A 561,562-nucleotide genomic window follows, 5' to 3' on the forward strand; every position below is an offset into this window, starting at 1 on the left:
TGGGGCGGAGGTGAGACATGGGGGGAAGGGGCGGGGCAGGGGGAGGCCTGGGGGAAGAGGTGGGGCGGAGGTGAGACATGGGGGAAGGGGCGAGGCAGGCTGGAGGCCTGGGGGAAGAGGTGGGGCAGAGGTGAGACATGGGGGGATGGGGCGAGGCAGGCTGGAGGCCTGGGGGAAGAGGTGGGGCAGAGGTGAGACATGGGGGGAAGGGGCGAGGCAGGCTGGAGGCCTGGGGGAAGAGGTGGGGCAGAGGTGAGACATGGGGGGAAGGGGCGGGGCAGGCTGGAGGCCTGGGGGATGAGGTGGGGCGGAGGTGAGACCTGGGGGAAGGGGCGAGGCAGGCTGGAGGCCTGGGGGAAGAGGTGGGGCGGAGGTGAGACATGGGGGGATGGGGCGGGGCAGGCTGGAGGCCTGGGGGAAGAGGTGGGGCGGAGGTGAGACATGGGGGGAAGGGGCGGGGCAGGGGGAGGCCTGGGGGAAGAGGTGGGGCAGAGGTGAGACATGGGGGAAGAGGCGAGGCAGGCTGGAGGCCTGGGGGATGAGGTGGGGCGGAGGTGAGACATGGGGGGATGGGGCGAGGCAGGCTGGAGGCCTGGGGGATGAGGTGGGGCGGAGGTGAGACATGGGGGGATGGGGCGGGGCAGGCTGGAGGCCTGGGGGAAGAGGTGGGGCGGAGGTGAGACATGGGGGAAGGGGCGAGGCAGGCTGGAGGCCTGGGGGATGAGGTGGGGCGGAGGTGAGACATGGGGGAAGGGGCGAGGCAGGCTGGAGGCCTGGGGGAAGAGGTGGGGCGGAGGTGAGGCCTGGGGGGAAGGGGCGGGGCAGGCTGGAGGCCTGGGGGATGAGGTGGGGCGGAGGTGAGGCCTGGGGGGATGGGGCGGGGCAGGGGGAGGCCTGGGGGATGAGGTGGGGCGGAGGTGAGACATGGGGGAAGGGGCGAGGCAGGCTGGAGGCCTGGGGGAAGAGGTGGGGCAGAGGTGAGACATGGGGGGAAGGGGTGAGGCAGGCTGGAGGCCTAGGGGATGAGGTGGGGCAGAGGTGAGACATGGGGGGATGGGGCGGGGCAGGCTGGAGGCCTGGGGGAAGAGGTGGGGCGGAGGTGAGACATGGGGGAAGGGGCGAGGCAGGCTGGAGGCCTGGGGGAAGAGGTGGGGCAGAGGTGAGACATGGGGGGAAGGGGCGGGGCAGGCTGGAGGCCTGGGGGATGAGGTGGGGCGGAGGTGAGGCCTGGGGGGATGGGGCGGGGCAGGGGGAGGCCTGGGGGATGAGGTGGGGCGGAGGTGAGACATGGGGGGATGGGGCGGGGCAGGCTGGAGGCCTGGGGGAAGAGGTGGGGCGGAGGTGAGACATGGGGGGAAGGGGCGGGGCAGGGGGAGGCCTGGGGGAAGAGGTGGGGTGGAGGTGAGACATGGGGGGATGGGGCGGGGCAGGCTGGAGGCCTGGGGGAAGAGGTGGGGTGGAGGTGAGGCCTGGGGGGATGGGGCGAGGCAGGCTGGAGGCCTGGGGGATGAGGTGGGGCGGAGGTGAGACATGGGGGGATGGGGCGAGGCAGGCTGGAGGCCTGGGGGATGAGGTGGGGCGGAGGTGAGACATGGGGGGATGGGGCGGGGCAGGCTGGAGGCCTGGGGGAAGAGGTGGGGCGGAGGTGAGACATGGGGGAAGGGGCGAGGCAGGCTGGAGGCCTGGGGGATGAGGTGGGGCGGAGGTGAGACATGGGGGAAGGGGCGAGGCAGGCTGGAGGCCTGGGGGATGAGGTGGGGCGGAGGTGAGACATGGGGGAAGGGGCGAGGCAGGCTGGAGGCCTGGGGGATGAGGTGGGGCGGAGGTGAGGCCTGGGGGGATGGGGCGGGGCAGGGGGAGGCCTGGGGGATGAGGTGGGGCGGAGGTGAGACATGCGGGGAAGGGGCGAGGCAGGCTGGAGGCCTGGGGGATGAGGTGGGGCGGAGGTGAGACATGCGGGGAAGGGGCGAGGCAGGGGGAGGCCTGGGGGATGAGGTGGGGCGGAGGTGAGACATGGGGGGAAGGGGCGGGGCAGGGGGAGGCCTGGGGGATGAGGTGGGGCAGAGGTGAGACATGGGGGGATGGGGCGGGGCAGGCTGGAGGCCTAGGGGAAGAGGTGGGGCAGAGGTGAGACATGGGGGGAAGGGGCGGGGCAGGGGGAGTCCTGGGGGAAGAGGTGGGGCAGAGGTGAGACATGGGGGGAAGGGGTGAGGCAGGCTGGAGGCCTGGGGGATGAGGTGGGGCGGAGGTGAGACATGGGGGAATGGGGCGAGGCAGGCTGGAGGCCTGGGGGATGAGGTGGGGCGGAGGTGAGACATGGGGGGAAGGGGCGGGGCAGGGGGAGGCCTGGGGGAAGAGGTGGGGCAGAGGTGAGACATGGGGGGAATGGGGTGAGGCAGGCTGGAGGCCTGGGGGATGAGGTGGGGCGGAAGTGAGGCCTGGGGGGATGGGGCGGGGCAGGGGGAGGCCTGGGGGATGAGGTGGGGCGGAGGTGAGACATGGGGGGAAGGGGCGATGCAGGGGGAGGCCTGGGGGATGAGGTGGGGCGGAGGTGAGACATGGGGGTAGGGGCGGGGCAGGCTGGAGGCCTGGGGGAAGAGGTGGGGCAGAGGTGAAACATGGGGGGATGGGGCGGGGCAGGCTGGAGGCCTGGGGGAAGAGGTGGGGCAGAGGTGAAACATGGGGGGATGGGGCGGGGCAGGCTGGAGGCCTGGGGGAAGAGGTGGGGCAGAGGTGAGACATGGGGGGAAGGGGTGAGGCAGGCTGGAGGCCTGGGGGATGAGGTGGGGCGGAGGTGAGACATGGGGGAATGGGGCGGGGCAGGCTGGAGGCCTGGGGGAAGAGGTGGGGCGGAGGTGAGACATGGGGGGAAGGGGCGGGGCAGGGGGAGGCCTGGGGGAAGAGGTGGGGCGGAGGTGAGACATGGTGGGAAGGGGTGAGGCAGGCTGGAGGCCTGGGGGAAGAGGTGGGGCGGAGGTGAGACATGGGGGGAAGGGGCGGGGCAGGCTGGAGGCCTGGGGGAAGAGGTGGGGCGGAGGTGAGACATGGGGGGAAGGGGCGGGGCAGGGGGAGGCCTGGGGGAAGAGGTGGGGCAGAGGTGAGACATGGGGGGAAGGGGTGAGGCAGGCTGGAGACCTGGGGGATGAGGTGGGGCGGAGGTGAGACATGGGGGGAAGGGGCGAGGCAGGGGGAGGCCTGGGGGATGAGGTGGGGCGGAGGTGAGACATGCGGGGAAGGGGCGAGGCAGGCTGGAGACCTGGGGGATGAGGTGGGGCGGAGGTGAGACATGGGGGGAAGGGGCGAGGCAGGCTGGAGGCCTGGGGGAAGAGGCGGAGCAGAGGTGAGGCCTGGGGGGAAGGGGCGGGGCAGGGGGAGGCCTGGGGGAAGAGGTGGGGCGGAGGGGAGGCCTGGGGGGAAGGGGAGGGGCAGGCTGGAGGCCTGGGGGATGAGGTGGGGCGGAGGTGAGACATGGGGGGATGGGGCGGGGCAGGGGAAGGCCTGGGGGAAGAGGCGGAGCAGAGGTGAGGCCTGGGGGATGAGGTGGGGCGGAGGTGAGACATGGGGGGAAGGGGCGGGGCAGGGGGAGGCCTGGGGGATGAGGTGGGGCGGAGGTGAGACATGGGGGGATGGGGTGAGGCAGGCTGGAGACCTGGGGGATGAGGTGGGGCAGAGGTGAGACATGGGGGGAAGGGGTGAGGCAGGCTGGAGGCCTGGGGGATGAGGTGGGGTGGAGGTGAGACATGGGGGGATGGGGCGGGGCAGAGGGACGCCTAGGGGAAGAGGCGGAGCAGAGGTGAGACATGGGGGGATGGGGCGGGGCAGGGGGAGGCCTGGGGGAAGAGGCGGAGCAGAGGTGAGGCCTGGGGGAAGAGGTGGGGCGGAGGTGAGGCCTGGGGGGAAGGGGCGGGGCAGGCTGGAGGCCTGGGGGATGAGGTGGGGCGGAGGTGAGACATGGGGGGATGGGGCGGGGCAGGGGGAGGCCTGGGGGAAGAGGTGGGGCAGGGGAGGTTCCGGCACTCCTGCTGGAGTGACTGGTTTTTATATATTACAAAGTCAGCAACCCTAGTGGCTCTAGGAGCTCTGAGCTCTGCTGACACAGGCACAAGCCCTCAGGTCCTGCCTGGTTTGTACAAATGAGCAGTGTGTGCAGGAGGGAGCTGTCTGGAAGCACAGACTCAGCCTCAGTGGGGATTCCTGTGTCCAAGCGGGTCCCTTTTTTGCCCCTCCTGTCTTTCTCCCCATAGCAGCCTCCTCTGCAGGCGTTTCCTTTGAGTGTAATGTTCACTGGGCTGGGGAGCAGAGAGGAGCTTGGTGGAACTTGCCAGGCGCCCAGAGCATCCTTCCTCCTGCCTTAACTAATTCCCTTCTTTTGTCGGCTGCTCCACACAAGATTGGGCTTCATTTCAGTCCAGGACCCTGAAGGGCCAGTGAGGGCTGCAAAGTGTGGGGGAAAGGAACCCGAGTTGGGGGGCTGGGGAACCCTTGCTGGGGTTCAGCTCAGTCGCTGATCTCCTCCAGGCCCTGAGGTTACAAGGGACATGGTGCTGTTTGGGGGTGAAGCTGTATTGGTGATGTCTTCCAGGGCAGGGATAGGAAGAGGCTGGGATGCGGGGTCCACAGGTAAGGGCTCTGGGAAACAGAGATGAGTCCTCACTACTTTCTAGGCTCACTTTGAGAAAGGATCAGAATAACTGGAGCAGGAAGGATGGTCAAGCAGATCGGAGTGGGAGCTGGGAGATCTGCCTTCCATTCCCAGCTCTGCTACAGACTCCCTGTTTGACCTTGGGCCCATCCCTTAGTCCCTCGGTGTCTCAGTGCCCAGCAGCGAAGTCAGGACATCAGCCCTACCCCATCTCACAGAGGTGCTGTGAGGAGACAGGCCATGCATGGTTGCTATGGCGACAAGGCCATGCAAGCACCTCATCCGAGCCAGAACTGACAAGTGGGGTTCCCATCATTGACAAACAGCAGTTATCCAGCAGCAGTGTCATCAGAGAGGCCATGGGAGAGAACGAGCCAGGGGGCTCTCTTATAGGGAGCTCTCCAGGGAAGCCCTGACACGCTGAGGCACGCTTGCACTGCTGTAGGTCTCCGGGCTGCCTGCAAATAGACAAGTTAAACAAAAATTGCAGCAGAGGAGGCATTCACCACTATGCAATCCAACCTGGGTCCTCCCCCGTCAATTTGGGGCCAAGTCCATCCATCTACTGTTTGCTTTTCAGTCTGGATCACATAGCCCTTAGCTGCGTGACTGGTTGCGAAGCAGTCCTTTAGTTGACTCAACTTCTGCTAATGAAGCCCTGGGATGAACGCTCGAGAGCTCACATAACCAGAACAGCAAAGGGAGGGGTCCGGTAATTAAAGCCTTTGGCAAACAGCAGAGCTGGACGCAATGGTAATTGGGTAGTCACAGCATTGGACTTAAATATGGTAATTCATGAACCAATTGCCAATCAAAGCAATGTCAGGACACTAGGGGAGTTTACTGAGAAAGGAATAAACCTTCAGTAGCCTAGGTCTATGGATCATCACTTTAACGTTACCCTAATATAATACAATGATTCAATCATAATCGGACCAGATCTCACATTTGTGAAAGGCCTTGTCCATCCCCCAAGTGCTTGACAAATTAGAAGCTGAGGCAAACTCCCTGACTCCCATTGATTTCAATGGGCTTTGGATCAGACTCTATATAGACAGGAAACATTTCACCCATTGAAATGCAGCCACCTCTGGGATGGAACATAGCAGCTGTTTAACAGTGCACAACAACATTCCACAGCAGTTTAGTACAAGATGAAAAGGAGAACATTGTCTCCCGCTGAAACTCAAGGAGGAATGGAGGGGAGCAAAAGGCATATATTCTGTCCAGACACCCCTACTCTTGCAAAATAATGCCATGGGATCTCTCATAACCGTAAGTGGCTAAAGACTAATTTGTACATCTCATCAGAAAACCAGATCACAACAGCCATGCTAATGATTTGACCTCTGTTGGCATATGAAATATAAACAGAAGACAATTTAAATGGAGAATGTGTAACCTTACCCGACAGCAAGTAAAATGCAAGAGGCATTCTCTCAGAGCACTCCCGGCACACATCTCTCAGGCTCCGCCTCATTGCTGATGGTGTGAAGAGTAGCCCGTGGGTTGGAACAACACCCTTGTCATCGTAATGCTTTGCATGTTCATCTGAGGAGCCCAACACCCTTAACAAAGGTGTGTAAGCTCTGTAGCCTGCCAGTAATTGTCTAGGACTGTTAAAGCTGTCACACTGCTGTGCAGCCGGACTTCTCTGAACTGCACAGCAACAGGACCCCAATCCTCCTGCTACAAAAGCACCAAGACTTTGTGGCTTGCCTCTTTAGCCAAAGGAGAATCTCTGTTAGGAAGTAGCATTATAAGCCTATGATATATAGTAGAACAGCTCTGATTCTGTCCAGTAGATGGCAGTGTTGTGCTCTCTCACAAAGATGCAGATTGTAGCACAATATATTATCTCTACTTTACAGATGGGGAAACTGAGGCACAGAACAATCAGTGTTTAGAAGCCATAGTAATAAAAACTTAGGCTAGATAATCACATGACTTCCCCAAGGTCACACAGCAAGTCATGGGCACTTGGCAAAGTTGAGGAACAGAAGTCCTGATTGCCAAATCTGTGCTCTGCCCACTCAACCCCACTACCTTGTGCTACAGATCCGTTCATCTGTTATGCTCACTGGATCTACATGTTTCCAAGTACCTGAGTTTAATCACTCTTTGTGGATGCCCCTGAGTCTCTGTGACACTGGCGTACTCAAATCAACCTGATGCTTCCTCACAAAATGTGGAACTAACATCCAGCCTAGGAAGGGTCATTGGCTTTGCTGCTACTGCCACCCTTGCTGTGTAGTAGGAACTGGTCCCTCTGATAGGCTGGACTCTTGGAGAAAGTCCAGCCAACTGATGAGAACATAAATGACTGATCCCTTCCCTTCTTCCTGTAAATCTCCATGTGAAGGACCTAGTGCCTAGCCTCACAAAACAAGACTCCAGAGCTCCTGGATCACGCACATGTCCAGGTGGAGTTCGGAAGGCCGCAAGAGCATGTGCATGACTGGATGATTTAGGGAGCAGAGACTGGGTGTTAGAACCTTTTCCTTGCAGGTCAAGCATTCAAATCCTGCCCACATTAGTTGCAACCAGAATTCACTACCCGATGGCTGCTTGATGGTGCAGGTGAAATGATATGATGGGTCTGAATCAACAGAGAGGTAAACAACCATCGCCACTGGTACCCTTGTTGGCAATTGCAGAGGTCAGATTAAATCTATGGAGACTAAACTCCCCTAGCTCCCTTTTCTGCGATCCCCACAAAATTGTCCAGAGTTAGGCTCTGCTCTTTCTTTCAATTCCTTGTCTTGCAGGGAAACTCCTGCAAAACAGGTGAGCGCTGTGGCTAAACAGAAGTTTGGTCTCCAGGGCTTTCAGCAGCACTCAAATCACTTGAAATATTCATTAAAAGAAACATACCAGAATGCCTCTTGCCCAGCTGGAGTTCAAATTCCTGAGAGCATCTATTTGCAGCTGGAGTCACGTAAGTTTCAGAGGATAATGCCTTTGCGTACTAATAAGGTCCTTCCCTAAAAAACAAACGAACCCCCCCAACCCCCTTGGAAGCATGCAGAGGTGGAAAGTGAGGAACACATTTGGGACTCTCTTTCAGTTAACTGTATTGATTTAGCTAAACCAGGGCTAACCTCTGTGTAGACACACCTATTTTGGTTTAAAAGTGGCTTCTTTTGATTTAGCTTAAACCAAGTGTAATCAGTTTAAATGCAGCTGAACTCAGCCTGATTTAAACGGAATGAGCGTCACACTTGCAGTGAAACCAGTGCAGATTTCTCAGGGAGGGAGATAAGGCCTTAGAAATGCCAGAACCTGATTAATTCCTGGGTGGATGCCATGGCTCCTGGGCCCATCCCCTGCTCATGTCTGACCAGCAACCTGTGCATCTCAGGTTTTATGCTGAGTCCAGTGCATGCTGGGACAGGAATCTGGGCATTTAGTGGACGCCACGTTGATACTCATGCAACACACATATGATAATAGCGGTTGTCACGGAGTCACCGGGCGATGCTCTGGAACTGCTCCCCACCAAGCCAGGCAGGACTTTGGGGAGCCTCCTCTCCCTTGGAGCAGACTTGTTCAGGACAAGAAGCTCACACAGCTTCACCTCCTGGGTCTCTCCTTGGAGTATTCAGCATCCTCTGCCCCTCCGTGCGCTTCCCACAGCGAGTCCACCCCAGCAGGGTTCTGGGGAAGCCACCGGGTTCTGCACCCCCACTTTGCAGTCAGACGTGACTCTCAGCCAGCCAGTAAAACAGAGGTTTATTCGATGACAGGAACAGGGTCTAAAACAGAGCTTGTAGATACAGCGAACCAGACCCCTCGGCCGGGTCCATTCTGGGGGGCAGTGAGCCAGACCCCCAGGTCTGCCCTCCACCTTCGACCCCAGCCAGCTCCAGACTAACAACCCTTCCCAGCCCCTCCTCTCTCCTCAGCCCCTTTCCCGGGCCAGGAGGTCACCTGATCCCTTTGTCTCCAACACCTTCAGCTGGCACCTTTGCAGGGGAGGGGCCCAGGCCATCAGTTGCTAGGAGACAGAGTGTCAGGCATGTAGGTGCACTGGCCCTTTGCTCTGCCAGATACTTAAGAACTGCCATGGGGACACTGAGGCACCAACACAGTATTCAGAGAAAACATTAAGAACTTTCCCAGTTCGTCACATCTCTCTCCCCCCTTCGAGACCGAACCGAGCGAGGTCACTTCAGCCAGTGACCTGGGGAAGTTCGAACCCACCAAGGTTCCCATGGATGCCCCAGCATCTCCCCCATCCCTTGGTGTGAGTTACACCAGGTCAGTCCAGTCTTACGCCCTCCCTTAGGTCGGGTGTGCTTGATGGCACTTGCAGGCCGCATGTGGGAAGGTTTATGCAGCCCACACCCTTTGCCACTCCAGTACCCCTGGGGTTCAAGCTGGGATTGGGTCTTTTTCCAGCACTCTGGTCTGTGATTCGGGCTCCCTTGGTTAAGAGCCCCCACCTTGGCCTTTGCCAGCTCTGGGCTTGGGCAGCCGCTTCCCACTTTGTGGCCCAGACACAACACCTCTGCCGTCCCCCCTTACACTTTCCAGCTTTTACCGTCAGTCCCACCTCCTTGAGGCAGCCCAGCCCCCTCTTCACCTGGGAGACCTGTTCCTCCCAGGTCTGGCTAAAGATGCACATGTTATCAGTGTCTGCCAGGGCCAAGTTCTCCATCCCTCTCAGCTTGTCTAGAATCTCCCCAGGCCTAGGCATGGGGTGGGCATCGGACACTGTGATGGCTTTAAGCTTCTGATAGCCCCCATAAAACCAGATCATCCTGTCTCGCTTGGGGATCAACCCGTGGGGGGTGAGGCCCATGGGCTGTAAAATGGCTGGATCCCATCTAAAGCCAGCATGTCCCTGACCTCTCTCTCCAGGTTCTGGGCTCCTTTCCCAGTGACTCTGAACGGGGAACACCTGATGGGGAGATTGTTTCCCACCTCAGGGAAGAGATCCCCCCGGGGGTCTTCCCCCTTCTCCATCCAACTCTCCTCCCATCCAGCAGCTCAAATGGGAAGAGCCCTGTGGATTCCTGGAGCACCACCAGCTGTCTCCCGATTCCCCCCAGTTCTACTTCCTCTTGGGGAGCCCATTTCCGGTACAGGAATCCCTTCTCCCGCAGGACTCTGTCCCTGCAGCTTTCCCCAAGGGGGTTTGCAGCGCGGTGGCCAGCAAGTTCCCTCAGCTTCTCCAAGGAGGGATCCTTCTGCAGCTCGGTCTGGGATCCAGCTGCTGGGGCAGGGAGTGGAACCTGCTCCCTCTCGCTGGCTGGACCTGGGGTCACAGCCCCCCTGAGCCCTGTCCCTGGTAGCTCCCTCCCTGCTGTGCAATCACTTCCCAGCAGCACGTCTGGACCAGGCAAACCTGTTTGGCAGCTGACCTGCCCTGCCTGGGTGTCCCTGCACTCAGCTGGGGTCTCAGCTCCCCCCGTGCTCAGCGCTGCCCTTGCTGTCCCAGTGGGGACAGGCAGCGAGCTCTCTGCTCTGGTCACAGCATCAGAGCCAGCGTAAGCCCCCTCTCCGGTGTGCAGGGGGGCGGGGAGCATCTCTCCCTCCCACTCAGCCCCAGGGGGCTGGTTACAGGTAGGCAGGTATCCTGAGCCCAGCAGCCCCTGCCAGCCAGGTCATTTGCATTTTCACTGACCATTTCCATCCTAGCCAATTGGTTCCCTGGATTTGAATTCAAACCCTTGGCCATTACAGGAGCGGGGCCTGGATCCTGTCCCATGGGGAGACAGTCACCCCCCAACAGGGCCTCCCAGCCGATATCCTGGAGAACCCCAACTACCAGCCAGCCCGACCCCTCCTGGGTCTGCACAGGGATCTGGGCCATAGGCAGGGCGAGGGGCTTCACCCTAGGGACCTTCACCCAGGTCCCACAGTCCCTCAGCATCTGGGGCTGCACCACCACAGTTCTCTCTGTCCCAGGGTCTCGCCCCTGCAGGCGTGTTTCCCCACTGACCCCTGGGCAGCCCCCTATGTCTCTCTGCTCCACCATCACCAGTCCATGCTGCTGCTGCTGCTCATGCAGCTTTTCCTCGGGCTCTTACTTTCTCTCACAGTCCTCTCGCTCTCTCGGGCTCTGCTTCCATCCCATCCGTCTCCAATCTCCTGATGGGGAACCCAATCATGAAGACCCTCGTCTGATTGGGGACCAGACTCCCGGGGATGCCTGGCTGATGCTCCAGCTGCTCTCAGATCCTCTTGTAGCCCCATCTGGGCCAGGAATCTGCTCCTCAGAGCAGTGCTTCTCCTTCAACTGCACGATTAACTGTGCCTTGTTGAATTTCCCCATGCGTAACCCTCTCTTTGTGCACAGGATCACAATGTCCTTCTCAAGGAGATGGTGATAGACCATCACTTCACCATTCCTAAGTGGCTCTGGACTCACAGGCCTGTGTGCTCTTGGCTCCCCCATGGTTTCCAGGAAGAACCCCTGGTGTGCCAGCCCTTCTCGTGATCACCACCTCTTTGCCAGGGTCGAGCTGCAGACTCCTCCGCCCCTGGGACTGCTCCTGCAATCCCTAGGGGAACCCTGCAACTGCAAAAATCCTTCTCTCTCCCAGGGTCGAGCAGCAAGCTCCTCCGCCCATGAGACTGCTCGCTGCAGTCCTCAGGGGCACCCTGTTACTCCAACAGTCCTTCTCGCTGGTCACACACTCCCAGAGGTTAACTGCCCCCTGAAACCGTCACTCTCTGAGCCTTCAGCATGCCTGGTCCTCATTATCCCTCCTTTGTTTTACTGCTCCCCAGTCACTTACTGCAAGCAGCGCCATTCACGGGGTGCAGTACGTCCCACTGCTGCCACCAGTTGTCACGGAGTCACCGGGCGATGCTCTGGAACTGCTCCCCACCAAGCCAGTCAGGACTTTGGGGAGCCTCTTCTCCCTTGGAGCAGACTTGTTCAGGACAAGAAGCTCACACAGCTTCACCTCCTGGGTCTCTCCTTGGAGCATTCAGCATCCTCTGCCCCTCCGTGCGCTTCCCACAGCGAGTCCACCCCAGCGGGGTCCTGGGGAAGCCACCGGGTTCTGCACCCCCACTTTGCAGTCAGACGTGACTCTCAGCCAGCCAGTAAAACAGAGGTTTATTCGATGACAGGAACAGGGTCTAAAACAGAGCTTGTAGATACAGCGAACCGGACCCCTCGGCCGGGTCCATTCTGGGGGGCAGTGAGCCAGACCCCCAGGTCTGCCCTCCACCCTCGACCCCAGCCAGCTTCAGACTCACAACCCCTCCCAGCCCCTCCTCTCTCCTCAGCCCCTTTCCCGGGCCAGGAGGTCACCTGATCCCTTTGTCTCCAACACCTTCAGCTGGCACCTTTGCAGAGGAGGGGCCCAGGCCATCAGTTGCTAGGAGACAGAGTGTCAGGCATGTAGGTGCACTGGCCCTTTGCTCTGCCAGATACTTAAGAACTGCCATGGGGACACTGAGGCACCAACACAGTACTCAGAGAAAACATTAAGAACTTTCCCAGTTCGTCACAAATAGTCTCTATCCTGACTGCGGACCTTCCACTCCCGTGCAGGTTTCCCTAGGAACTCTATGCAGCTGCTCAGAACCAGAACAAGGGCCCAGCCCTGCAAGGTTCTACCTCCCAACATGGGTTCTCCAGCGCTCACACTAAGGAGGTACATAAGTGAGTGATTTGGGTTCCCCTGAGCTCACATTAAGGGGGTGTGGATGTGAGATTTGAGGAGCAGCGCAGGGTTCTCTTGAATCTGTTGCACAGTTTGTTTGAGGTTCTTCAGGCTGCAAGCTGCCATATAAATGTAAAATCCCTGTAATTATTATGATTCTGTGGAGAGCAGCCCAGCTCTGTTGGCTTGGAAGCGCCCATGAGTTTCCTCTACCACCAGGAGAGCGATAAGAATCTCCCAAACCACTAGTTACTGTGTGAAGGTGCGACGGATAACTAACAGCTTAGAATGCAGCAACATTTGAAATACACAAATTAGCTCCCTTCCCTGGCTGTCCCCCTCTGATCTCTCCAGACCCTTCTGCACAGAGTACCAGTGTCTGGCCCTGTCAATGAGCCAGACCAGGGTGCAGAAGGGGGTTACCGTGAATTTCTTGCTCCCATCCTGCAGCATCCACTTTGTACCCAAACTTGAATGCAACAAGGAAATCCCTGGGATCTTTGGCTCTGGAGGGGGAAATGTTCGGGCCCTGTGAACTCCACAGGTGAGGACAGGACTAGGGTGTAATGGGGAGGTTCAAAAATCAGTTAGCAAAGTCTGCACAGGTTCAACCTTTCAGGGCAGGGTCCCTGGGAATGTTTAGGGAGGGGCAGGGCTGGAGGCTCTGAGCTCTCTACAGGCAGCAGGATATACCAGCTTGAGGGGAATTGATAGGAGTTATGGAGAGAGGTAAACACAGCTGGGACAGAGGTCAGCTGAGGTGAGGGGAAGATTTGAAAGCTGGGATGAGGAGTTGAGGCACATTTGGGCAAGGGAGGGTTTCAGAGCTGGGAGGAGGGTGAGGAGTCTATGGCTGAAAGAGGAGGTCCGGATGGGAGGGTGTTGGTTTAAGAGACCAGTTGATGGGGCTGCTTCATACTTGTCCACAGCATTGCCAGGGTTAAGAGCCTGGACTCATCTATTCACCTTGAAGCAGCAGCTTACAGCATTGTTATACTTTTTATGTTACCACAGGACCTAGAGGCCCCATTGTGTTAGGTGCTGTATTATTATTATTAATTATTATCTGCATTATCACCCCTGCCCCTAAGACAGCAGTCCCCAAACTCTTTACTTCACACTCCTCCTTACCCCTGTCTGTGCCCCTTCCCTCTGCTCCCTGGTGTCAGGGCCAGGAGTGGAGCCACAGCTCCGGGAAGGGGGGACTCACACAGGGGTAAGGGGCCGAGGCTGGGACCACAGCTGGGAGCAGAGACTGGGCCGGGAGCAGTGGCCAGCATCTGGGACCCTGAGCGCGGGGCCAGCAGCTGGGACCCTGGGTGCAGGGCCGGCAGCCAAAGTGAAGCCAGCAGCCAGGGCCAGAGCCAAGAATGGAACAGGGTGGTGCTCCCTTTTTGCCTTCGATGAGGGCTGGCCCAGGCCCCAGACGCCCCTCCCCCCCCGAATGGGGGATGAGTTTGGGGACCTCTGCCCTAAGAACTCTGGCCCAGCCCCTGCTCTCTTGACATTTGATGGTTTCCTGAATCCCAGGCAGCTAAGAATCTACTTTCCTAAAAGAAAATCCAGTGCGGCTCCCAGGACAGGATTATTGTGATCTCACTGCTACGGGAGTCTGAAGACAGATGGATCGCCCTGTAATTGGAGCACTAAGTATAATCTAGTGATACAGGTGACAGTGGGTTTCCTGATCGATTGATTGGGTTTCTTCGGGCTGTTATTAACTTGTTTGTATTACGTAGAGAGAAAAAGCTTGTAAAAAGGAATTGGACCATTGGCCTACATGTCTGCTTCCTCCAGGATTGGGGAATTTGTTCAGTGGCCACTAAATTTTTTAACTCGGGAATCCTCCTGCCTTCCCCTGTTTTGATTGACTACAGTGTGTGTTTGCGATTCATAGATTCTAAGGCCAGAAGGGACCAGTGTGACCATGTAGTCTGACCCCCTGTGTAACACAGGCCAGAGACCTGCCCCTAAGTCATTTCTAGGGCAGAGCTGTTAGAAACGCAGCCCATCTGGATTTTAAAATGGGGAGTGATGGAGAATTCAATACAACCCTTAATAAATTGTTCCATTGGTTAATTACCCTCACTGTCAAAAATTCATGCCTTATTTCCAGGCTGAATTTATCTAGCTTCAACCTCCAGCCACTGAATGGTGTTAGACCTTTCTCTGTTAGACTGAAAAGCCCATTATCAAATATTTGTTCCCCTCATAGGTACTTATAGACAGTAATCAAATGAGAAAGAGAGAGAGCGGGTGTGTGTGTGTGTAGGGTAGCTTGATGCCTATATCCAAGCTCAGCCCACTGGGAAGTGGTTTGTCCCTATCACAAACTCAGATCTTTGACGCATTAACTTGGTGCAGATTCATGCACTAAAACATTCACTCAGCCATGCTTTTCACCCCTGCAAAATCAAAAAGTAAGATTTGCCCATCCCCCTGGTGGTCCGAAATTACTGTGCAGCATTTATTTTGCAGGAAGAAAGATTCAGTGGTTCAGGCCAGGCACAGGGCTGGGCCACTCACATATTGTGGAGATTAGCACCATAAAACTGCCTAGACAGACATCAGCAACCCCAGTTCTAGTCCCTGCTCTGCAACAGAGTCTGTGTGACCCTGGGCGAGTCATTTAGGGCCAGGTTTTTAAAAGAATTTAGGCTCCTAAAAATGCAGGTGGGAGCCTAGCGTGAATCTAAGAGTGCTGAGATGTCCGACGCCCGTTGATTTCAATGGCATTTAGGTGCCAATCTGCATCATTAGGCACATAAACACCTTTAAAATCCTGGCCCTTAGTCACTCTGTGCCCATTTCGAAATAGGCACAATATCACCAGCTTCCGGGGGGGACTGTGAGGATTAATTCACAGTGTCTGTGAAGTGCTTTGGATGGCAAATGCCAGAGAAGGGCAAAGGATGTTATTAAATTAAGCAGCATGACATATTTGGGAGACAGCATTGCCTACTGGATAGAGCAGAGGTGGGCAAACTTTTGGCCTGAGGGCCACATCTGGGGGGGGGGGGATTGCATGCAGGGCCATGAATGTAGGGCTGGAGAAGGGGGTTGGGGTGCGGGAGGGAGTGCGGGGCATGGGAGGGGGCTCAGGGCAGGGGGTTGGGGTGCAGGAGGGGGAACGGAGTCTGGGAAGGAGCTCAGGGCAGGGGGTTGGGGGCTCACGGCAGAGGGTTAGGGTGCAGAAGGGGGCTTAGGGCAGAGGGTTGGGGTGCAGAAGGGGTGCAGGGAGAAGAACGGGGCTCACAGCAGGGGTTTGGATGCAGGAGGGGTGCAGGGTGTAGCAGGGGCTCAGAGCAGGGGGCTGAGGTGTGGGGTGCAGGAGGGGTTTGGGGTGCAGGCTCTGGCCTGGTGCCACTTACCTGACTGGCTGGATCCGCCCTGCAGTCCGTAGTATTCCCACCCCTGCTTTAAGCTCTTTGCTGTGTACATGCTACATGCATGTACAGCACCTAGCACTATGGGGCCCTGATCTCAGATGGGCCCTCCAGCTGGTACTATAATACCAATGGTAATCACAGTGCCTGGGTCTGCAGCAGGGAGGAGCGGACGGGGCCCCCATCAGCTGCAGGCTGTAAAAAAGTCACTGCTGCTCACCACCCGTCTGGCCAGTCATCCTCGTACATGTGGAACAACCCCCGCATGCACACACGTGAGACAGAGTTCTCAGACTCCTGGGTGTGGATCCCCACCCCAGTCAAGCCTGCACATGCGCTACTACACCTGCTCACCCTTGTGTGCGCGGTCTTGCTCGCCCACGTGACTGCGTGTGCTGGTCTTTCATCTTTTCCCAGCTGTGTTTCATTTCCATTTGGCCTTGAAGTGAACGACCGAGGGAGAGCTGTTGTGCAGCATGAAGCAGTAAAACCCATTCAAATAAAAGCAGAAGCCGGGTCCATGGAGAGAGAGACATGAATTGACTCCTTAATTTTCAGATTTGCACCGTGCCAGGCTGGCTAAGCCCGTGCTCTCTAACGATATCCTACCCAGGCAGCTGGGAGACCAGATCCATATTCCTGCTCCTCCCTAGCTCCAAGCCAGTGGGGATCTGGCCAGGGTCACAAGAAGGGCCTGACCGTCTGTGCCCGCAGCCAGCTCCAATCCTCCAAGGTCCCATCTGGTCTGATCTTGAAGAGCTGCTGACAGAATGAGATGAGGACCTCTCCTCACCCCGTGCTTGGCATTTCCATCAGCCCGTGCAGCAAAGAAAGAGAAGAGATTTTTAATTTCGGTGGGCTTTTTTGGTGATGGTGCTGCAGATACTTTTGCAAACATACCTCCATGGTAGAGGTGAGAAAAGCCCTGATCTCTTGGCTGGGAGAATAAAAAAGGTGTTTAAGCCTTTTGTGATACAGCATGGCCAGAGGGCAGCAGAAGAGGACTAGAAGGGAGACTTATTCCCTGTAAGGGGAAGAAAGTTTGCTATAGATTAACTAGAGCACCTGAAACCAATCAGAGCACCTGCAGTCAGTCACATGATAAAAACCCCTGCTTCAATCAGACAGTGTGGGAGTTGGAGCAGAGAGGGACTGGTGTTGGGGTAGAGAACAGTTTGAAGGGAAGCAGAGGGCAGTTTGGAGAAGTGCTGTGGTGAGCTAAGAAGTCCAAGACCCTAGGTAAAGGGGCACCTGGCTTGTACAGAGGGAGGGCAGGAAGCCCCCCCTCCCCTGCCACAAGCTGAAGGGCAGGAGAGAGAAGTAGCCCAGGGGAAAGAAGTGTCAGTTCAAGTGGTTTACCACTATCCTCAGGGCCCCTGGGCTGGGACCTGGAGTAGAGGGCGGGCCCAGGTCCCTCCCTCTCCACTCCCCTCCACTAGGACACTAGTGGGGCAGTTAACATTCCACTGCAGGGGCAAGAAATGGTGCTGTGAATCCCCCCCGCCAAAGAAGAGAAAGCATGAGACCTATCATAATAGTGCCAGCAATTTGCCACACTTTATACAGCAATAAAAATTAAAAAGCTCCCCCCTCTTTGGAGCCTGTTTCCATGACAACAGAGACACCTTGTATCTGTGGGCAGAAGATGCATTAGTCACAGGTTTAAAGACAGGGTGATTTGTTTCAAAGTTCCCAGAGGACATCACTTGGAGGTGCAGCTGCAGTCAGAGTCCCAGTCTCCAGCCTGCAAAGCCTCTGGAAGGGGGAAATGTTCCTGATGTAAGGGCTCACAGCTCTGAGACGCAACAGCAAGATACGTGGCTAATGGAGATTATGCTGTCGCTTGGCTGCTCGTGTATCCAACTTCCTTCCCTCTTCGCAGGGTGGCTGTATTGTCTAGTAGCCTGAGCAATAGCCAAAGAGTGAGGAGCTGCTGGTTCTAGTCCAGGAACTGCCACAGACATCCACAGCTTGGGTAGGCTTCTCCCCTATGCCTCTCCTTCCCCATCTGTAAAATGGGGATAACTCTCACCTGTCCCATTGGAAGGGGGGATATGCAGCTTATTTAACTCACCTCTATCTGGCACACCAGGAACATCCCAGACATTCAAATGAGAAAACATCCTGGAAGTGAGTGAATGTTTTCTTCCCAGTGAAGATCAATGATCCCTCCCAGCGAGAGAAGTGCTGAGCTGTGGGAGTGACCAGAGCCAGCCTTGCTTTATGTCTGGCTGGAATGGAAATGGCTAGAGAGCTTCAACTTCTCACCTTCTTCCAGGCATTTCTTTCTCACTTTTAAAAGTGGGAAATAACTATGGATTAATAACCTCTTTCCTGAACAGCACGAGGCGTGGGATAGTTGACTGGACACAAGAACGTGGTGGGAGGGAGATGAGAGAGAGAAAGAGGAAACGTTGGATAATGACCTCACTCATACTCTAACCACTACACTGCATTTCTTCCTCCCTCTCTAAAGCTGGGTGGCTCTTTGTGTGCTAGGCAAAAGCTTGTCACAACCCTGTTCTAACTTGGATCCTTGCCCATTAAATAAGTGAGACCAAATTGGCCAAAGAATTCAGCACCCACCATGTAAATCTGACGACTTAATCTGATGCTGAACCTTAGCAGCTTTGAATGTTCTGGCCCTGATCTCTGCCCCTCAGTAGGGGTCGAGTGCCCAGGTCCCTTGGGGTGGGATTTTCAAAGGAGACCAAGTTTATTATTCTTCATTAAGGGCTTTAAGATTCCCCCTGCTGTGGAAGTGTCTAAGTGAAGGCCAAAGCATTATGATCTGTAGCACATACCATTCCATGCTTCACAAAGCCAGGCTGCTTCTGGGTGATTTACAGGGGCAAGTCAGGGCCAGTAGCATCCCTGTGAGTTATCCTTATATTAAAAAACATGAGCTCCAAAGTTTGACTGTCAATGGCTGAAATTAGAAGAGGGCCTCAATGCTCTGGGAAGATCCCTCTTTTAATGGGAAATCTGTGTCCTCTGCACTGCAGGGGAAGGCAGCCTGGAAGGACTTGGCCCTGAAATAAAAATAACAGACCCTGTCACTCTCGGCAAGGCACAACTGGCAGTTCTGATTCAGGGAAGGAGCCAGACCGAGGCTCACTGCTCGTGGTGCGTCTCATTTCAGGCAAGCCAGGTATAACCAGCCTGGGTACAAAGCCTCCCAGAACTTTACATAAACTTAAACTGAGGACTTCCTGGGCTCTGAACAGGTTCAGGAAATCCCCATGCCTGGCGAAACAGTCACTAATGGTGATTTCTCCACCCCCAGGAAATTCAGAGCCCTCACTGATGCCACAGGCTGACTAGTTCTCTAACATCCAGAAGTTTATCTGCCTTTCACATTCCCTTTGTAGCCATAACCCTAGCCTTCCTTTGGTAAAGATGGAGTTATGAAAATCCCTTGGCCCTGGGTATAATATCAGCAAATCAACAACTATTCCCATCCATCAGCAGCAGGGTGGGATTTAAAACCCCTGCCACTAATCCCTTATATAATGCCTTTTTATTCCTAGATCTCGAGTCAGTGAACAATCAGGGGGTAAGCACAGTTAGATACATGGGGTCAGACTAGATGATCACAATGCTCCCTTCTGGCCTTGGAATCTATTTCTATTTTCCAGTCAGAGAAACTGAGGCAAAGGGCAGCGATGTGACTAGCCCAAGGTCATATGGGAAGCCAGTGATGGAGCTGGGACTAGATCTCAGCTTCCCTGTGTCCCGCTCCAACAATCTATCCACTGGACCTTGCTGCTTCCCTAAGATCTTCTGCTCTGCTTAAAAAGTTGCATGGCTTCCCTTGCAGCAAAGTGAACCCCAAATCTGGATACACAGGCCCAGCCTCTGCAAAGCCTGCCGAAGATCTCTCCTCTCCAGCATCAAGCAGGGTCCCCAGTGATGCTCTAACACCACACCACACTTCCCTCCCTGGGAGCTCAGTCTCCTGAGCAAAGGGCTGAGAGGTAGGAGGACTCATCATCTCTGGAGATGTGCGTGTTCTTATTTGGGGTGGGAGGGTTTGTTTCTGTAGCAGTGTCCTTCACTTGCTCTTTTCCCCGCAAAGGTTCCCAAGACGCTGATTTCCTGCAGGGTATCCACAACTGATCCACAGTGTAGATTCTGTTGAGGCCCAGGGGGTACTTGCCTTCTTGGACCCAGTCTATAGGATTTAAAATCCTGTTTCCCCAGGGAACAAAAGCAAATCCCCATGCTGATTTAACCAGCCCCACAGGTGTGCCTAGAGCTATACAGACCATTCAGACTGACAGGTCCCTGCTTCCTTCGCAGGTCCTACACTCAAAATGGTATCAGATTTCTTCAAGCCCAGCTGGTCCTCTCGCATGCCTTTCTGGATCTGAGCACCATCCAAACCTTCCAGCACTAACAATTTGCTTGTGAGACTCAGTAATTCACTCTTGCAATGCAATATTTATGCGGAGAAAACAAAACACAACTTGTTTTCTGGGAACAATCATTCTCTTCCCTGAGCGCATAAGCAACAAACAATAGAGTGTAAAGGGACACTGCAGGGATACCTATACATAACTGTATTTAAATGTTTGATCAGAGAACTTCAAAATCCACCATAATTTTCACCATTTTAACTGTCTCTTGCTACGTGTATATAACTCAGTTGCTCAGTTTACATTTCTGTTTACTGTGTGGCCAGCTCTTGCAATTTCATTGTGAGTCTCACGCTATTTGGTGTTCTACTATGGAGTCATATGATTAGTTGAGAGTCTCAGTTCAATTTAAAATGAAAAGGAATTTCCCTAGCCCTCATGGTAGCAGAGAAAAACTTAAAAACATGACCCAGGTACCTCTGAAAGGCTCTGTGAGCAGAAGGTTAATAAAAAGAATCCACATTTTATTTTTATTTTTTTTAAATCTCATGATTTTGGGGCCTGACTCATGATTTTTTTAATATTTGGGATTGGTCATTATGGTTTAGTCTGTCATTTTATGATTCAGAACACCTTATTTGGAAAGCCTCTTTCACACTTTAATGACCTGACAGGGGAGTGTATGTATATAAAACATTGCCCTCTTCTGGATGGAATTAGAACTGCTCAGCTGTGTGTCATATGCCTTATACTGATTGAACTTAAAGAAGATTTCCCTTGTTCAGGTGGCAGGGGGCTGAACTTTTGAAGTCTGAGGCTTCTCCTGTCATTGTGAAGTTCTGAGTGGCTGCAGTTTGAAAGCTGTTAAGTCCTATATGACCAAAGTTTTGTTAACAAACAACCTGTATCATAAGAGGCTTTAGAACACCTCAAACTTTTCCACAGTATGGACTGCATCTTAGCAAATGGATGTCTTGTGGGCCACCTCCCCTCCCATTTGCAATCTCAGGGACCAGCATCCCACCCATTCCCACGGCAAAATGTCCCTGCAGCTACTGCAAATTTTGGAGATATGGAAAAGTAACACTAGGAAAAAATCCAATTAATTTTTCACTGTCTTTCATCTGATGTGGCAACTGGAATACAGGAGGAGGAGCCAATACCATGTCACCAGCCAGCTGTAAGCAGACATCCAGAGATTGGTTCATGGATCGGAGTCAGAGAAGACTCCTCCTGCTCTTGTTAATGAACAAGAGTTCATTAACAAGAGCAGGAGGAGAGCAAAACGAAGAGATATATGCAAGGGAGGAATGATGTTTCCTACTGAGACTTGACACAGAACGGAGTTGATGGGAAGGGACAGACAGTGAGAAGGCTGTTGCATTATGGAGAAGGGAGGGGAGCAGAGGCAGGTTCTGCAAGGCTGGCTACATCAGGATGATGGAGGATTTGTTGTTGGCGATCCCTCAGAGTCTGAGGATGATGGTCTTCCATAAAATGAGACAGCCAGTTATTGCTGGTGGATCTGCAAGTAGCTAATGAGACCTATCCAGGATCCATAGACCTTGTCACAACTGGGGCAGACATTTCCCAATGGAATGGACAGATCTGGATTGTTGAGTCAGGCTGTGGCGTGTTCTTTCCTCCTTCCCTGCTTCTCCATTTCCTGTTGTCTCCATTGGATCTTGAAGTACGGGGATCCTTGCCACAAGATCTTTTTTCATTTTGGTCAGTTCGAGGGCTTGGGTTTCCCATGAGTTTATGTCAATACTGCACATCTTCATGTTGGCTTTGAGAGTGTCTTTGAAATGCTTTTTTTGCCTGCCTCTCATCCAATGGCCATGGTTCAGTTGTGAGAAAATGACCTGCTTCTGGAGTTGATTTTCTGGCATTTGAAGAACATGACCAGCCCAATGGAGTTGGTGGTAAATTATCATAGCTTCGATACTGGAGGTTTTGGCTTGGGACAGAAAACTGATGTTGGTGCATTAGTCATCCCACTTGTTTCCGAAGATCTTAGAGAGGCACCATTGCTAGAATTGTTTAAGAACCTTGGGATCTCTGCTGTATGTGACCCAGGATTGGGCATCATACAAGAGAGCAGGGATAACAATGGCCTGTACACGAGAAGCTTGGTTTGATTCTTGATGTCGCGATTTTTTAAGACGTTTTCCCAAGCATCTGAAAGCTGCACTGGCGCATTGAAGGTGGTGTTTAACTTCCTCATCAACGCAGCTTTCTGTGATAGATAGCTGCCGAGGAAAAGGAAGTGCTTGGCGTTCTCCAGGGTCTCTTTATTGATCTGAATTATGGGAGCAGGATCTTGGTGATTCAGAGCCTGCTGGTGAAGTACTTTAGCTTCCTGGTGTTGATGTGAGGCCGAGTTGGTTGCAGGCCTCAGAGAAAGCACTGACTATTTTTTGAAGATCTTCCAAGGGGATGCATAGAGCACAATAATCTGCATATTGGAGCTCAGTGACTGATTTAGTGATCGTCTTTGTCTTGGATCGGAGATGAACAAGGTTGACGAGGTTGCCATCCATTCTGTATCGGATGTCAAGCCCAGAGGGGAGCTTGTCAGCAATGAGAAGGAGGGTGACAGCAAGGAAGATGGAGAAGAGGGATGGAGCAAGGACACAGCCCTGTTTAGCGCCTGTCTTAACTAGGAAGGGGTCTGTGAATGTGGAAGACACCTGGGCATGAATTCTTTTAATGTGGAGCCACCGTGTGGGCACAGAAGCACCCACACAGTGCTTGGCAGAATGAGGATCATAATCCAATGGCAAGGAAACCAAGGTGGTTGGAGACCTTCATCCTGCTTCAGCCTTCATCCGCTTCACAGCCATTGAGAGAAACTGTCTCTTCATCCACCTGCTCTGCCATTGAGGACTTGGGGGCAGGGAGAATTGGATCATTGTTAATCTGGAACTTCACCTTCGACCTTGCCGCCATGGGTGACCCTGCCAGGCACGTGAGAGTCCCAACAGCCTGAGAAGCATGGGAACACTCAAGCCACTCTATCCGCCCAAGGTCGCTATCCACTGGGGCAGAGAGGGTTTGTTGTATAACAGCAACAAAGGAAGTTTTGAACTGACTCCTGCAGTGAAGGAGTGAGGCGCCAGGGCAGGTAGCTGAGGATGGGGATCGTGTGGTCGCGTTTCTTCCCATGCATCAGAAGATGGGCAATGGCACAACATTTACAGTTTCAAAATTATGGCCAAGAATTCGAGTCCTCTCCTGTTTTTATCCCCATTTGAAATAAAGTCACAACTTGGGGATTAAACTAAATGGATGTCATTTCTTTAATTTTCCAAGATCTCAGAGCAGTGGGGCAAAGATCCCAGATGAGACGCCAGGGACCCTGAGACTGGATGGATTCCTTGAACCTAACTCCTCTTTCCCATCACTTTGCTCTCAGGGGTTCAGCATTCCTGGTGGAAACATTTTACATAGTCTGGGGAGATACAGATGCACAGATAGACCCATGGGCAAGTCGCTTTGTTCCATCTACAGCTGGCAAGGAGGGAGGGATTGTGATGTGGGGCTTGCTATTGTTGCCCACCCCTTGTCGCCTCTACCTTCAAGGGCTGCAGTGTGCTCTCCATGCGCTGCAAACTGAGACCACTCAGAAACTGAAGTGAGTGCAGAATCAGTTGCTCCCTTACTCAGCGGCATGTGAAGGCAAGACCACCGCATGACTGGTCCCATGCTCTGGGATCTTCATTGGCTGGCTGCATGCTGCCCACTGGAATTCAAGGTGTCCATTTTGACTTGTTATACCCTAAAGAGTTTGAGATCAGGTTCCCCAAGATGCCTCTCTCCCCTGTGATCCTTGTACAGATGTGATCAGTGGGGGCATTTGATCAATTTAAGAGAGAGGGAACTGCTGGTAGCATGTCGTCCATAAGGGGCTTTTGCCTTTTGAACTCGCTTTGCCTACCCATGGGCTGCCAGAGCTCGGATTTGTCAGCCTTCCCAACACACTGCAAAGCCCATCTCTTTTCCTGGGGACATGGTGGCTAGCGGGTTAGGGTTTGGGGAAGGTGGTTACGGGGCAGCGGACAGTCACTGCACTGATAAGGCTGAACTCTGGTATTGTGAAAACACTGAGCCCATAGGATCAACCCTCACTACCATTGCAAACCAAGATCAGTCACAGCAGATTTGTGGGGGACTGGAGCAAAGGCAAGTTTGGGTGTCCGGTGGAGGACATCCCCTCATAACTGATGGTATAGTGGTGAGCATAGCTGCCTTCCAAATAGTCAACCCAGAGTTTGATTCCTGGCCAATGCAAGGCTATATTGTTTTTTGGGGGGAGGGATAGCTCAGCAGTTTGCACATTGGCCTGTTAAACCCAGGGTGTGAGTTCAATCCTTGAGGGGGCCACTTATGGATCTGGGGTAAAAATCTGTCTGGGGATTGCTCCTGTTTTGAGCAGGGGGTTGGACTAGCTGACCTCCTGAGGTCCTTTCCAACCCTGATATTCTAGGATTCTATAATAAGGGTCAGCTTAACTCAGGCTGTAGTCTCCTGACCCTTGGGCTTCCCTCAGCTTCAGTGTGTCCCTAGTGGGGCACAGTACCAGCAAAAGGAGATGGGGAGGAGGAAAGAGAGAGTGTTTGAGTGCTAGATAGGCAGGAGTTGCAGAATGAGCTTTGCAGACAGCTCAGCAGGGCTCCCCACTTCCTGCAGGATTCCACACCCAGCAAAGCAGCAGCTACTTCTTGACTCTCAACAGCCCAGAAATATAATTTTCAGGTATTTAAAAAATCTAAACTTTCCATGATTCGCTTGATCAATGGCCTGGAGACTTTGGCAAGAACAAAGCCATTTAGATGCCTAGTTTCAGCTGATTGCCCTCCAAAGCCAAGGCTGAAGTTTACCAGGAACTGACTGACAACAATCTCCTGATGCAAGTTGTCTGGGCAAGATGTACTGAATTTCAATACCAGCCTGCCAAGAAGTGACAGCTCTCCCAAGTCACCATCTCGGCCACTAGCAAAGCATTTTTGGGAAGGCTCACCTCTGTGACTGGCCCTTTCCCATCACAAATCCAAACACAGAGAGACTTGCACCTTCAGTCTATAATGTGCATGGCCACTGCAAAGGCAGAGCCTGACATCGAGGAGCTGGTTTTGGAGAAGAGTGGTGCCAGGTCCTCACTAATACACCTCACTCTGTAGCCCTCAAAGCAGACTTCAAGAAAAATCCGAAGTGGAGTTAGAGTAAATTACATGCAAATTAGGTGTGTCCCTCTTAGGCTCCGAGAACCTTAAGTGCTGCAGAGATCAGGCACTACTGACTTAAACCAACACATCTGCTTTGCATAGGAGACATTTTTTAAGGTCAGATGTGATTTAACACTTGCATTTTGGAGCCATATTTCTTTCTATTTTATTGTCTGATGCAGAGAGGGCAGTTTCTGATGGAGAGGAGTTTAGCACAGTTCCTACCCGCACCAGATTGCCTTTGAGCTCATCCAGGTGTTTATCCTATAGGTCAGGGGTAGGAAACCTACGGCACGGGTGCCGAAGGCGGCACGCGAGCTGATTTTCAGTGGCACTCACACTGCCCAGGTCCTGGCCACCAGTCTGGGGGGCTCTGCATTTTAATTTAATTTGACATGAAGCTTCTTACACATTTACTTTATGTACAACAATGGTTTAGTTATATATTATAGACTTATAGAAAGAGACCTTCTAAAAACATTAAAAAGTATTACTGGAACGCAAAACCTTAAATCAGAGTGAATAAATGAAGAATCGGGACCCCACTTCTGAAAGGTTGCCAACCCCTGCTATACGTTATTTCTGGGTTTCCTACTAATATGTTAATGTTGACCTGTTTGGTCACTGAAGGTCATTTTTTCATAGCAGAGAAAGACCAGGGGATAGATTCTCCATTGCCCTGCATGTTGTGTCATCATTTACATGTGCACCAAATGCTATGGTGACAGCGTGTGGTCCAAGAGGACGTTACTCCATGGCTGGGCACTGCAGTCACCAACTCCTGGGCTCAGATTCCTTCCTTTGGGGCAGGGTCTCTGTCTCGGGGTTCAATCACCACAGCAGCGCCTCCTGCTGGTCATCACAGGGATTAGCTCTGCCAGGTGGTGCGCCCTCTCCTGGTGGTGCCTCTCCCATCTTCTTCTCCACCTGCAGATCCACCTCAGTCCAGGTACCACAGCGGCCTCTTCATGACAAGGTGAGCTCCCACACTGCTGTCCTGGGCAACACAGTATGGGGAGGAGGTGAGCGGCCCTCAGTGGTGAAAGAACAGGTTAAGGACTATTTAGAAAAGCTGGACATGCACAAGTCCATGGGGCCGGATCTAATGCATCCGAGGGTGCTAAGGGAATTGGCTGATGTGATGGCAGAACCCTTGGCCATTATCTTTGAAAACTCGTGGCGATTGGGGGAGGTCCCAGACTATTGGAAAAAGGCAAATATAGTGCCCAGCTTTAAAAAGAGGGAAGAAGGAAAACCTGGGGAACTACAGACTGGTCAGCCTCACTGCAGTCCCTGGAAAAATCATGGAGCAGGTCCTCAAGGAATCCATTTTGAAGCACTTGGAGGAGAGGAAAGTGATCAGGAACAGTCAACATGGATTCACCAAGGGCAAGTCATGCCTGACCAACCTGATTCTCTTCTATGATGAGATAACTGGCTCTGTGGATATGAGGAAAGCAGTAGATATGATATAGCTTGACTTTAGCAAAGCTTTTGATACAGTCTCCTACAGTATTCTTGCCGGCAAGTTAAAAAGTATGGATTGAATGAATGGACTATAAGGTGGATAGAAACCTAGCTAGATTGTTGGGTTCAATGGATAGAGATCAACAGTTTGATGTCTAGCTGGCAACTGGTATCAAGTGGAGTGCTCCAGGTGTCAGTCCTGGGGCTGGTTTTGTTCAACATCTTTATTAATAATCTGGATGATGGGATGGATTGCACCCTTAGCAAGTTTGCAGATGACACTAAGCTGGAGGGGAGAGGTAGATAAGCTGGAGGATAGGGATAGGGTCCAGAGAGACCTAGACAAATTGGAGGATTGGGACAAAAGAAATCTGATGAGGTTCAAGAAGGACAAGTGCAGAGTCCTGCACTTAGGATGGAAGAATTCCATGCATTGCTACAGTTGGGGACCGACTGGCTAAGAAGCAGTTCTGCAGAAAAGGACGTGGGGATTACAGTGGATGAGAAGCTGCATATGAGTCAACAGTGTGCCCTTGTTGCCAAGAAGGCTAACGGCATATTGGGCTGCATTAGTAGGGGCATTGCCAGCAGATCGAGGGAAGTGATTATTCCCCTCTATTCGGCACTGGTGAGGCCACACCTGGAGTATTGCATCCAGTTTTGGTCCCCCCACCACTACAGAAGGGATGTGGACAAATTAGAGAGAGTCCAGTGGAGGGCAACAAAAATGATCAGGTGGCTCAGGCCACATGACTTATGAGGAGATGCTGAGGGAACTGGGCTTGTTTAGTCTGCAGAAGAGAAGAGTGAGGCGGGATTTGATAGCAGCCTTCAACTACCTGAAGGGGGGTTCCAAAGAGGATGAAGCTAGGCTGTTCTCAGTGGTGGCAGATGACAGAACAAGGAACAATGGTCTCAAGTTTCAGTGGGGGAGGTCTAGGTTGGATATTAGGAAACACCATTTCACTAGGAGGGTGGTGAAGCACTGGAATGCGTTACCTAGGGAGGTTGTGGAATCTCCATCTTTAGAGGTTCTTAAGGCCCAGCTTGACAAAGCTCTGGCTGGGATGATTTAGTTGGGGTTGATCCTGCTTTGAGCAGGGGGTTGGACTAGATGATCTCCTGAGGTCTCATCCAACCTTAATCTTCTATGATTCTTCTATGATTCTATGACTCGGCCCTCCAGCTGTGTCACCATCTGTGTTTCCCCCTTCCGGGGGTAGGTACCACTGTCCACCAGTCAAGCCACTTCCCCGGCAAATGAGGGGGACCTGGGCCCACCCATTACTCCAGTTCCTGGCCGAGGGACCCAGTGGATAGGTGCTGCCTGCTGCACCTCTTTAACTTTCATCTCTGCTGCTTCAGTTCCCTCGGCTACTTCTCTACGGCCTCAGCCAGCAAGTCCCAGCAGTCAGCCAGGAGCTCAGTCTTGCTCCCCTGGTCCCTGCCAGTACTTGCTCTGTCCAAGGTGTCACAGGTCTCTCAGCCTGCTAGAGACACAGTCATAGACTCATAGACTTAATGTCAGAAGGGACCATCATGATCATCTAGTCTGATCTGCACAGTGCAGGCCGCAGAATCTCATCCACCACTCCTGTAACAAACCCCTAACCTCTGGCTGAGTTACTGGCGTCCTCAAATCATGATTTAAAGACTTTAAACTTACAGAGAATCCACCATTCACACTAGTATAAACCTGAAAATGACTCAGGCCGCATGCTGCAGTGGAAGGCAAAACCCACCCAGGGTCTCTGCCAATCTGACCCGGGATAAAATTCCTGCCCGACCTCAAATATGGTGATCAGCTAGACCCTGAGCATGTGGGCAAGACCCACTGGGCAGATACCTGGGAAATAATTCTCTGTAGTAACTCAGAGCCCTCCCCATCTAGTGTCCTGTCTCCTGCCGCTGGGGATTTTTGCTACTGGCAGTTGCCAATGGGCCACATGCCATTGTAGGCGGTCCTGTCATACCATCCCCTCCGTAAACTTATCAAGCTCAGTCCTCACTCCTTGAAAAGCAGCAAAGAATCCTGTGGCACCTTATAGACTAACAGACGTTTTAGAGCATGAGCTTTCGTGGGTGAATACCCACTTCCTCAGATGCACGGCTACCCTCTGATACTCCTCACTCCTTGAGTTACCAGCAGTAACTGACCTCTCCTCTGCCCTGCAACTCCTTTTATGTGAGCTTGCTGGGCCCGGATTGGCTGCTCCGTGCAGCCTCCCTCCAATTGGCTGCTTCCTGAGCAGCCTCCCTTGGCTGCTGGGAGGACTCACCTCCCCTGCTGCTTTCTGGGACAGGGTGTGGCAAGCCCATGAGTCCTCCATTAACTCCTTCCTCTCCAGTGTGGGGTGAACACCCCATCATAGTCTCCATAACCCTTCTTGAAGCCATCCTGGTGGGCTTCCCCAACCTATCATCATGGGTCTATCACAGGGCAACCTCCCAGCAGGTTTCCTTGGGTTCCTTCTGCCTGAGTCAAGAGCTCTGTTTTATAATCCCCAGTAGTCACATGACTCATGCACTTCCTGCTTCCTCAGCCCCACCCTTCTTTCCATTCCCAGTCGCGCCTTGTTACAGGGTTGCCTAGCTCCAGGTCCCTCCTTCCCTTAAAGGGGACAGAGCACCCAGGTTACAGTTTCCAAATGAGAATGGAAGAACTGCAGCACCCACTGTGCATGGGTGTAAATGATGGTACCAAGTGCAGGCCACAGAGAACTGGAGCAGCTGATGCAGCAGCACTCTGCACTCCGTCCCATGGAGCCTGCATGCCCCCGCAAGGATGTTCTTTCTGATCCTGGTAGTGCGTGGTTGCAACACCAGCTGGGCTTGCTTTGTTGCTAATATTGGTACTAGCGATCCGCTTTGCACACTGTTTTGATCTGGCAGCTAAAGGGTGAATTAGCTGAGTGAGGGCCAGGATGGAGTCCTGGGAAGTGCCGTGCTCCTGGTCAGCCAGCAGGGCCTGAAATCGGTGAGCCGTTCCACTGCCTTATCTCCCAATCCCTCTCTCCCTGCTCACTGCAGACACCTTGGTCCCCGCCCTGCTCACCTCTGGCTTCAACTGCGGTGACCTCCCCCTGGCTCTCATGCTGTCCCGACTGAGTTCAACTGATGTGCAGCTGCTAAAGCCATCTCTTCCTCCTGACCGCCCCCTCTTCCTTCAGTGCCTGCACTAACTTCCTGTCTCCCTGCCTCCCTTCGGCTCCACCCCTCTGGCCTGCCCCCATCTCCACTGTGCCCCATCTGGTGCCCTGCCCTGCCCGTGCAACTCACCACATTGTTCCTCTGGTCTCCATCTCCCATGGATGACTGCAACTTTTCTCCTACCACCCCTCTGCCTGTAACATGCCTCCCACCATGCACATGGTGGCAGCATCACTTTCCTCCTCAAATCCCTCCTAAAATGTTGCCTCTTTCTGCTAGCACCTGCCATCCCCAGACCCTGTGAAGCTAAGTGTCAGGCTACCAGTATGGTAATGATTTTAGGCCTAGTCCAAAGCCTACTGGTGTCAACAGAAAGACTCCCATTGACTTCTGTTGTGTTTGGATCAGGGTTTGTACTGATGCTGTGCAAAGCCGCTCAGTGTGAACTAATTGCTTCCAGAAGGCTGAGCAGGCTCAGACTGAGCTGGGTGCTTGTGCAGTGAACAGAAGTGCTAGACTTTCTCTGCATCCTTGGTTTTTCTAGATACCCCAGGTGGCCCCGGGTCCCAAACTAAAACAGATATTATGTTTTCCATTCACAAAGAACAACAACTCAGTATACATTCAGTCTGAATGATTTTTCATTTATAGTAAGGGGAAAAGAGCACAATAGGAAAGAACAGAAATAAAGTCTCTGGAGGGAGCACCGTGTATGTGTCTCCTGCATAACAAGCTGCACGAGCTTAGTGTCACAAAATGGCAGCTGCCACTGCAGTCAGGCTCCTTAACTAAGTCCTAAGAGAGCCTTGCATTTAGTTAGTGGCTGGCAGTGCCTGTCGGGAGGGGCAATAGCTTATCCTCTAACTCCTCATTTGCATTTAGAGATTCACTTACATCATCTTTAGTCTAATAAAGAGCATGAATGTTTCCCTCCCCAGTAATTATATTTTCACCTGATTTGGTTTCAGTGCCTTTCCCCTTCCTGAACCTGTATCCCGGCACAGCTGATTAATAGGGTTTTTACCTTTCCCTGCTGTGCTGCTGGTCTCGATCTCTCCAGGATAACATTTCCCCCTATTCCTTTCTCCTTTGTAATTTAATTTCCAAACTCTCCGCTCTGGGCTTAAAGCCCCAGCAGACATATATTATAGGTTTTTTGCTCCAGCCCTGATTCAGAAAAGAATCACAATTCAGGAAATCACATAAGCATTGGCTTTAATGAGAATTTAAGCATGTGCTTAAAGTTAAGCATTTGTATAGGTGCTTTCCTGAATATGAGTGGACCTAAGCACATGCTCAAGAGCTTTGCTGAGTTGGGGCCTCTGTGCTGTTTTAAATCTTGTTCTTTTGCTAGATCTGTTCTGTCATTGCTTTGAAAGGCACGTAGACTGATTCACATTGGTTACTAACACAGGAATGACCTTTGCAAAGTATTGTATCTTTTCCTCTGCTGTTTTGCTTTTGAAATTTCTGCTCTTGCCTTAAGAACAAAGATAGATTCACTCAAAGAGAAAACAAATGCTTTTATCCTCTTTTCCGTTCATTAACAAACTTTGCCCCATCCCCTGTGGGCTCTGGGGTGGGGCCAGAAATTAGGGGTTCAGGATGTGGGAGGGGGCTCCGGGCTGGGGCAGGATCACAGTTGTGCTATTAGAACAGGAATTTTCTTCCCTGGAATACATGTGTCTGATCTCAAGTGGCATTGATAATAGGGAAGAAGGATGGTCTTATGGTTAATGCACACCCCTGGGACTGAGGTCATCTGGGATGTGGTCTCAGTTTTGCTCTCTGTGCCATCTGTAAAATAGGCCTAATTTTAGTGACCTCTGATTGAGAGGCTGAACTCGCTACTGTTTGAACAGGACTTTGAGATCATTCACTGGAAGGTCACTGTGAGTATGTGTGGAAATCCTGCCATTCTCAGCTTACTGATTGCTAAAGAACCAACGGGGTTTAAAAGCCCTGGGAAGCTGCTTGATCTGCTCCTGAGTCCAGTTAGAGGTGGTGGCAGTTTCTCCAAAGGCAAAGTGAACCCCAAATAAAATGTGTTTATAGGATGGAGGTAAAGCTGAGTCCAAACAGGCCACGGGGTAAAGAAGAGCTTGGCCTGGGAGTAGCCTACAGAGGAAACACGCAGCCCAAAGTGACCTTTGTCTCGTGAATATACAAAGCTTGACCTCTCCTGTCTCCGTTAGGCCACCTCTCTCTGCTTGTGGGTACATCTTTGCATGAGACCTGAAACAAATACAAGGTGTCATCGGGATCACCATCAAAGGGCCTATAGTATTTTATGTAAAAGCAGAGTGTTTGTTTTGGTTCTTTGGCCAGAATTTCTCTTCTCCTAATGTTGTGGCATGTTATGTTGTGCTTGTACCCAAAGGCCCTGAATGAAGCAGGAACACAGTTGTGTTATGTGGTTTTCAAACGTAGTCACTGATCCTGCGAACATTTAAGCATGTGCGTAACTTTACTCATGTGAGTAACCTCACTGACTTAACTGGGGCTACTCTCATAAGTAATCTTTTGCATAGTCTTAAGTGTTTGCAGGATAGGGGGAAGGGACTCCAATTCTGCAAATACACCTCTACCCCGATATAACGCTGTCCTCGGGAGCCAAAAAATCTTACTGCGTTATAGGTGAAACAGCATTATACTGAACTTGCTTTGATCTGCTGGAGCGTGCAGCCCCCCCTGGAGCGTTGCTTTAACGCGTTATATCCAAATTCGTGTTATATCGGGTCGCGATACATTGGGGTAGAGGTGTAGTTACACTCACACTTCCTCAGCTCTCGTCCCCTTATGCCTCTACTCAACGTGCGCTACATTGATGACATCATCATCATCTGGACCCATGGGAAGGAGGCCCTTGAGGAATTCCACCAAGATTTCAGCAATTTCCACCCCACCATCAACCTCAGCCTGAACCAGTCCACACAAGAGTTCCACTTCCTAGACACTACAATGCTAATAAGCAATGGTCACATAAAAAACACCCTATGCAAGAAACCTACTGACTACTATACTTACCTACATGCCTCCAGCTTTCATCCAGACCACATCACACAATCCATTGTCTACAGCCAAGCTCTAAGATACAACCGAATTTGCTCCGATCCCTCAGACAGAGACAAACACCTACAGAACCTCTATCAAGAGTTCTTAAAACTGCAATACTCACAGGGTGAAGTGAAGAAACAGATTGACAGAGCCAGAAGAGTACCCAGAAGTCACCTACCACAGAACAGGCCCAACAAAGAAAATAACAGAACGCCACTAGCCGTCACCTTCAGCCACCAACTAAAACCTCTCCAGGGCACCATCAAGGATCTACAACCTATCCTGAAGGACAATCCCTCACTCTCACAGATCTTGGGAGACAGGCCAGTCTTCGCTTACAGACAGCCCCCCAACCTGAAGCAAATACTCACCAGCAACTACACACCACACAACAAAAATACCAACCCAGGAAACAAGCCCTGCTAAAAACCCTGGTGCCAACTCTGTCCACATAACTATTCAAGGGACACCATCATAGGTCCTAACCACATCAGCCCCATCATCTGGGGCTTTTTAACCTGCACATCTACCAATGTGATGTATGCCATCATGGGCCAGCAATGCCCCTCTGCCATGTACATTGGCTAAACCAGACAGTCTCTATACAAAAGAATATATGGATACAAATCTGACATCAGGAATCATAACATTCAAAAACCAGTAGGAGAACACTTCAATCTCTCTGGTCACTCAGTGACAGACCTCAAAGTTGCAATACTTCAACAAAAAAAATTAAAAAACAGACTCCAACGTGAAGCTGCAGAACTGGAATTAATTGCAAACTAGATACCATCAGATTAGGCCTGAATAAAGACTGGGGGTGGTTAGGTCATTACAAAACCTAAATTTAATTTTCCCAATGCTAATTTCTCCCTACTGTTATTCACACCTCCTTGTCAACTGCCTGTAATGGTCCACGCTTTCTTACACTTCAAAAGTTATTTTTCCTCCCTTGGTATCCTGCTGATAATTGATTTATCTCGTTAGACTGACCTCACACTTGGTAAAGCACCCCCATTTTTTCATGTATTTATACCTGCTCCCATATTTTTTACTTCATACATCTGATGAAGTGGGTTCTAGCCCATGAAAGCTTATGCCCAAATAAATGTGTTAGTCTCTAAAGCAGGGCTGCCGGGGGGGGGGGGGGCGGGCAAGTGGGGCAATTTGCCCCAGGCCCCAGCCCCACAGGGGCCCCATGAGCCCTGGCCAAGAATCCTTTCCCTGGCTCGAGGTGCCTTTTTAATTTTTACTTACCAGGAGGTGGTCCGGGTCTTCGGCAGCACTTCGGCAGCGGGCCCTTCACTCGCTCCAGGTCATCAATGGCACTTCGGCGGTGGGCCCTTCACTCGCTCCAGGTCTTTGATGGCACTTCGGTGACTACCGAAGATGCAGAGCGAGTGAAGGACCCGCCGTCGCTGAAGACTCGGAGCGCCTCCCGGTGAGTACAAGCGCTGCAGTGGGTGGCACCTTTTTTTATGTCCACTCCCCCGCTTTGCCCCAGGCCCCCTGAATCCTCTGGGTGGCCCTGCTCTAAGGTGCCACCAGGGTTCCTCGTTGTTTTTGCTGATACAGACTAACACGGCTACCACTGAAATCCAATCAGACAGATATTTCCGGTGTATTCAGTGGGACTAATCACATGCATCTAGTCAGGAGTATATGTATCTGCAGAAGGGCCATAGAAAATTGATTTCTGCCCCAAGGAGATTGCAATTTAATATTAATAGTAAATGTAATAATTTAGCACTCAGTGTGCGGTACGTGCTGTGTCAGTTGGCTGAAGCCCTATGCCCAGAGATGGCTGTGTTTCAGTGGTTCTGCATATGTGTAATTTGTGATGTATTTTTGGAGGTTTGGGGATGAATGCACTTGAAACATAAAATATTCATGATCAATATTAATAATACAGACTGACATTCTCAATAATAAAAACAATAAATGAGAAATACACTAGATAAAATAGACTGTAAATAGTAGATAAAAAGTATACTGGATTAGACAAAACTAGATTGATTAAAGATAATAGGTTAAATTGTTTAGCTATGTTGTAGATCGGTGTTTCCCAAACTTGGGACGCCGCTTGTGTAGGGAAAGCCCCTGGAGGGCCGGGCCGGTTTGTTTACCTGCTGCAACTGCAAGTCTGGCCAATCGCTGCTCCTACTGGCTGCGGTTTGCTGCTCCAGGCCAATGGGAGCTGCGGGAAGTGACGCAGGCCAAGGGACGTACTGGCCACTGCTTCCAGAAGCCCCCATTGGCCTGGAGCAGTGAACTGCGGCCATTGGGAGTCGCGATCAGCCGGACCTGCAGATGCAGCAGGTACACAAACTGACCTGGCCTGCCAAGGGCTTTCCCACACAAACGGTGTCCCAAGTTTGGGAAACACTGTTGTAGATAATATCTAGAACTCATTTGATAAGAAATTTAACAGATTACAGGGTGATCTATCAGCTAGCATGTTGGATTGGGCCAGGGCCGGCTCCAGGTTTTTTTCCGGCCCCACCAAAAAAAGCCGCGATCACGATCAGCTCTACCGCCGCCGCTTCAGTCTTTGGTGGCAATTCGGCAGCGGGTCCTTTGCTTCGAGAGGGAGTGAGGGACCCGCTGCCTAATTGCTGCCAAAGAGCCGGATGTGCCGCCCCTTCCCGGTGGCTGCCCCAAGCACCTGCTTGCTGGGCTGGTGCTTGGAGCTGGCCCTGGACTGGGCATCAGGAGACATAGGTTCTGTTCATGGCTCTGCAACTGTGATTTTGTGCAAGTAACTTTGTGTCTTTATACTATCTCTTATCTGTCTTGTGTAGACTGTAGAACCATCAGATCAGAGACTGCTTTACATAAGAACATAAGAACGGCCATACTGGGTCTGACCAAAAGTCCATTTAGCCAGTATCCTGTCTTCAGACAGTGGCCAACGCCAGGTGCTTCAGAGATAATTAACAGAACAGGTATTCATCAAGTGATCCATCCCCCAGTTGCCCATTCCCAGCTTCTAGGGTTGCCAGTTCTGGCTGGACATATTCCTGGAGGTTTCATCACATGACATAATATTTAATGGAATATTAATCTTTAATTCCTGGAGACTCCAGGACAATGCTGGAGGACTGGCAACCATACCAGCTTCTGGAAAACAGAGTCTAGGGACACCATCTCTGCACATTCTGGCTAATAGCTATTAATGGACCTTTACTCCATGATTTTATCTAGGTCTGTTTTGAACCCTGTTATAGTCTTGGCCTTCACAACATCCTCTGGCAAAGAGTTCCACAGGTTCACTGTGCGTTGTGTGAAAAAATACTTCCTTTTCTTTGTTTTTACCTGCTGCCTATTAATTTCATTTAGTGACCTCTTTTTCTTCTGTTATGAGGAGTAAATAACACTTCCTTATTTACCTTCTCAAAACTAGTCATGATTTTATAAACCTCTATCATATCCCCCCCTTAGTCGTCTCTTTTCTAAGCTGAAAAGTCCCAGTTTTATTAATCTCTCCTCAGATGGAAGCTATTCCATCCTCTAGTAATTTTTGTTGCCCTTTTCTGTACCTTTTCCAATTCCAATATATCTTTTTTGAGATAGGGCAACCACATCTGCACACTGTATTCAAGATGTGAGTGTAGCATGGATTTATGTAGAAGGAACATGATATTTTCTGTCTTATTATCTATCCCTTTCTTGATGATTCCCAACATTCTGTTAACGTTTTTGACTGCCGCTGCATATTTAGTGGATGTTTTCAGAGAACTATCCACAATGGCTCCAAGATCTCTTTCTTGAGTGGTAACAGCTAATTTAGATCCCGTCATTTTATATGTATAGTTGGGATTATGCTTTCCAATGTGCATTACTTTGCATTTATCAACATTGAATTTCATCTGCTGTTTTGTTGCCCGGTGGTCACCCAGTTTTGTGAGATTCCTTTGTAACTCTTTGCAGTCTGGTTTGGACTTAACTATCTTGAGTAATTTTTTATCATCTACAAATTTTACCACTTCACTGTTTAGCCCTTTTTCCAGATAATTTATGAATATGTTGAATAGTACTAGCCCCAGTAAAGACCCCTGGGGGACACCACTATTTACTTCTTTCCATTCTGAAAACTGACCATTTATTCCTACCCTTTGTTTCCTATCTTTTAACCAGCTACTGATCCATGAGGGTGACCTTCCCTATTATCCCATGACAGCTTTCTTTGCTTAATAGCCTTTGGTGAGAGACCTTGTCAAAGGCTTTCTGAAAATGTAAGGACACTATATTCACTGGATCACCCTTGTCCACCTGTTTGCTGACCCCCTCAAAGAATTCTAATAGATTTGCGAAGTATGATTTCCCTTTACAAAAACCACATTTACTCTTCCTCAACAAATCATGTTCATCTATGTGTCTGACAATTCTGTTCTTTATTATGGTTTCATGGCTGGTACTGTAGTTAGTTAGCCTGTAATTGCCAGGATCTCCTCTGGAACCTTTTGTAAAAATTGACCTCACATTAGCTATCCTCCTGTCATCTGATACATAAGATGGTTTAAATGATAGATTATATACCACAATTAGTAGTTCAGAAATTTCACATTTGAGTTCCTTCAGAATTCTTGGATGAATACTGTCTGGTCCTGGTGACTTATTACTGTTTAGTTTATCAATTTGTTCCAAAACCTCTTCTAATAACACCTCAATCTGGGACAGTTCCTCAGTTTTGCCAGCTAAAAAGAATGGCTCAGGTTTGTGAATCTCCCTCACATCCTCAGCCATGAAGACTGATGCAAAGTTTTGTATACAGTGCCTAGCACAATGGGGTCTGATCTCAAGTGAAGCTTCTAAATCCTACTGTATAGTTAAAATAAGAATAAAGGATTGCATTACAGAAATCCTAAAACCCCTATCCTGTAGGCACCATGTACCTTTAACATAATTTAAAAATACATCTCAAGTGCAGCAGCACAATTCAAAATAATCCTCTGCCAGTAAGTATGAAATGGATTATAAACAACTAGATTGCGTAAGGTAAAATTAAATGGGAGTGATTATATACTAGAGTTATTCGAACTGTAAATGTTCCAATGCTGGGACTGTCTTTTTGTTTATAGATTCAGAGATTTAAGACCAGAAGAAACCAAGAGATCATTTGGTCTGACAACCTGCATATGACAGGCCCTTCAATGTCACCCATTTTGGTTGTACAGCACCTAGCACAATAGGCCCCACTTCCTGAATGTGGATCTCCCAGGTGATTAAAATACAGAGGATGGAACAGGAGTACTTGTGGCACGTTATTTGAGCATAAGATTTCATGGGATGGAATGTGAGTAGGGGGCCTAGGTGCTGTAGCTAGGGGTGCTGGGGGTGCAGGCGCACCCCTTGGCTTGAAGTGGTTTCCATCATATCCAAGGTTTACAGTTTGGTTCAATGGCTCTCAGCACCCCTACCTTGTTCCAGCTGAGGGTGACCAGACATCCCAATAAAATCAGGATAGTCCCAATATTTGGGTGATTGTCTCGCGTCCCGACTGATCTTTGGTCGGGATGCAATTTGTCCCGATATTTCATTCCGCTGGCAGCACTTGGCTTTGTTTTTCATTTTTTGCTCTGCCGGCGGACCCCCCCCCCTCATCCCACATGTCCCGATATTTTCTTCATCTCACCTGGCCATCCTACTGCAGCCAGAAGCGGCACGAGGGTTTTTGGCGTCCTATGTGCAGGGCCAGCTCGCCGGTCCCGTGGCTCTGGTGGACCTGTCGCAGGCATCCCGGTGGATGGTCCACTGGTCCTGCGGCTCCAGTGGACCTGCCGCAGGCGTGCCTGCGGATGCTCCACCGGAGCCGCGGGACCAGCAGGCACGCCTGCAGGAGGTCCACTGGAGCAGTCTGCAGCCCTCCCAAATCCTGGCGCCCGGTTGCCTAAATGGAAGCACCGGCCCTGACTCCAGCACCCCTGGTAGGGGGGCTGGCAGAAATGGGCAGATTCTAGGAAATTCTAGAACAGAAATAGATTGGAACAGGCAGAGTTACAGGTGAGTGCTAGGAACTGGGCCCAGTTGTTGCTCACAGGTGGGCTGTAGCTTCCCCGGGCAGGAACTACACCTCCCATGAGCACCAGGGCGGGAGGCGGGGCTTGGCCCGCAGGCTCCGCCCCCGGCGGCGCCTGGTTGGCTGCGGCGGGGTGAGGTCAGGTTGTCGATGGTGACGGGGGGACGCGGCGGGGCTGCAGCCGGAGCCGGAGCCTCAGTCGGTGTCGGGAGCCGGAGCCGCTGGGGCCATGGGCTGGCGGGCGGGGGCCGCCGCTCTGCGCACCCAGCCTGCCGCGCGCTAGCGAGCCGCCGGGGAAGATGGCGGAGAGGTAGGTGCGGGCCCCCCCCCCCCGCGGCACCTGTTCCCCCCGCGCAGCCAGCGCCTGCCGCTCCGCGCCGCTGGGCTGGGTCCGTGTGCGTGTCCGTGTGCGTGTGCCCCGCGCAGCCCCACCGCGGCATCCGCCTCTTCTGTCAGACCCCCCGACCCCCACCCCCAACACCCCCTTCTGCTGTCAGAGCCCCCATCACTGCCCCCTCGCAGCCCCACCCCCAACATCCCCTTCTTCTGTCAGAGCCCCCCCGAACCCCACCCCAACACCCCCTTCTGCTGTCAGAGCCCCCATCACTGCCCCCTCGCAGCCCCACCCCCAACATCCCCTTCTTCTGTCAGAGCCCCCCCGACCCCCACCCCCTTCTGCTGTCAGAGCCCCCATCACTGCCCCCTCGCAGCCCCACCCCCAACATCCCCTTTTTCTGTCAGAGACCCCCCCGACCCTCACCCCAACACCCCCTTCTGCTGTCTTCTGACCCCTCGCAGCCCCACCTGCAGGTTCCCCCATCACTGCCCCCTCGCAGCCCCACCCCCAACATCCCCTTCTTCTGTCAGAGCCCCCCCGAACCCCACCCCCACACCCCCTTCTGCTGTCAGAGCCCCCATCACTGCCCCCTCGCAGCCCCACCCCCAACATCCCCTTCTTCTGTCTTCTGCCCCCTCGCAGCCCCACCCGCAGGATCCGCCTCTTCTGTCAGAGCCCCCCCGACCCCCACCCCCAACACCCCCTTCTGCTGTCAGAGCCCCCATCACTGCCCCCTCGCAGCCCCACCCGCAGGATCTGCCTCTTCTGTCAGAGCCCCCCTGACCCCCACCCCCAACACCCCCTTCTGCTGTCAGAGCCCCCATCACTGCCCCCTCGCAGCCCCACCCCCAACACCCCCTTCTGCTGTCAGAGCCCCCATCACTGCCCCCTCGCAGCCCCACCCCCAACATCCCCTTCTTCTGTCAGAGACCCCCCCCGACCCTCACCCCAACACCCCCTTCTGCTGTCTTCTGACCCCTCGCAGCCCCACCTGCAGGTTCCCCCATCACTGCCCCCCTCGCAGCCCCACCCCCAACATCCCCTTCTTCTGTCTTCTGCCCCCTCGCAGCCCCACCCGCAGGATCCGCCTCTTCTGTCAGAGCCCCCGACCCCCACCCCCAACACCCCCTTCTGCTGTCAGAGCCCCCATCACTGCCCCCTCGCAGCCCCACCCGCAGGATCCGCCTCTTCTGTCAGAGCCCCCCTGACCCCCACCCCCAACACCCCCTTCTGCTGTCAGAGCCCCCATCACTGCCCCCTCGCAGCCCCACCCGCAGGATCTGCCTCTTCTGTCAGAGCCCCCCTGACCCCCACCCCCAACACCCCCTTCTGCTGTCAGAGCCCCCATCACTGCCCCCTCGCAGCCCCACCCCCAACACCCCCTTCTGCTGTCAGAGCCCCCATCACTGCCCCCTCGCAGCCCCACCCCCCAACATCCCCTTCTTCTGTCAGAGACCCCCCCCGACCCTCACCCCAACACCCCCTTCTGCTGTCTTCTGACCCCTCGCAGCCCCACCTGCAGGTTCCCCCATCACTGCCCCCTCGCAGCCCCACCCCCAACATCCCCTTCTTCTGTCTTCTGCCCCCTCGCAGCCCCACCCGCAGGATCCGCCTCTTCTGTCAGAGCCCCCGACCCCCCCCCCCAACACCCCCTTCTGCTGTCAGAGCCCCCATCACTGCCCCCTCGCAGCCCCACCCGCAGGATCCGCCTCTTCTGTCAGAGCCCCCCCCCCGAACCCCACCCCCAACATCCCCTTCTGCTGTCAGAGCCCCCATCACTGTCCCCTCGCAGCCCCACCCGCAGGATCTGCCTCTTCTGTCAGAGCCCCCCTGACCCCCACCCCCAACACCCCCTTCTGCTGTCAGAGCCCCCATCACTGCCCCCTCGCAGCCCCACCCCCAACATCCCCTTCTTCTGTCAGAGCCCCCATCACTGCCCCCTCGCAGCCCCACCCCCAACATCCCCTTCTTCTGTCAGAGACCCCCCCCGACCCTCACCCCAACACCCCCTTCTGCTGTCTTCTGACCCCTCGCAGCCCCACCTGCAGGTTCCCCCATCACTGCCCCCTCGCAGCCCCACCCCCAACATCCCCTTCTTCTGTCAGAGCCCCCCCGAACCCCACCCCAACACCCCCTTCTGCTGTCAGAGCCCCCATCACTGCCCCCTCGCAGCCCCACCCCCAACATCCCCTTCTTCTGTCTTCTGCCCCCTCGCAGCCCCACCCGCAGGATCCGCCTCTTCTGTCAGAGCCCCCCTGACCCCCACCCCCAACACCCCCTTCTGCTGTCAGAGCCCCCATCACTGCCCCCTCGCAGCCCCACCCGCAGGATCTGCCTCTTCTGTCAGAGCCCCCCTGACCCCCACCCCCAACACCCCCTTCTGCTGTCAGAGCCCCCATCACTGCCCCCTCGCAGCCCCACCCCCAACACCCCCTTCTGCTGTCAGAGCCCCCATCACTGCCCCCTCGCAGCCCCACCCCCAACATCCCCTTCTTCTGTCAGAGCCCCCCCCCGACCCCCACCCCAACACCCCCTTCTGCTGTCTTCTGACCCCTCGCAGCCCCACCTGCAGGTTCCCCCATCACTGCCCCCTCGCAGCCCCACCCCCAACATCCCCTTCTTCTGTCTTCTGCCCCCTCGCAGCCCCACCCGCAGGATCCGCCTCTTCTGTCAGAGCCCCCGACCCCCACCCCCAACACCCCCTTCTGCTGTCAGAGCCCCCATCACTGCCCCCTCGCAGCCCCACCCGCAGGATCCGCCTCTTCTGTCAGAGCCCCCCTGACCCCCACCCCCAACACCCCCTTCTGCTGTCAGAGCCCCCATCACTGCCCCCTCGCAGCCCCACCCGCAGGATCTGCCTCTTCTGTCAGAGCCCCCCTGACCCCCACCCCCAACACCCCCTTCTGCTGTCAGAGCCCCCATCACTGCCCCCTCGCAGCCCCACCCCCAACACCCCCTTCTGCTGTCAGAGCCCCCATCACTGCCCCCTCGCAGCCCCACCCCCAACATCCCCTTTTTCTGTCAGAGACCCCCCCGACCCTCACCCCAACACCCCCTTCTGCTGTCTTCTGACCCCTCGCAGCCCCACCTGCAGGTTCCCCCATCACGGCCCCCTCGCAGCCCCACCCCCAACATCCCCTTTTTCTGTCAGAGACCCCCCCAGACCCTCACCCCCAACATCCCCTTCTTCTGTCTTCTGCCCCCTCGCAGCCCCACCCGCAGGTTCCCCCATCACTGCCCCCTCGCAGCCCCACCCACAGGATCCCCTTCTGCTGTCAGAGCCCCCCCGACCCCCACCCCAACATCCCTTTTTGCTGTCAGAGCCGCCATCACTGCCCCCTCACAGCCCCACCCACAACATCCCCTTCTTCTGTCAGAGACCCCCCCAGAACCCCACCCCCAACATCCCCTTCTTCTGTCTTCTGCCCCCTCGCAGCCCCACCCGCAGGTTCCCCATCACTGCCCCCCTGACCCCCACCCCCAACACCCCCTTCTGCTGTCAGAGCCCCCATCACTGCCCCCTCGCAGCCCCACCCCCAACATCCCCTTCTTCTGTCAGAGCCCCCATCACTGCCCCCTCGCAGCCCCACCCGCAGGATCCCCCATCACTGCCCCCTCGCAGCCCCACCCGCAGGATCCGCCTCTTCTGTCAGAGCCCCCATCACTGCCCCCTCGCAGCCCCACCCGCAGGATCCCCCATCACTGCCCCCTCGCAGCCCCACCCGCAGGATCCGCCTCTTCTGTCAGAGCCCCCCCAGACCCCCACCCCAACACTACCTTCTGCTGTCAGAGCTCCCCCAGACCCCCACCCCCAACATCCCCTTCTCTTGGACCCCAACCCGCAGGATCCCCCATCACTGCCCCCTCAGAGCCTCCGTTTCTCTCAGAGCCCCCCTCACAGCCCCACCCCCAGCATCCGCTTCTTCTCTTGGACACCCCATCACTGCCCCCCCACAGCCCCAACCCAGCATCCCCTTCTTCTCTTGGACCCCCCCCTACTGCCCCACCCGCAGCATCCCCTTTTTCTCTCGGACCCCGCCCCACCCGCAGCATCCCCTTCTTCACTCAGACTCCCCCATCACAGCCCCCCCCACAGCCCCACCCTAGCATCCCCTTCTTCACTCAGACCCCCACCCGCAGCATCCCCTACTTCTCTCAGACCCCCCCCCCACCGCCCCACCCCCAGCATGTCCTCCCCCTGCTGGGCTGGGGTCTATGTGCCCCCCTCACAGCCCCACCCCCTGCATCCCCTTTTCCTCTGAGACCCCCCCATCACAACTCCACCCCCAGCATCCCCTTTCTCTCAGACCCCCCCCTCACAGCTGCACTGCCACAGCATCCTCCCCCTTCTGGGCTAGGGTCTAAAGGCCCCCTCACAGCCTCAGCATCCCCTTCTTCTCTCAGACCCCCCCTCACTGTCCCACCCTCACCGTGTCCCCCTCCCCACTGCTGGGCTGGGGTCTGTGTCCTCTCCCCTTACAGCCCCACCCCTACCGTGTCCCCCACCTCATAGCCCTACCCCCACTGTGCCCCTCCCTGCCAAAACCCTCCCTCATAGCTCCACTGCATCCCCCTCCCCTCTGCTGGGTTGGGGTTCTTTGGGGGGTGTGTGTCTGTGCTAGTGGTGTTGGGTTTTAATGCCCCCCCTGCTGTGGGGTGTGGGTGTCCGACATACTGTGGGCAAGGGTTGCTGGGGGTATCTGAACAGGGGTTTATGAGGATGTAGGGTAGTATGGGATGTGCGGACTAGGGTGAAGCACCAAGTGCAAAAGAGGGTGGGCTGGGGTTGGGGGTATGTATATGTGGCAAGTGAGAAGGGCGTAAGGGTTGGATGTTCGCCGGCTGCACACTGATATGGGGTAGGGATGCACATGGGTGTGTGCAGGGTATAGTGAGTGTAGTCTAGGATGTGTGTGCGGGGGTAGGGATGTCCATGAAGTGCTGATTATTATGGGGGGTGTGAGGATATAGGGAAAGGGGGATTGTATGGTTCAAACTCTTCATATTATAGGGTGTATTCAGTGGTATTGTGATAAAGGGTGTGTGGATTACAGGGCTGCAGTGGGATGTGCTGGGGGTGTATGTTGGTATGGGGTGGGGCGTGTGCATAAGGGGAATGAGTTGTTTGTGCTGGAATGGGTTTTATTTATTTTACATGTGTAGCACTTGCAATCCTCTGTCTTTCTCTCTACTGTATGCTGCTCAGCTGTGTTGCTACTGCTACTTCTTCTACTGCTTTCTGAGCCCTGCATTCTTGAGCTGCAAAAACTGCAGGATTCCCCCCCCCCCGTATTATACCAGTTTAATCAACCCTCAGGTGACCTCTGCAGAAAAACCCACAGCTGCCATGCTCCTACACCTCATCTGGCAAACAGCTTGGGTGGCTTTTAGAAAAGCCATTAAGGGGAATTCATTATAGAAGGTCCTAGGAGCATGAAAGCAGCAGGTGGCTTGAATGAAGCTATGCCTGTCACTGTGTTTACATCTGGCCCAGTAGTAAATAAGGTGTGGTACTGTGATTCCGTGCCATCAGCCCACCAGGTGTGGTGCTGTCTCTGCATTTTTTTGTGCACCATTGACTGTGCCTTCTCATGGTAGCATGTGCCCAGATAGTAGTTGCACTAAACACTAATATAGCTGCACATTCATTAAAAACAGTGTGATTGCACTTCACTGAAAATCTGCTGCCTTCATTTGCACTGTTGCTATGAGTGCTAATTTCTTTGACGTGAGGAGGAATCAACACCCTTGCACTTGAATAATTTGGCTTAATTTTAGAAATGTCCAGCTGTGGGTTTTTTTAATATGGAGAGAGACAGTTTCTTGCAGTATAGCATTCATGGGTGTGACCTGCTATCTATAAGATTCATGCAGTGGCTGGACTGTGCTGGCAGGCTAAACTAGATCTGTTCTTACGCTGAATGCTTTTTTGTAGTACCGTTATTGGGATGTTACGGTTTTGTTACATCATTGATTTTAATTGATGAAATTGCTTATTTCTTCTGCGCTATTAACTATGCTGTAAGTGAACCATAAATAATGGATGCAGGAGATTGGGATCAAGGTTACCCTCCCTCAATCACAGTGAAGCAATTGTATGGGATATGGCCATGTGAACCTAATAGTCTCACTCGGACTGTGCCCTGGAGGAGAGCAGACTCCTTGCTGCGGGTCTCGGCCAATGTGTGCTGGAGGGAAATTCCTTGGCTTTGTTTAAAGTCAGTGCTAGTGAACCTCAGTCGCTGCGGCTAGTGCACCTAATCCCATTTAGACACTGGGATGGAACTGTTAGATGTTTTTTTTCTTGGAACCCAATGAAGTAGATTCTTCCAGCACCTCCTGGGGCAGAAAATCCTAAATATGTGTCATTTGGGAGAGGGAAGCTGGCAGAGGAAGGCCCTCTGATTTCTGACCTTGTTTCAGTACCCAACACTGTGGGCAGCATTTCCTTGCCTATGGAATTTGCTGCCGCTGGTGATCAGATGAGCCTAGATCTAGTCTCCCTGAAAGCCTTATTTCTTCTCATTAGTGGACGAGCTGTGTGAAGAGAGCAGCCCTAAGAGCAGAAGGCCACTAATGAGGTTGATCCGGTTTGGGGACTGTCTTAGAGGGAGGGGAGCAGAGTGGTGGTTCTTTTGATAGAACTGATGTTGCTTATGTAGAGGTGCACGAGGTACGCTCTTAGTAGTGTTCACGTTAGTTACCTGTATCTATAGAGTGGCTGTGGCCTCTGGGTGTGCTCTGTGGCTTAAATATGGTAATAAATAATTCTAAATAAAAGAAGCAAAAATGCCAGTCTCGTGTAACTTGCAGCTTTGAAGGAGGTGAGGCCAGCTGGCTAAGAGCCCAGAATTTCATAGCTCATAAACAGATAAAATTTGGGTAAAGAGATGCAGCAGGATATGGCTAAATGTGTTTCTGTTGGGTGCAAGTGCTTTATTGAGAACATCCTGCTTTTGGCTACTAGCAGCCTTACTATTGGAACGATGAGTTTGAGTGATCTGTACAGGGTTGGGTCAGAGATGGAGAGGCTGGTCTTTAAAGTAAGTGGAGGCCCTAGGCCACTAAAGGATTTGTGGATAGTGACCAACACCTTGAATTTCATCTGTCTGCCAGTGCAGGTTGCTAAGCATGGATGTGGTGTATGTTTTCTCTTGTTCCATTCAGGAGGGCAGCTGCTTCCTGCTATAGCTGTAACCGCTAAGTGGCTTTCTTGGTTAATTCCAGATTGACCCTGTTACAATGGTTAAATCTAGAAGTAAAGGAGGCAAAAGAGTGTAGTCTTGGCCAGCCTTAGGAGGATTCATGGCTGTGGATGAGGTATATCTGGCCACCGATGAAGCTGGCAATATAGAAGTAATGAGGCATCTAAGACCCCAACATTATGGGGCATGTTGATAATGGCGAAACTGATTACCTTATTTTATTATGCCTTTCCTTGTCACTCAACTTCAACCAGCTTGCTTACATTTAAGTCTGAGCTCTCCCAAACACCAAGAGGTTGGTGAAGGATGTCTGGGTCTGATGAGAAGAGTTTGAGCTGAGTATCAGCATACCATGGAGTATAGCTACAGACACCTTTATATCCCTTGTGTCCTTTTGCATCTTAACTTGAATAGAGCCTTCCATATGTTGGTGAACTCCCATAATTAGGATGTGTCAGTCCCTCTCCCAATTCTACAAACCTAAGATGTTCTTTGTAACATTAAAGCCAAGGATCTTCCATAGCTTATTTAAAAGCCCTTCACTGTGTCCTCTCCATGGCAAAGTAAGATGACCAAACCGGGATGAGAACTTTAGATTGGTCCCCAGGAGTGGTATGCAACTCCCCTTTTTATAGAGCCTCTCTGATGCAGGATTTGCCTTCTGACTCTTAGTTCCACAATATATCCATGTATATTTGCTCCTGCTAGAATCCATCAGCCCTGTCATAGGTTGTCACACACATTCCCCTGATGCTTTTGGGACCCCTAATAAGAAAAGGGAAATCTAGGGTACCTGTCAGGAAGGAATATCCTGACAATGAGAACTATTTGGCTGCGAAATTGTTCCTCTAGAGAAGTGATGGAAGACCCATGTACTGGAACATTCACATTTAGACTAGAAAATGTTCAACATGGAACAATTCCGCCCTTCCTTGGGGAGATGGGCTACCATGACCCATTACTGATGTTGTCTTCCATCTCTAACTTGTATGATTCTCACGTGTTTAAATCTTTTTGAAGGTATCAGTGTTGTTTCCCACTTGTTGTCTATCACAAATTTGGGAGCAGCTCAATCAGCGAATTGAGATTCCTAGGTTCTGTCCTCTTGTCACTGACTTACTCTGGCCTTGGACAAATCATTTAAACTCTCTGTGATACCCATTTTACAGTGAGAAATTGGTATAATGAGCCCTGCCCACCTTAGCAGGATGCAGAGAATTAAGTAAATATTTGACTCTTTGAAATTCTTGGTGATAGAATAGTGCAAGGATTAGTGTACTCATTCCACGGGCGCATTCCTACTTTAGACAGCTGACCAAATGAAGAGCAACATCCTCAGCTCCAGACACTGGTGAATTCTCTCCATTCAGAGCCGTTAATATTTACAATGATCTGTGTTTATGATCATCTGTCCAGTTTGCATATCTATGTTCAGGCTGACCAACCTAAAAATTCGTGCCAGGAATTTCCATACCAGCATGCCTAAGAAGGGAAACTTCAGTCCTGATTAAGGGTTTTACTTTTTAGCATCCTTGTTCAGAAGTTTTGGCCTCTGTCGGGATTTTTGTCACAAGTTTAAATTATAGTGTAGGTGGAATACATGTGATGTCTTCATCAGCAAGTAGCTTGGTTTGGGATGATTTATTTTATGTCCGATCATGCAGGTTTTGATAACCCATTCTGTCAATCTATTTATGATAGTCTCCGTGATTTTACCAACAGTAAGACTGCACACTTGTTGGGTTATACCCACTCCTTTCTGCAATGGAGGGTACCCCTCAAATTTTAAGATGATTTAATAACATGGTGGTGTGTGATATTTTGAAAACAGCAGAACATAAAATTTTCAAGTGTCTGGGCTGATCCCAGGTGTAAAACATATATATATGTTAGTGGGGTTGCCAGTTCCCGTGCGGCTCTACTGATATTCTGGGCAATGGTTATGAATCATTGGGGCATGATGATTAATTGGAGTGTAAGATTTTATGCTTAAAATCACGGTACAATGATAGTGATTATATCCTTCATCCTATGCATTCTTATAACCTATTTATTTGGACATGCTTCAGTGATTATTACCTTACATGCTCTAGATAACTCATTGAACTTTGACTTCTCCTTTTCCTCTTCCATCTCTTAAAAGATTTCTGCTGTAATACTCTTCATTTTGCTGCTAATCCAGGATGGCTATTTTTAATCCCCTACTTGCTTTCTTGGCACCTGGGATAAATCTACTCTAGGTGCTAAGTGGAACCACTTGAGTATTTTCCAGGCAGCATGTTCACCCTGCCCTTTAAATTAGTTGTTCCTTTTTGAGTGCACTTGTACAACTTCTAACACTCGCTTTCCCAGAGTTCTACCTTTCCCCCCCGTCTGCTTCAGCTGAGCAATGAGAAAACTGCAGCACTGTATTGCTAACTCCATGAGAAACACATGGTAGCAGCAACTGCTGTGTTTGTTAGCACGTCCCCCTTGCTGGCACCTTGGCTTCCCCTTCAGAAAATGCTCTTGCCTAATAATTCAACACCTTCCCTGCTTTCAGAGTCATTTGCTTTTCCTGGCTGGCTGTGGATTTTCTGAACAGTTAGGTTATGTCTACATGGCACTTTCATCAGTAAAACTTTTGTCGGTTGAGGGTGTGAAAAAAACACGCCCCTGACAGACAAAAGTTTTGCCGGTGTGGACAGCGCGACCACCCCTCGTTGGGGGTGGTTTTATTTTGTTGGCAGGAGAGCCTTTTGCTGCAGGTGCAGAGCAGCTACATTGCGTACTATACACCTGTGCCACTGTAAAGTCTGCAGTGTAAAGAGAGCCTTAGTCTCGGGACAGTCCCCTTCCCTTGATGGCTAACTCCAAGGCCACCTATCCCTGTGGGCTTGTAACACCTTTGCAGATGCTAGATTCAGCCAACTAAATCTGACTCACTTTTCTAACCTCACTATGTTGAATGCATTCTGTGTATGCAGTGCTATACGCTCTTGTCTTCTTCTATTGATGTAGCACAGTTAGGGACACTACTCTTGGATAGCAGCTGCTAGTTGGCCTAGTGGATAGTAAACCCCCCTCCCCCTGGGATATCTAACCTGGAGGCCCTTGGTCTCCTATATTCAAGCCTCTTCCTAGCCCTCCCAAAGAGCCACCCTTACTCAAGAGGATGTTATCCTGAGCAGGCAGGCTTCCATCCCAGCAGGTGCTCTGGTTCCTTAAGGACCTAAATTCCTCCTGCTTTACAATACACTCTCAGCCACACAACAGGGGACTGGCTCTCCTGTCTATACACTATGCATCTGATGAAGTGGGTTTTAGCCCAAATAAATTTGTTAGTCTCTAAGGTGCCACAAGGGCTCCTCATTGTTTTTGCTGATACAGACTACATGGCTGCCACTCTGAAACCTGTCTATACACTCTATATGAACATTTTGTTGATATTTAGCTTTAAAAAAATCAGTAGAAGCAAACAAGCAATGTGGGCTCATTAACTATAAGGTACAGTAAGCCAAATGGCACAACTACTTCTTTTAAAATGAGAAATGTATCAGTTTTGACTATTGGTTAACATTTCATAAAACTTGTGTCAAATGAAGCCTGAAATAGACTGTCAGAATGAGAAGCCTTTGCTTATTGTATTTTACACATAGCGTGATCCAGAAAATTTTGTTCTTGAATTGAACACTGATTGGTAGTTATATTTCTGGTACAGAGCAGAGCTATTTCTTGACTTCTGAATCATTAACTCATCATTGCAGATTTTCAAATACGTTTGGCAGTAGAGAGAGAGAACTTATTGAGGACATGGGGGTTAAGTGAAAAGACAGCAAAATGATATCTGGATATTAATGCTCCGTAGAGGGAAAGGTAGCTGTCTGTCTTCTCTCCCCACCCCCTTTCTCTTCCCCTTCCCCCCTCAGAATTAATAGTTATTGTGTACAGTTGTTTGAACTGATTGGTGTAAGGGTGGCTAACCTGTTATGTTTATAACTGTGCAGTGCCCACAGGCTGCCCTCCTCTTTCTTATGAGGGCACAACACATAAAATTCCCCTTCTGTCAGTAGGAGACAAAGGGATATGATATTTCAGAAAAATCTCTATCCAACAGTAAATTCTTGTAACTATTAATGCTTTGTGCTTCTCTAGTGTCTTCCATCTGAGGCTCTCAGTGCATTCTACAAATGTTCGTTTAGAGTCTCAACACTCCTGTCACTATTATTCCCATTTTATACATGGGGAAAATAGAGAGTGAGGATGACCCTGTCCAATGTCACACAAGAATTACATGGCAGGGCCAGAAATAGAAGAACCCAAGTCTTCAGACTGTCCTGGGCCTTGACCATGAGATCACTTTTCCTTACCTCTACTGTTAAGCATTATGAGGAATCTTCTGCATTTAAGTTAAAGTGAAACATTGCAGTGTAGCATTTACAGAAAACAAACGTGAATCTGTGTCCACTTCTGCTGCTGTCTGATGCACGTGGTCTCTGGTCTGCCTTTTGTGAGATGGTGACTTTCTCTCTTTGCCTCATTGCATTTTTATTGATCTATTTGCTCTGTGCTCTGCTCAAATGTAAATAACTTGAACAGGCAACATGTTTGGAAATCCAACCTCTTTACCATCTAGAAATGTTACTAACCCTGTGAGTTTATTGACTTCTATAGTACCTCATGCAAGCTTGAAAGTACTTCATATGATGTAGGCAGGTAGCATGTGAAGTTCTTTACCTAGTAAAATGCAGCCGTCTCCAGGGGGGAAATGGCAGCCTTTTCTCCAGACCAGAGTTTATGATGGGAAGTCAAAAATGCTATATTTTAAATGGGAGAATTCAGGTTGTCAGACTGTATTTACCCATATCAGAGTTTGTCTAGAACACTTGCTGCTCTTAGGGAGGGAAAAATCTCTAATGACAAATGACTGCAACTGGTTTTGTCTCTGAAAAACATCAGCACATTGAGTTACATGTAGACTCAGACGGAAGAGTGCTACCTATTAAATTGCTGGCCTCGCTTCCTGTTGCATCTTAGATATTGTTCGCTTTCCATCTAAATCCTGACCGGCCCAATCCTCCTAAATTACTGAACTCTGAAATCACAGCCCGTGGTAGTCTAGCAGAGCATATGGCACGTGTACCAGGTTTAATGTCACTAAAGTTTCACAACCTCTATATCCATTTAATATATCCCCCTGGCTGATTATACAAGCTTCCTGTGTGCTATATGATTCTGCTTTGAGCCTCATCACTTACTACTCCTGAGAGAATTCTGCACCAAAAATTAAAAATTCTGCGCACAATATTTTAAAATCCTGCAAGTTTTGTCATTGAATAAATGCAGAGGTTCCAGAACGGCAGTGGGGAGCACAGGCCACTGACTGTACGAAGATGGGAGATCACCCTGCAGCACCCCCCACCCCTGGGACATGGACTCAGCAATGAGGCTGTACCTCACCCTGACACAACACAAGGCCTGGGCTTGCCCCATAAACACCCTGGGCCCTGCCCCTCTGTGCCAGGTGCACCAGGTGTGGGACAGGCAGACTCAACCAGGCAGGATCCAAGTGTAGAGGGACTCAGTGTGTGGGGAATCCAGGTGTGGAGAGAGAGGGTTCTGTGTGGAACAATCTGGGTGCAGGCAGCTCAGTGGGGGGTCTAGGTGCAGGGGATCTGGAGGTACAGAAGCTCATGGGGGGGGGGGAGTGTTTCCAGGTGCAGGAGCAGTGGGATTCTGCAGGGGTTTCCAGGTGATGTGGCTGGGGCTCAGCGGGGGAGACGGGGTGCTGGGGAAGTGGGGCTTGGTGGGGTGGGAGTCTGGGTGCAGCTACTTGGGGGTCAGTGGCATGGGTGTCTGGATAGGCAGCTCAGGGTGGTGCAGGGAGGTGGGACTCGTCAGGGTTGGGGTTTGAGTGCAGGGAGTTGGATGGGGTGAGGGTACAGAGGCAGGGGGTCTGGGTGCAGGAGGCTCCAGGTGCAGGGGTTGAGGTTCAGTGGGGTGGGGTTTGGAGTGCTAGGGGCTTCCGGGTGTATGGGGTGAGGCTTGGCAGGGGTGTCGGGGTATGGGAGGTCTGGCTGCATGGGGATTGGAAGGATGGGGGAGTTGTGACAATGACCCATTTCCCCGCCCCCCCTGCAGCTGAGAAGTGATGGGGACAGGATGCAGGGGAGGATGCTGAGCTTTCTGCAGCTGGGGGAGGTTTGCAGGGAAGAGGACGTCCCATTCTCTCCTGCCTCCAGCCCAGCTGGGACTAGCAGCTGATCCTGGCTCAGGGCAGGAGCAACTGGCCGGGGTGTCCCCAGCCCCACAGTGATCTATCTCTTTGCCAGCTGTTCAGATGTCTAAAACAATGTACCTGTGCTGCTAGGGAGTGGTGTGTGACTGCTCTTGCAGCTTTCCTTTGCTTCCCTGTCAGTCATTTTTCTGCAGGTAAGCAAAGAAATCGGCAGGGGACATGAGTTCTGTGCACACATAATGGCGCAAAATTCCCCCAGGAGTAACTTATACTGGTATAAAATATGCTACACGTGTGAATTTCCTTTTATGCCTACTTTTGAGTGCACGTATGCCACAGAGCTTTCATCAGATTCCCCATTACAAGCCCACTGCAACTGCTCTAGGTAAAAATCATTGATGTATTAATGTTTGATTACTCTGGTAATATTTAATGTGGCTGTAAATGTTTAGAAAGGTTTCCAAGCAGAAAAAACATCAGGCAGAAAATCAGTGTTTGATAGATGCAGAGCAATTGAGTGATTTGTAAAGTGTGTATACGCGCACACACATCTTTGTCAGGCCAACAGGCTCAAAGATCACATGTGGCTTGTTTAATCTTAGTGGAGAAAAGATGGCACTTACTGAGGCTGCTGGACCCAAACAGATCCTGTGGGTCTCTCTGGCTCTCCAACCATCTGACGAAATACATCCTGTGCTACTTGGTTGTCATATAAGATCTTAAAGTCCTGGCCAGAACTAAGAGTGATGGAAAGCGGTGCCTGGAAGCTGCAAGAGGAGTACCACTGACTTTTTTTTTTAATTTTATTATTTTTATATGTGGGGCTGACTAATCTATACTTCTGATCCTCAGTTCCAACAAAACCCAGCCAAACTTCCAAGGGATTTAGGCACTTCCACATTGGAATTGGTTCAGGGCTTGGCCTTCCTTTCAGGAATGAGAAGGCAACTTGGATCTCAGGGCTATGTACTGGAATATTTCCACTGTACACAGGAGTTTGTCCCCCTTGTGGAAAGCCCAGTAGTGTTTCTTGCCCCCTGTCCTTTAGTCACGAATCTTGATAGCCATTCTGAAAGGCAGCATTGTGAGGGGAAGTGTTGACAGGTTTTCTCATCTTCTCAAGCTTTTAGAAATCCTTTCCTTTATTCCTTCTTGAGATGAAACTAAAATCCACCTTTTGGTGCTTCTGAGGTAAGTGTCCCCACTTCCCATTCTACATGACGAGTGAAATAAATATCAGTACTAATAGGCCTGGTATATAAAAGCCTAGCTAGATTTCTCTGCCTTAATCTGTTTGAAAAGATTTTCTTGTGCCCTCAGCTGTAGTAGGCTCCCTATTCCCTTCTAAACATCATGTGCCCATCTGCCTTTAGTGGCATATCCTATCCAACCCACCTCTCCAGGTGTGTATCAGAATTGGTCAGGAGAAGGGAGGCTGAAATGAGGATGGAAGAACTAATTTCATGACACACAGCTGTGTTAATTAATAGTGACTTATAAAACAACAGGGTGGCGTGGGGGTCGTCTCCATGAGATTTTCCCCTTCAGATAGAATTTGTGGGTTTTTTCGGACGGCTGGGAGCTTTTAGATCTATTTCCCCATGCACCCTTTGAAGTGATGCTGTTGAATCTGTCATGCTCCCAACAGTATTGCTTTCAAGGCTGTAGGGGAAAAACTGCAAACGAATACGTCAAGCTTGCATTCATTTAGAAGCCTTTTTAGTTTTGCATATCTAATATCTCCTTAATGTCACCTTGAGTAATCTGTATCATAGTGCGGATACTCAGTGCTAGAGCAAGGTTTGTGTCAATCTCTTCATTCAAATCTGTTTGAGAATAGGGTGTGGTCTATAAATTAATTACAAAAAAAATTGCTCCAGGGAGCAACTCAAGCATATGTTCTGGTTTTATAAAATTTCCAATTAAAAATCTAAATATCCAGGCTTATTTACTCTGTCTTGAAGGAAAAGAAGTGTCTTTGACACTAAGCTTTGACTAGTGATCACTGCATGCAGTAATGCCTGGAGCAACTATTTTTTCCCCAAGAAAACTTTGTTTAGATAACTGACAGATCTACTTTTCCCTTCTCTGCTGGGAGTGATTCACAGTAAAATAGAATCTTTTTCTACTCCAGCCACTAAGATGAAAGGACAACAGAATTGCTCTCGGCTATCACATGTTGATTTTAAAGCAAGTAAGCAACAGTCCACATGACAGATGGCACTTTCGTGCAATATCCTTGGTGCGCTGGTATTGTGTATAACCTCTGGCAGAGTGGGGGTGGGGAAATGTGACAAATATTGCAACCCTATGCAGTATAATTGGGGTCCATTGGAACTAAAAACAGTGAGTGGCCATTAAGACAAATCGATCAGGTTGTAACCTCTGTCAGAGAGGCATCCCCTCCTGGAGAGGTTCGCATATACTAGTTCAGATAATGTTTTCACCTCAGCTACATTCTCCATAGACCAACAGACAAAGGAAGGGACTTTTGGCATAAAAAGCCTGAATTTAAATGGACTTAGTGCTTTCTTTCTGATCCAGCAAATGGACATGACCTTCTGCCCAGCGGGGGCCTAATCCTTGCAGAAGGGTTGTAAAGTCTTGACCTAGTTGGGTCCCATAAGACTGACAGGTAACCTCTGATATGCTTGGACCAAGGAGGGGGAATACAGGTGCAGTGACCCTGAAACCGTGACAGTCTGGCTGGATTTACCTTAGCCCACCATTATGAACCTCCGGGTCACCGTTGTTTTTCAGAACGAGCGGTAACTTTTCAAATACCTTACCAGCATGGAGCTGAGTTGTAAGTCCTCTGGTGAAGCATGGTGCTGTGGCCTAGAGTTGAATTATATTTGCCCGAAAGTTCCTCCTCAGTTTAAACCTCACAGCAGCAGGTAGGAAGTCCTAGCAGGGAAAGTCTTGCTGTATGTTAAGGTTTAGGACCCCGTATCTCTAGAGCCAGACCTGGGAGCAATGGTCTGACTGGCTTAATTTAAAAACAAACATAGTTGAGTCTAGAGCAGGGATGGGAGGTCCTGCCTGGAGCGAGCAGCAAGCTCAAGAGGGAAGTGTTGGTGCTGGTGTAGGTGAAGCAGAGAGCTGTTTGTAAGTACAGTTCTTCCTCTGGGCTCTACTACTAACATCAGTACAGATAATATTCAGTACATTTAATGAAAACTCCTGGAAGTTGCTGTGTTTGGGCAGGAACTCTGTGTCTGTTTTATGAAGACCATGGTAGGCAGCCTAGCTGTTAGTATGAGATGCTGTCTCTTCCCTCTGCACTTGTTTATCCCCATCTAACCTGTGAAAAATCTGAGTCATGTCTGTAGTGGGACTTGGAGTTCCTAGCTCTAGGCGCCATGTTTCATGCAGCTGATCCTGACAAATCCAGGTTTTTCTGTTCTTGAAGTTGTGGCAGTGGAGTAGTTCTTTATTTTTTTGGGTCAGGTCATTCAAATTTGCATTTCTCTGAATAAATCAAAATGGCTAAGGGGATAGGCTCACAAAATGTAAATGAAGGGGTGGATTGGAGCAGCAGGTTGCTGTCACTGATTGGCCAGTTGGAGCACTGTGTGCTGGTAAACTCAAAATCTATTGATCTTGGGTGGTCAGCTGGTATGTTAGTGAGAACTAAGGGATGAGCTGCCTTCATGTTGGTTTGTATAGCACTGAGGTATGGTTGGTTCTCAGTAACAAATAACTCATACTCGCTAAAGTTAAGTATAAGAACCTGATCCACAGCCCACTGAAATAAATGAAAAGATTTTTTTCTTTGGATTTCCGTGGCCTCTGGATCAAACCCTAAGAGCCCATAACCCACAATAATGGGTGAAGTATAACAAACTAGGTAAATATATGGAAGATATACTTGGAATGTCTCTTTATCTGTACTAGGAATATAGCAGGGTTGTGTCTTAAAGATATTTACAGATAATGGTACATAGATTTGCCTCTCAAGGCTCCGAATACTGCTCTCTACCTAGATATTTTAATAAAGGGAATAATACTTCAACAAGTGAGATTATATGGAAATACCTACTTTTCTCCCATTGCTGAAAATAATTGGTTTTTAAACCCTGTACCTCATATGGTATAACTGCATGCTTTGTCATCAGTTATTACTTATTAGGAAAACTACGGCAGAATGTCACAATGAAAACTCACTTATTTTGTATTAGTACAGTACATTGCAAACACATGCAGAGCTGTCTCTACAACCAAAAGCTTGAACATAAATCTTTCATTTTGGTACCCTGGGGAAGATGCTACAAGTTAGTTTATTTTAAGCCAGTGCTATTTATCCTTTTAAAATTTCCTCTTCTAGATCCAACTGTTAGGATTTTAGTTTGTTAAATTGTCAAGGTAGTCAAAATTAAAAGTTGAATCTTCCAAATGAGGAAAAGCATCTGAAAGAAGAGCCTTAGTGAGTAGGAAGAACTAAGATGATCTAGATGCATTGTTTACATTACATTGGTACCTGGAGGCCCCAGTCAGGATCAGAGCCCTGTTGTGCTAGGAACTGTACAAAGACACATGAAGACATGGTGCTTGCTCTAAAGAGCTTGCTAACTAAGTCAAATGACATTTGTAGGGCATGGGGAGAGGGCTGCAACCAAATAGGGAAGTCTTATCTAGATGAGTAATTAAAAAATGTAATGTATCCGTTATCGCCATCTGTCCCACTTAAGCAGGCTTGGCAGAATTTGATTTTTAGTTTTAATAATTTTGATGGATAATATTGATATTTATTTTTAAGCATTTTTTATTATTTTTAAATTTTAACAGTTGTGGGAAATTATGGGGGATCAGGCCATAGTGGGAGGTCTGACAATTATTTAATGACAGTAGTTCAGATTAAAAAAGGTAAAGCTTTATAACTGTTAAAAAACAAATTGTCAACATCACATGTCAAATATACAAAGTAAATATCCTTAAATCAAACTGTTAAAGTCTCAGTTTGTATTTTTCTTATGTTGCCCTATCTGTAAATTTTGATTATCATTGGAAATATTTTTTCGTCTGTGCATATGCGATAAAATCCATGTTCATCAACATTTTAGCAATAAAAATCTAATCTTTCCAACCCTTGACGTAAGTATCACTAATACTTATTTCCCCCTTTCAGTATCTCCCTGAGTCTTTGATCTAGTTTGGTAGAAGCTGTTTAAACCTCAGGTTGTTCAGCTCTCATCCCCAGGGCAGACAGTTAGCCATATCATATGTTGCAGTGAGCCAGCTGTCACAGGTACCTACTTTAATTTTATCTATATTCAGCTGCAGTATTCCTAGATGCAACTGGGCTCTCCCAGCAGCCAGAAAGCATCTTTTTAAAAATCAGTCTTAGGGCTGTGACACATCTGTGCACATGTACTGAAAAGTCAAGGAACTCAACATCCCAATTAAGGGTCCTAATGCCAGTCATGAATATATGTGCAGGGTTCCCACTGAATTAATTAGGGGAGCCCTTGTGCATACATTTCACTGAAGAATTTTGCCCTATATTTATTAATTTCTGGGGCATATTTTTGCTAAACTTGACTGTATCTCAGCACATGAGAGATTGGGGCGGGGGGAGAACAGGAGTTGCTTTAAGTTTTATTTGATTTAGACACATCCTAATTATGTGCGTGCAAAAAAAAATGTAATGGGCTAAGTGTTGGACTGGTAATTTGGAAATATTACCAAAGAAGGAATATTAATGGTAAATTAAATTATTTGAATTAGAAAGCCTTGTCTATGCTAGAGATCTAGCCACACCAATGCAGCTGCCCTAGTATAGATGTAGTGCATTGGTGTAACCTGCAGCCTGCACCCAGTGTAGCTTGTCATGGTTTACACCAGTGCAGCATGTCTACACTGGATGTGCACTGGGGCAGCTATTCCATTGGCTAAAACCCTAAATGTAGACAAGTTCTTGAATTCCAATGAATACTCTCAAGATACTGTTGAGTGCCTCGGCGCTGACCCTGTGCTGGTAGGAGGGAGCCACTGGAAGGCATGAATTGGCTCCTGATTAACTCCAACTCCCCTGCTTTCCCAGTTGCAGATTCTTGACTCCTTTGGAATGGGAGGCATAGGGAGGGCAGGATTCATCAGGTAGTAAAGCGAGAGCAGCTGTCCCAAAGCTTGAGCAGCTCTTGTTTCAACTTCCTGCATAGAGATGAGAAGGCAGACTAGCCTCATGATGCCAGGAACCTCCTTACCAAGAGGTATTTGAGGTCTGCTGCTTTTTGTGAGGATGGCTAAGGATGCGAGAAGCTTGCTAGGGAAGGAGAGGGTGGGCTCCAAGGGGGAAGGACAAGACCTGAAAAACCATTTCCTTCAGTTCATTGGTTCTGGCCCCTTGGGTTGCATAGTGTCTTTTGTATCTGAAATCCATTGAGGAAGACTCTGGAAGCTTGATAACAGCAAAGGGAAAATATATTCCCCTCACTCATTCATTGGTGGCTTGCAGGCAGATCCGTCAAAAGGGCAAAGGTTCTAGAGGGAAGGCTAGTGTTACTAGCTTCAGTATGAGAACTCTAGTATTACTCCTGAAACTGAGGACCAGCCTGTGCTTAAGCTGGACTGGAGCATGTCAGCCTGACAAAGGAACCCTAATGACTTTAAAATGTAGCTAATGTCTTACTTCATAGTTTAAGTATCTGTCTATTAAAGTAATTGTTGCTGTGTAGCCTTTGTTTCTTTCCTCCTCTTCACCCTGAGGAAAACCGAGAGTCAAGCTCTTTCCAAGGAGACCTTAAATCTTAAACTTGGTTATTGGGCATTGTTGCTCAAGCTGTTGTATGTAGATACAACTGCCCTCTGCCCTAGAGGAATGGTTGATCCCACTATCCAAGGTTGCCTTGGGCGAAGGCATTTCTCCAGCTCACGCTGAGAATGAAAAGTTCACCATTTTCTTTGGTACAGATTGGAGGGTAAAAGTGGCAGGTGCTGTAGGATGGCTGGCCACATAACCTTGTCATGGCCAGGGCGGATATAGAGTTGGATTCCATCTCTTGGTAGAGATTCTGAACTAATACAATCTTTCTAGGGGTTTGATCCACTTTGGGTGGAGAGGGGGTTGCCTGGCTCATTGTTTAAGGGCTGAATACCTAAGGATGGAAGATCCAATTGTCTAAACGCAGAGTTAGGAGTCAAAGGCTGCAAGACTTGACTCTGGTAGGAAAAGAGGGTAAAAATTCCTCATTCATAGGAATCAAGTAAAGTGCATGAACTTAACTTTTACTATTCCTGTATTTAGAGGTTCTCTGACCTGGTAATTCCCTGGAAAGCCTAATTTGTGCTTACTTGCACCATTATAGTTCAAGATTTTGATTTTTTTTTTTTATTTTTTTTTTTATTTTTTTTTTTAAATACATCCATAGACATTTCCTACCAGGCGGTGGTGGCTTGTTTTCCAAAGCAAATTGGGAAAGAGGAAAAGTTACTTTCTCTCAAAGATGCAACAAAACATCCCAAGGGGAAGAGTCCTTGGCCCTTAAATTGTTATGCTTGAGAATTTACTTTCGTGTCAAATCTTCCAGACTGTATGAAACATTAAAAAAAAATCCTCCCAATTCTGTTGTTGCAGTTGGCTCTTCTAAACCTATGGCTTTAGTGCAGTGGGCCATAGCCACTGCATGGAGGCCATTGACAATAGTCAATTTAAAATCATATACTTTTAGGGTAACTAGATTTTAAAAACAAAAAGGAGTCTGATGTCATCTTAAAGACTAACAGATTTATTTGGACATAAGCTTTTGTGGGTTAAAAACCCACTTCAGATGCATGGAGTGAAAATTACAGATGCAGGCATTCTATACCGACACATGAAAAGAAGGGAGTTACCGCGCAAGTAAAGAACCAGTGTTGACAGGGACAATTCAGTCAGGGTGGATGTAATCCACTCCCAATAATTGAGGAGGTGGTGTTAATTCCAGGAGAGGCAAAGCTGCTTTTGCAGTGAGCCAGCCACTCCCAGTCCCTATTCAAGCCCAAATTAATGGTGGTCAATTTACAAAGATTTTAAAAGAATTGATGCAAATGGTGTCTTTTATGAGGCAGAGCATTGAAACTTGATCCAATGATATGATGTTAGTCTTTAATCTTACTAAAGATGGATGAAATCCTTTGACCTCTTGGAGTATATCTCTGGGATGGTGTTTCATTTAGTTAAATGAATGACCTAACCACTTTGGTGTCGTACACTTCTGGTCCTTCTAATGGAGCTCTTGGGAGGGCTTTATATAGGGGATGGAAAGGTTCAGATGACCAAACGGGCAAACAGAACAGAAAAGCAAAGGGAAGGAAATGAGCAATAAATCTGTAAGTGCCTATATAGAAATAGGGGAAATAGGAAGAGCTGGAGATGAGATGGCATTACAGGAAAAAAAAATGGTTTGCTGATAATGTGGAAACATGGTGGGATAAATATAGCATGACTGGTATGTTAGTACTGATGGATACAAATTTCCGAGAGGAAAAAGGGACATGGGGGAAGAGGGGTTGCACTAGACTATACATCAAAAATACTTATACATCCAGTGACACAGATAATGAAGGCTATTTTCATAGTGATTTATTGTGGGCTCGAAGATGAGATAAGCAACAAAGTAGAATGCACAACAGGAATCCTTTACAGGCTTTGGATCATTGCGAAGAAGTTGAAGAATGCTTTCTTAAATGGATGTCAAAGATGACTATGCCAGGATCTAGCTACTGTAAGATCCTTTAATTCCCAGATTATTATTGGGAGTCAGTACAAGTTCTTGATATGTATTTAAGGGGTCTTTACCCTCCTAATAGAACTCTGGATGAAGCATCTTTGGATTTGGCAATAGCTAACTGACAGAAAATAATTGGGAATGTGGCAGATAGAACAGTATGTGGAAGCAACAGTTGATCATGAATTAACTCGTTGGCCAGGAACAGTGAACTGCGGCCACTGGGAGCTGTGGGCATCTGTGCACATGTAAACAAATGGTCTGGCTGCCTGATGGGCTGCGTACGGCCCACCACTGGATTAGACATATGCTTGAGCTGTGGTGCTATTCCCAAAAAGTGAGTACCATGCAACATATGTGATGCACACATGGGTTAGTGTGTAGTACTAGAGAGTTGGTAATTAATTCTTCCAGCCTTGATTAAAGAACTGGAGGGGATGACCAATGAGAAGAAACATTAATCCTTAGAGTATCTAGCTTAAAGGAGGCATGACATGTATTGGATTTAGGGCTGTTGATTAATCACAGTTAACTTCATGTGATTAACTCAAAAAATTTCGATGAGATTAATTTTATCAATCAGTTTTAATTGCACTGCTAAACAATAGAATTCCAATTGAAATGTGTTAAATATTTTGGGTGTTTTTTTTGCGTGTTCATATATGTTGTATTCGGTGTTGTAAGTGAAATCAAAATATATCTTTTTTATTACAAATATTTGCATTGTAAAAAGATAGTATTTTTCAATTCACCTCATACAAGTACTGTAGTGCAATCTTTGTTATGAAAGTGCAACTTACAAATTTAGATATTTTTTGTTTCATAACTGCACTCAAGAACAAAACAATGTAAATCAGAGCTTAAAGTCCACTCAGTCCAACTTCTTCAGCCAGTTGCTAGGACAAACAAGTTTACATTTACAGGATGTAATGCTGCCCTCTTCTTATTTACAATGTCACCAGAAAGTGAGAACAGGCATTTGCCTGGCACTTCTGTAGCTGGCATTGCAAGGTATTTCAGTGCCAGATATGCTAAATATTCATATGTCTCTTCACGCTTTGGCCACCATTCTAGAGGACATGCTTTCATGCTGATGATGCTCGTTTAAAAAAATGCATTAAATTTGTGACTGAACTCCGGGGGGGGGGGGGAATTGTATGTCTCCTGCTCATAAGCGGTGAACTACATGGGCCCGTGGTGCCCGTGCTCCACCAATATTCAGGAACTTGGGCCTGGCTCCACCAATGTTTGAGTTTATATTTTCAGGGCTGTTTATAGGTATGGGACAGCTCTGCTTGGACCCGTTTTGGGCACCACCAAAAATTATACAAACCTGGCGCCCATGCTCCTGCTCTGCTTTTTACCCGCGTTCTGCCATATATTTCATATTATAGCAGTATCAGATGTTGTTCCAGCAGGTTTTTCATTTTAAGAACACTTTCACTGCAGATTTCACAAATGTAAAGAAGGTACCAATGTGAGATTTCTAAAGATAGTTACAGCACTCGACCCAAGGTTTAAGAATCTGAGTTGCCTTCCAAAATCTGACAGGGACGAGGTGTGGAGCATGCTTTCAGAAGTCTTAAAAGAGCAGCACTCTGATGCGGAAACTACAGAACCCGAACCACTAAAAAAGAAAAGCAACCAGCAGAAGGTTGAATCTGACTCAGATAATGAAAATGAACATGCGTTGGTCTGCACTGCTTTGGATTGTTGTTGATCAGAACCAGTCATCAGCATGTCCCCTGGAAAGGTGGTTGTAGCATGAAGGGACACATGAATCTTTAGCGCATGTGGCATGTAAATATCTTGTGACGCCGGCTGCAACAGTGCCATGTGGACGCCTGTTCTCACTTTCAGATGACATTGTGAACAAAAAGCGGGCAGCATTATCTCCTGAAATGTAAACACACTTGTTTGTCTTTGCAGTTGGGCGAACAAGAAGTAGGACTGAGTGGATGTGCAGGCTCTAAAATTTTTATTATTTTTGAATGCAGTTTTTTATACATAATTCTACATTTGCAAGTTCATCTTTCATGATAGAGATTGCACTATAGTAGTTGTATTAGGTGAATTGAAAATACAATTTTTTTTACAGTGCAAATATTTGTAATAAAGTGAGCCTTGTACGCTTTGTATTCTATTGTAACTGAAATCAATATATATGAAAATGTAGAAAACATCCAAAAATATTTAAATAAATGGTATTCAATTATTTAACAGTGTGATTAATCATGATTCATATTTTTAATTGCTTGACAGCCCTAATTGGATTGGATATTTTCATTGCTTCAGCAAAGCAATGAGACTAAATCTACATTGTTGATGTGGGAACAAAATTAATAAGAATCTTAAAGTACAACTTAAGTAAAATTTGCACTTGCTACCTTCTGAACTTTGAGCAAGATATTAAGTTGCATGGTATGAGGAATTTAGAGGTAATATTTTGGATGGTCTCCCTTTATTTTGTCATTCCCAGTAAATGCATTAAGTTCAAACAAGCTGCATTGTCTTGTCTGTATGAAGACTTGCTCTATGTGCAATCATTCTTTCTTGCACAAAATGGAGCAGTTCAGATACTTTAAGTGTTCAGAATGTTGCAATCTATTGGATATGCAAAGATCAAAAGATATGAAGAGTTTAAACTGAAGCCCTGCTGCAGCAGGATTGGAACTCTCTGAAATGGCCTACTGAACGAATTGTCTCACTTCTGTCAAGCCTTTGAATATCAGCCATAGGAATTTGAAGTGGTATTCTCCTTCAAATGATCGTACTAGTCTAGGAGCACTGTGGCTAGAATGGTGAGTCAACCTGAAGCTCAGGGCCTTAAATTAAAGAGTAAGTGAGAGATTGGGAAGACCTCCTCAAACAGTCCTCTTTGTGTCACATTGCTCTCTTCTCCTGCTGTTCAGAGATATCTACTTGCTACTTCCCCAGGAACCTTATCTGCAAGAAAAAAGACATGAGTGTTTTGGGTCATCACAGCTCAGCCTTCAATGTGGCAGAATAAAGCAGCGTTCAGTCCCCGGTCCTGCACCTTTCTTATCTCAACTGCTTGAACTGCTTTCTGATGCTGAAGCCTGAATTGCCTCCAGAGGCTGGCTAATGCCTTTAGAGTTCTTAAGAAGCTAGCCTATTGTGGGAAGTCAAATATATACCTGCTGATAGGTGGTCCTCTCAGTTTCTTTGTTCCGTGTGTGTGTGTGAAGATAGAAATACCAGATCATTAGATGAAGCAAATCTAGTTTGGTTGTACTGTTATATCTGACTTCTCCACTAAGTTGTCATTGGAGAAGTACCAAAATACAATGAAGCACCTTTGTACCACACTCCCAAAGAGAACTGGATACAGAAACTGTTAAACACAGCCAAAGTTGACTCAGTGTGAAGCCATCAATTACGGCTTCCATGCTCTGAGTTTTGTAATGTTTGCAAATAGTTTTACAGATACAAGCACTATTTATCTCCCCTGCAGCTGACCTATAGGGTGACAATGTTACTGGGCATACAAAGCTATTACAGAGCTTAACTTTTACTTTTCCAGAACTTCCAGTCTGCAAAAAAGCCACAGGTTGTAAGTGGAATGAGGCCCAGTTATGTCACTTCCCCCTTTATAGTTTCTTCGATGTGGAGGGACCTTTTGTTTCAAGCCAAGCCCTCAGCACAGTTTTTGTAGAAAATTACAAGCAACAAGATGGAGTTCAGTGTCACATGATCCAGTCACATGTCCTTGCATGCTTTGAGTCCTAATAGCTGTTACACATACCCTGACTGAAGTGTCCACAAGAACGAAAGGTGAAGGTAAGCTTTTCCCATGGCCCATTGTCTTCATTGATGGGCCATTACATTAGGCAGACCCTTCACAATGAGCTGTCTAGACTTTGGCTATCCCTCGATGCGAGGATGTCTGCCAAGGGGGTTCATTGGTGGGTTTTTAAGTGGTTGAGGAGCCCATTCGTGCCCTGCAGATTTTCCCACAGAAGTGACAGGTGTAAACTTGGAGGAGAAGTGACAGGTGTAAACTTGGAGGAGACTTAGTTGTTGAATGGACTATTGTGCACTTTCTTTCCTCCTTTGTCGCTTCTCTGTCTTATGAGCACATCTGTTCTTCTATGGATTGATGTGTGAGTGATTGATTGTACTTTGCAGGTCTGCCTCTGTGTGTGCAAGAATGACTCCGTCATCTGCATGCTGAAGGTCAGTAATGCTAATTCTCTTGGTCTTAGATTTTGTTTGGCGGAAATGGAGATTGAGGTGTTGGCCATCCATATGATACTCAATTCAGATTCCATCAGGAAGGTGGTCACTGATGAGAATCAGAATCGTGGCAAGGTAAATGGAGAAGTGTGTGGGAGTAATGACTCAGCCCAGCTTGACACCAGTGGTTTGGTCTCTGAGCTGTTCCCCAGAATGGTGGCAGTCATCCCATCATGGAGTAGTCTGATGATGGAAATGTATTTCTGTGGACAGCCGAACCTTACAGCACCTTCCACAGAGCATCACTGATAGTGAAAGCCCTTGGTTAGATTGGTGAATGCCATGAACAGTTTCTGGCATTGCTTTCTGCACTTCTTAATATGTCATGCCACAAAGATCATGTTGTTTGTGCTTTGGATGGCCTGAAGTCGCACTATAATTCAGGGAAGAGTTCCTTGGCAAGGGAGAGAAGGTGGTTTAGTAGGATCTGGGCAAGGATCTTCCCTGCGATGGAGAGGAGAACAGTCTCTGTAGTTCTTGCACAAAGATTTGTCCCCTTTCTTGAATATTGTGGCAATGTTGACATTCTTAAAGTCAGGTAGAATTTCTTCACAGATCCAGATTTTTTTGAGGAGTTGGCAAAGTTTGTGCTGGAGCACTGTTCCACCAGCTTTAAAAACCTCAGTTGGGACACCATCTGGGCCTGGTGTCTTGTGGTTTTTTGTTTTGTTTTGTTGTTATCTGGGTGATGGCATGACGGGCTTCCTCAGAAGATAGGGGATCAGCAAGGTGTTCCATTGCTGAGTCTTGTGGAATAGACTCGATGGTATCTTCAGAGACTGTGGATTTGTGGTTTAGTAGGCTCTCAAAGTGCTTGAAAGAATCTTCTTGTATCATCCTGGTCTACGAAACTCTGGATTTCAGAGGCCTTCTCTTGCCACTGCTTATTTTTGATGTCACGTAGCCTCCTTAGGACTTCGGCTTTGAGCAGGTGATAAGCTCTTGTTTTCGTTGGTTAGAGGAATTGTTTTGTCAGTTACAGAATGCAGTTCTTTTCTGTTGAATTAATGCTAGGATTTCCTCATTTTTGTCAAACGGGTCTTTGTGCCGATGAGTGGAATATCTTAGTTTCACCATATGCACTGTGAATGGTGTTTTTAAGTTGATCCGAGTGCTCTTGAATGTCAATGATGATCAGGCAAGTTACAGAGTTTCTTAGACAGGTATTGCTAGAATGTCTCGCAGCTGGCTTGGTCTTGAAGTGCTTTGTTGTACTGGTTTTGCTTAGTCTTTGGGTGTTTGCAGTGTCGTGGAACAAGCTGTAGTTGCATGATTGATCTTACTAATCGATGCTCTGTCCAACAGTGATCTTTACCTCTTATGGCTTGTGTTTATATGGACACTGGCTTTCTCTCGGGCTCTGACAATAACATAGTCAAGGAGGTGCCACTGTTTGGACTGAGGATGTTTTCAGGTGGTCTTAAATTTGTTACTCTGCCTAAAGATAGTATTTGTGATGAGCAGGTCATGCGTCACACATTGCTGAGGAGGAGAATACCATATATCATTGTGTCACTATCAGGAATGAGGCAGTGTGTCATAACAAATGCCGAGGCATTTTTGACATAGTTCTGCATTATATTTGGACAGGACTTTCTCACCTACAGAGAACACTGCAGCCTCCAGAATTCCTTTCAATAACTTTGAATTAATGGCCAGAAGTTCACATTTTGCTTTTCAGTTAAATATTTCAGTGCAAACGTATGGGATTATGGTGTCAATATTGAGGTCACTGGGATTGTCGTATCATTTTTCCAAAGAATATATACTCCATCTCTACTCTCTCTCTGAACCTTGCCATCCATATGCTGAATCCCAGATCTGTCTTCAGTATTCAAAGAGTCTCCCTATAGAGGGTCTTCTCCATTCATTAATTATACATTCTTGTGCGATAGTGTCATACTTCCCTTACTGGATGTGAGGGGTTTACATACCCTTCACCCTGTTGGGCAAGGGGTGGAGGAAGAAGGGTGTTGAAAGCCTGCAAATGGAAGAGCAAAGACCTGCTGCACTCCAGAGAAACAGCCAGGGCTGCCAGCTAGGGAGGGAGTCACTCAGCTGAGGCTCATTAGAACAGGGAGGCAGAGTTGGTTTTCATAAACTCAAAGTGAGAAGCAAAGCCTTAACCTCATACTCTTCCAGGAAGCAAGTATAGGAAATTCCAGGAGCTGGGACCTCACCATAGACACTAAGAAACTGCTGCTGCGGAACCAGTCTTACCCCCTGCCTATACAAGTTGGGATGTGCTGGACTGAAGACTTGGTGGCAGTGTCTTGCTGCAGGACCAGACTAAGGCTGGCCCCATCCTTAAACATTTATCTTGGACTTGGATGATGGAAGCCCTTCATTGTACTTAGACATGTCTTCCTTCAACCAACTCCTTTCTCTGCTTTGGGTACGGTCTGGTACCTGATGACAGAACAAGGAGCAATGGTCTCAGGTTGCAGTGGGAAAGGTTTAGGTTGGATATTAGGAAAAACTTTTTCACTCAGTGTTGAAGCACTGGAATGGGTTCCTAGGGAGGTAGTGGCAATCTCCTTCCTTAGAGGTTTTTAAGGACAGGCTTGACAAAGCCCTGGCTGGGATGATTTAGTTGGGAATTGGTCCTGCTTTGAGCAGGGGGTTGGACTAGATGACCTGCTGAGGTCCCTTCCAACCCTGATATTCTATGATTCTATGAAGGAAAACCTGTGTGTGTATTTAAGGGGGTGGGGCATTTTATTCTTGGTGTTTGTAAGAAATAACATCCACAAAGGTAGTGGAATGTCATCCTACTACTTGCTTAATGGTGACTTAGGAGCAGCTCCATAGCAGAGGCCAGAGGTGGTTTGGGGAACTGACTTGGCGGAAGCTGTCCCAAAAGGCAGTTGCACACCCATGCTGGCCTTGTTGTGGCATTATGGGGGGGAGGGGGGGAAAATGGCTGAGCTTTCTTCAGATGTGGAACACTTTATCTGTACCTAAAATAACCTGGATTGTACTGAGAGGGTGGGGTTGATCTTTAGGTCAGCTTCATATTCAGAACTTCTATGCTGCCTTATGAGGATCTCGGAGTTCTGCAGACATTATCAAACCTCCTGCTATGGTGGTGAGACGAATTCTGTCTTTTACAAATGAGGCAACAGGCACAGAGATGAGAAATAACTTGCCTAAGCTTGTGTGAGTTAGAACAAGACCTGGTTTAGAGATCAGACCATCAAGAGACAAATGCATATGCCAGTTTCACCCTGCCCCCGGCCTCTGTCTCAAGGTATTTCAGAAGTATTGTGCCTATGGCTATATTCTAGTCACGGGTATTTTTAGTAAGTCATGGACAGGTCGCAGGCAGTGAACAAAAATTCAAGGCCTGTGACCTGTCCATGACTTTGACTATATACCCCTAACTAAAACTTGAGCACGGGGCTGTGGGTGCTCAGGGGAGGCATCCAGGGGCACTATGGGTGCTGGGGGGGAGGTGGCCTGGGATCTCTGCTGGTGCTGGTGGGGGAGAGAGGGAGAGACAGGCAGCAGCACACAGCCTGGGAAGTGGGTATTCACCCACGAAAGCTCATGCTCCAATACATCTGTTAGTCTTTAAGGTGCCACAGGACTCTTAGTTTGGATCTATAAAAAGCAACAAACATGGCTACCCATCTGATACTTAGCAGTCTTGTCTATTTTTAAGTTGCTGCAGCTGCAGGGGTTTAATAAAGTTAGCACAAGCTTAGAATTCTGCTGAGGACAAAAGCTTTCAATTTACAGGTATATTTGAAACTCAAATGAGCAAGAGCTGCATCCTTAATCTTCTTTAATTGCGTTATGGTTTGCAGGGAGATTGATTGCTTTTAGAAAATGGTAGCTTGTCCAGTGTATTCTTGAGCAGTAATGATTGGAGGAGGAGCATGCAGTGGGGCTCTTCAAGAGCACATTTGCCATATAGGCTCTCCTACAATTCTGGTGGCTTTGATATATTGCAGGTCTGTTTCATGTTGGTGTAAACCAGGACACAGGGCCTCTGCTGTGGCATAAAGTGTTAAAGGAGCAGACTTACAAACTTTCTGCTGTACAATGTCCCATGGACAGTGGGGCTTGCAAGAGACCAGCGCAGCTCACAAAGTTCTTGGTGGTGACTGGTAAGGGATATGGCCAGAGTTGCTAGTGGATGCCTGGATTTAGGATTTGCCCATTGCAGCCTTGTCTGGCGGATTGTCCTACAGAAATGAAATCTGCCTTCCTCTGGCATCAGCCTGCCCTGGGTAGGTGGCTGGTAAAAACAGACTGCTCTTCCCTGGGATGCATCGGTGATGGAATTGGTATAAAACCCTGATTAGAATAGAAATTGTCCTCGGCAGTCAGTGGTATCAACTTATACCTGCCTGTGTCAGTGAATCCTGTTAATTGAATCTGAAGGCTGCTTGCCCCCTTTGACCCCAGTATTGTCTGTTATTCTGTGGATTTCCACACTCTCTTCACAGGGTACTCCTTTATTGTATAGTAGTGCTAATCAGTTTGTCACAGGATTCATTGTTGAAGGATACTGTGATGGGATCCCTGGGGTACAGCTTGGAACTGGGGCACCACTGTGCCCCTTTAACTCTCCAGCCTGGGCTGTCTCTCACAATGCTTTGCTAGTGAAACTAGCACAACAGTTACTTAGCACAACAGCATATGGAGACGCCACACCCAGTTAGATTGCATGAACGCTCCCAGAGCCACTCACAAATCACGCCGAGAAAGGCACCTACCAATTCCCCCCAAGTCCCCAGCCTTACACTCCAGAGCTGTACTGTCTTACACTGGTCGGGCTTCTGACAAGGGCAAGTTTATTACCCAGTCTGCACACTCCCTCCCTCCGTCACTGTGGAGAGGCCTGAGCTCAGATTTCCCAAGCACTTCAATCAAAACACACTGTTTTAGGTAAAATATGAAATCTCAAATCTTATTACAGTAGGCAGTATTTAGATCAAGCAATTTTCTCATCCAACTGGATGTTACAGTTCATCATTCCCAGGTTCCCCTCTAAACCTAGGACCAGTCTCCTCTTTTGAAGTTCTTTGTCTTTCCAGCATCCTTGTACCTTCCAGAGTAGATGGGGTAGGAGAGAGGCAAAAGCATGATGCCAGTGTCCACTATTTTATATCCTTAGTCCATGTGCCTAGAAAACACTTGCCCAGACACGTCCTGGTGGGCTTTGCTGAGTCACAGGGTTGAGCAATCCCATTGGTGGTCTTGTGCAATTTAGTCATAGAGTTGAGTAGTTCTTATTGTGTGGTGCTTGTGCAACTGTAATTGAGTTGTAAATCCTTTGATTACAACTCTCCAGCTGATTAATGGTAGTTTAATGCCTTCCTGGGGGTGGTTAGCAGTAGAGAGACTCAAATTTATAACATGTTTCAGTAACAACCATACAGCAAAATCGCAACTTCATACACAGATATACATATTTCAGCAGGTCATGACCTTTCATATGATATCTTACATAGCATGCTTTGTATGAAATAACACAACCATATGTGAATGATGAATATGGCAGTTACAGGGTGCTATTTTGAGGTACAGTGTGTCACAGATACACATGGCTCCCTCCCTTTAATGGCTGAACTCTGGTCTGCTGATCCAACACTTACCTCCTGGTTTGGGCGAGAGCATAAGATGGTATCAAACCAGTGTCTCCCTTCTGACAGCTATCATACTGCACACTGTCCCCAGGCCAGCCATACTGAAAGAATATCTACTCTTCGCTCTTTACTCTAAAGAATGGCGTATACCGGGGATCTCAAACTCAATTCACCATGAGGGCCACACGAGAACAAGTACATTGGCCCGAGGGCCGCATCACTGAAATTTTTTCATACAATACAAAAATATAGTAAAAAATGAAGAGTAATATAGTATGCTATTAAAAGTCAGTGTATTAACTTTTTAAAAACTGTAAGGCGAAGAGGGGTTTTAATAAAATATAAATACCTGTAACTATTCCTTACGTTGTCAATAACACTGAGCTACACTAACAGTCTATCAACATAGCTATAACAGCAGGAACTTTTTGAAGTAACTATTCGTACAAAATACGTTGCCACTTTTAACAAACATTCTTCCCAATTACTCACAGCAAAGAATCATACATGCTGAACTTCATACCTCAGACTGCTCATCTAATCCATGAGGCTCTGCCTCTTCCTGCCCATTCCCTAAAGTCTCTGCCCCGTCCCTGCCCCTATTCCAACCCATTCCCCCAAATCCCCACCCTGGCCCCACCTCCTCCCCTGAGTGCTTTGTGTCCCCCACTCCTTCCCCCCTCCCCTGGAAAGTCCTAAGTGCCACCAAACAGCTGTTTGGCGGCGGGAAGCACTGGGAGGTAGGCAGAGGAGCAGGGACGCAGTGTGCTCGGGGAGGGGAAGAGGGGGTGTGGGAGGTGAGGGGAGCTTGGCTACCATTGGAGTTGGCGCCTATGGCAGGCCGCAAGAAATAACTCCACGGGCCGTGTGTTTGAGACCGTTGGTGTATACTCTTCAACTTACTGTTTATCTGATTTTATGAAATGCCGGAAAACCATTATATCTGACCTTAGGTGCTGACTTAAGTTTTCCCTGGGGGTGCTCTCCCCAGGGCCCTGCCCCCATGCACCCCTTTCTTGAGGCCCTGCCCCTACTCTGCCACTTCCTGCTCCACCCCCTCCCAGAGGCGCTCACACGCTGCTCTCCACCCTCCCCAAGCTGCTGATCGGCTGTGGGTGCTGAGCACTCAGTATTTTTTTTTCTGTGGGTCGGTGCCAGTGTGTTAGACTGGGGTACCAGAGGCACAGAGGCTGTATCTTCTCTGTAAGCTTTATAGTACTCTGGTTTCAGGTTCAACAACAGCTTGTGAACCCCCTGAAATCATTGTAAAATTAGTCACATTTTCTTCTCTGCCAACGTGTGTTCTCTCTTCCCCTCTTGCTGCCCATAAGACCACAACCCAGCAGAGAAACTCATGGTTCCGGGGAAACCAGTGAGACAGGTGATACATACACTCACTGTTGTCAAATGCATGAAGCTAAGTTGGAGGGGAAGAAAGTAAAATATTTTCCTTTTACCATCAAGTGGCAAAAGTTAGTCTTTTGGATCTCAATGCCTGTTTTAGGGTATTATAATTCAGGAACTCCTTGTCTGATTTTCTTCAAATCTGATAGTTCTTGGTCTCAATCTGGAATTTCTCTAGCATACTTGTAACAGTAGTAGGTAGGAAAAAATGTAGCTGTGTTGAAGTTGGTCTCCTTTCAAAAAAACATTACAGTTCTTATTATCGGCATCCTCAGTGTTTTTTGCTCGGCTAATAATTGTGCAGTGCTGGTGGGGGCAGTGGAAATGCTCTTTGTTTACCAGATAAATAATTCACTCCTTCAATTAGGCAACAAAGCTCGCAAGCTATGCCCCCTACATGTAGTGACCAGCAGCCTTGGTGTTTTCAGGTGCAATTTTGTGTAATGAGTTCAGGATCTGATCTGAAGGCTCTGGTGGTGCAGAGGCTTTAGTGAAACTTCAGAATCACAGCAGGTGCTTCTAGCCTGGGGCATGGCTTGAAAGTTCATTTGTGCTATTAATCTCAGCAGTGGCTTTCAAATGTGCAGTATCTCTAATGTATTCTCAAATTGCTGGCTGGCAGATCCCTTTTTTTTTTTTTAATTGCACTATTATTTTTCCTAGTAGTGCCTTCTGATTCAATGATTGATGGCATTTTGTATTAGGTAATTTCTTCCTTTCTAAAGATCTTGGAAATGTAGCCTCCTTAGAAAAAGTCAACACAAGTTAACTTCACCTCTGTTCCTGCGTGTGCTCCCCCTGCCATCTGGCAAAATAGACACAAGATTGTTTAACTTATTACAGCAGAAGTGTAGACCATGAACTGTTCTACAAGTCCTGTATTGGCAACAAACAGGTTGTTTTGTTACACGTGTTTCTAATGTGGCGATCCTAATATTTGGGAGCTCCAAGTTGTGAATACAAGCCTGAATTATATTTATTGTGTGTTGTAGATTCAAACTGTTCTAGAGAATTTTGTTTTTATGTCAGCTGTAACTGCCTCCACAGCTCCAGGAAAAGTTGCTGAAAACACACACCTTTTAAAACAGCCATGGTTGGTTGTAGATGACTATGTTTAAGTATGCTTGTTCAATGACTTCACTAAATAGTGTTTAGCAGCTCTAACCTAGAAGGGGGCCTAGCCTCTGATGCTGAGCAGTCTGGGCCTCCAGCTGGATATGTTAAAGTTTGTGTCTACACAATATAGTTTTATAAATATAAAACCAAGAGGACTTGGATCCAGTATTTTTACACAATCTGCCAGATTTTGTGAGGTGGAGGTATTGGATTAATGTTTCTAATTTAGGCCTGTTCCTAGCTGAAACTGATGGTTTTCCAGGATTAGGGACCCTTCTCTGTGGGTCAGTACTGAACCAATATCTATTGTGAGTTAGGGTGTCGCTGTGCCTTGAAATGCTTTTTTACAAACAGAGCTCCTGATCTCTTGTGGTCATTCAAGATTCCTTTGCACTTTCCATTAACCCCATTGTCCTGAAAAATTTCATCCTGGATGTTTGTATGCAGTGACCTGAAAAAGAGCTCTGTGTAAGCTTGAAAACATCTGTTGGTGAGAGAAGTTGGTTCGATAAGACATTCTCACCCACCTTTTCGCTCTAATATAGTGGATAACTGTCCTTTTCTCTCCTACGGGTATTGGATGAGAGACTCATTTGCTATGCTCCCATGACCACCCTCTGTCTCCAGGTAGTTTGGGGGGCAGAAGAACATGGAGGGAAGAGCAGGTCTTGATCTTGCACTATGGTAGAGGCCTAAATTAGAAGAGTATGCTTCATTGGGTTGCTCCTGCATGCACTAGTGCTTCTGTCTCCATCCTATGAACCGAAAATGACTGATCAGGAGTCCCACTGCAGTGAACCACAGAGGACTGTTGGAGGAACTCAGGAGGTCTGAATGGACTGAAGACTGGGTGAGAAGTGGGAGTTGGTGGAAGGGAGGGAGAATCTGAGGAAGTTTCTCTCTTCTCCCCCCCACTCACCTTCTACACGATGCAGGCGGCTTGAACAATGGGTGACTCACAAGCATTTGAGTCTTTTTTTTTTATTGACACAGCCAGAGATTTAAATGCAACAAAGCCAAGACAGCTGGAGACTGAGGCCTACTCTACACTTAAATGTTCAATTGACCTAGCTACGTTGCTCAGGGGTGTCCTGAGCACTGTAAGTAAGCTGACAAACCCCTCTGGTGTAGACACAGCTCGTTTGATGGAAGAATTGTTCCATCGACCTAGCTACTGGTGCCTGGGGAAATGGATTATCTACTGTAACGATGCTGGTTTCTGGACAAATTGCTTAAAGCAGGGCAGTTACAGCCCAAGGCTGGGGTTTCTATGCACACCAAGGCAAACCGAACCAGCCAAACAGAAGACTTTTTGGTTTTAACCCACTGGCTAACCACAAGTCATACAAGCAATTCCCTTAGACACTCCAGTTTCCTAGTATCACCACTTGTTATGGAGATAAATGGTTATGAAAACCAATGCCCTGGTAAAAAGAGAAAAAAAAAAAAGTTTCTCCCAATCCCAAAGGACCAAGCCCCAGACCCAGGTCAATATACAAATCAGATCTTACCCACAAATTACACTGTTGCCAATCCTTTAGAATCTAAAATCTAAAGGTTTATTCATAAAAGGGAAAAAAATAGAGATGAGAGCTAGAATTGGTTAAATGGAATCAATTCCATACAGTGATGGCAAAGTTCTTGGTTCAGTCTTGTAGCAGTGATAGAATAAGCTGCAGGTTCAAATCAAGTCTCTGGAGAACATCCACAGGTGGGATAGGTCATCAGTGTAGAGCTTCAGTTTGTAGCAAAGTCCCTCCAGAGGTAAGAAGCAGAATTGAAGACCTGATGGAGATGAGGCATCAGCCTTTTATAGGCTTTTCCAGGTGTAAGAACACCTTGTTCTTACAGTGGAAAATTACAGCAAAATGGAGTTTGGAGTCACATGGGCAAGTCCCTGCATACTTAGCTGAGTCACAAGGTGCATCTGCCTTCTCTCAATGGGTCGATTGTGTAGCTGATGGTCTTTAATGGGCCATCAAGCAGGCTAGGCAGAGCTGACACCAACTTGTCTGGGGAGTCATTCAGAAGCATAGCATAAGTTTGAAATACAGACAGTCTAGAGCCAATATTCATAACTTCAACTACAAAAATGATACACACGTATAGAAAGCATAGTCAAACCATAACCTCTCCATAGACCCCTTTTTATATAAGATATGGTGCCACTACAGGACCTTGGTTGCCACAGTGATCCATATGGTCCCAGTTCATGTCGATAACGTCACACCTATATCAGGGTTTCTCAAACTCATTGCACCATAACCCCCTTCTGGCAACAAAAATTACTACACGACCCCAGGATGGGGGACTGAGCTCGCTCAAGCCCTACTGCCCTGGGAGTGGGGGAGCAAAGCCCAAGCCCCACTGTCTGAGGTGGGTGTGTGTGTGTGGGGGGGGAGGAGTGCCAAAACCCAAGAGCTTCAGCCCTAGGGCGGTGACCTGTAACCTGAGCCCCGCTGCCCAGGGCTGAAGCCGTTGGGCTTTGGCCCCTAGCAGTTGAGCTCGGGCTTTGGCCCCAGGCCACAGCAAGTCTAAGCCAGCGCTGGTGAGCCCATTAGAACAGGGTCACGACCTGCCTTGGGGTCCCGACTCACAGTTTGAGAACCACTGACCTACATCAATGGGAAAACGCCTTCTGTGTTCTACAGGGTTGCACTGGCTGCGCCACTGTAGAGTCTGTACTGTAGACGTGGCCTCAGGCATTAGCTGCTGGAGTGGCACAGCTACTGCACAATAGCTATGCCGGTGTAGCACTGTTGTGTAGATGCGTCCTACAGTGAGGGAAGGGGTTTTCCCATTGTTGTAGGAACTGTACCTAAAGTGACAGTAGTGAGGTCAACAGAAGCATTTTTCCTTTGACCTAGCTGCATCTACACTGGGGTTAGATTGACTAAACTGCAGTGTTCAGGGACTGCCCCAGCTCTGACGGGTATCCACCCCTGCGATCCTTCTCTTCTACAATCTTCGCTCTGGGAGAGCAGGCAAATGTTCTCTCTTGCTTTTTCCTCCGCTACAAAGTGGCAACACTTAGTCTTTTGGAGCTCCATGCCTCTGTTTTAGGAGCCCCTTTGAGGTTTCTTCAAACTTGGTAGAGAAATCCACCTTTGAACCTGGTGCTAACGTACCAGTTTTCAGGTCTAACTTTGTTTGAGTGAGGTGGGAGAAGTCAGACTTTATAATGGAAATTCAGTGCCTTCACTATGGAGTGACTACAGCTACACAATATGTACTACTTCTCCCTAGAACTCAACTTGCTAAAAATGTCTTATCCATCTAGCTGATCTGTCATGGACCCCTGAGATCATTCTCATTTGTGCCAAGGTGCTTTTTCATCCAAGAACCTAATATTATATTGATACTGGATTGAACTTGCTATTTGCTGGCCCATCTTAATTTTCTGCTCTAATGAGCTGTGTTAGAGTAATGCAGTGGCCTAGCTAAAATCTATTTTGAGCGCTAAAGAGAAGAAATTATATTTAAATACACGAGTCTCTGAATTGACAGTGCCGGTATTTCAATGTCTAACAAGTTATAAAACAAGGCTGGACATCACACATGACTGTACTTTGTACTCCAGCTTCATGTCCACCCAGAACTGTTGAGGTTTCTCCCACCTGCAATTTGTTGGATTCTTATACTGTCCCCTCCTTTGTTCTTAAGCACCAAGTGACCTTTGGTTGGATTTCCAACACTAACCTCCATTTTGATGCTCTCTTCCTATTCGGGCACCTAACCAGTACCGAAGAACTTTACTGACAGTAATGATATAACTACTACTATCAATAAAAAGAAATGAAATAAAACTAAACCATCTTCGGGCTACTCTAAATACATGCATTAGCCTGTCAGCTGTCCCTTATGGCTGGTTAGCTCTTCAGGGCAGGTAATCCATCTTTACCAGGCAGATTTCTGGCATTGTAAGTGTAACCCTTCTGCCCCTCTGAGTTGGCAGCAACAAGGGCCGGGTTCAGTATCTAGGGGTTCCATTTCAGTTACACAATGCATAACCGGCTCGAGCCCACACCCAGTGACCTGGGACACTCACATACCACACCCCCCTGGGCACCTCTAGGAGGCAATACTTCCCCTCTCGCAAGCACGGAGTCTGAGTGTAGCAAAATCTTTTTAATAAAGGAAGGAATCAATGCGGCATCCCATTGGAGAAACACCACTAACAGGGTTATAACACAAACCATAAACAAAAACCCACCTCCAAGTACATTTGGCACTGTCCTTTTTCCCCTTAGGGTGAAAACCCTAAGTCCAACAACCCAAAAGTCTCTGGTCAATGCCACCCCAGAGTTCGAGAGTTTATCTGTAGAGGTCCCTCCCCCCAGCCTGGGTAGAAAGGGGCACCTTACTTGGTCCGGGGCCAACTGCCCTGCCTCTCCGTGGGTTCTGCTTCTGCCTTCTCCACGAACTGCTCCGCTTTACTAGCCACTCCACTCTGCTCCTCCAGCCATCCTCAGAAACTGCTCCGCTCCACCAGCTGCTCTGCTCCATGAGCTGCTCCAGTTCTCTCTGCAACTGCTCGGCTCCGCTCGCTCTGCGGGCCGCTCCACCCGTCCCACAGCTACTCCACTCTGCCAGCTGCTCCGCTGCCACCAGCTGTCCCGTGATCCGCTCCAGCCATCCCCACAACTGCTCCACTCCGCTAGCTGTTCTGTTCCACAGTATAGCTTCAGGCTCCCCCACTAGTTAGCACAGTACTCAGTGCTCTCAGCTCAGTAATTTCAGCTCTTTAGTGATTTCAAGTCTTAGTGATCTCAGCTCTTAGTAGGGAAGCCCCAGTGCCAGTGCACCATTAGCCCAAAGTGAGTTCAGCTCAGTAACCTGTATTTAGATTCTTGAAGGAATAAAAAAATCAACTCTGACATTCCACAGTGGAGAGAGGAGGGGGTGGAACTGGTGCTTCTGGCTCCACAAGGAGCCTGCACCACCAGGCACAGATCCCTGTCCCCAGCGTCTCTCAATTCACTGGGTTTTGGAACCCATGTCCCTTGTCTAGCAAGTACCACCCAACTGAGGGTGAGTCATTTGTCACCAAGCAGTCCCACAGTTCGGCAGTCTGGGATAGGGTAGGCGTGCCTATGCAAATACACTCTCTGAAATTCTTTCCACCAGATGTCAGGGTAGAGCTTATCCTGACTCTGCTTACGTAAGTAATAAAGATAATGTCTGATCACTTTTAAGCAATTATCTTCCAAGAACAGACTTTCCATTTAATTATACCTCCCCTCTCTTCCTTCCCGCCATGTTCTGTTCTGTAACGCTTTTAGGGCCTTGGGCAGGGATGAAAGTAACTTAAAGGGCTTACCAGTATGCCGGAGTCCTGAGTGGGGCGTGGTTTCAACTGGAAGGGGCTGGGCCTTTCAAGATTTAAAGGCCCTGGGGCTCCAGCTGTGGCTGGGAGCCCCAGGACCTTTAAATCACCCCAAAGCTACCAGCTGCAGAGGCAGCTGGGGGCCTCGGGGCTCAGGGACAAATTAAAGGGCCCGGGGCTCTAGCTGCCACGGAGCTCCGGGCCATTTAAATCACCGTGGGAGCTCTGCCGTCGCTGCGGCAGGGCTAGGGCTGGGGTAGTGGCTCTCAGAGCAGGGATAGTCAGTCAGGCGTGTGGTCGATGTCCAGATTTCTTGGTCAAGGTCCAGACTTCAGACAAAATAATTTAAAAATAAGTAAACAAATAAATAAAAACCCAATAATGATACTAAATAAATAAAAATTTTGGGGTCTGTTCAAAAGCATCTGGCAGTCCAGATTTGGCCCATGGTCTGCCTGTTGACTATTCTTGTCAAAGCCTGAAGTTGGAGTTGGGTTAATCTCTGGTAAGCTTTTTAGCATGTATAGGTTTTTTTTATTGTTTTTCTCGAATGCTTTCACCTTAAGAATAAATGTGCTTGCTTAAGAAGGTGTCTATGGTAACTTATAACTGTAGTCAATTATGCTGTTTATAGGGGTGGGGAGGGATAGCTCAGTGGTTTGAGCATTGGCCTGCTAAACCTAGAGTTGTGAGTTCAGTCCTTGAGGGGGCCTACCCAGGGATCTGGGGCAAAATCAGTACTTGGTCCTGCTAGTGAAGGCAGGGGGCTGGACTCGATGACCTTTCGGGATCCTTTCCAGTTCTATGAGATAGGCTTTAAAAAAATGATATATATTATATGCCTCTTAGGAGAAAGCAAAGCAAGCCTGTGTAACTGGTCTGACTTTCTGGGGAATTCAGTCCAGGCAGAGAACTGCACAGCCTGGAAAAACCCTGGCTGGGAAGGAGGATAATGTGGGTCTTCACTGAAGACAGGTGACAGCACGGGAGCTGGGAGACTAGTGTGGATGCATTTGCTGGATCACAAGGGGGAAGTACAGTTGCAGTGCCCTGAACTGTACCATATTCTCCCCCCCCTTTTTTTTGACAGTTCTCTTCTGTCACCTCGCTTTTGTCTGTTTTGCTTCCCACACCTTTTGCTCTGATCAGCCCCATTCATCCTCCCTTTCACCTGCTAATTTGGGGGGAGATCAATTAATTTTTGCTACGTCAGTCTAAGTTGAGTGCTGTAGAAGCATCCCGTCTAATGAGTACTGCAGAAGCAAAGAGAAGATGCTTGCATGGCAGCTGCCTCCTGCCTGCAACAACATAAATGATGGGAGGGATGTCTGCTCCATTCAGCTTGCTGTGTTATGGGCACTTGCACAAACAGGGTGGAGAAAAGCAGGTGTTAAGCAGCAGGTGGCTCCTGGATAACCTAGAGCTGCAGAAGCACAGTGAGCCTAGGGACAGGCAGCTTTTCCCAGCCCCCACTGCACCCTCTTCTTATCCGGGTCCCTCAGGATAAGACAGCAGCATGGGGTCCTCCATTCTGTTTGCCTTGGAACAAAATTATGGCTGTACTTGTTTCCTGACATGTTGACAATTTCTGGTTAATATGCTTTGTTTTGCATCTCAGCCTTCAAGCACCTGGAAAATATTTCTGTGGCCCCACCTGACTGTGTGTCTCTGTGAGTCCCTATCCCTATCTTTCTGTTGGTTTGCATGCATTTTCCTTTCCCCCCTCTTAATGCAGTTAGAGATCCTGCTCCTTTTACAATCACACTTTTGTCTTTTCTCTGATTATTTTTGCTGCTGCTGTTTGTTGTGTATCTGCTTAGTGAAAGGATGTTTTCACATTTTAGAATCTGCCTCAGTCTTTGATGCCAGGCATATGCTAGCTTACTTGCATCTTTGTCTTGCTTATATATTTATCATTGTAACGTCCATATAATATTTTGTAAGTGTAGCCTTGCTGTATCTGAATTGGAAATAACAACCACCTTGCTGAGTGTTGCAAGCAATTAATCCTCTGCCTAACTCTTGGAAACACTTATTTCCACTAGTATTGTCTTGCATGTTTTAATGATTCTTACTATTTTGGGTGACAGGAAAATAGTTATTTCGCCAATGGGGGCTGTAAATATGCATGTAGGTAGAGGTTGAAATGGAACTAGATGGACGATGTGGTTTTCCTGAAGCTGAGATGAAAAACCAAGGAAATTCTGAGGAGAACCTAGGAGGGGAGGGTGTGTGAAATCCTCATTTTGATGAACTGCAGACCAGCAGGCTGACTCCCCCTTCACTATTGTGTAAACATTCTTATATTTTTTAATGAAAAAAGAGAATAAATGACACTGTCAAGGTTACTAGTTAAAAGGTGTTGAAGTTTTCATAGGCATCCAGCCCATTTTGAAATTTTGACCTCAATGCTGCCAGCTTTGTCATTAAGTTGTGTATTTAATTCTTCAGCACCTTCCCTGTGAGGATCTCAAAGCACTTTCCAAACACTAGCAAATTAAGCTTCACAGCAATGACTACCTACCTACATTGCAGGGATGTTATATTCCCATAGATAAGGGAACAGAGGCAGGAGGGGTTGATTTGCCAGTCTCTTAACCTGGGTGCTTGGCCAAAGCTGTGGACAGCATACAGGAATCCTGATCCTAAGTCTCTAACCATTGGACAACAGTGACTTAAATGCCCAAATCAATTTAGTGATTTGTAAACAAATCCGTGCCCATATATTATGAGATGGTAGCACCTGTGTGCCCTGTCAGTAACCTGTATGGCTTTTAAAAATAGATCTACTTGAAATGTTGCCTAATTGGCTTGATAAACACAAATTAGATGGCCAAGGTCTGAACTTCAATGTGGGGCAGATCAAAGCAGAGAGGTCTTTTTTTTTTTTTTTTTTTTAAAGACTACTTCAGTAGTTGTCAATTATTACTGACCATATACTTAGCAGCATCCTATACGCACAATACAAACAATCCCTGCCTCAGAGTTCACAATCTAAGCAAGACAGAGTCAGATGAGATGGGCAGAAGTCTGGAGGAAAGAGTTGGAACAGCTTGGAATAGTTTTAAGCAATATTGTTCCATCATGCGCATCGTGAATGGATGAGTTTTCAGGAGAGATATTAATGTGTAGAGTGTGGTGGCTTGCAAACAAGGATGAGTAGGACATTTCATGTGTGTGTGTGGGTGGCGGGGGGGGGGGAACCCACAGATAAAGAATGGGAGAATGAAGCAAATGGAATTGAGCATGGCATCATTGGCAAAGTAGAAGATGAGATGAATCTTGTGCTGAAGCTATTGGTGGTGGAAAGGGAAGAGACCCAATCAGCAATAGGCCAGAGTCTAGTTGAAAAGTGCCTTGAAGAGGATAGCATCAGAGGGATAGCTGTGTTAGTCTGGATCTGTAAAAGCAGCAAAGAGTCTGAGGAAGTGGGTATTCACTCACGAAAGCTCATGCTCCAATACGTCTGTTAGTCTGTAAGGTGCCACAGGACTCTTCGCTGCTTTTGAAGAGGATAAAAATTTAATGTTGTAGTTATAGTGAATGTTTTTATGTACATGTTTCCCATTGCCCCCTCTCTCCTGAGCTCGGTCCTGAGATTGTTAGCTCCTAAGAGCTGAAACTGTCAAATGTGGAAAGGATCTACCACCTAGTGGGTGCTACCAAAAGCAGACCTATTACAGTGGATAATCAGAGGCACGTGAAAGTAGCCGAGAGGGGGAGTTTCACAGAGTTCACTCACCACAGTGGTGACTCCTGCTGGTCACTTTGGGGATTAGTTCTCAAGGCTGATGCCTCCATCCACGGTTGGCATGCCGTCACACCATCTCTCTTTCTCTCTGGTCTGTAGCTCTTCTCTTGTCCCTGGGACCGCAGCCTCCTCTTCATGACTCAGCCCTCTGGCTGGATCTCTCAGCGGTTTCCCCCTTACAGGGTACAGTCCTTTAATTCTCTGTCACTACCACCAGGAGGTCTTCCCATTCACCGCCCTGCATCTGATCTATGCCATGCACTCAGTGGCTGCAGGGCCGTAGCAACAAAGAACGTGGCCCCCTCCGAACATATGTCCGGGGCCCCTTACAATGCAGAAACTGGAATGCGATATTTATTTTATACAATATACAGGGTTCATATTATGTATACATAGGCCTACAGTGTACATGTATTCCGTATTTATGCAAAGCGCTTCTTTCGAGCCTTGTTCTCTGCAAATTGGTTAATCAATGTATCATATCCAGAGATCTGGCAATCTTGTTTTTGATTGAGATAACTGCAAGCGCAGAAAGTCTGTCATGGTTGAGCGCAGGATATTCTTGATCAGTTTCATTCTGCTGAAGCTCCTTTCAGCACCAGCGACAGTAACTGGTGTGGTCAGAAGAATTCTGATGCAAATGCAAAGATTCGGATGTATCTCCTGAAGGCTGTTCTTGTATATGTACGTTAAAAAATTGTTTGCTGTGACAAGTCCTCTCTCGATGACATAAATAAAACGATTCAATTCCATTATGAGTTCATTGGCATCAATGTCTCCCATTTTTCTTTCAAAATTTTTGCTGTGATTCTCCAGTTCATTTTCTCTGTGACACTGCTTCAGGTTGTTAGCGTTGTACAGAAATCCAAACAACTTATACCACTCCGCGAATTGGTCAAATCGTGACGAAACAGAAGATATGGCCTGATCAGTGAGAACAAGAAAGAACTGCAATTTGAATTTTTCTGCGGCAGAAAGACGACTCGAATCATCAGCACATTCGTAATCAAACATTCTCTTCTTACGTCGCACCCTGGTTTCTGGAAACACCTGCTCAATACCCATATGCTCTGCTATTTCACGTGCATTTGTGACCACACAGAGATATATCCTGTATTTCGATAGTCTTCCAAAAACTTCATTGTAGCACCGACTTCTGCCTGCAGTACGTCAATTGACACATCTGGTGACTGAATTAATCTGCTGGTTTTATTGACATGTAATAGTATATCGTACCACGTGTACACAGTCAGAACAAAAGGCCACGTAGTGACATGGTCTAAAAGCGCACCGGCTTCTGTTGCTGTATTGCCATCTTTCTTTTCGAGCGCATATTCTCGCAAAGGACAAAGCATTGCACAGTTCTTCAAGGTGATAACGCAATGGCTTCACAGCATCAATTCTCGACTCCCAACGAGTGTCCGATAACCCTTTAACAGATATTGGCATATGTTCTTGAAGTATATCCCAATGTGAAGGTGAAGAAGAAAAGATAACGTATATTCTGTTAATCAGACCGAAAAAGTCAAAGGCATATTTCGATGACTTTGCCGCGTCTGAGATCACAAGATTCCAAGTGTGAGCTCCACATGGTACATACAAGGCACGGTCATTTATTTCTAGCATGCGGGCTTGAACTCCTTTATTCTTTCCTCTCATATTTGCGCCGTTATCATAAGCTTGGCCTCTCATGTCAGCAATATCTATTCCTAAGTTGTTTGCCTTTTCAAGAAACGCTTCCAATAAGCCCTCGCCAGTTGTATCATGAACATTAAGAAAACCAACAAACGCTTCACGAATATTGAAACCATCTTCACAGTTGCATTCAACAAAGCGTAACACCACAGACATCTGTTCTTCATGTAACACGTCGGGAGTACAGTCCAAAATAACTGAATAATATTTTGCTTTTTTAAGCTGCGCTATGTTGGCCTCTTGAAAGTTACTGGTAACAAGTTGAATCAGCTCGTTTTGGATCTGTGAGGTACTGTGAGGTACTGAACATGCGTCTCTGCCTTCTTAATCCTCTGTAAAAGTTCGCTGAGGACAGTATCATACTTTGCAAGCAATTCAAACAGTCCCAAAAAGTTGCCATTTGAAGGAGCTCCGAGCTTTTCATTACTTCCTCGAAATGCCAAGTTTCTTTCGAACAAGAAAATAACATCAACCATGCGTTTGTTTGACAACATTTCTCCAGAAATCTCTTTCTTTCAGAAAAGCCTGCAATTCGAGTTGGTCAATAGATGTATGGTTTACTGTGCCTGACTGAAGGTCAAACCATTTCACCATACAGTCTTGATGACATTTGCCTGTTTCATGCTGCTGAAGTCTTTTTGACAGTGCTTTCCAAGCAGATGTTCCACGACATAGCGGTATGTCGCCAGTGCCAAATAATTTACAACAAAAACAAAAAATGGCATCTTTCTGAATTGAGTACATTAACCACGAACGTCTTATTTTCTCACCATTTGCCATGGTTCGATAGAAATGAGTACTTGTGAACCTCCATCTTTCCTTGTTAAATGGAAATTCGTAACTTTCATTCTGCTGCGGTGGGCCATGTGCAACAATGTCACACACTTGCCTGTCCGATATTATAGACGGCCAATCTCGTGGATCATCAGTCATTGGTTCAGATTCAGATACTTCTTTCCCGGCAGCAGCTGGAATATTTGTCACAATTTGTTTGGTAGAACAACTGGCTTCACCTTCGACCTCACTTGAAGCACTTCTGGATACTTCTGGATACGATTCGTCGCTGCTAGCGCTGTCCGTTTCATGTGCCTGTACCTGTACGTTGGATTGCAGCGCAAAATACGTTGACAACTTTGGAATTTTCTCAAGTTCCTTCTCTGCATCTTTTGCTGCCTTTTGTTTACTAGCTCCGCTCTTATAGATTCTCTTAGACATCACAAAGCACGCTTCTGCGTTAGAAACGATAAAAAACTAAACAACTAAATAACATTTATCCGTCGACTGCCATTATGAACGCAAATACACATTCTTTGAATGGGTCCAACTAAAATTCGAAACTGACCGACAGACAACTGATGTAGCCAATAGCATTATGATGTATCATAATGACTTCAGGGTTTTGTCAGTAAAACCAACATGGATTGTGCAATAGCGTCAATAAATGTCACTTACCTAGTTATACCTTTACATTTTTTTTGCCACTTTTAGGGGCCCCCTTCCTTGGGGGGACCCCTCCAGTCGGAGGGTACGGAGGGTGCTCGCTACGCCTCTGAGTGGCTGGTAGGGCAACCTGGGCCCACCCACTACTCTGGGTTCCAGTCCAGGGATCCTAAACCCAGCAGTTCTAGGCTTTCCTCTCCCAGCCCTCACTGCTCCTTCCCTGAACTGCAATTCCTGGTTTCCATCCTTGCTCTGGGTGTACCAGTTCCAAACTCTCTTCCCAGGGAGCGATTGCAACTTACACGTCTTTGCAGCCTCCATACACTCCTTCCCAGCGAGTGACTGCCCTTTCCCACAGTCTGGAGCTTATAGGGTTACCAGATGTCCCAATTTTTGGGTCCTTTTCTTATATAGGCTTCTATTACCCCCCTAACCCCGTCCCGACTTTTCACACTTGCTGTCTGGTCACCCTAGGAGCTTACTTCTATAGAAGCCTATATAAGAAAAGCCTTATAGGTCCTGCCCGTTCCTGCACAGGTGAGTATGTTGTCTGATTAGCTGCCTCCAGCCAAAAGCTTCCCTGTTTGCAGCCTAATAGCTGATTGGGCCAACCTGACCCAATTCAGCTCTTACAGGGATAGTGTAGGGAGTTCACTCCATCACAGAGTGACATACTCTGATCAGCAATGGAAGATACTAGTGGCTGCACTTTGGATGGACGTGGTCCAAAGGACCATTCATGTAATCTCAGCAAGCCACAAATTGTGTGCGTGCAGTAACTGATCCCATTTGTGCAGCAAGCCTTTTCCAATAGGAACTGATATCCCTGACGTGTTTTAAACACAGTGGGTGAGGTAATATCGTTTATTGGACCAACTTGTGTTGGTGAGATAGACCAGCTTTCAAGCTTAGACAGAGTACATTTCCCAGACCTGAAGAAAAGCTCTTTGTAGCTAGAAAGCTTGTCTCTCAGACTCTCACCATCAGAAGTTGATCCAATAAAAGATATTACCTCACGCACCTAGTCTCTTTGATATCATGGGACCACTACACCATGTACTTTAATTCACCTCAGAACTAATGTGTTTATTGATGACCTTCCAGCATACAGTCTAAAATCCTGCTGTAACTGTCCGAAGTTCCCACATGTGATTGTGAGAAAATCTGGCCTATGAGCTGCTCCACAGGCTCTTGGATGGAATTATTAATGAGTGTTGAGATGTGTCTTGGCCACTGACCATTATTCGCATTGTGCTAATGATGATTTCTAATTCTGTCCTTCAGACTGTAGCCATTTTATGAGCTTTCTTCAAATAGTTATGCTAACTTTTTAACTGCTGCATTTCTAAAGCTACAACAGATTTCTGGATTCATCTGTCTGATCTATCTGATTGCCATGGCTGTGTTGTTACATTTAATTTGATTCTTTTCTTTACAGGTGTTGTTTTAATACAAGCTGTATGTGTGTAAGAGAGAGAATGTTGGCACCGCCCAGTAAGAATTAGCAAAGGTCCTTAGCGAAAGCAGTCGGTACCCAGGAGCCTTTCCTTCTGATCAAACATGGGGCATGGGAAACCTGAAAGGGTGCAGTCCGAAGGTGATCTGCAAATCAAAAATTGTGACCCTCTTTTGCTGTGTGAATCACGATGGGGCAGGATCTCCTCCAACCACCCTTTGGCCACAGTGTATGGCATAGCGGCCCATTTTCCCCAGCCTGGGATAAATCTTCTCCTGCAGCCAGCTAGTGTAGTTAGTCCCATAGCTCAGGTGACAGGGGTGAAGTCTCAGGTTGCAGTCCCTGCTGATGCATGATTGAGATGAGGGAGAGGTTGCTAGTTTTGTATAATAGAACTTGTTATCTACTTTCCAAAGAGAGAGACAGACAACAAGCACAACTTAGGGAAGACCAAGTCCAAAAACTTGCATTAAAAAAGTTTGTTTAGGTTGCAAAGTCCAGAGCTTGAAATTTACGAAATAATAAATTGACAGCTGCCAGTGCAACCATAATTGTGTGCCCTTGGCTGTGTGCATTAAGTATTTGAACATTTTGATTAAATACTATTTTTTTTTTCAACCAGACCCCTGCCTCATTCAATATGCAGGCTGGATGCATAAGGAAGCCAAATTATGGGTAACTGTAAATCTGGCAGTTCCTAACTTTTGAGTGCTTGACTTTACAACCTAAATAACATTCTTTTAATATAGATAGTCTGTGTGTCTATGAACCCATTTCTCTTCCCCCCCTTTGCAAACCAACTTTAAAGACTGGAGAGGACAGGGAATGACATTTGTATAAGAAGGCTTACATTGAGATTTCTGTTGATACAGCACTCTTCATCCAGGTACATCTCAAACTGGTTTATCAGCTTTAATAACATGTACAAAATGAGTAGGTATTTACTTGCATATGAGTTCAAATCAGTGTTTATACAACATCTTATGTGTTAAATTACATAATCTCACCTCCCCGCCACTGAATAGCAAACACTTCTAGGGTGGAATGCGGTAGCTGTTTGAAAGTGAACAGGAACAATGCATGAGTTAAGGTCAACAGTTTATAATATTTATTGGTAGTCTTTTCAATAGCTCCCATCAGAGCTCCTCAAACACTGTTGACTGTATCTTCACAACACCTTTGATATGTAAGGAAATAACATTATCCACATTTTAGAGATGGAGAAATGAGGCATGGAGGGAGGAAGCTTGTGTTGTAAATTCATACAGGTAGTCTGGGATAGAAACTTTCTCCTGAGTTCTGATCTAGGGCTGTAGCTTTAAGACTTTCTCCTCTAAAGAGGTGGGGTAGCTGCCCCTCTGGCATTGCTAAAGGTAGAATTTGGCCAGGACGCAAGGGGCATCCCGACTCCAGTAAAACTGGCATGGTACTCAATCCTGGGTGGTTGGGACCTTGATTTTTGTCTCATCTGAAAGTCTTACAAGGAAGAATGCTGACTACTGAATACTTGCCACTTGCTACAGCATTTGGGTTTTCCTTAGGGCTCTCGTTCAAATACTTAACAGGCCCAGTTCTGCTTTGGCTTTGAATTAGTCAGCTACTTAATTGTTGTTGGATTGTTTTTAAACTTCCAAGTACATTCTTGACCAAACTCAGTCCCAAGAGGAAGAGCTATTTTGTAATGGCTTATAATTTAGTATGTTTTCATTACCCTGTTTAGTCTAAACAGTTGCTCTCTTGCTGAATTCCTGCATTCAGCTCGTATGATAGGTGAAGTATAAAGTACAACTTTTCTGCTGATCAGTACAGGGTAATGCTCTTGGGGATCAATGAAGACTTCAGGAGGATGAGCTGATAGATGTCTGCAGTTTGAAGAGTACCATTCTCATACCCTGCTTTGAACACAGAAATTATGATGCAGACAACAAAGATGATAACTCTGCATTTACTGCACTCAGAATGCAGAAAATTAAATGTATGTGCATTTAAAATCTCAACTTCAAATCAAGACTGCTTAGTTGGCCCTTGTTTGCTTATGGCTAGACTCAGAATTTCATAGCTGCCTTGGCAACCATAAAGCTTGAGCACGCTTCAGATCTGGTATTTGGATTGGTTAGCAGAATGTTTTGGTTTTTTTCCCTCTCTCTCATGGACAGACTATTGTCATCTTAGGTTTGAGGATGGGGTCCAGCTAGCTTGATGGGGTGAGAACTGTCTTGATGGAGTGCTTTGTTTGAACCAGTGAGGTCCAGGCAAACTTTAGGGGGAACATTGTTCAGCTTACATGACCATGGTGCTGATATGTTGTTAATTTAAATGGCCTGCTGCAGGGGACACAGTGACTCCTTAGCACCCCTTATAATGGATTTTACAAGTCTGTGACAGATGAAATGAAGGGAGACAGCTCACATGAAGGTGGTGGAAACCTGGGGCAAAGTTTTTTCTTTCTCAGAAATATGCCATTGTAGTAAGTGTGGTGGATCCAAATTCTGAGCATGGTGTGTGTATATTAACTTCGTCCATTTTGATTTGTCCATGATTCAGGTGGTAGGGTGGGAAGAATTTGTCCCAACACAGTTTTATGATTCCTACCAGCTATTTTAAGAATTTCTGAGCCTTATAATTAACTATTATACTAATTCAGAAATGCTCACAATAGTCTCATCACCACCATACAAACCCTGAAAGCTTTTCTCCCAGGAGTGACTGTACAACAAATACCTGGCTCCTCTCAGCTAGTAATTCTTGTTTCTATGTCTTTATGGATCTTGTGTGGCACTTTTATGATGCCTCTTTGTGAAGAACTCCTTTGTTTCATCCCAGCTGCCAAGAATTTGTTCTTACAAACCCATCTCTCCCACAGTATGGCAAAGCAAAGGATCATTTCTGAGTGTGGCGGCATCCTGTTTTTGCACATAACTTAAAAAGGAGAAACTCTCCTTGAGCTTTCTCATCTGTTACAGAATCCTGCTGCATGCTTAGTGTGACCATCTGTAGGTAAAGCAAAATGCATCTTTATTAAATTAGCTATTCCAGGAGAAGAGGGGTAATTTAATTCACTCAAGTGCGGGAAGTGGGCAATGAATTTTAAAAAGCTGCATTAGAAGATATCAATGTGTCATAGATTGCCCAAGCTAGAATTTTGGTGCTAATGAAATGCAAACTTTGGCACTTTCACTTTGGCACTTCCACTGTCTTCCCATGGCTCGCTAGACAGGTGGGTTTGGCAACCCTATTAGCAGGTTGAGGCAAGAGTATTTTCCCACCAGATTAATTTCATTCTTTCTGTAATTTATGACCATAAAGTGTTGGTGCAGCATCTTAAATTCTGCAGGATAGTAAGCAACCTTAATGCATGAAATGTGGGACAAGTTTAGATGTTTTATGCACAGGCTCTTTGCCCTAAACATGCTTCAGCAACAATTATCCTGTATGGAGTCTTCTATGGACTTTTAGCCAATGACTAGCTATCACTATTTTTGCCATCTAAAGCAATTAAGAGGTCAGTGGTCTTGGAGGATATCAAAATTACGTGGCTCCTCCCGTACCATAACTGTTTTATTCACACAGTGGCATAGGTGTGCATGGAGTTACACCGGGACCAATCTGTAAAACAGTGGACAGTGCAAACTTGGGGGAGGACAAGTCTCATAACTAATGAACTTTAAAGAAGGGAACTGGAGAAGATTGAAAAGAACAAATTCACATGGACATGTGATGGCAGGTCACTGCTACTTTGAGAAGACAAGCATGATTCACTTGGGTCTCTGCTCCTTGAGTAATGTAGACATCACAGATTTATAGCAGTAATGTTTAAGCAACCCACTCACACCATGCTGCGTGTATGTGCTGCATACACACACAGTGCTTCTTAGCTGTGACTTCAGCTGGTAGATCAAAGCAAAAAAATTTCTCCTGTCGCCTGCATTGGTACATTTTAAGTAGCTAAATGGGCTCAGCTGAAGGAACATTTTGTTATCTGCAAACATGTTCAGATCCAGTATTTTCTATCGCAGTGCCCATGAGCTGCTACTGCATGATAAATACTTTTACAGTGCCTTAGGTGTGTAGCAGGTTATAATAAAACCATCTTCTCTTTTTCAAGAGTTTACATTCTAAATAAGGCTCTAAGTGCTTTGGGAAGGAACTGTCTGTTTTGTTGTAACAGTGTCTAGTACAATATGAAATATAACCCAGTGAGGTAGGAGAAGCCAGACAGTAAAGGGGAAGATGAGAGAGACAGCATAACTGGATCATGGATTCACTTTGTAATGTTGCATGTTTTTTATTCCATATTCTTTCTTACAAATGGTTCACTTCCAGAATTACAAAAGAAACACTCAGGTAAACAGCCAAGGGTATAATGCTGTTTCCTGTGTGATGCAGGGTAGAGGTGTATTGAGGAAGTGACTGCCTGGGTGGAATTTAGATATCCACTGTTGGGGTTTCTGCAGTTATGAAATTCCGTCGTCTTTAAAGATAAGTGATGCTTCATCTCAGTTGTCCACTGGCTATAAAGTACACCTTTACAAATCACTTCTGAAAGCCTTAAGTTAACAGCACAAGTCTAGATTCTGCTAGCCTTACTCGTACAGAGTCATACCTTAATCCGGATATAGCCCCACTGCAATAATGGAGTATCTGTGCAGTAAGGTATTACTGATAGTAAGGGTAGCAGAATCTGTCCTGTAAATTTTACAATACCCCACTTGTTCCACTTCAGTTCTTTGCTATCATGGTCTGTTATCTGATGGAAAGAGTCCACGTGCTTATTCAGTGACCTGCTGAAATGATCTTGTGGTGTGGCTCAGCTGATATTTAAAGTATAATAGAGAGCAGGAGTTAAGCTGGAAAGAGGGGGGAAAATCATCTTGTTCAAGGAAAGTTGGGTTGTTTTGTGTGGTGTTTTTTTTTTTTTTTTTAATTGTGACTAGCACTCAAGAGCCTCTGCTCGATAAGGGTCTGATTATGCCAATGGTGACAAGTTCCAGGCATTGAAATGGATGGAAAGGGAGACTTCAAAGGCTTCTAATTGGCTTAGATATGAAACTTGGAGTCTAGTTTTACTAACTGGTTGGCCTCCCATATGTCTCTCACAGCAGTGTTTAAATTCCAATGAGTGTACGTAAAAGCTAAATAGCACAGTAGCATCCCAAATGAGTGGTATAGGTTTCCTAACTTAATGAAAGACCTGTGTACTTGGTTAGGGGTTCTGGCTGTTGTGTAGAACCACTAAAATTAAGCAATAGTAGCAGCAGCCAAGTGGCATATTCCCTGCTGTTGTGCTCTACACCACCCTTACTTACTGGGTTCTGTTCCCTACCTAGACTGGTAAAGACTAATATGCTACAGGAACAGTATTCTCATGTGTGGTGTGTACACAATGTCTTGTTTTGTTGAACAGCAACCATGTCTCCTGTTTGGCTAATGAATGGTATTGGCTGGCTCCATGTAGTTCTAGCCAGTTGTCTTCATTCATAGCAGTGTGGATTAGAAGTAAAAAGGGAAGAGACCTTCAGTAGGACTGCAAAAAAGTGCAGTTCTGATATGGTGCAGAAAAGATTGTTTTAATTACAAAACTCAGCAATGGAGTCAAGAGAACTAGGGTCAATTGCCAACTCTGCACCAAAGCCATGTAACACTGGGGAAAGTCATTTACAGGGGAGACACATCTTACGCAGTGGTTAGGTTCTAAAGTCAGTGCATAAGGCGAAAAGCATGTATAGTCAAAATTACCCTTGAAAATCCCTAAAATCGCCCATAAAGTACAGTATACTTACATGGTTGTGTATACAACCCCGTACAGTAATATGTATAATGTATACAGTAATGTACAGTATATAATAGAGTACATATGCAAAATATAATTTTACAATACTGTATTTTTAATTACAGGGGGTAATTTCAGGGGGTCGTCAAGGTTCGTCGATCCAGGAGACGGAGGTGACGAAGAGCTTGTGTGACGGAGAGCAAGTCGTAGACGAAGTGGTTGGCTCTGGTTCAGCTAGAGGTTGATTGCGTAGGCTCATCTGCTGCTGGTTGTTTTTCCTTGAAAAACATGGTGATCGGCAACTGTTGCTGTTGTCTCTTGAGCTGTTCAAACATCTCTTGATGCAGTCTCAAATAGTCTGTAATACTATGTGTGATTTTTGAGGCTTTGTTCCATAGAGGGATCATATTCAGTAGTTAAATCATTCAAGTGTTTCGCTGCTTGGAACACTTCTTCAGCAAATTTATGAAGATTCCAACTTGCTGGCTCTTCCTGTTCGTCGTCGTCATCTTCATCTTCTGTAGACGATTTCATCAGTTCCTCAAACTCTAAGTCAGTGTTTCTCTGTGGCTCCCAATTAATTCTTCAGTTTCTTCCTCAAGGGTATTGACGAAGCCATCACCACCCACTTGCCTGGCCACCTGAACAATGGATTTCACTTCTTAGTCAATGGTCGGGAAACCCTTAAAATCATTCACACATTCTTTCCATAGGTTTGGCCAACATGCATTGACTGTTTCAGGCATGATTGCATTCATTGTCTGTTTAATATAAGTGATGCAATTGGCAATGTTGAAGGACTTTCAACACTCCATCACATTAAGATTGGGATCAGCATCCATAGTGCTATGTATCTGTGAGAACGTAAGCCTCGTGTACATGGCCTTGAAACAGTGAATCATGCCTTGGTCAAGAGGTGGAGGATGGAGGTGGTATGGGGACGGGGTGGGGGAGAAAGACGACTTCAATGTCATTAAGTGCAAACCGGAGTGCTGCAGGGTGGCCAGGAGCATTGTCTACAATCAGCAACACTTTAAAGCCAAGTCCTTTCTCTTCAAGGTACCGCTTGACCTCCGGAATGAAACACTTGTGGAACCAATCCAGAAATAATGCTGCCGTCACCCAAGCCTTTTTATTTGATTGCCAGAACACAGATTTTTTTGTTCTTGCCTTTTAGGGTGTGGGGATTTGCAGCCCTGTAAAGCACGCCCGGCTTTATTAAATGCCCAGCTGCATTGCCACAAAACACAGTCACATGGTCTTTAGCTGCTTTGAAGCCAGGGGCTTGTCTTTCTGATTTCGAAATGTAAGTACGGTTGGGCATTTTTTTTCCAGAAGAGCCCAGTCTCGTCAGCATTAAAAACTTGTTCCGGAAGATAGCCCTTTTCTTCTATGATTTTCTTTAATTGAATTTAATTGAATTCTTTAATTGATTCTCTAAAAATTGTTTCTTTTACTGCCTCTTCATTGGCAGATGCAGCTTCACCGGTAGTCTGCACGTTTTTGAGGTTGAAGCGGTTCCTAAAACTGTTAAGCCAACCTTGGCTCGCTTTGAATTTCTTCTCATCAGAAGGCTGTCCCTCTTCGGCAGGAGGCTTGAACAGCGTGTAGAGGCTAACAGCCTTTTCTTGTAATGTGTCACCATTGATAGGCACACGTTTACAGTTCATGTCTTCCAGCCAAAAGTTTAATGCCTTTTAAGTCTTCACTAAAGTCTTATCACGCACCTGGCTCATCACCTTAGCAGTTATTGGAGCACTTGATGCCATGGCTCGATGAATTTCTTTCTCTCGAATCTCGATGGCATGGATGTTAGATTTGTTGTGTCCACAATTGTTGCCATGTTGGAGACCGACATACCGTCTCTCAATAAGTCCAACACAGCCAGTTTTTCCTCCAGCATTGGAACAGATCTCTGTTCCTTTGGTTGAGCACCAGATGAAGTAGTTGGCTTGTGTTTAGGGGCCATGTTGTACGAAAAATGCGTATCTTTAAACAGTTGAATCACACAGTCTGGCGAGATGCTCGCACTATGAGAGGCATGCAGGAACTGAGACCGACTGAGGGAACAGCAGATTCACATCTCCCACCTCATGCTCACTCTGGGGCATACGCTTATTGGGTGGAATCGCCCACACTATTTACAGGTGTCTTGTTGTTTTTCTTTTCCCCAGTGCATATAGTTGAATTCGCATAAGTTAAATGCGCGTATGATGCGACTCACCTGTAATGTCTGCATACCCTTCTGTAAAATGGGGATGTTTGGCTCTCAGGGGCTTGGGGTGGCTTCTTTATTTGCATTCCAGATCCTTGGACTAAAGGCGCTCTAGATGGCAAAATGCCATGGTTAGGTGGAAGGGTTTGGGAAGCAGCTGCTAAGTTAACCATAGGGATGTTCAGTTACTCTCAGCACTAGTGGATGTTTGATAAAATGGGAGGGCAATGTGCAGCTTTTATTCAGACCTTTGTTTAATCCAAGTATATTTGTATAGAGGAATTCTATTTTTCTCAAAATAGAGTTGGTGCCAAGCAACAGCTGTAATTCTAGCCCAGTCTAATTGTCTGAGGTATAATTCTAAATGAGCTAACCTTTTTATATAACTGGCATTTCCTACCTGGCAAATTGACAAACCCATGATGATTTTTTAAACATTTACCTGAATTACAATGATTAATAATGATTAATGGTGGGAGGAAACAGGAGAGATTTCTTGAATATTAGACTCCTTGTCCTCTAAACAGTTCACTGTTGTTTTTGTAACCAAAAGGTTAAGTAGTGATCAAATGGAATTGGAAACTTAAACTAAGGACGCTACAACACTTGAGTGCCTTTTCAAGCACTCTGGGGGGTATTACAGAAAGGTTAAAATTTGCAGCTCAAATGTTAGATCTGAATTTGGCTGAGTGACTCAAAATATTCCTAGCGTATTAGTTCACAAAATGAAACCTTAGGAGTGTTGCAGATCAGATGGAAGAAAGCAACAGAGCTTAAGGGGCATAAGAGCAGAGACCTCTGAGCCCCAAAATGTTGCATCACGGGATTGGAATTATTTGCAATCCAGCCTTGCTGAACCTTAAACCACATGGTGGATAACACAAGAAGACCATTGAATGTGGTATGTGCTGGGCCAGATGTTTTTCAGCATCTTGCAAATTAAGAGCTATTGTAAATGTGCAAGATCTTATCAGAATCCAGTGCAACTGTTGGAAAATAGAAAAATATATTGGGAATTATCTGGTGACAGTTTCGGTTGCAGTGTTTTGCAAGAGTCTAATCCACAGAGAGCTCTATCAAAAAGTCCCAGGAACAGGATAAGAAACATGTTAAATCTGGAGGCTGTGAGGATGTGAATGGTCACTGCAGAGCCAGGCTAGGAGGGAGGGTTAGTGGTAGAGAGAATTACTATGTTGCAGTTTTGCAGGGGTGGGAATTGTGGGAGAACAGAAATGTAATAAGAATGAAGTTTCACTGCTGAGGGGGACTGGGGTGCATTGAAGTCTTTGGTCTAGCATCAAAGTACAAGTTTTTGCTTTGTCTTAAGCAAAGGCTAGTCCAGATGGCTTTGTGAATGTGTCTGTCTGAGATGAGCAAGTCACCACTATTTCTTGTTCCCACTGGTACTGCTAGTTCTCCCAGGTCTCTTGGTTGGTACTTTACAGTTTGTGGCTATCCCTCCTTCCCATAAACTCAAGTAATGCACTTGGTTTTGTGAGCTGGTTTAACTTCCTTAGTTAGGAAACAGGGATGCTCCTGATCCAGGCTTTCTTGTGGCATGGTGCTGATTGCTGAAGCAGGAGCTGGGTTGTATGCCTTAGCAAGAAGAAACCAGTGAAACACTTTCAATTACTCAGCTTGTTCTGGGACAGTTGTATTCGGAGCTGAGTTCTGAGCCACTTTAATCCTGAATAATAGCACAATTTTCCCAGTACTCATTTCTCCCTACTGTTGTTCACACCTTTTTGTCAGCTGTTTTGTAAATGGCCACTCTCTTACCACTTCAAAAGTTATTTTTCCTCCCTTGGTATCTTGCTGTAAATTGATTTCTTTGTTAGACTGACCTCACATGTGGTAATAAAGCACCCTCCATCTTTTCATGTATTTATACCTGCTCCTGTATTTTCCACTCCACGCATCTGATGAAGTGGGGTTTAGCCCATGAAAGCTTATGCCCAAATAAATTTGTTAGTCTCTAAGGTGCCACAAGGACTCCTTGTTGTTTTTGCTGATACAGACTGACATAGCTACCACTCTGAAACCTAAGACATGTTCAGCCTTTCATCTTGGCAAAAGACTCCTTTCACAATCTCTGGATTCAGTGATTTACACTGAAAATGGCTAGTAGGTGTCAAATTCAGCTCTTGGTGAATCAGCTCCTTAAACTGAGGCCCTCTGATCAGGAACTCTCCCCTCCTGAATTCTAGAAAAAGAACCTAACACATAATGGGTACATCATAAGCCAGTGATAAACTTTTAATAGTGTGGAGCAATGTTTATGTACTGTATGGATAGGCCCACACCTACCTTCCGAAAGAGCCTGTTCACCCTGCTTCAGAATGGTTTGCTGAAAAGGAAAAAGCAACTCAACCCCAAAACTTGAGTAAAACTGGGATATTAGAGTGGTAAACACTTTAATAAACAATGTTGCCTCCATATTCATACACAAAAAGTTGTTCGTTAATCAATATGTTTATGAAATCACAAGACCCTTGGGTGTTGTCAGATGTGTTTCATTAAATATAATCAGCTACTCAATTTCCTCTTCATTCAGTTCTTAAAACTTATTGATTGATTCAAGATGTTCCTGAAGTATCCCTGGTCTGGAACATTAACCTAACACCCCTCCTACAGACCCTGAAAATACTTAGGTTCAGGCAGCTGTTCTAAAATAGATCAGATATGAATTATGGCTCTTCCATTTAGATCCCTGTGAGTCAGAGAGGTACCTGGAACTCATGATTCAAAAATAGAAGGCTTGCAGCATGGTAGATTACTGTCTTTGTTTAATATGGAGATATACTTATCTCATAGAACTGGAAGGGACCCTGCCTTCACTAGTAGGACCAAGTACTGATTTTTTGCCCCAGATACCTAGGTGGCCCCCTCAAGGATTGAACTCACAACCCTGGGTTTAGCAGGCCAGTGCTCAAAACCACCGAGCTATGCCTGCCATCCCTTCCCCCTGTATAAAGGATAAATTTTAGTCCTCCAACATGCCCATATGGTCCATTTCATAGATAAATTATCATCTGATTAGCTAGAACAACTGACATAGGCTGTAGGCTGTTTAAATGACTCTCTTCTCACTTTTCTCCCTCTTTGTAAGATATCACAGTGGTGGTGACCATTTAATAAACGTTGATTCATGCCCTTGATACTAAAGGCAAGGTGAGTGAATGGATTGGATTGGAATACACGTTTTTTATGTATTTTTTTTCTTGTGGTCTTGTCTTGTTTTCTTTCGATTTCCATCAGGCTGATTTGTCTTCTGACTCCCATAATACTATTAAATGGTGACATATTAATGAGTATACCATGTGCACACATGGCAGATACATTGTGTAATATTTAATTCTCTGTCCTTTTCATTTAAAAACAGGGATAGTGTATTCCTTTACTCAAATCATATGTCTGCAGAATGTGCATCTATGTTCACCAGTCTTTACCTGGCACAGTGCAAGTTACATTATGGCTGTAAATCTAAAGTATCATTTTATTATAGACTAGTTATCTGAAGTTCTAGAAAAATTGCTTTTGCTTAATTGTGGAAGATCATTTCATCTACCATTCTCTGCAGCTAAAAACAAGATTAAATGGGAAGCTGTCAGGTTAAACTTAATATTCTTAATGCTCCACTAAAGGATCTACATGTTAAACAAAATGACAAATTAATGTTTTTTAACAGCAAGACTTTGTATTGCACAATATTGGAAAAATTAGGTTATGGAATTGTGGTATAATAAAGTATGGACTGTCCTTATAGTGGAAAAGTTTTCACACCAAGTATGTATGCAAGAGAAGTGCCAAAAAGAGGATAGGTATTGAGAAATTTGGTCACCTTTTTAGCATTCTCGGGGGAAGAGGGCTCCCTAGCCAGCAAAACAAAAGCTTTAGCCAGATTCTTTGGATATTAACCTGATTCTTAATAAGTAACATACAATGTAGTGTGTTAATATTTTATTATAATTTGCTTCAAGTTTTTAAATTAATAGCTTTAAAAAACACCTTCCTCAAAACTCAAATAATTGTAAAAACATTAACTTTTTGCTATTGCTATTTGCATTGCATTTTATCCTGAACTATAAGAATAGACTAAGTTGATTTATTAATGTTCCTAGACACTTGAACTTTCTGCAATTCTTGGTTGCAAACATTGCAGGCCAATAGTTTCCATTAGAAATATTCCCATGGGATTAAAAAAAGTCACCATGGAAACATATCTGTAATGGGTTTATGGCTTGTAAAAGCTTGCTTAGAAAAGCCAAGTTTTGATCCCAACAAGGTGAGTGTCCTGATAGTGTCACTTTCATTGGATTTCTTCTCTTTGTTTCAGGAGAGTGCCCGAAATGACAGATAATTGGCTGTATTAAGAGATTTAAGATCCTAGCCTAATCCTAGACACTTGAGTAACTGATTTTTACAAGAGATGCAACAGCAAGCACCTGTGTATCTGAAATTGGAAGCAGCCATTAATGTACTTTATGAAAGAGAAGTGTGATAGAGTGAATGCTTGCTTTTCTTTGTTGAAAAGAGAAATATACACAACAAGAATGAAAACATCCAAGAACATTGCTTTTGCTGAAGACTGGCCTGAGGCATTTCTAATGTGCAAAGCAACATTTCTGATCAAATTATACTTGATGTAATGTATCTGTGCACACTACAATAAAACACACTTACTGTTAATTCCACTGAGTTTTTTGCCTTGCACACCGTCTGGGTGGAGTAGAAGGAGATGCTATCTCCATGTTAAATGATTTAATTCATAAACGGAAATTTACTCTTACTGTAGTGCTTCAATCCAGTTTCATAAAGGAGAATTATTAATATGGTGTACAATGTGTGCAGAGGGACCAGAGAGCTCTAAACTTGGAATATTGATTTATTGAGAGTCACGGCAATGCTTCTATAATACAACTTTACTTGGAGCCAGGGCACGTATGCATTTTGAATTCTGGATTCCATGTGTTGCTTGAATGAGACCAGCATATTGAGTGGTTTGTAGTCATAAATCATGGAATGCCAAGTCGATACAGTTAGTCTTAAAGCAGAAGAGATGTTAAAAGAACTTGGGGATTTGGAGGAGGGTCTGATTGGTGTATGTAGTATTAGTGCAATGAACAAACCAGCGCGCGCACACACCTGATTTAAGCACCAGTTGACATGTCAAAAGATTTCTTCAAAAAATTAAAACTATGGAGAGAGAATTCTTGAAATAATTTGTAAAATTTGCTGGCTTTAAAATAAATGAATGAATGAAATGCAAAATGTGCTGGGTTCTCAAAGGCTGTTATTTAGAGCTCTTAATAATCCTGCGGAACCCACTGCCGAAGACCCGGACATGCTGCCCCTTTCCATTGGCCGCCCCAAGCACCTGATTCCTTCGCTGGTGCCTGGAGCCAGCCTTGGCTACCTGATAGATCAGGTGAATCATTTAGCAGATGGACTATTCTTCTTCCGGGGGGTGGGCTTTCATCCCAAACTATTCAAAGCCCTAGAATTCAGGTGGAGGTCTAACATTTCTGGTCTTTTTGCATCATTGGCGAATATGAAGCTTGCTTATAGATGTTTATCATCCTGTGATGGGAGCTTGTTAACACTTGCTTTCTGTTACCTTGGTTCCCAAAATGAGAGAAAAGAACAAAGGGCACAGCAGATTAGCAGAACCATGGGCATGTTGTGGGTGGATTTTCCAACATGCTGTATTGGTTTCTTCCCCAAATAGTCCCTCTCCTCCAATGATATGACCTATGCAGCAATCTAATTACAGGCTTGATGTGAAAGCCCTACCCTCCAATATCTGGAATGTCTGGACACGGCTGAGAATGCTAAAGTGCAAAAGGGCTGCTAACTTCATGTATGTGGCAGAATCTGGGCTACTGTCTTCGTCTTTATCTGCTAAATGGAGGGCAGTGCTGAGTGTTTTGTTTACACAAGTATTAGAATCTCTCAACTCATGCCCTAGCCATATCCTTTCCCCCAGCTCCACCATTTGCCTAGATGGTACTCCCTCCTGAAGAGTTCCCTAGGGACCTGTGTTCTGGTCTAAGCATTATAAAGCCAGCATAAATCAGGGTGAATTCAAGCCAATTTCTACTCCAGCCTCCTGATATCATCAGCAATGAAAATTGAAGGTTGGTGTTGAATTGTAGGTATCCCAAGGACAGGGTTATCTGTGGTCACGTCTCAGATTCTCTGAACACTCAGTTCTTAGGGGGAGGCAGTTTAAGTCTAAAATCTAGGTTTCAGGTGATCTTTGAAAAGTTGGCTTATTCTTGTTTTTAAACCTAATAAACACTTTGATATTAAACCTTCATTGAAAATTTTCAGCTTTCTTTTAAAGTGCCTGCAACCCAAACATGGCAATGTTTTTTTTGCTGACACAGAAGAAGCAGAAGGTAAAACTGAGTAGTCTATCTTCTATAACCAAGGTGAATGAAGTGTGTGCTTTTTTTTTTTTTAAAAAGGTATCAATGGAGAAAAGTAAATGTTAAGTAACTTCAGTTTGACAGTTTAAGTGTTGGTAACAGAGATAATGGAAACTTGTTTTTTAAATTAGTGTCCCTAAAAAGCACAAAAAAAGTTGCGTAATTATTTTTATAGCGTGCAAGATGAACGTACTTAGTCCTTGTCACAAATTAGATGTGATGGCAACAATAGAATGATGGAAGGAAGAGGAAGACAAGGGTTATAAAATTAGCCATGTGATCCTACTTATGGATATATGTACATCTTGAGGTGTCCTCATTAGAGGAGGTTTTGGAACAAATTGATAAATTTAACAGTAATAAGTCACCAGGACCAGATGGTATTCACCCAAGAGTTCTGAAGGAACTCAAATGTGAAATTGCAGAACTACTAACTGTAGTCTGTAAGCTATCATTTAAATCAGCTTCTGTATCAAATGACTGGAGGATAGCTAATGTGACGCCAATTTTTAAAAAGAGCTCCAGAGGTGATCCTGGCAATTACAGGCCAGTAAGCCTTACTTCAGTACTGTCCAAATTGGTTGAAACTATAGTAAAGAACAGAATTGTCAGACACATCAGTGAACATAATTTTGTTGAGTCATGGTTTTTGTAAAGGGAACTCATGCCTCACCAATCTACTAGAATTCTTTGAGGGGATCAACAAGCATATGGACAAGGAGGATCCAGTGTAGATAGTGTACTTAGATTTTTCAGAAAGGTCCCTCACCCAAAGGCTATTATGACAGCTTAATTTGCTTAAGAGGGAAGATCCTCTCATGGATTGGGAGTTGGTTAAAAGATGGAACACAAAGGGTAGGAATATATGCTCAGTTTTCAGAATGGAGAGAGGTATATAGTGGTGTTCCCTAGGGGTCTGTATTGGGACCAGTCCTATTCAACATATTCATAAATGATCTGGAAAAAGGGGTAAACAGTGAGGTGGCAAAATTTGCAGATGATACAAAACTACTCAAGATAATTAAGTCTAAAGCACACTGTAAAGAGTTACAAAGGAATCTCACAAAACTGGGTGACTGGGCAACAAGATAGTGGATGAAATTCAGTGTTGATTAATGCAAAGTAATGCACATTGGAAAACATAATCCCAACTATACATATGAAATGGGATCTAAATTAGCTGTTACCACTCGAGAGATCTTGCTGTCATTGTGGATAGTTCTCTGAAAAACATCCACTTAATGTGCAGCGGCAGTCAAGAAAGCTAAATAGAATGTTGGGATTCGTTAAGTAAGAAAATATGATATTGCTTCTATATAAATCCATGGTTTCCACACATGCTAGTGGCTCAAACCTGCCGTCCACTCAGCTAACCTCATCACTGGCCAGCATAGGGGAAACGGAGAACAATCCTCACAGTCTGTCCCACCTAGTGGGTCGGGGATAGGCCAGATCCCTTTCCAGTTTAGACCTTCCCTTCTGGTGTTTCTCACAGAACAGGTCAACTCCTCCTTTGTCCGATCAGGAGTTGTGGGGGAACCCGGGCCCACCCTCTACACCAGGTTCCAGCCCAGGGCCCTGTGGATAGCAGCTGTCTACAATGTTCCCTGTAGCAGTCGCATGACAGCAACAGCTCCCTGGGCTACTTCCCCATGGCCTCCCCCAGCAACTTTATCCTCACTGCAGGATCTTCCTCCTGAAGCCTGATCACGCTTGACCTCTTCACTCCTCCAGCAGCACCTTCTCACTCCTTGCACACACACCCTCCCCCCCACTAACTGATGGGAGGTCCTTTTTAAACCAGGTGTCCTGATTAGTCTGCCTGCCATAATTGATTCTAGAAAGTTCTTAATTGGCTCCAAGTATCTTGATTAGCTTGCCTGTCTTAATTGGTTCTAGCAGGTTCCTGATTGCTCTAGGGCAGCCCCTGCTCTGGTCACTCAGGGAACAGAAAATGGTTTATCCAGTGGCCAGTATATTTGCCTTCTACCAGACTCCTGTACCCCACTGGTCTGGGTCTGTCATAATTGGAATTGGAAAAGGTTCAGAAAAAGGCAATACAAATTATTAGGGGTATAGAACAACTTCTGTATGAGGAGAGATTAATAAGATTGGGACTTTTCAGCATGGAAAAGAGAGAACTAAGGGGAGATATGATAGAGGTCTATAAAATCATGACTGGTGTGGAGACAGTGAATAAGGAAGTGTTGTTTACTCTCTCATAACACAAACTAGGGGTCACTAAATGAAATTAGTAGGCAGCAGATTTAAAACAAACAAAAGGAAGTATTTTTTCACACAATGCACGGTCCACCTGTGGAACTCTTTGCCAGCGGATGTTGTGAAGGCCAAGACTATAACAAGTTTCAAAAAAGAACTAGATGAATTCATGGAGATTAGGTCCATCAATGGCTATTAGCCAGGAAGGGCAGGGATGGTGTCCCTAGCCTCTGTTTTTCAGAAGCTGGGAATGGTGACGGGATGGATCACTGGATTACCTGCTCTCTGTTCATTCCCTCTGAGGCACCTGGCATTGGCCACTGTTGGAAGACAGGATGCTGGACTAGATGGACGTTTGGTCTGACCCAGTATGGCCATTAAGTTTTTACATTGATTGTTTCACTAAATGTGTTTTGTGCGTATATATAACGGACAACAGTGTGCATATTACGATTTTGTTACTTTACATTGTAGAATCCTAGTTTTGAGTCATCATGTGACCTTGGCAATTGGGTGTAAAGTAACAGTGCATTTAATCTTCTACAAGATAATGTTCACCAAAAGAGCAGAACTCTTGCTCTGAAATGAATCCTACTGCTTGACAAATTATCTTTGAAATGATACTTCTGTCCAACAAGAGACTGCACCATTCAAGCAGGCATTTTTGGTAAGCCTAAAGAGAGGGAGACCTACAGGGCCAGCAAGATGTGGTGACAGTGAAATCAATGTGAAAATTACCATTTGGTCCATAAGACTTCCGTTGTTGAACTCCTCACCTGAGTGCGTACAGATCTCTAGTCAGGATGGAATAGTGGCAAATGTATCTATTGTAGCTATTCATAAGGCACGTATCATCCGTGTTTACATCAGATACTTTAAGCTACTAATAAAGTAAGCTGTGCTGCTATAGTTGCAGCTGGTGTAGCTGGAATTGGAATGTCCACTCTGGAAGTGGTCCTGATTCTAATTACTCAGCAGCTATTTCAAAGGGCTGCCATGTGTGGTGGTACCTATGTTTGCAACTGCTGCTTCTTAATGCTCTGCCCTTTCTGTCTCCTTAATTTGAAAGCACTCATGAATAGTTTAATAGCTGCAGCCCCACCTTAGTGAGCTGGGTTGGTATCTCTGTTTTACAGATGTGGACACTGAAGCACAGGGAGGCTGACTGGCCAAGGGTTGTGCAGAAGGCCCCTTGCATAACATTGAATGCAACTCTGATCTTCCAGGCCTATTCTTAACCACAAAGCCATCCTTCCTCTATCCCTAATGATTGTAGTTGTATTTAATGAGCAGCACACACTTTTAGTTGAAGACATCTTAATCTAATAGCATTGAAAGCCACAGCTGAATATGAGAAATGTGATATGCAAGATTAGTGATGTTTGTGGAGAGTGGTCTCTTAGAATACCTCTATATTTGGCCATCCTCCAGTGAGCTTTCTAGTGAAAATCTAGATGCTGTTTTTGTGCGTGTACCCTGTTTAAAAATCACTCCTGTGAATTCTTCTGCGGAACTGTTGCATGGGCATCTCATGTAAATAGACTTTTGACTAGTCGTTACTAGAGCTTTCAGTTCCCATACTGTTTCTTATAAAAATAGATTAGTTCCCAGCCAGAGGTTTTTTTCCTACAAGGGATTTATCACATCAAAACAATTCTGAAGCTTTGTGCAGTGCTAAGTGACACATTTATGTACTTTGACTAGCTGATGGTCTCTTCTCAATCACCTATAGCAGTGGTCCCCAAACTGTGGGGGGTGCCCTCCTAGGGGGGCATGGAGGGAGGGGTGTGCAGTGGGGTAAGGGGCAGTGCCCCCAAAGGGTGGGGAGGGAGCACCAAGCCCTGCTCCACCTCCAGGCCCAGTTCTGCCCTCACTCTCTCTCCACCTTCAGACTCACTCTGGCCACAGCTCCACTCCACCCCATGCTCCATCCCTGGCCGGGTTCTGCTCTCATTCCCTCTCTGTCCCCAGGCCAAGCTCTGTTGCTGAGGAAGCTTTGGCTGTGCAGTAATGGTGGAGGGGTGTGGACAGATTCTGTTAATGGTAAGAGGGGAGCGGGACTCAAAGTTGAGCACCATTGACTTACAGGACCACTAGAAAATAAGATGGAATTGCTTTAGCTCACTGCATACCCTTTATGCATCTGGAAAACAGGTGTAGTTCCCTTGTGGAAGGTTTTTGTTGGAAAGTAGATAACTGCCTGTCTGCGTGGAGAAGGTGAATTGATGCACTAGCTTTTCAGTTCTGGAATCATGGCTTCAAATCCTGAACAGCATTTAACAGTTGATGGAATCAACTTTGTCTCTAGTGGACATTTGTCTACGTGTGCAGAATAATGTTGGCAACTCAATACAACTGCAACTTCTGCTCAGACCCTGACTGCAGTAGCAGGGTGTCCTCCGTTGACAGGCATCCTCAGAGCTATAACAGGAAACTAAGAGTGGAAATAATTTAAGACTAGTTAAGCTGAAGGTGTTGTATAAGATTGTACACTCTGCAAGACACACACTGTCTGGTGGAAAAAAATTGGGAAATCAGAAGGCAAAATTTGTTTAATGTGTACGTATAGCTTTGCTGTGAATGCCAAACTCGTGGAAATAGCAGGGGATGCAGCGGGTCAGGATTTGAGGTGCACTGTCAAAACTGTGTGGAGAAGATTTTAGTCCCTGGCTGAGAAATACCTGGTTCTAGTCATTGGTGCTGCCCTGTTAGGGCACAGCTACACTAGTGACCTTAGTGACCCACCTGTACTGATGCAGCTGCGCCGCTGTAAGATCACTCGTGTAGCCACTCTGTGCCTATGGGGGACAGCTCTCCTGTTGACATAATAAAACCGCCTCCACAAGCAGTGGTAGCTTTGTCAGCAGGAGAAGCTCTCTTGCCAACATAGCTCTGTCCGCACCGGCGCTTCTGTCAGTGTAACTTAAGTCACGCTGGGGGGTGTGGTGTTTTTTCTTCCACGCCCCTGAGCAACATAAGTTATACCCACAAAAGTGGTAGTGTAGACAAGCCCTTACTCTGAATGCTAAACTTAACTCAAAATCTTAAAGAGAAAAAAAATGAACTGAAATCAGTTGGTTTCTCCTTGGTACCAAGTGGAGACAACCTAGTCTTCAGTCTAGTGTATCCTGTATATTTACAGCTTTGACTTTAGCACTAGCACATCTGCTTTCACTCCCTTATTTCCTCTTCTCCCCTTGCCAACCATTGGTTCTCCCTACATAGGGCTGTGATCTAGTAGTGACAGATTCCCCTCTTCTTTCCTACAAGCCATGCATAACCACAGCATTGTCTATGCCACCGGCAGAGCTCGCTAGTCTTCAGAATTAACCCCATCCTGAAACTGGTGGTTCTGTTGCATGTTCTTGTGCCATGCACACACCTCAGTCATTGCAGAGAGTTAAAGTCTCTTCTAGTGAGATGGCAGAAAGGTGACCCTTACATGTAGGCTCTTTGGGCAGATCTGTGTTCATGCAACGTCTGGGCTCTGTGTTTGGATTCCTGGTTGCTTTGAACATGCCCCAGTTTAGGGAGTGCTTATTTAAAACATCTTGTTGCTAAGTTGGAAATAAAATAAGAATAAAAAGAAGGGATTGGTCAGTTGGGCAAGAGGCAGCTCAGCCCTCATGGTATAAAATGCAGATGTGATGCTTTTCTGCATAATAGTTTGAAAGACGCATTGACACCAGTAAAAATGTTAATAGAATGTTCCTCCTCCTCCCCCCAGTGGGTTACACTGGTCTGTGAGTACCTTTCATTAAGAACTGCAGAGAGTGACCGATATACAGTATCCTCTCCTGGAGCAAACCCTGTACAGAGTCTGAATAAAATCCTTTCATCAGCTGACTCCAGGATTAAAAGTGGATGAAAAAGTCAGGAGTGTTTAGATGATTACATCTTGGAGGGGGTGGGGAGAGGAAGCCATTAGGAATTGTGCCCACCTGGAATATTCTGGATTCAAGCCAGGTTAATTTTCTTGTGTGGAAAGTGAAACACAGAATTCTGTAAAATCTGAATCACTTTTTGATGTTGGCAAATCAAAGGCACTGTCTCAAAGTCATGGGTTCTGCCCCAAGGCTCCCAGAAAAGCCTGACATGTATGAGATGGATAGGAGCTCTTCAGAGCCTTCATCTAACAGTGGGACTCTATTTAATTTATCAGGATCTCATTTGTCTGTGAATGACATTTGAAAATAGTTCTTATCCCTCTTATGATCCTGTGGAGCTGAAGCATAGAAGGTGCCGTTTACAGCAATGAAGTTAAATCATACGACAATTAGTGCTGCTAATAGGTTTAATCTCTCAGATTTTTCATATTGTTTAGCAAATGGAGAGCTGTCTTGTATGTGTCTTTCATACCTAATGCCTCACTTTTAAATGAATTTTGTGGTTTGACTTTCCTTTCGTCTGTTTATTTTTGTGCCAAACAAAATGTTTGTCAGTTAAGCTCTGCTTAGGTAGGCTTTTATGATTGCAAAATATTTGTTCTAGCAAGTCTGATACATTACATATTGACCACTACAGGAGTATATCAGAGGGAGGTGAAAAATACCCATAATGCACTTAGCCAATTATGCAGGGCTCCATCTGGTGAATTAGGGGAGAAATAATTAAACAAAAAAAAAACAACCCCAAACCGTAAATATATAACCTGCATTCTTGCCGTCAAGTTAAAGAAGTATGGGCTGGATGAATAGACCATAAGGTGGATAGAAAGCTGGCTAAATCATTGGGCTCAACGGGTTGTGATCAATGGCTCCATGTCTAGTTGGCAGCCGGTATCAAGAGGAATGCCCCAATGGTCGGTCCTGGGGCCGGTCTTGTTCAATACACCTTTACCCCAATATAACGCTGTCCTTGGGAGCCAAAAAATCTTACCGCATTATAGGTGAAGCCGCGTTATATCGAACTTGCTTTGATCCACCGGATTATGCAGTGTGCGCCCCCCCCCCCCCCGAGAGCTGCTTTACCATGTTATATCTGAATTCGTGTTATATTGGGTGGCGTTGTATCAGGGTAGAGATGTACCTTCGTTTAATGATCTGGAGGCTGGAGTGGACTGCACTCTCAGCAAGTTTGCAGATGACACAAAATTGGGAGGAGTGGTAGATATCTGGAGGTAGGATAGCATACAGAGGGACCTAGACAAAATATAGGATTGGGCCAAAAGAAATCTGAGGAGGTTCAACAAGGACAAGTGCAGAGTCCTGCATTTAGGATGGAAGAATCCCATGCACTGCTACAGACTAGGGACTGAATGGCTAGGCAGGAGTTCTGCAGAAAAGGACCAAGGTTAACAGTGGATGAGAAGCTGGATATGAGTTAACAGTGTGCCCTTGTTGCCATGAAGGCTAACAGCATTTTGGGCTGTGCAAGTAGGGGCATTGCCAGCAGATCGAGGGATGTGATCATTCCCCTCTATTTGACATTGGTGAGGCCTCGTCTGGAGTATTGTGTCCAGTTTTGGGCCCCACACTACAAGAAGGATGTGGAAAAATTGGAAAGAGTCCAGTGGAGGGCAACAAAAATGATTGGGGGCTGGAGCACATGACTTATGAGAAGAGGCTGAGGGAACTGGGATTGTTTAGTCTGCAGAAGAGAAGAATGAGGGGGAATTTGATAGCTGCTTTCAACTACCTGAAAGAGGGTTCCAAAGAGGATGGATCTCGACTCTTCTCAGTGGTACCTGATGACAGAACAAGGAGGAATGGTTTCAAGTTGCAGTGGGGAAGGTTTAGGTTGGATATTAGGAAAAACTTTTTCACTAGGAGGGTGGTGAAGCACTGGAATGGGTTCCCTAGGGAGGTGGTGGAATCTCCTTCCTTAGAGGTTTTTAAAATCAGGCTTGACAAAGCCCTGGCTGGGATGATTTAGTAGGTGTTGATCCTGCTTTGAGCAGGGGGTTGGACTAGATACCTCCTGAGGTTCCTTCCAACCCTGATATTCTATTATTTTGACTTCTGAGCTGTTGCATAATTTAGGAGTTAGATCTAGTTCCATGGAACCTAAACACCAAAGCGATAAAGCAATCCAAATGGAGTAGATGGATGGAAATTCCAAGCACAGACTCTGCCATGCTTAGAATATTTCAGCCCACAGTTGAATGGATTTGCATTGCAAACATCAAACTAAATGTTCTGCAGTGTTTAAGTGTTGATAGGAATGAAGCACAGCATGAAGATTTATTGCTGCTTGGCCTGATGTAGTTGATATTGGCACTATTAAACATCAGGGTTTCTGAAATTTGACTGTCATGATATTGAGAGGCTATAATTCTGCCTAATGATATTGCTACCACTGATTTTTAACTTGACCATTTTCATGGTGCGTTTAGTGTGGCTGCTTTACAGCAATAACAATTAGGGTTAGAACAAATGTAGTTGTATCCCTCTAGCTGCTGTCTTTTCTTGCATCAGCACATCATTCACTTACGGCAAAATTATTCTCTTCAGTTTAATTCAGGCAGTGAATTTCATTGGCATACTCTACTGCATGCCATCTAGTCATTCTATGCACAGAACTCCTGGTTTAACTGAGTGTCATGCCTGGATTGTGTTCTAGTGGCAAATGCCAGGAGACTGGGGGGAGTCCTTGATTTCTGTGTACCTCTGCCACTGACTTGCTGTGATATCTTGGCAGATCACTTAAGATCATTTATGAATATGTGAAACCAGAAATAGAGCCCAAGGGATGTATTTTGCAACATGGCGGGGGACATGGCTAGTGGGTCTGTAAACTGCGTAGCTCCACCAACCAAAATTAGTTCAAAGAGGCTGCAGCTGCTCTTGCAGCCCGTGGACTGTGAAGTGAGGAGGCCTGTCTGCGCTACCAATTTGTATCAACAAAAGTGATATTGACACTCAAAAGTTGACATTATAAAAATCACAATATTGTGTTCACAGTTGCTCCCTTTGTCAGCAGATCGTGTCCTCAGTGGGGGCACCATCAATGAGTGTGAGCAATGCACTGTGGGTACCTATCCCACAGTCCTTCTGTTGCTAGGTGTTGAGGGATGATGGAGTGGATTGCGGTGTATCTTGGGCCAGTGCTAAATGTCCCATAATGCATTGCTTTCTGTCCCAGTACTCCCTGGGCTTCCAGCTTTCTTTTGCAACGTTTTTTCAATGGCCCTTCTTTGCTGTGCACCCCGGCATCTTTGAGAGAGGATGGATTCTGCATTGCTCTCCTATGCTCTAACTCATGAAGACATTGTGGATGGCAGTGTAGTTAATTGTGACGTTCCTAACTGAAGAAGATTCGCAGGCACCTCACATTCTGCATGATATGGAGAGGAGCAACTTTAAATTGCTTGTGGCATTCACAGAGCAGGTGCATAGGGTAGACCGTTGCGTTTGGGCTTGTGAAACAAGCACTGAATGGTGGGATCGTATCATCATACAGTTGTGGGATGAAGAGCAGTGGCTACAGAACTTTTGAATGTGGAAAGCCACCTTCCTGGAACTGTGCACAGAGCTTGCCCCAGACCTGTTGCGCACGGACACCAGAATGAGAGCTGCCTTCTTGGTAGAGAAGTGTGTGGCAATTGCTCTGTGGAAGCAGGCAACTCCAGACTGCTACAGATCAGTCGCAAATCATTTTAGAGTGGGAAAGTCATAAGAACATAAGAATGGCCATACTGGGTCAGACCAAAGGTCCATCTAGCCCAGTATCCTGTCTACCAACAGTGGCCAATGCCAGGTGTCCCAGAGGGAGTGAACCTAACAGGTAATGATCAAGTGATCTCTCTCCTGCTATCCAGCTCCACCCTCTGAGAAACAGAGTCTAGGGACACCATTCCTTACCTATCGTGGCTAATAGCCATTAATGGACTTAACCTCCATGAATTTATCCAGTTCTCTTTTAAATGCTGTTATAGTCCTAGCCTTCACAACCTCCTCAGGCAAGGAATTCCACAAGTTGACCATGTGCTGCGTGAAGAAGAACTTCCTTTTATTTGTTTTAAACCTGCTGCCAATTAATTTCATTTGGTGGCCCCTAGTTCTGGTATTATGGGAATAAGTAAATAACTTTTCCTTATCTATTCTCTCCATATCATATACCTCTATCATATCCCCCCTTAGTCTCCTCTTTTCCAAGCTGAAAAGTACCAGCCTCTTTAATCTCGCCTCATATGGGACGCTCTCCAAACCCCTAATCATATTAGTTGCCCTTCTCTGAACCTTTTCTAGTGCCAGTATATCTCTTTTGAGATGAGGCAACCACATCTGTATGCAGTATTCAAGATGTGGACGTACCATCGATTTATATAAGGGCAATAATATATTCTCTTTTTAATGATTCCCAACATCCTGTTTGCTTTTTTGACCGCCTCTGCACACTGCATGGACATCTTCAGAGAACTATCCACAATGACTCCAAGTCAACTGTTGGGGCTGCATTAATGCAAGTGTGCAGGGCAATAAATCTCATCCTCCTGCGGAGGACTGTAACTCTGGGAAATGTGTGTGAAATAGTGGACGGCTTTGCAGAAATGGGTTTCCCTAACCGTGGAGGGGTGATAGATGGCACACACAGACCACCTTGTGACAGAGTACATCAATAGGAAGGGATGGGTACTTCTCCATGGTGTTGCAGGCACTTGTGGATCACTGTGGGCATTTTGCTGACATCAGCATGGGGTGGTCTGGGGAAGGTGCATGACACACTCATCTTCAGGAACACTGGCCGGTACAGAAAGCTGCAAGTGGGAACTTTCTTTCCTAACCAGAAGATCACAGTGGAGGATGTTGAAATGCCCATAGTAATCCTGGGGGACCCTGTATCCCCTTTACAGCTGTGGTTCATGAAACCTTACATGTGTCACCTGGACAGCAGTAAGGAGCGGTTCTACAACAGGCTCAGATAAAGGCACTGAGGATAATATTCCTGTAACCATAGCTGCCTGCTGTATGTTGCACAATCTCTGAAGCTGAGGGTGAAAGGGTTGGAGTGCTGAGGCAGACCGCTTGGCCGCTGATTTGGAGCAGCGAGATACCAGGGCTGTCAAAGGAGCCCAGAGGGGAGCTATTCGTATCAGAAGGCTTTGAGGCAGCACTTTGACAATGACCACCAGTAACATATGTCTCTGTCTGTCTGAGTTGCTTCAATGTTACATTACATGTAGTTTTTCTAGGCGGCAATGGTGACATTTGGGGCCTTATATTTCTGTAATGAAGTGATTAAAATGCCTGTACATCTATTAGCAGTGTCTGCAATCTCACCTTGTTTCTGTGCACCCAATGTTGCAAATGTGGCTGCTTAGCAAGATGACTGTCATCAGGAGAAGGCTGAGAGAAGTTACCAGGCCTCTTATTTTCAAACCTGTTGGAATTTCTTCTTCCTAGAAGTGACATGTTTCTTTCCTTTTTGTGTGCAGTGTTGTTGCTGTGTGGGTCCCAGAATATTAGAGAGACAAGGTGGGTGAGGTAATATCTTTTGATTGGACCAATAAAAGATACCAGCTCATCCACCTTTTCTCTGACACTTGGGGCTTTCAGGTTGCTGGGCTGAGCAAAACTATTGCAGTTTCTTTGTAAACAACTGCAGCAGGAAGTTTGTCTATTGCAGTGTTTATCCATCTGTCTATTTCAGTGGTGCCCAAACTTCTCCTCTCAGGCCCCCCTCAATACCAGTTGTAGAATCTGTCTACAGCCCCCCTCCATTGCAGCACAGTTAGCTCAGCAGAGGCACTTGGTCTGAAGGCAGAACTGGGGTCAGAACTGGAAATGTGGGAGGAGCTGGGGCTAGAGGCAGAGTTGGCCTGGCGGAATGATCAGGGGGCCGAGTGGAGCTGCGGCTGATATTGGAGCCAGTCTAGGGGCAGAGTGGGGCTGGGTGGTGCTCCCTCCCTGCCAGGAGCTGCAGAAGCACCCTATAAGTGAGGGGACCACATAATGCCCAAACAGTGGCTCTGCTCTCTGTGCTGCCTCTTCCTCCTGAGGCCCCACCCCTGTTAGCTCCTCTCTGCCACCTCCCCATCACTCGCCCTTAGGGCTGATAAAAAGTGGGGGCCCATGGCCCCCGGCCTCCCTGCTTCCCATCCCTATGGGGCTGGCCTGGGCCTCGCCGTGCAATCCCCCAATTTTTGGGGACCACTTGTCTGTTGCGTTGCTGAGTGGTGGCATGATGTATGAGGCCAAATGCCTAATAACTTCATCTACTGAGAAGTGTGGGAATTCCGTTGAAATGTGCACAGCTTCTCCTCTTCTGATAGATACCAAATAGATATAAGCCCAATCAGGGGTAAACCCATGACCTAGACCTAATGCGCTGAGCAGGTGGCATTGGCAGCAAAGTAGAAAAGCTTAATTTGTGTGGCGTTCTAAAATCATGTCTCAGGACCATGCATGGCTCTCCTGAACTGACAGTACAAGGACAGATTTTGATGTTGCATGAATGCCTCTTGGAAAACTGGTGGCTGCAAATGGAGAGTGATATAGTCACAATTAAATTTATTCTTAAAATATCTAATCCTGTCATTGAAGGTGAACCTAGTGATATGGTGATGTTACCTGCAGGAATTGACCTAAGGGTACAGTGTTGAATAGCTAATATCTGTCAACAAGCATGGATGACAGATGCAATGATATGCTAAATGGTGCGTTTTTTAAAAATTGGAATTATATTATAAAATTGAGGGAAAGGGAAGAGGAATGAAATGAAGAATTGTTGCTGTATCTATGTGCAGGAAGTTTATGCAGGTAATAAATATATATCCAAGCATCTTTTCAAACCAGGATCTCTAAGCTTCACCTGACTGTTCTATGAAGTTTGTAGGTGATGTAGTTAAACAAGTTTAGAGTGTGGCTTACAGCTCTTAGTAAGGAGGATCTATGAATGGCATTCCTTGATAGCAGACTGCTCACTTGACTGAGGGTTTACATTTGTGGTGATATACCCTGGAAAGGGGGAAAAATAGAAGGTGAAACAGGATACAGAGATGCCTTGAATGTCTAAAATTGAGCATGGGGTGACCTTGCTAGTGCAGCCTTCTGGGAAGCTATACGCGATAGAGTTCAGTATCAGATGGAATGTGATACTGGCTTCATGTGTTGGGTTCATGAGTTGTACCCAGAATGATCAGACTCTTTGGGTAAGAGTTTTGCTCTCACTAAATAGGCTGCATTGTGAGTGGAGCTAGTCTGGCAGTTGCTGAAATGGTTGTTGACTTTTCCCATAAAGGGAAAAAAGCTCTCTTTAGATTCACTTCTTCATTGCTTAAAGAGTGGATACGGGGGAGTGAATGGTACATTGGGCAGCAAATTGGGGAGTTTTGCTGGAGATGGATGTTCTCAATATGACTTTAGGGCATTGACAGATCTTAAGAGCAAAACCAGATGTACCTTAGTACAGAGGTGGCTGTGAGTCTGCTTTGGCACATGGTGTTGTGCAGTATGATCCACAGTGAACCTTGGGTGTGCAACCTATGACTAAAAGTCCCAGCATACAATGCTCCATAGTATGCAAATAACCTTTTGCTGGAATCTGAGGCTCACATGGGTTGTACTGCTGTCTTAAAGTGGCAATCTGCTGCAGTCTGTTTAATTTATGGCATTTGGATGCAGCTTTTGTTTTCCTGACAAGGTGACAGTATGGCACTCACATGGGAAGTTTGGATGATCCTGTTCTATGGATTTTAACTGTAAAAGTGAGTGGCTGCTTAGTAATTGTGGAAAATAAATGCTGAGATACAGCCCTGGCATTCAAGTTAACCATGTAAATGATTCAGTGGAAATTGAAAGGTTTAAAGCATAGGTAGAGGGATTAGCATATACTGGTGGTTTGTGAATGAGGATGTACAGAGGGACAAACAAGTGGTTAAGCAGCAGTCTGCAGTGCTCCCCTGAGTTATCTGGCATGTGCCAATCAAGTGCTACCTGGCAACTACTAAACTAATTATGCAGTACAAGATTATACTCTTTTTGATATGGAAATTTTAAACAGTAAAGAAAAACCTACCTTCTAACTTAATGATTTTATTTTAGCGGTCCTGAATGTATGCAATCAATGGACAGTAAAATTGAAAGTGCAAATTTATGTTTAGTGCCTGGATGGCATGGATTTTAGGGGTAAAGATGCTATGTTTCAAAATGAAGAACACCAAATAATGATGCATAATATATGCTGCAGTTCAGTGTAAGTATAGCACTCCTTGTCAAATGTATGTCAGTTGTCTCTCGTTAGAGATTTCTGTAAGCTTAGAATTTGTCAGCTGAATTTCAGACTGCAGAATCTCTTGAAAATGTGTTTGATAAAGTCACGTAACAAGGAGCATCCTAGTTGGTTTTGGCTTTGTGTGTGTTGGGGAAGAGCTTTTTATGCCACGGGCACAAGGAAAAGGAAGCACGAAAGATAAGGCTGTTTGTATTCCAGTGGCTAGAACACAGGGCTGGGAATTAAAAAAACTGACTTGTGTTCCTGGTTCTGCCACTGACTTACTCTGTGATCTACAGCAAGTTGCTTGACTTGCTACCCCATCTGTGAAACAGGTGTAATACCAATCAACCTTGGTAAAGTGCAGAAATGCTAGGTGGTGATAGCTGTTTATTGTATGAATTATCACAGCACTCCATCAATAGTCATAGCTGCCACTACAGAAACAGCTGATTAGCTTGTTGTCAAGATTGCCAAGTATCTAATTGCACAAACCCAAATACCTTTGCCCTCCCCCTGCCCCACCTCTTCTCTGAGGCCCCTCCCTCTGTCACTCGCTCTCCCCCACCCTCATTCACTTTTACTGGTCTGGGGCAGGGGATTGAGGTGCAGGAGGGGGTGAGGGGTGCGGGCTCTGGCCGGGCAGCACTTACCTGGGGCAGAGACTGACATGTACGGCTCCTAGGCTCAGGGGGTGGCCAGGCGGTCTGCAGTTGCCATCCTTGCTGCTCCCATTGGCCGGGAGCTGGCGCTCAGGGCGGGGACAGCACACAGACCTTCTGGCCGCCCCTGTGCCTAGGAGTCAGAGGGACGTGCTGGTCTCTTCTGGGAGCAGCACAGAGCCAGGGCAGGTAGGAAGCCTGCCTTAGCTCTGCTGTGCCGCTGACCAGACTTCTAGCGGCCTATTAAAAACTCCCGGATTGGTTTCAGTAGCCACTGGGAGATCGGTTCCGGGAGACTCCTGGCTGATTCCAGGAGGCTGGCAACCCTACTTATTGTCAATGCTTAGCACTCCAAAATCATGTCCCATGGGACTTAGCCTTTTATCTCTCATTGCATTTCAGTCCAGTGAATCTTAACTTCAGCAGTGTAGTCTTGGCTGTGTTAACCAATTTATGGAGATGGTGATTGCTGAGAGTTGTTGGAAGGCAAGACTACCATCAGTGTGTGCAAAACAGCAAGTTGGTTCTGTCTGTAAATATTATGGCAAAGACATTCAGTCATATCTAGTAACTTAGGAGCACAACTCCACTTGGGGTTTGCACACCTAAATGTTTAGGTGCTTTTCAAAATCTATGTAATACATACACATATGTTAACCTGAATCTCACCAAGCATTGTCAGATTGAGTGCGAAACAATATTTTGCAGAACTGAAGATTCTTTTTTGCCACTTCTCAATTCACGATGACAGCCTAAAGTTGATTGTTTCGAGTTTTCACTTTGCTGTAGCAATGTTGGAGCTGTCCCCAGACTTAAGAAGATGTTACTTTGTGATTTTACACAGTTGTGTTCTGCCCTTGCCTGGGGAAGATGCATACTTATCATAGTCGATTGGATTTTGAAGCCCTCTCTGCATCCTTTGATAGAACTTCCCAGGCCCAGGGTCTCGAAGCAGTTTATAGACAGAGTCTCCCATCTTCCTTTCCTGTAAAGCGAGACCCCCACTTTACTGATGGGTTAAAAGAGGCAAAGAAATGGAATGTCTTGTTCACGGTCACAGTATGTTGCAAGCTGAGAACAGAGTCCAGGCCTTTTGGTTTTTCGGATCATTCCTCAAAAGGCTTAGGCTGATGGGTAGAATTTAGACACTCGCTCCCCCTTTATGGTAGTGCCTTGGGACCAACAGAGGATGGGACCTCATTACGCTAGGGGTGGTACAAACCTAGAGTAATACAATCCCTGTCCCAAAGAGCCTATAGTTAAGAGGGAGATTTTCAGAAGCACAAAGAGGAAGTTAGGTGTTTAACTCCAATTGAAAGCCAAAGGGAGTTGAGTACCTTAGTACCCCTTTGAGTTCCCCCTAAATACACATCTACATCAGGTGGCCAGCCAGTGTAGCTGAGACTTTACCATAAACAAGAGAAAATGCATGTTCTGCAGTTCTTTGGAACAAAGTCTCTTTTTATGTAGTTACGTGGGCATTGGTGACTAGCACTGGATCCTAGATCAGCTTTTGTCTGCCTGGGCTCATGCTGGCTCAGAAGGCCCAGCGCTGGAGCTGGAACACAGATGCAGGCAGGAACAAACAATCCTCCTTTTGCAGGAAGAGAGGCCCTTTTCACATGAGGAAGTGTGGATGGGAGGCTTAGGCATTCAGCGTGTGGGTTAAGGGAGAGAGGCAACAAACATGAGTAAAGCTTAAATCATGCTAATGTATTCATGGAGTAAATGAGATGGAGGGGAAAGCTGTCTGCCCAACAAACACCAGGCTGTGTTGTCCTTACGGCGGACTGCATTGTACTCATGCCATCAAACCACATTCCTGTTCTCTCTTGAGGTGGAGATAGGGGGGAAAGGGGGCCTTTTCTTCCCTCCTGAGACTTTGGTTAATTTATAGGTTCCCTCTTCCTTCCATGATGGCAACCTGGCCCCTCTCTCTCTCTATGGTTTGGAGTAGTTCAGGGTGTGCAGCTATGAGGTCTACCTTTCCTCACACACCTGGGCAGCCTCCATTATTTCAGCACTGTTGGGGGTTGCTTCCCTGGACAATTGACAGGGTATTCTCTGAGAGGAAGGTCTTTCTGAAATCTCCCTCTAACAGTCTTAGGGCTTGCTGATTTTCGAGGCTGTCATGGTATAATTCCCCACTCTGAACCTTAGTGTCCAAAAGATAGGGTACCAGCATGAATTCCTCTAAGCTCAATTACCAGATTAGTACTTGTAGCGCTGCCACCAACCAGGAATTCCAGTGTCTGGTACACTCTGGTCCCCCCAAAACCTTGCCCAGGGCCCCCCAGACCCTCTGGATCTTAACACAAGGAAAGTAAACCCTTTCCCTCACCGTTGCCTCTCCCAGGCTTCCCCTCCCTGGAAGATCACAGTGATTCAAACTCCTTGAATCTTAAAACAGAGAGGAAAATCCACCTTCCCCCCTCCTTCTCTCTCCCCCTCCCAGACTCTCCCTGAGAGAGAAAGTAATCCTTTCTCTCCTCCTTCCCTCCTTTCTCCCCACCAATTCCCTGGTGGATCCAGACCCTGGGGTCTCAGCAGAATAAAAAAACAATCAGGTTCTTAAACAAGAAAAGCTTTTAATTAAAGAAAGAAAAAACAGCAAAAATTATCTTTGTAAATTTAAGATGGAATATGTTACAGGGTCTTTCAGCTATAGACACTGGGAATACCCTCCCAGCCTAAGTATACAAGTACAAATTAAAATCCTTTCAGCAAAATACAAATTTGAACTCCTTCCAGCCAAATACACATTTGCAAATAAAGAAAACAAACATAAGCCTAGCTCACCTTATCACCTAGTACTTACTATTTTGAATCTATAAGAACCTGTATCAGGGAGATTGGAGAGAAACCTGGTTGCACGTCTGGTCACTCTCAGAACCTAGAGAGAACAATAACCAAAAATTAACAGCACACACACAAACTTCCCTCTCTCAAGATTTGAAAGTATCCTGTCCTCTGATTGGTCCTCTGATCAGGTGACAGCCAGGCTCACAGATCTTGTTAACCCTTTACAGGCAAAAGAGATATGAAGGACTTCTGTTCCATTAACTCTTACTTATCTGTTTATGACAGAGGCATGATGAAAAGTACATGAATTTGGTTAGGCTTTTGGCTACCTGATGCAGCCTGTTAGGTTAGAGACAGCACAGGTGATAACTGGTTTTAGAATCTTTTTTAATGGGTTTGTGAAATATTCTGCTTCTCTAGTGCCTTCCATGAGATCGTAAAGTGCTTTGAAACAATCCCTAATTAATCCAGGCTCTCCACCTCTTGCCAAGTAGCTCAGTCTGCATTTTCCCAGATGTGAAAACTGGGATTTTAAGTGAAGTGACTATCCCCAAGGTTGTTCAATGAGTTGGAGGTAGAGCAGGATTGGAGCCCAGGTCTCAAGGGTCCCAGTCCTGAACTTTAACCGCAAGACCAACTAGATCCATTTAAGGCCACTTGCAGGTTAAGCCAGTAGCAACTTTAAAAATCTTTAAGCAAACAAATCCAGGAGGAGTGGTAAATGGGAGGTGAACTGGCACATTAATGAAACGTAGATAAGGAATTGTGGACTTGGAGAGATGATACAAAATGATTTAGAGGTGTTAGAAATATAGGCAGAAGATGACAACAAAATGAGATTGTTTTGAAAAACATAAGGAGATGGATGTGTTGAAAATGCTGTTTGAAAGATTCAGTCGGATGAAAAAATCAGGAAAACAGTAATGGCCACTGCACCTCTGGGGTAGACGATAGACAGTAACTAGAGGTTTGCCATGTAACAGGGCAACCAATAGTGCCTATATAATGAGTTTTGTATTGAGAGGCATCAAATCAGAGTGAGGCTAGAATAGCTGGGATGTTGCGCTGAGTTCAGGGGACCTCAGTGCCAAAAGAAATTAACCATTGGGATGGAGCTCAGAGAAGAGCAAGAAAAATGTTTAGGAAGTGTGAAAAGCTTAAATGAACTTAGTCTTGTTCAGCCAACCTAAACCCTATGGGGTGGGAAAAATTCTCCAAGTATTTAAAAGTGTTTAGGGCGGGGGGAGAAACACAAAGACTTAGAAGACTATTGTCCAGACCATGGCATCAGAACCCAGGTTGGTGATGACTGCTTGCCTTGATTGCATGTGTCTTAACTTTAAAAGATGAAAACCAATAAACCAGTAAAAATGAATGGTTGTCTTAGCAGCCTTTAAAGCAACCAAAGCCAAATAATTCATATCTGGAATGGATGTTGCTAGCAGAGGATAATCATCAAGCTCCAAAATTCTTCCCCATTGTGATTTTTCTTTAATGTTACTGTTCAGGATAAATTGTTTGTCATGTTGTAGCATTTGGTGTGTTGTTTTTGGGATGGGCAGATGGTGATTTCAGCAGAGATGTGTTTGGAGCATTAAAAACACTTTATATAGTGTCATTCCTTGCATGCTTGCCTGGGATGTTTAATGTACATGATTTCCATTTCAGACCCTGTGCTAGGGTTCCCGGCCTTCTACTCGCACAAAACCGAACATCTCTGCCCTGCCCCTCCTCCGAGGTCTTGCCCCGCAATCACTCCATCTCCCCTCCCTCTGCTGCTTGCCCTCCCCACCCTCACTCACTTGCTCATTTTTACTCAGCTGGCTCAGAAGGTTGGGAAGTCTGTTGGGGGGTTGCTCTGGGATGGGGCTGGGGATGAGGGGTTTGAGGTGCAGGAGAGTACTCTGGGTTGGGACCAAGGGTTTGGACAATGGGAGGGGGATCAGGGCTGGGGCTGGAAGGGGGGTCAGGTCTCCAGCTGGTGGTGCAGGCTCTGGAGTGGGGCTGGAGATAAGGGGTTTGGGGTGTTGGAGGGTGCTCTGGGCTGGGACAGAGGAGTTCGGAGGGCAGGAGAGGATCAGGACTGGGTCAGGGGGTTGGGGCACGGGAGGGGGTCAGGGGTGCAGGCTCTGGGTGGCGCTTACCTCAAGTAGCTCCCGGAAGCTGCCACATGTCCTCCCTCTGGTTCCTACCCGGAGGCGTGGCCAGGCAGCTCAGCGCACTGCCCTGTCTGCAATTTAGGGGCCACATTGGTTAGACTCTTGCAATGACAAGTGTAAACTACTGTGAAGGGTTAAAAAAGCCAACTGTGGAAAGTGAGGCCAAGATAAAAGATCAACATATAATCATAGAGCTTAACACTCCCAATGCCTATGCATTCTTCCTTCCTGTAACATTCTGTTCTGGTTCTTGTACCACACCCGGTGCAGTGCTCTCTGAACAGAGCTGGTGAGTAGTGAACTTCAAAAAAGAACTTTGGTTCCCCTCTCACAGCCGCATGTATTTGTGAGTCCTGTTAGATACCAAACTAGGCAAAATTCATAAGTCAAAAGTATTGAAATGGTGTGTAAGGGACCACCTCACTGTGGCAGAAAATGGCCTTAGCATAGGCATTGGGAGTGTTAAGATCTATGATTACATGTTGATCTTTTACCTTGGCCTCACTTTCCACAGTTGGCCTTTTTACACCCTTCTCAGTAGACTCTTGCAATGACAAGTGAAAGCTAAGTAGTTAACAAGAGTCCTGGCTGGGGTCCCAGTCATTTGACTGGCTTCTACCAACACACGCTATCTGCTGTTGATAATGAGAGGTGATAGTCTCAGTTTAGTGAGTGGGCTTATGGGAGATGAGAGCTTTTCAGGGAAAGGAGCAGTTTTTTTGGAACCAGAGAGGTATGTTTGGCTCCTCTCCATTACAAGGCATCGGGGTGGGAAGAGGGAGAGTGGAATGCTAACATCACGGTGTATAAAGCCAATCAAGGGCTTTTTGTCTAAGCCATCTTGGAGACTGGGCCAGAAGATTTCATCCCTCTGAGAAGCATATAAGGATTCTCTTATCTTTGTACCATACCTGTAAAATGCCCCACACTGAGCCCCTGGAATGGACAGAGTCCAAGTATGGAGTACAGTGGAAGTTAATCCCCTAAAACCTGTTCCCTAAACTATACGCTCCCAGACAACCCCAGCCTCTTCTGTCTTATGGCTTTTGTGATGCTAGAACCAGTGACAGGATTTTCAGAGGAAAGAGTGGGGCAATGGACTTCATAATCTGAGACTCTCTCTCTGCTGGGCTGAGTGTGACTGACTGTAATGGCTAGTTCCTGAACTAATGTTTGTAGCACTTTTTCAGATGCTAGATTGGATTCCCAGAGGACAAAGAGCTTCCGCATCCAGCAACCAAGGTTCCCTGCTGAAAAATGCTGCCTCCTGTTTTTCCCCGTTCTGCTCCAAGGAGATAAGACCTACCTGGGGTGCCTGCCACTGCTTCCTCCTTAAGCTAGAGGAGCAGGGCTAGAGATCCCACCCCTCTCCTGTAAACTGCTCAGTGCAGGAGTCCATGTGGGGAATGGAGGGGAGGCCCAGAAATGAATCTTCTGTGCAGATGGAAATCTGTCAGCAGTTTTGACAGTGAACTGATGGGCATCTGGACTGAGCTTTTACAACCCTTCTAGGATAAAATTTGCCTGCTGCTGTTGCTGCTTTTTCTTATTTCTCTGGGCTGCTTCATTATTTTGATTAGTTTCACAGTTTGGTGGTGGTTCTTAAACCAAAGGAGCGGAATGTCAAATACTCCTTGGTTTCTAATAAATGTTTGTGTTTGTATGACAAACTTTATCAACAGTAGCTACAGTTTATACAGACTAGCTGTAAAAGGGAATTAAACACTGTTGAGCACAAACCTTCAATGGCAGTGGAAATCTTAGAATTGTAGGGCTGGAAGGGATCTTGAGAGGTCAGCTAATCCAGTCCCCTGCACTCATGACAGGATTAAGTATTATCTAGGGCATCCCTGACAGCTGTTTATCTAACCTACTCTTAAAAATCTCCGATGATGGAGATTCTACAACCTTCCTGGGCAATTTATTCCAGTGCTTAACCACCCTGACAACTAGGAAGTTTTTCCTAATGTCCAACCTAAACCACCCTTGCTGGACTTGCTTTTAATTAATCTCTTCCATCTGATTCCTGGGTTGGCATCTAAATGGTCAGGCAATAATATTTCTTAAATTGCTTTGCTGCTGCTTTCCCATTGCCGGCATTGCATGGAAAGTGGTAAACAAATGTTCTTGACGTACTGACATACTGGCTAGTCACTAATGGTATCTGAGGTACATGGGCGAGTCCTGAAGACTTATCTTGTCCCATATGCCTGGTATGTTGTACTGCAACTTCTCCTTGGGCTGCCACCTTGACATGGCGGAGAAGCTTGCATATACTTAAGACCCTAAGAGTGATGCTGTCTGGAGTCCTATACTTCTAGCAGGGTTACCCATGGCGGTGAGGTCAAAGGCGAGGTACCAAAGTGCAGCCCAGCCCAGCACAACACAACCCAGTATAAGACCTCAATGGCAGGACAGGTGGATGAAGCAGGATCACCTCTCAACAGCCGCTAAGTCAGACGAAGACTGCAAAGGAGGAGAAACCCCCAGTCGTCTTGGACCTCCTTGCCACTGGACATAGGTGCGTCTTCCACCAAGATTTTTGTGGCTGCTGGTGCGCATCAGCTCCCCCACATTAAACTACTCACACACAGGCTTCTTTCACAGGAAGAATTTTTCCCCAACCCTACCCATAAAAGTCCTGCGGTGATGGGCGAGTGGCAACGGGGTAGGTGGAGTTATCACCAGGAGTCCCTAGTCACAGACCCACACGCAGGCGGTGACTGCAAGATGGTCATCATGTGCCCCTGGACTGGGATGGGGGGCATTTTCGGCAGCAGCGCTCATGACTGGACAGGCCTTTTTAGGAACCCCTCTGCTCACCCCATACGGGGAAGAGGCTAGAAAAGGTGCCCCAAACATAAGCTATCCCACCATGCTTGACTAGAGAACTGTGTCCAGCGGGATCACTCCCAGTGCTGTCAAAAAACAAAAATATTTCTTGCAACTTGGAATGTCCATACCTTGCTAGATGAATCAAAAAATGAAAGACCCAAATGCAGAACAGCAATTGTTGCTGGGGAACTCTAGAAATAAACATCGATATCGCTGCTCTCAGCGAAACAAGATGTGCAGATGAAGACCACTTGAGGGAAGAGGGCGGCAGTTACACTTTCTTTTGGAAAGGAAACCCAGCAAGTGACAGGCGAATACACAGTGTTGGCTTTGCAATCAAAAACCTTCTAGTCAACCACCTGACTGAGCTCCCCGTCAGCATCGAGCACCTTATGATCCTCTTCATCCAATTGGTCAATAACGCATTTGCCACTATCCGTGCATATGTGCCAACTGTTGACGCTGAAGAACAGAGAGAATCTTTCTACACTGACCTTGATAAAATTTTGTCATCCATTCCAAAAACAGATAAGACAATCCTCTTGGGGGACTTTAACGTAAGAGTTGGCCAAGATTCTAACGTATGGAGTAGCACCATTGGGAAGGAAGGAGTGGGCAAGACCAATTCCAGTGGCATCCTTCTACTCAGCAAATGTGCAGAGCACGACCTTGTGATCACAAACACATCACCCCGCATGCCCTCTCCACTCATCGCCTCTGATGGCAGCACAGTGCTGAGAAGTGTCCTCATAGCACTTAGATATGGCAGAGCCAGCAGGGGGACCTTGGATTTTTTTTGTGCCCTATGTAATTTTGGAGTGAATATTTTTTGTAACTTTTGATGGGGCAATGTTAGTGCCCTAACTAAAAATATGAAGAATTTTAATGGCCATTCTCTACTTTATATAAAATGCAGTGTAATGCAAGTAAAATTTGAGACCTCAAGATATTTGATTGTTCCTTCAAAGGTATACCTCTACCTCAATATAACACTGTCCTTGGGAGCCAAAAAATCTTACCGCGTTATAGGTGAAACCGCATTATATTGAACTTGCTTTGATCCACTGGAGTGCATAGCGCTGTGCACCCCTCCGCCCCCTGGAGCACTGCTTTATCGCGTTATATCCAAATTCGTGTTATATTGGGTGGCATTATATTGAGGTAGCAGTGTACTTGCATGCTGATTGTAGTGATGACTTAAAGCAAACTGGCATATGTTTTAACAGGTAAAGCACAAACTGAGGTATTAGTTGGTGTCCGCTGCAGATCACCAAGTCAGACTAGGGAACAGGATGATCGGCCCCAACTCCTTACACCTATCTAAAATTTGTAGTGAGAAAACCCTGCGTTACCATGTGCAGGGATATGGCGGGAGACTTCAATCTGAGTGAGATCTGCTAGAGATCTCATGCTGCTAGTACTGAAACATACTTGGAATTTCTAAATATTATAGATGACACCTTCCTAACTCAAAAAGCATTGCATTCAACTCAGGGGAATTCTATGAGATCTCGTCATGGCAGAGGAATTGATCACAGAACTATAAGATTGTGGTTGCTTAGATACAAGTGATCATTACTTAATTACATTCGTTATTTGTAAACAGAATGAAGTCCTCACCAATAAATATTTTAAAAGGTTGAATTTCACAAAGGTGAAAACAGTTATGAGTCAAATCAGCTGGAAGAGAAAACTTAAACAGAATAGTGAATGATGGTTAGGAACGGTTTCGGTGGTTTGTTATACAGAGGGTCAGACTAGATAATCAGTGGTCACTTCTTGCCTTAAAATGTATAAACCTTGACACTGTGTCAAACTCGACTCAATTTAAATAGTCATTTTATGGCAAGTGGTTTACTTTATTCTCCTTTGAGATCCCCGGTTAACCCATTTTTTTTCTTTCTCCTGCAGCGTTAGTAATTTTGTTTTGAGGTCACTCGGTTACAATGGATGTTATTACTGCAGTCCTTAGAAATGTATGTGAGGTCCCATATACATGTGGCTTTATTGTGGGATTAATGGAAGAGAAGATGGCTGCCAATGTGAAAATAAAGTAAGATGTGTGCATAGTATCGGACATATCTTGGTCTTTCTCTATTGTGTCCCTCATCTCCTCCCCTGCCCTCGATTTCTAATCATCCCTCATTATTGTATCTCATTGTAATTGTAATTTATTTGTCTTATGTCTAGAGGCACCGGTGGAGGCTGACACCCTCTTATGCTCTGTGTTGTACAGACACATTAAAAGCTTATAATCTACTTAGACATGGCAGATAAAAGCTAGAAGGAAGACGGACGCACAGAGATGAACTGACTTGCTTAAGGTCACACAGCAAAGCTGGGAATAGAACCCAGGTCTCCTGATTGCCCAGTCCACCAGACTGCTCTGCCTCTCAAATAAGTGCGTGGGGCAGGGACCTGTCCTCTTTTAAAAACTGTCTGTAAAGCATGTCATGAACATCTATGATGCCACATTTACCTTTGAGTCCCACAGCAAGAGAACTATGAAAAAAGGGAAAGGTGAAATGCTTTGCGTCCTGTAGTGCCTTGATTACAGGTTCTCAGATCGTTTCACAGGCCTCTCTACCCTGAATGAATTTAGACTCGGTTCTGCTGTCGATATTGCACCACTTACAGCTGGGGAAACTGAAGAACAGAGATGTTGACTTGGGCAGCAGTGGTGGATTAGCCACAAGGCCCTGTGCGCAGCGGCCCCTGACCCCATCCTGGGCAAAAGCCGTGGGATGGAGGATACCCTCCCCAGTGCGCCCCCCATCCGCAGCAGAAGCTGCAGGACGGGGGAAGCCCCTGCAGCACCCCCCGTCCCGTGGCCCACAATGATAAATAAATTGAGAACCACTGGTTTAAGCACGATGTTGTATAGATGTGCTCTGACCATGTTTAGACTACATGGTACTTAAAATGTTGGCAGCAGCCAACTGTATACTTGTATAGTTTCATGCATCTAACCACCACTGCCTCAGGTTTACCCCATGTGAAAACTGCTTTATGTAGACACACGAACATGTTTATGGAACAGGCTGATGGATCTGTGATGAGAGGCCCTTTTAAAAAGCAAATCTTGATTGGCTGTGAATCTGAAGCACTAGCAGGGGAACACTCTCTACTTCACGGTATTATGTGTTCTCCCTTCCTTGCAACATGGCATGGTAAAGACTTTCCTTTGATGTTTGCCTTCAATTCACAGTTAGCTACATCAAAGCCTCAGTGGCGTGGCTCTGAGCACAGGTGGCCCAGTTGTTTATCCAGGACTGCTCCTTGGCTGGGCACATAGGGGGTGTTATTGCACAGGCCATGTGGCTCCCTTGTTCCTAAATATTTCACATCTCTCCACTTTCGGGTGAAGCTGACTGGATGGAGCTGGATACTTTATTTAACAGCCCAATATGTTTGCTGAGGATGCAGTGACATCTTAAACCCGGAGTTACAGACACAATTCAGTGTTCGGGCTGAAATTTTTCATGCTTGTACTTGGCCAAAAGCTGGATGTTTTTGGAAAGAATAACTGTCAGAGATCATTTATGAAAGCATTTCTAGAGGCTTAAGGTATCTTTAGAGATACATCTATTGTGTCAAATAACAATCCTTTTGTTCCTTTTCTAGCAACTTGCATTTTGAGGGTCTTAGCACTTTATGGACATGCATTTAAGCCACAAAAGCCCTGGAAAGATAAATAAACTCTCACTTTCCAGGTGGAGAAACTAAGACACAGAGGGGAAGTGACTTATGCATAGCCCCATAGTAAAACTGTGGCAGAATAGGTGTTAATGTCTCCAGGCTAGAAGTCCTGGGCACCACTGGACTATGGCAACTCCATGATTTAAATAACCCTCTCCCCCCACCCCCCAAAAAAAGAAAAGTTGGAAGTGGCATTGGGTGTAGTTTTGAATAACGAGTGCTGGTGAAATACAGTGAAATCTTGATTACCACTAACATTGTAAATGCTCTTGCTTTCTAGTAATAGTAATAAGTAATAATTGGAGATATACCAATCTCCTAGAATTGGAAGGGACCTCAAAAGGTCATTGAGTCCAGCCCCCTGCCTTCACTAGCAGGACCAATTTTTGCCCCAGATCCCTAAGTGGCCCCCTCAAGGACTGAACTCACAACCCTGGGTTTAGCAGGCTAATGCTCAAACCACTGAGCTATCCTTCCCTCCAGATATATATATGTCTATAAATTGCCAGTGGTGAGTACTGCAGCAGTGTCCATACCTCTCCTCAGAGACAAGTTGTATTACTATAGGACTTCAACCCCAAAGCCTCTCTTCCTCCTGTCTTTGCCTATAGCTGACCTTTAGCTGTTGGCTGATTATTTACTCTCCTAGCGTAATCCTGATCTGTGGCTTACTTCCCCATACAGTAACTGACAGCACAATTGAAAATACTTTTCATCCTTGTTCTGCCAGAGGAGGGGACTGAAATTGTCAGGTAAAAGCCTCCAATCTTTCCCATTTTGTCACATAGTGTCCCTGAGCAAATGCAATTGGTTCTTCCTCTGCATCTAAATGAACCACTCAGCCCTCCTCTCACCCTCTGCAACCGTGGTCTCTGGGAAGGGATGGTAGTGGAAGTGAATGGCTGGTTCTTCCTATTATTGCAACAGCATGAAGCATAATAAAGCACCTTCTTCGATTTACCATCACGGTTCTCCTCCTGTGCTCTACGGTCATTGACAGCTTCCTCCCTCTTAGTTGGAATTCTTCTGGTGTCTTCTAGTAAAATCTGTCGTATATATGCCATGCCCTGACTGGCTCAGCCTTCCAATAAGCGGTGGGTAGTTCAGACTTACTTTTTGCTGTATCCAGGTCATTGCTCCTGTGTCTTCATACCCCAGAATTTTTTCTACATCAGAGTAATCCTTTCCCCAGATGCATCCCCTGTATCACTGCTGTCGGAGTGCCACTAGTGTTTTCTTCACTTTTTTACAATGATAGAGGCCCTATATTATGGCCAGTTTTCTTTTCCTGAGGATTAAATGGTTCTCTCTTTGGAGTCTGTGTTCCTTAGTTACTTTTCTAAGTCTCCCAGGCAATCAAATCAAGGTCTCCTATGTGGCAGATCCTTTATCACTAGGCTGCCAGGTATTCCTGGTAAATCGTGCTCTATTTCCCTTATTTCTATTTGAGGGCAGCCTGGTTAGTTCTTACAACTGGGGGAACCTGGGTTCTATTTCCAGCTTCTCTGCAAGTCTCCATGTTCCTCCTTCGATAAGTCACTTAACTTCTCTGGATAAAGCTACCAAGTGAGCTCAGTTATGTGAAGAGAAGCATTTTGGGGACAAGCCTAGGTGAAGCTAGAGTACCAACTAGTGCGGGGGGTGGAAGGGATCTAGGAATGCATCCAAGTGGAGCTTCTCTGTGAGCTAGCAGGCTGATTTCCAAACTATGTGCTCTAGGAACCTCTGCTGGTTAATGGAAAGGCAATTTTGAAGTACATTGGTGTTTTCCAGACTGATCTGTTCCTGCCAGAAACCAAGCTCAGACATTCCCATCTGTTACCATGGACTGGCCAGAATGTGCTATATAAACAAATACAAGAACTGTTGTATTGATCACTGCACTGCACATCATCTTTGCCTATTTCACTCCTGTATAGAATAAATATGAGTTTGCATTTAGAAAAGGAAATGGAAAAAGTGACTGAAAAGTAGCCCCTTTTGTGATGACTGGAGAATATTTGCTTTGGGGCTTTCTATTTTTGGGAGATTCTATATCACAGCCAGAGGAAAGATACTTGTAGATCTTCAGTCACATTAGACTACATCTTTCTGTGCTGAATTCCCAGTGTGCGCAGTCAGTTACACTTCCTACTCGGATTAATAATATAGCTACAGTAAAATAGGTTAAATAGCATGAATGAGTGTAATTCAGCACGAATAATACTATCAGAGCTATTCATCTAGTTAATTTTAGTAAATGTGTTGTTAAAATGGATTAAAGTAATTAAACATCAATATCATTAACAGCTTAAATAGTAACCTACCCTGTAACAGGGCCTTCCTTATCTGACTTCATGGTAACAAATCTGAGCCTACCTAAGATGTTATGGCTGTCTGGGGTGCATAATGTGGCTACCTAGAACTTCAGTGCAGCAGCTGTGGAAGAATCTAGGTCCTTCAGTTCAGGGTGGAGAATCTTTAGGGCTTTTTGCACTATAGGGCAAATGATACACACTTGAGCAGTTCTGATTTCATCCAGGAGAGGATAGTGTTGCAGTAGACACCAGCCACCTCCTAACATCGAGAGAGAGAACCGAGAACAGCTCTGCTCCTGCCAGAGGTGTCCCATGTGTATTGCACTTTCTGCATGAGATTGCTGCTAAGGGAAGGGGCACACTGCCGCCACTTGCACTGGTGTCGAACATTCGAATGTTCAGCACTGTAGTGCTGGCTCCCAGCTCCCTGTTGCGCAGTGTCAGGTAGAGGTGCTGCCACTCGCAACACTCTGAAGGTTGTTACTTTGAATAGCTGTAAAGGTTGATGAAAGGACTGAGAGGTTTGAGGAGCAGGTCCCGGGCTTCTGTCTTTGTTTTAGCACCAGGTTAGCAAATGGAAGCTTAAAGGGCCTTTTGTTTCTGTGTGTAGCTCTAGCTCTTAAAGTTTTAAACAACAATATATTATTTTGAAAACAATGTCTGGAGGTTTACAAATGTGCATCTGGTTACCGTAATTACCTTCAAAAATGAGAGAATTGGGTTTAATTGTAGACTTCTGAATTTTCCATGATTAGAAAAACTGTACTGAGCTTTCAAATAATCACTCTGATTCTTGTACCTGTCAGACTTGCCAGAATCCCAAATGTGTGTTATGCCCTCTCAGTCCGCATGACTTCTGCTTTAAAATAAGGAAAACTGCAAGGGACAAACACACAAACCTTCCAGTAGACGGTATGCCTTAAATCAAACTCCCAGCTCTGCTCTCCCTGGCAAGCAGACTACTCTGATTTAGAGGTGCTCTTCCATGAAAACTCCTGGCTGCATACACCATAGTAAGCTCCAGGAACTTTCTCACTTGAGTGTGAATTTATTGGTGTGAGGATTAAGGTGACTAAACTATAAATGTTTGGCTCTGTTATGGGGCTTTTACTTCCTAGGTCACACAGCACCTCGTAAAGGGAGGAATTTCAGGAAACTTTCATTATCCCCGTTTTTATAGATGTGGGGGTGGGGCTGGCACTTTAACAAAGGAGCTGACTCTTGCAACTCTTTCCTCTTGGGAGGAGTCCAGCCAGTAGTAAAGAGAAGTGTATATACCAGGAGAGCAGTCCTTTCGCCTGCTGTTAAAACAGCTGTGGGGAAACAGATTAGTTTCCTTCCACTCTAAATCTATTCCCTGGAGATGGCTCCGGTGGCTCAGCTTCCCATACCTTCTTTAGGGATGCCTACCCAATGTGGTTTCCCAACACCCACTTGAGGTTGTAGGAGAAGCCAGAGAGCATGTCTACACTACAAACTTAAGTCCACTTCAATTAAGTTGACATCCAGCTGCTGCAGTAATTTAGTCGGTAGTTCGTGTCCATGCCACATGCCTTATGTCACCGGAGCACGTCCTCACTAGCACTGTTTGCACTGACGCAGAGAGCAGTGCACTGTACATAGCTGTCCCACAGTGCAACTCACCACACGGGTTTTTGGGAAAAGCCTTCAGTGCCTCCATAGGACCAAAACATTCTCTCAGTGGGGACTGGGAACATGACTTCAACGTTTTCTCCCTCCTTCCCCTGATTTCAGCTGGAACCATCATATTTTGTGCCTTTTTTCAAAAGACTGGCATAGCCACATATGCCATATACCAAGAAGCATGGACCCTGTTCAGTTGTGCACTGTTGTTTCAAGCGTTACAAAACCACACTACTTTTCCTGCAGTATTTCCAAAGCCACTGGGCGGAACATTGCAGTGTCCTTCAAGCAGGCCTGCAGGAAGCAATAGAATGAAACAGTTCCTGGTTGCTGCTGGCAGCTGTGCAGCAGCTGGACAGAGTTGAGCGCCATTTCTAGTCCCGAGATACATCCACTGATTGGTGGGATCACATCATTATGCAGTTATGGGATGACAAGCATATGCGCAGGGCCACTTTTCCAGGAACTATGGGTGGAGCTCTCCTCAGCCCTGCAGTGCAGTGACACTGAAATTAAACCTGCTCTCACAGTGGAGAAGCTAGTGACGATCGCTATGTGGAAACTTGCAGTGTGAGACTGCTACCAGTCATTAGGGAATCAATTTGGAGTTGGTAAATCCACTGTGAGGCTGTTGCCAGCCCTGCACACTTGGACATTAATCACCTTTTGCTAAGAAGGGTTGTCACTCCGGGCAATATGCAGGAGATACGGGATGGTTTTGCTGCAGTGGGGTTCCCTAAGTGCGGTGAGGCAATAAATGGCACTCGTTTCCCTATCATGGCACCAGACCATCTTGCCACAGAGCACATAAACAGAAAGGGATACTCTTCAGTGGTGGTGCACGCGCTGGTGGATCACCAGGGCATTTTACTGACCTCAACGTCAGCGTGGGATGGCCAGGGAAGATGCATGATGCGTGCATCTTTAACAACTCGGTTCTGTTCAGAAAGCTGCAAGCAGAGACTTGCTTTCCGGAATACAAACCATTGGCAATGTTGAAATGCCAATAGTGATCCGAGGAGACCCAGCCTACCTCTTACTCCCACGCTCATGAAGCCATTCACCTGGACAGCAGCACGGATCGGTTCAGCGATAGGCTCATCAAGTGCAGAATGGTAGTTGAATGGACCTTTGGCTGTTTAAAGCGTTGCTGGCACAGTTTGCTTACTAGTGAAAGCAATATCCCTGTTCTTATCACTGCCGGCTCTGTGCTTCATAATATCTGTGAGGCAGGGGGCAGAGAAGCTTCCACGGTGGTGAGGCGTGGAGGTGGAATGGCTGTCTGCTAACTTTGAGCAGCCAGATACCAGGGCTATATGAAGAGCTCAGTGTGGAGCACTGCGTCTCAGGGAGGCTTTGAAAACCCCTTTCAATAATGACCCATAGTAATATGTGCCGCTTTTGTGTGTTGTGCCTTCCCGTACGGTGAACCTTGCTGTGACAGCTGGGTTTTTGCCTTCTGCAGTTTTTGCTCTCCGTTGCCTGAGTTTTTTTCCCTGTGTCTCTCCCCTCCCTTTTTTAATTTAATAAAGATTAATTCATTCTCAAGACAGAGATGTTTGAGTAAGCATCCTGAAACTTAAAGATCACAAATAGAATTTAACCTTGAACATACGTTGGAATAAAATTGAAAGAGGAAGAACACATTCATCTTGTCTTTAAAAGCACAGCAGCCTTGCCTGTCACACATCACTGTATGTGCACCTTTTATTCTTAGGACCCTCCCCCAGGGCTGAGTGGAAGGGATATTGCATTCCCCTGCCTCCCGCCTCGCCTCCTGGAACATTTGGGAGAGCGGGAGGGGGAATATCGTGATGTTGGAATGCCATTGTGCAGGGGCTGCAGAGGGGGAGCCTCAAGGTGTTTCTCCTAAAGGTCAGCCAGATGCCCCAACATATCTGTCTGTTCCTTCAGAATCCCCAGCATCTCCTGCTGCATGCCACGCTCTCTCCAAGGCTGCTCTCCTGCTCACCATGTCCAGTTTTTCAGAGAGAAACCCTCTATGCTCTTTGCTTGGTGTCCACTGTCCCAGAGGTTTTCATAATTTCAGTACACGTGTCCTCACTAAGGCCACGATTTTTTCAGGGATGTTTTTAGTAAAAGTCATGGACAGGTCATGGGCAATAAGCCCGTGACTTGTCCTTGACTTCTACTAAAAACATCCCTGACAAAATGGGGAGGTAGGAGGCTCCAGCACCCTATCTCCCCCGCAGTGGCTGGAAGCTGCAGTGACCCCATTGCCCAGTGGCTCGGAGGGGGGGTCCCCCTGGGGCAGCAGGGGAGCTGCAGAGGCCCCCGCCCCTGGCTGCTGAGCTGCTCCAGAATCCCTCTGCTGCTGCAGGCAGTGTGGGGGGAACCAGCTGTCTTTGGGAGCTGCGGGGGCAGGGGTGTTGCTCATGGTAGCTAGGAGCTGTGGGGGTGGGGCAGCTGGGGAGCTGCAGGGGACTTCCCCTCCCCGCATGGCTGATGAGCAGCTTCGAGGTTCCTCTGCCACTGGTGGCTGCAGGGTGGGGCCAGCTGCTCATGGCAGCTGAGTCACTGCAGTGGGGATCCCTGCCAGCAGCAGCAGCTGGGTGGCTCAGGGGTCGCTGGCGGCAGCCAGTCAATTGTGGGGATCCCGCCGTTTGCAGCAGCAGGAGGGTCCCCTGCCACTCGCAGAGGCTGAGATGCTGCAGGGTCCCTAGTGTCACGAAGGTCACTGGAAGCCATGGATTCCATGACCTCAGTGACATAATCTTAGCCTTAGTCATCACATGTTCTCTTTTGCCTTCATCTTATCTGGGAGAGCCTCTCCGCCTGTGTGGAGGAAGAGCTGAAGGCCACACTTTCAGCTGTAACTCATGGGAAGCACAAAGCAACCATTGTCAGTACAGACCCAGTGTCTAGTGCAGAGTTGCTATGTAAAAATCACTCCCTATATTTCACAGAAGTTTAAGGCAGAACATTTTCATTTACACAAGGTATTCATTGAACCGGTTTGCTGTCCCAGCCATGCTGAGTATGGCCCAGGGGAATGGGTGCTGGACCATCAGCAGCATTGGATGCGGTGGGACCAGAGGTGGGCAGGGGGCTGTGCCACTTCCACTTTGTAACATGGACGTTGTCTGGAGATCGGGAAACAGCGCTAATCCTCCCTAACCACAAGCCTTGGCAGAGGCTGCACTGGGGGTTGCTTGAAGCAGCAAGTGGGAACCACAAAATTTCTCTTCCCCCAACCATCCCCGGTTCCACTGCTGCTAGCTATCGCCCGAGGCTTGCAGTTACTAAGGTCAGCACTGACCCCTGCCACCCAACTACAGCCATGCTTTGGAAACTGTGGGTGAAGGGGTGGAAAATCACAATAGGGGAGGAGGAAGCAGAGGTGCTGTTGTTTGTAGTCCAAGCAGTTGAAATAAAAACTACCACCGTCTCCCCCAGGTGACCCTAGCTGATACCCTCAGGAGAGTGATAATAGAGATGGGAAGGGAATGAGATACTGCAAGTGGCCGGGTCCGGATCGGGTCTTTATGCTGTGAACTACGATGATGCCAGCCAAATTAATACTGGAGTAGCGTGGGAAGGTGTCCTACCCTGGTGGAAGATATAGACAGCCTTCTCCAGAAACCTTCTGCAATGGATTGCAGAGTTCCTCCATGAAAGTTTCCTGGAGATCTCAAGGGTTCCCGGGCCATCCTTTTGTACATACAGTCTTTTTCATGGGTCACCTTCTGCTTACCTGATGTGGCCACTGGGAAGCAGCTAGCCACTTTGCTTTGTTAATTTTTAATTAAAAATAGAATATAAGGACACGTGACTCCAAATTATTACTTGATATTGCAGTCTCACCAGAGGTTCTTTCACTGCCGTCATGCTCGGCCATGCTGCTGCTCTGTGACTGGCTGGACTGCTCTGGGGTTACAGACAGCTCCTGGTTCTCCAGGAGAATGGATCCCCCACTTGCCTGTCTTCCATTCTCCTCCTCCTCCTCCTCTTCCTCGTCCAAAGCCGCCTCCTCGGTGTTACCTGCGCTGCCCTGGGACTCCCACTCCTCAGAAGTAGCCATGTTGCTCTTATGAGTTGTGGTAGGGTTGCCGCTGAGCAGCGGTGGCTCCAGGCACCAGCTCAGCAAGGGCGTGCCTGGGGCGGCAAGCCACGGGGGGCACCCTGCCTGTCCCTGCGAGGCGGCAATCAGGCAGCCTTTGGCAGTTTGCCTGCAGGAGGTCTGCTAGTCCTGTGGATTTGGTGGCTGAGGCATGTGACGGGAAGGAGTGGGCTGGGGAATAAATGCAATAAGCTTTTTACTGTTAGTCTGTTTGCACATTCTACTAGTTGAGTATAAGAAGAGAAGGAATCTGACTGTAAGTCCTGCAGAGCAGGGCAGGGGTTCACTTTCTTCCTGTGTGTGTCCTTTGCTTAGTCCAGTGCGGGGTCCTGATCCTGACTGGTAATTCCTAGAGATCCCATAATATAAATGTCAAATATTAATAATCAGGAACAGTCTCGTCTCTTCTTCTTTCCCTCTCTTGACCTGGGTAACAGTTGGCACTGGATAGCCCTCATGTAAGGCAGCCAGACTAGCTCTGTCAGGTATGACTCACTTGCCGGGTAATGGCTAACGCAGAGAACCTGTGAAACCTGGCAGTGAGCCTCTGGCACATGAGCGAGTAGCTGGAAGCCTGGCTAATGTCCTCACACTTGCCAAATCTACTCTTTTCAGGTAAATTAGATGTATATTTGCCGTTTTTACAAGGAAATGTACTGTTTTGATACTTGGTTTGATGCAAGAGCATTTTGCGTGAAATCGGCATGAGTTGTGTTAATAGCCCTGATACTAGAATATGTTATGTTCTGTTTCCAGGCTCCTCTCGTAAACTAATATATCCAAGACAGATTCCCCAGGCTTGCATGCATTTCTTCAGAATTTTCTCTTCAGCATCTGAAATGTTCTAAGAGACCATTTAGGGCTGCCTTGATATTGCTGAGTTTGTACTTAGGGTTAAAGAGCAGACACTCTTATTGCAAGAATTATGGGAATACAGTTTTTTTTGGATCAGCGACTTTGTTGACCTTTCCAGCTATTGTAAGAGCATCGCTAGGAAGTTATTGGAAATGGTTTGGCTTTCTGCACTTCCTTCTGACACCTTTTTAGTGCAACTTAACCACAAAAAGCATTCAATATAGTCTAATGCTTATGACCATGAAAAATAGATTAGAAATAATACTATTGGAAACCTGGCTTGAAAGTTTACTCCTTGGCATGTTGTATAATATATAGGTATACACCAGGGGTTGGCAACCTTTCAGAAGTGCTGTCCTGAGTCTTCATTTATTCACTCTAATTTAAGGTTTCACATGTCAGTAATACATTTTAACATTTTTAGAAGTCTCTTTCTATAGGTCTATAATATAGAACTAAACTTTTGTTGTAAGTAAAGTAAATAAGGTTTTAAAAATGTTTAAGAAGCTTTGTTTTAAAGTTAAATTAAAATGCAGAAGCCCCCTGGACCGGTGGCCAGGACCCGGGCAGTGTGAGTGCCACTGAAAATCAGCTTGCGTGCTGCCTGTGGCACGCATGCCATAGGTTGCCTTACCCCTGGTATACTGTGTGTGTGTGTGTGTGTGTGTGTGTGTGTGTGTGTGTGTGTGTGTGTGTAAAAACACACACTTGCACATTCTAAAAGCTTCTGAAATACTTACAATTATCTCCCTGCACTGGCGTTTTGTTACACCTTTCCATTTTATGTGTTGTATCTGTTCAGAACTTGATTTTTACAATACTATCTTCTGACAAGTATGTGTGTTTATCCCAGCTCAGAGTGAGGCAATTGATAGCTATTTTATTCATTTTCTTTATAATTTAAAAAAAAATGACTCTATCTAAATACACACAGGAACATGTGGCTACATGGATTTTCATTGTTACCTCTGTTCTCCCTTCCCTGGTCTCACCAGCTGTTTTATTACACCCACTTGTTGCATCTTGTTCTTAGGCTGTGTTTCTCAGATCGGTGACCATTTGTGTTTGAACAGCCCTTGGGGAAAATGGTGGTGTCTAACGTACTGGAGTTGGGACCCTGGGGACTTCGGTTCAGTTCCTGGCTGTGGCAAGAGACTAAATTTGTGGCCTCAGGCAAGTTACTTTATCTCTTTCCCTATGTGTAAAATGAAGATATTTCCTTACCTCGTAGCAGTACTGAGGAAAGAACTGGTAAGTGCTCACAAAATACAGTGCCCTGCATAAGTACCTAGAGCCTGATTATGGGTTCTCTGGGCACTACCATAATACTAATTTTATTATATTGTTGATTGTATGGGAAGAGGAAAAGTGAGCCAATTTGATAGTTTGTCCAAGTTCCTGTAGAAAATGTGTAAAGGACAGGAGACTCTTAACTGTGTTTAGCACTTGCATGGTACTTAGAAGGGCAGTGAGCTGCCATCTCCTTCAGTGTGTGTTTGGTCTCAGGAGAGTAGGGAACTGCTGAGAGGTTAAAGTGTGCAATCAATGGTTCGATATTCAAGGCTCTTACAGAAGCATATAAGCCCTCCTTCTTCCCTTAGAGGAAAAATATTCTACAATGGTGTCTGATTTTTATCTAAATGACAGATTTCTCCCCAGCTGTGCTGAACTGTTCGGTTTTGTGCCTGGGTAAGAGGTGTGCTGTAGAAGTGATTTATAACAACAGCATATGGCCAGGTTGGAATGTGGAGAGCAGGCACTTCCCATCAGTTCAGTTCTGGTTTTCATGCACTTGTTTGAGGAGTGAGTTGCTTTTCTCATATCCTGTCACCTGTTCTGGCAGCAAAATGGGAGAGGGGGCCCCAACCCCCACTTTCCACATGTGGCTTGTTTTGCACAGAGATCCAGGCTGCAGTTATAAATCAGCTTTTATAATGCTGAGAAATGTGGAAGTGCTCTGTTCTTTGCAAACTGCACCTTTCCTTCTGTTCCCCTTATGAGCTTTCTGTGTTTGGATGATGTCAATTTTATGCTTATCTTTTTGCTTCCTCAAAGAGCTTCCATCGCTACTTTTTTTATAATAGATAGTCGATTAATGTAGTAAATCTTACCATGCCACTAGCAAGGGTAAAGCTTCGTAACCTGGGGTTATCTGATATTAATGGGTGGGGCTTAGGGTGATTATTTTTATTATCCACCTGGGGTCAGGTGCAAGGGGATCCTCCCCAATCCAGCAGCATAGACGTGAGAACTCTAAATGCATGAAAGCAGTTTGTCTACACAACTTAATTTAAAAGTTTAAATTTCAGACTAAACAAATTAATGATGAATTGTTTAGTTAGTAGCCCCACTAGCTGATGGAGACAAATTGCACTGGCTTTATCTTCAGCCTTCTACCATACACTCCTGCCTCTTAGCATGCACTGACATTACTGCAGACTGTCGTCCTCACTCCTGGCACACAGGAGGAAGTAAGTTTCCACCAATTATTCCAAGTGCAGCAGTGATGATAAATCAAGGGATGTCAGGAGGCTAACAGGTGGCAAATTTTTCTTGCTTCAAAAGGCAGTGGGAATCCACCTGTTATGAGCAGCTGGGATTTTCAGCCCTGGTTCATCTTAGACTGCACAGGAGCTGCTATGAGTAGGAGAATTTTCATGTAATATGAAAATGGTGGCTTCTTCGTGCCAATGCAAAGTTCAGTCTGTGGTTGCTCTGTGTGATCACACAGACAGGTGGTTAATCTTAGTAACAAAGAACTATTGAATCGTGGCTGTGATTGGCTCATGCTTACTCCTATGCTAGTATGTTCAGGGTAAGGATGTGCATTTTTCTTCATACCCGGGTGACGTCTATTCCCTTATACTTCCCCCAAATCTCTGATCAACCTATAGCTTAATAATGTAAACTCTTCAGATCACTTGCCACTCCTTGTGCACTTTTATTGCCCATATTCAAGGAAGCTTCACGAAAGAGACTGGCTCCCTTTATTTGTGCAGTCACCATCCTTAGTAAATTAGTAAATATTTTCACTGTTAGCGCTTTCTTGGTTTCCACTGCTTTCCAGAGATTTCCCAACTTTTAGCTGTTCATCACAGGCATCTTGTGAAGGAGCAAGCAGTCATCTAAGTGTTGATACACACAGTAAATCTGGTACACCGTGGACATTTTTAAGGTTGCAATTTTAATATTTTTTTTCTGGTTTACAATGGCTCACTCTAGTTTCCTTCACTTTGAGGAGTCTGTGAAATTGGCAGAATGGTAGTGGCATTTCACAAAGCTGTCAGCATTGTTTGTCCTCATATCAACTTTATTTTTCATGATTTGTCAACTCAAGTTGATCCATCATGTCACACAATATGAGGGCCTAGTTTTGTTGTTGTTTGTGGAATCTGTCCCCCTCTACCACTACTCCAAAAGCCTGATATACCTCTACCCTGATACAGTGTGACCTGATATAACACAAATTCGAATATAACACAGTTAAAGCAGTGCTCCCGGGGGGGTGGGGCTGCGCACTCCAGCAGATCAAAGCAAGTTCAATATAACGTGGTTTCATCTATAATGCGGTAAGATTTTTTGGCTCCCGAGGACAGCGTTCTATCGGGGTCGATGTGTATTTATCTCAAAACTTAAATGTTAAGCTCTCTGTGGCAGGGCCCATGTCTTGTGACTGTAAGTCACCAGGCATTCTTATAGAGCTGTATAAATAACATACTGTAATAGCGGGTAACTACCCCTTCACTACTATGGTCTGCTGACTATGCCAGCATATGGCCCATTGTCCACCTTCTCTGGTATCTCTCTGGGTAAGAATCCCAGCGTTTCCCGCTCCTCCTTTTATGACTATTAATTACCAGTCAACCCTGCTCTCCACTTACCTGTTTTCTCTTCCACTAAAGATTTTGCCTTTCTTCCTTCAGACAGCCAACTCTTGTCCTCAGTAACAGGTTGAATCCAAATTAGTTGCATTTATACTAGGTGCTCTTTATTGGAGAGAGAAATAGGACAAGGGAGAAAAGAATGTACATGATTTCACTCAGACAGAGGCTGCACAGAGCCTTGCAGAGCAGACTAGATGACTTTGTTACAAGGGTCAAAAGTTGACAGCTGTGACCTGGCATGTCAGAATCCTTGTCCGCTCCTTTTGCTTTCTCCCTTTCTCTCTCCTCCAATACATGGCCTGCTGCCAAGGAGTGAGCTGGTCTATCTGTCCTCTCAGTAACTCAGTTCTCCTCCTGGAAGTGGCTGGCTCCCTTTAATAAGGCTAATCTACTTTTTCTGAAGGCTCCCCCTACTTTGATGTTGAGGGATATTACTCCCCCAACCAGGAGCGGCGCCAGGGTTTTTGGTGCCCTAGGCAGGGGTCCTTCTGCGCTCCCGGTCTTTGGGGCACTTCAGCGGCAGGACCCGGAGCGAGTGAAGGACCCCCCACCGAATTGCCATCAAAGACCCGGAGCACGGAAGGACCCCCCGCCGCCGAATTGCCTCCGAAGACCTGGAGCACGGAAGGATCCCCCACCGCCGAATTGCCGCCGAGAGCCACAAAATGCCGCCCTCCCAAATCCTGGTGCCCTAGGTGACCACCTGGGTTGCCTAAATGGAAGCGCCGGCCCTGCCCCCAACACACACTGGTCCAGTGGGTCTGAGAACTTTTTAGTCACTCTAAGGGAATTTTCCTGTACAGTACAACCTGCAATTTTTTCCTACAGTGTCAATATATCAAATCTCACAAGAATAAAAATACACAGGAAAGGCTAATTTGTATGTCCGGGCATAGCCAAGTGTCACAAACAGTAAAGGATATGGCAGATAAAGCTCTATCTAAATCAATGGGTTTGCTAGAGAAGTTTAAATGTCTGTCTGTGTGCATACAGAACAGGGGTGAATGGTGCAGGAAGCCAGACCCTCAGCTGATGTAAATCATTGTAGCTCCATTGAACTCAGTGGAGTTCTGCCAGTTTACATCAGTTGAGGATCTGGCCCCACATATCTAAAGCGGGAAGACTTCTCTTTTGCGGCTAGTATTGGCTGCTGTGGATTCCTGGGGCATTCAAAAGCCAATGTTCTGTCAAATGCTGGCCCATCGTACAGGAATTTGCATGGGGCTTGGTCCTGCCCATTTATCTGGTACATCGGGTAGCACTGAACTGCATTAACTGAAGCTATACACTGCTGAGTTGAGCCAATAGATGGCATGGAGGTTAAAATGCCTGTGCCTTGCCTACACTAGCGCTTCCACTGGGGTGCTAGAGCAGCAGTGGGGAATTGGAAGAGAAATGTTTGTGCACATGTAACCCACACACCACCTGGGTGTGGTGTTCTGTCCCATCTGTGGGCACTGAGATCACTTAGAGAGAGAGAGAGAGAATGAGTCGGCTCTGCAGCCTTAGCTACCAGCCAGTCGGCTTTTAGCTCGTGCGGTAAGCTCCAGAGGCCCCAGGTTTGAGCCCGCCTGCTGTTACACAAACAGCACCTTCTTGGCTGAGAACTCCACTGGCACCTTACAGTTTGCTCGGTTGATGGCTTCGCTCCAGCCATTTTAGTGGTAATTTTTCTGAGAAATTCTAAATGACCGATCCTGCAGACTTCTTCTTTTTTTTTTTGTAGAATTGCAAAGGCTATTTGTTCACACTGGGAAGATTGCAATGGGCCTGTCGCTTCCGTTTCAATCACATTGATTTTCTGGGTCACAGCTTGTTCAGCCTATTTTGGCATATGGCTCAGAGTTCAAATAGTTCCACCCAAGTGCTTTACTTTCCCGATAAGTGGTAATGTGCTATTAATAGTAGGACACCAATTGACCCTCCTCAGAAAAAGGCAAAATAACATTAGATTTTAAAAAAATGTATTGTTGGCAAGGTCCAGTGATCATTTTAAAAGTTAAACTGACTGAGGTTTTAAAAAGATTTTAGAATATGTGAAATGCACAACCACTCTGAAGTTATTACTATATAACATTTAGATAGTGTTAATTGGAGCTGGGGTTTCAGTTGGGGTCTAGGGGAGCAGCAGGTAGCATTGTGCGCTAGGTGCTGTACAAACACAGATGAAGACACCGTCCCTGCCCCAAATAATTTACAGCTGAAGTCATGTCATTCTGATGCATATATAATGGATCAAACCTTGCAACATCTCTCAAGGGTGGGATGGGCCTGCTGGAAGGTTTCCTGTGGCTTAAGGCGCAGAATGGTAGCTCAATCATTTTACTCTGAGATCGTCAGATAAACCATACTCTGTAGGCTTATTCATCATCTATTTATTCAACAATTATGAAAATTTAGTGCACCAAGAGTGTGTAGCTAATTACAAAAGGGTCTAGTTTGGCTAGAAATGTAGTTGGTCTTAAGAGAGAGATAGAAATGCATATATTTTTCATAGTGAAGTCTTTTCCCCCTAATTTGGTATCCCACTCTTTAAATTTTCAAGGGAGATTTATGATGACCAAAACTACATAAAATTCCTCTTGCGAAAGGAAGTTTTATAAGACTGATGTGCAGATACTGTTTCTAGAGGCTTCAGGAAATGGGCATTGCTACATCTGAAGAATAATATGTTAGCTGGATTTTGTTTGTTCTAAGCCACTCTGTATCCTTGATGTGTTGCGCTGAAAAAATACTGGGAGCCATTTTGAGAACCCTGGGATCAGCCCTGCAAATCACTGCTTTCACGCAGATGTTTGATTTGTCTTTGCCTCTTTGTTATCTACTTTCTGGCAGCTTTTTAGACTTTCAGAGTTTAAAGGAGATAATGCCAGAGCTAACAGTCAGTTTGTGAAGTTTGGATTGGGAGTATCAAGAATTGCCAATGGACAGCTGAAACTTGGGAAGACTGATAAGAGGGGAGGAAATTGGATACAGTATCTTCTTTATAAAACTGTCCTTTGAAGCTGGTTTTGTGTATGTGTGTTTATCCCTATGTCCTCTGAGCTAGAATCAGTGTAAAGATTACAAAGTCAGCAGTGTAAGGCAGGGGATGGAATGTGCAGAGCTTCACTATTGCTACAGTTCTGGCTTTCTCAACGGTTGCAATTGGTAGGGTAACATTAAGGATTTTTCAAATAGAGGAGTGTTTAGGCTGCTTCTCCCCATCTACTGGCACCTCTGTACCCTAATTCATTTTAGGAAAAGCAAGGAAAAAGTTCCTAACTGTCAGGGGAGTTAAACACTGGAATAGATTGCCTAGGGAAGTTGTGGAATCTCCATCTCTGGAGATATTTAAGAGTAGGTTAGATAAATGTCTATCAGGAATGGTCTAGACAGTATTTGGTCCTGCCATGAGGGCAGGGGACTGGACTCGATGACCTCTCGAGGTCCCTTCCAGTCCTAGAGTCTGAATCTATGAGTCTATAAGGTAAAGGTATGTAAATGTGGGGATGCCAAGATGTATCCTGTGAGACAATGAAAGCTGCTTGAAAGAGTGTAACTTTAAAAAGCTACTTAAAATACACATTAGAAGCATGAAGTGCAAGTACAAATATTTTGGCTTGGCATTTTCATTTGTTAGAGCAAAACAAAGAATATCTGTTAGATCTAGGCCTTGAGTGGTACAGTGTAATTCTTCCTCAAAGCGTCTATTTTAATTTTGGTGACTCCATGTAGATTAGGTCCTATGGTTCTGCAAGAAAAACAGATAAGTTAGAACTGAAAAATACCTAGTCCAGTCTCTGTGCCAATTCAGTATTGTTCTCTATAGTATATTTTGTGATTGGTTTTATAGCTAAATGCCTATTGAGAGAGAGATGAGGATTTTAAAGAGACACTCGAGGTTACTTGTTTCACCTGGAGATGGATGTGCTCCAAAGTTGGAGAAAACTAGACATTTGAATAGTGTGCACTCTTGTGAGCTCTGAAGTAAAAGATTGAGGGCTGGTTTTAGGGGCGTCCGTAAGCATAGAAATAAAAGTAGGGCGGGATCACCACTCGTAGGGGGAGAATGAAGATATTTGAATTAAGATGAGGGAACTTAGGGTGGCACTGGACCAGATTTTAACATCTAACCCTCAGAGATACCACAGGTGTTCTGGTAATAGGTTCATGTTTTCTGTTGTGCTTGTCATAAGATACGGTGGCTTGGTGCACACATTTCCTGGAGCCTCGGCGTGCCTGCCTTTTGTGTTCTGACTTTCTCAACAGTGACTGGTAGTCACAGAAATCTCTCACTATGGATAGTGTGAAATGATGCCTATTGGCTACATCTGGTGTGTTTGGTTAAAGCAGGGGGACATGTTTGTTCCTTTACCTTGTTGATGAGCTTGTCTAGACTTCGTGTGTACATGAGTCAGATGCAAGGCAATGGCAACAAATCTTGCTCCAGTGGTAAAACCTATATAACTCATATTCCTGAAGTTAAATTTCATGGGTTTCCTGTAAGTTTTTCTTCAGAATTAGCCAATGACTGCTGAGGATCTTCAGGTTGTTTGCATTGGTTTTCAGTTCTTCAGTCAGACTTAGGCCTGGTCTACACTACGCATTTAAACCGATTTTAGCAGCGTTAAACCGATTTAACGCTGCACCTGTCCACACAACGAGTCCCTTTATATCGATATAAAGGGCTCTTTAAACCGGTTTCTGTACTCCTCTCCGACGAGAGGAGTAGCGCTGAAATCAGTATTACCATATCGGATTAGAGTTTGTGTGGCCGCAAATCGACGGTATTGGCCTCCGGGCGGTATCCCGCAGTGCACCATTGTAACCGCTCTGGACAGCAATCTGAACTCAGATGCAGTGGCCAGGTAGACAGGAAAAGTCCGCGAACTTTTGAATTTCATTTCCTGTTTGCCCAGCGTGGAGCTCTGATCAGCACGGTTTGCAACGCAGTCCCAAATCCAAAAAGAGCTCCAGCATGGACTGTGCGGGAGATACTGGATCTGACCGCTGTATGGGGAGACAAATCTGTTCTATCAAAGCTCCCTTACAGAAGACGAAATGCCAAAGCATTTGAAAAGAATCTCCAGGCTATGATACAGAGTCCACAGCACAGTGCTGCGTGACAAGCGTAACGGAAAGCCAAAGAATCAAACGGACGCTCATGGAGGGAGGGAGGGGGTACTGAGGACTCCAGCTATCCCACAGTCCCCGCAGTCTCCGAAAAGTATTTGCATTCTTGGCTGAGTTCCCAATGCCTGTCGGGTCAAACACATTGTCCGGGGTGGTTCAGGGTATAGCTCGTCAATGTACAGCCCCCCCGTGAAAGAAAAGGGGGAAAAAAATCATTTCTTGACTTTTTTCAATGTCACCGTATGTCTACTGCATGCTGCTGGTAGACACGATGCTGTGGCAGTGAACAGCAGTATCCTCTCCCCTTCCCTCCCCGGTGACAGACGGTACAATATGACTGCTATCCGTTGTCGTCATCAGCCCATGAGTGCTCCTGGCTGGCCTCAGGTGAGGTCGGCCGGGGGCGCATGGGTAAAAATAGGAATGATTCCCGGTCATTCCCAGTAGATGGTACAGAACGGCTGGTAACCGTCTTCATCATAGCAACTGGGGGCTGAGCTCCATCAGCCCCCCCTTTCATGTGTAAAGAAAAGATTCTGTACTGCCTGGACTATCACAGCAGCGGGATGCTGGGCTCCTCTCTCCCCCCCCCCCCCGTTTAATGTCCTGCCTGGACTATGATAGCAGCTGGAGGCTGCCTCCCCCTCATTTTATCTCACTAACAAGTCAGTGTTTCTTATTCCTGCATTCTTTATTACTTCATCACACAAATGGGGGGACACTGCAACGGTAGTCCAGGAGGGTTGGGGGAGGAGGGAAGCAACGGGTGGGGTTGTTGCAAGGGCACCCCCTAGCATGGCAAGTAGCTCATCATTTCTGCCGGATCTGACATGGAGCGGCTGTGCTCTCTGGTTCTCTGGTACACTGGTTCTCTAGTACACTTGCCCCATATTCTAGACAGGACTGACTCTATTTTTAGATACCATAAAGGAGGGATACCATATTTTTAGATACCATAAAGGACTCTGGGAGTCATTCCCATTTTGGTCTTTGCGCCCCTGGCCGACCTCAGCCAGGGGCACCCATGACAGCAGCAATGATACAGAACGACTGATAACTGTCATCTCATCGCCAATTTACAATGGCATGGCAGACGGTACAGAACAACTGATAACCGTCTCTGCTATCTTGCAAAGGCAAATGAACGCTGCTGTGTAGCGCTGCAGTACCACGTCTGTTAGCAACATCCAGTAGACATACGGTGACAGGAAAAAAAAAAAAAAAGCTGAAGGGGCTCCATGGTTGCCGTGCTATGGCGTCTGCCAGGGCAATCCAGGGAAAAAGGGCGCGAAATGATTATCTGCCGTTGCTTTCACGGAGGAAGGAATGAGTGATGACATTTACCCAGAATCACCCACAACTCTGTTTTTGCACCATCATGCATTGGGGTCTCAACCCAGAATTTCAATGGGCGGGGGAGACTGCGGGAACTATGGGATAGCTACGGGATAGCTACCCACAGTGCAACGCTCCAGAAATCGATGCTAGCCTCGGACCATGGATGCACACCACCAAGTTAATGTGCTTAGTGTGGCCGCATGCACTCAACTTTATACAATCTGTTTTACAAAACCGGTTTATGTAAAATCGGAATAATCCCATAGTGTAGACATACCCTTAGAGATGCTTTTGTCCTCTCCACAGTGGTCTTTCCAAGTGGTTGATGCAAGGTCTTTCCAGTTGGGGCAGTGTTAGGAAACTGCATCTTTCAGGCTTTTGTTGTGTTGGTTGCGATTTAGTGAAACTCTAAATCAGCATTTGGGGAAATAAGCTATTTTTGAGGTTGTGTTTTGTGAAGGTCTGAGCAAGGCAATGCTGCTATATTCTCCAATGTCAAAGGGGTACAAGATGAGGCCTGGAAGGTGCTTAGTCCTATTCGCACTTACAGGCTTTGGCTTTTAGAAATTCTGAACAAGAGACTGGCTAACTAGGCAAGATGTGTGGGTGTGAGAACTTCTCTCTCTGAAACACTTCGAGTGAACTATCTAAGGCACTTAGGTACATGTAACCCACCCTGTCATATATGGAGTAAGTATAAGTGCATCAGTCAAGAATCAAATATAGTGTCATTGGGGTTAAAAACAATATCCTCTAGATTGCAAATCTCTCCATTTTTACATTTGTAGAAAACAAAACATGCAATAACCAGTTGACTTAGCAGTGTATTCGTCAGAACAATGAGATCACTAGGATTCAAACAGCTTGCAGTGTATGTCCCTACCTGTGCATAACTTCCCCAAAGTCACGTGTGAGCCAGGTGGGATGTGTAAAGCAGCATGTCTCAAACGCTTGTCCATGGAATGCTTGCTGGTAGTTCGCAGAGAGCCAGCCAGTCCACATAGTGCTGCCCTTCTTGCTTCTTTTCAGCTGCCAAATTCCACTAAGAGAACTAAAAATACACTGGGAAAGTAATGGTCATTTTCCATGTAACACATTGTCGTTGCCACTGGGATTTTATGTGACTGAGCAGGAAGGGAGGTGGTCTGTGCAATTGCACACTGGAGGGGAACTGCCCATGACAGACTCTAAAGTGCATCCATGCTTTTAAAAGTAATCCCTGATCTGAAGGTAAATGCAGAACTTGAGTAGTGCTTGGTGTAAAGTAAGTATCGAGTCAAGGGGAGAAGACATGACTGACTAACTGCTTGAGCATTTGGCTCAGTCTCTCTGTAGTTCATCATGGGCATACTCAGCATAGCACATCCACTCTCGTAGTTACAGAACATCCTCATTTGCATAGCTGCTATCATACTAGTAACATGATACCTGTGATGCAGTTCATCGTGTGGTCTGTCCATTTGGAGCAGACTCGTATTATAGTAGGTCTCAGTTCTGATGGCAACATTGTAGTTCAAAGGTCATGAAGGCTTCTGCACCGGAGTGTCTCCCCTCCCCTGGATAAATCTGCGGTCACAGCCCAGAGTTCCTCAGGTCCTTTTACCAAGCCCTACAAACTAGTTGTATGACTGAACAGATGCGATGTTTGGAAGATAGGTGCTGTAGGTGGCACCTGTTTGTTCCCTTTAATGCTTAAAGTTGAGGTTCTTTCCTTGCCAGGGAAGTTAGATGATGGAATCTGCTTGTATATCAGATTTCTGCTCTTCATTTCCATGCTAGCTGGCAGGGCTTGAACTAGCCTTGCCAAATAGGAGTGAATTATTTTATTTTCTGAAGAGTGTAGGTTGTGGTATGACTTTCTGAGAAGTTATGTAGATAGCTTTGTACTGTGTCCAGATCTTGCTGAATGTGCTTTCCTCCTCCTCCTCCTTCTTCTTCATGCTTATGGGTGAGGAAGTGTAGGTTACATTTGTTCTTGGTTAACATTTCTTCTGTTGCCATTTCTTAATGGAAACTAAACTACCCGGGACCAGGTTTGGCTTGCAAAGCAAGCTTATAGGCAAATCTTGCATTTGATCTTTCAGTATTTCTGAGGAGTCCATCACTTTGTATCTTAAGATGCTGAAGGACAAAAAATCCTCTAGGATCTGCCTGGCAGAGCTCTGCTGTGGTCTTCTCTCTCTTTATGAGATTTTGACTCCCAAGCTTCTGCCCATAGACTGCGGAATAAAGTTCAGATCTGCTGTACAACTGAGTCATGTGTATGATTCTAATTTACTAGTGGGGAAACTTTAGATGCTCTGGACAGCATGATTCCACCCTTCAATGAGCTGAGTACAGAGGTTAATAATCGTAATGGCTACAAAAGCCTTAGTGGGATAAATTAAGAATGGGCCTGAGCTGCAAAATTCAGATGAGATGCTGAGCAACGTTCAGGGCGCTTCAGATCTGGGGGTTCAATTTAGGATCACTCAGAGGCTAAACATTTTCAGGAGGAGAGCATCATGTCCTTGAATCTGAAAACATTTGTTTCTTTTGCCAATGAATCTCATGAATTCCATGTGCAAGAGTGGTGCTTTCAGGAACATAAAGAACATGGAGCCAAACTTGCCAGAAGGCTTAATTTTTCATATTATTGCTGAATTATATAGTGCCCTGAAGGACTGTAATAGGGTGGTCTGTCACATTAAGGGCCAGGGGGCTTTTAGGCCAGCCATCTCTGTTCTGAAGCAGAGCTGCTTTGGAGATGTGTGTGGGCCTAATAGAGGGGACTGTTGTCCCCAGCTGGGAAAGGATTGGCTGATTTTTCTGATGAGCTCCTGATTCCTATAAAAGCTGAAAGAGCTCAGTTAAGCTGGAGAGCTATTGGAAGTAGGTTTATTCTGTAGTGGGGGGCTTTCAGGTAAAGGGTCTTTTCGACTGGAGAAGATTTGCCAAGACTATGGAATGAAGACCTTCAGGAGCTAAGAACCATGGCAAACCTCACCGTCTCCTGCTACAAGTGCAGGGCACATTTCTTTGACTATGTCTCGCTAAAAAAAGCATAGCAACATGTACAGTAACTCTTCTCTTAACGTTGTAGTTACATTCCTGAAAAATGCTTCTTTAAGCGAAACGATGTTAAACGAATCCAAGTTTCCCATAAGAATTGATATAAGTGGGGGGAGGGGGTTAGGTTCCAGGGAAATTTTTTCGCCAGACAAAATACTTATACTAAACACACACACACTCTTATACTGTGTAAGTTTTAAACATTTAATACTGTACACAACAACGATTGTGAAGCTTGGTTGAGGTGTTGAAGTCAGAGGGTGGAATGAGGTAGGATATTTCCAGGGAATGCCTTACTGCTAAACAATGAACTAGCACTCGGCTGAGCCCTCGAAGGTTAACATGTTAATGTAGCCTCACGCTGTACAAGGCAGCCCGAATGGAGGGAGGGAAGACGTCATGACAGAAAGAGACGGAGACGCACACCGTGACAGACGCACATTGCCCCTTCAAGTATGCTGACCCCACTCTAAGTACTTTTTAAGTAGATCAGCAAGTTAAGACAGCAGCTGCTGCCAGCAAGCTCCCTCCATCCTGAGCCCTGTCGTGCCCCTACTACTCTGTGGAGATAAAGTACAGGAGCGGGGGGGAGGGGGATATCCGGATATTAGCACCCCTCTGCACAGCAAGCAGGAGGCTCCCTCCCGGCAGCAGCTCCAAGGCAGAGGGAAGGACCAGCACATGGCATTGGGGGGAGGGACATCTGAACTACCCGCCAATTGATAGCCTGCTGGATGGCTGCCACATAGGGAACTTAGGGGAGTGGGGAACTTATGGGGGGCTGCTGGTCCACCCTAGTTCCAAGCCCCCACCAGCTAGTTCCAATGGACTGCTCTTTCTGCAAGCAGTGGACAAAGCAGGCAGCTGCCAAACAACATTATAAGGGAGCATTGTGCAACTTTAAATGAGCATGTTCCCTAATTGATCAGCAACATAACGAAACAACATTAACTGGGATGACTTTAAGTGAGGAGTTACTATATTAAAAAACCAAACCCTACCAAAACAAGACATGCTCCACTGCCTGCACTTCTCCTGCAGGGAGAGGACAAGGGAACAAAACCATGAGATGTGTAGCCATGTTACTTAATGCACTACGCACAGGTGGTCTGATACTAGGGTGATGTTTGGTATAAGGACCTGTATAGAATAGAATAGGAGCAGGGAGCCTTTGGCAAGGAAGCCCCTAGGGTGACCAGATGTCCCAATTTTATAGGGACAGTCCCGATTTTGGGGTCTTTCTTATATAGGATCCTATTACCCCCACTCCCTGTCCCGATTTTTCACACTTGCTGTCTGGTCGCCCTAGAAGCCCCATGGCTATGGAAAGTTAACAATTGGATTTGTGTTGAACTCTTTTGTTTTGGAGTTTGTTGAAAATTGTTGGTGCAGCCAATAATTGGCTGAATGAAGAAAGGGCATGAACAGACTGACGGTGAGTGTTTAATACTTCCTTGGCTGGGGACACAGGCAAGCAGCATACAGACCAGAAAACTTTGCAAGGGAAATATGGAACAATAAACTACACTAGTGTGTATGCCTAAAATACATCTCATATCCAACTTTAAAAGCATGACCCTATTGTCGTGGGGGCTGTATGACCACGTGCCTGGAAGATCTTACGGTAAGAGGTTATAGGTGACAGGTGGGGAAGGGAGATATGTTCAAATCATGAACATAAATTTTATATACATCAATCTTCTTTTGATCATTTTATAAAACGCCAGAGGCCCCTCAAACCATTGCTAAGATGTTTAAACTCCATTGACTTCAGTGACAATGCTGATTTATAGTAGAGTGAGATCAGCAATAAGTGAATCACTGCGCTTGAGACAGACTGGCATCCATTGAATAGGAGATAAATGGGCAAATTGCTCTTTTTTGGGAAGTAGCTAAAGCCCAAAAGGAGATTTCCATGTCTAGATCATAATTCCTTTGTGGGAATATACAGACTTAATAAGGCAAGTATCATGAAACTGTGGAGTAAGTGCCTCTAAATGAGAATCTAATAGTTCAACTTTTAGGACTAGCTAGTAGCCCAATTCTGAAGAACTGTTGAAGAATCAATCAGAAGGAGTGGAGAAGTTGAATATGCTGCTTTTTAAATTGATTGCAATCAAGTTATGGAAGGGGGCAGGAATAATCTAAAATAATGCTGCAGAACAAAAAATGAAACTCTGCAGCGGTGTCACTATACTGGAAGACTACATCAGTGCAAGTCTAGGGAGATACCCAATGGTAGTGAAGTATCAAGGAGTAGCCGCGTTAGTCTGTAGCCACAAAAACAACAAGGAGTCCGCTGGCACCTTAAAGACTAACAGATTTATTTGGGCATAAGCTTTTGTGGGTAAAAAACCCTCACTTCTTGGTAGTGCTAATCCTTATAATGCAAAAGGATTTTAATGGAAATGTACCAGGATAATGCTATGATGGGGACTTTCATGGTAGTACAACTTCAGTGCTGGATTATTACTACAGTTAGAATGTGAGATTACACATGGATAATTCTTGGGAGCTGTTGGAGACTCCATAATGTCCTTGTGATAGATTTTATTTAGGACTGACACATTCACCCCTCTGTGTCCAACCCTTGTTCATTCCCTTTGCCTCAGCTTTTGTTTACCTTCAAAGCTTTGCAAAACATTTGGAATTTTCAGTGTCTTGTGTCCATTTTCAGACTTGTTTCAGCATTCCCTTGCACCCAACCTGTTCAGATTAATTTTCACGTAGAGGAATATGGCCTTAATCCAGGAAAGATAAGAGAAATAATTACACAAATAAGGAGTTTACTGCATAGAAAAAAGTTAAGGCAATATGAAAATTGTCACTGTCCATGCTGTTGCCAACATCATTCTCCAGGTCAGTCCATTTTTTTTTTTTAAAAGTGGTGTCCAAAGTGCCAAGGTCACAAGCTTATGGAAAAAATGCCTGTATAATTTTATGAAAATAAACCATTATTTTGTAACAAATCTTAGGCTGCTTTAGTTGTCACTGTTGCACATTTCTAATTTCATAGCAGCAGTGGGATTAGAACTCAAATCTCAGTCTTCAAAAGTACAGGTCCCTACTCCTTGAGCTGAAGAGGAATCTATATTAACATATGGCATGTGACACACTGCTGATCAGTTACAGCTCCATCCAGGAGCAATGGCGTGGGCATGTTAGTTCATTTGCAGTATGTTACATCTTGGGTTTCCTAACAGATTGCATAACAGGGTTAACTACACAACTTCGATACTTGAAGTAAACCTTTGCATCTATGCTGACTAGCAGGCTGAAAACGTCAAGGTTCAGTCTGTGCTTTGACATTAAGACCTCCGTTTTCAGCAGTTAAGATATGGAAGGGTCCCCAACCAGAACCTCAGATCTCCCCTTCTGTCAGGAAGGAAGATATAAGAGTTGGATGCAAACTCTGTGGCTCAGGCTCTTTTAGTTTTAATACAAAACCTGAGGATCTGCATTACCTAGCACTCATGCTCATACATTATCTGCCCTTGATTTGATCATAGCAGATACTGTATAACAATAATACTTGCTGTGTTAAAGCTCTTTCCAGGCTTTATATAACATCCTCATACCATCCTGGTGAACTAAGTATTATACCCATTTTACAGACAATGGTCTAAATCTGAGGTAGAGTTTGACTTCCCCAAGGCACTGAAGGAGACGTGTCAGAGCTGAGATTAGAATCAGAGCCTCCTGACTCCCAAGATCTCCAGGATGAGACCTAGATCTATAACTAACATCTTGGGACCCATGCTGGCCTATCAGGATAAAATCCAGAATGTGACTGCCAGGCATCCCCAAATAATTACTGCCTAGCAGAGGGAGTGAAAAACTCAACCCCTTCTGACATTGCTAGTATCTGCAGTAATTTCAGCAAGGGAAAAGATTCAGTGAAAGTGCTGACAAAGCAAGAGATGGCCTTTTTTTTTTTTTTTTTTTCCTTAAACCCATCATAGGAAACAAATTGTGTATCAAAGTGAATCTCAGCTGTACATTGGTCTTGCTGAGTCTTTGCTTATTCCTGTCAAACTAAAAGCAACAAGCAGAAGGCTTCCATTGTGGATGGCTCTTGCCTGCTATATATATTAATACCCTTCCCCTTTGAGGAGAAGGGGATTTGAGTTTGTTTACAATGTCAAGGAGAAGGTTAGGGGGCTTATGCTGTTCTGTGAAGATTAGGCATTATGTAATGATCCCAGTCTGACTCAACGGGATTTGTGTTATCACATGAAGGGTATTATGAAGCTGTTAGTAGAAGTTAATAGACGTTGTTTTGCTTGGTTCAGGGTGGTCTGTTTATACTGCACTATCAATAGCAATGAAATGAACATCACGTTCCAATGGGAAGCAGCTTCTTAAATGTCATATTATAAAATAGAGGAGCAAAACTTTTCTTTGTGGAGTGAATGAGTTGGCAGGCAGACACCTCAGATGTTAGCTGTAAGAGTCCTGCTGGCTTGTTTTTATAATCCTTGGGTTTGATAGAATTTAGTTGAACTTTATATTAGCATGAAAATACAGCAAAACTCCAAAACACAGAGTTTCTATAGAGAGGTTGAGACCAGTTGGTGCTGCCATTCCAAAATCCCGTCCTGGCAGCTCTTCAAGACTGCTGCTGATGCAAATGGCCTATTTATGAATAGACACTACTCCCAAAGGAAGGCACACAGCACTGTAGAAATATCTACTCTGTTGAGGTCAAATACTTTCAAACATAGAAAGTGAGGCACTCTTAACCAGGTAAAAAGAGTTCAAATTTTCACTGAGTAGCCCAATATTGCATGAAGTTCATTCTTAAAACAGAGACCAAGATTAACAGAGGGAGTCCCAGAGACTGGTTAGCATCCCTTAGTAAATGCAGATTCAGAGAGTGAATACCTGGATTTTACAGTGAAAGATACTGAAGGGTATATATACTGCAACATGTTAGGTTTCAGAGTAGCAGCTGTGTTAGTCTGTATCCGCAAAAAGAACAGGAGTACTTATGGCACCTTGGAGACTAACACATTTATTTGAGCATAAGCTTTCGTGGGCTACAGCCCACTTCATCGGATGCATGTACTGGAAAACCAGATGCCTAGCAGCCCTACTTGCTGCTCTGATATATGCTTGTGCCACCTCCGTATTAGTCTGTTGCTGTTTAAGTAGCAACCTATGTGGAATGAGGAGCACATGTTGCAGGAGAGATAGGTTTGGAGAAGCCAGGAGGAGGTTAGTCTGTATGCCCTTGGCTTCAATGCTAGCTGCAGTTGCAGTATCTCTGTAAATTGTTCTCCTTATAAAGAGTGCGTTTAGTTTTACAGGCCTGGTGTCCTCGCATGCAGCATGTGAAAGCATGCTCTCTGCCGGGCTACAGCTTAGACTCATTCAGAAGGCTAAGCTAGTGGAGAATGTCGGTAGCCCATGTGTCAAGCTTTACATCTCACTGTGAGCATGCTGCCGCAGTACTGCTTGGGCTGCACTGGCTTGTCTGTGGGGTCCTGGGGTAGAGATCAAGCTGTTGGTTTTGACTGGTAAAGCTGTAGAAGGTCTGGGACCCACCTGAGACTTCCTCTCTCCCTATCAGTACAGCTACACTTGGGTTAGGGGAGGCACTCAAGCTGGAGTTCTTGTAGTACATAGCGGAGTCTGCTGGCAGAGCAGGGGACTACATAAGGTCCCTAAACTTTGAAACTGACTCCCACTCCAGTTTGAAAAAAACCCAAACGGTTTAAAGTCTTAATAAATGGGTTTAGAGCTTTCTCATTGAGGTGGTAGTAGGCAGAGGGATCTATGCATAGGGGCCATCATAGAAGGAAAACCTGAAGATGAGAGAAAAGGATATGTGGTGAGATGCGCTGGAGTGGCAGGAGGGGGGTGGGTATTAATAAGAAGTGAGCAGAGACACAGGCAGGGATGGAGTTGTGTGAAACAATGTAAAAACAAAGAGCAGGGCTTGCTAGTTCGTGTGTTCGAAGAAATAAATTAGACCTATGCCTTACCTTGAATATAGCACTGGTTTCTTTTGAGCACTTAGTGACCGGTTATTTTATAACACCAAAATTGTGTTAGGTGCTTCACAGAAGGTTTAGAAAGACATGGCCTCTTCCAGAAAGATTCGTTCCAAATTAATGGTGTGACACAACGAGTGAACCTGTTGCATCAGTACTGCATGTGCTGCATTGGCTGTCCGTTGGCTCCAGAGTGGAGATTAGTTTTGGGAGGGGATGGAAAAGGGGTGCAGGAGGCCAAGAATTAGAATAGTATGATGATATGGTTATTCTCACTGCAGGTGGCTGAGTGGTTCCATATGTGGCTTTTTTAGTATAGTGGGCAGGTAAGAAGCAGGATTTCATTCCTAGTTCCTGTAGGTTTTTAAAATCTATGGCGGGCATGTTCTGCACTTGATGCCTGTGCTTTGTTTAATAATAAGCTGTTACTTTTTGCACAAGTACATACATTAGAATTAAACAATAACTTCTACTGGAACTGAAGACTAGGATGTTTTTGGTAACTCCCATCACAGCTGTTGGGTTTCTCGTCACTTTCTGTTCTGGCTACTCTAGCTCCTGTACCCTCTTGCTTAAGTTTTTATACAGTTTAATATCAGAGTAGCTGTGTTAGTCTGGGTCTGTAAAAGCAGCCAAGAGTCCTGTGGCACCTTATAGACCAGGGGTCGGCAACCTTTCAGAAGTGGTGTGCCGAGTCTTCATTTATTCACTCTAACTGAAGATTTCGCGTGCCGGTCATACATCTTAATGGTTTTTAGAAGGTCTCTCTCTACAAGTCTATATATTATATAACTAAACTAGTGTTGTATTGTAAAATAAACAAGGTTTTCAAAATGTTTAAGAAGCTTCATTTAAAATTTTTAAATTAAAATGTTGATCTTATGCTACCGACCCACTCAGCCCGCTGCTGGTCTGGGGTTCTGTTCACCTAGGCCGGCAGTGGGCTGAGTGGGGCCTGCGACCGGGACCCCAGCTGGGAAGGGTCTGGCAGCCAGAACCCCAGAGTGGCAGCGGGCTGTGTGGGGCTGGTGGGCAGGACCCCAGACTGGCAGTGGGCTGAGCGGCTCAGCTCACTGCCGCTCAGGGGTTCCATCCTCTGGCTCCTGCCAGCCAGGATCCCGGCTGCTGGACCCGCTCAGCCCAGTGCTGGTCAGGGGTCCCGGCCCTGCCCACATACAGTGGGTACCTACTTTCTCCCTCGTTCTGGCCCATTCTCTTCCTCTCTCTGCACTGAACTGAGACTTGGAGTGGACCGAGCACAGGGCTGGGGGTGAAGGGTCTGGCCAGGAGCTAGAATGAAGGAGGGGGCTCAGGGTTGGGGCAGGAGGTTTGAGTGTGGGGGCACTTACCTGGGCAGCTCCCATGTGGTGTGACGGGTGCAGGTGGGAATGTGAGTAGGGGTGCAGGGGCTCCCGTTTGGTGCTCAGGGTGGGGGTGGGGATGTGCAGGGTGCATGGGATGTGGGGGGGGCTGGGGATGTGGAGGATGCAAGAGTCAGGGCAGAGGGCTGGGGGTATTGAGGGGGGTGCAGGTGTCAGGATAGGGGGGCTGGGTATGTGCGGGGGTGCCAGTCAGGGCTGGGATCATGGGGGCAGGGTGAAGGACTCAGAGGGCTGGGTGGTACAGGGCTTAGGGCAGGGGCCTGGGTGTGTGTGGGGGTGCAGAGCTCAGGGCAGAGGGCTGTGTGTATGTGGGGTGTCAGGGCAGAGGGCTGGGTGACTGCCCCCCCAACCCCCCTTGCTCCTTGTCCCAACTACCCCCTCCTGGGACCCCACCGCCTATCTAAGCCTCCTTGTCCCTTGACTGCCCCCCTAGGACCCTACCCTCTACCTGTCTCCTGACTGCTCCAACCCTTATCCACACCCCCGCCCGCAGACAGAACCCCCTGGACTCCCATGCCTATCTAACTGCTCCCCACCCCCTGACAGGACCCCCAGAACTCTGGACCCATACAACCCCCCGCTGCTTCATGTCTGCCCCAACCCCTCTCCACACCCCTGCCTCCTGACAGTCCCCCCAGAACTCCTGACTCATCCAACCCCTGCAGCTCCTTGTCCCCTGACCCCCCCTCCAGAGACCCCCCCCACCCTAACTGCCCCCCAGCACCCTCCTTGCTCCCAGTCCCCTGACTGCCCTGACCCCTATCCACCCCCTAAACAGACCCCGGGACTCCCATGCCCCTCCAACTCCCCCCTGCTCCCTGATGACCCCCGCCCCTAGCCACCCCCCAGTATACCACCCCCCCATCCAACCCACCCTGCTCCCTGTCCCTTGACCTCCCCCCCCCCGGCCCCGGAGCCGGGCCCCTAGCCCGCCCCCTTACCATGAGGCTCCTCGCTCATCCGGAGCCCTGCTGTCGCCTCCCCTCCGGCGCGCAGCCCTGCTCCGCCCCGCGCCTCAGAGCGCTGCGCACGTGGAGGCAGGCTCCAGATGAGCGGGGAGCATCTTTCCCTCCCCATGGAGCCAAATGCTGCCCCGCGGGAGCGCCTAACCCCAGCCTCCAGAGCACTGCGCGTGCGGCAGCAGGGCTCCAGGGGAAGGCGGAGGCTTGCTGAGCTCGGCCTGGGACCGCGGACCCCGCGGCTTGCCGCGTCGGCAGCATTTTTAATGGCACGCAGAGTCCCAGCAGGCAGCTGCGTGCCATTAAAAATTGGCTCGTGTGCCATCAGTTGCAGACCCCTGTTATAGACTAACAGCTGTTTTGGAGCATGAGCTTTCGTGAGTGAATACCCACTTCATCAGATGCATCCGACCAAGTGGGTATTCATCCACGAAAGCTCATGCTCCAAAACATCTGTTAGTCTATAAGGTGACACAGGACTCTTTGCTGCTTATATAGTTTAATGAAATTTATCTGTGTAAAGGTGTTTGTGGCCACTGAATTTATTACTGGAGAAAGAGAGCTGGGTGACTTAACAGATTTTTTTTGCCATTTATTTTGGGAGTTCTTGGCTATTATTCTGGTAGTTTTTCACGGTGGGTAGAGGATAGTGTTTTACTGCTGATGTTCCGCAGTTTTGTGTCAGTTCTGCTCATGTATTCATCAGCTTGAGCTTTCTAGGGTCTGGCATGCCTAGGAACTACAATTTGTCTTGAAGCTAAAACAAATGTTTTATTCAAAACATTGCAGTAGAATAACGTGTGCACTCTGAAATGTGTGTAATAAACCAAATTGTCCTGCTTGGAGCCTGAATGTTTAACAAAGAATCAAATCAACACAGATCTTTAAATTCTGAAAGAAATGAAAATACAGTTGAAGCAGTCTTGCTTGGCAATATTGTAAAATGATGGTAGATCTTGTAATCTTTAGGATGGTGTTAATTTCCTAAAGTATGGCTTGCAGCTACTCTTTTATTTAATTATGAAGACATGGCCCATGCTGACCACTGGTCCCAGCATTCAGTGCTCCATGATTAGATGATTGATTAATTAGCTGAAGAAATAGTATTTAATGATGGCACCTGTAATTTCCAAGTGTGGAGTAGAAAGGAGTGTAGGGAGCCAAGTATTTTTATACTAAAAATTACTTTAAAAAAAATTAGAGAAACAAAAACAAGTGGGTCAAATCTTAATTCTCTTAGTGATAATTCAAGCACATTGTTTTAATTGGGGTGGGATTCTTGCCATACCTCAGAGGACACCACAATTACAAGAAGGAAAAATTATCACAATTAGCTGACCGATTAAAGAAAAGAAATGAGAAAAATAAACAAAATGGAACATAAGCAGTGAACAGTGTTTACTTCGCTTACAATCTTTGTCTCTCTGGAGAGCTGACGATAGAAATGACACCTTTTGGCTGTGAGGTCTACCCTAGTGTGGAACTCTTCTCTAGGTAAGGTAAGACCAAAGTGTACTATTCCCCAAATCCAGTAAAGTCATGTTTTAATATATTCTGGATGTGCAAAGGATTCTTGTTTAAGGATTGAATTGTTTGTTTGGTTTATCATGGATAATTTACCTCTGCCAATTTATTAACGGTTTAGGTTATCTTAAGCCCTGTAAAGCTAAAGAAAGTATTTTATTGCAGTCACTTTAATAATAAATAAATTTTAAAAAAGCTACTCAGGGAATGGTCTTGAAACAGACAAATTAATTAACATGAAGAATGTTAAATTCAAATTAAATCCCAGTATTTCTCTGTTCATTAAGGTTAGCTGACGTTGGCTCTCCAGGAATATGTTGTTTTAACAATCTGCTGTTTAACAGGATAGGCTGTTAATACCTTGGATGACAATAGCACTTCAATATCCCTTTTAAATTATTACAAGGAAAGAATTAAATCTAATCCTTGGCAGTGCTTTTGCAAACTCCGTTTCACCAATGATGTCATCAAGTTCCAGAAGCAGTGCTACAGTGGCATCCGTTCAGATATTTCTTGGGGGAGGGATGGAGAGAACCTTCTGGTCCCAGCCTCCACAGGAGGACTTCATTGCTAATCCTGGTCTCTCTTGGTTGGGCAGTCTCCCCTCTTTGTTATCCACAAAGCCCATGAGTTGGTGCTGCCAAGAGTCAGGTTGTGGGTGGAGCACACCAGATCACAACACCATTTGACAGCCCATCACCCCTGTCTGCAGTGTGGGGTGGCCAGGGTGAATTTCAGTAACATTGTGACCATGCAGCCAGAGTAACGCTCTGGATCTCTCTGGCAGCAGCCATACTGATTAAAGCACCTAAGCATTCCCTCTTTAGAAGGGTATTAACTTGTGACGAGTGAACTGTTTGGTATGCAGGCTAAAGTGTGTTCTGTAGCATACTACACCGAGCAATCTGCTTGTGGACCAAGAGGAAAATTACACTTGTAAGCAGACCCTGTTAAAAGAACTCCATTCTGTGTGCTTGTACTGTGTGTGTTACAGGCCTCTGCTGCGAAACACTTCATTCGAAACAGAACCTTGAATCAATGACAACTTTTGACCCTGTTTTGCTTTGAGAGATGCCCGCCTCACTATTTTCCCCTCTAACCCTTGTTTACCAATAAATCCCAAACCAATTCTCTGTAAAATACACTCGAGTACAAGCTCCTAGTGATCGGAATTAGTGTATTTCATAATCACTGCAGTGTCATAAAGGACATCGAAAATTTCCCTAAACTTTAACTCTCTTACTCCACTGTAACAGGTATCTATGGGTGGTAAAATTATCCGTCAAGGTAACTTTTCCAGACAAGTACTGATTTTACTGAAATAGTTGAAGGCTGTTGATCAGAAGATGTGCGAGGTTTGAATTATTGCTAGCCATCTGACTAGATAAGGACAGCCATACTGGTTCGGACCAAAGGTCCATCTAGTCCAGTATCCTGTCTTCTGACAGCGGCCAATGCCAGGTGCCCCAGAGGGAATGAACAGAACAGGTTATCAAGTCAGCCATCCCCTGCTGCCCACTCCCAGCTTCTGGCAAACAGGCCAGGGACACCATCCCTGCCCATCTTGGCTAATAGCCATTGAATAATGAGCTAGTTGTTATAGCAGTAGTGTAGCAATGCTGACTTGCTAGGTCTCCTTGATAGAGCTGTTCCAGTACCAGGCAATTGTGAATCAGCTGGAAGGCAGAGTTTGACACTTGCGTTAGGCACAGAAACTAAAAGCTCAGAGCTACCTCCTCTCATCTCTTAAAGGAGTAGTGGTGGTTTTTCTTAGACAGTTAATATTGATCCATCCCAGTTTTTATCTGGATTTCTCTAGCAATCTCAAACACTAACCTAATCCTTCACTATAGTTTAACAAACCTGTATGCGTTCTCACACAGCTTCACAGTTGTCACTGTGTTGCATGCCACAGCTACTTGGGACTTAACAGTAGCAGTGGGGACAAAACGGCTGCTCTGGAAGTGCTGGCCTCTGCCACAGAAGCTGAAAATTAGCTGTACGGGGCCTATGAAACATAGCTGAGCAGTTCTGATTCCGTCCAGTACAGACTAGTGGTGTATTTACAAGAGTGACTCTCTTATAATTTTATACCATCCTCCTCATGCACCCAAGTGTTGGGGGGAAATTGATCCCTAATTACTGTGTGTGTGGAATAAGGCCCCATTTATTGCCGTAGGTAACCGTGAGTGGTGATGTTTCCTGACTTTCTGTTATGGTCGTGTAACAAAATTAATTTGTTTCCAGGGAGACATGTTACTGCATCTGCATTGAACACACAGTAACCAGAGCCAGGACAATTAAAACTGGCAGGATATTTGATTCAAATAACTTCAAAGGTGGAACTGAGGGCCTGAAAGGCAGGGTACCCTTTCAGATCTCTAAAGTACGCCCACTGCAGAGTTTCTACAGCAACGGGGCATAGTGGGCTTTAGCATTCTTTCAGCCTCTTATACTTTTAATCCTGTATTCTTTTTGGAGAGAGGGTGTGCGCATTTCAAATCAATTGGACTGAAGCTTGTTCCTTTGTCTATCTGTGTAGCTTGGATACAATCTTTTTGAAGGAAGTATTAAATCCATTAAGAAGTCTTTAAATTGAGTCTTGGAATAGAGTTGATTCTGATGTGTTTTCACCAAGTGTTGCAATTAGTCTAAATAAGCCATAATTTTTAACAATGAGTGCAGTTAACCATGGGAACAATTTACCAAGGGTCGCAATGGATTCTCGATCACTGACCGTTTTTAAATGCAAGACTGGATATTTTGTCCTGTAGTTTGGTGAGGGGAGAGATCAAGGATGTTGCCAGAGAAGAGGTGGAATTGAACATAGCTCTGCTGGCTTTTTAATTAGCTTGCTGAGAAATCTGAAGTGTATAGAGTGGATTGGATGCTAGGCCACTGATAACATCAAGAAATGGCTCAGCATTTGCTGGACTCTTGCATGTGTTATGCTGGGTGTTGAATTTCCCTCTGGAAAGGAGAAGTTGGCTCCTGGTAGAGTTTGCAGATGCTCTTGACTTTCCGTAGTTGTGAGGAGCATGGTCAGAGGCACAGGTGGTGATTGACATTTTGTAAGATCTTCCAGGGCATCTGTTGTCTGGCAGGGCCAAACTTCTGGAGGAAGCATGCTGCATGGGGTGCAGGATTGCTGTTTCTGCTGTTTCTTTTGGTTGAGTAGAGCAGTTCCAGTTTAACAAGAGGACTTGCTGACTTCAGTGGTTCTGTAGGGTGTGACTTTGCTCTTTGTCACCTCTCCAGACAGAAGCCTGAGAGGATAGATGGGGCTTACACTGTGCTGTGCAGACCAACAGAGCTATTTCCAGAGTCAGAGGCCTTCCCCTGTGAACATCCTGCCTCCCCAGTCCATAGATAGTCCAGTACAGGGACTGCCAACTCGGGCACCCTAGCAGAGGTCATCTGTTGTGGCAGTAGATGGTGGAAAAGCTACCCTTTCAAGTAGCTAAGATCCAAAGTGTATAGGTCCTCATAGATCAGTATCAACATCTTTACGCTGCACCTGGGAGCAGATGAGAATCAAGTGCAGTTGAGAACTGGGATTTTCATGCTCCATTTAGGGGGAGGGATAGCTCAGTGGTTTGAGCATTGGCCTGCTAAACCCAGGGTTGTGAGTTCAATCCTTGAGGGGCCCATTTGGGGATTGGTCCTGCTTTGATCAGGGGGTTGGACTAGATGATCTCCTGAGGTCCCTTCCAACCCTAATAATCTATGATTCTATGATCTCATGCTCCCAAGGAAGTGGACAGCCACACTTTGCAGCAGCTGTCTCTTGTGTGTGACCTTGAAAGGTAGCCCTGTGCAGAGTACATGGTAATGAGTTAATCTGGAGGTCATAATAGTTTAGGCAACAGCAAGAAGATTCATGTCTCAGAGAAATGATCACAGTTGTTGTATGTATGTATGCATGTGTTGTGGGGGGGAGTGTGCAGAGGAGGAAGGAGGGATTTCTCCCTACCCCCACATGGGAACATATAGGTCTTTTATTCCCAGTATTATAACGGTGGGCTCTGGAAAACACCACCTGTACTGCATGACCGTGCCATCTGTCCAGAAAATGAGTAGCCCCAGCTCCTTCCATGAACTGAAGCAAACAACGTGTGGTATCATTGGCATCCCTTCTCTGCCAGTAAAATGCACTTTGGTGTGCATTACCACACCTTCATTCTCATGTGGCACTTCATAGAGCACCAGCAACATTTTGAAGTGCTGCCTAACGATTATACTGGCTTTGCTGTTGTCTCATTGCACCCTGCAGCGATTTACAAGCTCTTTTTGCTTTTTTTACTGTGTGAAGTAAGAACGCAGTAGCCTAGCCTGTCTGAATTCACCAGCAGCGTTCATTGAAAGCACTGTAAAATCAGCAACAGGGGCTGGAATAGGAGGAGAAAGAGGTTCCAGAATATTCTACAGCACCGAAGGTTCCAAGATGATGAGCGTCATGACAGCTCCACCAGTGAAAGATGATGTGTGGCTAAAGCATAGGACTGGGAGGTAGGGGCTTCTGGGTTCTCATCCCAGATCTGTCACTGACGTGGTGTGACTGTGGGCAAGTCAAGTCACTTGGGCTGTCTGTGCCTCAGTTCCCCCTGGGAAATGCATATACTCCCGATATATTGGTACTGCCCAGGCTGAACTGTTAGTGCCAGTCAGTCCCTTCCAGATGGGGCTTTAGGAACGTTGGGTATTACAACTGGGTCCAAAGTGACTGGCTCTTGTGCTTGTGGTCACGGAGGCTCTTTATTTCAGCATAAAAGGGTCTAAGCTCAGCATGCTGCTGTTTAGTGAAAATGTGGTGGTGAAAAGCTTTTTCCCCCTTTGTAGTTGCTCTCAGCTCTTCAGAGATTCAAAACCAAAGCCAGTGCATGCTTTGTAGGAGGCTGAGATCATTATTGTGAAAAGAGGGTCCGTGCAGCCCCTCAGGGCCTGTGGCCTCCCGGATTTGTTTGACTCTAGGCCTGGTGAACATAATTGTGTAATGCTTGCTGTTCTCAGATCTTTATTATTTGGATGGGTTGTTTTCCTTTTCGCCTCCCGCTTATGGTCAGTTGTGTTAAAGCAAGTGGCCGAGGTGAATGTATCTTGGCCATTGATCCGTTGTTTCATGAAGGGCTAATATATTGAGTTGTGCAAGTTGATTAATTGCTCTGGTAAATTAAAAGGCTGAGGAGAAAGCAGGAGAGCTGTAAAGTCTTCGCCCTTTCTCCAAAGGCAGGGGAAATAATGATGTAAAGGGGGGGGCTATTTCCCAGCATTAAGAGCCTGCTAATCCTCAGAATGCCACGAGGAAGCTGAGTGCTCCAGTGTTGTTGTGGGTCTGGTGGTCTTGGTGTGCCCTGGCGTTTCCTCTCAGGAGACAGGATTCCAATCCTGTCCTAGGTCACAGCTGGAGCTATTTTTACTGGTGGTCTCCTGTTTCTAATTGGCCAAATACAGGCTTCCTCTTCTAGGCTGAGAAGAGTGTGTGATGTTTGTGCCCCAACCCCCCTGCAAAATGTGTGGAGTTCACATTCCTTCAGCTCCGCTGTAGAGGGGTCCCGGGCTACTGGGAAGTGCCTAGCATTTTGATGCATGCCCTTTCCCTCTTGTGCCCCAGCATGGCAATCTGTGTGTATTTTCCAGGTACTACTGGCCTAGTCTGGTAGCAAATTCAGGATTGGGGTTGAAATTATAGAGGGTCTGAATTTGCTCCCATGTATCTGCAGAAGTGATCATCTTCAGAGTCCTATCAGTATCTCTAAATCCCACTTCAGAGGCTAGCTGGAATCTGGGGGGCTCTGGGGAAAAGTCCTCTCCTGGACAGAGTGACATGTATGTGGCTCCTTGGAGTGTTGCTGACTGGGCTGGGAGGAATGATCCTCTCTCCACTAATATGATTTTTAATCTTCCTTTCTCCTACATCGGCAAGGAAGCTTCTTCAGTGAGCAAGGCGAAACTGTTTTCCTGTTTGGTAGCTCAGCAGGGTGCAAAAAATGGTAGCTCACCTGGAAACTTGGGTGTCCAAATGTTTGGGGGTTTTTTGGCAGGGAGAGAGAGGGAGAAATGGTATGGGGCATAAACAGGTGATTTTCTGCTCAAGTTTTTTTCTTTTCTACTGTGTTTTGGTCTGTCTCTGCACAGTCAGGACAGTATTTGACACATAGTGGGTATGTCTACCCTGCAGCTGGAGTAGCTTGAGCCAGCTGCTGCATCCACACTTCTATTTTTACTATGCTAGGTTGAGCCCTGCTAGCATGAGTCTCTGTCTGGGCTGAGAGGTTCGCTCCCGGCTGCAGTGTAGACATACTCTAAAGAGCTACAGCAGAGGGAAGCATGCTAATTCCATCCCTGTATAATCAATTCCCCTGCTGTGGTAGGTTAGTTCCTTTTATGCATCCAGTTCTTGACACCTGGAGTCTGCTGCAGGATGACCCGAAGCAGGATTTGTGCAGTGGTAGTCAGTTTCCTTTTGCAGCTGGGTCTGTGTCAGTGCTGCTGAGCTGAAGTGCCCTTGTAGCTGATGCTAGCCACTGAGGCACGACCAGGAGAGTGGTGAATCAGGAAACGTGGCAGGTGGCCAGCAGCATGTTCTGGAATCACCATGCATATCTGTTTCTCACATGTGGCCACTGTTGCCGCATGCAGCCACCAGGGGCTTTTCTTGCAGGCAGAGCCTCCTGGGTAGTGATGGGGGGAGCAAAGCGGAGGCCCATCCCCCAGTGCCGCCAGCAGGGTCTGGGCCCTGCCACCTTCTGGAGCCACAAATGCTGTAGGAGCAGGTGGCCAGTGTGAGTTCCTCACCTTCCTGGTGGGGCTCAGGCTTTGGGTTTCATCCCTGGGTGGTGGACAGCCGGTTCTGGCTGTGGGGTAGTGGACTCCATCCCTGAGATGTAGGGCTTTGGGCTCTGGCCCTGAGGATTCAGCCATGGGCTCATTCCCTGGAGATCCATCCTGTTCTCTGCTGCCCCCCCATCACCCCTGGCTCCCTTCCTCCCTGAACGTCATCCTATCCTCTGCTGCCTCCTCAGCTCCCCATCGCCCCTGGCTCCCTTCCTCCCTCCCTATCCAGGGCTTAATTTGTCCCCTAGCTTGCTGGGGCTGAGTAAGTCTGCTATGAAAAGTGATATTAACAAATATACAAATATCGCTTTTCACAGTAACAGACTTACTGCTAGAAACCCTTTAAAAAGGGGGGAACGTGCAAAGCAACTTATTTGTGTTTCTATTCTGTTTAGGTCCAGTAAAGAATAAACAGCTGTACATTATGTTTATGACTGCGTCTGCAAACCCCCCCTACATAAATAAATACGTATGCACATATATACATCTCCAAATCATTGTAATTTGTTTTCCCTATGGTTGGTTACGTGTTTTATGAAAAATGGGCAGTGGCCACCAGCAAGAGTTGGTGGCCGCACTCTGAGGCCACCCAAAAATGTGTTGTGAGAACTCCTGTGTAGAAGGTGGGAGGTGAGAGACCTCAGAGGCTCGTGCTCAGGAGACTCAGAACGAGCATAGCAATGGCTGCTGGAAATTGAAATAGAGATGGCTCCTGGCAGAGCCTTGTTGGTGCCCAGGACTGTAATAGCAGGGTATCCTCTAGGTGGGGAGTGAGGGCAGCAGCTGGCTTTTGGAGGGCTTAGTAATGGAGAGGTAAAAGGTGCTGAAGGTGAGCATTGAGATTCATTGGCATAGTTGTATGCAGCGAAGCTTGCTACAGATCTTAGCAGCATCATATCAGCCTCTGTCCAATGTTTAGCGCTCAATTTTCATGAGTACTAACCTCCTTCTCACAAACACCAGTTATGCTCAGTATTGTCTGAAAGTCTGCAACAATCCTGCAAAAAGGGCTTCTAAAATTCCCCTGGAAATAGATAAATGGGGCCAATCTGGTGCTCAGGACGCAGTCACTAGTTGCAGTGGTTCTGTATTTCTAGAAAGTGGTTCCATTTCTATATTATATGTGGTGGTTGCTGGACTTTGTTGCTCTCTCTTAGCATCACCTTTTTATTCCTCTGTATTTCTTCATTATTTGAGAGTGCCAACAGCATGCTAAGCATTTCTCAGCCCAGTCTGCCCTGAGGAGTTTTGAATCTGAATAGACAATGTACTCATGAGAGTACTAGGGTGGTGGTTCAGGATGCGAGAGGGAAAAAGTGTCAGTGCTAAAAGGTAGCACATCTGCTTAGTGCTTGGATTTAAAAAAAAAAAATGCCGTTTAGATGGTCATCAGATTAGCTTACTCCCCTCTGTGCTGTGAGCTGGAGATGGGGCAAAGGCCTTTCAGAAGGGATGCATTTAAGGGAGAGTCACTGGAATCCTTAGCCTTGTATAGGGAATAGTGCAAGCCAGGGCTTGGGAAAACCTGACTCACATCCCCTCCCAAGCAGCCTTTGCTCTCCACCCTGCCTTCCTAGCTAGTTCTGGGCAACTGCAACAGCTTTTTCATTGTCTCTCTTTGTTCTCCCTCAGGCTGGAATGGGTGGAAATCATAGAGCCTCGAACGCGGGAGCGCATGTACGCCAACCTCATCACAGGGGAGTGTGTGTGGGATCCGCCTGCTGGCGTCCGCGTAAAGCGCACCAGCGAGAACCAGTGGTGGGAACTGTTCGACCCGAACACCTCACGGTTCTACTACTACAACGCCACCACCCAGCGGACCGTATGGCACCGGCCGCAGAACTGTGACATCATCCCGCTGGCCAAGCTGCAGACCCTGAAGCAGAACACCGAGTCACCGAGGGCCTCCACGGAGAACAGCCCTGGGCGGAGCAGCAATGTCAGCAGGGAGGGCAGCACCAGCTCCTCCCTGGAGCAGGAGCTGGAAGGCAGCGAGAAGGTGCAGGATCAGACGAGGTCAAACCGTCAGTCAGCCCAGTTTGCTGTAGTGAAAGAAGAACCAGAAAGGTAAAGCAGAACTGTCTCTACACAGCATGTGACGTAGACTGATGGGTAGTGAAATACCCTCAGCCAGGGGGAAGCTGTAATGGATTTGTGCTGCAAGCGACAGATCCTGTGTAACTCACCCCTTCCCTGGATGAACTGAGAGCCAGAGCAGCGGTGCCCAAACTTCCTCTCGTATCCTCCCTGCCCCCCTTACCAGTAATAGAATGTGTCCATGCCACCCCGGGCTGGGAGTGGGGCTGGGTGGTGCGTGCTCCCTCCCTGATCCCCTGTGGGGGCTGGCCTGCGCCCTGCCCCACCCCGGATGTTCCTCCATGCCCGCTTAAGGGAGGACTCTCCCTGTACTTTGGGGACAGCTGTACTAGAGGATAGCTTTTCTAGCTAAAGTACTAATGGGCCATGTGCAAGAGGGCAATGTCATTCATTCATAAAGCAATTATGTGTTGGATGAAGGGGTGTCACTGCCTCTGACTGCAGGGATACCTCTGTGCCGACCCGCAGGTGTAACATAGTGCTGTCTCCTAAAAACACTTAGGAAAAGCAATATTCTAAACTTAGAAATGCGCCATATTTCACAAAATGGAACATAAGCTCTCCACCAGACCTATTTCCAAGGCAAGTGACTTTTATCCCTTTTCTGTATCTCATCGCGAATACAGTCTGCTGGGCTGATCTGTTTGTGCTGACTCAGGTGTTTTCCAGCAGGGGTGACTTTCTCTTTTAAAAAGGGGATTTTCAAATTGAATAAAAATACAAAGCCAAGTTTCCTGGTATGTAGGCACAAAAACTGTGCTCTCCGGTCCGACAGCTGCATTGCACCTTCTTTGCACCCCTGTTCTGTACTGTTGTTGATTTACAGTTTTGATGCCTATGTACCTATTTTTTCTCCCTTAAAATGTATATTATTGGAATGTAAATAAAATCCCCAGCCACATGTCTCCCTGAAATTGCACTCTTGCCATTTGCAGATACTTGGCAGAGAAATCTGTGCTTGTAACTAGGGTTTTACTTTCTTCCAGTCTACATAGCAGTGCCATGGCATGGTCTAGTGGTTAGACCCAGGGCTGGGTGTTAGATCTTCCTGGCTGTGCCACTGAAGTGGTGTGATACCATGGGGAAATCACTTACCCTGTCTGTTTCTCCATTTGTAGAATGGAGAGAAACCTGAGCTTTGTAAAAACCCTTGGAGATTCTCTGGTGGAATGCACTATGGCAGTGCTGAGTATAGTAGTGCTGGGTTACCTGTACAGTTATGCTGCATTAGTCCTCTTACAGTGCACGTGGCACCACTGCGCTTTCCTGGGAATTTGAGCTGTGTTCCTGTTACACCGCCATCTTGTGGATGCAGCCTGCAGGCTATATAAACCCTTTTATTTATTTATTTTATTTATTTATTACTTACTACCTACAGAGGGTATAAATGGGAGTTTATTCCTAAAAATGATCCCATTGCAAACCTCTGGATGTAATATTCATTCAGTTTCCATTCTAGCAACTACTCATTTCCCACCCTCCACTCATTCCAGCCATTACTACTGTTAGTAAACGTCCATAGTCTGGTAGTCCAAAGGCTTTAATTGGGATCTCTACCCTGTTTGCTGAATGTCACACAAACACAATGGAGGCAATATCTGCCCTGAAGAGCTTCTGTTCTAAAGATGCAGTTTCCCTCTCTCTGGCCAAGTCTACTCTTGAGGGTGATTCTCAGCTTCTGTAAATATACTCATGCTAGCTCTTTTCAAGCTAGTGCTCTAAAAATAGTAGTGTAGTCATGAGTGGTGGCCTGGGCTAGTCAACCAAGTAAAAACCTGCCTAGATCCTATGAGTGCACAACCTGAGGCAGCTAGTCCATGCCGCTGCTTGCTGCTTCTCGTGTGACTGCAGCCACACTCCTATTCTTAGTGCACTAGCTTGACGAGAGCTAGGGCGAGTATGTCTAAGCAGGCTGGGAATCCCACCCCTAGCTCCAAGTGTAGATGTAGCTTCAGGGAAACTCTCAGTTAGATTGTGGCTGTTTCCTGTGTTGCTTTGTTGTAACCCGTCTGCCTCCCTGATGCCCTCTACTGTCTATTCAAAATACAGCAGCCAACTTCATATTCTGGCTTGTCCATCATGCAGAGTGTCTTACCTCATCTTTGAATCCCTCTACTGATTTCTCTTGTCTGCCCCATTAAGTTCAAATTTCTCATCTTCTCCTTCAAGGCCCTGGCAACTCTAAGCCATCTGATTTATCCTCCTTGCTTCTTGAACCCCGCTATCCCTCTGCTATGCCAGTGATATCAACTGGGTCTTCCCGCATGTCTGCATCATGCTTTCTTTATACTTCCCTACACACAGAATGCCTTCCGTGAACTGATTCAGAAGGCCACTACCTTAGAACATAAGAACGGCCATACTGGGTCAGACCAAAGGTCCATCTAGCCCAGTATCCTGTCTTCCGACAGTGGCCAATGCCAGGTGCCCCAGAGGGAGTGAAGCTAACAGGCAATGATCAAGTGATCTCTCTCCAGCCATCCATCTCCATCCTCTGATGAACAGAGGCTAGGGACACCATTCTTTACCCTTCCTGGCTAATAGCCATTTATGGACTTAGCCACCATGAATTTATCCAGTTCCCTTTTAAACATTGTTATAGTCCCAGCCTTCACAACCTCCTCAGGTAAGGAGTTCCACAAGTTGACTGTGCGCTGTGTGAAGAAGAACTTCCTTTTATTTGTTTTAAACCTGCTACCTATTAATTTCATTTGGTGACCCCTAGTTCTTGTATTATGGGAATAAGTAAATAACTTTTCCTTATCCACTTTCTCCACATCACTCATGATTTTATAGACCTCTATCATATCTCCCCTTAGTCTCCTCTTTTCCAAGCTGAAGAGGCCTAGCCTCTTTAATCTTTCCTCATATGGGACCCTCTCCAAACCCCTAATCATTTTAGTTGCCGTTTTCTGAACCTTTTCTAGTGCTAGAATATCTCTTTTTTGAGGTGAGGAGACCACATCTATACACAGTATTCAAGATGTGGGCGTACCATGGATTTATATAAGGGCAATAATATATTCTCAGTCTTATTCTCTGTCCCCTTTTTAATGATTCCTAACATCTTGTTTGCTTTTTTGACTGCCTCTGCACACTGCGTGGACATCTTCAGAGAACTATCCACGATGACGCCAAGATCTTTTTCCTGACTCGTTGTAGCTAAATTAGCCTCCATCATATTGTATGTGTAGTTGAGGATATTTTTTCCAATGTGCATCACTTTACATTTATCCATATTAAATTTCATTTGCCATTTTGTTGCCCAATCACTTAGTTTTGTGAGATCTTTTTGAAGTTCTTCACAATCTGCTTTGGTCTTAACTATCTTGAGTAGTTTAGTATCATCTGCAAGCTTTGCCACCTCACTGATTACCCCTTTCTCCAGATCTTTTATGAATAAATTGAATTGGATTGATCCTAGGACTGACCCTTGGGGAACACCACTAGTTACCCCTCTCCATTCTGAGAATTTACCATTAATTCCTACCCTTTGTTCCCTGTCTTTTAGCCAGTTCTCAATCCATGAAAGGACCTTCCCTTTTATCCCATGACAGCTTAATTTACGTAAGAGCCTTTGGTGACGGACCTTGTCAAAGGCTTTCTGGAAATCTAAGTACACTATGTCCACTGGATCCCCCTTGTCCACATGTTTGTTGACCCCTTCAAAGAACTCTAATAGATTAGTAAGACACGATTTCCCTTTACAGAAACCATGTTGACTATTGCTCAACAGTGTTTGTTTTTCTATGTGTCTGACAATTTTATTCTTAACTATTGTTTCAACTTGTTTGCCCGGTACCGACATTAGACTTACCAGTCTGTAATTGCCGGGATCACCTCTAGAGCCCTTTTTAAATATTGGCGTTACATTAGCTAACTTCCAGTCATTGGGTACCGAAGCAGATTTAAAGGACAGGTTACAAACCTTAGTTAATAGTTCCACAACTTCATATTTGAGTTCTTTCAGAACTCTTGGGTGAATGCCATCTGGTCCCGGTGACTTCTTAATGTTGAGTTTATCAAATAATTCCAAAACCTCCTCTGGTGACACTTCCGTCTGTGACAGTTCCTCAGATTTGTCACCTACTAAGCGCATCTTTTGTATTTTGATCGTCAAGGGGCCCCACTGGTTGTTTAGCAGGCTTCTTGCTTCTGATGTACTTAAAAAAACATTTTGTTATTACCTTTTTGGAGTTTTTGGCTAGCCGTTCTTCAAACTCCACTGTGGCTTTTCTTATTACACTCTTCACCTCCTTCCGGTTCATTCTCAAGATACACTTCTGTGATGTCTACAAGGAACTGACCAACTAATGCTGAATAGGTGGAGGGGAAGTTGGTATAGTTACTGGATGTTTCATTTTAAAATGTATATAAAATTCTTACATATTTTTGATTGCATTCCTCTCCTCCAGCCTTCGGGTGTCATTTGTCATCTTAGATAGGCCCTGCCCTAGCTGTGAGGACAGCACTCAGCATACTGAGGGTACTACCAGAATAAATAACTGTTCCATGACCTGAAGGTCACTCACTACATTTGGTTTTTCTCAGGCTAATAGGGGAAGTGATTTCCAGAAGTGAGTGCTCTGCCTCCAGATCCCCAGTGCCTGAATCTATAGACGCATAGTGCTAACACCCCATTGGGAACAGGGAATGGCAGTGGCTAAACTAACCAATTGAAACAGGGTAAGGCTTGTAGACCAAGATCACCACCTTAAATTGCAACCAGTACTGTGGTAAATGTGAATAATTTGTGTCAGTGCTAGCAAGGCATAACCCTTCTATAGCCCCAACCAGACCTTCAGCAGGGTTGTTGGACCTTAAGAAAGATAAATTGATCCCTTAGGTACTTATCTGGCCCTATTAACATAATATCTGGGCATCCCCAATCTTTTAATTAATTTACTCTCATAACAGCATAAGAACAGCCGTACTGGGTCAAACCAGTGGTCCATCTAGCCCAGTCTTCTGACAATGGCCAGAGACAGGTGCTTCAGAGAGAATGAACAGAACAGACAGTCATCAAGTGATCCATCCTGTCTGTCGCCCATTCCCTGCTTCTGGCAAACAGGGCTAGGGATGCTTCAGAGCATGGTTTTGCGTTCCTGTCTATCCTGGCTAGTAGCCATTGATGGACCTATCCTCCATGAACTTATCTAGTTCTTTTTTGAACCCTGTTATGGTCTTGGCCTTCACAACATCCTCTGGCAAAGAGTTCCACAGGTTCACTGTGCGTTGTGTGAAGAAATACTTCCTTTTGTTTGTTTGAAACCTGATGCCTATTAATTTCACTTGGTGATGCTTAGTTCTTGTGTTATGAGAAGGCGTAAATAACACTTCCATATTTACTTTCTCCGCACCAGTCATGGTTTCATAAACCTCTATCATATCCCCCCTTAGTCATCTCTTTTCAAAGCTGAAAAATCCCAGTCTTATTAATCTCTCCTCATATGGAAGCTGTTCCATATCCCTAATCACTTGTGTGTCCCTTTTCTGTACCTTTTCCAGTTCTGTGTATCTTTTTTGAGATGGGGCGACCACTATTCAAGATGTGATGCAGGGCAGTGCTGTTATCCCTGGATGACAGGATAAGAAATAATGGGTTTAAACTGAAGCAAGTGAGATTTAGGTTAGTCTTTAGGAAAAACTTCCTAACTGACAGGGTGGTTAAACACTGGAACAAATTACTTGAGGAGGTTGTGGAATCTTCATCATTGTTGGTTTTTAAGAACAGGTTAGATAAACACCTGTCAGGGAGGGTCTAGATAATGCTTAGTCCTGCCTCAGAGCTGGGGACTGGGTAGATGACCTATCAAGGTCCTTTCAGTCCTATATTTCTATGATACTTTCCTCATTATACAGATGGGGAACTGAGGCATAGAGACTAAGTGATTTGTCCAAGATCACACAGGAAGTCTGTGGCAAAATAGAGACTGGAACTCAGGTCTCACAAGTCCTAGGCTATCTTAACCAGTGAACCATCCTTTCTCTTTAATGAACAAATCTTCTAAAGTTTCCGACTGGCTCTCTTCCAAATCTTTCTTGGGCTTCAGAGAGTCAATCTGACCTCTCATTTCAATACGTACTGCCCTTTGCATTGGTGGAGCTCCAAGTGCTTTACAAAGTGCTCTATAAGAGCTATATGGGGGTGATGATTATTTATTTATTTATTTATTATTACACTAAGAAAATTGCAGCAGCCCTCACCACTAATATGGAGGTGCAGCTGCCAGAGGCTGTGGCTCCCAATACAGTATGCACTGGTGCATATGCAGTAGCCTCTCTGCTCAAGATGGAAGCTTTGCCTCTTGGAATCTGTTACTTCTGTGGAGTACACCTGTATATTAAACTGTGGTTTGTTCCTTTTCGTGCCAGTTAGGTACAGCTGCTGTCAAGCTTGTCTCAGAAAACGGAAGTTTGGGCCTTCTCCCGGCAGAAGTATGAGGCATTAACTAGAATTGGAATGGGAGGCTTTAATTTTCTGTGAGGATGGTCCTGTGTTTTTCTGCAGGCAGCAGCAGCATGTGCATGCTCAGCGGCTTCCTGAAAGAAGAGAGAGATCCATTTTCCTTTCAGCGGTAATACCCACTCTTGTTTAGTGCCTGTCTTTACAGGTGTGGTGTTCTGCAGACACTAATTGTGACATTGCAGATCATTAAAAGCTCCCACTGCTTCAAATGCCAGGTTGCTGTGCTGCAGAATGCAAAGGCTTAGAAGGGTGAAGTGAATTAAACTGGGCCTGGAAATGAAAGAGCGTTACCCTGTAATGCTGGAAAATGGGTAACACTCTCTAGCAAGAGCCAGCACCAGGCTGAGAGAATAAAACATAGGGTGGCTTCTTGGGAACTTTCTCTCCAGTCCCCCATGCAATCTCCCTCCTCCCCTTTCTCCACAATTCAGTCATGGCTCATGTACATTCAGAAAGTGAGTCCTAATTCTATAAGCATTGGCAAATGTACAGTAGGTCCTAGGTTACAAGTAGAAATAAAGGCACCGCATCCAGATTCCTCCTTGTAGAGTCTCCTGTGTGAACTGTGATGAATGTGGGGTTTCACAGCAGTGGAAACAATACATGAGCTGAAGCATAATATCTGCCCTCTGTACCTGGAAATGGTTTGATGGCAACTTTGTCTCTCTAGCCTGTGTACTTGTGCCAGAGGAGAACGATAGCACTGCCATACCTGCCAAGCGCTGGATTGAAGCATTGGTCCTGTAGGACCATGGCTAGGGCCTCATCTCCTGGAGTCAAGTGATTATGGCAGGTGTCATAAACAGATAGCTAAGGGTTAATGTTCTTTTGCCTGTAAAGGGGTAACAACAGTAACCTGAAACACCTAACCAGAGGACCAATCAGGAAACAAGACTTTTTCAAATCTGGGTGGAGGGAAGTTTTGGGTGTGAGTCCTTTGTTCTTGGTCTGTTCCTTTTCTCGTCTCTGAGAGTGATCTTTCTATCTCCTGGCTTTCTAATCTTCTTCTGTTTCCAAGTTGTAAGTACAAGGATAGTAAGACAATAGGTTTATATTGTTTTCTTTTGTATTTACATGTGTGTAGTTGCTGGAATGTGTTAAATTGTATTCTTTTTGGATAAGGCTGTTTATTCATTTTTTTCCTTTAAGCAATTGACCCTGTATATTGTCACCTTAATACAGAGACCATTTTATGTCCTTTTTCATTCTTTTTATATAAAGATTTCTTTTGAAGACCTGTTGGAGTTTTTCTTTAGTGGGGACTCCAGGGAATTGAGTCTGCAGCTTACCAGGGGATTGGTGGGAGGAAGAAGTCAGGGGGAAAAATCTCTTTGTGTTATATTTACTAAGCCTGACTTTGCATACCTTCTGGGTGAGGAGGGAGAGAGGTTAGATCTCTCGGTGCTTGTGTTTCAAGGACTTGAAGCAGGGAGGGTGGAATCCCTTTGTTTAGATTCACGGAGCTTGCTTCTGTATATCTCTCCAGGAACCCAGGGAGGGAACACCTGGAGGGGTGGAGGGGGAAGGGAAATGGTTTATTCCCCTTTGTTGTGAGACTCAAGGAATCTGAGTCTTGGGGTCCCCCAGGGAAGGTTTTGGGGAGACCAAAGTGAGCTAGGCACTGTATAATTCCTGGCTGGTGGCAGCAATTACCTGGTCCAAGCTGGTAACTAAGCTTGGAGGTTTTCATGCTAACACCCATATTTTGGACGCTAAGGTCCAGATCTGGGAAGAAATGTTATGACAGCAGGATATCAGCAGCTGTTTTTTATAAAAGCTGTTTCCAGCCCTTGTGACTGAAGAAGAGCTTCCAAATATGACCAGAGTGTAACTGCTGCAGCCATTTCCGTCTGAATCTGCAGAGACAGTCAGTAGGTCTGAGAGGGGGAAACTCCCCCTGCATCTCAGAGGATGAAGTTAGCTCTAGAAATGGGCCAATACCTGATTTTTATTTATTTATTTATTTATTTTGGTTGTCAGGTGGTTACAATGTATTTATTTGAGTCAAACTGAATTTGAAAAATGTTGGTGAATCGAAAAAGTCCATTTCGGATCAGATGGAACATGTTTGAGCTGAAACTTCCTGTGGCCAGGCACTGGATTCTCAAGACAGAAGGAGGAGGAGCTGCTGCCCCCCTTAACTTTTTTGCCCCGCGATTAGGGTGCTCACCAATTCAAAACCCTGCTCTGACATAGGGATTTGAACCCTGGCCGCCCCCCTAGTGCCCTGACCACCAGGCAGGCGATAGGTTATTCTGGAACTTGGAGATGTCTCATTTTCTCCTGTTGAAGCTGTTCTACGTCTTATAAATACTAACTCTACAGCCTGATGGCCAGGGCACTCTGCAGGGAGTTGAACCTGATCTCCCACATCCCAGGTAAGTGCTCGAATCACTGGCCTGAAAGTTACGGGACCACCACCTCCTCCAGCCTTGCAAACCTAGCCTGATTTCTTTCCCCCTGCTAGAATCTGACAAATCTGTGTTACATTTGCAATAGCTCTGGGTCGACTGAAACAGATTTTTCTTTTCTTTTTTTTTTTTTCTGGCAAATAAACTATTTGTCTGAAAAACTTCACCCAACTCTAGTTAACTCCGAGATGCGCGCTGGGCGGGCAGCGCTCTGGGCGGCAGAGTTGTGAGCCCCTGCCGAGCGGCACGGTGGCGTGTCTGGCTCTGGCCAAGCGGCGCGGCTGCCAGACATGCTGCTCTGAGTGGCATGGTAAGGGGGCCGGGGGACAGTCAGGGGACAGGGAGTGGTTGGATGGGGGTGGAGGTTCTGGGGGGGGGCGGTTGGGGGACGGGGGTTGGATAAGCATGGGAGTCCCGCGGGGGCCTGTCAGGCAGTGGGGGTGTGGATGGGGTCAGAGCACTCAGGGGACCAGGAGCAGGGGTGTTGGATAGGGGGTGGGGTCCTGGGGACAGTTAGGGGTGGGGAGGTCCTGGGAGGAGGCGGTCAGGGGACAAGGAGCAGGGGTTGTGGTGGATGGGTTGGCTGTTCTGAGGGGGGCAGTCAGGGGGCAGGAAGTGGGAGGGATCCAATAGGGGGCAGGGGCCAGGCTGTTTGGGGAGGCACAGCTTTCCCTTACCCGGCCCTCCATACAGTTTTGCAACCCCAATGTGGCCCTCAGGCCAAAAAGTTTGCCCACCCCGATGTAGTTGGTGCAGCTAACCCCCCAATCAGATGCGTCCTGACTGTTGGGGTAAGTATAGTGTGTGTGTTGAGGGGGGGGAAGAAATCCTGCTGCCACTTTATCTTCAGATGCTCTGTTGCTTCCTAAAGGTGGCAAGTGTGAAAAGTACCACGCGGAAATCCACATCATCCAACTTTGGCTTCACTCTATTAATGCTGCTGGACTCAAATGCCTTCCAGTTTCAGTGGAAACACATTCCCTGTATGCACCACCCTTTATGTGCAATTACACCTGGCTGCAGCAGTATGGCCCGAAAATTAAAATATAGATAGATACAAATCCTGAACCCTCCAGGAGAGAGCTGCTTTGCTGTTTGCCCACAAAAGGTGCTCTGCAATGTACTACTGACACTCACATGCACCGTGCAGCTCATTGCTCTGCCAGCAGTACCTTTTGAAACTAGGGTTGAGTCGGTTACTTGAGGACTGAGTCAGAGGTGCCCAGGGGTTAGTGGGCCTACTGTTAGCACTTCAGGGGTAGGTCTACTCTGTCAAGAGCTACTCCTCTGAAAAGTCCCAGAGTACTGAGGTGCTGTCAGCAGGGCTGGCTTTAGGCCAATTCCACCAATTCCCCCGAATCAGGCCCTGCCCCTAAGAGGGCCCTGTGCCCAGTGGCAGGGCTGCCCAGAGTGGGGGGCTAGTGGCCAAGAATCCCTTCCCTGGCTAGAGGCGTCTTTTTAATTTTTACTCATCTGGCGGCACTCCAGCTCTTCGGTAGCATTTCGGTGGCGGGTCCTTCACTCGCTCCGGGTCTTCAGTGGCACTTTGGCGACAGGTCCTTCAGTGCCGCCGAAGACCCGGAGCAAGTGAAGGACCCGCTGCCGAAGACTTGGAGCACCGCCCGGTGAGTAAGCCTCCCATGTTTGTTTGTTTGTTTGTTTTAAATTCATTCCTGCCTGGGCCCCATCGAAACTGTTCGAATCAGGCCCTGCACTTCCTAAATCCGGCCCTGGCCATCAGGAGGGGGGCGTTACTCTACTAGCTCTTACCGATGCACGTTTTTCATCAGTATCTCCACAGCATGGCAGCCTCTGGCTGGCATGTGCACCTTATTTACATTGTAACTTTAATTTAAATGGCTTTGCTGCTGCCTAAGGCGCCAGGCTCCTCAGAAAAATGCTGCTGATTGTACCTGCTATGTCGCTACATATGAGTGGGATTTGGATGGAATGCGAGGCTAGATACACACTGCTGTGGTGCACACATTGGGAAGTAGGGAAGCAGCAGTGAAACAGTTAATATATTTGGCACCACTTCAGTGGCTGTGAAAACCAGCACTTGAAAGCAAAAGAGATTCAAGAGTGATCCAGTCCTCATGCTGTAAGAGGTTCTCTTCATGGCTGAATACAGGTGTTGGCTATGCTGTCCGCATGCAGTATTTACTGCCGTAGCCAGAGGCTCTCTGCTTGGAATAGTGGGTCCTGCAGGTTAAAGTATAAGGAATGGGTAGAGGAGAGTGGTTTCCTTTGCTTTGGAAAGCTAGCGCTTCCTGTCAAATGATTGCTGGGAACCAGCAGGGGACCATGGCGCTGTAGTTTGTAGAGCAATACTGCAGTCAAGTCTGAAGCAGAAACAGGTTGTTATTTTGGAAACAAGTGAAACAATTCTAAAGGGTAAAGCCCTCGGAAATAGCCTGCAGGGACCAATCCTGTGCTGACTGAGTGGTAGGCTGGATGACCTAATGGACCTGTTCCAGCTCTGATTTCTGTGATTCTGTAGCAAAGCACAAACGAGGAAGAACGGGTGACTGCGGTCAAGGCTCTTTCACGGGAAAGCCTCCAGTGGCAGAGATCTCATCTCTAGAAGTGGCTGATGCTTTGGGTCCTGGAGAAGATAAACTTAAAGAACAAGAGAGCTGTGCAAATTAAAAATTGATTTTTGATTGCACTGATAGTTGCTGTGAAGGGCAGAGCCAGTCCAGGCATCTGTGCTGCTGAGCTCCTCTAGCTGCTTAGAGCTCAGTGTGTTCTGCCTTTTGCTGTGGTTTCAGAACATTAGTAACTTGATGGGCCTTTCTCCTCTACCTTGTGCCCATCAAATTGTAACCATATCTTAACTCGTGTCTTCTGGCTGATACCAGAATGGACCTTAAACCTTAACAAACATAGACTCAGACTCATAGACTCAGACTCATGCTTCGTAGAACAATGAACACTCGCATGGGGCTGTCTAGGCACAGAAAAATATACAGACATGACAAGTCCTCAGAGAGAGAGAGCTAAGTATTATCTCTATTTCAGCTGAGGCAGAGAGGTGAAATATCTCATCCCAGGTATTGCAGAGTCAGTGTTGAAGCCAGGACTACACTAGGCAGTTCCTGGTTCTAAGTAGGGTCTAATGGACTGAGCTGAACAGAAGCCATAAAAGCACAGTAGCCTGTATAGACTGATTTGAACAACAAAGCATTTGAAGATCTGCTTATTTCCTCCCCCCCCCCTTCTTTTTTAAATCTATGGTTAGACATAAACACCCATATTTTCGAAGCATGGCACAGGATTTCAGCTAATGAGATTCCCATTTAAAGTGCAGATAGTTTAAAACCAAGGCCTGTTATTTGGAAGATGTCCCTGAATGTGATAAAGTCCAGAAGTCTTCTTTATAGCAAGCCGAAATGTTAGACTTGAACTGAAGTTTCTCTTGAGGAATCAGTTCTTAAGTGGGTATTCATCCACGAAAGCTCATGCTCCAATACGTCTGTTAGTCTGTGAGGTGCCACAGGAGATACTGCTGCTTTTACTGTCTTAATATGTGGCTGTCTTGTCCTAAATCTATATATAAATTTTCTTTTTACAGACAGTAAATGTACATTAACCTTCACAAGACCACTTCTAGCCAAAAAATATATAGCACCATAGATGGGCACCTGGCACTGCAAGGCAAGGGGCTAAACTCCTTACAGGTGTAAACTGGTGCAATGCCACTGACTGCAGTGCTTACTGCAGTGGTGAATTTAGTCTGAGGGGCTTGTGTTAGACTTAAGGAAGACCAACACATCATGGAAAGTGTGGGTAAGGCAATTGGGTTCTCCATCTTTTGCCCTGCTTTATACTATCTTACCAAGCCCTGTTTGTTGCTTTTCCTGCATCATCCCCATTGGTGTGTAAATGACACCAGTGGAATTAGTGTCTTGCTTATGCTAACTTACCCTGAACTTTAGCTTGTTAGCCTAAAAAGGCACCGTGTTCTATCCCTAAAAGGGTAGATTATAAAATCTATCAGAGCTAATAGTCTCAAGACTTGCACTGAATATTTTGCTTCATTCTTTGTTTTTCTTCTTTTATAATTTGGAAAAGGCTCTTCTATAGTTACTGGCCTTCCAGATGTGACTGACCCCCTGTCCTCTGTCAGGTAGCCCTAAATCCTTGGAGAAGACTTTTATCTGGGGCAGAGAAGATGTGGAGCCTGTTTTGGGGCATCATGTGGCTGCCACAGATCTATCCTCTGCTGGGACTGTATGTAACCACTTGGGAGAGATGTGGCTAATGTGAGACCTGGGGATTCAAAGGACTATACTGAACAGTGTGCCAGACAAGGATGGACTTTGGAACAAAAGTGTTAATATTTAGGCGGAGGTGAACACAGATTCCCCACCTCCAATTATGCAAAAACACAGCCTTTTGAAGTTGTGCCATGAAGGGTGGGCCATTATCTGCTGATCACTCATTACTTGAAACCAAGATTAAAGGAAAGACTGAATTATTCATGGTGGTTCTGCTTCTGAATCTGAGAGCATGTCTACGTTACAAACTTTTGCCAATGCAAGTTACATTGGCAGAAAGCCACCACAGTTAGTATATTGCTTGCGTGCACACACACTTCGTTCCTTGTGTTGGCCCTGCGTGTTCTCACCATGAGTGCTTGATTCGAGGCACAGAATAGTGCACCATGGGCAGGTATCCAGTGCAGTCTTTCTTTTGGGAAGCTTTGGCAATGCATGGGGGAGCAGAAACAAGTCATGTAGGGGTGACTGGGACAGCAGGGTGAAGTTCCCATCATGCAACTTTCTCCATCCCATAATGCTATTTCTATCTCATAATTTTCACACCTATTTTGAAAATCCGATTAACTCATGCAGGATTTGTCACTGTCTACAATCTCTGACAGAAGCATTAAACCTGCGCAACTCTACACTATTGTCATGGGCATTACAAGCACAGGACACAAGATCTTCCAGTATTTGCAGAGCTGCAAGGGAATGAGGTGACTTTTCCTGGAGATCCATTTGCTGTTGGATGTAGCAGGAACCAATTAAATTTTGGTGGTAGTGTTCGTGGAGCTGCTGAAAACGGTGGAGCACTGCTTCTGAGCCTGAAAAATGAGACTGAGTGGTGGGATTTCATTATAATGCAGGCTTGGGATGACAAACAGTTGCTGCAGAACTTTCAGTTACACAAGGTCACATTCCTGGATTTGTGTGCTGAGCTTGCCTCAGCCCTCCCGTACAGGGACACCAGACTGAGAGCTGCATTGACAGTGGAGAATTGCGTGGCAATTGCCCTGTGGAAACTGGTGGTGACAGATTTCCCACTGACCAGTAGCAATCATTTTGGATTTGGAAAATCCACTGTGGGAGGGCTCTTGTCATGCAAGTGTGCAGGGCCATTAATTGTCTCCCCCTACACAAGACTGTGACTCTCAGCAACATTCAGGACATAATGGATGAATTTGCTGCAGTGGGGTTTCCAAACTGCCATAGAGCAATAGACTCATACATATCCCTTCTTTGGCACCAGACTGCCTTGCCACAGAGTACATCAACAGAAAGTGCCATTTTTCTATGGTTACGAACACAGGACTGTTCAGAAAGCTACAAGCAGGGACTTTTTTTCCCTGACTGGCAGACTACCATTAGCAATGTTGAAATGCCAATAGTGATCCTGGGGGACCCAGCCTACAACTTGCTCCCCTGGTTCACGAAAATGTACACCAACCACCTCGACAGCATCAAGGAAAGATTCAACTACTAGCTCAACATGTGCAAAATGACAGTTAGTGGTTTTTGTAGATTGAAGGGTTGCTGGAATTGTTGACTCACAAAATTGGATCTCAGTGAGAAAAATACCCCAATGGTTATAGCAGCCTGCTGTGTCCTGCATAATATCTGTGAAGCAAAGGAGGAAAAGCTGCTGCTAGAGCAGAGGGCGTAGGCAAAGCAGCTGCCTGCTGAGTTTGAATAGCCCTTCACAAGGGCTATCAGAACTCAGCGCAGAATTATATGGCTCAGGGAGTCTTTGAAACAGCACTTTAACAGTGAGCCACAGTAATGTGTCGTGGTGTATTGTGCTCTACCTGGCCTTGCAGTTTGGGGGCCTGTGAGGAATCATGTGGTGCTTGGTGCACATCTATGAATGTAACACTGCCAATGCACCTATTAATAGTGTGATGCTTCTGGTACACTGTTTGTCACTGATCCCATGAGTTGTGTACAATAAGTGGGTGATTTCAATACTGCCAGGCATTCTGCAGCATATATGGGGAACTGATAAAGATGAATTATTTCCCAAACGAGAGTTTTTTGTTGAGTAATTAAAACAATTTAAAAAAAATTCTGTGCAAGTTAAAAGCAAATACATTAAGACTTTAATAAATGTATGGAACAGAGCTTAAAGAAAAGGAAGGAACATGCATGTCCATTTTAGCTATGCATGTATCAACAGTGGCTCTGACAGGTCAGGATGTGAAACTGTGGTTATCCTTAAGGTCCTCTGGAGTGGAGAGGTAGGGGTAGGAATGTGGCCCGTGATGCCGCATGGAATGTCGAGGGGGAGTTTAGGGAAGTGCTATACTGAAGTTGACCATGGCCTGCAAAGAGAAGTGGGCCTGGGGTCATTGAACCTGTAGGTCAAAAAGAGTTTGCAGCATGTTTGCTGCCAGGGAAGTCCCATTATGTCTGGGTGCATCTCCCTCCCCAAATCTTGGTCCTTTCTCCATGCATTCATCCTCCAGGTGGTCTGTTCATGGTCTGATGCAGCATTGGCTTACAGGATCTCACTGAACATGTCATCTTGAGTCCTCTTCTTTCTCCTCATCAGGCTCGTGTGTGTGTGTGTGTCGGGGGGGATCCCTCAAGGTGCAATGATAAAACAAACAGAGGTACAATTGCCAGTATAGTTTCAAAGGAAAGCATAAATTAAGTTTCAGATCTCCCTTCCCTTGCTCCCCGTAAGTTTTAAGCAAGACATGCAGTAGTGCAATAGACATCATACATTTCCCTATTTTGGCTTCTGCTTTGGAGTGCTTGTGCATGGGTAACATGCCCAGCTCCAGTCATGGTGAGTATGGCCTTCCATTGGTGAGGAAAATGAGAAGGGAATTGCTTAATTGCATGAAACTGAGTATAGGAGACTGGCACTGTATCCTGGCACTATCTGAATATTATCGCTGATCTCACTCTTGAGGGTAACAAAGGCACAGAGAGACAATCAGCTGCTTGCTGGCATCCCAAAGCTGCCTGGGCCCTGTCAATAACCTAGTCCCAGATTTGGACCTTAGCGTCCAAAATATGGGGGTTAGCATGAAAACCTCCAAGCTTAGTTACCAGCTTGGACCTGGTAAAGCTGCCACCACCCAAAAAATTAGAGTGTTTTGGGGCACTCTGGTCCCCCCAAAAACCTTCCGTGGGGACCCCAAGACCCAAATCCCTTGAGTCTCACAACAAAGGGAAATAAACCTTTTCCCTTCCCCCCTCCAGGTGTTCCTGGAGAGATACACAGAAGCAAACTCTGTGAATCTAAACAGAGGGATTCCACCCTCCCCGTTTCCAGCCTTGGAAAACAGAAGTACCGAGAGCTAATCTCTCTTCCCCCCTCACCCAGAGGGAATGCAAAGTCAGGCTAGTAAATCTCACACACACAGATTTCCCCCTGACTTCTTCCTCCCACCAATTCCCTGGTGAGTACAGACTCAATTCCCTGGAGTTTCCCACTAAAGAAAAACTCCAACAGGTCTTAAAAAGAAAGCTTTATATAAAAAGAAAGAAAAATACATAAAAATGGTTTCTCTGTATTAAGGTGACAAATACAGGGTCATTTGCTTAAAAGAATATTGAATAAACAGCCTTATTTAAAAAGAATACAATTCAAAGCACTCCAGCAACTATACCATGTAAATACAAAAGAAAAAAACAATAACCCCTATTGTATTATGATCTTTGTACTTACAACTTGGAAACAGAAGATTAGAAAGGCAGGAGACAGAAAAAATCACTTCTCATAGCCGAGAGAGTACAGGCAGAAGACAAAGGACTCACACACCAACTTCCCTCCACCCAGATCTGAAAAAGTCTGGTTTCCTGATTGGTTCTCTGGTCAGGTAAAATGAGAAGGGAATTGCTCAATTGCATGAAACTGAGTATAGGAGACTGGCACTGTATCCTGGCACTATCTGAATATTATCGCTGATCTCACTCTTGAGGGTAACAAAGGCACAGAGAGACAATCAGCTGCTTGCTGGCATCCCAAAGCTGCCTGGGCCCATAGGCAGCTAGCCCATTTACTGCAATGGTGCCTACTGAAGTTATTGCTGACTGGTGTGGGAAGGTGTCCTACCGTGGAGGAAGAAATAAGGCTGCCATCTGTAGAAACGTACGGGAGAGGATTGCAGAGTACCTCCATGAAAGTTTAATCAGTCTCTCAGGAGGATTTACAGGACATCCCTGTGTACATAAACAAAGTGCTCCACATGGCCCCTCTTGCCTACTAACTCTACCTCTCTTTGTTGTACTGCTGCCTCTTCTCATAAGAGTAAAGTAATGAAGAGTTAGCTGTGTCCTGCTAAATTGGGGGTTCCATCACTGTGATGGGAAATAAATTGATATACTTACTTGAAGTTCCTTCCCCTGCTTCCGACTCGCCCATGCTTGACTGCCAGGACTGACTGGACTGTGGTGGAGTCTCAAACAGGTCCTGGTTCATGGCATAGCTGGACCCCACAGTTGTCTGTCCCCCATCCTCCTCCTCTTCCTTCACATCCTTGACTTGGCCGTTAACATGTGGGGCATATGACTCGGTGGTGGTGGGGTCTCCACCAAGTATGGCATGTAGCACTTTGTAAAAATGGCAGGTCTGTGCCTCGGTCTCACTGGCCTGATGTGCGTCTGGCAGTTCCTTCACTTTCACATGGCCCTTCTGCTAGTTCCTGTTGTCCCCCCTTCTCCTGCAACCCCCATGCAATCTGCTCATAGATGTCCATGTTTCTACACCTGATCCTTAGCTGTTCTTGCATAGCCTCTTTGCCACACAGGCCCAGGAAATCTAAAATCTACTGTCTACTTAGGCTGGAGCGCGTCTGCAGCATGTTGCCAGCATGGTCAGCTGGGCAGTTGGACACCCCAGTGGAGAGCTGTTAAGTGTGCTTGCCAAGCTGAACAATCAGAAAAAGACATTTAAAAAATTCACAGGGCTTTAAAAGGGGAAGTGGGCCTTCTGGTGTCCCTGACCCCTGGGCAATGGCGTTCACAATTGAGACCAGAGCCGTCAGTGTCGGGTATTGTAGGACACCTGCTGGACGATGGTTAGGGTCGACACAGATAATTCAGTGTCTACCTTTGTGCTGCATCGTCTTCAATACATCGAGCATGGCTCAACACCACTTGGGGAAATGGTGTTACTATGTCGGTGTAATGGAGCGCTTGCATTGGTGGGAGACATTTTTAAGTGTAAACACATACACAACCAGGTTGAAACAAGGTGGCTTACGTTGACTGTTTTGTAGTGTAGATCAGGCCTCAGACAGTTATGAACTTGTAACCATGGGGAAAACCCAGTTGTGTGTTTTGAAGGACTGACAGCTACTAGAGCTTGAGGCTGGAGTAGCGCCAGAGGCTGGAGTTGGGGTGACCTCTAATAAGCTTTTTAGCATGCATGTAGGTTTCTTTGCTGCTTTTAATATAGACTCCAGGGTCAGAAGGGACCAAGATGATCATCTAATCTGACCTCCTGCACAAAGCAGGCCACAGAACCCTACCCATCCACTTCTATAACAAACCCCTAACCTATATCCGAGTTATTGAAGTCTTCAAATTGTGGTTTGAAGACCTCAAGCTTCAGAGAATCCACCAGCAAGTGACCCATGCCCCACGCTGCAGAGGAAGGCGAAAAACCTCCAGGGCATCTGCCAATCTGCCCTGGAGGAAAATTCCTTCCCAACCCCAGATATGGCGATCAGCTAAACCCTGAGCATGTGGGCAAGATTCACCAGCCAGCACTCAAGAAAGAATTCTCTGCAGTAACTCAGATCCCATCCCATCCAATATCCCATCACCGACCACTGGGCATACTTATCTGCTGATAATCAAAGATCAATTGCCAAAATTAAGCTATCCCATCATACCATCCCTTCCATAAACTTATCAATCTTAGTCTTAAAGCCAGATATGTCATTTGCCCCCACTACTCCCCTTGGAAGGCTGTTCCAAAACTTCACTCCTCTAATGGTTAGAAACCTTCGTCTAATTTCAAGTCTAAACTTTCTAGTGTCCAGTTTATACCCATTTGTTCTTGTCTACATTAGTACTAAGCTTAAATAATTCCTCTCCCTCCCTAATATTAATCCCTCTGATATATTTATAAAGAGCAAGCATATCCCCCCTCAGCCTTCTTTTGGCTAGGCTAAACAAGCCAAGTTCTTTGAGTCTCCTTTCATAAGGCAGGTTTTCCATTCCTCGGATCATCTTATTTATTTTCTCTATCATGCTTTCACCTTAAGAATAATGTGCTAGCATATAAAGAGCTGTGTGGAAACTTACAGGGCCCAATTCCAGAGACCTATGTCTGCACACAGGAAACCCATAATGTTGGTAACATCAGTACCTGAACCCTCTGGGGACACAGAGGAAGGGGAAGACAAGCGGGACAATAGCTCTGATCATGAGGAGTCACCAGAACACAACTCCTCATCTTCCCCAGATGAAGCAGTCATACCTACACCTGCGATGGCCCCTGATGATTTCAGACATTTCCAGGAGCTATTTAAGCGAGTAGCGCAGAGCCAAAACATCCCTCTAGAAGAGGTACAAGAGACACAACATCAACTCGTGAAGATCTTGCATACTTCCTCCTCATCAAAAATCGCCATTCCAATCACTGATGCTCTCCTGGAACCAGCAGATAGTGTGGCAAACTCTGGCCTCCATCCCACCAACTAACAAATGCACAGATAGAAAAAGATCATGTGCCAAATAAGGGCATGGAATTCCTGTTTGCACACCCACCACCAAACTTATTAGTGGTGGGTGTAGTCAACCAATGGGGCAAAGAATACAAGACCACACCTCAAGATATGGAATGGAAGAGAGTGGACCTAATAGGCTGAAAAGTCTGCACCTCGGCCACACTGCAGTTCTGCACAGCGAACTACCCCACACTACTGGCAAACTATGACCATGACAATTACAGCAAATTGACAGAATTCACTCAGGACATCCAAGAGGAGAAGAGAGACCTGTTCTGGGCCATCATCAGTGAAGGCCAGCTTATCTCCACGACTGTCCTTGATGTAGCAGACACAGTAGCCCCCACGATGGCAACGGCCATAGTAATGCATGGGGTCTCATGTCTTCACTCCTCAGGAATTCCTAGAGAGCTCCAGCACAAAGTGGAAGATCTGCCCTTTGACAGAGACCAGCTTTTTTCCACAAAAACACTGTCCTTCATTCAATGAAGGACTCAACAGCAACATTACGGACCCTAGGGATATACACACCACCTAATAGGAGATGAAGGTACCAGCCCTACAACGGGAACAGAGACAACACGTCTCAATGCCAGCAGAGACCATACGACACATGGAGCCAAAGAAACAGAACACAGAGACATTGACGGAACCAATCACAGAATGTGGCATCCCAACCACCACCTAACAAGCCACGATTTTGAAGCATTGGTAGATGGTTTGCATGACCTCTCCATAACACCAGCATCAACGACCAATACCCATATCTTTGTGCACTGACTCAGACCACATTACAACAACTAGGCCTCCATCACCTTCGACCAGTGGGTATTAGAGTTCGTTCAAATGAGCTATACCATCCCCTTTTACATCTATCCCACTTACCCACCACCTTCCCCGTCCCTCTTCAGGTACCCTTCTCACAAGCACCTGTTGAAACAAGAGGTACATCATCGACTACAAATAGGTGCAGTGGAACTACTTCAATCACAACACAGAGGGAAGGGATTCTATTCACATTACTTCCTGTCCCAAAAGAAAAACGGCATGGAGACCCATCCTTGATCTGAGGAGACTCAACAAATTTGTCCGTGCTCACAGTGCTCAAAATGGTCACCCTGAGCTCAATCATCCCCCCTATGCTGGAAGAAGAGGACTACAAGACACATACTTTCATATTAGAATCTGTCTGGCTCACAGATGCTTCTGAAGGTTCACAGTCGGATGAGAACATTTCCAATACAGAATGCTACCATTCGGTCTCTCAACGGCATCGAGAGTATTCACCAAAACACTGGCAGTAATAGCGGCTCACTTATGCAGAAGAGGGATACTGATATTCCCTTACTTAGGTGACTGCCTACTCAAAGGCACCACAAAGACAGAAACAGAAGGAAGCATTCAAATAACCATCTCTCTCTTTCACTCCCTGAGACTTCAAATCAACAAAAAGAAATGCACCCTCATTCCGGTACAGCAACTAGAGTTCATTGGAGCCCACCTGGACTCCCTCATGGCCAGAGCATCACTACCAAGACCATGTTTCATAACAATGACCTCCCTTTTATATCAGTGGTCTCTCCCAGTCCATGGGTACATGTGCAAACGTGCCTACAACTATTGGGACATATAGCTGCTACCATATGTTGTAAAACACGCCAGGCTACACATGCGGTGCCTTCAGAGGTGGCTGAATCCAGTATACAGCCCACTAAAACACGGTCTAAACAAGAGAATCACACCCACTGCAGAGGTGATGCAACCACTAGGCTGGTGGACAAATCCAAGAACGTTTGCTCCACTGTACCATTTCAGCAAGAACCACTATCTGTTCAAATCACGACAGATGCCTCCTTGATCAAATAGGGTTTCACTGACCCAACATACCACCCAGGGCAAATGGTCCCCTGCAGAAACACATCTATACATGAACCGTCTAGACCTACATGCGGTCCGCAGTGCATGCTGCCACTTCCTTCCTCTCATAAGAAACAGAATGGTACGGATCCTAACAGACAACATCCTCATGTATGTTCTATATAAACCGCCAGGGTGCGGCATGATCCCACTCGTTATGTGCAGAAGCTCTAAAACTATGGAACTAGTGCATAAGGCCCAACACCACTTTCACAGCATCATATTTACTGGGCTGGCTGAATATCACGGCGGACACTCTAAGCAGACGGTTCTCCCAAGAACGCGAATGGGAACTGAATGAAGAAATAACACCTTGTATTTTCCACAGATGGGGACCTCCACTGACAGACCTGTTTGCAATGCAAGCAAACAGGAAATGCCCAGATGTCTGCTCACGTGCTGGACAGGGAGCACAATCGCTGGGAGTGCATTCCTTGTCAAATGGAACGCCCCTCTTCTATAAGCTGTCCCACCAATTCCTCTTATCCCCAGGGTCATACACAAGACAAGAACCGACAGGGTCAAGCTAATCCCTTACAGTGCCAACATGACCCAGACAGACTTGGTTCCCTTTCCTGTCCCGATGGCACTGCGCAAGCTGTTCACTCTCCACATCCTACAAAATCTCCTCTCACAGGACAACAGTCAAACACTCCATCCGAATCCAGGCAAACTCCAGCTGAAGGTATGGCTCCATCCTGAGGAATTAACCCGTTCTGACCAAGTAAAACAAGTACCGATTGATTAACAGCAGGAAACATTCCACACGCTCTGCTTACCTCCAAAACTGGAGAAAGGTTCTCTCTCTGGTGCCAAACACAGCAAATATCTGCACAACAGGCCCCACTCCCGATCATCCTGGATTACCTACTATCCCTAAAAAAGAGAAACCCCTCAGGACTGGCTGCAAGCTCGACTAAAGTTCATCTCGCAGCAATAAAGGCCTTCCACCAACAGGTGGATGGAACATCAGTATTCGCCCATCCCATTACTAGGAGGTTCTTAACGGGGCTACAGAACACATCCCCAGATATCAGTGAACCCACTCCGGCATTGGATTTAAACTGGGTGCTCAAATGTCTAACCAGGAAACCATTTGAACCCTTAGCATCATGTTCTTTACTTCACTTATCTATGAAAGTGGCATTCTTGACAGCCATCACATTCTCACGAAGAGTGAGAGAGATTTGAGCACTCATGGCTTTCCCCCAATACACAATATTCTATAAGGATAAATAGCAGAGAGTTCCGTGGCACCTTATAGACTAACAGATGGATTGGAGCATGAGCTTTTGTGGGTGAATACCCACTTTGTTGGATGCACGAAAGCTCATGCTCCAATCCATCTGTTAGTCTATAAGGTGCCACAGAACTCTCTGCTGCTTTTACAGATCCAGCCTAACACAGCTACCCCTCTGATATAAGGATAAAGAGACTCTGAGGACACACCCTACATTCATGCCCAAAATATCATCCTCATTCCACCTAAACCAGCCTATTCACTTACCTATATTTCATCCGAAACCACACAGCAACCCCCAAGACAGTGTTACATACATTAGTAGTCTGTGGCACCTAGGCCTTTTATCTGGACAAAACAAAGGCTTTTTGTAAATCTCCCAGACTATTTGTATCAAGGACAGAAAGATCAAAAGGTGCAGCTATATCCCCACATAAGCTATCTAAATGGATATCACACTGCATCCAATTGTGCTACTCCCTATGTAACGCAGAAGCCCCAATGGGCATCAGAAAACACTCGACAAGAGCTGTAGCGACTTCCATAGCATTCCCGCACAGTGTACCCATCCTAGACATATGCAGAGCCACCACATGGGCATTTGAACACACATTCATTAACCATTATGCCATCATGCTCAGCTCGAGCAGAGACGCAAGGGTAAGCTTCACTAGCCGCAGCTACAGACTCAACTCCGAAGTCCCTTCCATCCTCATGAGGGCACTGATTTACATTCACCTGGAGGGACAGGACTCGACGAATAAGGGAAAGTTACTCACCTTGTGCAATAACTGAGATTCTTCAAGATGTGTCCCCCCCTGTGGGTGCTTCACTATCCGCCCTCCTCCCTTCTACTTCAGAGTACGAACTTGAGGCTCCGCGGTGGAGAAGGCATCGAGGGGGTCGGGGCATATGAGCACCAGAAGAGGCGCCAGCGGTGTTGTGAGACAGCTACTGTGCATGCGTGCTCCTACCAGACACTTCTAGCAAAAATCTCCAATTGAAGGTACCAGGACGCTCTGCCACCTGAAGTGGAGCACCCACAGGTACACATCTCGAAGAACCTCAGTTACCGTGCAAAGTGAGTAACCTTCCCTTTTGTGCCAGGATAGAAATGTCACTATAGAGCACTGCAGGAGATGAACATTTGGACCCACTCAACACCACCCCTTCTCAGGGGTTTGACAGAAAGCCGCTTATGTGCCTCAGCAATGGCATTCCTGCTAATCAGAGTTTTACAGATTCTCTGTTCTCAAGTGCACATCCTTGCTGATGCCCCAAGCCTACTGAATCCTCTAGTAACAGAAAATTACCCCTCCCTGCCAGGAATGAGATGGATGTAAGGCTGTCAAATGGCTTCCTCTCACTATCTAAAACTAACATTGCTTAGCTGACAGAAAAGCAGCTCTGTAAGACATCCAACTAAAGGGCTCTAGGAGATGAGGAATGGTGCAACACCCTTTCACTCCTTTGTTTGCATTTATAGTACTGCAGCTTTCACATCAAGCTTCTTTAAAAGGGGAACTGTCAAGGCTAAACCCCCCCAAATCTGACCCATCTTTCTTATTTCCCTTACAGATGCTCAAATACCAGGAAAAAGAACAAGGAGTCCTTGTGGCATCTTAGAGACCAACAAATTTATTTGGGCATAAGCTTTCGTGGGCTAAAACCCATTTCATCGGAAGCATGCAGTGGAAAATACAGTAGGAAGAGGTGTAGGGGTGTGTGTGTGTGTATACACATACACATACATATATATATATATATATACATACACACACACACACAACATGAAAAAATGGGTGTTGCTATACCAACTCTAACGAGACTTACCAATTAAGATGGGCTATTTTCAGCACGAGAAAAAAACTTCTGTAGTGATAATCAGGATGGCCCATTTCATACCAGGGTGACACATGGCATCAAAATACCTGTAAAGACAACTGTTTAGAAAGCCCGTTGTGTGCCTGGGGTGGATAGGGGCATCCCTACACTGTATTACAATGTTCTTTATTTCTCAATAAAATACATCACTGTCAGGTGTCCTGGTTTGAGCCCTGCAAATGCACAGATATCTGCTATATATCCATGGATATCTGCGGATCCGATTGTATTGTACCATCTGTGAGGATCGTGGATTGAATGCGGATCCAAATTTTTATATCTGCAGAGGGTTCAAACAATGAGAGAGGGGGCTGGCGCAGATGCGGATACTTATAAAAGGTGGCGTGTCAGATACAAGTTAATTATTGCAGATGCGGATCCAAATTTTTATATCCGTGCAGGGCTCTATTCTTGATAGCCAAGAGCAATTCCACAAAAACAAACCAGTATATGCAGGGGCAGCCTTCCAGGAAATTCATTACCCACAGACCCCACAGGCTCACCAATTCCAGCTCTTATCTCTAGAAGTGTCTCTAGGTTCTTCAGTGGTCCAGAGTAATGGACTGAGCCTGATGGGGGAGGAAAGGAGGGTGAGCCAGCGGTGAGTGGAAGGATCTGGCAGGGGAGTGTGGTGGCTTGGCTGTGTGCTGGGGCAGGCTGGGCGCAGGTGTAGGGGGCAGCCTGCCACGGCTGGGGCCAGCCTGGCACTCAGGGTGGCCAGCGGCTTGGCCTGGTGTGGCTGGGGCTGGTGTAACAGCAAAAACAGCAGCCAGCACATTTTGCCAGGCCTGGCGGCTCGGGGGCTCAAGAGATGGGGGATGGGACGGTTCAGCCTGGCATGGTCGGGGCTGACCTGATGGCATGGTCCATCAGCTTGGGAGGTTGGTGGTGGCTCAGCCTGGTGTGGCTAGGACCGCACTGGTGCTTGCGGAGGGCTGCCCGTCGTGGCTGGGGTGGGCAGTTTGAGACTTCTCCAGTCGTGGGAGGGGGGCCCTCAGGGTTCCTTCTTTTATGGGGGTGGGGGGAGTTTGGGGGTCAGCCTTGGCTGGAAGGGGCATGGCCAGGGTGCTAGCCTCCCCAGAGTGGGGGTTCACCCCCCACCCATGCTGCTAAGCAATGATGTTGTGACACCTCTTTACTAGCCAACACCCTAGCACAGACTACCATATATGATATGGTATCACGTATTTCAATCGGGGAACTGGTATAACCTATCCAAGCAAAAGCACTTGTTTGCATGTATAAGCTGCATTTACCCTTAGGGCTTTTGCCACTATAGTCACTTCACTAAAGCTGTACATACAAACCTTTTCTAGTGTAGGTGCGACTAATGTCTTACCCAAAGTCAGATGCCAACTGAAGCAGGTCTCCCAGAGTCCCAGTCCAGTGCCTCCCTACAAGATCATTCTGTGTCTCTATACTTGCTGAGAACACCACCATCCATTTGGTTATGGAATATACAACATGACACCTTGTTGGCTGAATCACTGGCTACATTTTAAGGTGCTGCCTGTCAGCCTCAGCCTAAAGAGACCAAGTACATTCTTATGGCAACTGTGTGTGATTTCCAAGAGTTATGCCCAGATTTTCAGTTAGACATGCACAACTGCCTGCCTACATTTCATAGGCCACCTAAATGACCAATGTGCACATGCAAATCAGGTATCTGAGAGTATATGTGATCAGCTACACACCTACTTAGCCGCATGCCTATGCAAATCTCCACTTTGCACCAACATCAGCTTTTTGCATGCTAAAATTAAGTGGTTGCAAATCTATTAATGCGATCGTATTTGCCTATATTGGAAAATCTGTACTTAGCTTTTATCAATACCTTTAACTAAACAAGTGGGTGCCCAGATGCCATGTAAAAGATGGTAGATGTAAAGCTAGGTCTTCCACTTCCTTCCTAAATGCAGCTACAGCAACCCCTAGCTATTGCTGAGTTAATTATTTTGAGCATCTCCCTGTTCTATTTCAAACAGGTTATAACCACTTGATTTCAGGAAGTCACTGAGCAAATATGAGTATGTGAATGACCATCATAAAGTGTAAGAACACTCTGGATCCAGGGGAGAAAAACTGTGAATTTTACAAGAGAATGTTACTAATTTCCTCCCCAAAATTGTCAAAGTGAGAGCAACCCATCCATCTAGAACTGGTGCAGGGAATACCTTGACAAATATCCTTGTAGCATATCAGGTTCCCTTCCTGGATAAACAGACTATAGAAGAAAAGACTAAGGCTATGTCTACACTACAAATTATGCCAGCATAATTTATGTTGCTCAGGGGCTGAATAAGTTACCTCTCTGAGCGAAATAAATTAAGCCAGCATAAGTGCTTGTGTGCACAGTGCTATGTTGACAGGAGACCTTCTCCCACTGACATAGCTTCTGCCGCTCATGGAGGTGGGGTTTTATGCTGACTAAAGCTTTTGCTCATCTTCATAGAGTTTCTTCACCCCACATGCTGTAGTGGCGAAGCTTATCCGTGCTGCTGCGCTGCTGCAGCACTGTATGAATAGGCATGGCCTGAGAAGGCAGCTTTCAGCATCCCAGTGCATCAAGGACATCTCCAGGGAAAGCACGGGGCCCCACTCTCCTCTCACTCTGGTATGACAGCAGCATAACTTCACTGCCGGTGCTCCAATTTACACTGGTGTGACAAGAGAACCAGGCCCAGGCCCTTGCAGCACTTTCTTTGGTTTCATCTTGCAAGGAAGCTAATCTTCTGCTATTTGTTTTGGAGGAATTGTCAGGCTTGAGAGAATAATATGAATTCTCGGAGCCTGTTTGTGTGGAGGAGACCTTTGCAGATAACCAAATGATCATATTAGTAAGAGGTTACATTCACCCTCCCTTACACTGCAGTAAGACCTTTCTCTGCTAAAAGAGGATTTGGTACTCACACCGTGATACATGGACAAGTATAGATTTGCCTAGGGCAGCCGTGTGATCCTCAAAAAGAAGAAAAACATCACAGCAGCCCTTGTCACAGAATACAGATTTTTTCACACCCGCCTGTGTATTATTGTTATGTGAGTGATGTCTTTACAAAGGCTAAATATCCCTTTAATGTCTGCAATTGGGAACATATGGCTGGTGGCTTTACTCATATAATGCTGGGGGTGTGTGTGGAGAAGGAAGCTGGCTGCTTTGGTGATTGAACTCATCCATTTTTAAGCCGTCTGCAGGCTGATGGAAGGCAAAGCACAAACGTAGTGCATCCGCTGCAGTCTATTTTAATGGCAATGCTTTGCACCAGGAGCTATTACCTTGCTGAAAGAGGCCTCTATAAGTGAATGATTTGGACAGTTCTGGGTTAATCACCGGCCATTCTACAAGACCATAACTGAATTAATGGGACTGGAGTTTGTAACTTTTCGTTTGAGTGTCCCCCAGCACTATTTCGGCTTTTACAAGACATAAGCCTTGGTGGTAGGGAGGAGAACAGTTACGTTTTCTAAGCCCAGAGCCTTGTCTTTGAGCTAAATAAGTGACTATAGTACGGCCCTGGACGGAGACTCAGACTGTTCACTGCCATTTATAACACTGTTCACCGCACTGTGATTTCCTGATGAGCTAAAGGCCTCATGGGATACACACAGCTGATTTTCATGAGGTTCCCAGAGTGAAAGCAGTCATGTGATCCAGAACTCCCAACCCATGTGTCATGGTACAATTCCCCACTCTGAACTTTAGCGTCCACAAGATGGGGTACCAGCATGAATTCCTCTAAGCTCAATTACCAGCTTAGGACCTGTAGCGCTGCCACCAACCAGGAATTCCAGTGCCTGGTACACTCTGGTCCCCCCAAAACCTTGCCTGGGGAACCCCAAGACCCAGACCCTCTGGATCTTAACACAAGGAAAGAGAACCCTTTCCCCTACCGTTGCCTCTCCCAGGCTTCCCCTCCCTGGGTTACCCTGGAAGATCACTGTGATTCAAACTCCTTGAATCTTTAAACAGAGAGAAAAATGCACCTTCCCCCCTCCTTCTCTCTTCCCCTCCCAGATTCTCCCTGAGAGAGACAGTAATCCTAACACAGAGAGAATTTAGCCTCTCTCTCCCTTCCCTCCTTTCTCCCCACCAATTCCCTGGTGAATCCAGGCCCAGTCCCCTGGGGTCTCACCAGAATAAAAAAACAGTTAGGTTCTTAAACAAGAAAAGCTTTTAATTAAAGAAAGAAAAAACAGTAAAAATTATCTTTGTAAATTTAAAATGGAATAGGTACAGAGTCTTTCAGCTATAGACACTGGGAACACCCTCCCAGCCTAAGTATACAAGTACAAATTAGAATCTTTTCAGCAAAATACCAATTTGAACTCCTTTCAGCCAAATACACATTTGAACTCCTTCCAACCAAATACACATTTGCAAATAAAGAAAACAAACATAAGCCTAACTCGTCTTATCTATCTAGTACTCGCTATTCTGGATCTATAAGAACCTGTATCAGGGAGATTGGAGAGAAACCTGGTTGCACGTCTGGTCCCTCTGAGCCCCCAGAGAGAACAACAACCAAAACTAACAGCACAGCACAGCACAGCACAAAAACTTTCCCTCTCTCAAGATTTGAAAGTATCCTGTCCCCTGATTGGTCCTCTGGTCAGGTGACGGCCAGGCTCACTGTTCTTTTTAACCCTTTCCAGGCAAAGTGATATGAAGCACTTCTGTTCTATTAACTCTTACGTATCTGTTTATGACACCATAGGACGCAAACTGTGTCACAGGAAATGTTAAAGACAGAGCTATCTATCTGACTTGCAGGCCAGGGCAGAGCCAGGTACTCCCACAAAGCATGTGCACAGCTGCTCTCCAAGTGCTTCGCAAAGGGTGGGTGAGCAATGTTCTCCTCCTTTAACAGAGGCTGCAACAGGCAGAGAGGTTAAGACATACATTTTCAAACACACCCACTGATTTCAGATGCCTCATTTTTTGGGTGCCCAACTTCCCACCTAAGATCTGAATTTCTGAAGGGCTGAGCATCTGCAGTTCCCACTGGCTTCTGTTAGAATTGTGAGTACTGAACCTCTCTAAAGGTCAGGCCCTGCACATATGAAGGCGGACACCCAAAGGTAACAGTTTTTTTAAATTTAGGCCTAAGCAGCTTGCCCAAAAAACCATAAAGAAAGCCAGCGGCAGAGTTGGGAACAGACCCCCAGGTCTCCTGACTTCTAGACCAAAGATCCATCTACTTGCCCACAGCTACCTACATGTCTGGTATGAAACTGATGTGACACTTGCGTAGCTGCAGGACAGTCTAAAATGGCTGACATTACAGAAGGAAGCTACATGGTCTGAGGAACAAGAAAGAGACTGGGAGCCAGACTCCCAAACTAGTCCAGCTCTGCCACTAACTTGCTGTGTGATTGTGGGCAGGTTGTTTCACACACCTGCCTCCTATTCTGTAAAACAAGCACCACACCCATATCATCACTTGGATAGCATGAGGATTAGCTTTGCATTGTCAAAGTGGTTAGGTAAACTTCATCAATACTATACTGCATTGATTATCAAAATATTGGTTATTTTCACATGGACTAGCCAGCTCAAGGTAGAAGATTAAGATTTTCGTAAAATCCAATGTGCATGAACATTTCAATAAAATAGAATAGGAGTGGTCAATTATTTTTTGTCATGGTCCAAATTTCTTGGTCCAGGTATAGTCAAGGTCCAGGCTCCAGAGAAAATAATAAAAACCCAACACTGATAATAAGTAAATAAAAAGATTTTGGGATCTGTTCAAAAGCATCTGGCAGTCCAGGTTTGGCCTGGGGTCTGCCTATCGCCTATCTCTGCAATAGTAGCTTTTCCCAGCTGCTTGGGGATATTCCTCCAGAACTTGTCTTTGGCTGTGTCTATATTGGGGCTTCAAGGAAGTTTGTCATCATTACTCTAGCACTAGCAGGAGAGCTAGAAACAGAGAATCATAGAACTGGAAGGGACCTCGAGAGGTCGTCTAGAACAGCTGTGGGAATTTTTACCCTTCTCAGAGCTGCTCTGCAGCACAGAATGATGTGGACCAGAGGGCCCATCTACCCTAACATTCCTTCCATCGCTTGCAGTAGTGAAAACAAGAATGGAAAAAACATGTCTAGTGTAGAAAAGACAAGATGCGAGTGAGAGAGCATCAAGTAATCCCAGTTCAGCAACCCGAGATAGCATACTGTGGAATCTTACCTCTGCTGTAACATAGTTTGTCTGTCTCAGGGGGATTTATGTTTGTGAAATGTTAAAGCTACCAGTGAGACACCTGAGTCTAATTAGCAACCTGCATTCTTGATACAGATGCTGTAATGGGAAGTTCTCATTAGTCTAAATTTATGTATTCCCCTTGGATGCATTTTGCAGAACAGCAAAAATTATGTTTTCCAAATTTTCTATACCCAGAGCATCAGTTTATTCAGGCAAACTCTCACAACATTACATCATAAGGTATGTGTAATGACAGCCTGCTGATTGAGTGAACTCTGCTACATACTACAACTGTGACATACTGCAGAAATAGTCGCATCTGTTCTAAAGCATATTTAGACACTTCAGCTTGAATTGGTCTTAAGAGCAGGACTTGTGGAATCTGACACACGGTTTTTATGGCACCCTAAAGAGCTTTACAGAACATATCAAGAGGCCAGGGTCCTGGCCCAAACAGGTTATCTAGATTTACACAACACACCAAGTGAGGATAGCAAGAAAAGAGGGGAATGGGGAAGTCAGGCATTTGGCTGCCAGTGTGCCAAGACAACTGCTTACCATCCTTGCCCATATTGTCTGACTGTTTATGTGTGCTCCCCCCATCCGTCTGTATCCATCTGTTACTTGTCTTATCCTTAGATTGTAAGATCTTTTGAGGCAGGGACTACCTTTTTGTTCTGCATTTGTACAATGCCTTGCACATGGGGGCCTGGTCCAGGATTGGGGTTCCTAGGTGCTACGATAACACAAATAATAATAGTAGAGCAAATGTGGCAATAATATGATCACTGGCCTACTCAGTTAAGGAATGTACACATCTTGATGGCTTTGTAAAAGAGTTTTAGTGCCTTATGGAAGAAATAAGGTATATCAGAATAAACACAGATAATGTAATCTGTTGCATCAACACAGCACCTTCCACACTAACCCTCAACCTTCCTGGGGCAGTAGATAGGTAGGTATGATCATTCCCTTCTAGGACAGGAAAACTGAAGCAGAAAAAGATATGCCTTTGGGTGAGTCATTTCACAAGCTAGTGTTGGAGCCAGGACTTGAAGCTAGGTCTCCTGACTTCACGTTGCACACTATAGCTCACTCTGCTGTTCAACACTTCACAGGTGCAAGAAAGATAAAAGGAAGGGAAGGTCCTCAATTTAGCAGGGAAGGAGACCTAATAACTAATGACATCAAGAAGGCCGAACAGTTTCATGTCTATTTTACTCCATTCTTCGCTAAAAAGGTTCCTGGTGACCCGCTACTCAACACAATATTAACGAAGGGAAAGGAATGCAAGCCAAACTAGGGAAAGAACAGACTAAAGAATATTTAGATCGATGTATAAAGTCTGCAGGGCCTGATTAAATTTATCCTAGGATACTTGAACTCGCTGAAGCAATCTCAAAACTGTTACCTTCAGTAACTCCTGGAGGATGGGTAAGGTCCCAAACGACTTGAAAAGGACAAGCCGTACCTATCTTTAAAAAAGGGAACAAAGAGGATCCAAGGAATTATAAACCAGTCAGCAGAGCTTTGATATGGGATACTGGAACAAATTATTAAACAGTTTGTAAGCACCTGGAGAGTAATAGGCTGATAAATAATGGCCAACAAGAGTGTATCGAGAACTCATGCCAAACCAACCTATTTCCTTCTTTTACAAGGTTACTGGCTGAGTAAATATGGGGAAGCTATAGACATATTTTGATTTCAATAAGGCTTTTGACAGTCTCACAGGCAAACTAGGGCAATGTGATCTAGATGAAATTACTTAAGTTGAGTGCACAACTTGTTGAAAGACCATCCTCAAGGTAATTATCAATGGTTCACTGTCAAACTAACTGGCACGGGACATATCTTCTTGGTTCCTGCAGGAGATCTGGCCTGGGTTTGGTACTATTAATATTTTCATTAATGACTTGGATAACAGAATGGAGTGTATGCTTATAAAATTTGCGGATGACATCAAGCTCGGAGGGATTGCAAGCACTCTGGAGGACAGGATTAGAATTCAAAATGACCTTGACAAATTGGAGAATTGGTCTGAAATCAACAAGATGAATTCAATAAAGTGCAAGGTACTGCACATGGGAAGGAAACATCAAATACACAAATACAAAATGCAGAAAAACTGGCTAGGTGGTAGCACTGCTGAAGAGGACCTGGGGTTAGTGAATTACTAATTCAGTACGAGCCAACAAGGTGATGCAGTTGCGAAAAAGGTTAATATCAATCTGAGGTGTGTTAACAGTAGACCTCAGCCAGACTACTTTGTTCAGTTTTGAGTGCCATGCTTTCGGAAAGAGGTGGATAAATTAGTGAATCCAGAGAAGAGCAACAAAAATGATAAAAGGTTTAGAAAAATCTGAGCTAGGAGGAAAGGTTAAAAAAACTGGGTGTGTTCAGTCCTGAGAAGTGAAAACCAAGGGGGAGATCTGATAACAGTCTTCAAATAAAGAGGATGGTGATCAATTTTTCTCCATGCCACTGATGGATGAGAAGTAATTGGTTTAATCTTCAGCCAGGGAGATTTGGGTTAGATATAAGGGGAAAAAAAACATTCTAACTATAAGAATAGTTAAGTACTGGACTGGGCTTTCAAGGGAGGTTTTGGGATCCCCATCTTCAGAGGTTTTTAAGCAAAGGGTGGACAAACACCTGTCCAGGATGATCTTGGTGTACCTGATCCTGTCTCAGCACAGGAGGCTGAAATAGATGACCTCTCCTTCCCAGCGCTCTCTTCCCAGGGCTTTGTGCCTCCACTCTCGTCATTACGGCAAAGAATAGTTCAGAAGCCCATGTGCTTTTATATTGACATTGATGGAGTGTTAGGCCTTGTCTACATGATGAGTTGTGCTAGTTTAACTTCAGATGTGATTTCAAACTGATTTAGTTCAACCAGTGCCGAAGTCTGTGTGGATGCGCTTATTCTGGTTTAAAGCAGGTTAAAGGTTTAGCATAAGTCCATTAATGCATTTTAACTTCACACCTTTAGTAAATTCTTCTTACTTTCTTGAGCATCCCCATGTAGACGAGCAGTTAGTGTGAGAGCCTGGATGAATGACAGCTCTTGCAAATGCAGGGTTAGATTTCCCATGCAAACTCACGTTATTTTTAAACCCCATGTGTGATGGTCCAACTGACTTTTTTTCACGTTGAATTCTGGACTGTGCAGCCTTCCGGCAGGTCTATGTAGTTAGGAGCTTTGTTGCCTGATCACCAAGGAACCCTGCAGCAACATCTGTATAAAGTATTTTAGGGCGTGTATCAGCTTGGCAATTACAAATTCAAAACCTAACCTTCCCCACAAAGTGAGTTATTAAAAGCACAGCAAGTGCTTCCAAAAATAGCCCACCACCTTCTCTGCACATTCTACGTACTGGGCTGTGTGGGTGAGATAAATACTTGTGTTGTTAATGAGTTGTGCATGTGCCTCAAAGGGAGAATGGGTACCTAAGGCTTCTAGGTTCATATATCAGACCACTATCCATAATATGCACTGCCTGCCCCAAGGGCTGCTCACTGCTTATGTCTGTCTGCTGAGAATTCACACTAATCCTCTCTCCAAGTAAGTAATGGGCTACTGGGTCCCCAAATGATTAGTCTTGTAATGGGAGCTCACCAAACCAAGTTCCAAATGTATTTTTATGGTGGCCATTGAGCTAAATGCCCATCTGGGTTTTATAACGTTTAGGAATTACTGCAGATGCCATTAAAAACCCAACATTTGCCACTCAGCACTGCCAGTATGACATTGGATTGCTTATATCTTACCATACATACAGCACATGCCATTGCAAGCACAACACTGGTACCACACAACAGGAACAGTGCACTGCAAGGGGTGGGAGGAGCATTGGAAGCGGAAGGAGAAGCAGCAGGATATCTGAGATCGGGGTGTGGGTAGAGCTGTGGGAGAGGGAGGAGGATTTCAATAGTTGCATTTTAGATATAGTGGGGCAGGAAAGGCAAGATGGCGTGAAGAGTGGACAGAGGCCTTTAAAAGAAGCTACAGTCTTCTGAGCAATCACATGGTCACATCCTTCTCACTATGCCTGAGGGGCAAATTTCCTCTGAAACTGTAGTCTTGTATTTGCATTATGTCTGAGTCTTCTGCTGGCTCAGGCCATGATTTAACGGTCTGAGATCTCAGGGCTGCCCAAATAGCACAAGAGAGAACAAACTAGCTCCACTTTCCATCAGCCTGGTGTTGGTAATTAGGGAGAACGTGGATGTCTCATATGCCAACTAACTGTTCCATCACATACAGCAGAGCTGTCCAAATAACACAGGGAAAGTGCTTGAAAGAAACTGGTTTCAGTGGTAGCCATGTTTGTCTGTATCAGCAAAAACAACGAGGAGTCCCTGTGGTACCTTAGAGACTAATAAATTTATTTGGGCATAAGCTTTCATGGGCTAGAACCCACTTCATCAGATGTATGAAGTAAAAGATAGCAGGATCAGGTATAAATACATGAAAGAATGGGGGTTGCTTTCCCAAGTGTTAGCTCAATCTAACGAGATAAATCAATTAACAGCGGGATACCAAGGGAGGAGAAATAACTTTTGAAGTGGTAAGAGAGTGGCCCATTACAGATAGCTGACAAGAAGGTGTGAGTAACAGTAGGCAGAAATTAGTATTGGGGAGACTGGTTTAGGGGGCCCACTACGGTGACTGAAACTCCTGCACTGCTGATGTAGCAAATTCAGGGCTTGTCTACATCAGAAAGTTGCAGCGCTGGTGAGGGAGTTACAGTGCTGCAACTTTGAAGGTGTACACATCTGCAGGGCACCACCAGCGCTGCAACTCCCTGTTTGCAGCGCTGGCCGTACTCCCGTTTTGTCTCGGGTGTAGAGGATCCAGCGCTGGTGATCCAGCGCTGGTAATCCAATGTAGACACTTACCAGCGCTTTTCTTGACCTCCGTGGAAGGAGGAAGCCTCTGGTAATCAAGCTGGTCTCCTTTCCCGGTTTGCTCTCTCGTTCCCGGAACCCCGAGCAAGCAGGTCTCCTTCCCTGCGGTTTGCAGGGTGGCTCCGGGAATGCGAGAGCAAACCGCGGCGAAGCTGGTCTCCTTTCCCGGTTTGCTCTCTCGTTCCCGGAACCCCGAGCAAGCAGGTCTCCTTCCCTGCGGTTTGCAGGGTGGCTCCGGGAACGCGAGAGCAAACCGCGGCGAAGCTGGTCTCCTTTCCCGGTTTGCTCTCGCGTTCCCGGAACCCCGAGCAAGCAGGTCTCCTTCCCTGCGGTTTGCTGGGTGGCTCCGGGAACGCGAGAGCAAACCGCGGCGAAGCTGGTCTCCTTTCCCGGTTTGCTGTCGCGTTCCCGGAACCCCGAGCAAGCAGGTCTCCTTCCCTGCGGTTTGCTGGGTGGCTCCGGGAACGCGAGAGCAAACCGCGGCGAAGCTGGTCTCCTTTCCCGGTTTGCTCTCGCGTTCCCGGAACCCCCCTTGAAGCCGCCCAACAGCGCTGCAGTGTGGCCACATCTAACACCACTTGCAGCGCTGGTTGCTGTAAGTGTGGCCACTCTGCAGCGCTGGCCCTATACAGCTGTACTAATACAGCTGTAACAACCAGCGCTGCAAAATTTTAGATGTAGACATGGCCTCAGTCTCTTTCCAGGCAGCAACAGTTACTGACCAACAGCAAACCCAGAAATATTTTTAACTTCCTTTCATTAGAGGTTCTTGAAAATGTTAGCTAAGCCTTTAGACTATACTAAAGAAGGTGCATTGGTTTGACTAAACTTAAAATTGATCTAGTTAAACCAGTTTAATTTCTAATTTAGACACACAAGTGGTTTAACCCTTGCTTAAATCAGTTTGGCATGCGTCTGCAACTTACTGAATTAAACCAGACCAAGTTACGCAAGAGTCTTGTACATAGCGCATCTGTTGGGAGATAAAATTGATTTATCTAAATCAGTGCAGTGTTTGATTTATTTAAACCAATGCAACTTTTCTAGTATAGACAAGGCTTAAGTTTCACAGTGACCGCTGTAGCATTTGGGGTTCTCCCATCACTATAGTTAATCTCCGGGAGGCATCAACCTACTGCTGGCTACACTAAGGGGTGGGGGGACAGTGTTGGGAGAGGGCGTCTGTTAGATCATTTTAACTGCATCATTCAGGGATGTAGATCTGTCCCCCCTCTGAATGACATTGCTGGGTTGACCTAACTTTTTAGTGTAAACCTGGCCTATTTGCTTATTTTAAAGAATGGGGCTGGGAACTAGGACACCAAGAAGGGAAGTGACTTGCTCAAAAGTCACGCAGCACATCAGTAGCAAAGCCAGAAATAGAATCAGTAGTCCCAATGCCTAATCCAGTGTTCTAGCCACTGGACAGCACTGCCTCACGCTGTCCCTGAAAAAGAATCATAGCTGGCTTTCTATTCTAAGTCTGAGTTTGCATAACTAAATCAAACTTTATTTTGCCCTGATAAATAATACTACCATATTTCCTTGAGCATTTAAAGGTGTGTTTTTAAAAAAACTTGACATTTTTTATTGCTCTCATATGGGAAATATATTTTCCCTCTCTAAACCCCTCTGAGGTTTGTGTGGAATTTTCAAACAGTTCATCACTTATTGTGCTACTCATCCTACTCCAATGCATAATGGCTATGGCTGGAAGGTAATCAGAGAATGGAAATGAATGAATAAAAACCCCACCATTACCTCAACCCAGACTAGAAAACTGGTTTAAAACACCATTTTAAAGAATTCTTCCTACACAGCATATATCCTAAAGAGGAAAGATGAGGCAAGGCACAGCTGATGGTTAAAAAAATGCCTCAGGCCATCACAAGAAGGGTGGAGAGAGAGACACACACACACACACACTCTCTCTCTCTCTGAAGAAATCAGTTAAAATAAAGTCTTCCAAGTAGGTAAATACTCTGAAGTCAAGTACCTGCATTATGTCAGAAGAATTGCAAAATGGGTCTTTTGTGAGACACAATGAAGCAATAAACTTAGGGGATGTGCTGGGAATGCAAGCACAGCATTCATCAGCACCTGCAGAAGGAATACAACACAGTCGTGTTTCACTAATGGGTGACAAATGGTGGGCTATGAGATCAGGGGCCAGCAGCCAGCAGGGCATCCCAAGATAGGAGGAAAGGCTTTTGCAGTAACTGTGATGTGCGACATCCAGTTTTATTTCAGTGACGGATGGAGCCGAGCTTTCAGTCGTGCTTCTAGAGCTGCTGTTGGCCTGGAATGCACATTCCACATGGCTGAGCTCTATCCCACCATGCACAGGGAGAGCAACGCAGGCACAGCATGAGCCAGCAGCAGCAGCAAAGCTTCTCAGGGACTCTCCGGCGACTCTTCCAGTGCCATTTTCTCTGTGCTCGCCGTTCAGGCAGTATTTCAAAATGCTTAGACATTCCCTCCAGACTGAAATCCAGTCCCTAGGTCCGTGCATAGCATGGCGGAGGTCTATCAGGAGGACCTCATGCTGACACGGTACTCTCCCAAGACTAACTCAGGGCTTGCCTATAGCATTTACTTCATCCTCACTGATGTACTTTGTTGCAAGCCCAGTCCCTGCCCTGGTCCAGCAAGGAAACGGATTCTCCATGCATCAGCCTAGAGGAGTGAACATAAGCCCTGTACTGAACTGCTTTATTACCTGCGTTGATATGAACAGGGTCAGCAGAGGCACTTCTGAGCTCAGTATTCTCTCAATTAGGTATCAACAGAGAGGCAGATAACTTGACCAGTTACAGTGGCAACTGACTATAAGCAGCTAATGACCTGGGGAGTCAATAAAACCTCCTTAAAACCCCCATTTACAGCAACACAATACAAACCGATACACATTCCTCAGTTCCTTCTCCAGCTTAACCTGGGATCTACACCACCTGCCTAGGACAGCCATCACCAAGGTTAGAGACCCCTCTAACTACTCACTCAACCAGGGGTGTTCTCCCCCTCTAAGAAGTAGAGGTCTCACCAGGGCCGGTGCAGGGAAGTTTTGCGCCCTAGGCAAAACTTCCACCTTGCCCCACAACCCTCCCAAGCTTATCCTGTCTGCTGCCCCCCCCCCAGCAGTTAACCACGCCCACCCGCCCCTCCCACCAGAGGACCCCCCTGCAGCAGTGTCATGGTATAAACCCCCACTCTGAACCTTAGCGTCCAAAAGATGGGGTACCAGCATGAATTCCTCTAAGCTCAATTACCAGATTAGTACTTGTAGCGCTGCCACCAACCAGGAATTCCAGTGCCTGGTACACTCTGGTCCCCCCAAAACCTTACCCGGGGACCCCCAAGACCCAGTCCCTCTGGATCTTAACACAAGAAAAGTAAACCCTTTCCCTCACCGCTGCCTCTCCCAGGCTTCCCCTCCCTGTGTTACCCTGGAAGATCACTGTGATTCAAACTCCTTGAATCTCAAAACAGAGAGGAAAATTCACCTTCCCCCCTCCTTCTCTCTCCCCCTCCCAGACTCTCCCTGAGAGAGAAAGTAATCCTTTCTCTCCCCCTTCCCTCCTTTCTCCCCACCAATTCCCTGGTGAATCCAGACCCAGTCCCCTGGGGTCTCACCAGAATAAAAAAACAATCAGGTTCTTAAACAAGAAAAGCTTTTAATTAAAGAGAGAAAAACAGTAAAAATTATCTTTGTAAATGTAAGTTGGAATATGTTACAGAGTCTTTCAGCTATAGACACTGGGAATACCCTCCCAGCCTAAGTATACAAGTACAAATTAAAATCCTTTCAGCAAAATACAAATTTGAACTCCTTCCAGCCAAATACACATTTACAAATAAAGAAAACAACCATAAGTCTAACTCGCTTTATCACCTAGTACTTACTATTTTGAATCTATCAGAACCTGTATCAGGGAGATTGGAGAGAAACCTGGTTGCAGGTCTGGTCCCTCTGAGCCCCCAGAGTGAACAACAACCAAACACTAACAGCACACACACAAACTTCCCTCCCTCAAGATTTGAAAGTATCCTGTCCTCTGATTGGTCCTCTGGTCAGGTGACAGCCTCGCTCACTGATCTTGTTAACCCTTTCCAGGCAAAAGAGATATGAAGTACTTCTGTTCTATTAACTCTTAACTATCCATTTATGACAGGCAGCTAATCCAGCCTGCCACCCCCAGCCCGGGGAGGCTCCCCCCGCAGCTAACCCTGCCTCGGGAGTCCCACCTCTGCAGTAGCTAACCCTGCCCCCTCCACAGCAGCTAACCCCACCCGGGGAGCTCGCCCCAGCTCTCCTCCGCTGAGCACACCGGCACCACTCTAATTCTCCTCCCCTCCCAGGCTTGTGGCGCCGATTGGAGGAGAATTAGAGTAGGGGCTGTGTGCTCAGCGGAGGAGGCAGAATGGAGGTGATCTGGGGTGGGGAGCAGTTCCCCTGTGCGTCCTCCTCCGCCCCCCCATTACTGTGGGCGGCCCTCCCTGCGCGCCCCAGCTCACCTCCTCACCTGAGCAGGCTTTTAGGCCCCATCAACCACTAGGCTCCCTAGGCGACCGCCTAGTTCACCTAGTGATTGCGCTGGCCCTGGGTCTCACCTTCCATTGCTCCCTGCGGAACCAGTTACAGTTGTATTAAATTTCTCATTAATGTTTGTTTAAACACAAAAAATCCATGCCAGATTCCAACATGTGCTCCCAATCAATTGGGTTTTTTAATCCTTTCATTTTGAATATATAAACAGTTGTTAGACTTTATTCCCCTCTGACAGGTGATGAGTAGAACGACCTGTCAGATTATCAAATAGCTCTGCTCATTATATCCCTATTTCACATCTGACTGTTCCTCAGTAACCCAAAAGGATTTGTTGAGTATGTTTTTCCCCCATCCTTGTTTATGCAGAGTAACAAGAGAGTGGTGGTTTGGGGGGGCTTTTTTCTGAAAAGGAAGACTGAAGCCAGAAGAACATTGAAATGGAAGATCAGAGAGAACAAGGGGAGAGAAGGAAATAAATCCATCTCTCCAAGGGTTTTAGGCCCGGTCTACGCCTAAAACTTAGATCAACTTAGCTATGCCACTCAGGTATGTGAAAAATTCATACCCCTGACAGAAGTAGTTAAGCCAACCTAAGCCCCTCTGTGGACACTGCTAGGTTGACAGAAGAATTCTTCCTTCCATCGTAGTAGTAAGTGTCTAAACTACAGCAGCACAGTTGCAGCACCTATAGCGTAGCCAGATCCTTACATGGCTGCCCATCTCTAGTACCCTGGGGCACGTCATTAGAGTCTCTGGCACTCGGGGTCACAACTCTGATTGGAGTAATTTTCTGTTGTTTCTAGTGGTTTGGAAACAGAAAATCTTCAAAAGTATTAGTGTAACATGAAAAGAAAAAAGGGTGAATAAAGAGAAAGGTTATTTTGGCCCCGATGAGATATGTAAGAATTATCAGGCAAATGTAATTTTCTTTGAGCTTCCAGTATCTGGCATTTATTCTCCTGCTGGACAGTATCTGGGAAGTTGAGATAATGGCAGAACCTCCGTTCCTCTTCCCCCAGGAAATGGCACTCTGCGAGGAATAGGTCTGCTTTACCTTTTATTGACTGTTTGAAAAAAACAACAGTACAACTGTAGTGAATTCTCAAATTTCTAGCATGCTGGAGTTCCTCTTTATTACCTTGGCCTGTGTTTGAAGCAAGGCACCTTTCAGATAAGATTTGGAAATCAGTACAGGAACATAACGAACAGAGAGGGGACAGAGTGAAGCTTCCGGCGAGACAGGAGCAGCACACACCCAGACACACAAATCCCCTGCTCCAAAGGGCGTTATGACCATCACTGCAGAAAGCCCCTCGTCCACATTGAAGTCAACACTGTGCTTCATACCAGAAGATAGAGCGTTATTTGGGAGCTTGCTCATGAGATAGAAGAGAACCAGTTTTGCAGAAGAGACAGCTCCCTCAGACAATAACCCACCTGTGAGTTCTCTTTAGCAGGCAGTCTGCTTTCTGCCCTGGAAGAGGGAGGCAAGGGAGAAACACAGGACCTGAAAAATTATTGTATTCAGAGAGCTCTGCTTTCATTACACTTTAGAAAAGCAATTGCCATCCTGCCTTGGATGCTCCCAGATTAAGTCAGTTACCACTGCTTCAGCATGAGGGACCACTGGTTCCAATTAGTGTCTCTCTCAGACTCCAGATTAATGAGGGTGACATGCTTTTGGGGTTCACCCAGACCAGCCCAAGGCTGTGTCACTGCCTGCCCTGGAACCCTGTGTTCTTCTGTGCTATTTTGCTTCACCTTAGAGCCCTGAAACCAGCCTCTTGCTTACAACACAATGACCTCACCCTGGCTTTCACCAGTCAGGTTATTTCTTGCTGGTTGACACCAACAGCCCTTCCGGCCAGGAGTCTCCCCCACACTGTCTCTTCTGCAGTACTCAGCCTCTCTTACTGTAGCACTCACAAACCTTATCCAGGCTGCTGCTCCTTTAAAGAGACAGTACACGGTATCAGCCCGTTAGTTTGGCTGAAAATGTAAGTGATACCAAGTAGAAGGAATTGAGATAGAATTGTTACAAACAAAAGTAAATACACATTTCTAGGACTCAAACCTAATAAACTAGAGTCTAGGTCTTGCCTATATTCAGATTTCCAGAGACTTTCATCCCCATGTTTGAAAGGTTCCCCTTTTCTGAGATGTACAAGAGCTCTGGTCTCTTGTATCTGCCCAGTAATGGAAACCAAAATGACTCCATCCTGACTTAGATCATCTAAAGTTAAATGACCTTGCTTCAGGAGGCAGAAAGGTTTCCTGGAGCTGCAGCTTCCATCCCCTGTCAAGATTGTTAAGTGGCCGTCCTCGACACTGGTTTGCCTAATGGCTTTGTCTTCAAAGTAAGTACTTTCATTGTCTCTTCTTGCTCAACTTACAAGGGAGGCACATTCAAGCAGGCAGAACCACATTCCTTTGTCTAGGATGGGGTGACTTAAGCCCTGTCTGCCAAACACCAGGGCTGCTCGGGGGGGGGGGGGGCAAGTGGGGCAACTTGCCACAAGAGTTTTTTGGGGCCCCTGGAGCGGGGTCCTTCACTCGCTCTGGCGGCCCCAGAAAACTCTCGCAGGGCCTGGGCCCCCGGAGCTTCTTCTGCTGCTGAATTACTGCCGAAGTGGGACTGCCGCTGAAGTGCCGGGTCTTCTACGGTAATTTGGCGGCAAGGGGCCCCCGCCACAGGTCTTTGGGGCACTTCAGCGGCAGGTCCCAGAGCAGAAGTACCCCCACCGCTGAAGCGGGGGCCCCAGCTGCCGAAGACCCCAGATCCCCTGAATCCTCTGGGTGGCCCTGCCAAACGCCACTTAAGAACTTATTTCCAGCACATAGTTATAATTTTTCATACATCACCTGTGCATGCACCACACCATAACATTAATGATCAGCATGTTGTCAGTTCGCATATGACACCTTACATGACCCTTTTTAGATACAGATTATGCCAACAGCAAGTTGGGACACTGACCTGGTCAGGTCAGCTGAGGCTGTCAGCTACCTACCAGGGAACCGCCTGCCCTCTGGCATTGGGGTGTTCTTAGGGTCAAAGTGGGTCTGACCATTATTCAGAAATTGTGGTTATGGTCTCATGAAACTGCTGCAAGAGGACGGAGCTGTGGGTTTGTGTCAATGATTTGATACACAATTTAAAAGAAGTTACTCAGCTGTGACTGATTCAGCTATTCGAAGAAGGGTTGTTTGAAAGCTGCCTGACACCTTCTGAGTAAGGAGGGGAACAGAGGAGCTAAAGGGAGTTTTAAATTGCCTCTGTATCCATCTTCTGCCTGTCATTTCTGGAGCACTTTGTGACCCACGGGACACTTTCAACTCTCCCTTTCCATCTCACTTGTACTGCCTGAGATAAAAGAATCCAGCGGGTCACAAAGCGCTACTGAAAAGGCAGTCACCAAAAGTGGGAGATGAGAAGTAGGAGTGGAGTCAGGAACAGACACACAAGTAGCATTTTACATCTTCAAAACACAGGGCAAATGTTAACCAGCAATAGCCCTGGGAGGCAGGCCTCATCCCCGCTTCACCAATAGAAAAAGCCCTAGAGAATGTCAATGACTTGGTCAGGCTCACATAAGAAGTCAGTGGCGTAGCTCAGAACAGAACTCAAGTTCCTAGATCTCAGTTCTATAGTCAGCCCACTAGGCCTCATTGCCTTTAATAAAGCAGAAATGCTTAGGCTCAGGAAATTAAAGAAAAGAAAGGGCGGCCAAAGAACTTCAGTAATATATTCCACATCATACCAGAAAAGTTTCAATAACCTTCCCTCCACACTTCTATCTTGGGCATTTATCTGGCATGGATTGCTGTAATATCCAAGCTCACGTCATTTCTCTCCCCCTGTATGAAGCATTGTCCATGCTGGAAGTTGCATAATGTGCTACACATAAGTCATTTTAATAATTTTTAAATGAAAAAAAAATCTTTATTTAAAAGCGCTCCAGACTGATCTATTAGAACTTGGCTTGGATTGCTGAAGGCACCTGGACCAATGCACTCGAACCATCTGTTAATGCCACGCTAAAACCAAGGCAGGGGGTCAGGCCGGCTGGCACGGGCTGGTCCGCGAGTTGGGCTGGCTGGTGCAACTAGGGTGGGCTGGTTGGGACTCCGGTCACAGGGGAGGGCAGGGGTGGCTCGGTCAGAAGCGGAGTGGGGTGGGTTAGCCTTTCCAAAGTGAGGTTTCACCTGTTGCCCATGTCCCAGCCCACAATAATACATACATCACATTTAATTCAATGGACCCCAAAGAGACATAAACTTAATTCAGTACCTTTTGTCAAGGACATAGCAGGAAATTGCCATATCTGTCACAAAGACTTGCTAGCCCAGGCACAGACTTCTTACTCATGTGCCAGGATAAGACATTGTACATGACTATCAAAGATAGAAAAACTTGTCATAAACAAGTAGAGTTTTGCAAGGTTGTCTTAGAAATGTTAGAGTTAGAATAAGTCAGTACGTGGGCATGTTATAGAAAGCATCTGATGGCTCATCCTTGGGGCGGGGCTAGAAAGCAGCGTTGCTGCTTAGAAGGCTTATATGGTACAAAGACAGCTGCACGTGTCATGCACTGCCGTTTAACTGCCATAGAAAATGCAGCAGTGGAAGCCTTTGTCCAGAACCTATTCCCAACTTGCAGCACTTGTGTAATTTTCTCTGTTGGGTTTGTACTAATTCTTGAACAAGCTGACCCCCGCCCCATGGATCACAGTGGATCAAAGGCAAATCAACCAACCCAAGCGTTTTGGGTGATGGCAGCATTCCATAATGCCTGTTTCAATCTCATGACGGGGGATCAGCAGCCTGCGTGTGTATTAACTAAATGGAGCGAAGTTCATGTGCACTTCATCTTGCCAAGCATTAGCTACAGTGCTGAGTAGAAGGAAGCAGTTAAAGGTCTTTCCTGAAGGGCTGTCACACACTGATGGTGTCACATATGAGATCTACATTAGCTCACCATGCTAAGGAGTCACAAAGGCAGGAACACTTTTTTGTTCGGTTTTGCCAAATTTTCAGAAAGTGACCAAATGGCCTCAGCAAAGAGGCAAAAAGGTGACAATCCCCTTTCCCCTTGGGAATTCTTGCAGAGGTGTTTCCTGGCCCCTTGGGGCTGCATGGTGTTTTGACAGTTGGAAACTGGAGTTTTTAACTGGTGCATGTCAGACTCTGCAGTGCTGTGAAGGGTGCTCACTGGGAATTGAGTTCTCCGGAGTAAGTTGTTCTAAACATTAGATATAAAGTGACATCAATTGGTGAAGCATTCTGTGAGTCTGTGTCAATCAGAGCTGAAGCAATGCATTAAGAAGAATCTGGGCAGTAGCAGGCTGCTCTGGATTTGATCACCTCCACCTCAAAACATTTAGAAATCTAGATTAAAAAGGTGAACTAACTTGGCAATTTACCGTGAGGCTGGGGAGAAGAGAGAAGTTGGAGATGTGGGGGCTTCCCCAAGACATTTGCTTCTCCCTTTATGCTAAGAATCATGGGGAGCCCTTGGTTGCCCTATTAGACCATAAGCCAGGGAGTTTAATGGGGGCTCTGTCTACCCAAGTGCCACCTTGTGTTCCTTCCCTTTCTGGGCTCTCATGTCCTTGACCTCTGGGATGCATCTTCCAGAAAATTGAAACTCAACCTGAAATCTCAGGGCTGGGTAATGAATCCCCACAGTGTCACGTGTCAAAGGAACAGTGTCCAATGTTGTAGTGAAATCTGGAAATTGTGTGTCTTTATCCTAATGTGAAGTGAACTGGACAGGAAGGACCAAAAGCCTTGGATTGACTTATCCTTTTGTCTCCTACTCAACTAGCAGCCCTTGCATGTTACAGAAGTAGCAAGTCTTGGAAAGGAGCCATCCACATAGGAATAGTAGCTATTTAGTTGTTAAAATTCTTTTATGTTGGCATACATTTTTTTGCTCCTTCCTTTATTGCATTCCTTTTATTATACTTACTATCATTCATCCTCCTTTAAATCCTCCTGTTCTACCAGACCCATGGTCACTTATGTCCACATGCAATTCCATTGATTTGTAAATCATACGGTACTTGTTTGTGCATCTAGAAGTATTTTTTCACACAACGCACAGTCAGTCTGTGGAACTCTTTGCCAGAGAATGTTGTGAAGGCCAAGACTATAACAAGATTAAAAAAAGAACTAGATAAGTTCGTGGAGGATAGGTCCATCAGTGGCTATTAGCCAGGATGGGCAGGAATGGTGTCCTAGCCTCTCTTTGCCAGAAGCTGGAAATGGGCGACAAGGGATGGATCACGTGATGATTACCTGTTCTGTTCATTCCCTCTGGGGCACTTGGCATTGGCCGCTGTGGAAAGACAGGATATTGGGCTAGATGGACCTTTAGTCTGACCCATTATGGCCATTCTTATGTTCTTAAGAAAAACACGACAACATGTAGATGATCTGACTCATGTAGGCCTGTCAACAGGAACAAAGCTAGTTTCCTTTGAAAGTTTGCTAAGAGCTTCCTCTGATGCTATAAAACAGATCTTCTAACCTGAGCGATGGCTTATTTTTCCAGACTCTTGTCTGATACAGTGGCTTTTTTCCCCTCCCTCAGTCTTGTCAATTACTCAATATTCTGTCCTATCAAGGGATTTTATTTTTCAGAGTCAGAACCCTCAAAAATCAACCTAAAGATAATGAGTAATGTGTTTTTAGCAACAGTTACGGAGTGATGAATTTTGATCTGCTATAAAATAAGTCGTTCATATGGAATGTCTGCCATAAATGACATGTTACCATATTTCTCATGACCTTGAAACTTGTAACGCATGTGAGGGACAAGATGGTTGCCATCAATATCATTTCCAGCCTGGTGCTTCAGTAAGAGGAGTTGATTACAATCCAACTGTGATTCACCAGCAATGAAATGAAGAGCAATACTGTCCATCGTGTGCCCAGAAACAGGGAGCAAGGACCAAGGAATAACATCCCTTATTTCTCCTGACATGTCATCTCCTTCAGGAGCTTGTTGCAATACTTCGGATGGGAATAGGGATTGTCAGCTACTCCAGAGCGAGCCTCTTGCCATGTGATCTTGTGACCATGCGGCAGCACATACCGTATATGGCTTTGGGTCATTCAGAGCTCACTCATATACAAGCCTGATATTTGAATCATTCTCTTCTAATTGCTCCTAGGCTGGCATCTCGTGCCACTTTTTTTGAAGCTCTGCAAGGCACTAACATCTGCCAAGTGAACATGAGCATATTTTAGGGCAGAACATATTAAATGCTGCTTCATCTGAGTTGCCATAGGTGCACTTTCAAGCTTTACACTGAAAACTTAAAAATCAGTACTTTGGAGAGTAATCCCAGCAACACTTGCATTTGCTTGTGTTTTACAGGCATCTAGAGGACCAGGTGAAGGAGATATCTTGGTAAAGGAGATATCTTAGGGTGTCAGTTCTTCAGTGTATAATGCCCCCAAAGAATCCTTGGTATAGCTAAACATAGAGAGGTAACATGAAATAGAAAAAATAAAATATAGTTGAATAATTAGTTGTAGTTGCTGCTGACTTGCACCATCTGAATCTCATGGACTCTTCACATCTGGGTAATTTGTTCATTTTTTGGATCCAAATGGGTGAGTAAATACAAGCTTAATTCACTTGTGAGCTCCTACCTACCTCAGAAAACTGAGACTTGAGTCTTGCAGACTCAGCTGGAGCCTCTGTCTCGAGCCTCGTAGAATATCAGGGCTGGAAGGGACCTCAGGAGGTCACCTGGTCCAACTCCCTGCTCAAAGCAGGACCTATTCCCAACTAAATCATCCCAGCCAGGGCTTTGTCAAGCCTGCTCTTAAAAACCTCTAAGGAAGGAGATTCCACCACCTCCCTAGGTAACCCATTCCAGTGCTTCACCACCCTCCTAGTGAAATAGTGTTTCCTAATCTCCAACCTAAACCTCCCCCACTGCAACTTGAGACCATTACTCCTTGTTCTGTCTTCTGCCATCACTGAGAACAGCTTAGCTTCATCCTCTTTGGAACCCCCTTTCAGGTAGTTGGAAGCAGCTATCAAATCCCCCCTCATTCTTCTCTTCTGCAGAGTAAACAATCCCAGTTCCCTCAGCCTCTCCTCATAAGTCATGTGCTCCAACCCCCTGATAATTTTTTTGCCCTCCGCTTCTGGAAGAACCTTCTGATGTGCTGATTAAAAACAATCTCCCAGACTCACCAAGCCTGCCAGAAGTTCTTTGGGATAGTTAGACAGAAGGGAGACCAGGAGTTACTGTGGTCAACTCCTTCCTGGGTAACGAACTGGCTAAAAAAGACATGCCATGGCAATGTGTGTTCCATCTATGATTCAGGTAAGGAAGAACAAAGTGAGACTTGAGGTGGGTAAATTCCCTTTGCCTCAGCTGTTTGTTTTGGGAGGCAGAGTGCCCTTAGTTACAGATGTTTGCTGTAACAGAGAAACTTCATCCCAGTCCACCTGGTCAGCCTGCAGCTTCTAGCTGAAGCTTTTAAAACTTGCCTGAAGACCTTGCTCAGCTAGAGCCTATTCTAGTCCACTGAAGCCAATAGAAAGCATCCAGTTGACTTCAATAGATTCTGAGTGGAGTCCACAGCTGGACCATTTTCTAAGTTACGTCCCAGCCTTCTGAAGTTGCATGAGCCAAGCCTCAGTAGATTGTGTGAAAGGAGATCGCAGCTCATTGTGGAGGAGTTGCCGTAGTCTTTGGATTTGGATTCAGAACTAAACACGAGAACAGATGTCTGCAAGGACTGCAGAATAGGCTGGATACCAAGAGAGTGAGGCAGGGAGAACATGTGCATGTGCTACATACAGAGAGAGAAAAGGGATTAAGGGATTCAACACAGTGCTTCTGCAAGTCATAATTTTAAGGCTCAGAAGCGTCATTAAAATTAGCTGTGACAGATGCTTAATTTTATTGCCACTTTCCTGAATAAAATTTGAGTTCTGTCCTATTAGGAAGATGGCTTTTTTTCTTCTTTCTGAAACCAGCATCTAATCTGAACTCTGTGTCTGTGTGTATGTTTTCACACCACATCTTTTAGAGAATTGATCGAAAAGAAGTAGTTTCTCTAGCTTTGCACTTTGTTGTATAAGGATCTAACAAAATAAATGTCTAACCTTTTGTTCAGTGTGTGTGAATAGCCAGGCATTCTATAAACAAGCCTGATGATTTATGCAGCCCATTACAGAGTGTTGTTAAGGGAGAGAGAGTCCCCCTACTTCCCTGTGCCATTAAAGATGCATGATAAGCAAAGTTGAAGGTATAGCTCTTTTGTGCTGAGTCATAGATGCACATTTATATAAGAATGTGAATGCTGACTTTAGACAGAAGAAGGTAGGGTAAACTCAATCTAGGGCCTGAATGAAGTAAGGTGGAAAGAGACATGCATCTCTGCTTTGTGTTCAGTCAGGAGGAACATGAAGTGGGAGTATTAAGAATGTCAAAGGGCAACTGACTTTTGACCTTTTTATAACATTTATGCGTGTGAGAGAGAGGCTTTAAAATGTGCTAGTCTGGAAAGTAACACTTCAGAAATGGCATTATGAGGCTACAGGCTTGTTCTCTCAATGACTCCAGATCAAATCTACTCCGTGTAGAGTGTTCGTGTTTTCTAACTGCCATCCTGTAAACTCCCTCCAGAATCTGAGAATCAAGCTGGGTTCTTTCCTTCTTGCACACCAGTGCCAGCAATGGATGTTCTTCAGGCCACATCAGGCCCTCAGAGACATCATCAGTGGATTTTCACAAGTGTTTGGAACTTGGTAAACAATTCCATTACTTATTGCCCAAGGAGTAGCCTTTCCAGCTCCCTCTTCGTTGTCTTGGATCTGCAGGGCTAATGGAAGTCAAAAAGTACTAATATTGTCCAGTCCACTGAAGTCGGCAGATCTGACTCATGTACAGATGGAGGTGGAGGACAGACTTTACCGAGTAGCAAAGTGCCATTTCTGCATAGTAGGTTGCCTCTTTAAAACTGCCTGACTAGCAAAACATTGAGCAGACTCTCCATAGGTGTGCAGATGAGTTAACAAAAAACAAAGCTAAAATCTCTAGCCCTGCAGAGTTTACAATAAGTTACAAGGTATTTTATCTATTTCAGTGCCGACAGCATGCTAAACTTTATACAGTCCTTGCCCTGAACATCTTATGGAGTGCTGTGCTAACATAGAATGGCTTTCAAATAAATCGGTGTGGGTTGCCAAGCCCTGGGAAAGGAGGTGGTTTTGGAGGGACAAAGGTTGTGGGACAAGATCATGAGATGCTTTTGTTATGGGCACGCCTTATTGGATCCTTTCTTAACGTACAGTTAGTGTTCAGGGGAAAATATGATCTATTTGGGGTTTTGAGGAAAGTCAGCTGAGAGCAATCCCAGGGAAGTAGAAATCTATTATAGTCCATGGATGGCTAAATGATGGTAACTGAGCCCCCTGAGAGCGGAGGCTTCTGAGTGTGGTCCCCAGGCTGGTGGGGATTGGAGGACAGTGTCGGTGAATGCGGGTGTGGGTACATCCTTGTCACCCACAAGCTAAAATATTGATGCAAATTGCTGTCCTTGGTAACTTCCTTCTTCCCCATTCCTATGTTGCAGTTCTTCACCTCCTGGAGTGTTTGAGAAAGAATATGAAATATACCGGGATTACAATGCAGAAGGTCAACTTCTCCACTACAGGTAGCTGAAATTTATCTACAGTAATGGGGCTTTGTCTTCTGAGAATGACTGTCTGAAATGTAAACACTGCCATATTGTGTGTGGGATTGGGGACGCTATTTGTGCGTGTGTCTGGGTGGGGAAAGCGAACTTCATGGAGCAGGAGGTATTGAACGCCTTATCTCTTTATTCCTTTTGATCTTCCTTTGTAAACTTTGGCTCCCTAATGTAAGGATGATAATGTTGTCTCCTGGTTACTTAGAGTGGAAGCTCTTTGGGACAGAAATTGTTCACTACTGTGTTTGTATAGTACGTACCACAGTGTGAGCTTCGTCTCGGTTGGACCCTAGGCACTAGCATAATAAACATGATAACAATGATTGGAGCAGGGGATTTGGAGCCCTGGGCTGGAGGCAGTTTGGTGACTGGGCTGGGAATGGAATGAAGGAGTTTCCTTGTTCTCCATCCTTTAGACCCTGCTGCCTTGCCAGTGTGTTTGATTTCCTTAGATATCTTTCCTGCTGAGCATGGGCTGGATAAGACAGTAGCAAATATTCATTTATGGGAGTGATTATTGTGTGTGCATTTCAGAGGTTATAAAAATTGTACTTCAGACAGAAGACTGCTGGTCTGTTTCTTCTATGCTGTAATCTTGTCGTTTCAAATATGCTTAACTGCTTACATTAGGATTTTGTATAAGAAATTATCAATATTTGCTTTGATTTCTCATTAATGGTAAAACTAGATATTAAAAAAACAGAGGGGGGAAAACCCCACCCCCATATTCTCTGCTTGCTGCTCACAAAGCCCTGTAAGGCTAATGGGACTCTCACACCAAGAGGAAAATGGGGACCCATTTCAGGAATTATGCAGACTCCAGCGGCCTGGTGCTCTGTCAGTCACTGCTGCCTTCTCAGTGAGCCTGCAGCTTGCCAGGACCTGGTAAGAACGGCCATGCCATCATTTGTCCATCGTGGGGCCAGTTTTTGTTGGCTTTCTGAGGTTTTGTTTGGAGCTGTAGATGTTTGTTTATTTGGGTTGTCTGTCTCGTCAGAATGTTCAGTTGGTTTCAGGCACAGATCTTCTGCCACCAGGCCTCCTCAGTCTCTATAGGCAGAGGAGTTGGAGGCTTCACCTGGAGGAAGGGAAGATAACAATGCATAACGTCAATCATATCTCTAAGAGACAATCCCTGGTAAGAGTGTCTAGCACTTCTGCACACAGAGCATCTTAGAACTGTGGTTGAACCAGTGTATATTTTGTCTTCCAAACACAATGCGCTGCGTTAGGAGATGGAGTCAGGAGGTATGGCTAAATCACTACAGTTGTAGCATTGATGGCTTCCTGGTTGCTCTTGGCAGAAACTGTTGAAGACGACATGCGTTCAGCTAAGCCACATACTTACATTACAAGCTGACTTGTGAAATGCTGTACGTTGGCATTCCATGTGGACAGACGGGGTTTGTACACATAGTGAAAGTTCAAGGTGTTCTGAGCAATGACTTAGACTGCAGCACTTCCCCTCTTACTGTAGACAAGGCCAGAGTGCTCTGTCCCAGTCTGTTCTCTAGAGCTGTCTACCCAAATTGGGGATGGTAGGATTTTCTCTTCCTGACTGGCAGAATCCAAAGGAATCCAGAAAATAATACTTGGACATTAGTTTCCTCTAATAGAATCGTTTTATCTAATATCAAACCTGAGGCCTCTCTCACACGGACTTGCTATCCAGATAGCGCAAGCAGGATGCCTGATTTCAGTCCTTGCAGTTCACAGGAAGGTGGGACTGAACACTGACGTGCCGTCTGACAGTCATGAAGCAGTTCTCCAGAGCATCATGCTTACATTAATGTATTTCTTAAGGATGTTAGCGCTGTTGATTAGTGGGTGTCAGATTTCCGGCTTGGATATGAGCTTCAAGGATTGTTCAGCTCAGTGTTCCTCTGAGCCTTGATTAACATTCACAGTGTGTGAGCTTCTAATGGGACATCTGTAGGCTCCAGAAATTAAGGGCAGGTTAATGCACCAGTTGCAATCACTTCCGTTTTTATTTCCGACTAGCATTTAGACCCACTGTTTACATTGAACATTTTCCCTCAGTTAGTTTCAGAGCCTTAAAATGCTACCTGCCCTGCTGGAGGAATACCACTGAGTAACAGAGTACACTCATTTCCTGCCAAAAATTTGGCATTTTGAATCTCCAGGAATGTGTGGAAGGATCATCTATGATTCTGCAGCAACATTTGTCCTGTAACATGTGTAGAGGCTGAGTTGATATTCTTTCCACCTAAACCCACTTTGGACTTTGGACAACAAGATTTCAGCTGGGGCCAGGGATTATCACAGCAGTGCCCTATCTTTAGGGGTCCAAATGGTGCTCTGGTAAAAGCATAGATTAGTACTAGTTATTCTTATTTGTGATTTGTATTGTGGTGTCCCCTGGGAGCTTCAGTCATGAGCCAGGACCCCGTTGTGCTGGGCACTGTACAAACACAGAACAGACAGACAATGCCTGCTCCAAGTGCCTTACAGTGTAAGTGGGATGAGGGAGGTGAGGTGATATCTTTTATTGGGACAATGTCTGTTGGTAAAAAGACGCGTTTTCAACAGGAGCGGCTCTAGGCACCAGCAAAGCAAGCAGCTGCTTGGGGCAGCCCATTTGCGGGGGGGGGGGGGAGCCCATTTGCAGGGGCGGCAGCCAGCAGGGATCCAGCTTGGGAGCTGAGAACCAACAGGGGGCCCTGGCAGCTGTAGTTCCTTTGTTAGCTCCCTGCCTATAGAGCCAGCCCTGGAGCAGGGAAAGAACTACATTTCCCAGCATTCTCTTGACCGCTATCAACAGGAAAGGGAGGGGGAGGGAGTATGGTAGCTGAAACCTCATGCTGCAGCTTGCTGTGAATGGAGATCTGGCTGCTAGAGCGGGTGGCACTGTGAATGGGGAACAAATGTGCCCAGGGAGTAGAAGGCTTTGGTCCAGATATCCCCTTCAGAAGACCTCCCAAGACTGGATCAGGGATACTGGTGTGACCTCACCTTGCAGCCCCCAAAGAAGGAATTGGGGGGACTAAATGGGCAGTGCCCCTCTCTATCTGATGCCTAGCAAGGGAGGTGTGTAGATCCCACTGGAATTTAAAATGAAAAGTAAGGGAGGGCAGGCTCTGGAGCTGGGCAGCTTTAGATACAGTACCAGGCACGTAGGAGGATTTCCACTTCTGAGCCATGGAAGCAGAAATTGACTTTTCCTTTCCAGATTGAGCTGATATTCAGAAAGCGTGTCTCTTTCACCACCAGAAATAGGCGCAATAAAAGAGAGTTCTTCACCCAGCTTGTCTGTTTTACTTCCTGGGGCTGACACAGCTGTACTTGCAAACTCCAATCTAAGTATAAGACAAGAGGCAACAGGAGAAGCCCAGGGAAACAGAGACAATACTGGTCACTATGACAGGCAGCCTTAGGTGCTCTGCTGTAATTTGGCCTCAGTTTAAGATGAGCTGGAGCTCCCTGCATGAAGCTACCCTTAGACCAGCATGGTGCCTGGTTAGTCACTCATCCATTCTGACATGATTAATAGTCAAAATCTTCCCATTGAAGAGGTTCTTGGTTGTGTGATTTGATGGCAGTTGACAGGCTGATGTGGTGGTGAGAGCTGCTGACCCAGCCTGCAGAGACTGAGTTTGTAACTTTCAGCCTGCATAGCCAGCTATAAATATCTCCTTTCAAATGTCTACTCTGCTAGCCCTGTAACTTCCTTTCGTTTGCGTTGATCTCACAAGAGGAATTCATGTACACTGACTATCTGGCCTGTCAAAATTCATCTCCACTTGGACCGTGGGATGAAAAACAAACTTCCTAAAAGTAAGAGATCAGACTTCCCAACACAAATGGCAATGACTTTTTTTATTGTAACCCTATACCATTGAATGACCTTAACATTCTTGCATGGCCCTGGTAGAACCTTCCTGTGTTCTCTTATATACACCTGTAACGTGCTGCGGGTGAGCTTGGCCAGCCTAATAACAACCGTTCCTCAGAGCCTTCCTCCGTGAGCTGAGTAAGTTGCATGCCCATCTTCCGGGTGAGGATACTAACGGAAGTGATTTGCCCAAGCTCTATATCATGTTCCAGCTGGTATTAAACTCAGGGGAGCCTGGCTCTCAGGCCCGTGCTTGGCCCATTAGACCACATGGCCTCTCTTTTAGTTTGCAGATAGCAGTGGGAATACTCATTCAGTGTGCATCCAGGTGAGTGACTGGGCAAAGCCAAACAAGGCTGGAGAGGTAACTGAGACTCTGTGATTTGTTTTGTGAGCAGCTATTTCTGTAAACAGGACGGAGCAAGCAGGACAGTGATTTGATGCTGATCAATTCTGACCCTCTGCCAGCTGGATTATCACACTGGATACAAGCTCCAATAAGATAGAAGAGAAAATGTAGGTTCTCTCAGTGACAGCAACTCCATCTGCAAGTGGGCGAATGCCCCCCTCCTACCAGTCAGGAGGTCTGTGTAGCCTTACAGCTAGCATGTACAGTGCCTTGTCTGCCTTATGTATGCCAGCAACACATCTTGCAACAGCTGCCTGTGTTTTCTCTTCCTTTTATGTGGGGCCTTTTCCAGCAGCCAAGCAATTAAAAGATGAAATTTCACTGTGGTTAGCACACACGAGCTGTTTGCCTTAGCACAAGCTTTGCTGGAGAGAGAGACTTCCATTTCTTTCCCCTCTCAGCTTTATTGGCTCTAAAACACAGATTACCCCTACCTCCCCCAAATCTGTGCCAGATGGGAAGCTAATTAGCAGCTTCAAGCCCCCTGCTTGTTTAATTAACTAAGAGTGGATTATTTTCTTCAGGAACCAGGCAGAGGTGTCCTTTACGGGTGGGCCTCTGTGTGCAGTCAGGAGAGAAGAGCTCCTGTAATAAAAGTGGGAGCTTCTTTTGAGGGTATGGCTAACCCCCCACTAAGGTGTGGGCATTGGCTTCTGTGCAAACTGTTCTCCTGCCACCAAGGGTGAAAGTTAGGGCCAGGACTTCCAGCTGAGCTGAGTGATATTTTTGTGCCCAAATCGACACATTTAAAGGGCTTGATTTTCAGGGGCAGGTGGTTGGTGCTTTATGAAATCAACCCCCCTCCTGGATTTAAGGTGTCTCAGCTTGGGCTCCCCCAAAATGGAGGCAGCCAGACTCGCTGGGCATAGCTGAAAATCTTGGGCAAGGTGCATGGGCTATAAGGACACGACAGAAATCTGGCCTAGAGCACTGCTGGGAACACAGGAAGGGGAGCAGAACCCACAGAATCATGACACAAAATGGCTGTTGCGCTTGGGCACAGCCTGGCAACACAGAGCCAGCTTCCTGGGCCCTGTCAGGAGGCAGTGGGTTCGGTCCCTGGCGAGGAGACACGCTCAGATAACCCCTCCGACTAATCATCAGATTGGGGTCCATGTGCAGCAGTTGCTTGGCCAGAGAAAGGGGGTGTGTTTTGAGAGTGGTTGGGGGAGATCTGAAGATCTCCCTGATTGTCCCCCTGACTTTCCAGCATGCTCACACAGACATTGAGCGCGTGACTGAAATGGACCAGAGCAAGGATAGATAAAGGTTTAAAGGCTAAATCCTGCCCCAGCTTGAGGTATGCTTGTCGCTGCCTGGCTTGCAGAATTCCCTCCTGCACTGCAGCTGAGCTCTCCACAGCACAGGAGTGCCATGCATGTGCTGCCTACGCTTTCATCAAAGCTGCTCCCACAATCATTCAGCCTCAGAGCATCCACCTTATTATATTCAGCAGCTTGCAAATCCCAGGCAGCATCCATTCATAAAACGCTCCCGAGCAGTTACTGTAGGGCAGGGATTTAATATCCGAACAGAGCCAAAACAAAGCATTATCTGCAGGGCAGGAGTAGTGCTGGGGGGGCTAAGACATTGACTATTGAGAGTGGGGGAGCATGAGGCAACTCCTCCATTCAGCCCTCCCAAGTCCTGCATTAGCACCATACACGGTGCATTAGCATTAGCCGGCATCAGCATTCTTTGTCTTGGTGCTGCATAGATAAATAAGACGAGGTTCTTGCCCTGAAGGGCTTGCAAAGTAAATGCAGAGGTAGGATGCATGTGGACAGGCTGCAGCTTGGGAGCAGGGACAAAGGGATGTGTCGTACCAATGAGGCTGTGCTCTTGCTGCAGTAGCTGATGTATCTTGGAGGCTGGCATTGGCCTAATAGTTTTGTTCTCTCTCCTTTGTCATTTCCTTTCGCTTTTGTGTGTACACGGCCATGTGAGTGCTTTCATGCCCGTGCCCCATAGCGGAGAAGGGAAGAATAGGGGTTGCAGGTCTTGGGGAAGAAGTGTTTGAAGAGAGTTAGTGGAGAGGGAGGAAGCCTGGTCACGGGTTCCAGGACTCGTGAGAGGGAGGGCATGTGGAGTGGGCCAGCTTTGTGGCTTGGGCTGAGTTAAGAAATGAGGGAAGCTAGTGAAGGGGTTTGAGATGGGGCAGGATGTGAGTGTACATAGTTAGGGACCTACCAAATTCATGGCCATGAAAAACGTGTCACGAACCATGAAATCTGGTCTCCCCCCCTAAAATCTGGGAGTTGCAGGAGGTCACAAGGTTATTTTAGGGATGTCATGCTATTGCCACCTCTGCTTCTGTGCTGCCTTCCGAGCTGGGCAGCTGGAGAGCGGTCGCTGTTGGCTGAGTGCCCAGCTCAGAAGGCAGTGCCCCATCAGCTGCAGCGCAGAGGTGAGAGTGGCAACACCATACTAAGTCACCCTTACTTTTGCACGCTGCCTTCAGAGTTGGGTGGAGGGACAGTGGCAGCTGCTGACTGAAGGCCCAGCTCTGAAGGCAGCAGCACAGAAGGGTGGCAATACCATCCCAGGCCATCCTTACTTCTGCGCTGCTGCTGCTGCTGACGGCAGCTGTGCCTTCATAGGTGGGCTCCCGGCTGCCGCTCTCCAGCTGTGAAGGCAGCATCGCCACCAGAAGCAGTGCAGAAGTAAGGGTAGCAGTACCACAACCCTTCCTACAATACCCTTGCGACCCCACCACAACTCCTTTTTGGGTCAAGACCCCTGCAATTACAACACTGGGAAATTTCAGATTTCAATAGGTGAAATCACAACATTTATGATTTTTTAAATCCTGTGACAGTGAAATTGACCAAAATGGACCATGAATTTGGTAGGGCTGTATACATAGTGAAGGCGTCCTAGCTTTCCCCTGGGTCTACCTTGCCTTGCTCTTCTGAATGTTGCTGCTGCAGTTTTCTGGGAAGAGGGTGCATGGTGAAGGAGGGCAGAGGACTGTAGATTGCCAGTTTGAAAGTGCCACTCTCCACCTGCCATTCTGCAGGGTGTGCAGTTAAATGCCCCCAGTGCACCCCGTTTTGCCATGCACTGTGCTCTCATTCCCCTTGTCCTTTACTTCAGACTAGCATGTGTGGGCGAGTCTGAGGCTTCAAAGCTATCTGCTATGAGAATCGGGTACTGTACTGCTAGAGACAATCCTAGGCATGCTGAGAACCTTGACAAAGAGGGGTCACAGCCCCCAACAAATAACTGCTGCCTTCTTCCACCTAGCTCAACAGCCCACCTGTGTCCCCTGCCTGAGACACCCCTTGGTCTGAATGTTGTCCGTTCTCTGCAGTGGGCATACCATTCCCAGTACCCTTTGCAAGTGTGCTCCAAAGCAGGGTATCGTGACAGTTTGCACAAAGGATTCTAGGACCACATTCAAGATCCAAATGCAGCCAGTCACTTAATGAGGTAGAAACTAGTACCCCAGGGATTGGGCATAAACTCCATGGTCTAAGGCTAGCCTGTTGGGGAGTGATAGTGGCAGCCCCTGTCCTGTCTCAGCAACTTCCCCACCCATGTGGCATCCTAGGTGTCCAGCTTCCCGATGTAGGCCCAAGGCTACCCCAGGCCCTCAGCAGGATCCTTGGAAAGAATGTGAAGGGAGCTGGCTGGACCTCTCTGCCTTTGCGGTGGAACAGGATCAACACAGTCCTCTGACAATTTGCTGGGAGGGTGCTTTTCTAATACAGCAAATTATGAGTAGTGGTGTCATTAAGGGGATGATGTCTCACTCTGTGTCTAGATGACATTTGTAGGAGAGACCTTGCATCTTAATGCTCGTAAAGATGGCCAAGTGCAATAATCAGCCTTGTATTTAACTTATTTTATTCTTACTGGGTTGAATATAAAGCAGCTCATTGTGGCCCCTCAAGCCTGGATCTTTAGATGATCCCAGAGGCCAGGAGAGCATTCTTCTCTTCCGGGCCCTGTAACAATCCAAAGGGATGAATTCCTTGTACTTCTGTGGGGCAGGTTTGTCAAGAAAGGGTCAATCAGATCTGAGAAACTGCTAGCCCTATACATAAGCTGATTTATTGGGCTGATGTAATGCTTCCATTGTGCTCCCTTGATTGACTGCTAGGGAGTGGAGTCTTTTTAAAACACGCTAGAACTGATCTGTCTAGATCAGAATGCTCCAGCTCACCTGCTCATGTAGTTGAATTCATCTTCTGTCTTAATAAGCAGCTGCCTCTTTTCTGGTTTCTTATTGGCAGTGATTCAACACTGCATAGGGTCTGCTAACTCCCTCTTTTTTTAACTGCACTGGGAACCCAGGATTTGTCTTTGGCTGTAAGGAAAGTGTTAAACCTCCAGGGCTGAGCTCTGCAATTACAACCCAGAATCCTGCAATCTATAGGACGCAGTGTGCATCGTAGTAAGCAGATATAGTCATAGTGCAGGGGTTGGCAACCTTTCAGAAGTGCTCTGCCGAGTCTTCATTTATTCACTCTAATTGAAGGTTTCGCGTGCCAGTCATACCTTCTAAAAATGTTAGAATGTCTCTTTGTACAAGTCTATAATATATAACTAAACTATTGTTGTATGTAAAGTAAATAAGGTTTTAAAAATGTTTAATTTTAAATGAAACTTCTTAAATTAAAATGCAGAGCCCCCTCGGACCAGTGGCCAGGACCCAAGCAGTGTGAGTGCCATTGAAAATCAGCTTGCGTGCCGCCTTCGGCACACGTGCCATAGGTTACCTACCTCGTCACAGTGTGTCCACCAAGGCATCCTGGGAAGCTGAGATATTACTCTCCTGGGAATTTCCCAGGAACAAAAGAACTTGACCTTAAACCAGAATCCTCATTCCATTATGTAGGCAATTCTGTTCTGAGAGTAATTGAGGTGTCTGCTTACTTAAGTGTAGAAAGTATAATTTTAAATAGACTCTCAAGGGGACTAGTCTGGGCTGGGTCCTCTTTGTTACTGTTGTATAACTCAGAGTGAACAAACTCTTGGTTCTTGGCCTCCATCTTAAATATTTGATAGAATCAAAGTAAAAGGTCAATCAGACCAGTTAGCTCTTCCAGCTCATCCTTCAGGACCAATTGCAGGATGGTTCCTTGCAGAGTGTTCTGCCCAAACTAGCCTATAGATGTCCCAAGAGATGGGGCTGCAGCCGTTCTCTTTCACCATCTGGTCCATCTCATGGTAAGGGAGGTTTCCTTGCCTTAATGCTCCCTTTTAAATTTCATTCCATTGTAGTTAGTGTTGTGATATCACTTAATGGGCAATGGTTAGAATAGAGAAGTTTATAAGTGTGGACAGTGAGTTGGGGATAGATTCCAGGAGCCCTGAGATTATCCCCATCTCTGGCCAACAGACAACACTGTCTCTGTGGACTGCCAGCCACACGACTACTTAGGAAGCTCAGCACACACCTTTCTACCAGCTCAGAAGAGTGGAGCTGGGAGAACGTTTAGTTGTGCATGAAGTTTACCAGCTTCCAGCAGAACTCTGCTCAGTTTGCTGTGATGCTGCTTGTGTCCTCAGGACATCACCAGCTTGCCAAGTCCCGTGCCATCAGGAAGTGTTACTGCTGCCTAAAGGGATGTGTGCCAGCTGACCTCCCTGCTGTTAGCACCGGTCTCTGGGCATGTTCAGTGGCTGGCCTATGGGAATAACACTGCTGCTGATCTTGTGCTGCCAACCTGTTCTTATATCTCTGCATGGAGCAGATAATGCTGTGGTGCCAAGGGCTAGGATGCTTCCATGTGGCTGTGAGTTCAGTTCCCATTGGAGCCAGGCTGGAAAGGGTGAGAGGATGGGGTAGTGGAAACCAGTTCAGGGAGTCCTCTCTGTGCAGGGGGCAAAGAAGAAACAGGGGCTCATGGTTCCATCTCGTAGCTGTCACAGCCCCTGGGACAGAGGTGTAGGGAGTTTTCATGATACAGACTAAGACACTATATCTGCCAGCTGGTCTTCCACTCGTAGTGTAGTAACACGCTGTCAAAGGAATGGCGGGCAGGGGCTTGGCAAACCTATGTGGTGCTGTCTCTCTGATCTCTCCCCTCACACTAAAGCTTATGCAGTGGTGTATGGTCCTCACCACCATCTGTGTCCAATAGGCTGAGCAGTATTGGCTCCACTTGTGCATTCCTTCTCTATTGTTGGCGTTTCTGTAGCAAGTTGATTTTTTTAGGAGGTGGAGTTGCTAGCCCCGCGCAGGTTGCAGCAGAGATGAAGAGCAACAACCTGACTCTATTAGGCCAAGAAACACCTGGCGACGCGACCGTCAGGCTGATAGCAAAAATATGGGCTATACCTGGAAGCAGATAGAGCAAATGGCCCAGGACAGAGGACTCTGGAGATCTGTGGTTGGCGGCCCATACCCCGATTGGGGTGACAGGCATGAGTGAGTGAGTGTGTGCATTCCTTCAATGCAGAGCATACTTTGCTTGACCCCTTCTTGAGCCTGAGAGCGGCTGCAATCTTTGACAGCTTGGAGCTGCCGTTCACAACAGTCATTGTTTTAAGGGGTGCATAATCTGTGTCCTCCAGTACTAAACTATGCCAAAGACGCACGTATCCCAAGCATTTGTTAGCCCTGCTGCCGGCTGCCGGTGCACCTGCCTGCAAGAACATCTCATTGACTCTTCCAGTTGTCTTGCATGTGGTAGAGTCCAGAACTTGACACTCTGCCCACCAGCTGTTTGGTTCACCCACCTCCTTACTACTCTGACTTTGCAATTTATGACTGGCTCTCAAGATCTTCTCGTAATAAGTGTTTTCCTTCCTGATGCTTAAAAACTTAAAGGCAAATCTGTCATCTGGTTTCTTCAGAAATAATGAACAGGCTTAGGTTTAATGCAACTTAAGTCCTGAGAGTAGGGTGACCAGATGACAAAGATGAAATACTGGGACCGGGGGGGGAGGAAAAAAAAAGCCGCCGGAGTGCCCCCCACCGCTGCCAGGCGGCACAGCCCCGTCTCCACCCGACCCTATGGTGACCGCAACAGCTGAGCGCGCCCCAGCCCGGAGCTGTCAAGCCCACGTGCTGCTCTAGATCCCCAGGGCAGCCTGGCTTGCTTCCTGGCTGCCCTCCCCACCCGGGCAGGGCCAGGCCGCTCCATGAGCCATGGGCGCGGCGCAGGAGGCCCAGGCCTGCCTCGCCTTTTACCAGGGACTCGGGCGGAGAGAGCCGCTGCGGGATCTCTGCCGGGCCATGCTCACCTTCCTGCAGAAGCTGGACTGGAGCCGTTCCCAGGGTGAGTGCTGGGGGCCGCCCCATCCCTCCAGGCTTGTGTTGCCATATAGTTGATCAGCACAAGCCTGGGAGGGAGGAGGAATGCAGCATGCTTGGGGAAGAGGCGGGGCCGGGGCAGGGATTTAGGGAGGGATCCAATGGGGGAAGGACGGGGCCGGGCTGGGAGGGGGGCGAGAGCTCCTCTGGGCTCCACCTGTGCGCTGGAGCAGAGGGCAAAATGGCTTGTTTGTCCAGTGTCCTGACCGATGCGGGACAAACAAACAAATATCGGGACAGTCCTGATAAAATTGGGAAGTCTGGTCACCCTACCTGAGAGGCAAGATTACAGGAGGATTAAAAATCCATGTGTGTGACTGAGGAACTGAAGAGAAGGTTTGACAGGTTTGTCGTCGTTCTCAGTCTATGCAGCTATAGAATAATCTCCGGAGTGATGGAAGCTTCGTTGTTTGAGACCTTTATCACTGGAATTGGAAAACATACTGTTTGGAGAGAACTACATATAGGCCATGTCCAGCTCCAGCTCCAGCTTGTGATTCTGTGATTTTAATCTTACTGTATAGCAAAAGGGCTGCGGAGAAAAAATCTGATCTCTTGTCTATGGGCAGCGAAGATTTCAAATTTGATTATCTGACGTGGGTGTTTCAACTGTGGGGCTGTGGTTTCATTCTCATGTAAATGAAAACAAAATGCTGTTTGTGTAGGGAGAATTCTCTGTATTTAGGCCATTCGGTTCTACACTGTTGTGCTAATTTTTTTTTATTTTATTCATCTCTTAATGTGTCTGACTCAGTTGGCCTTATGGTTAGTTGCATCCTTGTTTTAATAAAACGTTAAAATGCCACTCTCATCCCCAGTCTGAGACTCATTAATTTCAGATTCAGGTAAAATTCCTAATACCTAAATGCCATGATGTTTAATATCCTGCTGCTTTGAAATTTAGATCTGAGTTTATGGAATAACCAAAGAAGTGGATGTTTTGCTGATAATCCCTTTAGCATAAATAGACAAGCATTGCCATTAGGACCTGATCTTCAGCAAGATGTGCATATGGCCAGCAGGATGCACAGTTAACTGTTTGCACACAAATCAGGATGCCAGGTCTCTATCTTTTGAAGTTCAAGTCCTTAGTAAGTTGTTAGACTTTAGTATCAACATGCCATTGAGTGAACAAAACAGATTATGCCGCTCAGAGCTATTGAATTAGTCTGTCTGCAAATTATGCAGTGGTCAAATCACTTTTCCAAATTCATCCAACTGTCTGGAGTAGAATCCAGGACCCTGTGATTTAGGTGGCTTGGGAGCTGGGAGAGTAATAACCTAGCCTTTCATCTCTGAACTCCAAGGTCCTAGCTCACAAGAGGAATTAAGTTTGTTGGGTTCATCCTAGTTGGGTACTTATCCACTACTAAAAACCACCGTAGAGCCTGGTCTATGAATAAGGATGATAGACTTCAGAAAAGCAAACTTGAACAAACTCTGCTAGAAGGTAAGGTTGCATGGGAAGAAAATCTAAGGGAAAAGCTGGTCAGGAGAGCTGGCAATTTCTTAGATGCAATATTTAAGGCACAAGAGCAAACTAAGCTGATGTGATGGAAATATAGGAAGAATTATAAGAGGCCAATATGTTGCATCTGGAGCTCTTTAATGACCTGAAAATCCAAAAAGAATCCTTCAAAAAGTGAAAACATTGACAAATTGTGAAGGATGAGTATAAAATAATAGTTCAAACATATAAAAAAACCCAACCCCTTGTGATCATGTGAGACTTGAGTGACATATGCTGCAGGAATCATGCTGCCAATACTAAAACATCCTTCTAATGTCTAAATATTAGAAAATTATCTAATTGCAAAGTAATGCAACCAACACATGACAACTCTAAATTAGACCTCTTCTTGACAGATAAAGGAACTGATCACAGAACTAAATATTAATGTTATGTACAAGTGATCATGACTTAGTCACACAGTGTGCAAACAGAAATAAAAAAACAGACCAGTAATTATATACTTGGTGTTTTAAAAGGATCAGTTTCACAAGGCTGAAAATAACTGAACCAAGTCAGCTGGGAGGAAGAATTTAATCAGAAGAGGGTGAATGATAATTGGGAATTGGTTAAGAACATTGTACTAAATGCCCCAAAAGCCTCAATTTAGGAAGAAGGCCATACTGGTTAAAAAACTGACCTGGTTTAGAGGGGACATGAAGGCAGCTATAAAATTAAATATATATAATTATATACAACAAATGGAAGAAAGGAGAAGTAAATAGTAATTAATATAAATCAGAAGATAGGAATTGTAGAAAATTAATAAGGGAAGCAAAGGGTCAAAAGAAGAAATGTATGGCCTGCAGAGTTAAGGACTATAAGTTTGTTTTTTTAAAAAGTATATTAGGAACAAAAAGAATCCTGACAATGGTATTTGTCCATTACTAGATGGCAATGGTAGAATTATCATAATAATGCAGAAAAGGCACAAGTGTTCAATAAATATTTCTATTCTGTATTTGGGGAAAAACAGATGTATTCATGTGATAATGATAGTACTCTTTCCATTTCACTAATGTCTCAGGAGGATAGTGAACAGCAGCTATTAAAGTTAGACATTTTTAAATCAGAACGTTCAGATAACTTGTATCCAAGAGTTTTGAAAGATCTGGCGGAGAAGCTTGCTGCACTGTTAATGTTTATTTTCAGTAGGTCTTGGAATGCTGGGGAAGTTCCAGAAGACTGGAAGAAAGCTCTTGTTGTGCTATTATTTAAAAAGGGTAAATAGGATGACTTGGGTAATTGTAGGCCTGCCAGTCTGATATCGACCCCAGGCAAGATAATGGAGCAGCTGATACAGGACTCAATTAATAAAGAATCAAAGGAGGGTTATATAACTAATGCCAAGCAACATGGGCTTATAGAAAATTAGATCCTGTCAAAATAACTCAATATCTTTCTCGAATGAGGTCACAAGTTTGGCTGATAAAGGTAACAGTGTTGACATAATAGACTTCTGTGAGGTGTTTGACTTGGTACAGCATGACATTTTGATTTAAAAAAGCCCGAGAATGATATAAAACTAACATGCACACATTAAATGGATTAAAACTGATTAACTGATAGGTCTCAATATAACAGTAAATGGGAAACTATCATCCGTCCCGAAGACTGGTTCTTGGTCCTAGACTAACGTTTTTTTTTAATCAGTGGCCTGGAAGAAAACATAAAATCATCACTGATACATTTTGCAGATGATGTAAAAATTGGGTGAGTAGTAAATAGTGCAGAGGACATGTCGGATATAGAGCAATTTGGGTCACTTGGCAAGCAGGGCGCAAGCAAACACTATGTATTTAAATAGGGCTAAATGTAAACTTGTACATCTCAGAACAAAGAACACAAGTCGTATCTATAGGACGAGGGACTCTATCCTGTGAAGCAGTGACACTGAAAAAGATTTGCAGGTGATGGCGGATAATCAGCTGAACATGAGCTCCCAGTGCGATACTGCAACCAAAAGGGCTAATGTGATCCTGGGAAGCATTAACAAGATAATCTTGAGTTAGGAATAGAGAGGTTATTTTACTTCTGTTTTGGAAACGGTGCAGCAACTGCTGGAATCCTGTGTCCAGTTCTGGTGCCCACAATTCAAGGAGGTTGATAAATTGGAGAGTGTTCAGAGAAGAGCCATGAGAGTGATTAAAGGATTAGAAAATGTGACTTATAGTGATGACTCAAGCAGCTCACTCTATTTAGCTTAATAAGGAAGGTTTTGGGGTGACTTGATTAGTATATAAAGTAGGGCTGTTGTTTAATCGCAGTTGTCACTCAATTAACTCAAAAAATGTAATTGTGATTAAAAAAATGAATAGTGATTAATCACAGTTTTAATTGCATTGTTAAACAATAGAATACCTACTGAAATTTGTTACATATTTTTGGATGTTTTTCTACGTTTTAAAATATATTGATTTCAGTACAAACTGTACAGTGTTCACTTTACACTATTATTTTTGATTACACATATTTGCACTGTAAAAATGATAAAAGAAATAGTATTTTTTAATTCACCTCATACAAGTACTGTAATGCAATCTCTTTATCGTGAAAGTGCAACTTACAAATGTAGATTGTTTGTGACATAACTGCACTCAAAAAAAAAATCTAATGTAAAACTTTAGAGCCTATAAAACCACTCAATCCTACTTCTTATTCAGTCAATCGCTCAGACAAAAAAGCTTGTTTATCTTTACGAGAGATAGTGGTACCTGCTAGTTTTTTATAATGTCAGCTGAAAGTCAGAACAGGTGTTTGCATGACACTGTTGTAGCCGGCATTGCAAGGTATTTACGTGCCAGATATGCTTAACATTCGTATGCCTCTTCATGCTTCGGCTACCATTCCAGAGGACATGCTTCCATGCTGATGACACTTGTTAAAAAAATAATGTGTTAATTAAATTTGTGACTGAACTCTTTGGGGGAGAATTGTATGTCCCCTGATCTGTTTTACCTGCATTCTGCCATATATTTCGTGTTATGGTACTCTCGGATGATGACCCAAAACATGATTGTTTTAAGAACGCTATCAGTGCTGATCTGACAAAACGCAAAGAAGGTACCAATGTAAGATTTCTAAAGATAGCTACAGCACACAACCCACAGTTTAAGAATCCAAAATGCCTTCCAAAATCTGAGAGGGACGAGGTGTGGAGCATGCTTTCAGAAGTCTTAAAAGAGCAGCACTCCGATGTGGAAACTACAGAACTCGAACCACCAAAAAAGAAAATCAACCTTCTGCTGGTGACATCTGACTCAGATGATGAAAATGAACATGCATTGGTCTGCACTGCTTTGGATTGTTATTGAGCAGAACCCATCATCAGCATGAACGCATGTTTTCTGGAATGGTGGCCGAAGTATGAAGGGACATATGAATCTTTACCGCATCTGGTACATAAATATCTTGTAATGTTGGTTACAAAAGTGCCATGAGAATGCCTGTTCTCACTTTTGGGTGACATTGTAAACACAAAGCAGGCAGCATTATCTCCTGCAAATATAAACAAACTTATTTGTCTGAGCGATTGGCTGAACAAGAAGAATAGGACTTGAGTGGATTTGTAGGCTCTAAAGTTTTATATTGTTTTATTTTTGAATGCAGTTATTTTTTGCATATAATTCTACATTTGTAAGTTCAGCTTTCATGATAAAGAGAATATACTACAGTACTTGTATTAGGTGAATTGAAAAATACTATTTCTTTTGGTTTTTTTACAGTGCAATTATTGTAATAAAAAATAAATATAAATTGAGCACTGTACACTTCGTATTCTGTGTTGTAATTGAAATCAATATATTTGAAAATGTAGAAAACATCCCAAAATCTTTAAATAAATGGTATTCTATTATTGTTTAACAGTGCAGTTAATTGTGCAATTAATCACTATTAATTTTTTTAATCGCTTGACAGCCCTAATATGAATACCTACATGAGAAGCAAAATTTTGCTAATGGGCTTGTCAATCTAGCATACAGAGATATAACATGATCCAATGGCTGACACATTCAGACTGGAAATAAGGTGTAAATTTTTAACAGTGAGGATAATTAACTATTGGAACAGTTTACCAAGGGAGATGGTGGATTCTCCATCACTGACAATTTTGAAATCCAGATTGTCATGGTATAATTCCCCAATCTGAACCTTAGAGTCCCAAAGATGGGGTACCAGCATGAATTTTCCTAAGCTTAATTACCAGCTTAGATCTGATAGCTGCCACCAATCAGGAGTAGGAGTGCCTGATACACTCTGGTCCCCCCAAAACCTTCCCTGGGGACCCCCAAGACCCAGACCCCCTGGATCTTAACACAAGGAAAGTAAACTCTTTCCCTCACCAGTGCCTCTCCTAGGCTTTCCCTCCCTGGGTTACCCTGGAAGATTACTGTGATTCAAACCCCTTCTCTCGCCTTCTCAGGCTTTCCCTCCCTGGGCTATCCTGGAGAGATAGTCAGATTCAAGCTCCATGAATCTAGAACAAAGGGATTCCACCCTTCTCCCCTCCCTTCTCCTTCCCTGTTAAGTACAGACTCAATTCCCTTAAAACTCAACAAGGGGAAAAAATTAAACAGGTCTTAAAAAGCAAAACTTTTAATAAAAAGAAAAAAAAGAAGTAAAAGTTGTCTCTGTAATTTAGATGGTAAAAGTTACAGGGTCTTTCAGCTTATAAACACTAGATAGAAGCCCCCGCCCCCCCAGCAAAATACAATTTAAAATACTTCCAGCAAACTACACATTTGCAAATACATAAAACAATCAAAAGACTATAACCGCCTTCCCTACTTAATACTCACTATTCTGAATATATAAAAGACTGTAGCAGCGGGATTGGCAAGAAACCTGGTTGCATGTCTAGTCCCTTTCAGGACCCAGAAAAAACAAAGCAAAACAACAAAACCACAAACAAAGGCTTCCCTCCACCGAGATTTGAAAGTATCTTGTTTCCTGATTGGTCCTCTGGTCAGGTGTTTTTGGTTCCCTGTTTGTTAACCCTTTACAGGTAAAAAAAACCATTAACCCTTAACTATCTGTTTATAAATTATATTTAGGGAAGTTCTCTGGTCTGTGTTATACAGAAGATCACCCTAATTGATCGCTATATTCATCATCTATAATAACTCCAACCTTGTCACTCATGCACTGGCACAAAAGACCCAGCTCCAGGCTGGGTGGGCGTACTCAGTCCCCAGCACTACTACTGCTGATCGTGCCTGGGTCCCATTGGAAACTCTCATTCCAAGCATTAGCGTGGCCTGTCCCTGCTTAGTTTGAGACTTGACAGGATTATGAGAGGTCACCAGTTACATGAGCTGCAGGTTGTATATGGCAAGTAACTCAAGTTAACACTGACCTTTGTGGCATTATGCATTAATTAAGGTTAACTCTATCCTTCAGCAGCTTCTCTGCTTTACAGGCAATTAGTTGGAAACCTGCCATTCTTCAGCTATCCATGGTCTTTCATTCTAGCACTCATTGATTGTAATCCTTGCAAGATAATCCTGTGCCCTCAAGTTCTGCTGTGTTTCTCCTAGTATCCTAGGCAGGATGGAATCAACTGTGGGTCCCTGCCCTGTTAAACCTGTTGTGCTACCAATCATAGATTAAGGGCACGTCTACACTGCAAACCCCCTGCCCCAACCAGAACTGTAACAGCAAGTCCCAGGGCTTGAGTCTACAGACTTGGACTTGCAGGCCCATGCAACAGTGCTAAAAATGGCAATGGAAATGTTCCCACTTTGGCTCTGCCGCCCAAGCAGGAATGTCTACACTGTTATTTTTTATGCCATAGCGTGAACCTTGTGAGGCAGAGTCTGTAGACCTGGGCTCTGAGGCTTGCTGCCATGGTTTTTTTTGCAGTGTATATGCACCCGTAGTGTTCAGAAACAGTTATTGTACTTCTGAGGATGGAATAGACTTCCATCATCTCAGCAGTGAATCTGGAGTTTATGGTGCTCCTCGCTCCATTGCCAGGTGTGTGGACTGTCACTAGAGCTGGCTGGAAATTTAATTACCAAATCGCAAATTGTGGGGAAATGTTGTTTTTTTTTAAAAGACTTTGATCATTTTTACTTTTTCCCCGATCAGCTTTATTGCCACTGACAGAAAATAATGTGGAGGCAGCTTCCTTTGGAGTTACTGGAAGTAGCAATATTGGGGCTAGGAAGAGACTGTTCATCGATCTTAAAGGTAGAAGGAGCCATAGTGATGATCTAGTTTGACACCTGCATAACACGGGCCGGAGAATATCAATGTGACAGCCTTAGAATTTGAGGCTTTCACTTTTCATGAAAATGGTGCAGCTTGTCACATTTTGGAGAGGGTGTCACTTAAATATCAGCCAGTTTTCATTCTGAAATTGTGTTTTGTGTAATTTTGTCACTGTAATACTTTTGCTTGACTGCATGGGGTATAATGTGTAAGTAACAGCTCTGCACTAAGCAATTATTTTAGTTAGAGAAGTGAAATTTACCCCTGTGTCAGGGAATCTACATTAGATATAGGCATGACCTTAAATTCGATTCTGAGAGCTTAAGCCGATTCTGTGGTTTGTCCCGGCTCTCTGCACACCATGAATTTCATCCAGTCAGGGTTAAGTAGAATACCAGTTTTCCTGGTGTAAGTTCAGCTTCCAAACCCTCTTCCACTCCTTCCCTTCCCCCTTCTCCCTCCCACTATAACTAGCAAAAATACCTCCAAGAGCTAACTGCCCATGTATTCAGCTAAGTAGAACCTTTCAGGCTATTTGTTGCCATACCATCTGATGACTCCCAGTCATATTACACCTTCTGGCAAATCTGTCGCTTTCAGAAAACTTGCTTGGACAAAAATCGATTTTTGAATAAAATGTGAGTGATAGTGATTTGATGCAAAAATCCCATTTTGCAAAATTGTAGAAAAAGACAACTCTGGGGGCTCAGAACGGAGGACATCTTTATAAAAACTTTTCCTGCACTTTGCCTCATTGGGATCACTGCAATGTTCAGAGTAGCTGGAATCTGAACTAATAATAGCTAATAGTAATAGCAATTTTTTTTTAAGTACATCAGAAGCAGGAAGCCTGATAAACAGCCAGTGGGACCACTGGACAATCGAGATGCTAAAGAAGCACTCAAGGATGATAAGGCCTTTGTGGAGCAACTAAATGAATTCTTTGCATCGGTCTTCACAGTGGAGGATGTGAGGGAGATTTCCAAACCCGAGCCATTCTTTTTAGGTGACAAATCTGAGGAACTGCCCCAGATTGAGGTGTCATTAGAGGAGGTTTTGGAAGAAATTGATAAACTAAACCAGAAGTCGGCAACCTCTGGCACGCAGCTCGCCAGGGTAAGCACCCTGGTGGGTCAGGCCAGTTTGTTTACCTGCCACATCGGCAGGTTCGGCCAATCAGGGCTCCCACTGGCCACTGTTCGCCATCCCAGGCCAGTCGGGGCTGCAGGAAGCCGTGTGGGCCAAGGGATGTGCTGGCCACGGCTTCCTGCCTCCCCCATTGGCCTGGAGTGGCTAACCGTGGCCAGTGGGAGCCACAATGGCTGAACCTGCCGACACGGCAGGTAAACAAACTGGCCCGGCCTGCAAGGGTGCGTGCCTTGGCGAGCGGTTTGTCAGAGGTTGCTGACCCCTGAAGTAAACAGTAATAAGTCACCAGGACCAGATAGTATTCACCCAAGAGTTCTGAAGGAACTCAAATGTGAAATTGTAGGACTACAAACTGTAGTCTGTAACCTCTCATTTAAATCAACTTCTGTACCAATGACTGGAGGATAAATGCAAAGTAATGCACATTAGAAAATGTAATCCCAACTATACATATACAATGGTGGGATCTAAATTAGCTGTTAGCACTCAAGAAAGAGATCGTGGTGTCATTGTGGATAGTTCGCTGCAAACATCCACTCAATGTGTAGCGGGAGTCAAAAAAGCGAACAGAGTGTTGGGAATCGTGGTACATCCACATCTTGAATACTGTGTGCAGATCTGGTCACCCCATCTCAAAAAAGATATATTGGAATTGGAAAAGGTTCAAAAAAGACAACAAAAATGGTTAGAGATATAGAATGGCTTCTGTATGAAGAGAGATTAATAAGACTGGGACTTTTGAGCTTGGAAAAAAGGCAACTAAGGAGGGATATGATAGAGATCTATAAAATCATGAGTGGAGTGGATAAAGTAAGTAAGGGAGTGTTATTTACTCCTTCTCATAACACAAGAACTAGGGGTCACCAAATGAAATGAATAGGCAACAGGTTTAAAACAAACAAAAGGAAGTATTTTTTCACACAATGCAGAGTCAACCTGTGGAACTCCTTGCCAGAGGATGTTTTGAAGGCCAAGACTATAACAGGGTTCAAAAAAGAACTAGATAAATTCATGGAGGATAGGTCCTTCAATGGCTATTAGCCAGGATGGGCAGGGATGATGTCCCTAGCCTCTGTTTGCCAGAAGCTGGTAATGAGCGACAAGAGATGGATCACTTGCTGATTCCCTGTTCTGTTCATTCCCTCTGGGGCACCTGGCATTGGCCACCTTCGGAAGTCAGGATATTGGGCTAGATGGACCTTTGGTCTGACCCAGTATGGCCGTTCTTGTTCTCTTCTTGTGTATTGTAAAATCAGTCAGGCTTAGTGTCTCCTCATGTGAGCAACATGGAAGTGGACCAGTAAATATGTGGAGTGTAAGCACAATAATTTCTTGGTAGCCAAATGATGGTCTGTTTTCCAAATGGAGTAGGTTGCTCCTTCAGTTCCACTTATTTATATGATGAACCAATAGGCTTTGCAGAAATGCAGGTGTCTCAAGGTCCTAGATGGATCTGAAAGTGGAGGAGGGAGTTCAAAGAAGAAAGGGCTGGGCACAGGCGATTCAGAGAGTGTTAGGATTCAAGAGGGGCTTTTTAGGCGGCTGGTCTGTGCTGAGCACAGGCAGGAGGAGGGGGGAATGTGAGAGCTGAGATATAGATAGGAGCAGAGCTGGGCAGGGCCCTGGAGGTGTGCCTGGGGAATGTGAACTAGATGCTGGAAGTGCAGGGAAGGCAGCAGAAGGGTTAGCAGAGGTGAGACCTGGGATGGAAATGGCACTATTTTGTATGGATTAGAGGTGGATAGGTCAGAGCAGCAGCTGAGGCAGGAGGTGACCCAGGTCCTGGGCAGAAGAATGTGGAGAGAGGCATACTTTTTTGAGATGTTCTAAAGAAAAGAACAGTAGGTAATGCTTTGTATTGTCAAATATTTCTGCTGCCATTTGCCTATAAGCAATCTGGTTGTGTTCTAGATCATAAGCTTCATTGCTTCTGTCTACCATTAAATATTGGGATTAAGAATGTGACATTTATGACAAATGCCTTGCTATACCTCAATACTGTACATATTTTAAGGGTAGATTTTCCTTCTGTCAGTGATTGGTTAAAAGGACTTTGAGAAATTCAGTGATATTTCACAAAAATATTTTTGCATAATGCAAATGACAAAAATCTATTTTTTCATAGCAACGAAATAGTCCTTACTTGAAAAGAATAACCTTGGTTTGTTATAAATCAGTTACATTTAAAACATAATATGGGTAGTTTTATGGTTTTTTTTAACCCTCCCAATGCCATTGGCAATTAAATGCAACTTCCAGTTCACTGTGTTAAACAGTGCTATTGTGTGGAAACTATAAACAATGCACCATAATTCTTTTGGTTTTGTAACTGAATCGGAGTGCCTAGAACTATAAAATCACAGAAATGTAGGACTGGAAGGGACCTAAAGAAGTCATCTAGTCCAACCTGTGCCATGCCCCCCGTGACGTACCCAGGGTACAATCTGGACTGATGAACAGCTGTGTCACCTCAGCTCTCTAGCCTGAGGTGCCTTCTACACTGCTTAGCTGTAGTAGCTGCCACTCCTGGTCTCTTCACACAGCCTCCAGCATGTAAGTTACTCCCAGTTACCTTGTGAGAGTGCTGCTGCCAGCCATGCTTGAATTACACTGCAGAGCGACACCAGCAAATTCCCAGTCCTAGATTTTCCCCAGAAATGTGCATCTTGTACTGCCCAGCTCTCCCCTGGACAATGCTAGCTCATATAAAGTCAGTCATGCACAAATCCTGCTATCCCAAATTGGGTTTTCCTAAGCCCTTCAAACCCACTGGTTTAGATAAAACAATAAAACAAGTTAATTAACTACAAAGAGAGAAATTTTAAGTGAATACAAGTAATGAGGCATAAAAGTCAGAATAGGTTACAAGAAAAATAAAAGTAAAATGCAACTATTGCCTGACTTAGCCCACTAGAGTAAGTTCAAAGCAAAGTGCCTCTCACCACATGTTTCTGCAGTTCTATTGGCTGAACTTCCTTCAGTCAGGATCCCTCTCTGGTCCAGTGTTGCTTCCTTTGTTCTGCAGGTGTCATGAATGCCATGGACAGAGAAAGGGAGAGATCATTTGGGGCATTTGCCCTTCCTTCTTCTAGTCCTTTCCCTTCTTTGAGAAGCATCTCCAGCTGAGGTGTAGGAGACAGTCTGTGTTGACAAGACTTCCATGCTGATTCTTTGCTAAAATGTAGATTTTTCGCCCACACCATCTTTCCTGCCATTCAACAGGTGATGGCCCGTTTGACCTTGATTACACGTGGCTGAGATGTCAGCTTGTCCTTGCTCTCTGAGGAACTGGTATGGCCACTCCCCAGACTTGGAACATGCCTTAGGGCATGTCTTCATTGGCAACGTTAAAGTGCTTGTGTAGTCGCAGCACCTCCACGAGGGAGAAAGTTGCAGGGCTATAAAATGCCAGTGTAGAAAAGCCCCTAGTAAAACCATACAGTGGAATCTTATACTTTTACATACAACGTTGCCATACATTTTACAAGGACAATAATGATCAGCAAATCATAGTCTTCAAATGATTCCTCACAAGGTATATTTTGTACAAAGATGATTACAATAGTGTGCAAGGGTGAATACAGGAGTACAGACTGTCACCTCCCAACCCTTCCACACATGCAGTGAGGCAGGATTAAATATACCCAGCCTGGACCATCCTTAGCAAGCATTTGTCCTACCTGTTCTTAGCCTCCAGTGACAGGAATTCCACAACCTCCCTTAGCAATCCATTCCAGTACCTAACTAGCCTTGTCATTAGAAAGGTTTCCCTAATATGTAATCTAAATCTTCCTTGCTGCAGATTAAGCAGTTTTCTTGTCCTACCCTCGTTAGACACGGCAAATGATTGATCCACTGTCCTCATTATAACCTTTTATGTATTTGAAGATGGTTATGTCCACTCTCAGACTAAACATGCCCAATTCTTTCAATCTTTCCTCATACATCTTGTTTTCTAATCATATTTTTGTTGCTCTCCTTTGGACCCTCTCCAATTTGTTCACGTCTTTCTTAGTGTGGTGCCCAAAACTGGGCACAGTACTCCGGGTGAGGCTTCCCCAGTGCTGAGCAGAGAGGAACAATTATCTCCTGTGCATAACAATACGACACTCCTCTTAATACATCCCAGAATGATATTTGCCTTTTCTACAACAGTAAGGAGAAATGCTCCTTTTTATTACTGTAGAAATCAAAATAAATATATTTAAATGCCCGACAGATATATCCACCTCAACTTTCTGCAATGGCAATACAATCCATAATGACTTTGTATTCAAATCTTTCTTTAGAAAAGATAGAAAAAACTGTTCTTTGTGGGAAGATGTCTATATCTGTGAAATTTAGAGTTCTCTGTTGCTTGATGTGCTGAGAAAACATGGCCTCATGTCATGGATATCTTCAAAACACTTGCCATTTTTGATTACCTAGCATATAACTCGCTAATCTTTAACTTTCCAAAGCCGTTAAAAAGATACCAGTGGGACTTTGATGTTTTTTAAAGTGACACTTAGCATCTGGGTGCTTGTAAAATAAATAGAACTTTTTAGTCCATTTAAATTATGCAAACTTACAAGCAAATTGATTTCTCCAGTCAAAATTATGGAGAATGGAAACTAACATGGAGCCTGAACTATGGAGTTGCGACTGATGCCCCAAAATAAAGAAAAATGATAGACTTTTTGCAAAGTCTGAGGTAACAATAGTACTTTGAATCTCTGAGCGTGCTCCATGTGAAGAAAGTTACTGTAGCTCCCTGTGAGGTATGTGTACTATCCCTACTTCAGAGTGAGAAATGCAGGCACATCGCGCGCGGCTGCAGTGCTTCTAAGGTCACAGAGCATGTCAGTGAGAGAGGGACAGCATGTAGGTATCCTGACGTCCAGGCCTTTTCTGACACAATATTTCGCGTGTGTGTGTGTGTGTGTGTGTGTGTGTGTGTGTGTGTGTGTGTGTGTGTGTGTGTGTAAGTAAGTAAAGCAGTTTTCCTTATGTCTGGGTAAGTGGGAGCACAGCTGTAGATGTCAGCACTGTTTGAAAGCATTTGTGTGCTGCGGTGTATCACTGGGGTATCTAAAGCACTGTCGCTGTGACTGGAAGTAGCCTAAGGAGCTAATTAATTAACTAGCTCATGTGTCTTGAGATAAGGCAAAATCAGTACTGCTCAATTGTTATAAATCTGTACCACAAACAGCTAGCGGAGATTCTCCATTGTCACATGGCCAGGGCCTGTTCTGGAGCTGGAGGGTTAGGGGTCTATCCCAAAAGGTTACTCTTGCTCTGAGGTCATGACGACCGTGGTGAAGTTTTAGCCACAAGTTTGTTACCACGCTTAGCACTTATATTGCAGTTTTCTTGGTAAGTGCTTTACAAACTCTAATTAAATAAGACCTGTGGGGGATTTTCCCCTCATTTGCTCCATTATTGCCAAATTCTGCTCCTGTACTATTGAATGGCAAAACTCCTGCTTCAGTGGGACAAGGATTTGGTCCTTAGTGGTTAAGAGGCTTATTCTTCTGTGAAGCAGAATCATTTTTTCTTTATTAAAGTAACCAGCCTGCCCTTGAGAATGGTGGCTGCAGTGAATTAGTTACAAAAAGTACTTTCATAGTATTGCTTTTGTGGGTAGAAAATTAAATTTTGTCTGCAGCAATACATTCTAGTGTTTAGCAATAATCTGAGATAGTAGGATGGAGCTTTCAGGTTTATTAGTTGATGTTGTTTAATATTCTGATTTAAAGCTGTATCTTTGCCAACTCATTTGATGTGCAGGTCTGCAGTCTAGTTCACAGGGATTTTTTTTCAGACACAGTGTTGCCAGATGTATGCTGCTGTATGAAATATTAATACAGCCCACCGATCCAGGAATTAAGGATGCTTCCACCTGGCTTCATTTAAAATGCCTGGCTCCTGTCTGGGACTAGTGCAGTCTGCATTGCTTGGCCCCCATGTGAGGCAGGTGGAAGATTTAATGTGGTCCCATGTGCAGGGAACCATTTAGCATCCATCTGAGCAGCATTATGCATTGCCTGGAAAACCACTGAGAAAATTGCTGTCTGCCCTCTGCTTCTCTGTGCGCATGTGGCTCTGCGCTCCAGTGGTTCTCCACAAAGCAGCACGATCCTCACCAGCTATTCTTTTTGGGGGTTGCAAAGTGACAGGTGAAAGCTGCATGCTGTGGAAAGAGAAAATAGGAGCCGACACAGCGAAGGGCTTTTTTTTCTGTCTGAGAGCCAAAAAGCTGGTGTTAAATAATCCGTGTGCAAGATGTCTTGCTGCACTGCTTTCCCCCACAAACTCATAGGATATAGGCCAAGATGGAGAGGCTTAATTATTTTGTTTCCAGTAGAAAGAGGTGAATCAAGATGCAGGTATTTAGATGAAAATAACCTTTCACAATATGTGATCACCTGCAGAGATGTGCCCACCTGTTACTTCTAGTAATGGCCTGGATGCTTGGATCACGATGGAATACTGCATGGCCTTCATTGGCTGCCTGTTGGCACAGGGGACGAATGTAAGATGTTGGTGTTGCACTATAAAGCCTTAAATGGCTGGGAACTTACTAAGAAATTGCCTCTACTCCAGGCACACAGACACGCTGTGGTCCTTGGGGAGCTTTTCAGCTGGAGCCCTTTGGCAGTAAAACCAATAGTGCAAACCAACACACAGGTGGGTTTGTGTGAGTAGGGGTTGGGCATTGTAACTACCATACACTGGTGCTCTGTCCTGGGCAATGAGAGGAGGAGGTTCAGATACTGTTCTCTTTGCAAGAACATAGACCTTAAGCCTTATGGTTTCACATAATTATTAGGGGTCGGGCCAACTTGCCTCAGCTGGCTTTGAATACCAAGGAACTGTATACCAGCTAGGGATAGCTGGTGTGCAATGTGCTCCAGCTAAAGTGACCAGATGTCCCAATTTTATAGGGACAGTCCTGATTTTGGGGTCTTTTTCTTAAATAGGTGTCAGTATAATTCCCAAATCTGGACCTTAATGTCCAAAATATGGGTACTAGCATGAATTCCCCTAAGCTTAATTACCAGCTTAGATTCTGTAGCGCTGCCACCAATCAGGAATTCCTAGGGCCTGATACCCTCTGGTCCCCCCCAAAACCTTCCCTGGGGACCCCAAGACCCAGATTCCTTGAGTCTCACAACAAAGGGAATAAGCAATTTCCCTTCCCCCCTCCTTTCTTCCTCCCTGGTTACACTAGGAGACCACCGTGATTCAAATCCTTGAATCACCACTTCCCCTCCCTTCTTCCCCGGAGAGAGATACACAGATAAACGCCGAGAGCAGGTTTTTCTTCTCTCTTCTCCCAGGGGCAATACAGATTCAAGTTCCTTGAATGTGACACAAAGAGGAAACTTATCCTTCCCTCCCCGCTCTCTTTCCCTTCTCCCCACCAATTCCCTGGTGTACACAGACTCAAGTCCTTTGAGCCTTAACTAGGAGAAAAAAATCAAACAGGTCTTAAAGCAAAGCTTTTAATAAAAAAAGAAAGAAAAAAGTAAAAGGTTTATCTCTGCAGTTTAGATGGTGAACAGTACAGGGTCTTTTAGCTTATAGAAAATGGATAAACAGCCTTATCCAGAAAAAATACAATTTAAACTATTTCCAGCAAACTACACATTTGCAAATACAGAATAACAATGTAAAAAGCCTATATTGTCTTTCTACCGTTGTACTTACAAATTGGAAACAGGAGATTAGAGAGCCTGGAGATTCATGTGGTCACTCTCAGAGCCCAGAGAGAGAACAGCCCAAGAACAAAGGACCCACACCCAAACTTCCCTCCACTCAGATTTGAAAGTATCTTGTCTCCTGATTGGTCCTCTGGTCAGATGTTGCAGGTCACTGTTTGTTAACCCTTTACAGGTGAAAGAGACATTAACCCTTAGCTATCTGTTTATGACACGCCCCCCCCCAATCGCAGACACTGGGGAACGTCACTGGTGGCGATTTCTTCCTAGAACTTTAGAATAAACAGATTAATACAACACATGCACCTTTACATATACTACTAAGTATGTAAACTACAAGACTTTCTACATTTTAAGAACAATTTTTAACCAGTGGATTCTGGGAAACTCACGGGAGAGTGCATCAGCTTCTTTGTTAGAAGCTCCTGAAATGTGTTGAATTTCAAAATCAAAATCTTGGAGAGCTAAACTCCAACGAAGAAGTTTCTTGTTGTTCCCCTTGGCAGTATGAAGCCACTTTAGCGCAGCATGGTCAGTTTGTAGTTGGAACCGCCGTCCCCAAAATATGGGTGTAGCTTTTCCAGGGCGTACACAATGGCGTAGCATTCCTTTTCACTGACTGACCAGTGACTTTCCCTCTCAGACAGTTTCTTGCTGAGAAACATGACAGGATGGAAGTTGTGATCCGGTCCTTCCTGCATGAGAACTGCTCCTGTACCACGCTCAGATGCATCTGTGGTTACTTGGAATGGTTTGTCAAAGTCTGGGGCCCTTAGCAGAGGGTCAGACATGAGCGTGGCCTTAAGCTGGGTAAAGGCCTTCTGACACTCATCAGTCCACTTAACTGCATTCGGCTGAGTCTTTTTGGTCAGGTCGGTCAGTGGGGCAGCGATTTGGCTGTAGTGTGGTACAAATCGCCTATAGTACCCGGCCAAGCCTAAGAAGGATTGGACCTGTTTTTTGGACTTTGGGACAGGCCACTTTTGGATAGCATCCACCTTGGCCTGTAGGGGGTTTATGGTTCCTCGACCCACCTGGTGTCCCAGGTAAGTCACTCTGTTTTGGCCTATTTGACACTTTTTGGCCTTAACCGTTAGTCTTGCCTGCCTGATGCGCTCAAAGACCTTTTCCAGGTGTTCTAGGTGTTCGGGCCAGGAGTCTGAAAAAATGGCCACATCATCGAGGTAGGCAACTGCATATTCTCCCAGCCCTGCTAGTAGACCATCTACCAGCCTCTGGAAGGTGGCGGATGCATTTCGCAGCCCGAAAGGAAGTACATTAAATTCACACACCCCGGGTGACGAATGCTGACCTTTCCTTGGCAGGTTCATCTAGCGGTACTTGCCAGTACCCCTTGGTTAAGTCTATTGTAGAGATGAACTGGGCACGTCCCAACTTTTCCAATAGCTCATCGGTGCATGGCATTGGATAGATGTCCGGACGAGTTACCGCATTTAGCTTAACGGTAGTCCACGCAAAAGCGTATTTCCCCATCTAAATACAATTTAAACTATTTCCAGCAGACTACACATTTGCAAATACAGAAAAACAATGTAAAAAGCCTATATTGTCTTTCTACCGTTGTACTTACAAATTGGAAACAGAAGATTAGAGAGCCTGGAGATTCGTGTGGTCACTCTCAGAGCCCAGAGAGAGAACAGCCCAAGAACAAAGGACCCACACCCAAACTTCCCTCCACCCAGATTTGAAAGTATCTTGTCTCTGATTGGTCCCCTGGTCAGATGTTGCAGGTCACTGTTTGTTAACCCTTTACAGGTAAAAGAGACATTAACCCTTAGCTATCTGTTTATGACAATAGGCTCCTATTATCCCCCACCCCCAGTCTGGTCACCCTAGCTCCAGCCTCTCTTCCTCTGCTCACATGTCTTCACTCCCAGCACACTCCTGCACCATAATCAGCAGGGAGGAAGCCTAGGGGCCCACTGGGGACTTACAGATGGCTTCTCCTGCCTCAGTGGTGCAAAGGGAGCCAACTGGGTTAAGCATCATGGCTATCAGCCTCCATTTTTTCTCTCATTCAAATTTCAAGACAACTTCAATTACCGCTATTTCAGACCATCATTGTCAAAAATGAGGGCTCAGTCCCTTACAGTAACCTGGAATTCTAACTTTTTCTGGGCGCTTTTTCTGCTTGGTTAAGTAAATTCCATATTCAAAGAAAAGGAGAGAGATTCTACCCCAGAAAAGAGCTGTAAAGGTCTGCTGCTGCACTGTGTGTCTAGGCCTGCCGCTCAGCTCTCCTTTCTTGGTGCATGACACCAAGCAGCTTCTTGCTTTATGAGTTCACATTTGATATGTGCAGTGAGATCTCTGAAGGAATCATTAGCAGTGCTGCAGTCTAGGTCACGTAGCATCAGGTGATTGGAAAATGGTTTCTATTCTATTGCCATTTCCCATGAACGGTACCATAGGACACATTTGGAGTCTAAGTGACTTGATAATGTTTCTTTAATTGAGAGTTGCTTGTATCAATGGGCAGAAGCAGTATAGAATTATATACACAGCACTGAATAATTCAGCCTCTCTCCTGTGGATGGTACAGTCCCTTCCCCTCATAGGAAAGCTGGTAGGGAATTATAGATTACAAATCTCAGGGGCTGGCATTGATCAAAATCATTTATTGCCAATATTAATTCAATTAAAACATTTGTGAGCCAGATACACTTAAGACAGTTTGTAGTTAGGGGAGTAAGTAGGGACATAAAAAAGAAAACCAGGGACCTGGAGTCTCAGGTGACCTTTGCCCACAGTAGACATCAACGATTATCTTTGGTCTGAATTATTCAGTCAATCCTTCTCTGAAGTTTTAGGGAATGCCAGGGAATGTCCAATCCAGAGAGGTCATGATTGCAGGCACAAAGTGTCAAGCCCCCATGAAGACAGCTGTTAAGCCTTGTAGAATCTGGATGATCAGAATTGCTTGCTGTTGGATGGGAGACAGGATGTCCAGGCTTGATGCTTTCCTTTCATCATCTGTAAAATGGACAAGTGACGCTGACCCTCTTCCGTAAGGTGCTTTGAGGTCTATGGATGAAAAGTTCTTTCTAAATGCAAATATTAGTTACTAAACATCTGGATAGTAGGGAGTACAGTAAATAGGGACGCACTTGGGACACGTTATGCTGGCAGTTTTAGGATGGGACAATGGGGTTTTGTTAGTTGCTGATGGAGTATTTGGGCTGTACAAGACAGACATAGTTGTGGTCTGTGCCTGAGGAGTTTACAAGCTAACGAGGCAGCATCACACACCGTAAGCCTGAGAGAGGTTCTACTGTGGAGTGTCTTGGGGGTGGGGGGCGGGGGTGGCATGGCCAGTGTGTGTATCCGAGTATATGGCAGCAGTAACCTAACCTTGTGTAATAAACTCTCTATCACCAGCAGCTGATGGAGATTCTCCTTTTGTTGAAGTAGTAAGTGGAGCTGAGCTTTATCCCCATTTTCTGGGAGATTTGAATGAACATGTTATGCAGCACAATGATAACAAGAAAGTCCTAGGGGCACTGGGTGCGTTACATTACAATAGGCAGGGAACACCATTTTCATAGATAATCTGGATTCTACTGGATGCACCTGTTTTATACTTGGATCATTGCCTCCCTCGGACTTTTTCACCCTCTCCTTTCCTCCTCACCCCATTATAGCAACCTGGGGGATTCCCCCTGGGCCCTCAACACCTTTGACCCTCCTCCGAGTGGTAAATGACTCACTGATGGGGGCAGTCTTTATATGAAGATGGCTGTCTGGGTCAGAACCTTTGGGGTGTCGGACAGTTAAATTGAACTACACCTAGTCATGGATACAGCCTCCTGGTTCCAGGGTGGCCTTCTGTGGGACTGGCGTAGTTGCTCCTAGGCAATCAGAACATCATTCTCAACTTGGTAATGTTTATAATGTTATCATGGTCACACACTGGCTTCCAAAGCATTGTGGTCATGGAGAGGAAGGAAGGTCCAGTGGTGAGGGCACTAGCGGAGAACTTGAGACACTCGAGTTGGCATCCCTGCTCCGCCACAGACTCCCTGTGTGACGTGGGCAAGTCACTTATTCTCTCTTTGCCACAGTTCCCCATCTGTACTATGGGGATACTAGCACTGTCCTGCCTCCCAGGAGACATACATTAAAGGTTCTGAGGTACTCGGATACTAGAGTATTGTGGGCTGTGATAGCACCTATGGTGAAAGGAGTTGGCACTCTCAGAACTGGTTGTGCTTTGTATTCGTTCCCTAGTAAGGTGCGGATGGGAGAAGGACCCCGTTTGGAATTGTCTGCTGCTTCCTCAACAGCTGTACCGTGGAGTCTGAGCAGGAATGCTGCAGTCGGTACAGATCTCCTCCCCGCCTCTGCTTGCTCGCTCTAGCATAACTCCTCCTGGCTTTCTAGGCTGAGCCTGCCTGCGGCTGTTGATTTTTTTTTTCTTTTTAATCTTGGAGATGACAGAGCAAGCCACTGCCCACTAAGTGACATTTAATTCTGCAAAGATTAGTTTAAATTGATGTTCCAACCCTGACTCAGCTCTGCGGCTTGGTGCATTTTAAACTCTGCTGAAAATAATTTGCAAGCGTTGATGAAAGGCATATGATCTCATGACCTCAGTTGGATGGTGCTGCCTGCACCAGGTGCAGAGGTGGAAAGGAGGACTTTGTAAAATAAAACAGCTCCCAGTACTCCCAGTACTCCTACAGGGTTTTCCCCTCAACCCCAGCCCTGTGATTTCTTCTCTGGCCTTGCAGTTATTGCTGTACTGGGGTCCCCTCTGTGATTATTCCCCCACCCCAATTGAGTGCCTGCGTGATGCACCTGTCTTATACTTGGATCATTGCCTCCCTCGGACTTTTTCACCCTCTCCTTTCCTCCACACCCCATTATAGCAGCTTGGGAGATTTCCCCTGGGCCCTCAACACCGTTGACCCTCCTCCAAGTGGTAAATGACTCACTGATGGGGCCAGTCTTTATATGAAGATGGCTCTCTGGGTCAGAACGCTTAACCGTGCTCCCTCATGGAATCAACTAGGCTGGCGCTGCCTCCTCATTTCCAGCTGCTCTTGCAGGCCTCCAGGATTCTTTTGGCAACAAAAAGCCATCGGCACCTGTAGAAGCAGCTGGAAACGTGGAGGAAGAGGAAGAGCCTGTACCATGTGACCTACCAGCACTCTGGGGGCCACTAGTAAGCGCTCTGCCAACCAGCAGCTTGGAGACCCCTTCTGCAGTGATTAAAATAGGGGCCTAGGAGTCAGGACTCCAACTCTCTGTTCTTCAGATTTCCCATCTGTACAGCAGAGAAAACTGCCCCCGCTCCAAATGGAGTGATCATGAGCCACAATGTTTGCAAAGTGCTTTGTGATCCTCAGCTGAAATGCAAGGCTGTGGAGGGGGTTTAAGGGATTGTTCTCCTGCCATTGAAGTAGTGAGCACCTGAATCCTGAGAGATTTGTTAAAACACGCGGAATTGCTAGTCCCCTACGTGATTTCAGCCCCTACCATTTGTCCAAAGCCCACTCAGGTCCTCATTACACAACTGCTCAAGAAGCAGGTTTTTCTGCTTTGAGTTGCATCTATAATAATAGATTCAGCTTCCATCTGAAGTCGCATGCACACCCGTGCACGGCCCACAGTCGCTTTAGGTATCAGTGCTTGTTGTAGCTCTATCAAGTGCTGTGTTACAGGAGAGTTTTCATTAATTGTAAGAAGGTTTTATCAAGGGCGCCCTCATTATGAATTGCTGTGCTTGTTGATTTATGTTTCTGGATGTGAAATACGGCTTGTTTTCCCCAGTGTACAGCTGCTTGCAGACAGTGATAAGCAATTTTATGAATCACCTTTTAATCCATGTTCTTGTAATTAGATCCTTGGGAGAAGGAAATATCCTCCCTATACATTAGTGCTGTAATGAGACAACATGGTGGAATTGGTGCACTCCATCTTGGCCTGCAGTGCCCTTACTTCTCCTGCCCTGGCTTTTTCCTGAGCACCCTCAGTTGTCAAGCTGACAGTTTGGTGTGGACAAGCATCTGTCTGTTAGGGGACAGCCTGAGACCCTTGCACGCAGCGGAAGCATGTTAATTCTCATGTTAATTCTCTGTACTGCCTACCCTGTGATGGATGGAATTCAGTGTAAGAGGCTGTGTTCCAGTTCAATGAGTCAGGCCAGATTGTGTCCATACACACCAAGGAAGCTTTGATCAGGCAAAGGCAGAGTGCGGGATAGAGATGAGATGCATACAGGCAGGTCTTCAGTCTTCCTCTGAAATAAGCAGCATCCCTCTAATCACCAATACGGGTCTGCAGTTGCCTGAAAAGCGGACCCTAAATCCTCTCAGTGAACACACCGGCTAAACCTGAACCAGTTGGATCAGTGGTCCAGCTTGTATGCTCAGTCAACTCTCCCTGGGCCTGCTGGTGTTGAGACATGAAGGGCCAATGAGCTGCCCTTGTCGTGAATTATCCACACACCTACGTTCGTGCAAGTAAAACGTGTCACTGAAAACTGAGCCCACAAATAGACGCTTACCGCAAGAGGCATGGTCTGAGCATGGGGCTGGGAAGCAGCCACTACGGAGTTCCAGTCTTGTCTCCCTAATTCTGTGTGGCCTTGTGCCCAAGTCACTTAACCCCTCTGTCTCCATTGCAAAATGCGGATGCCCACCTTCCCCACTTTGCAATGTGTCCCTTCACCTTGCTATCACCAGACTGGGGAGAGGATTAATTAGATCATGTTTGAGGCACTGTACACAGTGTGTGTTAGGTTCTGCAGGTGTAGTGTTTGCACATGTGGTCTTTTCACGTCTTTTGCAAATGCACCTTGGGCTTTCATGCCTGAAAATGAGGCTTGGTGTGTGGAGTTACTAATTTGCTGGTTGAATTAGGACAATGTCCATACAGGTGGCCTGGAGCCAGCAGCTTTGCTGAAGAACATTAAGTGCAGTCCAGCTCCCCCAGCATGCAATTATTGCAGTTAGTAACCATGGTGAAAATAAATGAGTGTTCTCTGCAGTAGGATAATTAAGTAATAGGAGAGCATCATGGTTGGTGTCCATGCTGCAGGAGAGAGATCATTCATCAACCAGGGTTATCAGGATAGCAGGCGAAAAGAGAGAGGGAGAAAAATACAATGGGTAGCAGGGCCAGGCTGGTGTGTTGGTTGGACACTTTGGTGCACCTTAAAATCTGGAGAGATCGTTCACTTGTAACCTGAGAGTTAAAGTCTATGGGAGCCTCAGGCAGGACTTGGTGCAGTCTCTTTACTTGAGGAAGCTTTCACTTCCCAATGGCTGTTTTGACGAGTCCTTTATAATCCAGTGTGGATGTGTTTGTATGGTAGGATAGGGAGGCAGAGTGGGCTAGTCGCTAGAGCGCAGGATTGGGAGTCCAGACTCTGGTTCTAGTCTTGACTCAATCTCTGTCCTGAAGCAAATGACTAATGGGCTGATTTTCAGAGGTATTGACTTCAGTAGCAGTTGTGGTGCTCAGCAGCTCTGAAGATTAGGCTATAATCCATAAATTTCCTCATCTTTTCTCCCTTTTAAAATAGGGATAATGTGGGCTGCCCCCCTTTGAGGTGATTTGAGATCCTGAGATGAGAGGTGCGAGGTGGATGAGTGTGAAGTACTAGGAACTACAGTAAATGGGACTGCAGGTTCTGCTGCAATAGGCAACTTCACTAAGATTTCATGGGACAGCATCTGCTCACTGTTAGCTGGGTAAGTTTCCATTAGTAGAGTCCTGGGGTTTGTGATTGTCCAGTGGTGACATCCATGACTGTACAGTGGCACAGGCAAACTTCCAGTCCAAAGGATTCCAAAATGCTTTGTAACCTGAGTTAGACCGTGAGTAGGGGATGCCCCCACCAATGGACTCAAATGTGGTTGGTTAGTCTCCATTCTCATGACACCAATGATTAGTTCAAACGGCCACGCAATGTGAAGTTTGGAGGAGAGAATGTTTGAGAGGGACCACAGCAGGTGGAAGTGGGGAGAACTTAGATCCTGGACAATTCAGCTTTCCGTTGAACTTTGTCAGGCCATAATCTGAGGCTGGTGAAATCCCTTCTCTTGTGCTGTCGATCTGCATGGGATGTCTTCTGTGAATTTACCATCACCTCCTTTGAATCCCTTCCAAAAGCTCCACCTCTGTCACAATGCTGATAAGAAATCAGCCCATTGTTCGTATTTGTATCCCTCTCACCCCAATCTTGACGTGCAATCGTAGACTGTTCAGGATAGGACTGGGTCTTTGTGTAGCTAATGTTAATACTGAAGTACTTTTAGAGATCTCCGAGGTCGTCCCTGGTCTTGACTGGGAGGCTGGGAGGAGGGGATGGGTGTCTGACACTACTACAGTGTAAATGTCAAATATTAATGATGAACTGGCCATGTGAAAGGAGGGTCATTTGCATATTGCAGGGAGATGGAGTGTATGCCAGAAACAGATGGTGTGAGATAACACAGCCCCCATCCTACTTTACCTTCCATCCTCCTGTTAGTTGCTTTTCCTGCTCTGCTGCATTTCTGCATCACTGGCCTTGAAGTTACTCTCACATTGTTCACATGCCAAGTAATGGGCGGCTCAAATGACACTGCTTTACCCCCTGTACCTATTTCCTGACCGATTTGCATCCAGCGTATCAGTGACAATCGCCTGTGTCCCTTCTCATTTAGTCCCCTTGCATGTGATCTCTGGGCACTGAATTCCAGTTCTGTGGGCATGAAAAATGTTCCCAGCCTAGAGCGTCTTGGCCTTTTACTGAGTACAAGTCACCATGGATTGAAAGGGACATTAGCTTATTACAGCCCTTTGACCGCTGCAGTCTAATTTCTACTGGCCAGTTGGTCACGTATGTATGTTTTGTTTTGTTTTGTTTTGTTTTGTTTGTGTTGTGTTATTCCCTAGATGCCCTAACCAGGATCGGGGCCCCCGATTGTGCTAGGTGCTGTGCAAACACACAATTTGACACGGTCCCACCCTTCAGTGTTGCAGAGAAGCCGTAGCCATGAAGAGTGAATTTTCCTCTTTCCTCAAGGTCCCTCCAGAATAGATCTGATCACGCAGAAGCAGTGATGTTTGGAGAAGGCAGAGAACTTACAGGAGCAGAGTTCACAATTCCAGCTGAGTATTGAGCTGCAGAGCTCAGATGTGGGGTTCAATCTCCCTACCCCCGAGAATTGGGTGTGAGCAGATCAGTGTTTTAACTGGTCACCTTCTGTGGGGTTCAGCTGTGAAATCTGTGTAGGTTTGGATTCTCAAACCCTTGGCAGGAGTTTAGGATTGTCTGGATCTGAGGGCTTGACTACACTTGCGAGTTAGAGCACATTAAAGCAGCCCCAGGCGCCCTAGCTCACTAGCCATCCACACTGGCAAGGCACGTAGAGCGCTCTGACTCCATGGCTGCAGCGCTGCTGGTACTCCACCTCGGTGACTAGAATAAGAATAACGTTTGATGCGCCCCCGCGTCAATGTGAACGAGGTGTTGTATTACTGTGCTCTGATCAGCCTCCGGAAACATCCCGTAATCCCCTTAAGTCAAGTGGCCACTCTTGTCATTGTTTGGAATCACTGCAGGCATGCGGATATGCCCTTTGAAAGCTCAGTTTCTGACAGCTGGCGTGTTTATCTGCTGCAAGACAAAGCAACCATTACTGTGAAATGCTGTGTGTGTGTGGGGGGGGGGTCTGTTGCTGTCTGAACTTTCAAGACAGCATGCTGACATGCTCCCAGCCCCTCCAAAAACCCACTCTCTCTCCCCCCACATACACACAACACACTCCCTGTCACACTCCACCCCACCCCCCTCATTTGAAAAGCACGTCACAGCCACTTGCATGCTGGGATAGCTACCACAATGCACTGCTCTCTGTGGCCGTTGCAAGAGCTGCTAATGTGGCCACGCCAGTGCCCTTTGAGCTGTCCGTGTGGACAGACTGCAGCGCTTTCCCTCCTGTGCTCTACGAAGGCGGGTTTAACTCCCAGCGCTCTACATCTGCAAGTGTAGCCATGCCCTCAGTTTCAGAATGCGCTGATGATGAAGATTGATGATGAAGAGTGTTTCACTACCTGAAATCCCCCTCAAAACTCACCACTTACTGTTTGTTCAGTGCATGGCAGAATCTCATTAGTGAGCTGTGTTTTACTCATACAAGTGTAGGGTGTATTTGTATATAGAATTCCAGGGGGTTGTATATTCTGCTTCCGTAGAACATGGAAATTGAGAGCCTTCCTCTTCCCGCAAAGCCACCTCCATTCTTAAGAGAACTCTGGCAGCCAACATCTCATTACTTCCCACTTTACACACTCCTTTTTACTGTGACGTGGGTGCTTTACAGATATCCGAGTGTGCCATTATTTTTGTCTCTTCAGATGCTGCTGTAGATGAGGCATTGCGAGCAGAACCAGAGCAGCTTTGCTAATGAGGGCTCCCTGCCTGTAGCAATTCTTTGGAAGGCTTGAAGCAAAGCATAATTCTCTGTTTGTACAACAATAAGCAGTGCACACGAGAGAGATGCATATGGGGACATATTTGTCTCTCTTTGTGGGCATTTTTCTGCAAAACCCATAACTGGACACATTCCATAGATTTTTCTGAAGGGCAAAAAGGACAAGTGCTGTGGAAAGGTAACAAAGAAGTTTAGAGAGAGAAATTAGCTAGGAAATAGGTGTGTGTGTTCTCCCAAATGTACTTGCAGCCTGTATCTCCAGTAGCTTCTATGCCAGCAGAAGGACTCGGTGAAGAATTAATAAGATGATACAGGTCTCTAGCACTTCCCACTTGAGGGTCTCAAGCTCTTTACAGACTGTAGCGAGGGGGCATAGTCTCTCTTCTGGATGGATGGGGAGAGAGCTGCGACTGCCCCCTGGTGGGTGTGTCATAACCTAGTCCCAGATTTGGACCTTAGCGTCCAAAATATGGGGGTTAGCATGAAAACCTCCAAGCTTAGTTACCAGCTTGGACCTGGTAAAGCTGCCACCACCCAAAAAATTAGAGTTCTTTGGGGCACTCTGGTCCCCCCAAAAACCTTCCCTGGGGACCCCAAGACCCAAATCCCTTGAGTCTCACAACAAAGGGAAATAAACCATTTCCCTTCCCCCCTCCAGGTGTTTCCTCCCTGGGTTCCTGGAGAGATACATAGAAGCAAGCTCCGTGAATCTAAACAGAGGGATTCCACCCTCTCTATTTCCAGTCCTGGAAACAGAAGTACTTCCCTCTTCACCCAGAGGGTATGCAAAGTCAGGCTAGTAAATCTAAGACACACAGATTTCCCCCTGACTTCTTCCTCCCACCAATTCCCTGGTGAGCACAGACTCAATTCCCTGGAGTCCCCCACTAAAGAAAAACTCTAACAGGTATTAAAGAGAAAGCTTTATGTAAAAAGAAAAAAAAATACATAAAAATGGTCTCTCTGTATTAAGGTGACAAATACAGGGTCAATTGCTTAAAAGAAATATGAATAAACAGCCTTATTCAAAAAGAATACAATTCAAAGCACTCCAGCAACTACACACATGTAAATACAAAATAAAAAAAGATATAAATCACTGTCTTATCTTTTTTGTACTTACAACTGGGAAACAGGAGATTAGAAAGGCAGGAAACAGAAATCCTCTCATAGCCGAGAGAGAGATAGGCACAAGACAAAGAACTCAGACACAAGCTTCCCTCCACCCAGATTTGAAAAAATCTGGTTTCCTGATTGGTCCTCTGGTCAGGTGTTTCAGGTTACTTCTTTCCAGGTGTAAGAGACATTAACCCTTAGCTATCTGTTTATGACACGCCCCCCAAATTGCAGACAGTGGGGAAGCTCACTGACGGCAATTTCCTTCTAGAACTTTAAAATAAACAGATTAATACAACACATGCACCTTTACATATACCACTAAGTATATAACTAACAGACTTCTACATTTTAAGAACACTTTTTAACTACTGGATTCTGGGAAACTCTCACGGGAGAGTGCATCAGCTACTTTGTTAGAAGCTCCTAAGATGGGCTGAATTTCAAAATCAAAATCTTGGAGAGCTAAACTCCAACGAAGAAGTTTCTTGTTGTTCCCCTTGGCAGTATGAAGCCACTTTAGTGCAGCATGGTCAGTTTGTAGCTGGAACCGCCGTCCCCAAACATATGGGCGTAGCTTTTCCAGGGCGTACACAATGGCGTAGCATTCCTTTTCACTGACTGACCAGTGACTTTCCCTCTCAGACAGTTTCTTGCTGAGAAACACGACAGGATGGAAGTTGTGATCTGTTGCTTCCTGCATGAGAACTGCTCCTATACCACGCTCAGATGCATCCGTAGTTACTAAGAATGGCTTGTCAAAATCCGGGGCCCTGAGCACAGGGTCAGACATGAGCGTCGCCTTAAGCTGGGTAAAGACCTTTTGACACTCATCAGTCCAGTTAACTGCATTTGGCTGGGTCTTTTTGGTCAGGTCGGTCAGTGGGGCAGCTATTTGGCTGTAGTGTGGTACAAATTGCCTGTAGTACCCGGCCAAGCCTATGAAGGATTGGACCTGTTTCTTTGACCTTGGGACAGGCCACTTTTGGATAGCATCCACCTTGGCCTGTAGGGGGTTTATGGTTCCTCGACCCACCTGATGCCCCAGGTAAGTCACTCTGTTTTGGCCTATTTGACACTTTTTGGCCTTAACAGTTAGTCCTGCCTGCCTGATGCGCTCAAAGGCCTTTTCCAGGTGTAGTAGGTGTTCGGGCCAGGAGTCTGAAAAAATGGCCACATCATCGAGGTAGGCAACTGCATATTCTCCCAGTCCTGCTAGTAGACCATCTACCAGCTTCTGGAAGGTGGCGGGTGCATTTCGAAGCCCGAAAGGAAGTACATTGAATTCATACACCCCTGCATGGGTGACGAATGCTGACCTTTCCTTGGCAGGTTCATCTAGCGGTACTTGCCAGTACCCCTTGGTTAAGTCTATTGTAGAGATGAACTGGGCACGTCCCAACTTCTCCAATAGCTCATCGGTGCATGGCATTGGATAGTTGTCTGGACGAGTTACCGCATTTAGCTTACGGTAGTCCATGCAAAAGCGTATTTCCCCATCTGGTTTGGGTACCAGAACCACTGGAGATGCCCATGCACTGGTAGATGAGCGGATTATAGCCATCTGTAGCATGTTCTGGATCTCCCGTTGTATAGCAGCTTGGGCATGAGGAGACACCCGGTAGGGTAGGGTTCTGATTGGGTGAGCATTACCTGTGTCAATGGAGTGGTATGCCCGTTCAGTCCGTCCTGGGGTGGCTGAGAACAATGGGGCGAAGCTAGTGCACAGCTCCTTGATTTGTCGCCGCTGCAGACGTTCCAGGGTGGTTGAGAGGTTCACCTCTTCCACGCCACCGTCTTTTTTCCCTTCGTAGTAGACACCATCAGGCCACTCAGCATCATCTCCCTGGACTGTAAACTGACAAACCTGTAAGTCTCTGGAATAGAAAGGCTTGAGAGAATTAACACGGTACACTCTAGGCTTTAGTGAGGAATTGGGAAATGCTATGAAGTAGTTCACAGTTCCCAGGCGCTCTTGGACTGTGAACGGCCCTTCCCATGATGCTTCCATCTTATGGGCCTGTTGCGCCTTCAAGACCATGACCTGGTCTCCTACCTTGAAGGAACGTTCTCTGGTATGTTTGTCATACCAGGCCTTTTGCTCTTCCTGTAGCATCCTTTAGGTTTTCTTTAGCAAGGTCTAAAGAGTGTCGGAGGGTGCTTTGTAGGTTGCTTACCAAGTCCAGAATGTTAGTTCCTGGAGAAGGCGTAAACCCCTCCCATTGCTGCTTCACCAACTGTAATGGCCCCTTAACCTCGTGACCATACACAAGTTCAAACGGTGAAAACCCTAAACTGGGATGTGGTATAGCCCTGTAGGCAAACAGCAACTGCTGCAACACTAGGTCCCAATTATTGGAGTGTTCGTTGACAAATTTACGTATCATGGCCCCCAAAGTTCCATTAAACCTTTCCACCAGGCCATTGGTTTGATGGTGGTACGGGGTGGCAACCAAGTGGTTCACCCCATGAGTTTCCCACAGTTTTTGCATGGTCCTTGCCAGGAAATTAGATCCTGAATCTGTAAGGATGTCGGAGAGCCAACCTACCCTGGCAAAAATGTCTGTTAGGGCCACGCACACAGTGTTAGCCCTGGTGTTGCCTAGAGATGCAGCTTCTGGCCATCGGGTAGCAAAGTCCACGAAAGTCAGTACGTACTGCTTTCCTCTGGGCGTCTTTTTTGGGAAAGGACCCAGAATATCCACAGCTACTCGCTGAAATGGGACCTCAATTATGGGGAGTGGCTGGAGAGGGGCCTTGACCTGGTCTTGGGGTTTTCCCACTCTTTGGCATACCTCACAAGACTGGACATACTTGGCAACATCCTTGCCCATCCCCTCCCAGTGGAAGGACTTCCCCAACCGGTCCTTGGTTCTGTTCACCCCAGCATGGCCACTGGGATGATCATGGGCTAAGCTTAAGAGCTTTCCCCGGTACTTAGTTGGAACCACCAACTGTTTTTGCGGCTGCCATTCTTCCCGGTGTCCACCAGAAAGAATCTCCTTGTATAAAAGTCCTTGGTCTATAACAAACCGGGATCGATTAGAAGAGCTGAGAGGCGGTGGGGTGCTCCGTGCTGCCGCCCAAGCTTTCTGAAGGCTGTCATCTGCTTCCTGCTCAGTCTGGAACTGTTCCCTTGAGGCTGGGGTCACCAGTTCTTCCTCAGACTGTGGACTTGGGCTTGGTCCCTGTGGAAGCGATGTAGGTGATGGGGTTGTTTCCGTTGCTGGTGCACCACTCTCCGCTGGTGCACCTGAGGGTATTTCAGGCTCTGGCTGAGCCTTTTGGGTATGGCTGTCTGTTGCTTCTGCCAGTTCTGGCTCGCTGGCTCCCTCTGGCGTTGAGGTTGAAGATGTGGTTGCACTTGCTGGTGTTGGTTGCTGTTCCAGTTCCGGGCCTGGGACTGGAGGTGCTGTGGCTGTTTCAGTGGTTGGCATGGAATCCGGGTCCACTACCTCTGTCTGCGTCTCTGATAACACAGACGGGGCATCTGTGGATGGCTCAGGAACGGGAATGGGTTTGGAAGCTTGTCTGGTTTGGCTGTGTGTAACCATTCCCACTCTCTTGGCCCGCTTCACCTGGTTGGCCAAGTCTTCCCCCAGTAGCATGGGGATGGGATAGTTGTCATAAACTGCAAAAGTCCACATTCCTGACCAGCCTTTGTACTGGACAGGCAGTTCAGCTGTAGGCAAGTCTACAGCTTGTGACATGAAGGGGTGAATTGTCACGTGGGCCTTTGGGTTGATGAATTAGGGGTCTACGAAGGATTGGTGGATAGCTGACACTTGTGCCCCCGTGTCTCTCCACGCAGTAACCTTCTTTCCGACCACTCTCAAATTTTCCCTTCGCTCCAAGGGTATTTGAGAGGCATCTGGGCCTGGGGATCTTTGGTGTGATGGTGGTGTAATGAACTGCACTCGGTTGGCGGTCTTTGGAAGGTTGGCCTTGATATGTCCCAGTTCATTACACTTAAAGCATCTTCCATCTGATTGGTCACTGGGCCGAGGTGAGTTACTGGAGACTGGTGAGGTGGAAGAATAGGGCGTCTGTGGCTTTACTTGGGTTGTATGTGGGGTCTTTGGCTGTCCTCGGTTGTAGGGTTTATGGTCGGTGTTCCCTCTGGGGTATTCGTTCCCCTTGACAGTAGCTTTCTTGCTTTCTGCCACTTCCATCCATCTGGCTCCAATCTCCCCCGCCTCGGTGAGATTTTTGGGTTTTCCATCTTGTATGTACCGTGTTATGTCCTCAAGAACACCATCCAAGAACTGCTCCATTTGTATGAGGAGGTGCAGTTCTTCCAAGGATTTAACATTGTGTCCTGATATCCAGGCCTCATAATTTTTCCCAACATAGTAGGCGTGTTTGGGAAATGACACATCTGGTTTCCACTTTTGGGTTCTGAAACGCCGACGGGCATGATCTGGGGTCATCCCCATTCTGTATCTGGCCTTGGTTTGAAAAAGTTTATAGTCATTCATTTGCTGCTTAGGCATTTCAGCTGCCACCTCTGCTAAAGGTCCACTGAGCTGTGGCCTCAATTCTACCATGTACTGGTCTTCAGGGATGCTGTACCCAAGACAGGCTCTTTCAAAATTTTCCAAGAAGGCCTCGGTGTCATCACCTGCCTTGTAGGTGGGAAATTTCCTGTGATGTGGAACCATAATTGGCGAAGGGTTGTTAGGATTGGCTGGAGCCTGTTGCTTAGCCTGCGCTAAGTCCAGTTCATGTTTTCTCTGTTTTTCCTTCTCTTCACTTTCTTTTTGTTGTTTTTCCATGTCTCGGCGGTGGGCCGCCTCTTCTTCATCTTGTTTCCTTCGGTGGGCCACCTCTTCTTCTTCTAGTTTTCTTTTGTGGGCTGCCTCTTTGGCTGCTTGTTCTCTTTTGTAGGCTGCCAGTTTGATGCTTTCTTCCTTTTCTTTCAGCTTCACCTCTTTTTGTCTTTTTTCCAGTTGTCGCCTGTGTTCCGCTTCTTTGATTAGTTCTTCTGCCTCTCTTTTTTCCTTGGAAGTCATGGTTCCTGTTTTCTTGTGTTGGAGTGCCCTCTGGTGTTTATTGTCTGAACTGCAGGCTCTGTTGCCTCCTGGGGTCTGCCTCCTGGGGTCTGCCTTCTTCCCTTTCTTCCTCTAGCTAATCTTTTCAATGTAAAGTAAACCAGAAAAATCACTTTATTTGCATGTGTATAGTGCTGGTATTTGACTCCTAATGGGAGTGCTATTGTGTCACAAAAGACCCTTTTGTCACAGCTTAATGGCTCCTTGCTTAACATGCAAGCCAGAAACTGCAAGAGAGAGCAGAGAAAAAAAATTCTCTCTGGTTCCTTTTAAAATCAAACTGTCTCTGCTTAAAAGCCCCTAGCAGAGAAAAGAAAAATATAATATTCCTACTGGCTTCTGGATTCTATCTTTCCCACAAACGCTGCCACCATGTCATAACCTAGTCCCAGATTTGGACCCTAGCATCCAAAATATGGGGGTTAGCATGAAAACCTCCAAGCTTAGTTACCAGCTTGGACCTGGCAAGCTGCCACCACCCAAAAAATTAGAGTGTTTTGGGGCACTCTGGTCCCCCCAAAAACCTTCCCTGGGGACCCCAAGACCCAAATTCCTTGAGTCTCACAACAAAGGAAATAAACCATTTCCCTTCCCCCCTCCAGGTGTTTCCTCCCTGGGTTCCTGGAGAGATACACAGAAGCAAGCTCCGTGAATCTAAACAGAGGGATTCCACCCTCTCTGTTTCCAGTCCTGGAAACAGAAACACTTCCCTCTTCACCCAGAGGGTATGCAAAGTCAGGCTAGTAAATCTAACACACACAGATTTCCCCCTGACTTCTTCCTCCCAGCAATTCCCTGGTGAGCACAAACTCAATTCCCTGGAGTCTCCCACTAAAGAAAAACTCCAACAGGTCTTAAAGAGAAAGCTTTATGTAAAAAGAAAAAAAATACATAAAAATGGTCTCTCTGTATTAGGGTGACAAATACAGGGTCAATTGCTTAAAAGAAATATGAATAAACAGCCTTATTCAAAAAGAATACAATTCAAAGCACTCCAGCAACTACACACATGTAAATACAAAATAAAAAAAGATATAAATCACTGTCTTATCTTTTTTGTACTTACAACTGGGAAACAGGAGATTAGAAAGGCAGGAAACAGAAATCCTCTCATAGCCGAGAGAGAGACAGGCACAAGACAAAGAACTTAGACACAAACTTCCCTCCACCCAGATTTGAAAAAATCTGGTTTCCTGATTGGTCCTCTGGTCAGGTGTTTCAGGTTACTTCTTTCCAGGTGTAAGAGACATTAACGCTTAGTTATCTGTTTATGACAGGGCGGAATCAGGATACCCATGGCCACTCCGCAGGAAGCATAGGGGTGGGGCGGAACAGAAACCGGAACTATAAAAGGCCGGCCCTCTAGCTCAGTTGGGGCAGAGCTGGCAGAGGAGCAGGATGTCTCTTCTCTGCTGCTGGAGCCCGGATCTGACGGAGGCTGCTACAGTGCCAGAGACCCGGAAGGATTGCTGGAGCTGCCAGACACCGGGGATAGCAAGGAGCTGTTGGGGCTGCCACTTGCCATTTACCTGAGTGAGACTGATGACAACCCCAGCCCAGGTACCCCGGATTGGGAGTGTAGGAAGGAGCCCAGGGAAGCCGAATAGGGTTTGACTGTGTGACTGATTTGCAAGCCGGCCAGCGTGTTGCAGTCAGATTTCCCCGCTGACCCAGGGGCAGGTCACTCCACCACCGTTAGGGCCCTGGGCTGGTACGTGTAGGAGTGGGAGGGCCTGCATCCCCCTATCCCCTGCCATCCCACCATCAGGGGTGGCAGCCTCCCCACTTTGTGGGCAGGAGGCCTGCGTTGGTCTGGCACCCGCCTGAACTAGGATTCCAGAGGGTTTGCTGACTCTCACCAGAGAGCTGATCTCCCCACTGTTGCTCTGCCCAGCTACCAGTCAGAGCCCCTCACCTGAACTGACTGCTGCCCCACCCTGATGGAGGGCCCCGGGCGAATAGACTCTGTACTGCTCTGCCTGACTGACTGTAGGTCAGAGCCCCTAAAGGGTTACTGCCTCGCCCTCAGAGGTGAAAGTAAGCTGGTATGGTCCAGTATGGCGTGCTGGACTGGACTGGCTCCTCCGGAGGCCATTTAAAGGGCCCAGGGTTCCCCACAGTGGCAGGAGCACTGGGCCCTTTAAATCCCTGCCTGAGCCCTGCCTCTCCCGGATAGCGGCGGCAGGGCTCCCATGGTTGGGGCCCAGAGCTCCACAGCGGTCGGAGCCCCGGGCCCTTTAATTCAGCCCTGAGCCCCAGGGCTCCCAGCTGCCTCTGTAGCTGGTAGCTCCAAGGTGGTTTAAAGGCCCTGAGGCTCCCAGCCACAGCAGGAACCCCGGGGCCTTTAAATCTTGAAAGCCCCTGCCTCTTCCGGTTGAGACCACGCCCCCGCTCAGGACTCTGGAGCACCGGTAAGTCCTTTAAGTTACTTTCACCCCTGCCTGCCCTGATTGAGGGCCTGGGCAGATAGACTCACTGCGGCTCTCCCAAATCCCTAGCCAGAGCCATTAACTGTGTGTCGCTCCGCCCTGATTGAGGGCTCCGAGCCTAAAGACTTATCACTGTTCGGCCTTTCTGCAGGCCTGGGACACTAACTGTGAGTTAATTTCCCCCTGAACCGAAGCGCTCGAGAAGTGTCGTAGCGAAGGGGGTACGGTCTCCCGCTCTGCTGGAGGGGGAGAGAGCCATGACCATCTTACACAGACATTGATGAATTTGGCCTCAGATCTTTCTTGTGAGGCAGGTAATTGTTACGCCTCTAAAAATTACACAAGCTCCTCATCCTGATTGTCTTTTAACATGGGGCACTGAGTGCAGGGCAGATGGATTGGAGAACCCTCCCAACCGTTGACTTTTCAGATACACAGATCGGTCTAATGGAAAATAAGCCTCCTATCTCCGAGCTAACCCAGGTGATGTGTGTGTGGTGCACTCGTTACACCTGTTTGTGGCAAAGTTCTGCCTATTTGAAGTGTGTTAAATTGGAGGCGATATGGCCGTAAGTCACCAAAATGACTTCCACAGCTCCCAGTCTCGCAATCTATTACCAGGTATAAATCATAGAACTGGAAGGGGCTTTGAGAGGTCGTCTAGTCCAGTCCCCTGCTCTCACGGCAGGACTAAGTAGTATCTAGACCACCAATGTAAGTCCCGACGTGCTCTGAGTGCTCTGGACTCCTCCAGTGCTCATGCCAACTAATGGAATAGTTTTGGAGAACCCCGTGTTTCAGCATAAGCTCACGGAATGGATCTGCAGTGAGTCTTCTCAGTTGGCGAGGGGTTTTCCCTGAAAACTTGTAGAATGAAGTAGAGACAGCAAATGGGATTCTTTTATCACCAGGGGGCTGTCTTTGGGTATGTCATCTGTCTTGGATGGTTTAGAAACAACAGATCCTGCATCTATGATTCTGTGTCTACGCTGCAATTAAAAAAGCCTATGGCTGGCCCATGCCAGCTGACTTGGGCTTGTGGGCCTTGGGCTAAGGGGCTGTTTAATTGCAGTGTAGACATTTGGGCTCAGGCTGGAGCCCTGGCTCTGAGACCCTTTGTGGGACCTGAGCCTGAATGTCTACACTGCAATTAAACAGCCCCTTAGCCCGAGTCAGCTAGCTTGGGCCAGCTGCAGAATTTCAATCACAGTGTAGACATACCCTTTATGACCTCCAAGGCACACTGCAAGGATCTGCTTTCTAGCCGAGTTTAGTGAAAGCAGTGCAGGGAGGTTTTTTTAATTGAATTTTATGTGGTGCTATGAGACGGGGAGGTTTTACAATATTAATGTAATAAAGGTGCTAACAGGCTCTCTATAGATCTGAATAAATTGCTTCCCAACCTGTTCTTCAGAGCGCCTGCAGTTCCTTTTTCAAGGCAGGGAGTCAGTAATGGTAAACAAAGATGTGTGTGTTTAAGAGCTTTGAAAGAATCACATGCCAGGGAAGAGATTCTGGACATCGGTGCACGTTGGCTGTTGCCAGCTCTTATTCTGTCAGTGTTGCAGTCTGCCTGGCATGTCATTGAAGGCTGCCCCTGGAGCAAGCAGGGAATAATTAGAGGCTTTAATTTGAATGGGCGAAACTGAAATGTGACATTTCACATCAAATCTGTAGTTGTAAATACGTTTGGAGTTTGCTTAGCTTTTTCAGTCTGAGCCCTGGTAGCTGCACTTTGGGATCAGCGGAGGCACTGTGGCTCCCCAAAGCTCTGGGGACAGCCTGCATGCTGCTTTGCGAAGGAACTGAGGAGTCCTTCGCCAGTAGGAGCTGATCTGAGCAGTGGTGCTCACTGCTGGGAGTATTCACGTCATGGGGAGAGCACTGGAGATCAGTGTTCGGAATGGCACTTGAAACCTTCTACCTCCAGGTCACTGGTCCTGTAGAAGTGCAGCGTAAGTCAGTAGCAAGCAGAAGTCTGTTACAGTCTGATTGCTCTTAGTTGCTTTATGCTCAGTGAGTTGTATTGGTTCTCAGATGAGTTCCTAGTGGGACAGGTGTCGCCATCAGTCACCACCAAAACTGGTGCTAAACTCTGCTTGTTTTTCGTAGAGAAAGGCCAAGGGCTGAATGGGCCATGGAGACAACTCTCTTCTCAACCCCTACAAGTAGAGTGGCAGGGCTGAGGCCTGTGTGGGGCAGCCTGAGGGAAAGTACTGCCTGTTCCATGTCTTTGCTGTGGATAGAGGGTGTCTGACTCCAGCACTTTCCATTAGGCATGTTTCAACGAGAGAATCTCTTTAAAAGAGAAGAGGAGGGGGGCTGGGAAAATAAACATTGAAGGAGCTTGTTCTTTTCTGAAGTAACCATTAAGCATAGAGGGGGACCAGTACAGTGGCTGTATGGTCCAGTGGATTAGCCACTGGATTGGGAGCCAGGGGATCTGAGTTCTGTTTTGGGATCTGCTACTAACCTGCTGTTTGACCCTGGGCAAGTCACTTCCCCTCTCTACGCCCCCTCAAGGCTTCCTGCCTTGTCTATTTAAATTGTGAGCTCTCTCAAGCCAGAACTGTCTCTCATTTTGTGTTTCTACAGCACCTAGCACACTGGAGCTATCTTGGTTGGACCCTTCAGGCACCACAGTGATACAAACAAGGACATCATGACACAAATGGGAGGGAGATGAAGAATTGAGGCACTGTTTTATCTGGGCCTCTCGGGGTTGTTAATAAGCCCTGGTTAGTCTATGAGAACAGATGGTGGTTTAAATATGACCCAGTTTGCTAGCACCCAGAAAGTCTCTGAGCCTGTTTTCCAGAGGTGCCTGTTGAAATCAATAGGAGCTGCAGATGCTCAAAACTGCAAACCAGACCCTGTATCATCTGACTGCAGTTTGGAGAAGGATAGAAACTAGGGCTGTCTAGTGATTAAAAAAATTAATCATGATTAATCGCACAATTAAAAAAATTAATAGTGATTAAATGCACTGTTAATAATAGAATACTGTTTATATAAATTTTTTTGGATGTTTTCCACTTTTCCAAATATATTGATTTCAATTGCAGCACAGAATACAATACAGTGCTCACTTTATATTTATTTTTTATTATAAATATTTGCAGTGTAAAAATAAAGAAATAGTATTTTTCAATTCACCTAATACAAGTGCTGTAGTGCAATCTCTTTATCATGAAAGTTGAACTTACAAATGTAGAATTATGTCTGTAACCCTTCCGCCCCTCTGAGCTGGCAGCAACAAGGGCCGGGTTCAGTATCCAGGGGTTCCGTTTCAATAACCCAATGCCAAACCAGCTCGAGCCCCCACCCAGTGACCTGGGAAAATCTTACACACACCCCTAGACGCCTCAAAGAGGCAATGCTTCCCCTCTCGCAAGCACAGAGTCTCGGTGTAGCAGAAAAGGTTTAATACATGAGATAAACAACAAACACTAAGTTGGGAAAACACCTCAACTAGAGTTCATAGACCAAACCGTGAGCAAAGACCCACCCCAGGAAATTGGGCTGTGTCCTCTTTCCTGGGCTCTTGAGTCCAGCAACCCCCAAATCATCCAGCAACCCCCAAATCACCCACAGTTCCAAAAGTCCCACAATCCAAAAGTCTCTGTCCTGGGTCAGTGCAGCCCCAAAGTTTGAGAGTCTATCTGCAGAGGTCCCTCCCCCCAGCCCGGGTAGAAAGGGGCACCTTACGTGGTCTGGGGCCAACTGCCCTGCCTCTCCGTGGGTTCTGCTCCCGCCTTCTCCATGAACTGCTCCGCTTTACCAGCCGCTCCACTCTGCTCCTCCAGCCGTCCTCACAAACTGCTCCACTCCACCACCTGCTCTGCTCCACCAGCTGTCCCGTGAGCTGCTCCAGTTGTCCCTGCAAACTGCTCGGCTCTGCTCGCTCTGTGGGCCGCTCCACCCGTCCCACAGCTACTCCGCTCTGCCAGCCACTCTGCTCCACCAGCTGTCCCGTGATCCGCTCCAGCCATCCCCACAAACTGCTCCACTCCGCCAGCTGCTCTGTTCTGCAGTATAGCTTCAGGCTCCCCCACTAGTTAGCACTGTACTCAGTGCTCTCAGCTCAGTAATTTCAGCTCTTTAGTGAATTCAGCTCTTAGTGATCTCAGCTCATAGTAGGGGAGCCCCAGTGCTAGTGCACCATTAGCCAAAAGTGAGTTCAGCTCAGTAACCTGTATCTGGATTCTTAAGGGAATAAAAAATCAACTCTGACATTCCACAGTGGAGAGAGGAGGGGGTGGAACTGGTGCTTCTGGCTCCACAAGGAGACTGCACCACCAGACACAGATACCTGTCCCCAGCCTCTCTCAATTCACTGGGTTTTGGAACCCATGTCCCTTGTCTAGCAAGTGCCACCCAACTGAGGTTGAGTCATTTGTCACAAAGCAGTCCCATAGCTCGGCAGCCTGGGATTGGGTAGGCGTGCCTATGCAAATACAGTCTCTGAAATTCTTTTCACCAGATGTCAGGGTAGAGCTTATCCTGACTCTGCTTACATGTACAAAAAATAACTGCTTTCAAAAATAAAACAATGTAAAACTTTAGCACCTACAAGTCCACTCAGTCCTACTTCTTGTTTGGCCAACTGCAAATACAAACAAGTTTGTTTACATTCGCAGGAGATAATGCTGCCCATTTTTTGTTTAAAATGTCACCTGAAAGTGAAACTAGGCGTTCACATGGCACTGTTGTAGCCAGTGTCACAAGACCTTTACGTGCCAGATGCTCTAAAGCAGGGGTTGGCAACCTTGGAACGCAGCTTGCCAGGGTAAGCACCCTGGCGGGCCGGGCCGGTTTGTTTACCTGCTGCATCAGCAGGTTTGGCCAATCATGGCTCCCACTGGCCGCAGTTTGCCGCTCCGGGCCAATGAGGCCGGCGGGAAGCGGCGCGGGCCGAGGGATGTGCTGGCTGCTGCTTCCTGCAGCCCGGAGTGGTGATCTGTGGCCAGTGGGAACCGTGATTGGCTGAACCTGCTGACGTGGCAGGTAAACAGAATGGCCCGGCCCGCCAGGGTGCTTCCCCTGGTGAGCCGCGTGCCAAAGGTTGCCGACCCCCTGCTCTAAGGATTCATATGTCCCTTTATGCTTCAGTCACCATTCCATAGGACATGCGTCCATGCTGATGATGGGTTCTGCTCGATAATGATCCAAAGCAGCAGATTGACGCATGTTCATTTTCATCATCTGAGTCAGATCCCACCAGCAGAAGGTTGATTTTCTTTTTTGGTGGTTTGGGTTCTGTTGTTTCCGCCTCAGAGTGTTGCTCTTTTAAGACTTCTGAAAGTCCATGCCTCGTCCCTCTCAGATTTTGGAAGGCACTTCAGATTCTTATAGCTTGGGTTGCATACTGTAGCTATATTTAGAAATCTCACATTGGTACCTTCTTTGCATTTTGTCAAATCTGCAGTGAAAGTTCTTAAAATGAACATGCTGGGTCATCATCCGAGACTGCTATAACATGAAATATATGGCAGAATGCAGATAGAACACAGAGCAGGAGACATACAATTCTCTTCCCAAGGAGTTCAGTCGCAAATTTAATTAACACATTATTTTTTTAACGAGCATCATCAGCATGCATGGCCTCTGGAATGATGGCTGAAGCATGAAGAGGCATGCGAATATTAAGCATATCTGGCACGTAAATACCTTGCAATGCCGGCTACAAATGTGCCATGGGAATGCCTGTTCTCACTTTCAGGTGACATTGTAAATAAGAAGCAGGCAGCATTATCTCCTGTAATTGTAAACAAACTGGTTTCTCTTAGCGATTAGCTGCACAGGAAGTAGGATTGAGTGGACTGGTAGGCTTTGAAGTTACATTGTTTTGTTTTTGAGTGCAGTTATGTAACAAAAAAAATGTACGGTACATTTGTAAATTGCACTTTCACGATAAAGAGATTGCAGTATGGTATTTATATGAGATTAACTGAAAAATACTATTTCTTTTGTTCATCATTTTTACAGTGCAAATATTTGTAATAAAAATAATATAAAGTGTATTCTGTGTTGTAATTGAAATCAATATTTTTGGAAAAACATCCAAAATATTTAATAAATGTCAATTGGTATTCTGTTGTTTAACAGTGCGATTAAAACTGTGATTAATCGTGATAAAATTTTAAAGTTTTGATTAATTTTTTTAGTTAATTGCATGAGTTAACTGCGATTAATTGACAGCCCTGATAGGAACAGATTTTGGTTTGTCCCATTCTCAAAAGTCAGGTATCCACATGGCCTGCTGCCTCCTGCTGTTGAAAGATTCTTGTGCTCCACGGGGACACTTGCTGGTCCTTGCCCAAGTCAAAATTGACTGTATTCTAAGGGACTTTGATTGTTTTTAGTTTATTATTTTGACATGGTCAGACTGACGGTCATATCGCTTTTTAGAGGGCACTAGGTAGAGTCAAAGATGCCCAGGACCTGGAATATTTATATACTCTAATCTGTTGCTGAAGCCTGAGAGCGCAGTTCCCCCAGCAGCTGTGTCCGCCGCTGTGATACAGGTTCTTGTTTTATTTTTTGATAAGGAGGAGGTTATTAGATGGGCTCTCTGCTGCCCCAAGCACTGCCTTAGCACTACCCCTACTTGAAGCAGCAGAACTGGGATCCCAGCCCTGTTGCTATCATCATGTTGCTGATTGATTGATTGGGAGCTGGACCTGTGTCATCCTGCCACCAGCACAGATGGAAACTCCTGCCTTGTTTGTGTATTTTCGAGTGTGTCATTGTTCCTCCCTTTAGCATTCCTTTCCTGTTGCTCCATAGGCACCCAACAGTGAAGAGGCGAAGGCCTGAGGACTGGAGCAGCTCAGCAGGGACTGTGTGGCCAGACCGAGAGTTCTACAACTCCTTGTGGCACAGGCCTAAAGAGTTAATATTGCGGAGCTGAGGTTATAATTATTTCTGTCCATGAATTATTAATAAAGAAAAACTATGTTCATTTAATTGCAAATTCCAATTAGAGTTGAAATGGATAACTCGAGGACATGCCACTAGAATGTGAATCACAGGCGTTCCAGCTGCAAGTTGGAAATGCATTTTGCTGGATTCTTTATTAATCTGGGAAAACATTACTTACAGTGAACTTCACTTGCATTACCAGGGAAGCTGAAGGCAGGTCTGGTTTCCTGAAGGTCAAACCTTCTTTCTCAGCACAATTGCAGGGGCCAGATGTCTTCCCTGCACAAACCTTGTCCAGCATCACTTTGACTTCATCCCAGAGATGGGAGTTCATGCTCCTGGGGACTTGGAATTTGGGTTTTGTCAGCAGGCGGATGGAGCTTTTATATTACACCTTCCCAAACCTCCCCCTTCTCTCTGTCTCATCATCCTCCTCAGGCCTGATTTGCTTTCCTAAAATGGCCTTGTAGCCCCCTCCCCCAGTCATGAGCCCATGGATTGAGCTCCCATTAAAGCGTCATTCGCTCTTTCTCCATCAGGAAAAATAACTACCAGGACGGTCCCCGCTATTTCCTAGCCTGGCGAGCAAGGAATTGAGTACAAGATCCCAGCTCTCCAGCATGACACAAAACACAACCACTGCAGCTGGCCCAAAGATTGTTTCTTTGCCTTACGCTCCAGTAAAAGGATGCAGCAATTCTCAGTCCTGCCTGCTCAGGACAAGGTTCTACACAAGGCCCTCCCACAGCCTGCCCCCCAGATTCCTAGTCTGTCAGCTTTTCTTCTTTCTTGTCTCTCTTGCTGCCTCTCTCACCAACAGAAGTTGGTCCAATAAAAGATATGACCTTACCCCCCCTTGTCTCTCTCATGGCCTGGGACCAACACAGCTACAACTATACTGCACGGAGGTTTTCTTCTGGAAACAAAAGTCAGTAAGAGCCTCTCCCTCCTCCTCATTGTACCAGGACTAGCCTGTTGGAATAGAAGGGCTTTTATTGGCAAAACCTATGGTCTCCTGCTGAGATGATCTGATGTCCATGGAGCTATTTGTGTTCCATTGCACTAGGTTACCCATTTGACTGCATCGTGGGTAAAATCACTGCATCAGGTGATGGTGGATAAACGTAATGGTATTAAATGAATTATTTTTCTTAATTATGAGATGTAAATAAACGAGCAAATAAAATAGGCAGCACTGGTTGTTACTCGCCATCTCTAAGTAGCATAGACTGCAAGCAGGCAGTATAGAATAACCTTTCTTGCCACTTCCTCTGAAGGACTGGCTGCCATTGGAGACAGCACACTGGTCTAGCTAGAGGCCAGTGGTCTTGGTTCTGTTTAGCAATTCCATGTGCCTGTTGTCCTCCCGTCTTGCTGCATCAATTAGACCATAGTCTCTGCCCCAAAGAGGAGTGGATCTTACTGTAACCTAGCACAGTCCCAGGCACAATGGGCCTCTTGGTGCCATGGTAACAGGGCCACTCAGAGGATTCAGGGGGCCTGGGGCAAGGGAATTTCAGGGGCCCCTTCCGTAAAAAAAAGTTGCAATACTATAGAATACTATACTCTCGTGGGGGCCCCTGCGGGGCCTGGGGCAACTTGCCCCACTTGCCCCCCCCGGGCAGCCCTGCGTGGTAATGCAAGTCATTAATGTTTTCTCTCATGCTGTCTGAACTCACCAAAATTTTGATCGTATATTTTTGGAACCTGGAAACCAGCTGAAGCTATTTAACTGCTTCACTGCCATCTACCAGGATGGTGCTCCAAGAGAAGGCTGCAGTGGTGGCAACTAGCCAGTAGGCTGAAGGCAGCATGTAATTGACATGAAGCTGCCGTTGTTTATTATAGAGATGCAGCCTATGGAGACTACAGGTCCCAGCATACTGTGTGTCTAGCTGCTTGGCTCAAGATAGCACATGGCATGCTGGGACCTGTAGTCTCTGGGGTAGCACTGGCTGCATTGTAAAGCTCTGTGTGCCCTTTGTCCCACACTCCATGATTTGGCCATCCTCAGTACAGACTATAGAACAACATTCCCCCAGCACTCCATCACCATTCCAATCAAACCTCAGCCCTTGGAAGGGAAATTTCCTTGGATAGGGACTGGCAACTGTGTCAGGTTAAAACTCTTAGGATTTGAAAAAGAAGAAAAAATGTCATCCCTGCCAGCCGCAGTCCAGTCCTCTGACACTGCACTTCCACCAGATGCAGTGCTGGATCACATCGGTTTAGAGTAGCAACAGCAACAAGGCTGAACAGCATCTTCTCAGCGCAACGCTGTCATTAGCCAATATCTTATTTACTGCAAATATGCCTTTGAGCCATCCCCACTGAACATCAGCGAGGTGCTTTTATTCTTTCATTCCCTTGTTAGTGTTTGGCTTTCTCAAGCTGCCCTGTTTGCAGTCGCCTCCCAGCAGCAGGAGTGTCAGATTGGCTTAGCGGCAGCGATCGGCAGATGTGCGTGTGCAGGGCTGTCACATTTCTCTCCCCTGCTTACTTCTGATTCAATTTTGTGTGTGTTAGTGTGGTGTTTGACGGGAATCTTGTGCAGTGAATTGATGTGTCTGAAGTCTCGTGTGCAGCTCAGTCAACATTAGTGCTATTCCTGCATGTTGGAGGAGGCATCAGAAAGTAATGTAGTGCTGGTTTGGGGCAATATGTTGTGTCTTCGTTCCAGTGCAATGCATACTGTGCCATATGAGCTCCCGGGGTTGAACTAAAGTGTTACATAAAATCATAGACGTGTAGGACTGGCAGGGACCTCGAGAAGTCTCCTAGTCCAGTCCCCTGCACTCATGATGTAACCGGTTGGGAAACTTTCAGTAGAAGAATTGTAAACTGAGTACTATGTAGGTGAAGCAGAGTAGCGGGAAAATGGCCTTTAGCATCAGCAGGACTAAATAATTAACATCTTACCATCTGCATCTGTGGAGCCCGATTCTGCTGTCATTTACCTCTGTGTAAATCTGCAGTAAATCCAGTGACTTCTCTGAAACTCAGACTCCATTGCTGGTTTATGCTCTGTATGTACAGTGGGCAGCATTTTTTTAAATGCAAAGAACCCTAACCACAACCCCAGAAACGTCCGCACCTGGTGAAGATGAAAATGCTGCACTTGTATTCCCTCTCATATTCTGCATTGTGTCTGGGAACTGCGCTGTTCTATACCTAGTTTGTCAGCTTGGTCATCTCTCACCACAACCAGTGACCAGACTTGATTCCTTCCGTCCCAGTTCCTTTGCTGCATGCGGTCTGTTACTTACATAACTGGCTGCTCCATTTATTGGCCAGAGTTGTGGTGCAATCCTGATTCCGGAATCCTGCGTTGTGTTTGGCTGTGGAATTGCTCTCTCATGGTCTGGTTAGACTCTCCATTTTCGATTGTTTTATTTGTTAAATGTTGTATTTTGAAATAGTACAAATTAGCTTTGACCTCCTGTGACAGCTGAATTTACCCTGGAATTTACCTTTCCCATTCTATGTATATGAAACACAAGTGCCATGATAATGCCAGCTGCCCTGACATGATAGATATGTGGGAGTTTTATTGGTGTGCACTCTTGTGAAGGTGTAACTCAGCAAAGAGGAACAGCTGGGTGTGATGGGAAGGAAGCAATAAACTCTCACGGACTCCTGGAGGCTTGTACCCTTGCAAACAAATGGGACGGGGTGGCTGAAATAGCCAAGCTGGTGGCCCCATGCAGTGCCCAATATGAGAGGCCATATTTCTTCAGGGGAAAGGAGGGCTTTAAAAATGTCCATAATAGATTTCTCTGCGTTTTGAGTTGTCTGTTGGGGTCCATAAACATCAAGTAGCCATCCCGATAAACAAAGCTGTTGGTCCTAAATCATTTTTATGTGTGTTTGTGCTTTGTTGTTATGGAGCAGTTGCCCTGTGGTACTGTGGCGTAAAACAATCAAGAAACACTTTGTAACGATATCTCTGAGCCCTCTTATCATTTAACTTGGGGGCGGGGAGGAAGGACTGCAAAAGCTTTTCCCCACTCCACCTCCTGAAAAGGAACCAAGTCTGCTGACCATAAGCACCCATCCCGCTTTGGCCTTAGGACTCACACTCACAAATCACTGGTCGGGCCCCCAAAAGTCACAATTGGCTCAAAAATCATGGGATTTTTAAAAATAATAAACGCTGGGTGCTTTACATCTTTTCTTCTGGATTTTGAGCTCTTAGGATTCTTGCTTCCAAACTTTTCTCCTCAAATGAGGGCTTGAAGCTTGCTTGGTTTTAAGTCATGGCTGAGATGTTTGTCTAATCACATGGCTTTAGAATCTGTGTTCCCTCAGGGAAAGCACCAAATGTTGTGAGACTTGCAATACAATCATGCTAGTTGGCAACAGTGGGAAAGTGGCAAGATAGTTGTTCAAGAGACGCCTCCAATTTACTGGGCTCACCTCACAATAAAAAGTAGAGAGGGAGCAATGGGAGAAGAGGGTCTCTCACTTTCTCTTCTGAAGACCTTGCTAAGGACCAGCGCTAAAGGCTTTCTTCAGTAAATGAATGTGAAGATTCTCCTTGCCATGTTTAGTTCCTTTGGCTGGGCAGGCAGGGTCCGGAGGCTGGCTCTGTGCTGTTCAGGGAATTCTGTGGGAGGAGTGGAAACCCTTTTGGCTCACTTAACTGACCTGTAACTGTACTGGGAAGGTGGAAGGGGCGGTGTTGCACAGTGAGTATGGGGCTCTAGTCTGTGTTTTACTGATTTAAAGCACTTTGCTGGTTGGTGCCAGTAGGAATTTCTCCAGTAAATGAAACTGAAGCCAATGGGAATTAGGGGGTGGTGGTGCCTATGGGCAAGAGCAGCACATGGAGCCTCCTCGCCCCCCTACCTAGGAGCCGGACCTGCTGGCCGCTTCCAGGGCGCAGCATGGTGCCAGGACAGGCAGGCAGCCTGCCTTAGCCCCGCTGCGTCACTGACCGGGAGCTGCCCGAGGTAAGCCCTTGCCCCAACTCCCTGCCCCACCCCTGAGCCTGCCCACCCCGGAGCCCCATCCTGCACCCCAAACTCCTATCCCTGGCCCCACTCCAGAGCCTGCAGCCCCAGCCCAGAGCCCTCATGCCCTTTCCCACACCCTGAACCCCTCATCCCAAGCCCCACCGAGAGCCCTCACCCCCTCCTGCACCCCAACCCCCGCCTAAACCCATAGCCCCCTTCCTCACTCCTAATCCCTTGGTGCCAACCCCAAACCTGGAACCCCCTCCTGCTCCCCAAACCCCTCATCCCTAGTCCCACCCCAGAGCCCGCACCCCCAGCTGGAGCCCTCACCTTCTCCTGTACCTCAACTCCCTGCCCCAGCCTGGAACTCTCTCCTGCACTCTGAACCCCTCATTTCTGGCCCCACCCTGGAGCCTGCCCCCCCCCCGGTTAGAGCCCTCACTCTCTCCTGCACCCCAACCTCTTGCCCCAGCCCAGTGAAAGTGAGTGAAGGGCGGGGAGAGTGAGCCACAGAGGGAGGGGGATTGTAGTGAGTGGGGGTGGGGCCCTGGAGAAGGGGCAGAGCCCCGGGGAAGGGGCGGGGATAGGGTGTTCAGTTTTGTGTGATTAGAAAATTGGCAGCGCTAGGTGATGCGCACCTTAAACTTTTAGTCCCGTGGCTAAAAGACTTGCCTGGGATGTAGAACACCCAGGTTCAGTTCCCCCCTCTGCCTGATGTGGGGAGAGATTTTGAATAGGGGTCCCCCATCTTTCAGAAATATGCTGTAGCCACTGAGCTGTGGGATAGTCTGATGTGGGGCTCCCTCTGTCTCTCCTCTAGAAGCTGTTCCATTGTGTATAAATAATGAAGCATGATTGAAGCAGGGAGGCTGGACCTGGGGTCTCCCACCTCCCCAGGTAGGTGCTCGGAGCACAGAATCATTCCTCCTCTCACTGGTCCCATTACTGAGACACTGTGGAACAGTTCCAGCAGGAGAGACTGAGGGAACCCCTCATTCGCACTCTCCCGAGAGGTGGGAGACCCTATGCAAATCCTTTCTCTGCCTCTGGCAGAGATGGCAGAATTGAACTTGGGTCTCCCACATCCCACTGAAGAACTGGTCTAAAAGTTATACAGTTTGTATCCCTTCCACCGGATTTTGTTTGGATTTTAAACCTGCTTCACTAGACGTGCTCAGAGGCTGCTTGCTGGATCCCATCCAGCATATGACTTAGGGGCTGAATGCCTGTCTTCCTGCTGTTCCTGAATTGCTTTGGGGCGTAGGCAGGAGGTAAGTGTCCAGACTGTTCAATATCTTCATCAACGATTTAGATGTTGGCATAGAAAGTACGCTTATTAAGTTTGCAGACAATACCAAACTGGGAGGGATTGCAACTGCTTTGGAGGACAGGGTCAAAATTCAAAATGATCTGGACAAATTGGAGAAATGGTCTGAGGTAAACAGGATGACGTTCAATAAAGATAAATGCAAAGTGCTCCACTTAGGAAGGAACAATCAGTTTCACACATACAGAATGGGAGGATACTGTCTAGGAAGGAGTACGGCAGAAAGAGATCTAGGGGTCATAGTGGACCACAAGCTTAATATGAGTCAACAGTGTGATACTGTTGCAAAAAAAGCAAACGTGATTCTGGGATACATTAACAGGTGTGTTTAAACAAGACACGAGAAGTCATTCTTCCGCTTTACTCTGCGCTGGTTAGGCCTCAACTGGAGTATTGTGTCCAGTTCTGGGCACCACATTTCAAGAAAGATGTGGAGAAATTGGAGAGGGTCCAGAGAAGAGCAACAAGAATGATTAAAGGTCTTGAGAACATGACCTATGAAGGAAGGCTGAAACAATTGGGTTTGTTTAGTTTGAAAAAGAGAAGACTGAGAGGGGACATGATAGCAGTTTTCAGGTATCTAAAAGGGTGTCATCAGGAGGAGGGAGAAAACTTGTTCATCTTAGCCTCCAATGATAGAACAAGAAGCAATGGGCTTAAACTGCAGCAAGGGAGATTTAGGTTGGACATTAGGAAAAAATTCCTAACTGTCAGGGTGGTTAAACACTGGAATAGATTGCCTAGGGAAGTTGTGGAATCTCCATCTCTGGAGATATTTAAGAGTAGGTTAGATAAATGTCTATTAGGGCTGGTCTAGACAGTATTTGGTCCTGCCATGAGGGCAGGGGACTGGACTGGATGACCTCTCGAGGTCCCTTCCAGTCCTAGAGTCTATGAGTCTATGAGATGCGTAGAGGGAGACAGCCATGGGCATGCCCCAAGTTAGGCACTATGGGAACTTTTACAATGGCAGATTAGGCTCCAAATGAGTTTAGGTGGCAGCCAAGTGGGAGTTTTGTGGGTCACAGTAGTGCCCCGCAGAGGGATTTCAACTCTTTTAACTGTGGAGTTTAGACACCTAAGTTGCTTTGTGGATTTCACCCAGAGAGATTTAAGGTCAAAAGTGTCCACTAAGTTTGGATGCCCAGTTTGAGATGTCTGGGGACTTGATTTCTGGAGTACTAAGCAGCATATGACATCTTTGCATGTTCAAAGCACGGCTTCCATTGACTTTGGGCGTGTGTGCAGCACTTCTGCAATGAGACCAGGGGTCTCAAGTTGGATAGCCTGAAAATGAGGAACGTGCGATTAGAGACCATCCATGAAAAGTTGATTTAAGTGACTTGCCCAGCATCACATACACACACTGTGGCAGAGGTGAGGATAGAATCCAATTCTCCAGGGAAGCCTTAACCATGAGACCATCCTTTCTCTTCCTGCAGTCCCCTGCCTCATTCACTGCCACCCCTCAGCTTGTTCAGCAAACGAGGCAGGGAGCCTATGGAATACAGTCTCATTGCCTACACAGCCTTGACTTGTTCCTAGAGCCGCTCTGTCTTGTGCACTGAATGAGGCGCGGCTCTTGTGGAAAAAGCAGTATGTGATCGGGTCATTCTGTAACTTCTGAGCGCTCAACTTTGCAATTTGAATTCTTACCATAGTTTTTGCACGTAGAGTGCCACAGCAGTGCGTAGCTCTTCAGACAGACAGACAAACTAGGCCCAGGCCAAGGCTTTCAGGTGTGACTAGTGAATTTGGCTGCCTCCATTGAGACCCCTTAGGGCCTGATGTTTAGAAAGTGCCAAGCTACCAGCCCAATGAGAATCAGGCCCCTTTAAAGTGTCTCAATTCAGGCATTCAAAATCACCACCCTAGGTCCCTTCCATGGGGGGCGTACAACCCACGGCTCAGTTCTCCAGAGCAAGGCACTTATAAACCCAATCCGGGCACTCAAAGTCTTTGATCTGTGACCTTCCTTGGGTTAAAATGGTTCCAGGTGGTTCAGTTTTGGTTGCTGTTTACTTGAAGTAGTTATGTTAAATCCACCAAAGCAGTTTGGACCGTGTGTGCTGTAGCTCACTGACGAGTCTTTCTCTGCATGTGCCCCAGCAGCAGTTGAGAGGCTCCCTAGATGTAACTGTCTGGGGAACAGTGCCAAGTGATCTCAGGGGAGAGTGTTAGACAGGAGCTTGCTACCCTCAAGGATCTGGCAGAGGCTGACTTCAATGTCTCAACTGCTGGGCTAGGCCCCTCACTCTTGCTGGGGGAGTGGGCTAAAGTTGGATGCCTTCTGGGAACCTTGTTTCTGTGCAAATGGGATATGTGTTAAATAACTGTGATGGAGAGCCAGGTGCTTAGAGCACTGCACAGAACTTCAGAGCTCTTCTGCTAACTTACCTCGGTGCCCAGACCAAATGGCTCCTATCACCTTCGACTCAGGTGAATAAAAGGTTTAAGAGTTTCTAAGGCAGAAGGAACTAGGTAGAGACACAGAAGGTCCTGCAGGGAAAAACTCTAGGAACAACTTAACTCAGGAAGCTTGGGCTGAGGTTTATATTTGGAAGGAACTAAATTTGGATGTCTCCGGTGTGTATGTCTGTTGGGAGCAGAGTGGGGATGCCACCTGCTTATGCTAGTGTATGTGCCCCTGGGAGGTGGGTATCTTTTGGAAACCTAACACACAATATAAAAATTCTCAGGCATATGCTCTTTATTCTTTGCATGAAAACACCCCCACTCCCCCAATCCCTCCCTTTCTGACGATGGCTTGTGTGTTCTCTGCCTCGCACAGGACGTCCTCCCTGCGATGGAACACCGGCACCAAGGAGCGCCTGCTGATTAAGGTGACGGACCGCGAGCCGAGCTTTCTCATGCACCAGGGCAATGGCTACACCACCGACAGCCAGCAGGGGACCCGCTCACGGAGGCCGTCAGGGGGCCAGCAGTCCCCCAACCTGCAGACGTTTGCCCCTGACACTGACAACTCCGTCTTCTTCCCTGAGAGGAAGCAGTCTCCCTTCTTGAAAAGGGCTGACCATGTGGGCAGCTGCTCCCCGCTGCTCGGTCGGGGGGATTCATTCTGCTCCCCGCTCCAGTCCCAGCACCGGAAGCACTCGAGTGAGTCCCAGCCATCTTCTCCTCGCTATGCCTATGAGCCCCCCTTGTACGAGGAGCCCCCCATGGAGTACCAGGCCCCCATCTATGATGAGCCCCCGGTGGACATGCAGTATGAAGCCAGCGGCAACTACAAGGCGGGCTCCCCGCAGAAATCACCCATCCGCAAACCCCACCCATTCTTGCAGTCGCCCAAGCAGGGCCCCAACTCTCCCTACCAGCAGCTGGTGCTCACCAAACAGAAATGCCCCGAGAGGTTCATGAGCCTGGAGTACAGCCCTGCAGGCAAGGAGTATGTAAGACAGCTGGTTTACGTGGAGCAGTCCGGTTCCAGCCCCAAGCTGAAAACGGGCCTGCGACACAAGTACTCCCCTAACCCCATAGGTGGCTCGTACTCATTGCAACACAGCCCCTGCCTGGTGAGGGACCAGCGCCTGGAGATCAAGTCTGGGGACTACAGCAGCATGGAAGGGGCTGACTTCCGACACAGCCAGCCCGTGAGCCAGGCCTCCCAGGGGGAAGACTCCATGTCATGGTCCAGTCAGCAGGACACCATGTCTTCTACAGGGTACTCACCTAGCACCAGGAAAAGGAAAAGCAGGAAGCCCTCCCTGTCCCACGACCCCAACACCTCCTCCACGGATGGTTCGGGGGATCGGGAGGCTCTCAACGAGCAGCTGATGGCAGAGGAGAGGCCCATGCCCGGCACTTACAGGCCCCAGATGAACCGCACAGAGAGCAAATCCATTGAGGCTGAGGCAGTGCGGGGCTTCCCGGAGCCCTTCCTGGCCCAGGCCCGACTGGCGTGGGAGGCGCAGCAGGCTCACTACCACATGAAGCAGCGGAGCAGCTGGGATTCCCAGAAGGACGGCTCAGGCTATGAGAGCGATGGTGCCTTGCCTTTACCTATGCCCGGCCCCGTGGTGCGGGCCTTCAGCGAGGATGAGGCCCTGGCACAGCAGGAGAGCAAGCACTGGAAGAGGAATACCTTTGAGAAGCTGGGGTTCCCTCAGATCCTGCTGGAGAAGAGTGTGTCTGTGCAGACTAACCTGGCTTCTCCAGAGCCCTACCTGCATCCATCTCAGGTAATACGCACAGCAGGGCAGGGTTTGGCTGTCTGATCTGAGGAGCCCATTGCTGTGGGGGCTGGGCACCACACTGCGTCCTGGCCTCCCACACCCTCTGTAAGGTGAAGTGTTACCCCACACTCACTGACTCGCAGTGCAGCTCTGACTGTGATGTTGTAGCCACACGGTATCCATCAGGGTTCCCACCTGAGTCAGATCTGACACAGCCTTTGCTAGGCCTGTCAGTGCAGATGGGCGGCGGCAGAGTACAGTGCTGCATGGATACCCTGTGAAAGGCACATGACTGGCAAAAGTCAGCCCAGAGAGGTTTCAGTCCTGACCTGGGGTCCAGCCCCGCGGATCCCTAGGGGTCAGTGCAGGGATTTTCCTCAGAGTGTCCTTTCCCAGGGTTGGATCACGGTTCAGGTAACAGCCATGGCCCACTCGGGACTCCAGCAGGGCACCCTCACATGGTCACATGCAAACGTAGCTGCTGCCATGCGAATGACTGGCCTAGACTGGCTCTGCTTTATGTACTGCTAATAAAGGCCTCTGGTTTTATTAGCCATTTCTCCTTCCCTGTAAAATACTCCGCCCTGCTGTCACTCTGCAGCAGGATTAACTGTAGGGAGTGAGTGGCTGTCAGGCTCCAGCTGCTCCGCTCAGCTTGCATTGACTTTCTTTCTTAAGTGTAGCCCTGTGCCTGAGCTGTATGGGCATGCCCTGGTGCTCCTGCCATGCAGGGGACTGCTGTGCCCATAAAAAGGGGCCGGTGAACTTCGCAGTCATTGATTCTCCCCACCTGGGTCCTGTGTGATGATGATGATTTTTGTATCGAGTGTGAAAGGAAGCTGCTCTGAAACCAGCAGTGCAATTTGCTTTCAGATCACGACAAGGAAGGCAGGATGGGGAGTGCACTTGGCTGTTCAGGCAGAAGCTGCATGCGTGGTGAAGACTGCTTCAGTGGGAATAAGGAGTGCTGTCTGACTCTTAGTAGCTGCTAGCCAGGAGACTGTGGCGGAGTCTTAACAGCTTCCTTGGAATTTCCAGACTCCTCCCTACTGTTCTCTAAGGGTGGCGGGAAGCCACTCTGCACAGAGAGCTCCATCGCCAGGACCGCAAAGCCTAAGGCTTTTAATTGCCAAGGGGCTGATTCTGCTCCCACTGACACCAGTGGAAAAGTCACCGTTGACCTCAGTGGGTGCAGGATCTAGCGCTAAATAACCCTCGTGAGACACTCTGGATCATAGTCAGGGTGAAATTGCCCCATTTCACTGCGCTGGTGAGCCAGACACAAGGGTCTTCATGGCAGACTTTCTGTAAAGAGTAAAGGGAAACCATAAAACATTTAGAAGAGGAAATCCTGATTCAGAACACATCCAGCACTGTTCCCGGTAACACGCTTGAGAACCTTGTATGACAGGTACTAAGGAAGTGCAAAGTAGCATTCCCCTTAGAAGTAGTGGAGATCTGTATCTGCCTCCTCCCCCATCCTGGGTGGACCCCTATCTGTTACTGTGAGGGCTGAGTTGGATCCTTGAATGCTCAGGGAACTGCTATGGTCAGACGCTATTTCCAGCTGCATGTGGCTAGAAGGTTGCACCTGTCTTTTCACATGCAGAACCTGGCTACAGTGTTTCATGCCACTGGCACCTCCAGGTTAGACTCTTACTGTGACCTCAGCGGCATTTGCACCTGGAGACCTTTTGGAAATTTATATTATTAAATGGAGTTTCATATTGACAGCACATCCCAGTGGGGCTGAATGGTCTGTGCTTGCCAATGGGTAGAATCAAAGGGATTGGCCTTTGACATACTGTCTTCAGTTCTAAACAGGCTGGGCCTGGCTACCTGAGACATCTTTCAACCCAGCAGGTGTCATGGCAGCTTTGACCTTTCAGGTTGCTAATAGCCCCCTAGTTTGGTGGCAGGGCACATTCCTCAACTCTCTGTCCTGGCCCAGCAAAGCCCTTGTAGGATTTGCCACACTTGATCAGACCTGAGGTCCGTGTCGTCCAGTGTCCTGTCTGTGACGGTGGTCAGGACTAAGTGCTTCAGAGGACGGTACAAGAAACCCCGCAGTAAGTAGATGTGGTGTAACCTGCCTTCCCACGTTAGGTCTTTCTTTTAATCCCTACTAGTCAGAGATTGGCTTAAATTCCAACGCAGGAGGTTTAATATCCCTTCCAAAAACTGTGTTGGCATTAGCTATAACTCTGGATAATCTAGCTATGCATATAAATATCTAGTCCCTTTTTGAATCTTGCTAAGTTTTTGGGCACAATGACATCATGTGGCGTTGAGTTCCACAGTCTGATTATGCATGTGGAAAAATATTTCCTTTTTGTTGGTTTTGAATGTGTTACCTTCTCAATTCCACTGAATGTCCCCTTGTTATTGTGTTATGAGATATGGAGATGTGGTGGGCCTGTTTTTTGAACAGACTCCAAGGTTCATGTGTGAGAGAATGGAGCGTGGGGAGTTTATCCTGGCTGACTTGATTTTTGTGGGTGGAGGTCAGTCTGAACCACCTGATAGAGGGGGTGGTTATTGTGTCCTGTGAAAATCTATCCAAGCAGATAGAGCTTTGAGAGAAGGAGTAGCCCTCGGGAACTCTGGATTCAGTTCCCAGCTCAGCCACAGACTCCCTGTGTGACCTTGGGCAAGTCAATTAACCTCCTTGGCCTTCAGTTCCCATCTGTAAGACTGACACAATACTTCCCACTCTGTCAGTGTAAACTGTGAGCTCTCACTGTGTGTCCGTGCAATGCCCAGCCCACAGCAGGCCCAGACCTAGGCTGGGATCTCTAGGTGTGGCTCTTATACAAACACTGATGGCAGAATAAGGGGGGTGCATTTAAAATAATCCCTCCAGAATTATCTCGTCCTTGGGAAAAAAATTGCAAATCAACCCAAGTTCTCATCTTGTAGGGAAAAAACAGCTGGAATATGTGGGCTTAATTTTAGCCAGTGTGTATTTTCTGGCTGTTTTTAGAACTGTGAAAAGATTTCTGCTTGAGTATTCTCCATAGTTCTGAAAACCCTTTCTTTTACTGATGCTGATCTTGGGAGCTGGAAGCAGGACTGCTGTGTTTCACCTTTGTGCCTGCACACTGGTTTATTGCAGAGTTGCTGAGAGTGCTGGGCTGCTGCAATTGATTTGTCTGTAAAGAAAGAAGAGCATTAAAGCGTTTTCTTCTGAGGGAAGAAAAACTCTGTATGAATAAATGCATAGGGCTTTCAAAGAGACTGAAGAGAAATGATGAGTCATGTCTTTGAGCCCATCACCACCCTTGACAGCATCTCTTTGCAGGTCAGTTCTACAAGAAAGAAAAATTGTGGTCGTGTGCTCTTTTTATTGCTTCTTGATCCATGATGAAGGGCCTGAAAGGTGTTTTCAAGAGCTGCTATTTTCTGCTTGTTTGTTTGGGCTAGAAATGGGGTGCTAGCTTCCTAAAAGAGCTCAGCACTCAATGGGTGCCATGGAGGCCCCTAAATACTGTACTTAGCTAGGTTTTCAAAAGAGCTCAGCTTTCATTTAGATCCTTGAATGAGATGGGCAGGATTTCAACCAACTTTCAGTGTTCTCAGAGGGAGCAGGTGGGCGCTGAGCACGTCTGAAAATCTGTCCCTTGAAGTCTTCTCTACCTTATCTCTCCTGGAGGATTCCATAGATGGCTACCCAAGTAGTGTATCAGAGGGGCAACCGTGTTAGTCTGTATCCACAAAAACTACGAGGAGTCTGGTGACACCTTAAAAACTAACAGATTTATTTGGGCATAAGCTTTCATGAGTAAAAACCCACTTCTTCAGATGCATGGAGTGAAAATTACAGATACACACGCACACGCACAGGGAGAGAGAGAGAGGCACATGAAGATAAGGTAACTCCCTTCTCTTCATGTGCCAATATATATCAGTGGTCTCCAACCTTTTTGTGGCCACTAGCACATTCATGTTTTCAGAAGACTGTAGTGGGCACCAACCATTTTTCAAGGCTTATTTTGTATTTGTACATTAAATAATATGAAAAGCATCATATTTAATATTACATAATATATAAATCCATAAGTTAAAAAGGGTAATTTTACATGTAAAAGGTATTAATTAAATTATTCGGCAATTACTCTTTTACCTTACCATGTGAATTTGCTCTTTTTTATCTACCTGTAAGAAAAATTAAAGAGTTTTTACAAAATAAATATTATAAACAGTTTTCATCTTATTTATTTTAAAAAGGTAAAACATTGTTGAACTGCTGGTCCAAATATATTTATTGTTCTTACTTTAACATAAAATGAAGCCTGCAGCTCCGGAGTTCTCTGTCCCTGGCAGGCACAGGGCTGTGGCTTTTCTCCCTGCTGGGCACTAAGCGGGCACACATAAATGCCTCAGTGGGTGCTATGGCGCCCGCGAGCACCGCGTTGTGGACCACTGATATATATTTATGCCTGTATCTGTAATTTTCACTCCATGCATCTGAAGAGGTGGGTTTTTCCCCACAAAAGATTATGCCCAAATAAAACTGTTAGTCCTTAAGGTGCCACCAGACTCCTCGTTGTTGTTATAGCTGGTTAGAGAACCAATAGGATTATCTCAATGCCACCAAAGAGAAACCTGAGCCATTGAGGGTTTTAGGGAACTAAGATCCATTAGGAGCTTAAATATCTTTGAGGATCTGGTCTTCAGATATTATCCTTTGTGGGGCAGGCACAGAGTATAGTCAAGCTCTCTCAAATATTCTTGGGGTTTTGTCTGAGTTAAACACCATATTAAAAGTAAATATTTTGTTTAGAGATTCAACACCCTGCCCCTTCAATTAAGAGCTGAGAAAGCTCCCACTCTAGCTCTCTAGTCGTCCAAGGAGACCTCCAATAAAACCAGAAGGACTAGATTTAATATTCCCAGTATATGTATTAGTAAGGTAAAAACACTACTCAAAAGGGACTTTTTGTTTTTCCAAACTCTCTTCCAGTCCTCCTCAAGCACTCTGAAGATGCAGAAAAGAGCGCACACTCATCTTTCCCTTTGCAGGCCAGCTTCTAGCTCAGTGACCCATAGGTGTCAGTGGGTGCAGTGCACAAGGTCACACCGTGACTAGCCAAAGAGGAAAAATAGTGCCGGCTACTGTAGAGTTACAGTTGTCAGCATAAGGATATCTTCAGAGAATTGTTCTAAGAAATACAACAAAGTATTTCCATGGAAACTACAGAACGGGGGAGAGGGGGTGAAATATTTTTCTGATCACATGTCTAGCGCCAATGCACAGAAAATTGTACTGGTCCTGATAGTAGCTATATTGGTCCTGTCAGTGTTTCTAGCTTTTCCAAGATGTGGTGTAAAGGACTTTAAAGGAGAATCTTGCTCTATTTTCCAAAGGGTTTATCCCTCAGATACCTGGGATTGTGTCTCCAAGAATATGAAATACTTGTTTGTGCCCTTGTGGTTTGAAATATTGGACCTTTAAAAACTGTCACTGGTTCCTCAGTTTGGCAATCGCCATATGCTTTCATGGAGACCATATAAACAGATAGCTAGTGTGGCTGCTGGTTCAGGACTGATGGGTAAGACCAGGACCAATATAACTTCCATTCACTGGAGCTACTGTGTTTCTGCAGTAAAACTAGATAACCCTCTAATCTATCAATCCAAGTGCCTCTACTTCCAGCCAGCTGAACCAATAATAAATACAGAGCAATGAAAGTGAATCTTTGCCCATAGTTGTGTAAGAAACATACAGCCATGTTTTTGCACGTGGCTGCCTAAGGTACATCTATACTAACCACCGAATTGGCGGGTAGTGTTCGATGTATCGGGGATCGATTTATCGCGTCTCATCTGGACCTGATAAATTGATCCCCAAATCGATGCCCGTACTCCACCTTGGCAGGAGGAGTAAGCATAGTCGATGGGGGAGCTGCGGCAGTTGACTCGCCGCCATGAGGATGGCCAGGTAAGTCGAACTAAGATACTTCGACTTCAGCTACGTGAATAGCGTAGCTGAATTTGCATATCTTAGTTCGAACCCCCCCACTAGTGTAGCCCAGGCCTAAGTCTCACTTCCAAACTGCTCACTCATCCCTGGTGTGTGCCAGCCCAGTTTCACGGCCACAGATCTACCTAGGCTGGTGCAGTCACCTCCCTGTCCACATGCAGATGCCTGGTAACATGCTAGAGGCAGGCATCAACCTTATAAGGGGGAAAAAGAGCTCATACTGATTGGTTTGTAACTTACGTGGGACCTCTTAAGTGTCTGGATCTTACAGCAGTTCTCAGATTTCTGTTAGCAAAGAGATTTATATCATAGCATGTCTTCGTCCAGAGGTGCCCAACTGCCCAGATAACCTGCCTTTCCTAAGCCTACGTCCTGCATGTCTACCATTCAAATCATCTGGATCCCCTAGTTGATGGCACTGATTTCCAGGCCCCTGGAGATGTCCAGTCGGGTGGTCACATGGAGTGAGTGCCTTGGGAGGCCATCAGCAATGGGAAAAGGACAGGTTAATATGTACTGTATGGAAGGTGATGGATGGTCCTTTCTGGGTCTCACCTGCCCTGTGATGGGCTGAATCTGCCTTTTTTATGCTGTTGGTGTTCAGCATAAGTTGGAAGAAGGTTTTGCAGTGTAAAGTGTCTGGATGTGTTTCTTACAGCGCTATCTTCTCTCTTTGTAACTGAACCAATCACAGTCGGCCTGAGCGAAGGGCAAGCTGCCGCTTCTGCTTTCCTCTTTCTTTGCCTCCCCTACTCGCCAAATGCCAGGATCATGCATGAAATATGCTATCGTGTGATGTGTCCTTAACTAGACATTATCCTTGCACCATCCATGCGTGGCTCTCGCTTTCATTTCCGATAGTACAGGCTCTGCTACTAATTCAACAAATCTCTTGCTGCCTTGCAAAGGCAGAGGACAAGATGATAGGTAGCTGTCCTCTAAGATGCAATTCTCCATCTGGAACCCTGCATTCTGCTAGGAAATAGGGGAGCAAGGGATGAGCTGAGATGAATATTCTAGGTCAGTACTGTTCTGGTTACAGGGCTCGAGGCTCCTCTGACCCCTCTCTCTGAGCCACCCTGGGTGTCAGACCTCATGCCTTCTGCTCTCCTGGGGTGCAGTTCTCCCACTGGCAGACCAGAGCCAGAGAGCTGCTTTCAGTGAATCTAGTCATAGAGAGCCACAAAAGTCATGGCCTGACACTGGTATGCCTAGGTCATGATATTACAGCAACGTAATTCATTGTCATCACATACTGTTGTTGCAATGAAAACATTGCCACGGCTGGAGGATTCTGTGGTTAGTTTGTGGCCCATGGTGTTCTAGAATCTTCTTCCCCCTTTCCCTCCCATCCCAAGCCCTGCCTGGCTGCTAGGAGGGATGGAGGAGGGGCCTGGTGGCTCTAGACTATTTCTCCAGTGTTCCCATGCTACTTTACCTGTGTGATCAGCACTCTGCTTATTGTACCTGGGGCCAGGCAGAGTCCAAAGAATTCTGATCAGACTTGTGAACTTCTTGAAAACCATATGTGATTGTTTGAGCTCCACTGTCAAGACCCTAGATGGAAAACCCAAGCAGCCCCCAACCCTCCCCTGTTGGCTGAGCTGGAGAGAGAGGCCTCCAGTCCAAAAAGTTTATGCTTGCATTGTTTTCAGAACTGCTGTATCTTGAATTTTCTATGCTTAACCATCTGGGCAGCCTCAAGTCTTGTCTGCTGTAAGCTCTGCGGCATGGATAAAGCTAACCTAGAGTGCAGAGGCCCACGCAGTTAGATGTTCTCCATGCTTGTGAAGAGATGAAAGGTGATAAGTGATAAGGACATTGGTGGTGTATTGAGTAACTCACTGTCCACTTCATTTAGTTAAGCAATAAGGATAAACTCACTGCTTGTTTAAAAACCCATTCTTTTTGTACAGTATATATTGGGGGACAGAAATATCAATACGTGAAAGAAGAGGAGATTGATTAATCCTGGGTCCCAGTGGTGGAATTGAGCCTGCTGGTATGGAGCATATGTAATCACATCTTCATCATCACATTCAGAAGCTCGTGCAGAGATGGGGGCAGGATGCACGTTGGTCCCAGCAGGCATGGAGAGAGGAGGAGAGGGGTATACGCTACCAAAACTGCCTCAAAATCCTCCAGCTCCAGCCTCTCTGACAACTATCCCCCAGCTCCATATGGTGCCTTTGCCAACATGATAATTAGATTGCGCTGTGCCCTTGTTATTCGGCACATAACTAGCCACCACGTTACATTGCTTAGCTTCCCCTTGACAATGCTACCGTAGAGAGACATCTGGCGTGCGATAGCTGGGGAAATGGCAGAGAGCGTTTCCTTGTGGGTTTGACAGCTCAGGATTATTATGGGTCTGTAATAATCGAACTGTAGCTCTGCCTCTCCCATCCCAGGCCCTGGAGCCCTTAACCCAAACAGTTTTATTTTAAGAAGCCAGAATTGCCAAGGATCCTCCATCAGTATCTAATGGGGGAGTAACCTAGAGGCAACCAATAGGACACAGGCCACTGAGCTGCAGGGAATTTTAGGAGCCAGGCTTCAGTTATGAATTAGCCCTGGCAGGTTTTCAAGCAGCCAGTTCCTCTGACACAAATATATATATGCCCATAAAAGTGATGCATTGATAGCAGATCTGTGCTTATGAGTACTGAAAGATTATGAGCCAGAAAATAGTAAATTTACTTGGAGTTAGACAGTAACCCCCTGGGGAGGCTTCCACCACCATTGATCAGAACTAAAAGGCTAAATTCTCTCCTCAGCCAAAGCCAAAGTTAGCCAGATTTGTGGGTGGGGTGTGTGAGAGAAGGAATAGTGGATAAAGGGGAACCAGGTGACAGAGTTTATTTGAGAGAGACCAGGTGAGTGAGGTAATATTGTTTATTGGACCGACTTCTGTTGGTGAGAGAGAGAAGTTTTCAAGCTTGACGACTTCTTCTGGTTGATCACAGCTAAATAGAAGGTGGGACAGCTTATTTAGCATAAGTAGTTAATACATATTTCAAGGACTCATTCATGATGAAGTGGCCTGTTAACACCCCTCCAGTCATAAGGGAAAAGGAAGAAAACAAAAGCTGAGGGTGGGGTTTGGGTGGGTTATAGATTGTTTTAAATAAGCTATAAATCCAGTGTCTCTGTTCAGTCCGTGACTTTTAGTATCTAGCAAAGTTATTAATTTAAACTCTCAGGTTTGTTTTTTGAAGGTGTTGTGCAGGTTTCCCTTGAGGATGAGGACTCAGAGGTCAGATACTAAACAATCACACTATATTTGACCTTTTGGTCCTCAGCATTCAGGGCCATCTGCACACCTTCAAAAGACCAGCCTGGGAGTAATGAGAGTTGATGCTAACAGATTTTTGGAAGGGATATAAAACCTCTGGCTGAAAACCTGAACCATATCTCTAATTGCTAAGGCCTAAAATAAGATCTTCATACAGGGCAGATTATCCCACATCTGCCTACGCTAGGAGTCTTGCACGGTCCTCTGAAGAAGCTGGTGCTGGCCACTGTCAGAGACTGGACGCTGGGCTCGACAGACCATGGGTCTGAGCCACTCTGATAATTCCATATCCTATGAATCCTCTCCACATCACTAAGGCAGCTGTTTGAGGCGGCCGCTGACCACTTTGCATCAGCTACTGCAGCCTGAGTGTCCTCCTTCCCCAGCAGAGTTGCATAGCAGTGTTCTCCTTGCTCCACCCTTTAAACTCTGCTGTGCAGAACACCTAGGAGCCTGGGCAGAGGGGAACTCTGTGGCCTGGGGAAGTAGGGTAGGGACCCCTTACCCATCCTCCTCAAATCCTGGCCATTCTCCCTGTGCACATTTGAGATTGTTGGATACAAGTCACCATAGAGCTGTCTGGAGGCCAGGATGGCCCTACCCTGGAAGGAGTGACTGCTAGAAAAGGGCTATATATCCACCTCAGAATTTAGAATACCCCCCGGAGACTGAAGTCCTGAAAGCTCACATTGCTGCTGTAGGGCATCATCTGTTGTTTGTTTGTATTGCAGTAGCCCCTGGAGGCCAGGGCCCCATTATATCAGACATGATACAAAATATGGCCCCTGCCCCAAGGAGCTTTCAGTCAAAGCCCAAGAGTATAGACAATAGGTGGATAAAACAAAGAGGGAGGAGACACAAGGAAACAATGAGCTGATACTTGCCATCATAAAAACCAGTGATCACAACAAATCATGGAGGTTGTGTTCTGCAGGATCAGCCCACATACAGCCTCAGTCCTTGTCCGGTGCTATCCTTTATTGCCCTATAATCTTTGGCTTTGTGCCGTGGTTTCCAAACACAGTACAACTTGGGGATCCTCTTGATGTACTGGAGCATGTGTTTATAGTGTGTGTAGCTTGTTACGAAGTCCCCTAGCTGGAACGGAAGTCTGATGTACAGCTGTAAACTACACGGGTGTTTATTAGCCTCCAGAGGTTTATCCATGTTTGGAAATGATTTAGTCTCATGGTTACTGTTCATGGCTGCTTGTAATTTCCTTCAGGAGATCTTAATTTTTTTATTCTCTCTTGATCAGCTGGTGGGACTGGAGGAAGTTTAATACTGGTTAAAAGTGTAAACAGTTTGGAAGGGAATAAAAACCTCAAACCAATATTAAATGTATATATGAACTGAGAAAAAAAACAGGGTTATCACTCTGCCCGTTATAAGACAAAGCACAATACTGCAGAAGTAGTCTGAAGCAAAGCAATGAAAAGGCATAAGCATCAGGAATTTAGAATGATACCTCTCTACCTCGATATAACGCTATCCTCGGGAGCCAAAAAATCTTACCGCGCTATATGAAACTTGATTTGATCCGCCAGAGCGCGCAGCCCCCCCCCCCACCAGAGTGCTGCTTTACCGCGTTCTATCTGAATTCATGTTATATTGGGTGGCGTTATATCGGGGTAGAGGTGTATACGTTGGAAAGAGGAGACCTACAAATACAGTACAATATATGAAATATGTCATAGATTCCATGAAGTGTTCTTTGTTCTCTCCATCCCTTCCCACAAGGAAAAGGAGGAACTCTAAAAAGCAGCCAATTAAAAAATATAAAAGGAAATACTTTTTTGCACCACATGTAGTTAACTGTGGGACTCACTGCTGCAGGATAATATTGAGGCAAATAGCTGAGTGAATTTCACAGTTCTTCTTTGAATGTTCTTTGCATATTCCCACTAATGGCATACTCCAGTTGGTTCAGCTAGCAGTAGTCAAAGGGTTCACATGCCTTTCTCGCCTCTCCCTTCATGGAACGTTGAACATTCCAGAGCAAGGTTATAAAAGGGGGCGTGGCACTCCACCCGCTCAGTTCCTTGTAACTGCAACCAGCTGAACCAATGAGGAACTGTTCTGCAGTGCTCCCTGATCTGTAGCTTATTAGCTGATTAATTATTTTATAGTTAGATTGTTAGCTTATTAGATAGTTAATAATTTAGTATTAGGTTCAGTTAGCTGTTAGTCATTGGTTCGCAGATGGCGGAACTGAAGAATAAAAAATCCCGGTTTGAAAAGGTGTGTGTCCAGTTGGGTAGTGTTTCTAGCATCCAGCACACGTGCCAGAAGTGTATGGCCTGTGTGATACAGTAGGTCAGACTAGATGATTGCAATGGCTCCTTATCGAAACAAACAAAGGTGGGGCTCATTCTCCATGATAGCGCATAGAGACAAGGCATCTTTGGGATTGGTGTACAGAACAAGATGTTCACACAATAGCAATTCAACAAAACACACTTGCAGCTCACCTGAGCAGGTTAACCTCCCAGGTGCACAAAGGGCCTTTTGAAAGACCACGTAGTAACACACCTCTTCAGTTTGTGGGGAATCCTGTAACAGATCTTTCTGCATTCAGCAGGAACAGGAATTGTCAGAAACTTCGCTCCAGAGTGAGAAAAGACAGGGACTCAATATCAGATGTGTTTCTAATACACTGGGGTCAAGGCCTAATTTTTGCATTTTCCCCATTTCCCCTCGTTCAGATAGTGATAAAATTACCGTGATAGTGATAAAATTACCGTGGCCCAGTACCCAGATTTACTTCACCTGTTCAGAGAGTTAATCAAATCTCTACAGTAGTACCGGACTTGTTCACGCAACAGCAAGGGATGTTCTGTCACCCAGATCTTAGTCTGTCCGTTTAAAGGCATGGAGAATAAGGCTCTGGGACTGTTAGAAGGGTCTTGTTCATTAGAGGTACAAAATGTACTGATAAATTCAAGGGAAGAGTCCACATGAAAATATTATAGACATAAATGGAAAAAAATATTATGGGTTACCATTTATGAGATAGATCCATATGTAGGGTACAGCACCCATTAATTATATAGTAGAATATTTATTGTATCTTCAGAGAACAGGTCTTTCACTATCTTCAGTGAAGGTTCAGTTCTCCTTCGTATCAGAATACCATGTACCTGCAGATGTAAGTCAGTTTTTACTTGTGCTGTGGTTAAAAAGTTCTTGAAAGGCCTTAATAATCTATATCCTCCGATAACACACTCTTGGGATTTGAAGATAGTCATGAAACCTCGTTTTGAACTGTTGGGAAGCTGTGCGTTGTTTCATCTGTCTGTTAAGACAGTGTTTTTTGATAGCTATCACTGCAGCAAGGTGTAGAAGTGAATAACGTGTTAATGGCTGATCTGCCGTTTGCTATTTTTCATAAAGTAATTCTCTGTAGATACCCAAGGTTTTTACTGAAAGTCGTCTCATTTTTGCATATAAAACTAGTCTATAATTTTGCAAGTGTTCATTTCCAAACCTCATACTCAGGCTGGAGAGGCTAAAGTATGTACACTGGATATTGGAAGGGCTTTAGCCTTTTATGTAGGCAGTCTCTAAAACTGTGTATTGCATATGAAGAGAGGAATAAGGGTAAAGCTGTTTCTGTGCAAGTGCTGTCAAGAGGGTTGGATTTTGTGTTTTGTGTCAATCCTATAAATTGATGGGCTATGTCTTTTCCCCAGGGAGTTAAAACACATTCTGCTCGATTGAAGACCGTCTCTATGGCGTTTTCTAGACACATTATTTGTAATCTAGATCTGAGGCAAAGCAATCTGCAGGCCTTATTTCATTAGGACTCCGTGGTCCCATCAGCCTGGACCCGAGCACTGCTTGTTAATCTAGCCCATGACTGGGAAAGGGCAGAGGACACTTGAAGGAGAAATGAAGGTTACTTACCTGTCACCGGAGTTCTTCGAGACGCACTCTCCGCCCACCTTTTCCCTCTACCACGGAGTCCTACTGACCAAAGGCCTAGGGCTCGCAGGCGAAGGAAGGCAGCTGCACTGCCCCATCCATTTTATACTCTTCCCTGGGATGCTTTGACGTTCTCTGAGGGGAGGGGCGAGGGAGGTGTGTGATGAGTACAACAGCTGCTCGCTAGAGTTGTCCCCATTCAGGCTGCACCCCAGGAGTGTGAATGTGCAGAGTTCATCTCAAAGATCCTTGGTTACAGATGAGTAACCTTCGTTGATACGGGGTTGAGAATGGTGGCTGTACTGGTAGGAACTCCATCATCCCTCGTGTTCCGGGGAATATGCTGGGATCTGGAAGAATTCCCTTCCCACCCCCAGCCCTGGTACAGTATTGTACAATTAAAGGGATTATGGGGTGGGGGCAGCAGGATGTTTACACTTTCCTTTGTACTAGGATTCAGCATTGGCCTCTCAGGCAACATATGAGACTGGATGGCCCTTTTCTCCGTTCCAGGGACAATTCTTATGCTCTTGCTGATGACAGCTGAGTCTGCGCCCACCTTCATCTTGTGGCGACAATGTTGTTTCAGTAGGTTAGATTATGCTCTAATTTTCTCCCTCATGCAATCGCGGGATGTAAATCAGGCCAGGATCTGGCTTCCATTAAGCTGATGACAGCATGCTGCTGTTCTTTCCGGCAGCAGTAACATCATCTGTTATCCATCACTCTTAGTGCACTAGTTGGGGAGTACTTACATATTTTTGGATACACTCCCATCTCCCTCATCAGAGATAGTGAACAAGGAACACCCTTGTATTAGATGCCTCACCTGAGGCACACAGTTAGAGGCCAGCAGCCCTCCAGCACCCAGGAAGCACTGCCAGGTAGTATAAAGAATGGTTGCCTACCTTACTGTAACCATGGCTGTTTGAGTGTTTGTCCATATGGATTCTGCTTCTGGGGCACATACGTGCAGTCCCCCCATATGGAGCGCACACAGACCAGAAGTGGGATTCACATGGCATTATTCTGGGTGCAAACTCCTTGCCGAGAGGCTCCTGTTTCAGAATATCCCTAGGCCACAGGTCTGTGTAACACTAACAAACCCATGCTCTGAGAATTGGGGTGTTCGGAGGTGTAGCTAGAGGCAGAGGACTTGGCTACTATGCTCAGCTGGTTGCCCTCCATCTATCACTGTTTATCCTTTTTTCAGATCATTTATGAATATGTTGAATAGGACGGGGTCCAGTACAGACCCCTGGGGGACACCACTATTTACCTCTCTCCATTCTGAAAACTAACCATTTATTCCTACCTTTTGTTTCCTGTCTTTTAACCAGTTACGGATCCATGAGAGGACCTTCCCTCTTATCCCATGACTGCTTATTTTGCTTAAGAGCCTTTGGTGGGGGACCTTGTCAAAGGCTTTCTGAAAATCTAAATACACTACATCCACTGGATACCCCTTGTCCACATGCTTGTTGACCCCCTCAAAGAATTCTAGTAGATTGGTGAGGCATGATTTCCCTTTACAAAAATCATGTTGACTTTCCCAACAAATTATGTTTATCTATGTGTTTGACAATTTTGTTCTTGGCTATAGTTTCAACCAGTTTACCTGGTACTGAAGTCAGGTTTACTGGCATGTAATTGCCGGGGTCACCTCTTGAGCCCTTTTTAAAAATTGGTATCACATTAGCTATCCTCCAGTCATTTGGTACAGATGCTGATTTAACTTATAGGGTTCAGACTACAGTTAGTAGTCCTGCAGCTTCACATTTGAGTTCCTTCAGAACTCTTGGGTGAATCTCATCTGGTCCTGATGACTTACTACAGTTTAGTTTATCAATTTGTTCCAAAACCTCCTCTAATGACATCTCAATCTGGGACAGTTCTCAGATTCATCACCTAAAAAGAATGGCTCAGGTGTGGGACTCTTCCTCACATCCTCAACCATGAAGACTGATGCAAAGAATTCATTTAGTTTCTCCGCAATGGTCTTATCATCCTTGAGTGCTCCTTTAGCATCTCGATCGTCCAGCGGCCCCACTGGTTATTTAGCAGGCTTCCTGCTTCTGATGTACTTAAAAAAATTTTTTTTGCTATTACATTTGGAGTCTTTGGCTAGCTGTTCTTCAAATTCTTTTTTGGCCTTCCTACTTATATTTTTACACTTCACTTGTCAGAGTTTATGCTCCTTTCTGTTTTCCTCACTAGGATTTAACTTCCACTTTTAAAAGGATGTCTTTTTGCCTCTCACTGCTTCTTTTACTTTCTTGTTTTGCCATGGTGGCTCTTTTTTGGTTCTCTTACTGTGTTTTTTAATTTGGGGGATACATTTAAGCTGACCCTCTATTATGGTGTCTTTAAAAAGTTTCCACGCAGCTTGCAGGGATTTTATTTTTGGTGCTGTACCTTTTAATTTCTGTTTAACTAACCCCCTCATTTTTGTGTATTTCCCCTTTCTGAAATTAAATGCTACAGTGTTGGGCCGCTATGATGTTTTCCCCTGTCACAGGGATGTCAAATTAATTACATTATGGTCACTATTACCAAGCGGTCCAGCTATATTCACCTCTTGGACCTGATCTTGTGCTGCACTTAGAACTAAATCAAGAATTTCCTCTCCTCTTGTGAGTTCCAAGACCAGCTGCTCCAAGAAGCAGTTATTTAAGGTATCAAGAAACTTTATCTCTGTATCTCTTCCTGAGGTGACATGTACCCAGTCAGTATGGGGAGAGTTGAAATCCCCCGTTATTACTGAGTTTTTTATTTTTGTAGCTTCTCTAATCTCTTGGAGCATTTCACAGGCACTATCACCATCCTGGTCAGGTGGTCTGTAATATAGCCCTACTGCTATATTCTTATTATTCAAGCATGGAATTACTATCCATAGAGAGATTCTTTGGTACAGTTTGGTTCATTTAAGGTTATTACTTCATTTGATTCTACACTTTCTTTCACATGTAGCGCCACTCCCCCACCAGCACGACCTGTTCTGTCCTTCCAATAGATTTTGTACCCTGGTATTACTGAGTCCCATTGATTATCCTCATCCCACCAAGTTCCTGTGATGCCTATTATATCGATATCCTCATTTAACACGAGGCACTCTAGTTCACCCATTGGTATATAAGCATGTTAAAAACTTGTCACTTTGTAGCTATCTCCCATTACATGATGTAATTGAATCAGATTTTTTTTCATTTGACTGTTTCTCATCAGATCTGCATGTCCCCCACCCCAATCTGTCCCCTACCCAATCTCCCAACCCTCCTTGGATGCAGAAGGCCCTTAATGCAGCTGAACTGCGAGTGCCAGGCCAGGTGCTGGGATTCAGACCCACCTGCGTGCTGTAGAGCTCAGCTCCTTGGCACCTCTTTGTGCAGCACAGAGGAGGAGATTTTAAGACATGATGGGGGCAGGCCGGAAAAGTAATCATGGGGTCAGCCACTAGACGGATTCTCTGGCCCAAACCCTTGTGAAGAGGGCAAACAGGGCTCCAGCTGCTGCTATAGCCTGTGCCCCAGGGGCTGAGAAGAGGCTGCTCAGCTGTTCTGCACCAGACCTCCAGGTTGGCAGGGAATAGTCTTTCCCCCTACTTCCTCTTTTATCCCCTGTATAAAGCCGATGTGCTTGCACTTTCTGTGAGGGTTGCAGAAATTATCCATAGCAAAGGGATACCCAGACAGCATCTGATGGGGACACTTCTGTTCGTGAGGTGCAAGTGGGACCAGTGTAGCACCAGGATCAAATGTGATCCATCAAGTTCTACAGTGAATCAACTTGGTTTCATCCTTCATCTGAAAGGCAGAGGTTCAGCCTGTGGGGACTGCAGATCCCAGCATGCAGTGAAGTCTTCTGCTCAGAGTAAACTTCCATTCTGATGAAGAAGCTGAATTGCATGCTGGGATCTGTAGCCTCTGTGGGCAAAACCTCCGTCTGTTTGGTTGTCTGCAAACTCAGGCTGCTGGCTGTGGTATCGTTGCTCTTGATTGGGCAAATCAGATTCAGTGGCTTGATTATGACCTTTCATTTTCATACGATATGCATGAGACTTAGCAGGTGAAATTTCAGGTCAGACAATTTTTGAATAGCAACTGACCAGACTTGTTGAGAATGGGACGTGTCTTTGGAAGCCCTGACTGTGCAGCTTGTTGCTAGAGAAAATGATGATACAAGAGTATCAACCACAGCAGAAATGCAGCTGTGCCAGGGGATGGGTGTCCCTGAGTCTGCTGGCAGTTGGCTTGGTGATGGCCCTCAGTTCTCATACCACATTGCCTAAGTACCTGGGGACAATAATGATCACAGGATGAAATTAAAAGAAGGAGAACTTAATACTAATGCTCTGCCCATCTCCAGTGCCACTCATCCGTGGATCTCAAAGCACTTTTAGAGGCATGGAAGAGGCCTCCGTTGGTTGAGTACTATGTCCAGTTTTGGGCATGCTGGCGAGAGTCCACAGGAGAGCAACAAAACTGATAAAAGGTTTAGAAACCCTGAGCAGTGAGGAAAGGTTGAAGGAATTGGGTATGTTTACTCCAGAGCACAGGAGATGGAGGAGGGACATAAGTCTGTCACAAAGTGGACGGTGATCAATTTTCTTCATGTTCATTGAGGGTAGGACATGAAGGAATCATCTTAATTTGCAGCAAGGGAGATTTAGATTAGATATTAGGAAAATCTTTCCAACTGTAAGGATAGTTAAGCACTGGAACAGGTTATCTTGTTAGATTGTGAAATTCCCATCATTGGAGGTTTTTAAGAACAGGTTAAGAATATCTGTCATGGTGTAGAGGGAGGTGAGATGGACTTGGCCCTGCCCCAGCATGAGGGGATGAACTAGATGGTTTCTTGAGTTCCCTTCCAGACCTACATTGCTATGATGAAGTCTTGCAATAGCCAGAGCAGCAGGAGAATGTTCGCCCTATTAAACAGATGGGAGACAATAGCCCAGAGGCAAAGTCACTCTCCTAAAGTCAATGGCGAATCTGTGTTAGAGTGAGGAAGAGAACCGCTGCTCTCCTGATGCTCTCCTCCTGCCCTGGGAGTGAGCAGTAAGAGGACTTGCTGATGATGGGAGTGCACAGAGACAGTCTCCCAAGGAAAGTGGGGAAACCTTGTTACATGGGGCAGTTGAATCTTGTGTGGACAAACGGCTAGTAATGAGCAGTCGACCAATCCTGCACAGGCAGGGAGATGGGGCCCAACATGTCTCCACTCTCTAAAATCTCTGGTTCACCTTATCCCTTGGACCTGTTGACCCTCCCTAGTTCACTCCTAGGAGTAAAAGAAATGTCGTTTTTATTTAAACCAACAATGGATCAGGCAGCAATTCAAACCCTCCATTCGTGCTCAATGCAACAAAATGGATCAAAGCCCTTACGAGTAGCTTTCTGGGTGGTTTTCTCACTACTTCCCCAGCACCCACCTGCTCTCATCTTCTTCCTGCTGCTGTTGTTTTCCCTGTTGCCTCTGCCCCTTTCCATCTCACTTTGGCTTGTCTTTGCCCTGTTCTCCGCATGCAGAGCACAGAAGAGGGAGGCCTCAGCAGCGATGAGATATTGCACTGGGCGGAGGCCCCAGGAGTAGCAGAGCAATATCGCCGTTCTTGATTTCACACCTGAGTGGGCCCCATTGGAAAACACGGCTGTGAAGTGACAAAGGAAGGACGTTGGATTCTTCTAAATCAATCAGAAGCAACAAATAGTCCTAGGCCTCTGTATCAATCTCAGGGCACATTTTCAAACTGGCAAAGATTCTGACCAAAAGAAATAAGCTTCACTGCACAGTGCTGGCTGTAAAATAGCCTTAAAGCCTTTCAGTGTTTGCAGAGTCCATGTACTTAAAGGTCATTCAGCTGGGAATCCAGCTTTTGAAATACAGAGCCAGATTCATCCCTGGGGTAACTTTGGGTTAGGGGGAAGAGAGACTCAGCAGCTACCATTTGTAACTGTTTGGATGGCCCTGTCTGCCCCAGGAGATGAGGGTCGTTCATGGATGCTCTTTGCGCAGCTTTGCAGAAGTCCATCCTGCCCATGGAAAGGCTCCCAGGCGTTGTGAGTCTGTCCATGTGGCTCAGTCACGCAAGGCTTGTAGGCAGGCCACCCACCTCAGCAGCAGTAAAACCGCGCTCCTGTAGGAGCATGTTGGAGTTTCCTGTCTTGTTCAAAGACCTTCCTGCTGCTTGTGCAGTGAGGCTGTGCCACCAAATGCCCTGTGCAGAGAGGTCACGTTGTGAATGAGGAAGTAACAGTAGCCTAGGACTTATGGACAGCTCTGAACTGGAGCTTCAGTCTGACAGCTAGATTTGCAGGTCCAGGATTGTGTCGTACAGCCCTCAGCAGGATGGGGCTCTGAACCCAGGGAGGCTTATGGGTGCACGACGTTCACATTCCCACCTCCCCGGATATCTAGCTTTTGCCAGAACACATTTATTTTGGGTGGTTGGGAGCTAGTGAGTATTTTCACACAGCTGCAGAATGTGTCTCAGATGAGATGTAAAAACCAAGGGCCCGTTCACTTGTGGTTATTAAAGCTCCACAGCCATTTTCACAAGAGCAGGAGTGTGAGCCCCAGCTTCTTGGCCAATCTGGAGCATTGCGTTCTGTCTACCTTCCATTTCTAGTGGAGATGGGATATTTTCATCACTTCCTGGTCTACCCTATGGTGTAGCACTGCTGTGCTTGGTTAAATAGCTGTCATTTCACCCCAGAGCTGGCTGCATTTCATTGCTGAGTGAAGCGTCGTGTGCAAAAAATAGTAATGAAAAGCTCACTGTGTAAACACACGATGGAATTGTTAGCTGCATGTATAAAGATAACTGAACTGAGCCTGATGTTCATAAGCTGCCTTAATGCTTTTGTTCCAGTGTTCTCACTGGAACATGAATACTGGGTTAAATTCTGTACCACTTTATAGCCTGCACAACTCATGGCCTGAGCAGTCTTTGCAGCCTGTATTTTTCAGTCTTTCTGTTCTCTCCGTAATCACCCACCAAGTCATTTTCTGTCAGGTTAGACAGTGACAGTGCACTTTATGTACTAAGGGCTTGTATATACAGGAAAGCTAGTGTGGTATAAGGTAAGGTGTGAATTTAAACCATGTAGTTATCCTGGTTTGTAGAAAATCTTATTTGGATATAGAAGTGCCTTTTTTCAATCTGGCTTAGGTTGCATGAGTAAAAGTTTAGGCTAAACCAAAGAAAGGCTCTCTCATAGCAGAGTAAGAGTGTCTACACTGAGGGTTATACTGGTATAGCTGTGCCATGCGGAGACGGGCTAAGGCAGTGACTTCCAAGGCTCTGCTGGGCACTGATGTGTTGCATACAGTGTGTAGAGTATGTATTTGGGGAAGAAGAACGATCTGATCTTGTGGTTAAGGAACAGGTCTGGGTTTTGCCACATGATGGTGGGCAAATCACTTCCCTTCTCCCTGCCTCAGCTTCCCCATCTGTAAAATGGGGGTGACAGTTCCCTACAGGGACGTTGTAAGGTTTAGTTTATTAATGTTTGTAAAGTGCTTTGAGGTCCTTAGAGGGAAGGCGCAAATGTGCAGTGCAAATTGATACTGACTATTATTAGGGTGTGCCCAGAGGGCAGTTATTGTATCTGGGAGAAAGCTTTAACATCAACGCTTCACAGAAAAAGCCTAGAACTTCATGTGCAAGTTCCTGGGACCCAGGCTTGGGAAGAACCTTTTTTATGCCCCAAGACGTAACTGGGTCTGGAAGCCCTTCCAAAATACTGGACTCCCCGGGGGCCTAACGGGACCTAGCTCATGCTGCTCTCCTTTCCCAGGAGCTGCCTGCTGTAGTATTTGCTGTGGGTGGCACCTCAGTTTCTGATGCTTTCCCCATACTCCAAATCACATGCTTAGGAGTGGAGAACCTCACTTCCTCCCACAGGCACAACCCCCTTCCACGGCCTCTGGGAGGCCGGCATTAACCCCACAAATACATGCTGCATTCGGACATAACCCAGTGACTTTATCTGGGCAGGGGCGATATCTCAGTGAGCACAAGGAGCCGTTCGGCAGCTCCTACATGGAGTCACACAGCAATAGCACAACATCCTGAGTCCTCAGTGCCTAAATACAGAGCACTGCTGTCGAGCCTGAGTAACAGTCCAGACTGCCCCAGCTCCAGCACCAGAACAGGGCTCCTCTGCCCCTGCAGGGATCACTGGTGCTCGGGAACAATGTCAGCTCTGAGTGGTGAGACCTGCTCTCTGCTGTGTTGGCTGGTGTCTGTCTGTGGTTTCCGTGATGGGCAGGTCTCTTCTGCTGTGTCTGGATCACACCTCTCGTCTGGCTACCGCTATGCCCTGACCTGTTCAGTGTGCCGGTCCCCAACCCCCCAGGTCCAAGCTGCGTCTGGGTCTGCTCTGTGTGTTCACTGGCCAAGCTCGTGGTCCTCTTCCCACCATGAAGCCACGTCAGAGCCAGCCGTGGCCTGTAACCAATCCCCTGTTCCCACTTGGGCTGGGCTGAGCTCCTGCTGTCATTTGCTTCCCATGAGAGGGAGAACTCACGTGGGATTTCCTCCCAGCTCTTTAACCAAACGGGGTCTGGGGCACAGGGGCCAGGTCACCTCTCTGCCCACCCTGGAGGGTGAGGTGGAGGGCTGGTGCTTGTACACTGCTGCCACGGGCCTCGTCCGTGAGGGGCTCCACAGCACAATTCAGAGAAAAGCCACAAATAAATGTTCATGCAAGAGGCATTCTCAGTACTATCACGAGCCCGTAGCAGGGCAGGACAGGGGACAAAATCCTCTGCAGAATAATGTCCAAAGCCTGCCTGTCTGTATGCAGGTTTTAAAGAACTAAATCTTTCCAGGCCACAGTCTGTTGGGTGAATAACTGCCTGCTTGTGCAGGATATTCCTCTTGAATGTGGCTATATTTCTGCCTAGTACAGAGCCAGCCCAATATTCAGCTTCTGAACGTCCAGAGGGAAAAATCGCATTCACACCTATTTGTATTCAACTCTGAATGCAAAGCACAACCCCCGTATAGACCCCAACAGTCCCTCCCCTCACAGGGCACATGGACATTTGAAGACTCGTGACCCTAAGAGTGTGGCTTGGTGGAGCATATTCTACTCAGCAGACTCTAGTTACAGGTGAGTGTCTTCCCTTTCCAGCTGTACATTGAGCTGGATAAACATGCACAACCTACCAGTGGTCTCAGATGGTGACTTGTAGATATCCCCCTTACATGGAGAGGCCACGGCAGGTAATGCAATCAGCCATTCCACTCTGCTTTCCGCACTGCGGGAAGCTCTCGGTGGAGTTACAGCCTGTACAGTCCCACTGGCTTCCTTTGACCATAGTTATAAGTAGGAGTGAGCACTAATGGCCCTAGTGATCGGTCGGGAGGGGGGATGGATGGAGCAATGGCATCGGCTGATCAGTGGCTTCGCTCACCTGCTCTCCCAGTAGTAACTGATGCTATTGGCTGGGGAAAGGTGACTGATGAAGTGTTTTACTTATTATACATGATTTTATCTGTTAGCTTTACATCTTTATGAGGTTTAGGAATCCCTCTCCTAGGAGCGTTCACATCTTGGTGGGTGTATTGGGTGCCTGTTAATTCTGTAATCATTGATTTGCTGTTCACTATATGTGAAGGATCTAAGTGGGTCAGTGCAGGTAGTAACAATGACTTGTCTGGCTATTGTTTCTCAGTCCGAGGATCTTGGTGCCTGTGCCCAGTTTGAGAGCAGCAGACAGAACAGAAATATGATGCCTAGTGCCAGCTGTGTCTTCCCTACCTTCACCCTACGAAAGCCCTCCTCGGAGACGGACATTGAGAACTGGGCCTCCAAGCACTTCAACAAGCACACCCAAGGGCTCTTCCGGAGGAAGGTCTCCATTGCCAACATGCTGGCCTGGAGCAGCGAGTCCATCAAGAAGCCCATGATCATGACCACCGACCGCAACGTCAAGAAGGAAGCCTGTGAGATATTTAAACTGATTCAAATGTACATGGGGGACCGGCGGGCCAAGGCGGATCAACTCAGCGTGGCTTTGGAGATCGCCACCAAAGGCTGGAGCATGCAGGGTCTGAGGGACGAGCTATACATCCAGCTGTGCCGGCAGACCACTGAGAACTTCCGTTATGAGAGTCTGGCACGGGGCTGGGAGCTAATGGCTATTTGCCTGGCCTTCTTCCCGCCCACTCCCAAATTCCATTCCTACCTAGAAGGGTATATTTACCGGCACATGGATCCGGTGAATGACACCAAAGGTAAGAGAGAGACTGCTGTCCCTAACGAACTTGCAACCCTTTTTCTTTTTGTACTGTGTGTTGTGTCCTCCCTGTGAGACGAGTGCAGCACTTGTAAATAACCGGCCAGCCAGAGAGGCTTAGTGAAAGCATCCGTAGGCTTTAGCACTGGCCTTTCATCCCTGGGACACTGTGAAATCCAGCATGAGATCCAGCATGAAATGAGCTCAATAGCTTCAAATGACAAGTAATGGTTTCACCAAGCACCAGCTGGGCTCTTTTACACATGCACACATGCCACATGCACACACGTGTAACATGCAGATGTTTGGGTCCCTATTCATCTCTGCTCAGGGCCCACATGTCCTGTGCTGATTCTCAGCGTGTATTTGTTTTAAGGAGAAATGTAAGTAGCCAGACCTGCATTTTGCTTATCTCTAGTGATGAACATCTCATAGATTGCTGCTGTGTGATTTTTACTGATGTACGTGTCCTATAGATTCGCTGACGCTGGCAGGGCACTCTGTCAGTAGGGAGTAGCCACGGTATCTCAATGGCCCATTTGATTATGGCAAAAAAAATGACTTTGTGAAGAAAAGGCTCCTCTGCACATTCGAAGTCAGATCTGCTGACTTCAGTAACAAAATTTGTTTTTTACTCCTGTTGGCCCTGCAGAGACAACCCACTGTGGGAAAGGGAGCTGGATTCTCTCCTGGCTTCTGCATCATCGTCAGAATGATTAACTCTGTTCCAATAGCAGAATCTTAGTATGAGTGATGATACAGAAGCTGGAGAGCAGCACCCAGCTTGACTCAGACATCAGGGGCAGGCTGTGGAGCTGGCAGTTGGAAAAACCAGTTCTCAGAAATTTAGTACGTTTCATCTGGAGTCTGTGGAATATCTCACAAGGCCATTTGTAAGGGTCCCTTTTCAGAGCTGAACTCTACTTCAAAAGTTATAACTTCCTGTACCCCCTCCCCCCCACTGAACAAGTGACTATCTAGACACGCAAGCTTCACAATGGTAATCTCACTTTGGTTAGCACAGCATTAAACCTGAAGCTGCGTGCTGCTTGCTCTGGTTTGGAGCCATCAAAGCTGTTAGGCCATTGACTTCACTGGGCGCAGGATTCAGGTCCTATATGGGAACGATGCAGTGGGATTGGCAGCATTTTGTTGTGGTCTCCCAATGGGTGTGCACAAACATTTAGTCTGAGCCTGCTTTTTCATGGGAGCAAATCCTTACAGTGCTCTTGAACTGATGCAGTTTGCAAGGATGGGACAGTGTAAAGACGTCCATGTGCTCTTCGCAGGAGCGAGGGAAAAGCTTGCACCACCCAGTCTGATTTTGTGCAGTGTCTGTCATGCCAACTGTCTCCCAAAGTGCACATGCTTCGCGGTGGGAAATACACCAAGCCAGCTCCTTGCTTTGCACTGCCTCACTGCTGTGACTTTCCTGTACACTTGCGTTAGGCAAGGCTGGAGAAGATCACTCAGGTGTAGGGGCTTACAGCCGAGCAGGGAAAAGGGCAGACTGGAGAAAAGAGAGTACGGTTGGGACACATTGATCCTGGGCTGCATTTTCAGCGCTCTGTGACCGTTGGAACCCTGTGTAAGTTACCAGCCTGGATATTGCTCCGTCACTCAGTGCGCTGAGGGAATGCCATGCACAAAGCAATGCCAGGATCAGGGGAGTGCGAAGGAGAGCATTTCACACCCCACCCTCTGACCTGGAGAGCCCGATGCAGACGCCGAAGAGAGGGTTTCAGATGAGGTTTGAACACAGAAAGAACAGTGATAAGATACAGGAGAAGGCTCACAGCCCAGGGCTAGCCAGGGCGCAGGGAGAAATCAGAGAAATGTTGCCACTAGATGGGCTAAGAAGAGGCTGCCACTCATGGAAGGTTTGTAAATGTCCCTAGATTAGGCAGAGGGCATTTTGTACTGGATCTGGAAGTGAGTGGGGAGCAGTGGAGGCAAAAAAACCTAACTGTCTTCAAAACTGAGCTTGATAAGTTTACGGAGGGGATAGTGTGATGGGACTGCCTACAGTGGCGCAGGGCCCATTGGCAACTGCCAGTAGCAAAACCCCCCAGCTGCTGGAGCTGGGACACTAGATGGGGAGGGCTCTGAGTTACTACACAGAATTCTTTCCCAGGTGTCTGGCTGGCAGGCCGTGCCCACATGCTCAGGGTCTAACTGATTGCCATATTCGGGGTCAGGAAGGAATTTTCCCCTGGGGTTGGATTGGCAGAGACCGGGCGGGGGAAGGGAGGGGTTTCACCTTCTTCTGCAGCATGAGACACAGGTCACTTGCAAGTTTAAACTAGTGTAAATGGTGGATTTTCTGTAACTTGAAGTCTTCAAACCAGGATTTGAGGACTTCAGTAGCTCAGCCAGAGGTTAGGGGTCTATTCCAGGAGTGGGTGGGTGTGGGTCTGTGGCTACAATGTGCCAGTGGTCAGAGTAGATGATCATGCTGATCCCTTCTGACGTTAATGTCTATGAGTCTGTGACTGGAATGGAGCTAAGGTTGGGCTTCTCTTGTCTACACAGCAACTACACATCTGCAGCCAGCCCGTGGCAGCTGACTAGAGCTTGGGCTGTGAGGCAGTTTCACCATCTGGACTTGGGCTGGAGCCTGGGCTCTAGGACCCAGTGAGGTGGGGGGGGATGTCCCAGAGCTTGGGCTCTAGTCTGAGTCCTGAAGTTTACACAGCAATGAAGCAGCCCTGCAGCCTGAGCCGAATCAGCTGGCACGGGCCAGCCGTGGGTTCTTCTTTGTTGTGTAGACGTACCCTCTGTGCCTGTGAGCTGCATTCTGCGTGTGCTGGCGTTCAGGTCATCGAGAGGGCAAGGAGAAAGTTAGACCTCAGCACATCCCGTCTTTCTCTCCAGGCTCTGCTGGTGAGTTGGAAAGAAGAGCAGCTGCATCTTTAGAAGCTGCCCCTCTGCAAGTTCTATTTCAGCTCTGACCCATTAAGAGTCATTTCCCTACAAATGTCATCTGCAATATGGCAACCCCTGAATCATCTGCTTTCCTCCCCCTTGCTGTCCAGCACTGCAGTTAAAGCTGGTAATTGGTTACTCTAGACGCTATTAACGTAAGGCTTTTATTTTCAGTCATGAAGCAGTAAACCATATATTAACTCCTGATCGGGGCAAGCCACAGCTAAAGCTCTACCTGGCAACCATTCAGGAGAAAATTATTTTTTTAACGAGGTGTGAAAATGCATTAAACTGTTTCCTTTTCCTTTACCTTATAATAACTCACCAGGAGTCCCTGAGATGACAGCACTACAAAATCAGAGAGAGAACAAAGGTGCCAACACCCTTCCTGGCAGGCTAGAGCTGCAGACAGTCATTAAAATAAGCCACGTCCCAGCCTCAGGAGTGAAGAACCCTCTCTGTCCCTTCAGCTCCCATCCAGCATGCGCTGCCCCCGGGGACAAACATTGCTCTGCTTGTTTGACCTGGACTCTTGAACAAATGCCTTAAATCTGGCTTCATCAACAGCATAATGTGCAGTTTGGTTGCTTCTCTTCACTACAGTTCTGCACTGGAGCCTACTGCCTGTTGTAGCCCCAGCTGGCAAATCAAACCAAGGCTGGTGAACAACCCTCTGTTTTCCCTGCACACTAGCACTTCGCTCATCTTGACAGCAGCTGCTTAAGGGCTTAGTGTGGCAGAAGCAGATACCAACACACGTGTATACAAGTTTGTCAATTATACATAGCCTGGTTCCTCCTCCTCCATGGCCTTCCCAAGTCACAGCTGTCCAGGCGCCTCATTCATCTCCTGATCTGGTTCAAAATCCTCCCTCCCCAACTTTTTAAAAAAGGCTCGACTTGGGGTAAACTGCAGTAATCAGCTCTGCTGGCAGCTCCCTGCTGGGACCCTGGCTGATTCACAGACTCCCAGGCTCCTGGCAGGCTGCCTCCCAGGCTCCCGGGCTGCCCCCCCACCACTGGGAGCAGGGTCCAGCCGCCCAGGCTTCTCGCCCTGACTCCCAGCCAGGAGCAGGGGCCAACTGCTCAGCTCTCCAGGGAGTGGGGGGCAGCTGGGCTCTGGCTACCCAGCTTTCTTGTCAGTTTCATGGCTCCTGCCATTGACAAGACGGCCAGAAGTCGACGTAAGGAACACAGTGTCTACAGGGACACTGCGTCCCCCTAACTACACCCGCATAAGCCCTGCACCTCTCCTGGAGGTGGAGTTATATCGGTTAGTAGGACACTTACGTCAGCAGGAGCAAGGCTGTAGTGCCATAGATCGACATAAGCTGCCTTATGGTGTAGAGCAGGCCTCAGTCCAAGCAACGTTACCGTCCTAATGTGTCTCTTCCTTCCAAATCCCGCTCAAAATCTGTTGTGCAAGTGCCTTCTCCTGTGCATCTCCTGCTGCCTAGACCAGCCTTTCTGTATCTCTCCATCCATTTCAAATCACAGCTGAAAACCTCTTTTGTCCTTGTCTCTCCCTCTTAGCTTCTCTCTGCCTTAAATTATGTACAGCAAGACCCCTTCAATCAAGCTGGAACATCACAACATGGGTCTTGTGTTCTCCAAAGGCTGCATATGTGAATTAAAGATCTATTGAATCTGATCTAGTGGCTTGTCTGGTCCCCATCACCATCAACAATACTTGAGCATGGCCCCACATACTTAGAAATAGATACAGCAATAACCGTTTCTCCTTTCTCAGCCTGTGGGAGAACTCGCTGCATTAATAGTTTAGCGTTTGTGGGGGAGTGTGTGTGTTGTGTTTGCTAAGAACTTACTAAGGGAAGATGAAATCTAAGCGATGAGGTTGTTTAGATCTAGTCTGAGTGTGATGAGGCCTGTCAGCTCATGTGGCACTGAGTTCCACAGTCTAGATCTTACTCCTGGTGAAGTTTGGTCTCATGCAATCACAATCTGTAAGTGTCTACACGAGGAGAAGATTTCTGATAGTAAATGACTCCTTAATCTTTGCATACAGAGTCACAAGATGCGATGGCTGGAAGTTAAAGCTAGACAAACTCAGGCTGGAAATAAGGCAAACATTTTTAACAGAGACGGTAATTAACCATTGAAACAATTTACGTGATAGTCTCCATCTCTTGGAGCTTCTAAATCAAGATTGGGTGTTTCTAAAAAGTATGCTCTAGTTCAATCATAAAATCTGGGTTTGATGCAGCAATCCCTGGGTGAGGTTCTGTGGCCTGTGCTATGCAGGAGGTCAGATTAGGTGATCCTAGTGGTTCCTTTTGGCCTGAATATCCATGAAACTCTGAGCCTGCCCCACAGGTTGACTGTTCCCTGGGTCCAGTGGAACATAGTTATGGTGGAGGAGGGGAGGTGATCTCTCAGGTAGCTGGGGTCATTTCCACAGAGAATTTTGAATATCAGGACAGGGACCTTGTATTGGGCTGTATTCAGAAGGGAGCCAGTGCAGTGAGCAGAGCCCCACGGGGCTGTGTTCATGGCTCCAGGTGCTGCTATCACACAGGCCGATGCATTTTGTACTTCATGGAGCTTTTCCAGGGCACGGGGCTTCATTCTTACATCTTGCTTACAGTATGCGAACCTGGCAGCCGTGCATGGCCAGCTCTGAGTCTGCTACAAGCCGGCATACGCCTCTGGCAAGTTGCAGATGGAAACTGGGAGTCCTTTGCTGCCATGACTCTTTGGGCACCCAGAGAAGATGCCCAAAGACCAAAAGGCTACAGATTGATTTAATGTGCAGGGAGAGGCCCTGGATAGTGGAGAGGTTACAGGGAAAGCAAGTTCTTGAAAGTGCTTCTCTCTTCCTACCAATATCACTTGGTCTTGCCTGGGTTCGACTGCTCTGTGCCCGCAGTGATGGTCTGAGTTGGACACACAAGCTGGGAGATGGACACACTCGATGTAGGGGAGCAGCAGAGCTGGGTCTTGTCTGTGTCCTGTTGGGTCTTCAGCCCTTGTCAGCTCCCTAGAGATGCTGAATAACGTGGGGGTTCTTGGGTTTTGGAGATGGAGGAGCAATTCTCCATAACAACCTCTTGGGTTTGCTTGGAGAGGAGGGGCCTGAGCCACTTTGGGGTATTTCTGGTCACCCCAGCAACCTCTCGAGGGCCGGACGGGAGTATCTGGTGATCAGTGGTATTAGGTGCAGCAGAAGGGTCCAGCAAGATGATGTGGATGGACTTGTCATCTCTTTGGGCACAAGGAGGCTATCCCCTAGAGCAGGGGTGGGCAAACTTTTTGGCTGGAGGGCCACATCGGGGTTGCTAAATGGTATGGAAGGCTGGGTAGGGAAAGCTGTGCCTCCCCAAACAGCCTGGCCCCTGCCCCTTATTGGCCCTCTCCCACTTCCTGCCCGCCCCCCTCAGAACCCCTGACCCATCCAACACACACACACACACACACCCTGCTCCTTGTCCCCTGAAAACCCCCTCCTGGGACCCCCTGCCCATGACTGCCCCCGGGACTCTGCCCCCATCCAACCCCTTCTCCCTGTCCCCTAACTGCCCCCTCCTGGGACCCTCTGCCCCTAACCGCCCTTCTGGGACCCTCCCCAGTCCCTTTCAGAATGTGGCCCTGCGAACATGGGCAGAGGGCTCAGGAGGAGCAGGGGCAGCCACACAGCCGGAGAGAAGCGGCAGTTTCCCCTTCAAAACGCCACTTCTCTCCGCCCGGTGCTCCTCCTGAGTCCTGCGGCCGTATTCCCCGTACTCCCGCCACCCGCACCGCCTGCCTGCTCCCCTGCCGCCGCAGTGCAGCCCCTTCCCCCTCACAGGGGGTGCGCTGGTGCTGAGCTGCCCAAGTGCCCGGCCCCAGGGCCCCCTGTTGTTGGTGGGGGGCGTGCCAGGGCACCCTGTGTTCACCCCTTAGCTGCACCACCCGGCCGGAGTCAGCCACGCTGCCCATGGCGAGCTGAGGCTGTGGGGGAGGGGTTGGGGGCTGAGGGACCAGGCAGGAGGGATCCGCCGGCCGGATGTGGCCCGTGGGCTGCAGTTTGCCCACCTCTGCCCTAGAGCCACAAGTGCTGTCTGTCCTTCTGGTGGGTTGAAAGGGACCCAGGATAATGGCAGCTACCAGGTGGTGTTGGAGACTGGTTTTGAAGCTAGGTACTGGGAAGTGATTTGCGAGGCCTTGAAGACGCGGGTAGCTGCCACCTGCTCCAGTTTTATACAGGTTAATTGTGGGCCTTGGGCCCCAGGCAAATTGCCAGAATAGGCCTCATTTAGGCAAAGCTTGGGAACCCTCTGTGTGGTCCCTGTATCCTGTGTTTGTATAGTGGGAGGTGGGTTGCTTTCCAGCTCTGCCTCTTCGGGCTGGCGTGCATGCAGCAGTGTAGCAGGGCGGCTACCCCGCTCCTAAAATCGAAGGGGTTAAAAGCAGCCCTGGAGAGGGCTGTGGCTGGGGACAGCTGACTGGGGAAGCAGCCGCGGCTGGGCCACGCCCCAATCAGACCCCAACTGGCTTGTATAACAGGCGAGGTGGGGATAGGGAGTGGGGGTTCCCTGGGGAGGGGAGACCCTGAGACTGAGGGGTCTACTGCTAGGGGGCAGCAGCCCAGATAACGAGGCACCGGAGTCCAGGGAGGGACACTGGCCTGCAGAGGGCGCTCCGGAGGCTGGTGAGCTAATTCCCAGGACACCAGCAGACTCGCCGGCGTGGCGCCTGCCACAAGCAGCTTGCATTTTATCGTTGGTTTCATCATCAGTTCTGAGGCCGCACAGTTTATTGCAGTTGCCTGTTTTCGATAATGCAGAGTAGCCGTCCAACCGAGCCAGAAAGGTTCCCATGCACCTATGCAGCTCGGAACACTATTAAAACTCAAACAGGCTTTCAAGTGGCTGTCTTCTGCCATCTCCCCAAGTGCCTTTGCTTGTGAACTGCCAACTTGCAAAGGGATATGATGGCAAAAAAGACCCATGTAATCTTGTGACTGTAGGTGCAAAGACCTCAAGTCCTGGAGCAGGGAGGGGCTAACCCAACTGCACCTGGCTGGGGGAGCCTGAGCCAGTAATGCCTGGTTTCATTCTGGGCATCTCATTGTTGGAAAGATATTGGCAAAGTGGAGGGAGCTCAGAGAAGAGCAACAAAAATGCTGCCCACGTAGAAGGAGCTGGATTTAAAGAGCGAACAACGTGGAACTTGGCTGAGTGGTGACTAACGGAAGGGACCAGAATGGGCTCCAAATACTAGTGAGGCATAAGCACCAGGGACGTGCTGGTATGTGGGGGCCAGGGCTGTGGGGAGCAAAGATTAGAAGGGGGAAGTGAGGGGATAATGTTTTGGGAAAACTACCTGACCATGAAACTCATTGGTTCTGGGATCATCGTCCCAAAGAAGTAAAACTAGTGTCTCAAAGCCTCGGCAAGAACAACTCTACCCTGCTTCCCAGGATGGGACCAGGTGGCAACTAAGAGCAGGTGTCCTCCCTCCGCTTCCCTGCGAGCAGGAGTCGTGGGGAGCAGAGAGAGCAGGTGCTCAGATGCTGCAGTGATGAGGGCAGGATGGGGACCTGATCAGAATTGAGAGATCCGTGCAGAATGCCGTGCAATGAGCTATCCTGGTAGGACTTGCGAAAAAGCCGTCAGCATTACTTGGTGGGGGGGGTGCTAGTGATCGGGGTCCACGCTGAAACAGCTTGACTAGTGCTGCTAGCAGAGCCTCCTGGAGCCAGCTGCCAAACAGCTGGAGTGCAGAGCATCCGAGGACAGAGCAGCTTGCCGTGGGCAGAGACCATCACTGCGGCATTGTTCCTGCAAAGTTACAGCCTCTCTTTCTGCAGAGACAAACCCCTTCCCTTGTTTGCCTGTTCTCCTGGAGTTCACATGTGGGTGGCAGGCACTGGAGCGCTGGGCTGGACACAGAGGGCTTCTTGTTCTCGTTAGATACGCAGACAAAGCCATGGAGGGTAGGGTGAGATCATGTTCTCTGGCCTTGTGGTTGCTGCTTGTTGTGGTGGCACTTCTCCGGCCTGGGTTTCTGCGTGGATGAGAGCGTGTATGACAGGTGCTCTGTGCTGCTTCGCCCTGGGCTCTGAGCACGGACAGGGAGAATAGCAGCCAGTGTGCAAACTCCAGAATGAGTGAGTGCAGCCCCTCTCACCCCCTCCCTGAGAGCTGCAATGACGCCGACTCTTCGGGAAGTTGCAGATTTGTTACTGTACCTCTCGATCAGTATTGTACCCATTAAATCATCCTGCCAGCCACCTGCTGGCTTCCACTCGCTGAGTCGCCAGAACTGTGTGTGTGCGTGTTCTCTGGTATCTGCAGCCCTCCAACGCTTTCCCCAGCGAGAGCCATGTGGGCATTTGCTGGGGGCCCAATGGCTGCACCGGGGCACATCACAGCCACCCTTTTCTTTAATGCAGAGCTGTGGCTTGTGGGTACTAAAGGTCCCAATATCCAGTGCTCCATTTTGATCCAAGATGGGTCAGTACCTGCTGGGACCTGCTCTCTCTGGCGGCAGTGTCAGGCTGAACTGTAGATTTGACACAGGGGCCATGCTGTTGTATCTTGGTTCCTCTGTCTCCCCTTGTTGTTTTAAATCCTATTTCAAACCCTCACCTGCTCTCTCCCCTTAATGCTGCTGCAGATGATTTGACGTGTCTCTTCCTTTTCCTGAGGCTCACTGCAGCTCTGAGTCAGGGACCCCCAACTGGTGGCTGTGTGATTTTTATTGCTGTGCCCTTCTACGCCGGACTCCCGTGCTTCATATCAATGGCACTCGATAAATCGCAGTGTCACGCTAGAGACCTACTGTCTTGCTGCTGATGTGACATTCCGAGCCCCTGTCAGTATGACTGAAGGGAAGATAAGCGGATAAGCAATGGCTTGTATATTGTACTGGCATCCTGGGAGGGGGCTTGTCTTCCTCCCCCTCTGACTCTAGACTTCAGTCAGGCGTTTGCCTTGGTACCTCACAACATTTTGATTACAAATCTAGAACGATATAAAATGAACGTGGTGCACATAACATGGCTTGAAAGCTGGCTAAACTGTTAGGTCTCAAAATGAAATTGTAAACGGGGAATCCTCATCAAGCAGGTGTGTTTCTAGTTTCTAATTAGCCTCAGGTGGGGGAAGCTGTTCTGTCCATTAACTCCTTTGTGGTTCTTGCTGTGTAGGGTTTATACAACCCCCTCACCATGCCCCAATCCTGCAAGCCCAGCAGCTGCAGAGCTCCCCCTGACCCGAGCTCTCCAGGGCCTGGCCCCTGGGCTGTAAACAGACTGAAAATGAAGGTAGTTTTTGATAGTCATCCCATCGCCCTGTCTCCCTTAGCCACCCTATAGCCAAGCTCACAGTACATAGGGAGTGATCAGAGCATGGGATTAGGAGTGAAGAGACCCGTATTCTATTGCTGGCTCTGCACCTAACTTTATGTGCAAACGCAGTATAGTCCTGTCCAGTAATATATATAACAGGTGCTTCAAAAAGGCCAGTTTCTCAAAGCTAAAAACAATCATGAGCAAAATTGAATGGGAGCTAAATAAAAACATAAAAATGTGAAGGATGCTGGAGTGCTGTTTAAGAATGCATTACTAGGCGCCCCAAAACCCACAATTCTGCAATCACTTAGAAGTTTTGTTGGTTAGAACCCTTCTCCCCAAACGTCCTGGTTAACAGGGTCATGAAAGTAGCAAATAAAAAATTTTTAAATAGAAAAATGGAGAAGTTGATTGCAATGAAAACAAATTGGCATTTAGGAAATGCAGATAATTGATAAGACAAGCTAAAGGAATCAGTGAACAATCTGTAGCTAACAAGGTTAAGGACAATAAGAGGGAGCTCTTTAAAAATATCAGGAATCAACAGCAACCTTCCATTAGCACAGCTCCACTACTAGATGATGATAGTAAAATTATCAATCAAGATGCTGAAAAGGCAGAAAATAATCAATAAATATTTCTGTATTTGAAAGGAAGCCGACTGATGTACTCATATCTTATATTGATAAGGAAATATTTTCTATGCTTTAAATAGGGAGGATATGAAACAGCAGCTATTAACATTTTTAAATCAGCAGGACCAAGGTTATTAAGAGTTGGCTGAGGAGCTCTCTGAACCACTAACGTTGATTTTTAACAAATTTTGGTACACTGGAGAGGTTCGAGAGGACTGGAAAAGATAATCCTGATCTCTGGCAAAATCTTGAAAAGGCTGACACGAGGCACAGTCAGTAAGGAATTAAGGAATGATAGCATAATTAATGCCAACCAATATGGTTTTACAGAAAATAGATCATGTCAAACAAACTTGACACTTTTGGTGCGAGTACCAGTCTGATTAATAAAGGTATCTGTGTTGATGTAGCCTTCTGTAAGGCATTCAACTTAGTCCCATGTGACATGCTGATTTTATAAAAAGTAGCATTATATAAAATCAGTGTAGCCCATATTAAATGGATTGGGAACTGGCTAACAGAGATCTCAACTAGTGATTGTAATGAGAAATCATCATCCTATGGGGGTGATCTGTTCTTGGCCCACTACTCTCAATGTCTTCATCAATGACCTGAAAGAAAGTATAAAATCTTTGCTGATAAAGCTTGCAGGTGACACACAAATGTGTAAAGTGGAAAATAATGATGAGGACAGGTCAGTTATACAGAGTGAGCTGGATCATTTGGCAAGGTGAGCTCATTTGAACATGAGTTTTATCACAACCAAATGCAAAGACATGTAGGAAAAAAGGTTAGGTCATGCTTATAAGTGGGTTTTGCAGAATTTCATTTTTATTTATCATTTCAGCAGATAATATCAATCTTTATTTTTAAGCATTTTTCCCATTTTTAATCTATTCTAAATTTTCACAGTTGTGGGGAATTGTGGAGAGTTGGACAATAATTATTTAATGACAGTAGATTTTGAGATTCAAAAACTTAAAGCTTTATTACCATTAAAAACATTGTCAAAATCGCATTAAAATATACAAAGTAAATATAGTTAAATAAAACTCTATGTTCTTAAACAGTATTTTTCTCATGCTGCTTACCTGTAAATTTCAGTTATCATCAATGGAAATATTTGTGTGTGTGTGTGTATGCTGCAACTGATGTTTAGTGATATTTACCTATAAAAATCTAATCCTCCTAAGTTTACTCCTAGGAGGGGAGACAGTGTCCTGGAGTGATGTGACACTGAAAAGGATTTAGGAGAAAAGGTAGATAACCAGTTAAACATGAGATCCCAGTGTGAGGCTGTGTCTAAGAGGGAAATGTAATCCTTAGATTTAGAAGCAGGGGGATATTGAATAGGAATAGGGAGTTGGTATTACCTCTATATATGGTATTAGTGAGACCATTACTGGAATAATGTGTCCAATTCTGGAGTCCACACTACAAGAAAGATTTGAGATCTGGAAAATCTGCCTTATAGTGAGAGACTAAAGAAGCTCAGTCTAGTTAGTTAGTCTTTTCCAAGAGAAAAGAATAAGAGATGCCTTGATCATGGTCTAAAAATACCTGCCTGGAGAAGAGATTTCTGACAGTAGATGGCTCTTTAATCTAGCAGAAAAAGCTGAATGAGATCCAATGGTTAAAAGCTGAAGCTAGACAGATGTAGGCTAGAAATAAAGCACAAATTTTTAACAGTGAAGGTGATTAACCATTGGAACAACTTACTCTGGGGCGAGGTGGATTCTCCGTCACTTGACGTCTTTAAATCAAGACCAGTTGGCTTTCTAAAAGTTGGCTGTCACTCAGAGTTATGGGCTAGAGGCAGACATTGCTGGGTGAGGTTCTCTGGCCTGTGTTATGCAGGAGGTTAGATTAGATGATCTTAATACAGTTCCTTCCGGCCTTAAAATCTTTGTATTTTCTCACCTGTAAAATGGGGGTAATGATATGAAGCTAGGTCACAGGGGAGCCAAGAGATGAAGAGTTTGCGGAGCATGTTGCTGGAAGGTGCTATAGATACACCAAGTACTGTACTGTGCATAACGCATTCTCGTAAAGCAGCCCCTGGGGCCTGTTGTTCGTTCTAGTTTCTCTTTCCTGACCTCCCTCCAGTTTACAGGCACCTCTTTGGCACTGGCATGCTATTCTGGTGCTAAACGCAGGATTCTGGGTGCTGAATCACTAGAGCCAACAGATAAGGACTCTCCTCTCCCTTGCCTTCTGTCCTGATGCCTCTGCGCAATACCAGAGAGACAGGCTTGGACCAGAAGGGGCAATATGGGATGTCTGTAACTATCCCCAAATTATTGCGTCTAAGCCTAGGGAGCATTTAATTGCTCTTTCACTGGAAATGTTCCTTGCCATCATGATTGCAGCCATTAATTAAGCAAGAACATTCCTGGAGTTAGAAAGCAGTAAATGGCTTTTGAAACTGATGAAACGCTGAGCACAGCTGATAAATCTAAGACCTGGTTTGCAAGCATCCTCTGACTCACTGTGATTGTTACTGGAGTTTGAGCAAAGAGGCCTGGGCAGTTTTAACCTTCGCCATTGCCTCATTAAGCCATTAGTTATGGTGTCAGACACAGACATCCAGCGGGGTTGGGAGATGATCAGAAAGGGGAAAATGGGGTGATCCTCATAGCTCCAAACTTCCTCCCAGGGAGCAGAGCTAGGGTAGTATATGGAGCTGCAGTTCATCCTGCTCTGAGGAAAGAGGATTCAGAGGCCATTCAGTGATTTGTAAAGTGCAGTTATTGCAACTTGAGGTGGATCAGCGTTTTGACACCGTCTGCCGCTGGGATTGAGGAGATATGATTGCTCTCTCTAAATATATCAGAAGGATAAATACCAGGGAGGGAGAGGAATTATTTAAGCTCAGTACCAATGTGGACCCAAGAACAAATGGATATAAACTGGCCATCAGGGAGTTTAGACTCGAAATTAGATGAAGGTTTCTAACCATCAGAGAAGTGAAGTTCTGGAACAGCTATCCAAGGGGAGCAGAGGGGGAAAAGACATATCTGGCTTCAAGACTAAGCTTGATAAGTTTATGGAGGGGATGGTATGATGGGAGAGCCTAATTTTGGCAATTAATTGATCTTTGATTATTAGCAGGTAAATATGCCCATCTAGGCAGGTATCCCATCTGCTGCAGGGAGCAGTACTCAGTACTGTACATTTGGGAGTGGGAAGGATCCTCATCCCCGAGCATGCGATTTAATTACCAGTATCTTCGACATAGATACACTTGGACGCCTTAGAAATACATCCCCATGCTACCTGAGTACAGTTTGCAATATTTAATTAAGAGAAAATTCTTCCTAAACTGGGCCCCTGCTTTGTTGGAGGAGATTGTATGTGAGCTAGAGATTATTTTATAGGATGCGTCTACACAGCAGCTGGGAAGCTGTAATTCCCAGCCCAGGAAGACTTAACACACTAAAAATAGCAGTGTGGCTGTGGCTGCATTGTCAACGACTCGCTGGCCACCCTAGGATCTCCAATGGGACTGTGCTTGTGTGGCTAGACCCAACCACCGTGGCCACACTGCTATTTTTAGCACACTCGTCTGAGCAGCGCTAGTGTGTGTACATCTACGGGAGTTGGGAATTACATCTCCAGCTGCAGTACAGACATCACCTTAGAGGGCTCTATATTAATAAGAAGAGCAGCTGCAATTATAAATGTGAGAATAAAATATCACAAGTTCCATCAAATCTCATGGCTTTGAGGCATGAGCTTATGGTCAGCTGGGGACAGGAAGAAATACCTCCACCATGGGACTGTATTGTACAGTTGGCCAGGTGCCCTGTGGGGAGGGAGGAGGAAACTCACCCTGTTTTGAAGAACTTGGTGTAAGCCATTGCTCTGAAGGTAGCACACTGAACTAGATGCCCTAATCCAGTCCAGCTGCTCCTTATTTAATAATGTGATCAGGGCCAGATTTAGGGGCAGACAACCCAGGTAGCCTCCTGGCTGCTGGGCTTGGGGGGCGCCAGGGCGCTGTTTTTGTTGTTAGTGACAAAAGGGACAATAGAATGTTTGAGGTAAAATGTTTCAGGTATTCCGAATGTGGCTTCATTTTTCATTAGAATGTTCTGGACCTTTCTAGAATCTTGTGCAACTTTCCAGCTTTTCTGAGAACTACATTTAACTTGAACCTCCTAGAATGTTGTCAGCCAGGTACTCTTGGGTATATAAGGAGTAGGATGTTACCTGTCGGTCAGTTAGACATAAGAACAAGGTGAAGTGAGAGCCCAGCTATAATATTGTGAACCTTGTTTTACTGATAAAACATTTCAGTTATTCTTAAAATTTAAAAGTTTCTATACGCATAGAGGGGGAAGAATTATTTGCTTATATTGGCATGAATAAATACAGATTTACAGATCTGAGCATGCAAATTTATTGTGATATATAGTATATAATATATAGTGATATATATTTAGGTATATACTTGAAATACCGGCACGATGGTTCACTTTTTGACCTCCGTTGCCTGAATGCAAAGACTAAGACAGTGCAGAAACTCCTTCTTGAGGCACTCTTTGCTGACAACTGTGCCCTCATGGCTTACGCTGAAAATGATCTTCAGCACGTTGTCAACAAGCTTGCTGAGGCCTCGCAACTCTTTGGACTAACTATCAGCCTCGGAAAGACAGAAGTTCTTCATCAACCTGCATGTGGATCAAATGCTTCTGTCCCGAGTATCTCCATTGACGGCACTCATCTTAAAGTAGTGGAGAACTTTAAATACCTGGGTAGTGTCACATCCAGTGATGGATCACTGGATAATGAGATCAACGCACAACTATCCAAAGCAAGCCAGGCACTTGGCTGGTCTGCATGTCAAAGTTTTAAACCACCACAACATCTGGATGTCAACAAAACTGCTTGTGTACAGAGCTGTTGTTCTCTCATCTCTTTTGTACGGGTGCAAAACATGGACACTAGATAGGTGTCACATCAAGCAGCTTGAAGCATTCCACATGCACTGCTTCCACAACATCATGAAAATCCACTGGCAAGACAAAGTGCCCAATCTCGAGGTCCTCAAGAGAGCCCAGATGACAAGTATCAAAATGATGATCATGAAGTCACAGCTACGTTGGACCGATCATGTCAGCCGCATGGATGCCAACAGAATCCCCCACCAGCTTCTGTATGGTGAGCTCTCCCAGGGCATCCGGCATATAGGTCGTCCTCGGAAACATTACAAGGACACCATCAAAGCCAATCTGCAGTACAGCAGTATCAAACCTTGGGACCTTGAGGACGCCGCCAGCGACAGAACACAGTAGCGTGCAACAGTCAGAAATACCTGCAACGCCTTTGAGGAAGACCGCTGCCAGTGTCTACAAGAGGCACGCGAACGACGTCACAGAGCATCAGCAGCGCACAGTCCACTGACCACGAACTTCCCATGCACCATCTGCAGCCAAATGTGCACCTTTAGAATTGGCTTGTATAGCCATCAGAGGGCACACCATGAGACCAACAATAGATGATCTGCACAGATTTGTCATCATCGGATCGATGGACTACCAAGAGATATATAGTGATAAGTCATGCATGCAAATTGCACATCAAAGTTGCAAAATGGACTACAAATGCAATAAAAATAAGGTATTCAAAAACTTAGCAAATGGAGAGAGGACTCCATTTGGTCTAGGGCTGGCCCTGAGTGTGGCTGATATTAATAGGAGACATATGACTAATTGGCTTCTTCATACTTTTAAGCTGCAGGATGTTCCCCAGAAACTGGCTACCCCACAGCTGAAAACTGCAGACTGAAATGCATGCTATGAGGAGCAGAACATGGCAAACACCAGGGAATTTAATAGGCAGTGCTCATGTTTGAACTGAAGGGGTTTGCTTAAATAGGAGGAATCAAAATTTCATGATAGAAGCTAGATTGGCATGTTAGCCAGGAGCCCAGGGACCGGAGCTATGTACTTGACATCACATGGCTCTTTGAAACAGAGCTGAGGCCTGTGGAGACACAGCCCTTGCTGCAGACAAACGAGAGCAGAACCTCAAAGATACGAACACCAGAGTTACAGACTGACTGGTCAACTGGACACCATGAAACCAGAAGTAACAAATCAGGCAGCAGCAAAGACTCCCTCCCCCCACCCCCCCAAAAAAGTGCAAATACTGTCCTGTGCTTGTATTGCATCTTAAAGGTAGGCACCTCTGGGCTGCCTGTCCGCACCCTCACGCACGGGGCAGCCACTTACAGCAAGATGCTGGGGCTGCCAGCCCGTAGCAGTCGGAGCCAGCCAGCAGAGCAGGAGCAGTGCTGGGGTCTGCGCTGCTTTCACCCCACCCCTTCCCCTCCACCCCACCGGGAGAGGGATGTGCTGTTTTTACCTCCCCCTTCTCTGGGAGGGGGACACGCTGTTTTCACACACACACCCCTACCAGGAGGGGGACAAGCTTGCAAACTCATGCTGGGGCTGAGTAGGGAGCTCAACTGCTGCTGAAGCCCGGCCTAGAGTGTCAGCTGCTGGAACTTCCACTCCCAAGGTGTGGGTAACTCTGAGGTTCTGCTGCATACTGCTAGTTCAGTGCATGTGATCCTGTCTCCAGAGACTCTGACAGCCTGCTGCTTACTGCCCACTGGGGGAGTTGCTCCTTCAGTTTAAGTAGGTAGCATATTGTGCTTTGGTGTTGCAAGTCCCAGATTCAGTCTCCACTGACGATCCCATTGTCTACATGTGTGAGGCCTCAGTTCACTACCCAAAGCTCAGTCACACACGCTGCTTGGCTCGTGATGGAGCACTGCATGTCTGTGCAGGCTGCAGTCCCTCATGAACCATGACATGGCCAAGGGCTGCATTGTGGCACTCGGCTGCATTCGACCTCTATGTGCACTGCTGCCTGGCCTTCCCTGGCTGAAACGGCAGTAGTGTGTGGCAGGTTCTTCCCCAGTGCTCCATGCATCGTGGACCCTCCCCTCCTCTGCAGGGCTGTGCTGAGCAAGGGCCTTTGAAGAGGCTACTAGTTTGTGTTCTCAGGGCAGGCTCTAGATGAGCCAAGCTCCAGCATGCACATTTGTATACCCCCTAGTGTCTGCTCCTCCTCCAGGGAGTGCACTGGACCACGCTTCCCTGGCGTGGGGCCTGCGAGGGATGGAGAGCAACGTATCCCTGGCACGTCATACTTTGCAGACAGGGAAGCTGAGGCAAAGAAGCAAAGTCGATTTGCCTGAGCCCATGCAGTGAGTTAGTGGCAGAACCGGGCCTGAGCTCAGGAGTTGCCGGCTCTCAGTCCTGTGCAGAGACCATTAGACCCGGCTGCCTCTGTCACCAGCTTCAGCAACAGCCCATGGCCTGCTGGGCAAATGCCAGGCCACTGCCCCTGAAGCCTCTTTCCAGCACAGGAGTTGACTAGCCATGTCATTGGGCCAGTCCAGGTGCTGCTCCCCCAGCGAGCCTTGTGTCAGTGGGCCTGGTTATCATTAGGGCATCGGAGGTGTGACTTTAACTGGGGAAATAAATGGGTATTTATCCAATAGACAGTAGAAAAACACCAGCAATGGTTATTTGTATCTACAGGCTTGTCTATACCGAGTGGTAAGACTATGGGGGGTGATTTCTAAAGCTCACTAACGTGTTGCATATTAGTTGGTCCCTGTAGATCCTGTTGGTGAACACAGAAGGTTCCCTAGAGCACTTGGAACATTATAAAGAGATTACTCATTACGGTATGTACAAAGGGGAGCCCCCCAAACCCCAGATCTTTGGACATCTGCGCAAAACTCAAAATCTGTTAAAAATAAACCTGAAAAAATGAAATGAATAAACTCCGGAAAACAGCAGGCCTAGTACTAAGCGTGCACTGTCAGTGATTCTCAGGCGAAGGCATACGTATGGCCCTGTTGCTGATCCCATGATACCTGCATGGGAGCAGAGCCTGTCCATCGGGCTGCAGCTGTGAGCCATCATGGAGGCAGTGACTGGGACAGTGGGGAACAGAAGTGCCAGCTCCTGAGAGCCAAAGTACAGTTCATTATCAGCCTAGATCTGCACCCATTGGTGCAGCATGGTATATGATCCCAGGGCACAAAGGCCTGTGGCGGCATGCCCACCCCAGAGCCCAGCGTGCTGGCTGATTGACACAGTGGCATGGATCGCAGCCCCACAGAGGATGCGTGTTCTGCTGACGCAGTTGGAGGTGAAATGCTACAGTTACAGCCTTGTGTGCAGGGGAGAGATGGGATTGGGAGTGGGGTGGAAACTGGTAGATTGTAGCCCTAGAGCAAAGGGAATTGGTGAGATGGGAGAAGCTTGAGACTTTGTCTAGGATCGACCTTCAGCTTGGAGATAGGCCTGGCTAGAGCCCCTGCTCAGATCAGGGGCGCACTCTTTACCCTCCCTCTCTCCCCTGGCTCTAGCACTATGGATAGCGCCACATGTGAGCTAAATAAACCCGGGCTAGTCTGGAGGAAGGATGGTGGTGTGGTTAAGGCACAAGCCCAGGTGTCAGGACTCCTGAGTTCTGTTCCCCGCTCTGTCCCTGACCTGAATTGTGATTCAGCGTACAGCCCTGCCTCTTCCAGTCCCTCGCTTTCCAGTCCAAGGGAGCCGAGAGGCTCAGTTTGTTAATGGAGTGAGGACTTGAGAAGCTCAGGCAGAAGGTGTTACAGGCAACCAGTGTGTCATTGCCTTCCCTGGATTCTGCCAGGCTCCCTGCTTCTGTTAAATTCTGGGCCCCAAGCATCTTCCCCCTCCTTGTTCATGCTGCTACGTAGCTGATGCCTGCTTCACTTGACACACAACCCTGTCTGGCTTAGCCACATGCCTCAGCAGAACATGAGATCTGTGCCTTGTCCATCATCCAGCTCCAAGAAGACTCAGCGGGTCGCTGTGCATCCTGACCAGGTCAGTGAGTGTGCCGAAGTATAGTGCATGACAGTACTTCTCTCATGTTTTCTAGGCCCAAACTTGAGGTGCCAATGATTTCAGACTGGATCCAGAAATGGAGGTCCAAGTAGGTGTCCTAGCAGTATGTGCTACTGCAGGCAGGGCGCCATGCCGCTGGCTGTGGGGACCCATTGGTCGCTCCACAGCCAGCGGGGGTGTTGGTGGTTTGAACTCTGTAATTCACTAAAGATGGCAAGGCACACAGATACTGCAAGAGTGGGGGGCCAGAGATAGATGGGCCAAATTGGACAAGGTGCCCATCACCACCACGTAAAAGCAGCTGCTTATTGAGAACTCCAGGGGAGTAATACAGGAATGGCCGTTTCTGTGTATTTAGTCAGCAAGGAGAGGCTGTCCTGCTACCTCTGATGGAGCTGCTAGCAGTTGGCACCCAGGCACGTTCAGTGAGAACCATCCCTGCTCACCAGTTGTGCAAGGGATCCCTCAGCTTGTCCCCCATGAGAGCCGGTAGTTCCCCTTCCTTTCCCCACTGCTGTCTTAGGAGTTCCACCAGCCTGAGCTGATTTCCTGCAGCTCTGGGAACGAGATGCTCACGAGGCTGCAGTCGAGCAGGCAGCCTCTTGCGGTGCTGCGTCAGCCACGGGACTGCGGTGAAACGTAGCAGCTTAAGCCTGGACCCTGGGCTGGTGAGGAGTTAGACATTGAAGTGAAGCGTGGCTGCTCAGCTGCTGAACGTGGTTTCTGGTGGGCACCACCACCCAGCCAAGACTTACCCCTCATTTGCCCCTTGCCAAAGCAGGCAAAGGCTGCAGTGGCATTTCTGGGCTCATGGGCTGCCCCCACCATATGACCAAGGGCAGAATATTTCCTTCTCTTCTCTGTATCCGGGAGCCACCATCCTCTGCTGGAGGCTGTTCGGCAGGTACATAGCACTTTTCCCCTTCACTGAGCAGTAGGCCTCTTCCCATCATGTCATGTCCGTTCCCCTGCCTGTACGGGGGTGCTCCCGCATGGGCTAGGCTAGGGGTTTCTCCAGGTTTAATTAAAAGCGAAGGAACTCTCTTGCCTTGGAAGATGATTTCGGAATCTGATCCACCTCAAGGCTGGGAGAGTTCTTCATATTCAACCTTTCTCTGTTTGCTTCGTTACTCCTCACTATGACCCCTCCCTCTGGTGTCTTACCCTTGCTCAGCCGCAGTGTGGAGTTAGCTCTTCTAATCTCTCCTTATGAATCAGTCCCTGCAGCCCCCTGATCGCTTTCCTTGTTCCCTGACTTCCTTCTGATTTGTCAATGCCGTTCAGAGGCTTTCGCTGAGAGTTACCCTCGCAAGCCCTTTGGTAGCTGAGCAGTATCATTATCCCCATTTTTCAGATGGGGAAACTAAGGCTCAGAGAGAGGAAGGGACTTGGCCAAAGCCAGAGGGAATTGGCATCAGAGCCTGGGTGGGAACACAGGAGTTCCTGCCTCCCTGCTCTGTGCTCACAGCATTCGATGGAGCTGCCTCTCTCAGTGCTGCCTTCCCCCCCCCGCACCCAGCTTCAACAACAATCCCAGCCTGTTGTTCTAGAGTCCTGAGTCACGTCTCTGGCACAGAGACTGGCTGGCCCCAGTGATTTTCAAAGAGTCTCTTGTCCTTGTGAGGTTTGCGTCACGGGGCTGTGGTCCCAGCAAAGCTCCGCTGCTGCTGAGGGGTAGTTCTTGTGCTCCTGTCTCCAGTCTGCTCTGAGCAGGGCGTGGTGGTGGGGATGGAACGCAAATAGCCTCAGGTAAGTGAAAATAGCTTCCCAAGCATAGACTGCCCCCCTTGCTGTACAAAGAGCTCTGTCAACTGACTTCAGGGCCACAAATCCATGTCCACTGCTCTCCACAGAGCCAGCCCAGCTCTGAGAGGGAGACCGGAGCCCATCCCAGCTCATGTGCCATCAGCTGATTTTCTAGCTACAGGAATCAACTGTGCATTGGACCATCCATCCCTGAGGAACGCCAGTGGGATTGGTCACATGTGGCAATTTAGTTTGGAGGCAATGGGTTCTGCAGGTGTAGCTCAGAGCAGCCTTTGGCCCATAAAGTGTTTATTACCATGGATGATGCATGAGCCAAAACGTACCCAGTTTGCTCTCAGACCCTGCAGCCATAGCGCAAGGGATGATAAACCCCCCAGTTCAACGTGGACACTTTTAACCTATATAATAAGGTTAGGCCTAGACATGTGGCAGCAGGGGTCGGCTGCCATATTCCCTGGATGCACGAAGATTTGGGTGGTGTGGGCTCGGTGGATCTATGCTCCTGGGCACATTATGGGTGGGGATTTAAAGGCCTTGTGGCACATGCAGGAATGGATCTCTCATGGTGAATCTCCACGTTACTAAGTGTGCCGTGCATAGTGCTAACACTATATATTGGTGAGTTCACAGTCCCACAGGAATCAGAGTCGGCCACCAGACCTTCATGTGTGGGTCTCTGAGGCTGTTCTCCACTTTAAAATTGTAACTTTTATATACATCAAAATACACGCACGTGTACATACACACACACACACACTCTCTCACTCTTCCTAGGCTGACCTGTAATACGTAAATGAAGCTCATTTCATTACGTTGCCTTGGTCAATGCTGGATTATGGCACTGCCTGTCCCACTTACGAAAGCCAGTGTCTAACAACTTCTGTTTTCCTTCTGACCCCAGGAGGAAAAGGCTGGTCCCAGGACCAACATCATCTTATTGTTTTATTACGGTTCCTTTATTTTTTTCCCATGTCATTTTATGTTAACAGGAGCCATGTTTTCAAAGCTGCCGGCATTAGATCTTTCTGATGCAATGTTCAATCAAGGTCCTGTCCCTTTCTGGTTGGTAAAGATCCCATGGAAGTCTTCTGCATGGGCGGGGGTCTCAACCCTGGTGTCCTGACCAAATCCTAGATTGGGTGGTTACGTTCTGCCAGGCTCAGTTCCCCTGCAGTTTCAATAGGAGGAGTTAATCTTTTCTTAAACTGTTGAAAACCTGTTGTGTGGCGGTGTTAGTGAGGAGCGGCTGCTGCTGTCCACCCCAGAGAGCGCTGCAGTTCAGCAGTTCCTGAAGGAACCTGAGAGACTTGATACCAAGCTCTCCATGAGTGTGAGATTGTAAGAAGCAGCATTTGTGCATTGAGTGCCGGAACGGGCTAGGGTTTTAGTGGCAGATGGTGTCAGAGAGGTGAAGGGACTCACCCAAAATCACACTGATCCAGCGGCAGGGCTGGGAATAAGTCCTGGAGCTGCTGGGTTCCAGCTCTGCGCCTGGACCAAGTGCAGCAGCTGTTTAACCACACACACAACAAATGCAGCATGACAGTTTGAGGCAGGGAGTGAGACGGCAGGGGGAACTGAGGCCAGCAGAACATAACTGCCTGAGCCAGACAGATGGACTGAAAGGTTCAAACTCGAGGGTCTGAAGTTAGGCACTACACAGAAGTGATTGTAAATCAGCCTGTGTATATTGAGATGCCTGATGTCAGACACTCAGGTTAGAAAATGTTGGTCCTAGGCCTGGATTCTGCTCACCGCCTGGCCCAATGGAGGGAGAGCAGAACCTGGCTGGCGTGGCTCAGTGTGACTCTGCTGGACATGACCGAAACCTGACCAGACAATTCACTGGTGTATCTGTCTGCCCTCCCTGTTCCAAAGGGACCCAGGCGCTTCCGAGAATGCCTCCCTGTGCTGCTGGCTTTGAAAACAGGGCTCTCTGCTCGTGAAGTCATTTTCTCTTTTGTGTTCCATTCTGTTGTCCTCATCGTTTTGTTTGTTTCTCAGTGACCCAGCACATTAAAGAGCTCCTGGAAAGGAACAGTAAGAAGAAATCCAAATTGAGAAAGAAACCCAAGCCCTATATCGAAGAGCATGATGGTAGGGTCCATGCCACTGTTCATTTAGCACCTTCCTGTCTTAGACATAGTAGCAAGCCTGCTTTTTTCAGCCTCCACCTCCACTTTGGTTCTGTCCATCCTCTTAACTGTTCATTTGGGCTGTGCCTGCGCTAGGGATGAGACATGTCTGTGAAGCCCCCGGGGCCTGCCTCTGCTGTGACTTGGACACTGGTGTGGATGGGGGCCAAATGAGGATCGAGGAGCCTTTGGAGAGCGTGACTGGCCATGGAGCTGCTCTCTGCACTGGGTGTCCAGCCCAGACTGGCTCTACTGTGGGGAGTTCTGTGTGAGATCCAGCATCAACCCCTGTCCATCCCTAGTGCAGACAGGGCCTATGCTTCGCTCAGTAGCATTTACAGCATTTGGGCAGGGTTGGCAGTGGCGGGAAATGCTCTGGTAACCAAAGGTGCCTGCAGAAGCAGTGGTGGCTGCGATAGATGCAGTGAATGGGAAGGGGATGAAACACCGTGAATCGGCAGCAGGATTAATGAGTCCCCAATGTGGGCTCAGCTGGCTTTTCATCATCCACCTTGGAGCTGAGTCACTGAGCAGGCTGTTCGGTGGTAAATTGCCTGCAGGTTTTTACAGCTATGATGTTGCTGGGATCTTTACCTTGCACCTGTTTGAATAGGTTTAGTTATTTATTGTAATGTACCAGTTAGTAGAGGGGGGTGGGAGTGTAATTAACAAGAGCCAGTTAAATACATGACTTAGATTTCCTTGTTTGCTGATAGATTAACCTGATCTAGGGTTGGTTGGCTTTTATACTGCAAACCTGCATGGGGGAACGGGGGAAGGGAGGCACGAGGAAAGTGCTGCTCTCTCTCTGTGGCCTGACAAGACATGGAGAGGTTTTTTTAAAAGGGGGAACCTACCTGATGTTTTAATGCTGAGAAATGGGTGCTAAAAAGGTGAGTGTTTGGGCAGATAAACGATCTCTATCAAATATCCTCTGAGCCAGCGTGTGCAGCCAATGAAGCAGTAAAGGGGGGTGGGAGCATGAGGGAGAGACAGAGAGCTAAGTAGCTATTTCATTATAACATTTCACTCCGGTAGAATCTAAAGACAGCCCCTGTCTGTCTTGTGTTAATGACAAGAGCAGGTCAGAGGGGGAGCAACACTACCAGCCACGCTCCAAAACTGGACACAGAACTCCAGCTAAAGACTAACCTAACTAATCGTGGAGCACTTCCCCTACGTGAACCAACCCTCACAGCACCCACGTGAGATGGCAAAGCTCCATTGTACAGAAGGGGAAACTGGAGTACAGAGAGGTTACCTGATGGCAAGCCTAGAGCAGAGCGAGGAGTGGAGCCCACATATCCCCACGCTGATCCCCTTAGGAGGCTGCTGGGAAATGAGTTGTTGTGTACTCATTCATGCAGTAGTGGACCTCAGCTTTAGCTTTTTGCCTGACACGTCACCTTTCGTTCACGTGAATTATTGCACAGTAACCTGTGTCCTGGCCATCTGTGGCTCAAATAACCTAGCTGGAACTGACAATGGTGACGTTTAAAAATGGGACAGAACTCCCCAAACGAGATGGGCCTTTGTTCTGCAGGAGACACTTGTGTCTGGGAGATGAAGCCACCTGTTCCCAGCATGCAAAGTGAAATTCATCCTGCTGACGTGTACCAGCTCAGGGACCCGTAGATACACCACTTACGTCCCACTTCAGCCCTGACTTAAGTCGTGACTAAATCTTGTGGGGCTTAAATACAGCCAGCCTGCTTGGATAAAGGAGGAGCACTGCATGCTGGGATCTAGCCTCCACCAGCCACATTTCCACCGACGACAGTCTCATGCTGTGCTGTAGAACTACATGCACTGTGGCTGCACTCGTACCACACCTCTCCACTTTAACATTTGTCTTGCTTGCTGATTCACACCTCAAAGGCACTCATCACCGTCGTATCTAAGCACCTCACATGCATCAATAAATTAGCCTTGTAACCTGCCCCCCCTGCAGCCTTCACATGAGGTAGGGAAGTGTTAGTATCCCCAATTTACAGATAAGTAAACTGAGGCACAGAGGAGGGAAGTGACTGATCCAAAGTCATCCAGTGAATCAGTTGCAAAGGATGGAATAGAATTCAGCTCATCTGACTCCTAGATCTTTGTTATAAGCCTTGGTTCAATGCAACACTTCAGTGTGCGCTTAAAGTTAAGCACAGGCTTAAATGCTTTGCCGAATCAGGGAATTTTTAATGACAAGGGAGCGTCCAGAAGAGAGTATCTGCATCTCACACAGGTCCAGTGTCCTCTTGTCAAGGGTTCATAGAATAAACAATACCTTAAACCTTGGCCATGTGAGTTGCCCGGACCCCATGGACTTCAACAGAGCTAGTTGGGGGAGTAAAGTACCCAGGTGTTGGCGGGATCAGTGTGGTCATGGGACAGTCTCCTTCTTCTGGAACAGTCTCAGTTTTTCCTGTGATGTCCTAGGACAGCTGAAGTGTTCTGGTTTTTCATTTGATGAATCAAAATGTATACATTCTATATAACTACAAAATGTGTTACCAGCTGTAGTGCTGGCCCAGGCAGGATCTACGGAACGAGTGTTCAGTGTGAGGAATGGTGTTTGGAGTGAAGGGAGAAGTCGAATGAGCATAGACACTCTCCCCACGCAGCTGTTTTGCTTGAAGTGAATGTTAAGGACACTTGTTAAGTTGGACACAAGTCATTGAAAAAATCCTGTGCTCCGAGAAGCGTGCCCGTCTTGCTGTGAGTGAGCAGCTGGGGACAGTGACACGCTCACTTTTTTAAAGTGAAATTTTGTCTTTTGTACAAGTATTTCACAAGCTTTAAAAAAATGTAAAGACTGAGCCTGTTTGGTTTTTGATCGAATACTCCTGGCAAAAAATAGGCTACATACCTCCCTTTTCTCTGTCTCGTATTTGATATTTCTGGGCTAAAATTCCATTCTGCATTCAGCACCTTTCTCCCCTGCAGTGCTGAAGTGGGAAGCACAAGTCCAACCTCTTCTTCCCGGCTATTTTTAGCTCTCAGCTGGAAGACAGTTTGGCAAAAGGGCTGATCATGTTTTCCCTGTGCCAGGTGCATTGATTACAGTTGAACTGGTTAAATGGCCAGACTTGCAGAACACTCAGGTTTCTGTCTGAGCAGCTTAGGCCCTAGAGAGAATCGAATCCCCTTTGTTCCATTTCCCCCGTAACAGTATAGCTGCTTAGCATATCCGTAGCACCAGCCAGCATCGGAGCGCTTCACAGACTCACGTTGGGCTGGTTTGTTTCTTTACGTTGTCTGTACAAGCAGCCTGAATGGGTTTCTCCTGTTTGGTTTTTATCTTTGAAATACCTCTTTTTGCTGCAGGTCTGTCACTGGCCCCTTAAGTGGAGTCAGGCTCAGCCTTGCCTGTCAGTAGCAGTTGTCCCCGAGCTGATCCTGATCTGATGGTTTAATTAGCACCGGTGAGCCTGGCTGTGGAAGGACTGGAGAGGAGGCTAGGTCGGGAAGAGGCCCAGGAGAGGTGCTTAGAAGAGCTTGCTGAAGGGGACCTACTAGAGCAGATTAGGGTCCAGACATAGGGCCAGGGAGAATCAGCCAGAGACCCCAGGGCGGGGAGGCAATGGGGAAATCTGCTGGGCCTCTAGAGGAAAAGCCTTGGGCTGCAGCACTCATCCAAAGGAGCAAAGAAGAGCTCTGCAGGGCCTGGGAGTGGGAACAAAGGGCAGAGAACTTCAGCCTAGCCCAAGGGGGCAGAAGAATTGGTTCAGAGGCTTATTTGGGTTTGCAGTTGGACTTGTGATACCCTGGAAGGAGACTGAACTGAAAAGGTGACCTGGCTAATGGGCCGGGCCTCGGAAAAGTTTGACAGCCGTCACAGGGCCAAAGCAATGGTCATAAGGTGGCACTGGGGACAAGAATGCCAGGCTATGATGCCAGAGGGGGTTACAGCAGTGAGTGGAGCAGTGTATAAGGGGTCCTTGGAGAACTGGAGAGAGTAGGTGTTTTTGCAACCCTTAATTGTGCAGGAGAAGTGTTGCAAGTTTAAGATGCTCTTATTCAGTTTATGCCGGGGGTTGTATGCTAGGATTGCCTGCAGTAGCAGGGGACCGGATGTGATGACCCATGGTGTCCTTTCCAGTCCTGTGTTCCTGAGACGTTCTTTTCTCGTTTCGGGCATTCTCAGGTCTTTGCGCTCACAGGACACGTTTGAGTCCCTGCTGTTGGTTGAACTCTGATCTTGTGCGTGGGGAAGCTCAGCCATGCAAGCCACTCCCACAACCTGAGGCCCCTTGGATAAACCCAGCCTCGGTAAATCTAAGGAGCCTGGAAAACATCCTCAGTGCTGGCACCCAGACCCTTCCCCTGAGTAGTAAACTCCCCTGTCTCCTCTGATGGGCCGCTCCACTGCCCAAGAGGAGATGAGAGGGAGGCAGATGATAAGATACAGTATTGTCTCCAGTCCATGTCTGTTCTTCCCCTCTCCCAACGATGTTGGCCTCAGCAGCTTCTGACAGGTCTGCGAAACATTTTCCCACCATCCTTCCCACCCCCGTCATCCAACCAATTGGAACCCCATCCTGGGATGGCAGGGGGCTGTGGGACAGGATTGAGGAGCATCAGCAAAGCTGTGCTTGGAGGCAAGGACCAGAATAACAAAGGGACTGTAGGCCAGGAGTGAGGTGGTGTTGTGGTTGGCACAATAGGGAAGAGGTAATTTTATCACTGGAGTTTTGGGATGTCAAAGAGAAGAAGAAGAGAACATTGTGGCCAGCGGGAGAAATGCAGGAGATGTTTAAGGCATGGACCAAGGTTTAGCAGTCAGGATGGAGATGAAAGGACATTCCTTGGAGATGAAATAGGGGAGGAAGAAACAGGAGGCACAGGGTTTGGGGGCAGGCAGGAAAGAAGGGAAATGAACCCAAAGTTGACATCCTGGGTGTCTGGTGAGGATGGTGGTGTCCTCAACAGGGATGTAGAGATGCAGAGAGAAGGCTGGTGGGAAGATCAGCTCAGTTTTAAACACAACGAGCTTTATGTGGTTTCAAGACATCCAGGAGGCTGTTTCTGAGAGTGAGTGCAACCGGACGGGTGAGGAAAGGTCAAGGTCAGGCGAGTCATCAGCATAGCTGGGCTCATGGGACTGAATTAGACCCCGCAGCAAGGGAGTTAGATGGTAAGAGCCGGGGACCATGGATGGAAGACTCCGATGACATGGAATGGAGGAGTGCAAGGGAGAAGATACAGAAGGTTACTGCTTCTCTGAGAGCTTTCAGTGACAAGCTGAAGAGTCGGGAGGGTTTGTGTGTGGTTGGAGGGGAGAGTTTGGTCATGTTGGGCCGGATCAGGGTGGGAATTCCAAGTGCAAGAGAGCAAGGTGTCATGAGGGGGACACCAAACAGTAAGTGGCTGTGTGTTGTGAACAGGATGTGGAGAGTGCTCAGTCCGGAGTACAAGGGAAGGAGCCCAGGGCAGAGGCACAGGCAAGAGCTGGCTTGGATAGGGCCGTGAAGGCAAGGACCAGCTGAGACCATTCCTGCTAGCTCAATACTTCGTCCCTCTCTGCACTCTTGTAATTACCCCCGTGCTTTGCATTGCTGCTGTGTAGTGAGTGGGATCCAGCCTCATCACCTTTCAGTGGGAGACGTTAAACTCCTAGTTTGTAATTAGTTCCCTTGTGCTTAAAGCACAATCTGAATGTAGCATTTCAACGACTCCCATTGTTCCGCCCTTGCTATATAACAGCGACAGCCTCTAAATTTAAGAACATCTTGTGTCCCCAGTACATGCTGTTTTTGGAGTTGACATTATGGGTGCAGGAGTGCGTGGGAGTCCCGGCTTTGTGCACACGTGAGCAACTCAGAGAGGGGATTAGACAAAAGCAGAAAGCTTACAGGGAGTGGAAGAAAGGCAGGATCAGTAAGGAAAGCTACCTTGGGGAGGTCAGAACATGTAGGGATAAAGTGAGGAAGGCTAAAAGCCGCATTGAACTGGACCTTGCGAAGGGAATCAAAACCAATAGTAAAAGGTTCTACAGCCACATAAATAAGAAGAAAACAAAGAAAGAAGAAGTGGGGCCGCTATACACTGAGGATGGAATGGAGGTTAAGGATAACCTAGGCATGGCCCAAAATCTAAACAAGTACTTTGCCTCAGTTTTTAATAAGACTAGTGAGGAATCTAGCGATGATGGAGGGATGATAAACGGGAATGTGGATATGGAAGTGGATATTACCGCAACTGAGGTAGAGGCCGTACTTGAACAGCTCAATGGGACGAAGTCGGATGGCCCGGACAATCTCCATCTGAGGATATTAAAGGAACTGGCGCGTGAAATTGCGAGCCCGTTAGCGAGAATTTTTAAGCAATCGATAAACTCGGGGGTTGTGCTGTATGACTGGAGGATTGCTAATGTAGTTCCTATTTTTAAGAAAGGGAATAAAAGTGATCCGGGTAATTATAGGCCTGTTAGCTTGACGTCTGTAGATTGCAAGGTCTTGGAAAAAATTTTAAGGGAGAAAGTAGTTAAGGACATAGAGGCCAATGGTAACTGGGACGAATTGCAACACGGATTTAGTAAAGGTAGATCGTGTCAAACCAATCTGATCTCCTTCTTTGAGAAGATGACGGATTACTTAGATAAAGGAAATGCGGTAGATATAATTTACCTAGATTTCAGTAAGGCATTCGACACGGTTCTGCACGGGGAACTGTTAGTCAAATTGGAAAAGATGGGAATGAATATGAAAGTTGTAAGTTGGATAAGGAACTGGTTAAAGGGGAGACTCCAGAGCGTCGTATTGAAAGGTGAATTGTCAGGCTGGAAGGAGGTCACTAGCGGAGTCCCTCAAGGATCGGTTTTGGGACCGATCTTATTTAACCTTTTTATTACTGACCTTGGCACAAAGAGCGGGAATGTGCTAATAAAGTTTGCGGATGACACGAAGCTGGGGGTATTGCTAACACGGAGAAGGACAGGGATACTATTCAGGAAGATCTGAACCACCTTGTAAACTGGAGTAATAGAAATAGGATGAAATATAATAGTGAAAAGTGCAAGGTTATGCATTTAGGAATTAATAATAAGAATTTTGGATATACGTTGGGGGCGCATCAGTTGGAAGCGACGGAGGAGGAGAAGGACCTTGGGGTACTGGTTGATAGCAGGATGACTATGAGTCGCCAATGTGATACGGCTGTTAAAAAAGCAAATGCGATTTTGGGATGCATCAGGCGGGGTATATCCTGCAAGGATAAGGAGGTGTTAGTACCGTTATACAAGGCGTTGGTGAGACCACATCTGGAATACTGTGTGCAGTTCTGGTGTCCCATGTTCAAGAAGGATGAATTCAAACTGGAACAGGTTCAGAGACGGGCTACAAGGATGATCCGAGGAATGGAAAAACTGCCTTATGAAAGGAGACTCAAAGAGCTTGGCTTGTTTAGCCTGGCCAAAAGAAGGCTGCGGGGGGATATGCTTGCTCTATATAAATATATCAGGGGGGTTAACGTTAGGGAGGGAGAGGAATTATTTAAGTTTAGTACTAATGTAGGCACGAGGACGAATGGGTATAAACTGGATATTAGGAAATTTAGACTTGAAATTAGACGAAGGTTTCTAACCATTAGGGGAGTGAAGTTCTGGAACAGCCTTCCGAGGGAAGTAGTGGGGGCAAAAGACTTTCCTGGCTTTAAGACAAAGCTTGATAAGTATATGGAGGGGATGTTATGATAGGATCGTTAATTTGGGCAATTGATCTTGGATTACCACCAGATAGGTCTGCTCAATGGTCTGCGGGGAGATGTTGGATGGAATGGGAACTGAGTTACTGCAGAGAATTCCTTCTTGGGTGCTGGCTGGTGACTCTTGCCCACATGCTCAGGCTTTAGCTGATCGCCATATTTGGGGTCGGGAAGGAATTTTCCTCCAGGGCGGATTGGCAGGGGCCCTGGAGGTTTTTCGCCTCCCCCTGCAGCGTGGGGCACGGGTCGCTTGCTGGTGGTTTCTCTGCAGCTTGAGGTCTTCAAACCAATTTTGAGGATTTCAATAACTCGATCCTGGGATAGGGGTAGTTATAAAATTGGATGGGTGGGGTTCTGTGGCCTGCCTTGTGCAGGAGGTCAGACTAGATGATCAGATTGGTCCCTTCTGACCTATGAGTCTATGAGTCTATGAGTGGGTGGGGAGGAAGCTGATGCAGTTTATGTAACACAAGGGCTTTGACTTAGTATTTGTGCAAGGATCACAGTACATGCTGCAGAGCAGAGGGCTGGAGTCAGGCCTCCTGGCTTCCATTCGCAGCTCTGTCCCAGCTTTGCTGTGCAACTTTGGGAGAGATGCTTTTCTTCCCTGTGCCTCGGTTTCCACGTCTGTAACGTGGAGATGATGATCCTGACCCATCTCCGAGAGGATCGTCAGGCTGGATTTTTAGTGTTTGTGAAGCATTTTGAAATTCACAGGTGGAAGAGGCAGAATGTATTTGTGTTATTGCTTTTGCTGGTGTCGTACATTCCCATCCTGTTGTGTATGGTGTGCAGAGCCCATGCTGGTATTGTGCAGAATGACGCAGTGGGACACTGGGGATATAGGAGGGGCAGTGGCTCCTTAATTGAGATCATTTGGTGGCCAAAGGGCTGGACATGGACAAGGGACGTGGCCAAGGGGCTGGGCATGGACAAGGGACGCAGCCAGGGCTCTCCTGTGTGTTCTTACTATGGAGTTTCCTACCAATGTAGCCAGTCAGGACAGAAGAACAGGTGCCGCAGCAGCCCATGTTATGGTATGTGTGCTGTCTTCCACAGTGGGCACAGGAGATGCCTGTGATCTCTTTAGTGATGTGTCTGGCCTTTGATCTGCGATGTTACCCCAACACCCGCCCCACTATATAAGGAGGGATAGGAGTGGTCAGCAAGCTGTCCGCTGCAAGCCTCTAGCCCCCATGCCCTTGGACAGCATTGAACAAGGCGACTGATCGATCGCAAGCATGCAAATCACTGCTTTGACAATTGTGCAGTTTCCATGGCTACATATCTTGTTGGTACAGTAAGATGCTTTACAGAAACAGGCTATGCAGCATTCCCTGCAATCCATCAGCAAGCTCTGGCTGTAGGGCTGCGTACTGATGTCGGTTCTGGGCATTGTGGAGGGGGAGATGTGGAAGTTTGATACTGACGCACTTATTAATATCTGAGCAGGTCCCACTGCGGCTGCCAAGGAGCACAGCAGATTTCCTACCTGCACCCAGAGCAGGGAGAGCTGTTTGCCATACCCAGTGCCTGGCAGACCTTGGGCCATACTTGGCTGGGGGATCGCTAGAGAAAGCCCTGCAGAGGTGCTGCTTTCTCCACTCCGAGTTACACCACTGCCCCAGCACGGAGTCATGGTGGAGGAGGTGCTGTACGTTGTGCCTTTCAGATGAGATGCAAGCAGTGGTTATTAGAGATCACGTTGCCCCCTTTGTCAGGGTTCGTGTTGGCGTCCTGGCCACATTTCAACTCTAGTTACAAACTGCTGAGCTAAGATTTCCCCTGGGCTTTCCATCAGGCCAGGTCTTGTTCACTTCCTCTCCGGCACTCCTGCAGAATGTGGCTGCTTGCTGTTCAACAACTGCTGCAATCCACCCCAGAGGCGGCTCCACTTTAGTGGAGGGTGAAGCAGTCCCTGGGTAGAGTTTGCGTATCAGTTTGCAGAGCTCTGGGAGATCTCTCTGGATGCGGCCTTGTAGGGCAATGCAGTTGTTATCGTTCTTCCATAAACCGAGCTCTCCCTTTCAGCCAGGACCTGCCAATGGCCGCAGTTGGATTCCGCTTCCCTCTGCCCTTGAAGGCACCTTGCGTGTGCTCGGTGTAGCTGTTTCCATGGAGGGAGCGTTGGATTTCTCTGTACCATGGCAGATTTGTTGCTCACCCAGCGGAGTGCACTGAGAATTGCTCTCGTGTTCTCCAGAGCTCTGATAAAGTTCACCAAAAGCTTGCCATGCTTACTGAGCGTCAAGGGCTTATGCTGCAGCTCTGGGCTGGGCTGGGGGCAAGAATGAGGGTCTCTGAAGGCTTCCAGGGGTCTTAATGCTCAGCTAGCAGCAGCTCTGCACACCCTTTGGAAATGTTTTGAGCTAATGTAACTCATTGGTCTGTGTGTGTAGGATGTGTCTCCCCACTAAAACATCCCTGACAAAATGGGGAGGGAGGAGAGTCCAGCACCCTGGACTGCTGGGAGGAGAGTCCGAGCTGCTGCAGGGTCCCCATTGCCTTCAGGAGCTGGGGGGGGGGTGTCGCCTGCCACTGCTGGTTGGGGAGCTGTGGGAGACCCCTTCCAGCAGCTGCTGAGCAGCTCTGGGGTCCCTCTGCCACCGGTGGCTGGGCAGCTCGGGGGTCCAGGCCGGCACCGGTGGCCGGTCAGTTGCGGAGGTTGGGCTGCTATAGGTGTCCCGCCCTGCTGGCTTCAGCAGATGTTACTGAGCGTGCTCAGCACACACCACGTAGCACATTCAGTCAGCAGTTTTTCACACTACAGAGTGGCTGGTCCCCGGGAACTCCCCAATGTCAGGGCGGTCGCTGGAAGTCACGGATTCCGTAACTTCTGCCACCTCCATGACACAATCAGAGCCTTAACCATGGCTGACAAATCTTTTTCAAAGCCACTGCTCCCCAGGATAGAGTCCCCGCCCTGTGGATATGGCCGATGTTCTTGTTCCTGGATGTATATGTTTACATTTAGCCCTATTCAAATACATATTGTTTGCTTGGGCCCAGCTTACTAGGGGATCCAGATTGCTTGGTGTCAGTGACCTGTCCTCTTCATTATTCACCTCTCTGCCACTTTCTGCATCGTCTGCAAACTTTATTAGTTTTCTTCCAGGTCATTGATAAAAATGTTAAATAGCAGAGGGCCAGGAACCGATCCCTGCAGGGCCCCATTGGAAGCACACCCACTCAACAGTGTTCCCCATTTACAATTACATTTTGAGACCTATCAGTTAACCAGTTTTTAATTCATTCAGTGTGTGCCATGTTCATTTTATATTGTTCTCTTGTTTTAGTTAAAATGTCTTCCGGTACCCAAGTCAAATGCCCTATAAAAGTCTATGTACATTACCTCAACTCTGTTACCTTTATCAGCCAAACTTGTAATCCCATTACAAAAAGATATCATGTTAGTCTGATAGGCTATTTCTGCCATTAACCCATGGTGATCAGCATTAATTATATTATCCTCCTTTAATTCTTCATTAATTGAGTCCCATATCAGCTGCCCCATTATCTTGCCCAGGATTGATGTCAGCCTCTAATTACCCAGGTCATCTCATTTACTGTTTTTAAATATTGGCACAGCATAAGTTTTCCTCCAGTCTTCTGAAACGTCCCCTCAAAAACGTATTGAAAAGCAACAGTAATGGTCCAGCTGACTCCTGAGTGGACCTATCAGACAGCTCTTTTAAACTCTTGGATGTAAGTTATCTGGGCCTGCTCATTTCAAAAGATCGAACTTTGGTAGTTGCTCTTTAATATCCTCCAGATACACTCATGGAATGGAAAGAGTGTCATTAGATGATGAGATTAACATCTGTTTTCCCCAAATACAGATCAGGAATATTTATTGAACACTCTGTGCCTGTTCTGCATTATTATTCTTCATATTTCTACTATTTCCATCTAGTTGGCTGCTCTCCTCTCTCCTTTTGTAACTAGCAGGAGTCTCTCTGGTTGTTCTGGACCCTGAGTGCCCTGTGTGTGTTGCTGGCAGGCTCTGGATTCCATCACGTGGATCCCCTTGTGGGACATAAGCATCAAATATCCCAGCGCAGGAAGCAGGAGACAAGCTGAACGTGAAGGCACATGGGCCTCTCCATGGCAGCCAGTGTGAAGAATCTCGCCAGCGAAATCTCTGCGTGCAGTGCTGAGTGCGCTCGCCCCTAGCAGTGCACCATCTCTCCAGAGCTGCTGGCTTGGCTCAGCTCTGCCTGCTGGGGAAAGACTTCCCGAGATCCTCTGCTCCAACATGGCCTCTGACAAGGACAGTGTCCCTGGCTGGGCAAGGGGGATTGAGTCAATGTGAGTCTGTAATGCCAAGTGGCTTTGCCTGTCCACTGCTGTGGTCACATCCAGGGCTGTGAGTCGGTGGCGAGTGTCTGGGAGTGTGGGGCAGCGATGGTAAAGGAGATCAGAGACAGCAAAGCCGGCGTGGCTTCTCATTGCTGTTAGTAGTCATCCAGGACTGGTAGCCCAGGCTCACTGCACTCAGGCTCTGACTGGGACACACACAGGGCTGGTCCAAAGGGTCTGACGCTTTCAAGCTTCACCCCAGTGCTTCCAGCTAGTCAGGAACTTCCCCTGTGTGCTGCAGGTGCTGCAGTGGGATGTCTCTCCCTGCGGTCTGCTTGACTCTCCCTAGGTCGCAGCATGAAAGTTAGGCCAGGAAAAGCCACGCGTGTCTCTCCCTTGCTGCGTTTCCCCTCCTCATGCTGCACCTCATTCCCCTTCCTCCTTGCCTTTCCCTCTTCCCCTTCCAGCTAGTCTTTTCCCTGTCATCCTCTCCTTCCACAGACTGACCGAGATTAGTGCTGGGAGAGCCTTGTTGGATGCAAGCCGGTCCCTCCCCCCCACGTCTCAGGGTCAGGGTAGGATCCTTCCATACTGCGCATATCCCTGTCTAGTTCCAAACTCAGACAATGCAGCTTCCACCATTTCCCTCAGACACTCCTCACCCCGCCACCCGCCTTCCTTGTGTTTTCTCTGTCTTCCTCCCATCATTCTCTCTTCTCCTCCTACCTACCCATCCTCCTCTGCTCCTTGTACCTGCATCTCTCCCCCTCCCATTCCTTGTCCTATACCTCCCTCTCTCTGGCATCCTCTCCCTAGGACCTGTCCTGCCCTCCTCCCTGGCTATTCTGCTCTGTGTGTGCCTGCAGCCGCGGAGTGAAATTGGCTTAGGCCCCAATCTGCGATGTGTCGGTTGAATCACTGGGAGCCAGAGCAAGCTGGTACAGCACAGCCAGGCTGCCTGCGTATGCTGGCAGATGGGGGGCCTGGGTGACCAGACGCCTCTAAACCTGACTCAGTAAAGGATGAATCGTATTATGAGCAAACAAGCTGCTGGATCATGTCATGTTGGGGACTCGGAGTAATTGTTACGTTTTCAAACCCTCTCTGGTTTGCTCATCGGGTGCCTCCAACACGGGCATTTCAAATGTTCTCATTAGGCTCTCTAATTAGAGACCAATCACCTTGACTCTTCATAGAGCTGGAACCATTCCCCTGTAACGCGCTCTGTTCTGAGTCTGCCCGCGGAGCTGCTCCGACCAGCAAGTGAGTCTTACTGCTTGCTGATCAGGGTCTGGAGGGCTTGGGGGACAGTCCCTAATTTGTGAGCCCCTCACCTCACAGACGTGAGGCAGAAACCTCATGGGCTCCACCTCTCAAAGCATGGCCCTTTTACACCAAGACCCCATCTGTCCTGGGTCTGCAATGAACATAGGAACAACCAGGCTGGGCCAGACCGATAGTCCACCTAGCCCAGTATCCTGTCTTTGACAGTTGCAAGTGCCACATGCTTCAGATGGAATGAAAAGAACAGGGCAGTTACTGAGTGATCCATCCCCTGTGGTTTGGTCCCAGCTTCTTTAGAGACCCTCGGAGCATGGGGTTGTGTCCATGACCATCTTGGCTAATAATATTGATGGACTTATTCTCCATGAATGTATCTAATTTTTTTAACCCAATTCTATGTTTGGCATTCACAACATCCCCTGGCAGTGAGTTCCACGGGTTGTGTGATGTGTGAAGAACTTCCTCTTGTTTGTGGAAAACCTGCTGAAATGGAGAGAAGAGGCTGTACTTCCTGGGTTCTAGCACTGTTTGCTTGGCTCTTGTGCACAGAGCCAAATCATGTGAGAAGCATGGGGTTTGTTGTTTTCTTTTCTTTCCCCTTCCAGGGTTTGTCCTAGGCATGGACCTGCAGTACCCAGGTTAAACAGACAGTCTAAAAAACTAGGCATTTAAAAAAACAAGTTGTTAGGTCTAGGTCTTAGAGCGGTCCCAAATCCTCTGCCAAGTTTTGTAATTTTTACAACCAAACTCTCCCATCTTTGTACATCAGGAAAGATGTGGACAGACCAGGGAAGAGCAACAAAAATGATTAAAGATCTAGAAAATATGACCTATGAGGGAAGATTGAAAAAATTGGGTTTGTTTAGTCTGGAGAAGAGAAGACTGAGAGGGGACAAGATAACAGTTTTCAAGTACATAAAAGATTGCTACAAGGAGGAGGGAGAAAAATTGTTCTCCTTCATCTCCGAGGATAGGACAAGAAGCAATGGGCTTAAATTGCAGCAAGGGAGGCTTAAGTTGGACATTAGGAAAAACTTCCTGTCAGGGTGGTTAAGCACTGGAATAAACTGCCTAGGGAGGTTGTGGAATCTCCATCCTTGGAGATGTTTAAGAGCAGGTTGGACAAACACCTGTCAGGGATAATACTTAGTCCTGCCATGAGTGCAGGGACCTGGACTTGATGACCTCTCGAGCTCCTTTCCAATCCTATGAGTCTGTTTTCCTCTCCCCTTTTGTTGTGAGACCCACAAACAGAACAGAGGGAATTGATGCATGGGAAGTAGGCTATGTACAATCTCCCTGTAGCACTCTCATGGCCCCCACTACCTCAGGACAGAGTGCCTCCCAGCTTTTAAGGTGTTTCTCTTCCCAGCACTCCTGTGAAATAGGCTATTATCCCCATTTCACAGGTGGGGGGCTGAGGCACAGAGAGACTGAGTGTCACAGAGTCTGTGGGGGAGCAGGGACTGGAATCCTGGTCTCACAATCCTAGATCCAGTGCTTAGGACACTAGCCATAACTTCTCTCCAAACAGACTGCCTGGGTTGTCCAAAACTAGCTTGGACAAAGAACCAGGAGCCAGGCTGCCCCGGGGGAGATGGAGTGTATCAGCTAGAAGCTCTGTCCTATCTCGAGCTTCTCTAAACCAGTATGTTCCTGCACTGAACAGTGTGTGTTTGCACCAGCTGACAGTCGTGTATGTAATAATAATAATAATTGGAGATAAACCTATCTCCTAGAACTGGAAGGGATCTTGAAAGGGCATTGAGTCCAGCCCCCTGCCTTCACTAGCAGGACCAAGTACTGATTTTTGCCCCAGATCCCTAAGTGGCCCCCTCAAGGATTGAACTCAAACCCTGGGGTTAGCAGGTCAATGCTCAAACCACTGAGGGGGTGGGATTTGTCTCCAGTGGCATTAAAGCCACTCCGGTGTAGGATGATGCTAACAAGAAACGGAAGAATTTGCGGCTGTGCGCCAGAGCCAGGAAACCTAGCAGGGCTAAGCTAGGCAGATGGATGGGCAAGGAGCCACGTGCTGCTAGCATGTCTCTTTGCAATGAGGAAGGCCCTTCTGCCAGTGACTGCAGTACAAAACACAGAGTGCAGGAGAGGGTTTGTGTGAGATGGGATCGCACTTGTCCCCTGTGGGTGGGCTCCTTGCTAGGCAAGTGCTGTGCGGTGAGAATGTACCAGTGAAACCTCATTTCTGCAGTGCCTGTTCCCACCTACCGTCCGCATGCTGCCCCAGGCACTCAGACCCACGCAGGCATCACGAGATGGCAGACTGGGAGAAAGGGGCTCGAGCAGGCTCTTGGCCTGCAGATTGAGCCAGGACTGAAGTCTCCCAGCTCACTGGGGCTCCAGCTCTAATCTGTGACTCCTTCCTGGTGGTAACTGGGTGAAAACTGCTGAGTTTGCACGTTCTTGGGCAGAGGATGGGAGGGGTCAAGGGATGCAAATACGGTTCAAAGGATCATGGGGTTGGGGTTCATTTGTCCTGAGTGAAGGAGGGAACACAGACTGCAGTGGAGGAAGCCAGTGAGGCCGTGTTCAGGAACAGAGGACAGTGGGTGGCCTGGGTGAGTCAGGGCTGAGAGTTCGAATGGGCTGTAGGCTGGGAGAGGATAAATACAATAGAGATTGTGAGGTGCTCAGATATTAAGGTAGTGGGGGCCATCTCAGTGTGTTAGATAGTGAGTGAACAGCTGAGTCCTTTGACTTCCTGCGCTGGCCCTCCCCTCCGAGGGTTAATCTGCAGAGCAGTGCTGGAAGGATGCTTTGAAGGCAAGGTTGATCTGGCAGCCTGCACCGTGCGCCATGCATCCCAGCTGTCCAGGGCATAAGCCAGTAAGTAATGCTACCTTTAGGGTACCTTCTGGGTTGACATTTAATTGTCCCCCACTCCACTCCACCAACCAGTCTGGCATGAAAAGCATCGGTGGCCTCCTCCTTAGGGGGGGATTCTAATGAGCAGCCAAACTTGTGCCCATTTGGAATGACACATGCTCTGTGTCTGCTCTCAAAATACTCCCCGAGTCCAAAGAAAACATGGAGGCCCAAAGCCGGGCTCACAGCAGGCGTTGTGGATGTGAAGTCACTGCCCTTTGCAGAAGTGCTGTGCCCTGCAGTGGAGCTGGCTCGCAGGCAATTTTCCTTCGCCTGCTTGTGGTGACTGCACGCGAGAGGGAAGGCCAAGGCTGGCGAGGGCTGGCTCTGCTGTGAGGCACACGATACCTGTGTTTGACATAAACCATCTAGCTGTGTTGGTCTCATTGCAGTGTCTGGAGGGCACTGTGTGGAAGAGCAGGAGTGGGGTACACAGCCCGGAGGGCCATAGTGGAACAGAATGATTTATACTGCATTGTCTGCAAGCTGAGCCTCCATCCTGCCAGGTTCTAGGGTTGTCACATTCCCCCTGCGATTTGTACCCAAGCCTACTTGGTCTCCAGCGTGTGCGCTGGTATTGTGACACATCAGGGGCCACCCAGGATTTCACAGCATCCGCTGGACTACAGACTAGGGTCATGGTGTCAGTGGGACTAGAACTTGGGTCCTACTCGATGAGCAAAGGGCCTGGCCAGTGGAATGGACAGAGAATCTCCATTAGCTGCTGGCAGTGTCCGATCTGTAATGCACAGGTGAATACTGGTTCCCTCCAGTGGAAGGTTCTGGTCCTAATGCCCCTGGTCAGGTGATGACAGCACTGAAGCCAGGAGTATCATTCTTTCTGCTGCTTTTAAATACAGAGTTGCTGCAGCTTGTCGTATGTTACTTGATTGCCGGAGACCTTTAAAACCCACCCTCCACTATTCCAGGAATAAACCCCCAATGGTGTTTGAGGGTTGAGACTGCACGTAGGCTGAGAGCAGCAATGAACTCTTGGCTCTGGCTGGTGGGTTCAGCGTGGCGACTGCTGCTCCCCACTAGTAAATTGCAGGCTCGGCTGTGCTGCGCACAGGCAGGGTGTTGTTAACGTTCTGTAACACTGCCAGCATGCTTGAGCCTGGCTGGCACCGGAATGCCTCCACCGCTCCTCCCCGGAGCAACCTGTCAGTTCCGCACTGCAAGACCTCCCCTGTGTTTGACGTCAGCAGACTCTGGAGGCTGAGACTACAACAGGTCACCTCAAATGGCATCCTCCTCCCCGGGGGGTGCATTTCCCTGCCCCGGTTCGGGGACTCCTGACTCTGCCACTGACTGCTGTGTATCTGCATCCACTTACAGATCATTTATGAATGTGTTGAACAGCGCTGGTCCCAGTACAGACCCTTGAGGGACCCCGCAATTTACTGCTTTCCACTGTGAAAACTGACCGTTTATTCCTAGCCTTTGTTTCCTGTCTTTTAACCAGTTACTGATCCTTGCGAGGACCCTCTCTCTTATCCCATGACAGGCATGGGCCCATGGCTAGTTCATGAGGAGCCCAGCAGTTGGGAGTTACCTGAGGGAAGCTAGCAGCCATGGGTGATTCCTGTTCAGTGCAGAAGACTTGCCAGCAATTGTCCACCCCACCATGGAGCATTCGCCCCAGTTGTTGGGGTGATGGAGTGTGCATGCTGGTTTGCCCAATGGCTGTGTAAACCCAGTGCAGCTCTGGAATGGGCACAGGGTGGCATTTGGGGGATGAAATGAGGTTCTGTGGAAATGTGCAGGGATGGTCTCCAAAAAAACGGGCATCCCTAGGAGGCTCAGTACTGGGTCTGCTGGATCTGGTGAAGCCCAAAGGTGTCCCAATGGAATGAATCAGCCTTGAGGTACCATCCCTCACTCCATATCTCTTGCAGGACTGCAGAGATGAGCAGGTGCAGGTGATTCTCCTGCCTTCCCCGAGCAAGACTTCAGTTTTGAACAGCTGTCCCTGCCAGTCAGCTAAGCTAACACACTGGCACAGATAGGCTGCTTTTTACTACAGAGCCCTTCGCTCTGAAGCTCCGTTGCTGGTTATAAAGCAGCGATATGCCTGGGAGCGGTTAGCATTTCCCATCTCAGTTGCTGACCTGGATAACTATTGCCATGGTCTGCGGGCTCTGTCTCAGTCGATCCAGATCAGCAGCGTTTGGTTGTAGACACAACAGGCCAGATTCTGTTCTCCTTTACACCATTCCTTCCCTTGGGAGAGGCCGTTGCACAGCCAGAAGCATCTCCCTTTCAGGAAAATGTCTCTGATATTCTTCCTGCAGTCCTTCTAGTTCTACCCCCTAGTGCCACCCTCTCATCTCACTGCCTGGTCTCTGCACCTTTCACCCACATGCAGCCTGTTACCATGTCTGTCACTTTGCCTGCACTCAGACAGCTCTCTCAGTCTCTCCCGAATCCATCCCTCCAACCCCTCATTGTTCTGGTGTTCTCTGGATTCCTGCCAGTTTGTCAGTATCTTTCTGCTGACATGGTTACCCTGGAGCCTAAGAAAGAGAGAGACTGTCCTTCTCCTGCCTCCAGGATGAGAGAGGTCTGTGTGTGCAGCCCCCAGCCACCTGGCCTTCATAGTGCCGTGTCTCACTGCAGGCTGCTGTTGAATGTGCAACCCGCTGTCTCCCCTAGCGTGTACACTCACTCTCCATTCCTGATCCCTCCATTTCTCCCTCCAGTTGGGCATACGCTCAGGAGATGATTTTTCCCTGGGTGGGTGAGCCACAGTTTGCATTTCCTGGTGGGTGTCCTGGGGAGCTTATGGCTGCAGTCCCTGGGGAGATGGAGTTTAGAGACTCTCTGAACAGAGAGATTGCTTAGCTGATTGGTATGTGAATCGCAGGGGACTCTCTCCCATACCGCCCAATGCTGCCTGACAGCCTGCAGTTAGCCTCTGTCAGCAGGGCAAGGACAGCTGTATGAGTGCCAGTGCCCCAAGAGGGGCTGCCCTGTGAGTTTCACTTCACTCCAGCTAACTGCAGACTTCGCCACTTGGAGCCAGGTCCCAGTCATTCCCAGCCCCCTCCTGTGCCTGTGGGAGAGAGCTGGCTCTGCCCAGCTAGTGGTTACAGGTCAGCTGCAGAGACACCTGTTGTTGACCTGTCTGCTTCTGCCAACAGCAGTTCTGATGCAATCCAAGGGGGCAGAAGTGGGTGTCACAGAGTCCCCGGGCGATGCTTTGGAACTGCTCCCCACAAAGCCAGTCAGCACTTTGGGGAGCCTCCTCTCCCTTGGAGCAGACTTTTTCAGGGCAAGAAGCTTACATGTTTTCACCTCCTGGATTTCTTCTTGGAGCATTCAGCATCCTCTGCGCCTCCGTGCGCTTCCCACAGCAAACCTGCCCCAGCGGGGTCCTGGGGGGGTGTGACGATGCGGTTCTGGCAGGACCCAACTGAGAGTGCCAATTCAGGACCAATTGCTCAAACAGGGCAGTCGCAGCCCTAGGCTGGGGTTTTTCCACCTCTAAGGCAAACCAAACCAGCCAGACAAAAATGACTTCGGTCTCACCCCACTGGCTAACCACAAGTCACACAAGCAATTTCCTTAGACAGTCCAGTCTCCCAGTGTCACCACCAATACCACCCGTCCTGGGGATGAATGGTTATAAAAACCAACACCCCAGTAAAAGAAAAAGGTTCTCTCGATCCCAAAGGACCACGCCCCAGACCCAGGTCAATATACACATCAGATCTTATCCACAAATCACGCTGTTGCCAATCCTTTTAGAATCTAAAATCTAAAGGTTTATTCATAAAAGGAAAAAGATAGAGATGAGAGCTAGAATTGGTTAAATGGAATCAATTCCATACAGTAATGGCAAAGTTCTTAGTTCAGGCTTGTAGCAGTGATGGAGTAAACTGCAGGTTTAAATCAAGTCTCTGGAGAACATCCCCCGCTGGGATGGGTCATCAGTCCCTTGTGTAGAGCTTCAGCTTGTAGCAAAGTCCCTCCAGAGGTAGGAAGCAGGATTGAAGACAAGATGGAGATGAGGCATCAGCCTTATATAGGCACTTCCAGGTGTAAGAACACTTCTTTGTTCTTGCTGTGGAAAATTACAGCAAAATGAAGTTTGGAGTCACATGGGCAAGTCCCTGCATACTTTGCTGAGTCACAAGGCGTATCTGCCTCCTCTCAATGGGTCGATTGTGTAGCTGATGGTCCTTAATGGGCCATCAAGCAGGCTAAGCAGAGCTAACACCAACTTGTCTGGGGTGTTTCCTAGAAATGCAGCACCAATTTGAAATACAGACAGTATACAGCCAATACTTATAACTTCAACTACATAATGATACAGACATACAGACAGCATAATCATAACCAGTAACTCATAACTTGGTCTTAGACACCTTATATGATCCCCTTTACATAGTATTTGGTGCCACTACAGGACCTTGGTTGCAAACCATGTTCTATATGGTCCCAGTTTATACCAATAACGTCACAGGGGGCCACATGGTCCTGCACCTCCACTTTGCAGTCAGACATGACTCTCAGCCAGCCAGTAAAACAGAGGTTTATTCAATGACAGGAGCACAGGCTAAAACAGAGCTTGTAGGTACTGCGAACCGACCCCTCGGCCGGGTCCATTGTGGGGGGCAGTGAGCCAGACCCCCATGTCTGCCCTCACTCCTCGTCCCCAGCCAGCTTCAGACTAACAACCCCCTCCAGCCCCTCCTCTCTGCTCAGTTCCTTTCCTGGGCCAGGAGGTCACCTGATCTCTTTGTCTCCAATACCTTCAGCTGGCACCTTTGCAGAGGAGGGTCCCAGGCCATCAGTTGCTAGGAGACAGAGTGTCAGGTATTTAGGTGCAGTGGCCCTTTGCTCTGCAGCAATCACACACCCTTATTCCACCACCTAGATACTCAAGAACTGCATAGGGGACACTGAGGCACCAACACAGTATTCATTAAGAACATTCCCAGTTTGTCACAGTGGATCACGGAGCCTTCCTGGGAGCCAAAGGCATTGGCTGAAAGAAAGTGAGAAAAGCTTTAGAAACTAGAGGGGACGTCTGCACTGCAACAGAACACCCATGGCTGGCCTATGTCGGCTGACTCGGCTTGGGCTGTGAGGCTCTAAAATTGCCGTGTAGATGTTCGGGCTGGATCTTTGTGGGGTCTCAGAGCCCAGGCTCCAGCCGAAATGTCTGCGCTTCAGTTGTATAGTCCTGCAGCCCAAACCGTGCAAGGCTGAGTCAGCTGACATGGGCCAGCTGCAAATGTTTCACTGCTGTGTAGACACACTCCGAGAGAGCGGGTCAGGGGGGTAACTCCTGAGCGCAACATCTGGCCAGGCCACGTAGAAAGACACAGCATGTCCTGGAGAAGATGCAATGCTTGGCACTTGTGGGGGACAGTGAATTTGGTGCTGAGTCTGGGCAGAGCTTGCTTAATGTTCAGTGAATTCCTAAAACATCCAGGCATGTTCAGAGATGTCCCTGGTACGTTCACGGCCTAGCGGTGAAGTCATACCCCCCGCTCCACAGCCGGCTTGGGGTCAACACTAGAATCTGGGTATTGGGGGTTCTACACCCTCAGCCGCATGCTGTTGGGTTAGACATGGGGTTTAGTGCCCGGCCCTGCCAGGATTCACAGCGGGAATCCAGGAACCCTTGCTCACCAGGCACTGGGAATTCACTCAGTGTCTGCAGTGACCCCTCCTTGGCTGCTTGCGGGGCTCTGATCCTGTAGTGTGACAGGAGGCCATGGCAGGGAAACCCAGAGGAAGGCAAGAGGTCCCCAGAACAGCTGATTGAGCACAGCAAGCTGGCGCACAAGGCCCCTGGACAAGCAGATTGCTCCATCTGTAACGGTCTGTGGTCAGACGTGTACAGGCAGGACTGCGAAGTGTCCCATTGCTCGCAAGACAGCTGTGATATCCTGCATTCACTGGGCTGCAAGAATGGCTGCCATTGCTGCTTGTGGCCATCCAGGGTTATTGTGGGGCCTGCTCTTCCACTGGCCAGCAGGGGAAGGAGCAGGAGGTGACATACAGAGAAGAGCTGAGGGGTCTGGCAGTGCCAGCCTCTCCAAGCAGCTCTCTCTCCAGCTTCCCCCAGTCCCACACCTTAACCCCAGGTCTCCCACTCAGCTCCCCCAGGCACAGGAGCTAAGTTTTGTGCAGCTCCATGTCCTGCCTCCATTCTGCTTGGGGCAGGGTGTGTTGACTGTTAGCTGAAATTTAGGGGCCTGTGCGAACTGGCTTATGTAATTAGTGTTAAATGTCCCACTATGATCTGAATCAAACTTGGCAGCTACCTACAGTCGTCAGTGGGGAGGAAATATGAAATCTGGGGCCGTTAGCAGCAAAATGCAGGCCTCCCTCCGGAGTGCCTGGAGCTTGGGCTCAGGACTGGTGGAGAGGGGTGAGAAAGGAATGAGGCCAGATCTGGCCCTTCAAAAATCTGCATTTTAAAGCCTGCCTCTGTGCTGCTCTGTTTGTGTCTGAAGGTAAGTTATCTTTTCGAGGCACACTGTGCCTCCTGGGGCAGCAGCTGCCAGGTCGTTCCGGGTAAATGTTAGTGTTTCCAAGTGAGTGTTCTGCACGCACTGAAGTGTATCACTGCTGGCTAGACCACACTTTTGAATGAGCTGTTGCAGCCTGTAGAGTAATAGCTTTTAAAACAGACAACATACAGGTCAGCGGGAGGAAAGATGGTCCTGTGATTAAGGGTGTGTCCAGCCTGATCTGCTATATATTTGCTTTTTTCATGATGGAGAAAGAGCACTAAATAGGCATTGGGTGTTTTTAAGCGTCTTTTTTTCTTGCCGCATCTTTCCATAAATATATGTGGAGCATCAAATCTGGCTTTGCTGGAGGAGTCTCGTGTGTTGGATGCTCCCTACTCTTGACAGAAGGGCTAGGTTGTTTAAATGTAGCCCTAGCGCCATTTCTCCCAAATGTTTATTGAGTGTTGGAGTTAAATGGGAATTTGACTAAAATTCTCTTTCCCTTCCCAGTTGTTGCACCTTTCACTCTCCAGCCTCCTGTGGTAACATAGTTTGGGTCATGATCAGTTTTTAAAGGTTTGTACATAATTAATAGATGTTTTAATAAATGGCTTATCAATTGTCCTAGATTATTGTAGAGTCCAGCAGGTCAATAGGTTGCTGCTTATACCCAGAGATTATAACCATCTATAACATATGTCTCCACTCATGTCTACTGTGTGCTTATAAGATCTGGTCAGCAGTTATTAACCCTTTACAAACTGTTGATAAAGTGTGACCGTAATTGCACCAGTTCTTGAGTCACCGCAAAGTCTTCCTGGGCTGCCTGGGCCTGAATTTCTAGTGAAAAAACTAAGCCATCAGTTGTGTCAATTCTCCTGCACTTCCTGGGCCATCGGTTTAAATCTGCCCTTGGAGGTGGTTCACCTGAAGTACTGCCTGGCATTCAGCACAACCTGATGTAACAATGGTGAGCATCCGTCATGGGAGTGAGCACCCCTAGCACACAGCTGCTGGCCGCAGGGACGAAACGAATCACGTGGTTCAGGGAGGAGGACTGAGACAAGCAGGGATTTACAGAATAGTATAGTGGGTGCAGAGTGAAATGAGACAATCTCCCAGTTCAACAGCCCTGCAGAGGGAGCAGAGCTAATCTACCCCCGAGCTTTGTTCTGAAGTTTTATATGCCCAGAGATTCAGCCCAGCCCTGTTCCGGAGCCATTTTTTCTGACCATGACTGTTTCTTTGGTTTGGATCCTGCCCTTAGATGCCAGGGCAGCTCTTAGTTGCTGCCGTAATGAAGCTGCCCTTGGAAAGGAAAATCCTTTAGGTAAGCATTATGCTAACTGGGGCTCATTGGGTTCCATCCTAGCTAAAAAAACACCGTCTGTTCCCAGTGGGGATGCTGAGTGCCAGGAATCCTACCTGTAAATCATATTAAATGACTAATTGCATGCTACTGGGGCATGTTACACGAGCGCCGTGGGGGGGAATTCTTGGTTTCCTTTTACAAGGCACGCGGAGAGATTATTGGACTGCCATGTGTGGTGGTGCCTTCCAGGAGAGAGTGATCCCCTTCTAAAACCAGCCAGGACACTTCCTGGCACACTGTATGGAGTGACACGTCCTGCTCTCTGCCCTTGTGTTCATTGAGGAGCCTGGGAGAGCGGCGGGAGGTAACTGCAGCCTCTCCAGGGGACCGTAACTTAATTCCACTGCGCCTTCTCCTCTGGAATTGTTGTGTCAGGCTGTTGTGTGCTTGAAACCGTTGCCGTTCTTGTGGTTAAGGTGAATGGTTTGTAGCCATTGCAGGGATATTGACGGTTTAATCAGTGGGGAAAGCTGGTGGGAACTGAGAATGTTCGGCACTGCAGGGTCAGCCCCGGGTCTGCATAGCACTTTGAGCTCCCCGGATTACTAATGCTTTAGTGGGGCAAAGTATGTTCTTGTTAGCCATACCCAGGATGCCCCAACCTTGTCTGGCCAAGGGCTGCATTGCCAAATAGCCAACTGCCTGTGGCTGCATCTGATTTACATAAAATGGACTGAGGCCTCCTTTATCTTTAGGAGGGAGCACAGCCAGCGGGGGCTACAGATCGCAGCATGCAGTGCTCCAGCAGTTTGGTGGAGCATTCAAAGCTGGGACCTGCAGTCTAGGCCGGCTGGACCCTTCTGGCAAAGGGGTGGCGGTAGCTCTGAGTTCTGTTGCAGCATTCTGAGCTGCTGTCTGCACTCCTCTCCCCCGTCCAGCCTGGGGGAATCCAGAGAACAGCTGTCCTCGCTCTGATGTAGAGGACACAGCGTGTCCAAGGGCTGGGACACAGGACTGGGAGTCAGGGGGATCTAGGTTCCCTTTCCAGCTCTGCCACAGACGCCCTGTGTGACCGTGGTCAAGTCACTTCACCTCTCTGTGCTTTAGCTCCTCTCAGCAAAACAAGGATGCTAATAGTGACTGGGTGAAAAGGGCAGTGCTATTATATGTGGTGATGCTGTTTACATTAATTATATCAAATCTGCCATTAAAAACTAACCACCTGCCAGGCGGAGCATGAGGTAATCCTTCGAGCCGCAGCCTGAGGTGTCTTCAAAGATTCTGCATTGTATTGTCTATGATTATGATCTTTCCACAACCATCCAGCTTTCTCCTTCCCCTTCCTCGCAATCCAGGCATCCCCTGGCTCTGGAGCACTTAGGAAGTGTGGCATTCCCTGCACTCCTGTGCTGTGTGCTGCATGTTTGCTGTACAAGATACACATCTGTAAGCATGGCCCTCCCACAGCGAATGTAACTGAATTACTAGATCCAGTGGGCCAGTAAAGCTGGGCTGTTGATAGACCCTGTAACGGCCTCCGTGCTAAATGATCAGAGCTCTAACCTCGCGCTTCAGTTCTCTAGGACGTCCTGAAAGCTCAGTGCATGGAATTTGCCCCCCTTTCCAAGCCTTTCCCTCTGTGAATTAACAGAAGGCTCGCTCTGGTCCTTTCATCTGCTGTGGGCAGAGTAGGTGTCCTAAGTGAAAGCAGAAAGGCTGCCCCGACGAAATAAGAAACAGCACTAAATGCTTCCCAAATGCTGTGATTTTAAAAAGCATCCCAGAAGTGTTCGGGGGGAATAAATGCACTCAGACACAGAGGTGAGGGCACAGCACAAGGGGAAATACTTTTGTTCACATTGCATAAATACCCTCTGGGACTCATTGCCACTAGGTATCGTAGATGTGAGGAGTCAGCAAAGTATTAGACATTTCTATGTATAATAGGAGCTTCCATATTTCGATTAGAGTGTATAAAATAAAGCTGTGTGTCAGGGACCTAAACCCTGTGCTTCAGGTATGAGCCAGCTGCTAAGTGCATAGGATTTAGAGGAAGCTTTGCCTATAGGTGAGTTACTAGAAAATTGTCCAGGGTGTTCAGACCCTTGCACCTTCCTCTGAAGCAGCTGGTGCTGGCTGCTGCCAGACAGGGTCCTGAGCAAGAGGGATCCTGGTCCAATCTAGTTTGGCAACTCCTGTGGCTTTGTTTGATGGGGCGATGGGCTGAGCATTCCATGGGATTTTGGCCTGAGCAATCCATGGGAACCCTAGAAATGAGCCACGGAAACAATCCATGAGGCCACATCTCGTCCATCCCTAGCCCAGGCCCAGATTGTTCCTCAGTATCATTTCTAGGCCGCCAGGTTTAAATGACCCAAGCCTCAGGGCTTCCACCACTTCCTTGACAGTACCGGTCCCTAGCCTGCCGGATCTCACTGTTAGGAAAATGTCCCTGATGCTGAGTCTAAATTTTCCTTTTCTTGGTTATTACAGTAGCACCCAGAGACCCCAGCTGACATCAGGGACCTGTTCTGCCAGGCGTGGCACTGGGAGAGTGAGATGCAGTCTCTGCCCCAGAGAGCTCACGGTCTATGCAGACAGGACAACCACGCCGCAGTGTTAGCCCAGGCGGCCCAGAGGGTTTATGTGTCTTGTTCAAGGATATCCAGAGAGTTGGTTACTGAGGCAGACATTTCCAGTCCCTATGTCCTGCCTGCTGCAGACACTGCTGTGCCCCACTGTCACTGCCTGTCTCTGTCACATTAAAAATCATTTGCTCTGAGTCCAGCTGTCAGTGGCAATAAAATACAAAGCACTTGGAAGTGACATGAAAAGAGCAAACTTCCAGAGGGAGCTGCGGGTGGAGGAGCATTGCAAGCCCTGACCGGGAAGGAGACGCAGCATCCCAGGCAGAGGAGCATCACTGGCAACGGCAGGGAAGGAGATGCAGCATCTGGGGCGGAGGAGCACCACTAGCAGCAGAAGGGAAGGAGACGCAGCATCCCAGGCAGAGGAGCACCACTGGCACCGGCAGGGAAGGAGATGCAGCATCCGGGGCGGAGGAGCACCACTGGCAGCAGCCGGGAAGGAGATGCTGCATCCCGGGCAGAGGAGCACCACTGGCACCGGCAGGGAAGGAGACGCAGCATCCCAGGCGGAGGAGCACCACTGGCACCGGCAGGGAAGGAGATGCTGCATCCCGGGTGGAGGAGCACCACTGGCACCAGCAGGGAAGGAGACGCAGCATCCGGGGCGGAGAAGCACCACTGGCACCAGCAGGGAAGGAGACGCAGCATCCCGGGTGGAGGAGCACTGCTGGCACTCAGGGCCGGTGCAACCATTTAGGCAGACTAGGCGGTTGCCTAGGGTGCCGAGATTTGGGGGCGCCAAAAAGCACCCCCAAATTTTTTTAAAATGGTTGAGCAGCTGCTGCTGCTGGGACAGAGAGGGGGTCTGAGCTGCTGGCGGCAGCCGGCAGCCCAGGGTGTTCCCTGGGTCAGGACACCGCCATGGCAGCCAGCAGCCCAGGGGGTCCCCCGGGTCAGGGTGCCGCCGGAGGAGGCGGCAGGCAGCTCCTGTGGAGCTGCTGCAGTGGGGCCTGCGGAGGGTCCGTTGGTCCGCGGCTCCGGTAGAGCTGCCGCAGTTGTGCCTGCGAACGGTCGGCTGCTCGCGTGGCTCCGGTGGACCTCCCGCAGACACCACTGCGGCAGCTCCACCGGATCCGCGGAGCACCGGACCCTCCGCAGACACCACTGCGGCAGCTCCACCGGAGCCGCGGAGCACCGGACCCTCCGCAGGCACCACTGTGGCAGCTCCACCGGAGCCGCGGGACCAGAGGGTGAGGCGGCGAAATTGCTGTCCGCCTAGGGCGCTCAAAACCCTAGCGCTGGTCCTGCTGCCACTGGCCTGGAAGAAGACGCAGCATCCCGGGTGGAGGAGCACCACTGGCATGGGCTGGGAAGGAGACACAGCATCCCGGGTGGAGGAGCACCACTGGCACCAGCAGGGAAGAAGATGCAGCATCCCAGGCAGAGGAGCACCACTGGCACCAGCAGTGAAGGAGATGCAGCATCCCGGGCGGAGGAGCACCACTGGCACCAGCAGGGAAGGACATGCAGCATCCTGGGTGGAGGAGCACCACTGGCACCAGCAGGGAAGAAGATGCAGCATCCCAGGCAGAGGAACACCACTGGCACCGGCAGGGAAGGAGATGCAGCATCCCGGGTGGAGGAGCATCACTGGCACCGACAGGGAAGAAGATGCAGCATCCCAGGCAGAGGAGCACCACTGGCACCGGCAGGGAAGGAGATGCAGCATCCCGGGCGGAGGAGCACCACTGGCACCGGCAGGGAAGAAGATGCACTATCCCTGGTGGAGGAGCACTGCTAGCACTGGCAGGGACGGAGACGCAGCATCTGGGGCAGAGAAGCACCACTGGCACTGGCAGGGAAGGAGACGCAGCATCCCAGGCGAAGGAGCACCACTGGCACTGGCAGGGAAGGAGACGCAGCATCCCAGGCGAAGGAGCACCACATCCTGCTGTGGCATTTGGCAACATAGCTCCCCTGCAGTGTGTGAGAAAATGTGTCGAGATGGGTCCTAACAACCATCCTGATCCAAACCCCCTAGATCTGAGTGGGGCGGGGACCTTAAGTCTGGCTCTGGATCCCAAACCCTAGATGTAGCATATGTAGAATCCAGGCCCAGACCCTAACAGTGGATTCCTCCACTCCTACTGGGTTAATTTTATCCAGACCCCCCCACTATCTGTAACAGTTGTGTGCCCATCGGTCTATTTCCCAGAGTTTTGTCAGTGTGATTTTACACCCACCCTTAGAAGGCTCCCGCTGAACCTTCTCAAGCAGATATTCTACCTGTTGTTCTCAGCCATGGCTCTTCCCGCTCCGTCTCAGGGAAGGAAGTTACAGCCACAGCCCCTCAGAGAGGAGAGCACCCTGGCACTGTGCTCACAGATTCCCAAGTCGGTGCTGCTAACCCGTGAATGGGACGAATCCTGGCTCCTCCTGCCAATTCACTGAGCAACCTTGTGCAAGTTGTTCCTTCTCTGGGCCTCAGTTCCTTCTCCTCTGCCATGGGGATAACAGCTGCTTTCCCGGGTTGTAGTGAGGACCCGGGCATGGAATTTAGCAAAGTGACTTGAGTTCCTTGCATGGACGTCGCTGTAGGGGCGCAAAGCATTGTATCAAATCCCTGGGCTTCTCGTACGTCAGCGTTCTCCTTCTCCTGCCTACCACGGTCGGTCAGAACTTCACAGCAACAACAGGAAAGAGCTCAGAGACTCCTGCTCCAAAAGCACAGAACTCTGCTACCTGGGCTGAAGGAGAATCTCTGTTAACTGTCCAGGGCCTGTGACACACAGTTTAGCCTTTCTGATTCCATCTAACAGAGAGTACTGGTGAGACACAGTAACCCCAGCCAGTTCGTTGTGCTGCTTTTACTGTTCCACACAAAGAATTACACGAAGAGAACACTACTGTGGCACTGTAAACCCCTTCAAACTCAGGAGATAGCAAAATTAAGGCTACCTATTTACCCTTAACTCTGACCCCTTGTGTGTATGTACTCCAAACCTTCCTTTAATCACATGATTGCATACCATCTGAAGCATAATCACAGGAAGATCTTTCTGCGAAGTGTGCAGTTGCCTTTCCTCATCCACACAGGGTGAGTCAAGTGTTCACCAGGAGACTCTTTCTGTGCCAAATTTCAGCTGGTCTTAAAAAGATTACAAGAATTTTGTCAAATCGGGTAAAGGGTCATTCCCCCTGCCCCTCACCCCTACTCAAAAAGAGCCATATGCTTGTGATGGAGTAGGGGCTGTCTGTGTGGGGGATGGGAGAGCAGGGGAGGACTTTAGGGGATGGACTATACCTGAGCCTGTAACCTGAGCTAGGCAAGGGGGGTGGGAGGTCAACACTTTTGCCCGGGAAGGTGGACAAAGGAAGGGGCTGGCAGGAGGGGGTTAGTTTCAGTTTCATTTTGGGGCTGTGTGGGTGGAATTCAGGGTATCCTAAGCTGGGATCCAAGCACCCTGAACCCCCAGAAGGACTCGATTGAGGGGTCCTGGCTGTGCCTGCAAGCTCTGCTGTAACTTGCGTTCCTGTTGTCCAATAAACTTTCTGTTTTACTGGCTGTCTGAGAGTCTCTGAGAGTCCCAGGAAGAGGGGTGCCGGACCGGACTCCCTCACACTCCATGACAACTGGTGGCAGCGGCGGGAGATACTGCACCCCGTGGACGGCACTTCCTGCAGTAAGTGACTGGGGAGCAGTAAAACGAAGGGGTGATTAACCCCTGGGAGTGTGTGCCCAGCGAGAAGGACTTTGCAGTAACAGGGTCCCCCGGGGGATTGCAGCGAGCGGTCCTGGGGCGGAGGAGTCTGCAGCTCGACCCTGGCAGAGAGGTGGTGACCTCAAGCAGGGCTGGTGCACTGGGGGTCTCCCTGGAAACCGTGTGGAGCGGCGAGCACCCCGACCTGCTTGTGGCCAGCAGGAAGATGTATGCCAAGCGGCGCAAGTGTGACCTGCTGGAGCTGTGCAAGCAGAGGGGGCTGCGCAGAGGGAGACTCACCAAAGACCAGCTGATTGCCTGGCTGGAGCAGGGAGACCGCATGAATGAACGGAGCCCTGTCTCTGAGGGAAGCAGCCGGGCAGATGCATCGCAGGCACCAGTGTCTGTCCCCGCTGGGAGTGGTCAGCCAGCAGCTGAGGGCTTCCCGAGACCCCCCCTTCCTATGCCTAGGGAAAGGGCGGGGAGGAGCCCAGTGCATACCGAGGGCACCGTGACCCCGCCGGCCAGCAGAGGATACTCCCGGCGAAGCCGACCCCCCAGCAGGGGATCGTCCCTGCGGCGCTCGGCATCCGTGGAGCGAATGCGGCTGGAATATGACAGGAAGCTGAGACGGGAAGAGCTCGAGTTATGGAGGCAAGAACTGAAGGAGCGGGAGATCCAGCCTAAACATCAGGAGAACCAGCGCCAGCGTGAGGAGAACCAGCGCCAGCGTGAGTGGGAGGAGAAGGAGAAACAGCGTAAACATGAGCTGGAGCTGGCCCGGTTAGCGAGCAGTGGGGCCCCGGCTGCGGTGAGTGAGGGGGGACCCAAGCCTACAAAGAGCTTTGATAAGCACTTGCTGCCCCGGCGTAAGGAGGGGGAGGACATAGATACCTTCCTGATGGCCTTTGAGAATGCCTGCGAGCTGCACAGGGTTGACCCTGCAGACAGGATCGCAGTTCTCACCCCCTTACTGGACTCCACAGCCGTGGAGGTGTACAGCCGACTGAAAGGGGCGGAGGCAGGGGACTACGAACTGTTCAAACAGGCCCTGCTCCGCGAGTTTGGGCTGACTCCTGAGATGTACCGGAAAAAGTTCCAGAGCCAGCGTAAAACCCGTGAGGTCACATACCTACAACTGGTCAACCGGGCGCAGGGGTATGCCCGCAAGTGGGCAGCTGGGGCCCAAACTAAAGAGGACCTGCTTGACCTATTCATACTGGAGCACCTGTACGAGCAGTGCCCGTCCGACCTGAGGCTGTGGTTGATGGACCAGAAGCTGAAGAACCCACAGCACGCAGGCCAGCTGGCTGACCAATTTGTGGACAGTCGGGCAGGGGATGGCAGGGAGGAGTCTCGAAGGAGCAGGCCTGCCTCAACGCAGAGAGAGAGTCACCATGGGACCTCCCAATGGGGGCCTATGGAGAACCCCCCCAAAAGGGGAACATCCAGCGTCAGGTCCCTCTGACCCACTCAAGGGGACCCACGAGACATGGGCTGCTATCGCTGTGGCCAACGAGGCCACATACGGGCCCAGTGCCCCAAGCTCAGGGACAGACCAAGCAGACCCAACCCACAGATGGTTGACTGGGTAAAGACCCAGTCGGAGGAGGGGCAACATTCCCAGGAAAGTGGGGCTGGCAGCGTACCACCTGTGAAGGAGGGAGGAGGTCCCCAGGTCAGCTCCTCTGGGGGACTGGATGCTCCAGGCTCTGGGTTTTTGGTTTACAGGGTGGGCGCAGGGCTGCCCCTCCGGAAAGAGTGCCTTGTTTCCCTGGAGGTAGATGGGAGGAAGGTCACTGGGTACTGGGACACGGGCGCAGAGGTGACGCTGGCCCAGCCCGAGGTGGTGGCCTCAGATCGGATGGTGCCCGACACCTACCTGACCCTGATGACCATGGGCGGGACCCCATTCAAGGTGCCCATGGTGAGGGTACACCTGAAGTGGGGGGCCAAGAAGGGCCCCAAGGACGTGGGGGTACACCCACATTTGCTCACGGACGTGTTAATGGGAGGGGACCTCGAGGACTGGCCAAGTAACACCCAGAGTGCCCTGGTTGTGACTCGTAGTCAGAGTCAGCGAAGGGCACTGCGCCCCGACAACGGGGAAGGTACTCTGCCCGAGGTGCAGGACCCTAACCTGATGGGGGGGACGCCCAGGGACACGGCTCAGAGAGGCTGCGGCCTCAGACCCAGCCAGCGAGAGAGAGCAGGTCCCCATCCCTGTCCCAGCTGCTGAGTTCCAGGCCGAGTTGCCGAAAGATCCCTCCTTGCGGAAGCCCAGGGACCGGGCTAACCTCAGTGCGGTACAGACCATGAGGAGAAGTTGCAAGGAGAGGTTCCTGTGGGAGAAGCGGTTCCTGTACCGAGAATGGGCTCCCCCGGGGAAGTAGAGTCATGGGGGATCAGGAGGCAGCTGGTGGTTCCCCAGAAGTTTTGCCACAAGCTACTGTACCTGGCCCATGACATCCCTCTCGCAGGGCACCAGGGAATCCGGTGCACCAGGAAGAGGCTGCTACAGAACTTTTACTGGCCTGGGGTCTTTACCCATGTCCGACAGTACTGCCAATCCTGTGACCCCTGCCAGAGGGTGGGGAAGGCCCGGGACAAGGGGAAAGCGGCTTTGAGGCCTTTACCCATCATAGAAGAACCTTTCCAGAAGGTGGCCATGGACATAGTGAGACCTCTCAGCAAGACGACCCGGTCGGGGAAGAAATACATCCTGGTGGTGGTGGATTTCACCACTCGCTACCCCGAGGCGGTGGCCTTGTCCTCTATCAAAGCAGACAGCGTGGCAGATGTGCTGCTGACAATTTTCAGCCAGGTGGGGTTCCCCAAGGAAGTCTTAATGGACCAGGGGTCCAACTTCATGTCGGCCCTGCTCCGGTGCTTGGAAGAATGTGGGGTCCGGCATAACTGGGCCTCAGCATATCACCCCCAGTCCAACGGGCTGGTGGTGGAAAGGTTCAATGGGACTCTGAAGATGATGCTAAAAACATTTATGAACCAGCACCCGCAGGATTGGGACAAGTACTTACTTCACCTGCTGTTCGCGTACAGGGAGGCACCCCAGAAATCTACCGGGTTTTTGCCTTTCGAACTGTTGTATGGATGGCGGGTAAGGGGGCCCCTCGACCTGCTGAGAGACGAATGGGAGGGGAAGGCCACTCCCGCGGGAGAGTCAGTGGTGGAGTATGTCCTGACCTTCAGGGAAAGACTGGCCAAGCTCATGGGCCTGGCCAGGGAGAATCTGGCCCGAGCCCAGAGGAGGCAGAAGGTCTGGTATGACCGCACAGCGCGGGCCCGTGCCTTTGCCACCGGAGATCAGGTGATGGTTCTCATCCCCGTGAGGAAAAACAAACTTCAGGCTGCCTGGGAAGGGCCCTTCAAGGTTATCAATCAACTAAATGAGGTAAACTATGTGATGGAGCTGTCAAACCGGGCACATCACCGTTGGGTGTACCATGTGAACATGATGAAGCCATACTATGACAGGGGGAATGTGGTGTTGGCCGTGTGTGGACATTGGGAGGAGCAGGGAGATGACCCCTTAGTGGATCTATTCCCTGGGACAAAAGCTGGTTCCCCCTGGAGGCGATTCCCCTCTCTGATCAGCTGACCCCGGGCCAGCACACTGAGATCAGGGGGGTGCTGCATCTATACCGACAGCTGTTTTCCAACCAGCCTGGACGCACTAATTTGACTGTCCACCGGGTGGAGACCGGGTCACATCCCCCTATAAGATGCTCCCCTTTTCGGGTCACTGGTAAAACTGCCCGGGATCTTGAAAGAGAGGTCAGGGACATGCTGGCTTTGGGGGTGATCCAGCCGTCTTCCAGCCCTTGGGCCTCGCCAGCGGTGCTGGTCCCCAAAAGTGATGGGTCGATCCGGTTCTGTGTGGACTATCGAAAGCTCAATGCCATCACCGTATCTGATGCCTACCCCATGCCCAGGCCTGACGAGATCCTAGACAAGCTGGGAGGTGCTCACTACTTCACCACCATGGATCTTACCAAAGGCTACTGGCAAGTGCCGCTGGACGCAGTTGCCAGGTTGAAATCGGCCTTTATCACCCCTCTGGGGCTCTATGAGTTTCTGACCCTGCCCTTCGGCCTCAAGGGAGCGCCGGCCACCTTCCAGCGCCTGGTAGATCAGCTACTGAGGGGGATGGAGAGTTTTGCCGTGGCGTATATTGACGACATCTGCGTCTTCAGCCAGACCTGGGAGGACCACATGTCCCAGGTTAAACAAGTCCTAGACCGACTCCGAAAGGCTGGGTTAACAGTAAAGGCTGAGAAGTGCAAGGTGGGGATGGCTGAAGTATCTTACCTGGGCCATCGGGTGGGGAGCGGCTGCCTGAAGCCGGAACCAGCCAAGGTGGAGGTGATCAGAGACTGGCCCGCTCCCCAAACCAAAAAGCAGGTCCAGGCCTTTATTGGGATGGCGGGGTACTATCGAAGGTTCGTGCCCCACTTTAGTGCCATAGCCGGCCCCATCACTGAACTGTGCAAAAAGGGGAAGCCAGACAAGGTGATCTGGACTGAGCAGTGCCAGGAGGCTTTCCGGGTGCTGAAGGAGGCTCTGGTTAGTGGCCCGGTTCTGGCAAACCCAGATTTTGACAAACCCTTTATGGTGTTCACTGATGCCTCAGACACGGGACTGGGGGCGGTGTTAATGCAGGAGGATGAAAAGGGGGAGAGACACCCCATCGTGTACCTGAGTAAGAAGCTGCTACCCCGGGAACAAAGCTACGCGGCCATCGAGAAGGAATGCCTGGCCATGGTGTGGGCCCTTAAGAAACTAGAGCCATATCTCTTTGGGCGACACTTCACCGTGTACACCGACCACTCTCCCCTGACCTGGCTGCACCAGATGAAAGGAGCCAACGCCAAGCTCCTGAGGTGGAGCCTGCTCCTGCAGGACTATGACATGGACGTGGTCCATGTGAAGGGAAGTGCCATCCTGATAGCGGACGCGTTGTCCCGAGAGGGGGCCCTGAACTTCCCCAGGTCACTGGGCAGAGTGACCCCGCTCAGTTCAGTCTCGAAGGGGGGAGAGATGTGATGGGGTAGGGACTGTCTGTGTGGGGAATGGGAGAGCAGGGGAGGACTTTAGGGGATGGACTATACCTGAGTCTGTAACCTGAAATAGGCAAGGGGGGTGGGAAGTCAACACTTTTGCCCAGGAAGCTGGACAAAGGAAGAGGCCGGCTGTAGGGGAGTTAAGGGAGTTTTGGTTTTGGGCTGTGTGGGCGGAATTCAGGGAATCCTAAGCTGGGATCCAAGCACCCTGAACCCCCAGAAGGACTCGATTGAGGGGTCCTGACTGTGCCTGCAAGCTCTGCTGTAACCTGCATTCCTGTTGTCCAATAAACCTGTTTGCTGACTGGCTGAGAGTCCCTGAGAGTCCTAGGAAGAGGGGTGCCGGGCCGGACTCCCCCACACTCCGTGACAATGCTTTTCTCTCAAACTTTCCAGAAAAAATCACCTTTGAACATAGGCCAAAAGATTAAAATTTCAGGCCAAAAGGTGAAAATTTCAGCACATGTTGAGTGAATTTAAGCTGGCATAGGGCTGGGGGCAGGGTCTGGAATAAGTCCTGAGTGTTTGAAAGAGATGGACTAGAATTATGACCATATTTTCAAAATCAGAAACTGGGACACTTTCGTAGCAACTCTTTTGAGGCTTGTGAAATACTGATACAAAAGACAGCGCTGAAGCGGTGTCCTTGCTGCTAACCTCTGGCACAGCAGCAGCACTGCCAGCGCCAAGCTTGGCAGAACCATGTGCTAGGCCCCCCAACTCCTGAGGCTGGCTTTAAAGCAGAGATGTAAACCCCCTGATGTTCTGGGGTCTGTTTGTCTGCTGTCTGGTGTCTGAGCCAGGATGTTTTGTGCTTTCAAGCTTGTCTACCCAATTGTGAGAGCTAAAAACTTCCATTTTTTTAAAAGAGCCACAAGATTCTCACTTAATCCCTTGAATAAGGAGCTGGGGCCTTAAGAAAAACACCAAACGCCACGAGTCTCTCGATAAAATCATGAGACTTGGCAACACTGGAACAGCGTCATGGGCCGATTTCTCCCAGTGGAGGGTTTTTCCAGTGACTTGGTGCCTGAGTGAGGTTAGCATGACATGCTGAGCGAGTGTCCTTGGGATGTTCACTGTCTGGAGAGTGCGGATGCTCATTGAACTTTTCCCTTCACTCCAGGCGCTGTGGGTCACACTGAACGCGCAGTCCCTGGACTCTGTTCCTGGTACCCTCACAACAAGTGCTGCTCAGCACAGTTCTGACTCAGAAACATTTTGTTGACAAAATAAATACAATAAATGTAACTGATAGAAACGATCCCCCCCACCTTCTCACCTTATCTGTCTCTCATCCCCTCCCTTCCTTCCCTTTCCATAGAGCTGATCCCTGCCTAGCTAACGCCCCTTCCCCCCCCCCCCCCCCAAAATTGTGGAATGCACGTGCTGTTTGCTGCCGTCACCCTGATCACTCCGCTTGTGTGTTACACCCCTCCCTCACCCTGTATCTGTTTTATCTACTTGGATTGTGAGGAACTCAGGGTGGGATTATCTACTCCGTGTCTCTGCGGATCTTAGCACAAAGGGACATCAAGTTTTTGCTGGTCCCTAGGCACTACCATAATGAACATGGTTAATAATAATAACAACAAAACCAGGATCTTTCAAGTGTCCTTAAAGAACCTCTTGGGATGCTGGGATTTTCTCAGCCTAACCAGCTTCACTTAGCTTCACTGAAAACTCTTAAAGAGACTGAAAACAGAGTGGGTTAGAATGGAAACAGTTTGGCATCCTTAAGCATAACCGTTGCTGCTCTCAGCTGCAACCATAGCTGCTGCTGCTGCTCAGTTTCACAATGCAGGGACGGTCTGTTACTTGGCTCAGCTTTGACCCTTAGCTGCAGCTGAGGGTACATGTTTGCAAGGACACCGAGCGGCAATCAGGATTTATTGCTTTCTGTTACTACATGTCAACCATGTAGACATGATCTAATGAATCAGGACCTGTTCCCTACTGTGGAGTGATAAATTGGCTCTGGGATCTATTAGTTAGTGATTTTTAAAACCCTCATGCATTTACGCATGCAGGGAACGAGTGAGGACAGATCAGAGACAAACAGGAAGTCAATTTGAAATTACTCCCTTTTTTGTGCAGTTAAGTGACTCTGTCTCATGGTATTGTGTTTTCCCCTCTGACAGCTGATAGGGAAGTTCATCTCCCCAAATGGGACACACTGTAGGCCATTTCTCACTGTCACAGACCGGGTGTGGGTGGTCAAGCCTAGTGGTCAAAGCCATGGTAGTCATTCCTAGTGGTCAGAACTGGAGTCAGAAACCAGGAGGCAGAGCCAGAGCCAGAGCATAGAAGCAGGCCTAGGGCAGTTTAGCAGCACAGTAAATAAAGCAAAGTGAGCAGTCATGGGGTCGGAGGGAGGGACCTCTCATGGATCAGTAACTGGTTAAAAGACAAGAAACGAAAGGTTTTCACAGTCCCCCAAGGATCTGTCCTGGGACCAGCGCTGTTCAACATGTTCCTAAATGAGCTGGAAAAAAGGGGGTGAACAGTGAGATGGCAAAATTCACAGATGAAACAAAATTATTCAGGATAGTTAAGTCCAAAGCTGATTGTGAGGAGTTACAAGGGGATCTCAGTAAACTGAGCGATGGGGCAACAAAATGGCAGATGAATTTCAGTGTTGATTAAGTGCAAAGTGATGCACTTTGGAAAACAATCCCAACTATACATACAGAATGATGGGATCTAAATTAGCTGTAACCACTCAAGAAAGGGATCTGGGAGTCATTGCGGAGAGTTCTCTGAAAACAGCTGCTCAGTGTGCAGCGGCAGCCCAGAAAGCGAACAGACTATTAGGAACCATTAGGAAAGGGATGGATAAGACAGAAAATATCATACTGCCACTATATAAATCCGTGATGTGCTCACATCTGGAATACTGCATGTAGTTCTGGTCACCCCATCTCAAAAAAGATATATTACAATTATAAAAAGTACAGAGAAGGGCAACAAAAATTGTTAGGGGTATGGAACAGCTTCCGTAGGGGGAGAGTTGAAAATGATTGGGACTATTCATCTTTGACTAAGGGACAGGTTATGACAGAGATCTATAAAATCATGAATGGTGAGGAGACAGTGAATAGGGAAGTGCTGTTTACCCCTTCCCATAATACAGGAACTGGGGGTCACCCAATGAAATTAATGGGCAGCAGGTTGAAAGTCAGTATTTCTTCACACAGTGCACAGTCAGCCTGTGGATCTCACTGCCAGGGGGTGTTGTGAAGACCAAAAAAGAGGTAGATAAGTTCGTTGAGGATAGTCCATCAATGTTTATTAGCCAAGATGGTCAAAGATGCAAAACCAAACTTGGGGGGAGCGTGTCCCAAAATTTCTGACTGCCAGCAACTGGCACTGGATGACAGGGGATGGATCGCTTGTAATTGCCCTGTTCTGTTCCTTCCCTCTGAAGCATCTGGCACCAGCTACTGTCAGAAGACAGGATACGGGGCTAGGTGGGCCATTGATCTGACCCACTCTGGCCATTATGTTCTTGAGGTGGGAGCAAGGCAAACACCGGAGAAATTGCAGCTTGAGTCAAGTGCATTGAGCAGCCAAAGATCATAGCAGGCTTACTGACTTCCTTGGCATTCAAGCAGAGTGGTCAACCAGGGGGCCCTGCCATGGCCCAGCTGTGCTGACAGGCTGCCAGGATACTGGGCAAGCATAGCTGCAAGTCCTTATTTCTGATGCTTACATGGGGATGAGCATTGTGAACTCCCAGCTAAGGTTACATCTCTCCTAGGGTGAAATGCAGCCTGGGTGCAGAGGGCCAGCATGGGGCCATAGGACTGAAGCAGGACTTATGGGGTGTCTAGGCCTCGTGCTGGCCCTGAGCCTGGCCGCTATATCTAAACCAGTAATGCCAAGTTCCCTCTACATAATGCCGCTCTTAAGAAACGGGTCTGTTGCTACTTGTCCTTCCCATTACTCACCACATCCTTGTAGTCTCTCTTCTTCCAGGACAATTAATCAAATGACTAACAATGCCCTGGAGAACATTTCCCCCTCCCCCACCCCTAATAATTATCTCAGCATCACCAACATCAAGCATCTGAAAATTGTGACTCTTCCCTCCCATCACAAGATTGTCTTAAAAATCATGAGATATTTATAAAAAAAAAAATCTGGGGCTCCTTTTTGTTGCTCTTCTGGGTTTTGAGCCTGTAGGGAGTCATGTTTTCAGGCTTTTCTGTGCAATCACGAGGACTAGACATTTACTTTTTTCCTTTAATGAAAGCTGGGAGTTTTGCTTAATAACCTGACTCCAGGCGCTGGGGCTTTAAGAACACCACCAAGAATTGCAAGACTTCCAATAATATCATAAGAGTTGTTACTATCCAATTTCAGGGCAAGGTTCTGCTCTTGGATCTCCCCTGATTTGTTGCCATCCTTGGAGACTGGGGTGATAGGCGTGGTAAGAACCTAAATAAATCAAGATTGGATGTTTTTCTAAACGGTCTCTAAGAATTCTATGGGGGCTGGCCTCTGGGCTGTGTTACAGAGGTGGGCTTATCACTAGATGATCACCCTGGTCCCTTCTGGCCTTGGAATCTATGACTCTATGAAAAAATAGATACACGTGTGAATCTGCCATTGGGAGAGTGCACCATCAGGGAGAGGTGCCATGTGGAGGGTCACGATGGAACGAAGTAGCATTAGGCTGATGGAGTGTTCTTACGCCTTTTGGTAGCTGGGAACTGAACTGCTGCTGCTGACGTTGCTTGCATTCATTATCACTGTTTCTTCTCCCTCGGTTACTGTTATCAGTCACAGCTCCAGTCTCCGCCATTCTGTCCCATAGTGATTTACTCCCCTTTTCTTGTACTGCTTGTGTGTAAGGGTCACTACAACGTACTGTACAGCCACTTGTCACATGGGCAGGTCACAGTTAGACCCACCCTGTGTCCTGTCAGCTCTGTGAGGGTGTGCTTTTAAAGCGAAAGTGCTCTGTGCCTCCTGTAGTCGCTGTTTGGAGGTGGTTGCATTGAATGTCTGTGGCATTAAAACTGCTTTTAAGGAAACTTTGGGCCTGATCTGAAGCCCATTGTCTCAGTGTGCACTGGGTTAAGCCCTTGCTGAGTTGGTTTCCATAGATAGGCGCTACTTATGGTGCTTCCAGATTGGAGTTACCTCTGGTGAGCTGTGATAGAGTGGCAGTCCCTTAAACGCTGAAAAATGTCCCCATAAAAACCTCCTCCTGGTGGTCATTGTCACGAAGTGACTCCAGACCGTCTTTGCTCAGGATCTAATACACAGATCAGTTAAGGAGCTCTTACTCCTGCTGGCTCTGGACTGGCCGCTCTCAGCTGGCAGTTTCCCAAGAGTGGCACAGCAGAAGTGGGCCCCGCGGAGGGGATAGAAAGACCAGGGGAGTGGGTCTACAGCTTGGTTTAGGGGGAGAGTTCCACGTGCCAGGGCGGTGTGGAAGAAAGCGTGTTGGTGCTGGCAGGAGAAGCAGATGAGTGGGCAATGGAGCAAAGAGCTTTGAGGTGACACAATGAGATACGAGAGTGGCTAGGCAGTAGAGACAGAGGCTCGAGGGACCTTGGAGTGGGGCACTGGAAACTTGTCCTGGTTATGCTGGGGAAGCCAGTGAAGGGCCTGAGGGGTGGAGATGGGGGGCGACATGGTCAGAGGAATGAGCCAAGCAGATGATGTCTGCAGCAGCATTTTAAATGGACCCAAGTGGGGATCGAGGTGGGAGTCGTGGAGGCCAGAGAGGGAGTTGAGGCAGGAGATGCTGAGAGATAGGAGATATAACTGCCCGGGCAGAGAGGAAAGGCCAGATCCTGGCAATGTTGTGAAGGGAGAACCGGCAAGATCTGGGCATGGCCTGGCTGTGGGGGCTGAGTAGTTTACCGGCCTGAGTGACAGGGAGGAGGGTGGCGCTGCTGGTGGCGACAGAGGAAGGGGAGAGATGCCAAGGAGCTCAGTTTGGGGGTCAGAGTGTCAAGCTGGGCTCCTGGCTCCTGCATCATCCCCAGTACTGAAGGTTGTGCGAGCCAAGTGCTGCCCTCCGTGCTAGCTCCACACCGCAGTTGTTCTCTGAGGGCTTGTGGGATGGTGAATGAGATCTGCCCCTGCAGCTGAACTTGGTTAACGGTTGTTTTGATGAGCCAGAATAGAGTCCAGCTCTCTTGTGCTGGCTCCGCAGGGTTACCCAGCACGAGAGGCACTAAAAAATTCTTCTTGACTCTGGATCCATCCCAGGGCAAGTCTGTAGATGGAACGGTGTCTTTACAGTCACCTGCTGACCCTAACTGCAATTTAATTGCAAAGTAGAACGGAAGCCCCACACAGTTATCTCACTGCAGCGCTGGCGATATGCATTGACGATGCTTTTCCATCGATTCCTTCCGATTGGCTGAACATCCATCACGTGACCAAAAATAACTCGGAACTGTAGTCTATAAAATCAGGAAGAGTCATGTTAAAAAAATCAATCCATCAAGCAGTAGTTGGGAGTCTCAGAGTGATTTACTGAGCATGCTCAAAAACACCACGCTTCCAGAAACAAAGGTAGCCAACACGTGCCCTCTGCTTCTGGGTTTCTAGTTTTATATTAAGCAATAGACAAATTATTATTAAAACAGATCGTGCCTGTCTCTTTCCTCCAGGCAATAACCCTTGAGAACGAATGATATTCTCAGCACTGCCTAAGGGATTTAGACACAGTGAGAATTGGGCCTCTTAACCCTGAGACAACTTTGAAAATATCACCCCAAATCTTTCCTGCAGTGGGGAAATCAGGCCCCAAGCCCTTGGCCTTATGCTGCTGTTGGCGTTTCCATCCTCACTCATGGTCAAACAGCCCCTGCCTTCAGAATGAGATACATAGCTTGGCCTGCCAGATGCGCTCCTTGTCCTGGGACAGTCCCACTACATGGGTTAATTTCACAGCTGGAGGTAAGCAGCTTTGAGGGCCTGGTCTTCAAAGCCTGGCGTGCACCAGTCAAGCACTGGGAGCCTCACTGTGCGGGTGCTATTCATACTAGCTTTGTGTGCAGTTTTGGATGAAGCCCACCCCTGTGCAAAAGGATCAGCAGAAGGCCCAAGCATCACTGAGATCCTGTATCAGCCCTGAGCGCGTCGCAAGAGGTGCGAAGCATCCAGAGCTGACGTGGGACCTCAGCGGTGCCGAAGCCTTGTGCACTCTCTTCTGAAGCCCCATCCCTGAGCTTTCCCAAGGGCCTCTACACTGGATCACAGGGCTCCTGCTTTTCCTTTTTCCTGGAACGTCTGGCTTGACTCTCTGCTCTCTGTTTTCTCTTGTAGGGGTGGCAATAAGCACTTACGCCAAGTACTGTTACAACAAGCTCCAGAAAGCAGCCTTGACAGGAGCAAAGAAGGTATCGTCTGGTCCCTTTTTGCTTTGTTTTTTCACGTTGGCTTTTGAGCCAGCTGGTATGAGCAAATGTCCGACTGTAATTAAAGCGTGCCCAGTGGGGTGGGGGCATGATGGAACCATGTGGGGTGGATGGAGTGTGTGTTAACTTCCCAGTCCAGGCTGTTTGCTCCCGTGTTCTCTATCTTTCAGCCTGCTGAGTCTATCCGAAGTCTAGAGAGTCCTGCATGTCCTGGAAATGGACTTGGGTAGAAAGATCAGCTCATAGAGGCGCAGTGTTTGTGTTACAGTGAAGGGGGAGAACCAGCAGAGATGGACTCAGATGGAAAACTCTGCAGCCAGATCTGGATCTGGATCTGGAATGAGTGTCTCTTTGGCTCCGCCCATTATAAAAGACAGGGGCAATATTCGGAACTAGATTTCCAACCAGTCTCTTTGTTCTGCATTTGTACAGCACCTGGCACAGAGGAGTGCTGGCCTATGCCTGGGCTCCTAGGTGCTGCTGTAACACAAATACCTGGGGGTGGTGAATCGAGAGCCCCGCAGAGATCAGGGCCCTGTTGTGCTGGACTGTGCAGGCACGTGGTAAGAGTCAGCCTATGCCACCAAAGGGCTAATGTAAAGAGAGAAGACCAACGGTAGGCCGGAGGTGGAATGGCAGCACAGAGAGGAGAAGTGACTCGCCCAAGGTCACCCAGCAGAGCAGTGTGTTGGAGATGGGAAAAGAACGCAGGGCTGGGGACAATGGCTTTGGAGGCTTGGTTCAGGCTTAGGCCTGGAGCCCAGAATCCTACCTGAGTCTCCAGTTTCATTTAGGCCAGTGGAAACTAGGGAGCTGGAGCTGCTTTTAGTTGGGCAAGTGGAGCTGCATGTTATACTGGAGTCCAGGGTTCCCCTAGGTCTTTGTGTCCAATAGACAGCAGCTGCATTGGGTACAAAGCACCTGCCTCTCCTCTCGTCCCCGGGAGTAACTCCACTGACTTAGTTCAAGCAGTGTGTGGGAGCGGAGATTGGGCCCCTAGAGTCCATCGCTGGGGGGGACCTGAGCCTTAACTCTGTTGGCCTTTGAGTGGCCAGTTTTTCCTACCAGCCTGGCATGAGCACAGCTTGCTTCAGGCCTCTCTGCTTTCCCTGCTGCTCTCTGATCTGGCCCCTTGCCCACCACGTGTCAACTGCAAATGCTGCTTTGCTGTCCGGATGAAAAAACAATCCGGAGTTTATTGCTCCCGCTATTAGTTTATGGCCCCTGTTGTTTTCATGGGAACCGAAAAGCAGGGCAAGTGCTGAGCAGTGGAGTGAAATTTACAGCCTGTTGTAATAGCTGCTTGGGGAGCCAGTGTTACAACCGGCCTGTGCAGAGGAATGACCTTTCCAAAGCCAGCCACGCCGCTAGGCAGCTCGTACTCACAGCCAGCGCCAAGGGGGGAGGCCAGGGAGCGAATATTGCGAGCGCAGTGCCCAGGGTGCAGACAGGAGCATGCTGGACCCAGTGGGAGAACCTGCTCGCACACAGGACAGAGGCCTTGCCGAGCTTGGGCCTGATCCAACCAAGTTCCATGGACACTGGATTGAGCCCTGTGGTATGGGACCCCTGCTCACTGCCTCATGCAGGCAGCTGAGTTGAAGGCTAGTCCATTCCCCAGAACCCTGCCTGAAACCTCTGCAGACTCTGCTCGCTGGGGACAAAACCCACCAGTTCCCACAGTGCCCCGTACCAAAAGGCAGGAGATCATGGCCGGGTCCCTGCTGAGAGGTAGGGGCCATGATCCCTAGAGGCATCTGTTGCACCCAGGCATTCGACTGTCAGGTCTGGGGGAAACCCTGTGATTCGACAGGAGACAGGTCAGGTCGGGGCTTCTGGAGGGAGAGCAGGAGTGCTGAGTACCTGGGAGGTACTCATTTTGGGGAAGCCCATCTCAGGGCTGGCCAAACCCAGTCCCTCATGTAGGACGAGTCTGTTCATCCCCAGAGCACTAACAGGGTCTCTGCCATGTGGCCCTCGTTGCAGCGCGGACCGGAAAGCCAGCCTGGCAGGGTAGGCGCATGTGATTTCCCAAGAAGTCTTGGGTCAGGCCCAAAGGAACTGAGCATTGTTTCCCTTGGAGGGAAGGACCTGCCTGATGGGAATTCTCAGGAGCAGCCTGGGGCTCCCTGCTTGCTCACAGGCTTCACGCGAGCCACACAGAATGAAAGGAGTTTGCTGGGGCTTGGCCCAGATCCTGGGCATGGTGCCCATGAACAGAATCACCAGCCCACTTGGCACTAACTGGCCCCTGAGGACTCTGTGGGCTGGAAGGATTGAATTCCTCCCTCGTCTCTAGTGGGGGGGGTCTCTCCAGGGCAGAGGTGAGGCCCATTGGCAGGGCGGTGGGGTGGGGAAGCTTGTACGGCCACCCCCTGGCAGTGCTGTTGTGGGAATGAGTAATGGGCTTCGATCTCCTGGACTTGTATGTGCTCCTGTCTCTCTGCGATGCGCCTGTCTTAGGGCAGAGAGGTTTTCCCTGCTTCCCCTTGACTAGGCCGATTGCTGGGGAGAGGGGTTACCATCCATCCCTTCCTCCCTGCACTCACCGTTTCACCAACCTGCTCTTCCTCCCTCTCGTCCCCCCAAGCCCTGCCAGCTGTCTGCTCTGCAGGGTCACAGTGCCAGCCTGCCAGGCATGCTACAGCCCTGCAGCCTCTGCTCTCAGCTGGTACGTCACAGTCTTCTGCTCACCTTTAAGAGACACCCCCTCTCCATACTGCATGACACGGATGGCTCGAGGCTTGGGGTAGGGTCCAGCCACAGAGGCAGTGCACAGGGCCCTGGAAGGATCTGGATCCTGGAGGCAGTGTCAGGGATTCACATCTCAGGGCAGGTCTGTGGTGGGAGCTGGGGGATCTAGATCCTGGAGGTTAGCACGGGGCACTGGAGTGGGGGGTATGTGACATGGAGGCCTGGGGGGCAGAGGTATCTAGATCCTGTAGGCCCTGCTGGAACAGGTGTGTGACGTGAGAGCCCAGGGGGTGTCTGGCTGCAAGAGGCCGTGAGGGGTGGAGGTGGGTGACATAGGAGCCCAGGGGGTGTCTGGCTGCAGGAGGCCATGGGGGGTGGGGTGGGTAACATGGGAGCCCAGGGGGTGTCTGGCTGCAGGAGGCCATGGGGGGTGGGGGTGGGTGACATGGGATCCCAGGGGGGTGTCTGGCTGCAGGAGGCTGTGAGGGGTGGGGGTGAGTGACATGGGAGCCCACGGGGTGTCTGGCTGCAAGAGGCTGTGAGGGGTGGGTGACATGGGAGTCCAGGGAGTGTCTCGCTGCAGGAGGCTGTGAGGGGTGGGGATGGGTGACATGGGAGCCCAGGGGGGTGTCTGGCTGCAGGAGGCCGTGAGGGGTGGGGGTGGGTGACATGGGAGCCCAGGGGGTGTCTGGCTGCAGGAGGCCGTGAGGGGTGGGGGTGGGTGACATGGGAGCCCAGGGGGTGTCTGGCTGCAGGAGGCTGTGAGGGGTGGGGGTGGGTGACATGGGAGCCCAGGGGGTGTCTGGCTGCAGGAGGCTGTGAGGGGTGGGGGTGAGTGACATGGGAGCCCAGGGGGTGTCTGGCTGCAGGAGGCCGTGAGGGGTGGGGGTGAGTGACATGGGAGCCCAGGGGGTGTCTGGCTGCAGGAGGCCGTGAGGGGTGGAGGTGGGTGACATGGGAGCCCAGGGGGTGTCTGGCTGCAGGAGGCTGTGAGGGGTGGAGGTGGGTGACATAGGAGCCCAGGGGGTGTCTGGCTGCAGGAGGCCGTGAGGGGTGGAGGTGGGTGACATGGGAGCCCAGGGGGTGTCTGGCTGCAGGAGGCTGTGAGGGGTGGAGGTGGGTGACATGGGAGCTCAGGGGGTGTCTGGCTGCAGGAGGCTGTGAGGGGTGGAGGTGGGTGACATGGGAGCCCAGGGGGTGTCTGGCTGCAGGAGGCCGTGAGGGGTGGGGGTGGGTGACATGGGAGCCCAGGGGGTGTCTGGCTGCAGGAGGCTGTGAGGGGTGGGGGTGAGTGACATGGGAGCCCAGGGGGTGTCTGGCTGCAGGAGGCCGTGAGGGGTGGGGGTGGGTGACATGGGAGCCCAGGGGGTGTCTGGCTGCAGGAGGCCATGGGGGGTGGGGGTGAGTGACATGGGAGCCCAGGGGGTGTCTGGCTGCAGGAGGCCGTGAGGGGTGGGATGTGGGTGACATGGGAGCCCAGGGGGTGTCTGGCTGCAGGAGGCTGTGAGGGGTGGAGGTGGGTGACATGGGAGCCCAGGGGGTGTCTGGCTGCAGGAGGCTGTGAGGGGTGGAGGTGGGTGACATGGGAGCCCAGGGGGTGTCTGGCTGCAGGAGGCCATGAGGGGTGGAGGTGGGTGACATGGGAGCCCAGTGGGGTGTCTGGCTGCAGGAGGCCGTGAGGGGTGGAGGTGGGTGACATGGGAGCCCAGGGGGTGTCTGGCTGCAGGAGGCCATGGGGGGTGGGGGTGAGTGACATGGGAGCCCAGGGGGTGTCTGGCTGCAGGAGGCCGTGAGGGGTGGGGGTGGGTGACATGGGATCCCAGGGGGGTGTCTGGCTGCAGGAGGCTGTGAGGGGTGGAGGTGGGTGACATGGGAGCCCAGGGGGTGTCTGGCTGCAGGAGGCCATGAGGGGTGGAGGTGGGTGACATGGGAGCCCAGGGGGGTGTCTGGCTGCAGGAGGCCGTGAGGGGTGGAGGTGGGTGACATGGGAGCCCAGGGGGGTGTCTGGCTGCAGGAGGCTGTGAGGGGTGGGGGTGAGTGACATGGGAGCCCACGGGGTGTCTGGCTGCAAGAGGCTGTGAGGGGTGGGTGACATGGGAGTCCAGGGAGTGTCTCGCTGCAGGAGGCCGTGAGGGGTGGGGATGGGTGACATGGGAGCCCAGGGGGTGTCTGGCTGCAGGAGGCCGTGGGGGGTGGGGGTGGGTGACATGGGAGCCCAGGGGGTGTCTGGCTGCAGGAGGCTGTGAGGGGTGGGGGTGAGTGACATGGGAGCCCAGGGGGTGTCTGGCTGCAGGAGGCCGTGAGGGGTGGGGGTGGGTGACATGGGAGCCCAGGGGGCGTCTGGCTGCAGGAGGCCATGGGGGGTGGGGTGGGTGACATGGGAGCCCAGGGGGCGTCTGGCTGCAGGAGGCCATGGGGGGTGGGGTGGGTGACATGGGAGCCCAGGGGGTGTCTGGCTGCAGGAGGCCAGGGGGGTGTCTGGCTGCAGGAGGCCATGGGGGGGGGGTTGGGTGACGTGGGAGCACAGGGGAGTGTCTGGCTGCAGGAGGCCTTGGGGGGTGGGGGGTATTGGAGGCAGCGTTGGGGCTTTTCTCTCTCCCTCTCAGGGTTTCCATGGCAGGTTTTATTGCCTAAGCATGTCACTTACTGGTTTTCTGTCTGGTCGTACAACTCCCGGCTCAGCCTGGCTGATACCGTAGTCCACAACGCTGTGTTCAGCTGAATTTCACACACAGCCCGTCAGCCAGAGCGCTGAGCTGTCTCACTCAGTCCACCGGCTCCATGAAAACAGAGGGAGTCCCGTGGAAGGGACTGTGACAGAGACCATGGCCCTAGACCGCGTCTCCCAGTGTCGGAGCGCTGACTAGCCAGACCACCTGGGGCTGGCGGGAGCATGTCGTGCTTCAATTCCAGGGCTGGTGATAGAGAACCCAAGCCCTCCCACTCCTCTGGGTTCCAACCCAGGGCCCTGGAGCAGGCAGGCCAGGTGTGGGGCCTGGGCCACCAGCCTACTCCCGGGTCACTTCCTCTTCAGAGGCACGGCAAAGACCTGCCAAGTGGCCTGCAACATGTTCCCTCCCCCACGGGCAGATGCTCCGCTGTCTCTTCTGCAGTGGCTTGCGGCTCTGTCTTGAGATCAGCTTCAGGGCAGTGCTGGGCTCCTGCGGGAGCTTCCCGTGCAGGTCTGCTCCTTGGCACTGACCACTCTGACTGAGCTGTGCTGCCCTTTTAAACGCCTCCTCCTTTGAGAGCATGCCCAGTGGGCATGGCTGGGCAGAGCCTCCTGTGCCCAGAGCTGCTCCTTCCTCCCGCCTCCTGCCTGACTGTACAGCCCATCCCTGGGGTATAATAGCGATCGTGGCCCTTCTGTAGCACCATCCGATGTGCTCAAAGCGCCGCACAGTTACAAACTCAGGCTCAGTGATGGGGAAACTGAGGCACAGAGTGGGAAAGTGACTTAATCACAGTCCCACAGCGAGTTGGGCAGCACTGGGATTAGGACCTGATCCCCAGTCCTGTGTCCCCACCCTGGCACTCCCCCAGAATTCCCTGAGAGGGCTGCACCTAGGCTCCCATTCCACATCAGGAAGCTGAATGCATATGGGGAGAGGCCACTCTGGTCCCTTTCCATCTGTTCCTGTTGCACCCGGCTCCTTTTGTGAGCTTTAGTGCTGGTGAACAGTGCCAGACTGACAGCCCTGGAGATGACGGCCTCGTGGCCACTGAGTGGGTACAGCACAGCCCCTGGATGTCACCTCTCGCCCCCTGCCTGACCTGCATGCCCTGGCCTTATGCCGCAGCCACAGCCTCTGGGATGAGAAGATCCCTCAGTCTCTAAGGCATGTTCTGTCCTGGGCCTTTTGCAGAGACTGCCCATAAGGAAGCCAGCTGTGGTGCTGCCAAAATGCCATTAGGAATTGGACAGAGGTTCTCAACTAATCACAGTCCACCGAACAGCTGTTGGGTGGTAGCAGCTGTCAGCCACTGGACTGGCACTGGTGATCTAGGGATGAAAGGCTCTGTGTCCCACCGCCTGTCCCCTCCAATGCAGAGGTCATTATCCAAGAGGCTGTTTTATCTCCTGAAGAAGAGTTGAGCTGGACTCGGTGTTTGCTAACCTAAAAAGTAGGGCAGTGCCCAGGAGACAGAGATCTCACGGCAGCCTCCCCGAGCCCAGTCATACAAAACCGACTGGAGCTGGAAAGTCCCAGAAGCGTGTCAGAGATAAAAGATGAGTGTTTCTTCCAAGTTCTTGTCTAGAGAGAGACCAGAGCATGAGTCAGAGGGCAGACTCGTTCCCAAGGATTTCAGCACAATGGCAGCATCTCAGGCAGGCGGATGGAGCAGGAGAGGGAAAGAAATCCGGAAAATATTCTCCTCTTCAATTTAAAGGAGAAGAGCCTGGCTGCCTCTTGTGTGGTCTTCCTAGAAAATGCAGTGTCAGAACCAGAGCACCTCCCCACAGAGTGGACAGACAAGTGATAAACCCTGGAGATCCCAAAGGACAGATGTATGGGAATCCAGATGTGATGAACCAGGACTGTTCTTAATGTTTTCTCTGAATACTGTGTTGGTGCCTCAGTGTCCCCTAGGCAGTTCTTAAGTATCTGGTAGAGCAAAGGGCCAGTGTACCTAAATGCCTGACACTCTGTCTCCTAGCAACTGATGGTCTGGGCCCCTCCCCTGCAATGGTGCCAACTGAAGGTGTTGGAGACAAAGAGATCAGGTGACCTCGTGGCCTGGGAAAGGAACGGAGCAGAGAGGAGGGGCTGAGGGGGGTTGGTAGTCTGGAGCTGGCTGGGGACAAGGAGTGAGGGCAGACGTGGGGGTCTGGCTTACTGCCCCCCACAATGGACCCGGCTGAGGGGTCCAGTTCGCTGTATCTACAAGCTCTGTTTTAGACCCTGTTCCTGTCATTGAATAAACCTCTGTTTTACTGGCTGGCTGAGAGTCACGTCTGACTGCAAAGTGGGGGTGCAGGACCCTATGGCTTCCCCAGGACCCCGCTGGGGTGGACTCGCTGTGGGAAGCGCACGGAGGGGCAGAGGATGCTGAATGCTCCAAGGAGAGACCCAGGAGGTGAAGCCGTGTGAGCTTCTTGCCCTGAACAAGTCTGCTCCAAGGGAGAGGAGGCTCCCCAAAGTCCTGACTGGCTTGGTGGGGAGCAGCTCCAGAGCATCTCCCGGGGACTCCGTGACACCAGATCCCCAATGCAGCAGCAGCAGTAAATGCTTTATCTCTAAGGACTCATATTCTCATGGAAGGTGGGAGGCAGCACTGAGGAGAAATCCACAGATTCATAGATACAAGACCAGAAAGTAGCATGGGGATCATCTAGTCTGACTTGCATAACAGGCCATGGGATTTCCTGAATTATTCCTGGTTTAATTAGATCAAATCTTTGAGAAAAACATCCTATCTTGATTTCCAGCGATGGAACCCTTGATAGCGTGTTCCAGTGATTAATTACTCTCACTTTTAAAAATTTGCCACCTTATTTCTAAATTTGTCGAGTTCAACTTCCAGCCATTGGTTCTTGTTAGACCTTTGCCTGCTACATTGAAGAGCCCTCTGTTGTCACATTTCTGTTCCCTATGTAGCTACTTATAGATTGTGATGAAGTCACCAATGGCTTCTCTTTGTGACGCTAAATAGTTTGAGCTCCTTGAGTCTATCACTATAAGGCAGGTTTTCCAGTCTTTTAATCATTCTTGTGGCTCTTCTCTGAACCCTCTCCAATTTATCACCATCCTTTTTGAGCTGTGGACACCGGAACTGGACACAGTATTTCGGTAGTGGTTGCTCCAGTGCCAGATACAGGGGTAAAATAACCTCTCTATTCCTCCTCAAGATTCCCCCGTTTATGCATCCAAAGATCGCATTAGTCATTCTGGCCACAGCATCGCACTGGGGGCTCAAGTCCTGCTGGTTATCCACCATGACCCCCAAGTCCTTTTCAGAGTTACTGCTTCCCAGGATAGAGTCCCCCATCCTGTAAGTATGGCTGCATTCTTAGTTCCTAGATGTATGGATTTACATGTGGCTGTATTGAAATGCATATTGTTTGCTTGTGCCCAGCTTACCAGCTGATCCCAATTGCTCTGTCGAAGTGACCAGTCACATTGTAACAGAATCATCAGAAAAAGAGAAACTTCCCCTCGTCCCTGTGTAAAAATGACTTCAAATGAGACCAGACCTTTGAGCAGGGACTGAGGGCTCCCTTGGTTCCTACTGGGGCTTCTACAAGGAGAAGGCTCTGGAGCACAGAGAGGCATGTAGACAGGAAGCCCCTTTGTACTACAGAAACAAATTCTGCTGTTTGCTACATCCGTGTAAATCCAAAGAGCTATGTGGGCTAGAATGGGATTTACACCCACAGCCCAGAGAGCAGAATCTGCCCCACTGTGTGATTTAGCCCTGACCAACCTGGGGGTGTTTGTCACATCCCAGAGGGGTTTGTAAATGACAGTAATTATAAATGAAGGCTGTGCTCAGAGAACTGCTGGAGCATGTGAGGCACTGATATGTCCAGCTGCCGTCACTCCAGTCCTGGGAGAAATAAAGAGCCAGGCAGTCACTAACAAGGAGTAATGTGGGGAATTAAGGACAGGACAGTTTAGGCTGAAGATCAGGAAAACATCCTGGTGGTTTAGATCTGCCAGGCTGTGGAGGGATGTGGTGTAAACCTCGTCACTAGGGATGTTTACAGGTAGGAAGGACGTAGCCCTGGACAACACACTGTAGGAGACAATCCGGCATTGGACTGGCTGATATTACAGCCTCATTCATCTCTAACTTCTCTGGTATTATTCTGGGTTGGGGATTTCCCGTCGCCAGCCTGGAGCTGTCTCCCTCCTTCATTCAAATGGTTGGGTCAGCTCCTGTCTGGAAGCACCTATACAGCCTCACCAAGGAGGCAGGCTTGAGCAGAGAGGTTCTCTCATCGTCTGACTCTCAATTTGCCCTCCTGATTAAAGCATGTCCTCTTGCTCCAGCCACGCTTTGACAACAGCACTGACAGCTTTTCTAACTGAGCAAGTGCCTGTCAGTGTCAGCCCAGAATATTAAACTGTCACTGCGAATATGCATTATCCAAAGAAGGCAGTGGAGGCAGAAGCAGTGGAGACAGAAGCAGAGATCTTCTCAGCAACACTTGCTCCCTTCTTCCCAGGGTGAGCCCCATCACAATCTGGACTAAGGGAGAGGTGGTGGCATCAAATTCTCCTGGGCAGGTAGACCTGCCTGGTGCTGGCTCCTGGGGGATGCTGAGCCTCACACTTCCTGAACTGGTCATTTGCAACCACTCATGGTAGAGGATGTCATGGACCTTGGAGTGGGCAGGTCCTCTGCCTGCTCTCTGGCCCTCTTCCCATTAGTTCAAGCACAATAGCAAAGGCTATTTCTTGCCAAGTGATGGGATTTTTCAACCAAGTCATGAATCAGGAGTGAGGAAGCCTTACGTGGGATAGCAGAATCACCAACCCCTAGTGTTCAAAACTCAGGAGTCAGACCCAGAAAATCACAAGACTAGCTTAAAACCCATGAAGTATTAAAAATAATAAATGTGGGGTCCTTTTAGCTAGCCTTCAGGTTTCTGAGCCTTTACAAGTCCCATTTTCAATCTGTGCTCTGCAACCGTCAAGGCTACAGAAACAGAAAACCCAGTAATAATGGGGGATTTCAGCCATCCCCATAATGACTGGGAACATGTCACCTCAGGATGGGATATGTTCTTGGAGCAGCTAGTCCTGGAATCCACAAGCGGAGAGGCAATTCTTGATTTAGTCCTAAGTGGCTACAGGATCTGGTCCAAGGGGTAACTATAGTTGAACCTCTCAGTAATAGCAACTGTAATGTCATTAAATTTAACATCCTTGTGGGAGGGAAAATACCAAAGACACCCACCACAGTCACATTTAACTTCAAAAAGGGGAACTACTCAAAAATGAGGAGACTAGTTAAATGGAAATTAAAAGGAGCAGTCCTGAGAGTGAAATGCCTGCAAGCTGCATGGACATTTTTTAAAACACCATGATAGAGGCTCAAACTATATGTATACCCTAAATTTAAAAACAAACAAACGAGAACAAAAAAATGCCACTCTCGCTAAACAACAGATTAAAAGAGGCAGCTAGAGACAAAAAGATCTTTTAAAAATTGTAATTCAGATCCTACTGAGGAAAATAGAAAGATGCATAAACTCTGGCAAGTTACGTGTACAAGTATAATTAGGCAAGCCAGAAAGGAATTTGAAGAACAGCTAGCAAAAGACACTAAAGCTAACAGCAATTTTTTAAAGTACATCAGAAGCAGGAAACCTGCCAAAACATCAGGAGGCCACTGGATGATCAAGATGCCGAAGGAGCACTCCAGGAGGACAGAACTGTTGGAGAAAAGCTAAATTAATTCTTTTAATCAGTCTTCGCTGTAGAGGATGTGAGAGAGATTCCCACACCTGAGCCATTGTTTCTAGGTGACAGATACGAGGAACTGTCCCAGACTGAGGTGTCAATAGAGGAGTTTTAGAAACAAATTGATAAATTAACAGTAGATGCTATTCATCCAAGAGTTCTGAAAGAACGCCAATATGAAATTGTGGAACTGCTAACTATGGTGTGTAACCTATCGCTTAAATCAGCCTCTGTACCAGTGACTGGAGGATAGTTAATGTGATGTCAGTTTTTACAAAAGGCTCCCAGTTATATTGTACGAGTGCCGTAGCCAGCCACTCATGAATTACACTACAGAGCAAAACCGCAGACTCCTAGTCCCAGACTTTCCCCAGCAATGTGTGTCTTGTACTGCCCAGCTCTCTCCTGGACAAAACAAGCTCATATAAAGTCTGTCATTTGATTAATACAAAATGATATGTACAAATCCTGTTATCCCAGATGGCGTTTCCCAAACACTTCAATCCAAATACACTGGTTTAGATAGATCAGTAAAACAAGTTTATTAATTACAGAGAGATTTTAAGTGACTACAAGTAATGAGGCATAAAACTCAGAATTGGTTACAAGAAAACAGAAGTAAAATGCAACTTTGAGGAGTCTAGCCTCCAGCTCTGCCTTTTCTGCCCAGGCCCCCGGAGCCCCGAGCCCTCCCACTCCCCCCACCCCCCCCACAGCCAAAGCACTGAGACTCCCTGTGGCCGGAGCCACAAGCCTCCCCTCCACCCCACCTAGTGGAGCCCTGAGATGCGCCGCTTCCCCACCCACCACAGCCAGAGGAGCCCTGGGCCAGCCGGAGCCCTGAGCCCCCTCGCCCCCCGCCAGCTGGAGCCCCCTGACGTGATGCATCTCCCCAGACCCCAGGCCACCCCATGGGAAAAGCTCTTCTCTCTTCTCTTCCAGAAGAAGGTGAGTTTTTTATATGCCCAGTTGCAGGTTCCGGGGCAACTGAGGGAGATTATTGATGAACCCGGGAAGCTGAGTAACACATACTACCTCCTCAGTCGCCCTGAAACCTGCAAAAGGGCATAATAATCAGCAAAAACTTCCACACCAAACCCGCAACCAGCGTCCAGCAGCAGTGGCTGTGCCAGGGAAGGCTGAGGGCCTATTATACCCACCAACCATGTTTACATACAGTGTTGCCACACACATTTTACCAGGACAATAATGATCAGCAAATTATCAGTTTTCAAATGACACCTCACAAGGCATACTTTGTACAGAATGTATCATCTTGTAAAAAGGGTGAATATAAGGGTATAGTTTGTCACACTATTAGAATTTTTTGAAGGCGTCAACAAACGTAGCCAAGAGTGATCTAATCAATATAGTGTACTTGGACTTTCAGAAAGCCTTTGACAAGGTCCATCACCAAAGACTCTTAAACAGAGTAAGCAATTGTGGGATAAGAGGGAAGGTCCTGTCATGGACAGTAAATGATGAAAAGATAGGAGTCAAAGGGTAGAAATAAATGGTCATTTTTCACAGAGGTAAATAAAAGAGAGGTAGATAACAGGGATCTGTATTGGGACAGGTGGTGTTCAATATATTCCTACGTGATCTGAAAAAAGGGATAAACAATGAGGTGGCAAAGTTTGCAAACAATACTAAATTACTCAAGATAGTTGAGTCCAAAGCTGACTGTGATGAGTTACAAAGGGATCTCATTAAATTGGGTGACTGAACAACAAAATGTCAGATGAAACCTAATGTTGAGAAACGCAAAGTAATGCACATAATCCTAACTATACATATAAAATGATGGGGTCTAAATTAGCTGTTACTACTTGAGAAAGAGATCTTGGAGTCATTGTGGATAGTTCTCTGAAAATAGCTGCTCAGTGTTCAGCGTCACTCAATATAGTGAACAGAAAGTTAGGAACCATTATGAAAGAGAGAGATAATAAGATAAAATCATAATGCCATTATAAAAATCCATGGTATTCCCACACCTTGAATACTGCATGCAGTTCTGGTCACCCTCTCTCAGAAAAGATATATTAGAATTGGAAAAAGTGCACAGAAGGGCAACAAAATTATTGGGGGCATGGAACAGCTTCCATATGAGAAGAGATTGAAAAAACTGGGACTGTTTAGCTTCGAAAAGAGATGACCAAGGAGAGATAGAGGTCTGTAAATTCATGAATGGTGAGAACATAGTGAAGGAAGCATTATGTATCCCTTCGCATAAACACAAGAACCAGGGGTCATCCAATAAAATTAATAGGCAGCAGGTTTTTTTCAAAAAAAGAGGAAGTACTACTTCACACAATGCACAGTCAACCTGTGGAACACATTGCAAGGGGATGTTGTGAAGGCCAAAAGTATTACTGAGTACAAAAAAGAATGAGACAAGTTCTTGGAGGGTAGGTCCATCAATGGCTATTAGCCAAGGTGATCAAAGATGCAAGGCCGTGCTCTGGGTGTCCCTAAGCCTCTGACTGCCAAAAGCCGGGACTGGCCGACGGGATAGATCACTCCATAAATTGCCTTGTTCTGTCCATTCCCTCTGAAGCATCCGGCACCAGCCATTATAAGAAGACAGGATACTGGGCTAGCTGGACCATTGGTCTGACCCACTGTAGCCATTCTTATGTAAGCCTTTTGCCCGTCTGAGTTGGTAGCAACAAGGGCTGGGTTCAGCATTCAGAGGTTCCGTTTCAATAACACAATGCAAAACCGGCTCGAGCCCCCACCCAGTGACCTGGGATAATTACATACCACCCCCAGGCGCCTCTAGGAGGCAATACTTCCACTCTCACAAGCACGGAGTCGGAGTATAGCAAAATCCTTTTAATAAAGGAGGGAAACAATGTGGCATTATATTGGGGAACCACCAGAAACAGGATTCATAACACAAACCATGAGCAAAAGACCTACCCCCAAGTAAGTTTGGCAGTGTCCTTTTCCCTTCAGAGGCTTAAGTCCAACACCCCAAAAGCCTCTTGACTCCAGCAACACAAAAGTCTCTGTCCTTGGTCAGTGCAGCCCCAGAGTTCAAAAGTTTATCTGCAGAATTTTACCTCCCTGCCTGGGTGGGGGGGCACAGTGGGGTTAAGGGGCACCTTACGTGGTCCAAGGCCAACTGCCCTACTTTTCCTTGGGGTTCTGCTGCAGCCTTCACCATGAGCCACTCCACCAGTCGCTCTGCTCCGCCAGCCATCTCATGAGCCATTCCAGCTGTTCCATGAACTGCTTTGCTCCGCTCCACCAGCTGTCCCACAAGCCACTCCAGTTGTCCCACAAACTGCTCAGCTACACCAGCCACTCAGCAGCATAGCTTCAGCCCCCCCGCCCAGCACTCAGTGAATTCAGCTCAGCAGCCTATAACTAGATTCCTAGTGGAATTAAAATTAGCTCTGATATTCCACAGTAGAGAGAGGAGAAGATGCAATGGATATTTCGGGCCCTCAAAAGGACCTTATACTATCAGGTACAAATCCTTGTCCCCAGCCTCTTTCAATTCACTAGGTTTTGGAACTCATGTCCCTTGTCTAGCGAGTGCTACTTAGTTGATGGCAAGTTACTCTGTCATAAAACAGTTTCATTGTCCTTGATTCACATAATCAGGGTAACAACACTTTATTCTTCCTGCCCCAATAACAGAGAAACTGGGGATCCCACAGCAGCCAGAGTGACCATTTGGGCTGCTGTGGGTTCATGCTAGGCGGGGTGGGTGTGCCTGTGCAAACAAGATCAGCCCCTGAAGTTCTTTTCCACAACTCGCCACAATTCACCACCAAATGTCAGGGTAGAGCTCATCCTGACTCTGCTTACACTTATGAAATGTGGCAAAGGGTAATCCAGGAACATCAGGACTTCAGAAGCTGTGGATGGGTCTTTCCAGTCCCCTTGTGGAAGGTCCTGCAGAGAGAGAGAGTGTGACTGGAATGGAAATAATAAATAGGAAAGTGCCTTTCCTACTATTAGACAATGTAGTGGAAGCAGGTGCTCTGCCCTGGCTTGCCATGACTGATTTTTCACTTCTTGATTATAGCTTTCAGTGAATAAATATATTTTTCATGCCTTAAGCACAGGACTAGAGTTATAATTGCTTTTCGAGAGCATCACAGACTGTGAGGTTCCTGAGACAACGGGTGGTTTTAACCCTTTGTGGACAGGATTTCTGTCTCCGTGGCAGTGAAATTGACTCCAGTGCAGGGGGACCAAACTCAAGACCCAGGCAGCACATATGTCCTGCTGCAGTCCACTAAAGCGAGACGTGTGATGCCTGGCTCTTGTATCTGTCCCCCCTCCCTCCTCCTGCACTGAGGTCATTTTCACCCTAGAATCAACTGAGCACAGCTGCAGCTGCTACCCAAACAAAACCAATTAGATTTTTATTTGTAGCTCGGATTTCAATTCAGTTAAACCCCAGCACAGTGCTAATCGAAGTTACCAAGCACTGAAATAAAACTTTCCATAATTAAGCATTACAAGGCGCCCGTCAGTTCTCTCTTTACTCGCTCATTAGGAAAGTTACTTTCCCCCATCTGGTGCGCTTAGGCTATTTACAGCTTCTAAAGGAGCAACTCTTTCTCACCCCTTAGGGTAGCAATTCTTATTAAGGATGAAAAGTCCGATAGCAAAGCTGTATGGACTGCAGAGCTGCCTCGTGTAGGGAAAGAATTAACCCTGCACCATCATTACATTCGGTCATATCTAGAGGACTCACTGTGCTAGGTGCTGTACAAACACAGTAAAATACAATCCCTGCTCCAAAGAGCTCCCAGTCTACACAGACAAGACAGATACAGGGTGGGAGGAAAGGAGTGTTCTTGTTTCTGACTTACCGGTGGACAGCTGAGACGCAGACCAAGCAAAGTGACCTTCCCCCAGGCACACAGAGAGCTGGGAACCGACCCCAGGACTCCTGAGTTCCAGCTCACTGTCTTCACTGCAAGCTCGTCCTTCCTCTGTCTGTCAGAGCTCAGTGTCCCTCATTTTCCAACACTAGAGATGCCCCAATGTTACCTAGCTGAGAGATGCCCTGGCCACTTGTCAGGAGCCTGCGCTTCTGCCTGAGCCTGCAGGTTGCCTTAATTTGCACCCAGCTGCACCCCAGCTGTTCTGGCGATCAGGAAGGGCCAGAGTGTAGGGCTTCAGAAAGCAACTGACAGAATAAAGAAATCCCAGTATACTTAACAAACCTCCTGTGAACCTGGGCTACGTGAACAAGCTCCAAGAAGAGAAATGCAGGGAGAAAGCTGGCAGCAGGGTGATGGCTATACAGCTTATTGAATTGAGTGCCGCATGGATGATGAGCTGCCTCGTGGGCAGGTGGCGTACGTGTGCATTCCGTGCAAGCGACTCCCGGCCCTCAGAGACAACCTACGGGCGCCGGAGGCCAGAGTGACTGAACTGGAGCAGCAGAGGGGGACACCAAGGTACACAGAGGAGACTTTCAAGGACAGGGTAGAATGGTCCCACCTCCTGCCCGACAGCCCGTGCACTGTTGAGGAGGGTGAAAGTCTTAGGGCAGGAGCACATCAAACTGGAGAGGAGGGAAATAGTCCCACAGTTCAGACCCACCTTCCACATGATGTCAGGAGATCTGTTGCCCAGAGGATACCCCTCCAGGGCAGGGACTCCAGTTAGTAAAAAGAGACAGGAAACAGCAGTGGGGGGTTCGATTATTAGGCCGAGAAGTATTATTTACGCTTTCCCACAATACAAAAACCAGGGGTCACCCGATGAAACACCGGTTTAAAACAAAAAGAAGTATTTTTCACACAACACACAATTAACCTGTGGAACTCATTGCCATGGGATGTTGTGAAGGTGAAATGTGTAAATGGCTTCAAAAAAAGAACGAGATAAGTTCACTGAGGATAGGTCCATGACTGACTATTAGCCAAGATGGTCAGGGATGAAACTCCATGCTTGGGGCAACCCTAAACTTCTGACTTCCAGAAGCTGGGAGAGGAAGACGGGGTGGATTGCTCCAAAATTGCCTTAATCTGTGCACTCCCCTTGAAGGTCTGCTACTGGCCTCTGTCAGCAGACAGGATACTGGGTTCAGTGGACCATTGGTCTGACCCAGTATGGCCATTCTTATGCCCCAGTACATACACACACGGGCTATTTTTCCTCATTCCCCTCCCCTCCCAAGGAGCAGAAGGATACTGCTGTCACAGACAGTGCTAAGTCATGGCACTTCATACCGTGATACCAATGGGTCCTGCACTCAAAAGTACAGTAGGGACGAGGAAAAAGGATTATTCTCTTTCGACCCTAGAGAGGCCCTGTAATCACTTTGCATATGCATGAATGCTGTGGCATGTACAATAATCTGCGGTACAATATACGCCCTGCGGAGAGGACGTGCCCAGTGCTGTCGGTCACAACCTCCTATGTACTGCGAAACAGCAGATGATCCTTCACAGGAACGGTGGTGAGCTGGCGAGGAGTGGGTGGGGAACAGAGCAAGGGCGTGCTCATGTCAAAGCGCAGCGCTGGGTGGGAGCACTGGAGCCCAGTTGTACAGGCTTTCCTGGGATTGGCCAGGGAAGCCTGGGCCAGAGGAAGGATAGTCTTGCGGGTGCTCCACTGGCATGGGCTGCAGGACACATGGATTCAGTTCTCAGCCCCCTGCTTTTCTGTGTGACCTCGGATGTGTCATTTAATCTGTGCCTGTCTGTAAAATGTTTCAGAGTAGCAGCCATGTCAGTCTGTATCAGTAAAAAGAACAGGAGCACTTGTGGCACCTTGGAGACTAACAAATTTATTTGAGCATAAGCTTTCGTGGGCTACAGCCCACTTCATCGGCTGCATAGAATGGGGCATATAAGAAGAGTATATATACATACAGAGAAGATGCCATACCAGCTCTAAGAGGCTAATTCATGAAGATGACTTGTTATCAGCAGGAAAAAAACTTTTGTAGTGATAATCAAGATGGTCAATTACAGACAGTTGACAAGAGGTGTAGTCATAAGGATAGTTATAAGGAAATAGATTCGAGTAGTGCAATGACTCAGCCATTCCCAGTCTCTGTTCAAGCCAGAGTTAATGGTGTCTGATTTGCAAATCAATTCAAGCTCAGCAGTTTCTCATTGGAGTCTGTTTTTGAAGTCTTTCTGTTGCAAAATTGCCAACTTAAGGTCTGTTACTGAGTGGCCAGAGAGGTTGAAGTGTTCTCCTACTGGTTTTTGAATGTTATGATTCCTGATGTTAGATTTGTGTCTGTTTATTCTTTTGCACTGAGTCTGTCCAGTTTGGCCAATGTACATGGTAGAGGGGCATTGCTGGCTCATGATGGCATAGATTCATAGACTCTAGGACTGGAAGGGACCTCGAGAGGTTATCGAGTCCAGTCCCCTGCCCTCATGGCAGGACCAAATACTGTCTAGATCATCCCTAATAGACATTTATCTAACCTACTCTTAAATATCTCCAGAGATGGAGATTCCACAACCTCCCTAGGCAATTTATTCCAGTGTTTAACTACCCTGACAGTTAGGAACTTTTTCCTAATGTCCAACCTAAATCTCCCTTGCTGCAGTTTAAGCCCATTGCTTCTTGTTCTATCATTAGAGGCTAAGGTGAACAAGTTTTCTCCCTCCTTCTGATGACATCCTTTTAGATACCTGAAAACTGCTATCATGTCCCCTCTCAGTCTTCTCTTTTCCAAACTAAATAAACCCAGTTCTTTCAGCCTTCCTTCATAGGTCATGTTCTCAAGACCTTTAATCATTCTTGTTGCTCTTCTCTGGACCCTCTCCAATTTCTCCACATCTTTCTTGAAATGTGGTGCCCAGAACTGGACACAATACTCCAGTTGAGGCCTAACCAGTGCAGAGTAGAGTGGAAGAATGACTTCTCGTGTCTTGTTTACAACACACCTGTTAATGCATCGCAGAATCATGTTTGCTTTTTTTGCAACAGAATCACACTGTTGATTCATATTTAGCTTGTGGTCCACTATGACCCCTAGATCTCTTTCTGCCATACTCCTTCCTAGACAGTCTCTTCCCATTCTGTATGTGTGAAACTGATTGTTCCTTCCTAAGTGGAGCACTTTGCATTTGTCTTTATTGAACTTCATCCGGTTTACCTCAGACCATTTCTCCAACTTGTCCAGATCATTTTGAATTTTGACCCTGTCCTCCAAAGCAGTTGCTATCCCTCCCCGTTTGGTATCGTCTGCAAACTTAATAAGCGTACTTTCTATGCCAATATCTAAGTCGTTGATGAAGATATTGAACAGAGCCAGTCCCAAAACAGACCCCTGCAGAATCCCACTTGTAATACCTTTCCAGAAGGATTGAGAGCCATTAATAACTACTCTCTGAGTACGGTTATCCAGCCAGTTATGCACCCACCTTATAGTAGCCCCATCTAAATTGTATTTGCCTAGTTTATCGATAAGGATATCATGCGAGATTGTATCAAATGCCTTACTAAAGTCTAGATATACCACATCCACCGCTTCTCCCTTATCCACAAGACTCATTATCCTATCAAAGAAAGCGATCAGATTGGTTTGACACGATTTGTTCTTTACAAATCCATGCTGGCTATTCCCTTTCACCTTACCACCTTCCAAGTGTTTGCAGATGATTTCTTTAATTACTTGCTCCATTATCTTCCCTGGCACAGAAGTTAAACTAACTGGTCTGTAGTTTCCCGGGTTGTTTTTATTTTCCTTTTTATAGATGGGCACTATATTTGCCCTTTTCCAGTCTTCTGGAATCTCTCCCGTCTCCCATGACTTTCCAAAGATAATAGCTAGAGGCTCAGATACCTCCTCTATTAACTCCTTGAGTATTCTAGGATGCATTTCATCAGGCCCTGGTTACTTGTAGGCATCTAACTTTTCTAAGTGTAAGCAGAGTCAGGATAAGCTCTACCCTGACATCTGGTGGAAAGAAGTTCAGAGAGTGTATTTGCATAGGCACGCCTACCCTATCCCAGACTGCCGAGCTGTGGGACTGCTTGGTGACAAATGACTCACCCTCAGTTGGGTAGTACTTGCTAGACAAGGGACATGGGTTCCAAAACCCAGTGAATTGAGAGAGGCTGGGGACAGGTATTTGTGCCTGGTGGTGCAGTCGCCTTGTGGAGCCAGAAGCACCAGTTCCACCTCCTCCTCTCTCCACTGTGGAATGTCAGAGTTGGTTTTTTTATTCCTTCAAGAATCTAAATACAGGTTACTGAGCTGAACTCACTTTGGGCTAATGGTGCACTAGCACTGGGGCTCCCCTACTATGAGCTGAGATCACTAAGAGCTGAAATAACTGAGCTGAGAGCACTGAGTACTGTGCTAACTAGTGGAGGAGCCTGAAGTTATACTGTGGAACAGAGCAGCTGGCGGAGTGGAGCAGTTGCGGGGACGGCTGGAGCGGATCACGGGACAGCTGGTGGCAGCAGAGCGGCTGGCACAGCGGAGTAGCTGTGGGACGGATGGAGCGGTCCACAGAGCGAGCGGAACCGAGCAGTTTGCAGAGCAGCTCATGGAGCAGAGGCGAGGCAGCAGAGCGGCTTGGCACAGCGGAGTAGCTGTGGGACGGATGGAGCGGTCCACAGAGCGAGCGGAACCGAGCAGTTTGCAGAGCAGCTCATGGAGCAGAGCAGCTGGTGGAGCAGAGCAGTTTCTGAGGACGGCTGGAGCAGCAGAGTGGAGCAGCTGGTAAAGCGGAGCAGTTCGTGGAGAAGGCAGAAGCAGAACCCACGGAGAGGCAGGGCAGTTGGCCCCGGACCACGTAAGGTGCCCCTTTCTACCCAGGCTGGGGGGAGGGACCTCTACAGATAAACTCTCGAACTCTGGGGTGGCATTGACCAGAGACTTTTGGGTTATTGGACTTTGGGGTGATTGGACTTAAAACCCTAAGGGGAAAAAGGACAGTGCCAAACGTACTTGGAGGTGGGGTTTTGTTTATGGTTTGTGTTATAACCCTGTTTGTGGTGTTTCTCCAGTGGGATGCCGCATTGATTCCTTCCTTTATTAAAAAGATTTTGCTACACTCAGACTCCGTGCTTGCGAGAGGGGAAGTATTGCCTCCTAGAGGCGCCCAGGGGGATGTGGTATGTGAGTGTCCCAGATCACTGGGTGGGGGCTTGAGCCGGTTATGCATTGTGTTACTGAAACGGAACCCCTGGATACTGAACCCGGCCCTTGTTGCTGCCAACTCAGAGGGGCAGAAGGGTTACATAAGTGATTTTTAACGTGCTCTTTTTTATTTTATCTTCTAAACCTACCCTCTTCCCATAAGCATTCACTATGTTAGACATTCCTTCAGACTTCTCAGTGAAGACCAAAACAAGCAAGTCATTAAGCATCTCTGCCATTTCCAAGTTTCCTGTTACTGTTTCTCCCTCCTCACTGAGCAGTGGGCCTACCCTGTCCTTGGTCTTCCTCCTGCTTCTAATGTATTGATAAAAAGTCTTCTTCTTTCCCTTTATTCCCATAGCTAGTTTGAGCTCATTTTGTGCCTTTGCCTTTCTAATCTTGCCCCTGCATTCCTGTGTTGTTTGCCTATATTCGTCCTCTGTAATCTGACCTAGTTTCCATTTTTTATATGACTCCTTTTTATTTTGTAGGTCATGCAGGATCTCGTGGTTAAGCCAAGGTGGTCTTTTGCCACATTTTCTATCTTTCCTACCCATCGGAATAGCTTGCTTTTGGGCCCTTAATAGTGTCCCTTTGAAAAACTGCCAACTCTCCTCAGTTGTTTTTCCCCTCAGTCTTGATTCCCATGGGACCTTACCTGTCAGCTCTCTGAGCTTACCAAAATCCGCCTTCCTGAAATCCATTGTCTCTATTTTGCTGTACTCCCTTCTACCCTTCCTTAGAATTGCAATCACTTATGATTTCATGATCACTTTCACCCAAGCTTCCTTCTACTTTCAAATTCTCAATGAGTTCCTCCCTATTTGTTAAAATCAAGTCTAGAACAGCTTCCCCCCAGTAGCTTTCCCAACCTTCTGAAATAAAAAGTTGTCTGCAATGCAGTCCAGGAACTTATTGGATAGTCTGTGCCCCGCGGTGTTATTTTCCCAACATATATCTGGATAGTTGAAGTCCCCCATCACACCAAATCTTGGGCTTTGGATGATTTTGTTAGTTGTTTAAAAAAAGCCTCATCCACCTCTTCCACCTGGTTAGGTGGCCTGTAGTAGACTCCTAGCACGACATCACCCTTGTTTTTTACCCCTTTTATCCTAACCCAGAGACTATCAACACTTCAACAACTCAATATATCACATTGGTAGATGTGCAGGTGAACGAGCCCCTGATGGTGTGGCTGATGTGATTAGGTCCAGTGATAATGTCACTTGAATAGATGTGTGGACAGAGTTGGCATTGGGCTTTGTTGCAAGGTTCCTGGGGTGGTGGTTATGTTGTGTGGTGTGTAGTTGCTGGTGAGTATTTGCTTCAGGTTGGGATCTGTCTGTAAGCGAGGGCTGGCCTGTCTCCCAAGATCTGTGAAAGTGAGGGATCGTCTTTCAGGATAAGTTGTAAATCTTTGATGATGCGCTGGAGAGGTTTTAGTTGGGGGCTGAAGGTGACAGCTAGTGGCATTCTGTTATTTTCTTTGTTGGGCCTGTCCTGTGGTAGGTGACTTCTGGGTATTCTTCTGGCTCTGTCAATCCGTTTTTTCACTTCAGCAGGTGAGTACTGTAGTTTTAAGAACTCTTGATAGAGATCTGGTAGGTGTTTGTCTTTGTCTGAGGGGTTGGAGCAAATGCGGTTGTATCTTAGAGCTTGGCTGCAGATAATGGATAGAGTGGTGTGTCTGTAAAATGGGGACAATAATGCTCAGGGATTGGGCATGGGCTTACCTCGGGTGGCTCCTGATAAGTGGCATAGCAGGGGTGCTAAGGCAGGCTTCCTGCCTGTCCTGGCACCGTGGACCGCGCTGCGCCCCGGAAGCGGCCAGCAGCAGGTCTGGCTCCTAGGCCGAGGCACACAAACAGCTCCGTGGGGCTCTCACCCGCAGGCACTGCCCCCCAGTTCCCCTTGGCCGGGTGTCGAACAGGCAGGGACTAGCCTTTATTAGCCGGGCAGCACCGCCGATGGGACTTTTAACGGCGCAGTCGGCAGTGCTGACCAGAGCTGCCACGTTCCAGTGCCTTACATTCCAGTTGCGACCCACAGTTTGAAAACGACTGATGTAGGCCAGTCGGTCTCAACCGGGGGACATACGTGTTCCCTTGGAGGTACATAGAGATCTTCCAGGGGTTCGTCAACTCAGCTAGAGATTTACCCAGTTTCACAACAGGCTACATAAAAAGCACTAGCGAAATCAGTACAAACTCAAATGTCATACAGACAATGACTTGTTTATACTGCTCTCTGTACTATACACTGACATGTAAGTACAATATTTATATTCCAATTCATTTATTTTATGATGATATGGTAAAAATAAGGAAGTCAGCCATTTTTTAGTACTAGTGTGCAGTGACACTTTTGTATTTTTATGCCTGGTTTTGTAAGCAAGTCGTTTTTAAGTGAGATGAAATTTGGAGTATGCAAGACAAATCAGACTCATGAAAGGCGGCCAGTAGTCTGGAGAGCCACTGATCTAGGCACAGAGAGAGGAACTGACTTGCCCAAGTTCACACAGCAAGTCAGTGGCAGAGTCTTGGCCTCATGAGTCCCTGTCTAGTGCCTTCTACTCTTCTCCACACCTGTCTGTACCTAGCAAGGCAGTTGGGTCCTCATATCTCTGTGCCTTTGTCACCTTGCCGTTGGGCTACTGGAATGGGATCCATATGGGGCCACACTTGCCAGCAATCTGGAAACCACAGCTATTGCCAAAAGCGTGTGACATATGAGCTTTGGGACCTGCACTGGCTGCCAGCTGGTATGTGGGGGAGGTCAAGGGGTTGAGGGTGAACTAGCAGTGCCTGAACAGTTTGGGGCCTACCTACCTGAGCTGATGCTCACCTTGGTTCAGTACATCCAGTGACCTTCAGAACAGGCTGGAGGATTCCCATTTGCCTGGGGAGAGGGGGGTGAGTGGGCCATGAAAGGAAGAGGTTTTGGTGGAGGCCAGGCTGATGGTGGGGGGACACTGTCCAGGAGGCCTGTTTTTCAGATCTAGTGGGTCTGTTCAGTATCTTGGTAACGTGTGCGTGTGTCCTGTGCGTGTAACACATCGATGGCGTGCGGCAGGTGCAAATGGAAAAATCCAAATCAATAAATAAAATGAAATAATTGAAAGTCTGCCCTTGCCAATTCTCACTGCTTCCTCCAGTTCCCCAGGATATGAAAAAACAAGATAAGGGTCTGTCCAACCTGAACTTTCCCTTGGCAATTTCAAGCCTTGATAAGAGGTGCATCTGAGGCAGGAAATTGTGTTCCCTGAAAATCCCAGAATGCCGATGCTGAGAGTTGGGCCTCCTGGGTCTGGCCCATAGCACGGCCCCCACTCTTCAGTTCAGTTTGGATTTGATTTATTCTATGCCCTTCTGAATTACCCCATTTACAAACGGCATCCATGAAAACCAACCCAGGCAGGAACCTGAAGTACATCTGTGAGCTATTAGCAATGGACTGGAGAATGACGGTGCTCATAAAACAGGCCACAGGGGGCTCTGTGTCATGGGCCTATAGCAATAGGGTGCAGAGCATTTCTTCTCCATGTCGTGGGGTCAAATCCCGTCCAGATGAGAGTGACCAGAAGCTGCCATCTGACATCTGTTGGATGGAATGAGTTTGGTGGGTCTCATCCAGAGCTCAGTGGCAGGAATCCACATCACAGAAGCCACCATCTCTGTTAGCACCATTAGTTCCCTTGTTGGCAGTGTCAACAGAAAGGTCAATGAATCGGTCACAGAGGCTGAGCTGTCCTTCTGCCCTTTGTGGTGGTCCGTCCAGCGCACGGGTGAAGCACACTGGTGCGGTGTGTATATGGAAGGTCTGTCAGGACTCAGCCTATGCTCTCCCTGCTCAGTCCCCAGAGCTGCTAACGAGTCACCTTTCCCCAGTCCTTTAAATTCCCCTGCAAACATTTATGTGATTGTAGATGTTGGTAGCATTCATTTTGCAGGCCGAGGGCAAGCTCCATCCTTCCCACGTGATCGGAGGCACGCTTGGAGCACGAGGATGTTAGCACACGGAGTGGAGAGAGGTTGTGAGCCAGCTGCAGATGTCTGACTCACCTTTCTGCTGAGTGAGCTCCCCTGGGCTGCATTACAATAATCTAACCTTCACGTGACCAATGTTTAGCTGGTGGGTGATAAGATCAGCTGGTGGGAGACAGGGATATAACCTGGCTGTGAGTCCCAGAAGGTAGGATCATCTTCTTGCCACAGCTGGCATCTGAACTCCGGTGGGTGAGAAAGACCTTGAACTAGCCCAAGAGCAAGGATGTCGAAAGCGGGCAGCTCCATGGTTTCCAACAGGCATTTTCTAGTCATCCAGTCCACAGAAAGATCTCAAAGGACAAGAACAGACAGCTGGCCTCTGTGCGTAGCTAGGTCATGGCCAGCTTTACAAGGCCTGTCTCCGCGTGCTGGCCAGGCCTGAAATCAGCTGGCATTTATGAAAGGAATCAAATAATGTGCTCGAGGAATTGCAGCATGCCCAGGCTCTGCCTAGAATAGATGGGTTGGGGCTGGGATTAGGACATTGGGATATGAAACCATTTCATGGCAGAAGCACCAACAGAGCAATTTGCAGGTGCTAATGGCCACACTAACCTTCCTCGAAGAGGCCCCTTCGTTTCCACAAACACCGGCACCATCGATGGCTATCCAGTCATGTAAAATCAGTCCCGGGGGCCACCAGGCCAAGGTGCCTCTAGCGAGACGCAAAGCAGTCATTGCCTTCCAGCGCTCTGCAAGGGAGGATGGTTTGGGGTTAGACACAGGACTTGGGAAGTCCTGAACGTCTCTCTCAGCTGTTAGGGTAATGCAGTGGGAACTCCAACTTGCCATTAGTGGATCGCACTGCCCTGCTTCCCGGGAGGCTTGTGCATGTTGTGAAGAGCTCCAAGGGGAAGTGCTGTGAAAGAGCAAAGCACTGATTGCAGCTCGGGCAGCCTGAGCGTTGCCATAACGTCTTTGCGGGACATCCAGTCCTTTCCCGTTCGTTTGTTTCTCCCATGAGAAGTGACCCCGTATGGTGTGTCGTCCTCATTCTTCCATCAGAGGTGGTGCAGGCTTGTAAACGTGTCCATTGCTAGAGCAAACAGACCCCAGTTGCAAACGGATAAGGCTTCGCTGAGGGCGTGGTCTCTTGTCAGTCCCTGGTCAGCTGGCTTGTGTGTTCAATGTCCGTGCCTCTTTGTAGCACTGTTAACTAAGTGGATGGGTCCCGCTCCTGCAGTCCCTTAGCGCTGACTCTGCACAGCTCTTCCCAGGCTGTCCATGTCCCACTGAAATCAGTGTCATCCCAGCTCATTCAGGAGTAATTGAGACTTGGAGGAGTTAACACATTGGGGAGTTGGCTGCTTGCTTCCGTCTCTCCCCCCTATAACTGGGTAACAGCTGCTGTGACTAGAATGACTGGCCACTGACACATGGAGGGGAAAGAATACAGCTAGAGAGTCATGTGCCAGGCTGTTCCTCCGGGACAGCTTGTAGGACTTCAGAAAATCAATACATTGTGGTTGGCAAACTGAGCAGTGGTTGTTGGAGACCCAGAAGGAGCGGAAGTGTGAGCCCTTGTTTATGAGGCTCTCTGAGGGATCCTTCTCAGCAGAAGGACACTCCAGTTTTCATAAAGACATCCAGCCAGCTCTGCTGCACAAGAAGTCTTTGCAATTAGAATGAAATTTGTCGTGGTTCCGGCCATCAAGGGCTGATTTATGTTCAATATCCTGTTGACCTTTGAAATCAAACACAGAACTGATTCAAGGAACAGCCGCCCTGGCTGGAAACAAAGCACAGCATCTGGAAACAAAATGGGTGGCTTTGAACTCAGAATAAACGGCCTGCCAGGGCTTGTCCTTTTGCCTTCAGTTCTGTAGAACAGCTCAGACGCCAGCACGGTCCAGCGGAGTCAGAGTCCTGCCTGCACAATGGTACGCTCAGAAAAGTCCCCTAAGGCTGGGAGGACTTTGGCTCTCGGGTTTGATCGTGAAACTATGGGGGAGGCTGAGTCTGGATCCCGTGCTTGGGGGGGATCCAGATTGGGGGGTTACTCCAAGCCCATCTCTAGTGGAGTTTTCATTCACACTCTTGCCCACCCCCCAAAAATAGCTGTTGTGCTGAGCAGAATGGTTGCAGGTTTTCTTTTCACACTATACCAGCAAACTTGTGCTCTCGGCTGCTGGCCTTGTTCCCCAGGAAGCCTTTCAGGGCATTGCTTTGATCTGCTGTCGACGGGATTCCTGTGACATCGGCAATGCCAGCGTAGCGCTGGGTGTGCGGCTTTGAGGGCGTCTCTAATGATTTTGCCCTGCAGCCAGTTGGACAACTGCTCGCTGAATTTCAGGGTGTTTCCTCTTCCATCAGCGCAGCACCATGGCTAGGGTCTGTCATCTCTTCCTGCCTCTCCCAGCCACTCACATCTTCTCGGGGCTTATGGGGACTTTGGAGCCTCCTGCCAATATTGAGCTCTCTGGTCTGCTTTCGGAACGTTTGAGTCACGTACAGTAAGAGGTTGGCCGGGATGAACGGGTTTGTGGAACTCACACAGCGTTCGAATACCAGATCTCTCAACCCAAACCGTCAGTTATCTGTAGGTCAAGTATGTCCCCACTCAGCTCTGACCACTGCACTCATGAAGGGCCCAGTCCTGCAGGCCGCTGAGTCCGCTGACTCCAGCCGGACTTGGTACATCAACGGGATCAGGCCCAGTCTGTCTGGCGCCCATCACCAGAGCATCTGGGCATCTCCTGGTCCTCACAGCCCCCTGAGAGAAGTGCTGTTACCCTCACTGTACACATGGGGAGCTGAGGCCCAGGTGTTTAGGCTCCTAACGCCCATTGAAATCAACGGGGTTACTCCTAGATTGGGTGACCATATATCCCACTTTGGCCGGAACGGTCCCGTTTTTAAGCTCTTTCCTGGTCATCCTGAATTGTTTTACATTTGTCCCATTTGTTCTTCAGTAGGGACGAGCAAACAAACTAATGCCCAGTTTACCAAAAGAGTTGGGGGCGCAGAGGAACATTGCCGGGGGGGGAAGGGGAGCGATGTGAGGTGCCAAGCAGTGGGGTTCAGGGCTCAGCCCCAGCCGGTGCCAATCTCAGGGTAGTCAGCCCCAGCTGTGGGTGGTGTGGAGTTTGGGGGTCCAGCCCCAGCCACATGTGATGTGGAGTTTGGGGGGGGTCCAGCCCCAGGCGCAAGTGGTGTGGAGTTTGGGGGATCCAGCCCCAGCCGCGGGTGGTGTGGAGTTTGGGGGATCCAGCCCCAGCTGTGGGTGGTGTGGAGTTTGGGGATCCAGCCCCAGCCGCAGGTGGTGTGGAGTTTGGGGGGGTCCAGCCCCAGCTGCAGGTGGTGTGGAGTTTGGGGGGTCCAGCCCTAGCCACAAGTGGTGTGGAGTTTGGGGGATCCAGCCCCAGCTGCGGGTGGTGTGGAGTTTGGGGGGTCCAGCCCCAGCCGCGGGCAGTGTGGAGTTTGGGGGGTCCAGCTCCAGCCGCGGGTGATGTGGAGTTTGGGGGGTCCAGCCCCAGCCGCGGGTGGTGTGGAGTTTGGGGGATCCAGCTCCAGCCATGTGTGGTGTGGAGTTTGGGGGATCCAGCTCCAGCCATGGGCAGCAGGGCAGTCGTGGGGGTCAGGCCTAGCCGTGGGAGGCAGAGGGCAGCTCAGGCGAGCCCCAGCCATCCCATTTTTTCTTTAGGAAATAGGGTCACCCTACTCCTAAAGTAAGTTACTCCTCAACAGGAGGGAGGCCATAGTCAGATTGCAGCAATGCGGGGGCCTGAGCATGCAGCCTCTGCACACTCCCAGACCCTCCGAGCGAGCGAGAGATTGGTGGTGATTCAGAACTGCCCCGCCCCTACCTGGGTAACTGTCATTCTGTTTTACGCTGGTGCTTCGAAGTGTAGCTGTGGTGTGCAATACACGCCTGGCTCTCCAGAGTCCAGCCTGGCTCGATAGGTCAGGAGTCTGTAGGCTTTGGTTCTTTGACTCCCAGCTTACTGGCAGCCTTCAGCTCCCCAGGGCTGGAAGCGGATCTCTGCTGCTGTGGAGTTTACACCCTGGGCACTCGTTGGGGTGGACGCTTACAGGCGCCTGGTGATGCGCTGGTGGTTGCTTGGAGAGCTGAGTGATCAGAGGAATCCCCTGCTCTCTGAGGAGGAGTTACAGCCAGGTTTGCACTGCACTGCTAGGGGAGCCTGTTCCCAGAGGGGCACTCTCACACGCCCATGCCAAGGCCGTTTGCCCTCTCGCTGTGTTACTGGCTACCAGCAGCGCTGGCTGCGGCTTTCGTCATGGCTGAGTCACAGGATGGCAAAGTCAAAAGGTCAGTTTGTGGAAACAGTCAGACTGAAAACCTCAATCAGTGGTAAGTCATGTGCTGTGCCCACAGTAATCCCCTGAGTTTCCATCCTAACCGTAAGTAGGGTTTCCAGCACAGGATTTATAATGCACCTCTCTAAACCACAACCCAACTCTTTAAATACAGATCGGTCTAATCCAAGCCCCCAAATCCAGACACCTCGTACTCTGGCAACAGCTGAACCTGGAGCTGAACCTCTGAGGCTTGGACCCACCTATTAGAATTTAAACCGGGCTGGGAGGGGAAATTCGATAACCCCACTGGGGTATTAAGGCTCCCCCTGAAAACCCAGGGGCTGTGCTCCCTCCTCCCCACAGCGTGTCACTGAGCTCCAGCTCCCTGGTGTTATCCATGCAGTGCCGAGGGTGTGCTAAACTCATATCCACCTGTGCAACTGCCCATCACAAGCGGGCACCCCATTCACTCGCTCACTTGTCCCTCATCTTCTGGTGCTCGCTGGTTGTTTATTGTAGGGGTGCCCCTAAGCGATTGGCTGTGGGGCATGCGTCAGTGGCTGGAGGATTCTGTGCAGCTTGAGGTCTTTAAACCACAATTTGAGGACTTCAATAACTCAGACATAGGTTCGGGGTTTGTTCCAGGAGTGGGTGGGTGAGATTACATGGCCTGTGTTGTGCAGGAGGTCAGACTAGATGATCATAATGGTCCCTTCTGACCTTAAAGTCTATGAGTGTAGAATCTGAGTGCTGGGCAGCTGACATGGCTTGTGCTGAAGCATTAATTTTGGAGAGAAACACAAAAAATGAATCACAGGAACTAGAACAAAGATGTGTCAAGTCTGGGGCCTGTGGATCTTGTCGGTGTCCCCTCAGGACAGTGACGCAGAGCACCAGGAAATACAAAGCTCAGGCCAATCTCACTCAGCTTCTGGGGGGCTTTCCCTGCATGGCTGGCATCCATCACTGGGCCAGGAGATGGCAGCTAGTGTCTCGCCATCAAAGAGCCTTCCCATTCCATGGACTCATTGCTCCCCACACAAAGCAGAGGATGGAGCATTCTCCTAACTAGAGCACAGGGGAGAAGACTCCTTTTGGCCAGCTGAGGGCTGCCGGGTTAACCACCCAGGGCCCCGATGGCTACCCATAGGGTCAGACTCTCCCACCTTCCCTCATGGTGAGGAGCAGCATGCTGCACCAGTGGTGCCATTTATGTCAGTGGGGTTACTCCCAGAACAAGACACTACTCACTGTGAGGGACAGAGCGGATGTAGCCCATAGTCAGCATAAAATGGCTCACCTTCGCTATGGCCTGTGCAGGCTGCAGGACCCAACATGCGTCCTTCACCTTCAGCCAAGCACCCAGCTGCCTGGCTCAGGTTGGAGTGGTGCATGCTGGGAGCTGAAGTCTCCATGTGCTGCACCTCTCTGTTTAAAATTAAATGAGCCAGGGGTCTTGTTGCTGAGCATTGTGAGCCGCCCCTTATCTTACCATCCCTCTGCTTTTCTCCGGTAAATGTATCTGTTCCTGATGTTAACTCCGTGTTTGCTTTTAATCTCCCAAGTAGCAGAACTACAGTGGTTTGCCTCTTGGCGGGAAGATGCCAGAGGAGTCATTGATCTTGCTCTTTCATGAAGACAAATGGCTGCAGTTACCAGTTCTCAGTACATGAGAGAATGTGCAGCATAATGCTCAAGCCATCTGGAGAAACCTGGCACAGGGAGAGGGGGGAAATCACACGCTGCTGAGCTTGACAGAAACATGTCGCTAGCCAAGAAGGAGCTTAGCCAACTGCTCTTGAGTAGGGCTGGGGAGGGACGGTGCATGTGAACTCCAAGTGCCTCCTGGAAACCAAACTGAAAGGGTCATTGACACTTCATGGGAAATGTACAACAAGAGCTGTACTTTGTGTAACATCTTTTGCATTCATGGTGTCCCAGTGCCCTTTGCAGAGCTAAGAAATAACCCTTTGCATCTCTCTAACCCCTTCCCGCTGAGTGTTTCAAAGCCCTCTACGGACAATGAATTGAGGCCCCCAGCCCAACCTCTGGAGGAAGTTCATTATCATTAGCGCCATTTGATACATGGGGAAACTGAGGCACAGAGCGGGGCTATGACTTGACCAAGGTCACACAGCACATGGGCAGCAGAACTGGAAGTGGAAGCAGGTCCCTTGACTCCCAGTCCTGTGCTTTAGCCATTCGATCGTTTCTCCTCTCCAGCTGCACAAGAAACACAAAGATTATGACTGACGTTCACCCATGCAGTGGACCTCACCTACGTCCCATCGAGGCTTAGTTGGTGCCTAGTGTGATCACTGTAACTGCAAAGGCTGAGTGGCATTAAAAGGATCAGGCGGCTCCTTTCTGCATTTCTCTTCCTCCTCCTAGAATCAACAGCCCAGAAAGATGATCTTTGTACGAAGTCTGTGCTGCTCGTTCTGTCTACCCATTCCTAAAGCCCTCTTCACCTGGCCACCCAGAGTGGAGGCTCCTGTTCGTTCTGTTTGTACAATGCCTGGCACAGTGGGGCCCATGATGAGGGTTCCTCGGAGCTACCACCATGCAAGTAATATTAATAGTCCCCTTCGCCCACCGGACACTCTAGTACAGGGGTAGGCAACCTATGGCACGCATGCCGAAAGCGGCACACAAGCTGATTTTCAGTGGCACTCACACTGCCCGGGTCCTGGCCACCAGTCTGGGGGCTCTGCAGTTTAATTTAATTTTAAATGAAACTTCTTAAACATTTTAAAAACCTTACTTACTTTACATACCACAACAGTTTAGTTATATATTATAGACTTACAGAAAGAGACCTTCTAAAAACGTTAAAATGTTTTACTGGCATGTGAAACCTTAAATTAGAGTGAATAAATGAAGACTTGGCACAGCACTTCTGAAAGGTTGCCAGCCCCTGCTCTAGTACGTCAGAACAGGGGATAAGCAGCTAGAGCAGGTGAAATCCTGAGCAAGAAAGATCCCGTTTTCCTGCAAACACCCTTCATGGAAAGAAAGGGAGGGAGGGAGGAAGATCAGTGGCGAGTAGCTTCCTGTGGTGCAGGCCAAGTAATCACAGCAAGGAATGGTTTCCCAGCTCCCCCGGGAAGTGTCAGTAAGTGTTTGAAAGCAGGGCCTGGGTGCCTTTTGCAGGTCTATGTGCACTCTGCTCCCCTTGTGCAATCCCCTTCTGAACCGAATCTGTTCTTTCCAACGCTGCCCGTGGCCTGCCAAGGTGGATGACTAGACCAGGGCTGCTGGCATGAGGGAGGCGCTTCCTTCTAGGATGCTGAGATGTTCTTTGCAGGTCAGCAGTCAGGTAGGCTGTGCGCTCCCACCGAACTGTCACTCTGTGACAAGACTACCAGAGGTGTTAAAAGCTGAGACGTGAGGCTCTGAGGGAGAGATTGGGTGGCTTTTGCTGGTGATAACCAGCACTGCTGGAACTCTTGGGCAGAGATTCACTGTGGTGCCCTTGGGATGATAGCGCAGTGTGTATGTGAACCAGAAGGCACCTAGATGCTGTGGGGTGGGCCCATTAAAATGCTATCGCTGGCTTGGCCAGAATGCTGGGTGTGTCTGTCAGTACATAGATACCAGAGATTACCAAATACCAAGGGTGGCTGGACAGATGGATTGCAGAACCAGACTGCTGCACAAAGGACAGATGAGAAGGGAGCTGAGATGCAGAGGGCTCGGGAAGGGAGAGACTCTGACCCAAAGGAAGCTGCTGAGTGTGCTGGCTGGGGAATCATCATTCTGTTGGGAAGAGAGGTCAGGTAGGACCCCTTGGCTCATCTGGTCTGTGCCGTTGCCCGCTGCTGCCTGCCTGGCTCGTGCAGTGCAGTCTGGAGGCGGATGGTGGGGAATGCTGGCATCTTGCACATTGGGCATCGAATCTGCTCATGGGGGTGACTGCGGGGAGATGCTGAGTGTCTGCAGCAAGCCCCAGGGCTCCAACAGGCGAGGTAGGTTCTCCTGTTTCCTAGCTCAAGTAGGGAAGAGTTCACATGGACCGTGACCCCCGAAGACACTTCCTCCCAGGAGCTGTGGCAGGGGAGAGAGACCTGCTGAGCTGGAGCCCCATGCAGATCTCCCAGCCTAAGCAGCTGCTGTGGGTAGAAGCACCTGGCCTAACCGTCCTCGTGGGAGGAGACCCGCCTATAGCACTGGGGGCGGGTGGCCTTTCCCATCTCTTCTGGCATCAGAGAGCAGGGAACCGCACCCCTGCTGCCTCCTTTCCAGTCGCAATCCCGAGGAACAGACGTTATAGTTCCATAGGGAGCTGGGGGGACCCCAACTCCCAGTCTGCTCAGGCCACTAGACAACACCACCTCCCACAATGAGTGGGCAGGAGAAACATCAACCACATGGTTAGAGATGGCCCTGCAGCCAGCTGGGACCCATCTCCCACCCCCTCAGATTGCTCACAGAGAATCCAGCCTTAGAGCTTTCCAGAGTGACCTGTATGGATCCAGCAGAGCACAGGAGGTGGGAGCCCATTGACATGAGTTCTCCCCGCTCCTGGCCTCCTCTGCTGCTTCTGTAGCCTCCCAGGGTGCAGCTGTAGAGCGAGCGGCAGCCGGACGACAGGCGCAGGCTCCCGGGGCTCACAGACCAGGGCCAGGGCCGGCTCCAGGCACCAGCGAAGGAAGCAGGTGCTTGAGGCGGCCAATACAAAGGGGCGGCACGTCCGGGAATTCGGCGGCGGTTCCCTCAGTCCCTCTTCCTCTTTGAGCAGAAGGACCCGCTGATGAAGAACGGGGCGGCGCGATGGAGCTGCCGCTGATCGGCTTTCTTTCTTTCTTTTTTTTTTTTGCTGCTTGGGGCAGCAGAAAACCTGGAGCCAGCCCTGCCTACAGCTGTACAGTGAGTGGTAGCCACACAACAGGTGAAGGCTCGCGGGGCTCCCAGGGCACGGCTGTACAGCGAGTGGCAGCTGGCCGACAGGCACAGGGTCCCGGGGTTAGCAGGGCGCGGCTGTACAGTGAGTGGCAGCTGGCCGACAGGCACAGGTTCCCGCGGTTCCCAGGATGCGGCTGTACAGCGAGCGGCAGACACACAACAGACGCAGGTTCCCATGGCTCCTAGGGTGCGGCTGTACAGCATGTAGCATCTGGACGACAGGCACAGGTTCCTGCGGTTCCCAGGGCGTGGCTGTACAGTGAGCGGCAGCTGGCCGACAGGCACAGGTTCCCGTGGCTCCCAGGGTGCGGCTGTACAGTAAGCGGCAGACACACAACAGGCGCAGGTTCCCGTGGCTCCTAGGGCGCAGCTGTACAGTAAGCGGCAGACACACAACAGGCGCAGGTTCCCATGGCTCCCAGGGCGCGGCTGTACAGTGAGCGGCAGAGACACAAGCGCAGGTTCCCATGGCTCCCAGGGTGCGGCTGTACAGTGAGCGTCAGAGACACAACAGGCGCAGGTTCCCGTGGCTCCTAGGGCGCGGCTGTACAGTGAAGCGTCAGAGACACAAGGCGCAGGTTCCCGTGGCTCCCTAGGGTGCGGCTGTACAGCTAAGCGTCAGAGACACAACAGGTGCAGGTTCCCGTGGCTCCTAGGGCGCGGCTGTACAGCTAAGCGTCAGAGACACACAACAGGTGCAGGTTCCCGTGGCTCCTAGGGCGCGGCTGTACAGTAAGCGTCAGACACACAACAGGCGCAGGTTCCCGTGGCTCCTAGGGCGCGGCTGTACAGTAAGCGGCAGAGACACAACAGGCGCAGGTTCCCGTGGCTCCTAGGGCGCGGCTGTACAGTAAGCGTCAGACACACAACAGGCGCAGGTTCCCGTGGCTCCTAGGGCGCGGCTGTACAGTAAGCGTCAGAGACACAACAGGCGCAGGTTCCCGTGGCTCCTAGGGTGCGGCTGTACAGTGAGCGGCAGACACACAAGTGCAGGTTCCTATGGCTCCTAGGGCGCGGCTGTACAGTAAGCGGCAGACACACAACAGGCGCAGGTTCCCGTGGCTCCTAGGGCGCGGCTGTACAGTAAGCGTCAGAGACACAACAGGCGCAGGTTCCCGTGGCTCCTAGGGTGCGGCTGTACAGTGAGCGGCAGACACACAAGTGCAGGTTCCTATGGCTCCTAGGGCGCGGCTGTACAGTAAGCGGCAGACACACAACAGGCGCAGGTTCCCGTGGCTCCTAGGGCGCGGCTGTACAGTAAGCGTCAGAGACACAACAGGCGCAGGTTCCCGTGGCTCCCAGGGTGCGGCTGTACAGCGAGCGGCAGACACACAACAGGCACAGGTTCCCGTGGCTCCTAGGGCACGGCTGTACAGTAACCGGCAGACACACAACAGGCGCAGGTTCCCGTGGCTCCTAGGGCGCGGCTGTACAGCGAGCGGCAGACACACAAGCGCAGGTTCCCATGGCTCCCAGGGTGCGGCTGTACAGCGAGCGGCAGACACACAAGCGCAGGTTCCCATGGCTCCCAGGGTGCGGCTGTACAGCGAGCGGCAGACACACAACAGGTGCAGGTTCCCGTGGCTCCTAGGGCGCGGCTGTACAGTGAGCGGCAGAGACACAACAGGCGCAGGTTGCCGTGGCTCCTAGGGCGTGGCTGTACAGTGCGTGGCAGAGACACAAGTGCAGGTTCCCATGGCTCCCAGGGTGCGGCTGTACAGTGAGCGTCAGAGACACAACAGGCCCAGGTTCCCGTGGCTCCTAGGGCGCGGCTGTACAGTAAGCGTCAGAGACACAACAGGCGCAGGTTCCCGTGGCTCCTAGGGCGCGGCTGTACAGTAAGCGGCAGACACACAACAGGCGCAGGTTCCCGTGGCTCCTAGGGCGCGGCTGTACAGTAAGCGTCAGAGACACAACAGGCGCAGGTTCCCGTGGCTCCTAGGGCGCGGCTGTACAGTAAGCGGCAGACACACAACAGGCGCAGGTTCCCGTGGCTCCTAGGGCGCGGCTGTACAGTAAGCGGCAGACACACAACAGGCGCAGGTTCCCGTGGCTCCTAGGGCGCGGCTGTACAGTAAGCGTCAGAGACACAACAGGCGCAGGTTCCCGTGGCTCCTAGGGCGCGGCTGTACAGTAAGCGGCAGACACACAACAGGCGCAGGTTCCCGTGGCTCCTAGGGTGCGGCTGTACAGTAAGCGGCAGAGACACAACAGGCGCAGGTTCCCGTGGCTCCTAGGGCGCGGCTGTACAGTAAGCGTCAGACACACAACAGGCGCAGGTTCCCGTGGCTCCTAGGGCGCGGCTGTACAGTAAGCATCAGAGACACAACAGGCGCAGGTTCCCGTGGCTCCTAGGGTGCGGCTGTACAGTGAGCGGCAGACACACAAGTGCAGGTTCCTATGGCTCCTAAGGCGCGGCTGTACAGCGAGCGGCAGACGCACAACAGGCGCAGGTTCCCGTGGCTCCTAGGGCGCGGCTGTACAGTAAGCGTCAGAGACACAACAGGCGCAGGTTCCCGTGGCTCCCAGGGTGCAGCTGTACAGCGAGCGGCAGACACACAACAGGCGCAGGTTCCCGTGGCTCCTAGGGCGCGGCTGTACAGTAACCGGCAGACACACAACAGGCGCAGGCTCCCGTGGCTCCTAGGGCGCGGCTGTACAGCGAGCGGCAGACACACAAGCGCAGGTTCCCATGGCTCCCAGGGTGCGGCTGTACAGTGAGCGTCAGAGACACAACAGGTGCAGGTTCCCATGGCTCCCAGGCTGCGGCTGTACAGCGAGCGGCAGACACACAACAGGTGCAGGTTCCCGTGGCTCCTAGGGCGCGGCTGTACAGTAAGCGGCAGACACACAACAGGCGCAGGTTCCCGTGGCTCCTAGGGCGCGGCTGTACAGTAAGCGGCAGACACACAACAGGCGCAGGTTCCCGTGGCACCTAGGGCGTGGCTGTGCAGTGCGTGGCAGCTGGACGACAGGCACAGTGAACTGCAAAGTGAACTGCAGGGGAACAGGAAATGCCCCCGGGGGCCTGGCCTGCGGTTTCGTTCCAGGGTTGGCAATGCCACTGCACTGACAGAGAAACTGCAGCTGGATCCCCTAGCTTGGTCCCCTCCTAAATGGCCATAGGGCCACGGATGCCACCGTGGTGAAACGGGAGACAAAGCGAACCTAGAGCCCCAAACCAGCCCTTTGCCCAGGGAGGCCTGGCCGGTGGCTAAAACCTGCGCCTGGAAGTCTGGAGAGCGCAGCCTCCATTCCCGACTCTGCTGCTGCCCCTGGACACTCACTGCACAGCTCTGTGCCTGGGGTTCCCGAGACAGGGAGTAATAGATCCTCTCTCTCTCTCCCCCAAGTTGTGTGTGAGCCTTAATTGTTTAATGTTTGTGAAGAACCCAGAGACCCTCCATGCAACTGGTCATACACAGAGAGAGAATCATTGCCAGAACCAGGAGGACTAGGAGGCCCCTCGCTCCCAGTCTTGTGCGCCGACCACTCCCCTCCACCAAAAGCGCATAAATAGTTTTTCAGAGACATTATTAAGGGCACAAGAGGAAACTATCCCACTGCGTAGGAAAGATAGGAAGTCTGGCAAGAGACACCCTGGCTTAGCCAGGAGATCTTCAATGATCTAAAAATCAAAAAAGAATTTGTATCATTATATGAAAAGGTTTCAGTGATGCGGCCCTCGGGCCAATGTCCTAGTGCTCATGTGACCCTCATGGTGATTTGAGTTTGAGACCCTGTTCTAAACCCAGTTGGACACTCCATAAATCTCTGAGTCGGCTTAGTGTTCATAGGCCAAAGTGATCACGCTTAGGTGATTAAAGTGAGGCCTCTCCCTCTGTGCTTAGGTAGCTGACTAAAAGTGGCCTAGGATTCAGAGGTTTGCACTGAACTTCAGTGGAAGTTCTGGGTGCTCAGAACGTTTGAAAATCAGGCACTAGGTGTCCAAAGTCAGCTACCCCAAATTAGAGTCTAAGTCTGAAAGTGTGGCCCTTAACTGCTCTGTGCCTCAGTTTCCCCAGCTGTGGGATTAGTGATCCTTCCCCTCCTGTGTGAAACACTATGGGAGGTATGGAGAGAATGCTAGAGCAGTGCCAAGGGCTGTTATTGCTGCTGTTACTGTACTTGTGTTAGGAGAACACAGAGCCACACTTCTAGTTGCTGTGGCACAAGGCTTTCCATTCCCAGGGGCCGTGCACAACGGACTGAAGACTTTTACCTGACTGACTGCAATAGGCCTTGGACGCTGTTATTTAGTTATTTTTAGTATTTATTTATTTATTTATTTATTTATTTATTTATTTATTGTCAAATTTGAGCCAAAATGGTTCTGCCATTTTCAAGACTAAGGCAGGGTGGAGAAAACATTCTTGCTCCAAAGATGTGACTTTTTTGAACACAGGGGTGGGAATTGGCAGGAACATGGAATTTAGCAGGTCCCTCCGGCCGGGCCAGGCGTTGGGACATAGTGTAAATTGGTTGTGACTCGCTAAAGTTCTTCGCCTTTTAAAACCATTGTGTGTGCCTGGCCCTGGGCTTTGTAACTGCACCTCTTAGCAGTTGATCAGGGGTCTGTTTGGGTGTAGTTTAGGAGTGTTTGTGAGCCACACTGTGTTCCTTTGTGATTGGTGTAGGGACAGAGGGACAAATGTTCAGTGACAGTGAGCAGGGCCGGCGCTTCCATTTAGGCAACCCAGGCAATCGCCCAGGGCGCCAGGATTACTGGGGGGGCGGCATTTTGCCGGGGGGGCAGCAGGCGGCTCCGGTTGACCTGCCGCAGGCATGCCTGCAGAGAGTCCGCTGGTCCCATAGCTCTGGTGGACCTACCGCAGGCATGCCTGTGGACGGTCCGCTGGTCCCGCGGCTCCGGTGGACCTCCCGCAGGCACGCCTGTGGCAGGTCAACTGGAGCCGCGGGAGCAGCGCGTGGGGCGGCGAAATGGCCATGCGCCTAGGGCGCCAAAAACACTGGTGCCAGTCCTGACAGTGAGTAGTGACCTCTTGGTGCTTACTGTCCGAGGCGAGTCCTGTATGAGTAACGACCGTGCGTGTGTCTCTGGGCCTTCATGCTTGTCTTGGTTCCATTTCTTGCAGGGCCTGAAGAAGCCGAATATTGAGGAGATCCGGCATGCAAAGAATGCAGTGTTCAGCCCCTCCATGTTTGGGAGCTCCCTGCAGGAGATCATGAACATGCAGAAGGAGAGGTACCCGGATCGGCAGCTCCCCTGGGTGCAAACCAGACTGTCTGAGGAAGTGCTGGCGCTTAATGGAGACCAGACCGAGGGCATCTTCAGGTAACGCTGCCTTGTGACTTGGACCCTTCTTGCACAGTTCAGCTCTCAGGGAGCTGCACACCAGGCATTCGCTTCCAATGGAGAAGATGCAGCTGGCTGCTTCTTTAATAGAGCAGGGTGGTCCATGAGGGCCCAGCAGGGGTCTTAGAAGGGAGTGTTGCATGCTGGGACCTGTAGTCTTTCTTAGCAGCACCTCTGCTAAAGATGAGGATGGCCACAGGCTGCACTGTGGCTTGTGCTGTGGCCACTTCTGCCTCGCAGTGTGACCTTGTGGAGCAGGCAGTTAGAACATTCTCTAAGGGGCGACGTAACACTTCCAAAGCCAGATGACAGCATTGGGCCTGCCTGCCCCTGAGCAGACTAGAGAAGCAATGACCGAGGCAGGACTGTTGCTAGCTGCTCATCTCCCCTCCCAGTCTGGCCCAGGCCGCAGCCTCAGAGAAGAAACCTTTGCAGTCATGGTCTGAGCACAGGGTACTTTCTCTCTCTCTCTCTTGTTTCCTTTTTTTATATTGCCCATCACCACGGTATCTAGGCTTCCATCCAGGAGCTCTCTCGTTCACCAGTTGTCATTGTTTTGAACAAGATTTAGCTGATATATGTAACATCCTGTGTGCAAGTCCACTGTACCTGCTCTCCCATTGTCTGCCTAATGCCAAGCCTTTGCAGTGGGGCCCTGTCAATAACCTAGTCCCAGATTTGGACCTTAGCGTCCAAAATATGGGGGTTAGCATGAAAACCTCCAAGCTTAATTACCAGCTTGGACCTGGTAAGCTGCCACCACCCAAAAAATTAGAGTGTTTTGGGGCACTTTGGTCCCCCCAAAAACCTTCCCTGGGGACTCCAAGACCCAAATCCCTTGAGTCTCACAACAAAGGGAAATAAATCTTTTCCCTTCCCCCCTCCAGGGGCTCCTGGAGAGATACATCGAAGCAACCTTCGTGAATCTAAGCAGAGGGAGTCCACCCTTTCTAATTTCAGTCCTGGAAATGAAAGCACTTCCCTCTTCACCCAGAGGGAATGCAAAGTTAGGCTAGTAAATCTAACACACACAGATTTTCCCCTGACTTCTTCCTTCCAACAATTCCCTAGTGAGCTGCAGACTTAATTTCCTGGAGTTCCTTACTAAAGAAAAACTCCAACAAGTTTTAAAAGAAAGCTTTATATAAAAAAGAAAGAAAAATACATACAAATGGTCTTTTTGTATTAAGGTGACAAATACAGGGTCAATTGCTTAAAAGAAATATGAATAAACAGCCTTATTTAAAAAGAATACAATTTAAAGCCCTCCAGCAACTATAGACATGTAAATACAAAACAAAAACCCAACTTTGTACTTACAACTTGGAAACATAAGATTAGAAAGCAGGAAATAGAAAAATCCTCCTCATAGCTGAGAGAGATTCAGGCAGACAGAAGACAAAGAACTCAGACACCAACTTCCCTCCACCCAGAGTTGAAAAAATTCTGTTTTTTGATTGGTCCTCTGGTCAGGTGCTTCAGGTTACTTTTTTTTCAGGTGAAAGAGACATTAACCCTTAGCTATCTGTTTATGACAGGCCCTCTCTTGTCAGTGATCATGGACAGCACGTTTCCATAGGGCCTCTCCTGTGGGGCCATGCAGTGGAGGGGGCACCTGGGCACAGGAGGTACAGAAGATCCCCTCTGATTTCACAGACCGTCCCAGCTCCTCCCCTTTGTGGGGGTTCTGCAGTGTGTGGGTGCTGCTGAGGGAAGAACTGTGGTCCCTGGTGGTCTGGGCTAGTTGTATCCCTGTGGACAGAGAGGGGCTTGGACTGGAACACCCCCAAGGTGTGGGTAATGCTTGTCTGGTTCTAAATGGTTGACATCCCCTGTTGCTGCAATGGACTGAACCAAACTCCCAGACACTAACCCCCTGAATTCTGGGGAAGGTCGCAACTAGACCTGAGTCTGAGGCCAGCCTCTTTCCCAAATGGGCCAACCCAACTCCCTGGATCTGCATCCCAGCTCAGTGCCTCTGGCCTGTCTCTCGAGATAGCCATAGACTGAGCGAAGTGCAGCCTGCATGCATGCTGCCTAGCAAAAGATTTCTCCTTGCTCCCCTCCAGCTTCCAGTAAGAGCTTGGCCAGGCCATTTCCTACCCCTCTGCACCCATCCCAGGAGAACCCAGGATTCAGGAAATCCAGGCCCCACTGACCTTGTTCTTGAGCAAATGGATTGTTGTCCAGGGCTGGCCCGGGCCTCTCTGGATTTTGCAGCCTGCCTTTCCCTGGAAATGACACACATTCCTGGTAGGGTTTTCTCAGGTTGCTTTATCCCTTGACTCCCTCCAGGCAAATGAGCTCCCCCAAGTGCTGCTCAGCCTGCCATTCCCAAGAAGGTGACCTGAGAGCAGTTCCTTGGTGTGTGAATCAGAGTCGTACTGGGCTGGAAAAGTTTCCCTTGTCGTGACGTGAGCCTGAGCCACCGCTGGGTGGAAGTGACCAAAGGTGCTGAGAGACCAGGCAGTGATGGCTGTGATGGCAATAACATTGTCAGTGTCTCCTACATGCTGCTGTGCGTGGGATCCTCTGCTGCAGCCTTTGGGAGGCGGAGGGGAGTGAATTTCACCAGGACTATCAGCCCTGCCTTGTGTTAGTCACGGCTCTGTCCTGGCTGCTGGACTCTGGGACATCTTCGCTTGCGGTCGCTCATTCACATCCCATTTGAGGCCAAGAGCATCCCCCAAGGGTTTCTCTTGTTTGTAGGCTGATGGGACCTTCCTGTCCACAATGCTCACTAATGTCATTTCTCACCTGGCCAGAGGGGTCGCTGCTGAGCCACACGAGGCCCTTCCCCTCCCATCGGGCTCAGCATGGTGTCCGCTGCTGCAGGGGGATGTACCTGTCTATTACGATGTATCATGTCTGTCTCCCCCATGCCACACCCAGCAACCGCCTCTGCTAAGCAAGGTCTCAGCTGGTTACTCTGTCCCAAGCTGTTAGAGGGCTTCTTACACAGCCTCCCACACAGGCTCAGCTCCGCTCCCCCAGTGCTCAGAGAGAGGAGTCAAATTGTGCAGGGGGTATTGTGACGGGATCCCCAGGGTACAACCTGGAAATATGGAACCGCTGTGCCCCCTTAACTCTGCAGCCTGGGCTGTCTCTCCCAGTGCTTTGCTAGTGACAAGCAGCAGACTCTTCCAGGCCCTGTTATCCTTCAGCCACCAGCATGCAGAGAAACACCCAGCTAAATTGCATGAATGCTTTCCAAGCCACTCATAAACCATCCACAGGGAAACACTAGCGAATTCCCCCAGCCTTGCCCCCCAGAAATGTACCATCTTACACCGCTCAAGATCTTCTCTTGAACAATGCAAGCTCATTAATTAGTTCACTACTTCAAGTGGACATGCACCAGCCTTTGTAACCTGAGCAGATTCCCGAAGCACTTTAGACAAACTCACTGGTAAAGGTAAAATATTAAAATAAGTCTATTACCCCCAGAAAGGTAGCTTTATAAGTGATTATAAGTGGTAGGAATAAAGGTCAGAGACAGTTACCTAAGAAATAAAAGTAAAATCAGTCTAAATCCTAAACTCTATTAGATTAAGCAAGATTTGGATCAAACAGCTTTTCTCACTCCGCTGGATGCCGCAGGCAGGTTACAGTTCTCAGTTCACAGGGTGAATTTCCTTCTCAGCCTGGAACCGATCTCAGTTATAGAATCACAGAATCTCAGGGTTGGAAGGGACCTCAGGAGGTATCTAGTCCAACCTCCTGCTCAAAGCAGGGCCAATTCCCAACCAAATCAATGGATCAGATGTGGGAAGGAAGAGCATGGTCTGTTTGGAGGGGAGGAGGGAAGAAAGGAGGTGGGGACGAGAAGTAGCCATACTTTCGTAGGGAACTCTATTTTGGTTCTCAGCACTTTGAGGTAGATGCTGCACAGCTGCCTGTAGCCCTCACTCAGATGACTCTGTTCAAAATCTTCGTCTCCCCACTATTCTTGTTGCCTTCAGCGTAGGTGAGGGAGGAGAGAGGTGGTCTCATGATACCATTGTCCCTACTTTATACTCTCAGTTCATGGCCCAGGGAAGATACTGGCTCAGACATGTCCTGGTGGGCCTTGCTGAGTCCTCATTGGGTGGTGCTTGTGCAACTGTCTCTTACAGAATTGTAAATCTCTTGTTTACAGTTCCCCTGCTGGTCCATAACTCGTGATGGTCGCTTAATGCTCATTTGGGTGTGGGTCACCTCTTTTGTTGCCACTGGAGAGTTAGGTGTTGGCATCTCCCAAACTCACAGTCTGTTTCAATAAAAACCATGCAGCAAACTCTCATCACTTCATACACACTAACGATATAGATATTTTGACAGAACAATGAGTTTCAGCAGATCATGATCTTTCATATGGTATCTTGCATGGCATGCTATGTATGAAATATCACAACCATATTGCCATGGTGCTACTTTGAGGTCCAGTGCATCACAGGTACATAGCAGTGACCAAGCTCCTCCCACAATCCCAAACCCCACCCATGTGCCCAAGATCCACCGATAGCCCCCAAAGAGCTGGATGGCTGTGCTCAAGTGACCAGCAGGGAAATAGTTAATGCTGCCAGTTAGTGGCATGTGTTCCCAAGCTGGAGGAGCAGGAGTCCTAGAGCAATCTGTGCAGACAGTAGTGAGCTATACAAGGTGCTTTCACAGCTCCTGCAACCATAATATCCAAGCACAATTGCACATGTAAATAGTGAGGCATCTAAATAGCCATGTGTGTGCAATCTCAAAGTGTATATGCCCAGGGACCATAATAATGCACGTGAGATGCTCGCCTTTGTGCACACTTTTCCACATGGGCAGCCTCTGGTCTCTCTGTTGGAAAAGTGGACTGTTGTCATCACTAAGTTTCAGAGTTAACATACCATGAATCTGACAAAGGTGGTATTCCCCTCTCTCAGCTATTGTTTCAATCTCTCTGCAGACTCGGGCAGGCAGTAAAGTGCTCATCACTGAGGTATCTAAGTGTTTCTCCAGACTCTGCCCATAACAGGAACTCTGGCCTCAGCCAAAGTAACTGGGTAAATGGCCCTCAGCATCCAATTGTAACCCCCCCGTGGACCACATCTGAAATCTCTGGGGGTTTCTTTTCTGCACAGAGTGCCTGGAGATATCGATGAGGTCAACGCCCTCAAGCTGCAGGTCGATCAGTGGAAAATCCCCACCGGCTTGGAAGACCCTCATGTTCCTGGTAAGGGTTCCTGACCCCGCTCCCTTCACACAGGGAATCCTGGTGCAAGGGGGAGTGGGAAGTGAGTCCTGGCTCTGAGCTTTGTGGGGGTGAAGCCAGCCAAGCCTGGGGCAGGCCCCAGCCCCCCCCGGCAAGGGAGAGATTCAGAGTAGAGTCCTAGAACAGGCCTTGTGAATGAGGGGTGGGAGCCCACTTCAGGTGCTGGGCATAAGCAGGGGAGGGAGATGGGGAGAGAAGGGACAGTGCTAAGCAAAGGCCCACCAGGGTGCAGAGCCTGGAGGCTGATGACTGGGGCTGGAGCTGGGCCACAGGGTCCCTGATCTCAGGTAGGGGTACCCTGCTGAATGTGGCACATCCATCCCTCCCTGCTTGGAGTCTGGCTGCCCCAGGGGCCATGCATGCCAGAGCATGCACCAGCTCTCGCGTGTCAGGATTAACATTGTAGAACAAGTGTCCATGGTGCACTGAGGTGGCCACACGGCCAAGGTCAGGCTCACCGACAGCTGCTGGCTTGTTAATCACGGCTGAGTGGCTGAATGTGTCAGTATTTCAAGCCTTCCCATTGATTCGAGCTGCATAATCCACCAGCCCAGTCTGCTGAGCATCGGCTCTCTGCCTAATCCCTCTCCAGGACACAGAGCAGCACGGAGCTCACGGTGGGAGCATCTGCAAGGGGCAACTAGTAACGTGGGATCGGTCCTAACCTCTGGCACGGGGCCAGCGGAGCCAGCAAGAGCTGGGTGGACGCTGACCCAGCCTGTGGAGGAGGAGAATTAATTTCCTGCATACCCAATATGTAGTAAAGCATCAGGGAAGGTGTCTGATCACTGTTCATCACAGTCAGTAAGGCCAGGAAGAGGTTCAGTTGTATTAATAATAGGATGAAGAACAATAAAGAAGCAGGACAATGGCCATTCTCTTAACCTGTGGTAACAGCCTCATCGTCCCATCTCCAACAGGACACGGCAGAGATAGCAGAGATCCAGGCAAGGGCGGCTGGTAATAGAGGTAGGGGATCCCCTGAGAGGATCTCATTCAAAAAAACACTGAGAAACACACAGTTGGCTCATTAAGTCAGTGACATTGTGCTTCACAGGTGAGATCTGGGGCATGTTCGTTTGGAAAGCGGAGAGTAAGAGGAGGGCTATGAAATCACACAGCAGAGAGAATGGATCAGAGTCTCCTACAAACCCCATCTTGTGGCACAAGAGCGAGGGAGCGCTCAGAGAGATGGCCACATGTTTAAAAGGGATAAAGGAAGCATGTAGGCAGCCTGTGGAACTCACCGCTGCAGGATATGAAGACAGATAGCTTAGAGACAGATTCTGTCTTGCTGACCCACACTGAGTAGTACCGCACAGGGCTGCTCATGGAATAAAGTGCTACTCAGAATGAGTAACGGGGGCAGAATCCAGCCCTCAGTGTTTCAAAGAGCTAGCTGTTGGTATGAGCGCGAGTAGTAGCTTCAGTTCCCACTAACGAGGATGGCCAAGATAAGGGTTATCAAGCTGTGTGCTGCAGGTGTACAGTTAGACAGTTTGCAACCCTACAAATCCAAACACCCTTGGCCCCACCTCCTGAAGGCCACACCCCTGCCCCGCCCCTTCTCTGAGGCCCTGCCCCCTGCTCACTCCAGTCCCCCTCCCTCCATTGCTCACTCTCCCCCACCCTCACTCACTTTCACTGGGCTGGGACGGGGGTGGTTGAGGAGCGGGATGGAGTGTGGGCTCTGGGCTGGGGGATGGAACCAAGGGGTTGAGAGTGTGGGAGGGGACTCCAGGCTGAGCTGGGGCAAGGGGGTTGGGTGCAGGAGGAGGATCGGGGCTGGGGCAGGAGGGTTGGGGTGTGGGAGGGGGTTCGGGGTGCAGGCTCTGCCCGTACGGCACTTACCTTGATTGGCTCCTGTAAACAGCAGCATGTCTGGCAGCGGCTCCTAGGCTCATGAGCGACCAGGCGGCTCTACACACTGTCCCTGCCTGCAAGCACCACCCCTGCCGCTCCCATTGGCTGCGTTTCCCCATTCCCAGCCAATGGGAGCTGCGGAGTCGGCACTTGGGGCGGGGGAAGTGTGCAGAGACACCCCCCCTGGCCACGCCTCCTTCTAGGAGCCACTGCCGGACATGTCGCTGCTTCTGGGAGCGGCACGGAGCCAGGGCAGGTAGGGAGCCTGCCTGAGCCGCGCTGCTCCACCAGACATTTAGCAGCTAAAATCTCCCGGGTGGGCTTCAGTGGCCTCTGGGAGACAGCGCCCGATACTGGGAGGGTGGGCAACCCTAGGTACGAACTGAATTCACACCCGATGGAAAAGCCGGATACAGAGTGCTGGCAATGGGAGGTCATCTAGCCCTGCGCTTACTGCCAAGGGGCTAGAAATCAGGGGAACTGGGTTCAGGTCCTGTTTGGCCACACGCTCATTTTGTGACCTTGGGAAGCTGCTGCATCTGTCTGGCTCAGGCTGTTGCCCAGGAGTCAGTCAGCAGTGTCCGTACCTGGAGAGAAATGGTAGGAGCCCCTCACTTGGGACACTTCAAAGCAGACCAGTCCAAGCCCCATAGGGAATGTCCCACACTCGCCCCTTCAGGGCTGGACTAGATGGGACTGAACATTTGAGACAGGACTTTGATTTCTGTGGTGCTCTGAGCCAGACCAAACCGCTCCATTTAACACACCAGGGTTCATCAGCAGCCATCCTATGCTAGGCCTATATCCTCTGCTAGCCAGGGTGTCCAACCTCTGCAACCCTCTAGCACCTCGTTCTGTTCAGTAGGAGGTAATTCAACCCTCCGAGACAGGAGCGCTGGTTTCTGCTTTAATACCTATGGAATCTCCTGCCATACCAGAGAGCAGCTGGCTGTAGCCTTTCTGTTCCTCTGGCCTGCAGGGGCTCTCTGAGCAATATGGAAGAGCCCATTGGCCTGGGCAGGTGGGCTGGTTCTACATGAGTCCTCGGGAGCCCTGTCATAAACAGATAGCTAAGGGTTAACGTCTCTTTTACCTGGAAAGAAGTAATCTGAAACACCTGACCAGAGGACCAATCAGGAAACAAGACTTTTTCAAATCTGGGTGGAGGGAACTTTGTGTGTGAGTCCTTTGTTTTGGGGTCTTCTGCCTGACTCTCTCTCGGCTATGAGGGGATTTCTATTTCCTGCTTTCTAATCTTCTGTTTCCAAGTTGTGAGTACAGAGATCATAAAAACAATAGGGGTTATTGTTTTTTTCTTTTGTATTTACATGTCTATAGTTGCTGGAGTGCTTTGAATTGTATTCTTTTTGAATAAGGCTGTTTATTCAATATTTTTTTAAGCAAATGACCCTGTATTTGTCACCTTAATACAGAGAGACCATTTTTATGTATTTTTTCTTTCTTTTTATATAAAGCTTTCTTTTTAAGACCTGTTGGAGTTTTTCTTTAGTGGGGGACTCCAGGGAATTGAGTCTGTGCACACCAGGGAATTGGTGGGAGGAAGAAGTCTGGGGAAAATCTGTGTGTGTTAGATTTACTAGCCTAACTTTGCATTCCCTCTGGGTGAAGAGGGAAGTGCTTTCGTTTCCAGGACTGAAATCAGAAAGGGTGGACTCCCTCTGTTTAGATTCACGGAGTTTGCTTCTGTGTATCTCTCCAGGGACACCTGGAGGGGGGAAGGGAAAAGGTTTATTTCCCTTTGTTGTGAGACTCAAGGGATTTGGGTCTTGGGGTCCCCAGAGAAGGTTTTTGGGGGGACCAGAGTGCCCCAAAACACTCTAATTTTTTGGGTGGTGGCAGCTTTACCAGGTCCAAGCTGGTAACTAAGCTTGGAGGTTTTCATGCTAACCCCCATATTTTGGACGCTAAGGTCCAAATCTGGGACTAGGTTTATGATATGGTGTGCAGCGTTGTGGGAAAGATAGAATCCAGAAGCCAGTAGGAATATTATATTTTTCTTTTCTCTGCTAGGGGCTTTTAAGCAGAGAGGAACGGTTTGGTTTTAAAAGGAACCAGAGAGCATTTTTTTTTCTGCTCTCTCTGGCAGTTTTTGGCTTGCATATTAAGCAAGGAACCATTAAGAGACTATTAAGGGTCTTTTGTCACACAGTAGCACTCCCATTAGGAGGCAAATACCAGCACTATACTCATGCAAATAAAATGGTTTTTCTGGTTTACTTTACATTGAAAAAATTAGCTGGAGGAAGAAAGGGAAAAAGGCACTGTTGCTAGGCAGACCCCAGGAGGCAACAGAGCCTGAAGTTCAGACAATAAACACCGGAGGGCACCCCAACACAAGAAAACAGGAACCATGCCTTCCAATACAAAAGTGGAGGCGGAAGAACAAATCAAAGAAGCTGAACACAGGCGACAACTGGAAAAAAGACAAAAAGAGGTGGAGCTGAAAGAAAAGGAAGAAAGCATCAAACTGGCAGCCTACAAAAGAGAACAAGCAGCCAAAGAGGCAGCCCACAAAAGAATACAATTCAAAGCACTCCAGCAACCATAGACATGTAAATACAAAAGAAAAAAACAATAACCCCTATTGTTTTTATGAACTCTGTACTCACAACTTGGAAACAGAAAATTAGAAAGCAGGAAATAGAAGTCTCCTCATAGGCGAGAGAAAGTCAGGCAGAAGACCCCAGAACAAAGGACTCACACACAAAGTTCCCTCCACCCAGATTTGAAAAAGTCTTGTTTCCTGATTGGTCCTCTGGTCAGGTGTTTCAGATTACTTCTTTCCAGGTGAAAGAGATGTTAACCCTTAGCTATCTGTTTATGACAAGCCCATTAGCTCCTTGAAATGGATTGGTGGGTCTGAAGGATTGTAGAACTGTTGGTGCTTTAGTTAGAGCCCTCTGCAGGGAATCCAGCCATGGCAAGGCCTGGAAAGCATTTTCAGGCTGAGAGAGAACATGCGGGGCAGAGAGAGCCTGTGTGACCGGGAGAGGCAGAAGGCGAGAGGGAGAACATGCTGTGGGCTCAGGGACCTGCAGGGGGATTGACCTTTGATCCTGCAAAGGTTAGAATGTGAGTGTCCTTTGCATGTAACCAGCACCAGCTGCTGTTGTGATGTAATTAGGGATGAGATGGCACCATGATGGAGCCTGGTGTACACCTAACAACTCACTGTGCTGTCATGTATACTTCCCTTTCCCGGCATCATGGCATCCCATCAGGCAGGCTGCTCCCACAGCTCAAGGAATCTTGCCCCGATAAGAAGTGTTAACCTCACCCCCGGTTTTGAAAAGAAGGGGAGGAATTTCCGCCCCTCTGGTGAACACATTTCAGCCTCTCTCTGGGTGCAGCTATCCCCTCCATTCGTGGAAGAGCTTTGCTCCCTGGTTAACAGTTGTCTGATGAGCCAGCCCAGATGGCAGGTATCTCCACACCGTTCCCACGGAGAATGCCCCCGTTCCACCCCTCTAGGAAAGGTACGCTCTTTCGCAGTGTCTCACAGCATACCCCAGTCACTCAGCCCAGGAGCTGAGCCGCAGTGAGAGCCACATTCACTCTGCATCAGCCGTGAGACTCAGGTGATCCAGCTAGCGGTTCAACTTCATTGGAAAGGGAGAGTGAGCCAAGGAGAGAGAAGCAGGGAGACCTTGTCTGCTTACTGCCAATGAGGTAGTGTTGGGACTGGTCCCCTTATCTAATGGGTTAGCCAGGAGCCAGGCAGCAGCGGGGTGCTGGCTTTTGTCTCTGCTGGGCCTAGCAACGCAGCAGCTCAGGGAAATGGCCAGGCAGTCGGAGGGCGCTGTTTGGTGTCTAGCACCTGATGCCTCCTTGCAGAATGAAAATCTAGCCTTGCTGTGGCACAGAAGCTGGGAGATCCAGCGCCCCAGTCATGTGGGCAGGTCTATCCTGGCTGCTGCTGCACTCCCTCCCTCAGACACTTCCCTTCCCCCCAGCCATGGGACTGCCCAGAGTTCTGGTCAATGGAGTGAGAGACTTGGAGGCAAGTGTTAACGGGGATCCTGACAAAGTCTGCAGAATCCCAGAGAAGCTAACACTGTGATAGATACCACAGGCCGTCCCACTGGCCAGCTTGGGGGAAACGGCCCAGCCCTGACTGACCTCTTGGCATAATGGTCCACGATTATGAATGCTCTTCAGTTCAGGTCGTTACAGTACCCGTCTGAGCAGCTCCATGACACAGCTCCAGATCCCACAGCGGTGAGCGCAGGATAGACAGACAGCTCAAAGCCTGAAGGGTCTATTAGATCATCTAAGCTGAGCTTCAGTATAAAAGAGGCCAGAGAATTTCAGCCCAGTAACCCTCCTGCATTGAGCCCAGTAACTTGTGTTTGCCTAAAGCACATCTGTATAGATACTGTGGCCAGAGGGACGGGTAGCTGTATGGATGGAGAGATCTTAGAAGGGGTAGGCCCCGGAACACGCCCTCCTGCTTGTCTTCCCTGAGCTGTCTGTCTCGTTGGGACATGTTCTCTTTAGGCAAGGTCATTGCCCCCATTCATTCACTCACATTTGCTCTCACACACAAGGTGTCAATGCAGGAAGCAGCTACAGCCTGCTGCGGCTGAGCAGTTTCCTGGGTGAGTAGCAATCCTTCAGCCAGCTGGGGGCTGTTCCCCCCTCCCTGTGGAAATAGCGTGGTAAATAAGGCCCTGCTTCATTTGCAATATTGTGGAAATTGCAGATCCTGCCATATGAGGCTTCCACTGCAGTTCTGATTTTCATTAGCTTACTTCGCACAGGCTGGTTTTGCACACATTGAGGTTTGCAGCACAAACTTTCCCCCCTGTTAGTATAGTGTGAGGCACTGACGGCTGCACAGGGAACACAGCTGTGCGCCCAGGGAGGGGCTCAGTTTCACAACAGGGGACCTACCAGCAGTGGAATTGACATTCTTGTCAGTTTCATGGCTAGTATTACTTCACATTTCCTCTCTGGATGTGCTGGCAGCCCAGCGCTGGGCAAGGAAATTCTAACTAATTGGCTACAGTGGGTCAGTGCGGTGGCGTCAGATGCACAGTGGACCGATGTGGTGATGCACACCTGGAGGCTGGGACACCTTCCCCCAGGGAGATCGTGCCCCACAGGCTGAGAGCAGCAGGCCCCATGTGTTTGGACCTGCCATGCCCTCCGGGTAGGTCCTTGCTGCATGTTAGCAGAGTTACACCTGGGATTCGAGAGAAGAGGGTGTCGTGTCCTTGATGAGGTCTAGACACATTTCACACCCAAGTGCTGGTTCCTTGGGGGTTTATCTAGATATTTACAATGATTTTTCTCTCTGAAGCAGCCTTCTCCTGCCCCAGAGGGGGCTGCATGTCATTGCTGGGTGTAGTGACCTATACAGCCACCTGGATCTGCTAAGGGGAAGGGGGCCAAGTGACTCATTTGGAGACAATTGTGCACTTTAGGGCAGGGCAGCTGCATCATCTGAGGCTGAACAGGGGATGCGGTGGCCTTTGTACAGTGGGGCAGGTGAGCGGACAGCAGTGGGGTTACTAGAGGTTTGGAAGGTTCTTTAGCATTTCCCATTTGGGTAGCCGAAATGACTTCCATCCAGTCAGCAGCCAGAGCTCCCAACCCCAAGCACAGACCTATCAGGCACATCAGCACTACCTGAGAATCCATTAGATCAGGGGTCCCCAACGTGGTGCCTGCAGGCGCCATGATGCCCGCTGGGGCATCTAAGTGTGCCTGCGTACTGGCCGGCGGACAAGCATCCACTGAAACGCCACCGAAATTCAGCGGTATTTCAGCGGCAACGCCTTGGGATGACACCGCTTGTCAGCGGCATTTCGGCGGATGCTTATCCACCACCACAGTCCTCTGTGGCTCGTCATCTGGTGCCCGCCAGATGAAAAAGTTTGGGGACCACTGCATTAGATGTTTCCAATTCAAGCTCTGAGCCTGCCTGACCCGGCTTAGCTTGCCAGAGTTGACAGGCTCACAGCACAAACTGGCGTGACTACAGGCACTCTTAGTAGCCAGACAGCCATTAACAAGCAGCCTCCCTGACCACTGGGAGGTCTATGGGAGAGAGGGGAGAGGCCTCGATTCCAGCTTGCCAAATGCTCGCTGGCTGTAGCCAAGTCCTCCAGGTTTGCAGGCACAGCCAGCCCGGGTGCTCACGCCAGCATTCACAGCTACATTGGGCTGCTGGCTAAGCCCCGCCTTTGCTGTAATTACAGGGACGTCTGCTCATTCCCTTTATTCTACATCCTGAGTCCACTCCCAGCGTTTCCTGTCAGTTGCGCTATCAATCCGCTGTCAGCAGCCAGGAATCGTCCACGAGGCTCCAAGCCGCAGTCCAGTTGCACACGTCCCACATCCTGCTAGGTGGGACACCCTGACCTCTCCTGCATCCTAATAACCTGCCTGCACTGTGTAGCTGTGGCCAGGAAAGGCCAGCCCTGAGCTCTGAGGCGATGGCAAATCTCTGTCCCCAGAGGCACATTTCCATCTCCACAGCGCCTAATGACACTGGATGTTGGGGAGTTTTTAATGTAGCCAACTGACATCTCTGGTAGCATTTTTATCGGTTTCTGAATTGTTTGTGAAGCTGTGGTAGGTGAGGGGAATGGACGTTGCTGAGGTCTGTCCATATGCCAGAGCTGTAGAATGAGCCAGGTACATTATTAATAATAATTAATAATCATTGATTAATTCCTATGGAATCTTCCACCTCAGGATCTCAAAGCACTTTATCTACTGCCGCCTCACATCCCTCTTGGGGGGTACAATACGGGTCACATGGCAATCATTTAAATCAGCGCTGGAATGCAGCCACCTCTGAGGTGGAGCACAACAGCTGATTTACAGCTCACAGCAAGGCTGCATAACACTTCAGGACAGGACGTGAAGAATATGGTGTCTCAGTGAAAACACAGAGGGTGATCTAGGGAGGCATGTTACAATCACCCACATTGAGAACATAAGAATGGCCGTACTGGGTCAGACCAAAGGTCCATCCAGCCCAGTATCCTGTCTTCAGAAATGCCGGGTGCCCCAGAGGGAGTGAACCTAACAGGCAATGATCAAGTGATCTCTCTCTTGCCATCCATCTCCACCCTCTTACAAACAGAGGCTAGGGACACCATTCCTTACCCATCCTGGCTAATAGCCATTAATGGACTTAACCTCCATGAATTTATCCAGACATTAGAATTTGTCCGAAACACCAGGGTTGTGTAAGAATTGCTACCAGGTCTGTACCGAACAAAAGAGACCAGGGTCGTGGTTTCACCTCTTGTCAGAAAGAGGCATCTCCAGTTAGTCTGTGGGTCTAATCCAGACTGTATCTGTTTTGATTGCAGTGGCCGCCTGCAGTGGGCATGGGTCTGCCCAAACCCAGTGGAAGAGAGGGTCCCTCGAAGCAGAGTGTCTATCAGATAGGTGCAAGAGGTGCCTAGGCTTAGAGCCTGCTGTCCGCCCAGGGTCAGGCCTCCCCCGGGGGAACAGAGCAACTGTTACATTGGGGGGGCTCCTGCCCCCGTGCAGGGCTGTCACAGTCAGGGATTGTTTTGAGGACAGAACCTCAAGGGGCAGCAAGGGCACCTCTGCAGGGATTGGGGCTTGTCCCACACGCACAAGTCTCCTGCTCAGAAGCAGGCAGCTGCATGATGTTACCCCCTCCTCAGGGCTGGCTGATTGCACAACACTGGCTTCAGTAGGACAGACACAAGGTGGGCTAGCCCCAGATGGAATCGTGAGCAGTGCACGGAGTCTGCTTACAGATCTTTGTTTATGGATCATTCACCCGCCACTGAAGTGCAGCCACCTCTGGGCTGGGCATGGCAGCAAATTCCCTTCCAGCAAAGGCTACACGTGGTGTGTAGGAGAGAAGTGAAGAACCCCGTATGCAACTGACACTGCCAGGGGAGACTTTTCCCACGAACCAGGATGAATGTCTCTAGTGAACAGTGCTCTGGGATGCCAAATGAGCACCAGGGGACAGCACCTAGGCAGGGTAAATGCCTCATCTGAAAAAAGATCCCCACACACCCCAGTAGCATAGCACCCTCTAGCATCACACTGAGGTATCAATACATTACTGACTCAGAGAAGAGCTCACCCCATACTAAATCACCCACACCTCTCTTTGTACCACAGCACCCCCTAGCGTTGTGCTGGGGCAGTGGGGCCTGGACTGACGAAGAGGGGAGGGTGACCCCTAATGAGTCATAAATCTCGCTTCCTGCAATGGCTGGGCTTTCTCTGAGTGGGTTAAGGGGAGTCATCCGGGAATCCTTTTCCTTGGTTTTTATTTCAGTCCCTTGGAGGCAGTCTTCCCACACTGCCTGTAGCTACTTCTCTTGACTCCCAGCTGCACAGAGGGTCCCGGAGAAAGTAGCTCTGTGTATTTGCTCCTTTGGCACAGAAGTTGCTGCACCAGCTCGCCATGTTATAGTTACAAAAGCCTACCGAGAGTTCCCAAGAGATGTGTGTTTAAAAGGCGTGATGTCTACTGAAGAGCAAATCCTGTCGTTGCCTTAGTTCATTTGTATGACAGTGAACACTGCGTTTCCGGACTCACTAAAGACCATTTTCACATGGCCTGGAATGTGAACCCTGCCATCCTGGCCAAATTCCAAACGGTCTCATTCCAGACTGCTTCCTACATCCTCCCTGCCATTTGGGTGCAGGATTCTCTTTCACTTCCTGCCCTAAATGCTGGATGGCGTTGATTCATGTTCTTAAACAGCTGTCACGTTCCACCCCAGAGCTGGCTGCATTTCAGTGGTAGGGGAAGTGCTTTGAGATTCCCTCTCGGCTGCTATCATCCTGGCATTTGTTGCTTTGAGATTAGACCTGCAATGCAATGTTCTAAACTGGGCACTGCACTAGCTTGTGTGTGAAGTGGTGCATTTTGCCGCAAGCAAGGGACGCATTGTTCTGGGTTCTATTGGTTTGGATCATTAAGGCCCTGGCTGTCTGGGGAGCTGCCTCCCTGAGCAATCAGACCTGCTATTCTCAGTGCCGCACAAACAAACAATCACATCACTCTTGTCCGTGTCCCTGCTAGCCAGTAAATAGGCTCCGGCGACGCCTATCAGCAGTGACTGATGGCTGCTCATTTACCAGTATAGTGCAGCCAGCGGGACGGACACCTTGATCCCGATTGTAGCTCTCCCGTTGTTTAATGGGAACGCCCCAGATGGCACCCAGCAGCCCCAGACGAGGTCATCTTTGCTTGCAGAGCTGTGTGCTGCTGCTGCAGATAATGTATGTATCCTGTCACAGCCCCGTCATGCCCAGGCTGCGCACTGAATCTGACAAATCATTTCAGCCAACATCTAGGGGCTGTCTGCAGCGCGCGGAGCCGAGGAAGAGCAGCACACCTACATCAGCAGGCTGCTTAGCCATCAGGTGGCCCATCCATGCACACAGAACCAACGCTGGTGCTGTGTGTCCACTGCGACAAGGCCGGTGGGGACGGAGAGGGAGAACGCATCCTGGGAGATGCCGTGTGGCGGGCAAGCTTCAGGGCAGTTTCTTCCTGATGTCTCTGCAAAGAATTACCTCAGCCTGGTGTCATGGGAGCCTGGGTGCAAGGCTCTGGCCCTGACGCCCCCAGTAAGCTCCCAGTACAGCCCTCACTTGGCAGAGTTTGCCCATGGCTGCTGTTTTGTGTAGCGCCCGTCCTATCAGGTACTGGGCCTGGCACCACTGCCAGCATCCCACAGCAGCAGGCAGCCCAGAGTGGGTCAGTAGCTGCGGCTGAATCTATAGGTCACTGGGTATTAATGTAAAGATCCAATGAAGAATGACACTGAACAACTCCTCTCTTGCCAGGCAGGGTCCTGGAGTGAGTTTACCCTTGAGGCGAACTGGTCTGATACTTCCAGCCCAGCATTTTCATTGATACATTGCACCTTCCTTTCCAGGATTGAACCTCCCTGCTGGGAGCTGGTCAGTATCATTGGAGAAAAGGGGAAACTGAGGCAACAACCAGCCAGGACCTGAGCCTGCAGGCTCTTTGCAGGGGGAGCATTTCTCCCCTCCAGTGGGAATTCAGCCCATGGCGAAAGCAGCATTGGGCTCTAAGTAACCTGCTCACGCTGTGGCAGATCCCGGGCAAGAACTCAGGTCTCCTGGCTCCCAGTTGAGCCTTAAGCACAAGTTGTTTCTTCCTCCTTTAGTTCACTGGAGCCTGACTCCTGGCTGCGAAGGATTCACCTGGATGGACTCCCAGCAAACAATGTCTCTCTCGTGCCAGGTTTGCAGAGTTCCCACTTACCGTGCCAATTCCCTTTGGAGCAGCCGCTCAGGGAGGAGAGTGTAGGTTGGGAGCAGACAGCAGAAGGCTTTTGTGACACTGTTTTTCCGACCAGCCTTCTCCCCCAGTAGGGTTAGCCAGTAACTCCTAAATCTGTTTGTAGGACCAGTGTCTGACTGTGTCCATAAAACCCCACAGCTTGTCTCTCAGGGGGGGAAAGAGTAGCTTAGAAAGAAGAACATTATTAATGGCTTAACCAGAAGATCTTCAATGATCTAAAACTCAAAAAAGAGCCCTACAAAAATGGAAACTCAGTCAAATTACAAAGGATGAATATAAACAAATAACACAAGCATGTAGGGACAAAATTAGAAAGGCCAAGGCACAAAACAAGATCAAACTAGCTAGGGACATAAAGGGTAACGAGAAAACATTCTACAGATACATTAGAAGCAAAAGGAAGACCAAGGACAGAATAGGCCTGTTACTCAATGGGAGGAAAGACAATAACAGAAAATGTGGAAATGGCAGAAGTGCTTAATGACGTCTTTGTTTTGGTTTCACCAAGAAAGTTGGTGGCAACTGGACGTCTAACATAGGGAATACCAGTGGAAATGGGGTAGGATCAGAATCTAAAATAAGGAAAGAACAAGTCAAAAATGACTTAGACAAGTTAGATGTCTTCAAATCACCAGGGCCTGATGAAATACATCCTAGAATATTCAAGGAGCTCTCTGAGGAGGTATCTGAGCCATTAACTGTTATCTTTGAAAAGTCATGGAAGATGAGAGACATTCCAGAAGACTGGAAGTGCCCATCTATACAAAGGAAAATAAGGACAACCCGGGGAATTACAGACCAGTCAGTTTAATTTCTGTATCCGGAAAGATAATGGAGCAAATAATTAAGAAATGCATTTGCAAATACCTAGAAGATAATGAGATGATAAGTAACAGTCACCATGGATTTGTCAAGAACAAATCCTGTCAAACCAACTTGGTAGCTTTCTGTGACAGGGTAACAAGCCTTGTGGATGGGGGGAAGCGGTAGACGTGGTGTGTATTGACTTTAGTAAGGCTTTTGTTGCTGTCTCACATGACCTTCTCATTAACAAACTAGGGAAATACAACCTAGATGGAGCTACTATAAGGTGGGTGCATAACTGGTTGGAAAATCATTCCCGGAGAGTAGTTATCAGTGGTTCACAGTCGTGCTGGAAGGGCCTAATGAGTGGGGTCCTGCAGGGATCAGTTCTGGATCCGGTTCTTTTCAGTATCTTTAGCAATGATTTAAATAATGGCATAGAGAGGACACTTATAAAGTTTGCGGACGATCCCAAGCTGGGTGGGGTTGGAAGTGCTTTGGAGAATAGGATAAAAATCAAAATGATCAGGATAAACTGGAGAAATGGTCTGAAGTAAATAGGATGAATTCAATAAGGACAAATGCAAAGTGCTCCACTTAGGAAGGAACAATCAGTTGCACACGTACAAACTGGACAATGACTGCCTAGGAAGGAGCACTGCAGAAAGGGATCTGGGGGTCATAGTGGATCACAAGCTAAATATGAGTCAACGGTGTAACGCTGTTGCAAAAAAAGCAAACCTCATTCTGGCCTGTATTAGCAGGAGTGTTGTAAGCAGGACACGAGAAGTCATTCTTCTGCTCTACTCTGCAAGATTAGGCCTCAACTGGAGTATAGTGTCCACTTCTGGGCACCACATTTCAGGAAAGATGTGGACAAATTGGAGAGAGTCCAGAGAAAAGCAACAAAAATGAGTAAAGGTCTAGAAAACATGAGCTGTGAGGGAAGACTGAAAAAGTTGGGTTTGTTTAGTCTGGAGAAGAGACAACAGAGGGGACATGAGAACAGTTTTCAAATACATAAAAGGTTGTTACAAGGAGGAGGGAGAAAAATTGTTCTTAACCCCTAGGATAGGACAAGAAGCAATGGGCTTAAATTGCAGCGGGGGCAGTTTAGGTTGGACATTAGGCAAATCTTCCTGTCAGGGTGGTGAAGCACTGGAATAAATTGCCCAGGGAGGTTGTGGAATCTCCATCATTGGGGATTTTTAAGAGCAGATTGGACAAACACCTGTCAGGGATGGTCTAGATCAAGAGTGGGCAAACTTTTTGGCCTGAGGGCCACATCGGGTTTCCAAAATTGAACGGGGGGGGGGTTAGGGGAGGCTGTGTCTCCCCAAACAGCCAGGCGTGGCCCGGCCCCCACCCCCTATCCAACTCCCACAGCTTCTCACCCCCTGACAGCCCCCCCAGGACTCCTACCTCATCCACCACCACCTGCTCCCTGTCCCCTGACTGCCCCTTGCCACCCCATCAAATCCCCCCTCTCCTTCCTGACTGCACCCCCAGGACCCCTGCCCCCATTCAACCACCCCCATTCCCCAACCTCTGACTGCCCCGACCCCATCCAAGCCTCCACACCCTGACCACTACCCTGCATTCCCCTGCCCTCTCTCCAACCACCCTGCTCGCTGCCCCCTTGTCGCGCTGCCTGGAGCACCGGTGGCTGGCGGCGCTACAGCCATGCCGCCCAGAGCACCGAGTCAGGCTGCGGCTCTGCAGCTGCGCTGCCCGGCCGCCCAGAGCATTGCGCTGACACTGCAGCGAGCTGAGGCTGCGGGGGAGGGAGGACAGTGGGGGAGGGGCTGGGGGTGAGCCTCCCAGGCCAGGAGCTCAGGGGCCAGGCGGGAGGGTCCCATGGGCTGGATGTGACCCACAGACCATAGTTTGCCCACCTCTGGTCTAGATAATACTTAGTCCTGCCTTGAGTGCAGGGGACTGGATTAGACGACCTCTCGAGGTCTCTTCCAGTCCTATGATTGATCGGCTCCGCTTCCCATGGCAGGAGAACACCATGTTACAGACCCTGTTTGAGCCAAAGGCCTGTTCTGCCAAATACTGCTTACCAATGCGCTTCCTTGGCGGTCTCCCATGCCAGCCCCGGCCTGGCCATCTTGTCTCATTTGCTGTTGTGTGAGCGGGTTTGGGGTTCATGTGAATTTGGGGCCTCGCCCCGGCTGATCCTCGTGCGATGACGTAGCCCAGTGCAGGACTCTAAACCAAACCAAAACTGCACCAGTGGAAGCAGGCTCCCATCAGCCTCCTGCCAGTCACATCCTGCCTCGCCTTTGTGTTCACGCCAGGGACGAGTAGTGGCCTCTGCACATTGGGGCGAGCTGCCTGTGAGCACCAGGGCTCACTCACTAGCTGCCACAGGCTCCTTGGCTGAAATCCACTGGATAGAGCCAGTGCCCTCAGATGGCCGTAACTCCAAGAACCTTTGTACATTGATAAGCTGTCGTCCTCTTGAGGACCGGATAATCCCTCCCCTGCCTCACCCGGTAATCATGGCCATAAAAATGCCACATCCTCTCCCCCTACCTCACCTGTACTTGGGGGCCCATAAGGAACAAATGGTTCAGATTTCAAGGCTGTATGTAGAAAGCTGAATGGTTGAAATCTGAGGCAGGTTGGTGACTGTGATGGGAAGGCTGGTCGGAGATCAACATGGCATGGGAGTGCCTGCCATGTCTCAAGATGTTGGCTCCATGGGGACATGGAAATGGCGGCACTGCCATGCCGGGACAGGCCTCCCCCTGGGATTACATGGGGGAGAAGCAGAGAGTGAAACTGCCTAGGCTACTGTCATTGCCCCAGGGGAGTGAGATACAGGGGCGCAGCCGGCACTCCAGACTCTCTAAGAACCCCATAGATATCAAAGCTTGCCCAAGTCAGATTTGCTGGATCAGGGCTTCCAGTGCCTCGTGCATTCCCTCATGCACACTGCCCCACACTCCCATGTACCCTGCCCCACTCCACCCAGCACCTTGCCCCATCCCTGCACACTCAGCTCTGCATCTCTCTTTTTTAACCTAACACGAGTGTGACGTTGCACTCCATAGCGTTTTATGGAAATATGCTTATGAGTGTAAATATGATGTAACTAGAATATGCTTCATGCCAAAGGTCTCTTGTAAGGTATCATTACAAAGGTTATAACCTACAGAATATATTCCTCTTATTTGTATGCATGTTTCATTCTTGTATCTGAAGCTAGAAATATGAAGTATAACTCTGAGGTCCTACTGTAATTTTGCAAAGTGTGGGCCATTAATGGTGGTTTAGAATCTTGATGGCTCCCATTGACTAGGACAATTGGTTGTAGATGGCTCTGTTTACTTGTAAGCCTTCCTGCATACATGTGCCAGCCCATGGGTAATGAAGTCTTACAGTGACATGTGACCATGTCATATGATACTTGAATCCATCTTAAACCTGATGGAGGGGTGGGGACCCAGAGAAGCAAAAGATTCCTGCCTCGTGCCAAAGAGATAAAAGGGGATGGAACAGAACAAAGGGGGCTTCCATTCATGAGAAAACCCCTAGTTCCCACCTACGATGTCTGCTGGAACCGACAAGGACTGTACCAGGGGAAAGGATTGGACCCAGACTAGGAAGGAGTCTGGTCTGTGAAAGAAGTTTATTGGAATACCTCTGAGGGTGAGATTTACCTGTACTCAGTTTCTTAATGTGTTAGGCTTAGACATGCGTGTTTTGTTTTATTTTGCTTGGTAACTTACTTTGTTCTGTCTGTTATTACTTGGGAACCACTTAAATCCCACTTTTTATACTTAATAAAATCATTTTGTTTATTAATAAACCCAGAGTAAGAGATTAATACCCGGGGGAGCAAACAGCTGTGTGTATCTCTCTATCGGTGTTGTAGAGGGCGGACAATTTTTGAGTTTACCCTGTATAAGCTTTATACAGAGTAAAATGGATTTATTTGGATTTTGGATCCCACTGGGAACTGGGTGTCTGGGTGCTGGCGATAGGTGACCTGCTGAGCAGTTTTTGGTTAAAGTCTGCAGCTTTGGGGGCGTGGTTCAGACTTTGGGGCTGTGTTGCAGGAGGCTAGTGTGTCTGGCTCAACAAAGCAGGGTTCTGGAGTCCCAGGCTGGCAGGGAAAATGGGCTCAGAGGTGATCCCAGCACATTAGGTGACAGTCCCAAGGGGATCTCTGTGACTGAGCCCATCAACTCTGCATCTCTCTTTTTTAACGTAACATGAGCTCTGCTGCTTGTCTCCTCTCTGCAGCGTCGTTGCTAAAGCTCTGGTACCGGGAGCTCGAGGAGCCGCTGATTCCCCACGAGTTCTACGAACAGTGCATTACCCACTATGAGAACCCAGAAGCAGCCATCGCAGTCATCCACTCCCTGCCCAGGATCAACAAAATGGTGCTCTGCTACCTCATCCGCTTCCTACAGGTAGGGCAGGGGGACGGGCTCCAGCCTGAGGGTCACCCGCGGTTTTGTTGATCCAGTTCTCTGCCTTGTCACTCATCTCATTCCCAGCTTTGCTGCATGTATGGATGCTATTGCATTGACCCTTGTTGTGTGATGGGGATTTGGTACTGTGCCACTCCGCCACTGTAAAGCAGACAGATAAGTGCACTGACATTGTTACTAGGGCTGTCAAGCGATTAAAAAGATTAATCACGATGAATTGCACAATTAACAAAATTAATCACAATTAATCATGCAATTAATCTTGCTGTTAAACAATAATCGAATACTATTTATATAAATATTTTTGGATGTTTTCTATATTTTCAAACATTGATTTCAGTTACAACACAGAATACTAAGTGTACAGTGCTCACTTTATATTTATTTTTTATTGTAAGTATTTGCACTATAAAAATAAAAGAAATAGTATTTTTCGATTCACTTCATACAAGTGTTGTAGTGCAATCTCTTTATCGTGAAATTGAACTTACAAACGTAGAATTATGTACCAAAAATATCTACATTCAAAAACAAAACAATGTAAAACTTTAAGGCCTACAAGTCCACTCAGTCCTACTTCTTGTTCAGCCAATCGCTCAGACAAACAAGTTTGTTTACATTTGTAGGAGATAATGCTGCCTGCTTCTTGTTTACAATGTCACCTGAAAGTGAGAACAGGAATTCTCATGGCACTGTGGTAGCCAGTGTTGCAAGATTCTTACATGCCAGATATGCTAAAGATTCATATGTCCCTTCATGCTTCAACCACCATTCCAGGGGACATGTGTCCATGCTGATGACGGGTTCTGCTTGATAACAATCCAAAGCAGTGCAGTCCGACGCATGTTCATTTTCATCATCTGAGTCAGATCCCACCAACAGAAGGTTGATTTTCTTTTTTGGTGGTTCGGGTTCCGTAGTTTCCGCATTGGAGTGTTGCTCTTTTAAGACTTCTGAAAGCTCCACACCCCATTCCAAACAGATTTTAGAAGGCACTTTCGATTCTTAAATCTTGGATCGAGTGCTGTAGCTATCTTTAGAAATCTCAGATTGGTACTGTCGTTGCATTTTGTCAAATCTGCAGTGAAAGTGTTCTTAAAATGAACAACATTTGCTGAGTCATCATCCGAGACTGCTATAGCATGAAATATATGGCAGAATGTGGGTAAAACAGAGTAGGGAACATACAGTTCTCCCCCAAGGAGTTCAGTCACTAATTTATTTAACACATTTTTAATGAGTGTCATCAGCATGAAAGCATATCCTCTGAAATGATAGCCAAAGCATAAAGGGGCATACGAATGTTTAGCATATCTGGCATGTAAATACCTTGCAATGCCAGCTACAAAAGTGCCATGTGAATGTCCGTTCTCACTTTTAGGTGACTTTGTAAATAAGAAGCTGCCAGCGTTATCTCCTATAAATGAAAACAAACTTGTTTCTCTTAGCGTTTGGCTGAACAAGAAGTAGGACTGAGTGGTCTTATAGGCTCTAAAGTTTTACATTGTTTTGTTTTTAAGTGCAGTTATGTAGCAAAAAAAAATCTACATTTGTAAGTTGCACTTTCACGATAAAGAGATTGTGCTACAATACTTGTATGAAGTGAACTGAAAAATACAGTTTCTTTTGTTTATAATTTTTACATTGCAAATATTTGTAATACAAATATTATAAAGTGAGCACGGTACACTTCGTATTCTGTGTTATAACTGCAATCAGTATATTTGAAAATGTAGAAAAACGCCCAAAATATTTAATAAATGTCAATTGGTATTTTATTGCTTAACTGTGGGATTACAACTGTGATTAATCGCGATTAATTTTTTTAATCATGATTAATTTTTTTAAGTTAATCGCGTGAGTTAACTGCAATGAATCGACAGCCCTAATTGTTACCCCTCCATGCTACCCCATGTGTACATCACATGGCAGCAGTGACACGCATTTCCTGTCCTTCCTGGCCCTGCACTGCACACAAAGCTACACACAGAGCCACAGCTAATAATAATAGTCACAGTTCAGGGCAACTGCACCTGCATTCCCCATCCGTGGCCCACCAAGGGCATCCACTGTGGACTCCAGGCTCCCAGCTGTCACCTGTCTTGGTGAAAGACGCACATCTCACTCCCTCCTGACTGGGGTTTTAAGGCTGCACAGCTCCCTGGGTTACATTGCAATGTCCCCAGCAAACCAGACCAGCTGAACAGTCCAGAGCCTTTGCCTTGCTTTCTTTCCAAAGGCTGTGATCAGTGTGTTGCCTGCAGTTATAAGGTGTTGCCCACAGCTGAGTTATCCCACAACACCTTCTAAGCAAGTACGTTTATTCTTAAGGTAAAAGCATTACAGAGAAAATGTTTTAAAACAATCAAAGAACCTACACGCTAGAGATCACCCATTGGGGCCCTATCAACACGCATACTCCCCTCGAGGGAACTCCCTCCTGCTCGGACACAGCATTGCAGGGGACTCTGCATCACGCCGCCTCTGGAGGCCACTTTCTCAGCCATAATGACCAGCCCCAGCCAGTCTCTTCTCCAGACTCGCACTGGGTCTCCTGTGGCTCCACCCTTCAGCCAAGTAACAACACTTCAGTCCACTTCCAGGGTTCAGCTCTAAGCCAAAGGTCCTTCAGCACCACCACCCCAGGCTTTTCCCTGCTGGCTTCTGCCCCTCATAGGCATCTGTCTCATTCCCTGGCCCTTGCAGAGCCTAGCTAAGGCGTTCTCCACTATAGGGCCCCACCACAGGAGCTGACCCTGCTCCTGTAGCTCTGCTCTCTGGCCACAGCCAATCCCAATGAATGGACCTGCCTTCACGCCCTTCCCAAGGAGTGGGAGCTCCCCGGAGTTCCTCTCTCCTGTGTCTTTTCCCCTCAGCCACCCTGCCCAGCTGCTCATACAACCCAGGCCCACCTCCTCTGGCCAGGTCATCAGTTAATCACCTCCCAGGTGTGGAGCATAACTAAGTAGGTTCTTTCCCTTGCTTTACAGGTGATGGGGTTAAGCCCATCACAGGCCTAGTGGGGCAAGGCCTTCCAGCCCTTCCCCAAGGATGGGGTCCCCTTTGGACAGAAGGTCCTGCCCTGAGACAGTTTTCTTTGTCTGTTGGTGTCCGGAGAACCCAGTCTGAACCAGTCTAGGGAGCCTCTCCAGGTGGGGTGGACCTCTCGAGGGGTCACAGTCTGGCTGGCTTGCTTTGATCACCTTCCAGTGGTTTTAGTCCCTGGAGGAGCTGTGGTCCCCCTCCCCCACAGAGCAGAACACAGACAAACGTAAACTATTCATTTAAAACAATGGACTGCGAAGGAGAATGTCGCCGTGCCAGTCACAACCAACAGTTAATATCTCACTTCTCTCTAGTGCTAGCGACCCCTTGATGGATCTTACCGGGTAACTTTGTGGGTGTGCAGTCCCCCGGCACCACAGGAGCTTCAGCCTCAGTCCATGGGTCTGGGCTGCCCCAGCACGGTGTGAGTGCTGAACTCAGTCAGAGTTTGGGCAGCCCCTGGCAAAAAGGAGCCCTGATCTCAGGCAGGGGCTGTGCAGCACCTGGCACTTGGGGCCTTGATCTCAGCCATGGCCCCTAGGGGCTGCTGTGACACACAGATAGTAACAGGTGGCATTCAGGAACAGAGATCCAAAACTGGGCCAGCAGGGTGGTCAGCAGACCAGGTCTGTGAGACTGGCAGACACCTGGGTGGTTCTAATAGCACAGAAGGTAATTCTGAGCTGGCCCCAGAGCTGTCTGAGGAGCCGGTGGTGATGCAGCATTTCCCCACAAGCTATAACCTCTCTCTCTTCCCCAGGTGTTCGTGCAGCCGGCTAATGTGGCGGTCACCAAGATGGACGTCAATAACCTGGCCATGGTGATGGCCCCCAACTGCCTGCGCTGCCAGTCCGACGACCCGCGGATCATCTTCGAGAACACCAGGAAGGAAATGTCCTTCATCCGGGTGCTGATCCAGCACCTGGACACCAGCTTCATGGAGGGGGTCCTATAGCAGCGAGCAGGGGCAGGAGCTAAAACCAATGCTGACGACGACCACAAACCACCCAACCCCCCTTGAAGCCCAGGTCAATCAGCCAGACACCACAAAGGGAAGGCACTGGGCAGCCCTGGGCAGAGCCTCTCGTCCCCATCACACCATGTCCCCAGCCCCATTACAACCCGGCCTAGTCCTGCCTCTCTCACCCTAGCATCTCTCCTCACCCTTTGCCCTCTAGTGTCAGACAGGATCTCGCCAGGGCTACTGGCCAAACGACAGCCGCCCATCCCTGAACCAGACCTCCGGAGCTGTCGCTGCCCGTCCCCCCAGCCAAGCCGCCGGGGGGCAGCCTGCAGGGTTAGCCTGGATGGCGACCACCTGCAGGTGAGGCTCGGGAGTCCTGCCCGGTGTCCTGGGCCTGCAGCCGCTATGGGGATGTGGGATGCCAGGCCTTGCCACTGCGCTTTAACGAGTGCTGTGTCTGACAGACAGGCGCCAGGAGAGCCATTCCCAGCACTGACTGCAGCTGCCACGTGCTTCCTAGGGGAGGTGGGCCTTTAAGATGGCAGCGTGCATGGAGGGGAAGATCAGAATAAGCCAGCAAGCATCACCAAGCCCCCCCAATGCTCCTGCCCTGGGGCCAGTGCTGGCTGGGAGGGCAATAGGACAGTCTCCAGGCAGGGAGGGTATTTGCAGCAGTCCCACCCAGCCTGGGAGCTAGGGGATGTCTGGCGGGAACATTCATGTGGAATAGGGTATGGATCTGTCTGGAGGAGGGGTCTAAGTCCCATGCAGGCCCCATCAGCCTAGCCCCCCCAGTGAGAAGAGGGACCCCTTTATGGCAGGAGGAGGGGGCCAAAACCAACTCCAGGTTCTCAGGGCAACGCTCGTGGTGAGGCATCTCCGTGACCCAGAGCCGTCTGCAGCTGGTGGTGTCACTTCCCCTTCCCTTCCTCCTCTTCATCGGCTGCTTGAGTCTCAAACCCTGAGACCTACCAGCCCTTTCTAGACAGGATCTCTGCGCCTTGAATGTAACCGTGCGCGGGGAGGCTCAGGCAGGGCAGAAAGCTATGACTGCAGCTGTTTTGTCCTGGTGTTCGAGTCACGCTCCCCTGTGCTGCCTGGGCCCCCGTTCCAGAGCAGGATGGCCAGGAGGGGCTGGGCTTCATTTCCCATTTGGGCTGTGGCAGGCTCAGCTGGCACAGGGTTCGGCTACGTCTCAGCAAACCCACCACCCGAGCTGGTTCCATGCCATCTCTAGAAGCGGATTGTCCCCGGCTTTTCCTGATTCCTCTCAGCAGTGAGCCATCTCCGCCTGCCCTAGAGAGGGTGACAGTGCTTAGCCCGAGCAGGCAGAGGGTGCGTGTCCCATCGGATCCACCTGCAGACGGTGGATTTAACAGTCAGTTGGGGACAGAAGAATGACCATCCTGTGTTTGGGTACGGCTAGTTCACTTCCTGGGTATTTTGCCCACCTGGCCCATGCACCACTGGGGCCCTGTATCAGCAATAACTCCATCGCTGATTTCCAAGACAACATCTGCTCAATTTATCAACCCAGACAAGACTGGCGCTGGCCGGCGCTGCGTGCAGCAGGTCAGACCCCAGCTCGCTGCGCCCCAGCTCCATCAGCTCAGCCCTGTGGAGGAGAGATGTTTTGAGCAGGATGCCAATGGAAGAGACGTGCTGTTGGGAGTAGGTGTCACAGCAGCACCGGGTGTGCCAAACCCTTCCACTGTAGCAATATCCTGACTGGGCCATGTTGGGGCTTCTTTCTGTCATGGCTGGATTCTGCAGCATCGGCTAGGGCAAGGAGGCAGCCGTGCTGGACCATGGCAAAGAGCAAGGCCTTTAAAGCACTCCTGGTGGAGGTGCTGGCTCCTGAAGGCAGAGAGAGACCAAGGGATTCTCTCCTGCTGTCAGAGAATGAAAGTTTGGGTCAAGCTAGTGAAAATCCCACCTGGCAATACGTTCTGGATGGCCCTCGGCATCAGCCCCAGCGAGGCATCATGGGCTTCTAGATCACTGGCTCAGAGGGCTCTGGGACCCATGGCGGAGCTGACACCATCAGCAGTGCCATGTTTTCACTCTTCCTTGCCCTCAGGGTCTCCAAGGCTGCCGGCTGCCATTGCTCTATGGGAGCTGGGAGGCTGGTGGGAAATGGTTACAGTCCAGCCTCTCGAGGGGCTCTCCTTGGGACAGTCAGGACCGATGCAGGCTGGACTTGGGTCTCTAAAAGTGGCCGTGGCGTCTCCGCCTCCCCATCTGACGGGGCAAAACCCCTTCTTGTTGAGCTGCCTGGCGAGTCTGAAATCCTCACCTGAGCCTGGTGCTGGGCCCCAGCCTCTCCACACTCCGGTGCCTTCTGCAGTTGGCCCCTTGCCCAGCTGCCACCCCCAGGCCCGCGCTGTAGCAGCTATCCAGCTCTATCCACCTTGACCTGAGGCCGGTTCCTTGCTAAGGGCCTGTTGGCCTTCAGGCTTTGCATGTATTAAAATGGAGTCCAGCTCAGGACACAACCAAACCAGCCCCTGAGCAGCCCGGTGGTGGCACTGGGCTGTGCCTCTGAGGATCTGCAGTGCCCTGCCCCATATCCCTGTTTTTATAGAGCTCCCTAGTTTAACCCTGAGCTCCTGGCTTGTGCCCCCCACCCCCTGCAGGAGAGTTAACCTCTTGGCTGCTGGTGCTCAGGCAGGGACTCTGTGCCCTACCACCTAGGTTTACATTTCTCCATGTTAACTCTCTTCTCCCCAGCTCCTCTCTCAGCTCTGCTCTTTAACCTGCAGCCCTGCTTCCTTGGGGTCTCAGCGGAGGAACTGTTCTTTCTGTCTGACCTCTGTTTGCCTGGTGATTCCCGTTAATGCTGGGAATCAAACTCTTGGCAGCAGCAAGACAGAGTGTGTGTGTGAGAGAGAGCGACCTGCATTCCTTCTGCCAGCCACGAGGATTTCACTTCACTGTGCCAAGGGACCTCTAACTCCTGGGGGACCCAGCCAGTAACATGTCTCCCGCACTGCCTCTGTTTCCCAATCAGCTTGGTTCAGAATTCAGCTGTGATGGTTCCCCCATCTCACCCCGGACAGCCTGAGCATGGTCAGCCCAAGTCTGCTTGCTCCGGGGACCTGAGCCCACAGGCCCCTCCTGTCTCGCTGAGACCTTGTTTTTATCTCACACTGCCATCAGTCTGTGGCAGGCAGCGGGGTCCTCGGTGCTGCTCAGCCCGGGGCCGTGTGCAATGGCTGGGTACCCCAGCAGCAGGCGCTCTAGGGAGCAGTGAGCTCACCGACATGCCAGCGGTGCAGGGTCCTCAGCCACACTCCAGAACATCCTTGTGGCTCACCAGGAGAGAAAACTGCAAAGGGTCCTGGGTGGAAAGCCCCATCCCCCCATTCGAGAGGTTTCTGTAGCACCTCAGAGAGTCTGGCTGAGTGTCTAATACTTTGCATGTCAGGTTGATGCCAAAGCCCTGGGTGCGAGGAGCAGAGTGCAGTGCATACCCACTGTGCATCCCACAGCACTGGGGTGCGTCCGGGGCCTCTGACCTGCCTTCTGGGCTCCCGTCCCCACCGGAACAACGTGCTGCTCTCTGGGACCGAAACTGCTGTGTGGAGGCAGTGCACAGCACCGGTGGGGCAGTCACACATGGTCAGGCAGGAAAATCCATCTGGGATTGTCCCGCCATCCCTACCACGCTGGGAACATCCCCCCTCTTGGACATTTTCCTTCCTACTGCCAGGGACGGAGCAACCAGTGCTGTTAGAGACAGGCTGGGCTGGAACAGGGTCAGGCAACAGAAGCAAGAAGTCAGATCCAGCCGTCTGTCCTCTCGGGTATTTCTCATGGGCTGTCACTGCGTGACTAAGTGCCAAGAATACACAACAGCGTAGCGCTAAAATTGCCCACTGGGCCCTCACTCGTCGTTCTCCAGGATTCATTCACTGGTAAGAGAAATCTTTCTTTCCTTCTGTCTCCTCCTCCTTGTCACCTGGCCACGAAGAAGGGTGCATCGCATCATCAGAGAAGGCTTCTCATGGAATGTCAAACACGCTCAGGCTTGGGCTGGCCCTCCTGTGGCAAGGAGTTCCACAGTCTGCCAAGGAGGCTGTGCCCAAAGGCCGGCAGTTCTTCCAGCCTGAAGGAGGGGCCTCATGTCACACTGCTCCCTGGCTGGCAGATTTGAGTGTCTGGTTAGTTACTTCCCTAGAGCCTCCTTGGGGAAGGGAGTCCCTGGGAACTCGCCAGCAGCTGGGCTGATAAGAGATTAACCCCTTGGTGTTTTCACAACTTCCCCCCAGTCCCTCCGTCCAGCCTCTCTCGGAGAAAGGGAAAGAGACAGCCCAGCCATCCCAGCGAACCTGTTCCTCAGAGAGATGATGGGCATCAGGGAACCTGCTGGGGAGGGATGGGGTCCAACCCCATACACATGAACCCCACAGAGTCCTGGATGATGGCAGGGAGAGGTGAGCCGAGCTGGATCCCAGTCGCGACGTGATTCCCTCCGTGCAGCTATAAAGAGCAAGTGCCTTCAGCTGCCTGAGAGAAACAGCGAGAGCCAGCCCCAGCAGCAAACGCCCTCCCTGCCCACACACCTGCCGGGAAAGGACTGAGACACAAGGTGCCATGAGGAGCCTGAGCAGCCCAGCGGTGAGCCTGGCAACCCTGCAGTGGCTGGTGCTTTCGGCCTCGATCTCTCGGTGAGGTCCCAGACCCCCCTAGAGAACAGTCTGTTCTGCCTCTGGGTACCAAATGCTGTGTGGGACGGATTAACTAACCCATCTCATGTCTCCAACCTTCCTTGGTTCCTTGCGGCCCCTCCGATCTCAGCTGGGGTCTCTGGCCTGGGCTTCTCTTGTCCAGTCTGACAGTGAGATTTCATTCCTTCCTCCCCAAACAGTTATTCTTGCCGCCCCCATGGAGGCGTTGCCAGCTGATGTGTTCCAGCCATTTGCCTGAGCCCAGGCAGCGCTGAGCAGCACTGGCCTCCGCCAGAGAGGAAGGGAGCTGAAAGCTCCCTGCACCTTGCCGGATGAAACCCAGGGGTGCGGGACCCAGTTCAACAGGAGCTTTCAGGTGTGTCCCTGCAAGTCCCAGTGAGTTGTTCCCTGGACGCCAGTGGGATGTTCCCGGGAGTGAGGAGTGCAGGGTCATCCCAAGCGGTAGTGCTCCCACCCCGGCTCCCAGGGTGCTGCTTGCTGGAGCGACTTGGTCATTCCCCGTATGGTGCTGGGGCAGTGCTAGCAGCACTTTCACTTTGTGCTCAGCCATTTCCGCCCCCCAGGACTTGGAATGGGAAGTGGATTTCACTGGGCTGGGCCTGGACAAACCCTCTCAGCTGTGTGACCAATCCGTACCCTGGGGAGCCTCTGGTCAGTTATGCCCCCGGCCTGCCATGTCTGGCCTGTTCCCTATGTCCACATGGCAATTCAAAACCTACAGCTGGCCTGAGGCCAGCTGCCTCGGGCTTGCGGGCCTTGGGCTAAGGGGCTGTTTCACTGCGGTGTAGACATCCAGGCTGGGCTGAAGCCTGAGCTCTGGGACCCTGCAAGGCGGGAGGGTCCCAGAGTCTGGGCATGAACATTTACATCACAGTTAAACAGCTCCTTCCCCTTAGCCCGAGCCCCCCAGCCAGTCAGTGATTGTCTGACTGCATGTAGACAAACCCTCTGTGACTCTGGCTGCTTGTAAATACTTCTAAGGGCTGTAACCAGGTAGCCATTCAGATAAGCTCCAGCTGCTGCGACAGACCAAAGGGGCGAGGCGAAGGGTCCTTCTCACTTACTTTCCTGTTAACAAGTCATCTGATGGCTTCAGCTGGGGAAATTCCCCTCCGAGAGTCATGGTTCTCCCCACAGAGGTCCTGATCCTTGAGGGAGGCTGGGGGGCTTTCTGACCTGGTCTGTGACTCTCCTGTCCCCAGTGGCATTAACCCCGAGGGCCAGGGCAGGGTGAGAGAGCAGGGTCGGCCCCGCATGCCGTTCATTTGACCTGTGACTATGGCTGTTTCCCCTAGCACTCCTGCAAGTCCCCAAAGGGGAGAATGTGTCCCCAAAGATGTCGCAGGATGCAGCGGGCCCCAGACTCTTGCTGCAGGAGCGGGAGCTGTCAGCAGGGGGTGCAGCGGCAGCACCAGCACCGGGGAAGGCTTGTGTGTCAGGGTTTCTACCTGTTGCAGCAGCCTGGTCTTAGAGCCAGAGTGAGCAATGAATCGGCTTTTGACGTTGCCCACTGCAGGCTCCAGGAGAAGGGCATTAGGAGAGCTGCTTTCTCGCCCCGGGAGGGACACTCATTTGGCTGGTGCTCATTCCTTCTGCCCTCTTCCAGTGGCCTGGTGATGCAGGCAGCACCCCCAGGCTGCAGTGTGAGTCGTGCTTAATCAGTGCCTGTACTGGATCCAAAAGCAAAAATGGGGGAGCTCCCATCTGGCTGGGCAAGCTCCTTTCAGGACCCAGCAACTCTGCTGCTCATGGGCCTGGCCCCGTGAGCTGTCAAGGGCCCTCAGCTCCCATGATGTCAGTAAGAGGTTAGGACCCGCGGCCCGTCTCAGGATTGGACCCTCGATCAGCAGAAAACCAGCTCTTGTATGGACTCCCCTAGAGACGCCTGCTCATCCTCTGGAGATTGCAGTCAGGATGTACAGGGCTAGTGGAGATGAGGCTGGTCGAGGTCGGCCCGACACCCCAGCTGGGGTTTCTGGGTGTAAGTGGAGCCCTGTGTCCCCTCTTTCACCAGGAGAACTTACAAATGGATGGGTCCTCGCACACCATCTAATCCGTCCCCCCTGCAGCGCGGGGAGGGCAAGATTCTAGAAGCACCGTCTAGAGTAGCTCCAGCAACGGGAGCGATGGAGAGGGAGAGATTACTTTTATTTAGTGCATTCCTGTAAAGCTGGAATGTTACGGCGCATCCAAGGCCAGTCAGATTATATAGAGAGATATAAAGAGAGAGAGAGAGATACATAGTAAAAATCGCTAATGACAGAGTTTTAAATCCAGATGCTATTTATCTTTAGAGTCATTGTCTGTCGCCCTTTCGTTGCACAACAATTAGCTTTTGTCCCCGTTCCATTGCAGGGTTTCTTCATGGCTTCTGACCAAAAAATACTCCTCCTCTTCCCCCCGCGTCTGTAGAGAAAGGCCCTTGGGCGGTTCCCTCAGGGACAGGACCTTCCGCGGCGCTGACTCCCCTCAGTCAAGGGCAGAGGCCGCCTGGTCATTTCCAGTGTAGCTGCCGCAGAATCAGTCAAGAAGGCAAAAGTGGAATGGTAGAATCCTCCGGCAGTGAGATGCTGGCAGTTCATTGCTGGGCGCTGAGGGTCCCACCCAATGGGCAGCCTGGTCTAAGAGCCTTCTCTCCCAAGCAGCTGATTGAGTCTCTGCTGCTCCCCCAAGCGAACACACACAACAGGGTCAAGTGTCAAGGCTCAGTGCCCATCGGGTTGTTTCTGCCACTGGCTGGTTCACTGCTTGCACAAGTTCCACACCTCACCCAGGGCCAGATCCTGCCCCTGCACCGCTCCCTGGGTCTTCCTGACAGAGCAGCTGGTAGGCGCCTCACTTTCCTTGGAAGCAGCTGAGGAGGCGCTGTTGGGTGGAAGCCTCCAGGACCCAGTGCCTGTCTTTGCTCTTGAAGCCTGTAGGAGATGTGCTAGTGTAGCAGGATTCTGATCTCAGCGGATCCAGAGAGATCTCCCCTACACAGAGATCAGAAGCTGGCCCTTGAGTCTCCAGCCAGGCTGGGAGCCCCTTCTCCCGGGGGCTACACCTTCCCACAGGTACCAAAGCGTAGGGGAACGTGGCTCTTTCAAGAGACATTGTCAGGGAGTTTGGGCCAAAAACACAGGCTGTGTTACAGAAATGGTCTGACCACCAGGCAACAGAGGGGATGGGTTCATGAAATCTGCCTGGTCAACATTCAAAATGGGATTGAAATTTCCCCTGCTCCCCAAAGCACCCTGATAACCAGGAAGTGAAACCGACCGCTCTAGCTGCACAGCCTGAGCTGAGCAAATCAGCTTAGGTGCTGCTAGGAAGCCAGAGAAGGGAATTGAACCTGACAACGTCCCTTTAAATAGGAGAAGGGGCAAATTCCCTACAGGAATCCCTTGAAGCCAGGGATGAGTTTGGCCCCATGTGTGGCAGGGGAGCAGAGCACTGCTGGGGCCACCGTGGAATAAGCAGACGCAGATTAGTGCTGAATTCCCAGGCAATGTGTCTCTAGGACTTGCTCAGCATCTGGACAGCCGCAAGCGCCAAAGAAGTGACTGGCGCAGAGCTGTTTGCTACAGAGCGGTCGGACCAGCTCCTTGCTGTCCCCCCTGCTGGAGTGGGCCACATATGGGGAGCCCCGGTTGTGTGCTTGCTGCCGACAGATCTCTGCGTAACTTGTCGATTGATTCACTTTAGCATTATCAATTTGCATATGCCCAGGTGGGAACCCATCAGGCCTTTCCCATCAGTCGCTGGAGATTTTCCCAAGATGGGGACAGGAGTTGCAGCCTGAATAGGCTTGTCCTGTTGAACCAAATTCTAGTTCTGGTCTCATTTACCCGAGCGCAAGTCCATCCACATCAGTGGGTTTTACTCCAGATTTACACCGGCATGAGATCAGGGGGCTGGATCCTGACCCCACTGAAGCCAGTGGGAATTGCACCCTTGACTTCAGTGGGAGTAAGCCCGGACATTAATGCTGGAAGTACTGCCTGAATCGCGGTGCATGGGGAATGGGGGTTTGACACGGATTCTCTGCCCATTGGCTCCAACTTTTCTCAGTTAAGGACAGAAGTTGTACAGAGATTTTTAGCTACCCAGAAGCTCTTTTGATCTCATTAGAAGCTCCGGAACCGATTCTCCTCCTTCTTCTCCCTTTTGTTTTTATTTTTAGATGGAACTGGCCTTTCTCCAGCTTTGTACGTTTCAGATGTTCTGACTTTGTTCTTCTCGTCTTCATAAACTCGGTTTTTCCCCTCGATTTTATATATCAATTTTTTTAGACTTGAGTTTTTATTTATTATTAAAAAGACAAAAAAAGAACCAACCAAACCACTCATGGCCGCAGCAGGGAGGGAGCCAGACATTACAGGAGACAAAGGCGACTGCTCAGGAAGGCGTTTGGGGCTGGAGGTGCATTCTCCATCAATGGGCAACAAAGATTCCCCCACCCCTCCCAGGTCTGTTCCAAACTAAGAAACCCCCTAAAGTGAAACTTGCTTTTAACCACTCAGTGACTAACCACTAATGTGCCCCAGCACATGTGATCCCAACTGTCTGCTCCCCCACCCAGGGGGTCTCTCCAGGTGGGGCTGTGTTGGCAATGTGGAGCCTGCCTGTGCCCATCCTGCTGTCCAGGGCATTCAGTCTGGCATCTCTCACCAGCACTAAATTCCGCAGGCAAAGCAGAACTCAGACAGTCCAGGAACTGGGCCTGATTCTCCCCTTGCCTCCACCTGCGCAGCTCTGCTGACTCCACAGCATGTCCCCCCGCCCCCAGGTTTATACCCACGTAAGCTCACAGGCTCACATTACAGCCAGTGCAAACCAGGCCAGCCCTTGTGGGCCAGCCCCTAGCATCTAGTCTATCCAGTCAAAGGGCTGGATTCTGGGTTAACACAGGTGTCAATCTGGGACGAGTCCAGTGAACTCGATGGGCCTGATCCTGCATTGGCACCAGCCCAAAGCAAGAGCAGCTCCCTCCCAGTGAGTGGCAGGGGAGTGTGAGTGGAGTCACCCAGAGCTAGACCAGTGGGCTGAGCTCAGGAGCTGGCTCAGTGCCTGGCATTGTTCCTCAGCTGGTGCTGTTGGTTCTTCGGCCTGTCGCTCGCACGGTGCAGAGGCTGGCGAGCAGCGCTGCGTGGCGCGAGATGGAGTCACCATGTTACCCCAGTGGGTTCTCTAGCCAGGAATTGTGCTGGGCCTGGGATCACAGAGGTCACTGCTGGACGCTGTGTTTTTGTCTCTTTTTCGTTCCTTTCAAGTGTCCCAGTGAATTTAAAAGTCTGATTTCTCTCCCCCTCGCCCCCCAGTTCCCCAATGTTTTCCTTGGACAATCATCTCAGGCACTGGGCAGGCTGTGAGCAATGCAGGCGAAGGGAAACAGACGAGAGGCGGCTCTCGGTCAGTCGCATTCACGGTGGGGATGGACGTTCATAAGACATGCTGAGTAACCTTTGACCTTTAATGCCACAGGCCTTGAAGGCAATTAGGGGGGCAACCTACTGTGTAACGTTGTCTGACTAACTCTGTAATTATGAAGCATGGACATGTAGCGGCGACTCCATGTTGTGTGAATAAAGCTACATATGGACATTCCCCTGCGCTGCATGTCCTGTGTGTTGGTAGCTGCTTCTGTTTCCTGAATGTCTAAAGGGTTCCTTCTCCCTCTGGACATACACAGACCCCCCCATTAGCAGGGGGTAACATCACAACCTCCCCTGCACAGCCCGTAGGCCAGGTCTGAACACCAGGACTTCCAGAACAAAGGACCCTGCCACTCAAACTAAAGAAGGAACTCCATTAGCTGGTAGCAATAGCAGGCTGTTCTCCTCTCACTGATCAGCTACTAGCGTGAGACGTGATACACATGCTCTGCCAGTGGGTTCCAGTAACCTCAGGAGTCTACAGCGCGTTACAGTTCCTGAACAAGACCAAAGCAGACGGAGCCTGAGTCTATGTCCTTAGTACCAGGGTGTCTCCATCAACCTCAGGGGAACCTCTCCTGATTGATACCATTGTGCGATGAGAATTGCATCTTTCACTCACCACTGAAATGCAGCCCACTCTGGTAGAAAGCAGCAGCTGTTTGACATCGCACAGTGGCACTACATAACAGGGACAGGAAAAAATTAGGGAGGTGGAATGGGATTAGCTGAGTTGGGACCCAGCCAGGATACTCTGGGTTACACTCCGACTCCTGGGGATCTTCACTGATTCCTAGTGCTCGGGGCCTCGATTTTACCTGGGGTTTGGAAGACGAGACCTCTCCTTCTGGAGCTTTGGGTCAGATGGGGCAATTGGCAAAGCACCAAGCTGGCATCGAGTGCAAAGCCAGGATCCCTTACATCTCTGGGATGGGATGGGGGGCACTGATCAGCCCGTGTGGCAGCAGGTGCATGTGCCCGGGAAGTCACTGGGCATTTCTCTGCCCCAGGGGTGGGAGGATGGGGATGGGCTTGAGATGTTGGTTCCATTCACTCACATCCCCTCTAGCCTTGATATGCCTCTCTCCGTTGGCCACCATGGGGCTACCCCTGCATCACACTGGGAGATCAGCATCTGGCCCCATCTGAGCTCTGGATCCCCCAGGGTTAGCACAGAGCAAAGGTCCTAGCCAGGCCAGGGGGATGGTGATACTTCAGCCACCATCTCTCCGAGTGCTGCCAGCTGGAGGATGTAAGCATGGCCACATCCTCCCCAAGACACAACAGGGCCCTGGCCCTGCCTGCCACACCCGTGTCCATCCAGAGCAGCCTCTGCGGGCAGTGGAATTTGGCAGAATCCAGCCAGGCTGAGAGGAGGCTCCGGCCTGAAGGCTCTGACTGTCACACACCAACGGTTCTCGCTCAAAACTTCCCCTCTCGGCTTCTGAAGCTGGAAGTCAGAATTCAGGAGCCGCCGCGCCACAGATCTGACTCCAGACACCTGGGGCCAGGCACTATGTCATTGGCTTTGTCTCTAATGCCCCTGTGACACTATGCAGACAATAAATAAATACACACTCTGCCCCTGATAAACTGGTGGTCAGCTGGGAGCAGAACCTGTGCCCAGCTTGCTTCTGGAGAGCTCCCAGGGGTCACCCCAGTCTTAGGAGCTCAGTTCTTTTTATTAGGGTTCAGTTACCCAATAGGTGGTCACCAGGCCCAGTTCCAGGTTTTTTGCCGCCCCAAGCAACAACAACAACAATAAAAGCTGGAGTGCCTCCACTGAAGCAAAAGGCCACCCCTTGAAAAGTGCCGTCCCAAGCACATACTTGGGATGCTGGTGCCTAGAGCCAGCCCTGATGGTCACCAAACACCCCAGGTGTGCACTCCCCATCAGCTGGCCTGCTAGCCCCTCCCCCCAGGTACATGTCTCCCCTCCACACCCCCAACCAGTCTGCCAAGTGTCCCTGGGACAAGCAGCATCAGGCTGTGTTTGATTTCAACCCTTCGCTAAGTCTCTTGGGATTGTAGCACGAGTCTCATGATATTTGGTGGTTTGCTTAAAGACCCAGTTCCTGGAGTCCTGGGACTGGGTGGAAATCTCAGCTTTCGTGTGTGATGTGGAAGGAGGTTGTAACTTCCAGGGGCCTGACGGAGGAAGGGGGCCAGGGGGAGTTGGCTTCTGCCCCTCACGGTTGCAGAGAAGACTTTGAAAACGTGATAAAGACTCCAACATCCAGAGGCCAAGAAAAGGCCCCAGCTGGATGATTTTTTTAAAAATCTGACTTTTAAACCAACTCTCAATCCTGGGGTGGGGGGGTTGACCTTTGGAGCTGGGAGTTGGTGACACTAGTTTGGCGGTATCTGGGGCACGTCCTACAGCCTCAGCGCTGTTGTCAGGTGATTCTGGGAACCTCACGGCTTGTTTTTGTTAAAAGAGCAACTTTCTAGCCCTTCTGATAATGGGAAAGTTTTAAAACGTGACCCCTAAAGACTCAGAAACCAGGAGACAAAAAAAAAATAATCCCCCAATAGAGCTACATATTTTTCAAAAGCTCATTGAATGTGGGGGGAAGGGGCTGGGCTGGGGGAATCTTACTCTGTATGGGACCATGGGCAGAGCTCACTGCACCAAGGCACCTGCACACTGGACAGCAAGGCTGGAGTTACAGGGCATGATCAGAGCTAACCAGGAGCAGCCAGTCTGGGCCCTAGCGGTCAACACGCTGCCAAGCCAAGGAGGGGCCTGGCATAGCGCTGCCTTCATCACCCGAGCAGAGGGAGTTTGGCTCCCCCGGCCTGAAGCGCCTGTGAGCTCAGCACCCACATGGGCCCCGAAGGCCAAAGTTACTCTGTCAATCAATACTGTGCAAGCTGTCTGGGAGCCAGGGCCGGCCCAGGCACCAGCTCAGCAAGCAGCTGCTTGGGGCGGCCAAGGGGAAGGGGCAGCACATCCACGTCAGGCTCTTCAGCGGCAGGTCCCTCGGTCCCTCTCGGAGAGAAGGAGCTGCCGCCAAATTGCCACTGAAGAAGAAAGTGGCACGGTGGAGCTGCCACTGATTGTGATCTCAGCTTTTGTTGTTGTTGTTGCTTGGAGTGGCAAAAACCCTGGAGCCGGCCCTGCTGGGAGCACACAGACACTGTGGTTGAGCAGAGGGGCACCGCTTCCTGTAGGTGAGACCAGGCACTTGCACCCCCTCTGATCAGAGGTGGCAGACATTGTAAAAGCCGGAGATGAAAAAGGCCTGTTAGGGCCTACACCTGGTCTATTGCCTGGGGATCAGGACAGGCCTGGGCCCAAAGGTGAATTCTCCAGGGACGAAGCATCCACTGCTCCCTTTGGGAGGCGTCTCCAAAGCCCAACGCATCTCCCTGCTGGGAAAGGTTCCTTGAATTTCCCAATTCCAGGCCAGCACGGCACGGCACCCAGCAAAGCACACGTAGGGTTAAACAATCCGTATTGCAGGCTGCTGACACCCCTTCGCTCCCTAGGTATGGGGCCAGCCTTTTCCTCAACATCATCGAATCACAGACTTCAAGGTCAGAAGGGACCATTACGATCAGTCTGACCTCCTGCACAACGTGGCCACAGAATCTCACCCACCCACTCCTGTAACAAACCCCTAACCCCTGGCTGAGTTACTGACATCCTCAAATCGTGGTTTAAAGACCTCAAGGTGCAGTGAATCCTCCAGCAGGTGACCTGTGCCCCACGCTGCAGAGGAAGGCGAAACCCCGCCCAGGGCCTCTGCTAGAGGCTTTGTTCCTCACCTTGGGGTCTGTGGCTCCAGAATAAGTGGCTATGTTTCAAGAGACCCCTGCACGTTGGGCACTGGCTGTGGAGCACGCTGGCAAATCTAGGCTGCCTTTAGGTCCCTAAATGGGAGCTGAGCATGTCAAGTTGCGGGTGCTGAGTGCTGGGAGATCTGGGCCTCATCTGCCACCCCTTCCTCCCCTCCCACCTTGACTGTCCTGCCTTGTAAATGCTTCAGGGCAGGGACTGTGTGGGCAGCACCTGCCACAACAGGGCTGCCATTGCAGAGCCTCCCGGCGCTACTGAGAGACAATGAATAGCAGCGAAGGGCCCCTTCTTTAGCTCATGTTCTCGCCTACCCGGCCCATTCACCACCACGTCCCTGACAGACTCTGCCCCCTGCATCCCCAATGGACCCAGCCCACCACCTTCCACATCACACTTCAGCATAACGTCCCCCCGGCTCAGGTGGGACCCGCTGGGCTTGGTGCAATACGGGGGGCAGGCTGGCCAGTGCTGGAGGGGGCAGGAGTGGTGCGGGGGGGGGTTAATTGGGGAGGTGATGGGGAGGCAGGCTGGCCAGTGGGGGGGAGGAGCTGTGCTGGGGGGGTTAATTGAGGAAGGAAAATACGGGGGGCAGGCTGGCCAGTGGTGGGGGCAGGAGCTGTGCTGGGGGGGTTAATTGGGGGGTGATGGGGGGGCAGGCTGGCCAATGCTGGGGGGGGCAGGAGCTGTGCTGGGGGGGTTAATTGGGGGGTGACGGGGGGCAGGCTGGCCAGTGGGGGGCAGGCGCTGTGCTGGGAGGGTTAATTGGGGGGTGATGGAGGGGCAGGCTGGCCAATGCTGGGGGGGCAGGAGCTGTGCTGGGGGGGGTTAACTGGGGGGTGATGGGGGAGCAGGCTGGCCAATGCTGGGGGGGGGGCAGGAGCTGTGCTGGGAGGGTTAATTGGGGGGTGATGGAGGGGCAGGCTGGCCAATGCTGGAAGGGCAGGAGTTGTGCTGGGGGGGTTAACTGAGGGGTGACGGGGGGCAGGCTGGCCAGTGCTGGAGTGAGTCAGGAGCTGTGCAGGAGGGGTTAAAGGGGGATGATGGGGGGGCAGGCTGGCCAGTGGGGGGCAAGAGCTGTGCTGGGAGGGTTAATTGGGGGAGGGCAATATGGGGGGAAGGCTGGCCAGTGGGGGGGGGCAGGAGCTGTGCTGGGGGGTTAATTGGGGGGTGATGGGGGGCAGGCTGCCCATTGGGGGGCAGGAGCTGTGATGGGGGGTTAATTGGGGGGTGATGGGGGGCAGGCTGGCCAGTGGGGGGGGAGGAGCTGTGCTGGGGGGTTAATTGAGGGGGGCGATGGGGGGCAGGCTGGCCAGTGGGGGGGGCAGGAGCGTTGCTGGGGGGTTAATTGGGGGGTGATGGGGGGCAGGCGGCGTGGGGGGGGGCGCTGTGCGGTTAATTGGGGGCAATGGGGGCAGGCTGCTGGGGGGGGGCGGGGGGGGGGTTAATTGGGGGGTGATGGGGGGCAGGCTGGCATGGGGGGCAGGCGCTGTGCCGGGGGTTAATTGGGGGGGTGGGGGCAGGCGCTTGCTGGGGGTTAGATGGTGGGGGGATAGGGGGGCAGGCGCTGTGCGGGGGGTTAATTGAGGGGGGCGATACGGGGGCACCGGTGCGAGCTGAGGCTGGGCTGGGGGGCTGAGCCCTGGGGGTTGATGGGGGCGAGCGCGGCTGGGGGGGCTCTCCCGGGGGGGGCGCCCCGGGCCCCGTCCCCAGCCCCGCGGGCGCCCAGGAGGGAGCGCGGGGCCCGGCCTGCCCGGAACGCGAGCGCGGGGCCGGGGCCGGGGAGCGGCTGCGCTGCCGGACCGGCGGCTCCAGGTCACCCCGGCGGCCCCTACATGAGGCTTGTCTGCGCGCCCTGCTCCGGCCCGCGGGCCCCGCCGCCTACAGGCAGGGCCAGAGCCCCGCGCCCCGCGCCCGGGACTATTTCTACTACATCGACCACCAGGGCCAGGTGCGGCCGGGCCGGGCCGGGGGAGCGGAGCCCCGGGGACAGGCCGGGCCGGGGGGGGGGAGCAGAGCCCCGGGGACAGGCCGGGCCGGGCCGGGGGAGCAGAGCCCCGGGGACAGGCCGGGCCGGGCCGGGGGAGCAGAGCCCCGGGGACAGGCCGGGCCGGGGGAGCGGAGCCCCGGGGACAGGCCGGGCCGGGGGGGGGGAGCAGAGCCCCGGGGACAGGCCGGGCCGGGGGGGGGGAGCAGAGCCCCGGGGACAGGCGGGGCCGGGCCGGGGGAGCAGAGCCCCGGGGACAGGCCGGGCCGGGGGGGGGGGAGCAGAGCCCCGGGGACAGGCCGGGCCGGGCCGGGGGAGCAGAGCCCCGGGGACAGGCGGGGCCGGGCCGGGCCGAGCGGAGCCCCGGGGACAGGCCGGGGGGGGGGGGAGCAGAGCCCCGGGGACAGGCCGGGCCGGGGGAGCAGAGCCCCGGGGACAGGCCGGGCCGGGCCGGGGGAGCAGAGCCCCGGGGACAGGCGGGGCCGGGCCAGGCCGGGAGAGCAGAGCCCCGGGGACAGGCAGCGAGGGGCCGGGAGGACCCAGCCGTGTGGTACCAGCCAAGAGCCTGAGGCTGGGGGGGCCGAGGCTAGCGATGCCCCAGCGATGCTTGGCCCCGGGGGGCTCGGGGCTGGACGGGGTTGCTGGGTGCACTGAGCGGGGGGCTCTGGGGGGAGAAGAGGCTGGGGAGAGGCCACGGGAAACGCTGCCACCTCTCCCCATGGGCCAAGAGCTGATAGTGGGGCCGGGGAGCCAGAGCAAACCCAACCAGGGGCCAGTGGGCTACTGGGCAGCTTGTGCCAGAACCTGGCAGCCCCCATCTCTGCCAGGCAGCATTGCCAGCCCTGAGTGTTGAATCAGGCTCACCAAAAATCATGGGGTGATGTAAACATACTAGATCTGGGGGTCTTTTTATTTGCCTTCCATTCGTGGAGCCTTTAGGGTGCACTGGGGTCAAGTTTTGAAGCTGTCTTCCCGCCACTAGGGCTAGAAACTTAACTTTTTCCTTAAGAATGGCGGCAAAAAAATCATCACATACCCACGTGACTCCAGGAGCTGGGGCTTTAAGGAAAACAATAATTATCATGAGACTCATGACAAAATGATGAGAGTTGGCAATGGCTAATTCCTAGTCACTAGCGGAGCAATAACAGCATCAATCGCCAGGGCCGGGTGGTTTGGGAGGATTCAGTTTTTATTGGTAAATGTTGATTTCAACAAACAGTGAGGCACCCACAAAATATTTCCACCCATCATGACCAAAATTTACAGCTAAGAGCAATCCTGCTTGAGAACATACTAGGGTTTGATTTAAGGCTGTTCACGTGTGATGTTGACAATTTGTGTTTTCACATTTACAAAGATTTAACTATTTGAATCGCAACATCTACTGTTGTTAAGTAATTGTCTGACACTCCCCACCCCAACAGTTTCCCACAAATATGAAAATTTACATCGATAAAAATGGAAAAAGTACTTAAAACCCTTAACTTAGCGCAGCTGTGAAAATTGACATTGATAAAAATGAGAAAAGTGTATTAATTAACAGGGATATTATCAGCTGAAATTATAAAAACAATTAAATTCTGCCCAGCCTCATTATGTGGGAAAAGGGATAGCTGAGCACAAAATGAAGTTTGCCCGTCGCAGTAAGGTGAGCTCAGCGACCTAGTGCTCAGCCTCCAGACAGGGAGAGCCCCTGTGTCCTCCTTCCAGCTCTGCCTCTAGGGGCGAGCTAGGCTGCATTGTCTCTAAGGCCTGGTCTACACTACGCTGTTAAACTGATTTTAACAGTATTAAATCGATTTAACGCTGCACCCGTCCACACTACACTGCTCTTTATATCGATTTAAAGGGCTCTATAAATCGATTTCTGTACTCCTACAAAACGAGAGGAGTAACGCTAAAATCGATATTACTATATCGATTTAGGTTTAGTGTGGACGCAAATCAACGTTAGTGGCCTCATTATTTTACAGTAGCTACCCACAGTGCACCGCTCCAGAAATCGATGCTAGCCTTGGACCATGGACGCACACCGCCGAATTAATGTGCCTAGTGTGGACGCGCACAATCGACTTTATAATATCTGTTTTATAAAAGCGGTTTAAGCTAATTCGAATTTATCCTGTAGTGTAGACGTAGCTTAAGAATTGCCTCTTCACCCCCTTGCTGTGCATCTGAGTGAGGTCTCTTGCCTTGACAGGCACCGACATAAATACAGGGAGCAAATTAGAGCCTATTCTGCCTCTTGTGTCATCAGCAGGATGTCTAGTTTCTGCAGCCTCACACTGTTGCTGCCAATGCCCATGCTTAAAAAGTACCACTGACAATGTGCTGTTAGAGGTGGAAAGAACCCAGGTTGCTGTTTAGCTCCCAGGTGGGGAGGGAAGGGAGGGAGTTTGCAGGGCAGGCAGGTGTTGGGTCCAGAGGCCCCACTGCCACCCCTCAGTGAATTCATAGGCAGCTGTGCTGTGCTCTGGTTCTTGGCCTTCAGGCGGTGACTGAGTCTAGATTGTGTGCAGTGTTGTGGCCGTGTTGGTCCCAGGATATCAGAGAGACACGGTCGGGGAAGTAATACCTTTTATTAGACCAACTTGTGTTGGTGAGAGTGACCAGCTTTTGAACTGCACAGAGCTCTTTGTCAGGTCTGGGAAGGTAGTCAGAGGGTATGTCTGCACTGCAATTAGACACCCACGGCAGGCCTGTGCTGGCTGACTTGGGCTAAGGGGCTGTTTAATTAGGATAAATGTTTGGGCTCAGGCTGCAGCCCTCTGGGATCCTCCCACCTCGCAGGTTCCTAGAGCCCAGGCTCCAGCCCTAGCCCGGACATCTAATGTGCAGTTAAACAGCCCCTTAGCCAGAGCCCCAGTCAGCCGGCACAGGCCAGCGCGGGTTTTTATTGGCAGTGTAGACATACCCAGAGTGTCACAGCTAAATACAAGCTGGACCAGGTTGTTTCACAGAAGTAGTTGATGACTTTTCTTAGGGACTGTTCAAAAAAGAGTTATTGGGTTATTGATTGTTATAAGAAGCCATAAATCCAGTGTCTTTATTAAGATCATGATTTTTAGTGTCTAGCAAAGTTATGAATTTAAGCTCCGAGGCTCATCTTTTGAAGGTGTTGTGCCGGTTTCCTGTGAGGCTGAGAACTGAGAGGTCAGATATAGAGCAATTGCTCTGTGGAAAGCGTTCACCCACAGTTGATACGGTGCTTTTGTCTTTTATCATTTTCCTGTGTGAATTCATTTGAGCGCGTAGTGATTGTCTGGTTTCATCCACATAGTTATTATGGGGGGATTTAATGCACTGGATGAGGTACAGCACATGAATCTTGAAAGGTGTGTTGTGGGGGGTATTGAACATCGTAGCAGAGGAGGTGTCAACAGATTTTGCATCTGTTGTTCTGGCAGAATCTGGTGCCACTTTGAGTTGGTGAGTCCTGGTATATTGGGACCTTGCTTCTGATGAGAGCTTGACAAGGTTGGGGGTGTTGTTTGAAGGCCAGAAGAGGGGGTTTGGGAAAGATTTCTTTCAGGTTGGGGCTCCATCAAGTGTACATTGTAACTGTTTAGTGATACCCTGCATGGGTTCCAGTGTGGGGTAGTAGGTGACAACTAGAGATGTGAAGTCAGAGAGAGTTTCTTTTCTGTATTGAAGCAGGTTCTTTTGAGGCATTTGAGGCCCATTCCATGACATGATCTACTTCTCTGGTGAAGTGTCCTTGTTTAGTGAAGGTAGTTTAAATGTGTTAATGTGTGTATCCTGGACTTTCTCCTCAGAGCATATTCTGTGGTATCTGAGTGCCTGACTGTAAATAACGGATTTATTTCTTGGTGTGTTTAGGGTTGTTACTGGATGTGTGATCTGTGAGTGTTTTGTAAGTAGTTGTCTGTAGGGTTCCATTGCTGAAGCTGATCGTGATGTCCAGGAAGTTGATGCTGGTGCAGGAATGTTCTAGAGAGAGTTTAATTAGATGGGTGCTGGTTGTTGAAGTTGTGGTGGAAATCTACAAGGGAGCTTAGGTCATCTGTCCAGATATATCTCAGGTTTATCATTGGTTTCATGGTGCATTTGTCCAGAAATTCTTCCTCAAGGTGCCCGTGAAGAAGGTGGCATATTGGGGACCCATTACCCATTGCTGTTCCCATGGTTTGGACAAAGTGTTTGTTGCTGAATGTGAAATTGTTATGGATGAGGATGAAATGGATGAGTTTGGCGATGTGTTTGGGGTGGATACCTGAGTGTTGTCCATTGCTTTGTAGATATTTTAGGAAGGCAGCCATGCCGTCATTATGAGGGATGTTGGCGATAGGGAGGTGGCATCAAGGATGGTGTTCTGAAGGAGGCTGTTATTGTTGCAGAGGAAGTTGTTCTGGAGGAAGCTGGTTGTGTCCTGGAGGAAGTTGGCCCTTTGTGTGGCGAGTGCTTTGAGGATGGTTTCTATGAGCCCTGATGTTCCTTCAGTAAGAGTACAATGGCCAGATATGATGGACCTGCCTGGGCTCCCTTGGGAGGCACATAGAAGGTCCCTGGGGTGGTCTCATGGGGGGTGAGATTGTATAGTTTCTCTTGGAGTTGTTTGGGGAGGGATTTGATGACATCCTCTAAGTATCTGGTGAATTGTGGTGTGGGGTCTTCTTTGAGTTTCTTATAGTAGGTGGTGTCGGAGAGTGTCGATTGGCCTCACTGACATAGTCATCATGGTCAAGAACTACGATAGCACCCCCTTTATCTGCTGGTTTGATCATTTTCTGGTGGCTGGATTTCAGGGACTGTGTTGCTGTCCTCTCGGCAGTGGAGGGATTGTGGTGGTTGTGATTTGTGTTAAGGATTTCACAGCCAATCAATGTAACAATCAAGTGTGTGGTTTTGTCCACTGTGCGGTGTCCAGTCAGATTATTCTTTTTTTCCTATTTCCATCCGACGAAGTGGATATTCACCCACGAAAGCTCATGCTCCAAAACGTCTGTTAGTCTATAAGGTGCCACAGGATTCTTTGCTGCTTTTTTTCCTACGATTGTCAGTGGGAACACGGTAGTTGTCAGTGGTGTCGTCATTGTTGTGAAGGAATTCTTGGAGGCAGAGGTAGAAAAAGATTTCTTCTAGCTCTGCACATGTTCGTACGGTATCAGGTTCTGTGATGGGGCAGACGTTCAGTCCCTTGGAGAGGACAGAGAATTCAGCTCTGGTTAGGGGTAGTTCTGATAAACTCATGATGTTGGTGTGTCATGGAGTGCCATGGAGTTTCCTGGGGTGGTTCTGTGTGAGTTGTGAAGTTTGTTATAGTTGGTTCCACTTGTTGTGTTGTGTTGTGTTGTGTTGAATGGCTGTTGTCAGGTTTTTTGTCTGGATTGTGCAGTTGGCTTAAAGTGACAGTTTCCCAGTTGTGCCACCAGATGGTGCTAAAAAGCTACAAATGCACATTACTGTGCCAAAGTCCTCAAATAAGGTGACTAAGTGGAGTTTAATCCCTGCCATGACCCAGGGGGAAGGGGGAGGGTGGCACAGCCCCAGAAGCCAGGGGCTTGGACAGGTGAGGCTGTGTCCATTCTAGCCTGAAAGATGGCGGTGACATCAGCGGGCAGCGTGTGGGGCGGTAGCTTTGCCGAGCGATGTGATCCCAGGGAGGTAGTTGCTGTCAGGTTCAAATACAGGGTCAGGCTGGTGGGGAGATGCACTTGGCCAAGAGGCTGTTGCAATACATTAGCGAGGTGCCTGGGACCCTGTCCCCCTCTAGCAGCTGGGTCCAGCGACTATACGTCCTGCTACGGACTCCCAGCTAATGGAGTTACTCTCCTAGGCCAAGTGGTAGCAGCCTGTGATCTGGCTGGTGTCTGTGCCTGGGTTAGTTACGCTGTGTACGGACTATGGACACACCCTGGGGAGCAGACTCCTCTCCGCCAGGAGGCAGATGGCATCTATTCCTTGTTTCTCTTGGGGGGATTCCTGGGTCCTTGGAGCCAAAAGCAGCTCCCCTCTGCCCCCTTCTGCTCTCCCCTGATTCAGGCGGGTGGCTGCAGCGTTGAGGGAACGCCGGCCAGCCTCCATGAATGCCACCCCTAAAGCAGCCAGGCAGATTGTTGCTGAGCAAACTGCTGTCGTTCCCCTTGCTTGCCAGGGGCTGAGGGCTCCGTCCATGCAGCATCACTGCCAGGAGCAAAGGAGTCGAGGCTGCGCTTTCCGGGCAGGATAGCAGTGTGCTAGCTGTAGGGTCAGCAGGCTGGCCTGCTTTCAAAGCCAAGTGAAACTTACTAATAAGCTCCGTGTGAGTTCTCAATCCTGGGACGCATCAGACCCATGAAACCGTCTGTTTCTGGGCTCAGGAAATACCATCTGGCCCTCTTCCAACCCTCCGGGCTGGCTGTGCCTCTCTAATCTGTTAGCATCGACTGATAATTTTTCCTGCATTAACCGCATATTGCATTAATGGCGAATTAGTCACAGCGAGAGAGATTAGGAGCTGTAATTCGTGCTAAAGAAGGTGTATCGGCCTGCTCTATACATTCACAATCCTGCGCCTTCAGCCTTGGGCTGTTTGTGGCTGCTGCAGAATTGCCCCTTTCTGCTGTGGGGAGTAGGGATGGGTGGCCTCATTCTCAACAAGGCTGAGTGCCCAGAGGACCCACTGATTTCAGTGGGAGACGCAGGTGCTCAGCACATCTGAAAATCCGGCCACTTGTTAGTTCCCACTGATGGAAAGACCCAGGGGAGGGGGCGGCTGCATGGCCGGAACATCAGAGGCCCAGTTCTCTTCACAACCCCAGAGGATACTGGAAACGCCTTGCGACTCCAGTGAGTTACTCGTTCCCTGCAGCTAGGGAGGGGGGTGTTCCAGCAGCGCCGTGTTGATGTGTAAACTGGGATGAGAGGAGCAAATAGTGAGTTGGGATCATTGATCAGATGCGGTGACAACGTGGAGCCGTTGCTCCAAAGCAGAGAAAATGTCCCACCCAGGCGCATGTTGACAACGTGGCAAGGCCAGTAGGTCACACCTGATGTGTATCATATGGAGCCCATTATAGCTTCATCCTCTTTAAGACAGAGAGCTGGCTCACGGAGACTGCAGGTCTGGGCCTGCCGTTCTCCATCGTGATCAAAGGGCAGCACAGAGCTCCACGGACCATGCTTTGCCCATGACGTTGTGCAGGATAGTTGGGCCGTGGACTCCTGGAGCCGCAGACACACAGCTCTGAAATGTCTCCCATGGCCCCTTGGGCACGGTCCTCGGGGGGAGCCCCCTCTGTGCTGTGGCAGGTTGATCTTCACTGTCTCCCTCTCTTGCCTTGTTTTGCAGCTTTTCCTGGACGATGCCAAAGTGAAGAACTTCATCACCTGCTTTAAAGGTAACGCCATCCCTTCTGCACACACTGGGCCCCTGCCCCACACACCCCGATTCTGCTCTCCCTTGTTATTTCTCCAGTGAGGGGAGGATTTCTCTTCCCCCGGCTGGGAACTTGGCACCCACAAGCTAAGCAGGATTGGGTTGGCTCAGCGTTTGGATGGGAGAGCCGTGGGGAAAATCTCCTGTGCCACAGGAAGTAGAGACAGTGAATCCGTAGGGAGTTCTCTCTCCTCAGAATTGTCACTCATCCAATGGGACCCTGTAGCGGTGCTCTCCCCTCTGGGCGGTGCTGACCCAGTGCTCCAGTGAAGCACTCAGGGGCGCTGTGCTGCAGGGCACAGGATGGGGGGCTGAGTGGAGGGGGCTCTCCCCCTGAGTCAGCCTTGGCCCCACTGCCCTAGCATGGTGCTCGGAGATGCCGTGCTATCGAAATTGCCATTTTTAGCCGAGGCATGAAACTCAGCCCTCAAGAGTCCTTGATCAGCTGGGGCCCGTGCGCTCCCTTTCCCACTGCTCTGGGGCGGGCTCTGTCTCCTGACTAGAGGGAGGCGTGGAGAGGGGTGTGCTGAACCTTGCGGTGCCGTCTGGCTCAGCGCCTTCCCCTTGCTGCCTCTTTGGAGTCTCAGCTGTGGCTGAACGGCTGTGATGATGTCAGGCAGCGCTTGGGATGGCCCAGGTGGTTCCTGGGGGCTCGTTGTAAGGACAGGCAGGCATCTGCAATCAGACGATGCTGGCTTCCCAGGATCTCTGGCCACCGCTGCGCTCTGCTGGCCGGAATCCGTCAGACCCGTTGGTTGTGTGAGCATGTTGCCCTCTAGTGGCTGCAGCCCACCAAGGCTGTAAGGCTACTACTGCTGCGCGGGTGTGAGCCTGTCCCAGGCGATCACAGGTAAATCTATATTCTGCTGCACTTCCTAGGCACGGAGACAGCCTGGTGTGGCTTGTGCTGCAGGAGCTGTGGGCTGTGGTGTGAGGGATATAACTCAGCTCAGTTCTCCAGCCCTGCCGCTAATCACTCGAGGGTCCCACTGCAGAAACACAATCTCCCTTGCTGCTCGTAGGAGGGTGTTATTCTGGGCTCTGCCTGCAGGACTCCTGCACTGGCTTCCTCCATGCTCACGGCTGCGATCTGAGCTGCGGTATTCACGAGCACAGGGGCAGAAGGGGAGCAGCCCAGCTGGGATGGTGTAAGTGAGAGCCCCACAGGAACGTTCAGGGCTAAGCCCGGAGATGACTCCTAAAATCCCCTCACTTAGCTCCGCTGCAGGATTTTGATCTTCCTCCGGAGCCGCTCTCATCTCCTTCTCATGCGCTGGTTTTTAAGAGCTGTGTGCGTGATTGTAATCCTTAATCAGGCTCTGGAAGTCACAGCTGGCTGATCACCAGAGACAGCTGGACCCGCGTGTCAGTACAGCAACTCAGCTGCAGGTTAATCCCTGCTCCCCTGCACCAGCAGCTCGCTGGGCCCGGGACAGCAGGTGAGGCGAGAACGTGATTTAAACGGGTTCAGCGGGCGGTTGCCTTGATAGCGGTTCTCGCCCCTCGTAGCCTGGATGAGCACAGAGGGGTTTGGGTCAGTGAAGCCCCTCACGCCATAGTACCATGTTCCCCGTAAATCTGCTACGCGCCACAGTAACCCCACCCCCTCGTCCGAGGCTGCAGCAAATGGCCAGTTAAACCTTAAATGGGGCTTTAAGATCCACCGATATTTTCACATGAGCTGAAAAATGGGATTTAGACTCTAAGTCCCCATAGCCGCTTCCTGCCAATGGCCCTGCTTGGCCTGCCACTGCCACCACTTGGCAACATGCCTCACCAGGCTTCTTGTGAGCCCACTGGGGCCTGGCCCTCTTCTGAATGGGCCGCCTGTCAGCCCCTGCTTGCCGTGCTCGCCGGCCATTACATCAGCTTCCCCACTCCTTAACCACAAGCATAAATGTGAGTCCTAAACCTTCCCCCGCAGAACAGAGCAAACTGCAGCCCCCACAACTTCAAATATGGCTCTGCAGCCACAGACACTACAGGTCCCAGCATGCTATGCAAAGCCTTCATCTGGGTTGCCTTCTTCCCTGGTCAAGATGGAGTGTTGCACCCTGGGACCTGTAGTCTTTTTGCAGGCAATGCTTGTACCCAACCCCTCGCTTGGCAGATCAACCACTGAACTTTTTGCCCTGGGAGCAAAGTCTAGGTGAAGCTTGAGCTCCTGATGTGAAGTGAATTCCCCGGAGGAGGGCGCAGTTCACACTAAGCACTTGTAATTCCCTGTGCATTTTGCACTGTTCCTCAGTAGCAGCCTTTGAACACGCAGACAAATGCACTGGCTGCTCGCACACCCTGCTTGAGTGGCTGCTTGGGATTAGACTTAGAATTTAATTAAAACTTCCCGGGTGCGGGCTTTGAGGGTAGATTCATTCATTAATGGTCGTGAGATGCTGTCATGCTGCTGTGACAGCAGCTCATACAAAAGCCCCATCATCCTTTTAAATAGTGTAGGGAACTTTTGTGCAATGTATCCATTGCCACGACAAATAGTTTTGAGTGAACAGATGAGAGAGAACAGTGATGGGATGGAATATTGCTTGGGGTGAAGCACAAGGGTGTATAGGATGCATGTGTGGGCCGAGCAGGCACTGCTCCTGAAAATCTTTGCCTGAAGGTTAGTCTTTAAGGTGCCACCAGACTCCTTGTTGTTTTCTAAGACACATGCATGCCTGAAGTGAGGCATCCGTAGGGACACGTGTCTCAAAAAGCTCCGGTTACTGCACAAGGTCAGTAACTTAGTGGAAGGATAAGAGAGAACCACAGGAGAATGGGAATGCTGCTTTGCACTTCGAAAGTATCAGCAATTCTAATGCACTTGTGTCACGGAGTCACCGGGCGATGCTCTGGAACTGCTCCCCACCAAGCCAGTCAGGACTTTGGGGAACCTCCTCTCCCTTGGAGCAGACTTGTTCAGGGCAAGAAGCTCACACGGCTTCACCTCCTGGGTCTCTCCTTGGAGCATTCAGCATCCTCTGCCCCTCCGTGCGCTTCCCACAGCGAGTCCACCCCAGCGGGGTCCTGGGGAAGCCACCAGGTTCTGCACCCCCACTTTGCAGTCAGACGTGACTCTCAGCCAGCCAGTAAAACAGAGGTTTATTCGATGACAGGAACAGGGTCTAAAACAGAGCTTGTAGGTACAGCGAACCGGACCCCTCGGCTGGGTCCATTCTGGGGGGGCAGTGAGCCAGACCCTCAGGTCTGCCCTCCACCCTCGACCCCAGCCAGCTCCAGACTAACAACCCCTCCCAGTCCCTCCTCTCTGCTCAGCCCCTTTCCCGGGCCAGGAGGTCACCTGATCCCTTTGTCTCCAACACCTTCAGCTGGCACCTTTGCAGGGGAGGGGCCCAGGCCATCAGTTGCTAGGAGACAGAGTGTCAGGCATTTAGGTGCACTGGCCCTTTGCTCTGCCAGATACTTAAGAACTGCCATGGGGACACTGAGGCACCAACACAGTATTCAGAGAAAACATTAAGAACTTTCCCAGTTCGTCACAACTTGGCACAGGGATTCTGCTCTTCTGGTGGGCAGTGAGGTTACAGCAGTTTTGATTGGTACGTGGCTGTGACATCACCTGAATGGACATGAGCTGGCCAATCAGAACATGCCTTTGGACAATCTGTGTCCCCAGCCATGCCATCAATAGAATTGTTTGCTAAGTTCCATTCAGGTGCCCCGTTCATGCCCGCTGGTGGCAGGAGGGTTACAGAGATGTCACTGCAGGCCAGATCTGCCTTCCAACCTTTTATTACTGATGATGGAGTGCAGGGCCGTCCCTAGGGGGCTGCGGGGCCTAGGGAGGAACTGACAAATCCGTCACTTCCGGGACCGACCTGTCACTTCTGGGACCAACCGCTGCAGGCAGGGGCCTGGAGTGGTTGCCCCAATTCGCCGAACCCTAGGGACGGCTCTGATGGGGTGTGACCCAGATAAAACCCAGCTCAACTCTCAGATCCTGGGGGAGTTTGGGGCTGACTATTAGAAAATCCTCCTGTGACCTGAGCATATCTGATCAGATTAGGGTGATCAAATAGCAAATGTGAAAAATCGGGACAGGGGTGGGGGGTAATAGGAGCCTATATAAGAAAAAGACCCAAAAATCGGGACTGTCCCTATAAAATTGGGAAATCTGGTCACCCTTGATCAGATTAACTGGGACCCTGCCCCAGGCCTTCGGAGGTTGATTTTCAGAGGAGAACAGTATTGTAAACTGGACTCCCTGAAATCTGCACATCCGGTAGTCAGAGCTGCCTTGCTTCCACAAGGCTCCTCCCACCCTAGCTGGCCTGAGGGGTCGTGTTTCGTCTCCTCGTGGGAGCAGGGGGGCTGGAACAGTTTGTATAGTGGGGTGCAAAGAGCCATTGAATCTAACTGTAAACCAGGGTGGGCAAACTTTTTGGCCTGAGGGCCACATCTCGATACGGAAACTGTATGGTGGGGCATGAATGCTGATGAAATTGAGGTTGGGGTGTGGGAGGGGATGAGGGCTCTGGCTGGGGCCCCTGTAGCTCCTATTGGCTGCAGTTCCTGGCCAATGGCAGCTGCGGGGTCGGGGCAGCATGCGGAGCCCCCTGGCTGCCCCAACACATAGGAGCCAGAGTGGGGACATGCCACTGCTTCCAGGAGCTGTGTGGAGTGGAGCAGGCCCCAGACCCCGCTCCCTGGCAGGAACTCGAGGGACGGATTAAAACGTCTGAAGCGCTGGATGTGGCCCCGGGCTGTAGTTTGCTCACTGCTGTAAATCCTGTATATGATGGAAACCACTTTAAGCCAGGGGGTGCTGCAGCCCCCTGCACCCCTAGTTCCAGCACCTAGGTGTGAGAGGAGCAACTCCTCTAGCAAAGTTTATGACCCACTATGCGTTTAAAGGTCCTGGACCAAGTTCATCCCTGCGGTGATCACTGACTTATAAGGGGGACAGATTTTGTCCCTTCTCTTCAAGTGACTGAAAACGGCAGGAGATAAATTGTGCCATTCACTGAGGTTCCAACAGCTGCTGTGTGTTATTGAGGGCAGCACACGGGGATGTGAACCTCAGGCCTCGAAGCTACAAATGACTCTCCTCTGAGTCTCCCTCCCCCAGAGCCACCTCTTTTGCATGGGATCACAGTTGCCTGTGCTTTGACTAGAGGGGGGCAGCCCCTGAGATGACAGACCCCAGCATGCGACATTCCCGCGTGAGCTGAGTTGCCGGGCGCGTGCCGGAACTCACCATCTCTGTGAAGCCGGTGTTGGTAACAGTAAGGCAGTGCCAGGCAGCAGTGTGTGTGCCGGGTCTGACTGCGTGTCTCCCTCCCCACCCCACCACACCCCACCGGGATCAAAGAAATGGGGAAAACCCTGTTCTGGCTCTAGGGCTCCCCCCTCTCCACCCCATATGCCAGGCTGGATCCTTTTCACAGCTCCAGGCGCAGGCTAAGCCCAGTGAGAGGCAACCACAAGGCTGCTGGAAACACACTGTACTTAACAATACCCAGCTCTTGCACGGTGCATCTCATCAGCAGAGCAAGCGCTTTTCAAAGGAGCTGAGCATCATTATCCTCATGTGACAGATGGGGAAACTGAGGCCCAAGGAGGGGTAGTGAGTTGGCCAAGGTCATCTGGCAGATCAATGGCAGAGCAAGGAATAGAGCCCAGGTCTCCTGAGTCCCACCCAGTGCCCTCTCCTGATGGCCATGATCTCAGTACAATGGCACACGGGCTTCCCCTGGCACCTGCAGTTCTTGCTCCATAGCAGGGTGAGAGCAGCCTGGTCTTGGCCATTCATCTCGACCCCTTTCACTTTGCGGGCTGCTTCCTAATGAGCAAGGGTAAAAGCCAGGCTTCACCCAACTGCTCCTCAGTTTCCCCAGGACGGCTGTGGGGCATCACTCACTGTCTGTAGAGTCTCACGAGCTGCAGATGAAAAGGACTTCCCCTACATGAAGATGCAACAACCCCTGTGAGGGCAGGTGAAGGATATTAGGGGTTGCTTTGCCTGCTGGTGGAATGCAGCAGCTGTTAACAGGGCAGGCTAATGGGCCCAAGACCGACTTGGGGGGGGGGGAGCACCCCTTATTGAGTCACACACCCTGCTCCTTGCAGCACATCGTCCCGAGCGTCCTGATGGGATTTTGGGTCATTGCTGAGTCAGGGGGAAGTGCTGGCTACTGAATCAGCACCACTTCCTGTCACATTGACATATTCCTCGGAAATCTCCCATCCCAGAGTTTGGCCTGGTCTAACCCTGCTTAATGCAAGATCTGATTCCTAAAAGTTAGAGACTAGGGGAGTGAATAGGTCTGTCCCACTGCTGCCAACGCCCAGGGTCTCCTGGCTGCAGGCACCACTAGCCCTCTGACTGTCCAGCAACTGGCGCCATCTTTCTTGAGCTCCAGCTCCATCTCGGTCCATCCCAGTCCGTGTTCCTTTAAAAACTGTTTGCAATTCAGTCTTTCTCCAGTAGCAGATTCTCTAGCAAACACAGCATAATGCCTTTTGCATATTTCTTTCATTTGCACAATTACAGGGATTCAGCTCTTGCTATTAATAACTTCTGTTCACTTCTCCCCTACGTGTTAAAACCTCTGAGCCTTCTGCCTGTTTAGCTCTCTCTACATCATTGAGTGAAGAGGCAGTAGAGGGTGAGTGGCTGCTGTTGACTTCTCCTCACTGTATTTTAGGGGAACAATCAGCCACAATATGTCCACCCCGTTCCTGGCGCCGCTCTGAAAGAAAGCTGTTAAATTGCTTGATAAAGGAGGTGAGGCGAAACAAAGGAATAAAATACACCATTAGCTAACAAAAATGGATCCACACAGCAGGGTATAAACTAATAAGTACTGGGAAGTAATTTGCTTTTGCCAAATGACTTCTCCCTGAGCTGCAGGTTTCCCATAAGCTCTCAGCAGCTCTAGCAGACACAGTAGGGGCAGAGGCAGCGTTGCTGCTAAATAGTATTTTAAAGGTGATTTGTGAATGCCTAACTGCTGTAGGACACAATTCACTGGGCAGACAGGCAGCTGTGACTTTTATTATTTCATTATCTTTGTTACATAAAACTAACCTGAAAATGCATCTCGTGAGCTTGTGCCCCTTGAAAGATCCGTGAGCGGCAAAGCTGGCCAGCATTGGCATGGGGCTTCTCTCCAGGAACAGCCCGGCAGCAGTGGGGGTGTTTAATGGGCAGACGTTCCCTGGCCAAAATCAGCTGCTTCCCCGTGATCAGCGAGAGTCCTCCGCCAAAGGAGAGTCCCCTGTCCTGCCTGCCTGCCGATGTGACTTGCTGTCACCCCTCCTTTGCACGCACACTTCCCTGAGCTACCGTCGGAGCCTGGTTGTGCCGGTTTAGATGTCTGGCGTGACTCTGAGGGCCCTGGAGTTACTCTGGATGTCGGGGGGGGGGGAGGAATTGAGAGGGGAATCTGGCCAGAGTTCTTGGGAAGCATGGTGGGCAGCACATAGGTTTCAGCAAGCGACTTGGAAAACAGGGCGACTTGCATCTCATCATAGGATTCGGGCGTCCTGGTAGGTTTCCTTCAGCCCATTCTCCATGGGTCAGTGCAAGATCAGTCCCTGTTGATTCACCAGCACTTTACCCAGTTCAAAATGTCCCAAACTCCTTCCTTTGGGCAACTGTTCCGCAGTTCAACAGGCCTTGGTGTGAGGGAGCGCTTCTGTTCGGCACGGCAGGAAGGAGGGTCTGGTGGCTAAGGTGTGCACCTGTGTCGCAGTGTCACTGGACAAGTCCCTGAGTCTCTGTGGGTCTGTACCCCATTTGTAAAATGGAGGTAACTGCACTCCCCTCAGAGTGACCAGACAGCAAGTGTGAAAAAGCAGACTGTAAATTCCTCGAGGAGGCGGCTGTCTCCTTGTATCACATGTTCAGCCCCAAACCCAACTTGAGTCCAATCCAGGTCTCTGGCTGCCATTGTAATACATGCGCTAAATAATGACTGGCCCACACGTCTTCTCGTCTATCCCCTTGCACCACCCTCGAGAACTCTTCTCTCTTGTTAGGGGTTGCACCTTTTAAACCCTGTGGGGAATATTTCCAGCCCTGACCTCTGGGGCTTCCAGTTTTTAAGCCAGTTGTGTTGGTTTTCAGGAATATGTGAGATCTTGGCAACAGATTTAAAACCAAATGAGAACTAGCCTCTGACAAATGGAGGGGGCTGTGCTAGGGGGGCAATGCTGGTGAATGAGTGTGTGGCTCATTTCCTGTAGCGGTCTCCGTGTGTGAAGCGCTTCCCAAAGACAAAAGGGCCCTATTGGAGAAGATGCGAGCTGAGGGGCACAACGTGCGAGGGATGTGATCTAGGTGGCCTTGGTCACTCAAGTTAACACTAGGGTTTTTTTCGTGAGCTGGCGAGGTTCTCCCCAGGCAGCCCCAGCCTCCCTATAAGCAGCCAGTTAGTTTCTTGTAGGCCCCAAGAATGGCATGCAGAGAGGACGTGGCCCTGCCCTGCAGAGGAGCTCGGGAAGGATGTTCCATGCAGAGGGAGTGGGACAGGATAGACAAAGGTCCTTCTAGAAGGAGTTTCTAAACGAGGCCTTGAGACTTGGACAAGTGGGTAGCGTGATTGGAGGGCAAGTGTGAAAAATCTGGACCAGTTTTTGGGCGGGGTAGAGTTGCATATAAAAGACATAGTCCCCAATACCGGGACATTCAGTCACCCTAAGAGTGGAGAAGAAAGGGAGAGATGCAGAAGGAGACAAGAGTGGGGGGGCTGAGGAGGAGACAGTTCTTCTTCGAGTGATTGCTCACATCCATTCCAGTTAGGTGTGCGCGCCGCGCGTGCACGTTCGTCGGAAACTTTTTTACCCTAGCAACTCCAGTGGGCCGGCAGGTCGCCCCCTAGAGTGGCGCCACCATGGCGCTCTATATATACCCCCGCCGGCCCGCCCGCTCCTCAGTTCCTTCTTACCGCCGTGTCGGTCGTTGGAACTGTGGAGCGCGGCATAGCTGTCCTCCACGTCCCTAGCTCTCCTAGTTTCTATCGCTTATCTCTAGTTCCATATAGTTGTTAATTAGTATTGTTAAGTAGATAGTTTAGTAAATAGTTGTTAAGTAGTTCTTTGCCGGGGGCTTAGCCCTTCCCGGCACCCGGCGCCAGGCTCATGCCTGTTTCGCCAGGCTTCAAGCAGTGTGCGGCCTGCAAGAAGCCCATGCCTACCAGCGATCCCCACGAAGCGTGCCTGAAGTGCCTCGGGGAATCGCACAGATCTGACAAGTGCCGCATCTGTAAGGCTTTTAAGCCGAGGACAAAAAAGGAGAGGGATCAGAGGCTCCGAACTCTCCTAATGGAGGCGGCACTTGACCCGTCGTCTTCGCAGACCGTGGTTTCGGCACCGGCACCGGATCGCTCCGGCACCGAGAAGACTCCCCGGCACCGACCTTCTCCGGCAACGGAATCAGAGCCTAGGCCGTCGAAGTCTGATACTCCGGCCAGGCAGACCCGGCTTGAGCGCCCGGCCTCGACATCGGCCGCGGCGCCGCCGGCACCGTCAGCACCGTTGACTCCGGGCCCGGCGGGTCCGTTGAGTCCGGTGCCGCCGAGCTCCCCCATGAGATCTGGGGTTGAGATAGTGGTCCCATCCACTCCGGAGACCTTCGCCTCGGCTCGGGACCTTATTGCCCTGACTGAGCCCACTCGGCTGCCACCCCCGGTACCTCCGGTGCGGGTTGTGTCCAGAGGCAAGCCCATGCTGTCGGCGCCGCCCAGAGACAGTCGTTCGCCATCCAGGTCCCGACGTCTTGGGCGCTCCAGATCCCGACGCCGCTCGCAGTCCCGGCACCGCTCCCCTCAGCGATACCGGTCGCACTCGCGGCAACGGTCGGCATCGAGACGGTCGCGGTCAGGCTCCAGTCGGCGTCACCGGCACCGCGACTCCAGGAGCAGGTCCCGACGCTACTCGCCGCACCGGTCGACCTCCCGGCACCGAGCTGGTGGCAGGTCCCAGTCTCGGTCGACCTCCCGGCGCCGAGCTGGTGGTAGGTCCCGGTCGACCTCCCGGCACCGAGCTGGGGGTAGGTCCCGGTCGACCTCCCGGCACCGAGCTGGTGGCAGGTCCCGCTACCGAAGCGGCACCCGGTACCGATCAGGATCCCGGCACCGTGATAGATCCCGATCCCGGTCCCGGTCCCGGCACCGATATGACTCCCGGCACCGGTCCCCGGCACCGACACGATCCTCCGTGCCAGCCCGCGCGGACCCATACCATCCGGGGTCGGCCCCGCCGTGGCCCTCGAGACAGCCGTCCGTATCTTCTCAGACGGACAGTGGGTATGCGCTCGGCACCGACCGGCAGGCGGCGCTGTTCGGGGATCCGCCGCTGCAAGACCAAGGCCCACAACAGTGGGGATTCTGGACACCCTGGGCATACCATCAGGCCCAGGGCCCCCAGCAGCTCCCTGCCAGACCGGCGACTGCGGAGCGTAGGGCCCCTGAAGCCTCCTTGTCTCGCCCCCCTCCCTCCCCGGAAGGGGAGGAAGGGTCCAAACAGCAGGACTCCGCTGTGGCTCCGGAAGGCAGAGGCGAGGGCTGAGGATGACCCTCAGTTGGACACTATCGTGCCTGGGGTCTCCTCATCCTCCTCCCCGGATGAGGCGGTGGCGGGTACCTCCTCCAACAGTCCCCTCCCGCTGGATCTCAGGGCGCACCAGGACCTCCTCAGGCGTTTGGCTCAAAACCTGAGTCTGCAAGCAGAGGAGGTCTCGGAGATAGAGGACCCAATTGTCACCATCCTCTCTTCCGATGCTCCCACCAGGGTCGCCCTGCCCTTCATACGGACCATCCAGGCCAACGCCAATACTATCTGGCAGTCCCCGGCCTCCATCCCTCCGACAGCGAAAGGAGTCGAGAGGAAGTACATGGCCCCTTCTAAGGGGTACGAATATTTACATGTTCACCCGACTCCCGGTTCACTGGTAGTACAATCGGTGAACGATAGGGAGCGTCACGGCCAGGAGGCTCCGGCCCCCAAGTCCAGAGAGGCCAGGCGGATGGACCTCCTTGGCCGTAAGGTGTATTCGGCTGGGGCGCTGCAGCTCAGGGTCTCTAACCAGCAGGCCCTGCTGAGCAGATACGCCTTTAACTCCTGGGTGGCAGTGGACAAATTTAAGGAGCTGCTGCCACAGGATGCTCGCCAAGAGTTTACGGCCATCCTGGACGAAGGCAAGAAGGTCGCGCGCACGGCCTTACAAGCCTCCTTGGACGCTGCGGACTCGGCTGCCCGTACCCTCGCGTCAGGAGTTACGATGCGTCGCATCTCCTGGCTGCAGGTTTCCGGCCTTCCACCGGAGCTCCAGCACACGATACAGGACCTTCCTTTCGAAGGCCAGGGCCTGTTTTCCGATAAGACAGACCCCAGACTTAAGAGTCTAAAGGACAACCGGGTCATTGCGCGGTCCCTCGGGATGCACACCCCCGTGACACAGCGTAGACCCTTTAGGCCGCAACAACAGCAGCACCGTAGGCCGTTTTCCCAGTTCCGCCAGCGGCAGGACCTTTACAGGCGCCGCGGCAGGAACGGCAGGCGCAGGCAGTCTGGGAACCAAGGGGGGCAGAACCAAGGCTCCTCGAAACCCCCGCCTGGTCCTAAGCCTTCATTTTGAAGGTGCGCCCGAGGGCGCGGTAACAGTTTCCCTTATGGATCCTTTCCCCCCGTTTTCAAGCCGCCTTTCGTTTTTCCTCCCGGCGTGGTCCCAAATAACATCGGACCGCTGGGTCTTAAGCCTGGTGCAGACGGGATACCGCCTGCAGTTTGTTTCGTCTCCTCCTTCCCGCCCTCCTTCCTCGTCCCTCTTCAGGGACCCCTCTCACGAGCAATTCCTTCGACAGGAGGTGCAGACGCTCCTCAGCAAAGGAGCTATAGAGGCGGTTCCGGAGAACGAGAAAGGCAAGGGGTTTTATTCCCGCTACTTTCTGATCCCCAAGGCCAAGGGGGGCCTCAGGCCTATCCTCGACCTGCGAGAACTCAACAAATACCTCGTGAAGTTGAAGTTCCGCATGGTATCCCTGGGGACCATTATTCCATCCCTGGATCCGGGAGACTGGTACGCCGCCCTCGACATGCAGGACGCGTATTTCCACATTGCCATTTGGCCGCGCCACAGACGCTTTCTCCGCTTCGTTGTGGGGGCTCTTCATTATCAGTTTGCAGTCCTCCCATTCGGCCTGTCCACGGCCCCGAGGGTGTTTACAAAATGCATGGCAGTTGTCGTGGCGCATCTTCGGCGCAACCGTATCCACGTGTTCCCTTATCTGGACGACTGGTTGATTCGGGGCACGTCGGAACAACAGGTCAGCAGCCATGTCCGCCTGATCACCGCCATATTTGCAAGTCTGGGCCTCCTGATAAACACAGACAAGTCCACTCTGAGGCCCACGCAGAAGGTGGAATTTATCGGGGCGGTCTTGGATGCCACTGTGGGCAGAGCCTCGCTACCTCTGCAACGGTTCCAGACCATGGCGGCGATCGTTCAACGTTTGCGGTCAGCCCCGTTGACGTCAGTGAGGACATGTCTAACCCTGTTAGGCCACATGGCGGCGTGCACTTTTGTGACCGGCTACGCTCGGCTCCACATGAGGCCTCTCCAGCTGTGGCTTATCAGCCGTTACAGGCCGCAAAGGCAACCTTTAGACATGTTAGTCACAATTCCCCAGAAGGTCTTAGATTCTCTCGGCTGGTGGTTGGACCAGTCCGTATTATGTGCGGGTCTTCCCTTTCACCCCTCTCAGCCATCGGTATCCCTGACAACGGATGCCTCAGATCTGGGCTGGGGGGCCCACCTAGGGACCCTGCGGACACAGGGCCTGTGGTCCCAGGAGGAGGTGGGGCTCCACATCAACATACGGGAGTTGAGAGCGGTCCGCCTTGCTTGTCAAGCGTTTTGTCATCAGCTTCAGGGTCGTTGTGTCGCCGTGTTTACGGACAACACGACGACGATGTACTATATCAACAAGCAGGGCGGCACCAGGTCCTCCTCCCTGTGCCACGAGGCGATACGTCTCTGGGACTTTTGCGTAGCCCACTCCATTCACCTCAGGGCTTCCTTCCTCCCTGGAGTACGGAACACTCTGGCAGATCGATTGAGCAGATCCTTCCTGTCACACGAGTGGTCCCTTCGCCCGGATGTCGCTCTCTCCATTTTCCGGAGGTGGGGTTATCCCCGGGTGGACCTCTTCGCGTCCAAGGGGAACAGGAAGTGCCCAGCGTTCTGCTCCTTTCAGGGCAGGGAGCCGGGGTCGATAGCGGATGCCTTCCTCATCCAGTGGTCGACCCACCTGTACTATGCATTTCCCCCGTTCCCTCTGGTCCACAAGGTCCTCCTGAAGGTGCGCAGGGACAGGGCGCTCGTGATCATGGTGGCCCCGGCGTGGCCCAGGCAGCACTGGTACACCATGCTGCTGGACTTGGCCATAGCCGACCCAGTTCCCCTGCCCCTTCATCCGGACCTGATTACCCAGGACCACGGGACCCTCTGTCACCCAGACCTGCAGTCGCTGCACCTGGCGGCCTGGCTCCTGCGTGGCTGACTGGCTCAGAGCTGCGCTGCTCTACGCCCGTGAGAGAGGTGCTCTTGAGCAGCAGGAAACCGTCCACAAGAGCCACATATTCAGCGAAATGGAAGCGCTTCTCCTGTTGGTGCGTAGAGAGAAATCTCCGCCCTATGGAAGTTTCGGTTTCCGAAATATTAGACTACGTTTTGTCCCTCAAAGGGCAAGGTCTGGCTTTATCGTCATTGCGAGTCCACCTAGCAGCTATCTCCACCTTTCACCCGGGTGTGGACGGTCGCTCCGTTTTTTCTCACCCGACGGTGTCGAGATTCCTTAAAGGGCTGGAACGTTTATTCCCTAACGTCCGTCCCCCTGCCCCAACCTGGGATCTTAACCTGGTGTTGTCCCGGCTCATGGGACCCCCCTTTGAGCCGTTAGCTACTTGCTCCCTGCTCTACCTCTCTTGGAAAACTGCCTTTCTAGTGGCTATCACCTCAGCTAGACGGGTGTCGGAGCTCCGAGCTCTGGTGGTAGACCCTCCATATACGGTCTTCCACAAGGATAAGGTGCAGCTGAGGCCACACCCTGCTTTTCTGCCCAAGGTGGTCTCAGCCTTTCATATCAACCAAGAGATTTTCCTTCCGGTTTTTTTCCCAAAACCTCACTCCTCAGGCAGGGAGCAGCAGCTCCACTCGCTGGATGTCCGTAGGGCTCTCGCGTTCTACATAGAGAGGACTAAGCCCTTCCGAAAATCCCCCCAACTTTTCGTGGCGGTAGCAGATCGTATGAAAGGTCTTCCTATCTCCTCCCAGAGGATATCCTCTTGGGTTACGTCCTGTATCAGGACTTGTTATGACTTGGCCCATGTCCCTATGGGCCGTGTGACTGCGCATTCTACCAGGGCGCAGGCGTCGTCGCTGGCTTTCCTAACCCGTGTGCCCATCCAGGAAATCTGTCGGGCAGCGACCTGGTCATCGGTCCACACCTTTGCTTCCCACTACGCCCTGGTCCAGCAGTCGAGGGAGGATGCGGCCTTCGGAACTGCAGTGCTCCGGGCCGCGACTTCTCACTCCGACCCCACCGCCTAGGTATGGCTTGGGAGTCACCTAACTGGAATGGATGTGAGCAATCACTCGAAGAAGAAAAGACGGTTACTCACCTTTGTAACTGTTGTTCTTCGAGATGTGTTGCTCACATCCATTCCACACCCGCCCTCCTTCCCCACTGTCGGAGTAGCCGGCAAGAAGGAACTGAGGAGCGGGCGGGCCGGCGGGGGTATATATAGAGCGCCATGGTGGCGCCACTCTAGGGGGCGACCTGCCGGCCCACTGGAGTTGCTAGGGTAAAAAAGTTTCCGACGAACGTGCACGCGCGGCGCGCACACCTAACTGGAATGGATGTGAGCAACACATCTCGAAGAACAACAGTTACAAAGGTGAGTAACCGTCTTTTCTGCTCCGCGCTGAAAACAGAGCCAAGGAGTTTGGATTTCATATGGGGAGGAAGGGGGAGCCATTGGAGGGATTCAAGGAGAGGGGTGAAATGATGAAATGGAGGAGCAAAGAACATGGTCTTCTGTCCCTTTCTCTTCCCTGCTTCCTGGCCACAGAGCAAAGCCGTGAAACTGACCAGAACTTGCATGTTTCACTTTGCCCACCTAGGGGGATAAGTGGGAGTCTGGCAAGAGAGGCATGCTCAGTGCCAGGCTGGCCTCATGCCGCTCCGGTGCCACTCGGGAGTGCCCCAGGAGGTTCCCGCTCCGTTGGGTATCAAGCCACCCAGGGAGAGAGGGCTGACGGGGCCCCTTGGCTCTAAAGATCGCGCTGACAATGAAGGGCTCGTAGCAGAGTGTCCAGAGAGCTGTAGGTGGCTGGTAACAGCAAGGGCTGATTCCTTACCCCCATACAGCCCAGAGCAGCCCGTCAGAAGAGTGCTGGAGATGCGCTGCGTGCGGTCAGCAGAGATATGAATGTGGAGGCCTTTTAGAGATGGGAATTAATCAGGAGTGATGTTTCCCGGAGTAGCTCTGCTGCTGCCTCCCAATTAGCCTGCCAGAGCTCTGGGGATGGAAGGGGCCAGGTGCAGCTTTGCTAATTTCCAAGGGAGACATTGCTTAAAGGCCTGTAGCTGCATTGCAATAACAGGCAGTGGGGAGGAGGATGCTCCCTGAATCAGAACAGCGCGTCTCCAGGAGCAGATCAATCAGCAGGCCTGTGCGAGGCCAGGGAGCCGTGGCCTCCGTCCTCCTCAGCGTACACTTTGGGCTGGGTTTGGAGTGAATTGCAGCCAGGAGTGAGCTCCGTGCCGAGGTTCCCGAGGGCGCTTCAGAGCCCCTGCAGGGAACGTGCCTTTTGTTGGCCTGGCATATGGGGCGTCTAACAAAGCCGCTCGCTGACTGGGGGAGGCGTGTGGGTAAAACAGGCTTCAGCATTGCAGTGTGCACCGATCTAGTTCACTAGCCTCTGAACCCCCTGTGGTTTATCTCTGCTTCCCAGATAAGCAGTTCCTCACCTTCTTCTTCAAACAACTGCAGCTGAACCGGAGCGGACGCTACCAGGATGCCTTCCCCTACCTCTCCCCCTGCGGCCGAGAGCACAACTTTGTGCGCTGCGACGACTGCCCCATCGTCTTCACCCACCTGCTGTGCGGCCAGGCGGGCGAGGAGCTGCTCTCCTACTGCGGCGGTGGAGACAGGCTGGTGGTCAGCTTTGAGCCGGAGAAGCTGGTGATGTTCCCCGAGAATGGGCGCGTCTATCACCCGGCCCCGCAGAAAGCCGGTGGCGTGGGGCTGGTGAAATCAGCCCTGGCCTTCGAGCTGAGCCCCTGCTTTGAGTACAGCCAGGGCGCCGGCGAGCCCCCTACCCACTTCCGCTGGCAGGGCAAGCGCTACACCCTCACCAACGAGCTGGTGCAGCTGATCCGCTCGAACAGCAGCGCCTGAGCTGGGGACAGAGCAAGGACTGGCCCATCTGCAGCTACGTTGGCTGCTTTGCAACAGCCTGAGGACAGCACCTCCCTGGCACTCACTGGAGCAGATCTCTGCAGCCCACCCCCTGGCTGCCCCACCATATGTATGTCACTTGGGCCTGGCTGCTTGAAGGGCCTCCATGGGCCTCTTCTCCAGCGGGAGTGGGGCTGCCCTCGAACCCCATGGGCTGCATGTAAGGCTCTAGATTGGGCTGGGCGGCCATGAGCTCCGACAGCCACCTCCTTGTGGGAGCCGAAGGGAAGCCACAATGCAGCGGCTCTTGTCCCCTCTGGTCCAAGCAGATGGCCAAGCCGGAGGTGAACGGAGCCCCTGATTTGCTGTCCCACGAGGAGCTGGGCTGGGATTCTGTCCCTGGAGAGCAGAGCGGGGTGGGGCAGACCCAGAATCCATGTTCCTTCACCTGTGGCCCTACAAACCCCACAGCCCAGGGCCCCTCTCCTCCCTCACCCCTCCCCATTTTAAGGATCTGCAGATTCGGTGTGGGCCCAGGGCCTGCTGCATTGCTTGGTGCGTGCTCACTGTATCTGCCCTACCTCAGAGCAAAGAGCAGTGAGGGCTATGGGGAAAGACCCTGCTGCTCCGCCCGCTCCCCCCCACCGAGCCAAGAACAAATCTGCCCTGTCCATAGCAGGAGAGGCCGTGAGAGGCTGCTGGGAGTGGAAGGAGAGACTCAGTGCCCCGAGCCGAGTGCCTGCGCCCCATTGCTGTACTCGTCGGCTCCTCGCCATGCGGAGCATTGGGGCCCGTGGTGCTTCGTGCTGGTAGTGATCCCTGCCTAGGCAGGCTCCGCTGAGCTCCTTGGTGGCTGAGTGGGACAGCTCGTGGGAGCCCAGCGGCACTTGCAGGGAGGCCCCGGCGTGATTATCTCCGGCGTGCGCTGAACTGGGATTAGTCTGGGGAACCAGGAGCTTAAGCTGCTGTAATAATCGTGTTTAAAAAGCTCTCTGCCGTTCATAACCGTGCGCTGCAGATAACCCACTTTTGGACAGGGGCCTCGGTTGATGCCTGGGGGATGGAGAATGTTTAGCCAGTGCCGCCCAGAGCCCCAGGCTCCACGCAGCGAAGGGGTTAACCTGCCCCCTGGGGATCAGCACCCCAAGCCCACTAGCCCCCTGTGGTAACGCCTGGGCTTTACTCGACCTTATGGCTTGTGGATCCCCTCCCCCGCCTCTGGGTGCCAGGCTGCAGACTTGGGCCTCCCCTTGGGGCTGGCGGGGATTGCGATCCCCCTTTTCACCCTCTGCTGGCTTCTGCCCCAGCCCCTAGCACTGCCTGTAAACGAGAGACCGTTCGTATCTGTCCAGCCATGTTGATGGGAGGGCTCAATGCACTGCCCCCAGGGCCGCCAACCCAGCCACTTCCAAGCTGCTAAATAAATGCTGGGTCGATCCCACCCAGGTGCCTTTCAATGGGCCCGATCCTGCCCCCCCAAGGTGGCAAAAGTCCCATCAGCCTTTGGGCTTTTGCTGATCTCTGGCCCAGGGCGTTTCCTGTTTGGGGGCTCGGGATCCCAGCACGCTGCCCGCGTGCTGCTCACACTGCAGATCCAGGCTGCCTTACGGGTGTGATCGACACCAGCAGGCCGAGGCCTTGTGCCAGCCCACTCCAGGGGTTTGAAACCACCTTCTGCTGCCCCAGCACAGAGCACGGTCAGGTTCCCTGCCAAAACCGATCACTGCACGAGCTCACTGAGCTGCTCAAACCTCCTCTTAAAAGGCTTTTTCCCGGGGACTTAAAGCTCCTTGACAGCTTTCGAGCGGGACCCTAACCTTAGCCAGTATGCAGTGCCCCCGGCATCTGTTAGCAGCAGCCGGCCCAGCAAGCCTCTCACAAACCTCAGAGCCTATTTTTAGCCAGGCCGAAGCTTGGCAGCAGCGCGGGGTCAGAGGGGCATTGCCTGGAGTTAGCACAAATGGGGTGGGAAGCACCAGGCCAGCAGGCTGGGATCTGTGAGCACAAGGGGTGTGTGCTCCTTTCCATGGGCTTGCACAAGCTTCATTGTCCCCTTGGCTGCTGGCTCGATGCGGGAGTCAGGCTGCCGGGTTCTCCACTGTGGAAATGGCAGGAGTTGCCTCGCCTGGAATTTTCACTCAGCCGCTGATTGTAGGTGCCTCTGTTTTGAAGACCCCTCCAGCTGCTACTTCAGAGGGGCTGAGCACAGGGGATAGGGTGGGTGTTCAGCACCTTTAAAATGCCTCACGCTGGGCACCCAGCACCCGAGGCTCTTTGCTGCTGGCGCCTCCGTTTGCCCAGTTGTGAAATTGGGCCAGTGCTATTGCCCTTTGTGAGATGCCCCAAGATCTCTTTGTGCAAAGCCCCGTCTGAGCCCTTGGGCCGTGTCACTGCTCCAGTGAATGCTGTTTGCTGAGGGACTAGGCCCTCGGCACCAAGCCAGCAGCAGTCTAGTGGTTAATGTTCCCCTCTGGAACAGGCCTCCCGCCGAGTGGGTGGATGCGCTCAGCCTTCGGCAAAGCCTGTCCCTTGGTTATGATTCTTCTGAATGGAGAAGCCCAAGTGAAGAGAGGCCGGGATGGGGGAGGTCACCCAGCAGAGTGCGTGGGGAGAGGCCAACCAGGCTGCATTGGTGTGAGCCGCGCAAGTGGGTCCCAGCGCCCCCTTCCCGATTGGGGCGGGATAAACTGGAGTATTGCACTCGATTGCTGTGCACTGGGTGTGCTGCAAACAGCTGCTCCGCTCGGCTGCCACTTCCTGACACTCGCGCACACACATACCCATGCACATGGCTCGGGGCTCGGAGTGGAACAGTTTGGTGTTTTTTCTGTGACAACCACTCAGTAAATAAATGATTGGCAGTGACTTGGCCAGGGGTGGGCTGATTTCTTTGATGTTATCACTGGCTTGTGGGGTCCAAGCTTCCCACGGTTCAGGGATCCAGCCTTGCTTTCCAGCTAGCAGCCCCTCCGTCTGCCAGTCGCCTGTGCGGACAGCCCCCACCCACTGACTCCCATAGGAGTCGGGTTCGTAGCTAGGGAGGAGGCAGCTGAATTGCTGTACCGAGCAGTCCCTGGACTCCAACCCAGCCTGGCCAGCAGTGCTCTGTTGGCTCCTCTGTCGGGCATTCTCAGGGCTGCTGTTTCAGCTCCACTCTGGCCACAGAAAACAATCCACCCTCGGCAACGTGGGGGGAGGCGGTGCTGAGCCCGCCCAGTGGGCAGTGAACGTGGAAGCCACACCTGTCAGGTGGAAGGGGCCCTGTGCACGGCTGGCGGCTGGTTCTCCTGAGTCCCAGCGTGTGATGGGCTCTGCTGCCTTCTCTTCCTTTTCTCGCTCTAAACAAGACAGGAACGCGTCTGAGACAAGGAGGAATGAATTTGTGGGAGCACCTCTACTCCTGCCAGGGCTGTGTCAACCCTCAGCTCCATTCAAGGATGACGCTCAGCATGCTGCCTTGGGCTCTCCCAGCTGAGAGGCCGGGACAGAGCAGGGGCCAAGGGACAGGAATTAATTAATTGCATGCTGCAATTAACCACCAATCGCTCCTCAAGCTGATGCATTCTTCCAGCCCAGTGATACGGCAGCCAAACCTTCAGGGAACCACAGAGTGAGCAGGGAAGTAAAATGAGTGCAGCTGAGTGCTTTCATTTCCACCGAGCTGTGCAGCCATGAGCCCCTCGGGCCAGGCCAGGATCATTATCTCCCTTGTTCAGATGGAGAAACTGAGGCACGGAGAGTGAGGAGGGGGAGGGACTTGCTTGGGGTCATACAGCCATATCACTGGCTGGGCCGGGCCTAGTGCCCAGGAGTCCTGGATGCTGTTGTGTGCTGATTGGCACCAGCAGGGGTGGCGGCCACGTGCTGGCAGCGGGCTCTCCCTCTGCTGACCAAGTGGCAACGCCCCATGTTACTTGGTGGGAGAGGGTGTATCAGCTTTAACGGCTGGAACGAGTGCTGCAGAGCTAGGGAAGGGAGTTCCCCTCTGGCGATCCCCACAGCCAGGCCACAGATCATAGCAGCAGCGAGGGAGCAGCTGTCCGGCCAGCTGTGGCAGTGGGTAGCTTGCCATGGCATGAGGTCTCTGGAGGGGCAAAGCAGAGCCCATAATTTCCCATTGTCCCCAGCTGGGAATTCTCCGAGCCCTGGCAATAATCTGCACACATTGGTCAGCTCACAAAGTGCTGAAGCTCAGAGGGAAGCACCACGCTCCCCATGCTCACGAGCACTGGACAGGAAGGCACTTGCTGCACTTTGTCGCCAGCTCTCGAAGGTCAGAGGTGCTGCTGCCCGGCCCAGCCCTCAGTCCGGAGCTGGGAGTTTTCCTCTGAGGGGCATTGCAGGGATCCAGCAGAAAATCACCACCACCACTAACCCCCCCTGCCCCGAGTCTTCCTTCCCCTCTGGGTTTCTGCCACTGCCGATTTTACATCCAGCCACTGGCTCTCAATTCTCTGCTCCTGCTGCTGACGTGCTGCTCCTGCAGCGGGAAGGACCATGCGGGGGTGTTCGAGCTGCAGGTGCTCAGGCCGCAGTGCGAGGGAGCTGAGGGGCGTGGAGCCACGGCTGTGCTGGAAAGGGCCATGTGCACCACAGATCTCAACTGAGCTGCCTGCCAGGCCAGCCGCGCCAGCGACACATCCCATGTGTACGTACATAACGGGTGGGTAGCATGTGGTTCCTAACCACAGGAGAGGCAGGTGTGCTAAAGGGCTCTTTGGTAGGGGATGAAATGCAGAACAAGAACCGAGGGCTGGAAGTTAAACCAATTAGACACATTTTTCAGTCAGGGTCAGTAGCCACCAAGCCAAAGGGTGGATTCTCCATCTCTTGAAGGCTTCAGAGCCGGCCTGGCTGCCTTTAGCCAAACAAGTGACGGGGCTGACTAGCAGGGTAATTGGGAGGAGGTCAGACAAGATGCCGCAAGGGTCCCGTCAGGCCATGATGTCTCTGAGATGGGCACACAAGGGGCAGAGGACCCACAGGCTGGGCCCTGGGGGAGAACAGCCTCAGAGGGCAGCTGTAGCTCGCCTGTCGGCCAGACCATTGGTACAAGGCCGTTGGCTGCAATGGGTGTTTTCCCGAGCACTGCCCTTTGAGGAGCGCTGCAAAGGCCTTTCAGCTGGCTCCACCCACCAGGCCAGTCGAGGCCCCGGGTGAGTTTTGTTTGGCCTCGGTTCAGGGCTCACTGAAGAGCAGCAGGACCAAGTGGTGCATTTACTTTAGGTCCTTGGTGCAAAGAAAGCGAAGTGTGCACAGCCCAGGGTCAGAAAGCTGCTGACGAGGGTCGCGGCCTGGAGTCGGGTGTATTGTAATTACTGCTCACGTCTCTGCTCGCTCCTGTTCGTTGGGCGATAGCAGGCGAACCGAGAGGCGGGTGAAGTGCAGGGAAATGAGCCTCATTACGCTGGAATAGCCGCCGAGGGCAGAGGCACGAGCCCTGTTGCTCAACACCCTGGAAACGAGTCTGGACAAAGCACAAATCGGTGCCCGCAGGGAATACGCTGTTCTGGCTGGGAGACAGGCTGGCTGGGCCTCAGCCTCCACCCACCCTGAGTACGTGTTCGCCCCGGGCACAGCTCAGCTGGTCACGTACGCCGGCCCTGCGTGTAGCTGCACACTCCAGTCTGCCGCTGAAATCCCCTGGTGCTGGGGAGCAGGGGGATGTCTGGGAATGAGGTCAATTCTGCTTCAGCCCAAGGGCCTGGACCTGCGCCCGCACCGGGGGGAGTTCAGCCAGTGCTGGCGTCATACACTGCACACGTCCAGTCTGTCCTTCCCACGGCACATCGCCTGAGCAGATCCCTGCGTGTCCTCCAGGAGGGCTAGTCCCAGACCAGATTGCTTCTTTCTCCCTTGGCTTTAGAGCTGTTCGAAACAGAGTGACACATTTCTCACCAGGAGAGGCTATTGGGGCTGGGTAAGACCCACTAAAGAGTTATCCAGTAACTAGGCACCGCTGAAGACAAGATACTGGTGGGCAAGGCCCAGCAGGAAGGAGGGGAGGGATGGCTCCACCCTGGGTACTTGTGGCTCAGGACACGAGCGATGCCAGGGTGCAGGCACGGCTGCTGGTGCAGCTTGGGCAGACTCGCTGGCACCGTTGCCTGGGATGTGAACACACCATGGGGGAATGGATGCATGCGCTGCAGCATGAAGACCACTGGTTGCTGGAAGGCCGGTGGCCGTTTCGCTCATACGCTGTCTCTCGCCCCGAGGATTGGAATGGCAGAACCAGCTCGTTTCCCCAACCAAAATCCGCCTTCGGGGCAGGGCCTGAGACTGGGGAGTGCTGGTAAAAGCAGTGAGTGCCTGAAAATGAGGGGGTTCATATGGAACGGGGTAACCAGCTGTGACGATGCGGTTCTGGCGGGACCCAACTGAGAGTGCCAGTTCAGGATCAATTGCTCAACAGGGCAGTTACAGCCCTTGGCTGGGGCTTTTTCCACCTCTAAGGCAAATCAAACCAGCCAGACAAAAATGACTTCAGGTTTCACCCCACTGGCTAACCACAAGTCACACAAGTAATTTCCTTAGACACTCCAGTCTCCCAATATCACCACCAGTGCCACCCGTCCTGGGGATGAATGGTTATGAAAACCAACACCCCAGTAAAAGAAAAAGGTTTGATCCCAAAGGACCAAGCCCCAGACCTAGGTCAATATACACATTAGATCTTACCCACAAATCACACTGTTGCCAGTCCTCTAGAATCTAAAATCTAAAGGTTTATTCATAAAGGGGAAAAGGTAGAGATGAGAGCTAGAATTGGTTAAATGGAATCAATTCCATACAGTAATGGCAAAGTTCTTAGTTCAGGCTTGTAGCAGAGATGGAGTAAACTGCAGGTTCAAATCAAGTCTCTGGAGAACATCCCCCAGTGGGATGGGTCATCAGTCCCTTGTGTAGAGCTTCAGTTTGTAGCAAAGTCCCTCCAGAGGTAGGAAGCAGGATTGAAGACAAGATGGAGATGAGGCTTCAGCCTTATATAGGCTCTTCCAGGGGTAAGAACACTTCCTTTGTTCTTACTGTGGAAAATTAGAGCAAAATGGAGTTTGGAGTCACATGGGCCAGTTCCTGCACACCCTGCTGAGTTACAAGGCAGTATCTGCCTCCTCTCAATGGGTCAATTGTGTAGCTGATGGTCCTTAATGGGCCATCAAGCAGGCTAAGCAGAGCTAACACCAACTTGTCTGGGGTGTCACCCAGAACTACAGCATCAATTTCAAATACAGACAGTATAGAGCCAATACCTATAACTTCAACTACATAATGATACAGACATACAGACAGCATAATCATAACCAGCAACCCATAACCTGCTCTTAGACACCTTATATGACCCCCTTTACATAAGATTTGGTGCTACTACAGGACCTTGGTTGCAAACCATGTTCTATATGGTCCCAGTTTATACCAATAACGTCACACCAGCCCATGGAGTTGGTGAGCTCCTGTCAATGTGGCCAGGGAGGGGCAGTGGCATGGGGTGGTTGGTCCCTTGTACGGGGAGTCAGGGCCCCGCCCGCCTGCCCATGACAAACTCCTGCAAAGGGAGGCAGTTGAGTGACTAAGGAGCCCGTGGGCCTGAGAAAAGGCCGTGAGGGCCCAGCTGCAGGGAGGTGTCCCAGCAAGGGACACACTCAGAGGGGAGAGGCTCCCCCAGGCCAGGGCTGCGAACCACACACCCTAGGGAGGAGGCTGGGTAACCCCCTGAGCCCAAGGCGAGAGACTTTAGTTCATGTTTCTTTGGACTCTGTGGAAGCCCAGCGGGGGGAATCCTGTCTTGCCTGCTTTGGGATGGTGTGGAGTTCTTCAGGGGCCCTGAAGGAAAGGAAACTGAGGCAGGGTGTGTGCAGAGCCATGCTGAGCACATGGGTGTTGCACTTCAACAAGCAGGAGTCACAAGAGCACGGGCGGGGCAAGCTGCTCCCAGACCCTGCCCCCCAGAGGGGAGAGAGGAGCTCAACCTCCGTGGCCCGTTCAGTCCCTCTGCAGGTCCGATGTGGACACCAGGGGCCAGGACTCATTTCACTAGTGATCTTGCTGGACTCAGGCCTCCTCCCCCTGCAAGGCTCCCCAAGGGCAAGTGGGGGGCTGCCAGCCTGTGCCTGCCCCGGGATACCCAGAGCATGCCCAGCTGTGTCAATCTGGCATGAGAGGTGGGCACAGGGCAGAGGGGGCCCAGCATGGGGTGGGGATGGCATGCCGAATGGGGAGTTGGGGGGCAGCAGGGCCCCCGAGACCTGATCCCCGTTTGCCACCAGAGCTGCTCATTCGAGATGAACAGCCTGTACGTTCAGAGGGAAAACAAGCCATTAGTGCCAGGCTTAAGAGCTCGGCAGGCAGATGATGTGTGTGACACTGGCACTGCCGGCTCTCAGGGCCACACGCCAGCTGTTGGGATCCAGCAAAGAGCCGACTGCAGAGTAGGAGGCGGTGCCCATGGCACAGCTGGGAGCACCAGGGATGGGTGGAGCCCAGCATCCAGCCAGATCCTTCTCCATCCTGCTGGCTTCCAAACCTTGCTGACTGCAGAGGCCCCTAACACCACTGCCCTCTATGGGAAACTGAGGCACAAACCCATCCAGTACCCTAGAGAGATTAACCCACCCTAGCCTGGGCCCTCCTTGACCCCAATGCTTAGTTCTCAGCTCTGTCTACTGAGTCAGCATCACCGTGGAAGGGCTGTGGGGCACACACTGATCCCCACTGTGGGAGGGGGAGCAGAGCCCGTGCGCCTAAGAAAATGGGGGGAGGGGAAGAAATGGAGCTGGGGGGGCTGCAGGAAAGGAGGAGACAGAAAACACCCAAGGGCAAGGGAGGAGATGGAGAGCGTCTGTGTGGCAGCAGGGCGAGCTGATGTCACAGTCACGTGGGGTTAGCACATGGCGTTTGGGGCTAAACTCCCCCCCACCCCGGGCAGGTTAGTCCAGAATTGGCCACTGGGGGTTTCTTGCACCTCCCTCAGATGCAGCGGGAGCAGCCAGGGGACTAGGCTAGAGGGACCACGGGGTCTGATCCAGGCTGGTGGGGCCTGTGCTCGTGCAAGTCCCCGTGCATGCTGGGACAGGATAGTTGGGCCCATCTGCAGTACAAACGCACCTGATTGCAGGTAGCCTGGCCCGTAGCTCTGCCCCGACCCAGGGAAAGCTCTGGAAAATTCCTGGTTACGCTGCAGAGCCCATCGGACCTGGCTCGGTTGTCTCTGTAGCAGAGATGGGTCCGGGGGTTGGGGGTGAGTGCTGTGCTATCCCCCAGCTGGGCAGGGATACCGGGGGGAAGCTACTTGGTCTCTCTCTGCTCCCCATGAACAAGGGCTGATGAGCTGCCCCTGCAGGGGCGGGGCTGAGAACAAAAACTTGTGCCCCTGGGCCAGCTCCTTGAGCCACAAGAGCATCCCACAGGGATGGCCGATGCAGCGGGTGTGAGCCAACCACTCGCTTAGCCCATCCACTCGCTTAGCCCCATCCGCTCGCTAGCCCCAACCGCTCGCTTAGCCCCAACCGCTTGCTAGCCCCAACCTCGCTTAGCCCTGTCTGCTCGCTTAGCCCCAACCACTCGCTTAGCCCCAACCGCTCGCTTAGTCCCATCCGCTCGCTTAGCCCCAACCGCTCGCTTAGCCCCAACCGCTTGCTAGCCCCAACCGCTCACTTAGCCCCGTCCGCTCGCTTAGCCCCGACCGCTCGCTTAGCCCATCCACTCGCTTAGCCCCAACCGCTCACTTAGTCCCATCCGCTCGCTTAGCCCCAACCGCTCGCTTAGTCCATCCACTCGCTTAGCCCCATCCGCTCGCTTAGCCCCAACCGCTCGCTAGCCCAACCGCTCGCTTAGCCCATCCACTCGCTTAGCCCCATCCGCTCGCTAGCCCCAACCGCTTGCTTAGCCCCAACCGCTTGCTAGCCCCGACCGCTCACTTAGCCCTGTCTGCTCGCTAGCCCCAACCGCTCGCTTAGTCCATCCACTCGCTTAGCCCCAACCGCTCGCTTAGTCCATCCATTCGCTTAGCCCCAACCGCTCGCTAGCCCCAACCGCTCGCTTAGCCCCAACCGCTTGCTAGCCCCGACCGCTCACTTAGCCCTGTCTGCTCGCTTAGCCCCAACCGCTCTCTTAGCCCCAACCGCTTGCTAGCCCCAACCGCTCACTTAGCCCCGTCCGCTCGCTTAGCCCGTCCGCTCGCTTACCCCATCCACTCGCTTAGCCCCAACCGCTCACATAGCCCCATCCACTCGCTTAGCCCGTCCACTCGCTTACTTCAACCACTCGCTTAGCCCCAACCGCTCGCTTAGCCCCAACCGCTTGCTATCCCCAACCACTCGCTTAGCCCCATCCGCTCGCTAGCCCCAACCGCTCGCTTAGCCCATCCACTCGCTTAGCCCCAACCGCTCGCTTAGCCCCAACCGCTCGCTAGCCCCAACCGCTCGCTTAGCCCCAACCGCTTGCTAGCCCCAACCGCTCACTTAGCCCCGTCCGCTCGCTTACCCCAACCACTCGCTTAGCCCTGTCCACTCGCTAACCCCATCCACTCGCTTAGCCCCAACCGCTCGCTTAGCCCCAACCGCTTGCTATCCCCAACCACTCGCTTAGCCCCATCCGCTCGCTAGCCCCAACCGCTCGCTTAGCCCATCCACTCGCTTAGCCCCAACCGCTCGCTTAGCCCCAACCGCTCGCTAGCCCCAACCGCTCGCTTAGCCCCAACCGCTTGCTAGCCCCAACCGCTCACTTAGCCCCGTCCGCTCGCTTACCCCAACCACTCGCTTAGCCCTGTCCACTCGCTAACCCCATCCACTCGCTAGCCCCAACTGCTCACTTAGCCCCATCCGCTCTCTTAGCCCCAACCGCTCGCTTACCCCATCCACTCGCTTAGCCCCAACCACTCACTAGCCCCAACTGCTCACATAGCCCCATCCACTCGCTTACCCCATTCGCTTGCTTAGCCCCAACCGCTCGCTTAGCCCAGCCGCTCAGTGACCAGAGTGGCAGTGGGGCCCGCAGAGCGGCAGGATCTCAGCACCGGGCGGCTCGAATGCTGCCGCTAGTCGTCCCTGCTTGGCCCAGTGCTGCTCTGGTTCAGGGAGTGGACGGTTGGCTTTCCAGGCAGAGGCCGGACACAGCAGCTGTGGCCATAGAGTGGGGGTGGCAGGTGGGGGGCAGGGCAGGGGATTATCTGCTGGGGAGATTTGTTCCATGTGCCATAAAATGCACCATGGGGAAGTTCCAAATGTTTCTTTGCTACGTGGTAGGTGAAGATTTCATTGGTGTGAGAAACCAATTTGCCTAGAGCTGGCAAATCTGTCAGCACCCATCAATCCCAACCTGCAGGCCCCCTGCTGTTCCATCTTTGGGCTCCCCCCACAGCTCTGCCAGTGCCCTTAAATCCCAGCCCTTACCCCCACTATTACTCCAGCTCTGAGCTCCCTCCACCCCCACGCCAGCTGCTCATTTCTGAACTGCAGCACAAAGAGGCAACTGGAAATTGGGCATTTCCTAACTTTTGCAGGCTTGACTTTGCCACTGTCACATGACAGCTGGCCTGTAACAGGGCGCATTGGCCCTATAAGCCAAATGAGGATCCTGGCCCAGAATGAGTTGAATTGTGGGAGTTGTAGTTCCTGGGGCTGATGGGAGCTGTAGGCCTCTCAGCAAGGAATGCTGGGAAGGGAGGCTGTATATAAACAGCTCCTTTCCCTCATTTCATGGCAGGGAGTGAGAGTGGTGTTGTGTAGGGTGGCTGGGAAAATACCCTGGGGAGGAGGAGGATTAGGATTTCTTGGGCCTGTGAGCCAGGCTTCCCCAGGAGCTGTAGCAGAGCTGAAGGATAGAGCCTTGCAGGGAGGGGTGTGGGATTAGCCTTGGTGCTGGTGTTTTCACCAGTGGCCCAAGGCTGGTGGTCTCGGTGAGGGAAGGGTGGGAGCTTGACTCTAAGGGCTCCCCAGTGGTGCTGCTGTTATACCCTGGAGAGGTGAAAGTTGGGAACTCTCTGCACGCCTGGCCCTCTGAACACTTGTTCTGCTGGGAGGTGGGGGACTGGATCTAATCTCTTCTGGTGGAAGGGAAACTGAGGCAGCACAGCCAGTGGTAAGTGGCTCCTGAGTCTGCCCCAGAACCCCCATGCACATCCTGGGGATGTTCCCGGTCATGCCATGCAGAGCTTGATAGCCCCTCCCTGCTATCTGCACAGCTCCCAATCTCCTAAATGCCTACTTAAAAGGCCCCTGTCACTGCTGTGCCGCTGACACTCGTGAGATAATTTTCACACACTCCAGGAGCTGGCGGAGTGCCTAGCCCTGCCCTGCAGATGGGGAGGTGCCTCATCTGGGCTTGTGCACAGAGCCTGCATTGGCGCCTTGAACTGAACGCAGGTCTCCTGGCTCCCAGCCTGGTGCCTTAACCAGAAGCCTCCTAGTCTGCCGCCTCCCTTGCTCCCTGCAGCCCTGGGTGCTGAGGCGAGGAGAGGGGCTGCTACCTCCCCCTACGTCAATGGGAGGGAGGAAACTGGGGACATCCCTGTTGGCAAATGGAGTCAAATTCTCTTCTCGCAGCATCAGCCTTTGGGGGTTGTTTAGCACTGTGGGAGGGTGTCAGCTCCCCTTCTGCCCTGGCCCTGCCCCAGCCAGCTGAGCAAGAGCTGGAGTAGGTGAGGGGTATCGGTGATTCAGTAGGGGGTGCTCTCCATTCTGTGTGCTGACCCCAGTGCCCCAGGTTGGCACTAGGGGGTGCTGTAGGGAGTGGGGTGGGGGAACTCCGTAGAGGATGCCTGCCCCTGGGAGTCACTGCTGACCCCAGAGCGAAGGGGTGCTGTGCTGCAGGGAGCTCCCCAATGGGGCCATCTCCCAGGGCAGATCAGACTCTCTCTCTGTGTCCTAAGTGTGATGATTAAGTGTTGGAGTCATTCCCCCGCCTGAGAGCTCTTCCTCCCCTGGCTTGAGATGGGGCTTGGAGGCTGGGTAGAGGAGAGTGGGGTCGGCTGATGGAGAAAGAAGCTGCCAAATGGCCTGCTGCAGTGTGAATACGTGCATGGCTGTGGGTGCCCCAGCAGCACGCCGTGTGCACACTCCCTCACGTGCTCACGGCCTGTTTTGGGTCTTGCTTTCTTGGCCGCCGTCCCTGATCCTGCCTGAGGGGGGATCATCTGGGTAAACGAAGTGACATTCTAGAAATTCATGAGCTCTGCTAATTGGGTTGATCTAGGTAAATTAGCGCAATTAGAGCAGCTCTGCAGAAAGCAGCTGCTTTGTTCGCCAGCTCTTGTCTGATTGGCACAGGGCTGGGGATTAATCTCACACAGGATACAGCTCCTGCTTACTGGCCATCTCGGGGCTCATCGTTAGAAGCTGATCTCACACCTGGTCTCTTTCCACCTGCTTGTCTAACAAGCCCAGGCAGCAGGGAGTTTGAACCCGGCTCCTTCATGGCAAACGCCTCTGCCACTGGAGTAACTCCTTCGGCTGGTAGCAGCAGTTGGCTGTTATCCTCAAAGGGGGCCCAGCCACCAGAGCAGGAGGTGAGACAGACTGCTAGGGTGGATTGCCCTGGCTCAGTGAGCACTGGCCTCTCTGTGACCCTTCCCATACTCTCAGCATGCTTGGTGTGAGAGCTCTTGTCCCGCTCCTGGTGTCTGGCACGGTCTCCTTGGAGCTCTGCCTCAGCAGCTCTTTCATGACATGGGGTCTGCTGAAAAGCCCTCCTCTCCCTGCAGCACAGCACGCCTAGCCCTGCCCTAGGCCCTGTACAGATTTAAAGGGGAGAGCCCCTCTTACTGAGCCATCCCTGCAGCACTGCACCCCTCACACTGGCTCAGAGGAGAGAGCTCCGTGCTGAGCCACCCCCAGCAGCACAGCGCCTCCATCCCCAATGCAGAGGAAAGAGCAGCCGTACAATAACACTCCCTTCCTTTTGGGCAGGGTCCTTGTCTGGCTCTAAAATATCTGCAGAGCAGCAGGATTGTCCAGTGGCTCTGGATGTGCTGTCCTGTCCTTGTCCCTAGTGCAGCCTCCATGGGCCAGCCAGTTCTCTCTAGAGATCACCCCATTTCTGGCCCTGCCTCTGGGGATTGTCTCCCCCCCACGAACACTGGCCCTGCTTATGAAACAGCTGCGAGCTCAGCGCCGCCTGGTAACCCCTGGGGCTGCCCTGCTGTGCACATGCTGCAGCCTGCAGTACCAGCCCTTTGATGGCTCCCGGAGCACTGGCTGTGCCATGGCCCTCTAAGCCGGTGTTGCTGCTAATTGAGTTTTACTAGCAACTTTACTGCTCTCCATTAACACCCATTTAACGGGCTCTCGGCCTGGCAGCAGGTCCCTGGACACGTCTGTCTAATGCAGCCGCTCCCGTTGGGTGCCTGGGGGCGAAGTCTTTCCTGACCAGGACAGGGGCCTGCCTGCCAGCCTTGTCCCATGGGTGCTCGCAGGACAGTTGATCCAGATCGAGCTGGGGGCCATGAGGTCAGCAGCAGGGTTTGGGCTCACTGCACCCTCCCCCCAACCCCTCCTTCTGTCGCCCATCACCTCCATCCAGCCCTGGTCACTCCGTGAGCTCTGAGCGCAGAGGGTGGGAGGTTGAGTGCTGGGCCTAGGATGCTAACGGCACTTCAGTTCGACCCCTGCAGCTGGCCCAGGCCGGCTGACTTGGGCTAAGGGGGCTGTTTAATTGCAGAGTAGATGTTTGGGCTCAGGCTGCAACCCCAGCTCCAGCCCTGCCACCTCGCTGGGTCCTGACTCCCAGAGCCTAACCCTGAATGTCAACACTGCAATTAAACAGCCCTGTAGCCCCAGTCAGCTGGCCTGGGCCAGCTGTGGGTTTTCAACTGCAGTGCAGACAAACCCTCTAGTGTCTCTGCACAGCACCCGGTGTGTGAAGTCTGCAGGCAAATCCATTGCTGGGGCAACCATTTGAAAACATTGGCTGGGTCTCATTTTGCTCCCTGATCTGCCTTCCTTTCCCTGCAGGTGGTAACATGCAAGTCTCCTTCCAGCCAGGGATATCCAAGCACTTGGCAGACATCTGTGATCTGCCTCTGACAAGCTGGGAGTCTGACTGGGGTGGGGGAAACTGAGGCACAGAACAGGGGAGTGACTCACCCACAGCTGTGCCAAGCAGTCTGTGTTAGAGCCAGGAGCCCTGAGAGAAAGTCCCCCTAGGAGAGGCTGCCAGCAGTTATTGATGACTTTCCGTTCCCGGCCCCCATCCCCACACTAGGCTGCGAACACACTGGCTTTAGCCCCTGTGGCTGAGTTTGGAACAGTAGGAGGCTATTTGGTAACTCCTAGGAATGCTTTGGCCCTTTCGATACTTAGCTGTACCCTGAAGAATAGCGAGGAAGCACCGTGGGCTGTGGTGCACCTGACAACCCTTCATCACTGAAGAGGAAACTGAGGCAGAGCTAAGTGCAGTGACTTGCCCTGGAAGTTGTGGGCAGACCTGGGATTGGCTGCGTGGCTCCAACAGATGGGCCCCCACTCCACACTGCCTCTGGAGCACCCCTCTCGGGTAGCGAGCGGCTTTGACTCCCGCTCCATGGATTTCTGGGCACTTTGCAAACCCTGGGGCTATTCTGCCAGGGGCAGGCCTGCTGGTGTGTGACTTGACCCATCAGCCTCGCTTCCCCACCATGGAGGACAGAGCTGGGAGCCAGGAAGCTGCTAATTGCAGTGAAATTATGTATTGGATTTATCGACAGAAGGTTTAGCACAATGGGCTAGTTAATTACAATGATTCCTGGCAGCCTGCGAGTGCCACAAAAAGAGACGTGTGAGTGCTGATAGCTGGGGTGATATGGCTGCCGAGGAGTGTTGCTTAAAGCTAAGCAGGAGGGAACCCTGGTCAGCATTTGCCCCAGGCCCTGCAGGGGCCCCCATGAGAATATAGTATTCTACAGTATTGCAACTTTTTTATATAAGGGGCCTCTGAAATTGCTTTGCCCCAGGCCCCCTGAATCCTCTGGGCAGCCCTGCCCACAGCCTGGCTATTCCCAGTGTGCACAGCAGGGGCGGCTGTAGCAGACCAGATCTGTGATCAGATGCTGCTCTCCTGGCTGGGGGAACATGCCTGTCTGCAGGAGAGCTCTGCACAGAGGCTGGGAGGAGAGCAGAGGATGACTCACTAAGGGCTGGCCGGACTCTGTTTCTCCCTGCTCAGAAACTGAGGGGGGAAAGCTCCCATGGTTAACCACTGGCATGGGCTGCAAAGGACGGTTAGAGGCAGATGAGCTGTGATCCCTTGCAGACGGTTCAGACTTTCTGTGGCTGCCAAGCTGCAATAAGAAATGAATGTGTGTGGCTGGATTACAGAGTGCCCTCGCCCTTGGCTGGCGGTAACGGGGCCTGGGATCTCCATCCTGCTCAGCTGCTTTAGCCTGAGGTGCTCAGACCCCCCTGAGGCTGCAGGCTCTGCTGTGCTGTGCTGGGAGAGCCACTGACCTTTCCATCCAATGTGCTGCCTGTGCTTTGGGTGAAACCATTGTAAATACGGAGAAAGAAAATCAACCCCCAGCCAGAGCATGTCACATGCTGCACATGGCAGGGTGAGTGGGGGCAGCCTGGCCTCACTGTCGCTGCTTCTCCTTAGGGGCAGAGCCTGGCAGCTGTGCTCTGTCTTCACACAGGCAAAGCACCCATTGATGCCAGCCCTGGCCTTGCCCCTGTGTTAATTGGGAGGTCCCTGCCATCTCGTGCAATGCACAGGCTGCCAACACCCTGAGAATCAATAGCAAGGATTGAACCTGGGACCTTCGGCACCAAAAGCCCCTGCTGGCTGAGCTAAACCCAGCTGTCCCTGACCCGTAAGCAGCAGGCTCAGGGCACCCACTGGAGGGAGACATGTTCACACACAGTGAGCCACTGGGTGGTGTTTGCCCCTTCTGTCCTTGGTGGGGCACTGGGACCTGAGATCTTCAAGGGGCACTGCATGGCTGGCAGGAAGGTGAGCCCAGGTGCCTTTAAGCTGAGTGGTGGGGCCTGCACCTTGCACAGGTTCACAAGGGGGGGGTGCCATTGCAACCCCTGCTAGTGCCCCTTGGGATGGGAGGAGATGGGAGCACATCCCCTGTGCATGATGCCCCCCCCCTCCTAAGGGCTGTTTCAGAGGAGCCCTTGCCTGGGAGCTCTAGGGAGCTTCATGCCAGATGCTGTGATGCTTTTATGGCTCCCCTCAGACTTGCAGGAGAAGCCCCTCCCCCTCCAATATGGAGCGATACCTATTCATAGAGCTGGAAGGGACCCTCCAAGGTCATTGAGTCCAGCCCCCTGCCTTCACAGCAGGACCAAGTACCTTCCCTGACAGATTTTTGCCCCAGATCCCTGAATGGCCCCCTGAAGGACTGAACTCACAACTCTTGAGTTTAGCAGGCCAATGCTCAAACCACTGAGCTATGCCCCCCCCCTTCCCCTGAGAGTTGCAAAGGTAGGGGTGTGTGTGTGTGTTTGGGGGGGCTTAGACAGTGACCCATCAGGCCCCAGGCCAGCCCCTTACTTCAAGGGGTGGTAGCGAGTGGGCACTGTCCATGGTACCCAGCAGCAGCAGCCACCTCCACCCCTATGCTGGGAACAGGCCCCGGCTGCATGGAGGGAAAGGAGATGTGGGGATAGCTTGAGCGGGGAGGGGATTGAAGGGAACCAACCCTAGGAGACTCCCAGGGCAGCTCTGGAACTGACCAGCCCGAAAGCAATGAAAGAGTCAAGCTTGCCAAGAAGCTTCATAACGGAGCGAGTGCTGCTGGCTGCGTCTCTTCAGCGGTTGCCCTCTGTCTGTCCATGTCTGTCAGTCCCCATACTCAGCTCTCTGTCCAGCCAGCCCTATACCCCATCCCCAGTCTGTCTGTCTCTGTCCGTCTGCCCCCATACGCAGCGCTCTGTCTGTCCAGCCAGCCATGGACACAGCCCTCTGTCTGTCCATGTCTGTCAGTCCCCATACTCAGCTCTCTGTCCAGCCAGCCCTATACCCCATCCCCAGTCTGTCTGTCTCTGTCCGTCTGCCCCCATACGCAGCGCTCTGTCTGTCCAGCCAGCCACGGACACAGCCCTCTGTCTGTCCATGTCTGTCAGTCCCCATACTCAGCTCTCTGTCCAGCCAGCCCTATACCCCATCCCCAGTCTGTCTGTCTCTGTCCGTCTGCCCCCATACGCAGCGCTCTGTCTGTCCAGCCAGCCACGGACACAGCCCTCTGTCTGTCCATGTCTGTCAGTCCCCATACTCAGCTCTCTGTCCAGCCAGCCCTATACCCCATCCCCAGTCTGTCTGTCTCTGTCCGTCCGCCCCCATACGCAGCGCTCTGTCTGTCCAGCCAGCCATGGACACAGCCCTCTGTCTGTCCATGTCTGTCAGTCCCCATACTCAGCTCTCTGTCCAGCCAGCCCTATACCCCATCCCCAGTCTGTCTGTCTCTGTCCGTCCGCCCCCATACGCAGCCCTCTGTCTGTCCAGCCAGCCATGGACACAGCCCTCTGTCTGTCCATGTCTGTCAGTCCCCATACTCAGCTCTCTGTCCAGCCAGCCCTATACCCCATCCCCAGTCTGTCTGTCTCTGTCCGTCTGCCCCCATACGCAGCGCTCTGTCTGTCCAGCCAGCCACGGACACAGCCCTCTGTCTGTCCATGTCTGTCAGTCCCCATACTCAGCTCTCTGTCCAGCCAGCCCTATACCCCATCCCCAGTCTGTCTGTCTCTGTCCGTCTGCCCCCATACGCAGCGCTCTGTCTGTCCAGCCAGCCATGGACACAGCCATCTATCTAGCTATCTATCCATCCCACACGCTTCCCCCCCTACACACTTGTCTATCTTATCTTCCTTACACCCCCCCTTTAGCAGTCCATCACCCATGCTAAGACTCACCCCTCTCCCCCAAGGTGTCTGCCTCCCCCCTGCCCCAGGCAAGGCACAACAGTCCCTTGGCCAAACCGTGCCCACGCGGCTGCCCCCGGCACTTTCCCCAGTGTGTTGGGGTTGAGAGTTCTGCTGGGGCTCTCCCTGCCCCCAGCCCAAGGCTCTCACACTGTGCATGTGTCTGGCCGTGTGTGTGTGTACAACGTGTGTGTGTGTGTGTGTGTGTGTCTGTGGCTGTGGCTGTGTGTATGACCCGTGTGTGTGTGTCTGTGGCTGTGTGTGTGTGCACGTGTGGCTGTGGTGGGGTGTGTGGCTGTGGCTGTGTGTGTGTGGTTGTGGTGCTCTGTGTGTGTGTGTGCGCACGCACGCATGGCTGTGGTGGGGTCTGTGGCTGTGTGTGTGTGTGTGTGTGTGTGTGGCTGTGGTTGTGGCGCTGTGTGTGTGTGTGTGTGTTTGTGGCTGTGTGTGTGGCTGTGGTTGTGGCGCTATGTGTGTGTGGCTGTGTGTGTGTGTGTTTGACTGTGGTGGTGTGTGTGTGTGGCTGTGGTTGTGGTGCTGTGTGTGTGTGGCTGTGGCTGTGTGTGTGTGTGTTTGTGGCTGTGGTTGTGGCACTATGTGTGTGTGGCTGTGGCTGCGTGTGTGTGTGTGTGCGCGTGTTTGTGTGTGTGTGTCTGTGGCTGTGGTTGTGGCGCTATGTGTGTGTGGCTGTGGCTGTGTGTGTGTGTGTTTGTGACTGTGGTGGTGTGTGTGTGTGTGGCTGTGGTTGTGGCACTAAGTGTGTGTGGCTGTGGCTGCGTGTGTGTGTGTGTGCGCGTGTGTTTGTGGCTGTGTGTGTGTGTGTGTGTGTGTGTGGCTGTGGTTGTGGCGCTATGGTTGTGGCAGAGTGTGTACGACCCACGCGTGCATGTGGGAGCCCGCGAGCTGGCGGGGCGAAGCAGCGTGACATCACATCGCAGGCCCGCGGTTGGCCGAGCCCGGGGTGATGTCAGCCGGTGCCGCCAATCGGGTCCAAAGGCAGCGGGCCGGGGCTGCGGGTTCGGGCCGGAGCAGCCGCCGCGCTCAGTCGGGGACAGGCGCAGGGGGCGGCGGACGCGCCTGGCTCCGGGGCTGCGCGGATCCCGCTGACCCGCCCCGCCCGCGCTGCCGGGAGGCCCCCCCCTGGAGCCGGGGCCAGGCGAGCGGGGCTCGGGGCAGGTCCCCGCGGGCTGCAGGCGGATGCCATGGACCGGGAGCGCTGCCAGGCAGCCCGTCCGCGCAGGTGAGCCCGGGGGGGGGGTCGTGTGCGCTGCCTGGCCCCGGGGACCCGTCCCGGGGGGGGGGTCGTGTGCGCCCTGCATGGCCCCGGGGACCCGTCCCGGGGGGGGGGGGTCGTGTGCGCCCTGCCTGGCCCCGGGGACCCGTGCCGGGGGGGGAGGTCGTGTGCGCCCTGCCTGGCCCCGGGGACCCGTGCCGGGGGGGAGGTCGTGTGCGCCCTGCCTGGCCCTGGGGACCCGTCCCGGGGCGGGGGGGGGGGTGTCGTGTGCGCCCTGCCTGGCCCTGGGGACCCGTCCTGGGTGGAGGGGTCGTGTGCGCCCTGCCTGGCCCCGGGGACCCGTCCCGGGGGGGGGGGGGGTGTCGTGTGCGCCCTGCCTGGCCCTGGGGACCCGTCCTGGGTGGAGGGGTCGTGTGCGCCCTGCCTGGCCCCGGGGACCCGTCCCGGGGCGGGGGGGGGTGTCGTGTGCGCCCTGCCTGGCCCCGAGGACCCGTCCCGGGGGGGGGTCGTGTGCGCCCTGCCTGGCCCTGGGGACCCGTGCCGGGGGGGGGCCGTGTGCGCCCTGCCTGGCCCCGGGGACCCGTCCCGGGGGGGGGCCGTGTGCGCCCTGCCTGGCCCCGGGGACCCGTCCCGGGGGGGGGGTCGTGTGCGCCCTGCCTGGCCCCGGGGACCCGTCCCGGGGGGGGGGGGTCGTGTGCGCCCTGCCTGGCCCCGGGGACCCGTCCTGGGTGGAGGGGTCGTGTGCGCCCTGCCTGGCCCCGGGGACCCGTCCTGGGTGGGGGGTCGTGTGCGCCCTGCCTAGCCCCGGGGTCCCGTCCTGGGTGGGGGGTCGTGTGCGCCCTGCCTGGCCCCGGGGACCCGTCCCGGGGGGGGGTCGTGTGTGCCCTGCCTAGCCCCGGGGACCCGTCCTGGGGGGGGGGGTCGTGGGCGCCCTGCCTGGCCCTAGAGACCCGTCCTGGGGTGTGGGGGGGTCGTGTGCCCCCTGCCTGGCCCTGGGGACGGGGGTGTTTCCCAGATGTTGAATGGGGTCGGGTCTGGCTGTCGAAATTGGGGGACAGAAACCCCCCTCCCTGCTGAAGTCACCGGGAGGGAGGCTGGCGAGCTGCTTGTGAGAGCGTGGGGCCCTCGGAACTAGGACTTCTGGGTTCTCTTCCCGGCTCTTTGGCCTGGCTCAGGTCTCTGTGCCCCTCCCCTCGTGCCTGTAAGGTAGGGGTGAGGGAGCGGTCATGCCCCCCTCCCATGGGAGGACCCGAGTGGCAGCAGCGGGACAGAGCTGGGGTGAATTACTGGCAGGGGAATGGAGTGCCAGTGTGGCCGGGGGAGGGGGAGTTGCTGGTGGGATCTGCTCGCACCTGGGTCCCTTTCCAGCCCCCCCCATTCAGTCACAGGCTGCTCAGGATACCCTAAGAGGGGCTGATGTCTGCCCCCCCCCGTGCAGCCCCATTGATTCCTCAGCAGGAGTCAGGGCAGAATTGAGTCCAGATGTCCCAGGGCAGGGGGCTGTTCTGGTGCACAGGGTGGATGGTGTCAGCTTGCAGGGGGGTCTTTTGGCAAGAAGGGTCAGGTCTTGCTCCTGGGCTGGTCCCCAGGTTGGGCTGGGGCATGGAGAGAATCAAGGGGAGGGAGTAAGACTGAGCCTAGAGGTTGGGGGGGGGGAGAGACTCGGGGGTGAATGGGAGAAGCCAGCGGGAAGGAGCAGGGTCCCAGCCAGGAGCATTCCTGCCTCCCTCACCTGTGAGAGAGGGTCACTGGCTGCCCCTGCCCCGGGAGAGGGGGTGGGCCAGGATTCCCCCAGCTTTGTGACCCTTTCTGTAGCATCAGACCTGAGCCAGGGCTGGTGGGCTCGGGCGGCTGATCTATCCCTAGGCCCAGAATCAGGGTCACCCACGCTGGCCTGCATGTGCGACAGAAACACAAGCCCTCTGGAGACATCCTCTCCCAGCCATACTGGCTTCATGCTTGGATAACCCAGAGTGGGGTAGGGGACCCCGAACTGGAGTGGGGGGAGAGTGTGTACCAGCTGAACAGGGCTTCCTGCAGGTACAAGGCTTATCTCTCCCCTCCACCTCCATACACCTCCCTTCGTGCCCCCAGCCCCCTATTTCATCTCCCATAGCGGCCCAGGCTTGTTACACTCTATACTCTGCAATGCGAGTGTGTAGGTCCAGGGTCCTGAGATGAGCTCTCTGTACCGGGTAATGTCTGTGTGTGTGTGTACACAGTGTGCACCACTGATCTCTGGTGGGTGGAATCAGATCTGCCCGACTGTGTCACAAGCCCCATGTTGCTAACAGCTGAGGGGGAGTCTCCTTGGCCAAAGTGACAGGATCTGCGTATTTGGAACACGAAGACCTATCGTTGCTTTAACCGTGAGGTGCTGGTTATGGACGGTGACAGGGTGCGCACGGATCGGCTGGTGGCAGTGGGTCTGTCTGTCTCTGCCTGGGGGGAAGTGTTACATGAATGTATTGCTGGCGAAAGGTGCTGTGTTGATGGCCTTGGTGGCTGGATCTCTAAGACGCAGCCCAGGCCGCAGTCATGCAAGGCACTGCCCTGGTGGCACCCTATCTTCATGGCTCACTTGCTCCCAGGCCCCTCTGCTGAGGCTGCCAAGCACAGGGCCAAGGCAATGCAGTGTGCTGAGGACACCCCCGGGACATGGGCTGAGACCTGGACACGAGGACTGGCCAGCAGCAACCTCAGGGCTGGATTGTCAGAGGGGCCCAGTGCAGCGGGGGCACAGTGGGTGCCGAGCCCTTGACAATCTGGCCCCAGGCCTCTGTCACTCTAGGAGCAGTTCAGAGCTAGCTGAGATGGACTCTGTTTCCACTCCCAGTTCTCTGTGCTCTGGGCCAGATGGCTGCCATGCAGCTGACCCTGCTGAGGTGGAGCTGGAGTGTGACCTGACTTTGTGTAGTTTGCTGATTTCACTCTGTCTTGCCCGGTGGCTCAGCCAGCGAAGGACCTTGTGTCACGCCCCTTCTGGAGGTCTGGCTCCTGCGCGCTCAGGGAGTCCACCGGCAGTCACTAACCCGTAGCCACTTTGGGATGCTAATGATGATATTGGAACAGATTGGACTAGGTACATGTGATCACCACTGCCCTCTAGTGTACTGAGTCAGGGGTGTTCAGCTGTGTGTCACAGGCCCTGTACTGTTAACAGCCATGGAGATTCTCCTGTAACTCAGGTGGAAAAGGCCTGGGCTTTCAGAGCAGGCTGGTTTAATTCTAGCCATGCTGTCACTCTGCAGTTCCACGGAGATTTGTTTTATTCCCTGGTGGTGGAAGGGTTTGTCCGAGCAGCTTCCGTTTTGGTATGGCACCGGTTACCTCAACCATATTGCCACGTCTCACTGGTAGGCAGCATAACCCCCTGCGCTAAATACACTGTGCGGGGCAGAGCCAACCTTACTGGAGCAGGTGGAGCCTGTCCCAGGGTTTGCATATCTTCCTGCAGGCCTGGATGAGCTAATGACCCCTCACCCCCCAAACCCCACTGCTGTGAAAGCCACGAATGAGTTGGCCTTGGATCAGTCTGTTTGGAGGCACCTAACCTGTTCCGTGGCCTCTGCACTGTCCAAGCAACTGCAGGAGAACTGACCTAACCTATCCTGCCCTGAGGAGCTTCCAGGCAAAGAAACAGACCACGGGGAGCGAGGAGAGACTCAGCGAGGAAAAGGAATATGAATCCTGGAGGGGGGAGAGGATGTTCCTTCGAAGGGCAGGAGGTGGGAGCTTGGCTGGGAGAAGCCAGGAGAGAGGGACAGGGAGCAGCCTGGAGAGTGTAGCAATAGGATCGGGGAAGCAGGCCTGTATCATGATCCTTTTTCACAGCTGGGGAAGCTGAGGCACCGAGTGGGTACAGGGCCCGCCCTGACCAGTCCAGGGTCATGGAGTGAGTCGGTGCTGGTATGAGAACTCCACCGTTCCTAGCTCTGGCTCTCCTGCTAGCCCAGGCACAGCTAGCTGCAGCCACTAGTGAGGCGATGGACCCAACATCCCAGCCACAGTCCGATTCTGATAGCGCTAACATCCCCCACGAGGCTGCGATTGGCTGCGGGCTTTCTCCTCACTTCCTGTCCCAAATTGCTGTGTAGGATTGCTGTGCACCGTTATGTGACTGAGATATTCTGCGCTAGAGGTGGCTGCACTTCAATGGTAGATGAAGGGATTGATCCTGTGTATAGTACCATGGGAGCCTTCTATGGAAAAGTTGTCTTGTTAGTCAGATCCTGTATGTTGTGACCTGCTGGTGCCTGTGAGATGGGAAGTTGCCCAACGCCCCAGAAATCCTCTGGGCCCAAGCTCTGGACTTCCCTTTATTTGTAACCCTTGATGGTGCATTTAAACCCCAGGGCAGGTGGGTGTTGATATTAGCGTAGGGCTGGAGCTGGAAGCCCCATTGTGCTGTGTAAGATGCAGCTGGGACATGGTCTACCCTGAGGGAGCAGAAATAGAGCCCCAAAGAGGATTTTCCCATTCAGTGACAGAGCTGGGGATAGACTCCAGCTCTCCGAACTCCCAGCCTAGTACCCACGACGGGAGCGGGTCAGAACCAGAGCTTTGAGTGAGGGAGAGATCTCAGTGCTGTGTGTGCGGCTGATCCAGATGGAGCCAGAGCCCTGTGACAGCACGCGGCCCTCACGGTCAGGGTCCTGTTCCAGCCCTGCTGGAATTGGCTGGCTGCTCGCTTCCAAAGCAAACACGGGACAGAAGCTGTGACAGCCCAGTCCTGCTACAGCCCCGAACCTCAGTAACGTCCAGCCAAGACGGCTAAATAACCACACAGCTAACCGGAGCTCTGGGCCTGCCCGGCCTGGCTAGCAGACTCTGCTCTTCCTGCCCAAACGTGTTTGTGGACTGCTGAGGCTGCTGAACTAGCTTTGCTTGTGAGCGACCTGCTGCGAGTTCACACGTCCTGGCGTGCAATGCCAGTGTGCTGCCGGCGCACAAGGCAGGTCAGGCGGAGAAGCTGATCGGAAACTCCCAGGAGCCGCTCTGGCTGCTCCACTGCTCCAAGCCAACTGCCTGCTTCTTGTCAGAACCAATATTTTGCTGTGGAGCAGAGCCCTGCAGCCGGCAGGCTCCTGCAGCTTGGATCCATGAAAGCAGATGCATTGCCTCTGCTCTGACATGAGAGGCGGGGCCCTGCTCTGGGGAGTGTTCACACAATGCTCTCCCATGCACCCACATGCACGTTCACGGTCCAGCAAGCACGCCCGTGCTCAAGCACACGCGGCCCCATCAACACGGGCTCTCGCCTACAGCACAGAAGACAGCTCCGTGCTAAAACACGCACTCGTGCCCAAACGTGTGCCCCCTATCAAAGGACACCCTGCTCACCCCTGCTGCTCATTCGCACCTGCAAACACGCACGTTCAAATGTAAGCACCATGGGGCACGCCAGTGCAGGCCAAAACAGTCACTCGCACGCACCCAGCATCCATCACATGCCACAGCACTCACTTTTGTGCACCAGTGTGCACTCCCCAGTGCATGAGTGCCAATCCCCCGGATGGACAGATGGGGGGAGAGAGAGAGAGTGAGACACACACACACACACACACACACACACACACACACACACACACACACACACACACACACTGCAGGCCTTGTGATAGGGTTTTTCTTTTGCTGAAGGCAGATGAATAGGGGAGAATCTCTGGTCTTGTGGCTCTGGTGAAAAGCCCCAAAATGTGCCCCCTGCACCCCCAAAAGCTCAATCCAGCAGGTGAATGACAAGAGCCTGTATCTTATAATTATTTAAAATCTCTTGGCTTTTGAGCCAGTCTTGTGATCTTCTGGGGCAAACTGCTGGTTTTTGAACACGTGGAGTGGGTAATGCTGCTGCTGATGTGCCTGGAGAGAAGGTGGCAGCTGCTATCAGTTCTCCTGGCCATGGGGTGGGCCACGTGTGGGCGGGCTGGGAGAAATGGCCAGTCTCTCTGTGTTAGAGCGTCAGTGCTGGCCCCGGAGGGTCTTGCTGCAAGAGAGGCTGTCTGCTTCTGTGCTTCGAGCAGGAGGGAGCTGGGAGTCAGGACACCTGGAGTCTATTCCCGGCTCTGCCTCTGACTTCATCAGTGAGACCCTGGGCATGTCCCTTCCCTTTCTGTGCCCAGGGTCTTCCCATTGGGATCAGCCCCAGTTGCAGCCCAACAAGCCCTGCCAGCCCCTTCTCCCTGCCCGTGGCTAATCCCGCCCCAGAGAAGCCTGAGTCCCAAATCCCCTGCCCTGTAAGCAGCTTTGGAATTATTTGGAGCTCTTTAAATACGCCATGAAACCTGCTGTAAAGAGGCCTAAGCTGATAGCAACCCCCTGTGATGCCCCTGCAGCGGAGCTGCCTAGGAGTCATGCCTGCCAGTCCCCTGCCCCCCCCGCTGTTAGCTGTCCACAGCCCACAACTCCCCGCCCCAGCTGCCCGGGTGTCATGTTATCAGCACACCTCCTCCCAGCCACCCAGGCATCGTGCCATCAACCCCCTAGCTGCCCGGGTGTCATGCTATGAACAGCCCCCCACCCTCCCTGCTGCCCTATGTCATGTCATCAACACCCCCCCGAGCCACCCAACTGTCACATCAACAAGCACCCCCACTCCAAGTCTATGTGTTGGGGGGAGGATCCCTTTGGCTGGTGCTGCTCCATGGGGAAGAGACAACGCCGGGCTGGTGCAGCCTTTGTCCACTGGGCTAGTAGCAGGCTAGAGGCCGGGACCCCAGAGCCAGGCACAGTCTCTCTTCCTCGCCTCTTTGTGGGACGTCCTTTCTGATTCCTGGTCCTGTGGGGGAGTCTCTCCCTTGGCCGCTGGAGCAGTTGGTGTTTGGGTCTTGATCTTGCCCGTGGCCTGCTGCCTATGCAGATGCTCCTCTCTGGACCGGGTGCCTCCCTGCCCGTGGGCACCAAGTCCTGCTGTAGCTGCACCCATCACAGCGGGGAGCAGCTGCCAGCTTGCCCCTTCCATGCAGGGAGCTGGAGCGTCTGGCTTGTTGGCTTTGATTTGCTCTCCTCAGTGGCTCGTCTGCTCTGGCCTCCTGAGCATTTCAGGGCTGAGTGGGGCTGTTGGCCCTGCTCCCTGGGGGCTTGGAGTTAAGGTATCCGCCCGGGATGAGCGATGAGCTCCGGGGTAGATCTTGCCCACGCTGGAATGCGCTGTCTGATCCTCATCAGTTTCTACTGGCTGTTTTAGGGGCTTTTCCTCAATTGCTGGGGGTTTGTGATGGGGGCCAGCTCCTCCGGCGGCTGGGGGTGTGGGGACCGACACTCAGCTGGGCTATTGTTTATTTTATTTGGGTTGGACCAATGTGGATGCAGCGAGACAGTCCCTGCCCTGAAGAGCTCATGGGCTAATGGGAGGGTTTATTCTCTGCTGTTCAGATAGGGGGAGCTGGGGTGCAGAGCACAAGTGATGTGTCCAAGGTCACATGGGAAGTCGGTGGCAGAGGCAGGAATTGACTCCAGGTCTCCTGAATCCCAGCTCGGTGCCGTGGAAAAGCCATTTTGGGCCCCCCACCCTGGTCTGCTCCCTAGGAGCCAGTGCAGAATTGCTCCCTGCCATCTGCCCAGCATAGCTATAAGTCACCCAAGCAATGGGGCTCCCGGTGGGAGACGGTTGCACGGCCCAAGACGTCTCCTGCTCACCTGCTTTCCCGCTACTCAGCCTCCACTTTCCTTTTGCTCCATTTCATTCTTGTCCTCTCATTAAATCCCCTTGTCGCCTCCTGACTGGTTCTCCTGCCTCCTGCGGGGCTTGGTCCCTTCCCATACCCAGCCCCGTTCCACTCAGCCAATGAGCTCCGGCTGGTCCTATGGGGCGAGCAGCCCTGGGCCTCTCTGCTCCATTGCTTGGGTAGTGCTGGGCACTCACATAGGCCAGTGCACCGGGCTCAGCTGAGCCCCAGGCCTGTTGGCTCCCAGGCCTGGGCAGTGAGGCCAGCACTCCATACAGGATGCAGCCCAGCTGCGTGATGACGTAGTGCTGCTGCTCCCAACTGTTGGCCAGGGCCACGCCTCCTGGCAGCTGGGAGGAACGAAGTGGTGGGAGCCCAAAGGTCTCTGCTTGCACAGCCTCGGAGAAGCAGCCCAAGGCACCTTCTCCCAGCAGGTGCTGTGACATGGGATCATCGCCGGCTCCCTGTGAAAGGGGCAGGAGTGGGCTCAGGCCGGAGGTGGATGCGGAGATGGGATCTGAGCTGCAGAGAGACGGGGCAGTGTCTGCGCTGGGGGCTCGTTTCTAATGTTTTCTGGCACTGTCAGTCCTGGTGCTGCTTCCTGGGATAGTAGTGTGGGGAGCGTGAATGCAGATGAGGTGCCAGGGGCTGCTGGCGATTTACCCTCTCCTCTGAGCAGGGCTGGATGGCACAGTGGATGGGGGGGCTAACATCCCCAAACTCCACCCCCCCGCACACGCTCCGCTGCATGGCTCCAGCCAGCACCTGCATCATCACCCCCTGCAGCCTGTCTGCATGGGTCATGTCAGCGGCTGCCTACCATGCAGCGGGAACTGGGCTCCCCTCTTCACCGGCTCTGGGCTGGACAGATGCTCCCAGCACAGAAGCAGGCTCGTCCTGAGCTGGGCATCGCAGGCAGCTACCCGGGCCTGCGAGACTTCAGCAGCTTGGAGGCTTAGTGCCTCCTTCGGTGAGCAGATGGATGGCTGCCCACTCGCCCTCTCGGCTGCCATGGGCTCCGGATGAAATTTTAATCGAGTCGAGCGCGCTTTCTGCTTGTTATGCCTTAAAGGGACTGGAAGGCAATTAACGAAGCGCTGGAGCGAACGTGAGCTCTGGATGAAGGCGCCCTAGGGCCAGGCAGACAGGGATCCCCTCCTTGGCCCAAATGATGCCTGCCCTTTAAATGGCATAAAACAGAAGGTGGCACCTGCCCTGGCCTTTAATACGGGAGGTGCAGCCTGCTGGGACTACAGGGGCTAGCGGCAGTGCATGCCGGGAACTGTAGTCTCAGCCGGCCACCTACTGTGCTGGTTCATTTAAGATCCCTGCCAGCCTGCCCTGGGCACCGTCAGCTCTGGCACCCATCCAGTTGGTGCTTCTGGGATGGTTCCAGAGAGGGGGCTGCACAGCTCTGAGCTGCGTATAGCAGGGCAGTGGGCACAGAGCATGGTTCCCAGTGAGGCCGGGCATTCCAGGAGGAGGGATAGCTCAGTGGTTTGAGCATTGGCCTGCTAAACCCAGGGTTGTGAGCTCAATCCTTGAGGGGCCCATTTAGGGAACGGGGGTAAAAATCTGCCTGGGGGTTGGTCCTGCTTTGGTCAGGGGGTTGGACTAGATACCTCCTGAGGTCCCTTCCAACCCTGATTTTCTGTGAGTGAGTCTGCAGTTGAGTTGGGTCCAGCTTAGGAACAGCACACACAGAGCCTGGGGCCTGCAGGGTGCAGCCAGCGGTTGGACAGCTCCACGGCAGGCTGGATTTGCTGCCCAGCTCTGGGTGTCTCTGTGATTAGCAGGCAGCGGGCGGTGCGTGGGGTGTTGAAAACAAGCATCTATTAGTCACAAGTAGATACTCAGTGTGGGAATATTGACTCCTGGATTCAGCCTCATTGCTCTGGTGACAGCATTGGGCAGGGATCAGCAAATTGGCCAGGGCTCCTGCCCTGCTGTGCTGGACGCTTGCCCCAAGAATGGCTGGGGGAGGGCAACAGTCAGGCAGAGACCTGACTGGGACCAGCCCATCACACTGGGATAAGCCAGCAGCTTCGCTGCCCTGCGAATGGCTGCGCCTGTGCCAAAAGCCCTGCACTTGGCCAGCCTACCCCCACTCACTGGGGCCTTAGGTGTGCACGCAGGAGATGGGGCTGGGCTGAAATGGGAATAAGGGGGCTCTCTGCTGCACACACACTGACCCAGGAGTTCACTCCAGCTCTCTGTGACCCAGCCTGTGCTGCCCATTGGCATGTTACAGGTCTCCCAAGTCCTTGACACAAGCCATGGCAAACAGTAACCAGCAGGAACTGAATCTGCGGCAGGACGGACCATGAACAGGGCCTGTGAGAATACCCAGCATCCGTGCTTGGGCCGCCTGGCGGGTTGATGTATCTGGGGTGGGCAGGGCCCTCTCTCCTTTGCGCTCTCTGTGACGGGCCCAGGACACTGATGGATGCAATAAAAGCTTACTTCTAGGCACTTCCATGGCCCCTTGCGCCGCCCAGCATGGATTCATCCAGGGAGGTGAGAAGGGCTCCCCTCTGTTTACACCACTGCACACAGTAAGTGACACTCCCAGGGTCATGCAGGGAGTCTGTGGCAAAGTCAGGAGCTGAATCCGGCTCTCCTGAGCCCTCCCGGGGCTGTGCCCACGAGGCCGTGTGTCAGGACAGGAGGGGAGCCTGGCTCAGGGGTTAGTGCAGGACTCAGCACCCTGCTCCTGTCTGGGTCACAGGATCCAGTGCCCGGGAAGTCCTCGCCATCTGAAGGCTGCTGAGTGAGCCGAGGTCTGTCTGGGGACGTGTCCTCCCATTGGCAGGGTCAGCACCGGGATGGAGAATCTTGGCAGAAAAAAAGGCGAGGATGGAACGGGCTGGGGTGAGCCCTTCCACCCCGGGGGCAGCAGCTTGCACGACCCTCGCCCGTGCTGCATTGCTGCTAGGGTCTTTGGTGTCAAGCGCCAGCCCAGCACCTGTCAGCAGTGAGCAATCGCCTCTCCATCCCCTGGGCTGGGGCTGGGGCGGGGGCTATTGGGGGGCTAGGGAGAAGGGCGGGCCTGCCCTGGCATGAGCCCTCCTAGGGGGGTGGCGCTGGCATTTGGGGCTTTGCTTGATTGCTGGAGATGGGAGCCAAAGCCTCTAATGGTTTCAGGAGGTGCTGAGCTTTCTCCGCCTGTTCAGGGGTGGGGATGGTGGCACAAGGACCCCAGTGAACTGGTGAGTGGGCCATTGTCTCTGGCCTTGCTCCGCCCGTGCAGAGTGGCTGGGCCTGAGCCGAGAGTCACTTGGTCCGGTGAGCCAAGCGGGTCTCCCACCCTTGTCGTAGCAGGAAAGACCGCGCTGCCTGGGAGCATCTCCTGCTGCCCTGTCTCCTCGTGACCATGGCTGCCCGTCTCCAGCCCAGGGGCCCCAGCGTTCCACTGCCCACTCACCTGTGGGATGAAGCTATGCCCCAAAGCACGTGGGCAAAGGAGACCCCCTCACTGTGCTCCGGCTGGGCTGGCTCTGGGGCAGCACAGGGCTCTGCGGGACCCCAGGGCCTGGGCCTAGTTAAGGGGATGCCCTGGGGCAGGTTTTTGGATGTCATAGTCTGAAGGGGGCAGGGGACAAATAGCCAGTGGTAGCCCAGTCCTGGGGCTCCTGGACACCATTGTAGGCAGCGTTCTCCAAGGCAGCTCTCCTGGTCCCCATGGCTGTTCCAGAGGGACAGGGGACCCTCCCTCCCATTGCTACTCTTTGGGACGAGGGCCCACTCTTATTCTGCTAGCGGCTGCGGAACTGGAAATCGGGTCTCCCCAGACAGTGACAAATTAGTGAAAGCAGCTTGCGAATCCCCAGCAGACAGAGCTCTGGGGGTATGTCCCAGGCACCAGGGGGATCAGGGATGGGGAGCTTCTGCTCTGGAGGTGTCACAGAGTGTGGGGGAGTCAGGACCCTGCACCCCTCTTCCTGGGATTCACTGTGACTCTCAACAAGCCAGTAAAATGGAAGGTTTATTGGACAGTCGGAGCGTTGTCTAAAACAGAGCTTGTAGGTACAGCCAGGACCCCTCAGCCAAGTCCTTCTCGGGGGGCAGGGAGCTTAGACCCCAGCTTGGGGTTCCCTGCATTGCACCCCCCAGACCAAAACTAAAACTAAAACCTCCTCCAGCAGCTCTCTTCCTCCTCCCCCAGCTCTTCCTCTCCTTTGTCCAGTCTCTCGCCAGAGGGTGTCACTTCTCCCCACCCCCCTCCCGGCTCAGGTTACAGCTCAGGGATCTGCCTTCAAGGGAAGCCCCCCCATCCCCAATGTATCTCCCCAGCAACATTCCCAGGTCAATCTGCCCTGCTCCCTGGTGCGTCACAGGAGGCCAGCGCCCAAGCCACTGGAGCGTCTCTCTCCTGCCTGCTTTCAAAGTTTGGGGCTGGCATGGGGTGCGACCCCCCCACCCCCCGCTTTGTGTAATAAGCGCTATGTCCCTTTAACACAACACCCTGGGGAACGTGGTGTCGCTGCTCCCCCATCACTCACCACCCCACACCCTGTCCCAGCTGGCTGCCTAGGGCGCCTCCTCCAGGCTGCCAGACACAGCTCCGCCTGGCCTTTGCCCTGCATGAGGTCCAGCCAGAGAGGGACCTTCCTCTCTGAGCCTCAGCCAGGCTGACTGCTCCTTCCCCAGCAGCGGGAGCTCCCGCTAGCCAATGCCATGTTGGTCCTTGGGGGGGGGGGAGCAGGGGCGTTCTTTGGGGGCGGCTGGTTCCAGGACAAGGCGACCCCCCCAGTCCTCCCAATTCCTGCCTGGCAGCTGGTGTGATGAGTTCACTGGGTCTCAGTCCTGCCTTCGCCAGGGCAGGGGGCCAGAGCTGACACTGCCACCGGCGCTTGCCGCAGCCTCTGCCGGGAGGCTAGGGACAGAATGGGACCCGGAGGGTGAGCCCCTTTGCTCTGCCCCTTGTGGGACACCCCAGGCCGTTGGGCTTAGGGCTGTCAGCCTGGCCTCGTGTGGCTGTGAAGCAGAGGGCCCGATCCTGCTGCCGTGGGAGTCACTTGGCAAACTCTGCTTGGCATCAATGGGTGCAGGCCAGGATGGTGAACTGGCAACATGGCTGCAGAGCAGGGATGGAGAAGGAGCTGGAATGGGGGCTGGGACAGGGAGGGAAGGCCGGGGGGGATTGGTGCTCAGGGATGGAGAAGGAGCTGGAATGGGGACTGGGGCAGGGAGAGAAGGCCGGGGGGGATTGGTGCTCAGGGATGGAGAAGGAGCTGGAATGGGGGCTGGGACAGGGAGAGAAGGCCGGAGGGGATTGGTGTTCAGGGACGGAGAAGGAGCTGGAATAGGGGGCTGGGGCAGGGAGGGAAGGCGGGGGGGGATTGGTGCTCAGGGACGGAGAAGGAGCTGGAATGGGGGCTGGGACAGGGAGGGAAGGCCGGGGGGGATTGGTGCTCAGGGACGGAGAAGGAGCTGGAATAGGGGCTCGGACAGGGAGGGAAGGCCGGGGGGGATTGGTGCTCAGGGACGGAGAAGGAGCTGGAATGGGGGCTGGGGCAGGGAGGGAAGGCCGGGGGGGATTGGTGCTCAGGGACGGAGAAGGAGCTGGAATGGGGGCTGGGGCAGGGAGGGAAGGCCGGGGGGGATTGGCGCTCAGGGACGGAGAAGGAGCTGGAATGGGGGCTGGGACAGGGAGGGAAGGCCGGGGGGGATTGGTGCTCAGGGACGGAGAAGGAGCTGGAATGGGGGCTGGGACAGGGAGGGAAGGCCGGGGGGGATTGATGCTCAGGGACGGAGAGGGAGCTGGAATGGGGGGCTGGGACAGGGAGGGAAGGCTGGGGGGGATTGGTGCTCAGGGACGGAGAAGGAGCTGGAATGGGGGCTGGGAGAGGGAGGGAAGGCCGGGGGGGATTGGTGCTCAGGGATGGAGAAGGAGCTGGAATGGGGGCTGGGACAGGGCGGGAAGGCTGGGGGGGATTGGTGCTCAGGGATGGAGAAGGACCTGGAATGGGGGCTGGGGCAGGGAGGGAAGGCTGCGGGGGGGTTGGCGCTCAGGGATGGAGAAGGAGCTGGAATGGGGGCTGGGACAGGGAGGGAAGGCTGGGGGGGATTGGTGCTCAGGGACGGAGAAGGAGCTGGAATGGGGGCTGGGACAGGGAGGGAAGGCTGGGGGGGGTTGGTGCTCAGGGATGGAGAAGGAGCTGGAATGGGGGCTGGGACAGGGAGGGAAGGCCGGGGGGGATTGGCGCTCGGGGACGGAGAAGGAGCTGGAATGGGGAGTGGACAGGGAGGGAAGGCTAGGGGGGGTTGGCGCTCAGGGATGGAGAAGGAGCTGGAATGGGGGCTGGGACAGGGAGGGAAGGCCGGGGGGGATTGGTGCTCAGGGACGGAGAAGGAGCTGGAATGGGGGCTGGGACAGGGAGGGAAAGCTGGGGGGGATTGGCGCTCGGGGACGGAGAAGGAGCTGGAATGGGGAGTGGACAGGGAGGGAAGGCCGGGGGGGATTGGCGCTCGGGGACAGAGGAGCTGGGATGGGGGCTGGGGCAGGGAGGGAAGTCTGGGGGGGGTTGGCGCTCAGGGACGGAGAAGGAGCTGGAATGGGGGCTGGGACAGGGAGGGAAGGCCGGGGGGGATTGGTGGTCAGGGACGGAGAAGGAGCTGGAATGGGGGCTGGGACAGGGAGGGAAGGCTGGGGGGGATTGGTGCTCAGGGATGGAGAAGGAGCTGGAATGGGGGCTGGGACAGGGAGGGAAGGCTGGGGGGGTTGGTGCTCAGGGATGGAGAAGGAGCTGGAATGGGGAGTGGACAGGGAGGGAAGGCCGGGGGGGATTGGTGCTCAGGGACGGAGAAGGAGCTGGAATGGGGACTGGGGCAGGGAGGGAAGGCCGGGGGGGTTGGTGCTCAGGGACGGAGAAGGAGCTGGAATGGGGGCTGGGACAGGGAGGGAAGGCCGGGGGGGATTGGTGCTCAGGGATGGAGAAGGAGCTGGAATGGGGACTGGGGCAGGGAGGGAAGGCCGGGGGGGTTGGTGCTCAGGGACGGAGAAGGAGCTGGAATGTGGGCTGGGACAGGGAGGGAAGGCCGGGGGGGATTGGTGCTCAGGGATGGAGAAGGAGCTGGAATGGGGACTGGGGCAGGGAGGGAAGGCCGGGGGGGTTGGTGCTCAGGGACGGAGAAGGAGCTGGAATGGGGGCTGGGACAGGGAGGGAAGGCCGGGGGGGTTGGCGCTCAGGGATGGAGAAGGAGCTGGAATGGGGGCTGGGACAGGGAGGGAAGGCCGGGGCGGATTGGTGTTCAGGGACGGAGAACGAGCTGGAATGGGGGCTGGGGCAGGGAGGGAAGGCCGGGGGGGATTGGTGCTCAGGGACGGAGAAGGAGCTGGAATGGGGGCTGGGGCAGGGAGGGAAGGCCGGGGGGGATTGGTGCTCAGGGATGGAGAAGGAGCTGGAATGGGGGCTGGGACAGGGAGGGAAGGCCGGGGGGGATTGGTGCTCAGGGACAGAGAAGGAGCTGGAATGGGGGCTGGGACAGGGAGGGAAGGCTGGGGGGGATTGGTGCTCAGGGACGGAGAAGGAGCTGGAATGGGGGCTGGGACAGGGAGGGAAGGCTGGGGGGGATTGGTGCTCAGGGATGGAGAAGGAGCTGGAATAGGGGCTGGGGCAGGGAGGGAAGGCCGGGGGGGATTGGCGCTCAGGGACGGAGAAGGAGCTGGAATGGGGGCTGGGACAGGGAGGGAAGGCTGGCGGGGATTGGTGCTCAGGGACAGAGGAGCTCGGATGGGGGGCTGGGACAGGGAGGGAAGGCCGGGGGGGATTGGTGCTCAGGGATGGAGAAGGAGCTGGAATGGGGGCTGGGACAGGGAGGGAAAGCTGGGGGGGGATTGGTGCTCAGGGATGGAGAAGGAGCTGGAATGGGGGCTGGGACAGGGAGGGAAGGCTGGGGGGGATTGGTGCTCAGGGATGGAGAAGGAGCTGGAATGGGGGCTGGGACAGGGAGGGAAAGCTGGGGGGGGATTGGTGCTCAGGGACGGAGAAGGAGCTGGAATGGGGGCTGGGGCAGGGAGGGAAGTCTGGGGGGGATTGGTGCTCAGGGACGGAGAAGGAGCTGGAATAGGGGCTGGGGCAGGGAGGGAAGGCGGGGGGGGATTGGTGCTCAGGGATGGAGAAGGAGCTGGAATGGGGGCTGGGACAGGGAGGGAAGGCCGGGGGGGATTGGTGCTCAGGGACGGAGAAGGAGCTGGAATGGGGGCTGGGGCAGGGAGGGAAGGCGGGGGGGGGATTGGTGCTCAGGGATGGAGAAGGAGCTGGAATGGGGGCTGGGACAGGGAGGGAAGGCTGGGGGGGATTGGTGCTCAGGGATGGAGAAGGAGCTGGAATGGGGGCTGGGGCAGGGAGGGAAGACTGGGGGGGGTTGGCGCTCAGGGATGGAGAAGGAGCTGGAATGGGGGCTGGGACAGGGAGGGAAGGCCGGGGGGGATTGGTGCTCAGGGACGGAGAAGGAGCTGGAATGGGGGCTGGGGCAGGGAGGGAAGGCTGGGGGGGGTTGGCGCTCAGGGATGGAGAAGGAGCTGGAATGGGGGCTGGGACAGGGAGGGAAGGCCGGGGGGGATTCGTGCTCAGGGACAGAGAAGGAGCTGGAATGGGGGCTGGGACAGGGAGGGAAGGCTGGGGGGGATTGGTGCTCAGGGACGGAGAAGGAGCTGGAATGGGGGCTGGGACAGGGAGGGAAGGCGGGGGGGGATTGGTGCTCAGGGACGGAGAAGGAGCTGGAATGGGGGCTGGGACAGGGAGGGAAGGCTGGGGGGGATTGGTGCTCAGGGACGGAGAAGGAGCTGGAATAGGTGTCTCGGACAGGGAGGGAAAGCTGAGGGGGATTGGCGGTCGGGGACAGAGAAGGAGCTGGGATGAGGGGCTGGTGCAGGTAGGTGAGGCCAGGGGGGATTGGCGCTGAGGGACAGAAGAGCTGGAATGGGGAGTTGGGGGCAGGGAGGGAAGGCTGGGGGGGTATTGGCACTCAGGGATGGAGGAGCTCGGATGGGGGGCTGAGGGCAGGGAGGGAAGGCTGGGGGGGGTATTGGCGCTCAGGGACAGAGAAGGAGCTGGGATGAGGGGCTGGTGCAGGGAGGTGAGGCCAGGGGGGATTGGCGCTGAGGGACAGAAGAGCTGGAATGGGGAGTTGGGGGCAGGGAGGGAAGGCTGGGGGGGGATTGGCGCTCAGGGATGGAGGAGCTGGGATGAGGGACTAGTGCGAGGAGGGAAAGCTGGGGGGTATTGGCGGTCGGGGACAGAAAAGGAGCTGGGATGAGGGGCTGGTGCAGGGAGGTGAGGCCAGGGGGGATTGGCGCTGAGGGACAGAAGTGCTGGAATGGGGAGTTGGGGACAGGGAGGGAAGGCTGGGGGGGATTGGCGCTCAGGGACAGAGGAGCTGGGATGGGGGGCTGAGGGCAGGGAGGGAAGGCTGGGGGTGGGGTGCGATTGGCACTCAGGGATGGAGCTGGACTGGGTCAGATGGAGCTTCCATCCCTATAAGCCCCACTGAGCAGTGACCAAATCTTGATGGTGTAGCTGGAAAGGCTTGAGCTGGTCATACCCAAGCGCTGGGGCAGGGCTGTGCCCTCCTGTCCAGCCTCTGGCCCACCCAGCTCAAAGCATCTGCTCTGTGTCCCTTGGGAGCCAGCTCCCCCATTTGCCCTGCCATTCAGAGTCCATGTTCCTCGCTCCATGGATGGCCCCCCCCACCAATCCTCCCCATTGTGGGGGCTGCTCCGGGCCATTCTCCTGCCTCTAACCGACCCTTCCACACGGTCACCGCACCATAGACCTCCTCACCATAGACCTCAGCTCCTGGCCCTCTCCCCGGGGGTGAGGGTAGCTCTGGGCTGTAGGAGCCCAGTCTGGTTTGGGGATGGATGGGTAGGACTCACATGTGAGCATCGCCTCCTGGGGGCTGGACCTGCGTCCAGGAGCAGGGACCTACCGCTGGGGCTGGGCCGAGAAGACCTCCCCTGGCTCAGTGGGCAAGTGCGCTCTTTAGAGCCAGGGAACCTGGTTCTAGTCCCAGCTCCACAGGGGCGATGGGGTTTGGGGCAGGGCTGTGTTCTGCATTGGTGATATTCAGCCCCTGCTCTCTGTCTCTTTGCCAGCTGGTTTAAAATGGCCCTGCTTGTCTCGTCGCTCCTCCTGCTGGCGCTTAGGGCCGATGGCTGCCCTGTCACTTGCCGCTGCTACAGCATGACTGTGGAGTGCGGCTCCCTGGGCCTCAAGGAGATCCCGACCAGCATCCACCCCTCCACCCAGGTATGGCTGGGCACTCCCAGGCCCACTCAGTTTCATGCTGGCATCCATCCAGCAGGCACCTGGGGGTGGGGAGAAGGGTCATTATCCCCTTCTACAGAGAGGGAAACAGAGACATGGGGCAATTATTATGGTAGCGCTAGGTGCTGTACAGACAGAATAAGAAGTCCCTGCCCAGGTTAAGTACAGGGCAAGAGACAACAGCTGGCTACAAGTGGGGGAGAACAAGGGTACGATACTAGTTCATGGCAGGAGGTTCTCTCAACGCACCCACGGCTGAAGACAGTAGCTTGTGTTGAATGCGCTAGAGAAGGGGAAGTCTGGGGAGGGATCTAAAAAGAGGGGGCAATGTGGTCAAAGGGGCCCGCTGGGAGAACTGTCTTTGCAGCAGAATGGAGAGGAGCGGGGAAGATTGCATTTATCAGGGCCAGAGAGAAGGATGGTGCCTGATGGAGATGCTGAGAGCCGGGATGAGGTTTGAGTGGGATGAATGGAGAGGAGAGGCTGGATCATAGTGATGTTGTGCATAGCAATGACTGGTCTACACATAAAAATTAACTTGACTTAGCTACAGCGCTTAGGACTGGGGAGAATGTCATGCCCTGAGCACCTAACTCCTGGCGTATACTCCACGGGGGCTGGGTCAGAAGGGGCCATCAGCAGTAACAGCTTCACCCCATCCGCTGGGTGAACCAGGCAGCAGGCCCCTCGCCAGCCTGCAGCCACCGAACGAGGCTAGAGAAACCAGGAGAAAGGAAGGAAAGGCCAGTGCTGTGCTAAGCCTCAGTGCATTCTGCGTAAACCCTGCTAGAATGCCCCCATGTCCACTGGGACCCTGTCATAACATTTTTTCCCAGATCTGGACTTTAGCGTCCAAAATATGGGTGTTAACATGAAAACCTCCAAGCTTAGTTACCAGCTTGGACCTGGTAAAGCTGCCACCAGCCAGGAATTATACAGTGCCTAGCTCACTGTGGTCTCCCCAAAACCTTCCCTGGGGGACCCCCAGACTCAGATGCCTTGAGTCCTACAACAAAGGGAAATAACCCCCTCCCCTTGTTTCCTGGTTACTTCCTCCCAGGCTCCCTTCCCTGGACGACCCTAGGAGATTCCCTGCTTCCAGTCCTGGAAACACAAGTACCGAGAGAGCTAATCTCTCTCCCGCCCTCACCCAGCGGGTATGCAAAGTCAGGCTTAGTAAATCTAACACAAAGAGATTTCCCCCCTGACTTCTTCCTCCCACCAATTCCCTGGTGAGCTGCAGACTCAATTCCCTGGAGTCCCCACTAAAGAAAAACTCCAACAGGTCTTAAAAAGAAAACAATATAAACCTATTGTCTTACTATCTTTGTACTTACAACGTGGAAACAGAAGATTAGAAAGGCAGGAGATAGAAAAATCACTCTCAGAGCCGAGAGGGCACAGACACAACACAAAGAACAAAGAACTCACACCCCAAAACTTCCCTCCACCCAGATTTGAAAAAGTCTTGTTTCCTGATTGGTCCTCTGGTCAGGTGTTTCAGGTTACTCCTTTCCAGGTGAAAGAGACGTTAACCCTTAGCTATCTGTTTATGACAGACCCGACCCCGGAGCAGATGCCCTATTGACAGCTACTGGGGTGTTATCCCTGCCTGGGCTGGTATGGAGAGCCCTTGGCCAAGGCCTGGCATGCGGGGGAGGCAGGGTCTGTCAGTGCTGGGTTACTCCAGGGGGAGATGCATGTGTTTCTCACCATAGGGCAGGGAGGTTGCGGGGGGCTGGCGAAGGCAGTGCCCCCCTGGGGGGTGGAGCCAGGGTGTTGCTCTCACCCCATGTCTCCTCTGCAGACCGTCTTCCTGCAGGATAACAGCATCACGCAGATCCACCAGCAGGACCTGGCAGCGCTGCGGGGCCTGCAGTACCTCTACATGCAGAACAACACCATCTCGGCACTGGAGCCGGGCGCCTTCCGCAGCCAGCAGCACCTGCTGGAGCTGGCCCTCAATGGCAACCGCATCCATCTCCTCGACAGCAGCATCTTCAAGGGCCTGGAGCACCTGCGTGTCCTCTACCTGGCTGGCAACCAGATCACCAAGCTGCTGGACTTCACCTTCTGCGCCCTGCAGGTGAGAGGGCGCTGCCTGCGTCCCCTGATGCCAGGGGAGACAGGTGCTCCGCTCCTGCGATGAGGCCAGGGAAGGGAGCCCTGGCTTGCCTGGGCAGCCTGGAGTGGTGCTAACAGCACTGCCAAGGGGGCTGCATTCAGTGCCAGGGCCCCTAGGGTGGGGTCATCTGGATTCCCTGCCCAGCCCGCCCATGCCCACATGCAATGGACGTGCTTGTATCCAGGTGATTGCACTGGGTTTTGTCAGCCCTGCTTGCAGTGCTAAGCGGAGACCCCGCTGCTTGGACTCAGACTGCGGCTGGCTGCAGCTCCCGCGCCTGTCCAGCCACCGAACACAACAGACGAGGGGCTGGAATGGCCTGAGAAACGGATGTGAGGCTGGAAGCCTGGATTCCCCCACCCCGTAATGTGGGAATCATGTTCCCCCATCTCCCAGGGTTGGTACATGGAAAGAGCTGAGCCTCCAGGATCCCTGAGAAACTAGGGGGTCTCTTGTGGCTCACAGCATGAAGGGCAGCAGCTTGTGGCATTCTGGATGTGTGCGTGGGGGGAACATGTATGCGAGTCGGGGTGGGAACCGGCAGGCGTACGTCAGCCTCTGTGTACATGGCGGTGTTTGGTGGGGGGACTCGGGGCATGGATGTGTGCACAGTGACATGTGCCTGCTGGTGCAGGCATGTGTTTGCACATGTGTGCGCATGTCAGGCGTGTCAGGCCATGTCTGCTGGCGGGTGTCAGCGGCCAAGCGAGCAGCCGTTGCACGTGACTCTCCCTCCCCGTGCTCCGTTGCAGAGGCTGCAGGAGCTGCACCTGCAGGAGAACAGCATCGAGAGGCTGGAGGAGCAGGCGCTGGCGGGGCTCTCCTCCCTCGCCCTGCTTGACCTCAGCAAAAACAACCTGCGCACCATCAGCCGTGCCGCCCTGCGCCCCCTCATCAGCCTGCAGGTGCTGAGGCTGACAGGTAACCACCCGGCCCAGCTGTGCCAGGGCTCCTGGCTGCTGGAGCACCACCTGCAGGTCAGGCAGGGAGGCGGGGGGGGGGGGCGGAATCTGCTGGTCTTGTTGCTTGGCAGGAGCAGGGGCTCACTCTGAAAGTCCAATAATAATCTGTGACCAGGCCCTGACCCTGGCTGGACCCCCCACCCAGCATTCAGGGTATTGGGGACCCTGCAGCGATCTGGCCTGGATGCCACGAAGCAGAGCAGGGAGCTGGCAGAGAGAGCCAAGGCTCTGGGCCAGGACTGGGATTGCAGGCTGCTGAGAGGGACCTCTTCCCTCCCCCTCCATCCCGGGAACAGGAAATGAGGCCTTGGCTCGGGCCGTGAGGCCTGGGGAATTAGCTGCCATGGGGTTGCCCCCTGTTGTCCAGAGGGGATAGAGGGTGCTGACTGGTCCCCCATGATACTCCCCCAGCAATGGTGTCATTCATCATTTCTCCACCTGACAGGCGTCTCTGAGAGGCAGCGGATCTAGCAGTTAGCAGCCGGGGCGGGGAGTGGAGACACCTGGGTTTGATTCCTGGCTCTGCACACGTGCCCTGTGGGACCCTGAGTGTCCGTCCCCCCCCCCCCCCCGGCAGTGCAGTGGGGACGATAGCGCTGGGGTGTGGAGGCTGAGGTGCCAAAGCTCCCTCAGAGCAGGATGTGCTGGAGAGGAGCGAGGCGTAACCAGCCTGTCCCCGGGGGAGATTGGTCGCCCCTCTGCATCCCTCACCTGTGCTCAGCCCAGGAGCCCCCCTTCCTGGACCACCCTGAGCTCTCCCTGCAAGGAAACTCCTCCAGCTTCAGCCAGACTTTCCTTCGACTGAATTTCAGTTCATTCCCCAGTGCTATCCACCCCGGCTCCCTGGAGCTGCCAGCACAGCTTCCTTCAGCCCAGTGCTCCGTCTGGACCTGCCTCTTCATCAGCCGGCCACTGCGTTGGCTTGGGGTGGGAGTCAGGTGGCTGGACACCGTCCTGACTGACCCAGCTTCTCTTGGCAGAAAACCCCTGGCGATGTGACTGTGCCCTGCACTGGCTCGGCGTCTGGATCAAGGAGGAAGGGCAGCGTCTCCTCAGCTCACTGGACAAGAAGATTGTGTGCTCAGAGCCTCCCCGCTTGGCCTACCAGAGCCTGCTGGATGTCTCTGGGAACAGCCTGATCTGCATCCCACCTGTAGTGCAGGTGGAGCCCCTGGAGGTGACGGCCCGGCTCGGGGACGACCTGCGGGTCTCCTGCCAGGCCTCCGGCTACCCGCAGCCGCTGGTGAGCTGGCGGAAGGTGGCCCACGTGCGGGCAGGGCCTGTCACGGCGAGCGCCAAGCCGCTGGGCAGAAGGGCAGAGCTGCGCGAGCGCGGCGGCAGGGAGCGCTTCGACTCGGACACAGGGAGTGGGATGCTCTTCCTCAACAACATCACGGTGGCCCACGCAGGCAAGTATGCGTGCGAGGCCTCCAACCCGGGCGGCATGGCCCGCGTGCTCTTCCACCTCATGGTCAACCTCTCCCAGCAGCAGCCACCGCCGCTGCCGCCACTCGCCTACCCGGCCTCCGTGGACGTCAGCCAGGAGCCCCTCTACGACATGGAGAGCATGGACTTCAACGCCCTGAGCATGGCCACGCAGACGGCCATCGCCGTGGGGATCTCGCTGCTGGCCCTCGTCGCCCTGCTCCTCATCGTCATGATTTACAGGAAGCACCGCAAGCGGAAAAAGGCCAAGAAGGAGGAGAACATCCTCTATGTCAACGACTACTCGGACGGGCCCACCACCTTCGCCCAGCTGGAGGAGTACCGTGATGAGCGGGGCCACGAGATGTTCGTCATCGACCGCACCAAGCCGCTCTTCGCCACCTACAAGGACCCCGAGGGGCTGGCCGGGGCCTTCCCGGGGCTTCCAGAGCCGCTGCAGGACCAGGCCACACAGACCCTGGAGGGGGAGCAGGAGGGCGAGCGGGAGGCCAGCGAACTGTTTGTCAATCAGGGACTCGCGTTCCAGCCGCAGATCGCCTACGAGATCCATTGCTGAGGCACCGTGGGGAGATGGGGAGCGTTAGGGCAGGGCAATGGGACAGACCCTCCCCCGTCCCCACTCCAGTGTGCCTGTGACCCCTGACCATTCTCCCGCATCTCTGTAGCTGGGATAGCCTTTGCCCCGCTGTGATTTAGGGCGAGTAGGGAGGGAACTGGGTCTGCCCTGGGGGAGGCTGCCTGGGCATCACCAGCACCAGGCATGGCTGGTTCCCAGGGATGTGGGGGTTAGACAGGCCGTCTGCCCAGCCAGATGGCTGCACTGTGGGGTGACCCCCATTTGCTCCCGGACTCCCCTGCACGGCTAGAGACACTGTGAAGCCTCCCAGTGCCCCCAAGGCATCGCCAGCCTGGCCAAGGGAGGGAAATGTCTCCCGGAGCTGAAAGAATCGCGGGGGGAGGGGGTGTTTTTTAACGAAAGAAATAAAATTGCGTCACTGTCAGAAGAAATGGAAAAGCACCATATTTGTAGGGCCTACAAAATGCAGCCTGGCTATGTGGGCACCCACACGTGCTCCCATCCGTTCAGGCCCAAAGGACAGATGGTTTCCACAGGCGCATGATGGCCAGAGCTGGGGGTTGGTGCGCCTGGCCCAGCCCTGTCTGTTACCCTCTGCAGGGAGTGGACCCCCATCACTTCCAAGCCACCTGGCCTAGGCAGAGCCTCGTGGCTAGTTCTAACCCTGGGGCATCCTCCTGGGCTTAGATTCCCTTCCCTGGGCCACCTGAGCCCTCCCGTGTCCCCCGTTGCTCCCATATACCCCCGAACCCCAGCTCAGCTGGGGGTTCTCCTAGCGTCCTTGTTCTGGCCCAAGGTCAGGGCCCCGGCTGAGCCACCATGACTGTGCCCTAGGACAAACTGATCTTTGAAAACCAAAGTCCCGAGAGGCCAGAGCCGAGCTGGGCATGAGCCTGAGGTTCAGCAGCCTCTCGGGCTGGGTCAAGTCCCTGCCACTGTCTGGATCCTGGGAGCCCTGCTCATGTGGGCGATGGCTCCTGCCCCTCGATCGCACTGACATTCCTGATCCCCCCAGCCTGCCTCTCCCTCCCCCGCCCCGACTGCCCCCTGTCTAGAAAGCCACGCCGTGGGTGGGAAACGGTCAAAGCGGGTGGCCTCAGCCTGCAGGGGTGATGGCTCTTGGCAGCTTTCCCCGGGCAGGCCTGTGAGCGGGAGTGGAGAAAAACAGGCTGATGATGGCGGTGCTCCGCTTCCCGCTGCCGGGGAGAGCCCGGGGCGTCCTTTCCCCAACCCAGGTGACATGGCTGGGGCAAGGGAAGCGGAGCAGGCTGGGGCCGCGTCTCTTCGCTTCCCGCCACCGGTGAGTGCGGGGGGTGTCCTTTCCCCAACCTCCCCAGTGGTAGGAACCAGAGCGACACGGCTGGGAGCTGGCGGAGTGGAGTGGGCTGGGGCCTGGTTGCTCCACTGCCCGCTGCTGCCGATGAGTGCGGGGTCGCCGGGGGAAGAGGTGGAATGGGGGGGGCGGGCTGGGGGTGGAGAAGGGGGGAAGGGTAAGAGGTGGGGAGGAGGGAGTTGTCCAGGACCCCACACCCTCCTAGGGACGGCGCTGCCCCTTGCAGTGGGCGCAGCCCGTGGGGGCGGGCAGCCAAGGGATAGGACTGGTGCCAGGGCTGGTGTAGCTGCGTATGCAGCCCTCAGCTGCCTAGGGCACTATGAAATGTGGGGCAATTTGGTGCCCAGAATTGCATGCTGCCCTGCATAGCTGCGTATGCCTAAGGACGGCCCTGCAGACAGGCGCTGAGGCGCCGTTTCCAAACAGGTCTCAAGCAGCTGCCAATGCAAAACCAAAAAGGACCCAATAACCTCGCCAGGGACAGTGGCTGGCAGTGCCAGTGTCGGGCTAGCTGAGCAGCATGGCCCCCAGCCTCGTGCTCTGGGTGGGGGTGCCCAGGTGGGAAGGCTCAGATCTGGGGTCCCCATATTGGGGCACCATCCTGCCATAGTGCCATTCCTGGGCTTGGAGGGCGAGTGACACCTTGCAGGATCGGGCCCTGTGTTTGTCTCTGAGCTGGATGGAAGAAAGGGGCCTTTGATCCCCACCTGTGTGGGGCCATGCCCCTTTCTGAGGGCAGTAGCCAATCACAGCCTAGCCAAGCTTGACCGACCCAGCTGGGAAATGACCTTGTACCAGGCTCTCTTCCCCCGCCCCCCCCCACACCTGTCCTGACCGTACCAGAAATGTGCCTTTTGGTCCAGGATCTCACAGGGTTTGGCTTGGTGGGAGCAGGCACCAAGAAGGAGCTGCCTTGCTGGGCTCTACATGCCCTGGCTGGATCACTGCATGCTTCTGCAGCATCCAGTTAACCTGTGCAACTCCCTGCTGCAGGGTGCTGGTGAGGCAGGTGGCTCAGTGAGACTCTACACCCTGATGCAGATGTTTGTCTATGTACAAAAACCACCTCCACTGTCCCCCCAGTTGGGATGCAGCTACAATGGGCCCTGATCCTCACGCTCCAGGCTATAAAAGGAGCCAGGGCTGGGGGGGGCAGCGCTCTTCCCACACACCCAGGTAGATTATGGTATAGTCACATGCATTGCAGGGGCTTACATCTTCCTTGGAACCCTCTGACACTGGTGCGGACTGTGAGATGATGGGGGGAGGGGTGACAGCCCACCCCTCCGAACAGCCCTGCTCAGACAAGGGGCAGGGACATAGGCACGGAGCTAGGTTCAGCCGCACACTCAATGCCCTGCAGCCCTGGCTTCTCACTAGCTCTGCCAGGGGCCTCCCAGGATACGTCCACACAGCAATTAACCACCATGGCTGGCCTGCATCGGCTGCTCTCCCTCCACATGGGGGCCCAGAGCCCAGGCTCCAGCCCAGCCCCACTGGCTACACTGCAGTTTTCTAGCTCCACAGCCCGAGCCTCGTGAGCCCAACAGCTGACACGGGCCAGGCATGGGTGTTTCATTGCAGTGTAGCCAGACACCTCCCCGCCCGCCCCCAGCCACTGAAGCAGCACTGCTCCAGCAAGGGAGACCCAGTGAGTGTGTGTGTGGGTTGGGGGGGAGGAAGCGGCTGGAGAGTGAGATAACCAAGTGCCCCGGCCCCGCCTCACAAGACACCAGCTAGCCAAGCCTTATGTGTGCGAGACATTTACCAGCACAGGACTCCTGGGTTCTGCCTCCAGCTCTGGGAGGGGAGTGGGGTCTAGGAAGTTAGACCTGGGAGTGGGGCGGTGGGGCTGGACTCCTATGTCCTAGTTCTGGTTCTGGGAGGGGAGTGAGTAGGGTGCAGGGGGTGATGGTGTGGAGGAGCTGGAGGGAAATCTAAAGTCCTGGGTTCTTCTGCCACTGATTTCCTGGGACAAGGTGGGTGAGGTAACATGAGGCATCTCTCTCTCACCAGCAGACATTGGGCTATAAAAGATCTCACCTCTCCCACCTCAGCTCTGTAATCTCTTGGGGCCGACATGGCTACAACAACACTGCATCCAACTGATTTCCTGGGTGAGCTGCTCACCCAGCTCAGGGCCTCAGTTTCCCCCTGGGTGAATTGTGCCTGTGGGCTGGCAGCACTAGTCAGCTCCCGGCTTGGGTGAGTGTCTGGCGCACTGGAGGAGCCGGCCAGTAGGTGCCACTGGAGAAGCTGTAATTACTCTAGCTTTATTGCGATTGGCAGGGTATCCAAACCACGCACTGCCCTCTCCCCACCCCATACGGGGCATGTGGGCCTAGTGGCACCGCACTGGCTGGCAGCTCCATGCACTGTCTGACTCCTCCTCCGTCTCACCCCCGCTCAGGACGCCCACCGCGGAGAGGTAGGTCCTGGTCCGGTAGCCCCGGAACGCCGACTGGATCCTGACGGCAGCTGCCTTCTGCTCACGCAGTGCCCGCCGCGCCTGGCAGCCCCGCCAGAAGGCCTGGATGAGCGTGGCTGCCTGTACCAGCTGCCAGTACCGCTTTCTGGTCTTGAAGACCCGTCTCTCGCCCTGGGGCTGGCTGGGCCAGAAGCTGCTGGAGAGCCAGGCCGCAGCTGTACCCTCTGCAGCCTGCTGGCGCTTGGCGCTCGGGAGGAAGCTGGCAGAGGAGTGGTACCTCATGGCACTCAGGTCAGCTGTGCTGCGGCTGCCCCGCTCCCTGCACCGACTTGCTGCCCGGGCCACACAGGGGCGACCCTTCTGTCCTTTCTCCCTGCCCTGATGCCACACTTTGGGGGCAACCTGCTCTTCAGCCACCATCTTGCTTGCTGGAGGGGTGCCCGTCGGGTGACGGTGCCCTCTGTAGACCACTCTCTCAGCCCTCTCTGTACGGTAGGCTTGTCGAGCCTGAGCACGGCCATGCCCAGCGCCGTAGCAGGCTCGCTCAGCAACAGCACTGTAGCCGGTGCCCTCCCTCCTGGTGCTGGGGTGGCCGGGTGGCGCCTGCCAGCAGGGACCCTGTGTGTGGTAATAACGATCCTCCAAGCTGGCATCCGACCGGTAGGCCGTGCCCTTCCCCACCCCCTCCAGGACCCGGACCATCATGTTCCGCCCGCACTGGGGACATTTCTTGAAGTCAGAGGGGGCTGTGCCCCCTCTCTGCGCCAGGCCTGGCAGCTTTGGCAGCTTCTCCTTGCCAGCCCTGCACTCCCCTGGCCAGCGAGCAGGGAAGCCAAGTGGCGTCTGGGCCCCCTCGAGTCCCTGTGTCCTGGACGGCAGCCTGGTGGGGGGTGGGGCCTCCTGCCCCCCCATCATGTAGTTGACGAACCCTCGGTACGTCCTGCTGAAGAAGTCCCTCAGGCTGCTGGTGGGGCGGAGCGCGGTCCTGACGTGGTCTAGCTCCTGCCTGGTACGGTAGCCCCGCCAGTGGGCTTGGATGGTGGTGGCGGCTCTGTGGCTCTCTGCTAATGCCTGGCGTGTCCGGTACCCCCTGTAGTGGGCTTGGATGGTGGTGGCTGCCAAGTACTGGTTGTGGATCTCACACCGCACCCTGTAGCCCCGGTAGTGGGCCTGGATCACCACGGCAGCCTGCTCCTCCTCGAGCTCCGGCTCGGCCCAGACATGCCCCCGCCTGGCCGTGTAGCCCTGCCAGGCAGTCGCCTCCACCCTCTGGCTGGCCAGCCGCTCCCTGGCGAGGAAACCCCTCCAAGCAGCCTGGATGGCGATGGCTGCGTGGTACTGATCGCGCAGCTGCTGCCTGGCCTGGTACCCGCGCCAGGCAGCCTGGATGACCGTGGCTGCTGCATCCAGGAGCATGTCCAACTCGTCCACCAGGATATCGTCGAAGGAGCTGGCCCGGTGCTTGCTGTGGCGCCGACCGGGGCTGAGTCTGCTTCTGGGCCACTGCCGCCCCACAGGGTTCAGCTCCTCAAAGCTCAGCTGGACGCGGCCATGCCAAGGGCGTGGGGCTGAGGGGTACTCCTCAACGGCCTCCATGCTGGGGGGGCAAAGCCACCTGTCAGGCCTGACCCTGCCACTTCTCCCGGGACGGATTTCCCAGTGCCACAGGGCTCTGCTTCACCTCTGCCTCTGCCGCGATGCCCGCAGCACCCGGAGAGGAGCGGGGCAGGCAGCTGGCTGGGACCATGGATGCTCCCCTTCCCCCGCCCCCGAGTTTGTCACTTCCAGTCCCCCGTTCAGCTCAGCCCTACAGCGAGAGCCCTGGCTGGTTTGCCCAGCGCCATGGGGCCCCGGGGTGATGCTGCAGGAGACATAAATGATCGTTAAGAGCAGGTGTGAGATGCTCGTGTGATATGAGCCCCTCCCTCCGCCCCATGGGCAGCATTGTCAAGGATGATGCACAAGGTCAGGGAGCGCCATGAGCTCAATGCCGTGCTGGGGAACCCCTGCCCAGTGTCCTCCCCTTTGTGCCCAGCATGCCTCTGCTCAGCCCCGAGCAGCCTCCTCCCCAGAGAGCACAGGGCTTCACCAGCCCAAGAGGAATGCAGCCACAGCAAGGTGGGGGCCAGCCGGGCCACCCAGTGCCCTGCACAACGGTTCTAGTTCACTGACACTGGAAACAGCGAGGCCTCAAGCAGTGATGGTGGGCAAGGACGTGTCTCCTGCCCCATCCAGCCTCTCCTGGCTCATGCCTGGGTCTCAGCTGGCTGCAGGCAGTGGATGGGGGCTGGGGCAGCTGGCAAAGGTACTGAGAGGGCAGTAGCAGGGGCCAGGGAGTGGTGAGGGCAGGGCTGTTGAGGGAGCGGTGTCTGGCAGACCCCATGCTTGGAGGACAAGGCACAGGCTAGTGGGGAGATGGCTGAAAGGAAGCTGTGTGTTGTTAACCTGTGGAACTCACCACTGCAGGATATTAGCCTGGAAAGTTTTTAAAAAGGGCTCAGACAGAGCACGTCCACTCACTAGGACAGTCAGAAGGTGTGATTCCTGGTCACCAAACTGGGCTCATGCAGGTTCCTGCTGCTCCCCAACCCCCCACCCCAGCAGAGATTAGGGCATAACTCAGGCCAGCAGGGCTTGGTTCTGCTATAGAGCTCCAGTACACCGCCATCACTCCCAGACACACTGGGAATGGGGTGTGCGAGGCTGCTGAACTTGGAGTGGTCTGGGTCACTGTCCTGTGCCGCTGAGGGCATTCCTTGCCCTGACTGTGCCTTTGGGCTAAGGGACGCTTTTTCCCAGCATGCTACGCAGGGCCTGTCCTACCTGTCCCCAGGTGAGCATCCCAGTGCTGCTGCTCTCAGGCCTCTGTGAAGCTACTTGCCAGGGAGCCAAGCCTGGCCGCAGGGCATCACCTGCAACAGATTGACATCTCTGCTGGGGGGCCCAACGAGCATTAGAGAACAAACAGGGAGCCCAAGGCTGGCCATTAATTGGCGTTCACATGCCAGAAGGCCTGATCCTGTCCAGCCCAGGGGTGGGACATTGAGGGACCGGGGCACTTGCAAAGGCACAACATCGGGGGTGAAACGGAGCTTCACATTTCATGTAAATGCAGGTTCCAGCCCAGGTGCCAGGGGCTGGGGTAGGGTGGGGGGGAGTGCCCAGCCCAGCCTGCCAGGGGATGCGGGGGGTCATGACCCAGCCCTGCAAAGCCCAGCCAGAATGCCAGGGCCTCGATTTGGGGGTAATCCATCTGTGGGGGGCCTGATCACGGTGCCAAGCTCTCGGGGCTGCTTCCCTGCCCCCAGCCCCAACCCCATTCCCAGGGCGAACGGTCCTGAAGCCTGGCTGCACCTGCACTGAAATGGGGATCTGGGACGCCTGCTCTGGCGCCAGCTGAGGGGGCCTCCCAGCGCCCTTGTCTCCTGCTGCCGCACGCCCAGGGAAGGCTGATGTCTCACCGTGTGATGTCACAGTGACTCTGTTGCCATGGCCTGTGAGTGACCAGTCCAGCTGTGGGGGAGGGGCGTGCCCTGGCCCTGCCGTGCCCAGCCAGCACTGCCAGCTATTTGTGGGGGCACATCTGCACCAGATGCCCCAGTCCAGGGGCAGGCACAGCCTAAGGCCCTGATGAACCCATACTTGGCTGGGGGGCACTCGATGCACAGCTTGGGGGCACGGGGTGCCCAGCCATGTCTCCTGCATTGGAACATGTGATGTCACATGTGACATTGGCCTAATGATGATGTTATGGCATAGGGCCAGCAGTGTCAGATTTGTGTGTGAGTGGGGGGGCGACCCATAATCCAGCCCTGGTCTCCCTGATATTTTTCACACAGGGCAATGGTTTGCCCCAGCTGCAGGAGGCGCTGTCTGCGGTGGGTGGCATTTACACTGACCATCAAGCCAGAGGAAGCAGGCAGCTATGGAGGCACCAGGCAGGCTGGGCTGGGCTGGGCTTTGCTCTGCAAACAGGGCTTACAGCTCCCCAAAAGCACAGCTCTTACTCCCCCACCCGCTCCCCGCAGCATTAATATAGCACCAAACCGCCCGGAGGGGCTGGCTCCTTGGCGACCTCTGCCTGTGAGCAGCACACGTTTTCGGCCCCTGCTGGCTGACAAATGGCCTGGAACCAAATCCTCAGACACCCCCAACCTTGGAAACACATCAGAGGCGCGAGCCGGGGCGCTGCGGGAAATAGTGCTGGTGCCAGCCCATGGGGGAGGTGGGGGGCCTACACACAACACATACTAATCATTAATAGCCCCCCCACCTTGAGCTGCTTGGGGCCCTTAGCAAATGCTTGGTCTGCTTATGCCCAGCACCAGCTCTAGGGGAAGGAGCTGGGTGGTGATGCCCCACGGTGATGCCCCACAGCCGTGTCTATCGGCACGATTCAGCAGCAGCACACGTGATTAGTTAGGTATTAGTGTGACAGCGGAGGTGATTCAGCTGGTTAATTTGCAGTGGAAATGAACAGGGGGCGGAGAGCGGGGCGTCAGAAGGTCCTGGTGACTGGCTTGAGGTGCCGGACCCCATGCTCCTCGCCAGCCCCTCGCTTTGTCACCGTGGCAGCAGAAAGCAAAGAGAAGTGGGTGTCCTGCCTGCAGACAGGTCCCTGAGCACCACTGGCGAGCAGCATGGCAGAGACGCTGACCCCGCAGGGACAGATGTCCTGCTGGCTTCCAAACTCCCAGCAGGGAATCTGCTGAGCTCACTGTGACGGGTTGGATCACAGAACCCCCCAGGGAGCTGCCACCTGATGTGCCAAGACCACCTCTGCCCCTGCCTTCCTGCCCCGTCAGCTTAGGACTTCTGTGCCTTGCCTAGTTTGAGCCAGACTCGCTAGCCCGCTGCAAACCCAGCCCCAGGTCTGAACCACGTCCCCTAACAGCTGCAGGCTCACCTGAAAGCAGGTCACAGAAGTGTTCTTGTCTTTAACACTCAAATGCCCAACTCCCAACGGGGTCTAAACCCAAATAAACCCCTTTTACCCTGTATAAAGCTTATGCAGGGTAAACTCATAAATTGTTCGCCCTCTGTAACACTGATAGAGAGAGATGCACAGCAGTTTGCTCCCCCAGGTATTAACACATACTCTGGGTTAATTAATAAGTATAAGTGATTTTATTGAATACAGAGAGTAGGATTTAAGTGGTTCCAAGTAGTAACAGACAGAACAAAGTGAATTACCAAGTAAAATAAAATCAAACACGCCAGTCTATGTCTAATACAGTAAGAAGCTGAATGCAGATAAGATCCTCACCAGTTCCAGAATGCTTCCTGCTACTAATCTCCTTTTAGTCTGGGTCCAGCAACCACTCACAGCCCTTGCAGCCACTCTCCTTTGTTCCAGTTTTGTGCAGGTATCTTTGGGGGCGGAGAGGTTCTCTTTAGTTAACAGAAGACCAAATGGAGGGGTCTCTCCTGGGGTTAAATAGACTTTCTCTTGTGGGTGGAGATGTCCTCCTCTCTCCTATGCAAAGTCCAGCTACAAAATGGAGTACTGGAGTCACCTGGGCATGTCACATGTCCACGCATGACTGAGTTCCTTACCAGCCAAGCCACAGCCCTGGGAAAGCCCAGATGTGGATTGGTGTCTCCAAGTTCATTGTTGGCTTAAGTGTTTCTTGATGGGGCACTTACTATGAATAGTCTTTCCTCAGGAACCCACCAACTGCTTCACCACAGCCTACTTAGAATCAAACAAGTTCGCAGCCAATATTTGTAACCTCGAATACAGAAATGATCCATGCGTACAAACAGGATTACTAGATTCAGTAGATCAGAACCTTTACGGAGATATGTTACACGGCATATGTAGCATAAAACACATTCTAGTTATGTTATATATATATATATACACACATACATAAGCATATTTCCACAAAGCCTGATGAGTGGCACCATCACACTCACCCAGTGTGGCGAGGGGTGATCTGAGAGCTGTCTGCCAGTCTCTGAAGGGTGGCAATGCCAAGAAAGGCCCCTGCAGCTCAGGGTGAAGGTGCCCTGGCAGAGGGCAGTGTGTGCATGGAGGGGGGCTCCCCCTGCCCTGAGGGACACTCTGGATATCAGACACCTCCCCCCAGCACCAAATGCACCGCAAGAGAGCGGAAGGCTAAATAGGAGGAATGAGAGAGGTCTCAGCGTGGGAGCTCATATTGGGTTCCGGGAGGCTAAAGGACCCTTCCCCAGCCTATGGGGAGCATCCACTGAGCCCGGGACTCACGTGATTACGGGCGGGGTTGGGGGGGGGAGCTGGAATGGAGGTAGCAACCTGGCGCACTCAAGATAAACATGCACTAGGGTCTCCCTCATGCCACAAAAGGGACAGGCGTGAACCGCACCAGACACATGCCCGTGCTCTCAGCTCCGTGAAGGAGTCGCCAACTGATATCCCCGACGGGCCGCGGGGCCAGAGTGGAATGCAGGCTGGCCCACCGGTCAGCGTGGGAGCTGTCAGGCAGGTAAGTTAATGACAGGAACCAGGCGATAACTGTTTGCTTCCCTCGTAAATCTCCCTGACAGCCAGAACATGGTTTTGCCAGTTCCCCAGGGAGCAGGGCACGATAGAGATGAGCAAAGGGCTGCAGAGAGGCTCTTCATCTCAGCACCCACCTGTCGGCCTCCTCTTTCCAGCTCCCATTCTTCCTAAGGGTGCTTTGTGCCACGGCGCTAAGTGACTCATTACCAAACTGCAGGAGTAGGGGGTCCTCACCTTTCTCATCCCATCCCATCCCATGAGACCCAAGGATGCAGGCCCTGAGAGCGGAACTCCTAGGTTCTATCTCCAGGTTTGGGCAGGGCCTGGGAATCAGGACTGTGAGGCTGGCAGACCAGGTGCCTGCTCAGGCTAAGGTCCCCAAGTCTCAGCTGAACACTGACAAATACATGGCTGGAACCAGCCTGGCTCACCTGCCTGTTGGTACTGTGCAGATTGGTGTAAGAATGAGAAGAATCTGTTTTGTGTTTAGTCTTTATGGGATGATTGTGAGTTGCTCCTGGCATTAATCTCAGGCCTGGTCTACATTACAGGGTTACATCGGCATAAGGCAGCCTACACCGACCTAACTCTGTAAGTATCTACATTAAAACGCCGCTCCCACCAATGTAACTCACCCACTACACCGAGGTAATAACTTCACCTCCGCGAATGGCGTATCACTTAGGTTGATGTAGTTAGGACGATGCAGTGTCAATGTATGGTTATCTGCTTTAACTGAGTGTTGCTTACAACAACTGTTCCTGCCTTTCATAAACCATCCCACAATGCCCCCACTGGCAGTTAAATCAGTGCAAGCATTCCTGGTGAGGACATGCACCACCGACACAGGAGTGTAGTGTGGACACATAAAACCGATTCAATTACCAGTGGCTATATGGCGAGGTAACTTGGGTTGACTTAATTTTGTAGTGTAGAGTTGCCCTCACTTATATCCCATATTGTAAGGTTGCACTGTGAGACTCTGTGACAGTAAATCACCAGGCAGGAGAGAGACATTAGCTAGTGGGAGGTGCTGAGCTCCAACAGAAAGTGTTATGCCCTGCATTGCCAGCAGATCGAGGGATGTGATCATTCCCCTCTATTCGACATTGATGAGGCCTCATCTGGAGTACTGTGTCCAGTTTTGGGCCCCACACTACAAGAAGGATGTGGAAAAATTGGAAAGAGTCAAACGGAGGGCAACAAAAATGATTAGGGGGCTGGAGCACATGACTTATGAGGAGAGGCTGAGGGAACTGGGATTATTTAGTCTGCAGAAGAGAAGAGTGAGAGGGGATTTGATAGCTGCTTTCAACTACCGGAAAGGGGGTTCCAAAGAGGATGGATCTAGACTGTTCTCAGTGGTGCCAGATGACAGAACAAGGAGTAATGGTCTAAAGTTGCAGTGGGAGAGGTTTAGGTTGGATATTAGGAAAAACTTTTTCCCTAGGAGGGTGGTGAAGCACTGGAATGGGTTCCCTAGGGAGGTGGTGGAATCTCCTTCCTTAGAGGTTTTTAAAATCAGGCTTGACAAAGCCCTGGCTGGGATGATTTAGTTGGAGTTGGTCCTGCTTTGAGCAGGGGGTTGGACTAGATGACCTCCTGAGGTCCCGTCCAACTCTGATATTCTATGAAAGGTCCATTGACACAGATGCACTATTGTAGGTTGATAAATAAGACAAAGGACTTTGTTCTGCTTGCCCCCATGAAGATGAGTCATGAAAGCAGATCCCTCCCATCTGATGAGCTTGCAGCTCAGAGCGCATGGCAGGATGGGGATAACGCCCCCAAACAAAAGGAACTAGGTATCTCTATGCTGCTTGAGAGGGGGTGGGGGAAGAGGCAAGGGTTTTCATAGAATCATAGGACTGGAAAGGACTTGAGAGGTCATCCAGTCCAGTCCCCTGCACTCACGGCAGGACTAAGTATTATCTAGAGCTAGACCATCCCTGACAGGGGTTTGTCCAACTTGTTCTTAAAAATCCCCAGTGATAGCGATTCCACAACCTCCCTGGGCAATCTATTCCAGTGTTTAACCACTCTGACAGTTAGGAAGCTTTTCCTAATGTCCAACCTAAACCTCCCTTGCTGCAATTTAAGCCCATTGCTTCTTGTCCTGTCCTCAGAAGTTATGATCAATTTTTCTCCCTCCTCCTTGTAACAACCTTTTATGTACTTGAAAACTGTTCTCATGTCCCTCCTCAGTCGTCTCTTCTCCAGACTAAACAAACCCAGCTTTTTCAGTCTTCCCTTATAGGTCATATTTTTTAGCTTTTTAATCATTTTTGTTGCTCTTCTCTGGACTTTCTCCAATTTGTCCACATCTTTCCTGAAATGTGGCGCCCAGAACTGGACACAATACTCCAGTTGAGGCCTAATCAGCACAGAGCACAGCAGCAGAATTACTCCTCATTTCTTGCTTACAACACTCCTGCTAATACAGCCCAGAATGATGTTTGCTTTGTTTGCAACAGCGTTACACTGTTGACTCATATTTAGCTTGTGATCCACTATGACCCCCATATCCCTTTCCGCAGTGCTCCTTCCTAGGCAGTCATTGCCCACTTTCTATGTGTGTGTGACGTTCCCCTGGTGTTATCCGGACCGGCGATCTGCTAGGTCACGCCAATCCTTGACTCTGGGAGCCAGCCTTACCTTGCTTTGCTGCGAGAACCCCCACTCCTGGGCTGTTCACACACAGCCTCTGGCATGTAAGCTGCTCCTTGAATTGTGCGACCAAATGACACTAGCCAATACCTCCAGTCCCAGACAGAAGCTCAGGAACCTCCATCTTGCAGTGTCCAATTATGCCTGCTGGACGCTGCAAGCTTATATGAGTTCGTCAATTTAACAAAGAAATTGATATGCACCAGGCTTGTTATCCCAAGGGGAGTCTCTGACACTTCAAACCAAAGGCTCTGCTTCAGGTAGAATAAACAAACAGATGTATTAACTATAAAGATCGATTGTAAGTGATTATAAGTCAAACTATAACAAGTCAGATTTGTTCAAATGAAATAAAAGCAAAACGCATTCTGAGCTGGTCTTACCACTTTCAGTGCCCTTACAAACTTAGATGCTTCTCACCACAGGCTGGCTGGTTGCTCCTCAGCCAGAACCTCCCCTCTGATCAGTGCTTCAGTCACTTGGTGTGGTGTCTGTTGACATAGGCGCTGAATTCATGGCTGTTCCAGGGCTGGAGCAATCACGGGGAAAAATTGGTGGGTTCTCTGCACCCACCAGCAGCTCTCTGCCTCAGCCCATCTCTGTCTCCACTCCACCTCCACTTCCTCCCCAGAGCACGTCGCTGAGTCCTGCTTCTCCCCCCTTCCTCTCAGCGCTTGTGCCGCGAAACAGCTGTTTCTCTTCTCTTGGAGAGTTTTTGCCAGGATTTATTTTAAGCCATGATGATACATTTTCAGTCTCATAACTAGATACATGAAATTATAACCTATAACAATTACTATAACAACCATGATCAGTGCATCATGAGCAACATGACAAACTTTGCATTGGATACCACACAATCATTTTATAAAGATGAACATAGGGGGTGTAGGGTGGTCCTCCGAGGCACAGAGCATCATAGTGTGCAACTGATTGCTCCTTCCTAAATGGAGTACTCTGCATTTGTCCTTACTGAATTTCATCCTATTTATTTCAGACCATTTCTCCAGTTTGTCCAGATCAATTTGAATTTTAATCCTATCCTCCAAAGCACTTGCAACCCCTCCCAGCTTGGGATCATCCGTAAACTTTATAAGTGTCCTCTCTATGCCATTATCTAAATCATTGATGAAGATATTGAACAGAACCATATCCAAAACTGATCCCTGCAGGATCCCACTCATTAGGCCCTTCCAGCATGACTGTGAACCACAGGTAACTGCTCTCTGGGAACAGTTTTCTAACTAGTTATGCACCCACCTTATAGCAGCTCCATCTAGGTTGCATTTCCCCAGTTTGTTTATGAGAAGGTTGTGCGAGACAGTATCAAAAGCCTCACTAAAGTCAAGAAATACCATGTCTACCGCTTCCCCTCATCCACAAGGCTTGTTACCCTGTCACAGAAAGCTGTCAGGTTGGTTTGACACAATTTGTTCTTGACAAACAAGAGATTCCCCAGCTGCTCACCCTGGGCTAGCCCTAAAGGACAACAATGCTTGCTTATTATAGAAACTTCTATTCACTTTTGAAATTCAAGCTTATAGCACATTTGTATATCTATGATTACCTGCTTTAACCTTGTAAATTACACTCTAATTTCCTTTTCTTATTTAATAAATCTTTATACAGATTTGTATAGGATTGGCTACAAGCATTGTCTTTGGTGTGAGATCTAGGGTGCAATTGACCTGGGGTAAGTGACTGGTGCTTTGCGACTGGGAGTAACCTGAATATTGCTGTGATTCTTGGAGCCCATCTCCACAATGGAGGTAAGAGACCATCTGTCACAAAGGTAGGCTCACTAGGGTTGCACAATAGATTGGAATATCCAACAGGACTGTCTGTGACTCCATGGTAAGGCTGTTGTAGTGCCTGAGGAGTTCCCACTTGATAACTGGTTGGTGAAATTGAAGTACAGAATTCACAATCCATTTGGGGTTTGTGTCCTGGTTCCTGACAGCCTGCTCTCAGGTTGGGTCTCATGCTCTTGCGTCACTGCAGGCAGCGTGTGATGCAGTAGGGACTGTCTGTGTGGGGAGTGGGAGAGCAGGGGAGGACTTTAGGGGATGGACGATGCCAGGGCCTGTAACCTGAGCTAGGTAAGGGAGGGGAAAGGTCAACACCTTTGCCCGGGAAGGAGGACAAAGGAAGGGAGCGGCAGGAGGGAAGCAGTTTGAGTTTGGGCTTGGGCCTGTGTGGGCGGAATTCAGGGGATCCTAGCTAGGATCCAAGCACCCTGAAAGCCCAGAAGGACTCGGTGGAGGGGTCCTGACTGTGCCTGCAAGCTCTGCTGTGACCGGTGTTCCTGTTGTCCAATAAACCTTCTGTTTTACTGGCTGGCTGAGAGTCACTGTGGGTCCCAGGAAGAGGGGTGCAGGGCCGGACTCCCCCATACTCCGTGACAACTGGTGGCAGCAGCGGGAGATACTGCACCCCGTGGACGGCGCTTCCTGCAGTAAGTGACTGGGGAGCAGTAAAACGAAGGGGTGGTTAACCCCTGGGAGTGTGTACCCAGTGAGAAGGACTTTGCAGTAACAGGGTCCCCCGGGGGATTGCAGCGAGTGGTCCCAGGGGCGGAGGAGTCGGCAGCTCGACCCTGGCAGAGAGGTGGTGACCTCACGAAGGGCTGGTGCACTAGGGGTCCCCCTGGAAACCGTGGGGAGCGGCGAGCACCCCGACCTGTGAGTGGCCAGCAGGAAGATGTACGCCAAGCGGCGCAAGTGTGACCTGCTGGAGCTGTGCAAGCAGAGGGGGCTGCACCCAGGGAGACGCACCAAGGACCAGCTGATTGCCCAGCTGGAGCAGGGAGACCGCATGAATGAACGGAGCCCTGTCTCTGAGGGAAGCAGCCGAGCAGATGCAGCGCAGGCACCAGTGTCTGTCCCCGCTGGGAGTGGTCAGCCGGCGGACAAGGGCTTCCCGAGACCCCCCCTTCCTAGGCCAGGGGAAGGGTGAGGAGGAGCCCAGTGAATACCGAGGGCACCGTGACACCCCCGGCCAGCAGGGGATCCTCCCGGCGAAGCCCACCCCCCAGCAGGGGATCGTCCCTGCGGCGCTCGGCATCCGTGGAGCGAATGCGGCTGGAATATGAAAGGGAGCTGAGACGGGAAGAGCTCGAGTTAAAGAGGCGAGAGCTGGAGGAGAAGGCGAAACAACGTGAACATCAGGAGAACCAGCGCCAGCGTGAGCGGGAGGAGAAGGAGAAACAGTGTAAACATGAGCTGGACCTGGCCCGGCTGAGGAGCAGTGAGGCCCCGGCTGCGGTGAGTGAGGGGGGGCCCAAGCCTACAAAGAGCTTTGATAAGCACTTGCTGCCCCGGCGTAAGGAGGGGGAGGACATAGATACCTTCCTGACGGCCTTTGAGAATGCCTGCGAGCTGCACAGGGTTGACCCTGCAGACAGGATCGCAGTTCTCACCCCCTTACTGGACCCCACAGGCGTGGAGGGGTACAGCCGACTGAAAGGGGCGGAGGCAGGGGACTACGAACTGTTCAAACAGGCCCTGCTCCGCGAGTTTGGGCTGACTCCTGAGATGTACCGGAAAAAGTTCCGGAGCCAGCGTAAAACCCGTGAGGTCACATACCTACAACTGGTCAACCGGGCGCAGGGGTATGCCCGCATGTGGACAGCTGGGGCCCAAACTAAAGAGGACCTGCTTGACCTATTCATACTGGAGCACCTGTACGAGCAGTGCCCGTCCGACCTGAGGCTGTGGTTGATGGACCAGAAGCCGGAGAACCCACAGCACGCAGGCCAGCTGGCCGACCAATTTGTGGACAGTCGGGCAGGGGATGGCAGGGAGGAGTCTCGAAGGAGCAGGCCTGCCTCAACGCAGAGAGAGAGTCATCATGGGACCTCCCAAAGGGGGCCTATGGAGAACCCCCCCAAAAGGGGAACATCCAGCAGCCGGTCCCTCCGACCCACTCAAGGGGACCCACGAGATATGGACTGCTATCGCTGTGGCCAACAAGGTCACATACGGGCCCAGTGCCCCAAGCTCAGGGACAGACCAAGCAGACCCAACCCGCAGAGGGTGGACTGGGTAAAAACCCAATTGGAGGAGGGGCTACATTCCCAGGAAAGGGGGGTTGGCAACATACCACCTGTGGATGCTCCAGGTTCCGGGTTTTTGGTTTACCGGGTGGGCGCGGGGCTGCCCCTCCGGAAAGAGTGCATTATTTCCTTGGAAGTGGATGGGAGGAAGGTCATTGGGTACTGGGACACGGGCGCAGAGGTGACGCTGGTCTGGCCCGAGGTGGTGGCCTCAGATCGGATGGTGCCCGACACCTACCTGACCCTGATGGGCGTGGGCGGGACCCCATTCAAGGTACCCGTGGCAAGGGTACACCTGAAATGGGGGGCCAAGGAGGGCCCCAAGGATATGGGGGTACACCAATATTTGCCCACTGACGTGTTAATGGGAGGGGACCTTGAGGACTGGCCTAGTAACACCCAGAGTGCCCTGGTCGTGACTCGTAGTCAGAGTCGACAAATGGCACTGCTCCCCGACAACGGGGAAGGTACTCGACCTGAGGTGCAGGACCCTAACTCAGGGAGCGGGGAACGCCCAGGGGCACGGTGCAGAGAGGTTGCGGCCTCAGACCCAGCCTGCAAGAGAGAGCCGGTCCCCATTCCTGTCCCAGCTGCTGAGTTCCAGGCCGAGTTGCAGAAAGATCCCTCCTTGCGGAAGCACAGGGACCGGGCTGACCTTAGTGTGGTACAGACCATGAGGAGAGGTTGCAAGGAGAGGTTCCTGTGGGAGAAGGGGTTCCTGTACCGAGAATGGGCTCCCCCAGGGGAAGTAGAGTCATGGGGGATCAGGAGGCAGCTGGTGGTTCCCCAGAAGTTTCGTCACAAGCTGTTGTACCTGGCCCATGACATCCCTCTCACAGGGCACCAGGGAATCCGACGCACCAGGCAGAGGCTGCTACAGAACTTTTACTGGCCTGGGGTCTTTACCCATGTCCGACAGTACTGCCAATCCTGTGACCTCTGCCAGAGGGTGGGGAAGGCCCGGGACAAGGGGAAAGCGGCTTTGAGGCCTTTACCCATCATAGAAGAACCTTTTCAGAAGGTGGCCATGGACATAGTGGGACCCCTCAGCAAGACGACCCGGTCAGGGAAGAAATACATCCTGGTGGTGGTGGATTTTGCCACTCGCTACCCTGAGGCAGTGGCCTTGTCCTCTATCGAAGCAGACACAGTGGCAGATGCGCTGCTGACAATTTTCAGCCGGGTGGGGTTCCCCAAGGAGGTCTTAACGGACCAGGGGTCCAACTTCATGTCAGCCCTGCTCCGGTCCTTATGGCAGAAATGTGGGGTCCAGCACAACTGGGCCTCAGCGTATCACCCCCAGTACAACGGGCTGGTAGAAAGGTTCAACGGGACGCTGAAGATGATGCTAAAAACATTTATGAACCAGCATCCGCAAGATTGGGACAAGTACTTACCTCACCTGCTGTTTGCGTACAGGGAGGTACCCCAGGAATCTACCGGGTTTTCACCTTTCGAACTGTTGTATGGAAGGCGGGTGAGGGGGCCCCTAGACCTGATGAGGGACGAATAGGAGGGGAAGGCCGCTCCCGAGGGAGAGTCAGTGGTGGAGTATGTCCTGACCTTCCGGGAAAGACTGGCCGAGCTCATGGGCCTGGCCAGGGAGAATCTGGCCCGAGCCCAGAGGAGGCAGAAGGTCTGGTATGACCGCACAGCACGAGCCCGTGCCTTCGCCACCGGGGATCAGGTGATGATTCTTATCCCCGTGAGGAGAAACAAACTCCAGGCCGCCTGGGAAGGGCCCTTCAAGGTTATCAAGCAACTGAATGAGGTAAACTATGTGGTGGAGCTGTCAAACCGGGCACATCACCGTCGGGTGTACCATGTGAACATGATGAAACCATACTATGACAGGGGGAATGTGGTGTTGGCCGTGTGTGGACATTGGGAGGGGCAGGGAGATGACCCCTTAGTGGATCTATTCCCTGGGACAAAAGCTGGTTCCCCCCTGGAGGCAATTCCCCTCTCTGAGCAACTGACCCCGGGCCAGCACGCTGAGATCAGAGGGGTGCTGCATCTATACCGACAGCTGTTTTCCAACCAGCCTGGACGCACTAATTTGACTGTCCACCGGGTGGAGACCGGGTCACATGCCCCTATAAGATGCTCCCCTTTTCGGGTCACTGGTAAAACTGCCCAGGATCTTGAAAGAGAGGTCAGGGACATGCTGGATTTGGGGGTGATCCAGCCGTCTTCCAGCCCTTGGGCCTCGCCAGTGGTGCTAGTCCCCAAGAACGATGGGTCAATCCGGTTCTGTGTGGACTATCAAAAGCTCAATGCCATCACCGTATCTGATGCCTACCCTATGCCCAGGCCTGACGAGCTCCTAGACAAGCTGGGAGGTGCTCGGTACCTCACCACTATGGATCTTACCAAAGGCTACTGGCAAGTGCCGCTGGACGCAGATGCCAGGCTGAAATCGGCCTTTATCACCCCTCTGGGGCTCTATGAGTTTCTGACTCTGCCCTTCGGCCTCAAGGGAGCGCCGGCCACCTTCCAGCGCCTGGTAGATCAGCTACTGAGGGGGATGGAGAGTTTTGCCGTGGCGTATATTGACGACATCTGCATCTTCAGCCAGACCTGGGAGGACCACATGTCCCAGACTGACTCCGAAAGGCTGGGTTAACAGTAAAGGCTGAGAAGTGCAAGGTGGGGATGGCTGAAGTATCTTACCTGGGCCATCGGGTGGGGAGCGGCTGCCTGAAGCCGGAACCAGCCAAGGTGGAGGTGATCAGAGACTGGCCTGCTCCCCAAACCAAAAAGCAGGTCCAGGCCTTTATTGGGATGGTGGGGTACTATCGAAGGTTCGTGCCCCACTTTAGTGCCATAGCCGGCCCCATCACTGAACTGTGCAAAAAGGGGAAGCCAGACAAGGTGATCTGGACTAAGCAGTGCCAGGAGGCTTTCCGGGCGCTGAAGGAGGCTCTGGTTAGTGGCCCAGTTCTGGCAAACCCAGATTTTGACAAACCCTTTATAGTGTTCACTGATGCCTCAGACATGGGACTGGGGGCAGTGTTAATGCAGGAGGATGAAAAGGGGGAGAGACACCCCATCGTGTACCTGAGTAAGAAGCTGCTACCCCAGGAACAAAGCTACGCGGCCATCGAGAAGGAATGCCTGGCCATGGTGTGGGCCCTTAAGAAGCTAGAGCCATATCTCTTTGGGCGACACTTCACCGTGTATACCGACCACTCTCCCCTGACCTGGCTGCACCAGATGAAAGGAGCCAACGCCAAGCTCCTGAGGTGGAGCCTGCTCCTGCAGGACTATGACATGGACGTGGTCCATGTGAAGGGAAGTGCCAGCCTGATAGCGGACTGCGTTGTCCCGGAGAGGGGGCCCTGAACTTCCCCAGGTCACTGGGCAGAGTGACCCCGCTCAGTTCAGTCTCGAAGGGGGGAGAGATGTGATGCAGTAGGGGCTGTCTGTGTGGGGAGTGGGAGAGCAGGGTAGGACTTTAGGGGATGGACGATGCCAGGGCCTGTAACCTGAGCTAGGTAAGGGAGGGGAAAGGTCAACACCTTTGCCCGGGAAGGGGACAAAGGAAGGGAGTGGCAGGAGGGAAGCAGTTTGAGTTTGGGTTTGGGGCTGGGTGGGCGGAATTCAGGGTATCCTAGCTAGGATCCAAGCACCCTGAAAGCCCAGAAGGACTCAGTGGAGGGGTCCTGACTGTGCCTGCAAGCTCTGCTGTAACCGGTGTTCCTGTTGTCCAATAAACCTTCTGTTTTACTGGCTGGCTAAGAGTCACTGTGGGTCCCAGGAAGAGGGGTGCAGGGCCGGACTCCCCACACTCCGTGACACAGCGTTACAAGGACACCTGGGTTCTACTCCCATTTCTAGACATCAAGGTGGTCTAGTGTTTGGAACCAGGTTTGGAACCAGGTTGCCAGGTGTCCAGTTTTCTACCAGAACACCTGGTCGAAAGGGACCCTGGTGGCTCTAGTCAGCACTGCTGACTGGGCCGTTAAGAGTCCAGTTGGTGCAGGGCTGGCAGGCTCCCTTCCTGGCTCTCGGGAAGCAGCTGGCAGGTCCCTCCAGCTCCTAGGTATAGGGGCGGCCAGGGGGGCTCTGTTCACTGCCCCCACCTGGAGCGCCGGCTCTGCAGCTCCCATTTTCTGTGAACTGCAGCCAATGGGAGCTGTGGGGACAGCACCTGTGGCCAGCGGAAGTGCACAGAGCTGGAAGAACATGTCACCGCTTCTCAGTAGCCACCTGAGGTAAGCGTTGCCTCCCACATCCAAACTCCCTCCCAGAACCCACACCCAACCCCTGCCCCAGCCCTGAGCCCCCTCCTGCACCCAAAATCCTTTAGGGAGACTGCACCCCAACCCCCCTCCCACACCCAAACCCCCTGTCCCAGCCCTGAGCCCCCTCCCACACCTCTACCCCAACCCCCTGCCTCAGCCCACACCCGTACTCCCTCCCACACCCCACCCCCTGCCCCAGCCCTGAGCCCCCTCCCGCACCCAAACGCCTTCCTGGAGCCTGCACCCCAACCCCCCTCCCACCCCAACCCCCCTACTCCAGCCCTGAGCCCCCTCCCACACCCAAACTCCCTCCCAGAGCCTGTACTCACAAACCCCCTCCTGCACCTCAACCCCCTGTTCCAGGCCTGAGCCCCCTCCCAAACCCCAAACCCCTGCCCTAGCCCGGTGAAAAGGAGCCTTGGCGAGGGAGGGTGGGGGAGAGTGAGACACACAGGGAGGGGGATGGAGTAAGTGGGGTGGGGTGGGGTGGTGGCGGGGCCTCAGAGAAGGAATGGGAGGGAGGCTCAGAGAAGGGGTGGGAATGGGGGGGTTCAGAAAAGGGGCAGGAATGGGGGTGGCTCAGAGAAGGGGTGGGAATGGGGGGGCTCAGAAGGGGCAGGGTCTCAGAGAATGGGTGGGAATGGGGGGGCTCAGAGAAGGGGCAGGGTCTCAGAGAAGGGGTGGGAATGGGGGGGCTCAGAAGGGGCAGGGTCTCAGAGAAGGGGTGGGAATGGGGGGGCTCAGAAGGGGCAGGGTCTCAGAGAAGGGGTGGGAATGGGGGGGCTCAGAAGGGGCAGGGTCTCAGAGAAGGGGTGGGAATGGGGGGGCTCAGAAGGGGCAGGGTCTCAGAGAAGGGGTGGGAATGGGGGGCTCAGAAGGGGCAGGGTCTCAGAGAAGGGCTGGGAATGGGGGGCTCAGAAGGGGCAGGGTCTCAGAGAAGGGGTGGGAATGGGGGGCTCAGAAGGGGCAGGGTCTCAGAGAAGGGGTGGGAATGGGGGGGCTCAGAAGGGGCAGGGTCTCAGAGAAGGGGTGGGAATGGGGGGGCTCAGAAGGGGCAGGGTCTCAGAGAAGGGGTGGGAATGGGGGGCTCAGAAGGGGCAGGGTCTCAGAGAAGGGGTGGGAATGGGGGGCTCAGAAGGGGCAGGGTCTCAGAGAAGGGGTGGGAATGGGGGGCTCAGAAGGGGCAGGGTCTCAGAGAAGGGGTGGGAATGGGGGGGCTCAGAAGGGGCAGGGTCTCAGAGAAGGGGTGGGAATGGGGGGGCTCAGAAGGGGCAGGGTCTCAGAGAAGGGATGGGAATGGGGGGGCTCAGAAGGGGCAGGGTCTCAGAGAAGGGGTGGGAATGGGGGGGCTCAGAAGGGGCAGGGTCTCAGAGAAGGGGTGGGAATGGGGGGGCTCAGAAGGGGCAGGGTCTCAGAGAAGGGGTGGGAATGGGGGGCTCAGAAGGGGCAGGGTCTCAGAGAAGGGGTGGGAATGGGGGGGCTCAGAAGGGGCAGGGTCTCAGAGAAGGGCTGGGAATGGGGGGGCTCAGAAGGGGCAGGGTCTCAGAGAAGGGGTGGGAATGGGGGGGCTCAGAAGGGGCAGGGTCTCAGAGAAGGGGTGGGAATGGGGGGGCTCAGAAGGGGCAGGGTCTCAGAGAAGGGGTGGGAATGGGGGGGCTCAGAAGGGGCAGGGGCTCAGAGAAGGGGTGGGAATGGGGGGGGCTCAGAAGGGGCAGGGTCTCAGAGAAGGGGTGGGAATGGGGGGCTCAGAAGGGGCAGGGTCTCAGAGAAGGGGTGGGAATGGGGGGCTCAGAAGGGGCAGGGTCTCAGAGAAGGGGTGGGAATGGGGGGGCTCAGAAGGGGCAGGGTCTCAGAGAAGGGGTGGGAATGGGGGGGCTCAGAAGGGGCAGGGTCTCAGAGAAGGGGTGGGAATGGGGGGCTCAGAAGGGGCAGGGTCTCAGAGAAGGGGTGGGAATGGGGGGCTCAGAAGGGGCAGGGTCTCAGAGAAGGGGTGGGAATGGGGGGGCTCAGAAGGGGCAGGGTCTCAGAGAAGGGGTGGGAATGGGGGGCTCAGAAGGGGCAGGGTCTCAGAGAAGGGCTGGGAATGGGGGGCTCAGAAGGGGCAGGGTCTCAGAGAAGGGGTGGGAATGGGGGGGCTCAGAAGGGGCAGGGTCTCAGAGAAGGGGTGGGAATGGGGGGCTCAGAAGGGGCAGGGTCTCAGAGAAGGGGTGGGAATGGGGGGGCTCAGAAGGGGCAGGGTCTCAGAGAAGGGTGGGAATGGGGGGGCTCAGAAGGGGCAGGGTCTCAGAGAAGGGGTGGGAATGGGGGGGCTCAGAAGGGGCAGGGTCTCAGAGAAGGGGTGGGAATGGGGGGCTCAGAAGGGGCAGGGTCTCAGAGAAGGGGTGGGAATGGGGGGGCTCAGAAGGGGCAGGGTCTCAGAGAAGGGGTGGGAATGGGGGGCTCAGAAGGGGCAGGGTCTCAGAGAAGGGGTGGGAATGGGGGGCTCAGAAGGGGCAGGGTCTCAGAGAAGGGGTGGGAATGGGGGGCTCAGAAGGGGCAGGGGCTCAGAGAAGGGGTGGGAATGGGGGGGGCTCAGAAGGGGCAGGGGCTCAGAGAAGGGGTGGGAATGGGGGGCTCAGAAGGGGCAGGGTCTCAGAGAAGGGGTGGGGCAGGGTGAGGGTGTTCAGTTTTCTGCAGTTAGAAAGTTGGCCAGCGGGGGCATTGGGGATCACGGAGCTCGGGCCCCAGGCTGGGGGTGTCCCTTGCAGAGTGGTGGGGGGGACCCACTGTCCCGCCCCGGGGAACTTGCTCCCACCGCTATGGGCGGGCGATTCCGGGGTCCGCCAGCAGGGGGCGAGGGGGGCACCGGAGGGACGCTCTGGCCTCGCCTCTCCGCTGCTCCGGCCCCTGTCGCTATTTAATGACGTCAATAGGGGACGCGCCGCTGTGTGGGCTGGACACCCGGAAGAGCCCGTAACAATGGGGGCAGCGAGAGGAGGTGCCCGGGGAGGGGGAGCTCCGGGGAGATGGTAGGTGGGGGGAGGGGGACGGGCTGTTCTGGGGGAGGGGCAAAGGGAGGATGTTCGGGGGGGCTGAGGGAGGGGCTCTGCTGGGGGAGGGGGACGGGCTGTTCTGGGGGAGGGGCAGAGGGAGGATGTTCGGGGGCTGGGGGAGGGGCTCTGCTGGGGGGGCTGGGGGAGGGGGACGGGCTGTTCTGGGGGAGGGGCAGAGGGAGGATGTTCGGGGGGCTGGGGGGGGACGGGCTGTTCTGGGGGAGGGGCAGAGGCAGGATGTTCGGGGGCCTGGGGGAGGGGCTCTGCTGGGGGGGCTGAGGGCGGAGAGCAGTACTGACCGTGTGGGGGTGGAGATGGCGGTCGTGGGAAAGTTGGGGCTGGGTGGGGGATGGGAACGGGTAGCAATCCAGGGAGGAAGGTACCAGGGAGGCTGTGGTCCCCCATCCCAGAGCGAAGGCGCCATCTGGCTGCAAGGCACCGGGTGCTGTGAAGGTTGGAGCTGGGGTTTGATGGGGGTGTCTGGTCCATCCTGTGTAACAGTGTGTCATGTTCTCTCAGCAGGTCTCAGCCGGCCACGGCTCCCTCCGACGTGCCTAGTTGAGCATCGTTGCCACTTACTCTCTGTTGGGTGGGGCCTGGCCTGTGGCTGGCTGGGCACAATGCCTCGGAAAAGGAAGCATTGTCAGCATGCAGGCCCCCCTCAGCTGGCTGCGGTCACTGCTGCGGGAACCCCCGTCATGGCCAGGGCTGGCTCAGGGTGTCGCATGCAGCGGGATCGCAGGATTAGGAGCCCAGACTACTTTCCCTTCAGCTTTCTGCCAGTGGACTGTCAGCTCCATGTCTTCTCTTTCCTTTCAGAGGTGGAGAAGTGCACAGCTGCCTTGGTTTGTGAAGCCTGGAGCAAGCTGATCCGCACCCCCAGGCTCTGGAGGGTGGCTGACTTCATGAGACTGGGGGCCTTCCAGTCAGGCATGGATTTGGTGCTAGTTTCTGCCAGAGAATTTGAGAGGTGGAAAGAGTGGGTCCACCAGTATGCCTATCACCTGGCCTCTCGCAGTGCTAGCCTGCTAGTCCTCAGAGCCAGCTTTGATTTGGGTGACCAGAAGACCAAATGGGCTGACTTCCTTTCACACTTCTTGGACAGTGTCCACTGTGGGGAGCTGCAGGAGCTGGAGCTCAACTGGACCTTGACTCACTTGGAACCACCAGACTTCTACCCGCCAGGCATCTGCAGTATGACTCAGGTCAGCCTGACCAAAATGGACCAGATCAGCAACTTCCAGACCCTTCTGGAGAAGTTTATCCAGAGATCCCCAAAGCTCACCAGGATGAAGCTGCCCTTTGACTGGTCTGCATATTCAGTTGCCATGCTGACCCAGTTCCAGCAACTTCACACATTGGAGCTCAAATACTTCTGGAGCTTCAAAGGGGTTTGCCCAGGGATCATGCAAGATCTCACCAAAGCCCTGCCCAACCTCAAAACTCTCATCCTTCATGTGCTGGTGCCAGTCAAAGACTTGGGCATCTCCTATTCTCTGGAATCCAGATCCCTGGAGTACTTGGACGTGTCCCAGAGCCGTGGCCTGGTGTTCTGTCACCTTGACCTGCCCTCCCTGAGGGTGCTGAGGATCAAGAAGATGGTTCGGGGCATCATCCTGAACCGGAGGAGTAGGCTGGCTCTTCAGAGTCGCTGGTCCTGTCTGTATAGCTTGTTACGTCGTGGCGCACCCAACCTTCGGGTGTTCAACAACCAGGTGTTGCTGCCGCAGTGGCGAGAGCAGACATACAAGGAGCTGAATGCCTTGCTGCTGCAATCATGCTACTGTGTTCAGCACTCAGACAACTGGTTACTGTAAAGATTGATGGTGAAGGGACCAGAGAAGAGAACCAGGTTCTCCTTTATCTAATGGTGTCACTGGAAGGGGTGTAGAGCATGAAGAGACCATGTGTTTGCCTTGGGAGGGACCAGGTGGCCTGTGTGTCTCTGGGCCTAGCATTTTCAGGTTTCAGGAGAGGCTGCATCTGGGCCCAGTTTGCTCAAAATGGGAGGCTGACCGAGAGATGTTTAGAGAGAAGGACATTCTGTTTTTCTCTTCTACCAAGACAGAGTAAATGTTCTGTTCCCCACAGCTGGTCTCAGGTTTTCATTTATAAGTGCACTTTATGGGCCATAAGTGATGGCCTGTGCTCCTTACGTAACAGGAAGGGCTCTGAGTACTGCACATAGTAAAATCACACAGCTGCAGCCAGACACGGGTGCCCTGGTTGTCTGTATGCACTGATGCAGAAGTGAAGATGGAATTGGTAACCTTTTGAGCTCAGACCTCCACAAACCTCTGCCTGATGCATTCACAGGGTAGTTCCATGCTCTTAGCTGGCCAGTGTTATCAGCTGGTTAGCGCAGGGGAGTTGGGTTTCCTGGGTTCTTTTCCAGTCACTATCATTATTTTTGGAAATGTTACTTAAACTCATTTTCAAAAGTAGCCTCTAATTTTGGGTGCCTGACTCAAGCTATCTTGCAAGTTGCAAGAGCGCAGTAGCTCTGAAAATCAGGACCAAGGGGTCTCGAGTTAGGAACCTCAGGTTTCCATCTTTAAAATAGGAATAAACCTAACTTACCTCTCTGGAAAGGTGGTGAGGCATTTCGACCCTTGGACTTAGGTGCTGCCAAAATGTAAAGTAGTATTAGAAAGTGGAGGAACATGGATGTTTGCCATTTCCCAGCCAGCAGAAGGCATCCCTTACTTTGTTATGCTGATATATAACCTGACTGATTCTTCAGACTATATCTGTTCTCAGCTGGTTCCTCTGATGCTGGTGGTCAAGTCCTGAGTTGACCCTAATAAAACTTAACAGAGCCCCATCTCTTGTCAGTCTGTTCTAACTCTGCACTGGGGCAGGAGTTCTTACTAATGGTTGTATCTGTTTCCTGGTAGCCTCTTCCTAGCCTGGAGAGAGCATATGTGTAATCCTGGCTTTGTAGCGGTGACGCTTGTGGGCCATGGTGGTCTGTTTCCTAGGCTGTGATGAGGGGGCATATTCAGAGTTATTCCTCTGAGGAGGGCATCTAGATGCATGTGGCATTCAAACTGCACAAGTGGCTGGGGAAGAGGGAGCTTCGTTGTCAAATGCTGGCAGGGGTGATTCCCATGTGTGGTCTCTGCTGCTCTCTTTCCCTCTGGAGGATTGAGCCAAAAGCCTCTGGTAGCCTCTGGCTCAATTGACCCAAGTAAGGGTTTGTCCAACACCTAGCACACCGAGGTCCGTGACTAGGGCTCCTAGGCCCTACAGTTAGATAACTAAATAATCAGGGGCCAACCCCACATCTGTTTGTACCTTCAGTTGAATGAGTGGGGCCCTCCTGTGTCTCCTGCCACTTTCTGATGCCTGAAAACTTGCTTTGCTTTTCCTGTCGCTTCCTCTCTCACAGCCTTTCTCCCCACCACAAGCCCCAGGAGCTCAGCTTGTCTCTGTGCCAGCAGCGCTTCAATCTCCATCCCCACGGGGGCCCATGAGGATAATAGGGAGCACAGCAGCACGTCTCCTTAGCAACAGTGGCTGCTAGGAACAGTTACTCCTGTCCTCTGCTCACTGTGCTGGCTTCCCAAAGAACATTGAATCAAGTTTAAGGTCTGGTCCTCATCGTCCTAGCCTGGACCCAGGGTATCTAAAAGAACCTCAAGCTCCAGGATGCAAATCCTGATTGACAACGCCACACCTCTGGCACCATGGGAATCTCAACAATGAGGATAAAGCTCATTTGTGCAGGAGACAGAGCCTCCTCAGGGATCACTCTGAGCCCATCGAATGAAACCGCCCCCCAGGCACCAAGGCCCACCCCACTGTCCGCTCCGAGCACATTGCCTTGCCTTCTCTAACATAAACATACTGCAGCATGTGTGTATCTGCAGAACAAAAGGCTCCCCTGCACGTGGGGAGAGGATGAGAGAATGCATTACAGATGTGTGCTCATGTTGCTTCATGCCCTCCAGCAGGCGCTCAGATGCAATGATGAGAGCAGTATAAGAAATGGTGTAGTACAGAACAGATTGGAACTGTGGGGCTCTGCAGCCTGACGTGATCACAGGGCCATGGGTGCATCAGTAATGTGCCCAGAGTGACGGTGGTTTTTGTTCCTGCACACAGCTGGGCTGGCGGGGGGTTGTGGTTTGGTCACACTGTAGGATAAGGAGAGGCAGCATTGTACTCCCGTAGTGCCTCAGAGCCCAGTCGGGGCCCAGGACCCCATTGTGCTAGGTGCTGTACAGACACAACAGTCGGTCCACGAGAGAGGCAGTTCTGGCTCATGTACTGGAACATGGTAGCCAAATCCTGCTTGCAGTGCCAGCGTGACCTCATCAGTCTGACCATTCCCCGAGGGCGCATGGACATCCTGCCTTCGTTCCCCTCGTGCTGGTGCAGGCAGAGGGGCTGCTGAATGCACTGTAGTGTCCTATCTCTTGGGGTACGCTCCTGAAAAAGACACCACCTGCTTGAGGAAGGAGAGTGCAGCACTTGTGCTTCCTTGAGCTCTGTGGTGACCTGTGTGAACATACAGCTCAGTGTGTGCGGTCGGAAGCAGCCAGGCACTCCAGACGGGCTGTGTCTTGAAAGATAGCGCTCCCCACCATCCCCTTGGAAGGCTGAAGTCCTCTCTTCCTGGACAGCTCCGCTCCGGGCATTGCAGTGTAAGATCCCGCTTGCCCTGGACGGGGGATCGCCTTTAGGGGCCCGAGAAGAGTCTGGGCACTTTTACATCTTGCTCTCGAGTGTAGTTGCCAGCGAGGGTTTTGTGATGCCATTTAGAAACTGGACAGAGAAACAACTGCCTTCTCTTAGGCCACTGGACATCAGAAACATGCATACCCCTAGCTCATCACTGAAGCCAGTACCTGGTGTGGGTCATGTGAACTGGTGCTCTACAAGTGGAGGCCGTGTCTCATTACAAATTCCTTCAATCATCCAGACCCTTCTCAAAGCCCAGTGCTGTGCTGCTGTGAGCATGAGGCCCTGTATCTTGTGATCACAGCACGATGGGATTTTACAAAGCCCCTTTCTCTTTCAGGGGAGGATTAGTTCTATGGTGCGTCTGTTCTCTGCTCTTAATGCATTTTTTTTTAAATAACCATAAGAACGGCCATATTGGGTCAGACTAAAGGTCCATCTAGCCCAGAATCCTGTCTTCCAACAGTGGTCAATGCCAGGTGCTTCAGATGAAATGAACAGAACAGGAAATCATCAGGTGATCCATTCCCAGTTGTCTATTCCCAGCCTGTGGCAAACAAAATCTTCTGGACTGGAAAGATTTTTTAAAAATTTCAGATGTGAATTAAGTTTAAAAGAAATCCACTGAGTTGTTTTTTTTAAAGTTTCCCAAAACTTCTGAAAGCAATTCTTACTAGATGTAAATCACTTCTTTGCTGAGAATAAAATGAAACATTTCAACCCAGAATGGAACATTTTCACCAGAAAATTAAGGGCTTGGACGGGAAGTGTTACTATCACTCATAGCATCACAAACATGTGGACTATGTGAGAATCTTTCTTTTTTAAGCTGGTATCAAGTTAGGTGATTGGAGAGACCAACTAGTCCATCTTCTACATCGGCCTAGGTTGGGATAGATCCCGATGGAATTGCTCTCCCCTGTCCAGTCGAGTTCTAAACAGCTAAATCGATCAGATTTTAGGCCTGAAGCTGCCAAGCTGTGTCCGTGTTTCCATCCCAAACCTCTCTGGGGTCAGTGGGTTCTCCCTGAACCAAAGGAGCATTTCAGTGTTACTTGCTAACCATAGGCTGAATATTTAAAAGTAAAAACATGTCATTGAAGTAGTTTTGGTTATAAATACTGAATAATGCTCCCTACTTTCATGCAGACAAGGTTGCATTTGGGTCTTGTGTCAATCCAGAATAACTCTTGACTTCAGAGGAGATATTTTACATTTCCAGCTGTGTAAGTGAAGTCAGAATCTGGCCCACTAATTGCATTCCAAATTAAATGAATAGCTGCCTCAACTTTCCAGCAGTCAGAAGAGAAATCCAGTGCGTGTCTTCAGCTGTGCTGTATGCACAATCTGTGTATAGAATTGTGCTGCAATGAAGCATCTGTATTATCGATCAGATGTCAAATGGCTCATGTTAACACTTGAGTTATACAGGCTACTGTTTTAATCACCAGCACTTGCTGTAGTAGGCATTGTTGGGAGCCTACATGTTTGTCCCTTATAATCTACAGAAATGGTGAGGACATTAACAAACAGTCCTCTTAGCATTCACTCATTTGCATTTGTCTGCACTGCTACCAGTGCTACATTGCTACAACCTTGAGAATGATGCTGTCTCTTAACTATAAATACACTTAGTACTTCAACTGTTCTTTCCATCAGAGGAACTCAAAAGCACTTAACAGACATTAACAGTCTAACCTGGAGCTAGGTCAGTACTGGTCCCTTCCACGCATGGAGGAACTGAGATGGAGAGAAGTGAAGCAACTTGGCTAAATTCCCCAAGAAACCAGATGTGCTGACTCTCCCTGTGCCTTAATCACAAGGCTGTGCTTCTTAAACAAGGTAGGGGCTTCTCAAACCACGGAGTGCCTTTCAAACTCCTCAGCTGGTTCTTGACACACCTCTTCCTGGTGACTGGAAATGTAATTAAATTAACCTGCATTGATCATCAATAGGAAACACACCAGGAATTATAATCCTCAGTATCCATAACTGAATTAAAGTTGCTTATGTCCTAAACCTGAAACATCAATAGATATTTTGTGGGATTCCCCTCCTAGCAAGCACCTTTTCCGCTCATACATTTTTGAGCTGATCGTTTCTTGGGCAGCCTCAGCGCTAACAGATTCTTCTCTCCTACAGTTGAGGTGGCTAGAAATGAAGGATTATAGGGCTGGCTTTGTCAGGATGCCGGAGTCTCTCTTGGAAGTGATTTGACTAGAGAGCAACAATTGCTTCCCAAAACAGTGCATCAGTTACATTCGTGTGCTGGAGCAGAATTTAGATACATGCTGTTCAGCTGTTTCTTTCTCCCAGCAATTGCTGGGCGTAGGGCACAGGCTGATGGCGCATTGTCCATGCGTGTTAAGAAATTATGTATATCCTTGAAGGTATGAACTGATGCAGCAATGCAGAGTCGCTCCAGCTTTAGAATGCTGTTTTGCACTCCACCTCTGTTCACTTCCAAACCTCCTCGCTGCAACCCGAAGCTCTTCAGAGAGCACTGCTAACAGACTGTATGGCAAGAAAGACCCTTCATGCTGGTGGTCATAGCAGAAAGAATTTCCATGCTTCCATGCAGCAGTGGGGCAGCATGATCTGATGGTCAGAGCATGGGACTAAGAATCTTGGGATCTACCGGCTCTGCCCTTAACTCACTTGGGCAGGTCACTTTAATCTCAGTTTCATCATCTGTAAAATGGACATGGGCGTACCTGTCTCCCAGGGAGTGGGGTGTTTGTAAAGCATGATATAGCTGGGGCTTCCCTGGCTCCTGGCTGACTCCATTAATGTGCAGAAATTGCACTGAGATCCCGAATGCAGGGTATTGTGGCTTTGTGCATGGGCCAGTTCAAGTTAGGCATATTCCTACTGGCCTCGACTCAACAGATGGAGCTGGGAAGCCTCTGCTGGCTTTATTTTTTAATATGCAGCTACAGTGCCATAGAGCGCTTGACTCACCAGGCCTATGTCCTGAAGAACATATAAATCCGGGGTTCTCAAACTGGGGGTCGTGAGGTTGTGACATTGGGGCTATGAGCTGTCAGACTCCACCCCAAACCCCACTTTGGCTCCAGCATTGATAATGGTGTTAAATATATAAAAATGTGTTTTTAATTTATGTGGGGGGGGGTCGTGCTCAGAGGCTTGCTATGTGAAAGGGGTCACCAGTGCAAAAGTTTGAGAACCAGCGATATAAACTATGCTGACTATGATAAACTGGAGGAGATTGGAGGTTATACCAGGGAGGGAGGGATGGATGAAGGTTACCACAGACTAAACCTATGGGCTTAGTTGTTGGCTCCTAGTTTAGAAAAATGTTTCAGTTTTTTGATTGCTGGAAAGGAAGCAGTGGATTGTTTCAGGGCCTATGGAAAAAGGAGGAAGGGGAGGTAGTGCAGAGTATGGGGTCACAGCATGCTCTGGGGAGCGGTAAGGAAACAACAGGGGCATGGCAGGGAGGTGTATTGGTGGCCCACAGGGTCAGAGTGGTGGGGGACCAATGCAGGCAGGGGCAGAACTAGGCAAGGACTTTGATGCAGAAGGGGCTGTGGAGCCTTGGGAGGGGGTGTGGGTGATATGATCAGAACAGCAGATGAGAAAGCTGGGTGGCAGCAGCATTTCAGATGGGAGCGAAGTGGCTGGTGGAAAGGCTGGAGAGAAGGGGGTTGTAATTGTCCAGGCGGGAGATTGACGAAGGGTTTGGCAGTAGGGAATGGACTGGGAAGCAAGAGCTTCTTAGCCAGCCAAAATGAGGAGCCCTGCACTGCGCCTTGAGGAGCCCTGCACTGCGCCTTAAGGAGCAACAAAGAGCCACGGGGGGAGCGCCCTGCGGCAGAAGCCTTTCCACTAAACCTGGCTTAGTCAGGTCTCCAGTTCAAATCCTGGCCCTTGCCCTGCTGCATAGAGAGAAGCAGTCATGCAGCCCCACTCCCAGCTTCAACAAAGGGGTAGATGGGTGGTAACAGAGCAAGGCGCTGCCTTCCCTCCTACAGCTGGCCAAGAGTCTTTCTCTGCCAGCATTTCCTGGGCTCCAGCGTTCGGGGTTACTGGTTTCCTCGCGCGAGTGTCACTTTGCCAGCCTCCTAGAGTGCACCACTTTGAAGTTCCTCCTAAATTGCAGTAAACACCAGGCACTTAGTGCCCCTTGTTGATTTCAGCAGGTGGCAGGAGATGAACAGACTCCATGTTAATAAGCCTGGAGCTACGCTCAGCAGCAGCCCAGTAATCTCCCAATTAGAGGGCGCATATAGCTTTGTGCATAAATTTGTGGCCACGTATATTTAACCTTCACTAATGCAGGCTAAACGGAGTATGTAAATCCTATTATCTCTCGCCTCCGCATCAGAGTGTCAATGAATGGGGGAGATTCCTAGATGATTTTAGGTCGGCGCAGCCATGGAGTCTCTCCAGAAAGAGGAATCGCTGTATGAGAGCAAAAAGGCAACAAGTGGGGGTTCCTGTAATGTCTCCCCATCCCAGACCCAGGCTAGGTAAAGAAAGGATCTGGTGGTGATCTGTAAGCACAGTCTCCTGCAGCCGGGCTCAATAGCTGGAAGGGGAGCCCAATGGAAGGAGCTATCATGGCTAAGCTGAGAAGCTAAAAGCTTGGCCCTAAAGGAGTTGTCCTTGAGTTGTGGGTATGAGGCAATTCTAATGTTCATGAGGTGCTCTGAGATCACCAGATGGAAGGGATGTTAAACATCCTGCCTCAGGGTTTAAGCTGATCGCTCACTTTTCGAGACCAGGATGGATTATGCCACATCTGCTACTGGATTCTTACACCTTCCTTTGCAGTATGTGGTGTTGGCCACTGTCAGAGACAGGAGAGTGGGCTAGATGGACTTTGGTTCTGATCCAGTATAGCAACTCCTTGTTCCCAAGCCCTACAGTATTGCACAATGCTTCTATTGCTGGCTGGCAGTGCTCCGCCATGGGGGTGGACATGGGTCGCAGGGTCGGTGTCCGGCTCAGTCATATTCCATAGTTTTCTTGGTTAAAACCTGTTAAATGGAATCAGTGACCTTAACTTCCCCAGAGCAGAGACCTGCTAGCCAAGGTGGCCGCCTGACAGAAGAAATCGTGATAATGCTCGTCACTTATTCAGCTGTGATGCTCTGGGGCCCTGATGGCAATGGCCGATTTGGGTTTCCTGCCTGTACTCAGCTGGCAAGCAGGGTGAATGAACTGGATGTCACTGTTATGGCTGGAGGGGACAATTCTTGGAAGACTGTTGCTCAGAAGGGCACACAGGTGGCTGAAGTCCCATGAGAGAGACTGATGGCCTTTTGGTGACCTCTGGAAAGACCACAGTCATTGATGGGGCATACAACTTTTGTGATGGGGCAGGGCACGAAGGGGTACTGATGCAACCTGCAGAGCAACTGCTGCTGGCTGTCTCACATCCACGTGAAATGCCTCAGCCGAAGGAGGGGATAGGAACAGAAAAGGAGAAAGCAGGCTGCAGTGGCTTGCCCTGGTAGAGCAGGATCTCTCTGCTGTGCCTGGAAGGAAGCAGATCCCAGGGGCCTGAGAACTAGAGCCAGCCTGGAAGAGAAAAAAGGCAGGTTGAAGTTACAGACTGTCCCTCTACTTTGTGAGTAGGCAGCCTGGCCAGGTCTCCCCTGGAGCTGGGGTGGTGGTGGATGGCCCCAGCTGCAGCCTGTTGGGAGTCCTAGGGTGGGGGAGTTTCACCCCAAAGCAAATGGCTCTCCAATATCACAGCCTTAACTCCTGGGAAGGTGAGGTTCAGGTCAGCAATGCTCCTACCAAGCATCTTGCTTGGCAAGAGAAACTCTGAGATGGATAAAAACAAGGGGGAGGGGTAGTGGAATTGACACATTAGCAAGTAGCCAGATAACTCCTGGAAAGTGACTGTTTTCCAGGGCTTTGCAGGGTCAGGTGCCAGGTGGATGGTTGGGAGACTTTTCCCCCAGCAAGACTGGGCAGGGAGTGCTGACCTTTCTGCCTCCTGGATTGCTGAGCTCAAGAATGGCTACACTGAGTCAGACCAAAGGTCCATCTAGCCCAGTATCCCATCTTCCGACAGCAGCCAGTGCCCCACAAGGAACGAACAGAACAGGTAATCATCAAGTGATCCATCCCGTTGCCCAGTCCCAGCTTCTGACAAACAGAGCCTAGGGCCACCATCCCCACTCATCCTGGCTAATAGCCATTGATGGACCTATCCTCCATGAATGTATCTAGTTCTTTTTTGAACCCCGTTATAATCTTGGCCTTCACATCATCCTCTAGCAAGGAGTTCCACAGGTTGATTGTGCATTGTGTGAAGAAATATTTTCTTGTGTTTGTTTTAAACCTGCTGCCTATTAATTTCATTTGGTGACCCCAAGTTCTTGTGTTATGAGAGAGTAAATAACACTTCCATATTTACTTTCTCCACATCAGTTTTATAGTCCTCTATCATATCCCCCCTTAGTTGTCTCTTTTCCAAGACTGAAAAGTCCCAGTCTTATTAATCTCTCCTCATATGGAAGCTGTTCCATACCCCTAATCATTTTTGTTGCCCCTTTCTGAACCTTTTCCAATTCCAGTATATCTTTTTTGAGATGGGGTGACATCTGCGCGCAGTATTCAAATAGGGCATACCATGGATTTCTACAAAGGCAATATGATATTTTCTGTCTTATCTATCCCTTTCTTTATGATTCCCAACATTGTTTGCTTTTTTGACTGCCTCTGCACATTGAGTGGATATTTTCAGAGAACTATATACAATGACACCAAGATCTCTTTCTTGAGTGGTAACAGCTGATTTAGACCCCATCATTTTATATGTATAGTTGAGATTATGCTTTCCAATGAGCATTACTTTGCATTTATCAACACTGAATTTCATCTGCCATTTTGTTGCCCAGTCACCCAGTTTTGAGTGATCCTTTTGTAGCTCATCACAGTCTGCCTGGGACTTAACTATCTTGAGTAGTTTTATATCATCTGCAAATTTTGCCACCTGTTTACCCCTTTTTCCAGATCATTTATGAATATGTTGAATAGGACTGGACCCAGTACAGACCCCTGGGGGACACCACTATTTACCTCTCTCCATTCTGAAAACTGACCATTTATTCCTACCCTTTGTTTCCTATCTTTTAACCAGTTACCAATCCATGAGAGGACCTTCCCTCTTATTTCATGACTGCTTACTTTGCTTAACAGCCTTTGGTGAGGGACCCTGTCAAAGGCTTTCTGAAAATCTAAATACACTATATCCACTAGATCCCCCTTGTCCACATGCTTGTTGACCCCCTCAAAGAATTCTAGTAGATTGGTGAGGCATGATTTCCCTTTACAAATACCATGTTGACATTTCCCCAACAAATTATGTCCATCTATGTATCTGAAAATTTGGTTCTTTACTATAGTTTCAACCAGTCTGGTCAGTACTGAGGTCAGGTTTGCCGGCCTGTAATTGCCAGGGTCACCTCTGGAGCCGTTTTAAAAAAATTGGTATCACATTAGCTATCTTCCAGTCATGTGGTAGAAAAGCTGATTTAAATGATAGGTGACAGGCTACAGTTAGTAGTCCTGCAATTTCACATCTGAATTCCTTCAGAACTCTTGGGTGAATACCATCAGATCCTGGAGACTTATTACTGTTTAGTTTATCAGTTTGTTCCAAAACGCCCTCTAATGACACCTCAATCTGAGACAGTTCCTCAGATTTGTCACCTTAAACAAAAAAAAGCAAACTCCATAAACAAACAGGCACTGCTTCCAGATGCAAACGTTGGTCTGGCATCAAGCAGGGGGAAGGCTGGTAGGCCGGTCGGCCTGTCGTGCAGATACAGATATATGGGAATAAACATGCTGGCGTGAATAAATCACTCGTCGGAGGGGGGCAGGGGTCTGTGCTGCTGAGGAGACAGATCAGGAGGTGGGTGTGGGGGAAATGTTAGATCACTATATGGGTAAAGAGGCACAATCCTCTAGAACAGTAGTTCTCAACCTGTGGGCTGCTTGCAGCCCAATCAGCAAACAGCTGCGGCCCATGTGACATCCTCAGAGCCACAGAGGTAGTATATATATTGTGTGGATGTGGCCACACGACACAGAGAACTGCATATGTGGCCCACAATGGTAAATAGGTTGAGAACCGCTGCCCTAGAAGCTCATGATCCAGCTGATGCTATTTGCCCTTACAAACATGGAAATAGGACAGCCAAGGAAAGCCACGTTGATATACTCGTTTCCCCCAGCTGTCATATGAGAACAATGCTATGGCTGTAACTCACAAGACACGTTAAAAGACTAAAGCAAATAGTGTTTGTAAAGCACGGCAAGATCCTGTGATGGAAGGTGCCAAGGAAGCACAAACCATTAGTAGTTGCCCCTC

General features: G+C 50.0%; 4 protein-coding genes across 6 annotated transcripts; all 4 read left to right on the plus strand.

Moving 5' to 3' along the window:
• Positions 1 to 39,187: 39,187 nt before the first annotated feature.
• ARHGAP39 (Rho GTPase activating protein 39) lies at positions 39,188 to 441,635 on the plus strand. Of its 2 annotated transcripts, XM_030553957.1 has the most exons (11): positions 39,188 to 39,242; positions 168,980 to 169,414; positions 220,584 to 220,664; positions 283,846 to 285,253; positions 308,137 to 308,698; positions 332,228 to 332,320; positions 374,968 to 375,041; positions 414,565 to 414,764; positions 419,888 to 419,979; positions 437,255 to 437,424; positions 441,251 to 441,635. In XM_030553957.1, the coding sequence occupies exons 1-11, from the start codon at positions 39,232 to 39,234 to the stop codon at positions 441,443 to 441,445; spliced, it is 3,321 nt and encodes a 1,106-aa protein (XP_030409817.1). In that variant the 5' UTR covers positions 39,188 to 39,231; the 3' UTR covers positions 441,446 to 441,635. The 2 variants fall into 2 exon arrangements, with proteins under 2 accessions (XP_030409817.1, XP_030409818.1); XM_030553958.1 differs by lacking the exon at positions 332,228 to 332,320.
• Positions 441,636 to 446,050: 4,415 nt separating this feature from the next.
• C2H8orf82 (chromosome 2 C8orf82 homolog) lies at positions 446,051 to 484,020 on the plus strand. Its single transcript, XM_030549480.1, has 4 exons — positions 446,051 to 446,124; positions 457,075 to 457,312; positions 464,643 to 464,691; positions 480,706 to 484,020. Exons 1-4 carry the CDS (start codon positions 446,051 to 446,053, stop codon positions 481,149 to 481,151), a joined length of 807 nt encoding a protein of 268 aa, XP_030405340.1. The 3' UTR covers positions 481,152 to 484,020.
• Positions 484,021 to 501,153: 17,133 nt separating this feature from the next.
• On the plus strand, positions 501,154 to 524,690 carry LRRC24 (leucine rich repeat containing 24). Its single transcript, XM_030553959.1, has 5 exons — positions 501,154 to 501,227; positions 518,991 to 519,144; positions 520,970 to 521,248; positions 522,040 to 522,208; positions 523,230 to 524,690. Exons 1-5 carry the CDS (start codon positions 501,190 to 501,192, stop codon positions 524,249 to 524,251), a joined length of 1,662 nt encoding a protein of 553 aa, XP_030409819.1. The 5' UTR covers positions 501,154 to 501,189; the 3' UTR covers positions 524,252 to 524,690.
• Positions 524,691 to 548,406: 23,716 nt separating this feature from the next.
• On the plus strand, positions 548,407 to 551,344 carry LOC115647181. 2 transcript variants are annotated; one of them, XM_030553960.1, is made up of 2 exons: positions 548,407 to 548,496; positions 549,040 to 551,344. In XM_030553960.1, exon 2 carries the CDS (start codon positions 549,141 to 549,143, stop codon positions 550,335 to 550,337), a length of 1,197 nt encoding a protein of 398 aa, XP_030409820.1. In that variant the 5' UTR covers positions 548,407 to 548,496; positions 549,040 to 549,140; the 3' UTR covers positions 550,338 to 551,344. The 2 variants fall into 2 exon arrangements, with proteins under 2 accessions (XP_030409820.1, XP_030409821.1); XM_030553961.1 differs by having other exon boundaries at positions 548,413 to 548,496; positions 549,043 to 551,344.
• The last annotated feature ends 10,218 nt before the right edge of the window (positions 551,345 to 561,562 follow it).

This window comes from Gopherus evgoodei, chromosome 2 (genome assembly GCF_007399415.2).
Source record: "Gopherus evgoodei ecotype Sinaloan lineage chromosome 2, rGopEvg1_v1.p, whole genome shotgun sequence".
In the NCBI taxonomy this organism is placed as follows: domain Eukaryota; kingdom Metazoa; phylum Chordata; order Testudines; family Testudinidae; genus Gopherus; species Gopherus evgoodei.

Coding starts and splice junctions, on each gene's coding strand:
- ARHGAP39 (XM_030553957.1), top strand. Junction 375,042..414,564: donor CCTTGACAGGAGCAAAGAAG/GTATCGTCTGGT, acceptor CATTTCTTGCAG/GGCCTGAAGAAGCCGAATAT. Junction 414,765..419,887: donor CAGACCGAGGGCATCTTCAG/GTAACGCTGCCT, acceptor TTTTCTGCACAG/AGTGCCTGGAGATATCGATG.
- C2H8orf82 (XM_030549480.1), top strand. CDS start 446,051: ATGAGGAGCCTGAGCAGCCCAGCGGTGAGCCTGGCAACCCTGCAGTGG. Junction 446,125..457,074: donor CTTTCGGCCTCGATCTCTCG/GTGAGGTCCCAG, acceptor CCCCGTCCCCAG/CCCCGCGGGCGCCCAGGAGG. Junction 457,313..464,642: donor ACATCGACCACCAGGGCCAG/GTGCGGCCGGGC, acceptor CTTGTTTTGCAG/CTTTTCCTGGACGATGCCAA.
- LRRC24 (XM_030553959.1), top strand. CDS start 501,190: ATGGACCGGGAGCGCTGCCAGGCAGCCCGTCCGCGCAG. Junction 519,145..520,969: donor GCATCCACCCCTCCACCCAG/GTATGGCTGGGC, acceptor TCTCCTCTGCAG/ACCGTCTTCCTGCAGGATAA. Junction 521,249..522,039: donor TCACCTTCTGCGCCCTGCAG/GTGAGAGGGCGC, acceptor GCTCCGTTGCAG/AGGCTGCAGGAGCTGCACCT.
- LOC115647181 (XM_030553960.1), top strand. CDS start 549,141: ATGCCTCGGAAAAGGAAGCATTGTCAGCATGCAGGCCCCCCTCAGCTG.